Below are 548,264 nucleotides of genomic sequence, written 5' to 3'. Positions count from 1 at the left end.
TGAGGAGTTTCAGCAGAAACTTTGTATCAAGGTCTCAGGTTACTCTAGCAAAGGTTCTGAGCATTTTTCTAGGCAGTCTATCATCTGAAGACACCTTCCTAGGTTAGAGGAATGAACCTCCCTTTCATAAGAGGAGCCCACTTTCCACTTCAGACGCTGAAAAGCAAACACACACCTTGCCAGCCTCCCTTGCAGCTAGAGTTCCTGGTTTAAACTCAGCCAATCAAACTCTAAGGTGAAAGCCAGTGAGTCTAGAAGCAAACAGCCACTCCACTCTGCCAACAGGGCAGCAGGAGCCAGCTCTGCTCTGGGTGGGGGAGGAAGAGGGTGGGACGGTGGCACCCCCAGGCATCCCCAGACCAGCCTGCAGAGGGACTTGGGCAATGCAGTCTGCCTGAGTATACTTTCCAAGCCTGGTTCTTTTGCCCTGCAGATATTCTGATATTTTGATTGCAGTAATTCTGATTACTATTAAAAAATATGTTTTTTAATAGTTCCACTATATATTATAATTATTTTAAATAGATTAAGATTTTTAGTTGGAGTTTCGATATCAAACTCTCAGAAATTAACAGAATGAACAGACAGAAAAGTAGAAGGATATAGTAGACCTGAAAAGCATTATGAACCAATTCAACTGTAAGATTTATACAGTTTTCACACAACAGCAGGATACAAATTTTATTCAAGTTCCCATAGACTATAAATCAAAAGACACTGGACCATATTCAGGAATAGAAACAAAATAAGGTGGAAAAATTTCATGGTCTAAAACTATTGAAATCATACAGAGTCTGTTCTCTTATCACTATGGAATTGTGTTAGTAACCAGTATCAAAAGATATTTGAAAGTAACCCACATATTTTCAAGTGCAATGTGACATTTACCAAGAGAAATCTTTGACTTAGCCATTGAAGGTCTCAATAAAGTTAGACTGAATAAAACACAGAGGTGATTGCAGAGAAGAAAGCATTTAAGTGAGAAATCAATATCAAAGATATTTTTAAAACTCCATGTATTTGGAAATTAAATGTCCACTTTTAAAGGATGGTTGTACCTAAGAAGCCATATGAAGGAAAATTAGAAAGTATTTGTAATGGAATAAAAATGAGAGACCACCACCTCTAGGCCACCAGGCTCCTCTGTCCATGGGCTTTTCCAGGCAAGAATATTGGAGTGCGTGCCATTTCCTCCTCCAGGGGATCTTCCTGACCCAGGGGTCAAACCCATGTCTCCTGCATCTCCTCCACTGACAGGCAGATTCTTTACCACTAAGCCACCTGAGGATCCTGTGTGTGTGTATATATCACTTTGCTATACATCTGAAACTAACAAAAGAAATGGAAAATATAGTTAAATGCACAGCTTACTCAAACTCTACTTTCCAAGGTCAGAGAATAAAAAATAGAAAAGAGTATTAGGCTGAGATGGGACTTGGTTCAGTTCAGTTCAGTTCAGTCGCTCAGTCATGTCCTACTCTGAGATCCCGTGAAGCGCAGCACGCCAGACCTCCCTGTCCCTCACCAACTCCCAGAGTTCACCCAAACCCAGTCCATCAGTGATGCCATCCAGCCATCTCATCCTCTGTCATCCTCTTCTCCTCCTGCCCTCAATCTTTCCCAGCATCAGGGTCTTTTCCAGTGAGTCAACTCTTCACATGAGGTGGCCAAAGTAATGGAGTTTCAGCATCAGTCCTTCCAATGAACACCCAGGACTGATCTCCTTTAGGATGGACTGGTTGGATCTCCTTGCAGTCCAGGGGACTCTCAAGAGTCTTCTCCAACACCACAGTTGAAAACATCAATTCTTCGGACTTAAGACAACTCTAAAGAATGAAAAGGCTTTAAGCCCCAACTCTTGACTGGCACTTGGATCCCCTGAGTTAAGTTGACCACAAAGTTTGGAAAGAGAGTGCCAAATCTCCATCAAGGAGGTAACACCCTCTGCTTACTTGGCTCTTAGCTCTGGGCTACAAGCAGGAGTTAAAGTAGCCTGACTCTTGGTAAATTCAAAGACCTGAGGTCTACACCTCCTGAAGCTTGTATTTCTCAGAAGCAACACTTCCTCCAAAAGGAATAAGCTAGAGGAGCATTTCCCTATGTGGGCCTGTGATGTTAACAGGTATCCCATGGAATAAATAGGGCAACACTGAGTTAAACAGGTTAAAACAGGCTTCTTCACTGCAGGACTTCTCAGGACTTTTGCTACACTTTAACCCTTCAGTAGCTTCAGGTTTGAGACTAAGACCCTTCAAATGGCCTACGACACCCTCCATGAACTGGCCCAGGGAGGCGCACTACCCTGTCTTTTACCACCCTCCTCTCCTCTCCCTGCCTCCTGGCGATCCTGGCCTTGTCTTAGCTCCTCTGCCTGGTCTGTCCAATCCAATACCCACGGGCTCTTGAGCACTCGAAATGTGGCAAGGCTAAATTGAGATGTAAGTGTCAAATGCATACCAGATTGGGAAGACTTGAACAAAAAAAAAAAATTAAAATTTTGTTCTTTTTTTATTTTTGACCTCACTGCAACTCATGTAGGATCTTAGTTCTAGGGATTAGAATTTAGATCTAGTTGGCCAGGGATTGAACAAGTGCCCCCTGCAGTGAAAGCTCGAAGTCTTAACTACTGGACCACCAAGGAAGTCCCTATAATTTTCTCTTTAAAGCTTTCTCTTGTTTGAAAATTGTCTTTATTTGGCTGCCTCAGGTCTTAGTTGCAACATGCAGGGACCTTGTGGCAGCACAAGGACCCTCTAGTCTTGGCTCTCTGGCTCAGTAGTTTCTCCACGGCCTGTGGGATCTTCCCAGACCAGGGAACGAACCCACGTCCCCTGCATTGACAAAGCAGATTCTTAAACACTGGACCATCAGGAAAGTCCCCCCATAATTTTTTATGTTGAGTAGATGTTGAAATGGCAATATTATAGATACATTGATTTGGGTAAAATGTAATAATAAAATTAATTTCATCCTTTTCTTTTTACTTTTTCAATGAGTGCTAGAGAATTTTTCATTCCATATGTGGCTCACATTTTATTTCTAGTGAACGTTCTAAAGGAGAAGGCAATGGCACCCCACTCCAGTACTCTTGCCTGGAAAATCCCATGGGCGGAGGAGCCTGGTAGGCTGCAGTCCATGGGGTCGCTAAGAGTCAGACACGACTGAGCGACTTCACTTTCACTTTTCACTTTCATGCATTGGAGACAGAAATGGCAACCCTCTCCAGTGTTCTTGCCTTGAGAATCCCAGGGACGGGGGAGCCTGGTGGGCTGCCGTCTACGGTGTCGCACAGAGTCGGACACAACTGAAGCGATTTAGCAGCAGCAGCAGCAGAACATTCTAAAGCATCAACATTTGACCTTTGGCCTATTTAATGCTAACTCTTATCAGACTTCAGATATCTGCTTGGGTCTCTTCTTCAGATCCCTTACATTTACATTACAATCTCTTACATTTCCTATAAGAATGCTCTTTTCTTTTGTAGAACTTACCCAGGTCTTTAATTAGACATTATTTGTTTGGCTATTTGATTCGTGTCCCTCTCCCTGTAGTGTGTTAAGTCCCATGAAAGCAGCAGCTGGATTTGTTTCTGTTGTTATTCTTCCTCCCAGAGGCTAGCATTAAGCTTGGTGCATAGAAGATTCATTAAATATTTGTTGAATGACAACATAAATGAAGTGTGAGGTGAATCTCCAAGAAAGGGATAAAGTATTCAACTTTTGCTAAATTAACCACAGAACCTTCACCCCATAAACAGTTTAGTGAAGGGTCAGAATTCCCCAGGAATACAGTTTGAGAAGCATTGGATTGGGGGCTATCACTACAGAAAGAGAGTTAATTGAGCCCCATTTTAAATCTCATCTGCAATAGGGCCTGAGCTCTCCTATGTTCTGAAGGTAGCTCTGGTTTGTTTTATGTTTCCTTTCTCTACAAATCTCAAGCTTCAAGCCCTTGAATTCTTCCACTTAGAAGACAACTAAAGCAGGGGTCCTCAACTTCCTGGATCTAGTACCTAATGGTCTGAAGTGGACCTGATTCAATAATAGCAGACATAAAGTGCTTAATAAGTGTAATGTGCTTGAATCATCCTGAAACCTCTCCCCAACCCCCATCCTCAGTCTGTGGAAAAAAACGTTCTTCCGTGAAACCAGTCCATGGTGCCAAAAAAAGTTAGGGATCACTGATTGAAAGGAAGCAGAGTAATTCTCCTTAATAAAGAAATTTTCATGCAAATTCATACGCAACTTATGCATGATTGTATGTTTCTCTCCTGCATCTATACAAGCATAGAGCGGGTGAAATATTGAGTTTAATTAGGAATTTGGGTAGTTTAAAGGAATTTACCTAAGAACTATGTCAGGCCTGACGCATTTCTTTTGGAAAAGAGAGCATGATAAGGGGCTATGTGATCAATTGACCCAAAGGTTGAGGCCCAAGGAAAGATAGTCAAGTCGGACACTCATACCTCCTAAAAAAAACAACCAGGGTGGTTCAGTTCACATGTTATTTTAACTCCCAGCATTAAAACGTGCCTTCTGGGATACAATTGTTTTACAATGTTGTGTTGGTTTCTGTTATACAACAATGTGAATCAGCCGTGCTGCTGCTGCTGCTGCTAAGTTGCTTCAGTCGTGTCCGACTCTGTGCGACCCATAGACGGCAGCCCACCAGGCTCCCCCGTCCCTGGGATTCTCCAGGCAAGAACACTGGAGTGGGTTGCCATTTCCTTCTCCAATGCCTGAAGGTGAAGAGAGAAAGTGAAGTCACTCAGTCATGTCCGACTCTTAGCGACCCCATAGACTGCAGCCTACCAGGCTCCTCTGCCCATGGGATTTTCCAGGCAAGAGTACTGGAGTGGGGTGCCATTGTGCTTTATCCCCTCCCTGTTGAGCCTTCCTCCCACCGCACCCCATCCCGCCCATCTAGGGCACAGAATTGAGCCTCCTGTGCTGTACAGCAGCTTCCCACTATCTATTTTACACTTGCTAGTGTATATATGTCAATTTAAAAACATAAATGCACACATTAAATGCAAACCTTTGCAAAATATTTTTTTAATAATTAAAAAAAATGTCTTCTGCAACTAGCCCTGCATACAAAAGCTAAATGGTCACTAAGGGATCGGCCAAGAGCTTGGGGATTCTGAGCAGCCTGGAGACCAGCACCGTCCAGGGAAAGGACCAGAGGACCACAGGCAGCCGTGGCAGAGTAAGACAGCTGAGCTGACCCCGCTGTCCCACCTGCCCTACCTTTTCCCTAGCCCATCACTTCCACACAGCAGACCAGAGAGAGGAAAAGTCAAGGCAAAGGGGCTTATTGCCAAACTGAGAAGCTTTTTAAGTGTTTCCAGACTGGAGAACTGGATCACCAAACTAAGTTCCTTTTTAAATGCTCTGGGCCTGTCCAAAGCTCTGGGGGGAGGAGGGTGGGGGTGGGTGGGGGGACAAGAACAAAAACTTTTAAACCTGACTCCAAAAGGTCCATTTTCTAGCAAAATATGTTTACAAAGAACTGACCCTGGGATATCTAAATAGACCAATAACCACAAGAAAAGATTGGAAGAGACCAACAAGCTTATCCACACAGACTCCCAAGATGCCAGATGGACGTGATTTCCCAGGAAATTTCCTTAAACTATCAAACCCTTGGTTACATCTCTTTTTTCACCTATTTCTGTGCCTACACCTATTAACACATACTCACAAGCTTGCTAAATTAAATTAGTAATGACTAAGCTCAAGTGGCCTTTAAATCCTGCCTACCAATTGGCCATATGTGCTAGACTCTCCCTACTCCTCCTCCTAAACGGTGCTCTCACATCTTCTGCTTTCCCTCAAACCCCCAACATCTTTCCCGTTCTTACTCTTAGCTGATGACCTGGCTTCCCACTTTAGTAGAAAAATAAAATCAATCTCAAAAGTATATCCACAAGCCCCGACTGCTGAAACCCACCTATTTGCACCTGTACCCATGTCCTCAACCTCACTTCCAGTTACCAAAGATGAGCTATCTGTGCTTCTAAGTAACCCCCTCCCTGCACACACACGTTCCCCGCCACACACACATTCACACACTAGATTCCATCCCTTCTCACTTATACATGGCCATCACTTCAACAATTCCTCCCTCTCTAATGGATCATTTCCATCAGCATACAAACACAAGTTACAATTTCTCCATCTTAAAACATTCCAGGGACTCCACTTCCCTCTCCAGAGTCATCCTATTTCTCTACTGCCCTTTACGGTAACATTTCTTTGGACTCCCTGGTTCCAAGCCCTCTCCTCCCATTCCCTCGAGTTCCACCTCTTCCCCAAAACACCTCTCACCAAGGTCACCCTGCACAGCCAGGTGGATCTCGGTTCTCCTCTGACTCCATCACAGTCATTCCCTCCTCCTTGAGCGCATCTGGTTTTCCTCCTCACTCACTGGTCCCTCTTCCTCAGTCTCCTTTGTTGACTGACTTGGAGAAACCCCGGGTTCATCTATGGACCTCTTCTGTTTCATACCTAAAAATCACTCCCTTGATAATCTCATCTGCTTTCATACCTTCAAAGTCATCCATACATGATTCTCCAGTATATTCTTCTAGACTGAACCTCCTCTCCGTACTTCAAACTTGTTTATCAACTTATAGGCCTAAAAGGCACCTCAAACCCACCATGTTGAGAACTGAATCTCTGATCTTCCCCCCACATATATCCTTGCCTCTGTCTTCCAAATCTCAATAAATGGCAAACTAATCCTTCCAGTCACTTAGGTCAAAAACTACAGTCCACTTTGCTCCCTTTTTCCTTATTCCACAATCAATATCCAACAAATTCCTGTGACTTCACCTTCCAGATTCATCTGTGGCTGATGAGAATGAGAAGTTGCCATGTAGCACAGGGAGCAGTCTGGCGTTCTGTGATGACCAGGATGGGATGGGGGGAAGGGAGGGAAGCTAGTGTAATTATGGCTGATTTGCATTGTTATTTGGCAGAAACCAACACATTAGATGTCCATCAGCAGATGAATGGATAAGAAAGCTGTGGTACATATACACAATGGAGTATTACTCAGCCATTAAAAAGAATAACTTTGAATCAGTTCTAATGAGGTGGATGAAACTGGAGCCTATTATACAGAGTGAAGTAAGCCAGAAAGAAAAACACCAATACAGTATATTAACGCATATATATGGAATTTAGAAAGATGGTAACAATAACCCTGTGTACGAGACAGCAAAAGAGACACTGATGTATAAAACAGTCTTATGGACTCTGTGGGAGAGGGAGAGGGTGGGAAGATTTGGGAGAATGGCATTGAAACATGTATAATATCATGTATGAAACGAGTCGCCAGTCCAGGTTCGATGCACGATACTGGATGCTTGGGGCTGGTGCACTGGGACGACCCAGAGGGATGGTATGGGGAGGGAGGAGGGAAGAGGGTTCAGGATGGGGAACACATGTATACCTGTGGCAGATTCATTTCGATATTTGGCAAAACTAATACAATATTGTAAAGTTTAAAAATAAATTTAAATTTAAAAAAATATATATATATTTATTTAAATGAAAAAATAGAGGAAAAATAAAAAAGATTCATCCTGAATCTGACCACCACTTACCATCACCACTGCTCCCACCGTGGTCCAAACCACCATCATCTGTCACCGGAAATAAACCACCTGTAAGACACTCCTGCTCTGCTGCTGCTAGCTGCTTCAGTCATATCCGACTCTGTGCGACCCCATAGACGGCAGCCCACCAGGCTCCCCCGTCCCTGGGATTCTCCAGGCAAGAACACTGGAGTGGGTTGCCATTTCCTGCTCCAATGCATGAAAGTGAAAAGTGAAAGTGAAGTTGCTCAGTCGTGTCCGACTCTTAGTGACCCCATGGACTGCAGCCTACCAGACTCCTCCGTCCATGGGATTTTCCAGGCAAAAGAGTACTGGAGTGGGGTGCCATTGCCTTCTCCGAATACACTCCTATGAAGCTTCAAATCATTCACTGTAAGGATTAGTTCTTACAGGGACTTTGCTGGTGGCCCAGTGATTGGAACTCCATACTTCCACTGCAGAGAGGGCAGGTTCAATTCCTGGTAGGAAAACTAAGATCTTGCATGCCTTGTGGCATGGCTTAAAAAAAGAAAAAAATATTAGTTCATATAGTAACCTGTGAGGTTCTGCAAGTTCTCTTGACCTCTTGGACAGTAATGCAGACTACTCCCCCAGCTCCTCATCCTGGCATTCTGACTGTTCTTTCAACACACCCGGCATATTCCCACCTCAGAGCTTCTGTTTTTGCTCTTACCCCTTTTGATCCCCAGATATTGTCAGAGCTCACCCTCCCACCTCCTTCAGACTTTTGTTCACATGTCACTGGGGCTTCCCTGACACCCACTTAAAAATTCAAAGCTCCTCCCAGCACGTCTCCTTCCCCTGCTTTTTTTCCCCCTGCTATTTTTCTCCATAACACTTCCCACCACCTGACATGTTATATATCTTGGCTACTTACTTGTTTACATCCCACTAGGATGAAAGGGATTTTTGTGTATTTTAACCATTTCTATATTCCCAGTTCCAGGACTTAACAAATACTTATTGAATAAATGCATTAACAAATCCTGAAGCCTTTTAAACTTTTTCAGAGCCAGAGAGAAAAATAAAAGCTTCAAAATGTTGTCTACAAAGTCAGAGTAACATTGATACCAAATCTGACAAAGACTGAAATGCGAAAGAGAGAAAGAAAACTAGAAACCAATCTCAGTTCAAATATTTTCAGTAAATATTGCCAAATAAAACTCAAGAGTGCATTAAAAGGAAAATATATCATGACCAACTGAAGTACATTCAATGTAAATATGGCTCAATTCAAGGAAATCCATGAACATAAATGCAAGGAAATCTATAATTCACCACATTTATATATCAAAGGTGGAAAAAAAAAAGTTACTTCAACAGATGTTTGAAGAAATTAAAAATAAGATAATCCAATAACAAGGGTGATTACATAATTACTGTGCAAAAATCTCTACTCTTTCAATGCCATGGGAAGGGTTCTTTAAGTAGCGTATAAGCATGATAGATAAAAGAAAAACATAATAATCTTGACAACACAAAATTTAAAAAAAAAGACTTCAAACAAACTCAAATTCAAAACAAACTTATCTACATAACAGAAACAGACTCACAGACCTAAAGAACCAGACTTGTGGTTATCAAGAGGGAGGAGAAGATCGAGAGGGATGAACGGGAGCTTGGGGTTAGTAGATGCAGACCATACATTTAGAATGGATAAACAACAAAGTCCTACTGTATAGCACAGGGAACTATATCCAATCTCCTGGGACAAACCATAATGAAAGAGAATATTTTAAAAATGTATATATGTGTATAAATTGAGTCACTTTGCTGTACAGCAGAAATTAGCACAAATCAACTATTCTTCAATTTTTTTTAATGTCAAAAATAAATAAATAAAATAAAATAAAAACCTATCTGCAGCTTGAGGGAAAAAAAGGACTTCAGACAAACTCAAAAGACAATTGAAGGATTTCCTTGGTGGTACAGTGGATACGACGGAGAAGGCAATGGCACCCCACTCCAGTACTCTTGCCTGGAAAATCCCATGGAGCCTGGTGGGCTGCAGCCCATGGGGTCGCTAAGAGTCGGACACGACTGAGTGACTTCACTTTCACTTTTCACTTTCATGCATTGGAGAAGGAAATGGCAGCCCACTCCAGTGTTCTTGCCTGGAGAATCCCAGGGACGGGGGAGCCTGGTGGGCTATATATGTGTATAAGACGGTGGGCCATCTGTGGGGTCACACAGAGTCGGACATGACTGAAGCAACTTAGCAGCAGCAACAGTGGATACGAACCTGTCTGCCAATGCAGGGGACACAGGTTCGATCTCCGGTCTGGAAAGATTCTGCATGCCAAGAGCAACTAAAGCCTCTGCACAATTACTGAGCCCTGCTGTAGGGCCTGCAAGCCACAACTACTGAAGCCCGCATACCTAGAACCCTTGCTCTGCAACAAGAGAAGCCACCACAGTGAGAAACCTGTGCACCGCCTCGAATAGTAGCCCCTGCTCTTCACAACTAGAGAAAGCTCGAGTGCAGTAATGAAGACCTAGTACCATTACAAATAAATTAATTAATTAATTTTTAAAGAGATAATTTAATCTGTGTTAGGAAGCATTATATACAAGAACTCACTTTCTAGATTTTTAATAAAATTTTATCCAAAAAAAATTTAATATGTCACGTTTGTGCAAATTAGAAAAAGGATTTCCTTCCTCAAGATACTGTACTTTTGGGAAGAACTATAACTATGCTAATTTTGTTAGGACAAGACAGTTCATCACTGTCTTGCAGAAAAATGGCATAATTAATATTAAAATCGGGAACTTTCTTGATGGTCCAGTAATTAAGACTTCGACTTCCAATGCACGGGATGCCAGTTCAGTCTCTGATCCTCTGATCCGGAGTTAAGATCCCACATGGCTGGAGGCCAAAAAACCAAAATATATAACAGGAACAATATTGTAACAAATTCAATAAAAACCTTAAAAATGGTCCACATCAAAAAAAGCTTTTAATAAATATTAAAATCTATGATTTCTATGATGTGAATAGTATCTGTTAGGTTAAACAATATACAACCCACACAACTATTAAGAATATCTGTAGTCTAGACTTAGATAATTGTAAATAGTATTATTTACTTATATGAACATCCACCAGGATTAAGTTGGTGTTGGATATAAACTTTTTTTTTTTGTAGGATTACAAGCATTCTTGGTCCCCTCCCCCACCAAGTTCCAGTAATACCTTCTAATCATCTGAACAATCCTAAACACTGCCAGAGTTTTCCAGAATCCCCCAGGAGATGGCCCTCCTCTTGGAGAACTGTCATGTAGGTTGACTGGAAGGCATAAAGGAAGACTTTAACTCTATTTTACGTGTTTCCATACAGTTTGAATTTTTCACCATGTGCATGCATATAAAATGAATAATTAAAATATAATAATATAAATAAACTACATTACTACTCTAGAAAGGAACTAAATATTAGGGATGGAAGAATGATTCCAATAAAGGACAGTATTTATCCCAATACCTAATAGTAACAGAGGTCTAAGTCCACCACAGTTCAGCAGTAACTAGTTGAAAGAGCACGGTCTGGAAAGCCAAGAGTTTGGATTTCTCTCCCCTAAATCAACAAGCACCTCTACTTCGTCTTGCATCTCGAAACAGATGGAAGGCATAGAGTGCGACAGTGTTCAGACTTGCTCAGATGAGAAAGCACCTCAAAGTCATGATGCTTTTTGCTGAAGAGCATTAAATTTTAAAATATTTCATTCTATCACATAAGCTATGATCTCACATAAAACTGCTTGTTTAATAAGTGTGTTGCTTTAAAACGTTGGTTTAATTAGGTTTGTGCACTATAAAACAAAGTGAAAAAACAATTACAGATACAGGTGAAAACCCAGCTTTTGAAGCAATACTGGCCAGTTCCGAGTTTTTCCATTATTACTCCTTTGTTGCTTATTTGTGGTCTTTCATCTGTCGGAAGCACGAAAGTAGTAGGAAGCACAAAAACTTTTTTAAGAAAAATTATGCCTTTTCTGTAAGCCTAAAATAAGTTCAAAATAAAACTTTTTAAAATGGTAAAATTGAAATTAAAGGCTGTAGTTTGGTTAAGAGTATTGTACCAGTGTCAAGCCCTTAGTTTTCATCACTGTACTGTGTTCACATAGGATGTCAACATTAGGAGAAGCTGGGTAAGGGATAGGAAAGGCTCTGGACTATTGTTACAGCTTTTCTGTGAGGTAAAAAGTAACCCAAAATAAAGTTTTTTAAATTATGGGAAACACTTGAATTTGAGAATACTGTGTACATCAATTTTTTTCCTGCAAATTGAGAGAAGGCAGTTATTCCCTTTCAGTTAAGAATGTTTTTTGTCTTCTGGGGACTTGCCTGGTGGTCTAGGATCTACTAAAACAGGGATCCCAGGTTCAAGCCCTGGTCAGGGAACTAGATCTTGCATGCGGCAACTAAGCCCTAAGCAGCCAAATAAATAAATGAATAAATAAATAAATAAGAATGTTTATCCTTTCTTGAAATGCACCAGAGTGAGCACACAGTTTGGGGCTGGGGAAAGCAACCTGAGATTCCAGCTTGCAAAAAGTCCTTAAGCGATTTTAACCCACACCCTCAGCAAGAACCACTGGGGAAATGTTGTCTGAGGTCTCTTTCCAAACCCTTTGTCTTGTCCACTCGGTAAATTCTTATTTATCCTTAAAAGTCTAAGTCAGAAATCACCTCCTCCATGAAGCTCTCCTTGCCAGGAAAACACCAGCTAGAATTCTAGAGACATTGTTTCCCGATGAGGTGAATTTACATTGTAAACCAAAAGGAGCCAACTCCCTCAAGGGTAGACCATAGTGGATGTCATGGTTCATCACTCAAATGCCCGCTTCATCACTCAAATGCCCGCTTCAGGTCCAAGGCAGGCATCCCCCTAGAGACAATGGGAATGTCAACTAGTGAGGATTGGTAACTGAGTCTCTCCCTGGGAGTTACTCTTGGCTTAAGGGAATTGCCTGCCCAAAGTCACTCTCCCTTCCTTCAGGGCAGCCTGTATATAACGTCTGGTCAACTGTGGAGTACAAAGGCCAGGCTCCCTTTGCCCCAGTTCAACACAGCTCTGCAGCACTGACTGTGACACCTCTATGGCATCACAGTTCACCTCCCGCCTCTGCCCACTCCTGCTGCCCTGGACGCTCACGGGTAAGATCCCAGGAGCATTTCCCTAATAAGCCACCTGCTCACCAAATCCTGCTTCAGAGTCCGTTTTCTGGGGAATCCATCCCATGACAATCACAACTGCCAGTATTTGGAATTATCCTACCCACTTCAAGAAGCGGATCCTTCGTTTTGCTGTACAAAGTCATTACCCACAGCATAATTGATTGCAACATGTTTCTAATAGCAACATATTGTAAAATCCGTCAACAGAGAACCATAAATCACGGCTATGGTCGAATAATATGCAGCTGTATAAAAGAATAAGGAAGCACTTTATGTCATTATATGATGCAATCTTCAATTTATAAATTTAAGTGAAAAAGCAAGATATAGAAGAGTATGCATTCATTTTGAGGTTTAACAGAAAACAGCAAAATTCTGTAAAGCAATTATCCTTCAATAAAAATAAAACAAAGAAGACTGTGCAAAGTATGCTATCATTTTGTTTAAAAAGCAAAAAAAATACATGTACATGTTTATATATTTTTAAGTTTATTTTATTTTATTTGCACTTTTTGTCTGCTCCGCATCTTTGTTGTTGTTGAGTGTTTTTTCTAGCTGTGACAAGCAGGCACTAACTCCTCTTGTTGTGGTGCGTGGGCTTCTCTTGCTGCAGCGCACAGGCTCTAGGGTGCTGAGGCTTCAGTGGCTCCATTGCTCAGTAGTTTTGGCTGTCAGACTTAGCTGCTTCTTGGCATGTAGAATCTTCCCAGACCAGGGATCGAATCCATGTCCCTGCATTGGCAGGCAGATTTTTAACCAGTGGACCACCAGGGAAGTCCCATGCTTATATATTTGTAGAATATTTCTGGAATGATTTAGGAAAAAACTAGAAACATTAGTTGCCTCTGGGAAGGACATTTGAATGGCTATGGGACAGAGTGGAGATCACTTCTTCAGGGGGGTTTTGTTTGTTTGTTTTTCACCCCATAGCTTTTTTGAACCTTTTGAATTTCAAAGTGTATAAATACTTTATTCAAAGCTAAATAAATGAAAATAAAACAAAAGAAAGTAAATGTTAAGGACTGAAAAGAGGCCTTGGGCTTGGAGAGCAGTAGCCACGGAAAGTCCTCAGGAAAGAGGTTTCAGTAGAGACATGGAAACAGAACTCTTCAGGGGACACAGTGAGTGCAGAACAGAAAAAGAGGAAGAGAGAAGAAACAGAGGCTCCTCTTTTGAGAAGTCTGGGAGAGCAGGCAGGAGAGGTTCCTCGGGGCTTCCCTGGGGGATCTAGGCCAAACAAAGCCCCTTGCTGAGCTGGCAACCTAGAACCCCAAACTATGCCCATCCAGGAACAAGCCTCACCAATTAAGTAAGCCCCTCTCCTTTAAGCATCTGACCTGGGAACTGCCAAAGAATTGAGTAGGAGCCTAAGAGGGAAGCCAAAGAGATTCACTGAATCGGAATGGCAGAGGGGCCGAAGCCAGCCATGAGATAAAGAAAAGATGCACAGAGCAGCAGGAGATTGTGGGGAACAATCCTTGAAAGATGAAGGCATCAAACACAGAGAAAGCTGAGTCACAACAATGGTGGCTACACGAGGCTAAGGTCCACGAACGCTGCTCCTGAGGTTGCCAGACCTGCCTTAGACAGGAGGGTGAGGAAGTGTGGTCCTCACACCAGCAACATCAGCACCCTCTGACAGCTCGTTAGAAATGCACGTTCTTGGCCCAGCCCCAGTCCAACAGAACCAAAAACTCGAGGTGGGGCCCAGTGATCTGCGTTTTCACCAGCCCTTCAGATGACTCTGGTGCACATTACAACCACTGTTATAGATCTTAGACCCGGAGGCCCAGCTGTCCCAGGATTCTTCTGTGTGTACGATTCCTGCCTGTGTATGTCTTTACAACAAATCCCACTCTAAAGATAGCATAAGCTCTCTAGCAGAAGATCTAGTTTCCTGCTCCAAACGTGCCTAGTACGACCTTACCTCAATTGGAAAGTCAACTCCTACTCTTGTTTGGAGATTCAGCTCAAAGGCCACCTCCTCTTAGAAGCCTTCCTTACAGATCTCTCTCAGGCTAAGTTAAGTGTTGCTCTGCTATGTTCCTGTAGTCACCCCCTTTGTTGTTGTTCAGTCACTCAGTCGTGTCCAACTCTTTGCGACCCCATTGACTGCAGCATGCCAGGCCTCCCTGTCCATCACCAACTCCTGGAGCTTGCTCAAGTGCATGTCCATATGATGCCATCCAACCATCTCATCCTCTATCATTCCCTTCTCCTCCTGCCTTCAATCTTTCCCAGCATCAGGGTCGTTTCCAATGAGTCAGTTCTTCACATCAGGTGGCCAAAGTATTGGAGCTTCAGCTTCAGCATCAGTCCCTCCAATGAATATTCAGGACTGATTTTCTTTAGGATGGACTGGTTGGATCTCCTTGCTGTCCAAGGGACTCTCAAGAGTCTTCTCCAACACCACAGTTCAAAAACATCAATTCTTCAGCACTCAGCTTTCTTTATGGTCCAACTCTCACATCCACACATGACTACTGGGAAAACCAGTGAATAATGAGTGAATAAATAAGGGAAAATATATATAACCATTACTGTCCTCATTTCTACAACTAGTCACAAGGCTATAATAAGTATTTATGACTTTCTTCAGCCTATTCCCCATTTCATGTTCCATCGGTCCTCACCCACTATCTTAACTGCTTGCATTCTTTACTTGGTACCAAGACCCAAACCTTCATTCCTGAGAAGTCTGAATCCTCAGTGGGCCTGCTTTTCTTCAGTTCAGTTCAGTCGCTCAGTCATGTCTGACTCTTCGCGACCCCATGGACCACAGCACCCAAGACGGATGGGTCTTGGTGGAGAGTTCTGACAAAATGTGGTCCCCTGGTGAAGGGAATGGCAAACCACTTCAGTATTCTTGCCTTGAGAACCCCATGAACAGTATGAAAAGGCAAAAAGATAGGACACTGAAAGATGAACTCCCCAGGTCGGTAGGTGCCCAATATGCTACTGGAGATCAGTGGAGAAATAACTCCAGAAAGAATGAAGAGACAGAGCCAAAGCAAAAACAACACCCAGTTGTGGATGTGACTAGTGATAGAAGCAAGTTCTGATGCTGCAAAGAGCAATATTGCATAGGAACCTGGAATGTTAGGTCCATGAATCAAGGCAAATTGGAAGTGGTCAAACAGGAAATGGCAAGAGTGAACGTCGACATTTTAGGAATCAGTGAACTAAAATGGACTGGAATGGGTGAATTTAACTCAGATGACCCTTATATCTACTGCCTTTCTTAGTGGCTGTATTTTTACATTAACTTCTATCATTGGACATGGAAGTCCTAAGAGACACCCCCAAAGAACACCCATGGTTCTAGACATAGTCCTCTTTGTCCCAGTGAAATGACAGTAGCCAAATTTCCTCAGGAATTGGGGTCAGTCATCCTTGCAGCATGCATAAGCAAGTGGCACTCTTGTCTTCCAGTTCAGTGGGATCATTACAGAGTCTCCCAGTGGAAGAACCATTCCTTTCTTGGGAACTAAGACCTCCATAGCCACAGATCCCAAAGATGCAAGAACTGCAGGCAAAAATTCTGTGAGTGGGTTAAGTGTCAACATTAGTGGAGCCACTCCCAGTCTATCCCTTGATTTCTAGACCCTATGTTCCACCTATGGGATAAAGCAGCACCCTGTCTTGGTTACCAATTCAAAGCATAGTCTACATCCTGTAGGCTGAAACCTCGGCATTTCAGGTTGTTAATCCCAATTAGCACTGTATCTAAGTCTTCTATTCCATCATTCAGGCCAAAGGGGGCCACGTGGTAAGAACAGTGATGTCCATGGGCTTGAGTCCATTGTTAGTTCTTCAAATCAGTTCCTTGGTCAGAAGTAAGGTTATATCAGTTCAGTTCAGTTCATTTCAGTTCAGTCACTCAGTCATGTCTGACTCTTTGGGACCCCATGAATTGCAGCACGCCAGGCCTCCCTGTCCATCACCAACTCCTGGAGTTCACCCAAACTCTTGTCCATCGAGTTGGTGACACCATCCAGCCATCTCATCCTTTGTCATCCCCTTCTCCTTCTGCCCCCAATCCCTCCCAGCATCAGAGTCCTTTCCAATGAGTTAACTCTTCGCATGAGGTGGCCAAAGTATTGGAGTTTCAGCTTTAGCATCAGTCCTTCCAAAGAACACCCAGGACTGATCTCCTTTAGGGATACATCAAGTGTATAAAGCATCCTATAAATTCATAGATGGTGATGGTGCTACGTGTCGAGACTGGAGAAGGCAAATCCACATTCAGAATAGTATTTATTCCAAGGGAACAAAACATTCTCCCCTTCCTTATGAAAGGGGCCCAGGGTAATCAATTGGCCACCACATGGCTGGCTGATCTGCCAGGGAAAACCGCTCCTCTGGGGGCTTATGACGGTCCCTGCTGTTAGCAGGTTAGACTTTCAGGAAGAACAGTATCCATATTAGTTTTGGACTTCCCATGTGGTGCTGGTGGTAGAGAACTTATCTGGCAATGCAGGAGACACAAGAGCATTGGATTCCTCCCGCTTCACAGGCCCAGCAGTTTGTCTTAAGCCGGTTAGCCCTACCAATACAGATACATTTGATTGGCTTGGGCTTTGAAGGTACTTTCATAAATTCATTACACCGCCACTATTGTTTGCCTGGGAAAATCTTATTTCACACCTCCAGGTTCAGCTTGAAAATTCTTTCCTTTCTGAAGACTTTCTTGTCTCCCGCTTCCCCCCACGTCATCTCACACTTGCCCTTGATTTCATTGCTCTGCGCCTGGACTCTCTCAGCACTTGGATTCTATCACTTGTTCCAAATTATCGTTCCCATGTCCGTCTTTGACTAGGTTGAAGATTTCTTGTGACAGGAACTAAATTTCATGCACCTATTTATATGTGTTAAACATGATAGGTATGTAATCAACTTTCACAGAACGAACAAGAGAGTGATAATGGTGACTTCCCCTCCTTAGAACAAGCACAAGGGGCTGGCAGGAGGGATGACAGGGGAATTATTGTTTGATGGGGTCAGAGTTTCCTTTTGGGAAGATGCGAAAGTTCTGGAGATGGATGGTGGTGAGGGTTGCACAGCAGTGTATTTAATGCCACTGAACTACACACTGAAAAATGGTTAAAATTGTAAATTTTATGCATGTCTACTTTGCATAACTTTTTAACAGAACTAACAACTAAAATATCCTTTATTCTCACCTACAAGATGAAGTTCCACACCCTATTTCTGAGACTGACCTCCGGGATCAGGACCGTCCCACAAGGAAGGAAGCAAGTCCGTGGAATTTCACTGCAGCCTTACTTACAAGAGCGAAAGCAAGGCAGGAGAAAGGACAACTCCAATGTCCAGTAGGAAAATGGATAAATAAGTTGTACCAACTCATACTATTAAATACTCTATAAAACTGAAAATGAATCAATGAGACCTTCATTGAATAAGCTTATGTGAATTAATTCACAGATTAAGCCTATGTGAATAACAAAGGCTGCAAATTTTATCTACAGTATGGCTTAGTAAATCTTAAAGTGAAACACTATAACATAGCCACATTCATATATATACTGTTAATAAAAGTATAAAAACATGCAGTTTCAGGTGAGTGATTAACCTGAAGGAAGGAAGCAAGAAGGGCTGAGAGTCTCAGCCTTCAATATTTTATTTCTTACAAAAGGAGAGAATTCTGAGCTTTCCTGCTTGCTCAGTGGTAAAGAACCCGCCTGCCAATGCAGCAGATGAGGGTTCGATCCCTGAATCAGGAAGATCCCACATTCTAACCAGCTCGAGGGCCGAGAGCCACATCTACTGAGCCCACGTGCTGCAACTACTGAAGCCCACGTGCCCAGGAGCCCGTGCTCTGCAACAAGAGAAGGCCCCGCAGTGAGAAGCCTGGGCTCCGCAGCTAGCAAGTAGCCCCCACTCTCTGCAACTAGAGAAAAGCCCATGCAACAGCAAAGACCTAGCACAGACAAAGATAAAGTAAATAAACAAAGGAGAGAATTCTGAATAAATAAGGCAAACGATCACACATTTGTTCCATCAAGTGAACAGGCTATACGGAGGTCAATTCTATCTTTCTGCGCATCGCTGTCTTCTTAAATGATTTCATTAAAAAGTTGATAAAGTAAAGGTCCAGTTCCTTTGTGACACATGTTTTGACTAACCAAATCCTCAGGACACAACAATTTACAACTCAAGCATGTACTTATTTACTGACGCATGAGGCAGTGCCAGAAGATTTGAGTTTGATGAAATAATTGCAATACGATGATTTGGGCGACAAAAACCTCACATCAAACCACCTGATGTACATAAGCACAAGTAGGTACACACACACACACACACACACACACACACACGGAAAACAACAGCTGCAGAGTGCTGAATGAAAAATCCAGAGTGCCCGCAGGAGTTCAGCAACAGAGTAGAAATGGAATGTCCTCTCTCTTGTATTAAGAACCAATTAGGTCACTGAAAAAAGCAAAATGAAAGTGTTAGTCTCTCAGTCGTGTCTGACTCTTTGCGACCTCATGGACTGAAGCCCACCAGGCTCCTCTGTCCATGGGATTCTCCAGGCAAGAGTACTGGAGTGTGTTAGTCTCTCAGTCGTGTCTGACTCTTTGCGACCTCATGGACTGTAGCCCACCAGGCTCCTCCGTCCATGGGATTCTCCAGGCAAGAGTACTGGAGTGCGTTGCCATTCCCTTCCTCAGGGGATCTTCCCAACCCAGGAGTCCAGCCCAGGTCTCCTGCACTGCAGGCAGATTCTTACCATCTGAACCACCATTGCTTGACAGTAAAAGGTTCCACTGAGGACAGCCAGTGCAAGTAAGCCTGTCACCCAGAGGCTGGTAACACTGCAAGCAGAGGAGCCACCAGGAGTGCTGATTTCTCATCTTCTGGCCTAAGAGGGCCTCCCGGGAGAGCCAGGCTCTCTCAATGAGGGTAAGCAGGAAGGGAGGGAGCCAGTGGCCACCTGCCCAAGATGCCAGCCACTCACAGAGGGAACTTTGCCAAGGCCCTTAGTGCATGGAATCCTTAAGAAGCTTCTGGAACAACTGCTCACCTGCTGCAGAAATCTCTTTTATAGCACCTGTCAAACCTCTGGGGCTTCCCTTGTGGCTCAGCTGGTAAAGAATCCACCTGCAATGCAGGAGACCTGGGTTCAATCCCTGAGTTGGGAAGAACCCCTGGAGAAAGGAAAGGCTACCCACTCCAGTATTCTGGCCTGGAGAATTCCATGGACTGCAAAGAATCGGGCACGACTGAGTGACTAACCTCTGCTTAAACAAATCCAGAGTTGGGGCCCCACTCTTTTTGAGGAAGCCAATTCCATTATAGGCCATTTTGGCTGTTGGAAGAGTCAGATTTTTTAAGGAAATAATCAGAACTAAAGCAGGAGGTGTAATAGTACAAGGGCTTCCCAGGTGGCACTAGTGGTAAAGAATCTGCCTGCCAATGCAGGAGACTCAGGAGACATGGGTTTGACCCCTGGGTTGGAAAGATCCCCTGGAGGAGGAAATGGTAACTCACTCCAGTTTTCTTGCCTGGAGAAGCCCCATAGACGGAGGAGCCTGGCAGTCTACAATCTATAGGGTCGCAAATAGAAACCACCGATGCAACGTAGTGGGCTTTGCTGCGGCTCAGCTGGTAAAGAATCCACCTGCAATCAGGAGACCTGGGTTCGATCCCTGGGTTGGGAAGATCCCCTGGAGAAGAGAATATAGCTACCCTCTCCAGTATTCTGGCCTGGAGAATTCCATGGACTGTATAGTCCATGGGGTCCCAAAGAGTTGGACATGACTGAAATTTAGCATGTACAATTGCTGTGTAAAATGTGTATGGGCTATCTATCTGTCTCTGCGTGTGTACTTGGGAAATCATACACCAAAATATAAAATACCGACACTTTTGGGGAATTCCCTGGCTGTTCATGGTTAGGACTCCATGCTTTCACTTCCCCTGGTTAGAGAACTAAGATCCTGAAAGTTGAGTTGAGCAGTCAAAAAAAAAAAAATAAAATAAAATACTAACAATCTGATTAAACTCTGAGTGCTGGAGTTATTTGGTGATTTTTATTTTATCTATTTATTTGTCTGTATTTTTAAAATGAAGGCTGCTCACGTAGCTCAGTGGTAAAGAATCCAATGCAGGAGACACAGGAGACATGAATTCAATCCCTGGGTCAGGAAGATCCCAAGGAGAAGGAAACGGCAACCCACTCCAGTATTCTTGTCTAGAAAAATCCCATGGACAGAGGAGCCTGGAGGGTTACAGTCCATGGGATGGCAAAGAGTCAGACACAATTTATCGACTGAGCAACAACAACAACAAACTTCCATTACGTCATTTCATCCCTGACCCAGCAGGGGAGGTGGTATTAGCAGGCCTTCCTACTGTCCAGGTGGGTTCATTTTGAATCAATAAATATTTCCTGCCACACAGCAGGAATGGATATTCAAAGACACTGAGAGCTTTGAGCAATATTATCCCCCAATGCTTCCTCGATGGCTCATCAGTGAAGAATCTGCCTGCAATGTGGGAGACGCAGGAGATGTGGATTAGATCCTTGGGTGGGGAAGATCCCTTGGAGGGGAAAACGGCAACCCACTCCAGTATTCCTGCCTGGGAAATCCCACGAATAGAGGAACCTGGTGGGCTACAGTCCATGGGGTCGCAAGAGTTGGACACGATTGAGCAACTGAGCACACACGCATGAGTTTTCTAAAACGAGCAAGTTTCACTTGGTGAAGTGGGAAGAGATAGTATTATATATATTTAAGTTTGGTGGGGAGATCCCGCCATGGTTCTTCCTCACCAATGTAAAACAAGCCCTCTTCTGTTTTGCATCCATTGTTCCCCAGTTCTGTTGTATTCTCAGGGAGGCAAACGGACCCAAGCCGGGCCATCTGAAGAGAGATGAGGTCAAAGCCTGCAGTGTGGCCGGGTCACACTGGGCCCACTCCACCTAGTCTAAAGAGAACGAAGCTTTCCAGTAGCCGTGATAGATTTAAGCGTGTCCACGCTTCAGATCAGTGAGTCAGGGAAAACCAGTTTCCTCTCCGGAAAGGAGGCTATACTCAGCCCTCCCCTTCCAGAAATGCAGTGATGTGTTTAAAATATTTATTTATCCATTTGGCTTCATTGGGTCTTAGTTGTGGCACTGGGGATCTCTGTTGTGTCATTTGGGATCTTTTATTGCAATGCATGGACCCTCAAGTTGTGGCTCACGGGCTTTTAGTTGTGACCTGTGGATCTTAGGTCCCTGACCAGGGATCAAACTCACATCCCCTGCATTGCAAGGCAGATTCTTAACCACTGGGCCACCAAAGGAAGTCCCAGAAATGCAACGATTTTAGAGCTAGTCCAGCTGAAGACAAGTTAGTGGAGGGATGTTTTGGTCTGAGCACTCCTGAAGAAGATCTTATAATACCCAGCCTCTGCACAGCACGTTGAGAGAAAGAGTTTCTCAGAGATCATCTTCACTGATTCAACCCAGAATCCTCTCTCCTTCAACCATCCAAACTAAAACATACATTGTATCTGAAATATGGTCTGTCTATGCATATGTCCACTTTCCTGGGAAGAAGGGTCCAAGCTTTAATCAGTTTCATCAGATTCTCCAAGGAGTTTGTAGACCCCAGAAGACTGGGGTGACAGGTGTAGCCCAGAGATGGTTTTTCAGAGGGCCAGCTGATTCCTCCTCTGTTATGAGAAGGACTGGACTACATGGTTTCTACAACCTTTTCCAGCTCTGACTTCACACTGTCCAGCCCCCCAGGAGCCAAAACTTATTCCCAGAGTCCAGAGGTAGCCCGACCTTTACTGTCTATCAGGGCCTCCCACGAGACCACTTTTAGAGCAATAAGGATGTCTGCCTGCCTGGTGACAGGATTTGTAGCCAACAAAACCCTCTATACAGGCTGTCTGGCTGCAATTTATTCCGCTCTGTCACTTTGACTGCAGCCAAGTGCCAGGAGAAATTTGAATCTGAATGCTGCTGCTTCTGAAATAAGCTTAGAAAAATATACAGGCTCTCTTCAACAAAGAGCAAGCCTAGCTGAATCTGAAGAACCCCGTTTGGGGCGGGTTAAAGACACACAGGCAGACACTGTCCAACAGAGGCGAGTCTCGGGAAACCAGACGGAGATTAGCCTTTTACCAGAAGGAGAATTTGAGCCTGCAGGAGATGCAGTGGCTTTACCTAGCAAGGTGGATGAAGGCAGGGTGTGACCTGGAAGGATGGGGATAGGTTAGAAAACCTTTACTGAGCTCGCCTGAAGCTTCCATTGGTGACATCATGGGGCTTAGTAGGGGAAGGGCTACTTCTGTTTGTTGCAGCATGGTTTGCAACAGAAGCAGATGGGACACATGTGCCTACTTGTGCATCGCTAGGAGACCAGGTAAATGCACACTGGAATACTATCTGGCCATTAAAGAGGATGCAGTGGGTCAGAGCAGGCGGGTATAGAAAACACTTTTCTTCTGAAGTGAAGAAGAAACAAGTCTCAGCACCTGGAGCGCATACAGTAGGTGACAATTCATGGGAATACGCTTGTGTGTTCACACATTGTCTCTGCAAGAATTCTCAAGAAACACATTAGGAGTGGAAAGCAGACTGGTGGCGCTAGTGGTAAAGAACCCACCTGCCAATGTAGGAGACATAAGAGACGTTGGTTTGATCCCTGGGTAGGGAAAATCCCCTGGAGGAGGAAACAGCAACCCACTCTGGTATCTTTGCCTGGAAAATCCCATGGACAGAGGAGTCTGATGGGCTACTGTCCACGGGTCACAAAGAGTTGGACACGACTGAAGTGACTTAGCACTTTTTACTGGATACCTTTATCTAGACCTTTCAGATTGCTTACCATGTGCCTGTATTCCTGCTTGAAAATATAAATAAATAAAGAAGTTTTGAAAGGAAAAAAAAAAAAAAGCATCAGTCACTTTCCTCCAAAATTAGCTCTACCATGGAACCATCTTCCCTTCCCAGAGGTAGTGGTTTATTTTATGTGTGAACTGGCTGGGTATATCTATCTGCAAGTTTCATATCTGTGGATTCAACTAGTCACAGATGACAGAAATTTGTGGGGGGAAAAATTCCAGAGTTCCCAAAAGCAAAAACTAGAATTTGCCATGTGTCAGCAACAACTTATATAACATTTATATTGAATTTACCACTATCGCATTTACCTTGTATTGGGTATTATAAGTAATCTAGAGACAAAAAAGTATACTGGAGGATGTATGTAGGTCATATGTAAATACCATGTCCTTTTGTATAGGAGACTTGAGCATCCTCCAATTTCCGGTTTCCATGGGGGTCGTGGAAAACCACCCCGTGTGGATACTGAGGGGCCACTGTATGGTAGGTTCCCTTCCTCTGGAGGGCCCGATATGCGGGCTTGAGGGAATCTCTGTGACCAGACCCCTGGAAGGCAGAGGTGAGGGGACCTTTATTGCCTGCTGGGGAAAGGGCCGGTTGTGAGACTCCCTCGGGCAGGGGCTGGCCACGGACCTCGCTCTCAGGTGGCAGAGCTGGGAGGAAGGCAGCCTAACTTGCCCTCCGTCAGCCAGCACATGGGGCGAGCCCTGCCCTGGTCTTCCCACGGACACTTTGGTTACTCCCTTAGCATTAACTGGTTGGTTCCTTTGTCTCCTCCTGGCCCTTCCTCACGATGTGACTTTCTTTTTCTTCTCCCACTCTCCAAGTCTTTTCTCGTCCATGTCTGCTTTGTGAGCAAGGTTCCACCAACAGGGCAACAATAAAGATGTTGCCAGGTTTCTGGTTCCTCCCTGCTGTGATCCTATTTGGCTCAGTTCAGTTTCTGGTCATGGCCTCTGAAGCCAGCCATTTCTGCTGAGTGGGAAAGACAGTCAATCAGCCAGTTACTTTGTCTCAGAGAACCAAGAAATAAGTTTAACCATTTCCCCCAGCTTTTATTGTTGGACCAAATCAGACCAAGCAATTCAAGATGATTGAAAATGACATGTATAGATATCCTCTTTTTTTCTCTCTTCCCAACTCATGACACACTGCATTATTCATTCCGACTGTGTCATTCAGTCTTCATTTCACCATGAAAGGGGGCATAAAATGATCTGACACTAACGTCTTTGCATTGGGTGGTCCCTTTGAAATAAGTCTCCTTCCACGGATCCCAGCTTTAATTAAGCAGTCCATCCACAAAGACTAAACCAGTTATGATTAAGGCATCGCTTTAGGCACTGAAAGGAAACAAAGGAGCAGAAAAAGAGCTTATGTGCAAGAGGTTATGTGCTACACGAAGCACACACACAAATAGATCATAAATTAGCTAAGCAGTACAGAGCTAAATAAATGACAAATGAGGTCGCTGTGGGCTAGAGGGCTCTGAAGGCTCTGGCCTGGGCATCGATGATAGACAGAAGTCAAGAAATAATCCTTCTGTAACTTCCATTTTAGGGGCTTCCCTGGTGGCTCAGTGGTAAAGAATCCCCCTGCCAAAGCAGGAGACACGGACATCCCTGGTCTAGGAAGATCCCCTGGAGAAGGAAATGACAACCCACTCCAGTATTCTTGTCTGGGAAATACCATGGACAGAGGAGCCTAGAGGGCTGCAGCCCATGGCAAAGAGTTAGTCACGATTTAGCAACTGAGCAACAACAACAAACTTCCGTTATGTCATTTCATCCCTAACCCAGGGGGGAGGTGGTTCCAGCAGGACTTCCCACTGTCCAGGTGGGTTCAGCTTGAGCTAATAAATATTTCCTGCCACACAATAGGAATGAATGCCCAAAGAGATGAGAGGTTTGACCAACGCTACCCTCTCACAGCAGGCTTCCCCAGTGGCTCAGTGGTAAAGAATCTGCCTGCAATGCGGGAGACATAGGAGACGCAGGTTCCATCCCTGGTCCAGGAAGATCCCCTGGAGGAGGAAATGGCAACCCACTCCAGTACTCTTGCCTGGAGAATCCCATGGACAGAGGAGCCTGGAGGGCTACAGTCCATGAAGTCGCAAAAGAGTTGGACATACTGAGCACCCGAACATGCCCCCACGCATTAATGCTACCATCAGGGCTAGAGCCTCCCTGGTGCTCTGTTGACTAAATAAGAGAAGACTGTCCAAGCAAATGAGAGTATCAACAGATACAAAGGCCCAGAGACCCAAGAGGAGTTTGAACAAACCAGGCTGGCTGGCTTATGGAGAGGAAAGCTGAGAAAGTGCGGGTCCACTACCAATCCCCCTGGGACACACACACACACACACACACACACACACACACACACACACACACACACGCATACACACATGTGCACACACACACACAAACACGTGAACACATACACTCCCCGTTTTCCTCAAATTACACTTCTGCCTGAGAGAATATGAACAAGCAAAGGATTAATCATGCATCAGCTGAATCAGAATTAAAAAGGATAGCTTTGACGGATGGGCCTTGTGCCCCTAGGAATCCACCGCCAAACCCTTTCAGCAGGATTAATGTGATGGTCTGAAAGCTTCCACCTGGGTCTTTCTGACTTCCTGTCAGAAACTCTTAGAGGAAGTGATAGCAATTCTTTTCAACAAAATAAATACATAAATGAAAGGAGCTTTATTATCTAAGCAAAGTTACACACGTTGTCCCAGAACTGATAACCTTTGGAACAATTTCAGTTACACACAAAAGAATTATCAGTGAGATGAGGAATTTGCACAAGGGGCAGTAAACAGTGGGGTGAGGTGTTTACTTCAGCTCATTGGTTCTGCAGCTTCAAATGGACAAGACTGTCATCAGGTGACCAGCTCGGATCACTCTAACTGGGAACTGTTGCAACCTCAGCCAGTGTGGGCAGGAAAGAATGGAGTGTGACCTTCCAAGAGATATGGCCTCTACTTTTCCCTGGTCAGTGGGTCTCTTTATCTACAGTCAGGATAATAAATTCAAAGAAAAGTTTCCACGTGGGAACAACTCCTGCCATCACCATCATCTTGACCATTATTCCCAAGCAGATGGTCAGAGTGAGAAGAGGGAGCTTTCTGGGGACGTCTGGATGGATTCACAAGTAGAGTGAAATCTAAGTTCCTCCATGATATTTCCTCCACCCGGCCGCTGGGCTCTGCAGTGTCCACCTTGGACAACCTCTAGGAAATACAGACTGAGACTGTGAACCCTTGCCAGCAAATCTTCACCCACTGGTGGAATCCCCTCCAGTGTCCTAGACAGAGTTCATCCTGCCATTGGTGCTGAGATTAAGGTGATGAAGGGAATCTGCCACTTCAGCAGGCAATCAGCTCATTCTATTTAAGTCACTGTAAATGCTAGAAGCCCTTTATTTGAGGTTAAAGCTATTCCTGATAATGCCCAGTATTGATTTTAGTTCTATCTGTGCCCTCATTCATGTCGTGACCCGAGTTCCAGAAGATTGTCCATATGAATCCCACCTCCGAGTCCTCTCTGATCCAGGCCAAACACCCTTTGCTTGCCTTAGTGAAAGTGAAGTCGCTCAGTCGTGTCCGACTCTTTGCAACCCCATGAACTGTAGCCTACTAGGCTCCTCCGTCCATGGGATTTTCCAGGCAAGAGTACTGGAGTGGGTTGCCATTTCTTTCTCCAGGGGATCTTCCCTACCCAGGGATCAAACCTGGTCTCCTGCATTGTAGGCAGACGCTTTACCCTCTGAGCTACCAGGGAAGCCTGCTTGCTTTAGTGGAACCCAATGACTGTGAGCTTCAAATCCAACAGGCCATGTTTGGAATCCCTTCTCAGAGATGGTGGAGCAGACAGACTCCGAAATAGTCCTACGAGACCCACCCCTGGCCTCAGGCCCTTGTGTAATCTCCTCCATCTCCAAGTACGGGCAACACTTGCGACAAGCTTTCCTCCCATAGAACACAGAAAAGCAGTAGCAGCAGTGTTAGTCTCTCAGTCATGTCCGACCCTTGGTGACCCCACAGACTGTAGCCCACCAGGCTCCTCTGTCCAAGGGATTCTCCCAGCCAGAACATTGGAGTGGATTGCCATTCCCTTCTCCAGAGGATCTTCCTGACTGGGGGATTGAACCCAGGTCTCCTGCATTACAGGCAGATTCTTTACCATCTGAGCTACAGGGAAGAGCTAGAACACAAAAAAGGTGACAGGCTATCACTGCCATGATTGTGTTACATAAGATTCTAAGAGACCTGGTCTGGTTTTGACGGGCAAAGGTGGTTTGGAGCAGGGAACAGTACTTGAGAATGTTAAATCTGGAAACCGCCCTGACTTAGAGGGTTTCAGAAGGGAATGATATCTGAATGGGTGGCAGAAGACAGAGGACTAAAGAAAGGGGAGCCGACTTACCCCATGGGCCTTGTTTAAGGAATCAGCACCAGGACTTTAACATTCCAAGCTCCAGCACCTGGAGGGCTCCGTAATGGTGACGGCATCATCTACAGAAATCATGGCTTCCACTCTGTGCTCAGCCTACTTAGACTGCTGGCGGTACTGCTGCATCTATCCCAGTGTTTCACTTCATTAGGTCTGAGCCGAAAAGCCTTATTTTTTAATAATGTTTATATACTTATTTTTATTTCCAGCTGTGCTGGGTCTTCACTGCTGCCTGGGACACTCACTAGTTGCAGTGCTCGGACTTCTCATTGCAGTGGCTTTTCTTGTTGCAGAACATGGGCTCGAGGGTGTGCAGGCTTCAGTAGTTGCAGCATATGGGCTCAGGAGCACAGGCTTCATAGTTGTGCATGCGTTTAGTTGCTTCGCGGCATGTGGGATCCTCCCAGACCCCACCTTTGAACCGTGGTGTTGGAGAAGACTCTTGAGAGTCCCTTGGACTGCAAGGACCAGTCAATCCGAAAAGAAATCGGTCCTGAATATTCATTGGAAGGGCTGATGCTGAAGCTGAAGCTGCAATACTTGGGCCACCTGATGTGAAGAACTGGCTTATTGGAAGAGACCTTGATGTTGGGAAAGATTGAAGGCAGGAGGGGAAGGGGACGACAGAGGATGAGATGGTTGGATGGACAACCATCCAACTCAAACTCGATGGACATGAGTTTGAGTAAGCTCCTGGAGTTGATGATGAACAGGGAGGCCTGGTGTGCTGCAGTCCATGGGGTCACAAAGAGTCAGACATGACTGAATGACTGAACTGAACTGACGTGGGATCTTCCCAGACCAGGGATCGAGCCTGTGTCACCTGCATTGGCAGGTGGATTCTTATCCACCAAGCCGCCAGAAAAGCCCCGGAAGAGCCTTGGAGGTGGGATCACACCCTTTTGACCTTTGAGTCTCCTCATCGAGTCTGTTTTTCCCGCACTGTAGGTGCTCGTTCAGTTTCAATGACCTGAAGTCAGTCGGGAAGAAAGCTCAGTAATTAGTCTTTGCAGAACTTTGCTGGGAAAAGAGGGGAAGAAAGGCACAGAAGAAAGGAGTTGAGGGAAGAGAAAGAGGAGTTGGAGGAACCGGGGAGAGGCAGAGTGGGAGTCCCAGGCATGCTGAGAGTGGGAGCCCCGGGAAGGAGTGAAGGAGATGAAGGGGCTCTGAAGCGAGGCGGCAGGGGTAGGGTCTCCTGGAGGGCTCCTGGAGTAGCAGGAGTAGCAGGCTTCTTCCACGAACCAGAAACAGACTCGCAGGTATGAGAACAGTCGTGTGGTTGCCCAGTGGGGAGTGGGGGAAGACATTTGGGATTAGCAGACACAAACTATCATATACAGGATGGGCAGATAGCAGGGTCGTGCTGCATAATTCAGGGGACTGCACTCCATACCCTGTAATAAACCATAATGGAAAAGGAAAATACAAAGGAGAAATGAACGATGGGGAAAAAATGGAATTCTTCTGGACCCAGGAGGGCTGGACTTGCTGCAGGGACAACAGCTTCCACGGTTCCCAGAACAGGAGCACCATCTAGGCAGTCACTGGTACTTGCCAAAACTATGCCTCAAATTTTTTTTATCCCCCTTAAAAGTATGACCACTGTAGAAATCACCACTGAAGGTAAGTGGGAATGACGGGCAGTCGGCAGCCAAGGACCAACAGCAGAGAATCCTTTCACCCAAAGAAAGGAATAAAAACCTTTCCATAGTTGCACTTGATTGTATTTGCATTCAGAAATTCAAGCAGAATACCCAAGAAGTAATAAACATTATGGTTATTCATGGATTGAGGGATAGGAGGGTGACAGAGACGGGGAAAAGGATAAAAGTGAGACTATTTTTATTGCTTTTTAATATTTAAAAATATTTAATATTTTAATATTACTTTTAATATTTTAACATTTAGTATTTTAATTTTTTAACTTTTGAACCACCTGAATGTATTCCCTGTTGTTGCTATTGTTGTTGTTTAAAGAAGTCAAGACTTTAAAAAATTGTCTGCTGCTGCTACTGCTAAGTCGCTTCAGTCGTATCCGACTCTGTGCGACCTCATAGACGGCAGCCCACCGGGCTCCCCCGTCCCTGGGATTCTCCAGGCAAGAACACTGGAGTGGGTTGCCATTTCCTCCTCCAATGCATGAAAGTGAAAAGTGAAAGTGAAGTCGCTCAGTCGTGTCCAGCTCTTAGCGACCCCATGGACTGCAGCCTACTAGGCTCCTCTGTCCATGGGATTTTCCAGGCAAGAGTACTGGAGTGGGGTGCCATTGCCTTCATTGTCTAGTGAACTTCAAATGCATCAAAGAAAAGAAGTCCCTTCAGAAACAAAGAGAGGGGAGCAAAACTTGCATCCTTTATCTAGTTGCCTTTCAAAGCTGGGAGTGTCACAAAGCAAAAGATGCTAAGCCAGTATTTTTTATTAGAGCAGTTGGGTAAGGTGGGGCTCACTTGCACAGAAAGCAACAGAGTCTCTTCACCTGTGCAGTGAGAAGGTTAGGCTAGAGGCCCTCATCAGCTCCTTCCAGCTCTCGCGCTCTCCCAGCCTTTGACTGGCAGTCTCAACCGGTTTGGTGTTAAAGGCGGGGCACTGCTTGTCCCCACTACAAGCCACCCTTTGCAGGGCTGAGGCTTCGCCATCCTGTCTCTTTCCCCTCCTGCCCCATTCACAATCTCACCTTTGAAAAGCTTGAAAGTCAGCCCAATTTGGAGGAAATACATAGTTCATGACATCAGTTACATTTACACATCAAGGTAAACAGAACTTCCCAGGCACACCCTTTGCCCACAGAAATGTTAAAAAGCTTTAACTGAATGCTAAACTGGTGCCATCTAGTGGCCCAGGGTGTCATCAGCACCTTGTTCTTCAAGGGAAGCTTTTGTGAACATTGGGGTTTCTTTCCAGGCTAGCCCTTGGAAAAATTGTGAAATCCAAGGCAAATTTTCCCATAGTCACATCTTCCCCTCTTGAACTCTCCCCCATGACAGGCAGGTGTACTGGAAAAAGAGCAAATATAGGTGTCCGGACGCCGATTAGCTGTAAGAGCCAGGGCAAGTGACCGGCTCTCCTGAGCCTCAGGTTCATCCTCTGTGAAATGTGGGTAGCTCGATCATCCTTTCAAAGTCGATGTGGGGAATAAGCGTGATGAAGCGTACACAGCACTCAACATACAGTAGATGTACCCTGAATGTTCCATTCTCAAGTACATCATTATTTCTTTTTTATTTTTTGCAGCACCACTCCGCACACAGGATCTTAATTCCCTGACCAGAGACGGAACCCATGCCCCCAGCAGTGGAAGCTTGGAGTCTTAATCACTGGATCACCAGCAAAGTCCCTAGTACATCATTATTTTTAAAACAGGAGTGAAAAGGGAATTCCCTGGTGGTCCAGTGGTTACGACTCGGTGCTTTTACTGCCAGATCAGGTTTGATGCCTGGTTGGGGAACTAAGATGCTGCACAGCCAAAAAACAAAACCAAAAAAATAGGAGTGAAAAGATAAATATTGAGCTCTGGATCTTGGAAGTATTCAAATAGAGGTTGGATAATTTCCTGTTTGGATGCCAGCAGAAATAATTCCATGCAGAGAAGTCACCAGGAGAGGCATTAAGGAACTCAAGTGATAGGGGCAAAGTTAGGGGAACTAACAAGAGACATTTGGACATCCAGAGACTAGCAACCACTGAAAGACATTTCCCCCTATCTACGACAGATTGGACAAGAAGGTATCAAAATGGAGTCAAGAGATATCTGAGCTTGGAGGATGGACCACCTGGCTGAGGCTAGAGTCATAAAGGGATGTAGCCACCCCAGAACCTGGTGCCAAGGCAGGAAGGAGGCTAGGAAAAAATAGCCCAGCCTGTTTGCCTGACCTTCCAACTCCTACCTAAGCTCACCATGGGCCACACTCAACCAGAAGTCAGCTGGCAGGGAGGCTCAGGTTGTAATCGCTGGACTCAGCTTCATGGGGCACGGATGTCAGAGAATGGATCTGGGGGAGACACCCAGAGAGTATCCAGTGCAGGGTGTCATAGAGGAAATCCTTGCTTCGGGGCAAAGAAGCAGATTAGGTGATGTCCATGAATAAATTCTAAGGAGAAGTGTTAGGGGAACCACTGAGTAGTTTCAGACCACTCATCCTGGCCAGGCAAAATAGTAACCACTTACATGAGTTAAGTGGATTCTTTACTAGCTGAGCCACCAGGGAAGCTCAAGAATACTGGAGTGGGTAGCCTATCCCTTCTCCAGTGGATTTTCCTGACCCATGAATGAACCAGGGTCTCCTGCATTGGAGGCAGATTCTTTACCAGCTGAGCTAAGACCTGGGTTTGGTCCCTATCTTACAACAGGAGGAACTAATAAGAACTAAAGGAATGCAAAACTAACAAGCTATTAGTACCACCAACTGTCAGAAGCTGGGAGAGATAAAAAGGAGAGAGGAGGAGACTCCAGTCCATATGGCCTACCAACTTTCCAGAATCCTTCTCGATGAAATCCATTGTGACTGAGCAAGGCATGCCCCACCAGGAAGGACCCTGGGTCAGAATGATTGGCCAGAGACAACCCAGAAATTAATCCCATCCCCATAAAACCTAAGACTTGAAGCCACATGGCAGAGCAGTTCTCCTGGTAGCCCTTACCCCACTACTCTCTACCTGGGCCCTCTTTCCTAACAAAGCTTTGTCAGCAAGTGTGTCTCCTCAGACAATTCATTTCTGAGTGTCAGACAAGAGCCCACTCTCAGACCCTGGAAGGGATTCCCCTTCCTGTAACAGAAAAAAAGTAGGAATGAATATCTGCTGCTGCTGCTGCTGCTAAGTCGCTTCAGTCGTGTCCAACTCTGTGCGACCCCATAGACGGCAGCCCACCAGGCTCCCCCGTCCCTGGGATTCTCCAGGCAAGAACAATGGAGTGGGTTGCCATTTCCTCCTCCAATGCATGAAAGTGAAAAGTGAAAGTGAAGTCGCTCAGTCATGTCCGACTCTTAGCGACCCCATGGACCGCAGCCTACCAGGCTCCTCCGTCCATGGGATTCTCCAGGCAAGAGTACTGGAGTGGGGTGCCATTGCCTTCTCCCAATGAATATCTAACTTTGTGCTATTTACTATGTCTTTTAACTTTCTCTTTTTCCTAGCAGGCCAGTACGATGGGTTTATTATCTTTTCTTTTTTTTTTCTCTCCCACCCACAAATAAAGGAGAAAAGCTCAGCAAAACCAAGTAACTTGCACTGAGACACCGGACTGGGGAGTAGTGAAATTCTATCCTAGTTACTGGATGCCAGTGCCCCCTCTAGAGCTTCTGAGGTGGCTCAGCTGGTAAAGAACTTGCCTACCAATGCAGGAGATGCAAGAGACACGGGTTGAACCCCTGGGTAGGGAAGATCCTCTGGAGAAGGAAATGGTAACCTGCTCCAGTATTCTTGCCTGGAAAATCCTATGGACAAAGGAGCCTGACAAGCTATAGTCCATGGGGTTGCAAAGAGTTAGACACAACAGAGCAACAGAACGCACACGCGCACACTCACTCTCTCTCTCACACACACACACACAATGCCCCGCTATCCCTCAAATGACCCCCCTTCCCCCCTAGTTCTAGCTTTGGGAGGTTGGGGGAAGACTGATTAGAGGCAGGGAGGAGCTGGCAGAAGCACCCCCTCCTAAGAGGCAAAAGAAAAAGGACTCCACCCTTGGTGTAAGGGATTACATTTTCCTTATTGTCATGTAAAGAATTCCCCTTTCCTGGCAGAGGAGGCCAGTTTCTAAGGGAAGATCAAATAGCATTGTATGGAAGGCTCAGGCTGGGGTGAGCCAAGCAAATCCTGCTAAGGGATTAAGACTTTCTTCCCCTGGCTCTCCCGGATCCCCGGAACCAACTGTCTGAATATTATTCTACGGGGCAGGGGAGGTGGGATGGTAATTCTACAAGACAGAATATTGAATAGTTACTCGTCTGAAAATCCCCAAAGGCATTCTTTTCTGAGAAGATGGTCGGACTAATTTATACTGGCCAGCTGATTGAACAGCCAGGCAGATGAATCTTCTCCTAAGACATTGACAGCCTCAACTGAAAACAGTTGTTTGGACAAACTGTCAGACTCCTGCAGGGCCCACTTGACATCTGTGTTTGTCAGGTCAGCGAGGAGAACAGCTCTGACTTTGAGAGGCTGAGGGTTTGTTGTTGCCTGCTGCTCCCTGGAGATCTACACAGCAATTGAAGCCCCAGTGGTCGCCACCAAAGAGAATTCACTGTGTTAGGTAGGTAGAATAGGGAAAAGGAGTCCAAAATGGCGGTGGCTAAAAGACAAGGAAGGTCCGAGGACCAGAGTGAAGACTTCAGGCAGAACAAACAGAACAAACAGCTCTCCTGGCTAAGCCCAATTTGCATAGGGCAGGCCCAGGTGGAGGAAAAAACATAAAAGGAGGAGCCAAAGCACTTTCTCTCCGACTCTCTCTCCCGTGTGCGTTCGCAGGCTCTTTTCTTTCTTTCTCTCTCCCTCTCTCTCTCTCTCTCTCTCTCTCACCCTCTCTCTCTCCTGCTATCTTCTAAATAAAATGGAGCTGTAACACTGATTTGCCTAAGAGCTGTAGCACAGTTTGTCCAAGACCTGAGAGCTGTGACTCGCCGAGGGCTTTAATGTCCGTCGCTCCAAATCTTTGTTGTGACGAGACAAAGAACCGAGGAACATACACTTGCGTGACATCTACATCCAGACCCACAAGACTGGCTCTACAATCTTCTGGAGAGACAACCAGAAAATAGTTGGCCTTGGGAGGGAAATACTCTATAATATCCAATCCCTAATCCTACCCACTCCTCCCTCTTTTGACATCTATGGTGCCGTGACTCGGATATAACCTGGCTGAAACAACCTCTGCGTGGAAGAGGCCAAGCACAGCAGGAGCCCAACTCAGCAAAGCTCCCATGCTAGAAGCGGAAGGTGGAAGGGGAAGGCCCTAGAAGCGCAGGGGAAGGCCCATCATGCTGGAAACCGGGACAGCGAAAAACGAACTCAGCAGGAAGCTCACGCGGCCCAGTCTCAGATTCCAGAAGACCTCCCGTTAAGGTAAGAGGTCTTCACTCCTATGGCTGGAGGGACCTTTACAATCTCTTGTTTCTTGTTTCCTCGAACCTCCCGCGACAGGCGGGTGGCAAGGGGCACAACTGAGGGACCCTGGAAAGGCTACTCCTCAGCATGTCCCAAAGGCGCTATCTGCTGAGCCCCAGTAGCTGTTACACAAGCTGGTGGGGGTTCTTCTGTCCTTTCTCTTCTCTGTGCCAAAGATCAGACCAATGAAACTGTGAGCACCGGTCAGATATTTAGCAAAATTTCCGGCAGGCTATGAAGGGGATTCCTTGGCATGTTTTTCCCACTGCTTTTTCCTCCTGTCCTTCAGCTCTCTCCTGGGACTCAAGCCCTGCCAAAACTAATGAAACTCAGGCTCTGATGTCTCATTGCAAACATTCATTGAGAGACAAAGCGATAAGAGGTAGATTTGTTAGGATCCAGAGAGAAGCCACCCTTCAGGGTGTGAACCATTGGCTGCAGCCTTGGTATTAGGCCTGGCTAGGTTTTGTGAGGGGATGGAATTCATATGCTAATGAGTGAGAGGATCATCCCAGCCATTGGGGAACCACCCACTCCTCCCTCTTCTGACCTTGTGCCTTGGAGCTGTCCTGCCACCTCTGGGTGTGTCTGTTGGCTTATAGATTGGGGATTAAGGTTTACTTGAAGTTGACTTGTCATCTTGGACCCAATTGATTTTAATTGGTTTACATTATACCCTTGTGCTATGTCATTCTTTCAAAGGTTGTGCTCTGCCCCCTTCCCTCCTGTTTCATGCTCTTTTCCTAAGCCCCATCCAGACCCACAAGGTTGCCTCTACAATCTTCTGAAGAGACAACCAGAAAATAGCTGGCCTTGGGAGGGAAATACTCTATAATATCCAACCCCCTAATCCTACCCAATACTGGTCACACTGGAGATCTTGGGGACGCCCCAAACTCCAGTCTGGGGGGTCCCAGGAGGTCATCACGCCTTGACCTGCCTAGGGATCGGTCTTCGAAAGGTTGTCACGCCTCAACCTGTTCGAGGATCCTCTAGTCCCACGGGTCCCAGGAGGTCGTCACGCCTCGACCTGCCCGGGGATTCGATCTCTAGGAGGCTGTCACGCCTCAGTCTGCCTGGGGATCTGCACCCTGACCCAGAGAGGCCTGGCTCTCAGGTTGCAACAGTTCTGGGTAGGATGAACTTACATCATATCTATTCCCGTCAAATCTCTTAATTCTACCCAGCACTGGTCACACTGGAGATCTTGGGGACGCCCCAAACTCCAGTCTGGGGGGTCCCAGGAGGTCATCACGCCTTGATCTGCCTAGGGATCGGTCTTCGAAAGGTTGTCACGCCTCAACCTGTTCGAGGATCCTCTAGTCCCACGGGTCCCAGGAGGTCATCACGCCTCGACCTGCCCAGGGACCCAATCCTCGGGAGGCTGTCATGCCTCGACCTTCCCGGGAATTCGATCTCTAGGAGGCTGTCACGCCTCAGTCTGCCTGGGGATCTGCACCCTGACCCAGGGAGGCCTGGCTCTCAGGTTGCAACAGTTCTGGGTAGGATAAGCTTCAGAAAGACTCACCCCTAAGGAAGTCCACCCATGGAAACATAAAGAAGCCTATTACTTGTGGGACTGTGCCCAGTCTCAGCAATAACTCAGGAGCCCAATGAGAACCCCATTGCCTTTCTGGAGAGGCTAAAAGAGGCACTCCAAAAGTTTACCAACCTGGACTTAGACTCTTATGAGGGAAGGGTGATTTTAAAGGACAAATTCCTGTCCCAATGTGCATCAGATATCAGAATTAAGTTACCGCAAGTACAACAGCAGGACCCTGCTGCCTCTTTAGATGAGATGGTCCAGACAGCCACCAATACCTTTTATAACAGAGAACAGGAGAAGGAGGCCAAGGCCCAGGAGAAGGAGAGAAAGAAAGAGACAAGGCATGCCCAGATGCTGGCCGCCCTCCAGAGAAGCCCTATGGCAAACCCCGAGTCCTTGAGGGACAAGGCATGAGACAGTTGCCTGATCTGTAGACAGGCGGGGCTTTGGGCCAAAGAGTATCCAAACTGTGACAAGTCTCCTAGAACGGCTTGCCACAAATGCCATCAACTGGGACATTGGGTGGCACTCTGCCCACAGGACCCAAGAGCCTCAAGGTCAAGCGCCAAGCCTACCCTCACGATGGTTCAAGAGGACTGAAGTGGCCCGCTCCAGCCAGCCCACCTGTCACAGATAACCATCACGGGGCTGGAGCCAAGGGTTCAACTGGATGTGGCAGGTAGGTCCGAGAATTTCTTGGTTGACACAGGGGCTACCTACTCTGTCTTGATCTCCTACTCCAGAGCCTTCTCCTCCCAAACCTGTACCATTTTGGGTGCCACAGGAAAAGCAACTACTAAAAGATTCACCCGAGCACTTCTTTGTTGCTGGGATGGACAAATATTTTCCCACCAGTTTCTGGTGGTCCCTGAGTGTCCTACCCCCTTATTGGGAAGAGATATACTCAGTGAACTGGGGACCACCCTATGATGGGAAGTTTTTCAGCCCCTAGAGCTCTACAGCTCCTGGTCACTACTGAAGAACCCGTTACACCTTCAATAGAGAGGGACCAAAAACTATGGGAAGACAAAATTAACCCCCAGGTGTGGGACCAGGGGATTCCTGGACGAGCCCACCAAGCTGAACCGGTCATCTTTGTCCTCTGAGATCCCACTCGGTTTCCTAACCAGATACAATATCCTCTCAAAAGAGAGGCTCAGGAGGGACTACAGCCTTTAATAAATAAATTCCTTGCTTGTGGGCTACTGGTCCCTACCAGTTCGCCATGTAACACCCCAATCCTCTCAGTAAAGAAAAAGGACGGAACCCGGTGAATGGTTCAAGATCTCCGGATCATAAATGAAGCTGTAGTCCCCCTCCATCCCGCAGTACCCAATCCCTATGTAATCTTGGGAGAAATCCCACCCAGTGCCAAATGGTTTACAGTCATGGATCTCAAAGATGCATTTTTTTGCATACCACTGGCTAAAGAATCCCAATACCTCTTTGCCTTTGAGTGGGAGGCCCCAGGAGAAAAACACCAACAGATGACTCGGACAGTATTACCTCAGGGGTTCAGAGATAGCCCCCACTTGTTTGGACAAGCTCTTAGCCAGGATCTCCGAGATCTGGACCTGGGACCTAATGGGAAAATATTACAATACGTAGATGACCTACTAATCTGCTCTCCAGATGAGAAAAGTGCCCAACAACATGCAATTCAGGTTCTAAACTTCTTGGCAGAAAGGGGATATAAAGTCTCCCATGCTAAGGCACAGATGGTCGAGACAAAGGTCACTTACCTGGGAGTTCAGAATACACACTGGTCCAGGAGACTATCCTCTGATCGGGTACAAGGAATTCTCCAGTTGCCCTCCCCCACGACTCAAAAACGATTGCAAGCTTTCCTGGGGCTAAATGGTTATTGTAGATTCTGGATACCCAATTATGGTCTAATTGCCCAGCCCTTATACGAAAGCTTAAAGGGACGAGATGATTCAATCCCACTGATGTGGGGAACTCCTCAAAAGGAGGCAGAGGCTACACTAAAACAGGCCTTAACTCAGGCACCTGCCTTGAGGTTGCCAGACCCAGAAAAAGCATTCCAACTTTATGTCCATGAAAGAGAGGGAACAGCCTTGGGAGTGTTAACTCAAAGGTTGGGATCTGAGCCCCAGCCTGTAACTTACTTATCCAAGAGGCTCGATCCAACTTCCTGAGGTTGGCCCCCCTGCCTTCGAAATCTTGCAGCTATTGCAATCATGATAGAAGATGCTTTAAAACTCTCCTTTGGGGGCAAACTAACTATTTTTACCAACCACCAAGTAAAACAACTCCTAAATGGGAGAGGCAATTTATGGATGTCTGATCAAAGAATCCTCAGATATCAAGTAATGCTGATGGAAAATCCAGGCCTCACTATATCCCCTTGTGAGGTTCTTAACCCAGCCACCCTCCTACCTACCCCCGAGGGCTCTCTCCCATTTCACTCCTGTCTAGAAACCTTGGACCACTGGACAAAACCCCGAGAGGGATTGTCAGAAGATCCTCTGACCAATCCTGAGGAAATCTGGTACACTGATGGAAACAGCTTTGTCTTGGATGGAAAAAGAAGAGCCGGGTATGCAGTAGTCTCCAATTTTGAGACCATAGAGGCTAAGCCTCTGCCACCAGGTACTTCAGCCCAATTAGCTGAACTCATAGCCCTGACTCGAGCTTTAGAGCTGGGAAAAGGAAAAAGAATAGCCATTTACACTGACTCCAAGTATGCCTTTCTGTTGCTACATGCACATGCGGCTGTTTGGAAAGAAAGGGGCCACTTGACCACCCGAGGGTCCCCAATCAAATATGGTGATCAGATTCTTCAACTCTTGGAGGCAGTCCATCTGCCCATTGAGGTTTCAGTCTCCCACTGTAAAGGACACCAAAAAGGGAACACGGAAGTGGCACGAGGGAACCAAGCAGCTGATCAGGCAGCTAGGAGAGCAGCATTACAGAACCATGACCTAATAGGGATTGCCACCTTAGTTCCACAGACTAATTTGCCAGAAACTCCTTCATATACTGAAAGTGAGATTCTTAAAGCTAAGAGCGAGGGCTTTCAAGAAGATCATATGGGGTGGTTCCAAAAGGAGGGACTCCTTTTTCTGCCTGGAAACCTCCAATGGAAGTTGGTTAACTCCTTACATGCCACTACTCATTTAGGAGAAAAGGCCCTCCAAAGATTACTAGAAAAGTCCTTCAGAGGAACAGGCCTCCAAACAACTATAAGACAGGTGGTCTCCTCTTGTCCCACTTGCCAATTTAATAACCCTCAAGGAGCTCAAAGACCCCAGCTGGCCCAGCCCGTCCAACGATGTGGGGCCTAACCAGGAGAGGACTGGCAGATGGACTTTACCCAGATGCCAGTTTTTCAAAGGTATAAATACCTATTAGTTATGATAGATACATTCACAGGATGGATTGAAGGCTTTCCCACCCAGACCGAGAAGGCTGAGGAGGTGATAAAAAAACTGCTCCATGAAATCATTCCAAGATTTGGTCTGCCCAGGTCATTACAAAGTGACAATGGGACATCATTTACTTCTAAGGTCACCCAAGGGGTCTCGAAAGCATTGGGCATTACTTATTATCTCCATTGTGCCTGGAGGCCTCAATCTTCAGGAAAAGTAGAACGAGCCAATCAATTCTTAAAATCAGCGATAAAAATGATAACCCAGGAGACCTCCCTGGGATGGAAGGAGGCTTTACCAATAGCTCTCCTCCGCACCCGCATTGCCCCTAAGGAACAGGTTGGTCTTAGTCCTTATGAGATGCTATATGGGAGACCTTTTGTTTATGTCAATGACCTCTTCCTAGATCCAGAGGTTCAGACCCTCCAGTCTTATACCATGGCCATTGGGCAATTCCAACAGGATATACACTTGTGGGGTGTCAACCAAGACCCAAAAGATTCTAAAGAGTCACCACTATATGCTCCAGGGACTCAAGTCCTAATTAAAGTCTGGAAAGATGGGTCCCCAAAGGCTCAACTCCAGCCCACATGGAAGGGCCCCTACCCTGTAATACTTTCTACCCCCAGATACCTATTCAGAACTACCAATGAGTGCCATTCTAATGAACACCCCCAAAATCTGGTTTCTGGGGATAAGATTTCTCAGGATAACTCTAAGGAGCCAACACAGCTTGACAGAGACTGTTCTCCAAAACAGACAGGAGATAGATCTTCTGATCCCTGAACAAGAAGGGACTTGAGCTATCCTGGCAATGTGAATTTAAAATTGACCAATGTCCCTACTAGTCCTTGTTATGCTATATTGATGATGCCTATGATTATTCCATGTACTGTCAATTGTCTAACCTGTTTTGTCTCTGCCCAGGTCAACCAGCTACAACATGCAGTGCCAGTTCAACAAAGATATAAAACTACAGCTGACCACGGAAAATACCACACATCCTTGGACACTGCTATAAGGACTTGAGGATTGAGACTAGCAAGAGGGGGAGGCCCAATACCCCTCGCTGCCCCAGTTCAGCAGGAAGTAGCCAGAAAGACCTTGACGCCCCTATTCCCAAAGAATTGGGCCTCCCATCTCTTGAGGGGGGAATGTTAGGTAGGTAGAATAGGGAAAAGGAGTCCAAAATGGCGGTGGCTAAAAGACAAGGAAGGTCCGAGGACCAGAGTGAAGACTTCAGGCAGAACAAACAGAACAAACAGCACTCCTGGCTAAGCCCAATTTGCATGGGGCAGGCCCAGGTGGAGGAAAAAACATATAAAAGGAGGAGCCAAAGCGCTTTCTCTTGGACTCTCTCTCCCGCATTCATGCGCTCTTTTCTTTCTCTCTCTCTCTCTCACCCTCTCTCTCCTGCTATCTTCTAAATAAAATGGAGCTGTAACACTGATTTGCCTAAAAACTGTAGCACGGTTTGTCCAAGACCCGAGAGCTGTGACGCGCCGAGGGCTTTTATGTCCGTTGCTCCAAATCTTTGTTGTGACGAGACAAAGAACCGAGGAACATACACTCGTGTGACAACTGGAAGAAGGTCTTGGGGAGCCGTGTTTCAATCGTATTTGAGGAGTCCAGAGGCATTTGCTGTTCCATTCCTGTTACCCAAGTGTGGCCTCTCTGTACACCAGAGCCAAGTCAAATCAGGGTGGCTCCGTGGTATGGTAAAAAAATCTGCCTGCCAATGCGGGAGATGAGGATTCGATCCCTGGGTCAGGAAGATCCCCTGGAGAAGGAAATGGCAAGCCACTCCAGTGCTCTTGCCTGGGAAATCCCATAGACAGAAGAGCCTGGCAGGCTTCAGTCCACAAGGTCGCAAAAGAGCAGGACAACACCAGAAAATTATTTCTTTGCCAGGCAAACAGGAACACACTGAGCTCCTGCCTAGAAAAACTAGGTGTCTCAATTCCAGAGGATTTGATGAAGTATTTTATAACAGTGGCTCAAAGATGGGGTCTCTGACAAGATTAGGGTGTGAGCCAGGCTTGCAGTCCCTTAATCTCTTAATCTTGATGAATTTCTCTGAGTCTCTTTAATCTTGCCTCAGGTGGTATCCTAGCTGCTGCTTCTTGAATAGCAACAGTTGGGATCCACCCTTTGGAACTCAGGGAAGGTCATGGAGGCTGGAGTCTTGCCCATGAGAGATGGGGACAGAAAGGCCTCCGAGCCTGGGAGTCCCACAGGCCCCCACTCAGTTTCACTCCCACCTTCTTCACCCTTACCAAACTCATATTACCTCATCTGCTACAGCTTTTCTGGTATTTTGCAGAATTTTCCAGACTCTAATCTGAGGTTTCTGGCCTTACCAATCCACCTGGTGTCAGAGCAAGAAGAGTCGTCCTCGACCTTGCTTTCACTAGGTTCACCTTGATGAATGCAGCAGCAGTGGCCTGAGAAAGGGAGACTGTGACCTGGGCACAGAGAACACTAACAGCTGGAGGGAAGCTTGGCAGCCAATCAAGAGATGGACGGTCCTCGGAACTTCCCTGGCAGTCCAGTGGCTAAGATTCCATGCTCCCAATACAGGAGGCCTGGGTTTGATCCCTGGTCAGGGAACTAGACCCCCAAATGCTGCAATGAAAGCTCCTTCATGCCACAAATAAGACCTGGCACAGCCCCCCTCCAAAAAAAGGAGAGATGGACGGTCCAGAGGCAGGATGGAGAAGCCAGGCTAGCCATAGTGAGCTGAGGTGGTGTTATTGTTCAGTAGCTTTCAGTTCAGTCAGTTCAGTTCAGTCGTTCAGTCGTGTCCGACTCTATGCGACCCCATGAATCGCAGCATGCCAGGCCTCCCTGTCCATCACCAACTCCTGGAGTTCACCCAGACTCACGTCCATCGAGTCAGTGATGCCATCCAGCCATCTCATCCTCTGCCGTCCCCTTCTCCTCCTGCCCCCAATCCCTCCCTGCATCAGAGTCTTTTCCAATGAGTTAGCTCTTCGCATGAGGTGGCCAAAGTACTGGAGTTTCAGCTTTAGCATCATTCCCTCCAAAGAAATCCCAGGGCTGATCTCCTTCAGAATGGACTGGTTGGATCTCCTTGCAGTCCAAAGGACTCTCAAGAGTCTTCTCCAACACCACAGTTCAAAAGCATCAATTCTTTGGCACTCAGCTTTCTTCACAGTCCAACTCTCACATCCATACTTGACCACAGGAAAAACCATAGCCTTGACTAGACGGACCTTTGTTGGCAAAGTAATGTCTCTGCTTTTGAATATGCTATCTAGGTTGGTCATAACTTTCCTTCCAAGGAGTAAGCGTCTTTTAATTTCATGGCTGCAGTCACCATCTGTAGTGATTTTGGAGGCCCCCCCCCCCAAAAAAAATAAAGTCTGACACTGTTTCCCCAACTATTTCCCATGAAATGATGGGACCGGATGCCATGATCTTCGTTTTCTGAATGTTGAGCTTTAAGCCAACTTTTTCACTCTCCACTTTCACTTTCATCAAGAGGCTTTTGAGTTCCTCTTCACTTTCTGCCATAAGGGTGGTGTCATCTGCATATCTGAGGTTATTGATATTTCTCCCAGCAATCTTGATTCCAGCTTGTGCTTCTTCCAATCCAGCGTTTCTCATGATGTACTCTGCATACAAGTTAAATAAGCAGGGTGACAATATACAGCCTTGACATACTCCTTTTCCTATTTGGAACCAGTCTGTTGTTCCATGTCCAGTTCTAACTGTTGCTTCCTGACCTGCATACAAATTTCTCAAGAGGCACGTCAGGTGGTCTGGTATTCCCATCTCTTTCAGAATGTTCCACAGTTTATTGTGATCCACACAGTCAAAGGCTTTGGCATAGTCAAGAAAGCAGAAATAGATGTTTTTCTGGAACTCTCTTGCTTTTTCGATGATCCAGCGAATGTTGGCAATTTGATCTCTGGTTCCTCTGCCTTTTCTAAAACCAGTTTGAACATCAGGAAGTTCATGGTTCACATATTGCTGAAGCCTGGCTTGGAGAATTTTAAGCATTACTTTACTAGCGTGTGAGATGAATGCAATTGTGAGGTAGTTTGAGCATTCTTTGGCATTGCCTTTCTTTGGGATTGGAATGAAAACTGACCTTTTCCAGTCCTGTGACCACTGCTGAGTTTTCCAAATTTGCTGGCATATTAAGTGCAGCAGTTTCACAGCATCATCTTTCAGGATTTGAAATAGCTCCACTGGAATTCCATCACCTCCACTAGCTTTGTTCGTAGTGATGCTTTCTAAGGCCCACTTGACTTCACATTCCAGAATGTCTGGCTCTAGGTCAGTGATCACACCATCGTGATTATCTGGGTCGTGAAGATCTTTTTTGTACAGTTCTTCTGTGTATTCTTGCCATCTCTTCTTAATATCTTCTGCTTCTGTTAGGTCCATACCATTTCTGTCCTTTATCGAGCCCATCTTTGCATAAAATATTCCCTTGGTATCTCTAATTTTCTTGAAGAGATCTCTAGTCTTTCCCATTCTGTTGTTTTCCTCTATTTCTTTGCATTGATTGCTGAAGAAGGCTTTCTTTTCTCTTCTTGCTATTCTTTGGAACTCTGCATTCAGATGCTTATATCTTTCCTTTTCTCCTTTGCTTTTTGCTTCTTTTCTTTTCACAGCTATTTGTAAGGCCTTCCCAGATAGCCATTTTGCTTTTTTGCATTTCTTTTCCATGGGGATGGTCTTGATCCCTGTCTCCTGTACAATGTCATGAACCTCATTCCATAGTTCATCAGGCACGTGGTCCACTGGAGAAGGGAGTGGCAAACCACTTCAGTATTCTTGCCTTGAGAACCCCATGAACAGTATGAAAAGGCAAAATGATAGGATACTGAAAGAGGAACTCCCCAGGTCAGTAGGTGCCCAATATGCTCTTCGACATCAGTGGAGAAATAACCCGAGAAAGAATGAAGGGATGAAGTCAAAGCAAAAAGAATACCCAGCTGTGGATGTGACTGGTGATAGAAGCAAGGTCCAATACTGTAAAGAGCAATTTGCATAGGAACGTGGAATGTCAGGTCCATGAATCAAGGCAAACTGGAAGTGGTCAAACAAGAGATGGCAAGAGTGAATGTTGACATTCTAGGAATCAGCAAACTAAAATGGACTGGAATGGGTGAATTTAACTCCGATGACCATTATATCTACTACTGCAGGCAGGAATCCCTTAGAAGAAATGGAGTAGCCATCATGGTCAACAAAAGAGTCTGAAATGCAGTACTTGGATGCAATCTCAAAAACGACAGAATGATCTCTGTTCGTTTCCAAGGCAAACCATTCAATATCACAGTAATCCAAGTCTATGCCCCAACCAGTAACGCTGAAGAAGCTGAAGCTGAATGGTTCTACGAAGACCTACAAGACCTTTTAGAACTAACACCCAAAAAAGATGTCCTTTTCATTATAGGGGACTGAAATGCAAGAGTAGGAAGTCAAGAAACACCTGGAGTAACAGGCAAATTTGGCCTTGGAATACAGAATGAAGCAGGGCAAAGACTAATAGAGTTCTGCCAAGAAAATGCACTGGTCATAACAAAGACCCTCTTCTAACAACACAAGAGAAGACTCTATACATGGACATCACCAGATGGTCAACACCAAAATCAGATTGATTATATTCTTTGCAGCCAAAGATGGAGAAGCTCTATACAGTCAGCAAAAACAAGGCCAGGAGCTGACTGTGGCTCAGATCATGAACTCCTTATTGCCAAATTCAGACTGAAATTGAAGAAAGTAGGGAAAACCACTAGACCATTCAGGTATGACCTAAATCAAATCCCTTATGATTATACAGTGGAAGTGAGAAATAGATTTAAGGGCCTAGATCTGACAGATAGATTTCAGTAGCTTAGTTGTGTCCAACTCGTTGCAACGCCATGGACTGCAGCATGCCAGGCTTCCCTGTCCTTCACCATCTCCCATAGCTTGCTCAAACTCATGCTCATTGAGTTGACAATGCCATCCAAGCACCTCATCTTCTGTCGTCCCCTCCTCCTCCTGCCCTCAATCTTTCCCAGCATCAGGTTCTTTTCTAATGAGTCAGCTCTTTGCATTAGGCGGCCAAAGTATTGGAGCTTCAGCTTCAGCATCAGTCTTTCCAATGAATATTCAGGATTGATTTCCTTTAGAATTGACTGGTTTGATCTCCTTGCAGTCCAAGGGCCTCTCAAGAGTCTTCTTCAGCACCACAGTTCGAAAGCATCAATTCTTCACCATTCAGCCTTCTTTATGGTTCACTCTTACATTGGCACATGGCTACTGGAAAAAATGGACCTTTGTTGACAAAGTGATGTCTCTGTTTTTTCGTATACTGTCTAGGTTTTTCATAGCTTTCTTTAAAGTGAAAGTGTTAGTCGCTAAGCCTTGTCCAACTCTTTGCTGACCTCTATCTACGGAATCTTTGCAATGTTATTTATTGCATTTAATAGATTACAGTATCATGTAGAAATAACTTTTTGTTTTTCTTTTTTGGCTAAGCCACTCAGCTTGTAGGATAATAGTTCTCTCACCAGGGATGGAACCCAGGCCCCCAGCAGTGGAAGATAGGAGTCCTAACCACTGGGTCGCCAGGGAATTCTCAATGACGTAACATTTTTTATTTCTTCTTTTTTTTTTTTTGACACGTACACACTGGTTTATTTAGTTTTGGCCATGCTAGGTCTTCATTGCTGCACACAGCCTTCCTCTAGTTGCAGTACACAGGCTTATTGCAGTGGCTTCTCTTGTTGTGGAGCACCAGCTCTAGGCTTGTGTGCTTCAGTAGTTGGAATACAGGGGCTCATTAATTGTGGCTTACAGGCCATAGAGTGTACAGGCTTCAGTAGCTGTGGCACCTGGGCTCAGCTGTTCTGTGCCCTGTGGAATCTTCCCAGACCAGGGGTTGAACCTGTGTCCCCTGCATTGGCAGGCAGATTTTTGTCCATTGTACCACCGGGGAAGATGCAACTTTTACATGCACTGGGAAACCAAAAAAATCCATGTGACTTGCTCTATCACAGTGCTCTGAAACTGAACTCAAAATATCTCAGAGATATCCCTGTACTGAGAGAAGTGGAAGACTGTGTTACAGGCTCAGCTATGGGCTGGCAGCACACTTAGGGAGGCTAATGAAGGTACCAACTTTTACAGCTTACAACCACAAAATCATGTGACTTTTACCAAAATTTCTTGAATTCATCTACCACTCTCCGTTCTCTTTGCCAAAAAAAATTAAACTGAACCTCATCAGTTCAAGCCACTCCCATCTTCTGCCAGCCTCTGGCCTTGCCCCTGAGGCATCCCAAATTTCTTGCTATAGAGTGATCTTTTCAAAAGTGAATCTGATCAGGTCACCTTGCCCATGCCCATCCCCATAGGTTTAAACACTTTCAGAAGTCCCTCGTTGACCTTGAAGATGAAAGTTGCTCAGTCATGTCTGACTCTGCGACCCCAAGGACTAGACAGTCCATGGAATTCTCCAGGCCAGAATACTGGAGTGGGTAGCCTTTCCCTTCTCCAGGGGATCTTCCCAACTCAAGGATCAAACCCAGGTCTCCTATACTGCAGGTGGATTCTTTACCAGCTGAGCCACAAGGGAAGCCCGTTGACCTTAAGTTAAATTCAAAACTCCTTGACAGATAAATAGGCTCCCTCCAGATCAGGTTTGCCACTCACCCTTACCTCTCCCCACCCACAACCAAAAGGAATCCAAACGCTTGCAGTTCCCATAGCAGAATTTTCTTGCTGGCAATAGTTAATTGTTTCTCTCTTACTGTATTGTCATGACCAGCTAGCTCCTTCTGGTCATTCATGGTGCAGTTGCCATGTCGTCCACTCAGGAGAGGCTTTCCTACTCTGCATGTTAACCCTACTTTAGCGATTTCACACTGTATTCTAACTGGCTGTTCACCTCCTAGTTACCTATCTCTCTGTCCCTACCCTCATTCTATGACTGTGGGTTCCTTGGCAGCCGAGGCTCTCATAGTATTTGTTAGAGCATAACATCCAGCACTGGAGAAGGCAATGGCACCCCACCCCAGTACTCTTGCCTGGAAAATCCCATGGATGGAGGAGCCTGGTAGGCTACAGTCCATGGGGTCGCTAAGAGTCGGACACGACTGAGCGAATTCACTTTCACTTTTCACCTTCATGCATTGGAAAAGAAAATGGCAACCCACTCCAGTGTTCTTGCCTGGAGAATCCCAGGGACGGGGGAGCCTGGTGAGCTGCCATCTATGGGGTTGCACAGAGTCGGACATGACTGAAGCAACTTAGCAGCAGCAGCAGCAGCAGCAGCAACATCTAGCACAATGGCAGGCATATAAGTGTTCGATGAATATTCATTGAATGGCTAAACGAACAAGTCAACTGATTGCTAAGGATGACCCCTATTTGCAGTACACAATTGCTTTAATAATTAAGATTTCTTAGAAATAAAAATAGTAAAATTAAAATATACTTTTCCCAGTACATGCAAAAGAAATCCTTTTTTTCCCTTGAGTATTTTCCCAAGGGTTTGTAAATTTGTGCCATGGACCTTTTTTATACTATGGTTTGTGAACTGCTTCACAGGATATTTTGTGTGTGTGTGTTTAGTCTCTCAGTTGTGTCCGACTCTTTGTGACCCCATGGACTGTAGCCTACCAGGCTCCTCTGTCCATGGGGATTCTCCAGGCAAGAACACTGGAGTGGGTTGCCATGTCCTCTTCCAGGGTATCTTCCCAACCCAGGGATTAAACCCAGGTCTCCCACATTGCAGGCGGATTCTTCACCTTCTGAGCCACCAGGGAACTCCTGTATTTTTTAAATACAAATAATAAAATACTGTTACAAAGGAACCAATATGATTGCTGTGTGGTTTGTTGCCAACATTCATAGTGGAGAAACATGTTAAATTTCAGACAGAAGTTTGAACTTCAATGTTTAACTAAACAGATTGGAGGAAAATATGTATATCAAATACAATTTAAAGAGTTCACTTAAATTTTACAGAAAAGTCACTGAGGCTATAAAAGGAAGACCCAAAGCTAACTCTTAACAGCACCAGTGACTCTAAGTGAATAACCAGTAAGATGACCTGGGTGAGAAAATGCACCTTGGCATTTTTATTTTCAAGGAACAGTTATCTTTTGCCATATGAAAATCTACAAGTTGCAGTGGGGAAACCAGATGGCAATCTTGAACCAGACGCTTCAGTTAGTACACACTTTACATGTGCTTCTTTACAATTGATTATGTGATATTCTCAAACTGAGAATTTATGACTAACATAATTACATCCCATCCTTTGGATCTCCCTAATTTTTCTTTTTGGGCTTCCCTGGTGGTCAGTGGGAGTCCCTTGGACTGCGAGGAGATCCAACCAGTGCATTCTACAGGAGATCAGTCCTGGGATTTCTTTGGAAGGAATGATGCTAAAGCTGAAACTCCAGTACTTTGGCCACCTCATGCGAAGAGTTGACTCACTGGAAAAGACTCTGATACTGGGAAGGATTGGGGGCAGGAGGAGAAGGGGACGACAGAGGATGAGATGGCTGGATGGCATCACTGACTCGATGGACATGATCTGAGTGAACTCTGGGAGTTGGTGATGGACAAGGAGGCCTGGCGTGCTGCGATTCATGGGGTCGCAAAGAGTCAGACATGACTGAGCGACTGAACTGAACTGGTGGTCAGTGGTAGAGAACTTTCTGCCAATGCAGGTGATGAGGGTTTAATCACTGGGTCACAAAGATCTACTGGAGAAGGGGATGGCAACCCACTCCAGTATTCTTGCCTGGGAAATCCCATGAACAGAGGAGCCTGGTGGGCTACATTCCATGGTGTTGCAAAACAACAACAACAACAGCGAATTGTCCCTTTACAAATCATTTTCATATAATCACATAACCACACCTAGTGAATCTCGATGAATAAATGTATCGTCTATACCTAAATACTATGTAGTATTGTCCTAGAACTACAAACTTGTTTCCCTTTGTTTTTATATTGGAGTATCCTTGATTACCTCATTTCACTTCCCTGGTGGCTCAGATGGTAAAGAGTCTGCCTGCAATGCGGGAGACCAGGGTTCAATCCCTGGGTTGGGAAGACCTCCTGGTGAAGGAAATGGCAACCCATTCCAGTATAATTGCCTGGAAAATCCCATGGACGGAGGAGCCTGGTAGGCTACAGTCCATGGGGTCGCAAAGAGTCGGACACGACTGAGAGACTTCACTTATCCTTGATTAAGTATGTTATGTTAATTTCAGATGTACAGCGAAATGATTCAGTTATACTTCTACATATGTATTTTTTTTCAAAGTTCTTTCCCATTTAGGTTGTTACATTATACTGAGCAGAGTTCCCTGTGCTATACAGTAGGTCCTTGCTGGTTATACATTTTAAATAGAGCAGTGTGTATATGTCATTCCCAAACTCCCTAACTATCCCTCCCCACCTACACTTCCCCCTTGGTAACTATAATTTCGTTTTCTAAGTCTGTGACTCTGTTTCTGTACAAACCTCTTTTTAATTAACAGATATTAAAAATACATAATTTATTTCTGTATACAAAAAAGGAGAATTTTGACACGGTCCCTAAGCCTCTAATTCGTTTTCAGATCTTCTCAAACAATTTCCACATTCCCTTTCTCCTCCGCCTTCCCCCACCTCTACAAATCTCGTTTCTTTAGGCTAGGACTCTCGCGAGATGTCGAGTTCTCATGAATTCTCCCATGAGCCACTGCTCTTCCTTTTCCGGTAAGCGGCCTGAGGTGAGTGTCTCTTCGGCATCTTTCTCTAGTGATGAATCCTCCGGTAATCCCTGCCATCCTGGCACTCTCGGCGCCAATTTCGAGACCCTCAGAAGGAGGACTCTCGCGGCTACTGATTCCTCCGTGGTGGAGCAGTCCTGTGCGGGGGGACATGTCGGAGCCCTCGGCTCGGCGCCCCTCTTCTATCGGGCCTCTACAGGCCGCAGTGGGCGAGAATGGGGGTGACGAGGTTAGAGGCCGGCTCTGGTCGGTGCCGACTCCTGAGGGCCAGTGTCTCGCGGTGAGTGGGGGCCGTGAACGCAGCGCATTCGGGGCCGAATGGAGAGAAAGTTTTGGGAAGGAATAAGATCAAGTCGGGTCGAGGTTTACTCAGTGGCTGAACGTGAGTTGAGCTACGCTTAACGCGAATAATACCCTAAAAGTGTGTGGAAAGCTTGGCTTTCTTGGAATCGGTGTGAGTAAAGGAGGTTACTGTAGAGGGAGCTTGTAGAGGGGTGTCGTTGGGTCGAGTTAACTTTGACCTGAAGGATCTGATGCTGAGCAGGGCGGTGGGCTCCTCCGCACGGATACTTAGATCCAGATTTGGATGGAAACAGGCTGTGCTTGCTTCAAGAGGGTTAGGGGAAGGGCGTCCGTGTCACTAGTGTTAGTAGTGTCAACGCTGCTGTAGGCAACTGGTGGTTGTAGCTGAGATGAAACTGGATTGAGAGGAGGATGGCTGCAATGATGGCATTTCTTAGGACACCTTTGGATTAATAATGAAAACAACTACTCTCTGAGCAGCTGTGGACAGAGTTTATAGTACATAAAGATTAAACTGTGAGTTGTTGTAAATATATGTTGACAGTTATTCTTGCTCCCAGGTGACCCCTAAAAATGGTGCGCTATTCACTTGACCCAGAAAACCCCACAAAATGTAAGTGAGCAAGCAACATTTCTTATTTGGGACTATGAGGCACCCAGATACCAAGATTAACCAAAAAAAATTTTTTCCGGTATTTTTTAGCATGCAAATCAAGAGGTTCAAATCTTCGTGTTCATTTTAAGGTATGTGAATCGTAGTTATGCTCTGAAAGAGTTGTTCCTTGAGTATTTTTTAACCATTCTAAAAAGGTAGCTGCAATGATGTGTTTCTTAGGACACCTTTGGATTCACCGTGAAAATAAATCATTTCTGAGCAGCCACCTTTTAATAAACAACGCTTTGACTTAGGATTTGTGGAATTGGGTTAAATTACCAGAGAACTGCTTGAGAACCTAGTGCACAGATCAAGATATGGGAAACGTAATTGTAGTTTACAAGATAACGGAGAATATATTAACAGTGAATAAACAGGTTTAGGATTCACATTTCTCCACCTTCAAACCAAGCCTCCCTGGCTCATAACAGATTGTGTATTATGTTTCAAGAATGGGAAGGATTTGGCTCTTGATAAAAGTTGACACTTTGAAAATACTGGAATTTGTTTGAATCTGATTTTTTTAAAGGATGGTTAACTCACAGCTTACATTATTTATGTTTAGAACACTCGTGAAACTGCCCAGGCCATAAAGGGTATGCATATCCGAAAAGCCACCAAGTATCTGAAGGATGTCACTTTAAAGAAGCAATGTGTGCCATTCCGTCGTTACAACGGTGGAGTTGGTAGGTGTGCACAGGTAAGAATTCATAGTTGTCATTTAAAAAGACAATTTGTTAGGGGAGGGAGTAGATGAAGTAAAAATGGCCAATGTCTTCCTTTACTGAGGCTCCTTATGGTTGCTGTGATGACAACCTTTGGGACAACTTTGGATTAACCATGAAAAAAATGTTCTGAACAACCTTGATGTTGGTTGAAGTCAATTCATCTTGTAACATTGATTTAAATTGAGGGAAATTAGTAATAAACTCTCTGGTTTTGTTTTTTAGGCTAAACAGTGGGGCTGGACGCAGGGTCGGTGGCCCAAAAAGAGTGCTGAATTTTTACTACACATGCTCAAAAATGCAGAGAGTAATGCTGAACTTAAGGTACCCGCACTATAAGCATCTTCACACATGCAACTTGGGTTATTGACTGGGTGAAAGTTGTCTGGATCTGTTTCCTTGATTGACTTGATGAAAGTAACAAAAGTTCCCATTAAAAGGGCTATTTTAAATGTACTTTCAATTTCCAACAGGAAACAAGGTTTTTTTTATAAAGCATTTCAGGAGCATGGTCTGCAGTAATTTCAAGCCTAAGACTGTAGAATTACCCCCCCACACAGACATAATCCCAGTACATGCAAGAGAAATGCCTTTTTTTTTCCCCTTGAGTATTTTACCACGGGTTTGTAGCCTTGTGCTGTAAATGTTAGTGCTCAGTAGTGTCCAACTGTGTGACCCCGTGGACTGTAGCCGGCTAGGATCATTTGTCCATGGAATTCTCCATGCAAGAATACTGGAGTGGGATTGAACCAGGTTTCCTGCATTGCAGGCAGATTCTTTACCATCTGAGCCACCAGGGAAGCCTTTTTTATACTGAGGTTTGTGAACCCCTTCACAGGGTGTATTTAAATACAAATAAATACAGTTACAAAGGAACCATATGATTGACATGTGGTTTGTTGCTTCCGTTCATAATGGAGAGATGTTAAATTTCAGAAGTCAAAACAGCAGTGTGTAACTGAACAAATCCTGTGCCAAATAAACAGATTTATGCATTTGAGCAGTTATCCTTTACCTTTTTGCATTTGGAAAACTGGGTTAGAACTGGAATTAATATAAGTCTGTTTAGCTGTAGCCCTTCTAGCTGCTAAGCCTTGCTGTTAAAATCAAGCTTAGACATAGATCCTTTGAGATTCCTGTAACTCCACTCCCTAATGAATACCATTTATAAAATAGGTGCAATTACCAGCACTGAGTTTTGGTAATTACTTAGATTTAAGGGAGAGGTCTTAGAATGAAATTTTCTTAAAAAATAAATATGCTATTTAAAGTTATAAGGACTTGAATGATACAGTTTGTGGTGTTTAGATAAAGGTATTACCTGATTTTAAAATTTTTAAAAATGTTACATGATTTTGCTCCCTTTTCCCAGGGCTTAGATGTAGATTCTCTGGTCATTGAGCACATCCAAGTGAACAAAGCCCCCAAGATGCGGCGCAGGACTTACAGAGCTCACGGTCGGATCAACCCCTACATGAGCTCTCCATGCCACATTGAGATGATCCTTACTGAAAAAGAACAGATTGTTCCTAAACCAGAAGAGGAGGTTGCACAGAAGAAAAAGGTAAATTACTTAGTCTCTGCTCTGTTTCACTTGGCGTATTAGATTGTGGTTGCTGTGATGACTAACTTAGGACACCTTTGGAATAACCATGAAAGGAAGCTATTCTGAGCAACCACCAACCTTTTATAATCATTTTATTTTGGCTTTCATAAGTCTCAAATTAGTTTTTTTTTTTTTTTTTTTAAACTTGGAAGATTATTTTTTATTTATTTTAGTTGAAGGCTAATTACAATGTTGTGGTCGTTTTTGCCATACATTCACATGAATCAGCCATGGGTGTACATGTGTTCCCCATCCTGAACCTCCCTCCCCATCCCATCCCTCAGGGTCATCCCAGTACACCATCCATGAGCACCCTGTCTCATGCATGGAACCTGCACTGGCGATCTGTTTCACATACGATAATATACGTGTTTCAACGCTGTTCTCTCAAATCATCCCACCCTCGCGTTCTCCCAGAGTCCAAAAGTCTGTTCTTTACATCTGTGTCTCTTTTGCTGTCTCAATTACAGGGTTATCGTTAGCATCTTTCTAAATTCCATATATATGCGTTAATATACTATATCGGTGTTTTTTTTTCTGACTGACTTCACTCTGTATAATAGGCTCCAGTTTCATTCACCTCATTAGAACTAATTTAAATGCATTCTTTTTAATAGCTGAGTAATATTCCATTGTGTGTATGTACCACAGCTTTCTTATCCTCATTAGTTTCTTAATAGCGAGTGGGAATTTCGTATTGTTCAGTGTGTTAAAACTGTGTAATCATATGCTGATGTCCACGCCTAGATGGCCATGTGCACTTCAGGTGTAATTTATCTGGAACGGGGAACCTCCTCCCTGCAGTCCCTTTCTCCAAGAAACTTATTTTCAGTAAATGATTATATTTAGTTCTTTAGCCTGGAACCCGGGAGTGACTCAAATCCTAATGGATCTGTCTTCTGTTGATTTTCTTACATATTATCCTCCATCCTTTTTTGCCACTTGTTATTTCCAGCTAGGCTCCCAGCCTGTAGTCTTCGTTCTCTTACTGCTATAATTGCCTCCTGGCTGCCTTTCTCTCCGTGCCACCTCTAGACCAAAGGACTCATTCCCTTTATGATGAAATTTCCGATTACCTTCATTGAGATACAACTTCTTCTTTAAGATGTGTTTATCCTGGAATCATTCTTCTAATAGTGCTTTTATTTTTTCTTTTTCCCAGATATCCCAGAAGAAACTGAAGAAACAAAAACTTATGGCCCGGGAATAAATGCCGCAAAAAATAAATGCAAATAAAAGTAAAAGTGTTGGTTGTCTTAATTAGTAAATGTATTTCACATGTTAGCACAAAATGGATCAAATGAGTTTTCATTAACAGGTTGTTTTGCCTCTTTTGGTACTTTGTATAAAATGGAATTGAGAACATGGGAAAATTTCTGACTCTCTTTTCCACCTACTTTATTGAACTTAAGGCACCCTAAGTCTGCTACTAAAGTAGCATTTACTGTATTGAGTTATGCATCCATAACTGACTGGGGTTTTAGAGGCTTTTCAGTATCCCAAAGAGGAACCTTAGCAGTGGTTGACTTGTCACGTCCTAACCCAATCCAGCCCTGAGCTTATGTTGATTTGCCTGTTCTGGACTTTTTATCGAAATCACAATCTTTGACTTAGCATGTTTTTTTTTTTTCAGGGTTTTTGTTGTGGCATGAGGTGTTAGCTTCATTCCTTTGCTTTTCTTTACAACCTCAGGGACCAGCCTGCCAGGCTCCTCTGTCCATTGGATTATCCCATCAAGAACACTGGAATGGGTTTCCTCCAGGGGATCCTCCTGACCCAGGGACTGAATTTAGTGAACATTGGAGGAGCTGCAGGACTCCCAAAGCAGTAGCATTTACTGTGCCACCTGCAATATGTGTGTGTTAGCTGCTCAGTCGTGTCCGACCCTGGGACCCCACGGACTGTAGCTTGCCAGGCTGCTTTGTCCATGGAATTCTTCAGGCAAGAATACTGGAGTGGATTGCCATTCTCTTTTCCAGAGGAACTTTCCAACCCAGGGATCGAACCCTGGTCTGCATTGCATGCAGGTTCTTTACTGTTTGAGCTACCGCAATGTAGGATCAGTGAAAGTTTCAGTCGTGTCCGACTGCGACCCTACAGACCACACAGTCCATGGGATTCTCCAGGCCAGAATACTGCAGTGGGTAGCTGTTCCCTTCTCCAGGTGATTTTCCCAATCCAGGGATCAAACCCAGGTCTCCCGCATTGCAGGCAGATTCTTTACCAGCTGAGCTATCAGGAAAGCCCAGGAGCAATCAAAGACTAGCTGATTGTAGCTGTCCCAGTGGGAGTGAAGTGGTACAGCCATTTTTTGTAAGATAAATCCCTCTCAAAATTGACTTGAATGTTAATTTCCCCTGCTCTGGAATTTAAGACCCTTGTAGTGGGGAAGGAAGTGGCAACCCACTCTGGAATTCTTGGCCGGGAAATCCCACGGACAGGATCCTGTCCGGCTACAGTCCGTTGGGTCGCAAAAAGTCGGAGACTTAGCGACTGAACAGGATGAGGAGCTCAGCCAGAGCTGCATTCGAAAGCAGCCTAGCCGTCGCTGTGAAGCAGGCTTTCAAACAGGTGGTGAGCCGCTCGCAAACGCGCCATCCTCCGGGCGCAGCGTCCTGAGTCTACCTCGGCGACAGGGTACCTAGTAAAGCGAGCGCTTCCGCCTCGCCTGCAGGCTCGAGTGACGGCTGCGGCCGCGCCGGAAGTCGTCCACGCCCCCGGCGGGCGTCCCCGTTACGTCCGGCCCGTCGTCAGGCTGACGCAGACGCGCCTTTGTCAGCCCCTCCTGCGGTGCCATTGGCTCGGCTGCGGTGCGTCCCTGCGACCCTCTTTCCGGAAGCGTGGATAGTGCCCGTGGGATTTGTGGCCGGTGAGCCGAACCAGGTAGTGGTCTGCGGGGATCGGGGCGGCGTGGGCGGCGGCCTCGGTGCGCAGCGCGGCTCTCCTGCCCTCACGGGACTCCACCCCCCAGCCTCGCGCGCCTGCCTCCCGTCCACCTCGCCCTTTGCCTGCCCTGCGCCCGCGTCCACCAGCTCCTGCCTTTTTACCTCCGGATCCGCTGTCTGGCCTGAACTGTCGGTATCACTTTTTATTATCGTCACCCCCGTTCTCTCTTCTCTCCTGTCTCAGTCCTTACCTTTGACTCGGCCGCTCTCTTGTCTCCAGACTGATTTCTGGAGGACTGATTCCTTCCTGGAGCTGACGTTTCCCCTCCACAGCTGTTCCCTGTTTTCATAGAGCTTCACCTTTTTCCTGTTTCATTGTATTGGACTAAGTCGAATGAAAGAAATTCCTGTCCTCCAACAGTTTCGATCCATTTATCTCACTGTGTTGTAGTATTCGAGAATTGGCTTCGAGACAGTAAATAAAATTTTTTGTCAATTTATCATAGCCACCTCTGGACCTTTCTAAGCCACAGTTTCTAGGCCTTTCTAAGCCATAATTATGACAGAAGTAACTAGTAGTAATTGTTTTGAGAATTTATTTAAAACAATTTCAAGTAGGTTAGAAACGTGAATCTTTATGATGGAGCGGTTTCAAGTCATCGTATTATCCTTGGGCTTGGTAGCATTGCCAGTTGTTTTGAAGGGTTTCATTGCTTTTTAAACTTTGTTAGAAAGGGGAATAACATGATGATTGTGTGTTTTGAGAAGGGAAAATGGAAGAGCATTTAGCTAGGAAACCAGAATTAGGAGTTCTGGTTTTAGGCAGCTCTAGTTACCTAAAGTGTGGGCTTTGGACAGGTTACAACTTTTGAATTTGGGGTTTTTTTTTCTTTATAGTAACAACACTTAAATAGTACTTACCATATTCGGACACTGTTCTGAGCTTTGTATTCCTATTATCTAGTCCACACTACATCCCTTTCATATAGGTACTAATATATATCTTCTTTTTACACATGGAAGAATTAAGGCACTGTCTGGTCAAATAACGTGCTCAGGAATACTGTCTAGAAAATAGTGAAAGCAGGTCTCAAATCCAGGCAGCTGCCCGGGTTCCTGCTTGATTATTATGCTGTGGTACTTTTAAGACCTAAACCAATCTGAAGCGCTTCAGATGAGATTCTAAAAGTCTAGTAGCCCAAAATAATGATTCCTTGTAAAATGCTGAAAAAGACTCATGCTTCTTTGGTTTACTTTGACCAGAGGATATGTTCTTTAAAATTTTGGAACGTAATGTTTTTGGCAAATTCCTAAATTATTTTAATTTAGCTCTCACGTGTGTGCGCTAACTTGGCTTCAGTCGCGTCTGACTCTTTGTGACCCTGTGGACCATAGCCTGCCAGGCTCCACTGTCCATGGGATTCTCCAGGCAGAAATACTGAAGTGGGTTGCCATGCCCTCCTCCAGGGGATCCGCCTACTCAAGAGACCCAACCTGCGTCTCTTCTGTCTTCCGCCTTTGCAGGCGGGTTCTTTACCCACCACTCGTGCCACCCGAGACTAGAAGGACTGTTTTAAAGAATCCAGTTCTGAATCCTTTGTAAAATAGTGGTCCTTCCCTGATGTACATTTACATTATTTCAGATTGGATTATCTATATCATTCCTCGCTTGTATTGTGAATCATTTTAAATTGCCTAGTTTAACAGTGCTTACTCATTCACCAGTAATTACTCTGAATTCCTTAACGTTTTGGTGACTCCTTTTCTTTATATGTAAATGGAAATGCCAGAGTACCCAACCTCACTAGGTGTTTTGAAGATTAAATGAGTTGATGTGTGTAAAGGGCTTAATTGCCTCATCCTCAGTTCTAAGAAGTGTTGGATGACCCCATAGACTGTAGCCCTCCAGGCTCCTCTGTCCTTGGGATTTCCCAGGCAAGGATACTAGAGTGAGTTGCCATCTCCTTCTCCAGGGGATCTTCCCCACCCAGGGACTGAACCCATGTTTCTTGCATTGATAGGCGGATTCCTTATCACTGAGCCACCTGGAAAGCCCTGTCTTTGTCACCAAATTTATGGTTGTGAAACAGTAAATTGGAGAGTTTTGGAGGCAGGCTTATCTTCACTCTTATTTTCAAGTCTGCCACCTCTTAACTCCTGTCCCTTGTAGATGGCATCATTTTTATGAATAGACTCTTGTTTTATGATAGTACCTGTAGTGTGATTTAAGTTTTTCCTTCAGTGTAGAAATAAGTCTTTTCATGTATTTTAATGTAGGTAAATTCCTTGAGCCATTAATCTATAATGAACTAATTTGTTTTTTCTGCTGTTTGTCAATAGTTTAGGAACTCACATCCGGGACAATGGTGTGCATTCCCTGCATCGTCATTCCAGTTCTGCTCTGGGTCTACAAAAAGTTCCTGGAGCCATATATATACCCTCTGATCTCCCCCTTTGTTAGCCGTATGTGGCCTCGGAAAGCTATACGAGAAACCAATGATAAAAACAAAGGCAAAGTAGACTATAAGGTAAGAGCATTAAAATGCCTTGAATGGGTGGGGGTGGTACACTCAGGGTAAAATCGTGACTTTTGGGAAGTCAAGTTCTTAGAACCAGAAGCTTCATTAATATGTTTAAATTTCCAGAGAAGGAGAAATACCATATGATATCCCTTATATGTGCAATCTAAAAATAAATGATACAAATGAACTTACAAAACAGAGACAGACTTACAAAACAGAGACAGACTTACAAAACAAACTTACGGTCGCCAGAGAGAAGAGTTAGAGAGTTTGGGATGGACGTATACACACTGCTATTTTTAAATGGATAACCAACAAGGACCTACTGTATAGCACACGGAACTCTGCTCAGTGTTATGTGGCAGCCTGGATTCGACGGGGTTTTGGGGGAGAGTGGATGCATGTATATGTATGGCTGAGTCCCTTCACTGTCCACCTGAAACTCTCACAACATTGTTAATCAGCTTTACTCCAATATAAAAGAAAAAGTTCAAAAGAAAAAAAATACCAAATTCTAAATTTCTCTCTTTTTTAAAATAGGGGTTTGGAATTTTCTATTTATGATTAACACTTGCTTTAAATTAAGGTTTTAAGTAAGTCCTCTGATTTATTCATTGGCTACTTACAAGATAGTAACAGTATTTCCTGTCTGGTAAGAGTAGTGGTAAATAGCTAACAGAGGACAAAAGATGGTTCTGAATAAGCCCGTTTCTCTGATTGATAACTTTGATAAGAGATGTAATGAGTAGATTCATAGAGGTTTTCGTCTTGTAATGCAGTTACTTTTTTTAATGAATATTTAGACAGCTGTGTTTTCTTTCGTGTTGGTGATTATTCAGTTCAATCACCTGCACGAATGTAGCCATCCTGCACGTTTCCAGTAGGTTTTTCATTCTGAAGTTTGTGTTTTTAAAGAGAATATCTCTTATAATGTCTTTTTGTTGTAATGATATCTAAAATGTTTTTTCATTTTAGGGTGCAGACATAAATGGATTACCAACAAGAGGACCAACAGAAATGTGTGATAAAAAGAAAGACTAAACTGATTGTCCCGAAGGATCTCATTGTTATAAAAATGGACCTGATACTATGAAGCACCTTCTTTGTAATTGTCTCTGATCTTTTTCCAAGACCAGAATTTGGGTTAGATATTAACAGTTTAGACATTTACCTATGCTAATCAGGGAATACCTGGTATTTGTATTTAAAATGTAGCTAGTTATATTTAACAACCTCATTTCTGATTTCCTTTTTCATTAAAGTAGTTTTCATTTCTTTTATTTCAGTTTTAAAAATATGAATAAATATATAAGGTTTGTGCCAGTAGACACTGTTACTAAGTCAGTACCTAGAAATTCTTGGGGGCTCTAGCTTTTTTTATTCAGGCTCTTCAAATTTGAGGAGTGTAATTTTACTGTGAAACATTGCAGTGAGACTGTGCAGTCAAATGAAAAGTAGTTTTTGGAAATGATAATGACTTGAAATAAAGATGTAATTACTGTCCAACTCAAAGGAGTAGCTTATCTGTGAGAATAGTAATTACTATTTATTGCTCTGAGGAAGATAGAAAAGACAGAGGAATAGGGGAAACCTCTCTGAAAAATGGAGCATCTTTTACATAAATGTTTAATGTGTAATATAAAATTCTAATCCTTGTTTTGTTCCTTCTATTCCTACAAATGTATTAAATATTGAGTTTAGCTTGTTGTTCTTTTTTCTTTTAGATATTTAAAAGCAAGATTTTTAACCACTTCGGAAAGCAGGATTGGAATAATGTGATGGCATCAGGATAGTTATGGGGCAGTGATACTTTCTTCTTTTTTTAAAAAAAATTTAGATTGTGTCAGTTATTTTGTTCCATAGTAATACACCCTAAAATTAGTGGTTTTTAGCAATAGTGATGTGACTGGTAAGTTACTTGCTGGTCTGGGCCTGTCCGCATGGTCTTTCATCCCTGGGCTTCTTCCCCCTACTGTTGAGATATACAAATATTCAAAGATGACAAGACATATCTTTATATAATGTTTGTGCTCTCTGAAGCAAGGAGAAATTAGAAGGAACTCCCCACCTTGGGTCCCCAATGAAGTCCTGGATCTTAACTGAGGCTCTGTTAAACTGTGTCTGGTTAAGTCATTGATCCACCTTGAACTTCCTTTGATAGAAATGAGTCTGTTTCAGCTTTTCTACCCCAGCGCACCTGAGGGATTAGATAAATTTCTGTTAGCTAAATCCAGTTGATTAATTTGGATTGCTTTTTAAGGTATTAAAAACTATATTGTGAAAGTAGCAGATGTTCATAGTAGAGCAATGCAAGGACAGGTTAAATGAAGAATGAATGTTCTTTCTCAACTCTCATTCCTTTATTCTGGCTCCAAAGATGGTAACCACTATTAGCTTTTCCTACAGGCGTCTAGCAACTTTGTTAAAAATAGTTTTTATTAAACATACCATTTATTAAAAACCAAATAATATTGCAAGGTTTATGATATCCTTATTCTCATAGTCCCCAAAGGATTTACTCATTTAGCTGTTGCTTTTATCTCATGACTTATCTTCATATTTCTAAGTGATACATGTATACAGTTTTGGGAGCTATCAGCTGTAAACATTACTGACTTCTTCCATGACTGAGATATAGCTATTTTACACTATATTCCCTCTTCTCCCACCCATCCTCCAAATACTATTTTTGTAAATTTTGAGTGAAAATTTGCAAAATTTTACCTGTTGATCAGTATGTATATCATTATGTGTGCTCTAGATGTCTTCCATTTGTCCCTCCAAATCTTTGCTTCCCTCACCCTACCCTCCTGCTCAAGAAAGCTGTACGGACTACATCAGCGGGCTTCCTGTGACCTCTGGGATCTGTTGGTTTAGCCAGTGGTATCTGCAGCAGGAGATGGGGGAGAGTAAAGGAAGGTGTGAGGTCAGGGTATTTTTTCCCTTGGGTCCTTCCCTTCAAGGTGTCTTCAGGTCAGATGTGTTCCTCAGCCAGAAGTCACTGAACCTCATGGTGACCAGCTCCACACGACTCCTTCCAGTTTCCACTAACCTCTCCCTCTCCTTGCTTCTTTGGCCCTAGGGGTGATGGCATCTGTTAGTACTGGCTCTGGGTCACTGCCTTATCTCGCAGGTACCATCGTCTCCTTGCTGGGATACTGATAGGATGAGCAGGTGACTACGGCTCACTGTTTGGGTTGTGAGTTTAGTGGGATCAGTTTCCTTTCGCGGAGCATTGCTTTCCTGCTTTTCCTCTCCCTTTTCTCCCCCTATGCTTCCTCTGTTGACTAGTTGCTGCCTGGGTGCAGGGCGCAGGGGAAGTCCTTAGGACTTCTCTTCACCACTCCTGTGTTGCATCTCTTGTTCCCTGGATCCCACATCTTCCTCTGTTGGTTTACTCCTTCATTGCTCCTGAAGCATACCAATTTTTCTAATTCAGTACTGAATTTCATAAAGTTAATATAGATACTTTTGGAAAGTGATGGCCTATATCATCCGAGTTCATTTAAACCTACCTTCCTTAGAATTGCTGGTCTTCTAAGGCCATTTCTACTTCTAGCAGTCTCACATTAGAGAGAGAGACTAGTGGTTCCCAATCTTGTATTTTTATATACCACTAAAATATATATATATTTTTTTTAAGAAGTTGAGCGGATTTCCCTGGTGGTCCAGTGGTTTAGAATCCGCCTTGCAATGCAGGGGATGCAGGTTTGATCCCTGGTCAGGGAACTAAGTTTCCACTTGCCACAGAGCAACTAAGCCCAAGTGCTGGAGCCTGAGTGCTGAAATAAAGAGCCAGTGCTGCCAGAAATTTCTTAAAAAGTAGAAGAGGATGATCCATAGTTAGGGGAAGCACACTGACTGAAACCGCCCACCCTGGCCAGGCACCATAGGAACCCATTTGCATGAGTTGTTTTACGACAGGAGGTCCTGGTAACACAGAACTAATAAGCCTCCAACCAGAAGAGTTCGGGAAAGGTCAAAATGAGACACCACATGTCCAACCACCTCCCAGAATCCTCTCTGGCATTCATCTTGGCTGAACAAGGCATGCACCACCAGAAAGGACTCCAGAGTTAGAATGATTGGCTAAAGACAACCCAGAAACTGATCCCATCACCATAAAACTCAAGACTGCAAGCCATGTGACAGCTGTTCTCCTGGGTTCCCTTACCCTACTGCTCTCCACCTGGGTGTCCTTTCCCAATAAAATCTCTTGCTTTGTCAGCACATGTGTCTCCTCGGACAATTCATTTTCGAGTGTTAGACAAGAGCCGGGTTTCGGGTCCTGGAAGGGGTCCTACTTTCTGCAACTTAGTTGCTAACATTTTGTTTTGCCAAGTGGGACTATATTAAAAGGATGTGATTTATTATCACCATTATTTCATAAAAGACATTTTGACAGCAAAAGAGTGAAAAGGAACATGGGAATAAATAACAATAGCCCATTAACATGAATACATTTATAAAGGATATCTTCTTGTTTTCATGAGAAATTGTCAATTTTGGCCATGTTTTTCTTTTTATGGTTGCTGAAAAATCATCTATCCTCGGACTGGATTTGGTAGTAACATGTCAGTCTATATTATATATATGCTAAGTGTAGAGTCTAGGATTCCAAAGCCATACCCTTAAATTGACTTGAAATATTGACCCCCTGCAGAGCAGTCACGGTGGCTGATACCCTTGTCAGACAGACCTTAGTGGGAATAATGGGGCAGAAGTGGAGAAGAGTGTAGACTAATTAACATTGACTTGTTTTCAAGATTTGATTCTGCTCACCCTCAGCATGGCTTTTTGTCTTAACCGAGTTTGCAGTAACTGATTTTGTGCTAGTTAACTGCATTTCCTGTCTCTTGGACGGACATGTTTTCTCAGTCCTTTGAGGTTCTCCTGAAAGACTTGGGTTTTGTCATGTCTCTTTCATTATTGAGCTTAATTCCAAGGAAACAAGTGAGTCAGCACTTACTCAAAATGACCCCCTCTGATGTGTTGATCTGTTCAACAGATAGATGGGATTGAAAAGAACTACCCACTGATCCTAAACCTCTTGAGCTATCTGAAGCTCAATGTCCAGTTCACTTATAGTCAAAAGGAAAAGTGGAAAGGGAAGTTCTCTTGTGGTTTCCTCCCAACATAACCACCAGCTAGTCCTGTCCTCATGGAGAAGGCAATGGCACCCCACTCCAGCACTCTTGCCTGGAAAATCCCATGGATGGAGGAGCCTGGAAGGCTGCAGTCCATGGGGTCGCTGAGGATCGGACATGACTGAGCAACTTCACTTTCACTTTCACTTTCATGCATTGGAGAAGGAAATGGCAACCCACTCCAGTGTTCTTGCCTGGAGAATCCCAGGGATGGGGGAGCCTGGTGGGCTGCCGTCTATGGGGTCGCACAGAGTTGGACACGACTGAAGTGACTTAGCAGCAGCAGTTCTGTCCTCAAAGTCATATTTGTTAATAAAGCAACAGTTCCTTAAGAAAGAAAGACTACTGGTAGATGTATTTAAGTGAAGGGAGAGGTTAGATTGAGAAGGTATGACTGAGAAGGGCAGTGTATGGTGGAGTAGTTACTAAGTATACTTAAATAGTCCAAATATTGAGCTGATATGGACCTTCAGATGCACCTAACCCCATCCTCTCATTTCTACTAAAATGGTTAAATGACCTAAAAAAAAATAACCCAGATGTGGGAACAGGGCGGGTTTTCTGCAGGACTGCTATGTACACTTGTGCTGTGTGCACTGCCCATTTTCAAAGGGTTCTATTCACAGAAAAAATTGTAAATGATGCCCCGAGATCTATGCATAGCTCATCCACAGTCCTAGAGGTCCTGCTCCTGACTTGTAATTCAGTGGGTGAAGTTTCACACTTCCTAGGTGTCTTCATTTCCTATTGTTGCATAACAAAGTATCACAAACTTAGTGGCTTAAAACAACACGAGTTTATTATTTCACATTTTCTATAGGTCAGCCATATGGGTATGACATGGCTGGATTGTCCACTTAGGGTGTCACCAGGCTGAAACCAGGATGTTGCAGTTCTCATCTGGGCTTCCAAGTTCACTGGTTGCCAACAGAATTCATTTTCTTATGTGCGTAGCACTACGTTCCCACTTTTCTCTAGTCAGCCTGGAACTACTCTTAGCGCCTAGAGCCTCCTTGTAGTTCCTGTGCATGTGGCCCCTCTAGTCAGCTCACAGTAGGTATGTTCGCTTTCTTCCAAGGAAGGCAGAGCACATCTTTGACTCTAAACTGGGACCACCAGAGAATGCTTTTAAAGGGCTCATGTGACTATGTCAGTTCAGTTCAGTTAAGTCGCTCAGTCGTGTCTGACTCTTTGCGACCCCATGAATTGCAGCACACCAGGCCTCCCTGTCCATCACCATCTCCCGGAGTTCACTCAAACTCACGTCCATCGAGTCAGTGATGCCATCCAGCCATCTCATCTTCTGTCATCCCCTTTTCCTCCTGCCCCCAATCCCTCCCAGCATCAGAGTCTTTTCCAATGAGTCAACTCTTTGCATGAGGTGGCCAAAGTACTGGAGTTTCAGCTTTAGCATCATTCCTTCCAAAGAACACCCAGGGCTGATCTCCTTTAGAATGGACTGGTTGGATCTCCTTGCAGTCCAAAGGACTCTCAAGAGTCATCTCCAACTCCACAGTTCAAAAGCATCAATTCTTAGGTGCTCAGATTTCTTCACAGTCCAACTCTCACATCTATACATGACCACTGGAAAAACCATAGCCTTGACTAGATGGACATTTGTTGGCAAAGTAATGTCTCTGCTTTTGAATATGCTATCTAGGTTGGTCATAACTTTTCAGGTCCAAGTAATTTCCCTAATTAAGGTCAACTAATTTTGGATATTAATTACATCTGCAAAATTCTTTTGCAGCAGCATTTAGTTTAGTATTTGATTGTTATTTGAGAGAAGATGTGTTTATATCAGGGGCCAGGAACTTAGGGCAACTGTCTGAGAAGCTAGTGGAGGTGATGGAATTCCAGCTGAGCTATTTCAAATCCTAAAAATGATACTGTTAGAGTGCTGCACTCAATATGCCTGCAAATTTGGAAAACTCAGCAGTAGCCACAGGATTGGAAAAGGTCAGTTTTCATTCTAATCCCAAAGAAGGGCAATGCCAAAGAATTCAAACTACTGCACAATTGTGCTCATTTCATGTGCTAGCAAGATAATGCTCAAAATCCTTCAAGCTAGGCTTCAACAGTACGTGAACCGAGAACTTCCAGATGTACAAACTGGATTTAGAAAAGGCAGAGGAACCAGAGATTAAATTTCCAATACCCATTGGATGGATCACAACAAACTGGAAAATTTTTCAAGAGATGGGAATACCAGACCACCTTACTTGTCTCCTGAGAAAACTATATGCAGGTCAAGAAGCAACAGTTATGCAACTGGACGTGGAACAGACTGGTCCCAAATTGGGAAAGGAGTACGTCAAAGCTGAATACTGTCACCCTGCTTATTTAACTTGTATACAGAGTACATCATGTGAAATGCTGGGCTGGATGAAGCACAAGATAAAATCAGGATTGCCAGGAAAAATATCAATAACCTCAGATATGCAGATGATACCACCCTAGTCGCAGAAAGTGAAGAGGAACAAAGAGCCTCTTGATGAACGTGAAAGAGGAGAGTGAAAAAGCTGGCTTAAAACTCAACATTCAAAAATCTAAGATCATGGCATCTGGTCCCATCACTTCATGGCAAATAGATGGGAGAAATAGAAACAGTGACAGACTTATATTTTCTTGGGCTCCAAAATCATAGCAGATGGTGACTGCAGCCATGGAATTAAAAGATGCCTGCTCCTTGGAAGAAAAACCTAGACAATGTATCAAAAAACAGAGACATGACTTTGCCTACAAAGGTCCATATAGTCAAAGCTATGGTTTTTCCAGTAGTCATGTACGGATGTGAGATTGGACTATAAAGAAAGCTGAGCACTGAAGAATTGATACTTTCGAACTGTGGTGTTGGAGAAGACTCTTGAGGGTCTCTTGGACTGCAAGGAGATCCAACCAGTCAATCTTAAAGGAAATCAATCCTGAATATTCATTGGAAGGACTGATGCTGAAGCTCCAATACTTTGGCCACCTGATGTGAAGAGCCATCTCATTAGAAAAGACCCTGATGTTGGGAAAGATTGAAAGCAGGAGAAGAGAACCACAGAGGACGTGATGGTTGGATGTCATCACCAACTCAGTGGACATGGGTTTGAGCAAGCTCCGGGAGATGGTGAAGGACAGGGAAGCCTGGCGTGCTGCAGTCCATGGGGTTGCAAAAAGTCAGACACAACTAAGTGACTGAACAACAACAACAGCAAATCCTAATTTGGCCCCAGCAGGAAGCAGACACAAATACTCAATGACCCAGCTCCTAAGTTCTTCCAGCATGAAGCAGAGTATAGCTCCACTATCCACTATTAGGAACTGCAGTGGTCTGGCTGTCCAAGTAACTTTTTTGTAAGGCATGGCCTCAGGGCTCCAAATAAGGAAAGATGAACAGGGACTCTGTAGACTTAACTGTGTAGCTGGGCCTTCCTACAGGCAGGAGGGACTTGAGAACTGAGTAACCTCTCACTCAGCCAGGCAGTCAGCACCCCGGACCTGAGGAGTCACATCCTCTGAGCATTCTGGCAGCTGGGTCTTATCTGACTGCTAAAGGCTGGCATTGCAGGGAATTCATCACCATTGCATGCACAGGCCTAAGGGACTGCCCATTCCAGTCTTCTGCACGGCTTACTGGCTGGCCAGTCAGTGTCTGTGTCCTCGCAGGTCCCTCAGTCTCGATTTCTCATCTTGAATAGAGAGACTTGGTTAATTGCCAGTGTCCCTTCCCAGTGGCAGTTTTATTTGATTATCTGTTCATCCAGCCTCTGGATGAATGCAGCCTCTGCTTGAATACATGAAGTGGTCAGAATCTCATTTTCCTTCCAGATAGACCATTTCATTACTAGGAAGCTTAATTTTACTTCACAACCTATTGTGAAGTGTTTTTCAGGCCATTAAATTAGCTTTCTACATCAACTCTTTCTCATAGGATTGTCTGGGATTTTAACAAAATACAGTACATAGGTCGTAATAACTTGTAAATGTGAATGTTTAATTATTAGAATTGATCTTATTGTCAAAAAGTTCTTACATGGAACTGAAATCTGCAAGTTGTAACTTCAGACCTGTGGTCCTAATTTGGTTCCCGGGCACACCAAAAATAAATGGGTCATGACGTCTGAAAACAGTAATCATATTTTTCTCAAGTCTTCTCTCGATCTCTTTTTTTAAAAAATATTTATCTGGCTGCATCCAGTCTTAGTTGTGGCACGTGGGGTCCTCACTGAGTCATCAGGGATTTTCACTAGGGTGCTCGGATGCTCTAGTTACGGAGTTCAGGCTCAGGTGTTGTGGCCTGTGGGCTTAGCTGCTCCACCACATGTGAGATCTTAGTTCCCTGCCTAGGGATTGAACCCACATACCCCGCATTGCAAGGTGGGTTCTTAATCACTGGACCACCACGGAAGTTCCTCTCAAGTCTTTCCTTAATCTCATTGTGCACCCTCGGTGCTGTCACAGAGAAGGCGATGGCACCCCACTCCAGCACTCTTGCCTGGAGAATCCCATGGACAGGGGAGCCTGATGGGCTGCGGTCCATTGGGTCGCAAAGAGTTGGACACGGCTGAGCGACTTCACTTTCACTTTTCACTTTCATGCATTGGAGAAGGAAATGGCAACCCACTCCAGTGTTCTTGCCTGGAAAATCCCAGGGATGGGGGAGCCTGGTGGGCTGCGGTCCATGGGGTCGCCCAGAGTCAGACACGACTGAAGCGACGCAGCAGCAGTGCTGTCAGCCATTTCACACTGGGCATGAGACCTCTCCCCCTCCTGATTGCCCTTCGCAGGATAATCTGGTTCTGGTTAATGTACAGTATATGTCCCTTAGGAGGGGCACCCGGAAACTGGCAGCTGTCATACATGTGAGTTGATTACCACCTGGATTATGTAGGTGAATTAAAATTTATAGAAAAAGGCATGCTACATGCATTACTTAATTTATCTCACAGCAACTATGACATATGAATGGGATGTTACTGTCTCCAGTAGACAACTAGTCTCAAAAAGGTTACGTGACTATTATGGGCTGCATGTTTGTCTCTGCCCCCCTCCAAGCCCAATTTATATATTGAAGCCCTAACCCCAATGGGACAATATCAGGAGGTGGAGTCTTTCGGAGGTGATTAGGTTTGGGTAGGGTTGTGAGGGTGGAGCCCCCATGACAGGATTAGTGTCTATATTAGGAAAGAAAGAAACTAGCCCATCTTTCTCCACCATGTGGGGCTATGATGACAAGAGCCACCAGCAAACCAGGAACAGTGTTCTTACCAGATACAAGATGAGCCAGTGTCTTGATCACCGGAGGCTGGACTCCCCAACCTCCAGAACTGTGAGAAATAAGCATCTGTTGTTTGAGCCACCCAGTCTGTGGTATTCAGTTACAGGAGATAACGAAGAACTGACTAGGGGAGTGACTTTCTCAAATCATTCAGCTCATAATTATGGAACCAGAATTCAAAGTCAAGTCTGACTCCAAAGTCTGCTCTTCGTTTTTCAGAAAAGTTGGAAATGGGAGCACTGTTCACCGACAGGCTTGAAACAATAATCTAGAGATAGTTTTGATACTGCTTGTGGAGGCCTTCTAATAGGCAGAGGTCTTTTTAGGCCCTTTAGTTTCTAAGAAGAGAGACAGCACCCTCCAGGTGAAGATTTGTTCACAGGTGGAATCTGTTCCAACTTGCTCCACAGGAAAGCTGCACTTTCGGACTTTGTAAACTGGTAGTTACACAAGATTCAATTTAGGAGGTTTTGAGAGACCTCTGGTCTACCTATTTGGTTCCACTTTATGACCCAGCCCTTCTTTACCTCCTGTTTTTTTTTTTTTTTTTTTAATAATTATTTATTTCGCTGCGTTATGTCTTGGTTGTAGCTTTTTTACATGGGATCTTGTGTTGCAGCACGTGGTCTTCTGTCTAGTTGGCATGTGGAATCTTAGTTCATGGAGCAGGGATTGAACCTGTGTCCCCTGCATTGCAAGGCAGATTCTTAAGCACTGGACCAGCAGTGAAGTCCCTCCTCCTTCTTTTAATGTTCTGAATTTTGTATTCCATGTGTTTGCAAGTCACTTTAAATACTTTGGAAAAGAATCTAAACAAACTAACAACTGAATAATTAGTCCCAGCTCTTTCCCCTTTTCTCCATCATATCTAATCTGAGTTTTCTAGAGTACAGGCAAGCTCTTTTAGTAGCCTGCTCTACTTAATGAATTTATAGTTTCTAATACCTTCTAGGATAACTTTAATTTGAGCCATAACCTACCCATTTTTTTAATAGTTTTCAGTCTATAGCATTTAAAAATCTTTAATCATACTTTTCTTTTTGGAATAGGTGATATGTTCATGAGGTACAAAATTCACAAGTTATAAGACTGCACACAGAGATTTCTTCTTCCTGTCCTGGTTCCCAGGAACCCAGTTCACCTCCTAAGAGGCTGTCAGGTTTACCAGTTTCTTCCAGAGTTATTTTTTTAAGGTGTAAGCAAATACACACATAGGTATGTATTTACTTTCTCTAAGTCAAAAGTAACATACAAAATACTCTGCTTAGTTTTCTTCTTTTGATTAAAAGTATATCTTAAAAGTATATCATGGCATCCAGTTCCATCACTTCATGGCAGATAGATGGGGAAACAATGGAAACAGTGACAGATTTTATTTTCTTCGGTTCCAAAATCACTGCAGCCATGATGATGGTGACTGTAGCCATGAAATTAAAAGATGTTTGCTCCTTGGAAGAAAAACTATGACAAACCTGGACAGCATATTAAAAAGCAGAGACACTATTTCGCCAACAAAGTTCATCTAGTCAAAGCTATTTTTTTTCCAGTAGTCATGTATGGATATGAGAGTTGGACTATAAAGAAGGCTGAGTGCTGAAGAATTGATGCCTTCGAATTGTGGTGTTGGAGAAGACTCTTGAGGGTCCCTTGGACTGCAAGGAGATCAAGGCAGTCAATCCTAAAGGAAATCGATCCTTAATATTCATTGGAAGGACTGATGCTGAAGCTGAAGTTCCAATACTTTGGCCACCTGATGCAAAGAACTGACTCATTGGAAAATACCTTAATGCTGAGAAAGACTGAAGGCAGGAGAAGGGGACAACAGAGGATGAGATGGTTGGATGGCATCACCAACTCAATGGACATGAGTTTGAGCAAGCTCCAGGAGATGGTCAAAGACAGGGAAGACTGGCGTGTTGCAGTCCATGGGGTTGCAGAGTCGGACACGACTGAGCGACTGAACTGAACTAACTTAAAAAGAGTACGTGTATCTTGAAGATCAGTGGCTATTAGATTGCCTTTTCTCTTTTAACATTACCAAAAAATATATAATCACACTTAATAACAGATTATCAAAATATAGGAAGCACAAATGGGCAAAGTTGAAAGGAGAAAAGAGATAGTTTATAATAATAGTTGGAGACTTCAATACAGCTCTCTCACTGATGGATAGAACCGCCAGAGAGAAGGTAAGTAAGGACACAGAGGACTTGACCAATGCATTGAGCCAACCAGTTGACCAACCAACTGGTTCTAACAGATACATGCAGAAAACTTTACTCAAAAACAACAGGGTACACATTCTTCGCACGTGCACATGGGTCATTCTCATATAACAAGAAGCTTATAAGCCATAAATTTTAAGCCATAAACTTTAAGCCATAAATTGTCTCAATAGATTTAAAAGGTAATATCATGTAGAGTATCCTCTCTGACCACACTGAAAGGAAGTTAGAAATCAATAGCAGAAGGACAACTGGAAAACTCACAAATCTTTGGAAATTAAAAACCACACTTTGTAAAAATTTTTGCCCATGCCAAGTGGCATGTGGGTCTTAGTTCACCAACCAGGGATTGAACCTGTGGCACTTGCATTGGAAGGGTAGAGTCTTAACTACTGGACTGCCAAGGAAGTCCCTAAAAGACACACTCATAAACAACTAGTGGATAAAAGAATTCACCAGGGAAATCAGAAAATATCTTGAGGGAATTCCCTGGTGGTCCAATGGTTAGAATTCCAAGCTTTCACTGCCAAGGGTGTGAGTTCAACTCCTGGTGGAGGAATCAAGATTCCCAAGCTGCATGGTGTGCCCTCCCCTCCAAAACACTCTTGAGACAAATGAAAATAAAAACACCATGTAACAAAACTTAAGGGACACAATGAAAGCAGTGCTAAGTGAGAAATTTATAGTTATACATGTTTATATTTAAGAAGAAGAAAGATCTCAAATCAACATTACAATTTAAGGAACTAGGAAAAAAAGAGCAAACTAAACCCAAAGCTAGCAGAGGGAAGGAAATAGTAAAGATTAAAGGCAGTGATTAAATGAAATAGGGAATTGAAAAGTGATAGAGAAAATCAACGAAACCAAGCCATGGTTCTTCAAAAAGATCAACAAAACTGACACATTTTTATCTACACTGCCTAAGAAAAAGAGAGAGAAGAGTCAAATTACTAAAATCATAAGTGAAACGTTACAATCTATGCAACAGAAAATAAGAAAGATTATAAGAGTACTATGAGCAACTGTACACAAACAAAATGGATAATCTCGATGAAATAGACAAATTCCTAGAAACACAAAACCTACCAAAACTGAATCATGAAGAAATAGATATCCTGATTGATCTATGACTAGTAAAGAGGTTGACTCAGTAATCAAAAATCTCCTAACAAAGAAAATCCCTAGACCTAATGGCTGCTTCACAAGTGAGTTCTATCATAACATCTAAAGAAGAATTAACACCAATCATTCTCAAACTTTCCCAAAAAATTGAAGAGAAGGTAATACTTTCTAACTCATTCTATGAGTTTTGCCTTGCCCTAATGTCAGAGCCATTACAAAAAAAAAAAAGAGAGAGAGAGAGAGAGAAAGAAACAAACAGATTAATATCTCTGGTTTATATAGATTCAAAAATTCTCAACAAAGTACTAGAAAATTAAATTCAACAGCATATTGAAAGGATTATATACCACAAGCAAGTGGGCTTTATTCCTGGGATGCAAGAATGCTTCATCATGTTGTTGTAGGGCAGAAACCAACACAAGACTGTCAAGCAATTATCCTCCAATTAAAAATAAATTTTTAAAAAAGAACGGTTCAACACACAAAAATTGCTCAGTGTAATATACCACCTTAACAGAATAAAGGGGAAAAAACTCGACATCATCATTTCATATGATGAAGAGAAAGCATTTGATAAAATTCAACATCTTTTTATGATAAAACACTCAACAATCTAGAAATAGAAGGAAACCAATATGATAATACTGCTCAGCCTTATAAAGAAGGGAGATCCTGACTCGTGCTGCAACATGGATGAGCCTTTCGGACATTATGCTAAATGAAATAAGCCAGTCCCCAAAAGACAAATGCTGTATGATTCCATATGAGGTACCTAAAATAGTCAAAGTCACAGCGACAGAAAGTAGCAAATGGTTGCCATTGGTGGGTTAGGAGCAGTGGGGAAAGGGAGGTAGTGTTTAATGGGTGCTGAGTTTCAGCTGGGGAAGATGAAAAAGTTTTGGAGACAGGTGTTGGGGACAGTTAAACAACAATATAAATGTATTTAATACTACAGGAATGTACGTTTTTTAAATGGTTAAGATAGTAAATTCTGTTTGTTAATTGCAATAAAAATGTTTTGTAAATTATCAAAAAACCCACTACAGTAAATATTTTGCATATAAATTATTTTATTTATGTACACTTTTTTTTTTGGCCCCACCATAGGGTATATGGGATCATAGTTCCCAGACCAGGGATCAAACCCATGCCTCCTGCAGCAGAAGTACAGACACCTAACCACTGGACAGCCAGGAAATTCCCTTGAGTGTACACTCATATTTGTAAAATAGATTTCTAGAAACGTATGTTGCAATGTCAAAGGGTATGTGCTTCATAATTTTGAAAATATTGTCACACTGTTGGCTGAGCTGACATACACAGGCTCCAGCAATGTATGGGGCCTAGTCCCCACATCTTTGCCAACAGTGTGCTATCAAATTTTTTGAATGTTCACCAATCTGATTTGAGAAAAAGATTTCAAGGTAGCTTTCATTTGACTTTCACCTTTTATACGGGAGTTTTGGTGTTTAAGAATTGTTAGTGTTTCCTTTTCTATTAACTGTTCCTGTGTTGGGCAGCGGTGTTTTGAAACCAAATGCAGACATATAGAGTTCTTTTAGATTTTATCCAGCTCTTTTTCTGTTCATTGTTGTAGTTAATAGAAAAAATTTTGAATTATAGTTTTCCGACCAAGTCTATTGGCTCTCGTTATATTTTCGCCAGCCAGTGGATGTCGCTGGTCAGTTTCTGACCACAATGTCTAGTTCTCCAACTGGGATTTCCTGAATTCCAGGGACATCCAGAGACTCTTTGGTCCCAGAGTCATAAAGTTCAGTTCTGAGCTACAATCTCTCCTTCCACCATTACGTCTCTTTCACCATAAAAATTCAAGTTCATAATTAGATTACCATAAAACAACCATAAAAATCCATTCTCCTTGAATTTTGCTGTTATATGTTGTTTATATCAGAAGGTGAGTTCTCGGAATTCTGAGTAATCTAGTTGTATAACATTCAGTAACTTAAAAAAACCCCACACTCTTTTTTTTATCACATTTTCTCAGGGGTAAAATGGAGGCAATAATACTTCACTTACAAGGTTATGAAAATTAGGTCCAATTATGTATATATTTTGATATATTACATGTGAATACATGCGTATATGTTTGGATATATGTACATATATTATTTTTGTATATATTGAATATAGGCATATATGCAAACTGTGTGTGTGTGTGCCAAGTCGCTTCAGTCATGTCTGACTGTTTGTGACGCCAAGGATTGTAGCCTGCCAGGCTCCTTTGTCCATGGATTCTCCAGGCAAGAATACTGGAGTGGATTGCCATGCCCTCCTCCGGGAGATCTTCCCAACCCAGGGACTGAACCCGTGTCTCTCACACCTCCTAGCATCGGCACCACTAGCGCCGCCTGGGAAGCTGTACAAATGCATACAAATTGAAAAATACGTTTGCCGTCCAATTCTACTCCTCAGACTTTAAATACATTGAAATTGTTTTACTTATTGTGTGTCAAGCTTAATTTCATTTAACAACCTGCTGTAAAAGTCTTTCCTCGTCGTTACATAACTTTCTACATCCTTCTTTTTAAAGGCACAGTGTTCTGTTGTCTGGATGTGTCATAATGCATTCAGTCATATTTTGGTGACATTTTTTAGTCAAGTACACAGTTTTGCACACACAAACAATGGGGAAGGGATGGATTACCCAGGACATTAGTTTTCTGCTGCTGCTGCTGCTAAGTCGCTTCAGTTGTGTCTGACTCTGTGCGACCCCATAGAAGACAGCCCACTAGGCTCCCTTGTCCCTGGGATTCTCCAGGCAAGAACAATGGAGTGGGTTGCCATTTCCTTCTCCAATGCGTGAAAGTGAAAAGTGAAAGTGAAGTCGCTCAGTCTTGTCCGACTCCTAACGACCCCACGGACTGCAGCCTACCAGGCTCCTCTGTCCATGGGATTTTCCAGGCAAGAGTACTGGAGTGGGGTGCCATTGCCTTCTCCGATTTTTTAGCTAAAACTGCGATAATAAAGTAGCACAAACTGGGTGTCTTTAAACAATAGAAATTTATTGTCCCACAGTTCAGGAGGCTGAAAGTCAGAGATCAGGGTGTCTGCAACATTGATTCCTTCTGAGGGCTGTGAGAGAGGATCTGTTACATACCTCTCCTCTAGCTTCTGGGCTTTACTGGCCATCTTTCATGTTCCTTGGCTTGTAGACACACAACCCTGATATCTGCCTTTATCTTCACATGGCATCCTCCTTGTGTTTCTGTTGCCAAAATTTCTGCTTTTATAAGATACCTGTCATACTGAGTTAGGATTCCTCCTAGAGACTTCATTTTTCTAAAAAAGTATTTATTCATTTAGCTGCACTGGGTCTTCGTTGAGGCACACAGGATCTTTTTAGTTGAGGCATGTGGACGCTTCATGGCAGTGTCTGGGATCTATTTCCCTGACCAGTGATCAAACCCAGGCCCCCTGCATTGAGAGTGTGCAGTCTTAGCCACTGGACCACCAGGGGAGTCCCTCTAGTGGGTTCATTTTAATTTGATTGCCTCTGTAAAGATTGTATCTTCAAATAAGGTCACATTTTAAGGTACTAGAATTTAGAACTTTACCATTTGAATTTTTTTTTGACAGGGGGAGTATAATTCAATCCATAGCACCTGGTGAAATGGTTTATTAATTAATTTTAAAAAAGTTTGGTGGTGGTGTCGGCTTAATTGCTAAGTACTGTCTGACTCTTCACGACCCCATGGACTGTAGCCCACCAGGCTCCTCTGCTCATGGGATTTTCCAGGTAAGAATAATGGAATGGGTTGCCATTTCCTTCTCTGAGGGGGAGTGGGGGATGGATCTTCCCCACCCAGGGATTGAACCTGGATCTCCTGCATTGCAGGCAGATTATCAACTGAACCACCAGGAAAGCCCCCAAAAGGTTTACTAAGTGCCTATGTGAGCCTTGGACTATGCCAATAAACAGAAAGTCCCTTCTTTAGGAAATTTACATTCCAGTAGCAAGGAGGCAAATAAACAGATAACTCTACAATGTGTCAAGGGGTGAATAAAAGCGGTGCCGAAAAATGGAGGGGGAAAGGATGGATAGTGCTGGAGTAGGGGACAGGAGGTGAGGGTTGGGAGGCGTCCCTGTTTTATGCAGGGTGGACAATATCCCATTTTACCAGTCTTGGAGGAGATAAGGGAGAAAGTCTTCACAGTGGTCTAAATTAATTATAGTTTGTTTTACTTATTTAATGGTCTTCTACCTGAGTGCCAAAGAGTTGATACTTTTGAACTGTGGTGTTGGAGAAGACTCTTGAGAGTCCCTTGAGGAGACTTGAGGTTGCAAGGAGATCCAACCAATCCATTCTGAAGGAGATCAGTCCTGAATGTTCATTGGAAGGACTGATGTTGAAGCTGAAACTCCAATAGTTTGGCCACCTGGTGTGAAGAGCTGACTCATTTGAAAAGACCCTGATGCTGGGAAAGACTGAAGGCAGGAGGAGAAGGGGACGACAAAGGATGAGATGGTTGGATGGCATCACTGACTCAATGGACATGAGTTTGAGTAAACTCTGGGAGTTGGTGATGGACAGGGAGGCCTGGTGTGCTGAAGTCCATGGGGTCGCAAAGAGTCGGACATGACTGAGAGACTGAACTGAACTGAACCAGAAACAAGGGCTTCCCTGGTGGCTCAGCTGGTGAAGAATCCGCCTGCAATGTGGGAGACCTGGTTTGATCCCTGGGTTGGGAAGATCCCCTGGAGAAGGGAAAGGCTACCCATTCCAGTATTCTGGCCTAGAGAATTCCATGGACTATATAGTCCATGGGGTCAGAAAGAGTCGGACATGACTGAGCAACTTTCACTTCACTTCACCAGAATGTAAGTTTCTTGAAGGCAAGAAACTATACAGTTGGTAACATCCCAGTACCTAGAGCCATGTCCGGAATTTATATGGCATGCAGTAAAATATTCTTTACTAAAAAAAAGGGGAAAGAGTGGTCCAAGCAGAGGGAACAGTAGGTACCTTAGGTCCTGACCTGCGAGTGTGCTAGGAGTACCTGTAAGGAGGCCCTTCCAATTAGGTCTGACAGAGGCAAGTGGAGGTGAGATTAGAGGGGTGGGATGGGGTTGGGATTGAGGCATCTTGTAGGCCATTAAATACTATTGGATTAAAAAAAGTATTTATTTATTTTTTGGCTGCACTGGGTCTTTGTCACCGCAAGGGCTTTTCTGTTTTTGGAGAGCTGGGGCTACTCTCTGGTTGCAGTGTGCGGGCTCCTCACTGCGGTGGCTTCCCATGTTGCTCTGTGGCTTCTGTGGCTCAAGGGTGCGAAGGCGTCAGTGTTTGCAGTTTCTGGGCTCTAGAGCACAGGCTCCACAGTTGTGGGGCACGGGCTTAGTTGCCCCATAGCATGTGGGAATCAGAGCTGGAACCATGTCTCCTCCTGCATTGGCAGGTAGGTGCTTTACCACTGAGCCTTCAGGGAAGCCCCAGTGGTTTTGATTCAGAATGAGGTGAGAAGCCACTGGAAGTCTTTTAGCAGGCGAGGGACATGGTCTGATTAATGGAGATGGAAGGAGGGAATCATGTTTAGAGCTTCAGAGAAAATCAGGCTTACAGAATAATCTCATTTTGAGATTTGCAGTATATTTCATTCTTTGGGTAAACCTAGGAAAATTTCCATCATTCCATAGCCATTTATTTGATCATATTAGAAACCATTTACTACTGAAGGACCATGGTGGAATAATTTTTTGTTGTTGGTTTGGTTCAGTTCTATTTGTTTTAACGCTAAAGGAAATTTCAATTTTGCAGGTAGACATTTTATTCGTACGATGTTGATGAGAACTTCCCTGGTGATCCAGTGGTTAGGGCTCTGTGTTTTCACTGCTGGGTCCTTGGTTCAGTCCCTTATCAGGGAACTAAGGGCTACTCTCTAATTGCGGTGCTTGGGCTTCTCATTGCGGTGGCTTCTCTCGTTGCCGAGCCTGGGTCCTAGGGCTCGAGGGCTTCAGTAGTTGCAGAAAGTGGCTCCGTAGCTGTGGCTCCCGAGTTCTAGAGCACAGGCTCAATAGCTGTGACGCATGGTCTTAGTTGCTCCCCAGCATGTGGGATCTTCCCGGATCAGGGATTAAACCTGTGTCTCCTGCATTGGCAGGCAGATTCTTTACCCCCGAGCCACCAGGGAAGCCCTGTGCGTTTTCTGTTTTATAGTTACTTTCTAAGTAGCATGGGTATTTGTACAGTCCCAAACTGGGAGTGTGTTGGCAAGATAGGTAGCCATTAGAGAGTTTTCTTTTAAATTTATTTTTATTTATTTATTGGGTTTTTTTTTTTTTTTTTTTGATTCACTGCACGGCTTGTGGGAATCTTAGTTCCCTGACCAGGGATTAAACCCAGGTTCATGGCAGTGAAAGCCCAGGTCTCAGACCACTGGACCACCAGGGAATTCCTGTGAGTTTTCTTTTATTTATACTTTAAAACTTTTGAGCGTATTTGTTTTCTACCACTGCTACAAAAAAATTATAACACATCTAGTGGCTTAAAACAACAAAAAAAAATGTATTATCTTACAGTTCTGTGGGTGAAAAGTCTGACTCAGTCTCACTGAGATAAAATCAAGGTATCGGCAAGACTGTGTTCTCCTCTGAAGGCTCAGGGGATAATCTGTTTCCTTGCCTTTTCCAGATTCTGGAGGTCACTCCCACATCCTGTCTCTCATCATTTTCGAAGCCAGCAATGCCTGATCCTTACGTTGAATCACTTGATCTTCTGCCAGAGCCATATTTATGACTCACTTTTTCTGTCTCCCTCTCACTTTCTACTTTTGTGATCACAATGGGCCCACTCTGATAAATAAGGGATAATCTCTCTATTTTAAGGTCATCTGACTAGCAACCTTAATATTATCTGTAACCTTAATTCCCCTTTGCCATGTAACCTAGTATCTTCATAAATTTTGGGGATTAGGATGTGGACATCTTCTAGGTGGCCATTATTTGAGCTGCCACATGGAATAATTTTAATTTACAGAAGAATTGCAAGGTACAAATAGTTTCAGAATATCCTCTGCCCAGTTCCCTTAAATGTTAGTATCTTACTTAACCATCACACATTAGTCAAAACTAAGAAATTAACATTGGTTATCCTCAACAAAAGTCCAGACTTTATCTGGATTTCATCAGTTTTCCCACTATTGTTGTTTTTGATTCCAGGATCCAATCCAAGATACCCATTGCATTTAGTGTGAGGTTTTTTATGGCTTTCTTGTTAGTGCTTCTGCACTAACTGGACACTGAAATAGTCAAGTCAGTCAAAGTTATTGTGCTATTTGTGCAGGCAGTATTGAAAGTCGGTGACCAAGGATGATACTTTGCACATTACAAACACAATAAGTAGTTTTCAAAAGACTGCTACTCCAACTCATGCATTATATATTGTGAAAACCACTCCTATTATTATTCTTTGATTTATCATGTTTGCTTAGCAACATTATGACAAGTGCCTAGGAACACTGGTTTCTAGTGAAACTTTTATTTTAAGCTATCCAAAAAATACAAAAAGGAGAGGATATTAAATCTCACAGACAGGATTGCCTCGAATAGAATAAGTTTCCTCTTGGTCTATAAGTCAGTTCTGAAGAGATGCTCACAATCGTTGCTAGGTCATTCTGGGGTAGAACAGACTGTGTACTTTTTGTACAGGCAAAATTCTAAAGTACTTTGAGGTTTATTTTGGCGCTTGATTCTCTTTTTGCTTCATGAATTTAATTATCATGTAATTCATATATATATTACAGAAAAATTAGAAAACACATATGAAAAAAACTATTTTTAATCATACATGCTCTTATTCCCCAAAGAGAATAACTGTTAAAATTCTTTTAGCCTCTCCCCCCTTGGGAGTACATACATAAGTATTATAAACATAATTTATTATCCAATTTTCAAAAATAAATTATATTTATATGAAATAATACCATACATACTGTTTCTACTCCATGTATCATGAACACGGTAGCCATAGCATTATTTACAACGGTTGCATAGCCATGTCCACTTCTTTTTAGCTAGGCTCCCAGGTATCTTATATTTTAGTTTATTTTTTGTAGTAATTCTGCAAATTCAGAGAACCTGCTGGCAATAAAAGCTGGAAAAGTATATATAAGACCTCTATAATACTTCAATATACTTCAGTATATTGGCATATACTATTTATATTAAGGAAATAACAGTTACCTATCTCACAGCGTTATTTGAAGAAATTAAGTATTGGACAGCACATAGAAAACAATCCATAATCTGAGTTAATTACTATCATGCCATCGACAAGCGTTCTGTATGGGAAGTATAATCATGGTCTTGTATACATATTTTATATGAGAAAACTGGCTGGAGAGGTGAACTAAAGGCTCAGTGACATCAGTCTGGTAACCTCAGCTTATCTGACTACAAATTCCATGCTTTTGCCGCTGCACCATATCGACACTCTGTTATGTCGGACCTGTTCTTTCTGACAGGATGGTAAGCTGTTCCTGCTACCCGAGCTCCATCGAACACTATTTCCCTATTTCCCAAATTCTTCAGAGTCCTCCAAGGAACTGCTTGATTCTAAGGTGACTATTGGATTGGAATGAACAGGGGCCTTTAATAAACGTAAGATCCCAGCACAAACGCTGCGGGGTAAGCCAGGACGTCAGCACTAGGGTGAGAAAGTCAAGCAGTGTCTCGGTTTTGCCACGTGGCTTTGCCGTTACCCTGGAAGCGCAGGCGGGCGGAGAAACGCCTAACGCCCCCCGCTCAGGACTACAGTTCCCAGAAGCCCGCGCGCCGCATGCCACGTGACCGCCAGCGGGCGCGCGCTGGGCCGTTCGGCCCCCAGCGGCGTTCCCCGCTTGCTTCTCTCTTCAGTCCCCGCCTCCGGGCCTCCGCCTCGACGCTGCCCGGGCCGGAGCCGAGCAGAGGAGCCGGAGCCGGAGCCGTGGAGACGTGGGAAACATGGAGGCTTGAGGCGGCGTGCGCCACCCCGGCTGCGGCGGTGACCGAGGCTCGTCGTGTCCCCGCTGTTACCCAACCGTCTGTCCGTGCGCTGAAAGCGGATCTCCCCGCCGGCTGAGGCAGGTGGGCTGTGGCGCCGCCCCCCGGCCGCGCGACCCTGGAAGCCGGGCGGGGCCGCCAGCCCCTCGTCAGAGCGGCTTTGGGAGCAGCCTCCCCTCCCCCGGCCGGGGCTGGCCAAAAGAGTCCCCCGGCCGTGCAGGGGCTGTGCCTGGGCCGCAAGAGCCGCCCCCCGCATCCAGGGTTCAGTGGCACTCGGCGCCCAGGAGTGAGGGGGTGTGTTAACCAAGCGAGTGGGTGGGGGCGGGCCTCAGTCCGTGTGGGCCACCGAAGAGCAAGTCGGTGATGAGGGGGTGGGATTGAGGTGACCGGTGGGCGCGTGATGGGCAGCCGAGCAATAATATTGCCTTTTGGGAGGGGGGGCAAATTTTTGCGATGCAATTTACATACCATAAAATTCACCCTTTAAGAGTATTATCAAAGTATAACTCAGTGTTGTTGTTTTTTTTAAGTCACTGTATTTTAAAAAGCATAGTCACGGGGTTGTGCAGCTATCTTAATTTCAGAACATTTCTGTCACCCAAAAACGAAACCTGTACCCATTAGAAGTCACTCCTTATTTTCCACTCCCTCACTCCCTGGCAACTAGTGATTGTGTTTTAACTGAAAGGTGAGAGGGTGGGAAGTTAGCTCGTCGAGTGTTGGTGAACAGTACTGGGTTAACAGAGTTGATAGGATGATAGTACTGAAATACAGGGAAGTACTGGGATGATTGTAATAGTGCCAGCAGAGGAGTGCTCAGGGTAGACTTGCTAAGGGGGAGGTTGAGTAGAATCCTTAGAAGAGGGGAAGGTTGGAGGGAGAGATGTGTTGAGAGAAAGTGTGCTGAAAGAGATGAAAACGTGTGTGTAGACGGTGGAAGAGGGACCCCGGAAGAAAGTGCGTGTGTGTATGTGTGTGTGTGTTTAGAGCACCCTTTCAGAGGGACCCTGACTGTATGTGTGTGTGTGTGTGTGTTTAGAGCACCCTTTCAGAGGGACCCTGGCTTTGGGCGGATCAATTGAGGGCTCAAGAGAGGAACTGGAGGTGGGAGGGAAGAGGATCTATGGGAATAGGTGAATGGTTGCTGCTGAGCTTGAAATTTACTAATGATGTAGATTTCTGAATATCCTGCTTTGTGTTGTTTATCTTGGATAATTCTGTAACTCAGATAGACTGAGCAAATATAACTCTTCCCATTCTGCAAATGAAGAATCAGTCTTTTAGCTGATAGGTGACTTCCTGAAACTCATTAGTAAATCAGGCAAAATGAGTGGGAATAAAATAGTAATTGATGCACGTGGTGAAAATTGAGGTGGGGCAGATGTTATAGGAGGGCTTCCCAGATGGCTCTGTGGTAAAGAATCCACCTGCCAAGCAGGAAATGCAGGTGAAACTCGGGTTCGATTCCCTGGAGAAGAAAATGGTGACCACTGGGTCACCATTCTTGCCTGGAGAATCCCATTGACAGAGGAGTCTGGTGGGCTACAGTCCATGGGGTTGTAAAAGAGTCGGACAGGACTTAGTGACTGAACAACAAATGTTACAGGAAGGAGTTTTAAACTATTCACCTATTAAATGTCTTAAATCCATATTATGATGATAAATAGGTCAGGGACTTTGTACTTTTTAATTTGGAAAAGTTCAATCTGGGCTAATATAATATACCCCCATGTACTCATTACCCAGCTCTAACAGTAACTCAGGCTAATTTAATTTCATTTATGGCTCTGTCAATTGCTAGTCCCACTCCAAATATTTGTAAATATAGTCCCACTTCAAATATTTGTAAATATTTGAGTATATATCTCTAGAAGATTGAGTCATTCTTCTTAATATACCCACAATATGATTAGCATACACCCCAAATAATCTCTTGTATATTTAGAAGGACTTATTTTTTAAAATGTGGCATCCATCTGATACTGAATAAGCAGTGCAAACATTTTGATGCTTGACTTTCTGAAAAATATAGTATTATTTCCAGATTTTTCCAGTCAATCCTGTTCTCCTGACGCTTCTATTTTCTTGGTTGATATGGTTCATTCTTCTATAGAAAGTTTTAAGAATTGTCACTTTGGCTGGCTTTTTAGTGGATGGAGTTTTGTGAGAGCATGAGAAAAATAGAAGTGAACTATATCACAAAATGCACAAGTAACTTATCTCTGATAATGCTTTAAGTATTTGGGCAGTTTGATTATGCTTCTCTCCTCTAGACAATTTCACATATTGTTAGAAGTTGTTTAATGTGTGTATGTTAGTTTTTTATGATTACTCTAACAAATCACAAATTTAGTGGCTTAAAACAATACAAACTTGTTCTTTTTTTAAATCATTTATTTGGCTGTGCCGGGTCTCAGTTGTGGCATGCAGGACCTTCCATCTTCATTGCACCATCTGTGATCTAGTTGTGGCCTACGAACTCTTAGTTGTGGCACATGGGATCTAGTTCCCTATCCAGGGATGGAACCCCGGCACCCTGCATTGGGAGTACAAGAGTCCCAGCCACAGGAATACCCGGGAAGTCCCCAAACTTATTCTTTTGAAGTTCTGTGTTTTAGAAGTCCAAAATGGGTCTCACCAGGCTAAAGTTAGTTGGTCAAGCCTGTATTCCTTTTGGGAAGTTTCTAGGGGAGAATCTGTTTCCTTGCCTCTCCCAACCACATTCCTTCGTTTGTGACCCTCTTCATCTTCAAAACCAGCCGCGTTGCATCATTCTGTTACGCAGTTGATCTGACCACAGCTGGGAAAGATTCTCCATTTTTAAGCATCTATGTGATTAGATCAGGTACATCTGGGTAATTCAGAGTAATTTCCCCCAACTCAAAGTCCTTAACTTAAGGATTCCTGCAAAGTCCCTTTTGCTATGTAAAACACCAGAAACACAGGTTCCAAAGATTAGGATGTGGACATCTTCGGGAATTGTTACTCTGCCTATCACAGTATGGTCGGGCATACTTTGTTAAGTGATTTTGTTTGCTGTTACAAATGCAGTGTGTCATCTTTCACTTCGTAAGATAAAGGGGTTAGTGCTAGAGAGGACTGTTTCATTTTCCCTTTATTGATGGTAAACGGATAATGTGGAATATGTCTGTGGCATTTGTAGAGTGAGACCTTTTTAAAAAAAGTGCAATAATGTGTAAAGTCTTTCTGTATTTCATTTCGGTCTTTTTCACATTCATGTTTTTTCAGTATTGCATACTTGTAATCAGAGTGTATATATAATGCTCAAGTCACAGGACACTCTGGGGGAATGATGGTTCCCTGCCCGGAGTGAGAGACCAGGTGCTGTCTGTCCTGGTGGGTGATGGAGGCACCTCCAGTTCAATAGGAAGACAGAGGGAGAGAAGGTTTTCAGGAAGAACGAACTGCTGTGAGAGTTGGGCTCGAATTCCCTTCCAGGATTTTCCTTAATGTGACTCAGCTGCATGGTTGTGGGCCTGAAAAGCAGAGGATCATGATGGCCTTTGCTGCTCTTCCTTTCCCAGGCTGTGGAGAAGATGCTGAAACTTCTCAGTAGAGATTTCAGGAAGTCCTGTACTTTGGCATCCTGTTTCTTGAGGGGGCTCCACTTTCCAGCTTAGCTCTCAGGGTCTTAACTGCCTCTGAGCATGAAGGTCTTGTCTCTCTGATGGTGGTGTGTTTTAGCTTACCGCTAAGCCAAATATAATGAAAATATAATAATAATAATATTAATAGGTAATAATTACTTATTATTATTAAAAAGTATAATGGGAATCGTTAAATATCTGTGCCTATCTTTAAGCTTATTCTCCCTCGTAAGATTCTTAGTTGAGCTTAACTCTATGAACTTCTTAAAAGCTGCTTGCAGTTTTAAGTGATCCTTGTGTTGGTCTGTTCGTAGACGAAATAATCGAGGAGGGCTGAGAAGAAGTTTACATAGCTCTTATATGCTACAGACTTTTTGTTTTCATTCTTTTAGGAAAGTTTGGTCAATAGTTTTTGATGTCTTCTCTAGTTTTTAGCATTGTTTTAAAAATTCAGACACCAGGTAAGGGGTGGGGATGGGTGAAATGGATGAAAGTGATCAAAAGACGCAGATGTCCAGTTATGGAATAAAGCATCTAGGAATGTAATGTGCAGTGTGGTGACTGTAGTCAATAATACTGTATTATGTGTTTGAACTGGACATGGAACAACAGACTGGTTCCAAATAGGAAAAGGAGCTCGTCAAGGCTGTATATTGTCACCCTGTTTATTTAACTTATATGCAGAGTACATCATGAGAAACGCTGGACTGGAAGAAACACAAGCTGGAATCAAGATTGCCAGGAGAAATATCAAACACCTCAGATATGCAGATGACACCACCCTTATGGCAGAAAGTGAAGAGGAACTCAAGAGCCTCTTGATCAAAGTGAAAGTGGAGAGAGAAAAAGTTGGCTTAAAGCTCAACATTCAGAAAACAAAGATCATGCATCCGGTCCCATCACTTCATGGGAAATAGATGGGGAAACAGTGGAAGCAGTATCAGACTTTATTTCTCTGGGCTCGAAAATCACTACAGATGGTGACTGCAGCCATGAAATTAAAAGATGCTTACTCCTTGGAAGGAAAGTTATGACCAACCTAGATAGCATATTCAAAAGCAGAGACATTACTTTGCCAACAAAGGTTCGTCTAGTCAAGGCTATGGTTTTTCCTGTGGTCATGTATGGATGTGAGAGTTGGACTGTGAAGAAGGCTGAGCACCGAAGAATTGATGCTTTTGAATGTAGTGTTGGAGAAGACTTGAGAGTCCCTTGGACTGCAAGGAGATCCAACCAGTCCATTCTGAAGGAGATCAGCCCTGGGATTTCTTTGGAAGGAATGATGCTAAAGCTGAAACTCCAGTACTTTGGCCACCTCATGCGAAGAGTTGACTCATTGGAAAAGACTCTGATGCTGGAGGAATTGGGGGCAAGAGGAGAAGGGGACGACAGAGGATGAGATGGCTGGATGGCATCACTGACTCGATGGACGTGAGTCTGAGTGAACTCTGGGAGTTGGTGATAGACAGGGAGGCCTGGCGTGCTGTGATTCATGGCGTCGCAAAGGTTGGACATGACTGAGCAATTGATCTGATCTGATCTGGTATGTTTGAAAGTTGCTAAGAGTAGATCTTGAATTTCTCATTACAAGAAAAAAAATTAACTTTATGGTGGTAGGTGTTAACTAGACTGATTGTGGTGATGATTTTGCAATACAGTATTTGTTGTGTTGTACACCTGAAACTAATATAATGTTATATGTGAATTATATCTCAGTTGAAAAATGCAGGCCCCCAAAGTGACTGTAACTCTCTGATAAGGTCATTGGGGGAAAAAAAAAACAAAAGTTTTTTGGTATGTAATATGACTGATAATGGAGAAGGCAGTGGCACCCCACTCTAGTACTCTTGCCTGGAAAATCCCATGGACAGAGGAGCCAGGTAGGCTGGAGTCCATGGGGTCTCAAAGAGTCGGACACGACTGAGCGACTTCACTTTCACTTTCACTTTCATGCATTAGAGAGGGAAATGGCAACCCACTGCAGTGTTCTTGCCTGGAGAATTCCAGGGACAGCAGAGCCTGGTGGGCTGCCGTCTATGGGGTCGCACAGAGTTGGACACGACTGAAGTGACTTAGCAGCAGCAGCATGACTGATAATAAATTTCTTTTTTAGATTGAGTCAATCACTGAATCTTGACAATTATTCCTTCAAAATATCTCTTGCAACCCTCCACCTTAGAATATTTTCAGAGCCTCCTGTGTCAGTCAAGATTTGATTTGGCTATACATGCAAATACTAGCTTAAACATATCATTACTTTGTTTCTTATGTAAAAGAAGTCCAGAGGTAGACAGTTCAGGGCTGATGCAGTGGCTCTACTGTCATTAGGGTGCTATGCTCAGTTGTGTCTGACTTTGTGACCCTAGGGACTGTAGCCCACCAGGCTCCTCTGTCCATGGGATTTTCCCAGCAAGAATACTGGAATGGGTTGCCATTTTCTCTTCCCAACCTAGGGATTGAACCCATATTTCCTATGTTGACAGGCAGATTCTTTACCACTGAGCTGCCTGGGAAGCCCACTGTCATTAGTGACCCATCCCCTTTTCCAGCTTCTCACCCTGTCATCTCTAGGGTACGGCCCTTGATTTCTGTGTCCAGATGGTAATTTATGGCTTGTCAGATAAATGATCTGACACCCACAGGATGGTTATGGACTAGATGTTCAGTTTAGTCACTCAGTCGTGTCTGACTCTTTGCGACCCCATGAACCGCAGCACGCCATCCCTCCCTGTTCATCACCAACTCCCAGAGTCCACCCAAACCCATGTCCATTGAGCCGGTGATGCCGTCCAACCATCTCATCCTCTGTCGTCCCCTTCTCCTCCTGCCCTCAATCTTTCCCAGCATCAGGGTCTTTTCAAATGAGTCAGCTCTTGCCATCAGTTGGCCAAAGTATTGGAGTTACAGTTTCAACATCAGTTGCACCAGTGAACACCCAGGACTGATTTCCTTTAGGATGGACTGGTTGGATCTCCTTGCAGTCCAAGGGACTCTCAAGAGTCTTCTCCAACACCACAGTTCAAAAGCATCAATTCTTCAGTGCTCAGCTTTCTTTATAGTCCAACTCTCACATCCATACATGACCACTGGAAAAACTATAGCCTTGACTAGACGGACCTTTGTTGGCAAAGTAATGTCTCTGCTTTTCAATATGCTGTCTAGGTTGGTCATAACTTTCCTTCCAAGGGGTAAGTGTCTTTTAATTTCATGGCTGCAATCACTATCTGCAGTGATTTTGGAGCCCAAAAAATAAAGTCTGACACTGTTTCCACTGTTTCCCCATCTATTTGCAGTGAAGTGATGGGATCAGATGCCATGATCTTAGTTGTCTGAATGTTGAGCTTTAAGTCAACTTTTTCACTCTCCTCTTTCCCTTTCATCAAGAGGCTCTTTAGTTCTTCTTCACTTTCTGCTATAAGGGTGGTGTCATCTGCATATCTGAGGTTATTGATATTTCTCCCGGCAGTCTTTATTCCAGCTTGTGTTTCCTCCAGCCCAGTGTTTCTCATGATGTACTCTGCATGTAAGTTGAATAAGCAGGGTGACAATATACAGCCTTGACGTACTCCTTTTCCTATTTGGAACCAATCTGTTGTTCCATGTCCAGTTCTAACCGTTGCTTCCTGACCTGCATAGATATAGATATTTTGAAATCATCACTGTACTGGGAGGAGTTCACTGGTTCAGAAGACCGAGAGATAGATGCAATATTGTGGTTACAGTGGGCATAGTAGAAGAGATGCCCTTTAGTAAATTATCCCCTTTGGGCATCAGCTTGCTTCTGGCCTTCTTTGCTTCCCTCCCTATTCCAGCCATGTTGAACTTCTATCAGTTCCTGGAATGGACCCTGCCTGTTTTGCCTAATCCTAGGCCTACTCACTTTGGAGAAAGAAATGGCAACCCACTCCAGTGTTCTTGCCTGGAGAATCCCAGGGACGGGGGAGCCTGATGGGCTGCCGTCTCTGGGGTCGCACAGAGTCGGACACGACTGAAACGACTTAGCAGCAGCAGCAGCAGGCCTACTCACAGGCTTTTCTCTTTACTTTGAACCCCTGTACCCAACCAGGCCAGTGTTTTAGGTCTTAGCTTTTTATGGCATGACCTCTGGGAAGCTTTCACTGAGTCTTGGATAGTTGCCATGTTATAATTTTTTGTTGATGTGTCTGTATCTCATTCTCAGCTGTAAACAAAATCTATCTTTCCTAGTTTTAACCTTGACTCTTAGTATTAGGCTGGCTACATGGTAGGTGCTCACAAAATACTGACAGAGTCGTGCTTCCGTAACCAGTATGATGGAGCTTAGGTATTGCTAGTTTGTTTTATCAGTCCTGCACCTCTTCTTTGATATTGGCACATTGATTTGTTAATATGAATCAATGATTGTGAAATAGTAAAGCACATTCTTTCCAATTTAGGAGAGTTAATTGACTCCAATTAAGAGTTAATACTTAAAGCAACACTTGCGGGTTGTTAGGTAATTTATAATAATATAATATTATTTGTATTTTATATAAAATACTTTAATAATTTATAATATTATAAAAGATCAGCAGTCCCATGTCTTACCTACTATCTTTTTAGTGTGGTTCCTGGAGACAACTACTTTTAACTATGTTTGTAAGTAATATGTCTAAATGACTATATTGTTATTTATCAATTTTAGGTAATATCTCTTGACTCCTGTTATGGTGGAAGAGGTCCTTTTTCTCCTCCTATCCCTCTTCCAGCCCTTTCGCTGTGGACACTTAAGAATTGGCGCTTAAAAAAAAAAAAAAGAATTGGCGCTTAGCGTTTACACTATTATGACTGCATAAATGTCACTGCTAAGCTGAGTTTACCTTGTTTTCCCGCCCCCAGCTCTATTTACTTTATGTTTCTATGAGCACGTTACTGATTTTTACCAAGTATGTGGAAGGACCTGTGGGGATTGGAACCCAGGAAACTTACGCAAGACGTTACTCTGGCTACTGCTGTTGCCACGAGCAGTGAGTTGTTTTTCATTCCTGTCCCAGAGGCTTCGTTGTCTTTGTTGGTGCACAGGTAAAGTACAACCCCAGACCTTTGCAGTTCGCCACTTGACTTGAATGTCTTGAATGTAGGCTCCTCTCTTTTATTCATACTTTCGGTTTGAAACTCCTGTTACTAATCTATTAAGACCTTCTAAATGGCTCTTATTATTTTTTGTGTCCTGTTTTCTATTTGTCGTCTTGTTCTTTTTTAAATAAAATATTTATTTTTGTTTATGTTTGGCTGTGTCCAGTCCTGGTTGTGGCACGATAGGATCTGCGTTGGTGGGACCTTCTGTTGCAGCCTGCAGGCTCTGTGTTGCCGTGTGCAGGCTTCTCTCTAGTTGCAGTGCGTGGGCTCAGTAGTTGCAGCACGCGGGCTTAGTTTCCTTGTGGTCTGTGGGATCTTAGTTTCCCGACCAGGGATTGAACCTGTGTCCCTGCGTTGAAAGGCAGATTCTTAACCACTCGACCACCAGGAAAGTCCCTTGTCTTTTTGTTCTTGATTATGGGTGTTTCCTTGACCTTATCTTCTGTCTGTTGAGTTTTTAAATCAAGTTTTAATGTCAAGTTTTTTTTCTTGTTGTTTATTACCTTGACATCTTGTTCTTGGTTTATGGGAACAGTGTGGCACGGTGGTAAAGAGCATGGTTTCTGCACCTAGACTGCCATGGCCTGAAATCTGATCTGTCACTTTCTAACTCGGTTGTCTTGATCTTGGGCATGTCACTTTTCTTTGCCTCAGTTTATTCTTCTAGGCCCAGAGTTGGCAGACATTTTGTCTAAAGGGCCAGATCGTAAAAATTAGGCTTTGTGGACCCAGAGGCAAAATGAAGAAAATTATGTAGATACTCACATAACAAGGGAGAGAAAATTTCTACAAGTGTATATTGATGATGTTAAAAATACAGTGCTAATAATGGTTGAGAACTTTTTTTGCCAAGAGAGGTTTCCTATTGAGAAGAATGAAATTTCTTCTGGGGAAGAAGGGATACCGTATTACTTAATTGGAGTTCTGAGTTATTGTTTCCTATCATCAGAATTTATCACAGATGTTTATATCTAATGCTGATGTATAATGAGATTTTCTGTATTTCATCTTTGAATATACCTTTTTGTTATTGTTGTTTAGTAACTAAGTTGTGGGAGAAGGCAATGGCACCCCATTCCAGTACTGTTGCCCGGAAAATCCCATGGATGGAGGAGCCTGGTAGGCTGCAGTCCATGGGGTCGCTAAGAGTCAGACACGACTGAGTGACTTCACTTTCACTTTCCACTTTCATGCATTGGAGAAGGAAATGGCCACCCACTGCAGTGTTCTTGCCTGGAGAATCCCATGGACGGAGAAGCCTGGTAGGCTGCAGTCCATGGGGTTGCACAGAGTCGGACACAACTGAAGTGACTTAGCAACAGCAGCAGCAACTAAGTTGTGTTCAACTCATTTGTGACCCCATAGATTGTAGCCTGCCAGTCTCCTCTGTCCATGGGATTTCCCAGGCAACAGTAAGTATTGCCAATGGCTTCCTTGCTGTCTCAGGGGTAAAGAAGCCACCTGCCAGTACAGGAGACGTGGAGCCACAGGTTCAATCCCTGGATCAGGAAGATCCCCTGGAAAAGAAAGTGGCAACCCATTCCAGTATTCTTGCTTGGGAAATTCCATGGACAGAGGACCCTGGCAGGCTATAGTCCACGGGGTTGCAAAGAATCAGACATGACTTAAGAGACTAAACAACAAATATTGCCAAATACTGACATCAATTTATGAGCATATATATAACTTTTTGGCCATGCTGCATGGCTGGTGGGATCTTAGTTCCCCAGCCAGGGATTGAACCTGGGTCCATGGCAGTGAAAGTCCAAGTTTTAACCACTGGACTACCAGGAAATCCCCTGTGTGGTTTTGCTAGAGCGTGTTAATCGCTTAGAAGGCATCTATAGAGTTATGTTAGATTCATTTCTCATATTTACCCTTTAGTAAATCATTCCACTGTGGACTGATCACTTCAGTTGAGATTATGTGGAAACTCTTTGTTGCACAGTAAAATAGTTTTTGAAATGTGGAAAGTACTTTTGTACCTGCATTGAGGTCTGAAAAACGCTATTGGAAGTATAGTTTGACTTTGAAAATTTATCTATTGCATACTTGTGTGGGATTGGAGATCTCAAGTCTTATTTTGATTTCTGACAGCATCAAAAGTGTGTAAAACAGCTTGCTGTTACTTGTGATTCACACAATATCAGTTAATTTTACAGATCAGTGCTGTTGGCCTTCTATTTTTAGATTGAATTCATTGAGAAATGTTATTAAATCTGCAGCAAAAACTAATTTCCAAAGCCATTCAGTGTTTAATAACAGTGATTGAAGGGGGTTCTTGTTCAGAACAATTTCAGTCTCAACCCTGAGCTTGAAAAATTTAAATAAAACTGTACTGTTGCTAAGCCATTGTATTGTTGCGTGGTAGAATGTTTCAGGATATTCAACTTTTATTTCTGGAAAGACTCTATGGAATTGATAGTTAAGTTCGTGAGAGTGGATGAGGTTAACTACTGGCACTCCTGGTTCAGTAGCAAGATAGATTCCAATATTTTATACAGAGTATTCTGCTCATTTAATGAATATGCTTTAAACACTTTGCATTTTAAAAAAATATTTAATTTACTTAAAAATAGAAATACTAAATGTACATGTTAGCAGAAATAACATGTTTTTGTAAAAAGGTGTTTATTTTCCAAAGTGAAACAAAAGTTTGTAAACACCTTGCGTTTTCACAAGGTTTGTAGATGTGTCAGGTGAGCTTTTTCACTGCTACACACGTTTGCCACCATCTGTTGTTTTTCATCTCAGCAGATTTCACTTCAGGTTGTACTGCGTTACTATCTTTTCAATTATTTTGGAAACCATTCATGGCTGTAGTTCTTCCATACAGACTGTTCTTTGAGCAGTTATTCTCACCAAAAGACAAGTCTTAAGGTTGTTTTATTTTCTCTAAACACATTTCTTTGTCTGCTGTAATCAAACATGGTTTGACTCATGATTGGTGAATGACTTGCCTTGCTTGGTTAACAGATGAACCATTTGGAGTCTTAGTTGTAGCCTCATTTTCATTTTTTTATTTTTGAGAAGACATTTTGCTTGTGGTGAAATGATTTTACATTTTCAAATTTTCCTGATTGTTGTTCTGATGAGTTGGGAGTGAGTGCTGTGTGGTGGGGCAGGTCATGCTGGTAATGTCTTCCCATCTTGTGTTCTAACACAGCTATGATGCTTTTACATGATAAATGCAGTACTTCAGCATCTAATTAAATATGCATTTTATTTACCTACCTATTTGGCTGCACTGAGTCTTAGTTGCTACATGCAGGATCTTTAGTTGCGGCATGTGGGATCCTAGTTCTCTGCCTAGGGATTGAACCCAGGCCCCCCGCATTGGGAGCAAGGAGTCTTAGCCATTGGACCACCAGGGAAGACCCTTCAGCATCTAATTAGATTAAAAAAAAAATCTACACTCCTCTGTGACTTAAAAGTGTGACATCATGGGACTACCCTAGTGGTCCAGTGGTTAAGAATCTGTGCTTCCACTGCAGAGGGCATGGGTTCGATCCCTGGGCAGGGAACCAAAACCCCACATGCTGTGCCAAAAAAAAGGGGGAAATATGAATGCATATCAAAAAGAAACACTAGAAGATAAAACAAATTGCAAAAAAAGAAAAAACATGACCTCAGAGTCTGCTCTGTTTTGTTTTAATATGAGAGCTACCCACTGGTAATTTATAATGTTGACGTATGGCAGTATGCCTGACTCCTGATATGCTGTCATTGTCACAGGTGTCATCGAGATTTGTTGTGCAGTGAGTAGCAGTATAAAGTACCAAATACAGTCCTTGTCCTCACAACTCAACTCTGTCGTCATATCGCGAAAGCAGATTTAGACAATTGCGAACAAATGACTGTGGCTGTGTTTTCATCAAACTTTATTTGTCGACACAGAAGTTTTAATTTCATATGCTTTCCATGTGTCACAAAATACTGCTTAAAAATGTAGAAATCATGCTTCGTGAAGCAGGCTGGATTTAGAACTTGGGTCATCATTTGCTGACCCGTGATCTAGGCAATGAGAACAACAGTACTGGCCTCAAAGGATGTGGTGTGGGGTCAACAACTCAGTGTGTGTCTAGCACTTTGAATAGGACCTGGGGATATAGTAAATGCTATGTAAATCTTTTCACTTATTATTATTTTTATTATCTCCCTGAAGATATTATTTTTAATTTTTTCCCTTATAATCACCTGCTTTCTGATTAATTTCTTTGGTTTGTTACTGTTATTATTTATTTATTTATTTATTTTCAGATTGGAGGCTTTCCTCTCACAAGTCAAATCATTTTTGCTGGCCCATTCTTAAGGTCAAGACTCCCAGCGTTGATTGGAAGCTCTGTGTGTGAGCGGATTGTGGTGAGTGGTGGGTTGTAGGCGGCAAGCCAGCTTTTTAAATGGGGGAAATTCCATATGTCTCTATCTTTTCCTCTGGTTCCCCCTCCATTTCTCTTAGGAAGAACCCTCCAGTTTCCTGCCTGGGAGGCTGGGAAACCTGCTTTGTAGCTGTGCAGCAAGCCCACATGAACGTTACTCCCCTGTTTTCATCCTCTGCCTCATTACTGTCTCCAGCCTTGGCTTCAGAGTCGAGTCTCTCCAGTCAGATTGCTGCAGAGCGTGCACACATGATTTCCTACTGGGGCGGGCGGGCAGTTGGGGGACAGGGGGGAGACTCGCAGACTTGAGCCCCGTGCCTCACCCAGCCTTTCATGGCACCCTTCTCAGTTCTTTTGCCTTCCCAGTGTTCCATGGGGTGGATTGGCTTGCTTCTTGGTCGCATCTCCTTTGGCAGGCAGGTATGCTGGGGACATCCTCAGCTCTGCCAGTTCAGTCACTGCCTCTCTTGTCACCTTTCTATCTTTCACACTTCCTCTGATCTTCTTATATCTTTTTATTTTCGTGACTCTCATTTCACTGAAGTGGAATACCCAACTGTACTTACTCAGTATAGCACCTGGAACCTAGTAACCTTGGAGAGAATGTTCCATCACTTGGACTAGTGGCCCTTGTGGTGTCTCACATGTCCTTTGGCCAGTGATTACTGCCCACTGTTTCTCTGGACTCTTGTTTCAGGGATGAGGTTTTGTCTTAAAGTCTGTTGTGTGCAAATGTGTGTGTATGTATACACACACATATATACATTCTGGAATATAGTTTATGATTTATGGAGTCTCAGCCTAGGTTGTGACAAAGTGCACCTAGCATGTTATTTGCATGTTTTGAGGGTATTAGCATGGAATTTGGTGACTCAGTCTGTATAGAAGAGGAGATTTACTTTTTATGTGAAGAACTCGCCTGCCAGTGCAGAAGACATAAGAGACGTGAGTTTGATCTCTGGGTCTGGAAGAGCCCCTGGAGGAGGGCGTGGCAACCCACTCCAGTATTCTTTGCCTGGAGAATCCCATGGGCAGAAGAGCCTGGTGGGCTACAGTCCATAGGGTTGCAAAGAGTTGGACATGACTGAAGCAACTTAGCATGCATGCACGCACAAATATCAGATATTTCACAAATCAAATGCAAAATATTGAGCATAACATTTCTTGTTCACAGTATTGTTTTCACTCATGATAGTAAAGCTGACTAGAGGAAATAACTGATCAGAAAATACTGAAAAGCAGTATTATATGAGTCAGACAGCAGACCAAGGTGTAATTAAATTAACTATGAAAAGGGAAAGTGTAGTTGCTCAGTCATGTCCAGCTCTTTGCGACCCCATGGACTGTAGCACGCCAGGCTCCTCTTTCCACGGAATTCTGTAGGCAAGAATACTGGAGTGGATTGTTATTTCCTTCTCCAAAATTAACTATGGTAGTTAGTTTAACTTGGTAGTTAAGTTCCAAATGAGTGGTGAAGCTAATGAGCACCCTTGGACTAGAGAAAAGAGTGAGCTTGTGTTATGTTTAGTGACTAGGGTTTCAGGTGCTGTGGGACAGGTGTGTGGGGGAAACGCGGGTGTAGAAGGCAGGAGCAGAGGAGTGGATGAGCACCCTCGGTGTTGAGAACAGGCCCGCCTTACTTTGTTTTGGTTCCTATTTGCAAATTGAGGTTCATACGCTGCTTGTATCAGAATCACTGTGGATACTTGTAAGAAAATGTAGATGCCTGGGCACTAGCCTGACATAAGCATTTGCATTTTTAGCCTCATGCTCCACACGCTCCACTGGTGTTTTTTACGTACCTTTAAGTTTGAGAAGTACTGGTTTGGAGGATGGTTGGAAATAAAGTTAGAATTCGAACTTTCAGACTATATGGAAGGTCTTGAATGTCAGTACTGGGCTTTTCAGGTAATGAAGAATCATTGAATAATTTTTGAGCTGGTGAGTGAAGTGGTGGAAGTGGTAACTTCACTAATATTAAAAATAGGTTTAATAGTTTTCCTTGGCTGACCCTATCCTGAGCTAGGTCCTTTACTGAGTGCTTTTTTGCATGTGTCATATTGCTTCATCCTCAAAAAATCTTATGGGTTGTAAGGATTGTTGTTTTCTTGTGATGCAGTGGGGTTTGATAAATGGTAAAATGGAGATTCAGACTGATTATTCAGGCTTAGCAGGGTCTATCAGACACTAGAACCTTTGGTCTTAATTTCAATGCTGGACTGAATTTCCTGTTTTTAAGGATTTATGTAGTAGTGAAGTGTGCAGAGTGAATCCAAATGGAGAGATTGGAAGCAAAGAAATCAAAGTACTCTTGCACTAAATTGTGTGAGATTAAAGAAGCCTGGTCCCGAATGGAGGCAGCAGGAAGATCAAGAGATTTGTTTAAAAGATGACATGGAAAATTGTGGGTATTGTAGCAGAACCCACAGAACTTGGTGACGTTCTTGGAGAGTCACCCTAGTAAAGTGTTCAAGACCAGGGACCCTGGACTTAGTCTAGGTTCCAATCCTGCCTTTGCTACTTACTATGTCTGGGACCTCATGTGTTTGGTAAATTACTTAACCTGTCTGTGCCTTAGTTTCCTCACCTGTAAAATGAGAAAACTGTGCCTGCCTTTCAGATTTGTTCCTGGGGACGAGATGAATCAGTGAGCGTAAAGCACGTTGTGTCAGCCAGTCTGCTCCTAGTGCTGCTGCTTGTGTGGTTCCTCGGCCTCTGGTGCTCCTGTGTATTTATGTAGCTTCTTGTAATAACTCCATTGTAATACTTATCGAATGTGCTATAATAATTTATTGACAGATTCGTCTCTCCCACCAGGATTTGAGTCCATTAATGGCAGGGACCTGGTTTTTTTACTTTTTTTCATTTTCAGTAAACATCACATCACCTACATTTATAGTAAGTGTGTAATAAGCATGTGTGGAATATACGCTTGGGTATGTGAGTGAGATAACTTGAGCCAAGAATCCTGATAACATTGACAAGGAATAGTGACCTTTGGAGGGGTTACTTGTTTTAGGGGACAAATATTAAATTCTACTTTAAGATTTTTGATGATAGCAAGACATCAAATTGGAAATGTTCAATAAGTAGAGATTTATGCTTGGGTTTTGACTGAGAAGTCAAGACAAAATATTAGTTCTGGTGTCACTCAATAGAGTTTAAAGCACAAACCAGAAGCACATAAAGATCCTTCCTGAAGGACAGCAGAGAAGGAGAACAATCCTTTTTTTTTTAACTTTACATGTTTCTGGTTTTAAAAAAAGGTCGAAGCAGTGTAGGAAAACATAATGTGGAAACTCCCTTTCCTCTAAATTTCCATTTCCATTCTTCAGAGGTAACCAGTCTTGGACCATTGCTTATGTTTTCTTCCAGGAATTATCTAGTTTGTATAAGAATTTACATGCTTATTTAAAATAATGGGGTTTTACTATATGAGCTGTTCTGTGTCTTTGTGTTTGCTTTTACTGGTACTTGCCATATTTGGGATCTCTTTACACATTAACACACAAGGTCTACCTCTTTTCCATGGCTACATTGTATTCCATTATACGTTTATTCCATATTGCAATTAATCTCCACATGATGGTCATTCCGGTTTTATTGACAGCTTGCTATTCCAAATGATTAACTTCTGGATGTATAGAACTTGTCAACTTGTATGAGTTTACCAAAACCAACATTTTGGCATACTTAAAAATTTGACAGATGTTGTCAAATACTTACATTAATGGTGGGGGTGCCTGTTTCCTTACTACTCTCACACTGCGATTAAGGTTTTGTTTTTCAACCTTTACTAATCTAATGGGTAAAAATGATACTTTGCTGTTTTAATTAGCATATTTTATTTCTCATTTATACTGAAGATTTCTAATATATGTATTAGCTGTGAGACCTTGGCTATTTCAGGAAGTTTTTTTTTTTTTTTTGAGTACTGTCTCTTTAGCAGGTGCTTTAGGTTACCTAGGGATATCAAGATGTAAAGCCTGATTCATGCTTCTCGGGAATCATCTACCTTGGGAGATACAGCATATATACTCCAGAACAATGACATTTAAAGGTAGTTTTTTCCATAATGGGCACTTTAGGCTAAAGTAGTGGGAAGAGGAGACTGGTTTTGAGCAAGAGTGGCATCAGTTTTACACGTTAAGATTGAGTTACTGATTACATTAGCTTCCCTGGTAGCTCTGGTAAAGAACCCGCCTGCAATGCAGGAGACCTGGGTTGGGAAGATTCCCCTGGAAGAAGGCATGGCAACCCACTCCAGTATTCTTGCCTGGAGAATCCCCATGGACATGGGAGCCTAGTGGGCTATAGTCCATGGGGTCACAAAGAGTCAGACACAACTGAGCAACTAAACACAGAACTGACTGCGTTACATTAAAGATAGGTCTACTAAAAGCATCAGCATGCTGCTTATTTCTAGTATAGATTTCTGTAAGAAGTGTTATCCACAAAATTACTGGAGATATATTTATGTGTATATATATAAATACGCATGCCTGCTCAGTTGCTTCAGTCACGTCTGACTCTGCAACCCTATGGATTGTAGCCCACCAGCCTTGTCTGTCCATGGGATTGTCCAGGCAAGAATACCCAAGTGGGTTGCCATACCCTCCTCCAGGGGATATGCAGGGATCTGCATGGGATCGATGCAGGGATCGAACCTGTGTCTCCTGTATTGCCAGCGGATTCTTTATTGCTGAGCCACCGGGGAAGTCCTTATATAAATATAAATGTAAATATAAATATATGTTATATTAACCTTAAGTTTGGTGGCTTCCTTCCTTGGTGGCTCAGTGGTAAAGAATCTGCCTGCCAGTGCAGGAGATGCAGGTTCGAGCCCTGGATCTGGAAGACCCCCTGGAAAAAGAAATGACAACCCACTCTAGTATTCTTGCCTGGGCAGTCCCATGGACAGGGAAGCCTGGCAGATAACATACAGTCCACGGGATCGCAGCAGTTAGGCATGACTTAGAAACTAAATAACAACAACAACAAATGCTTAAGTTTAAAAAATAACTCAAGTGTTCTAGGCATTCCAATCAGAGGTTGGGATAGGAGAGATCTGAAAGTAGAATTGTGGACACCATTGGTAAGCCTAGGAGACAGGCTCAGTTACTGACATATTGAGGAAAAGAAGAGCTGAAACCAGAGAAGTCTTCCGATGCACAGTGAGAGTGAAGAGCAATAGGAGTTGTGGTGATTGGCTGCTGCTAAGTCGCTTCAGTCGTGTCCGACTCTGTGCGATCCCATAGACGGCAGCCCACCAGGCTCCCCCGTCCCTGGGATTCTCCAGGCAAGAACACTGAAGTGGGCTGCCATTTCCTTCTCCAATGCATGAAAGTGAAAAGTGAAAGTGAAGTCGCTCAGTTGTGTCCGACCCTCAGTGGCCCCATGGACTGCAGCCTACCAGGCTCCTCCGTCCATGGGATTTTCCAGGCAGGAGTACTGGAGTGGGGTGCCATTGCCTTCTCCAGGTGATTGGCTAGTGGGTTTTTGAAGTTCCAATTTATTCTGGTTTTCATTAGTAAGGATCTTGGAGGTTCCACACACATTGAGTACAGGTGATTGTGTGTGTGTATATGTTTGGAATCCTTGGCATGAATCAGATGCAGAAGAGATGCCATTGGGTCTGTTTTCCACTTTGCTTTCTGTGAGGGTGGGAAGCAGGTGGAACTTTCTGGCAAGAGTAGCTCGTGGCTGGTTGTCTGCTTGGCTGAGCTTGTTCCTTGGGGTTGCAGCTGCCTCGGGTGCTGCCTTCACTCTCTGTTCTCAGCAGATAGTACTTTGTTGTTGCCCAGGGGAGTGAGGGTAGGGGTAACTGGGCAGGATGTCCTAGGCAGGCCTGTTGCCCCTGGGCTCTGGCCCTTTTCTGGCTGTCTGCCTCTGGGCTTGGCTTGCTATTCATACTCTTGGTGCCCTTGATTGAAGGCTCTTTTGCCTTTCCTGGATGTCACTTTTCTTTTCAGTCCATCTCCAGCTGTTTTATATTTTATAAGGACTCCTCACAGCTTCTGGTTTTCTGTGTCTTTCTGAGCATGGCTGTGTAGTAATTGACAGAGTGTGTGTGTGCGTGCACGTGTGTTATTTCTAGGGTTGGGTGAAGAAAAGAGGAGGAGGAGACATTGCATTTTGTGTTCAGTTGGCCGTCCTGGTTTTCCTTGTTAACGTTCTGTTCAGTCTCCTCTTACAGCTTACAGGCTTCATTCTTGTTGTCTCAGAGAGGTTTCGTATTGGTCCTGGGTGGAGCACTTGTTTTCATACTTTGACCTGTCCTAGCAGCTTTGAAAATAAAATTTATTTCGTATAAACCAGTAGAAAATAGGCAAAGGAAATGAGCAGGTAATGGCCTCATTCACAGCACGAGAAATGAAATGCAAATTAACGCCATATTGAAAACTATTTTCACTTATCAGTTGGTGAAGACTGAAAAGTGTGATTAAAGATCGGTGACTGTGGTGTGGAGAAATAGGCATTGCTGAAGAGGGTGGAGGTCGGCAGCCTCCAAGGAAGGCAGCAAGGCGGTGTAGGGGAGGGAAGATGAAGTCCCCTCTCCCCTTCTGGGTTCTTAACCGAGGCCCTGTGGTAAAAGGTCAGCAGGGGAGAAAAGAGAAGTTTGTTAATACGCACACCTCATGGGAGATACCTAGGGAAAAATGAGTGGCTCCTGAGGTGGCTCAATTCAGGTTTAAATACCATCTTAAAAGGGGAAGGGAAAGGGGAACATAGGCCTCTTAAGGCAGAGTAAATGATTTTTAGGAAGGATAGATGGGCCTCAGCAGCACAGATGAGAGATGTGATAGTTTGTGACAAAGTTTATCTCCGTGTTGTGTCAGCTTCTTGGCTCCCCTGTGATAAGAATCAATCTTCCTTGGTTGATGAAACTGATCAACTTATGATAATGGAGTTCCTTTTGGAGAGTCTGGCTTCAGGCAGATAAGGACGGTTCAGAAAAGGGCTCACCCGGCGTTTACTGTTTTCAAGTGCGTGTAGCTCAAAATAAAGTGTCACAGTGGCGTATTTTGAGGTGGCATATTCTGCTGCCCTTCAGCAGTATCTACCAAAATTAGAAATACGTGGGATCTTTGACCCAGCAATTCTGTTTCTGTGGATTTATTGTACCTATATACTGATACGTATGTGAAATATCTTCTATACCGGATGCTTACTGGTGAGTTATTTGTAGTTTACAAAAGACCATAAATTATGTAAATGTCCACCATTATGGGACTTACGGAATTAAAAACCAAAGTTGTTACAGAGTTGTAAAAAATAAATGAAGTGCTTTATATATAGATACGTAATGATTTCTAATATATGTTAACTGGGAAGAGCAAAGAGGCATATGTAGTGTGTTACGGTTTATGTAAATAGGAAAAAATATGTGTTTATACATACGCAGAAAATCTGTGGAATGACACCCAAGAAACTAGTAATATTTTCTCTGAGTTGAGAAACTAGGTGGTTAGAAGGGATGGGAGAAAGACTTTTTACTGTATATCGATTGAACCCTGTATATTTTATACCATATATGTTACTATAGTATCCAAAAAATAAAATACAAATAAGAAATCAAGTCTGACTTAAATTTTCATTAATAGACTCTATGATATTCTTATTGTTGCCTTATGAGGTGGATGGATGGAGTTTTGCTCTTTTGAAAAATTTATCATTTATGTACTAATTAAACTCCCAAAGTAAATTTTTAATTGATTGTTGTTAAGGTACCAAAAGAAAAATGAAGTACTTGCCTATTTGATTGAGAGCAAAATGTTTTGATCTTCATTTTTTTCCCTCAAGTAGTTTTATATGCAGCTTTTAATTTTTTGTTGTTGTTGGCTGTGCTGGGTCTTTGTCATGGGGTGCAGGCTTTCCCTAGTCGTGGCACAGGGGCTTCTCCAGTTGCAGAGCGTGAGCTCTCATCTAAAGCCTGAGGGCTCAGTAGTTGTGGTGCACAAGCTTAGTTGCTCCCTGGCTTGTGGGATCTCTTAGTTCCCCAACCAGGGATGGAACGCATGTCCTCTGCATTGGAAGGCAGATTCTTTATGTGTCTTGTCTTTCCATCCCCTTAATAGGGTTTTCATAGACCAAAAGTTTTTAATTTTGATGGAGCTCAATTTATTGATGTTTTCTTTTATGGGTTGTGCTTTTGTGTAATGTCTAAGTATTTCCTGACCCCAAGTCACGGTTTTCTCCTGTGTTCTTATCTAAAAGTTTTATACTTTTTAAGTTTACATTTAGATCTGTAATTCACTTTGAATTAACTTTGGTATAACGTGAAAGGTTTAGGTCAGAGTGTGACCTGTTGATACCCAGTTGTTCTAGCATTATTATTTGAAAAAATTGTCCTTTTATTGAATTGATTTTGCATTGTTGAAAAACTCCAAGTGGCTGCAGTTTGGTGGGTCCATTTCTAAGTTTTTTGTTTTGATTTATGTGTTTGTCACTGTGTCTTTGGATTTAATTCTCTTTTTTGACCAAACGTGTGACCTGTCAGTAAACATACATAGTGATAGAAATTTTAAATTTAGATTTTAGGAGCTGTCAGCTTTAATAATTTGTATTATAACATTAAACTGTATCCTACAAGTAGATTTCCTTAAGGCTGTTGGTTGTAGGCATCATAAAAGAATACTTCACATTTTTATCACTATTAATTAAGTTATGATGTTTCTTGTGTTTTCTGTATATGTTAAAAATTTAAATTTGAGTCAGAAATGGAATAGTCAAGGAGGTGAAAAAATATTTAATTAAAAAATATCAAAGTAATATATAGACATAGGTTAAAAATCAAATAATATGATGGACTTATGATGAAAAAACTGTACTACCACCCTACCCACTTGAGTCCTTTTCCCCAAAGGTGGCTACTCTCAAATCTCTGAGCTGTTGCTTCTTGTTACTTACCTCCTTATTTATAACTAATATGCTTTTACTATTATTTTCTGATTTAGTAATTTAAAATATTTTCTAAGATTGACCTCCTACCTACTTAATGGAAGTCAGAGATTTCACATTCTTAAAATAATTTTTTTAATGTTTATTTTTATTTCTTTGGCTGTGCCGGGTCTCAGTTGTGGCATGTGGGAGTAGTTCCCTGACCAGGGATGGAACCCATACTTCTTGAATTGGAAGTTCAGAGTCTTAACCACTGGACCACCAGGAAAGTCTCGACTTCACATTCTTAAGGCACCACTCTCATTTCTTTCTCTGGCATTTCCCTAGTATAGTTATTACCTCACAATTTTTGATTTAGTCTTTATATTATAGTGATTATATAAGTATTCATAACCTGAAATGAGTTATACCCTGTGACTACACAAACTTTTCTTGAACAATGTTTTTTTCCCCCAGAATACATAATTAAATCATTTACTTTGTGTTCTGAGTAACAGTCATTCCTTCCCCACTTCCTTCCATATTCTCTGGTATTTTACAAATCTACTGAATAAGGTTGGACACATCAGGTGACCTATAGCAGTTCTGTGTTTTCTTCCCCAGGAGGTCAGTGGGCCATGCTGACCCTTGTTCCAGCTGTTGCACAGCTCTTGACCTGTAATTTCTTTTCACCTATCTTGTGTTGAATCCTGTTTCCTCAATTCCATGTCTTCATTTTTCTTGGTTTATGCCCTCATACTGAAATTTTCCAGTAGCTTCAAATGGGTGCATGGGAGGTTTTTGAGTGTTGGCAAATCTAAAAATGCTCTTCTACCTTCATACTATCTGGGAGCTTTTGGCTAGGTATAGAATTCCAGTTAAAAATTTTTTTCTTAATTTAAAGGCATTGCTTCCTTATCATCTATCTTCCAGTATTGCTACTGCAAGATTAAGAAACCAGTTTTTTTCTTTTTAAGAATTAATGTATAAGACAGACAGTAATAGAGGGTAATGAAACAAAACCTTTATATCTCTTCTCCATTTTCAGCAAATCTAAACAAGAATCTATTTCTTTTCCTTTCCCTTTTCTTTTCTAGAAAGTGTTTATGCGACTGAAGCCTCCCCTTTCCTCACACAATAACATTATATGAAAGCATTCTTCTGATTTTGCTTTGTATTTTTCCCATATATGTTTTAATATTTGTAGTAGCTATGAATATATCCATAATATTGTTTGTACATTTTACAGTCATATAAATGAAATTACGTCATGTCATTATCTCATAGCTTTCTTTAAATATTTTTGAGATGTGTGCATGTTGGTAATTGTAGATCTGGTTAATTTATTTTCACTAGTGTATTGTATCCCATTTTTGAGATTAAAAAAATAGAGGGAGGTATGATTTTTTTAAAAGTAGGTTTATAGTTTCTTATATTTAGGTCATGGGTAGAAAAAGTATGACAATTATTTTGAGCACATTTGAAATTTTTCTTCTTATTCTTTGTAGGTTGTTTTGTGGAAATGAAGGTTTGAGGACAAGTTATCTGCCAGATTAAAAGATGGGATCAAACAGTAGCAGAATTGGTGATCTTCCTAAAAATGAGTACTTGAAAAAGTTATCAGGCACCGAATCTGTCTCTGAGAATGATCCGTTCTGGAATCAGCTTCTATCATTTTCTTTCCCTGCACCAACAAGCAGGTAAGAGGTAACTTGGAAATTGAAAATTTGTATTCAGGGCCACATAAACTTGTATACTGATTTTTGAAAAAATTTTTATTTTAATGTTCTCTCTCTCCATTTGTTGTACATGTACTGGTAGAAAACCCAAAAGTTATGAAAAGGAAGAAATAAGTTTTTCTCTCTCCTTTCCCCCACTCAGCCACCTCCTTTCTCCAGAGATGATTCCTGGTAGCAGTTTCTTTTGAATCCTTCCAGAAATAGTAAAACCATATATTTCATGTAGTTTTACAAGACTGTTTAAAGACAAATACTAGCATACCACACATACCTTGCTTTTTTCTTCTTGCTTGCTGTCCTTGCTTTTTCCCCCACAGTTAATATGTACCTGTCTTATTCTTTTAAGTGACTGCAGAGTATCAATGTGTGCTCAGTAGCTCAGTTGTGTCTGACTCTTTGTGACCTCATGGGGTGTAGCCTGCCAGGCTCCTCTGTCCATGGGATTCTCCAGGCAAGAATACTGGAATGGGTTGCCAGTCCCTTCTCCAAGGGATCTTCCCGAACCAGGGATCAAACCAGTGTCTCCTTCATTGTAGGCAGATTCTTTACCACTGAGCCCCTGGGGAAACACCAAGAGTATCTGCAGATTATATGAAATCAGTTTTTTATTGGTAAACATTTAGATTGTTTCCAATATTTTAACAGATAATGCTGCATATATAATTTCTCATGCATACAAGTAAATTTCTAGTATAAATTCCTCAAAGTAGAATTGCTGTATCAGAGTGTATGTGCATTTGTAATTTTGGTAGATATTACCAAACTGCTTCATGGAAGTTGTACTAATGTATACTTCTACCATCAATATATGAGGAGGTCTGCTTTCCCACCCCTTTATCAGTTTAATGCATTTTTAGACTCTTTGGCCTTTGCCATTTTGGCAGGTGAAAACCAGTATTTCCTTTTTAACTATTATAAAAACTGACCAACATTTAACTATGTAGAGTGACTAGAATGTTGAATTCCCATTATTCAGTGTGTAGATTTTAAGGATTTTTATTTATTTTTAATAGTTTTATTATGAAAGACTGAATGATGGCCCCCTAAAGATGTCTGTGGCCTAGTCCCTGAAATCTTTGACTATGATGATATGTTGTAGCATGTATCAATATTTCATTCATTTTTATTCCTGAGTAAGATTCATGTATATGAATATACAATCATTTGTTTATCTATTCATCAGTTAACAGCCATTTGGATTATTTCCATATTTACTTCATCTATATTTTAAAGTACTCTAAAGTAAAGTAAAATACAGACGTTTTCTTTATAATCATAATACCATTCTCACATCTTAACAATCACAAAATTAACAGTAATATCACACAAAATAACAATAGTTTCACTTACCCAGTCCTTCTTAAAATTTCCCTAGTTGTTTTGTAGTTTGTTTTTTACAATTAGGAAATAAATAAGGTGTATACCTTGCATTTGGTAGTTATATTTCTTGAATGTCTTTAATCTCGAACAGAGCTATATATTTCCCAACTCCAGCCACTATTTTCTTTTCCCATATGCCTATGCCATTCATTTTTTTTTTCTTTTAAGAAACTGGATCAGTTTTTCTGTAGACTGTTCCGCCTTCTAGATCTACCTGACTACTTCTTATATTTTGTTTTTTTATTTGAATTTTCTATAAATTGAACATCAGATTTAAAGATGATAAAATTTGGGTTAAACATTTTTGGTAAAAGTAATTCATAAGTGATGCTAGGTGCCTTATATTGTATTCAGTTAGGATACAGAAAATGCGAAGTCTTAATCAGTTATCATGTTAAGACTGCGAGGTTTGGTTGTGGTTTAGAATCCACTGATGATTTTGGTTCCAATCACCTATCTTATAAGAGATTACAAAATGGTATTATTTTTAATTTGGTCATTTCTTAACTGGAATTCTCCTGTAAAGGATTGCTTTCATGAATTAAGTTATAGTAAAATATAGTTTTTATTATATTATTAATAAGGGTAAACAATTCTTTTCTTCTACTGATTTTCAGTAATGAAAATGGTACCATCATGACAACTAAGTCTGTATTTCTTCTCTCCCTGACCCTAGAGTTGGAAGGGCTATCTCTCAGTCTTTTGACTATGAATTAAATATATGTATATGTAAAATGTATGTATATGTATTATCCTTTAACAATCAAGGTTATGTTTATTTTCATATGTTTGAGGGTTAAGGATTATTGGTATTTGCTTTTTGTAAATTGTTTATATATTTTGGCAATACATTTTGATTTCTGAGTTTTAGATATAGTTGGATTGGACTCTACAAGGTTGACTTAGTTTACGTTTTGTGATAATGTGAGTTAGTTGTATATTATGGGAAGTAGCTACATATTAGTGCTTTTGAGATCCTTGGAAAATTAAAGGTGGTTGTGGATTGATGAGAGAGGTCAAACTGAAGATGAACTATAGTATCAGTACATTTTGAAATCATTTCCTTAATCCTGAAGAAATTATCATTGAGTATCTCTGCTCATGTTGTAATAAGACTTAGAGGGAAAAAGAGCATATAAAGAGAATATTATTTATTATTCAAAATAAATTTTCTTTTCACTTATGTAAACTGTACTACAATCCATTTGTGCTCTGCCAAAAGACATTAAAGAAGACTTAGCTGAGTTTACATGTCCAGAGTGTCCGACAAGGTCTTTCCTTGTGGTGGTAGTGTGAGAGCAGAGTACGAACTGCAACAACTGGAGTCATGGTAGGACAGGCATTTAGGAAGTTTTGTCCCTAGCTGAAAGAAGTGCAGCTGAAACTGTAACCATAGGAGACATTATGCTTCCAGAAAAAACCACAAGGAAAAGTATTGCAGGCAATGATAGTAGCTATTGGATTGGGCTCTAAAGGAAAGGGTAGAGAGATTCAGCCAGTCAGCATGGAAGTTGGAGATAAAGTTCTTCTCTCAGAATATGGAGGCACCAAAGTAGTTCTAGATGATAAGGATTATTTCTTATTTAAAGATAGACAAAATTTGAATGGGAAAGAAAAAAATTAATAATAGCTAAAGTGCTCTTTAGAAGGAAAGGAGGAAGAAGATGGTGTGTGTGTGTGTGTACTTGATTTATGCAAAGCTGGCACTTCAGAGCTTTGGGAAAAGGATGAACTTCTAAGCAATAGTGGTGGGAATAAATTGTTAGCCATTATTGTCTATTTCTTGACTCTTGCTGGTGCCTTGCAGTTTGAATTATTATGGCTTTATAGTTTGTTTTGCTAATTATTGCTTTTTCTCAAAGATCCTTTGCTGTTCTCGTTTATTCTTCATGTCATTTTTTTCTTAATTAATCCTTGTTTATAAAGGAATCTTAGAGTAAAAAGCTGTAAAGTGAGTAAACTGTACATTACGGTGGAGGAGGGATAGCTAGTCGAAATATCCAGAAAAGCTTTGTTCGTGATGGTTTGTATACTTTTGTCACTTTGTTTGAAGTTCCTCTTTCCTCTCCCCTGCCCTCAGCTCCTCTGCTAGTATTTGGTATGTGACCTGTAGAATGTTAACATTGAGCAGGCCTTGAGGTGGAAGGTGCTACCTCATTGATAGTCAGGGATGGTATTACTTACTTTATGAATTTTTCAACTCTAAGATGAATAACTGTAGGGAAGACTCTGAATCCAAACATTTCTGAGATTGCTCACTCCTGGAATTCCTTGGATCCCATATGTGCTTTCCTCAAGTCAGCCAAAAATTGATGTCTGCCAGTTTTTTTTAGAAGCAGTAAGTCCTTTAGGACTAATCTAATCTTTCCTTACTGTAAACTGTTTTTGGCACCAGGGTAGCAAGATTTTGTTACAGTTTCCAGGCATGGTTGAAAAATGTTCAGATTCTTCAATAGTTTTCAACTTTTCACCTTATTAAAATTCCTTGTGAAGCAAAGGTGTGAAATAAAATCAAGATTAAATCTAGAGTAAATTTTAAGTAATATACTGCTTATTTTTCTTAATAAAGTGTTTTAAAATTATTTATATGACTGATTTCATACTAAAGTTGAAAAGGGAAAGTGTTCATTGCTTAATCATGTCTGTTTGTGACCCCATTAACTGTAGTCTGCCAGACTCCTTAGTTCATGGAATTCTCCAAGCAAGAATACTGGAGTGGGGAGCCATTCCCTTCTCCAGGGAATCTTCCTGACCCAGTAATTGAACCCAGGTCTCCTACAATGCAGGCAGCTCCTTTACCATCTGAACCACTAGGGAAAATATAGCAATGAAATAAAAAACAATGCAGAGCTAAAGACAGAGGTAGTAAAATCATCTTTGTCTGCAGTAAATAGTTGAGATACATGAAACAGAGTTGTAAAATATGATGTCCAAACACTAAGCTATATATGTGTATATAGTTACATATAAACGTCATGGTAGCCACAGACCAAAAATCTATAATAGATACATACGCACAAAGAGAAATGAATCCAAACATAACACCACAGTTAGAAGAGAGGACAAAAACTACAAAAACTACCAGAAAATGATGAACAAAATGGCAATAAGTACATAGCTATCAACAGTTACTTTATAAATAGACCGCATGCTCCAATCAAAAGACATAAAGTGGAGGAGGAATGGATACAAAAGCGAGACCCGTCTATGTGCTGCCTGCAAGAGACTCATTTCAGATCTAAAGACACAGACTGAAAGTGAGAGGATGGAGAAGTTTTCCCATTCAAATGGAGACAGAAAGCAGGGATAACAATACTTATATCAGACAAAATAGACTGTAAGACAAAGACTGTAATGAGAGACATTACATAATGATCAAAGGATCAATACAACAAGAAGATACAACAGTTGTAAGTGTATGTGTGTATATATATATATGTACCCAATATAAGAACACCTAAATAAATAAAGCAGTTAACAAACATAAAAGGAAAAATTAACAGTAACACAGTAATAGTGGGAGACTTTTAACACCCCACTTACATCAGTGGACAGATCATCCAGACAGAAAATTTGTAAGGAAACCCTGGTCCAGAAGACAAATTAGACCAGATGATTGATGCATATATATACATAAACACATACATCCATACATATAAACATTCTATCTAAAAGCATGAGAATACACACTCAAGTGCACATGGAACGTTCTCCAGGATAGATCACATGCTAGGCCACAGAATAAGTGTTAGTAAATTTAAGAAGATTGAAATCGTGTCAAGCAATATGAGACTACAGATCAGTTATAAGAAGAAAGAAAACTACAGAAGACTCCAAATGTATGGAGGATAAACAATATTCACTAAACTCTCCAGCCCATTATATGTCCATTTTATTGGTATATAATTGTTCATAGTAATCTCTTAATAATCCTTTGTATTTCTGTACTATCAGTTGTAATTACCTTTTCATTTCTGGTTTATATGAGTCCTCTTTTTCTTGGTGAGTCTGGCTAAAAGTTTATCGGTTTTGTTTATTTTTTCAAAGAATCAGCTCTTAGTTTCATTGATCTTTTCTGCTGTTTTAGTCTCTGTTTCATTTATTTCTGCTCTGATCTTTATTACTTCTTTTCTTTTTACTAACTTTGGGTTTTGCTTCTTTTTATAATTATTTAGGCATAAGGTTTGATTGTTTGAGATTTTTGTTGTTTTTTGGGATAGGCTTTTATCTCTATAAACTTCTCTCTTAGAACTGCTTTTGTTGCATCCCATAGATTTTGGATCATTGTGTTTCTTTTTTCATTTATCTCCAGGTTTTGTGTTTTTTTTTTTCTCTTTGATTTCTTCAGTTACCTAGTAGTTACTTAGTAGCATATTGTTTACTGTCTACATCTTTGAGGTTTTCTGTTGGTTTTTTTTCTTACAACTGATCTCTAGTCTCATATTGCTTGATAGGATTTCAAGAAAAAATGGATTAATTCCTAGGATATACAGTCTTCCAAGACCAAATTAGCAATAAATAAAGCATATGAGCAGACTGGTTACCAGTAATGAAATTGAATCAGTAATCAAAAAGCTCCCAAAAAACAAAAGTCCAGGATGAGATGGCTTTACAGGTGAATTCTCCCAAACATTTAAGGAAGAAATAACACCTACTCTTCTCAAGCTATTCCAAAAAACTGCAGAGGAAGGAATACTTTTGAACTCATTCTGTGAGACCAGTGTCACCCAGATACCAAAAGCAGATAAAGACCACACACAAAAAAAGAAAATTACAGGCTAATACCACTGATGCAAAAATTATCAACAAAATATTAGCAAACTAAATTCAGTAATCCATTAAAAGGATCATACACCATGATCCTTGATGAAAGTGAAAGAGGAGAGTGAAAAAGTTGGCTTAAAGCTCAACATTCAGAAAACTAAGATCATGGCATCTGGTCCCATCACTTCATGGCAAATAGATGGGGAAACAGTGGAAACAGTGTCAGACTTTATTTTTGGGGGCTCCAGAATCACTGCAGATGGTGATTGCAGCCATGAAATTAAAAGATACTTACTCCTTGGAAGGAAAGTTATGACCAACCTAGATAGCATATTGAAAAGCAGAGACATTACTTTGCCAACAAAGGTCTGTCTAGTCAAGGCTATGGTTTTTCCTGTGGTCATGTATGGATGTGAGAGTTGGACTGTGAGGAAGGCTGAGTGCCGAAGAATTGATGCTTTTGAAGTGTGGTGTTGGGGAAGACTCTTGAGAGTCCCTTGGACTGCAAGGAGATCCAACCAGTCCATCCTAAAGGAGATCAGTCCTGGGTGTTCATTGGAAGGACTGATGCTAAAGCTGAAACTCCAGTACTTTGGTCACTTCATGCAAAGAGTTGACTCATTGGAAAAGACTCTGATGCTGGGAGGGATTGGGGGCAGGAGGAGAAGGGGACCACAGAGGTTGAGATGGCTGGATGCCATCACCGACTTGATGGACATGAGTCTGAGTGAACTCCGGGAGTTGGTGCTGAACAGGGAGGCCAGGCGTGCTGCAATTCATGGGGTCGCAAAGAGTTGGACACTACTGAGCGACTGAACTGACTGACTGACACCATGATCAGTTGGGATTCATCCCAGGGAAGCAAGGATGATTCAGTATCCACAAATCAATATAATATACCATATTAACATATTGAAGACCAAAGCATATGATCATTTCGGTAGATGCAGAAAAACTGGCAAAAATTCAACATCCATTTATGATTAAAAAAAAAAGAAACCCTCAACAAAGTGTAGATATAAAGGGAACATACCTCAATATATGACAGGCCCACATCTAATATGATGCTCTGTGGTGAAAAATTCAAAGCATGCTCTAAGATCAGGAACAAGACAGAGCTGTCCACTATTGTCCACTATTTTGTTCAACAGAGTATTGGAGGTCCTAGCCAGAGCAGTCATAACAAGAAAAAGAAATTAAAGGAGTCCAATTTGGAAAGGAAGAAGTAAAACTGTCATTCTTTGCAGATGACATGATACTATGTATAGAAGATTCTAAAGATACCACCAAAAAACTATTAGAACTAATAAATGAGTTCAGTAAAGTTGCAGGTTACAAACTTAGTATACAGCAATCTGTTGTGTTTCTGTACACTAACAATGAACTATCAAATAGAAATTAAGAGAATAATCCTATTTAAAATTGCATCAAAAATATTTGGGAATGAGTCTAAACAAGGAGGTAAAAGATGTATAGTCAGAAAACTATAAGACATTGACGGAAGAAATTGAAGACAACACAAACAAATGGAAAGGTATACCCGGCTCATAGATTGGAGGAATTAATATTGTTAAAAAGACCACACTCCCAAATGCATTCTATAGATGTAGTGCAATCCTTATCAAAATACCAATGGCATTTTCTATGGAAATGCACGAGACACTAAAGAGCCAAAAATATCTTGAGAAAGAACAACAAAACTGGAGATATCACATGCTCTAATTTCAAACTATACTACAAAACTACACTGATCAAAATAGCATGTTACTGGCACAAAAACAGACACAGATCAGTGGAACAGAATTGAGAACCTAGAAATAAACCCATGCACTTATGTTCAGTTAGTCTATAACAGAGGAGGCAAGAATATACAGTAGGGAAAAGAAAGTCTCTTCAGGAAGTGGTGCTGGTAAGATTGGACAGCTACATGTAAAGGAATAAAATTAGAGCATTCTTTAACACAGTATACAAAAATAAAATGGATTGATTACTTGACATAAGACCTGAAACCATAAAACTCCTAGAAGAAAACATGGGTAGCATATGCTCTTTGACACTGCTGTTAGCAGTTTTTTTTGTGTATGTCTCCTCAGGCAGGGGAAACAAAAACAAATAGACTAGTGGGACTTAATCAAACCAAAAAGCTTTTGTAGAGCAATGGAAACAACTGAGAAAATGAAAAGGCAGTCTACTGAATGGGTGAAGATGTTTGCAAATGATCTATCAGATGAGGGATTAATATCCAAAATGAATAATACGATGAGGGATTAATATCCAAAAAGAACTCATACATCTTAACATTAAAAAAAAAAGAACAAGCAACCAGATTTAAAAAAAATGAGTAGATAATGCGGATACACCTTTTTCTGCTGAAGGCATACAAATAGCCATTGGACACATGAAAAGATACTCAGTACCACTGATCATCAGGGAAATGCAAATGAAAACCAGAGTGAGATACTATCTCACATCTGTCAGAATGGCAATCATCAGTTCAATTCAGTTGCTAAGTCGTGTCCGACTCTTTGCGACTCCATGGACCACAGCATGCCAGGCCTCCCTGTCCATCACCAACTCCCGGAGTTTACTCAAACTCATGTCCATTGAGTCAATCAAAAAGACAACAAATATGTGTTGGTAAAGATCTGGAGAAAAGGAAAGCCTTGTGCACTGTGGGCAGGAATGTAAATTGGTAAAGTCGAACTGTGGTGCTGGAGAAGACTGTTGAAAGTTCCTTGCACTGCAAGATCAAACTTGTCAGTCCTAAAGGAAATCACCCCTGAATATTCATTGGAAGGACTGATGCTGAAGCTGAAACTCCAATACTTTGGCCACCTGAGACAAAGAGTTGACTCATTGGAAAAGACCCTGATGCTGGGAAAGATTGAAGGCAGGAAGAGAAGGGGACCACAGAGGATGAGATGGTAGGATAGCATCACTGACTCAATGGACATGGGTTTGAGCAAACTCTGGGAGATGGTGAAGGACAGGGAGGCCTGGCGTGCTGCAGTTCGTGGGGTTGCAAGAGTCGGACATGACTTAGCAACTGAACAACAACAACAAAGTCACTATGGAAAAAAGTATGGAGTTTCCTCAAAACATTAAAAATAGAACTACCATACAGTCCAGCTATTGCCCTTCTGGGTATTTTTCGAAAGAAAAAGAAAATGAGATACATGAATCCCTATGTCCATTGCAGCATATTTACAATAGCCAAGAAATGGAAGAAACTAAAGTGTCTGTTGATTGCTGAACGTATCAGAATTCATATAGTCATTTACTTTTACCAGTTGGATTGCTTCCAGTGTTTTCCTATTACATATAATACAGCAATAGCCTTATATGTATGGTAGAAGTGATTTCTATCCTGTGAGTAAAGGATGGTAAAATTACTTCCATTAATTCAATTCCTGTTGGCAGGGCATGAGAAACAAGTGTTAACAGGTCAGGAAGAGACTTTATGGGGCACTGATAGTGCTTCCACACGTATTTCTTGTTTATTTGAAAACTGATAAGGCTGGTCACATGTGGTGGCCTGGCAGCTCGGAGGGTCCTTTGACCGCAGAGGACTGACTGGAAAGATCAAAATCTGTCCACGTGTCACCCATTTTTGGTACACTTGTTGGAAAGCTGAGGATTAGAATTGTGATTCCTTGTGGGTTCTTGTTAAGTGGATTTGGTGAAGGCATTATTTTAAGGAGTTTTCTTTGGGGTAAGTGAGTGGTAGATTGAAAAGTCAACAAACTTTTACTAACACACAAGGCATCATTTTCTGGTTTATGCACTCTAGTGATAGAGACAAACAAGTTAACTAAGTAAAACGCAGTATTTAGAATATTAGAACATGAAAATGAAGAAAAGTTGAAAGATGGGAAAGGGAGACTAAAATATGAATACTTTGATACTCATATTTGATGCTTCACAGTTTGAACTTCACACATTGTAATAAAGAAAAAAAATTGATGTTGATTAAAAATAGACATGCACAATTGGACTATGTCTAAAGGCTGTTTCTTGACTTTGTAATCCACAGATTTGCAGTAAATCCCTAAATGTATTTCATGTAATGTATAAATAACAAAGATATGAAACAGATATTAAAAACCAATATCTACGTCTCAGCTAAAAAAATGATGCTTTCTAAAACTGTTTTTGTTTACTTGCTAAGTCGTGTCTGACTCTTTCATGACCTCATGGACTGTATAGCTTTCTAGGCTTCTCTTTCCATGGGATTTCCCAGGCAAGAATACTGGAGTGGATTGCCAAAAGCTTTTATTTTAAATTTATATTTGATTAGGGCATTAACACTGAATGAACTTAGCTTTCTAGATTTGAGAGCAGTGCTGAGCAGTGTAGTGACCCTTGTATGCTTACCAAGAATGAAAATCATTTTGCCAAAAAGTGGGCAAAGCATAGAGAATAGAAACAGCAGAACATGATCGGGGGAGCATAGATTTTGGAGTCAGAGTGACTTTGTCTTGCACCTCAGCTCTGCTGCTTATTAGCTTTGTGAATTTAGAGTGTGTGCATGTGTGTTCAGTCCTGTCCGACTCTTTGTGATCCCATGGACTGTAGTCCATCAGACTCCTCTGTCCATTGGATTCTCCAGGCAAGAATACTAGAGCAGGTTGCTGTTTTCTCCTCCAAGGTATTTTCCCAACTGAGGGATCAAACCCAAATCCCTTGTGCCTCCTGTTGTTGGCAGGCGATTCTTTACCGTTGAGCCACCTGGGGAGCATAGGGAAGCCCCTTAATCTCACCGAACTTGTTGACGGTTCTGTAAAATGGCAATGATATTACCTACCATGTAGATTTGTAGGAAGGAGAAAAACCATAATGCACATAAAGTGTCTGACTTTCCTCTTCTCTCCCATTAATTTAAAAGATCAAGGTCTCTGTCTTGAGAGTTACTCTAAAATACTTGATGGGGTGAAAATAAGCAACACAGATTTAACCAATTTTCTTATGACTTTTATTTTCTTATTGAAAATCGTATGACTCTTTTGAATTAATCATTCAACTATTTTAAAAATTAGGCCAAACACAGAGTATGGTAATATTTGTCAGTGTCCTTTTTATAAAGGCTACTTTTTAGAAACCTTTATTGCATAATGAAAATTGTATTATGTATATTGAGCACTAGATGGTGCTCAAATAAGGAAGAAGGCAGCTTTTGGCACAGTCACACAATCACTAAGCTTATTTTTTCTCAGTACCAAAGTAATGCATGTTTAGTACCTTTATATACAGGAAAGCTCAAGGAAGGCAAAAAAAGATTAAAATAATACGAATCTGAAATAACCGTTCTTGACTTTTGGTGAATTATCTTGTCAGTTCTCTCATTTAAAAATGCTTGTACCATATTCCACACATTGTTTCTTTAACTCACATGTTCTCATGTCATTGTTTTCACATCACATAATTTTAAGGGATTATAGAATGTTTTGTCTTAAAGATTTCCATAATTTATATAATTGAATGTTTTGGTTGTTTCATATTTTTTTTTTTATTAAATGTAAAACTATGATGAACTTCATTGAAATCAAATCTTTGTGCTATCCCTAACTGTATATCAAGGCTTCCCTGATAGCTCAGATGGTAGAGAATCAGTCTGCAGTGCAGGAGACCCCGGTTTGATTCCTGGGTCGGGATGAACCCCTGGAGAAGGGATAGGCTACCCATTCTGGTATTCTTGGGCTTCCCTTGTGGCTCAGCTGGTAAAGAATCTGCCTGCAATGCGGGAGACCTGGGTTTGATCCCTGGGCTGGGAATATCCCCTGGAGAAGGGAAAGGCTACCCACTCCAGTATTCCGGCCTGGAGAATTCCATGGACTGTATAGTCCATGGGGTTGCAAAGAGTCGGACATGACTGAGTGACTTTCACTTTCACTAACTGTGTAACTAGAGTGAGTTCTTAGTAGTTGATTTGCTGGTAAAGCAGTCTTTTTTTTTTTAAATCACATAAATCTTTCATTGTATAAAAGTTAGAAAATACAGAAACAAAAGGGAAAATAATAGTGTATCCTCATCCCATAGAGATTACCACTTGTGATATTTTGGTATGTTTTTCCATACTTAAAAAAAATGTTGATTTGGTGCATTGGGTCTCATTGCATCGTGCGGATCTTTTGTGTGGTGCACCGACTCTCTAGTTGTGGTGTGTCGGCTCAGTCGTTGCGGCATGTGGGCTCTCTTATTGTGTGCCTCCCATTTGTTAGGCAGTGTTTTTAAGGGCTGGAAACTTTGTAGTGAACGTGAGGGACAAGGTTCCTGTCCTCATGCAGCTTATAGTTTAGTGGAAGAGATGGGCACTAAACAAGTGAAGAAATGAATGAATGAGTCATTTCTGAAAAATGAAGCAGAGCAAGCTCATGGAGAGTGGTCGAATGGGAGCAAATGCCAGTGGGAGATTTCTTTAGCCAGAGGGTCTTGGGGAAGCAGCATTTAAGCAGATGTGAGTGAAATCAGGGAGCTCTGTATTTTCTGGGGAAAGAGTATTCCACCAGATAGAAGGAACAGCAAGTGTAACAGACTTGAGGCAGGACTGCGTTCTGTATGTTAGAGGAATAGCAAAAAGGCCAGTGTGGCAGAGCAGTGAGCAAGGAAACAAATTACATAAGGACTCTTGGCCATGGTGAAGATTTTTTGTGCTGTGTGGTGTTCCAGAGTCGAGCATGCTTTCATGTTGGTATTTGGGAATTTAGTCTAGTCTGCTGTAATTTATTTTCTTGCCTGGAGAATCCCAGGAACGGAGGAGCCTGGTGGGCTTCCGTCTATGGGGTCACACAGAGTCGGACACGACTGAGGTGACTTAGCAGCAGCAGCAGCTGTAATTTATTAACTCTCCTATAATGTAGAAAGGTTTTACTCACATAGTTTGTTTATTGTGGTATCATTTACATAATATAAAACTTACCATTTTAGCCATTTTTCTTTTCAGTTTAGCCATTTTTAAGTGTATGATACGGTGGCATTAAGTACATTCCCAGTGTTTTACAGTGATCACTGCTCTCCATTTCCAGAACTTTCCATCATCTCAAACAGAAACTGCACATTAAACTCCCTATTCCCCCACTTCCCCAGACCATGGTAATCTGTACTCTGCTTTTTGTCTGTGAATTTGCCTATGCTCGGTACCATGTATAAATGGAATTGTTTAATATTTATCCTTTTGTGTCTGACCTTTTTCGCTTAGCATAATATTTTCAAGGTTAATTCATGTTGTAGTTAGCACACATCAGAATTTCCTTTCTTTTTAGAATGAATAATACCATTGTATGTATTTCCAACATTGCATAGTGTTTTTTTATCAGTTTGTTGTACTTTTTATATTTCTTTTAAATAAATGCCTTTCATTTCTCTTCCACATTGTTAGGTTCTGGTTCTCTCTCTTGATTTCTTTTTTTCAGGGATCCTCTTTGTATTATAAAGAATATGTCCATTCTCCTAAGAGACTGGACTGATGTAAACACAAGTGTTAATTTAGCAGTTACTTATCGAGTATGTGCTATGTGCCAGGTGCTGGGCTCACTGCCTTAGGTGGGTTTCCTCATCTAGTTCTCACATCAGGTCTGTGAAGTTGGTACTATTAATATCCCTGCCTGTCAGAAAACAGGCTTGGGAAGGTTTTCCCAAGTTACATGGCTAGTAGCTAGCATGCTGCTGCTGCTGCTGCTAAGTCGCTTCAGTCGTGTCAGACTGTGCGACCCCATAGACGGCAGCCAATCAGGCTCCACCGTCTCTGGGATTCTCCAGGCAAGAACACTGGAGTGGGTTGCCATTTCCTTCTCCAATGTGTGAAAGTGTAAAGTGAAAGTGAAGTCGCTCAGTCGTGCCTGACTCTTAGCGACCCCATGGACTGCAGCCTACCAGGCTCCTCCGTCCATGGGATTTTCCAGGCAAGAGTACTGGAGTGGGGTGCCATTGCCTTCTCCGTAGCTAGCATGGACCAGATTCAAACCAGCTTTATGTATCTCCAGAGATGAATTCTGTTGGGTATCATGCTACGTGGTCTCCATTTGGAAGTATAGACTGATCACTGTCTGAGCTTCAAATAATGGCTAAAGAGATGCAACATGAACTTACAGATGCTCATCTTCAAGAAAACAATCCCCTGTTTTATATACTCAGGTTTTCAAGCTCTTTGAAAATGAGGTTTGTAACAACACATACTTTGTTTGAGTGCGATTATTTACAATATGAATGTAATATATTATTTACAATTAATATTGATGGATAACCTTGCCTCAAGTGGAGTGTGTCTTCTCTGTTTAAGGGGAGCTGCCAGAATGAGCCTTTCTCAGAATTTCTTTTTCTGTTTCCTCAATTGAGAAACAGGAAAAGAGACTTTTACTAAATTAGGTCATAAGTTTTTAACTGACAGAAAGTATTAAGTGACTGTACTTTTTTTTCTTTGAATTTTTGATGCCTGTCTCTGCTTTCATATTTTTATTCTCTTTGGCCCACTTTATGTATGATTTTATTAGAGCTTCTCAAGTTGAAACAATCTCCTCTGTCATTAAGGTGGGCCTGGGATAACTCCTAAACCGTTTCCTAAACTCTGTTTTTTTCATCATATGTTCAATTGAATGGTGACCAAGATAGTGTACTTGGCCATTTTGTAAGGGAATAAATAATTTGAGACTATTTTTTGCATCTTATTTTCCCAAGTTGAGGAACCAAAAGAAGTTCAGTTTTTACATCTTGAGTCAAAACCTTTGTTCCCCCCTTTGTTTTATGTATATACTTTTCTATGCAGAATCATTTGAAAAGACACTTGAGTTTGTCCAGGGTTGATTGCTCCCTTAAACTAAAAACTTAAGTGGGGGAAGACAACTAATTCTGTTTAAAGCATTAAAATAAGGGAGAAAATGAGTTTTGCTCCAAGTGTACCCTTCTTCCCTTTTCTCACTACGTTGGTTGGAATCTGAATTTTTAAGTCATTTTTTCTGTTGCTTTCTTGAGAAAAAAAAATGCTGTATGATCTTGCTGGTAGTTGCTGAAATTTTGACATTTTAATAGTTACGGTTTCTTTCATTTTGGCAGTTGAATGACAGCATATAGGATTGTCTGTGAATCACATGAATATAAATACTTTTTGGTTCTACTTGGTGCATTAAAAAGTGCTATAATAAACTTATATGCAGTTTTTATCCTTTGACTTTTTCCTATGAATAGACTCTTTTAAAACCTTAACGTTCCCACAGTTTAACCACTGAATGGGCTGGTTTTGTTAGTTTTGTGAATGATTTCCGTAATTCTTTCTTTGCTAAAGTAAGGGGGAAAATGTCTTTAGAAGTGCTTCTATGCTTTTCTGAATGGTTACTTGTTGATTTTACTTAGGTTGTGTCTTAAACTGACAAACATACACTCTGTTGGAGAATGTATGCTGTGGGCTGAAAATGACACTTGTTAATATAAAGTGTCAATTTTGACATCATTTTATAGTGGAATTTTCAGTGAAAAAGACTTACAAATTTTCATGTTTATTTTATGAACCTCATAGCTACTTAAATTGTTTAGCAAATCAGTGTCAGAAATCTACGAATAAATCTCCCCTCCACAATTTTCTGCCCATCTGCTTTTCATTAAAAGATTTGAACTATGAGTTTATCATCTTTTGTCATTGAGATTCATATATGAGATTGGTGTGCTTAAAAGCAAAATAAAACCAGTCTAAATTACTGAAAGTTGTGAGAAGGGAATATGTAATTTAAAATTTTAGCTTTCTTACCAAACTATAGTTTATGATTTCTAGCTATTACAAAAATGATCTATCATCCATCTTACCACTTTCCTTATTAGACTTAATTTTTCTGTTTTCTTCTACTTCTTTGTCATTCACATACTTTTTAAATGATTTAAGTCATAACAGATATAATTTTTATAATGGATAATACATCTCTGACAACTTCATTTAGGTATATATGGAAACTCTGATTAGTTACTTGTAATATTCTAGGTTAATGTTATATGGGTTTGCCTTAATAAAAATGTAGCTAAATATTCATATTGAAAGTGTATTACGTGGACTTCCCTGGTGACTCAGATGGTAAACAATCTTCCTGCAGTGCAGGAGACTTGGGTTTGATCCCTGGGCTGGGAAGATCCCTTGGAGGAGGGCATGGCAACCCACTCCAGTATTCTTGCCTGGAGACTCCCCATGGACAGAGGAGCCTGGTGGGCTGCAGTCCATGGGGTCACAAAGAGTCAACACAACTGAGCGACTAAGCACACATTCTTATTTTGTGACCTGAGTTACTTAGCTTCTCTGTTTCTGTCACTTGTAGGATGATGATAGTCCTATTTCCTTAGTCAACTTTTCAGAGTTTTTAAAAGAAGTCACATGAAATCATCAAGGTGAGAGAACTTAGAATAGTATATAGGCTTATACATACTGCTTCCTTGATGGTTCAGATGCTAAAGAATCTGCCTGCAATGCAGGAGACCCAGATTTGATCCCTGGACTGGGAAGATGCCCTGGAGAAGGAAATGACAATTCACCCCAGTCTTCTTGTCTGGAGAATTCTGTGGACAGAGGAGCCTGGTGGGCTACAGACCATGGGGTCACGAAGAGTCGGACATGACTGGGCAACTAACACTTTCACTTTATACATATTGCAAGCTAATCAGCAGATATATTTGCATATCAACAATTAATATGCTGAAGTCTTTTTTTTAAACAAACAAGTTTATTAACATGTATATGTCACATGTACCTGGAAGATACCCAAGGAAACTTAGTACCTCCCCAAGATGGCCAAAGCCATCTGCTTAAGTATCATCTTTCAGTTCAGTTCAGTTCAGTTGCTCAGTCATGTCCGACTCTTTGGGAGCCCATGAATCGCAGCACACCAAGCCTCCCTGTCCATCACCAACTCCCAGAGTTCACTCACATACACGTCCATCGAGTCAGTGATGCCATCCAGCCATCTCATCCTCTGTTGTCCCCTTCTCCTTCTGCCCCCAGTCTCTCCCAGCATCAGAGTCTTTTCCAGTGAGTCAGCTCTTCGCATGAGGTGGCCAAAGTACTGGAGTTTCAGCCTTAGCATCATTCCTTCCAAAGAAATCCCAGGGCTGATCTCCTTCAGAATGGACTGGTTGGATCTCCTTGCAGTCCAAGGGACTCTCAAGAGTCTTCTCCAACACCACAGTTCAAAAGCATCAATTCTTTGGCGCTCAGCTTTCTTCACAGTCCAACTCTCACATCCATACATGACCACTGGAAAAACCATAGCCTTGACTAGACAGACCTTTGTCGGCAAAGTAATATCTCTGCTTTTCAACATGCTGTCTAGGTTGGTCATAACTTTTCTCCATAACTTAGGAGTAAGCATTTTTTAATTTCATGGCTGCAGTCACCATCTGCAGTGATTTTGGAGCCCCCTCCCCCCCAAAAAATAAAGTCTGACACTGTTTCCCCATCTATTTCCCATGAAGTGATGGGGCCAGATGCCATGATCTTTGTTTTCTGAATGTTGAGCTTTAAGCCAACTTTTTCACTCTCCACTTTCACTTTCATCAAGACGCTTTTGAGTTCCTCTTCACTTTCTGCCATAAGGGTGGTGTCATCTGCATATCTGAAGTGATTGATATTTCTCCTGGCAATCTTGATTCCAGCTTGTGCTTCTTCCAGCCCAACGTTCCTCATGATGTACTCTGCATATAAGTTAAATAAGCAGGGTGACAATATACAGCCTTGACGTACTCCTTTTCCTATTTGGAACCAGTCTGTTCCATGTCCAGTTCTAACTGTTGCTTCATCTTTAGCTAAAGACAAAAGAAAGGTTTCTTTTGGTTGAGGGAGTCAGGGAGGAAGGCCAGTTACAGGAAGTTACCGGGAAAAGCTCAGGCTTCTCTGTCCATGGAATTCTCTAGGCTAGAATACTGGAATGGGTAGCTGTTCCCTTCTCCACAGGATCTTCCCAAGCCGGGGATCTTCCCAATCCAGTCATTGAACCCAAGTCTCCATATCGTAGGCGGATTCTTTACCATTGGAGCCACCAGGGAACCCCAAAAGCACAGATTACCAAAAGGTAAATCTGAATTTAAATGCCTTCTCCATTGGTAAGCGTTTCTGGAAATTTAGTCATTTTTCTCTTCCTGGTAATAGGAGACACCTTTACATAAATGAAGATTGTCTTTATAAGTGTAATTTCACCTTACAAAAAGGTAACTCTTACCTCGTTTTCTGACTTCCCTGGTGGCTCAAATGATAAAGCGTCTGCCTACAATGCGGGAGACCTGGGTTCAATCCCTGGGTCGGGAAGATCTCCTTGAGAAGGAAATGGTAACCCACTCCAGTATTCTAGCCTGGAAAATCCCATGGATGGAGGAGCCTGGTAGGCTACAGTTCATGGGGTCGCAAAGAGTCGGACACGACTGAGCGACTTCACTCACTTACTCACCTCGTTTTCAGAGCTTCTCCTGTTTCTGCAGTTTCTCAGTATAACCAACTCAAAATGATCTTTATATCAAAGAGACGTATTTTGGGGTGGCACATTCTGCTCCCCTAATTCCCAACTTTGAGACTGCCTGATTAAGTTCTATCTTTTTTTAAAAATAATTTTTATTTTATTTTTGGCTGCACTGGATCCTCCTTGCTGTGTGCGGGCTTTCTCTGGTTGTGGGGAGCAGAGGCTACTCTCTAGTTGGCGGTGCGAAGGCTTCTCACTGGGGTGGCTTCTCTTGTTGTGGAGCGCGGGCTCTAGGGCACGCGGGCTTCAGTAGTTGCGGCATGTGGGCTAAGTGGTTGCCATTCCCGGGCTCAAGGGCACAGGCTCAGTATTTGTGGTACACGGGCTTGGATGCTCCGTGGCTTTTGGGATGATCGTGGATCCGGGATCCAGCCTGCGTCTTCTGTATTGGCAGGTGGATTCTGTTATCACTGAGCCACCAGGGGAGCCCCCCATTGAGTTTTACAATATAGAAGCTGAGTGAACCATTCCAAGTGAACCTTATCTCAGTGAACCATTCCAAGTCCTGAGAATAGGATCATTGTTCAGTTAAAGGGTCATGTCTCATTTCAGGATGCAATTTTTCAAGTGAGCTTCCAAAATTAGGCCTATATGGTACAAACAATCAGATTTATTAAGAGTCATTTCTATAGAAACATAAATGAAGGTTAATGATTGAAGCAGAATGTAAGCCCAGTTTCTGAGTCTTGAGAGTAGCTGGTTAAGATTTCTAGATGTTGGGCTCAAAGAATCTTTTTTCTTTTTGTTGTAAAATATAACTAACAAAATATACCATTTTAACCATTTTTAGGTGTACATTTCACTGGCATTAAATGCATTTACACTGTGTGCAAATGATCACCATCTAGATCACCCTCTAGAACTTTTCAACTTTCCAAGTATATGCTGAAGTCTTTGAATATACTTTTTTTTTTGACCACGCTGAGAGGCACATGAGATCTTGGTTCCCTGACCAGGGATTGAACTCAGGCTCCCTGGCTTGGAAGCACAGAGTCTTAACCGCTGGAACCACCAGGGAAGCCCTGAACATATCTTTTTTTGTAGAAAGTTAAACAGTTCTTTTCCTAAGTCTGCTCTTCTCATATTGGAATACTCCCAGATTCTAAATTATTTGAGTTCAAATTACTGAGAATCTGCTAAATATAAACAGTACTTAGTTGCAATTTTGAGTTTTTAAAAATAAATTATTTTCCTCTGTAGTGTGAATAATTTTTTTAAAATTTCTGATTTTATGTGGGAATCTAAATTGGTTCTGCATTTGAGAACATGATAAGATTCTTTCTTAGGTTGCATTGTTGTTCTACAACTAATTGGTAAGTTTCTTTCCTAAGATTATATACTATTCCGCCTCTTTTTCCTTTCTTTAATCTCTGAGATCCAACACCACGGCCTGACAGTTTCCACTGGCACTCTTGTGTTTCTTAAAAATTCAAAGTGTGTACAGATGAAGAACAAGACACATGGGTTGATAGAAAAGACTCAAAATAGAAAAAATATGTTGGATAGTAGAAACTGCCTGAAGGACCACAAACAATTCCTTCTGAGGCTGTATGTTGGCCCTGTGATGTAGGTCATAGGTCATTAGTTACCAGCCTAAGTGTGCAGTTTCTGTTAATTCCAGTGGTGAGTATTTTACCGGCCAAGTGTAGCCTGTCTGACCTGTTACACCAGCTGACTGAGATATTGTAAATAACTCTATATATTTTTGAGTAAAGTATTAGTTGCTCAGTTGTGTCCGACTCTTTGCGACCCCACGGACTGTAGCCTGCCAGGCTTGTCTGTCCATGGAATTCTCCAAGCAAGAAGTACGTGTGACAATTATCAGGAATAGATACTAAGTTCATTAGATGACCCATTTTATATATTCATTTTGGTTGTGGACACTTGAATTCTTGAACTACAGGCTTCATATGAAATTAACTTTGTTCCCCTACCAATGAATGTTCCTTCTTGTTTCATTTGTCACTTTTGGAAAATTGCTTGTCATCTGACACTGGTACTCTGTTGATGAATGAAGGAATGTATGCTGTAACGCTGAGCTCTGGTCTTTTTATTTTCATATACAAACTAATGGCAGTGTCTCCCTGAGGTTGTGGTGGAGAGCAGATCTAACCATAAGGCCAGGGTTGTTTTTATTTTCTTCTGTCACCTTGTGAACTGTGGCTGATGACATCTGGACACATTTTCTGCATAAGGGGGTAATACAATTGATCATCTCTTTTTATAATGAAAAAATATCCACAGTTTTAAAACATTTTTAATTGGAGGAGGATAATTGCTTTACAGTGTTGTATTTCTGCCATAGAACAGCGTGAATCAGCCATAAGTATACATATGTCCCTTCTCTCTTGAGCCTCCCTCCCACCCCACCCCCCATCCCACCCCTCTAGGTTGGTTGTCTCAGAGCTGAGTTTGCTGTATCCACTACTTTTTACTTTGTATTTGCTAAGTTTCTTCATTTTCTATCACAATCGAGCATTTCGGTATCCTCTTCACTATACCATTCTTCATATTAAGGCCAGAGTTGTTTGCCATGTCAGAGGATTGTAATTCAGAGTTTAAATCCAGAGAAGTTGTAAACTCTGTACAGTGGTTCTTGATATGCCCCACCTCCACGTGAGCTAATACAAAAGTTGATTGCCTGGTACAGTGAATGATTTTACGTGGTGTTGGATAGAAATTAAAAAAAAATTATAGTGGCATGATAATTCGCCAGTTAGATGTTGCATCCTTTATGAGTTCCTCTCCATAGGCCATTTTAAAGGGGGCGGGGGGAATCTGAATTTGTCATGAAGGTTCTTATGCTTGCTTACTGTCAACATGTGCTTATCTGAATATAAAAATCATTGGATTTGGTGGAAAAGATCTGGGTTTGTAATTTTTCAGATTTAGGAATATTTGTGGGTTAAGTGACAGTTATGCATTTTGGTGGGAATGGTAATTGGTTAGATCTTTCTGGAATGCAATTTGCAGTATTCACCAGAACAGAAATGTCATTGATCTAGCAATTCCATTTCTAGAATTTATATTAAGGAGATGATTGGACAAGTTTAAGAAATGTATGTAGGGAGATATATGTGTAAAGACAGTTGGTAGCAATGTTTATGATAATTGAAAATTGCTAGCAATCTAAGTGCCAGTAAGGAGATGTGATGAATGAACAAGCAAATGAAAATGGTGCACCTGCACACTGGAACAGTATACAGGCCGCGATGACGAGTGTCTATAGACACAGAAAAACCCACAGCATGTTAAGTGGTTAAAGCCAGTTACAAAGTCATTCATACAGCATAGTCTTGTTTAAGCAAGACTGTGTTTTATATATATGTATTTTAAAATGTATATATTTATATAATTCTTCTGTTTAAGTTTTTATACCTTTATTTTTATGATTTTTAACTTGTTATTTTGAAATAATTATAGATTCATAAGAAGTTGCAAAAAAAAAAAAAAAAAAGTACAGAGAGATTTCTTGCATCCTTCCCTGTTTCCCCCAGTGGTATATCATCTTTTGTAACTCTAGTTCAGGACCCAAACCAGGAAACTGACATCGGTATAAGCCTCAAAGATTATTGAGAGCTCGGCAGTTAGTGGGCTCATTTGCGTCTGCATGTAGTGGTTGTTTAATCACTAAGTGGTGTCCGACTCTTTTGTAACTCCATGGACTGTAGCCTGCCAGGCTCCTCTGTTCATGAAATTTCCCAGACAGGAATACTGGAGTGGGTTGCCATTTCCTTCTCCAGGGGATCTTCCCAACCCAGGGATGGAACCTGTGTCTCCTGCTTGGCAGGCAGATTCTTTACTACCGAGCCACGCGGGAAGCCATGCGGAGCTCTGGACAGTTGTTTCACGTTAAACACCACCACAACTAGATGCATCACTGTTTCATCCTGGCAGGGCTCCCCTGTGCTTTCCCTTCATAGCCACACCCATTTTTGTTTTATTGGAATATAATGCTTGCAGTGTTGTGCTGTACAATGAAGTGAATCATTGTATTCACTTATGTATGTATACATATATCCCCTCCCTCTTGGACCTCCCTCTAAACACCCTCATCCCACCCCTTTTGATGGGACCCCCATCCCACCCCTGTAGGTCACCGCAGAATGCCGAGCTGAGCTCCTTTGCCTTACAGCAGGTTCCCACTAGCTGTTTTACACGTGGTAGTATATGTATGTCGGCCCCAACTCCCAATTCATCCCACTCTCCCTTTCCCCAGCCCTTTGTCTGCATGGCCATTCTCTACCTCTACTCCTGCCCTAAAAAATAGGTTCATCCGTTGTTTCTACCTTCCCCATCTCTAAACCCTGGTAGCCACTAACCAGTTTTCTGTCTCTATGATTTTTTTTTATTTCAGGAAGGTTATTTAGAATCATACACTATGTAACATTTTGAGATTGGCTCTTCACTCAGCATGTATCCTTGAGTTCTCTTCAAGTTGTTGTGTATATCATAGTTTACTCCTTTTTTTTTTTTTTTTTTTGCTGAGTAGTATTCTGCTGTGTATATACTATAGTTTGTTTAAACAGTGACCTATTGAAGGACATCTGGATTGTTTCCAGTTTTTGGTTTTTATGAATAAATCTTCATGAACATTTGTGTCCAGGTTTTTGTACAGGTTTTTGTGTGAACGTAAGTTTTTATTTCTTTGAGATAAATACTTAAGAGTACAATTACCGGGTTATGTGGTAAACATTTAGTTTTATACAAGACTGCCAAAACTGTTGTCCAGAGTGGCTGTATCATTTTACATTCTCTGAGTAATGTATGTAATATCTGGTTTCTCTAAATCCTTGCCTGCATTTGATGCTATCACTCTTGTTTATTATTTTAACAGCTCTGATAGGTGTTTAGCGTTACCTCATGGTGGTTTTAGCATAGTTCGTTTTTGCAGTAACAAATAAAAATCAATTTCCTTTTTAAAAAAGAAAAATTGCCTTGATTTAAGTTTCTTTTCTGCCACTTATTAAACATCATTTAATACTGAGAAGTTTTGCTAGGTGAATAAGGAATATTGATTTCCTTTGTAATCCACTGGGGTTGTGATTCTACTGTAATAACATATTACTGGAAATAAAATCAAAGCAGATCATCTGCCATTGTTTGACATAGCTGTTTTGATGCTATTTCAAAATGTAGAACTACTTCAAAAATTACTACATTATGCTGTCTACTTCCCCTCTGCCCTGTAGAGAGGAGAAAGGTGAAGATTGGTAGATTACTTATAAGATGCATTAAGGAATAAATAAATGCAAAGTTGACAGTTTAACATTCATGGATTTGTTTCCATTTGTTGTTGCGTATGTGGAGCTGAGTGCTGAGTACTTTCTGTGTAGTGTGAATTGCACTCTTAAGCATTTATCTCAAAAAAATAAAAACTTACGTTCACACAAAAACCTGTACTTTCCAAGTACATTATAATGTAGCCCTCAGAGCTATCCTATCAGATAGTCGCATTCTTACCTTCATTTACACGTGAGGAAACTGAGTATCTTGGCCAGTCCTACCAATTGGAATGAGGAAGCTGGAATTGAAATATGTGGCTTTGGAATTTTTCATATATGGGGGCATACGTTGTCTTCAGTAATGGGAATGGTTGGAAATCTTATGCCAGAATGAGTTTGTTAATTGATGGTAATGGTTAAATTGAGAGGTAGCACACTTGGGGTACAAGAATTGAAAGTGACCAGCCTGTAAATCTAGTGGCTGTAGAGTCATCCATATTATTTCCGTTGCTATTTCTTCCTAGTGTTCCAATTTGGTGTATTATTTTAGTGGAATTCAACTAGAATTTTTAAAGATAATGTACTTGACTGAGTTCTGCTCTAGTACCACTTAGTGGTTTATCCAAGCTTACTGGCCCAACAGTGGGCAACACTGGTCAGTTAGAGTGGTTGCTGGGTGAGCGCACGGTTAGGCTTTGTTGTAGGCACCTCTGGGGGCACTATTATTGTTGTTGTTGCTGGTCACATTATCTTTTGTCTTTTGCTAAAAATCTGAGGATGATTGAAGACATTTAACCATCGTATACCTGAAGCACCTTGCTGGTGCTATTAAGAGTTCTGTTAGTGTATATTTTTGAGTGTCTGTTTATTGGTTTCCTAGTTTATGTAGGATAAAATCCAAACTCCTTAAGGTGGTATTAAAGTTCTTCTCTCTTTTGCTTTTTTTTTTTTTTTTTTTTTACCTTGCAGGGCTTCGCTGCTACCTACTCTCCCCACTTACTTTCTCGTGGCTTTCTCATGGTGAATGTTGGTACACTCAGCAGAGGTGGCGGAGATGACATTGATTATTTGAGACATAACTTAGAAGTCGTCCAGCCGTGTTACTGATACTCAGTGGGGCCTTTTGTTGTGGAAACTCTCACTGGAGTGGGTAGAGAATGAGAGGTTGGTGTTGATGACAGTTCTTTCCCGAGGGATAGTCTCTTCATGAAATCAGAGCAGAGAAGGGGATAGACTTAGGATACAGCCCAGAAATGGCTGTGGTAATGTTTAAAGAACTTTCCTGAAGTTGTGAAAATCTTGATAACCATTCCCTCACTGAATTATCTTCAGGAAAGCCAGTGGAGATTCTTAAAACTGGACAAAGCCCTAGACCAGTTTCAGACACTCCCATGTGCATGACAGATTCTCGAGCGTGGCTCTTCAGCTCCATCGGTCCTGTTGTCCACGGGGATGTCACCTGTAAAACTGAGATTCCTGTTCTGTGCATCCATCTGGTTTTGTTGCTGCTGGAGTGATAGCGCTCTGAGAAGGAGGAGCCTGGTCTGCTCTCACACACAGGGATGGCTTTGGACAGAGCCACACCTGATCCTTAGATCAATAAGATTGTTTATCTAGAGTTTAGTTCCCTTAGCAAATGTTTGCTTGAGGTGACTAGTTTTCAGTATTTATTCCTAATCTCCCATTAATGACGTTTCAGATGGACCTGGTTGTGGAGTTAATGTATACAGGAAGTTTGAAGACGTCTGCGATGTTAATTTATTTAATCTGTATTGGTGTGAATATTCAACTGCTGTTTCTTTGCCCCCCTGTTGTATGCTTCTGGTGCCCCAGAAGCATTGTTGCTTTCAGAAACAGTATTCAGTTTCTAATTGTAATTGTCTTGGAAACAGGCATATTTTTCAGTTGAGTTTTACTTTTATTTACTGCAAATGATGATTTGTTAGTTGCCTGCTGCCAGAACATCTGAGCTCATTTGTTTAATTCAACGGTACTGTGCATAGATGCCTGTAACATGCGGCAGCAGTTACCAACCACCCCAGTTGCTTACCACCCCTTTTTAGCTCTAAATCAAGCAAATGGGAAAGAAGATTATTCTTAAAATGTTCCAAGAAGTTTAGAAAATTGGAGGATAGGAGGAAAGGAATTCTATTATAACAGTCAGTGTGTTGCTTTTGGCAAGGGCGTCCCTGGCTGATTTCCTTTGTAGAAATAACACTTCAGAGTGCAGAAAATGCAACAAACAGAGCTCTGTAAATCCTTAATTTCATAGGTAACTGTCATGTGTTTTTCTTCTGGCTGAGCCACTGTATCAGGCGTGGTGGGGGAAGGCATGGGTGAAGAAGACACTTTCCCTCTTCTCACGGAGCTTATGGTCTGGACATTCAAGACGCTGTGACCTGTGGTGGTGCTTTTTGAGGAGATGTGGTGGCTGGGTATAAGCTGTGTTGGATCGTGGCCATCTGTAGGGGACCCAGGCCCTAGGAGCCTAATCGCAGAATGGCAGTGCTGGCCGGCTCACCACCAGACAGAGCTTTCCAACAAAGGTGGGATAGTTCCCTGAGTGACCAGATATATTATTTTACATTTGGAAACAAATCTGGTTTTGAATTGTGCTGGAGAAGACTCTTGAGGGTCTCTACCACTGCAAGGTAGATTGACCAAACCAGTCAATCCTAAAGGAAATCAACCCTGAATAGTCATTGGAAGGACTGATGCTGAAGCTGAAGCTCCAATACTTTGGCCACCTGGTGGAAACAGCCACCTCATCAGAAAAGACCATGATGGTGGGAAAGACTGAAGGCAGGAGGAGAAAAGACAACAGGATGAGATGATAGAATGGCATCACCAACTCAGTGTACATGAGTTTGAGCAAATCTGGGAGATAGTGAAGGACAGGGCAGCCTGGCATGCTGCAATCCGTGGAGTCGCAAAGATTGGACCTGAGTTAGTGTCTGAACAACAATAACAAAGGTGTCTTTAAAAATATTTTAATAAAAAATTAAACTTGGGGGTGGACATTGCCTTGAAATCTAGAGAATGTGAAGTGTTTCCTGAGGGACGGGAAAGGAATTAATTTTGTCCTCTTAAGTGCCTGACAAAAGGCATTCATTGATTTGGTGCATTTTTATTAAGTGCCTCATTTGTACTAGGCTGGGACTGTGTTGATGAGCCAGGAGCCCCCTGTCTAGTGGGGGACATAGATAACTGGTTTGTCTTGCTACAGGGTGCTCAGTTTCATGATTGAGTACTTTTGGGATAGAAACCAGGCTTCTTGCCAGGGCTTAGGTAATCAGAGGTGGTTCCCTGAAGGAAATGGTGTCCAAACCATCCTCACTGATACATGTTGGAATTAATTCTTTTTTCGGGCTAATACTGTATTCAAAAGAAACCAGAACCTTGTTTTGGTTTTTGTTTTGTGAACACTCAGTACCTTTCTGTTGAGTGTAAGTTGAGAAACTGAACTCTGTACTCCAGCCATCTGGTATATTTCTCCAGACTTGTAGTTAGTTTACTGTTCTCCAGTGTTGACTAACCTCTGCTTTCCTAAATCTGCCAGGCTGTCTGTGACTGCCATGCCTTTGCATACACATTCCTTGTGTCTTGAAAGTCTTCCCTTTTTGTCTGCCCAGCTGCCTTCTCTTCCTCCTTCGGGACAGTTACTTCTTCCGGGATGCCTTTCTTAACTGCTCATAGGGTGGGTTGGGTGCACCTCCCGGAAGCTCATGCATAGGGCTGGGTTTGATCTCTGTACTTTCCCTGCACCAGAGTCTGGTTCTTCACTCCAGTGTGTAGCCTGGAGGCAGAGACAGCATATTTCACAGAGCCCGGCATGTCCTGGGCACCCAGGCAGTGTTTGTTGAACAAGTAAATTCTGAAGCTTTTGAAGGTTATAGCCACATGTGTATAATTGAAGCTCTTGGTTCCAGCTGGTTTTAAGAGAGTGTTACTGACTGAAGAAAGTAGACATACCAGTGAAACAGATTTTATACATGTGGTCTAGTTATTAACCTCATAAAACTCTTTACAATCTTATGCATTTTATACCTCTTTATTTTTATTTTTTGCCCAAGTAACCCATAAACTGAGTAATTCATAGTTCCTACTTGTTGCCAACTACTAATGTGTATTATTAAATCTGACCACAGTGATGTGTTAATTAGAAGTCTTGTGCTTATTAGCAGAAATCAATTTGATTTAGCATATGTCAGTAAAAGGAAGGGGCTTATGTGATGAAGAGACAGGACTGTTTCGTAGAATCCCAGAAACACAGCTAGGCTTTAGGAAGAGCTGGTCCTAAGAATTAGAATCCTGAGTGTCCTTTTTGTTTATCTCTGCCACTCCATGGATAGAGGATGGCTTCCTGTAACCCTCAGCTTGGCAGCCCATTTCCAGCCATGTGGATAACCCATCTTTCCATCTCAATTCCAAATTCCCTAAGACTCTGGCATAGCTTAGACTCTGATCCAGTCAGCTGTGGCTGGGAAGTGGGGTCAGGCTGAACAAGCCTATCTGCCTCTGCTCACCCCTGAGGAGTAAGTTGGTGGGACTGTAGAAGAAAGGGAAGGGACGACAGCAGACAGATAATGTGTGGTGGGCAGATACTCCAGAAATACCTAATGCAGGGATAAAGACCAGGGACATATGAACAGTTGGACTGTACAATCATTTCTAGGTAATTTTGGCTAAGAGTTTTTCAATCTTAGAAGAAACTTTAAAGATTTACTTTGAAAAAATATTTATCTTTGAATATGAATATAATTTGGGGCTTCCCTGGTGGCTCAGAGGGTAAAGTGTCTACCTGCAATGCAGGAGACCCAGGTTTGATCCCTGGGTTGGGAAGATCCCCTGGAGAAGGAAATGGCAACCCACTCCAGTATTCTTGCCTGGAGAACCCCACGGATGGAGGAGCCTGGTGGGTTACAGTCCACGGGGTCGCAAAGAGTCAGACACTACTGAGCGACTTCATTTTCTTTTCTTGAGATTCTTAAGGTAATAGCATATTCACTGAAGTAGTTAGTTCTAGCTTTGTGTGTATGATGGGGAAACAGTGGAAACAGTGTCAGACTTTATTTTTTGGGGGCTCCAAAATCACTGCAGATGGTGACTGCAGCCATGAAATTAAAAGACTCTTACTCTTTGGAAGGAACGTTATGACCAACCTAGATAGCATATTCAAAAGCAGAGACATTACTTTGCCAACAAAGGTCCGTCTAGTCAAGGCTATGGTTTTTCCTGTGGTCATGTATGGATGTGAGAGTTGGACTGTGAAGAAGGCTGAGCACTGAAGAATTGATGCTTTTGAACTGTGGTGTTGGAGAAGACTCTTGAGAGTCCCTTGGACTGCAAGGAGAGCCAACCAGTCCATTCTAGAGGAGATCAGTCTGGGTGTTCTTTGGAAGGAATGATGCTAAAGCTGAAACTCCAGTACTCTGGCCACCTCATGCGAAGAGTTGACTCATTGGAAAAGACTCTGATGCTGGGAGGGATTGGGGGCAGGAGGAGAAGGGGACGACAGAGGATGAGATGGCTGGATGGCATCACTGACTCGATGGACGTGAGTCTGGGTGAACTCCAGGAGTTGGTGATGGACAGGGAGGCCTGGCATGCTGTGATTCATGGGGTCGCAAAGAGTCAGACACGACTGAGTGACTGAACTGAACTGAACAACACTTCTTATGCATGATGCTGACTTCAGTTGCTGGGAGACAAGTTCTGGAGTAGCTTTAATAGATATAAAAGGTTAGAGTGGCATGTATGTGAAGTTTTCTAGTAGCCACATTAAAAATGTAAAATGAAACAGGTGGAATTCATTTTGAAAGTATATTTTATTTGGCTCAACATATCCCCAGAGTTACAATTTCATGAACATAAGGACTAATAATGAAGTATTTTCTGTTTTTTTAACAATCTTTGAAATCTGGTATGTATTTTGTATTCCAGTGCATCTTGGTTTGGACTGGTCACATTTCAAGTGGTCAGTTACTACGTGTAACTAGTGGTTACCATATTGGACAGCATAGTTACAGAAACCGTTAAAGTAATCCATTTTCTTTCATAGTTTCTCTGAAATTTTCTTGTCAAAGGCGTCCGTACTTATGGATTGTTCTTTTCAAAATATGCTTCAGCAGCAACAACAGAGCACCCTGGGAGGTAGGATTTTTCAGCTCGCCCTGAAAGAGTTGCCCATGTGGAGGATTTGCCGTGTGCCATGGGTATTGGCAGAAAAGAACAACATTTTCAAACCAGTTACCACGCTGTTAAAGGCTGGTTCTTGTTCTTCCTAGACTACTGATTCCTGGAATGTTACTTAAACTCCTTGGAAGCCTCTGTTTGCTTATCTATTAAAATAGGGTTTTTAACTGTCCTGCTCATTAGAAAAGGTTTTCATATGCTTATAAATTTGAAAGGGCTTTGAAAAACTTCAGTTTTTATGTTACACAAGCGGAAAGCATTATTTTTATTTATTAACAGGGAAAAAAGTACTGCATTTTGGCATCAGTAGTAGCTATCATTGAGGTTTTACTTTATGCCAGGCACTGTTCTAAGTGCTATATTACATAATTTAATAATAACAACACCTTTTGAAGCAGGTACTTTTTTTTTTTTTTAATAATTTCTGTTTTATGTATGAGAAAGCTAAAAGTTAAATCATCCCAAGTTTACACAGCTAGTAAGCCGTTGAATTGGAATGCACTTTAATTGTGGCAGAATACATATAATGTAAAATGTATCATTTTAACCATTTCTAAGTGTTCACTTCTGTGATATATGTACATTCACATTGCTGTTTAATTATCTCCACTATCCATCTTGGGAACTTTTTCATCTTCCCCAACTGAAACTCCATACTCACCACATACTAGCTTGCCATCTCCCTGCTCCCCACCTCACTGTTCCCGAACATGCCAGCAGCAACCACCTTTCTACTTCGTCTCTATGGGCTGCCTACTCTAGGAACCTTATATATGTGGAGTCATACAATATTTGTCTTTTTGTGACTGGCTTATTTCACTTACCGTAATGTCTTCAGTGTACATCCATGTTGTAGCGTGTGTCAGGATTTTCCTTTTTAAGGCCGAAGTTTGTGCCAGCATTCATCCTTTGGTGGACGTTTTGTTGCTTCTACCTTTTGGCTGTCGTGAGTAGTGCTGCTGTGTTATCAGTGTACAATATCTCTCCGACTCTGTGCCTTTAATCCTTTTGGGTGTATGTATACCCAGAAGTGGAACTGCTGGATCATATGGTAGTTCTGTTTTTGATTTTTTGAAAAATTGGCATACTGTTTTTCACAGTACTTGCTCCATTTTGCATAACCATCAGCAGTACACAAGGCTCCCAGCTTCTCTACATACCCTCCAACACTTTTTTTCATTTTCTTTTCCTTCTCTTTAAAAAAAAATGGATGTGAAGTAGTAATAATTGTGGTTTTGATTCGCATTTCTCTAAATGACTAGTGATGTTGAACATCTCTTTTCTTATACCTGTTGGCTATTTTTATGTCTTTGGAAACATAAAGTTGCAAAATCTGAATCCTTTGCAGATATTTAAATTGCTTTTTTGTTGTTGTTGTTGTTGAGTCAGAGTTTTTTAAAAATATATTTTGGATATTAATGCCTTATCAGCTATATGATTTGCAAATATTTTCTCTCATTTGGTTGGGTTGACTTTTCACTCTGATGATAGTATCCCTTGATATGCAAAAGTTTTTAATTTTGGTGTGGTCCATTTGTTTTCTTTTGATGCGTATGTTTTTGGTGTCATATGTAAGAAACCACTGCTGAATCCACTGTCATGAAGCTTCCCTACTTTTTAAATCTAAGAGGTTTATGTCTGTCTCTGTCTATGCCTCCTGTCTCTGTGTCAGTTTGCATCTGCCTCCGTTTTTCTATATATTTATAAATTATTGGAGTTTATATATGTGTTTTGTCTCTTGCTTTGTTTCTTTTTCATTGTTTTGAACTGTTTGAAAATATTATAAAAAATAATGGCATTTATCTAAAGAAGTTTAATCCTATGATAAGTACTTCCCTTGAAGCTGGGCACATGAGTTTCCCGCCTTGTGCTCTGCGTTTGGAAATACCTTTCTTGAATTTTTCTATAAGTCCCTCCAGTCCCACCCCTCCTCTCTGCTTATGTACCTAAAAGGCAGTGCACCCCAATTGCTTTATTTTAGGCGTTTCATGTTGAGAATTATAGTAAATTTTTTAATTACATTGAGAATAGAAGCTTTATTTTGCTGATGTTATTATTTACCAATGTACACTGTATTTTCCTTCTGAGTTTTTCTTATGTTTATTTTTATATATTCCTTTAACTGGTTAGTATGAACATGATTGAAAGTAAAAGTCGCTCAGTCATGTCCAACACTTTGTGACCCCATGGACTATACAATCCATGAAATTCTCCAGGCCAGAGTACTGGAGTGGGTAGCCTTTCCCTTCTCCAGGGGATCTTCCCGATCCAGGAATTGAACTGGGGTCTCCTGCATTGCAGGTGGATTATGATTAGTGTTATAGTTAGGAACATGATTAGTGTTATAGTTATTAATTACCTTTCTTCTCTTTCTCCAGTACTGAGTTGAAGCTCCTAGAGGAGGCAACCATTTCAGTCTGCAGATCTTTAGGTAAGGAGGAAAAACGAGTGTGTGTGTGTGTGTGTGTGTGTGTGTATGTGTGTGTGTAATGTGAGGCAGTTATTTTAAAATTTCTGTTAACAAATTTTGTTACTGCAATATGAATTGAATTAATGAAGTGATATGTTTTTGATGATGATAATTATAATAGTACTAATTATTCTTGGTGCTCATTGATGCCACTGGAGGGTACCATTCAGTTACCAGCAGTGAGACACATGGTTGCATAATTTGCAGTCATGGTAATGGACTCTGCTAAGACATAGAGCTTGTTCTTTTTGCAAATTTTGAAATACTGAGAAACCCCAAATATTGTTTGTTTTGTAGTTGCACGTATAGGCCCTAGAGAATATAGGATCACTCATCCTTTGCCAGTTGCAAAAGATGCTGTTGTTGGTTATGTTAACTAGAATAATTATTACTCATTAATAGGAAAATATATTCGGAAGCTCCTCAAGTTAGTAATAACAACCTTGTGTTAATGGTAAAGTGCCTGAGCTCTGGAATTATTTTATGGTCTTAATTATAGCTCTGCTACTTAATTATTAGCTGAGCTTTAATTTCTTAATCTAAATTGCAGAATTTTCATGAGGAAAAGTCAGATAACATGAAATATCCAGTACAGTGCCTAGCATTTGTCATTATTCATTATTTCTGTCCATAAATGTTACCTTCTTTGGACCTCACTTCTCAAATACTTTACTTTCAAATTGGTAACAATTGGAAAGACATGTATGCCTTAAAAAATGTGGATAATTATAGTTACATTTCATTGTTGCTTTGAAAATTAGAGATAATATATCTGTGAAACAAGTGGTGTACAAGAGCTTAATGAGTGATGACAAGCTTGTTTTTAAATCAAGCTTATGGATATGCTCCATGTAAGCTAACTCCCATTTAACTTACTCTGCCAAAAACAGTCTTTGATGAAATATTTTTGCTTTTAAAAACAAATTATGTTGGTAATGATAGAGGTGTTATTATAATAGTTGCCTTGAATTTTTTCTTCAGTTATAACCATAGATTTTGAGAATTTTGTATTAAATAGAGCTGACTTTCAAAAACCTGTGTGACAGTTTGCTGAAAATTAATTTTGTGTAACAATGATATCAATGCAGTTATTATGATATAGTTTTTAAGTGACCTTGGGGTTTTTACAAAAACAGCATTTTTAAATTGGGAATAATACTTATTAATACAATGTGGAAAGCATACTAAAATGTAAAAAAGGCAGTATTTGTTCATATTCCACAACCTTTTTAAAGCTGTTGTTAATATTTTGCCTTCTGTTATTTCTTCTTTGGATAAACATTTGCATACATATTAAATACACTGTTTCAATCTGTGTTTTTCACTTGATATTATATATTTAAGTATGTCATTCTGTATTTAAAACCACTTTGGAGAATAGCAAAAAAAAAATCACTGCTATCTTTTGTGATAAGATCAAAATCTTAGCAGAGTAGAGTATTCTGTGTGTATTGATTTATATGCACAGTTTTATGTAAGTGATATTATTTATATGTTATTTTCACTTAGCAGTACTCAGGAGCTTCTTTTTATGTCAATAGATATAAATCCGTATAGATTTATTTGAGGGTTTTGTGGGTATATGACAATTCTCTTTTATTTTTTGGTTTGAAAATGTTTTCATTTTTCCTTTACTTTTGGAAGATAGGTGTGCTGGGTGTAGAATTCTAGGTTGGCGGAAATTCTTTCCATACTTTAAGGACACCATTCTGTTATTTTTCTGGTTGTTCTCATTTTGTTGAGATTAAAGCTGTCAGTATTAGTGTTGTTCTTTTGGGGAAAAAAAAAAAAAGGGTTTTTCCTTCTGGATACTTTTGCATTTTTCTTTTTTAATCCTTTGGTTTTCAGCATCTTAGAATGTGCTCAGGAGTATCTTTCCTTCCTTCCTTCTTCCCTTTGTACCTTTTTCCTTCCTCTTTCCTCCCTCCTCCCTGCTTGTTAGATCTGTGGTTTCATGTCTTCCATCAATTTTGGAAAATTCTCAGCCATTGTTGGTTTATATTAATACATTATTTCTGTCCTGTTCTGTCTTTTCTCTCCTTCAAGGGTCTCTGTTATACTTCTGTTAACATTTTCACTATGTCCCATATATTTGTTAGGCTCTTTTTTTTTTTTTGTATTTTACTTTTTTTTTCTCTCTGACCTTCCATAGGATATTTTCTATTAATCTGTCCTTAGTTTACTAATCTTTTTTTCTGTTAAACCCATCTATTGAGATTTCTAAAATGAAAGTTAAATTTTAGAATGGCTTTAGATTTATAGAAAAGTTGCAAAACCATGTAGAGAGTTCCCATATAACCCTCATCAGTTTCCTCTATTGTCAACAACTTACATTTATATGGTATATTTGTCCCAACTAAAGAGTTAACATTGGTACATTACTATTATCTAATCTTGACCTTTTATTCAGATTTCACTAGTTTTCCCACATGTCCTTTTTCTTTTTCAAGATGCTGCATTGCATTTAGTCATCAAGTCTGCTTAACCTCCTCTGGTCTCAGACTTTCCTCGTTGTTAATGACTTTTAAGAGTTTTGAGAAATTCTGGTAGAGTATTTCCAGAATGTCCCTCTATTTGTTTGATGTTATTCTCGTGGCTAGACGGGACTTACAGGTTTGTAGGCATCACAGAGGTGATGTGCTGATCTCAACACATCATATCAGGGGTGCACGCATGAGTTGCACTGATGATGTTGACCTTGACTATGTGGCCAGTGTTGTGTTTGTCCATTTTCTCCACTGTAAAGTCATGTCCCTTGTTCTCTGTTGCTTTCGTTTTGAAGGACAGTTTTTCTAGATACAGAGTTCCTGGTTGGCATTTATTTTCTCTCATCCCTATGACTAGGTTATTCCATTGCCTTTTGGCCTCTTTTCAGATGGAAAGTCTGCTGTTTAATTGTATTGTTGTTCTCTTGTAAATAAGTCTTTTTTGTTGTTGTTAATTGCTGTCAAGATTTTGCCTTAACTTTGACAACATTTTGAAATTTATTCTTTATTCTATTTGGGGTTTTACTTAGATACATAGATTAATGTTTTTTTATCAATTTGGGGATGTTTGGGGCCATTATTTTTGTTGGGCTTTTTGTATTCATCTTTATTATTTATCCCCTGGATCTACACATGAGGCGCTCTGGGTCCAAGACAAATTTCTTTACCTCATAGTGAATTTTAAGTGGATTCCTGTTTGTTTCCCCCTAGTTTTTACCTGTTAGGATAGTACTGTCAGAGCCAAGGCAGTTGTTTTATGTAAGGAGGTGAAGATTGCTCTGTGTTCACCTTGTTTACTTCTTACCAGTTGTTTTTTGGGACTTGTTACCTTTGAATCTGTATAGCAAGGTATCAGGTGAGACGATTAGTGTTGAGTGTTCTGGTTGGAGTAGACAAAAGTACTTTTAGCAGTTAGGCCTGCTAATGATCCAACAAATAAAACTTTTGTTCAGTTCTATAGAATTTGTATTTTGTTAAAGGATTTCCTGTTTTTTGGGGTGGAAAAGGACTGTCCTCATTCAGCATTTTTCCTGAGCATTGATTTTTGTGTATTTCTTCATGGGTGTTTTAATTCCTTATTTTGAAAAAAATTCACACCCATACAAAGGCAGACAGAGAATAATAAAATGACCTCCCATATGTTCATCTCCCAGTTCCAGTCATTTTCAACTCATGGCCAGTCTTATTTCATCCGTTGTTCAGTTGCCTAGTCATGTCCGACTCTGCAACCTGTGGACTGCAGCATGCCAGGCGTCTCTGTCCCTCACCATCTCCTGGAGTTTGCCCAAGTTTGTGTTCATTGCATCAGTGATGCCATCCAACCATCTCATCCTCTGACGCCCTCTTCCCCTTATGCCCTTGATCTTTCCCAGCATCAGGGACTTTTCCAGTGAGTCATCTGTTCATATCAGATAACTGAAATACTGGAGCTTCAGCATCAGTCCTTCCAATGAATATTCAGGGTTGATCTCCCTTAAGATTGACTAGTTTGATCTTGCTGTCCAGAGGACTTTCATGAGTCTTCTCCAGCACCACACTTTGAAGGCATCATCTGTATCTCTCACTTATTTATTGACATATAAACATGTGTAGAAAAGTGCACAAATTAAAAAAGTGTATATGAATCCAAAAACATATCCTCACATAATTAATTTGGCACAAACCTTAAGCATTATATTTTTCATCCATAGGTATTGTGGTATGTATCTCACAGTAATGAGTTTTTAAAGGAAAAAATACCATTATCTACTAAAAACAAATTTTTAGTATCATAAAACATCCAGTAACTGTTCAGATTTTTATTTGTCTTGGTTTGTTTGAATCAGGAGCCAAATAAAGTACACACATTTTTATTAGTTAATATGTCTTTACAATTCTTTTTCATAGCTAATTCCTCCTGAATTTGTCTTTCCCTCCCCCCCCCTCAATTTTTTCTTATTGAAGGAAGTGGATAGTAGAATTTTCCACAGTGAGATTTTGTTGATTGCATCTTCATAGATGTTAACATGTCTCTGTCCTCTATGTTTTCGGTATATTGGTTACTGGACCTTGGGCATCCATTGGGTATTCCCAATGGGAATAGGTATTTTAGTGAGGTTATTATCATTATCTGAGTATTACCTAGACTTTGCTTGAACTCCTGTGGACACAGAGAATTCCTTTTTCACACAGTCATTTTAGTTAACAGATTCAAGCTCTAGAGTCAAATTAGTTTTCTATTAAGTGTTATCATTATCTGAATTTTACAGGTGAAGAAACTGAGGTACAGAGAGGTTAAAGAAGTTGACAGGTGTCACACAGATAGTCAAGTGGTGGAGTTGAGCTTTGAACACTTTCTGTAGTCTAATTCCACATGCTTTTCTGCCTTCCTGCCGCACACCATCTCAGGAGCTGCAGTGTGCAGGCTGAATTGCTCTGAGGCATGTGGAATCTTCCGGGACTTTTAAGTTAAACCCAGAGCTTAAAAGTAGGAAATTTTTGATTCAGAGTGAAACTCTAATGATATCTAATCACATGCCTATTCTGGATTATGAAAGCTGGACAAAACCTCCCTAACTTAGTTGCCCCTTGGTACTCATTAGTGGAGTTCTCCACCCAGCAGCAGTGGGCATCACCTGGGAGACTGTCACAGATGCAGAATCGCTCCACACATGTGGAATCAGAATATAAACTTTAATGAGAATGCTGTGTGATTTAAATGCATGTTGAACTTTGAGAAGCACTGTCAACTTGAGTAGTGTAGGGTGGCCATGGGATTCTGCACTTCCAACAAGCTCCCAGGTAAATGCTGTTGCAGCTAGTCCATGAACCACGCTTGGATTAGCAAGGTGCTACACATTTATCATAATGAGAAGATTATGCAGTTATTTGGGTCTGCTCTCAAGCTGTGTGCGATAAGAACACATACCCAGTAGATAGACCTGGGCTAATTGGACAGTTATTGAATACTAAACAGGTGTGCTCTAATGGTGTACTTATTCCCATATACATCGTTTCTTTACAGTTTTGAGTTCTGAGATGAGATAACTTTTCTCCTATAGTTTCTATCATTATCACTTGTAAATAATTTTTTGCTGTTTAGAATTAAGACCAAGCAGCAATTTCTCTCATTGCTAATTCCCCCAATTAGATTTGAAATTGACAATAAGCTTGGTCCCTGAGCAACTTCAATTTGACATTTGGTTTTAGAAATGTTATGATATGTCCACTTTGATTTCAGTCCTTAACTTTAACTTTTTAAAACCTTTTCTTCTCTTGCAGTTGAAAATAATCCTCGAACAGGAAACCTTGGTGCACTAATTAAGGTCTTCCTTTCTAGAACCAAAGAACTAAAACTTTCAGCAGAATGTCAAAAGTAAGCTGGCTGCTCTCTCTAAATTTAATTTATATTTAACAGTATGACAATTATTCACTTATTGGTAGAAATAGGTTATGGTCTTTTGAAAGCTATAAAGGAATTATTCTCATTATTCAGGGAAAAAGTAAAAGAGGTTTTAATTAACTGTCCAAGTCATTAGGGTGAGATTATAAATTCTTGAATCTGATTTTAGTTAGCATTTTAGACAGTCTTTATAAATATGTTCTTTAAGAAGATTAATTGTGTAACTATTATTAAAAAGTTAATTTTTTCCTATTTTCACTGCTGGATTAGTTTAATGACTTAGTGTGAGTATTATTTCATTCTACATTTGTGTCCTTTATTTCTTACATATTAGATGAATGAAGTTTCAGATTAGACATTATGGTTTTATATTTATATAGTGGAAGGTTCACCTTTTATGCACTCAAGAATTTTTTGAAACTATTTTTGGATGATAGTATCTTAAAAGATTGCTAATTTCCCTGTTTCCAAACAATTTATGTTGAATTCAATTAAAATTGTTCTGAGTCCATGATTATTAATACAAATAGCAGGTATACAAATACTGTACAACTGGTGATGCCCCATTTAAAATTTGGTTGTGTATTTGCATACATTTTCTTTGTTATTGTATTTTTTATTTTTTCTGTTTTTAGTTTAGTTTTGTTTGAATTGCTTGTATATGGGACAACTATAATGTTAAGAACAAAGAGCAGTCATGCCTAAAGGAAAAAGTTTTTCTAAATTGACTCACTGTGTAAAATACAGAATAAAGTATGAGGTAAACTGTAGTAGATGTCATTGGCCCAGTGTCATAAATCATGGGCCATGAAGAAAGATATGGACATTATTCTAATATTACAAGCAAAATGAGAAATCATGGACTAGAAATAAATGGATTGTGCTCGTGATTAAACACTGATTTTTGTGTGATTTGTTCTTTCTAGCCACATCTTCATCTGGCAGACACACAATGCTTTGTTTATTATTTGCTGTTTGCTGAAAGTGTTCATTTGTGAGATGTCAGAGGAAGAGTTACAACTTCATTTTACTTATGAAGAAAAATCTCCTGGCAGTTACAGTAAGTCTTGCCTTAGATGACGTTCTGGGGGTAGCATGTGTAACATAAGGATAGAATTTGAAAAATAAAAATACAATTTTGAAAATTCTACTTTTCCTCATAATTTTCATTTTTAAATGACCTGATACCATTCCTATTTCTTTGCCTATATTAATTTAAGCTAGCTGAGACTCATAGATTTTTTCTTTCTTTTTTTTTTTTTTAAATAAGGGAGCTGGTAGGATTGAGCCTTTTATTTATTTTGACTTCTGTATATATCACAGATATTTCTTTTTTTAGGAAGCAAATGTTAATTTAAATGCCATTACTGGGCTTCCCAGGTGGCATAGTGGTAAAGAATCCTCTTGCCAAGGCAGGAGACGCAGGTTTTGTTCCCTGGGTCAGGAAGATCCCCAGGAGGAGGAAATGGCAACCGCTCCAGTATTCTTGCCTGGAGACTCTCATGGACAGAGGAACCTAGCGGGCTGCAGTCCGTGGAGGAGGGTGGCAAGGAGTCAGACATGACTGAGTGACTGAGCATGTGTGCATGTACAGTAGGCTAGTCCTATTAAGGGAGACAACCAATCAGAATTACAGACTTTATAAATGTTACAAGTTACTTTCGTGGGACATAACAGTCTCTAAGTCTGGATATATTTGGGACTCCTTGATCAGAAATAACAATTTTATTTTATTTTGCTTTTATTCATCATTTATTCTTTCACATCAACCTACATACAAATATTCAATGGCAAGAATGTGACAGGACCTCATTAAGAGCACAGTAAAATATAAACAAAAAAGGTGGAAGCTCAAGCTTTATTTTTTTTTAAAGAAGTAACAAATAATTCTAAGTTATAATAAATGCTACAAAAAAACCACATTTGATATGAAGACAGAAAATAATAGATCGGAAATAAGATTTTTCATTCTTCTTGACTACAGTAATCTTTTGTTCTTTGAGAAATAACATTTTAAAGGATAGTTTTATGATGCCAAAGTGTATTGTCTTTTTCTGAAGTTATAGGAAGAGTTTATCATTTTCTCCTGATACTGGTGAGAATTTCTTTTTCCCCAGAAGTTAGGAGGGCCTATAATTTTCAGGATCAACTGCTGGTGTTTCATTTCTTAGCATTAAAACTTACAATCTGGAAAATAATGAGATTATTAACAAATGAAATACAAGGAATGTAGTTTTTAACACTTTATATTTAATTGAAAGATAATAGCTCCACAGTATTGTGTGGGTTTCTACCGAACATCAACAGGAATCAGCCGTAGGCAGACCTGTGTCCCCTCCCTCTTGAACCTGCCTCCCACCTTCCTCGCTGTCCCACCCTTCTGGGTTATTACAGAGCCCTGGTTTGAGTTCCCTGAGTCACACAGCAAATTCCCGTCGGCTATCTGTTTTACATACGGTAATGTGTATGTTTCCATGTTAACTCTCTCTTACATTCTTCCCTCTCCTTCTCCCCCACACCTGTGTCTATAATTCTGTTCTCTCTGTCTGTCTCCTTTGCTGCCCTGCAAATAGAAGGAATGTAGTTTTGCATCTACCTTTCATGTTTGCTTCTCTCTTTATCAAGGCAAAGGCACTTTTGCTTCTGCGTTTCTTGGGTTCATTTTTTCAAAACATGTCTGCCTTCATTGGGCTTTCTTGCCCACATAGGGCTTTATACATTAATATATTTAATTTACTACTTTGATAATCAGCCTTCTATATTTGTTAAATATATACTGGTTTTTAAATGATTAGAGCTTTTAATGGGGATTGTGCCTTGCATGTGTTAGTTTTGTTAATGTTAGGCTTTGTCTTTGTGGTCCCAACTGTGCCAAATGTAGTTCTGTTAGTGAATTGCATTCCTTTCCAGGAAGTTCTGTCAACAATAATGGAGTGAATGTTTATCCCCACTGAGCCTGAGAGCATAGTCCAGCCATTACCTGCAAACCCAAAACTTTGTTTTGCGTTATGTGAGAACAATTAGGGAAATGTTGTGCTTTGTTTAATATAATATCATTTTTATTTTAATATAAAAGCATTTATTCATGACTTACCATTGAGAAGACTGATGTGCTTGAGAGATACAGTGTACACTCTCGGTCACCCGTGCTGGACCTGTACTCCCTACTCGCATCCATGCTTGAGAACCATGGTTTTGTTGTACATCCCATCTGGCTTCATGTCGAGTCAGGGCAGATGACACTCCTCAGTCATTGGCCACTTTATCACGATGGTTGTCTCACTGAAGGAGCCGTCCGTGAGGGTGGGTAGTTGATGGTTCTGTGTGTTGACAGACTGTCCTCTTCCTTTATTTGCTTAGCAGTTCAGGAGATTATAATGCTCTTTTGTTCTTTTCATTTGCAGCTGAGCTGCTGTTTGTCCACCAGCTTAAGTCCAGTGGACATCTTCTTAAGGTTAAAGACTTGCTGTTTTTGGCATATGTAATTTTATTTTCATCTTAGCTTTAGGTTCGTTTGAGACTCCTTATCACTACTGTAAGTCTTAGTGACATTGATATTTTCTGTCAGTGTCTTTTTACAGTTTATAAAGGTATGATACAATTAAATGATTGCACAGATACTATTGAATGGAAAAAAACGGAACCTCACTGTACAGTAGCTGAAAATATTCATTGATTAGCCAGTGTATGAATATTTGACTTAGTTGTGTGAAAGACTGTTTAAGAATAGATAAATATACAATGGTAAGGATTCTTTGAAGGTTAAATTGACAAACGTAGAGGACTGTCTGCAAACAACTGAACAAATCATCTGAGGCGTTTTAGGATTGTTGGGTTATTGTAGCATACTGCATTTTTTTGTTTATCCCAATTCACTGCAATATTGCCATGATCAGATGGGTATTGCTGCCATATTCAGTGAGGCTGTCTTTATGAGGGTAAAGTGACTCTCAGTATGCTTTCAGTCTATAATTGAAAAATGTGAAGATTTCATATTTGAACATTTTCCTGTGGGCTCTGTGTGAAGTGGTAGTAGATTGTTTGCTGGAGGGAATTTGTATCATTATGCAAAGATAGCTCTTTCCACGATTCCATGCTTTCAGGAATAAAGGGACAAAACCAGCCCTAGGCAAAACTGTGAAGTACTACACAATTGTCTGCATTCTCCCTTTGCTTTCAGTGCAAGTTTTTCTTTCCTCAGTGTTGGTATTATGTCCTGTTCTTGCTGACACAGTAACTGATATTTTACATTTTGTATGCATAAAGCCAATATTTTAAGTCCTTGGGGACCTAAATCTGTTGCTGGTTTCGTTAAGCATTTACAGTGGCTTGTTTCCTTAAGTCTTTGATAATGCTGACTTTGAACTTCTATTTGTTTGATCTTAATCTAAGGCCCCAAGTAAGAGAGGGATTTGCATTTGCTTCTAAAGGGACCCAGAGACCGCAGCATCGACCACTTTAGTCTCCCTTAGCAGTTCTTGGCTTAATGGGGCTGCCAAGTTCAGTGTCCCAGTGGCCAGGCTGAAGGCTTAGGTCTCCCAGTAGCTGGCTTCATCCTCAGGGACACCCTGTCCTTAAGAGTTTGCTTCTTGCTCAGTGTTTTACTTCAGATTCAAGCCACAGAGTGTTCGCTTGTGGTTATTCTTTTTGGTTATGGTGCTGGGGTCCTTGGGAGATTTCCTTTACTTTCTGGAAGCCCATTAGTACACTGAAGAGTTTATTTTAGCCAAGAACTCATTATTTTTGTACAGGAGGGCTCTTTGGAGTAACCACTCCACAGTACTGCTGCCAGTGGAAGGCAATTATAGTTTCTTACAAAGTTTAAAATGAATTTTTCAAATGAGGGAAGATATTGGATATTGACAGACTGAAGATAGAAGCAAAAAAGAGGCAGCCTTGGCAGGGAGAGCTGGGTAGAGCAGGGACTGTGGGCTTGAGGGGCCTGAGAACCAGTTAGCACAGCTCTGTGCAGATTAGAAAAGAGACTTGTCAAGTCCAGGTAAAAGGCTTGCTTGAGTACGTTTTGTTGGCACAGAGTAGTTCAATATATATATATGTTTAAAATTTTTTTTTCATTTATTATTTTTTATTGGCATCTAATCGCTCTACCATATTGTGTCAGTTTCTGCTGTACAACAAAGTGAATCAGCTATATGTGTACATATGTCCCCTCCCTCTTGAGCCTTCCTCCCCTCCCCTGTATTTATTTTTTTAAATTATTTATTTTGTAGGACTTGATCTCAAGCATAGTGGATTAAATATACATGATCATCTTTGCTGTCTCCTGAAACCCCCAGAAAAGTAAAGGAATTTTGAACAAGTTATGAATTTATTAGGTTAAAGAGAAAGAGGGGGAGACAGTGTTAATCACAATTTGCAAGTTGGAAAACTGAGTGATGCTGAGCTAAACTGACCACTGAAAGCTGGGAGCTAAATGCCTTCAGGGTTGGAGAATTCCAGAAACAAGCCAGTTCTTGCCACAGAACTCTGGAGAGGTTTAGGAATTGGAAGTGCCAGGTGTCTCCAAAGGCAGACAAGCAAGGGGATTGACTGGAAGGTCTCTACTCTTGTGACGTGCATCATGGGACCACCCCTTTCCCAGTTTAATACTGAAATCTGTTCTCTATAAGAGGCTGGACCAGCGGGTCCTCCCTGTATAAGTTCTCGGACACGGTGGAGGCAGTGGTATAGGGAGAACAGGGTTGGGAGAAGAGGCTACATGTAAAAGAGTAAGGCGTCTTGACTTGGCTTCTAGAATGCTGACACTAGTGGGGTTTTACTCACTCCACTCCCTTTCTGCCATAAGTGGATACTCTTCTGAATAAATGAACCAAAAAACAGGGAAAGACTCAGAGAAACTGACATTTGGGTGCCCTTCCATGAAGCATCTCAGAGCCCTCCGCTGGCAGCCCCCGCGTGGCAGGCTGTGCCTCTGCACCTGGAGCTTCTGGCAGTGTGTGCCACCCCCTGGCAGGTAAATGGGAGCCAAGGATCCCATACAGGTGAGAAAACTTACGATTTATGAGAGACCAAAACGAACAAGAAAAAATTATATGAGATGGAAATTTACGGGAAAAAAGTCTGTAATCACACCTCTGGAACACAACCACTTTCCTTCACATTCACGTCTGGCTTAAAACTTTTTTGAAACTATTTGGAATTACCTTCCAAATCTGAGGTGTGTTTGGAGGTGCTTAGGCTCCCACGATGGCGGGCTTTACTGCTCTTTCTCCGCTTGCTCTGGTCCCTTACACCTGGGGCTGATAAACCAGAAATTGTGTTGGGGGCACACAGTTGTGTTGAGTGATATGTGTTTTATTTTTGTCTTAACATAAAACTTCATAGTTTAATCTCATTAGTTATGGATAAATAATACAAAAAAAACCCCACAATAGTTGAAAAATGTGGCTCAGAGAAAAAAGAAAGTGTAGATTTAGCATAGATTTATTCTTTTAAAATATTCAGCTTATAAGATTTATAATCTGACTTTGCAGAAAAATAAAGTGTTTCTAGGAATTCTTGACTTGTTTTTGGTCATATAATAGGTGAGAGTGTGATTCATGGTATTTCTTTCTCTCCCCTTCTTTTATGTAATCAGTGGAATAGAATGAATTAAATTTTACTAACAGCACATTTTATGATGAAATCTCATAGACTGTATTATCCTTGAGGGTAAACAGAAGCATTTCTGTTTGACCACAGTAATAGCACTCAACCAGAATTATTGCAGATTTTATTGGAATGGGTAGGACACAGGTTTATAAATATTGTAATGCATGGAAATGTAGACCAGTTTTATTTTTAGAGAAGAGTGAATCCATTTGCTTTTCCTTAACTGATTTATGGAGGCATGTTTGATTTTGCTAATTAGAAGCTTAAGTATGATCTTTAACACTTTAGGATAATGCCAGTATTAGCTTTACAACTAAAATAGACAGTAACCTAGACCCGCAGAAAAACCATGATTTTTCTGAGTATGAGTTGGTAATAAGTATAATCTAGCTATGTGTCTTCATTTTAAGAGTCTTTTGCTCTGAACTTTCAAGTCCTCTTTGGAATGCGGCTCTGTTAATTCTGAAGTTTTAAGTACCTGTATTAGCACAGTGTTGGGCAGCATTGAGAAACTGACAGTTTGACTGTTTTAAATTAATTAATTAATTTATTTTTGGCTGTGCTGAGTCTTCGTTGCTGCATGGGCTTTTCTCTAGTTGCAGAGAGTGGGGGCTACTCTTTAGTCTCGGTGCAGAGGCTTCTCACTGCAGTGGCTTCCCTTGTTGCGGACTCTAGGGCACATGGCTTCAGTCGTTGTGGCACGTGGGCTCAGCAATTGTGGCTCACGGACTCCAGAGCACAGGCTTAATAGCTGTGGTGTGTCTTCCCGGATCAGGGACTGAATCCGTGTCTCCTGCATTGGCAGGCAGATTCTTTACCACTGAGTCACCAGGGAAGCCCTAGTTTGACTTTCTGAATGTAAAGAAAACAGCAGCCATTTGCTCTCTGTCTTTTAATATTCCTTTCAGTAACAACGTGTAACCTGATTTAAGTGACCCGTATATTTCTTTTTTTCTGGCTGCTGCTTAGTTTTCTATCAGTGATATTTTTTCCCCTTCCTTGAGTAAATGCTGTAAAAATTTTTCTTTTCTCCCTTTCTTCCACACCTGCCATCCCTCTGACTCTGATGGGAGGCATTTTATCATGACAATGTTTTGTCATCTCTGGTTCTCTCCCTAAGGTCAAAATGAGACAGTTGAGTCTTCTCTATGATACTGAATGGGTGCCAAACAGAAAGCACTAACAGGGACCAACCACAGCTTAGTTTCAGGTGTAGATTATTAGAGCTGTGAAGTGACGTGAAAGTCTCTCAGACGTGTCCAGCTCTTTGCTACCCCATGGAATTTTCCTGACCAGAATACTGGAGTGGGTAGCCATTCCCTTCTTCAAGGGATCTTCCCAACCCGGGGGTCGAACCCAGGTCTCCCACATTGCAGGAGGGTTCTTTATCAGCTGAGCCACAAAGGAAGCCCATTAGAGCTGAGTGACCAGAAATCTTGTCTTTCTCTATCTTTGCTTTCTTGTGTTTGTGCCTCCTTCTGCTGATACTCCTAGGGACTACTGAAGTGGCGTTTGGGCTTTAAAGTGGGAGAACCTCAAGGATGGGGTGAGGTTTCAGTGGCCTTGTTCTGCAAAATATTCTTAATAAAAGATTGTATTTATTCATTGTTTGAGATATTTAAGTCAAGGACTTGGGTATGTATTGATGGCTGTGTAGGATATCACCTTGTTGTGTAAAATGATCTGTGGTATTTCCAGTCTCTTCCTTAATGTGGCTCAGAATACTCACCAGGGATTTGTATGGTCTTCAGTGACACTTGGATTGGTTGACTGGATTTTTTTTTCTAGCTTTGTATAGAAACAGGTCTTTAAAAGTAATTTGTAAATTCCACCCCCACCCTCCTTTTGGAAGTCTGAATTTAGGTTAAATCTGAACTCTGCCACTTATTGTAGGTAAATAGACTCTTTGAGCCTTGATCTGTGAAATGATGATGATACCTACTCCTTAAGAGTTATTGTTAGGATTAATGTGGGCTAGAGAGAATGGAATGTTTATGATTTAAAGTATTAAAATATTTGGCTGGAGCTATAGAGGCAATTTAAAACTCTTTAAGAGATTTAAAAAAGCACATACCAACTCTGGTTTGTAAAACTTCACAATACAGTAAACACATTCAAATCTCTGCAAAGTCATTTACTCAGAGAACATCAATTTACTTTGTCATGGACCTGCAAACTAAGAAATGCATGAATGTGTTACTGTAATTTTTGGCAGGTGAGTTTTATATTTACTTGTTTTTAATTGAAACTAAGGAAGATGTTTGGCCTCATATGGAAGCTGAGTGATAAATGATGTGTGGAAAATAAGGCAGTATGAGTGACTTGCTTAATGTAAAGCCTGATAAGCAGTCAAATCTTATCATTCTTCACTTGCCTTGCAATTATTTGCTTCTAGAGTAACCCCAGAAATAAGAATATAGTATTATGCAAGAATGTTTTTGTTTTAGTAAGTGGAAATTGTCAGAAATTTCACTTGGAATTTGCTTATTCTTATCTTTAGTTTTGTTAGAACTTTGGCCTTGAAATGCTATGTTTTACTTGTATGAGATGGATTTATCAACATTATTTTCATTAGGATTACATTGATAACGAAGCTGTGAATGTACTCCTTAGTTAACTGGCTGTTAACTTGACTGAAGTCATGATTTGGATGGCACATGGATCCAAAGAGAGGTCTTTGTCATCATTTTAAAATTTGAAATTTAGATGTGTTTACATCCCTGGAGGGAAAAAAAAAAAATCCAATTAGGTGCCATCTGTGGGTCCTGAGCACTTGTTCCCTCACCTCTGTAATTAAAAAACTTGTGCAGGCTGCTTGGCTAAACCAGGGGTATGTTAGTAAACTGGTCAACTTATTTGATCTGAAATGTTCTTTAGGAAATCAGTGAGTAATTCTGAAAGTTACTGGGTCTGGGTCACCACGTTCTCTAGGGTAAGGCATGGAATGACAGTTCAGCAAATACATACTGAGTATATATTATTAATACTTGCCACAAACCACTTGTTGGAATAGGTTATTAACTCGCATGGGTCATGTTGGACAGCTCTGGAGGAGAAAGATTGAGTTGGCTCTGACTTTCCTCCACTTGTTGAGCTAAGTGGTAGTGACCTACTGCTTCTAGAGTGAGACTTAACGTGGTTATTGAACTTGAGTCTTGCTGTGTATTCTTTTTAGCATTGATTGATGTCTTCAGTATGATTTAATATTCTCTTCAAGCTTTGCACTGACCTCTCAGAGGGCTGCTGTGCCAGTTACTTCTATTAATGGCAAGGCAGGAAGGAATTTCTTCAAACTGAATACCAGGTGATATTGTGATCTAGAAAAAAGAATTGCTAAACTTCTCTTTGAGATGCCAAGTGCTTTGATGTTTTAGAAGCAACTGCTAAATTTGGACTTGGACACCTGTATTCAGTTCAGTGAACACGTATTGAGTGTACATTATGTGCCAAACTCTTTGTCTGTCTCTCTTTTTCCCGTAAGAGGGTCAACTCCAGTGCATGTATGTGTGCTTGCAAAGTTGCCTCAGTTGTGTCCGACTCTTTGCGACCCTTCGGACTGTAGCCCACCAGCCAAGTTTCTTTGTCCATGGGATTCTCCAGGAATACTGGAGTGGGTTGCCATGCGCTCCTCCAGGGGATCTTCCTGACCCAGGGATTGAACCCTTGTCTCTGGCATCTGCCTGCACTGACAGGCAGGTTCTTTACCACTAGTGCCACCTGGGAAGCCCCAAAGTCCAATAGGGGCCTGCAGGGGCCTGCTTTACTTGTAGCCAAAAGCTCTGGGATAATGCAGCCAGCACTTACAATAACAGACAGATGCACAAGGCATAGATGCTGTGCAGATGATTGTTTTTATTTAGGGTGAGCAAGAGAGTTGGGTGTGTGCCAGTGTTGAAGGGTATTCTGAGGAAGTGGATACTGGGAATGAAATGAAAAAGTAGTGGGTTAGAAAGAAGTCATAGAAACTGAGGGAAGAAAGAATTTCATAGATATAGGTGTCAGTACTGGAAAATCTCATGAATGGAGGAGCCTGATAGGCTACAGTCCATGGGGTCGCTAAGAGTCGGACACGACTAAGCGACTTCACCTTCACTTTTCACTTTCATGCATTGGAGAAGGAAATGGCAGCCCACTCCAGTGTTCTTGCCTGGAGAATCCCAGGGACGGGGGAGCCTGGTGGGCTGCCGTCTATGGGGTCACACAGAGTCAGACACAACTGAAGTGATTTAGCAGCAGCAGCAGCAGCAGCAGCGTCCAAAGCAGGGAGCCACATGTGATCCTGATTGACTTCATAAGTTAGAAAGTCACTTAGGTTTGAGAAGTTTGGGACATAGGAGCATTTCTGTTGCAACAGTAGTTTGCAACCAACCTTTGCTGCTTACTTTGTGACTTGGGAAAGCCATTTTGACTTTGGCTCTTTGTAAAGAGGTGTTTAGACTCTCAGTGGGTTCCAATCTATAATCAGTGGGACTCCATGAGTTCAGAGAAGGCACTTCTGCGTCTGCAAGGAGATCAAGGGTAAGGTCAGATTTTCATTGGGTGAAGAAGTGCAGGTAGTCTATTTCTGATTTAAAACAGCTGGAGCAGCTTGAGTTTTTATTTTATATACTTTGACTTCAGTATAACTTTTATTTGAAAAGACATAGTACAGTATAAGAAATTTGAAAACCGCTGGTCTACAGAAGTCATAGTTGCCTTCAGACATTAAAACCAATATAATTAATAGCTGGTGTTCAAAATTCCTCTACTAGATGAAGATTATAGTAGATGTTAACTTGCTCAGCATATAGATTTTATTCAGAGGGCAACTTAGTATCTGAGTTTCTGTAATAATGATTATTCTCATTAGAAATGAAAACTGAACTTCCAAACAACTGAATTCTACTTTATACTTTGTTAAAAAAAATTTTTTATATGTCTCACCAGGTTCTGACTCAGAAGATCTTTTGGAAGAATTGCTCTGCTGTTTGATGCAGTTAATCACTGATATTCCACTCTTGTAAGTTCTGGCTAAGCCAGGATTACTTTTCTCTTCTTAGTGTATTGAAGATGCTAATTGATCATGTTGAAGAGTTTGTGGGTTGTAGTACTTTCATGTATCGCTTTTATGTATGCCTCCATGTACATCCATGGCCTTCTTGCTGTCTTGCGTGATAATAGTTAGACTTTGGTGACCTGTCATCAACACACGAATTTTATGTTGTTGAGGGGAAAATAAACTCTTCAGCAACATGAAGCATATGATAAGCACAGAATTAATCTGTGTAAATCAGGGTTTGAGAGAAAAGCAGTTTGAATCTGATACATACATGGTAGATATAGCTCTTTGTCCATCCATTATTTATTCTTCCCTTCTTCCTTGCTTCTGGATTTTATATCTGGCCTCTTTTGGAGAGGTTGGATTTCTATTTCTAGCTTCTCTTGAAGCTGGATGTGGTCAGTGAGATGTAGGGGGAAGTCCTCCAGTGAAACTTACAGGCACAGCTCTTTATTGGGACCTGACTCACCTAAGAGACATATTTATATTTTCATCTGTGAGAGCCCACTGTCCTATTCACCAGAGTGTGGGCAAGATCTCCTTAGAGTTGTGTTGGACATCTTGGCACCATGAACTAAGAGACTTACAGCAAAGTCTGCTTTGATGGCATTGAGCTGCTGAACCAAAGTTCAACCACTACCACTACCACTACAAAGATCTACCACTACCCCGCTCCTGCCCCCACCCCTGGAGTTCTCATGTAAGAAAAATAGACCTTGTTTACACTGTTACAACTAGATTTCTGTTACTACAGCTGAATGCAGTTCCTGTATAATTCAAAATGTTTGTTACTTTTAAAACAGTTATTCTCAACCTTATTTGTCTCTCAGAGGAGCCTTTTTAGAATTTTTTTTTTTCTTAATTGCCTCTCCAGAGTCCTAATGAAATTTGAATACTACAGATACACTGAATATGTTTATATGCTATGACTTTCTGGAAGGCCACTTCTGTGAAGTTTTTCACCCCTGGACGAACCAATTTTCACCCACTGGAGGGTGATCTCCCACACCCACTATTGAGAATGCATATTTTATTATTTAAAAAAATTTGTTTATTTTTGACCACACCACATGGCAGGTGGGATCTTAGTTTCCTGACCAGGGATCTAACCCATGCTGCTTGCAGTGGAAGTGCAACATCCTAGCCACTGGACAAATGGGGAATTCTTGAGAATGCACATTTTAGAGGAGTTATTTTTTGAAATGAAAAAGTAGGTTTTAAGATTTATCATCACAAAATCTCAGTCTGTTTGGAGATATTGCTGGAAATAAGCCCCTTGCCTGTGGCCCAAAAGGAAAGATGGGTATTTGTGAGAAAACGGGCCTCTGTTGTGCATGAGCGCAGCACTCAGAATTGTATTGTGACAGTTGCTCAGTTGTGTCCAACTCTTTGCGACCCCATGGACTATACAGTCCATGGAATTCTCCAGTCCATGGAATTCTCCAGGCCGGAATACTGGAGTGGGTAACCTTTCCCTTCTCCAGCGGATCTTCCCACTCAAGGGATTGAACCCAGGTCTCCCACATTGCAGGTGGATTCTTTACTAGCTGAGCCACAAGAGAAACCCTTGTATTATAGGTTTATTGTATTATAGAAAGAATTGTATTATAGGCTTAGAAATGAGAACCACCAAACCCTGTTGTGACCTGGTCTGGTCATGCGCAGCCTGGAAGGTAGGGCTGAGACAGCTGGGTTATCACTGACAGGGAAAGGACATGGAGAAAGTGTCCCAGGTAGTGGAACTCTTTTGACAGACACAGTTCTTTACGTGCCTGGTATCCTTTCTCACCTTCTTCTCCAATATTGTTGGGGTAAGTGTGTGCCCAGCTTAGTTTACAGGCTCTTTGGGAACTAAATGTGGCTCCTTGACAGTTTGGGCCAGTTACACGTAAGCAGAAGTCAGGAGCTTGCAGAGCATGTATCTTCAGCTCATCGCCCTTGGCCCTTCTCTTCCTACCTGGATGTGGAGGCAGTGCTCTGGCCTTCTTGAATCTGGGATGATGGGTGCCACACAGAAAGAACAGTGTCCCAGGAGCGTGGGGTGTTTGTAATGTTGTGGAAGGACTACACAAGCCCTTGATGGCTTATCTTTGATTTTCTTCTTATGTTAAAAGAGCAAACAGTTACTTTGGTTAAGCCACTGTGGTTAACTTTCTGTTACATATGGTCAGGTGTGGGAGGGGAACACACATATTGCTTGTTGTCAGTTGTTTAGTTGCTAAGTCGGGTCTGATTGTTTAGCGACTCCATGGACTGTAACCTGCCAGGCTCCCCTGTCCATGGGATTTCCTAGGCAAGAATACTGGAGTGGGTTGTCATTTCCTTCTCCAGGGCTCTTCCCGACCCAGGGATGGAACCCGCAACTCCTGCGTTGGCAGGTAGATTCTTTACATTTAGCCACCAGGGAAGCCCTGTGTATTGCCTGCCATTTGTTTATTATAGTATGTGTGAGGCTTCTTGTGTTTCTGATGTTAGTTTTAAAAACAGCAGCACCTCTATTACATTTGTTATTACCAAATACCAGCAATTTCATATATATCCTAAATAAGTTCCTTGTTTTTGTTACTGTTGTTGATAAAATGTTGTGGTAAAGTTAAGGGGAATGGAAATGATAAATCCCCTTAGATAGTAAATAAGCCGTGAATACAGTGTAGAAACCAGCCACTTAAACACTTGGAGAGCAAGTAGACAGTGTTGTAATATATCAAACATTTCAGTGTTTTAATGTGTTTATACTTTTTAAATGAACTGAAAATGCACAGACAACCAGATGTCTTGTATTATGTACACTCAGCTTTAACCAGCTGCTGAAACAATTTCTTATGATTTAATGTTCTTGGAACTCCATCCTACAAGAAGGTTTGTCTTGGTAACAGTTTCCATGTGAAACCAAACTCCTCTTCAAATGTTTCATCTATAACCATATGGATCAGCTTATAATTTAAGGAGGAATATTAACCTATGAAAACTGGCGATGCTTTGACACACCTGACTATCATCTGTCTTGCTATAAACGTTGAAGTTTAATGTGCTGCCTTAGTGGCTGAATAGCAAGAGGTATCTAATTTTAATGGCCTTCGTGGGTAATTCAAAACTTTTCTAGCTTAAACATTTGAGACTCTGAAATCATTCTGTTAATATTGAATGCAAGTGATTACCAAGAACTAGAGTGATTATAAGAATTTAGAAATCTGTAAATTTAATTTAACTGATTCTTCATCATTAGGAGAACAGGATCAACTATGGTAAACTCCTAGAATTTCTAAGAATTCATCTGTAATGAAAAATTTTTTTAAGTTGTAAGTGGATTCTGCTTCTCAGTTTGGATTTGTTGATAAAATATTAGTTCTATGAGGTGTTAATCTTCAGTGTCAGATTAAAATTGCACACCTTCTGGGAATCCTTCCTTATTAACCCCATACCTCTCAGCTTTTATAAATATATTTAAAAGAAAGATTAAGTCAGACATGATCTTGTGACTTGACATTTTTCAGTGTGTATTGGGTTGATCCACTAGAATTAAAGTGTCTTTCAAAAGTAAAACTTTGTCTTTTTAACTGTTTTATCTTCTTGATCTCAAGGAATTGAATGGGAGAGGAATAAGATATGATAAAGGTATGTCTCAAGACACTAATGGAGAGTGAAATGGAACATGGTTGGCAGGCTAGAGTTGAAAGCACTACACTTAGAATTTGGGACACTGGTTGAGGTCTTCCAGTTTTACCATAGAAGCTGGATGGAGCCCCCACGACAATACCCAGTGATGTTTAGGTGGGGCCCTAGCAGCGTAAGCAGCAGTGTTGGATGGGCCCAGTACTTGATGCTTTGAGGACTGCTTAGGATGCTTTTCTTATTATGAAAGAGAGTTTATTTTGAGAGCTTGAACAGGGTTTCTTTCCTTTTCTGTTTGCTGCTGTTTCTGTCAAAGCTCGCTCTCTCAGCTGTTTACAGTGAGGCTGTTGTTGAGAGCAGGCTTTGCTCCTTTTCTCTGGGCCCCAATCTGGACGGTCCTGGGAGGTCTGCTCAAAGCGGGCCTTGCTGTGAGCTCCGGCCCCTTCCTCTGAGATCCATTTATGTGTCTTCTCCTTTATTAACCTATGAACTCAATGAGGAGGAAGGACCAGGGCTCCTTAATTCTCAGCCTGGCCCTGATGGACAGATATTTTAATTCTGTAATCTAAGAAACTTTATCTAGTTTTGTCGTAAGTTATATATTGATAAAGATGTGATATTCATAACCAATTGCCTTCACTGCCTTTTCTGGGGGACTGTGTGTGTGTGTGTATGTGTGTGTATGTATGTGTGAGATGGGACTTAGTCTGCTGCTCAAGTGCAGGAGGTACCTGGTATCATCTACTGGCCTTGTCCGTGTTACTCGTTCTGCTTCAGTCACGCTGGTGTTCTTGCTAATTTGGAACTAACCAACCCACTCCTGTCTTTAAGGCCTGTGACCTTCCTTCTCCTGCCTTGAATATCTTCCCTCAGACATCTGCATGGCTCATGTCCTGTCCTCCTTCAAGCTTCCTTCCTTGTGCTCAGAGTTTGGCTTCTTGGAAACAGTTGCTCTGCCTGCCCTAAAATAGCACCCCTTCATAGTCTGTCGTTTCATCATGCTTTATTTTTTTGTCCATATGCTTATCACTAGTTTTCATATTATTATTTCATGTTATTTTATTTCTCAAATAGAATGAAAGCAATGTGAAAACAAGGGCTCTTCCTGTGCCAGCACTTTGTTTTGCTCACTTCTGTCGCCTTAGTATTGAGGTTAGCCTGGCATGTGGAGGACTCAAAAAATAATTGTTGAATGAGTAAGTCCCGGGGGCACAACCTATTCAGTGTGCTTAAATGTTTTGTTTGTTGCTCATCATGTGGTCTATATGGAAACAGGGTACTGTGCTAAGGGATAGTCTATTGCAGGTAGAGTGGCTCAAAGCCCCTTGCAGTTGGTGAAAAAAGTGAAAGTGTTTGTCACTCAGTCCTGTCTGACTCTGGTACATTGTATTACAAACACTAAATGTCTTACAGACGTTAGCAGTGTGGAGGGACAGCCAGCAACCGAAACACTGAGAAATCACATCTCACAACATTTAAGGAAATGGTAGATTGTTGTTGTTCAGTTGCTAGTGTTGTGTCCAGCTCTGTGACCCCATAGAATGCAGCACGCCTGGCCTCCCTGTCCTTCACTGTCTCCCGGAGTTTGCTCAAACCCATGTCCATTGAGTCAGTGATGCTATCCAACCATCTTGTCCTCTGTCGTCCCTTTCTCCTCTTGCCCTCAATCTTTCCCAGCATCAAGGTCTTTTCTAATGAGTCAGCTCTTTGCAATTGGTGGCCAAAGTATTGGAGCTCAGATAATTAGCTATAAATGCTGACTAGTCTGGGGCCATTTAGTTTAGGGAAAATCAGCATTATATCTCAGTAATACTCTTGCCTGGCAAATCCCATGGACGGAGGAGCCTGGTAGGCTGCTGTCCATGGGGTTGCTAGGAGTCGGACACGGCTGAGCGACTTCACTTTCACTTTTTCCTTTCATGCATTGGAGAAGGAAATGGCAACCCACTCCAGTGTTCCTGCCTGGAGAATCCCAGGGACGGGGGAGCCTGGTAGGCTGCTGTCTATGGGGTCGCACAGAGTCAGACACGACTGAAGCAACTTAGCAGCAGCAGTAGCAGCAGCGGTCCTTAGATTATCCCTTCACAGTGTAATAATTTCTTTTTCATTAGGTTAATCTGCAAAAATATATATATTATGAGTATACTTTGCTATGTCTATTTACTGTGTTAGGCCCTGGGCAAAGAAAGACATGACTTTGGAAGAGCTTAGAGATGGATGGATGCATAGAAAGCCCACTGAGAGGAACAGTTGATACATGCTGCAGTCATTTGGGGCTGTAGTGATGAGCTGTGGCCAGACCTTCAAGGAGGCAGAGTGGAACTGCATAGGGACCTTTGGGGTATATATCATGTGTTTGGGGAATACAAGTGGATTCATTTGATTAGAGCAGAGGGTTTGTGGGAGGCTAGGGCTAGAGAAGCTATGTTGTTTGATGAAGTAAAGACTTGCATGTTAGAAGGACTAAATGTTGATTATGTTTAAGGTTCTCTTTATTAAAATGTATAAGAACATAATACATATATTTTAGAGCTAATTTCTCTGATATCCATTTTGGATGTATTTGGAGAGGAATGGAACTGTTAAGAATCTTATTTATAAAATTAACATTGCTGGATTTATGAAGTGTAATGATATAAAATACATATTTATTTGACTCACAGGTGTTGGTATTGGCTTAGATGTCATACTTTATAAAATTTGAATGTTGAAAACTTTTGGTGCTAATGATAAATAGGTGGTTCAAGAACCTGAAGAGCTGTTCCTTTATGAAGTCTGCAAGTCTTTGAGAGTGAAAGAACTAGAGACCTTGTGTTGGCAATGAAGGGCCTAACTGTTGGGAAAATGTCTTTCTGTAGCTCTGCATGTTGATACCCAAACTCGTGTCAAATCCAGCCTCAACAGAGTGGGTGGCTAAAAGAAGTCAGCGTTTAAATTTTAGGTGCTGTAAATATCTAGTATAAATTTCTGGCTGGATTAGGTATTCAAGACATTATAAGCACTGAATTAAAGGTGATAGCATTTTCAAATACCAAGACATAATTAAGTTCACAGTAGTTTACTAGTTTGAAACTTGATTTCTGGTGCTTCCAGAGGCGGGGTAATCCTAGTTAAAAAAATTTAACGTATAAGTCTTTACTGGGCTTACTGAAGAAATCTGACTGAGATATATCCAGTACCACAAATGTTAGTCTTACATTTGTTCATATTGTTTATAGTCACATAATTGACTATTGTCAAGACATGTAAGAGACATTTTATAGTAGGAAAAAAACCCATTAACTCTGAATCCAGAAGCCAGTGTTTGAATCTTAGCTTTATCACTCATCAGCAGTGTCACTTCAGGCCTCAGTTTTCTCATTTTAAAATTGAGGTGCATAGATCATAGACTGTCACTTGGAAAAGACATTTGAAGGCATCTAGTTCGGTTTAATATTTTAGATGTGGAGATTGAAGTGCATCAGTTTGGAGATCACCTCATGTAGCCATTGAGGGATGAGCTGGCAAGCCAATAGTGTAATACACCACCACCTTGGCTGCCTAGAGGGACCAGCAGTTGGGGGGCGCCTCTCATCCTGGGATGAGGTCTGTCAAGGGCTCTCACTGCCAAGGATCTGTTGCTTAAGATTGTGTTGAAGACCAGAGTAAAGCACTCGAAAATGCTTTTGTAAATTTTAAAATGCTTTATGATTATATAAAAATGTATATAACCACTGGGGGTCCAGTGGTTAAGAATCCACCTTGCAATCCAGGGGATGCGGGTTCAATCCCTGGTCAGGGATCTAAGATTCTACACTGCTGTGGAGTACCTAGGCCCGCATGACACAACTTCTGAAGCCTATGCGCTCTGGAGCCTGCACATCACAGCTGCTGAGCCCGAACACCACAAGTTAGAGTCTGTGTGCAATAACGAAGGCTCCAGCATGACGCAACGAAGATCCCACGTTCCGCAACTAAAACTGACATAGGCCTCCCACACCGCCAAAGTGTATTGCTTTACATATAGTGGGGCTTCTCTGGTGGCTCAGATGGTAAAGAATCCGCCTGTAATGCAGCTGCTGCTGCTGCTAAGTCACTTCAGTCGTGTCCTACTCTGTGTGACCCCATAGACGGCAGCCCGCCAGGCTCCCCCGTCCCTGGGATTTTCCAGGCAAGAATACTGGAGTGGGGTGCCATCGCCTTCTCCAGTAATGCAGGAGACCTGGGTTCAATTCCAGGGTCAGGAAGATCCTCTGGCTCTGGGATAGGCAACTCACTCCAGTATTCTTGCCTGGAGAAGTCCCATGGACAGAGGAGCCTGGTGGGCTACAGTCTATAGTGTTGCATAGAGTTGGATACGATTGAGTGACTTAACACACACATTACACATAGTAAGTGTTTAAGGAAAGCATTGGCTATATTTTGTTCTGAGTTAATTTTCCTGTTTTAAACTTCTCAATAGAAACTAATAGCCCTTGGTCATTAACAAGTATAGTGGTCATAGGAAACAGGATGTGTAAGATTCAAAAGAACAAGGCTGAATCCTTTGTGTGAGAACTGAAGTAAGTTTCTGATGTGTCAGGCTGCTTCAAGGAGCTTCTCTGACTGCTTTGGAGGACTGGCTCTAGCCTGGCATTAGGTATGAGAGACTAGCAGCAGCTGGAGCAGAGTCCTGAATCCTGACATTTTGCCTGTGTTCGCATATTTCCTTGCAAGTTATAGATTCTATAGAGGTATATAATCATTGAATTTTTAGAACAGGAATTAAGCTTACGCATGTACTCAGTCATGTCCGACTCTTTGTGGCCCCATGGACTGTAGACCACCAGGCTCCTTTGTCCATGGAATTTTCCAGGCAGGAATACTGGAGGGGGTTGCCATCATCTACTCCAGGGGATCTTTCCGACCCAAGGGTCCAACCTGTGTCTCCTGCATTAGACAAGCGGATTCTTTACCACTAGTGCCACCTAGAAAGCCCTTATCTTATACATTTTCATTTTGTGTATGATGGCACTGAAGTAGAGAGAAAAGAAGTGACTTTCCTAAAGTCATTTTGTAGGATTCTTGTGTATAACTCAGCCCTGAAAATGTTGAATTTCTGCCTTCAAAGAATTTTTACTCTTATACAAGCAAGCCTGGTGACTTCCTTGGTGGTCTAGTGGTTAAGAATCTGCTTTCCAATTCAGGAGACATGGGTTTGATCCATGTTCGGGGAACTAAGATCCCACATGGCTTGGAGGAGCTAAGCCCGTGTGCCACAGCTAGAGAAGCTTGGAGGAGCTAAGCCCGTGTGCCACAGCTAGAGAAGCCCACTCACTGCAGCTGCTGAGCTTGAGTGCTCTGGAGCCTGTGCTCTGCCACAGGAGCTGCCTGTGCACCACAGCTACAGAAGCCCCCGCCCGCTGCAGGGAATGCCTGTGGGCTGCAACAGAGACCCGGTGCAGCCAAAGTAAATTAATAAAAGTAAAAAAATAAAAGCAAGACGGGTACAGGACGCTTTCGTTAATTTCTATTCCTGTTATTAGTACAAGTATCGCAAAATATGAATGAGCTGGTTTAACATTAATAACTGAATTTTAATTCTACCAATGAACAGTTGATTTTTTTTCCTTTTAAATTTTTTGTCCTACTTATGCATCAATAAGTTAATTCTTTATAGAGTTGTTTCTTTTGGGGGCATAATCCAGATTACATTACCTTTGGATATTTAAAGCTAGTCTTTGATGCTGATGTACTTGTCTTAGATTATAATGTGTATGTGCATAGGGTTTGGGAAGACAGTTGAGAAGCACAAAGGGGTTATGCTGAGAACCGATTTTGTCTTATATCTCTTTACTCTCCAGAGACAATCTTTTTCATTATTAGCTATTTTGATGGTTTATACATACACCTTAACCCATATCTTACCTTTATATATTTATCTAAATAATATAACAGTATTTCATTTTTTTAAATTAAAGGCTTTACTTTTCAGAACAATATTAAATTCACAGCAAAACTGAACAGGAAGTATAGAATATTCCCGTATCCCTCTTCCCACACATAGCCTCCTCTGCTGCCAACATTTCTTACCATAGTGGCACATTTATTATAGTCGATGAACCTACATTGATGTATCACTGTCACCCAACTCACAGTGTGCATTGGGGTTCATTATTGTTGCGCTGTACGTTCAGTGGGTTTTGACAGGTGTGTGATGACATGTGCCTGGTGTGCTCTTGTCCGTGGATCTCAGTCAGACATGACTTAGCGACTGAAGAACAACAGCTACAACATCCATCATTATAGTTTCATAAGCATACTTTCACTGCCTTAAAATTGCTCGATGTTCTGCCTGTTCATCCCTCACACCCCCTGAAATCTTGGTCACCCCACTGATCCTTTTACTGTTTCCATATTTTCACCTTCTCTAGAGTGTCTTGTGGGCTTTCCAGGTGGCTCAGTGGCCAATAATCCACCTGCCAATGCAGGAGACATTGCTTCAACCTCTGGGTTGGGAAGATCCCCTGGAGAAGAAAATGGCAACCCACTCCAGTATTCTTGGCTGGGAAATCCCATGGACAGAGGAGCCTGGCAGGCTACAGTCCGTAGGGTCACAAAAGAATTCGACATGACTTAGTGATTAAACAACTATAATAATAGAGTGGATAATAATATAGTTGGAACCTACAGTACAAGCTTTTTTAGATTGGCCTTGTTCATTTAGTAATGTGCATTTAAGTTTCCTCTGTGTTCATGGCTTAGTAGCTCATGTCTTTTTAGATCTGAATAATACTTCAGTGGATGCAGTATGTGTACATAAATTCACTTGATACATCTATGCACATATATAAGTCTTAGAATTGGAATTAAGTGTGACCATTTTAAAATTTGATAAAAATATAGTCAATTTGGTAAAAACTTGTTCCCTAAAGGGAGTATGTCATTTATAAGTTCCACCAAAAACATTTAACAGAGCCTTGCCAATATAGTATATTATAGATTTTTTTGTAAGTTAAAAGTGGAAATCAAGACAGCAGAGTAGAAGGACGTGTGCTTATCTCCTCCTGCGAAAGCACCAAAATCACAACTGGCTGTTGATTTTTCAACAGGAGAATGCTGGAACCCACCAAAAAGAGATACGCCATGTCCAGAGACAAAAATGGAAATCATATTAATGATCTTTACATGCATTCTCTCATTGCAAGTGGGGTTGAATATCTCTTCATGTATTTAAAAGCCATTTCTAAGTTTTGATGAAAGTTCAGCAGTCATTTCTAATTTTTGAGAGCTCTTTTTCTCTAATTGTTCCTTGTTTGTGATGGAACTTTTAAGCAGGCGTAATTGCACTTTGGATACCCATCTTACAATTTCAGTATATTTGCTTTATTATTGTGTATCCACCTTATCAGTGCATCTTAATTTTTGATTTTTTAGACTTTTCTAAAAACTCTTCTTGGTTGAGCTTTATTTCAAGAAGATAATATGGCTGTTTCATCCATTTGATGCATCATTACATATACAGCATTAGTTCTTTGAGAAACCGTAAACACTTGGAATGTGTTTAATATATTTGATCCACTCCATTAATATTTTACATATGATGAAGTTGACAGATAAGGTGACTGATAAAGGTAATTGAGTGACATTTCTAATACTAGAATCAGATTTCTTGACTCCTAATGTCCAGGTACTTTCTGCTCCATTGTTAGTACTTTTATAATTGAGGAGTATTACCATGTTTTTGAATTTTTTTAACTTCAAAACTTCTCTATTATTGACAGTATCTGAAATATACCACTTTTTAGTCTTTCCTCATATTTTACTTCTGAAATCTTCATGTTGGCATGACATTGATATTTCTAATGTTTGGTATTAGTTCTTTGAACTTGTCAGTTGTTTTTATTAAACTTATGTTCCATTTACAGTACTGTCAATTTCTTACCCAGTAGTAAGTCAGAGGAGGATGTTTTTTCCTGCACATTCGTTGACTTTGCCCTTAGCCAACACTAACACCCATTTCATGAAGGCTTTTGTCTTTATCCAAGTGTTCCACTCTGCCCAAGCAGAGCAGTGCAAGGTCATGGCGCCTGTCTTTTTTTTTTTTTTCCTTCACATGAAATTAATTACTTGCTCCAACAGTAGTTTGTTCTAGGACATTTCCAGCCCAGATGGTGGAAAGTTCTTGGGATAACATGGCAGCCGAAGTAACATTTTGGCTTTTTAAAGTTGACTTTGTTTTGGCGATTGTGTAATGAAAATCTTCTGAAGATTATACAAGGACATAAAACAAGAAAGATCTGTTGGCTTAAAACATTTTTCATCTTTTAAAAACCACCACACTCAGCATGGTGGAACTTTGGTTTCTTTCAAGTATTGGCCTGTCTTGGCTCTTTTCCCTGATTATTTGGCACCTAAGATAGCCCAATTAATAGATTTAAAATTTTGTTGTTTTGAGTATAATGTTGCCTTGAATTCCATTTTTGAACATTATAGAAAGTTACAGCAAGAATTGACATTAAAGATCATCTTGCCTAATGTACTTACTTACAAATAAGAAAACTGAGACCCAGGGGACTTATTTTTTGAAGTGAACAGAGTAACTTCAATAGAGAACTTAGAAGCAGAGCCTCCGTTTTCTAACTTGGGGACAGTGACTCATTCAGCATACAGCAGTATGTTTTAGGTTTTTGTTTATTCTTATTTCAGTGTCATCAGATTTTAATTAGTAAAAGATTGATTTTATCATTCATGATAATCCTCTATTGTTAGTTCTTTATTAATTTCATTTTCAAGCAGGTGATACCTTTATGTTGTTCAAATACTGATCCCATAAAAGTGCACATGAACCGTCTCCTGCCTGTCCTTGTTGCCCATCTCCAGCCCTCCTGTTTGTCTCCATAGTAACCACTGTTCGTGCTTGGTTTCTTATGTATGCTTCCTGAATTTTTTTATGCATGTATATTCAGTTATGAATTTAGATTCTTATTTCCCCCTGTATTCATGTAAAAGGTAGGAAATTATGCAATGTTTTGAATTTTCTTCTTTTTTCAGTTAGCAGTCTATCTTGGCAGTTTCTGTATACAAGCATTTAGAGAGCTTTCTCATTTTTGTGTTTTAAATTAAAAGTGTATTGAGGTATACTTTAGGTACTCCAGAATTTACCCTTTCAAAGTATCTATTTACATGGTTTTTAGTAAACTCACAAAAGTTGTAAACCTGTCACTGCTATCTAATTGCAGAACTTTATTACCCCAAAAGAACCCCTCTACTTATTAGCAGTCATTCCCCATTTCCCTTGCCCTCCTGCCTGTAGTAACCACTAATCTGCTTCTTGTCTGTATAGATTGTCCCTTTGTAGACATTTCATATAAATGGAATCATACAGTGTGTGGCTTTTTGTATCTGTCTTCATTCATAGTGTAGCATGGTTCATCCATGTTGTAGCATGCCCCAGTACTTCATTTCTTTTTATTGCTGAAAACTATTCCATTGTATGAATATATACCACATTTTGTTTATCCATTTGTCAGTTGATAAATATTCTGGTTGTTTCTACTTTTTGGCCATTATGAATAATACTTATGTGAGTATTCATGTACAAGAGTTTGTGTGGATGTGGTTTTCAGTTCTTTTGGGTATGTGTATAGGAGTAAAGTTACCAGGTCACGTGGTAACTCTGTGTTTGACTTTTTAAGTAAATGCCAAACCTTTCTGTAGTGGCCTCATCGTTTTACATTCCCACTAGCCTTGTATGTGCATTCTGATTTGTCTACATCCTTTTTCATTCGTTTTTAAAAGTTGCGTTGTATTCTGTTGTATGTCAGAATCAGTTTATATTTAATCATTCCCCTATTGACGGGCATTAGGATTGCTAACATCTCTGTGCTAATGTCTTTTGCTCATTCTTATATTCTTATATTGGCACCTTTATTGTATCTATTTCTAGGACCCATTTTACATTAAAAAGGTTAGTCCTTTGTGACATTGTGTTTTTTCTATGTGCCTTTTGACTCTTTTTGCTATTAGTATATGTGTTTTTGCCATGATAAATTTTTAGAAACTATTTTTAAGAAATGGAATTTATCAGTCTGTTACAGCTCTTAGGCCTTCCAAGCTTCTTCTTACCTTTTTGGCCTCATCTCTTACCACCCTGCTTGCAAACTCCCTTCAAGACGCATTGGCCTCTGCCATTCTTTGAATATTCTAGCCATGTTCCTACCTCGGGGCCTTTGCATGTGCTGGTCTTTCTTTCTAGAAGACTTTTCCCTTGTTTATTTCTTTCAAATCTTTGTGCAAATGTCAACTTCTTGTTGAGTGTTCCCACTTAAAATTATAACACACCTGTGGTAGATGTCAAATTTTGAGGTTAATGAAATATGTATTTACTTTTTAAATAACAAATTAGGTGTTAGAATGCTGTTAGTTTCTTATGAAGGAACAAAAATTTCTAGGTGTAAAACCTTTCAAATAGTGCTTAAATGCTTTTAATGACTAAATGGCTTTAATGAGACTGAATCTGTGGCTTTGCTAGTAAGTTTAACTTAGGTCTTTGGCAAGTGTAATGGTTAATTTTTGTGTGACAGTTTGAGCTGTGGGATGCCCAGAGACCAAACGCTAGTTCGTTATTTCTGGGTGTGTCTGTGAGTATGTTTCTGGAAGTGATTAGCATTTGAATTGGTAGAGTTTGTGAAAAAGATCATATGCACTAGTGGTGGTGAGTGTCTTGCAGTCCGTTGAGGACATGAGTAGAATAGTAAGGTGGAGGAGGGGCGAGCTTGCTCCCTGTCTTGAGTTGAGACACCCGTCTCTTTCTGTCTTTGGATGTTGGCACGCCTGTTTCTTGGGCCTTCCCACTCAGGCCGAGGCTTTCCTGCTTCTCAGGCCTTTAGGTTTGGACTGGAACTACACCGCTGGCTTTCCTGGGCCTGCAGATGGCAGATAATGGGACCTTTTAGCCCCCATGATTGCGTGAGCCAATCTTTTATAAATAAATTACTTTCCATATTATATATCCTTATATCCTGTTGGTATATTTAGGAGAGCCCTAAATAATGCAGCAAGTGTGACTAGTTCATTGCTACTGTCTGAATGTTCCTGTCCTCCACAAAATCATATTTTAAAACCTAACCTCTGCAGTTAGAAAAGACCCTGATGCTGGGAAAGATTGAAGGCGGGAGGAGAGGGGGACGACAGAGGATGAGATGGTTGGATGGCATCCCCGACTCAATGGACATGAGTTTGAGTAAACTCTGGGAGTTGGTGATGGACTGGGAGGCCTGGCGTGCTGCAGTCCATGGGGTCACAGAGTCGGACACGACTGAGCAACTGAACTGAACTGAACCTCTGCATTGATAGTGTTAGAAGGTTTGGGGCCTCTGGGAGATGATTAGGTCACGAGGGCCGTGCCCTCATGAATGGGAGTGGTGCCCTTCTAAAAGATACCCACAAAAATGTCCTTGCTGCCTTCCATAATATGATAACACAGCAAAAACACGCTTAATCTTTGGGAACCAGAAAGCCAGCTCTCATCAAGTACTGGATCTGCAGGTATCTTGATGTGGACTCTCTGCTTCCAGAGTTGTGAGGAGTACATTTCCGTTGTTAATTGTATGAGTTTGTTACTGCAGTTCAAAAGGACCGAGATACTAGGTGGTTTTTCCTAGTTGCAAATCTCTAGTACTTTGATTGTTTACAGTGAAGTGAGAGACAGAAATAATTCAGAAAACCTTTGGTCAAAATGAAATTAGAGATGATCCTCAGACCTTCTCTCCTGCTACTTTTTTTTTTTTTTTTCAGGAAATTTCCCAGTGGAGACAGCCAGTTTGAAGCAGTCTTTCTCCCACTCATTTTCCTTTATGTCCTTCCCATTTTTAAATTTTAAATATAGTAAAAAATAGTCACCTGTAATCTCATCTTCCAGGATTGCTGTTTTTGTTCTTCTCATATTAACATTTTAGGTGTATTCATTCATACGGTGCACAGTACTGATCTGCTATCTTTGCTCAGCATCACATCATGAAACAAATATTTAACTGTATTGTTTCAAAAGCAGATGGAATAAGTTGTTTTATAAAGCCAGCATACCTTGATACTGAAACCTAACGATGACATTCCACAAAAAAGATAGTCACAGACTTATATTTCTCATGAATATAGGAGAAAAAGCTTTAAAAAAAATTAGCAAATTGTATCCAGCAACATAAGAATAGGATTATACAGTATAAACAAGTGGGCCTTATTATCTCAGGGATACAATATTGTTAGCACTTGAGAATCAATATGTCACATTAATAAATAGAAAAGCTATTTGATTGTCTCAGTAAATGTGGAAAAAGCGTATGACCAAATTCAACATCTATTCATGGAAAAAAAGACTCTCAGCAAACTAGGAAGAAACATCTTCAACTAGGTTAAGGGCATCCATGAAAACCCTGCAGCTAACATCACACCCAGTTATGAGAAACTAAAGCTTTACCTCCTCTGTGATTAGAAACAAGTCAAGGGTGTTTGCTCTAAGCATTTCTGTTTGCTATTATATGAGGCTCTAGCCAGTTCAAGAAAACAAAACAAAGAATAAAAGGCATAGAGATTGGAAAAGAAAAAGTAAAACTGTCTTTATTTGCTGGCAACATGATTGTTTATGTAGAGGGCCCTGAGGAACATAGAAAAGCTACTTGAGCTGAAAAGTGAGTTTAGCAAGTTTACAGTTTACAAGATAATTATACAGAAATCACATACTAGTAGCAAACAACTGGAAACTAAAACTTTAAAACTTCTATTTTAAAACAATATGAAAACATGAAATAGTAAATTCAACAAATATGTGTACAACTTATATACTGACAACTAAAAAACACTGCTCAGTGAAGTCAAAGAAGACCTAAATGTAGACATATCTTGTGTTCACGAATTGGAAGACTCAACATTGTTAAGATGTCAGTATCACCCAGATTGAGCTACAGAGTCCATTTATCATATTTGTACCAGGCTTTTTGTTTGTTTTTTTCCTAGACACTGACAAGCTGATTCGAAAATGTACTGGGAAGTGCAAAGAACCTAGAATATCTGAGGAGATAATTGAAAAAGAGGAACAAATGGAATACTTACACTCTGTCTCTTCCCACTGTGCTGTAAAGCTACAGTTGTGTTTTTGCTTTTGAGATTGATTTCTTGTTTCGGCTGTGGTGGGTCTTTGTTGCTGTGCGTGGGCTTTCTCTAGTTGTGGAAAGTGGGGACTAGTCTTTGTTTTGGTGCCCAGGCGTATCACTGTGGTGGCTTCTGTTGCTGCAGAGCACAGGCTCCAGGGTGCACAGGCGTCAGGAGTTGTGGTGCATGGGCTTAGTTGTTCCATGGCAGGTGGAATCTTCCCAGGCCAGGGAAAAAACTGGTGTTCCCTTGCATTGCTAGACTGATTCTTAACCATATGGACCTCCAGGGAAGCCCAAAGCTACTGTTTTGAAGGTAATATGGTATTGATCAAATAATAGAAAAATCAATCTGTGGATGAGTTTAGTGAAAAAGTGTTAGTCACTCAGTCGTGTTCGAATCTTTTGTGACCCCATGGACTGTAGGCTGCTAGGCTTCTCTCTCCATGGGATTTCCAAGGCAGGAATACTGGATTGGGTAGCTATTATCTTCTCCAGGGGATCTTCCTGATTCAGGGGTGGAACCTGAGTTTCCTGCCTTGCAGGCAGATTCTTTACTCTCTGAGCCACTAGGGAAGCCCTGGAGGGAGCCAGGAAATAGATTTGCACTTCTGTGGTCTTTTTTGTGTGTGTGTGTGTGTGAGAAAAACAGCAAAACTATTCAATTGGGGAGGGAAATGTTTTTAAACTAGTGGTGCTGGAAAAGGTAATTATTATATAAGAAAACAAAACAAACAAAACTTTAACTCCTACCTTCACATGTAACACAGAATAATATACACAGTCTTGGTTTAGGAAAAGAAAACTTAGAAAGGATACAGAAAGCAATAGCCAGAAAAGGAAAGTCTTGATAAGTTAAACTTCTTCAAAAATAAAAATCTTGCCTCCTCAAGAGAGACTGTTCAAAAAAGAACAGTCAAGCCGCAGATGGGAGAAAATGTCTCTGAAACATAACTAACAAAAGAATTTATTCTTGAATATATAAAGATTTCTTAAAATTTAAAAATAATTAGGCAAATAACCCAATTAAAAATGAACAGAAGATTTAAATGGATACTTCACAAAAAGGATCTGTAAATGGCCAGTAAACACATTGAGTTTTGATGTTATTAACCATTAGAAAATGCAAATTAAAGTTGTAGTAAGATATCACTACACACCACCAAAGTAAGTGTTGTCCAAGGTTTTGGGGGGAGGGAAGAATATAGAACATAGAGTACTTTTAGAGCAATGAAACTGTTCTGTGTGGTACTGTAATCGTGGGCACATGTTATCACATTTGTCAAAATTACTGTGATTGTAGCAGTCACATGGCAATAGTGAACTGTAATATAAATTATGGACTCTGGGTGATGATCACTTGTCAGTGTTGGTTAATCATTTTTAACACATATGCTACTCTGGAGTGGTGGAGGAGGCTACACATCTGTGGGGCAAGGGATATAGGAATTCTCTATCTTCAGTGTTGCTGAGAACCTCAAGCTGTTTTGAAAAATAAAATCTGTATAAAAAACTGCTGTGATATATAAAATGGTACAACCAGTTTGAGAAAAGGTGTAACGGTTTCTCATGAAGTCAAACATCCACCTGTCCTCTCATCTAGCAATTTTATTTTCAGGCATCCACCTACAAGAATGGAAAATAAATGTTTGCAGATGACTTACATGCAAATGTTTATAAGTCTTTTAAAAATACTTTTTCATAATAGCTCTGATATGGAAACAAATGCCTCTTAACATCATCTTGTCTCTCTGTACTTTATCCTGGGTTATTTCTTATGACTTAACGTCCAAGTCATTGAATCTCTCTTCAGCTGAGTCTAAATAATCTTCTGCTATTAAACCCATTTATAGAGGTTATTTCTTTCCCTCCTTCCTTCCTTTCTCCCTCTCTTCCCCCTTCTCTTCCTGCGTCCCTCTTCTCTCCTTTTTTCCTTTCTTCTTATTTATTTTTTTAAAATCAAGTTTTAAAATTTGGCTGTTGTTTTTTTCAGCTCAAGACATTTTTTTCTAGAACTTAAAAAGCCTGCTATATTTATATAGTTTACAGATCCTTGGGAAAATTTTGATTTGATAAATTTGGTTTTTATTCCATAAGTAGAACAGGTGTATTTGTGTTTGGTAATTAATTACTATTGAAAGAGGTTTTTTTGTTTGTTTTGTAGGTGTATTGTGATTCTTGTTCATGTAGTCTTATCTTTTTATGTGCCCATTTTTGATTGTTTGCTAGTTTTTGTGTTTGTAGAGTTGTAAAAATAATTTGATAGGATGATTTTATCTTTCTTCAGAGAGGATGGTCTGTTTCTCTGGGTGCCTTGGATTCTTCTTAATTCTGTTTCAGAATTTTCATGGCCACCCAGGGAACTTAAAAAGCTCAGTTCTAGTCCATGAGACTGTTGATTTCAGGATCCCCTTGAGAATCTCTGCCCTGTATGGGGAGTGGATTTCTGCGGCTTGCTCCTTGGACAGCCTTGGACTCCAGCTTTTGTCCCCTAGACTGTCAACCCTGTCACAAGCACTGCTCAGATTCCCAACCACTGCTTATGAATCAGGAAACATCCCAAGGCCATAGCAGTTCCAGAAGTTGAGCTGACCTCTCTAGGTTTTCCTAGTGCCTCAGTCTTGGCCTTGTATTAATAATTCTTCATATTTTACTAGCTCTTTGGTCTTTTTAGAACATGTCCTTCCAGACCCTCTGTCAATGATTTTTGTTGACTTCATCAGGAATAGTCTTCTGAATTTTCTGTCCATCACTGCTGGAAATGGAAGTAGTCTTAAATCTTGTGAGCTCTTTAAATATTATATAGTTCTGTAAGTTAGTGTGTAAGTGGTGTCTTATTACATTTTCATTATTTTCTAATACTAGTTGATTTTTTTTTGGTTCAGCAAATATTTTCTTGTATGATATAGAGTATGAGAAACATTATAGTTGTGGATTTTCTGGAGAAGGTGAAGCTAGTGCAGAGTCTTGAATGACAATATGAGTCAGCCAAGCAGTTTGGGGGTGAGCATAGAGGGAGCTTGAGCCCTCACACAGACTTGGGAGATGTGAGGGAACATGGTAACTAGACAGATAATTGATGGATAGTTACATTATATCCATGTGTGCCTTTAAAATGTGCTTAAGTGACTATTTCAGAGGTTTTCCTGGCTAGATCATTTCCCCCCCGTTGTTGTTCAGTTGCTCAGTTGTGTCCCATTCTTTGCGACCCCATGGACTGAAGCACGCCAGGCTTCCCTGTCCCTTAACATCTCCCGGAGCTTGCTCAAACACATGTCTGTAGAGTCGGTGATGCCATCCAACCATCTCATCCTCTGAAGCACGCCAGGCTTCCCTGTCCCTTAACATCTCCCGGAGCTTGCTCAAACACATGTCTGTAGAGTCAGTGATGCCATCCAACCATCTCATCCTCTGTCGTCCCCTTCTCCTCCTGCCTTCAGTCTTTCCCAGTGTCAGGGTCTTTTCTAATGAGTCACTTCTTTGCATCAGATGCCACAGTATTGGAGCTTTAGCTTCAGCATCAGTCCTTCCGGATGCATTCAGATCCTTCTGAATGAATATTCAGAGTTGATTTCCTTTAGGATTAACTGGTTGGATCTCCTTGCAGTCCAAGGGACTCTCACGAGTCTTCTCCAACACCACAGTTCAAAAGCATCAATTCTTTGGTACTCAACCTTCTTTATGGTCCAACTCTCACATCCATACATGACTACTGGAAAAACCATAGCTCTGAGTATACAGACCTTTGTTGACAAAGTAATATCTCTTGTTTTTAATATGTTGTCTAGGTTTAGCATAGCTTTTCTTCCAAGAAGCCCAAGCATCTTTTCATTTCATGGCTGCAGTCATCTTCTGCAGCAATTTTGGAGCCCAAGAAAATAAAGGCTCTCACTGTTTCCATTGTTTCCCCATCTATTTGCCATGAACTGATGGGACTGGGTGTTAGTTCTAAAAGGTCTTGTAGGTCTTCATAGAACCATTCAACTTCAGCTTCTTCAGCATTACTGGTTGGGGCATAGACTTGGATTACTGTGATATTGAATGGTTTGCCGTGGAAACAAACAGAGATCATTCTGTCGTTTTTGAGATTGCATCCAAGTACTGCATCTCGGACTCTTTTGTTGACCATAATGGCTACTCCATTTCTTCTGAGGGATTCCTGCCCGCAGTAGTAGAGTTTTGCCAAGAAAATGCACTGGTCATAGCAAACACCCTCTTCCAACAACACAAGAGAAGACTCTGCACATGGACATCACCAGATGGTCAACACCGAAATCAGATTGATTATATTCTTTGCAGCCAAAGATGGAGAAGCTCTATATACAGTCAACAAAAACAAGACCAGGAGCTGACTTTGGCTCAGATCATGAACTCCTTATTACCAAATTCAGACTTAAATTGAAGAAACTAGGGAAAACCATTACACCATTCAGGTATGACCTAAATCAAATCCCTTATGATTATACAGTGGAAGTGAGAAATAGATTTAAGGGCCTAGATCTGATTGATAGAGTGCCTGATGAGCTATGGAATGAGGTTCGTGACATTGTACAGGAGACAGGGATCAAGACCATCCTCATGGGAAAGAAATGCAAAAAATCAAAATGGCTGTCTGGGGAGGCCTTACAAATAGCTGTGAAAAGAAGAGAAGTGAAAAGCAAAGGAGAAAAGGAAAGATACAAGCATCTGAATGCAGAGTTCCAAAGAATAGCAAGAAGAGATAAGAAAGCCTTCCTCAGTGATCAGTGCAAAGAAATAGAGGAAAACAACAGAATGGGAAAGAATAGAGATCTCTTCAAGAAAATTAGAGATACCAAGGGAACATTTCATACAAAGATGGGCTCGATAAAGGACAGAAATGGTATGGACCTAACAGAAGCAGAAGATATTAAGAAGAGGTGGCAAGAATACACAGAAGAACGGTACAAAAAAGATCTTCACGATCCAGACAATCACGATGGTGTGATCACTGACCTAGAGCCAGACATCCTGGAATGTGAAGTCAAGTGGGCCTTAGAAAGCATCACTTCGAACAAAGCTAGTGGAGGTGATGGAATTCCAGTTGAGCTCTTTCAAATCCTGAAAGATGATGCACTCAATATGCCAGCAAATTTGGAAAACTCAGCAGTAGCCACAGGACTGGAAAAGGTCAGTTTTCATTCCAATCCCAAAGAAAGGCAATGCCAAAGAATGCTCAAACTACCGCACAATTGCGTTCATCTCACACGCTAGTGAAGTAATGCTCAAAATTCTCCAAGCCAGGCTTTAGCAATACGTGAACCGTGAACTTCCAGATGTTCAAGCTGGTTTTAGAAAAGGCAGAGGAACCAGAGATCAAATTGCCAACATCTGCTGGATCATGGGAAAAGCAAGAGAGTTCCAGAAAAACATCTATTTCTGCTTTCTTGACTATGCCAAAGCCTTTGACTGTGTGGATCACAATAAACTGTGGAAAATTCTGAAAGAGATGGGAATACCAGACCACTTGACCTGCCTCTTGAGAAATCTGTATGCAGGTCAGGAAGCAACAGTTAGAACTGGACATGGAACAACAGACTGGTTCCAAATAGGAAAAGGAGTACGTCAAGGCTGTATATTGTCACCCTGCTTATTTAACTTATATGCAGAGTACATCATGAGAGACGCTGGACTGGAAGAAGCACAAGCTGGAATCAAGATTGCCGGGAGAAATATCAATCACCTCAGATATGCAGATGACACCACCCTTATGGCAGAAAGTGAAGAGGAACTCAAAAGCCTCTTGATGAAAGTGAAAGAGGAGAGTGAAAAAGTTGGCTTAAAGCTCAACATTCAGAAAACGAAGATCATGGCATCTGGTCCCATCACTTCATGGGAAATAGATGGGGAAACAGTGTCAGACTTTATTTTTTGGGGCTCCAAAATCACTGCAGATGGTGACTGCAACCATGAAATTAAAAGACGCTTACTCCTTGGAAGGAAAGTTATGTCCAACCTAGATAGCATATTCAAAAGCAGAAACGTCACTTTGCTAACAAAGGTCCGTCTAGTCAAGGCTATGGTTTTTCCTGTGGTCGTGTATGGATGTGAGAGTTGGACTGTGAAGAAGGCTGAGCGCTGAAGAATTGATGCTTTTGAACTGTGGTGTTGGAGAAGACTCTTGAGAGTCCCTTGGACTGCAAGGAGATCCAACCAGTCCATTCTGAAGGAGATCAGCCCTGGGATTTCTTTGGAAGGAATGATGCTAAAGCTGAAACTCCAGTACTTCTGCCACCTGATGCGAAGAGTTGCCTCATTGGAAAAGACTCTGATGCTGAGAGGGATTGGGGGCAGGAGGAGAAGGGGACGACAGGATGAGATGGCTGGATGGCATCACTGATTCGATGGACGTGAGTCTGGGTGAACTCCAGGAGTTGGTGATGGACAGGGAGGCCTGGCGTGCTGCGATTCACGGGGTCATGAAGAGTCGGACACGACTGAGCGACTGAACTGAACTGATGGGACTGGATGCTATGATTTTCATTTTTTTGAATGTTGAGTTTTAAGCCAGCTTTTTCACTCTCCTCCTTCACCTTCACCTAGACACTCTTTAGTGCCTCTTTGCTTTCTGCCGTAAACGTGGTGTCATCTGCACATCTGAGGTTATTGATAGAACCCAAATCTGTGTTCCTTATTTTGAAGCTGACTTTTAAAATACTAGTTATTTTTAGTACCACTTATGGTAGAAAATGGAGTAAACGAAAATATGTTCAGTAATATTTTTCTGTTGCTACTAGTTCTGTAACTGTGGCCCTAGGAGTCTAGTGAATTATTTGAGAGTGGGGGCATGCCATGTGGCACTTGGGATCTTAGTTCCCCAACTAAGAATCACACCTGCACCAGCTGCACAGTGGAAGTGTGGAGCCCTGTGTACTGCCAGGGGGTTCCTGTGTGTGTGTGTGTGTGTGTGTGAGAATTCTTCTGTATGTGTGTGTGTGAATTTTTGTGCAGAGCACTAAATCATAAAATAGTGTTTGGAAGCTGTGAGTTTCAGGTATTTTTTTGTCACATAAAGATTGTGCATGAAGGAATGTATTTTTCTTGGTTTTGGTAAACCCCAAATTAATTTCTCACTGTGCCCACAAGCACAGAGACTATTCAACAAGTATGTGTGTACTTGTGGTCAGTCAGTGGTACCAGAGATACAGTTGTGAATAAGACATAGATTCTAGTTGTGGGTTGGGTAGGACAGACAATAAACAAATTTATATATAATGTTAGAATGTGACAAGTACAATGGAAAAAAGTAATATGGTATCTTAGCCAAGATTGTACAGGAAGGCTCCTTATGAAGTGAACCTTTTAATAGAAACCCAAAGTCAGGGAATCCTGTCACTCTGTGATGGGAGAGCTTCTAAAGCAGAGGCAACAGCAGAGGAAAGGCCTTAAGGTGGGTACATGAATCAGACATAGATTGTAGTTGTGGGAAGGGTAGGTAAACAAACTAATATATAATGTTAGAATGTGACAAGTACAATAAGAAATGAGACTATTCTATAAGTGTAAGTGTACTTGTGGCCATCCACAAGATGCCAGAGATAACAGTAGTGAATAAGTGAACAGGAACTAAAGAGTCTCTTGTTGAGAATGAAAGATGAGAGTTAAAAAGCTGGCTTAAAACTCAGCATTAAAAAAATGAAGATCATGGCATCCAGTCCCATCACTCCATGGGAAACAGAAGGGGAAAAAGTAGAAACAGTGAGAGGCTTTATTTTCTTGGGCTCCAAAATCACTGTGAACAGTGACTGCAGTGGAAAGGAGCTATGACAAACATAGACAGCATATTAGAAAGCAGAGAGATCACTTTACTGACAAAAGTGTGTATAGTCAAAGCTATGGTTTTTCCAGTAGTCATGTATGGATGAGAGAGTTGGACCATAAAAAAGGTTGAGCACCGAAAAATTGATGCTTTCTAATTGTGGTGCTGGACAAGACTCTTGAGAGTCCCTTGGACACAAGGAGATCAAACCAGTCAATCTTAAAGGAAGTCAACCCTAAATATTCATTGACAGGGCTGATGCTGAAGCTTCAGTACTGTGGCCATCTGATGCGAAGTGACTCATTGGAAAAGACCCTGATGCTGGGAAAGATTGAAGGCAGGAGGAGAAGGGGATGACAGAGGACGAGATGGTTGGATGGCATCACTGACTCAATGGACATAAATTTGAGCAAACTCCAGCAGATAGTAAAGAGCAGGGATGGTTGGCGTGCTACAGTCCATGGGGTTGCAAAAAGTTGGGCATGACTTAGTGACTGAACAACAACAGTCATCTGTACAATCTGTTCTCCATTGATTTGTGGATCCATTTTATTATACATTTCCCTAGAAACACAGGTTTGTCCTGTACACTCAGTTCTCAGTTGAATTCCATTGGTTTGTCTTCTTTTTTGCCTGTGTACTGGCAAATACCATACTGTTTTTATTGCTACAGCTGTGTAACATGGCTTGATATCTCGTAGGGGAAGTTCCTCTCTTCTCTTTTCAGTTTCAAGGTTGACTTAGCTATGTGTTTATTCTTTCAAAAATGTTAAGAGTTTCTGAAAGAAGCTCAATGAGAATTTTAGTTGTAATTAATTTGTGTAGAATTATGTTTGTGATATTTTGTCATTCCATTCCATTTAGTCATCCTGTTTGCCCTTTATTAGTGTTTTAATACTAATAAATGAGTGCTGGCCAACAGGATGAATAAGATATTCTCTAACAAGTCAGTTAGCAGTATTCTGGATCCTTTTTTTCATGAAAGTCCCTTTGCATTTTTGTTGGAATGAGTATTCCTTTTGTATTATGATCGTGTATTGTATGACCTCAATATATTTCTTTCTTGATTTTTTTTTTTTTGCTATTCTAAGTTTTGTATGCCTGGCATGCTATTCTGTTGATTATTCAGGAAGTTCCAGTTAGTTCCAATCAAAATCAGAGCAATAGAGATCCCTCTTGTCTCTCTATGCTTTATCCATTGAATGCCTGTTAGGAACTCGAGTTGGGAATACAAACAACTAAAAAACAAAGGAATCTCTAGCTAAAATCTCATATATTCTGGTAAGAAAGATAGACTTGACTGTAAACCATTGCCTCTCATACTTTAGGTCTTAATGTTGCTTTTTCAGAGGAGCTTTTCTTTGATCCTACAATTAAGATTGGAGTACCGTATAATCTTTTCTTCTTGTTACTTGCTCTTTTTTCTTTATGATCCTTTTTGGAGTAATTACTACTTGAGTTCTTTTTTTCCACTGAAGTATAACATCCACAGAGGTTATCTGTTGTTAATGGATGTATCTCCAATGTGTAATATAATGCCTGTTTAGACATAGTAAGAATAAATTCTTTATAAATATTTGTTGAATGATGTATCAACTGGAATACAGTATGATAAACACATTGAATTTTTATCTGTGGATCTATGAAACACACCAGTGGCTCAGATGGTAAAGAATCTACCTGCAGTGTGGGAGACTGCACTTTGTGGTTTGATCCCTGGGTTGGGAAGATCCCTTGAGAGATCCATGGCAACCCACCCCAGTATTCTTGCCTGGAGAATCCCCATGGACAGAGAAGCTTGGTGGGCTACAGTCCATAGGGTCGCAAAGAGTTGGACACGACTGAGCGACTAAGCACAGCACAGCACATGAAGCACACAGGAAGGATTACTTAGTTTCATTCATTTAAGAATTTTGAGGAATGGATTTTCAGCTTGATATGAAAATGTCATTTTGAGTCAGTATTCTTTTATGCTACAAGCTTTCCCTACCTTCCACAATCAAAACCTCTTTGCAAAATTCTGTGGCAAGAGAGGATGGTTCAAGGGTTGAAACTTTTCCTGTTGTCCCATTTGTGAAGTTGTTTGGCCCAATTAATTTCTAAGGAGAACAGCCTTTTGTTCTAAATCTATAGTCTTTCCTTAAGGTTGTTGCATCTAGTATTTATTAATAACCATAGTTTTTAGTTTAAACAAAGGATAACAATTTCTTCCTGGTTCTGGGACCTAGAGTAAGATGTTGAATTGTAAACCACTAGTTTTTTTTTTTTTTTTTTAATTATTGATGCAATGACTGAATACATTAACAAATATATTGGAGGTAGTCACCTATCCAGATTACTGTACCCTGTGGCAGAATATTTGTTCTTCAGGATTTGTCTTCAAGCCCTGACCCAACTGAAGAGCCTAGCCAATTGACTATAGAGTATGGATTCCTGATGGACATGGGCTGTATGAATAAATGATTGTTGTGATTCAAAATCCTTTGGGCTTTGCACCCAAATCATCATTAGCAAAGAATTAATGAACCATAATACAACACATCAGGACTGTTTTTGATTCATTTTGAGAAATAAGAGCAAATAAAAGAATTGCCTTTTATGTGGTTAATATTTACAATAATATTTATGGAAATTTCAGGAAAGAGAAGTGTTATACTGTATTACATTTCTGAGCAGAAATGAGATTTATTTATTGCATAATAAGATCATTTGCACAGGTCTTTTGGGTTTTATTTTGTATACTTTACTTCCAAAAGATATTTCTATCCATAAGAACTCCATATATATCTGATAGAATTAGAACTTAAAAATCTGGTGAAAGTGAAAAGTGAAAGTGTTAGTCACTCAATTATGTCTGACTCTTTGCGACCCCATGGACTGTAACCTGCCAGGATCCTCCGTCCACGGAATTCTCCAGGCAATAATACTGGAGTGGGTACGCATTCCCTTCTCCAGGGGATCTTCCCGACCCAGAGATCAAACCTGGATCTCCTGCAGGGAAGTCCAAAGATCTGGTTAGCTTGCCCATTTCTAGAATAAAATCATCTTTAATTTGTTTAATGAGCTTCTTGTAAGTAGGTGTTAAGTGTTTTTCTTTGAACTTTGCATGAATATTTCAGTTCTGTAAAAAATATTTTGATTTTTTTTGGAGCTGTTACTCTTTTTGTTGTGTTGTTGAGATTTTCACTTTCCTGGTCTCAGACGTTACTGTTTTGCCTGATAATTGTGTTTAAAGTTTTGCAATAATTGAAAAAAATTTGATGCATTTGTTCCTGTTTGTGCTCGCTACTCAGCTGAAATTGTTTCCTTTTTATTTGATCTAAGATTTGTTTCTAAAAGGGGTCAATGATTTTTGGAGGACAGTAGTAGTCTTTCATAAAAGAAATGTGTTTAAGAAAACAGGGATAATTTGTTTACTGTTCATATTTTGCTGAACAGGCAGAGTTGGCCTTGAGAACGTACACTCTTAGAGATAGAAAATCTAGAGTTTACCATTGTTCTTATTATAAAGTGAATATCAACTCGGGAAGTCGTTGTCTTCCCTACCCTGTGACTTCTCTTCAGTTTTACAATCTGAATGTTTGTTTCTGTGTTATAACTAAACAGGGATAAAACATAAGGGCTTTAGAGTGGATCTTTGCTGGCAGTTATTCCCATTATACACTAATATGCTTGTCATTCATCAGTAGATGGAACTGGAAAATAAGAAAGTAATAGGATATTTCACCCATTACAAGAACTAATGACAAGGAAAGGTTGCATATTTTTGCTTCACTTAGTTTTTATATTAAGCATATTAGTATTTTTAAAATAATCCAGAAACATTAAATGTTTTATTTTTAAATGGATAGTTTATTTAGAAAAGAGCAATATCTTCCTAAACGATCATTATTCTGCTTTGTTTCTTGTTTTTTTCAGAGATATTACGTATGAAATATCAGTAGAAGCTGTGTCAACAATGGTGGTTTTCCTTTCTTGCCAACTCTTCCACAAGGAAGTTTTGCGACAGAGCATCAGTCACAAGTATTTGATGCGAGGTCGATGGTATGTTTCTCTTTTAAATTTGTCAAGTTCTTTATTGTATTCATCTATAGTTCTTGTCTTGTCCTCTTTTCTTAGTGTTGTTCCGTATCTCCAAACAGACATTTCCTCTGGTTGTTCCATCAGAACTTCAGACCGATCCCACAAGGATGTGCTTTCCTGGCTAAACTAGCCATCCTCCCCACCCCCTTCATCCTCCAGCTTCTTTACCTTCTCTAGTGGTTTCTTTATAGAGTTGAAACTATGAAGTCCTCTTTTTCTTCCTGCTGCGTCATTCTGTGTGTCTTAAGGAGTCATCCAGTCATATTTGTTCACTGAAATTATTTCTAGCTTCCCCTTCCCATTAGCTCCATTGAAACTACTGTACAGTGTGTGCCTCATCACCATGTGTTTGGACTTCCCTGGCAGCTGCTTCACTGACTATCCCTCCTTTAATTTAGGCCACAAACATTTACTGTATGCTAGGCATGTGTTAGGATGTGGCACTGTGCTCCTGAGCACAAGCTTAGAGTCTCCTGGTGAGTGGGGCTAGGAGTAGATAAATATTACACACACACACACACACACACACACACACGGACACCTTTGTCTTTCTCACATCCCTCTCGCCACCTTGATTATACCTATGGCACATTCACAGAATCCTTCAGGACTCTTTTGGAACACATTTGAAAATCACTGATAATAGAGATGAAAAGGCCTTAAGCATTGGCTCAAGAGCCTGTTTAAAAGCTTTCTCCAGATTGCAGGAATTGATTCATCACTAATTTATGAACACATTTTCCTTTTAACCTATTTTCTCTCCCTTCTCCTCTCCATCCATTACTGAAAGACAGAGTATTAATATTGAAAAAAAAATGTCTGTATATTATGGACATGTTTTGTATGCATGCATAGATTGAATGATTTCCTATTTTTATTTATTTTTAAAAATGTAAGGTTCAATAATTATTTATATTAGTTATATGTTGAATATTTCGGATATGTTGTGTTAAGTCAAATATTACTGTTCACGTCAGTTTCCGTATTTTTTAACTCTTGCTTTTTCCTACTGATTCTGTTACTACCTCCCTTCAAGTGTCAAGTACTGTATTATATACTGAATTTGTAATATCTCACCTGTTGTACTGACTACAAATAAAGTAACTGAAGCTTAGGAGTTGAAATGATTTGATGAATAACATACAGCATAGTAAGAGGAAAGCCAGAATTCGTTCAACCTGAAGTCTGATCTCAAAGCCCATAATCGTCTCTGTTTTGTGACAGTGCTAGATTTTCTTTGAATTGTGCTAATCCCTTTTATGTCAATAGATTATCACAACACAGTCAGTTGACTCCCCAAAATATGAGTTTATTTTCTTCTTTTTTTTTCTTTTTGTGTAGTCTTCCATACACCAGCAAACTTGTGAAAACCTTACTGTATAACTTCATCAGACAGGAAAAGCCACCTCCTCCAGGAACGCATGTGTTGCCTCAGCAGTCAGATGGGGGAGGACTGCTCTATGGACTGGCATCAGGAGTAGCAAGTAAGTCTTACCAGAATTTGTCAGTTCTGTGGTGTACATAGTAGGTTTTGTCCAATTAGTCATAAGAAATTCTGTTCACTTGGCTGCCAGTACTGTTATATTGCATCTGTGTAGCTGGTTGAATGGGAAATACCGGAAATAGTTTATAGAGTATTTTTTTCATTTGGTGAACTGATTTATACAAGGAAATATATGCAAATCATGTATAGATTGTTTACCTATAAGACAGCATTTTTCAAGAAGAATATAAGCATGCATATTGTATGCATTCTAGCTGTGCACTATAAATACAGTTATGCTCTTGGAAACTTTTTATCACGTACGTTTTATGAGGAAATTGTTCTATTTTAGGGGCTTTCTTGAGTAGATTTTATATGACTAATTAGGTGTAGTTTTTTTTTGTTATACACAATGTTTCCTTTGGTGACAAATTAGCACATTTTGAAGAGGCTTGTAATAAATTCTGAAGTGGCACAAGCATGAATTTTGTCAGATTGGAAGCAAATTTCATTAACTGAAGAATCCTTTCCCATCATCTAGTAAAGCCTCATTTCTGCTTCACAGTGTTTTGACTTAAAAGAGACTAGAAATACCAGAGGACCTGGGTCATGTGAGGTTACGTCAGCTGAACTTGTGCTTTGTTCTGAAGGAGAAACAAAAACTAGGCTGGCACTTTGGCAGTTGTAAGGTCTGCGTGGGTGCTCTTACTTAAGAAACTGTATATGGTCCACTTAATTACACAGTGCAGAGTTCAGCTATCTGAAGGAATTATAAATGGAGCTGAGTTCCGCAGCTGAATTAGGCAGTGACATGTTCTCCACACTAGCCAGGGTGTCAGTTTGATAGGAAAATGGAGTACTGTGTGATAATTTATGAGATGATTAGTCTCAGGAACCTCTTTGGATTGAAAGACCTCTGTTCTAGGTCATCTTCTTTTGACTTCTTTTAGTATTATAAGTTGAATTACATTTGTAATCACTCTTGGCTTTGTCTCTGGTGCTGAGCATGCTGCCTTGACCATCAGATCCGCAGAGGTTCATTCTCCGAGTCACCCCTCTTGTGGCCCTCCTTGTTTCAGATAAGGAGGCTTTCGAGGCTTGCTCTTGTGTGGTCTCTAAAGGCAGCACAGGAAGGGCTTTGTGTGTTCTATGGAAAGGCTTGATTAATCTGTTAGTAGTTTTTTTTTTTGGCCACATGGCATGTGGGATTTTTAGTTCTTCAACCAGGAACTGAACCCGGTTGCTTGGCAGTGAAAGTCCAGAATCCTAACCACTGGACCACTGGGGAATTCCCAGTGTTTTCTCTTTTCAGTCATTAAACTAGTGTTAGTGTTCAAAAGCTGAGTATTTTCTAGTACTATGGTTGGAGGAGATAGTATAAATTCATTAACTGCTTTCTTTGAAACAATGACAATACTTTGCAGTTTTTCAAAGATGTGTGTAGTTCTTGATTTTTCTTGCAGTTATATGTCATCATAAAGAAAGAAGTCCAGTATGGTATATGATGTCATCTGTACTGGCTGCCAAAAGACTTTAATTTCAGATATACTCTGCGTATCAGAAGAAAGTTGCCAGTTTGTCTTGCAAATGTCTATCAAAGTTGGAGTAGATAATCTCTTAAGACTATCTTCACATAATTTTAAATGGTTCTCTGATCTTTTCCCCTACCATTAAGAAGTTTAGTGTTCAGCTAAGGGCATTAAAATAGGCTTAGGATTTTTGTGTGCCTGTAGTGATAAAGCATTTTGCATAGCTTCTTAAGTCTTCTTAAAACTATTCATGTAAAAGTATAAGTGATGGAGTAATTTATTATTTTACAGTATGTGGCCCAAAAGATTAAAAAAAAAAACAACCAAAGGATATTTTTCTTCTAAAAAGCACACTTATGTATTTTGTGCAAAAAAGAAACTGTTAATGAGAGGGAGGTTCAAAAGGGAGGGGATATATGTATACCTTTGACTGATTCATGCTGAGGTTTAACAGAAAACAACAACGTTCTGTAAAGGAATTATCCTTCAATAAAAAAATAAATTAAAAAAAGAACAGTCATAGCCATGTAATTTTGAATTAAGCTACATTCCATGAAAGTCAATCAAGTTGACAAAGGAAATATTTTAAAAATTTATTTGTTTTTAATTGAAGGATAATTGCTTTACAATATTGCATTGGTTTCTACCAAACATCAACATGAATCAGCCATTGATTTACCTTTGTCCCCTCCCACCTGAACATCCCTCCCACTTCCCTCCCCAACCCATTGCTCTAGGTTGTTACCAAACCCTAGTTTGAGTTCCCTCAGTCATACAGCAAATTCCCATTGGCTTTCTTTCTTTTTTTTTCCCCTCAATATTTTATTTTATTTTTTTTTCCTTTTCTTAAAAAATTTTTTTTTATTATTATTTTTTTTTACTTTACAATATTGTATTGGTTTTGTCATACATCAACATGCATCTGCCACGGGTGTACACATGTTCCCCATCCTGAACCCCCCTCCCACCTCCCTCCCCATACCATCCCTCTGGGTCATCCCAGTGCACCAGCCCCAAGCTTCCTGTATCTTGCATCGAACCTCGACTGGCGATTCATTTCTTATATGATATACATGTTTTAATGCCATTCTCCCAAATCATCCCCCGCTCCCTCTCCCACAGAGTCCAAAAGACTGTTCTGTACATCTATGTCTCTTTTGCTGTCTCGCATACAGGGTTGTCATTACCATCTTTCTAAATTCCATATATATGCGTTAGTATACTGTATTGGTGTTTTTCTTTCTGGCTTACTTCACTCTGTATAATAGGCTCCAGTTTCATCCACCTCATTAGAACTGATTCAAATTTATTCTTTTTAATGGCTGAGTAATACTCCATTGTGTATATGTACCACAGCTTTCTTATCCATTCATCTGCTGATGGACATTTAGGTTGCTTCCACGTCCTGGCTATTATAAACAGTGCTGCGATGAACATTGGGGTACACGTGTCTCTTTCCCTTCTGGTTTCCTCAGTGTGTATGCCCAGCAGTGGGATTGCTGGGTCGTATGGCAGTTCTATTTCCAGTTTTTTAAGGAATCTCCACACTGTTCTCCATAGTGGCTGTACTAGTTTGCATTCCCACCAACAGTGTAAGAGGGTTCCCTTTTCTCCACATCCTCTCCAGCATTTATTGCTTGTAGACTTTTGGATTGCAGCCATTCTGACTGGCATGAAATGGTACCTCATTGTGGTTTTGATTTGCATTTCTCTGATAATGAGTGATGTTGAGCATCTTTTCATGTGTTTGTTAGCCATCTGTATGTCTTCTTTGGAGAAATGTCTATTTAGTTCTTTGGCCCATTTTTTGATTGGGTCGTTTATTTTTCTGGAATTGAGCTGCAGGAGTTGCTTGTATATTTTTGAGATTAATTGTTTGTCAGTTGCTTCATTTGCTGTTATTTTCTATTTTGAAGGCTGTCTTTTCACCTTGCTTATAGTTTCTTTTGTTGTGCAGAAGCTTTTAATTTTAATTAGATCCCATTTGTTTAGTTGTGCTTTTATTTCCAGTATTCTGGGAGGTGGGTCATAGAGGATCCTGCTGTGATGTATGTCAGAGAGTGTTTTGCCTATGTTCTCCTCTAAGAGTTTTATAGTTTCTGGTCTTATGTTTAGATCTTTAATCCATTTTGAGCTTATTTTTGTGTATGGTGTTAGAAAGTGTTCTAGTTTCATTCTTTTACAAGTGGTTGACCAGTTTTCCCAGCACCACTTGTTAAAGAGATTGTCTTTTCTCCATTGTATATTCTTGCCTCCTTTGTCAAAGATAAGGTGTCCATAGGTGCGTGGATTTATCTCTGGGCTTTCTATTTTGTTCCATTGATCTATATTTCTGTTTTTGTGCCAGTACCATACTGTCTTGATGGCTGTGGCTCTGTAGTAGAGCCTGAAGTCAGGCAGGTTGATTCCTCCAGTTCCATTCTCTTTTCTCAAGATTGCTTTTGCTATTCGAGGTTTTTTTGTATTTCCATACAAATTGTGAAATTAACCCTTTGTCAGTTGTTTCATTTGCTATTATTTTTTTCCCATTCTGAGGGTTATTTTTTGTTTATAGTTTCCTGTGCTGTGCAGGATCTTTTAAGTTTAATTAGGCCCCATTTGTTTAGTTTTGTTTTTATTTCCATTGCTCTAGGAGGTGGGTCATGGAGGATCTTGCTGTGGTTTGTGTCACAGAGTGTTTTGTCTATGTTTTCCTCTAAGAGTTGACAAAGGAAATTTGACTTTAGTTGTGTCATCTTTTGGTTTGATGATCTTTTGGTTGGTCGTTAAGGAATTTTCTTTAATATTAGCTTGAGAAAGATACGATTTGGAAGGTCCTCACCAAAAAAAAAAAGAGAGAGAGAGAGAGAGAGATTCTAAAGCCAAATATAAATTGTAAACCCTTTTGGATTATATTCATTTTCATTGGGATTAAATTTTTCCTGGATTTAGAAAGCATTTCCTTTCATAGCAGGATATGTATGGTTTGCTTAAATTATTTCCTTTGAATTAGGGTGCCTTATTTCAAAGAACACAACAGTTTTCGACAGTGAGGTTTTTGTTGTAATTGGAAAGGAAGAAGAGACTCTTTTTGTTAGAACTGGGGTCCAGAGGAGTTGTGAGCCATACATCTGGACCTTCAAAGAGTTAGGGAGGGCCCTCTCCAGTTTGTTCTCAATTTTTCCAGATTTATATTTGATTGTTTCCCAGACTTTAACAGAAACTCTGCTGCTTTTTACATGCCCGACTTTCTTCCTTTTTTATACTTTTGCTTGGGTTATCTTTCTAATCTAGAATCCTACTTCTTCCTCTCTCTGCTGTTAAGTTTTCTGACCCTCCATCCTTTAAGATCCATCTCAAGTACCACCTGCTCCACAAAAGACTTCCTTGTCTACCTCGCAGCTAGATGTGGATTTTCCTGAGGCACTTAACACTCTGCTTTGTCTTATGATCACCAGGTTCAAGCCTCATTCTCCCTCCTTTGGTTCTACATACAATAAAACTTCACAGTTTACAGAGCGACTTTTATGTATCTCACTTTATTCTCATAGCAACCTTGTGAAATAAATGGTTTTACTTTTTTAATACAGTTGGTAAAAAGCTGTTCCTAGTTATTAAATTATTTGTCTAAGATCACATAGCAAAGAGATCATGTTGGTTTGCACTTTAGCTCTGTTCCTTTGACTCTTGACCTTTGCTGTCTGGCCTTTTTTTGTTTTTTCATTTTTCCCCATTTAAAAAAAAATTTCAATTGAAGTATAGTTGATTTGGGGCTTCCCTGGTAGCTCAGCTAGTAAAGAATCTGCCTGTAATGCAAGAGACCCTGGTTTGATTTCTGGGTTGGAAAGATACCCTGGAGAAGAGATAGGCTACCCACTGCAGTATTCTTGGGCTTCCTTGTTGGCTCAGATGGTACAGAATCTGCCTGCAGTGTGGGAGACCTGGGTTCAATTCCTGGATTTGGACTATCCCCTGGAGGAGGGCGTGGCAACCCACTCCAGTTTCTTGCCTGGAGAATCCCTTGGACAGAGGAGCCTGGCGGGCTACAGTCCATGGGATGGCAAAGAGTAGGACACAACTGAGCAACTAAGCAGATTCCCACTCTTTTTAAGATACTTTTCCTATATAGGTCCTTACTGTTTTGGTCTTTCATTGTCACCACTTGAGTTCTCAGTGTATAAGCTGCTTCCTGACTTACATGAGGGTGTTCACTGCAGCAGAGCACCTTATATTTGTAGACTGTCAGTAAATACTTGTATGTAATTAAATACCAAAAGCTAATACTTATCTACCTCAGGACCAGGAGCTGACTGTGGCTCAGATCATGAACTCCTTATTGCAAAATTCAGACTTAAATTGAAGAAAGTAGGGAAAACCTTGCCTGGAAAATCCCATGGATGGAGGAGCCTGGTGGGCTGCTGTCCATGGGTTCGCTAAGAGTCGGACACGACTGAGCGACTTCACTTTCACTTTTCACTTCCATGCATTAGAGAAGGAAATGGCAACCCACTCCAGTGTTCTTGCCTGGAGAACCCCAGGGACGGGGGAGCCTGGTGGGCTGCCGTCTATGGGGTCGCATAGAGTCGGACATGACTGAAGTGACTTAGCAGCAGCAGCAGCAGCAAGGAAAACCACTAGACCATTCAGGTGTGACCTAAATCACATCCGTTATGATTATGCAGTGGAAGTGAGAAATAGATTTAAGGGACTAGATCTGATAGATAGAGTGCCTGATGAACTATGGATGGAGATTTGTGACATTGTACAGGAGACAGGGATCAAGACCATCCCCAAGGAAAAGAAATGCAAAAAAGCAAAATGGCTGTCTGAGGAGGCCTTACAAATAGCTATGACAAGAAGAGAAGTGAAAAGCAAAGGAGAAAAGGAAAGATACAAGCATCTTAATGCCGAGTTCCAAAGAGTAGCAAGGAGAGATAAGAAAGCCTTCCTCAGTGATCAGTGCAAAGAAATAGAGGAAAACAATAGAATGGGAAAAACTAGAAATCTCTTCAAGAAAATTAGAGATACCAAGGGAACATTTCATACAAAGATGGGCTCAATAAAGGACAGAAATGGTATGGACCTAACAGAAGCAGAAGATATTAAGAAGAGGTGGCAAGAATACACAGAAGAACTATACAAAAAAAAAGCTTCATGACTCAGATAATCACAATGATGTGATCACTCACCTAGAGCCAAACATCCTGGAATGTGAAGTCAAGTGGGCCTTAGGAAGCATCACTATGAACAAAGCTAGTGGAGGTGATGGAGTTCTAGTTGAGCTATTTCAAATCCTAAAAGATGATGCTGTGAAAGTGCTGCACTCAATATGCCAGCAAATTTGGAAAACTCAGCAGTGGCCCCAGGACTGGAAAAGGTCAGTTTTCATTCCAGTCCCAAAAGAAGGCAATGCCAAAGAATGCTCAAACGACTGCACAATTGCACTCATCTCACATGCTAGTAAAGTAATGCTCAAAATTCTCCAAGCCAGGCTTCAGTAATATGTGAACCGTGAACTTCCTGATGTTCAAGCTGGTTTTAGAAAAGGCAGAGGAACCAGAGATCAAATTGCCAACATCCTCTGGATCATGGAAAAAGCAAGAGATTTCCAGAAAAACATCTATTTCTGCTTTACTGACTATGCCAAAGCCTTTGATTGTGTGGACCACCACAAACTGTAGAAAATTCTGAAAGAGATGGGAATACCAGACCACCTGACCTGCCTCTTGAGAAATTTGTATGCAGGTCAGGAAGCAACAGTTAGAACTGGACATGGAACAACAGACTGGTTCCAAATAGGAAAAGGAGTATGTCCAGGCTGTATATTGTCACTGTGCTTATTTAACTTATATGCAGAGTACATCATGAGAAATGGCTGGGCTGGATGAAGCACAAGCTGGAATCAAGATGACCAGGAGAAATATCAATAACCTCACATATGCAGATGACACCACTCTCATGGCAGAAAGTGAAGAACTAAAGAACCTCTTGATGAAAGTGAAAGTGAAAAAGTTGGCCTACAGCTTAACATTCAGAAAACAAAGATCATGGCATCCAGTCTGATCACTTCATGGCAAACAGATGGGGAAACAGTGGAAACAGTGTCAGACTTAATTTTTGGGGGCTCCAAAATCACTGCAGATAGTGACGGCAACCATGAAATAAAAAGATGCTTACTCCTTGGAAGAAAAGTTATGACCAACCTAGACAGCATATTCAAAAGCAGAGACATTACTTTGCCAACAAAGGTCCCTCTAGTCAAAGCTATGGTTTTTCCAGTGGCCATGTATGGATGTGAGAGTTGGACTATAAAGAAAGCTGAGTGCCGAAGAATTGATGCTTTTGAACTGTGGCGTTGGAGAAGACTCTTAAGAGTCCCTTGGACTGCAAGGAGATCCAACCAGTCCATCCTAAAGGAAATCAGCCCTGAATGTTCATTGGAAGGACTGATGTTGAAGCTGCAACTCCAATACTTTGGCCACCTAATGGGAAGAGCCGACTCGTTTGAAAAGTCCCTGATGCTGGGAAAGATTGAAGGCAAGAGGAGAAGGGGACAACTTAGCATGAGATGGTTGGATGGCATCCCCGACTCAATGGACATGAGTTTGAGTAAACTCTGGGAGTTGGTGATGGACAGGGAGGCCTGGCGTGCTGCAGGCCATGGGGTTGCAAAGAGTTGGACACAACTGAGCAACTCAGCTGAACTGAACACTCAAGGTAAATGTAAACTCAGTTATATAACATGTCTATCATTTATTGAAGACTTATGTTTGCCCATCATTTTAATAGTTAATTTGGTTGTTCAGTTGCTAAGTAGTGTCCAGCTCTTTGTGACAGTGTAGACTACAGCACACCAGGCTTCACTGTCCTTCACTGTCTCCCGGAGTTTACTCAAACTCATGTCCATTGAGTTGGTGATGCAATCCAACCATTGTATCCTCTTTTGTCCTCTTCTCCTCCCGCCTTCTGTCTTTCCCAGCATCAGGGTCTTTTTCAATGAGTAAGTTCTTTGCATCAGGTGGCCAAAGTATTGGAGCTTCAGCTTCAGCATCACTCCTTCCAATGAATATTTGAGATTGATTTTCCTTTAGGATTGGCCGGTTTGATACCCTGCAGTCAAAGGCACTCTCAAGAGTCTTCTCTAGGCACAGTTTGAAAGCATCAAATTTACATACATGATTTTACCTACTTGTTGTTTAGTATTTTCTTTTTTTAACACTTTATTGTGGAAAATTTAAACAGACTATTTATGCATAACCCATCTTCAAGACTTATCAACATTTTGCTTTTTTTCCCCCACTTTTGAAAAGCTTTCTTTGAAAATAAGCTCACACACATATATATAATAATTCCAAAAATAAACTCCCCAAATTATCAGTATATACCTTTAACCAGACTGATTTATTGTTGACATTTTAATCTGATTTATTTTGTATTTGTATTCCTCTCCACCCTCTATTCTACACACACATACTCACACAAGTTTTTTTTTTAACCATTTGAAGATAAATTATATGCATCATGGCCCTTTACTCCTAAATACTTGAATGTGTATTTTTTAAAAGGGGATGTCTCTATTTTTTAAAAAAATTGAAGTATAGTTATTTTATAGTGTTGTTAGTTTCAAATGTACAGCAAAGTGATTCAGTTATTCATATATATACACACATATATATTTCACAATATATTAAAAGATAATTGAGTATAGTTTCCTGTGCTACATAACAGTAGGTTCTTGTTTTTTACCTATTTACATATAGTTTGTATATGTTAATCCTAAACTCCTAATTTATCTCCCCATCCCCTTTGGTAACCATAAGTTTGTTTTCTGTATCTGTGAGTCTCTTTTTGTTTCATAAATAAGTTCATTTGTATCTTTTTTTGTTTGTTTAGATTTCACAAATAAGCTATATAATATGATATTTGTCTTTTTCTGTCTTACTTCACTTAGTATGGTAATCTCTTAGGTCCATCCATGTTGCTAGAAGTGCCATCATTTCATTCGTTTTTTATGGCTGAGTAATATTCTATTTTGTATTTGTGTATGTATATATATATGAAAGTGAAAGTGTTAGTCATTCAGTCATGTCCAACTCTTTGTGACCCCATGGACTGTAGCCTGCTAGGCTCCTCTGTCCGTGGAATTCTCCAGGTAAGAATACTGGAGTGGGTAGGCAATCCCTTCTCCAGGGGATCTTTTCAACCCAGGGATTGAACCCAGGTCTCCTGTATTGCAGGAAGATTATTTATTGTTTGAGCCACCAGGGTAGCCCTACGTGTGTGTGTGTGTGTGTGTGTGTGTGTGTGTGTGTGTGTGTGTGTGTAGACCAAATCTTCTTTATCCACTTAGCTGTGGATACTTAGATTGCTTCCATGTCTTGACTTCCGTAAACAGTGCCGCTTTGAACATTGAAGCGCATGTATTGCATGTATCTTATGATACTATGAATTTGAACTTTTGCTTTGATGGATACAAAGCCCAGGAGTGGGATGCAGAATCTTATAGTAGTTCTATTTTTAGTTTTCTATGGAACCTCCATACTATTCACTGTAGTGGCTATACCAATTTACGTTCCCACCAGGAGTGTAGGAGGTTCTTTTTTCTCCCCCTCTCCAGAATCTGTTTGTAGACTTTTTGGTGAAGGCTGTTCTGACTGGTTTGAGTTGATGATTCATTTTAGTTTTGCTTTACATTTCTGTAATAATTAGTGATGTTGAGCATCTTTTCTGCCTGTTGTTCATGTGAATGTCTTCTTTGGAGAAATGTCTGTTAGTTCTTCTGCTTGTTTTTTGATTGGGTTTTTATTGTTTTGTTTTGTTTTTTGAGTTGTATGAGCTGTTTGTATATTGTGGAAGTTAAGTCCTTGTCAGTCACATTGTTTGCAAATATTTTCTCCCAGTCTTTTGTTTGTTTATGTTTTCCTTTGCTATGCAAAAGCTTTTAAGTTTGATTAGATCCCGTTTGTTTATTTTTACTTTTATTTCTTTTGCCTTGGGAGACTGACCAAAGAAAACATTGGTAAGATTTACGTCAGAGAACGTTTTGCCTGTGTTTTCTTCTAGGAGTTTTATGGTGTGTTGGATTATATTTAAGTCTTTAAGCCATTTTGGGTTTATTTTTGTATATGATCTGAGGGAGTGTTCGACTTCCCTGGTGGCTCAGATGGTAAAGCGTCTGCCTACAGTGCGAGAGACCCGGGTTCAATCCCTGGGTCTGGCAGATCTCCTGGAGAAGGGAATGGCAACCCACTCCAGTATTCTTGCCTGGAAAATCCCATTGACAGAGGAGCCTGGTAGGCTATAGTCCATGGGGTCGCAAAGAGTCGGACATGACTGAGCAACTTCACTTACACTTTCTGACTTCATTGATTTACATGTGACTGTCCAGATTTCCAGCATCACTTACTGAAGAGACTGTCTTTTCTCCATTTTATATTCTTGCCTCCTTCATTGAATATTAATTGACTATAGGTGTGTGGATTTATTTCTGGGCTGTCATTCATATTTTTGTTTCTGTGCCAGTACCATGCTTTATTGATTACTATAGCTTTGTAGTGTTATCTGAAGTCTGAATGTGTTATGCCTCCAGCTTTATGTGTTCTTTTCCTCAGGATTGCTTTGGCAATTCTGGGTCTTTTGTGGTTCCACATAAATTTTAGGATTATTTGCTCCAGTTTGGTGAAAGAAGTCATGGGTAATTTGATAGGGATCACATTAAGTCTGTATATTGCTTTGGTTAATACGTATGCCCTTTTTTCTGTTTAACTATTGGTCCTGAGGTATTGGTCTTGGTAGTGAGTGCTTGGATGATGTTTGATTACCACTAGTAAATTTATTCGGAGAAGGCAGTGGTACCCCACTCCAGTACTCTTGCCTGGAAAATCCCATGGACGGAGGAGCCTGATGGGCTGCAGTCCATGGGGTCGCTACGAGTTGGACATGACTGAGCGACTTCACTTTTTTCTTTTCACTTTCATGCATTGGAGAAGGAAATGGCAACCCACTCCAGTGTTCTTGCCTGGAGAATCCCAGGTATAGAGGAGCCTGGTGGGCTGCCGTCTATGAGGTCGCACAGAGTCGGACACGACTGAAGTGACTTAGCGGCAGCAGCAGCAGCAGCAGCAGTAAGTTTATTGCAGTGAATGAGAGTAATGAAAATTAGCTTCTATGAATTCTGTTCTTTTTTTCTCTTTTTATTTTTTAAATTATGGAAGTTTGATAACACATTTATAGGAGACTTGGAAAATACAGAACAAAGTTACATATAGTTCCATTCTATATTACAATTATTTTCAGTAGATAAGTTAAGATTTTTAATTGGAGTTTTAATGTCAAACTCCTAAAAGTTAGTAGAATGAATATACAGAAAAGTATAAGAATATAGTAGATCTGAAAAGCACCTAGCTCAGATGGTAAAGAATCTGCTTGTAATGCAGAAGACGTGGGTTTGATCCTGGGTCAGGACAATCCCCTTGAGAAGGGAATGACTACCCACTCCAGTATTCTTTCCTGGAGAATTTTATGGACCGAGGAGCCTTGTAGACTGCAGTCCATGGGGTCGCAAAGAGTCGGACATGACAGAGCGACTAATACACACAAATACAATTTTCACACAGCAGTAGGGTACAAATTCTATTTAAGTTCCCATAGATTATGAACTCGGAGACACTGGATCATATCCAGGGACTTATAAACAAGATGCAAAAATCTCATGGTCTAAAGGTATCAAAATCATACAGAGTCTATTCTCTTATCACTGTGGAATTAAGTTGGAAATCAATATCAAAAGATATTTGAAAGTAACTCACATATTTTTAAGTGCAGTGACATTTACCAGGAGAGATCTTTGACTTAGCCATTGAAAACCTCAATAAGGTTAGAAAACTGAAAAAACAAATTTTGTTCTTTGTTTAAAAAGAATAATTTTTTTTTAATAATGTGATTTATTTATTTTTCTGGAAGTGGTCAGAGTGAATTATATATTAATATGTTACTTTATCTAGTAATATCTATAATACATGCAGACAAACTTTTATTCATAGTTTTGGAGTACAAAATTACACTCTGGTCCCTTTCTAGTGCCTGAATTTGTTCTGCTGGGACCCCATCATGGCAGATAATTGAGTCAATACTATTAACTACTGGGGAATGTGTTGTTTTGAGGCATCTCTAATGGGTTTGACTGGCCCTTTCCTTTTGTATTACCTTGCTTTCTCTTCTTGCTCTCTGTAGTTGATGAGGTCTAGTTTATTAGGATTGGTTGAGTCTGACGGTACGGTACTACAGCATGAAATAAGTTGGAACTCCAAATTCCCTGATTCTGGACACTGTATTTTCTTATTCATCTAGAGTAACTGCCCATTAACTGTTTTGGCAGATAGCATTCAGTTGTTAATGGCTTTATTATTAATTTTATTATCTAAGTATTTTCCATATGTAACTTTTATGTCCTATTCCCCTTCAGGTTTTATATATACAGGTACAGACCTTTCAGTGTATCTATCTCAGATATAATTTCGTTAGTGTAATGTCATCCATAGCTCCAGCCAGTGCATAAGATTTACTCTAATTTGAGCCCTGGATTGTCATTAGACAAATATTAATATTTTGGGGCTTCCAGCTTTATTCAGAGTTAGGTGCTAGACATCATATTGAGAGGATTGATACATTCTAATTCCAGTGTGGAAAGCAGAGTGTTTATGTAGGTGGCATGTGTAAAATAACAGAGAATATTAATATAACTAGGGATTTTGTGGCTGTTCTGTGTAGATGAGATCTCATTTCCTGGGTTCCCAGTGAAAATTTGCTTTGAGGGCAGTAAGTAGTGTGGTTTTCCCAGATAGCAGAGTTTTAAAGTGGATTCCTACAGTTTCCCCTGACTTTTAGAACTGACGCGCAAGGATCTTCAGGAAGCTGGACCTTGTAGTCCCCCAGTGGCAGGAAGTGCTGAGCAAGCCTTTTGTGATTTCAGATGAGGCCCCCTTTTCTCCTATATCTCCTCTGTTTGGATTGTACCACAGGGACCTCTCCGTTGCTCTTTCTCTTCTCTCATTCCTGAAAGTCCTTGTGGATAAGGGTGGATTTCCAGAGTTTGATATGGAGAATTGGGTTATTTGGGATGGAGCCCCAGCTTAGCATGGTCCTTAGACAAGTTCTTTAACTCTTTGTATCTCATTATTCTAGTTATAAAGCTGAAAAATAAGGGGTTTTGTATTAGGTTGTTGTTATTGTGAAGAGTAAGTGAGATACTGTATAGAAAACCAATTTTAAAACTATACAACATCCCTCCTCAGGTAAATGACTCTTGTTATGTGTACTGAAACTCTGCAGTTGCTTGCTAATCAAAATAAAAATAATTTAAAAGAAAATATATTAAACAGGTGACATCAAGTGACTGGAAATTCTCTTAACAAATTTATATAAGACAGTTAAAAAATCTGAGAGACTATTTTATCTTGTCTGCTCAAGCCTTAAAATTTAGGTAAAAAATATTTTGAAATACTGACCAAACTGAATATACCAGTCATATTTTTGCTTATTCTCCAACTCACTTTTCATTTTATGTGGTGCAAAATTTGGCTAATGACAGTCAGAAAGGAACATCTGATTGTTAAATAGATGTTGCCCACAAGAGATTTCTCCTTGCTTCCTAAATGAACTTGCCTTGACAACAGTCACTATGGTACTATTTCTTACTCATTAGTTTTTCATAAGATTATATTTTCTTTTTAATATTTTGTGTATAAACTTAGCCAAAAATTTTAGTAAAGATAAAATGCTGACCCACCCTGAATTGTAATAAATATTTTAAATGTTCAACTAGTCCAAGATATCTTAGTTAGTTGGTAAGACAACTGATTCTTGATGGTTACTTTAATCTGTAAGCAAACCACCTTACACTGTTAGAGATGTTTTACAAAACATATGAATGAAGACTTCTACCTGTGTGACTTGTTATGTGATGGAGCAGGGTATATGGTGGTAACATTTTGTCAGATCACCGACTCAATGGACATAAGTTTGAGCAAGCTCTGGGAGTTGGTGATGGACAAGGAAGCCTGGCGTGCTGCAGTCCATGGGATCGCAAAGAGTTGGGCATGACTGAGTGACTGAACTGAGTGACTGCTGTAACAAAATACCATAGACTGTGTGGCTTGAACAGCAGATATTTATTTCTCAACAGTTTTAGAGGCTGGAAAGTCTAAGATCAAGGTCCTGTCTGATTTGGTTCTTGGGGAAGGCTCTCTTCTTGACTGGTTGCACAGTATCTTCACATGGTGTTTCTTCACTGATGTCTCTTCTTCCTCATACAAGGTCACAAATACAGTCCTGGGGGTTCCACCCTCATGACCTCAGCTAAACCTAATCACTTTCCAAAAGCCCCACCTCCTATTACCACCATATTGGGGTTAGGGCTCAAATTTGGTGGGGAGGACTCAAAACATTCAGTCAGTAGTAGGTATTAAGTAGGTCATAAAGAAATTCTCACTGAAATTCTCAGTTTTGGAGGCTGCTAGTCCCTTATGTTTTTTGATAGCTAAGGTACCTTTTAGCTCCAGTCATTCTTTATTTTAAACCACAAACTGTTTAGTGGTGGTGCTGAGGGTTGTGGCCAAAGTAGATCACCCATAGCCCATTCAAACCTCACTAATATGTTTAAAAAACAAACAAAACAGAAGAAGTGGCATTACAGATTGAAAAAAATTATTTTCTTTTCTGATTTTGGAGGCCACCCCATATTGTTGTCCTTTGGAGGGATTTTGGCTCTAGATTTTGATAATTTGGTATCATGGAAGAAGCACAAGTCTGTCAGTCTGGCTGTTGGTAGTAGACCTAGAACTGAATGCCAGTGTTGCCATTTATTAACTAGATGTTCTTGGGCTATTTAACCTCTCAGTGACTCAAATTCTTCAAGGTAAAATGAGGATAACTCTTTCCTTTGTAGGGCCTCTGAGGTCATCAGATGAGCCAATGTATAGGCAAGAGCCTGTTACCCAGTAGGTACACAATGAACGGTCACTATTAGTAGCAAGTATTATGTAGTTATATTTGAAAGATAAATTCAGTGACGTTTTAATGATTTACTAAGATTTTTAATGTAAATTATGAAAATATCTGTTGTTTGGTATATACATTTATAATAGAGACTTTGGATAGTCACTAAAAGAGTTAGGTTAAAAGTTTATATTGTGAGAAGGAAAAATAAGTTATAACATTTATTGTTTTTCTTTTGATTCTATCCTTTGATCTTGTCTTTTAATATATTTTCAGGCTTCTAAGTAGCCTCTAATACCTAAAAAAAGAATGAAGCAAAGGAAGAGTTGACTTTGAAATTTGTGTATTTTTTCATTATAAGACAAAGCTGTGATGTGATTATAACTGCGTATTTAATGTTTTAAAGAGCCAAGCCTAATTAAATGTGTTCTGCCAAACTGTGCTTTCCATCATAAGTACGGAGGTTTTACACAATAACTTCTGATATATGGCTTTTCCATTTGAATGAGCCATCAAAAATGTTTTTTTTTTCCTTTGCTTGCTGTGCTGGGTGTCCCAGCCAAACTATAATGCCAAAGTAGTGATTATTTGTTTAGGCAAATGCTATACTAGAAATTAATAAAGATTTGAAGATTAAAATTCATTTCCCTCAATGGTTATTGAAAAAAAGTTACTGAATTTATTATGATAGGTATGGTGTGTAGTAGTTGTAATTTATTTTATGTGACGATTGTTTTTCTCTTCAGTTTTGGCTTCTTCTGGGCTGACTCATTGAGAGAAAGAAAAACTACAGTAAGAGAAAAAGTATGTGACACTCAGAAACAGGCATAGTTGTGAAAACATTTCTAATTAAAGCACTTTGAACTTTCAAAAAAGAAAGTGGTTTATAAATAATAATTACATTCTTGATTCATTTTTATTTGGAATGATCTGATAGGTCTTTATATACCAGGTGAAAGAGTGAGTTTTTCTTTCTACTTGTTTGTTTTCAGGACTGAACTCATTTTGTGGCTTATAAAACATAGTTAATTTCAGATTCTGTTTCCTTCTAATGGTTCCTTGCAGGGCTACAATGAGCATTTAGATTAGTATCTGCGACACAAACATCATATTTTGTTGTAGAGTCATAAGTTACTTTACTTTTAATTGCTCTCTGAAAAAAGTATTATTTTAGGGACTTCTTTGGTGGTCCAGTGGTTAAGAATCTGCCTGCCAGTTCAGGGGACACGGGTTCAATCTTTGGTCTGAAAAGATTCCACATGATGTGAGGCAGCTAAGCCCCTGTACCACAACTACTGAGCCTGCACCCTGAAACAAAAAGTAGCCCCCATTTGCCACAACTAAAAAAACCTGTTTTGCAGCAATGAAGACCCAGCACAGCCAATAAATTAATAAGTAAAAAATTTTAAGTGTTATTTCAGGTAAGTATTATTTCAGATTTTAGAGTTTTAGAAAATGTTTATTAAGTGATATTCATTGAAAATGTCAAAATAATAGTATTAACTTGTTATCTTTTATCCTTGTAATTTGCTGGAAATCACTCCTAAACCAGTTTCCAGAAATGGCATTGAAAAGTCAGTATCCCAGCCCTCTGTTCTCATTTTCTTCTTAACTGGTTTAAAGGGAAGACTGAAGCTTCTTTTATGCTACAGATAGTTTGGGAATCAGTTCATTCATATTCACCGGGAAGAAATCAGAATAATGCAGTCAATTTCAAATGAAATCTTAGGAATAAATTTCTAAGACTTGCTGTAAGTGTTACTTATTTGACATCAGTGATTTAATCTTTTTTTGAGAATCTGCTAACATAATTTATTTTATTGTGGAATTTAACATATTAAAGATACTTTAAACATAAGAATACTAAAGTCACAGAATTCTAATTTTGGGGAATGTAAATCTTATTTGAAAAATGAAGCAATTAGAGCAGATTTGCTTTAAAACTGTTAAATTCTATCACAGTCAATGAGTGCAACTTTCATTAAGCAGCTGCTTTAAAATTTACATTGATTTCAGCGTGGACGTTTGGAGTAAATAAAAAGATTAGATTTATTCAAGATTACTTGCTGAGAGAATTTGTGAATGGTAGTAAAAACCCTCATAAATTATAGTTGGTATAGTTTTGAAACCATTTTTACGTGAATAAATAATAATATAAAGTCTAGAGTTAGGATTCAAAGACTTCCCTCTTAAAATGTTTCTGCACCTTACTTTGAAATGCATAAGTAATATAATAAATAAGTAAAATAAGCTACATTGATGGGGAAAATGGGGATGCATAGATGGATGGGGTGTTATCTTAAATAAAGCAAAATGTTGATGTAAAATCTAGATGGTTAATATATGGGTTTTTAGTATATATATAATTTTAGTATATATATAATTCTTTCAACTTTTCTGGATGTTTAACCATCTTTATAATAAAATGTTTGGGGAAAAATAGAATCACTGTGATGATGGATTAGTGTTGTAAATTTCAGTTTGTCCATTACAAAGTTATCTCCTAACTTCTAATCCTTCCAGAATTTCTAGCTAAGTTTTTAAAGAATGTGGAGGTCTGGCCAGACCTGGACTCACACCCTTACTGCCAGCTAATTAGCTCTATAACCTTGTGACAGTTTTGTATCTTCTCCAAGTCTTTTCCCATTTGTAAAGATGGAATCATGATTCCTTTTAGGATTATGATAAATGCCTCTTCATTTTTCTCTTGTACTTTGCCAGACTGGGATCCTTGAAGACCCATTAAATCCAATTGGATGCAGTGATGGAGAGAGAGAGGGAGGTACCATTCATTGTGTTGGCCAGCAGCCTCCAGAATCAATTCTGCAAGGCCATGGGGGTCCCATACGTGACAGAGGCCAAACAAAGGAGGGAGAGAGCAGTGGTTAGCCATCCTCACCAGATCGCGGATAGCTTTTGGCATCAGATAGGTCTGATCTGGAAATCGGGCTCTGGTTTTGTTACTTTATTTAACTTCTCTGAATCCTAATTTTCTGGTTTTAAAAGTGGAACTTAGGACTTCGCTGGTGGCTCAGTGGTAAAGAATCTCCCTGCCAGTGCAGGAGACACAGGTTCTATCCCTCATCAGGGAAGATCCCACATGCCGTGAACCAGCTAAACCCACGTGCTGCAGCTGCTGAACCTGTGCTCTGGAGCCCAGGAGCCACAACTACTGAAGCCCCCGCACCCTAGAGCCCGTCCTCCACAACAAGAGAACCACCGTGGTGAGAAGCCCATGCACCGCAACGAAGAGTAGGCCCCTGCTTGCCACAACTAGAGAAAAGTCTGTGCAGCAAGGAAGACCCAGCACAGCCAGAAATAAATAAATAAATAAATATACATCTTTTTAAAAGTAGGACTTAGAATTCTATCTTTACCTGTGGGCTTTTGTTACATATAAATAACATAAGACAAGTAGGGAATATATGTCTAGAACATGATAAATACTGATAATAAATACTAGCTATAGTTTGCCTGCCTCATCTTCCCCAGCCCCACCTGTGTCAATTTCTCTAGTTTTCCAAGCATGTTACATATTTTTATCTTACATGTTTCGTGTCTTTCCGCTTAGAAAATTAAGAAAATTCTCCCCCTCTTTTTTAGGTTATAAAAAGGGAAGAGAATCACAGATCCAGGATCTTAGCATCCTTAACCGTAACTTCAGGTTGAAAACCTTGCTAGTTAGCAGTACCCTTTTTCAGGCCATTTGAGTGGTGCAAAGTGAAAGTGAAAGTCACCCAGTCATGTCTGACTCTTTGCGACCCCATGGACTGTACAGTCCATGGAATTCTCTAGGCCAGAATACTGGAGTGGGTATCCTTTCCCTTCTCCAGGGAATTTTCCCAACCCAGGGATCTAACCCAGATCTCCGCATTGCAGGCAGATTCTTCACCAGCTGAGCTACAAGGGAAGCCCAAGTTGTGCAAAAGCAAGCCAAATTGGAGCTAATTTTGCAATTAAACATGTCACAAGTTGGTAAACCATGTATTTTCATAGTCTGACATGTATTATATTCTCTGTGGCTCCTGATGCTACAGATTAAGGGGTAAATGTTGAAAAATTTTAAACTTGTCTTTTCAAAACTCATTCTAATAATACTTCCTATGTCTCTTTGAAGTTAGTTTCTAACCCTCAGTTTATTCTACAAAGTGTATACAGATGAACAGATATTAGCTTTAAGAAAGATTTTATTTCAGTAGTAATTATTCCAAAGTATAAAGTGTTCCACAAATATTTCTAAAAGTAAAAATAGTTTTGCCAAGAATTGCCTGTTGGTCCAGTGGTTAATACTCCATGCTTTTACTGCTTTGGACTTCTCATCCCTCCTCCCCCCAACCCGGTGTCTTCTATTGTCTGCTCTAACTGAAGCCAGCAGGCAGAGAAGTTTGGAAAATAGAGTTTACAGGTTTCTAGCCCCCTGCATTACAGATCGTAGATGGGAAGAGTGTGTGGAAATGAGAGCAAAAGATATTAGATGTCCAGATCTGTGATATTTATTTTACAGAGGTTATATAATTTTCATCAAGTCACACAGCTCGTAGATATCATGTGTGGCTATCTTTCTCCACACTGTATGCTCTGTGAATGTGAGAAACATATGTGTGTTCATAGTCTTAAACATTATGGCACAGGGGCACTCAAAGTTATGAAAATTTTAAAAAATAAGATTAGCTATAATTCTACCACTCTAATTAATCAGTTATTTCCATTTTTTAAATTCTTTTCCTTGTCCTTGTATATAGGTATATATTTATACATATAACAAACTAGATATTAAAGTAGATATTTAAAATATGCAAGTAATATTGTTTATCTTGTCATTAGCGTTATGAAAATAAAATAGCACATTACTATATACTTGAAAAGTTTGAGTCCTAATAAAGAAAGGTGCAGTTTAAATTCAAGCTGTTACTTTTATTAATTTCATTTCCTGACTTGGTCAAATCAGGAGAGCAGGCAAATTTTTGCTGTAAAGCAGCTAAAATTACTTCCTTCTTTTGGCTGTATGATTAATAGCACATGTTTTGAGGTATCCAGTTGCTGGTATTCAAAGGGAAGATGTCATGGTACCAATACTTCTGCCAGTTGTCATGTTGCTAATGGAGCTCACTGGTTTATCTGGGCACAATTTCCCTGAGTGAGGGTAAAGAAAGGACTCAAAAGACAGGGTACCTAAAGCCAATCATCTGTTGCATCATCTTAAGTAGGAGGATATATTTTGGGGACATTGCAAAGGATATATTCAAATATGGCATGATAATGACTGCTGATTGGTCTTCTCCCATTTTATCTGACCACATGGATGCCAAGAATGGATCATATTTCTCAGTCCTCTTTGAAACCGTGTATGTATGTAGTCTGAAGTTCAGCCAAGGCAATGTAAGGAGCAGTGGTATAGGCAAACTTGCAGATAAGAGTTCTTAAAGGAAGTGGGTGTCACCATCTCTTATCTGTTGACTTGAATGAAAATACAATGGCTGGAGCTAGATTAGCCACACTGTATCATGAGTAAATTTAGAAGTGGAGGTAGTACACGGTGGAACAACAGGAGAAAAGGAACCGGCTCTGGAACGGAGTAGTGTGCAAGTCTGCTACACCTACTTTTGGACTTCTGTTGAGGCCATAATTAATATAGGTCTGTTACTTGTAACTTACCCTAATCCTGACTTATACTTGGTTGACAATGTATGGTGTATGAGACAAGGTAATGTAATAAACTAGCTTTCTAGGACAGATTATTTGTAGGAGTTATCAGAATAGTCTCACAGAGACCAGACAAGTGTGATGAGATAGAACCTAGTACTTCTCCCTCTCTGCGTACCAGTTTTATCCTCAGTTCCCCAGCATTTTTGTTACACTCTTCACAAAACACAGCATTTAAGTTCAGAGTAAAAGAAACAACAAAACAGTGAATTATGTAAGTAATCTTTTTTTGTTGTTGAATTCTGTCAACCATAGTAATTTATGCATTATTGAGAAAACTGTTAGAGCCATTAGCAGTGCTTTCTCAGGCAGTCCATGACAGCTGAGGCAAATGAGGAATAACCTTAAAGATCTAGGAGTTTGTCAGAAACCACTTGACAGTGTTCAGGTTTCATGTTTTATAAATTAATGTACATTTACGTTCTACTTAAGTAATCATATCCACATTTGTTTTATTACTATTAAGATGGGATTACATGACAGTCCAATGACTTTAATTAACTTTCTAAAAATCTTAGTGTAAAGTTAATGGTCCAGGAAAAAATATGTTTGTTTTCTGACCTTGCTTATTTCTGGCACATCATGGATGATCTCCAGAAAGTTTAGCCTACCTGTTGGAGGAATAACATGTGTATGGTTTGGGTCTAGTGAAATTTCTTAGCTGACTGGATTTTTCTTTTTCTCTTCTGTCAGTTATGTGATACATTGTAAAAAAGCCTGAAACTTGGATTTAAGCCTCTAGTTTTGTGACCTTAGGGAGTGATGGAGAACATTGAATTTCTACTTTCTGGTAGCTTTTGTGATCTGCTGTTTTGTTATTCTTCTGTCTCTGCTCTTCTTTTTTGGGGGGGCTGCACTACATGCTTTGTAGGATCTTAGTGCTCTGACCAGGGGTTGAACTTGGGCCCTGGTAGTGCAAGTCCAGAGTACTAACCATGGGACCACTAGGGGATTCCTCTGTTGTTCTTTTTACTTCTGATATTTCTATCATGTCTTTGAAGTCTTCATATCCTTAATCTCTCTTAGAATTTGATTTGTCTTTCTGAATTCCAAGTAATTTCTTCAGATTTATCTTCCAGTTCACTCATTCTGTTTCCAATTGTCTCATCTGTGAGATCCTTTCACTGAAGTTTTCTAATGTTTGAAATATAACATAGGTGCAATAAACTTTATGCATATTTAAGTGAGAGGTTGATTAAGGAGAAGCCTTAGAATTGACTGTTGAAATGTAGTAAGATGGAACTTATTGGTACTTTGTCAAGAATCACTTAGGTGGGAAACTAATTAGGGTGGGTTGAGGGGAGAATGGGAGTCAGAGAATATGAAGAAAAACAAGGCAGCAACTGGAAGGGGACATGGATTTTAGGGAAGTTTTTTTGTTTGTTTATTTTTGGTTGGGAAAATGGCACAACATGTTTATATACTGTGATAGGAATGATCCATTTCCTATAAATATTACTAAATTATTGCACTTGTAGAACTTACATTTTAGTAGAGATGGAAAAATTCTTATTCCTGAAGATAGGAGAAAGGGGTATTTCACTCCTTTACAACAGGAGTGAAGGCAGAGTATCACGCTGACGCAGATGTGTTTGTGGATTTTAAAATGGACATACAGGGTAGTTCTCTGATAGACTCTATTGAGAGTCAGTTGAGCATGAAGTTTGGGGGTTGGTGTTGGAAGTTTACAAAATGAGAGCTGTAGGAGAGTTAAAGAAATGGACACCAAAGAAATGTAATAGGATTGCTGGACAGAGCTGGCGGCCCACTTGAGATCCATGCGGAGGAACTTAAACGCAGTTGGAATGGTTATATCATTGTTCTTCAGTTGTGTATAGCCGCTTTGGAACGTGGAGTTGGTGGAGAATTGGGTTGAGTCAAGGCAGGGGTTCTGCTCGGCAGATACAATGGAGGGAAGCAGGAGCGTGAGGGAGTTGGGAAGGAGTCTGCCAGGGAGTGATCCTAGTTCTGGTCCCCCGAATCTGAGCTGGGTTAGGAAGGAGTGAGGACATGGGGGTGGTGGTGGACAAAGACAGAGGGGTAGAGAGAGCTGACAGAGGGGTAGGGAGGGTCAGACATTGTTGGAATTGGATATCAGAGGAGATGGTCTGGAAATCTGGGAGGCGGCATTCAGAGTGGAGCATATGAATTCAGAACTGTGGTGGTAGTACATTCATTAGCAAAGAGAACGTGTAACTCGGGCATGACCATGGGAATGGGTAGTTGGGGTAGGTTAGAGAAAGTGAACAAGCAGATCAAGGCCTTGACAACCATATTGGCTTGACAGTGTGTTGGTATTTTTATTAAAGACTTTTTTGTTATGGACCATTTTTAAAGTCTTTTGAATTTGTTACAATATTGCTTCTGTTTTATGTTTTTTTTTTTTTTTTGGCTGCTGGACATGTGGGATCCTAGCTCCCTGACCAGGGATCAAACCCACACCCCCAGTATTGGAGGGTGAAGTCTTAGCCACTGGACCATGAGGGAATTTTAAAATGAGGACTGGACAGTGTGGAGGGGCAGACAGTGAACCAGGTGCTTAGCTAAGGAAAAAAGCAGGAGTGACAACACTGTCTATAGATGACTAGGAAGAATTGTTGACGGGTTGTGTAGTCTGGTGGGATGTTTCAGGGCACCTGGGATGTCGGGAGAAATGGTTTGGAAGCTGTAATGCTTCTCTGTGGTACATGGGTTGTGGGGAGAGAAAAGCACATCCCCACTACAAAGGCTCCAGATAAGGAGCTGTCCTTGGGGGACACCCAGGTTTCTATTAGATCAGGGACAAAGAGGTTGAACTTGAAAATATTCAAAATTTTTTCTGATGAAATGTGTGAGTTCTGGAGGTGATGGGGAGAGAGCTGTGGGAAAGTCTAGAACAGTTTTAGAATTGCATTAAAATTTTTTTTTTTTTTTTGGCCATGCTGCAAGGTTTGTGGAATCTTAGTTCCCTGGGCAGTGAAAGTGCTGAGTCCTAACCACTGGACCACCAGAGAACTCCCTGGTTCCATTATTTTTAAAACAGATTTTTACACGAGTCAGTTTAGTTAAACTAGACATATAATCAAGCAACCTAGATCTCAGTAAGTCTCCTTATGCTGCAAAAACCCCACTCAGGGTATGTGTACTAAGGCTTAGTGTCCTCATATTTCTTAGATGAAACACAAAGTTCTGATGTTTTCTCCCCTTACCCACTCTGGAGACTGCTCATGTTAGTGTGTGTTTATGGACTGCTAACTGGATTGTATTGAATGTTCTAGGGATATTTCTTCAGTCTCATGAGTACTTTCAGACCATATCATCTATAGTGTTCACTCTTATTTGTATTTGCTACCTCCAGCTTTCATTTGGGGATCATTTAGGTCTTGGGAACTTTTTGGGTTTATTCATTTGTTTTTCTGTTTTTCAGCTATTTATGAAAGTCCTCTCATTTCATAGATTCTAGTTTCCTAGTCCCTTCTAAGCTTTAAATTAAGGGATTTAAAAATTCATTTTAAAATGGTCAAAATTTTGGAAGAAATACTTCTCATCTTTCCTTGAATGTCACTTTCAACCAAAGAGTAATAGTTACTCACAGACTCTCAGTTTTAATGCCAAGAGGAGTAACAACTGGAGATCTATATGGAAAAAATGATTGTTACTGAGGTGGGAATGAATCTATTCTACATACTTTATTATAGTCTTTTGATTTATATTTACTCCTTCACAAGTGGAAGTTGGATGCTAATGTAGGCATTCATTCTAAGATTTTACTATTGAGTTCAGTTCAGTCCAGTCACTCAGTTATGTCCGACTCTTTGTGACCCCATAGACTGCAGCACGCCGGGCTTCCCTATCCATCACCAACTCCCGGAGGATTTTACTGTTAGAAATTTATTTGTGGATTCCAAATTGATTCTTTTTGGTTATTGATACTGTTTAAGTTAGTAAACTTATTAATATAGTTTTTGACAAAATCTCTTGCATAATTCACACTCAATCTTGATTTTTATTTGGAGAAAATAATTTCATACAAATGTTTTTACATTAAAGGTAAATTCAGTCTACGAAAATGAAAAACTAACAATTACTCATTTTCCTATTTGATGTAATATAACAAACTACATTGTCAGGATGCAGAGAAATCAAACCACAGTATAGAAGGGAGACATTCATCTCAAGCATCCCACAGTTGGCAGGGAAGACAGTCATGCCAGCCAAGGGTATGCAGTAGTACAGCCGTGTGTAAGAGACAGAAGACGTTTGTAGTTAACAATGAAATTTATAGCCCTGATAAGGACCTATAATTTTCACATGGGCGACAAACAGTACTGTTGGATGTAGTACATTCAGCTGAAGGAGGAGTGAATGGTTGTATTTGGTTAAAAGGTACTTAGCGTTTCTCTTCCATCACTAACACACGTACCTATATTTTATGTTTTGTTGGGGATGCCTCATTGCCAGTAGATGGAAGGGTGGCCAGGGTGTTGAGGGGTTAAAGACCATGTATCATTGAAAAATATTTTGGGACCAGGGCTTTTTTGGTTGAAAGAGGGGAACTCTTGTGAAACTATACACTGCCAGATGCTTAGAGCTGTAATAAGAGGGCTTGTCCTGTTTTCCTATCGGAATATTTCCCCCAACTTCACCCACATCCATGCAATCACCACGACTTTGTCTTATTTGAGTACAGATTGAATTCCAATTTACTTACTTCACTTTTTCAAAAGTTTAAGCACATTATTTACTCTATCCTTATATTAAATGGTAAAGTCCTTGAAAATTGTGTGATTGATAGCCTAGTTTATATATTTCTAATGTACATAACTCTGAAGATTTTTAAAAAGTTAAAAATCTTAACCATCTCTCACTTCATCAGTATGGGGAAACTCTGCTTTAGAGGCCAACCTTGGGATAGATGGAATGAAGTTACTGGGGAACCAGATACGGGCCTGTTCAAGGAAGGGCTGTCTGTTCTCTGAGCACATAGGCACAATGCCCCTTTCTTATTTTCTGGATCAGAGTTATTTGCATGGGAATATGAGATAGGATTTGTCTCAGAGGACACTAGGCTTCTTATTCATTGTGTTTCCTTTCATACTCTACACTTTAGGATTACACCTGGCTCATCTTAGGTTCTCATATTTATTTATTTAGAGGTGTGATTCTCGAGTTTTACTTAGACAAATGAATTGTTACTTTTTATTGTTTTTCCTTTTTGAAAACAGGTATTATCTTCATAAATACTGAATTATTTCAGCAGTTTTTTTTCAACTTTTCTTTAGTAGTTCTATTTTCTACTCTTAAAAGAGTAAGACTTTTAAAGTTTCATATGGCTTATATTATGCTGGATTACAAATCAGAGATTCTGACAGATTTCAAACTACAAAGATGGATAAAATGTTTTAGTGTGCTATGAGTTTCTAAAACATTTTCCTCTGTTCTTTTATGGTGTGTTTTTTTTCTCTTTTCTGAGATGGTCAAAGCATTCCTTTTGGGAGACAAGCTGGGGGTAGTAATATCATGTTGTTTTGTGTTAGGAAAATTGAATTTGACTCAGAACTGTTTTAGGAACTAACAGTCACCAGGTATTTTAAGAATGCTTTAAATGTGAACATATGTAAAAAAGTGAAAATATTAGTGACCTTCTCACCACCCTTTCCCCTTTCCTAGCACTATAGTATGATTGGCTGTAGTTCAAGATTGTGTATGTTGCTGTTTTATATTCATTTTAAAATGAAAAAAAAAATTGCTAATGAAAGTTTCCTTAATATAGGCTGATTACGTAGAAAGAGAGATACTTGAGGACTGGGTGGGCCCTTTAATAAATAGGGTATGTTTTCATCAATAAACTAATATTTTAGTATATTTCTTTGAAGAAATACTGTTCTAAAGATATCATGTAAACTTTTTCAAATTTTAGGGTTTCTTTTACTACATTATTTTAGAAATCAAAACATTCTAATCAGAAAAGCAAGTTGTATTTAGTACCAGTAATCAGAGGTAACCACTCTAAGCATTATGGTATATACTTATCATCACCTTACAAAAGGAAATGCCTACTGTGGTTTTTTAGTGGTATGCATTTTAAGTTTAACATATAGAAAAATGTACAATTAGTGTATAGTTCAGTTCATTAGCAAAAATGAATGAACATATATGTAATTACCAGTCAGGACCAGTATTCCCAGCACCCTGGAAACTCCTCTCATGCACTCTCCTAATAGCTCTCCTCTCCCAGCTGCAGGGGAAACCACTGCTGTGACTTGTAGCACCATAGATTAATTTTGAACTTTATATTGATGGAATCATATGCTATGACTATCATATGTATTATTTTCTGTCTTTTTTGATTTGTAAAATTCATTTATGTTTTTTCATGAGGCATAGTTTGATCATTTTTGTATTAGTCCATCTTAAGACTATCTCATACTGTATTTCTCCTTCATACTGTAATAAACATTTGATTATTTCCAACTTTTGCCTGTTAAAATAATGCTGTGTACATCTTTGTACATGTCTTTGCACATATGTAAGCATTTTATTGAGTATAATAATTAGGCAAATTGCTGGGTCCTAGCTGTGCATCATTCACATATAGTGGGTACAGTTAAACAGTTTTCCAAATTGTTTTCACCTATTACGCTCTCACTAGAGTATATGAGAGTTGGCCTTGTTCCACATCCATGCCCAACATGTTTTTGGAGAAGGAAAGGATGGAGTTGTGTTTTTGAGATATAATTTATGTACAGTAAAATTTACCTTCTATTAGTTTAATGAATACATACAGTCATATACTAACCACCATAACCATAAGATATTGAGCATTTCCATCATCTTAAAAAGTCTCCTTGTGTTCCTTTGCAGTCAAACCATAACAACTGGCTCTCCAAAATAGTTAAGCATTGCAGATATCTACCACTTAATATCAGTAATCGATTCATGAAAATCAGATATTATGCAAAAAAATACTAATCTGGAACGTATCTACCATTATTTTAAATTTTAAAAATTGTTTATATAATAACTCAAAATATTCAACCTGTTTTTATTTTTTTTTTCAACCTGTTTTTAAAAGCACACTAAATGCCAATGTTTAACAAACTAGTGTGTTTTTATATAAAATGCTTAAAACATGGCTTCCTGATCAAAGTAATGATTTAAATAATCATTTTTTCCCTTCTGTTCAGTCATTTTTTCCTCTTTCTTGTTTACAACCTTTTCACCTTTTGCCTCTTACTGTATAACACTTAGCAAAATCAAGGGCTCGTTGTGAAAGGTCTTAGAAAACACGTTTAGTATGTGTGCCCAGTGGTGGAGAATGTCTCTCTCAGGGCATGACACTGAGATGCCCTCTTAGTTATCAATAACATCTGAGACATTCATCTTCTTTATTTTTTTTTTAACACTCAGTTCAGTTTCAAAATGTCAGTGATTCTGTCATACCAATTACCTTTGTAATGAAATTTGATTCCCTCCCCCCCCCAGTACATTATTTTTTTTTAATGTTTTGAGTTTTGGAGGTATAAATATAAAAGATTATTTTATAAACACTAGTTGAAAAGGATTAAACTGAGTGACATGTTCTAGGAAGTTTAGATATTAAAAACTAGGTGACAGTCTACTGGGAAAATGTTAATTTTGTTGACGTTCTGGGTGATATGCCTGGCTTTCTAACCACAGGCTTGGTTTTCTCTTGTGTTGATGAATATGTCACAATTAATTCAGCCAGTTCCTTCTTATTTAATATTTAAGTATATATGTTTTCACTGAGCTTTAAGATGGCTAGCTCTCTCTTTGATCTTTGTATTGTTCTTTTTTTTTTTTTTTTGGCTGTGTTCAGTCTTCATTGTGGCACACAGGCTTTCTCTAGTTGTGGCATGGGCTTAGCTTGCTGCAGTGCATGCGCTCTAGAGCACTCAGGCTTTTTAATTGTGGTGTGCGGGCTTAGGGGCTCCGCAGCATGTGGGATCTTAGTTCCGCAGCCAGGGATAGAAGCCTTGTCCCACTGATTGGAAGGCGGATTCTTAACCAGTGGACCTCCAGGGAACTCCCTGTATTCATTCTTTAGAGTAAACTGTAGAGTTGGACTTGTTGTTAGGCCAAATAATCTGCACACTGCTAATGCTTGTGGTACACATTCCTTGATTTCCCTTCCTAAAAATACAGCCCATTTACAGTCCTGCCTCTGGTGTCTGAAAATACCTGTTTCCTAGTATCCTCCCCACAGTTAAAGTATTATAATTTGAAATGTAGGACTAAAGCCAATTTTTGAGACCTATATTTAGACGTTTAAAAATAGCATGCTTTCCCTTTAAATACCAAATATAAAATCCCTGTTGTTTATATACTTTTAAAATATAAGTTCTGTCTTATACACTGTAAAAATAACCTTTGGTAAGTAACTGAAATACTAAAGAAAGTAAAGTTGAAGTAAAGGAGCAAATTAAATTTATAAGTTGAATATAAAACATTAAAAAGATGTAGCTCTTTTCCATCAAGGAGACAACAGGAAGACTTGTGCGTAAGTTACATAAATTGTTCAGTAATGTTCAGTTGCTAAGTCATGTGCGCATGCCAGGCTCCTGTGTCCTTCACTATCTCCTGGAGTTTGCTCAAATTCATGACTGCTGAGTCAGTGATGCTATCTAACCGTCTCATCCTATGTTGTCCCCTTCTCCTTTGCCTTCAATCTTTCCCAGCATCAGGACCTTTTCCAATGAGTTGTTTCTTTGCATCAGGTGGCCAAGGTATTGGAGTTTCAGCTTCGGTCCTTCCTATGAATAGTCAGGGTTGATTTCCTTTAGGATTGACTGATTTGATCTCCTTACCATCCAAGGGACTCGGAAAAGTTTTCTCCAGCCTCACAGTTCGAAAGCATTAGTTCTTCTGCACTCAGCCTTTATGGTCCAACTCTCACATCCATACATGACTAGTGGAAAAACCATAGCTTTGACTATATAGATCTATGTGAGCAAAGTGACATCTTTGCTTTTTATATGCTATCTAGGTTTCTCATAGCTTTCCTTCCAGGGAGCAAGCTTCTTTTAATTTCATGGCTGTAGTCACAGTCTGCAATGATTTTGGAGCCCAAGAAAATGAAATCTGTCTCTGTTTCCACTTTTCCCCCTTCTGTTTGCCATGAAGTGATGGGACCGGATGCCATGATCTTAGTTTTTTGAATGTTGAGTATCTAGTCAGCTATTTCACTCTTCTCTTTCACCCTCATCAAGAAGCTCTTTAGTTCCTCTTTACTTTCTGCCATTATAGTGAAACTGATGTGAAGAGCTGCCTCATTGGAAAAGACTGATGCTGGGAAAGATTGAAGGCAAAAGGAGAAGAGAGCAAACTCTTAGAGAGATGTACTCTGCAAAGAAGTTAAATATAGCAGGGTGACAATATACAGCCTTGACATACATAAACTTGTATGCAGGACAAGAAGCAACAGTTAGAACCAGACATGGAACACTGTTATGACTGGTTCAAAATTGGGAAGGGAATACGTCAAGGCCGTATATTGTCATCCAGCTTATTTAACTTATATGCAGAGTACATCATGCAAAATGCTGGGCTGGATGAATCACAAGCTGGAATAAGATTGCTGGGAGAAATATCAACAATCTTAGTTGTGCAGATGATACCACTTCAATGGCAGAAAGTGAAGAGGAACTAAAGAGCCTCTTGATAAAAGTGAAAGAGGAGAATGAAAAAGCTGGCCTAAAACTCAACATTCAGAAAGCTAAGATCATGGCATCTGGTCCTATCACTTCATGGCAAATAGATGGGGAAAATGTGGATACAATGTCAGATTTCATTTACTTGGATTCTAAAATCAATGCTGACGGTGACTGCAGCCATGAAATTAAGACACTTGCTCCTTGGAAGAATAGCTATGACAAACCTAGACAGTGTATTAAAAAGCAGAGGGATCACTTTGCCAACAAAGGTCCATTTAGTCAAAGCTATGGTTTTTCCACTAGTCATGTGTGGATGTGAGAGTTGGACCATAAAGAAGGCTGATCACCAAAGAACTGATGCTTTTGAACTATGGTGCTAGAGGAGATTCTTGGGAGTCCCGTGGACAGCAAGGAGATCAAACCAATCAATCCTAAAGGATATCAACCCTTAATGTCCATTGGAAGGACTGATGCTGAAGCTGAAGCTCCAATACTTTGGCCACCTGATGCAAAGAGCTGACTCATTGGAAGAGACCTTAATGCTGGGAAAGATTGAAGGCGGGAGGAGAAGGGGCAACAGAGGATGAGATGGTTGGATGTCATCACTGGCTCAATGGATTTGACTTTGAGTAAACTCAGGGAGACAGTGAAAGACAGAGAAGTCTGAAGTGTTGCAATTCATGGGGTTGCAAAGAGTCCAAGGCAACTTGGTGACTGAAGAACAACAACATGGTAGTTGGAACATTTTTTGGCATTGATGGTCTTTGGGATTAGTAGGAAAACTGACCTTTTCCAGTTCTGTGTCCTGCTGAGTTTTCTGAATTTGCTGCAATTTGCTGCATAAAGTAGCACTTTAACAGAATCATCTTTCAGGATTTTAAATAGCTCAGTTGAAAATCCATCATGTCCACTAGCTTTGTTTGTAGTAATACTCCCTAAGGCCCACTTGACTTCACATTCCAAGATGTCTGGTTCTAGGTGAACAACCACACCATCATGGTTATCCACGTCATTATGACTTTTTTGTTTAGTTTTGTGCATTCTTGCCACCTCTTATTAATCTCTTCTGCTACTTTTAGGTCCTTACCATTTCTGTCCTTTATCATGACCATTCTTCATGAAATGTTCCTTTGATACCTCCAGTTTTCTTGAAGAGATCTGTGGTCTTTTCCATTGTATTGTTTTCTTCTTTGTCTTTGCCTTGTTCATTTAAAAAGACCTCCTTGTGTCTCCTTGCTATTCTCTGGAACTCTGCATCCAGTTTGGTATATCTTTCCCTTTCTCCCTTGCCTTCTGCTTCTCTTCTTTTCATAGCTGTTTGTAAAGCCTCCTCAGACAATCGTTTTGCCTTCTTGCATTTCTTTTTCTTTGGAATGGCTTTGGTCACTGCTTCCTGTACCATGTTACAAACACCTGTCCATGGTTCCTCAGGCACTCTGTCTACCAGACCTAATCCCTGAATCTATTAGTCACCTCTACTGTATAATCATAAGGGATTTGATTTAGGTCATACCTGAATGGCCTAGTGGTTTTCCCTACTTTTTGCAGTATTAGCCTGAATGTTGTAATAAGGAGCTCATGACCTGAGCCACAGTCACCTCCAAGTCTTGTTTTTGCTAACTGTATAGACTTTTCCATCTTTGGCTGCAAAGAACATAATTAGTCTGATTTTGTTATTGACCGTCTGGTGATGTCCATGTGTAGAGTCATCTCTTGGGTTGTTGGAAAAGGATGTTTTCTATGACCAGCATTTTCTAATGACAAGACTCTGTTAGCCTTTGCCCTGCTTCATTTTGTACATCAAGGCCAAACTTGCCTGTTAATTCCAGCTATCTCTTGGCTTCCAGTTTTTGCATTCCAGTCCCCTGTGATAAAAACGGCATCTTTTTTTTTTTTTTTTTTTTCTTTTATACCTGTGGTGGATTCATTTTGATCCGGCATCTTTTTTTGATATTAGTTCTAGAAGATATTGTAGGTCTTCATAGAACCGGTCAACTTCAGCTTCTTCAACAAAAGTTGTTGGAACATAGATTTGGATTACTCTGATGTTGAATGATTTATCTTACATACGTAAGTATGATCAAAACCAGACTTTCCTAAGTACAGTACTGAAGAGAGTTGTAATCAGAGTACTATAAAAGCAGTTATTTTTTGCTTTATTAGAACAGACGAGTCTGATTTGGACCTTGAGGAATTTTTTAAAGCAAAAAAAGTATGAGGAAGAAATGAAAGAAAAAATTTTAAAAATGGAAGAAAGTAGAATGCCTTCTTTGGTTATTTGTAAACTTGAAAAAAGTCTATAAACCACTGTCAGTTCTCTTCATTGATTTCTGAATTATTTTTTTTCCAGGGTCATCCTTTGTCTCCCCATAAACTCATGACAGTTTATTTCCTTTTCTTTTCTATATTTGTTTCTCCTTTTGACTATAAACTTCATGGATAGGGCCTCATTGTCTTGGATTCGTTCGTGTCTGATCTAGTTTCTTGCACTTTGACTGATCCATACCAGTACCTTACTAAATGATGAGACGAGTGTATGTAAGTGCCCAAGTGATAAGTACATACTTGGTGACAGTATGTTTCCTCTGTGTCTGGTATGTGACCCTTAAAAGAAATTAACTTCAACGAAGTTAAGTGATCATCAGATACTTTTTCCCATGCAAATGTTTCTCACTGGTGATGCAGTTATTCTGTATTTTGATGGTATCGGTGTCAGATCCTGATTGTGATATTCTATAAATTTTTAAGATGTTACCATTAGAAGAAATTAGTTGAAAGGTTATTTTTTTTTTAAATGAGAACATATGCATCTATAATAATCTCAAAAACTTTAAGGAGATTGATGGCCAAAAAATTTTTAAAAACTGTTGTTTGTTTTTTAAAAAGATCACTAACCAAGCAGTAATGTTTTGGAACTTTATAGCACATAATGAGCTCCTTATTGCAAAATTCAGGCTTAAATAGAAGAAAGTAGGGAAAACCCCTAGTCTACTCAGGTATGATCTAAAGCAAATCCCTTATGATTATACAGTGGAGGTGATAAATAGATTCCAGGGATTAGATCTGATAGAGTGCTTGAAGAACTATGGACAGAGGTTCGTAACATTGTATAGGAGGTGGTGACCAGAACAATCCCCAAGAAAAAGAAATGCAAAAAGGAAAGGCAAAATGATTGTTTGAGGAGGCCCTACAGATAGCTGAGAAAAGAAGAGAAGCAAAAAGGCAAAGGAGAAAGAAAAAGATAGACCCAACTGAATGCAGAATTCCAGAGAATAGCAAGGAGAGATAAGGAAGCCTTCTTAAGTGAACAACACAAAGAAATAGAGGAAAAGAATAGAATGGGAAAGACTAGAGATCTCTTCAAGAATATTAGAGATACAAGGGAACGTTTCATGCAAAGATGGGCTCAATAAAGGACAGAAATGGCAAGGACCTAACAGAAGCAGAAGAGATTAAGAAGAGGTGGCTCGAATATACAAAAGAACTATACAAAAAAGGTTTTAATGACCCAGATAACCACGGTGGTGTGGTCACGCACCTAGAGCCAGACATCCTGGAGTGTGTAGTCAAGTAGTCCTTAGGAAGTATTACTACCGGCAGAGCTAGTGGAGGTGATAAAATTCCAGCTGAGCTATTTAAAATCCTAAAAGTTGATGCTGTCAAAATGCTGCACTCAATATGTCAGCAAATTCTGAAAACTCAGCAGTGACAACAGGACTGGAAAAGGTCAGTTTTCATTCCAGTCCCAAAGAAGGGCAATGCCAAAGAATGCTCAGACTACCACACAGTTGCACTCATTGCACATGGCTAGCAAGATAATGCTCAAAATCCTTCAAGCTAGGCTTCATCAGTACATGAACTGAGAATTTCCAGAGATACAAGCTGGATTTAGAAAAGGAGAGGAACCAGAGATCAAGTTGCCAACATCTATTAGATAATAGAGAAAGCAAGGGAATTCCAGAAAAAATCTACTTCTGCCTCATTCGCTACCCTAAGGCCTTTGACTGTGTGGATCACAATGAACTGTGGAAAATTCTTAAAAAAATGGGGTTACCAGACTACCTTACCTGTCTCCTGAGAAACTTGTACACAGGACAAGAAGCAACAGTTAGAACCGGACGTGGAACAACAGAATGCTTCAAGATTGGGAAAGGAGTATGTCAAGCCTGTGTATTGTCACCCAGCTTATTTAACTTCTATGCAGATTACATCATTCAAAATGCTGGACTAGATGAATCACAAGCTGGGATCATGATTGCCAGGAGAAATTATGAACAACTTCAGATATGCAGACGACACCACTCTAAAGGCAGAAAACTAAGAGGACCTTAGCCTTTTGATGAGGATGAAAGAGGAAAGTGAGAAATCTCGCTTAAAATTCAACATTCAAAAAACTAAGATCATGGCATCTGGTCCCATCACTTTATGGCTAAACTTGATGGGGAACGTGGAAACAGTGACAGATTTTATTTTCTTGGACTCCAAAATCACTGTGTATGGTGACTGCAGCCCCAAAATTAAAGGAAGCTTGCTCCTTGGAAGGAAAGGTATGATAAACCTAGACAGTATATTAAAAAGCAGAGACATCATTTTGCCAACAATGGTCTGTGTAGTCCAAGCTATGGTTTTTCAGGTAGTCATGTATGGATGTGAGAGTTGGACTGTAAAGAAAGCTGAGTACTGAAGAATTGATGCTTTTGAACTGTGGTGTTGGAGAAGACTCTTGAGAGTCCCTTGGACTGCAAGATCATCAAACCAGTCAATCCTAAAGGAAATCAACCCTGAATTGGAGCTGTAGCTCCAATACTTGGCCACTTGATGCAAAGAGCTGACTCACTGGAAAAGACCTTGATGCGGGGAATGATTGAGGGCAAGAGGAGAAGGGGGCAACAAAGGATGAGATTGTTGGATGGCATCACCGACTCAATGGACATGAGTTTGAGCAAACTTTGGGATATGGTGATGGACAGGGAAGCCTGGGGGTGCTGCAGTTCATAGAATTGCAATGAATTGGACTTGACAGCACTAAACAACAACAACAACACTTAATTGTGTTAGGATACTGGTTTGGCTTTTAATAGAGATCAGGTACCAGTGGCTTAAAAAAAATAGAAGATTTACATTTCTCTCACATGAAAGTCTAAGCTAGTCTAGGGGTATAGGCAGGTTTGCTTCCTGAGGCCATTCAGAGAATAGAGTTCCTTCTCTCTTGTTTTTCCATTCCCTTGGTCGTATCCTCATGCACAAAGCCGAATCTGCCTGCCCAACCCTCTACCTGAGTTCTTGCACATGTGAAGCATGAGGATTGGAAGAGAAAATAAGTTCTTTTTAAGGATATTATCTAAAACTTGCATGTGTTGTTCCTACTCACATCCTGTTGGCTGAAATTTAGTTATGTGGCCATAGTTTTCTGTAAGAAAGATTGGGAAGTATAGTTCTGCCCAGCTAAACGTCAGGGCGTTTTATTAATAAAAGGAAAGAGAGCATGATATTGGGATCAGGTAGTTACTCTGCCCTAATGTCTGCCCTGGAATGTATGTTCAGTGACTTCCTTGGCAAAACTGTCTTCCCTTGTTTCACTACACTTATAGAGGAAAAGTATAGATGCCTTAAGAGTTAGGTATATTTGTTGGATCATTATGGCAATGAAAATTGATATGAATATTTGCTTCCCCTTTCTCTAAACTCCTCAGAGACAAAGTATGATTTTTTCCTTGTTTGTATTTTTTACAGCTGGCATAGGGCCTAACCATAATTAGGTACTCGCTGCCTATTTATTGACCGATTACCCTTTTTTCTGTATTGATTGAAATGTCTCTAGCAGAATTGTCATAAGTATTTATCTGACCTGCTTTCTCCTTAATTTCTTCATGATATCTGTTTTGTTACAGGATTACAGCTCAAATATATGAATGTGACCCTTTTATCAGATTTTTATAGCTATGGAAGACAGTATAGTATGTTATCATGTGTTTTTGGTATAGTTTTGCTTGAATAATTAGTGTTTTATAATATAGATGTTAGATGTAAGAAATCAGTTGTAGTGTGGCAAGTGGCATGTTTAGTAATGTGAAGAAAGTAGTAATTTACCTTAATTCCATTGTCTTAATAGTTTGAGTTCAAAATTTCTTAAAATGAGTTGTTTTTTCTTTGATTATTATTTTACTGATGTTTCAGTTTGTCACACTTTATATTTTTCTCACATTTTTATTCTTAAGAATAAATAATCTTGAGTTACTACTTTTAAAAGGTTGAATCACCAACACTCAGTTTTTTCTTTTAGTTAATTTCAGTACTCTTAGTTAGATGAATTTTATTTTAAGCATTTATTTGGAGGCCTGAGGGATACAATTAAAGAACTTTGGAGATCATTCTTAATTTGGTTTTTAGAACAGAAGGAAATATACTGTAACTTTCCCTTATTTTTCTGGTGGAGAGAAACTTTTTTTTGCCAGCAGGAAAATGCAATTCCACTAAGATTCTTGGGTCAGAGATCAGAGGCTTGGATCAGCAAAAAGAAACTAACTTTTGGAAGAATTTTAGTCCAATTTTATGGGCCAGTTTAAACTACAATGTAGGCAATGGCAGGGTGCCTGCTTTCCCTATAAGGAAGGGAAAGCCACATGGCAGTGATATTTACCAGAGTAAGGAAGGAGGGCTGTGTGTCTGGAGGGGGTAGGGTGGGAGAGCTTCTCAATAAAATGTTCATTTGTCTGACATTATAAGCAGCTTTACAGCCCTCTTGGAAAAACTTGAAGGGGGTTAAAAAAAAAAAAAAAAAGGAGACTTGAAGTTCTGTTAAAAGAGAATCAGAATTTTGTTTGTTAAATTTGTCCAGGGCTAGTCGACTCTTATTTCTCCTAGTAATGAAGATGTGCAGCTGTGAAGAGAATCCAAAAAAAAAAAAAAAAAGCCACTTATATTTTACCTTGGAGAGCATTTTGTGATTATTTTTATTGCCGATTGAACTTTCTAGTTGTGTTTTTCTTTGCTTGCAATCCTGGAACACACAGTGGTGGATATAGGGGTAGGCAGCTATGGAGCAGACTCTGAGTGGAAGGAAGTGACTGGAAATTTTTTAAAATGTCAAGATAAACAGCAAATCAGTCCCAAAGCAAATAATACTTCGCTACTGGTTGTACTTTCTTATATAATTTTGCTTTTCTTATTAAATGCCTCAAATTTCCCAACTATATTGTGAACATTGTTTTGAATAAATTTAAGTTTGTGTGTAGTGATCACTTATTTTTTTAGTTTGTTTTTAATTGTGTGTGTGTGTGTGTATTTACATACATACTCACATTATTTTTTAAAAATATTTTTTTCCATATGGTTTATCATGGGATGTTGAATATGGTTTTCTGTGCTATACAGTGGGACCTTGTTTATCCTTTCTATATGTAAAAGCTTGTATCTACTAACCCCAGCCTCCCACTCCATTCTTCCCTCACCCATCCCCCACCCCCACCCCACCCCCCCACCCCTGTCCCGGCAACCACCAGTTTCTTCTGTATGTCTGTAATTCTGTTTCTGTTCATAGATAGACTCAGTTGTGTCATATTTTAGACTCCACATATAAGTGACAGTCTTCTTCTTTCTGACTTATTTCACTTGGTTTGGTAATATCTAGTTGTATCCATGTTGTTTCAGATAGCGTTAGTTTATTCTTGTTTATGACTGAATAGTATTCCGTTTTATGTACGTACCACATCTTCTTCATCTGTTGGTCTGTGGATGGACATTCAAGTTATTTCCATGTCTTGCTATCATGAATAGTGCCACTGTGAACACAGCGGTATGTGTGTCTGTCCCTGGAGGCTCACAGGCAAAGAATCTGCCTGCCAGTGCAGGAGATGCAAGTTTGCTCCCTGGGTTGGAAAGATTCCCAGGAGAAGGAAATGGTAACCCACTCCAGTATTCTTGTCTGCAAAATCCCATGGATAGAGCAACCTGGCGTGCTGCAGTCCATGGGGTCGCAAAAAGTTCAGTTTAGTTCAGTTCAGTTCAGTCACTCAGTCGTGTCCGACTCTTCGCAACCCCATGAATCACAGCATGCCAGGCCTCCCTGTCCATCACCAACTCCTGGAGTTCACCCAGACTCACGTCCGTTGAGTCAGTAATGCCATCCAGCCATCTCATCCTCTGTCGTCCCCTTCTCCTCCTGCCCCCAATCCCTCCCAGCATCAGAGTCTTCCAGTGAGGCAACTCTTCGCATGAGGTGGCCAAAGTACTGGAGTTTCAGCTTCAGCATCATTCCCTCCAAAGAAATCCCAGGGCTGATCTCCTTCAGAATGGACTGGTTGGATCTCCTTGCAATCCAAGGGATGCTTGGGGCTGGTGCACTGGGACAACCCAGAGGGATGGTATGGGGAGGGAGGAGGGAGGAGGGTTCAGGATGGGGAACACATGTATACCTGTGGTGGATTCATTTCAATATTTGGCAAAACCAATACAATATTGTAAAGTTTAAAAATAAAATAAAATTAGATTTTGCATAGTTTTCTTCTCCAACACCACAGTTCAAAAGCATCAATTCTTCGGCACTCAGCCTTCTTCACAGTCCAACTCTCACATCCATACATGACCACAGGACAAACCATAGCCTTGACTAGACGGACCTTCATTGGCAAAGTAAAATGTCTCTGCTTTTCAATATGCTATCTAGGTTGGTCATAACTTTCCTTCCAAGGGGTAAGCGTCTTTTAATTTCATGGCTGCAGTCACCATCTGCAGTGATTTTGGAGCCCCCTCCCCTCAAAAAAAAATAAAGTCTGACACTGTTTCCCCATCTATTTCCCATGAAGGGATGGGACCAGATGCCATGATCTTAGTTGTCTGAATGTTGAGCTTTAAGCCAACTTTTTCACTCTCCACTTTCACTTTCATCAAAAGGCTTTTGAGTTCCTCTTCACTTTCTGTCATAAGGGTGATCTCATCTGCATATCTGAGGTTATTGATATTTCTCCCGGCAGTCTTGATTCCAGCTTGTGTTTCTTCCAGACCAGCGTTTCTCATGATGTACTCTGCATATAAGTTAAATAAGCTGGGTGATAATACACAGCCTTGACGTACTCCTTTTCCCATTTGGAGTTGGACATGACTTAATGACTGAACAAAAACAGCTGGATATATGCAGAGGAGTGGGATTGATCATACACTAATTCTATTCTTAGTTTTCTGAGGAACCTCCAACAAATAGGTCTTTTACCTCTTGTTTAGGTTAGGTTTATTCCTAAGTTTTTTGTTTTTAATGTGATTAAATGCATTTTTTAATCCAGATTCAGTATCAAGGAGATTTTTCTGGCCTTGTCAAGTGAGTATATAGCTATGATTCTTGTTCTGTACTTTGGCACTGCATATATAATATGAGAAATATTATAACACATATATATATAACATTGTGGTTTGGTAGACTTATTTGTAAAATAAAAATTCAGACTTGGTTTGTTTTTAAAGGTTGGCTCTTTGACTCTGGTTTACACTCTTCTAAAGTTATTTATCCATTCAGACTTTCGTCATCTTTTCCAATTTGGGTATTTTGTATTTTCCTAGATATGCATATTTTGCTTAGGTTTTCAAAAATATTGGTATGAAGTTGTACATGAAATTTTCTTATAATTGCATATATGTTTTGATATGTAAAGAAAAACTGAGAAAGGTATGTAAGAAACTTAATAATATCCTGATTATCTTTGGAAAGTGGAAGTGGAATTATGGGAACAGGAAGCAATAGTCTTTAGAAGTCTTATGTCCATGGGCAATATGAGAACTTCCAAATGATGGACCTGTTTTACTTTCATAATCAAAAAAGAGTATTATTTAAAACTTCAGAATATGAGAAATTGTACATAATTTACGTAATGTACACAATATTGTACATAAATAGATTCATCTTGCTAGCCCCAGCACATTTCAGTTGTGTGTTTTCTTCTCAAGCTGGCCTCTGGACTGTCTTCACACTGGGTGGCGTGGGCAGCAAAGTGGTCGCTGCCTCAGAACTTTCTTCCCCTCTGGCCAACCAGAGTCTTCTGCTCCTGCTGGTGCTGGCCAACCTGACAGATGCTGCAGATGCGCCAAACCCCTACAGGCAGGCCATCATGTCTTTTAAGAACACACAAGGTTTGTGGTATTTTTTTACTCTGAATATTCTTTTCTAATAAGGAAAGAGGGTATTGCTTACTCCAAATTGTTTACTGTTTTTCAGCAGTGGGGATATATTTTCATATTGGTTTAAGATGAGAAAAACTTAAATTTTATGTCCGTATTCTCAGGAAGGTCAAGTAAATTTCAGATGATAACTACATTTCTTTATACCTGTATTTACATTTCTTTCCAAGATAACCAAGCCAGCATGGGCTTAATTTGGATCCACATCTCCTACCTATTGCGACTTCCCTGGTGACACTAATGGTAAAGAATCTGCCTGCAGTGCAATAGATGCAGGAGGTGCAGGTTCAATCCCTGGGTCAGAAAGATCCTCTGGAGGAGGGCATGGCACCCCACTCCAGTATTCTTGCCTGGAGAATCCCATGGACAGAGGAGCCTGGCGGGCTACAGTTCATAGAGTTGCAAAGAGTTGGACACAACTGAAGTGACTTAGTACATAGTCCTTCCTATTAGGTGAAGGAATTAACCAGGAAATGATATGTTGTTTGAAATTTTTTATTTAAATTCTGTGTTCCAGTTAGAGTTTTATAGAACTGAAAATAGTAACTGAGCTTAGCAAACTTTTCCTGCAAAGGGGCAGATGACTTTGCAGGGCCTTCTGGTCTCTGTCACCCCACCTCTTACCTGCCCTTGTAGTATAAAAGCAGCACAGAAAGCTCTTTGCAACCCCATGGACTAAAGAGTCCATGCCATTCTCCAGGCCAGAATACTGGAGTGGGTAGCCTTTCCCTTCTCCAGGGGATCTTCCCAACCTAGGGATCAAACCCAGGTCTTCTGCATTGCAGGTGGATTCTTTACCAGCTGAGCCACCAGGGAAGCCCCAAGAATACTGGAGTGGTTAGCCTATCTCTTCTCCACTGGATCTTCCCAACCCAGGAATTAAACCAGGGTCTCCTGCACTGCAGGTGGATTCTTTACCAGCTGAGCTACTAGGGAAGCACAAAAAAGCAGCACAGGTAATACATAAGCAAATGAGCAAGGCTGGGTGCCAGTAAAAGTTTATTTCCAAAGCAGGTGGTGTCTGTGGGCTGTAATTTGCCAAACCCTGAAGTAGAGCATGAGCAGATATTTCCACATTGAAACAGTAATCACTTATCAAAAGGTTACACTCCTAAAGCAAGATTAATATGGTAGCTAGGTTTTCAAAATACATCCAACACTAGTGTAATTAAGATGGGTTAGAAGCGCACTTTCAAGGCTTCTGGTGTCCTATGCTTTGTTCCTTTCCAGAGCTGTGCTAGAATGTTTCTTACAGACAGCGATGAATGTGCCAGTTTTTGTGCCTTTGTCAATTCTGGCATTATTATTTGCAGGGGATATGTGTGTCTAGGGCTTCCCAGGTGGCACAGTGGTAAAGAATCCACCTGCCAATGCAGGAGATGCAAGAGTTTCAGGTTTGATCCCTGAGTCGGGAAGATCCTGTGGAGTAGGAAATAGTAACCCACTCCAGTTTTCTTGCTTGAAAAATCTCACAGACAGAGGAGCCTGGTGGGCTACAGTCCTTAGGGTTGCAAAGAGTTGGACACGACTGAGCAGGTGCACGTGCGTGCGCGCGAGTCTCTAACAATTTAATAGGTAAGTAATGAAAACCCACACTTCCCTGGCTATTCAGTGGTTAAGACTCTGCACTTCCAATGCAGAGGGTGCAAGTTTAATCCCTGGTTGGGAAACTAAGATCCCATATGCCATGCAGTGCAACCAAAAAGAAAAGAAATGAAAACCCGTGTATCTAATAATATTTTGTATTCTCATTTCTGTACTCTTCTTAGTGACAGTGTGACTTCAGGGTTAAAAAAGGAAGTTTTAGAGGCAAGGTAATCTGAGTTCCTGTCACACTCCTGTTACTTCAGAGCTATCAAGCCTTTCACAATAAACCTTATCAAGCCATATCTCATTATCAGGCCAATATCAGGCCTTATCTCAATAAGCCTCAATGGCTTTTTCAGTAAAATGAAGATAGTTTCACCTAATCAGATTTGTGTAAGTACCACACAAGGTAAGGTTTTAGAATAATTAGCTCGGACTTGGCAGCATAGCAGGTGTTCAGTATATGGTATCTGCTGTTGTTACTTTTGCTGCGCTAGCCAAAGGGTACTGTTCAGGGTTGAACTTTTAAGAGTCATCTTTGGAGAGACTGTGGTATAGTGATTCAGAACATTGGCTTTAGGGTTAGACTGACCCTAAAGGAGTCGTATCCAAGATTTTAAGTATTAGATTCCTTATTAATGAAGCAGGGATTATAATCTCTGGCTCATAAGGTTTTACAAGAATTAAGTGAGCATTTATCATAGGCTAGACTCACTAAATTATTGCTGCTTTTGTAAGAAACAGTATAATGTGGTGGAAACAACAGGAGCCAATCTGTGTTTACTGAGGAATGTTCTTGGAAAAGTTGATGTATGGCAGAGGCCATCACAATATTGTAAAATAATTATCCTCCAATTAAAATAAATAAATTTTTTAACAAGTTGCTTAATCTCTGTAAGCCTCTACTTTGTAAAACTGGTCAGAGTAATGACATGGTTGTCATACGGGTTAAATAAGAGATAATATGGATAAAGCTGTCAGTATAATGGCTGGTTCATAGTACTTACTAGCTAGTAACAGACACACAACATATGTATTCCATTTGTAGTCAGTCTGGTGAACTTTTTATTTTACTTCCATTGTAAGGAGGAGTAATATGTCCAGGACCCTCCTCCACTGCATCTTCTGTAGATTGTGTAATATTTGCATCCTCAATATGTTCAGCCCTTCCTTTTTCCATCCCTTGCAAAAATGTAGGTCAGTCTTAACAAAACAGTTACTTTTGTATGTGTCAAAAATACAAAGTAAGTACTAAACAGGGATTAGGGTTGAAAAAATAATCTGTGTTTTGAATGTGGAAGAAAAGTGAGGGCATTTTGTAATATTGTTAAAGATATTTTTAGGTACATTATTCTCACAAATGTAAAGTTTAGAAAGGAAAATCTGAGAGGCATAGGGCTGTGCTATCAAAGACTTTGCTGGTACACGTTTCTTTTCCATAAGAGCACGGCTTCAGGAAATGTTAGAACAGTGTTGTTGTTGGGTTTTTTGTTTTGTTTTGTTTTGCTAGTGGTTCTGTGTCTTGAAAAAAGAAGTTCTTTGTGCTTACTTGTTAAAACGTTAAAATACTGTTCTTTGTGCTGTCTTGTACTAGTGTTTTATCTGTTAAAACTATAATTTTCTCTTAAGACAGTTAACCTAACTTTACCTCCTTTTTAACTTCCTAACCTTGCTTGCTTCAGTTTTTAAGCAAATTCAGTAAACTGTAGGAAAGGGACTATGTCAGTTTTGGAATATCAAGAATTTTTCCTGTGTGGGTTGTAATTTATGCTTTTCATCACTTCAATAATTCTACTTAAAAAAAGTTTCTTAGTAGTTGTAGTCAAGTAGTTGTAGTCAATTAGTTTTAAGTTTTCCTTTAAACAAAAATGTTTTATAAGTTTTCTAGTAGTTGTCTTAGATTTGGTGTGTTCTGTCTATTATAGAAGATAATGCTGAGCAAACTGATTTTAATATTTTTGTTATTTAAATTCTATATTATCCTAGCCACTTTCTTCATAAATGGATTAATTGCATAGATGAATACTTTAACTGATAATTCACTTGAAAAAAATTAACTTCAAGGCAGTTGTTTTGTTTTTTCTTTTTAACTTCTATTTTACAAGAGGATTTCCTGTTTGTCTCTGGATATTTTTATTTAGGACTGATGGCTGTTTAATTTTGGTATTAATAACAAAGCATTTCAATGTCATGGTTAAATTATATGTGTTAGAGGTTTTTTTTTTTTTTTTTTTTTTTAACCTACCTCCATAGCTGTATTTATTTAAGTTTATATTTTATTGACAATTTAATTCAGCTGTATTAATGCAAAAATAGTAATGGAGTCAAACTACATGACTTAGTTTAGGTTTTTTTTTAATACTTGGCTTTAAAAAAGCCACTCTGTTGCATGGTATTTGCTCATATATTTATAATCATTGGAAAGCTGTGGCTTAGATAGTACTGAGAAATAAATTGTCCTAGTTTGGGTTGGATTGGGTTGGGTTTTTGTGTTTCTTTTTGTGGGGGATTTTGTGTGTGTGTGTGAGAACATTTCAATTCTATTCTCTTAGCACATTTCAAATATACTATCAAGTGTAGTCATGTTTTAGTTCTTTTTTAAGTAAAATTTAGACCACCAATTGCAATTTTGACCCTGAAATATAGCAACTTATATAAAATTAATTGGAATTGAATTATATACATTAACAGTGCTTTTATTATTTGTATCAGGCAGTCTAGAAAATGTAATATTTTTAAGATTTTGTGTTTTCTGTTTTCCAGATAGCAGTCCTTTCCCCTCGTCAATTCCACATGCTTTCCAGATTAACTTCAACAGTTTGTACATGGCCCTGTGTGAACAGCAGACATCCGACCAAGCTACTCTTCTTTTGTATACATTGCTCCATCAGAACAGCAATATTAGAACATACATGTTGGCTCGCACAGATATGGAAAATCTTGTAAGTATCATATTAAGCATAGTGTTTGTATTTTGTAATATTTTGAAGAGTAATTTCTTTTCCCAGGAGGATATGTATGTTGTTTGCCTGCCTGCAAAGGTGGATGGTCAAGAGTTTGATAGGGAGATGCCACCAGGCAAAGGCCGAAGTCTGAGTTTTACAGTGTAGGAGACAGTGCACATTGAGATGGGGGTCACAGAGCAGAGCTGGAGGGCACACGGCACAGCAGGCTTCCCTGTCCTTAAGGTCCTGAACAGCCAGCCTGCTGCCCGTGATTCAGCCTGGATCAGTCCTTAAGACATACTGGCTACCATTCTCAGGAAGATGTATACCCTCTTGGTTCCTTTGCACTACTAAGTGTCCACCCACCATGTTCAAGTCACAGTTGCTGTGTATTCCTGATAAGTATGGCTAAAAGGAAGGGTGATTTTTTTTCAACTCAACTCCCAAATGTCCTATCCCTTCAACCGGCTTAGATGCTAAGGCTGTCTTGAACTCAGTTCCTGGAGTGTTATCGTTATTTTAAGGCACCATTGTCAGGCATCACATAATCGCACTTTATCCTTCACTGTGTGAATGAGATTGGTTCCAAATTTTTGCTCATAGACAGAAACCCCTCTAGGCAATCACTGATTTCCATTGTAACTAATATGTAAATAATAATGCTTCTATGAAAAGTAAACTACCTCACTAAGGTGTTAATGTCGCATTTGAAATACATAATATCTAGGTAACGTTGAACTATTCGTGCATTAATAAAATTGTGACCATCTCTGAAATAGCCAGCAGCTTGCTGGTGGCAACAGGAATGTCCCCTCTACGCCAGTTTTTACAGACGGATAGCAGGATTCCCTGGGGATTTGGTGGCCGTTTTTTTTCAGCATTTAAGATGAAAACAGTAAGCATGGAATATTAGGATTTGTTTGAAGAGTATATTCTATGTCAGAGTGACACTAAGGACAGAAAAATGTGATGAAAGAACCTGTTTGCACACCAGCTGTATGTGGAAAGCATTGGCTTAAATAGCGAAATTGGGTGTAACAAGGTTCTGTTCATGTGAGTAAAAACTCTTAAAGAAAAGGCTTATTTACTAATGGGTGAGTGAATATAAGGAGACAGTTCTGCAGCATGGTGTAACCTAAGGGAAATGATGGCAATAGGCAGAAAGCCCATGACATCGTCTGCTGTAGAAAGTTCCCTGGTAAGGATGTTTGTTGGCACATAAGATCTTGCAGGAGAACAATTGTCTGTATATGATGACTTAACACCAGTGAAGAGTTAAAAGGTTTTGTTTGGGGATTTTTGGGGGGAGGAGTGGGGAGAAGTGAGGCTTGTATTGATATATTTGTTTTCATTTTTAATGTTTTGTATAGATTACTTTTATAGTATTTTAGCTGATGTCCTTCCCTGTCCTTTTTGTTCTGTAATTTGTTGAATCTGATTAGAAAATATGACATTGAGGTGCACTGGGACGACCCAGAGGGATGGTACGGGGAGGGAGGAGGGAAGAGGGTTCAGGATGGGGAACATGTGTATACCTGTGGCAGATTCATGTTGATAAATGGCAAAACCAATACAATATTGTAAAGTTAAAAAATAAAAGAAAATATGTTACTGGTAGGAAATTCACTGTGCTGGTCTGATTTTGTTGTTAACAATTCTTTTATCCTAGCATCTTTGCTATTAAAAAGGTAATGTTCGACATATTACAGTGTTTCTAAGAACGTCGTTGTTTAGTCATTAAGTGGTGTCTAACTGTTTGTGACCCCAAGGACTGTAGCTTGCCAGATTCCTCTGTCCTTGGGATTTCCCAGGCAAGAATACTGGAGTGGGTTGCCATTTCCTTCTCCACGGGATCGTCCTGACCCAGGGATCAAACCCGAGCCTGCTGCATTACAGGTGGATTCTTTACCGAATGAGCCACCAGGGAACCCCTGTTTCTAAAAGTACCATACTGTATAAGTTCCTGCTAGGCTGGAGACTTGCCTCTGTTGAGTGTCAGGTGTTGGCCATGAGCCTAAGTGGTCTCTGTAAGCTCAGCCTTTTTTTTGGCTGTGTTGGGTCTTCACTGCTATGCACAAGCTTTCTCTAGTCGCAGTGAGCTGGAGCTGCTCTCTAGTTGCAGTGCACAGGCTTCCCGTTGCCGTGGCTTCTCTTGTTGCAGCACTTAGACTCTACGGCCCAGGCTCAGTAGTTGTGGCACACGGGCTTAGTTGCCTTATGGCATGTGGGATCTTACCGAACCAGGCATCAAGCCTGTGTTCCCTACATTGGCAGGTGGATTCCTAACCACTGGACCACCAGATAAGTCCCTAAACTCAAACTTTATACGGTGGCAGAGCTTTGCAGTAGGGGATGGTTTTCTCTTCTGATACCTTAGCTCTGCAAATGGAAAGTAATTTCGGTCACAGGCTGATTTGTGAAATTAAAGCAAAGGATATGTGATAAAAGTATAGAAGTTGAAAACATTAGTTTTATAATAAAGTAATTGAAATAATAAATTATAATTTTTATTCACTAGGTTTTACCAATTCTCGAGATTCTGTATCATGTGGAAGAAAGAAATTCACACCATGTGTATATGGCTCTTATAATATTGTTGATCCTTACAGAAGATGATGGCTTCAATAGATCCATTCATGAAGTGGTGAGTTATCTTCACGTTAATCAGAGCTACTGAATGGATGTGTCAGTCCATAAAATTTACCACCCTTAGTGTACCCTTCTTCCTTCTTTTCCTTCTAGTAGATGTTTCTGCAAATGCCTGACTTAGTATTTTTCTTCAGATTTATGAAGTGGTCCTTTTTTTTTTTTTTTTATCTTCTGAATGCCTATTATTAACTGCTATTAAAAACTCTCCCCAAATGGTTTCTTTAGTTTTTTAGATAGAAATGTTTTAGATGGGAATTTAGATAGAAATGTTTATGCTGTCCTGAAGTCATTTTTCCTCTCCGTTTCCACTTTTTAGTTGTGGTGGAAATGATCAAGTAGATTTTCTCCTTTTATATAGAATGAATGAAAGAATAGGGAAGAAGGAAAGGACTGAAAAATTGTTTTATAAAACAATGTAAAATAGTGTACTATAATTTAACTCCTTAAATAATAGTCCTATCAGTGAGTTCCATTCCCAAACTGGTTTTCTCTTCCTCAGTGGTATTTTGTGTCAAAGTAATTCATGTACATAGTTTTAAAACTTACACAGAAGTACTGGGTTTCAGTGCAAAATAGCAGACCCCATGTCCATCCCATACCTGATTGCCCCTCCGAAAAGACAAATGCCACCAGTCCTGTCCATGTTTCTAAATATTTCTTGATTTTTCAGATTTATAGATATTAACTGTTACCATCATAAGATAGAATATATGGTATTAGTTCTCCTTACCGTACATCTTGAGTGTGCCCTCTGGGTTCCTAGGCCTGTTTCCAACACAGAGACTTTTTCTTCTCCCATCTTTTTACCGTTCTGGGATAACTCAGCTTTTTACATTAATGTGATTTTGTTAACTGTTATCTACTCTCAGATGGACTGTGTGGTAATTGTGTTTCCTTTCTTGTAAAATGGTTTAATTTTTCTGTAGAACACCATTGCTTTATGTTCATGTACCAGTCACTAATGCAACTCCCACTACTTAAACAAAACTGAGAATCCCCTCTCAAGCTATTACAGCATACTGCCTATTTTCTCAGTTTCATTTTTGTTTTTGGCTCCTGTCTTCATCCTCATTAGGGGCTTTCCTCAAATGTGTGGTGATTCTTGCTTGTTTATTTCTCTTTAGGAGCAGGCACTAAAACTTTGTTTGAAAGTTCTTTGTGTGGGCAGGACTTATTCAATATAATGTGCTCTACATAGTCTGTTTCTCTGGATATCCTGCTCTCTGTAAGCCTTTTCTTTTGGGGTGGTCAATTTCTTAGAAGGGATTCTTACAGTCTACTATGGGGGTCTAGTATGAGACGAGGCTGGGAGCTTCTCTCTTCAGGTATAAACACTTGCTTCTTTAGAAGAGATTTTATGTGATCTTTTCTCTCCTGTTCCCATGGAAATTATTTTTGCCTCTTATGTAGTATGACTATCATTTCAACTAAGGTTTAAGGAATACTAGTGCTAGAACAGAGACGGCAATGGCACCCCACTCCAGTACTCTTGCCTGGAAAATCCCATGGACAGAGGAGCCTGGTGGGCTGCAGTCCATGGGGTTGCTAAGAGTCGGACACGGCTGAGCAACTTCACTTTCACTTTTCACTTTCATGTACTGGAGAAGGAAATGGCAACCCACTCCAATATTCTTGCCTGGAGAATCCCAGGGACGGGGGAGCCTAGAGGGTTGCCGTCTGTGGCGGTCACATAGAGTTGGACACGACTGAAGCGACTTGGCGGCAGCAGCAGCAGTGCTATAGAAAGAGGATAAAACATAAAATTTTTGATCCTCATATTTAGTAAAGTACCTCAAGAAAAAAATTTGCATTGCTTTAGTGTTTTTTTTTAAAGAGCATTTATCTTTCTTTTGATAAGGAATAAAAAAGTATGATTTTTAAAAACACTTTTCAATTCAAGTACAAAATAGAAAGTACACAGATTTTAAAGGTACAACTTGCAAGTTTCTACACATGTATGTACCTGTGTTCATAACACCCAGATCACGTTATTGAACGTTTCTAGCATAATAGAAGACTCTCTTTTGCATATTGTGGTCAATACCCCACACCACCCAGAGTTAACTACGTTTTAGAAGAATTCCCTCCCAGTAGATTAGCTTTTACCTCTTCTTGAAATAGTTGTTTCTGGGGAAAAATTGGTACAGGATACATGGACTCTCACAGCATTTTTCTTAAAACTACAGTTATTTCAAAATAAAAAATTCATTAAAATTTAATTTTAAATAATGGGGAGAAATTTGGAAAAATACTTCTCAAGAGAAGATATATAAACACATGGAAAGTATATAAAAATGGTATATAAGTATATAAAATGTATATAAGTATATAAAGTATATAAAAATGCCTGTCACTGGGCATTAGGAAATGAAATTAGTGTGTTCTCTTTTATTTTGGCTTCTTTCACTCAGCATAGTGTTGCTGAAATTCACACATGTTACTGCATCGTTAGTCTGGTTTTTTGGATTGCCATATACTATTCCATTCTGTGGATATGCCACTGTATATTTATTCATCCCCTTCTTGTGAGTATTTGGCTTTTTTTCCACTTGGGGCCTATTTTTGCTAAAGCAGCTGTGTATATATGATCCAGCAGTCCCACTCCTGGGCATATATCTAAAGAAAACCATAATTCAAGAAGATACATGCACCCCAGTCTTCATTGCAGCACTGTTTACAATAACCAAGACATGGAAGCAATCTAAATATCCACTGGCAGAGGAATGGATAAAGAAGATGTGGTACATATACTCAATGGAATATTACCTAGCCATTACAAAGAATGAAATAATGCCATTTACAGCAACATGGAGATTGGGGAAATATTGTATGATATTGCTCTTAATGGGCTTCCCTTGTGGCTCAGCTGGTAAAGAATTGGCCTGCAATGCGGGAGACCTGGGTTGGGAAGATCCCCTGGAGAGAGGGGAAAGGCTGCCTACTCCAGTATTCTGACCTAGAGAATTCCATGGACTATACAGTCCTTGCGGAGAAGGCAATGGCACCCCACTCCAGTACTCTTGCCTGGAAAATCCCATGGACAGAGGAGCCTGGTAGGCTGCAGTCCATGGGGTTGCTAAGTTGAAGACTGAGCGACTTCACTTTTACTTTTCACTTTCATACATTGGAGAGGGAAATGGCAACCCACTCCAGTGTTCTTGCTTGGAGAATCCCAGGGAAGGTGGAGCCTGACGGGCTGTCGTCTTTGGAGTCGCACACAGAGTCGGACACAACTGAAGCGACTTAGCAGCAGCATACAGTCCTTGGGGTCGCAAAGAGTTGAACACGACTAAGCAACTTTCACTTGCTCTTATGGGAAATCGAAAAAGAAATGATTCAAAGGAACTTATTTGCAAAACAGAAGCAAACTCACAGACGTAGAGAATGAACTTATGGTTTTAAGGAGAGATGGGTGAGGGGGAGGGATAGTTAGGGAGTTTGGGATTAACATGTACATACTGCTATATTTAAAATGAATAACCAACAAGGACCTACTGTATAGCAAGAGGAGCTCTGCTCAATATTATGTAACAACCTAAATGGGAAAAGAACTTGAAAAAGAAAAATACATGTATATATGTATAACTGAATCACTTTGCTGTACACCTGAAACTATCGCAGCATTGTTAATAAACTATATAGTAATACGAAGTTGAGAGTTTTTAAAAATTAGTTCTGTTTTCACTGTATATGCTATAATTAAGTTTTATTTCTATTTCTTGATGAAAAAGGAGTATAATCAAAGATTTGTACATTTAAAAGTTTAAGATCACCCTCGTGTGTATTCTGATGATATCATGGATAGAAAACTTCTTTTAATAATTTAAAAATATCTATTTTACTTATTTTTGGCTGCACTGGATCTTCGTTGCTTTGCTTGGGCTTTCTCTATTTGCGGTGAGCAGGGGTTTCTCTTCGCTGTGTTGTGTGGGCTTCTCATTTTGGTGGCTTCTCTTGTTGCAGAGCACAGGCCCCAGACAGGCAGGCCTCGGGAGTTGCAGCACGTGGACTCAGTATTTGGGGCTCATGGGTTTACTTGCTCCGCAGCCTGTGGAATATTCCTAACCAGGGCTGGAACCCATGTCCCCTGCTTTGGCAGATGGATTCTTATCCACTGTGCTACCAGGGAAGTCCCAGCAAACTCTTTATTCATCAACGTTGTCTGTTACCATATTCGTTATCTGTTTTTCAGTCTCTTTCTTGGTTATTGGATGAGCCCCAAGAATAATCTGGGATCTTTTGTTCCTGAAATCAGACATAGCATTGCTAATTTGCTATGCTCTTTAAATCAGGAGCTGAGCATATTATATGCTGATCAGTTTCATTGTCCCATTTGTAAATATGCTTGCTGTGGAAATACTTGTTTGTGGCTCAGAAAAAGAAAAAAATGTGTACTTTAAAGCATAAAAAGTGAGTTGTTTATGAAAAAAGAAGTTTAAAATTAAAGGAAATCTAAATGGCAGTATTTGTAAATGTTATGATTGACTACCCAGAAAATTCAAGACTCTAGTATTAGAAATGTTAAGAAAGTTGAACAAACTTTCTGGATCATAGATCCAGAAACTAAACTAAATACAAACTAAATACTGTTTCTGCATACAAATAACAAAATACTTCAAAATGTGGTATAGAGAGTACTTAACAATAGCAATAAAACTACTGTGAACCTAGGAATCAATCTAAAAGAAGTATACTTTTTTAATGGCATGAATTGTCATTAGTTGTTAAGTTGTATCCAACTCTATTGCAACCCCCCATGGACTGTGGCCTGCCAGGCGCCTCTATCCATGGGATTTCCCAGTCTAAAACAGCGGAGTAGTTGCCGTTTCCTTCTCTAGAGGATCTTCTTAACTTAGTCTCCTGCATTGGTAGGTGGATTCTTTATCACTGAGCCACCAGGGAAGCCCAAATGAAAAATACTAAATATGTATTAATAAATAGAGATAGATACTATGTTCACAGATGGGACGACTCAGTGTCATAAAATGTGTCATAAAATTGTTAATTTGCCTTTGAATTAATTACTATGTTCATCTGATGAAAATCTTAGCAGTTTGTGTGTGTGTGTGTGTGTGTGAGCCTTGAAAAGCTAATCCCAGAAATTATAGGCAAAAGCAAAAAGCCTAGAAGTTTTTGAAACATTTCATTGTGGAGTTATTCACCCTACCAGATAGATCAGTTGTAAAACTTTTAGTACTTAAGATTGTGTTTTATTAACAAGGGAATAGAAAATAGACAAATGGAAAGAACTTAGTTCAGAAACTACACACTCAAATCTGGAAATGTGAAGTGTGACAGAAGTTCAGTTCAGTCGCTCAGTCGTGTCCGACTCTTTGTGACCCCATGGACTGCAGCACACCAGGCTTCCCTGTCCATCACCAACTCCCAGAGCTTGTTCACTCTTGTCCATCGAGTTGATGATACCATCCAATCATCTCATCCTCTGTCGTCTCCTTGTCCTCCTGCCTTCAGTCTTTGCTAGCATCAGGGTCTTTTCCAATGAGTCAGTTCATCACATCAGGTGGCCAGAGTATTGGAATTTCAGCTTCAGCATCAGTCCTTCCAGTGAATACTCAGGACTGATTTCCTTTCGGATTGACTGGTTTGATCTCCTTGCTGTCCATGGGACTCTCAGGAGTCTTCTCCAACACCACAGTTCAAAAGCATCAATTCTAAGTAGTAAGTAAATTTTTTTTCTGAGTTTGAGAACATGGCTCATCCAAATGGAAAAAGTAGAATTAGATTATCTTGTCCCACATACAAAGAGAAATTCCAATTGGATTAATAAAGCTAGCTGTGAAAAACTGCACTTAAAAATCTTCAAAGAGAAACTAAAGGATAATATTTCTATAAACTTGCTGAGAAAGGGATTTCTTAAGTGTAAAATGTATAAACCATGAATGAAAATAAATAAGTTTGACTACATTAAAATGAAAGTTTTCATTGTTCGAATAAGTGAAAAAAAGATACAGAAAGATGGGTTAGCATTTTTAATTTTAAGAACCCTTATAATCAGTTACAAAAACAAAGTGTTGCTAGAATAATGGACAAAGTAATAGAAAAACAGAATAAAAACCTGAATTACTGGTAAGCATTTTTAAAGGATGTTCAACTTGATGATTCATCAGCATCATTCTTATTAAGGTAACTGAAATGTTGTGTGCTCATCAGATTGGCAAAAAGTATGAGATGTCATATGTTAGGTGAGGATATAGAGAAAATGGACTCTCATATATTGGTAGTAGCAGTATAAACTGACAGAACCACTTTTGAGAGGAATTTAGCCCCTCACATTCCTCATATTACCTGCAGAAATAAATACTTTACCTCCTACCAATTCCATTTCCTGATTTGAGCCCTAGGAAAAACTTTATTCACAAGAGCACATTTGAAGGAATGTTCCTTGTAGTACTGTTCATAGTGTTCCAAAAACTGCAAACAGCAATAACATAAATGAAGTACTACAGAGGAACTGTTAATATGACGAATGAAATAGAACTACATGGACTGATCATAATAAATTCAAAAATATTCATAATAATGAAGTATCACATTTAGGAGAGAGGTTGCCAGAGGTTAGCTGTGGAGCTTTAGGTGCTTCACAAGCGGAAATATTAACATTTGCTAAAACTGGGTGATGGGTACAGTGGTGTTCTCTAACCAGAATATTCAGTCAAGCTTTCTGAGTTGATGGAAATCTTCTGTAACTGCACTGTCTCATGTAGCAAGCAGCACTTGAAATGTGGCCAGTGTGACTGACAAATTGAATTTTTAATTTTATTAAATTTTAATCTGTGGCTGGTGCTGCTGTGGTTGATGCTGTGTTGGATACTGGAGCTCTGTACTTTTTAGTTAATAACATTCCCTGATAGCTCAGTTGGTAAAAAATCCGCCTGCAACGCAGGAGACCCCAGTTCAATTCCTGGGTCGGAAAGATCCACTAGAGAAAGGATAGGCTACCCACTCCAGTATCCTTGGGCTTCCCTTGTGGCTCAGCTGCTGAAGAATCTGCCTGCAATGTGGGAGACCTGGGCTCGATCCCTAGGTTGGGAAGATCCCCTGGAGAAGGGATAAGGCTACCCACTGCAGTATTCTGGCCTGGAGAATTCCCTGGGGTCACAAAGAGTTGGACACGACTGAGTGACTTTCACTTATTTAACCAAAACATACATACATATATAATTATTTTTAAAAACATTTATATGTTTGTTTATTTTTGGCTGCAGCGAGGTCTTAGTCGCAGCACGTGGGGGTTTCATTGCGGCGCCCGGGCTTCTCTCTAGTAGTGGTGCACGGGCTTAGAAGCAAAACATACACACGTTTTTAAAAGAAACTGTTCAGTGGCTTTGCAGTTCTGCTTCCTAACAAATTCTTGGTGATGCGCTCATGAAGTCACTAAGTACCACAAACAGAGTAGCTTAAAAGGGATTTTACAGGTATTTTTGTTTTCAAAATGAATGTGATTCCTAACTTGAGGTATTTAATGTCAGAATACAAAGAGTATGGAGAATGAGGACTCCCTGTTTCTGAGTTTACTGTAGTGACATTTTGGATAGTGAGGGCAAGGATCTATGTTGCAGCATTGTTTTTCACAGGGGAAAAACTGGAAGTAACCTAAATTTCCATAATAGAAGAGTGGATAAAACAATGGGGCCTCCTGGCACAGGACTATCCAGTGTTTGAATGGAGTGAAGTAGAAGTGATGTTCAGCTGTTTACCTGGCATGGCACCAGAGAGAGCAGTCATCCAGTAAGAATGGTTCTCAGCTGTTTCGTCCTTGGTTCTCTACTCTGCATTAATTGCCAAACCAGGAGGAGGTCCTGGGGTAGTGGCTGGGGGAAGCAGCTATTTTACTAACTGGTATAGAAGTAGTTCGTTAAAAAAAAATTAGTACTATTAATACTAGGTTGGCAAATGTGATGAATATTCATTCTTCTTATATGTATCCATATAGAAGAGTTTCAAAAATGTATTGAGTGAAAAAATGATGATGCAAGCAGATATTTAAGTATATCAGTTTACTAGTGCTGCCATAGCAAACTGGTGGCTTAAAATGAACAGAAATTGATTGTTACTGTTCTGGAGACTAAAAGTCCAAAAGCATGGTGTCAACAGGGCCATGCTATCTCTGAAGGACCTAAGGGAGGTGATTCCTTGTCTCTTGTTATCCATCCTTGATGTTCTTTGGCTTGCATCTTCATCCAGCCTCTGTCATCACATGGCCTACTCTCATGTGCCTGTCTGTCCTTCCTCCTCTTCTTGTAAGGACACCAGTCATATAGGATTTAGGGCCTGCCCTAATCCAGTATAATCTCTCTTGATTGCATCTACAAAGACCCTATTTCCAAATAAAGTCTCATTGACAGGTTTTGGGTGACACCAGTTTGGAGGACACTATTCAGTGTGATACATTATGATGTTGTTTATGTAAACTAGAAACTATACAAAGGAATGTGTGTGTGTGTGTGTGTGTGTGTGTGTACATGTGCATCTGTGCATGCACACATGTATCAGTTTGCTGTACACGTAAAGTATTTGAAATGGACTGGAAAGATATATACCAAACTCAAGATAGTTGTTGTTCCTCTTTGGGGGAATAAAATGGAATTTTTATCTTATAAAATAAAACATTAAGTGTTACTGATAGTAAAATGTTACTGTCAATTGTGGGAGTATGTAAGTTAATTATTCTTTGTGCTTTTCTATGTATAAATTTCATTTCTTGAAGATTTGATATTATATATTACTATGTAATATTCTAGCCTATGTAACATATGGAAGAAATGTATTCAATAAAGACAAATCGTATGGGGGAAAAGGCTGAAAAGAAGACATAAACAATTATATATTTTTTGCAAAGATAGGTATTTTCAAATCCTCCAGAGCTTTTCTTCTACATATTAATTGAGTTATTTTAGCATGAAATGATAAATAGGTGTAATGTGTAACCAAGCTGATAAATCTATAGGTATTAAACTATATGAACACTGAATGCAAGAGATGAGGAATTTCTTTTATAGGAACCAAATAGGTCAAGCTCTACAGCTAGGTTACCAAGAAAATTTTCTGTATGCTGCCTATTATATATCAGTGTCCTGTGGAAAGCTGTGTGAGCTCTGTAACTAATTATTTTTAATTTTTCTTAGACACTACCAGAATTTCCAGACAATAATTTACTTTTCACAGTAAAAAAAGATGGGCCTTTATGTAAATACTAAATTGCATTTCTAATTTCCATAGTAATGTCGTAAGTTTACTATGTGGATACTTACTAAATATTTACTGAATGTTGAATGAATAAGACTACTTTTATTCAAAACACTTATTCCATCCAGTTTTCTAGTTGACACACACAGGCAGATGTTAAGAACCAGTGACCTTGGTTTCAAATAAGGGTGGCTTATGGTAATTTATTTGTAAACACAGAAGCCAAAGGAGAAGAGAAACCAAACTATATTCAAGCTTGTGACCTTTTAAAAGACAGAGACTCCTCTCACTAGTTAAGCTGCCTGTTGAGTGTCCTGGGTTAGTATTTCCCTGTAGACTTAGAGCTGTGGTTCTTAACCTTCTTGGTCTTTACACTTAAAAATAGTTGAGGACGGCAAATAACATCTTTATGTGGGTTATTGTTCTCTATGTTAACTGCATTAGGAATTAAAACTAACACTTAAAAAATATTTGATTAGTTAATTTAGAAATAATTATTACAATAAACCCATTACATGTTAGCATCAGTAACAGATTTTTATGTAAGTAACTGTTTTCCACAAACAAAAATTTACTGAGAAGAGCAGCATTGTTTTGCGTTTTTGCAAATCTCTTTAATGAATTGCCTTAACAGAGTCTCAGGTCTCCTTCTGTATTAAATTAATTGTGCTATTAGGCATGTTAGATAGCCTTCAGAAAACTGAACTGTACACTCTCGAGAGAGTAAGAGTGGAAAGAAATGTCTTGATATTTGGATGAAGATAGTTTTGACCTTGACAATGCTCCAGAAATGTCTCAGGGACTCCTAGAGGTCCGGGGACTGCATTTTGAGAACTGCTGCCTTAGACAGTAAGTCAGAGGGACTGAGCATCGTGTCGTTACAAAGATTCCACTGGCAAATGTCATCGTTTTGAATATTTTCAGGTAGTACCATTTGTTTTACACGTAGGTTACCTCTTCTAGTTGATTAAAGCATTATTAGTCATGAATAAATGGAAATGCTTCACGTTTTACACTTTTTACTTCACAGACAACACTCAGTTACCATGTACTGGACATTTCTAAATGCCATCTTTGTGTGGCACGGAGCCTACTGTCCATGGTCAGGGTTGGGTTATTTGTGATGGGGATGCTGGGTGCCATAGGTCTCTTGCTAAAGAGTTGAACTGAGTGTAAAAACTATGGGCACTTACATGAAGGTGAAGATGATATTTCTTTACTTTTTTATTTTTATCTGTTTCCATGCCCTTTTCTCATTTTAAATATTGTTTGGAATTTGGGGAAAGGCAGACTTAGCAGAGAAATGTCTATTTTATTGGTCTTTTAGAAGAATTAATGTCAACCATATTATTTAGATATATTTTTCTGATTTCATGGATTACAGTTATGATGTTTTGGGAGTTGTTACTATTTTGTTGTTGTTGTTGTCTAGTAGTCCGTATTTTCCTTCTCTTGACTTTTTCTGGCTGTTACTGTTTTATTGTTGTCATCACGGTGATGAGGAGGGGCAGGGAAACACGTGTGTGATGGTGTGCTTTTTCCCTGGAAATAATGCATGGGTGGTTCGTGCTGAGTCGCTGCACACTTAAAAGTACTTTTCTATACTTACGTGTTGGTTTCTCTAGATAAGAATTCTAGAATGATCATCTATTCCTCCAAAATTTGTAGACGTTTTTATGTTGTCCTTCAGATGTATACTGTTCAAGATGAGAAATCTAATGTTAGTCAGCTTTTCTTTCTTTTGGTGATAACATGTTTATTCTGTCTAGAAGCCAGTAGGATTTTCTCATAAACTGTGGATTCAGAAATCTTATCAGAATACATTTTGGTTTTTTTTTCCCCAGTATTTTTGCTTAAAGTGTTATAAGTTTCTCTTTCCTTCAAAGGAATTTTCTAATGTTACTAACGTTTCTGTTTTTCTCCTACAGTCCTTCCTCAGTGTCAATGGGGACTGGTTCCAAGACCTGCCGTGGATGTTCAGATCCGCAGATGTTCAGGCCCCATAGTCAGCCCTCTGTATCCATATCTGAGGAGGCAACCACCTAATACGGAGGGCTGACTGTTATGCTTATTGAAAAAAATAACCCCATATAAATGGACCCATGCAGTTCAAACCCATGTCATTCAAGAGATTGCAGTTTCTTCTTTTTAGAACTCTTACTAAGTATATTTTGGATCTCCACGTTTCTCTTATATTTTGTCTTTTTGCCTTTTATTGCTGTTGTCTGAGGGGACTTCTGAGTTTGTCTTTCGGATCACAAATTCTCTTTTCCATAGTGCCCATTCTGCTAATTCTTTTCTCTCTCTTAAGTTTCATTCATCACTCTTTTTAGTCTTTTGTGGCTTTTCTTCATTCTGTGATTCTCATTTTTCATAGTGGCCTGTTCTTATTTTGTGGTTAACAGTATTCTGTCAGATCTCATCAAAGATACTGATTAGAATTTTTAAAAAGTTTCCCCAGCCTCTTAAATTATCTTTGTTTAATTGGGGGTCTGTTTGTTCTTCTTGTTTAGTTTCACTTTATTTTTATTTATTTCATGCAATATTATTTATAATACTTCATACAATATTAGCTTTCATATTATTTTTTATTTAGTAAAATTTTAATTATAAACCCAATAAATATAAACATAATTGGAAAAAATAGTATAATGAATTTCTATGGATTCATCAACCGTCTTATGTTCTTATTTCATCTACCCACTCCACCCTCCCTGCCTTTTCTGTTTTGGCTAAAATAGATTTCTTAATCCTATAAATCATATATATGTAAAATTTCATTTGCAAATATTTAAATATTTCATGCCCATAAATGTGAGCATAAAAAATAAATATAGCACCATTATCACATCCAACAATATTGACAATATTTTATTGTGCCTACTAATATTCAGTTTTCTTTAAAATGTCTTTCTTGAGTTCGTTGATTTGAATCAGTTTCCAAAGCCTGCTTAATGCATTTAGTTCTTAACTCTTAATCTGCAACAGTGTTTTCCTCTCTCTCCCTACTACACCATTTATTTTTTTATAGAAACTGGCTTGTTTATTTAGTAGAATTCCATACATTTGACTTTGGCTGATTATATCATTGTGTTATCGTGTTTTTCAGTCCTCTGTATTTCATACTTACTGGCAGTTAGAACAGAGGCTTGATTGGATTCAGCTTCTTTTAGATTACTGAATTTCTCTGCTTTTTCTGTAGCTTCTTATTGTCTGTTCATAGTTGTAAAAGAAAGTCAGACTCACTTGTTTTGAAAGGTGGGGGGTTCCTCATTTCGGAAGATGTGGATGGTAAGAGTCCACTGCAGAGAAAGGGCAGAAATCAGCCAGAAGTCTTGTTCTTTTTCAGGCATAGATGGAAAGAATGTGGCACCTTGGCTCCATGTCAAGGAGAAAAGAAGTGGGGGTGACCTCAGTGGAAGAGGATGTTAGGGGAGTTCTGTGCCAGTTGAGCCTGTTGGGTTTTGTGCATTTTGCCTCCTTTGCTGTGGCCCAGAATTGGCTGCAGTGTTGTGCAGCTTTTCTCTCTCTGTCTCTCTGTGTTGCGTGGCTATGGAACTACACCAGCTGAAGCTAGACAGTTCTCACGTACCGAGGCCTGGAGGCAAGCCCCAGAGCCGCCTGCTCTGAAGAGCCTGAGCAGAGCATGGGCCCATCTCTTCTTGAAGACCTTGGCTAACTTACACTCTTGGTCTCTCTCCTTGACATAGGGATGCAGATTTTCTGTGGTTGTTGCGACAACTACTTTTCAAGACACTCCTTGGTTTTCTTGTTTTTTGCTTTCAGATGAGGGACCTCTGACAGTTGTGCTGTCAGTCTTATCCTCCATACCGTGCCTTTTTAGATATAGCTCCTTTTTGTCTACTAATGATATTATCGTCTATTTTTCTTTTAATTTGAGAGGGAAGAAGAAGTAAATACATCACAGTTTTGCTATCTTGAACTGAAATTCTCATGATTTATTTTTACATATTTAACTCACCTTCAGAACAAATCCATGGCTTATCAGAAATTGTAGGCATGGATAATCCCTTCTTCCATAAAGCAATCATACTTACTTAAACTTTTCTTCCCCATTACAGATGTTAAAAAATATTACTTGGTATTCAGAGCGGGTTTTAACTGAAATTTCACTGGGAAGTCTCCTGATACTGGTTGTAATAAGAACCATTCAGTACAACATGACAAGGACAAGAGTAAGTATTCCGTAGCTGTTTTTCTACCTTTGTATATACGATGCAATGAAGACTATAGTTTAAAGCAGTCTCAATATTTAGAGTGCTAACATTCTCATGGAATATGGTAGAAAAGTATAGATCAGCATATATTCTCTGTATTATGATCCTAAGGTAATGTTTATAGTGTCTACGTATGAGTATTTCATAGGTTGTATGATCAGAGAGATTTTACATGAATAGTAAATAAGCAGTGTAGCACCTTTAGATAAAAGATATTGTATGCCTTTGCTGAACTGATAAAGCTGACTTAAGTTTAAGAAGTGACAACAACAAACTTTAAGAAGATGCAGACACGAGAAAATATGGATTCAGATGGGACAGAAGCATAGGACAAAAGAGAATAAAGAGTGAGAGGAAATTTCAGCTAGGTTGTATTTGGTATACCTTAGGGCAAATGTCCACTCCAGCCACTAGAGAAGTAGTATACAGAATTCATAGCTCAGGGAAGTGGCTAAGTTTACTGCAGTATTTTCAGTTACTCCCTTCTGGGAGGCTGACATAGATACATGTCTACAATCTTTTATCTGAAACTCTTGGAGCCACATGTGTGTTTTAGAATGGAGAATTTTATTTTAGAAAGATAATTATAGTTCTTATGCTACACAATATGTAATCGTTAGGTTCTGGAGCCACATACTGTAACTAGACATTAATATTTCTGCAGTGAAATATTTCAGTCTTCTCCAGGGTGGGCTTAATGAAGACCATAAATACCATCATCGTCTTTTGTGCCAGATGTTGCTTCCAAATTAGTGGTGAAAAAACTTTCTGCACTTTATGGGTTTTGGAATTAAAGGAAACGGATTGTGGGTCTGAATTTTCTGAAATCAGTGACAGTTGACTTTCCACTTGCTTCTGGTTAACCTTGCTGAAAATGTCTAGAAGACCTGATGTGTGTTTTAAACTTCTCTCTGATGTGTGTTCAAACATCTGCTCTCTGGCAGGATAAGTACCTTCACACAAACTGTCTGGCGGCTCTAGCGAATATGTCTGCACAGTTTCGTTCCCTCCATCAGTATGCTGCCCAGAGGATCGTCAGGTAAACACAGCTAAGAAGGAGATGCTGGTTTTGGCTTTTTGAAAGGAATACTATGGCGGTCCCTTTTTAAATGCTATCTATGAGGAGTATCACATTTTTCTACTTAATTTTTAATCATCTTCTTGTTTGGTTGAAAATACCTTGTTCTGCTTTGTTTTCTAACTCAGACTTTTTAATCAGTCAGTTGTATTTGCTTTCAACCTTTTTATAAAAATCTAGGTTTAAGCTTGTGTGATAGCCTTTTGCAGAGGAGCAGGTCTATTTCTTAGTAATGCAGACTAAATCTTGATTCACGTGTTTGCTGAGCATCACTCTGCCCTTTTAAAAAACTTATCTACTTGTTTTAGAGAATTTTTTTCATAGCAGTTAAGCATTTTGTTATTTCATGTTGCTGGAGAAGGAAATGGTGACCCATTCCAGTATTCTTGCCTGGGAAATCCCATGGACAGAGGAGCCTGGCGGGCTACAGTCCATGGAGTTGCAAAGAGTTGGACACGACTGAAGTGACTAAGCATGCATGCATGCATTGCTGCCATAATGGATTACCACAAGTTAGTGGCTTAACACACATTGCATGGCAAAAACCACTACAATATTATAATTAGCCTCCAATTAAAATAAATTAAAAAAAAACACACATTTGTTATACAATTCTGTAAGTTAGACATTCAACAGGAGTCTCACCAGGCTAGAGTCAAGATATCAGGAGGTCTGCATCTGTTTCTGAAGGCCCTCGAGGAGAGTGTCTTCCCTTGCCTTTTCCAGCTACCAGAAGCTGCCCACATTCCTTGGCTCATGGCCCCTTCATGTGTTTTCAAAGCCAGCAACAGTAGGTTGTTGAGTCCTCCTCACATCTCATCACTCCAATGACCTCTTCTACTTTGAGGATTCCTGTGAATGCCTTGACCCTACCTGAATAATGTAGGATGATCTACCCACCTCAAGGTCCTCAGCTGAATCACAACTAGAGTTCCTTTTTCCTTGTAAGGTCAAATATTCATAGGTTCATGGAGAGTAGATGTGGACATTCTGAGGGAGCTATTATTCTACTTGTCAAAACATCACCAGAAACTCCCATCCCTTCCCTTACTTTGCCAAAGACAATCTTTCAGGTTAGGAAAACTAATTAACAAGTCAATGAATGAATATCATTTGCAAGATTTTACAAATATGGGTACTTTTTCATCTTCAGGCAGGATGCTCAGTATTGTCCTAGCATCTCCCAGGTAGAACATTTGTTATGTATTCAGTGATCCTTTCTTATAATCCTTGATTTTCAGGCAGTACAGCCCTGATGATTAGTTGTGTTCTAGTCATTGGTGATTATCACAACTCCGTATCACTTTTAAACTCAGATCTCACTTTCCATCCTTTAGTTAGAGACAGTTATTGACCTGGGCTCATTTTTAATAATTAGTCATAATTAACTTAGGTTCTTAGTCTATTTGTCTTCAGAATTTAGCACAAGACAATTTTCTTTGACTCACTGCTTTAATGATACATTATTTTGAATTTTATTTTATTTTTTTTGGTTTGTACTTGAGAGATTGTCCATTTGACTGACTTTGGACTCAACTTTGGAACTCAACTTTCTGTGCTGACTAAAGTAGAAAGCCAGTGGTATTTGGAGAAAAAAGAAGTGTCATTAAATTTGTGATTTGGGAATATTTAGATCAAGTTTATTATCATTAAGGAGTAGTGCTTTAATTCATTTTACTGGAGCTTTTTTTTTAGCATTTAGTGCATGACTGTGTTAGGCAGTGCCAAGCATATCAAAATTAGTTATAAGAATTCCTGCCCTTACATAGTTTGTAATTCAGTAGCCAAGATTAGACAAAAAACCAACATATAATAAATTCCAGCAGAATGTAGTAAATATTAGTGAAAAGAAAAATCTCTGCAATGAGGGTGAGGGGTTGGTTTAGAGAATGGTGAGGTCACATCTCATTAAAAAATTGGGAAAAGTAAATAGAGAGGGACAGCTCTAGAGACTGGCCTGATAGGGGAAAGCATCAACCAAACAACCCAAAACAAGAGGTGAGAGAGCATGGTTTACATTTAGAAGATAACCGCTTCATTCATCTGGTATGTTGTGGACCGATGCAGGGATTATAGGAGAGAAGCTTGGAAGAACCAGCTGGGCCCTTCCTGTGGAAAGGGGTTAAAGCTATTAGATTCACAGTTCAGGATAATGGAAGGAATAGAAAGAAAAGATCTCATTTTCTATACCAACGATAAAAAACAAAACAAAAGAGAAGTCAATGAATGAGTTGTAAATGGATTTGAAAAGAAAGACTTTAAATGTCTAGAGTTACCAGTGTTAGCAGCTGATGTTGGCCTGTTGTTTGTCACACTGAAGGCCGTGCAGTTCTCACAGTTCCCCAGTGTGGTCAGCGCTTCTGGTCCAGGTGCCATAATGGGGTAGCTAGACCAGAGCATCTGTATCATGTTGGAGGGAACTTTAGAAAGGCAGAGTGTTGGCCTGACTTCAGATCTGCCGAATCAGAAAATTCCATTTCTACACAATCCCAGAATGATTTGTTCATGCCTTAAAATTTGGAAAGTACTTTGAGTTTGGGCCTGGAAATAAGATTTAATTCCTTAGAAAACACTTGTCTTGAATTGGAAGTGGGAACAAGCTTTTTTTGTATCTTGAGGAAACTCATTCTCCACTAAATGTTTGTTTTAGGATATAAAATTGTAAAGTATAATAAGGAATGCATAACCCAAAACTGTTTAGATACACAGGAGATTTATTACAGCAGCACAGCTCAAGACTCACCAGATGCTGTACAGCTCCTTCAAGTGAGAAGTCATTAGTTTCCACATTTATGTTTGCTAAATCCCTTTTTAGAAAGGGACTGCACGGTTGTGTATCCATCATTTGCAAACTTAGAGACGTCAGTATTTCATGTGCTCATCGACAAAACGCAAAACAGAGTAACGTGTTTCATTACTGTGAAAGTTAGATGTGAATAAAGCTTTAAAAAGTCTTCAGTTCAGTCGCTCAGTCGTGTCTGACTCTTTGTGACCCCATGAACCGCAGCACGCCTGGCTTCCCTGTCCATCACCAACTCCCGGAGTTCACCCAAACTCATGTGCATCGAGTCAGTGATGCCATCCAGCCATCTCATCCTCTGTCGTCCACTTCTCCTCCTGCCCCCAATCCCTCACAGCATCAGATTCTTTTCCAACAAGTCAACTCTTTGCATGAAGTGGCCAAAGTTTTGGAGTTTCAGCTTTAGCATCAGTCCTTCCAAAGAACAACCAGGACTGATCTCCTTTAGAATGGACTGGTTGGATCTTCTTGCAGTCCAAGGGACTCTCAAGAGTATTCGCCAACACCACAGTTCAAAAGCATCAAGTCTTCAGCACTCAGCTTTCTTTATAGTCCAACTCTCACATCCATACATGACCACTGGAAAAACCATAGCCTTGACTAGACGGACCTCTGTTGGCAGAGTAACGTCTCTGCTTTTTAATATGCTGTCTAGGTTGGTCATAACTTTCCTTCCAAGGAGTAAGTGTCTTTTAATTTCATGGCTGCAATCACCATCTGCAGTGATTTTGGAGCCCTCAAAAATAAAGTCTGACACTGTTTCCACTGTTTCCCCATCTATTTGCCATGAAGTGATGGGACCAGATGCCATGATCTTCGTTTTCTGAATGTTGAGCTTTAAACCAACTTTTTCACTCTCCTCTTTCACTTTCATCAAGAGGCTCTTTAGTTCCTCTTCACTTTCTGCCATAAGGGTGGTGTCATCTGCATATCTGAGGTTATTGATATTTCTCCCGGCAATCTTGATTCCAGCTTGTGCTTCTTCCAGTCCAGCGTTTCTCATGATGTACTCTGCATATATGTTAAATAAGCAGGGTGACAATATAAAAGTCTTCTTAGCCAGACATAAATATATGGAATGATTTCATATGGTATCCAAGGTGTTGTTTCATATTAAATGACACTATGTCTTCCACAAATCTTTGGTATTCTAGAAAAACTGCAAACATACATGGTATGGGTATTGCTCACCTGTGAAATTTTTTGAAAGTACTGTGAGTATGGATATTCGATATGATCATTATTTGGAACTATAGGGTTATTAACTCAGTTAAAATATCGATGTGGGGTAGATTTTATGCAAGAGATTGTTGTGAGTTACAAATACATTATCATGTACTTCTTGCCCTTAAGACTTTCCCTGTTGCCTCTCTCATCCCACCACCTCCTCCCCCACAGCTCCTTCCTCTAGCTCTTCCAGCTTTGGCCCCTGGTTGCGACTTAGCAGCAGCAGCAGCTCAGCTGGTAAAGAATCTGCCTGCAATGCAGGAGACCCCAGTTCAATTCTTGGGTTGGGAAGATCCCTTGGAGAAAGGATAGGCTACCTGTTCCAGTATTCTTGGGCTTCACTAGTGGCTCAGATGATAAAGAATCCACCTGCAATGAGGGAGATCTGGGTTTGATCCCTGGGTTGGGAGGATTTCCTGGAGGAGAGGACATGGCAACCGACTCCAGTTTTCTTGCCTGGAGAATCTGCATGGACAGTGCAGCCTGTTAAGCTACAGTCCATGAGATCGCAGAGTCAGACACAACTGAATGACTAAGCACACACACACTTTTCTCCTGCATTTCATATTAGGTTCTTCTCTCTTTGCTCATTTTCCTTGGAAGTTCACATCTATGCCTGTGACTTTACCTATACTGAAAACCATTCAGATCTACATTTATAATCCCAGTCTTTTCTTTTTTTTCCTGAGGCAGGCAGTACAGTGTAGTGATTAAGAGCACAGACTCTGAGTTTGGGACCTCAGCTTCAAAACTGACTGACTGTGGAATCTTGGACAAGTTACTTAATGGGGTGATATCTTAATCAACTTAATTTGAGTTAAACTTAATTTAACTTAAGTTACTTAATAGTTGGTATCTCAATGAATATTTGTAAAGTGATGCATAGTGTTCACCGTGTAAGTGTTGGTCACCTTAACCCTAACTCGTCTAGCTTTGCTACTTGAATGTTCCACACTTTGTCAGACTTTTATTATGTTTAAAGCAAAACTCATTTTTAAACGTGCTCTTCCTGTTAAATTCCCTATCCTTGATAATGTCCCTCACTGCAGCCATTTTAAATTACCAAGTCAGAAACCTACAAATAATTCTGTAGTGTTTATTCCTTCTCGTCAAATGCTCTATCTGACCGGACTCTGGCATTCTTAACTCTGTCTTTGTAGCTTGCCTTTATGCCCTGCTTTCTGGTTTACCCTGTCTTGGTTCATGTGTTTATCATCTTCATCCAAAACTACATTTTTAGTTGACCTTGTCCTGTTGCTTCCCTCCCTGCTCCTCTACAGTTGATCTCTGTAGTGTTCCATTCATTTGAAAAGCAAATCTGTATTGCTTCCTATGTTTAAAATCCTTAAATGGCTTCCTGTTGCCAGCTGGTAAAAATTCAACTCCTCAAAGTCATGGCCCTCAGACACAGGTAGGTTTTCCCCCAGGGCACATCTGGCAAGGTTGAGAGTCAAGGTGGTTTTGTTGTTGTTTTGTTTTCTTGCTGTTTTGTTTTTTCTTTAGGCACAACTGGGGAAGAGGTTGCTACTGACATCTAGTGGGTAGAGGCCAGGGATATTGCTAAATATCCTGTAATACACTCGACAGCAAAGAACTGTCTGTCCCCAACAGAAGTGCTGGGCAGCCTTGTCCTAGAGTGACATGATCTGCGCCCTGCCCTTTGCTTTTTTAAAAAAAATATTTATTTGGCAGCACTGGGTCTTCCCTGGGCTTTCCTGGTGGCTCAGCTGGCGAAGAGTCTGCCTGCAACGCGGGAGACGTGGGTTTGATCCCTGGGTTGGGAAGATCCCCTGAAGAAGGGAACGGCTGCCCACTCCAGTATTCTGGCCTGGAGAATTTCATGGACTGTATAGTCCACGGGGTTGCAGAGAGTCAGACGCAACCGAGTGACTCTCACTGGGTCTTGGTTGTGACTCGTGCACTCTTAGTTGTTTCGTGTGGGATCTGGTTCCCTGACCAGGGGTCCAACCTAGGCCCCCTGCATTGGGAGCGTGGACTGTTGGCCACTGGACCAGCAGGGAAGCCCCCTGCCCTTTGCTCTTCATCTTCTGTTGCTACTTGACACTCAGCACTCTGTCTTTACCAAATCATTATGGTTCCCTTCTCTCTCATAGTTGCTCTCCTGTGTCTGGATAATTGTAGTCTGATACTAGAAAGAAGTTTGAGGCAGTTCCTGGTGGCACCTCTTCTTTCTGTAGGTTCTTTCCCACCAGCTTCCTTGCCCTCTGTTCTGTTTTATCTTGAACCTGGAGTGGTCAGGTGCCCTCCACCCCCACCACCAGTACAACTTCTAGGCCTTTTTTTTCTTTAGGCCCACCTCTCCAGCTCTGTTTATTTCTTTGTAGCAGTCTAGCGATCACATAGTCAGTTTGTGGTCTGGGAGCTAGTTTCTAAGGTAGAAATGGAGAGGAAAGGGGCCAGGGAAAGGAAAAAGTCACATGTTAGAAAATATGGATTCTCACAAAGGAGACTGTCGAGGAGAGAGAACTTCAGAATCTTGACCTGGCCAGTGTAGGTCCTTGTGACTCACTGACCTGGCCCAAAGTTGTAAGTCTTGTTGCTTAAGCAGAGTAGTAATTACTGGGGGTAAAAGATCTGTCTTGAATTTCTTTGGATCACTTTATGAGACTAGCTGTCAGTATGCACACAAGAGGATTTTAATAAATACCAAGTGACTGATTCTTAGAAGATGGGCTGGCATCCTGAATTTAAAGCTTGGTTCTGGCACTCATCATTCTTGAGACTTCATCTAAATTGATTCATCCCATTTTGCAGATATTTGCTGCTTCTTGAAGTTTTATATTATTTTATTCTCAGATCAGATCTGATCTGAAACTTGTGAAGTTAATGACAAAACCTATTACTGAAAATTTTATGGTCTTTTAAATTTCCTGAGAATAAAATAATATAAAACATAGATTAGATTGTCACTGAAACTATTTGGTTAGAGCAGTACAGTGCTGTTGGGATATTTTTGGTAAAATCTGATCATGTAATTTTAAAAAATTTTAAATTCTTCAATCCGTAATTTATGCCACCTTTTCTTACTGTTAACAGCCATTAGCAGTAAACACATACTCTTCAGATTTTAACCAGGTTCACTGCTTTCCGTCTTTTCTTTGTCTAGCCCAGATTGGTAGTTTATGTAAGGTGGCTTGTTTTGCTCTGCACTTGTGATGATGTATATATGATATATGTATATATAACTCAGCTTTTTCCTGAAGGCTACAAAAAGCACAGGTTGGCTTATTTAACGCTGGGTTGTTAGTTCCTCTGTTTTCAACAAATTTAGATCTTTTAGAATAGCCCGTGGACTCAAAGAAAGTTGGACAATTTGCTTTTAAATACCTTCTAGTGTTAGCTTACCATCTTAGGCTTCCTCACTTTTGTCCTCACTCAATTAAGTCTTCAGGAGTTGTTTTTTTTTTTTTTTTTTTTCTGAACCAGCTAATACTACATTGAACTCGAAACATACAAGAGAACGTTAAGGAGCAAAATGGACTTTTTGTTGTTGGGATATATTTATATTATATAACATAAAATATTCAAATATATAATAACACTGGTTGTTTCTCCCGATTTTGATGTTTCAGGAATACTGTCTTATTTTAAAATATAATATCCATTTGATGGTGAATTCACACCTGTCACCTGTAGTGTCTCATTGCTTGTCTCTCTTTTGTTACATTTAGGACTAGTGAAAGTCTGGAGGCTTATTTAATTTAGGGTGTTGGTGTTGCACAGCTGAAAAGTGCCATCACAAGTTTGTCCAGATTAAAAGCCCATGCTCATTCCCCAGCACTTCATGGACAGACTGGCAGAACATTATTAATGAGAGTAACTCACCTACCATGGGACCATTGATCCAAACCCTCTGGGAGTTCTGAAACAGATGGTTCTCTGTAATCTAGGGTGGACAAGCCCTTGATTATTCCATTTGCTGCTCTCGAACTCTCACTCCAGCTTCCTTATATAGCTAAGTCCTTACAGTTATAGTAGCAAAAACTGGAGGGTCTTTCTTTCCCCTATCCTCCCCTTCCTTTTCTCTGTTTCTTTCTCTCTTTCTTACTTGAACTGGATAATTGAGAAAGGTATGGATGCGTGAGGTCTTGCAATGCATAGTGTATGGATATGTTCCTGGAAAATAAACATGGAAAGGACAAGAACTGTGTATCTTCAGTCTGAAATGTTTAATATTTTTCTTACATCTAATCCTTGATGTTAGATTTTACTTGGAATTTAGTAAGTATGTATTGAGCTTTTGCTACATACATGCCACTGCCAAGGACTTCTTTAGTTTCATATTTGTTTACATTTTAATTTCAAACTAATGCCATTCATTGTATCTAGAAATTAAGTGTTATAGTCATATTGGTTTTATTTTTTAAAACTTAATTCATTTTCAGCCTCATAACCATTATCTGATTTCATTGTAGTCAGGAAATTGTTTCTTTAGGGAAGAATTATCTAATATTAAGAGTTATAAGAAGTAGTTCAGTTTTGTTTCTAAAATCTTGGTAAGTTGTTTAACTTATGTTTTCCGTCTCTTAAGATGATATATGATACCTACTTTGTTGTGTGTTGTCAAAGTTAATAATTGGCTTATAAAGTCTTTTGTAGCTCTACTTTATGATAACATTTTGAAGTCATTTTAGTCTAAAAATAAATCTACATAGCTTTCCTACAAAAAATCTCTTGCTCTCTGTTAATATCCCTAGATTCTGATTCCTTGCCCAAAGGATCATCAAATTGAGGGAAATATTTGGGAAATATAAGCAGTGAAGACCTCATTGAATATATATAGGAAGTTTTTGTTTTGTTTTTTAGATGGGGGTTTTAATGATAGTATTTTATTTTGGATTGGTAGGAGGTGTGAGCAATGGTTTTGCAGTGTATTTCTTTTAAACTTATGTGATTTATTTTTTAAAAGACAGAATTAACTTGTTCTCGCCCAGTGCCTGGGCCATAAAGTAGTTCCAGTTTCTCCATTGCTTTGGTCTTTGCTGATCCTTGTTTGCTCTTGGCAAAGCAGTAGCCAAGAAAGGAAGGAGAGGAATGTTTTGCCTTAAAAATCTGGCTTCCTGCACTTCCTACAGCCAGTGGTACTTTGAAGGTAGCTACGTTTTTTTAAGGAAAGCTGTGACATGGTTTGCTTTTCAGTTTAGCCCTTTCTTTAGAAGTTAACTTGAGAGCATTTAGACAACTCCCAGTTGAAAACTTCTAAGTTTCCCATAGAAAATTTCTTACTGCAGAGATTCCTACCATCATACAGCATAGCATCTTGGTAGATTTGAGGGGACATGTGGAAAGTTTGTAACTGAAAGTTTAAGTTTCAGTTTAGACTGCTGCACATTCAAAATGTCGGTTTTTAAAGAAGCATCTCATACATTTATCTGAATTTTTATTTCTTTTAAGTAAAACTTGACCTTCGTGGACAAGATTGTCACATGAAAAGTTAAACATTAGAGTAATTTGCATAGCGCTTTATAAAATGTTGCAGTCACATTACAGAGGTAATGAATGGGAGAGTTCAGACTTTGTTCTCTTAGCCTAGAATTCTCTACCCCCCATTCCTGTCTACTGCTGTGAAGGATCTGAGATCCTTACCCTACCTTCAGGTTAACAGATGAGCCAGCACAGTTTTATGGGTCCTGGTAGAGACTCAAGATTTCATGGGTGAGTCAGAGACAAAGGACAGTTTATTGCTCACAGTAGTGTGAACCAGCATACCCTGATTTTCTCGTGAGGTTCCCGATGCTCACAGAGCAGCGTGACCAGGGCCAGGTGACATGTGCACATGCAGTGGTTTGCATTACAGTAGAGAACCCTGAGCTTAGGAAGGTGAAAGTCACTCAGTCGTGTCTGACTCTTTGCAACCCCATCGACTATACAGTCTGTGGAATTCTCCAGACCAGAATACTGGAGTGGGTTGCCTTTCCCTGCTCCAGGGGATCTTCCTGACCCAGAAATCCAACTGGGGTCTCCTGCGTTGCAGGCGGATTCTTTACCAACTGAGCTATCAGAGTTTAGGAAACCCCATCTTTTATAATAGGCTGCACAAACTTTGCTTTGGATGGAGACACCTTTAAAATATTTGATAGCAGCAAACTGCCCTCTGTTTTTGAGGGGAGTCATTATTTCTACTTTCTGTGTCTGTTCACTTTACAAAATCCATGAAAAGAAAACCCAGAGCACGAGGCTGGTAAAGCCTCTGCTTACAAGATGTGCAGAAACATCCGAGAACTGCAGGGAACTCTTCCCCTGTAGTCTTAGTACCTAGTTATGCCTTTCTGTTGCCGATTGGAAAAATCTGTCATCAGGTCATTAGGTAGCTTAGTTGATCCTGTTGTAGCTTTTATATCTCACTTGGTAATACATTGGCTTTATGTATCTAAGAAGCAGTAAAGGACTGACTGGGCTCCCTAGCCTCTGGGTTGTCCACGTGTCATAATGAATCTCCAGCTCTGGAGTCAGTGTCATGAATGCAGCCCTTAAAACCTTGTTTCTGAGTGGCTTTGACATTACCCAAATATTTTGGTATTAAATACAAATCATGAAATTTTATATTTGGAAGGACCTTTAAATAACATCTAAGAGAAGTTTGCACATTTTATATGAGGCATATTGACACCTAGATTTATTATGTGACTAGTGTCAGTGAACGCTACTGCAGAAGCAGATGTAGCAGTCAGGCCTCCCAGCTCCTTGCCTAGTGTTCCTCCCAGAACAAAAGAGAAAAAAGGTGTATGTTCATGCACACATATTCCCCTCCTTCCCCATACACACATAGTTGTGATACCTGATATGCTGATAATGCTAAGGTCAGGTTAGAGAAATAAAAATGACTTACTGAAGCCTTTTCCTTCTTGATGAATTGCACATGCTTCATGGACTTTGTTAAAAAGCATTTTCCAAGACAAAGAAAACCAAGGGTTATTCTAAGAGGAGAAATGAGAGTAAACAGAAGGGTAAAGAGATTTAAAATGACTCATGTGTTCAATATAAATACACGGAGAATCGGATATATTATACTTGAGCCAGGGACCCACAAGGGAAGGGAGAATGTGGTTTTAGGACAGATGGGAGGATAGCTGGGAAAAGGCAGATACTGCAGAGGTGGATAAATACTCCTCACCACCAATCCCAGTGAGTGCTCTGAGCATTTAACATTTGTTTATTCACTTAATGGGCCTCAATTTCCTCATTTACAAAATGGGAATATCCTCCTAGGACTGCCATGAGGAATAAATGGGTTATTATGCCTAAAGCACTTAGAATATATTGTCTTTTCAATAGCAGTCATCTAGGAATTGCCAGAAGGAAAAAATTATTTCTTGTTAGAGGACAGACAGCACCATGTCTTGCTTATGGTGGCTCAGTAGGTATTGGAATGAATGATGAAATTCTGACACTGATTGGATTTAAAGAACATAGTTACAATCTTTGGCTCTAGGTGAGGAGAAAACAACATGCCATATAGACTACTGTTGTTGTTTTTGTTTTTATTTATTTATTTTTGTACAGCTGGTAACGGCCATACGCTACACACTGGGCCCTGTACATGTTATTTGTGTTACATGATGGTACATGTGCTGTTATTTTCATTTGACAGTGAAGAAACTTAAGTTTCAGACAAGTAGTTAGTTTATGGCCGCCTTGCTGAACAGTGAGAATACTGGGCCTTTATCTGTCCTCCACCCCAATACTATACTACCTCCCATTGTCAAGTGCTTCTTATAAATGAAGCTTTAAACTAAAAGCATGCAAATAATTTGTGTACAAGGTATTTTAATATCACATCCTGTCCTGAGTAAGTTATTTTCCATCTTTCTAAGCATGTGATCCCCTTGTTGACGTATTTTAAAAAAATTGTTGGCTTTTAGTAACTGAGAAGAGTCCAGGGTGAATGAGGGGGATCTCAGACTCTTGGTAATGCTGTAGCAGCTTTCCTCAGTTGGGGTTCCATGAGGGAGTCCAGCCCTGTGGAGAGTGAGATGAGTGACAGTTTGCTCTGTTCTTCCCAGGACGGCACACAGACAGCACCTTCCTAAACATGTAGGAGAGAAGTTGATTGATTAACCAAACTCACACCTTCTTAGGAATTCTGGTTGAAGAGGATCTGAAGGGCTTTTTCGGTTTGAGACCCACAAGTTAAGATAAACTACTATAGGAACCCAATATGACACTCCTGTTAAATTTTTCCATCATAACTACCAGGAGTGCCTGTTTTCTTACCTTCCTTAGCCAAACATAAAGATCATACAGAAGCCCAGGAACATTTGTATATTATTCACTTAATGAACTTTCATGCATTTAGTAGTCCTAGAAATTCAGGAGTGTACATAACCCTGTCATTATTTACTACTTAAGCATAATCATGGGACCTTTGTATATAAGGTAGTCAGAAACCGTCATATCATTACAGATTTCCCATTTAGAGTCACTTAGTCTTAAATAAATTACTGGGATTCTAAATGTACCCTTTGAGAAACTAGAGTAACTGCTTCTAATAATGTTTTCTTCACAGAGTATTTTATGACATGGTTGTGATTTTTTAAAACAAGGGCAGGTATTTAGGAGTCATTTAGTCATTTATCAAATATTTTCTATGTCTGCTTTGTGTTAGACATTGCTGGTCTTGGGAGATTCACGTCATATATTTGTGCTCTGCTTTCAAAGAGTTTCTAGTCTAGCCAAGGCAGTGGGTTAATAACCACAGGGCAGCATAAGAAGTGTGCTGATGATAGGGCGGCAAGGGAGAAAGCAGACAGCTGACCCAACTACCACTGCAGCCTTCCCCAGTCAAGTGATGCTCGAGTTTTCCTTCTGTTATACTGGTGATAAGGGAGGTGGTTCTTTTCTCCAACTGTCTTGCTCTCCTAGGTTAAGATTTCCTTTATATATATATGGTTTCCTTTTAGCTAGTTACAGAAAAACTCACAAAATTTAACTTCAACTAACTTGATTCCTAGAGGAAGCTCATAAAAAAATTTTTAATATGTATTAAAAGCAATTACTGCATAAGCTATCTGGCAAGCTGACCTTATAGCAACGTTATTTTCCTATTCTGAAAACTTTTAAATTTTTGCTATAGTTGTCAGATTATTGAAATACTCATATGACTTTAAAATTTGATGTGACTGAAGATGCAGATTAGATCAGTGCTTCCCAGATAGAATGGTTGGGAAGTGGCAAGGAAAGCGTGTGCTGTGTGTTGTTGTGGAAAATGTACTCGTATAGAAAGGGACTCACTGAACCTGTGAATTTGTAGATTATCAAGTTAGCTAGAGTCAGTGGACAAAGTGTTAAGTATTATTTTAAAACTTTTCAGATAAGTGTTCAGGTTTTTCCTTTTTAGCTTGGAACTTCAAAATGTATTTAAAGAGAATACTATAATGAATCTTTAGGTTCCCATTCAACAAACACATTGATTCATGACTGGCATTATTTTGTTTATGTCTCAACCTTTTCCTCCTCTGTATTGAAGCAGTTTCTGACAGTTCACCTAGTAAAACTGCATTGTTTTAGAGGATGAGTTTTTAATGAACATCTATTATGATTTGGTCCCTCCACAAGTGGTAGAGAGAAAAATCATTGTTAACACTGTCATTCAGATATGGACATTAGCCATATTTTTGGTGCTTAGTCATTTAGAATCCTGTTTAGTTTAGGACTTACTCTTTGTCACACACAGTGCTTGTCATTGTTGTTTGGAGACTCTCCAAGTGTGACCATAACCCTGTATGAGGTACATAATTTCTGTCTCATAGGTGAGGAAATAGAGAGAGATGAGGAAACACGTTCAGGATAGATACCTCGGAGGGTAACAGAGCTGAAATCGGAATCCTTGAGTGGCCCCAGCCTAGACATGTAGTTTCTTCTCCTTATGGCAGACCTGACATTGATAAATACTGAAAAGGAGAAACAGATGTCAGTACTTTAAACCCAAGTTCTCCAGTTATGAATGAGTGGAATGTCTACTGTCTAGAGTTCCTACAGTCTTTTTTTTCTTGAATCACACCAGTGTGGAGGTTCTCAAAGTTTCCTTCGCAGACCACAGAGGTGCCATGGATCTAAACCATTCTTTATAATAAGATACCTTATGCCATTTCCACTGTGCTGTCATTTGCACCAATGTTATAAAAACACCGGTGCCTTAGCATAAATCAAGGCAGTGGCACCAGACTATCCTGGGAATCACTGTATTTTCCACAGTCACACATTTGCAGGTGAAAAAGCCACAACAGTAAAAATGATTAGTTGTGATAAATCTTGATGCTTGAGCCCATGTCTTTGTAATATTCTATGTGATGAAATGAAGTTCACATGAAAACATGTCCATTGCATACTGAACTACAGTGATTATGTGTGTGATGGAGTTGTGAGCTAGACCAGCCTTTTTTTTTTTGATAGGATACCATTTTCCCATGAAAGAACAAGTGGCAATCTGTGGTTATTTAAACTTGGCAAACATTTTCTTGTAAATTAATAAAATGAGCCTGTTTCTTCAAGAAGACAACCTCCAGTGTTGGTTGCCAGTGATAAAATTGGAACTTACAAGCAAAAATAGAATTTTAAAAAACTTGTTTTGGCACCACGAGTTTGATAGCTTCCCAATAATTAAAGATGTTTGTGATGACATTGACGATTGTATTGATAAACGTGGGACTTTGGAGAAACTGTATAATGCAGTGTGTCGACATTTGGGAGATCTCTGTAACTCAGTGAAGTGGTATTTTTCAAATGACCAATGCATGAAGTTTCAAAATTATGTATTAGTGAAAAGATTCATTAAAAGTACAAATGTAGGTACAAAAAAATTTAACTAATGGATCTGAATGCAACAGACTCAAAGGTTTTTTTGATATGGTGTCTGATGCAACCTTTGTAACTTGTCTTTAAGAAACTACCACTTGTTTTATTGAAATATCAAAGAATAGTGTCTGCACCTTTCTGTAAAGGGCATTGAAATACTGCTCCCTTTCCCAAGCTGATACCCTTTTGAGACTACATTTTTTTGTGTGTACTTCAATTTAAAAAACAGAGCAGGAGGTTTGACTTCAGAAGTAGGAAGGAGTATCTGTTTTCTGTTAAGCCAGAGAGTAAAAAGACTTACAGAAATAAAAAATAATGCTCCTCTTCATCACATTTTCTTTTGTATTGGAAAGGAGTTGTTTCTCATTATTTTGTTTATGTTAACATGTAATGTGTTCATGATTATATTTAAATGAATTAACAAGTATTTTAGATTTTTCTGTTTCACTTCTACTATAGTTAATGTTTATAGGTTTATCCCACATATAAAAAGTTATTTGGGGTCCTCAGTAATTTTTCAGGGGTCTAAAGGAGCCCTGAGATAAGTTTATGAATCACTGTTTTAATGCTCTTGTAGAGAAAGGGATGGAGACAGTGAATGTGAGTGTGTTTGTATCACAGGGGTCACTGTATATACTTGTAAAATATCTACTGTTTCTGAATTAATTATACCCCTACTTCCTTCCATCAATATAATCAATAGCTGGCTATGTTTGTATTATTCATGCTTCCATTTAATAAATATTTATTGAGAACAGAGTTATCAGAGTTTAGAAGAGAAAGGGGATATATAGAATATATAAATCCTGTTTATTCCCTGTTAGAGCACATGGTTTCTATCTTTAAAAGTCAGAAGTCGGGGCAGTTACTGTACTAAATTGTCTTCTAAGTTTGTTGCCCATCTTGCCTGGGTGTGGCTATAAAATAAATTTGTCCCGGTTGTCTGTTGCTGTGTAACAAACCACCCCAAAACTTAAAACCACGATGTATAGTCCTCTCCCCCAGTGCTGTGGATTGCTTGTTTAACCGAGTGAGTCTCACTCCAGGTTTTTCACAGACTTGCGTTCAGACATCAGCTGGGCTGGGTGTCCAGTGTGACCCAGTCTCCTGGCTAGCAAGTGATGCCAACTGTCAGCTGGGAGGTCTGTTGAGATGGTGACTGAAGCACCTCATTTTTCTCACATGACCAGTCCACCAAGTTTGGTTTTTTCACAAGTTCCCAAGAAGGATGCTCCCAAGAATGAACATCCCAAGAGTGACAGGAACAGTTTCTGAGACTTCCCCAGCAGTCCAGTGGTTAAGAATCCTCCTTGCAACACAGGGTACCTGGGTTTGATCTCTGGACAGAAAACTGAGATCCCACATGGCCGTGGAGCAACTAAGCCCAAGCAATGCAACTGCGGAGCCTGCAAGCCACAGCTAGAGAGCCCCTGGACTGCAGAAAGTCCTGCGCACCGCAACCAAGACCTGACGCAGGCGAACAAACAAATACATGTTTAAGAAAAAAGAAACTAAGGCTTCTTATGACCTGACTGAGCTGTCCCTCAGCCTCACTTTCAGCACATATTATCAGTCCTGAGCAGGTCAAAGGACCAGAACAAATTCAAGAGGAGGGGACCACACAGAGACATAAACCCTGGGAGGCTTGGTTCATCTGTGGCCGTCTTTGGATACTAGCTGCCACAAGATTAATAAATTATTACCCAGGGTAGCTGGAGAAATGAACTATTGCTTTCATCCTCAAATTCTAGGCTGAAGATAAATGTCTAAATTTTTATTAAGAGAAAATTAAGCTGAATCTGCTCAAATGCTATCTGCATTTTCACAAAAGGTCTGTGACTTTTGCCTGTGTTCAGTTTCTTTGGTTCAGAAGGAAACGCCCACTTTCCAGTAATGATGTCTTTACTTACACCAAGGTGGGCGGAGTTCCTGTCCTGGAATTGCTCATGGGGCTACACTTGCTGGTCACCCAGTGATTGACAACGGCTAGCTCTTATCTTTGGGTTGAGAGAGCATAGGGCTGTGTGACCTTATGGCAGTGTGACCGGCTAGATGTTCCATCTGACAGGGGCAGCTTCAGGAGTCCTGTTCGAGGGAGGTTGAGGGGCAGCATTAAATATGGAGGGCAGAGCGTAAAGATGGTTTAGAGGGGCATTTGTGCAGCAATCACATGGACTTGGGTTGAATATGTGTTTGTTGTGCCTTTGAGACCTGGCTGAAGAAATTGATGGGGGGTATGCTTCAGCTCAAGTTCCCCTTGGTGGTGCTATTGCGCTGTCAACTTCCAAAGAAAACATCTTTTGTGCCATTTTTTTTTTTGGTCAAACATTTTATTGGACACCTAAGGTGCACCAGACCCTGTGCTAGACTGAGGGGAACTAGTGAAAGTCACTCAGTCGTGTCCAACTCTTTGTGACCCCATAGACTGTAGCCCACCAGGCTCCTCTGTATGGGATTCTCCAGGCAAGAATACTGGAGTGGGTAGCCATTCACTCCTCCAGGGGATCTTCCCAAACCAGAAATCGAACCCAGGTCTCCTGCATCTCAGGCAGATTCTTTACCAGCTGAGCTACCAGGGAAGCCGAGGGGAACTCAGACATTGTTATTGTCTTCATAGTATAATCATTGCTATTCACTTTCTTGACATTTTCTGAAAAGGGAAAAAAAATAACACGTAATTGAACCCAGAACTGCCAGTAGATGTTCTGAAGGTAGACACCAATTTGCCTAAAGACGATGTATGCACACAGTTTAAAAATGTTTTAAAGTTATGTAAAAGGGTATTGAATAGTCCTTAAATATATTTTTAAATGCCTAATGTCACTCTAATAAGAAAAATGCAATTTAAAACTTCACTGAGATGCCATTTCTACCTGTCAGAGTAGAAAAACTTGTTTGCATGGTTATGTGGAAACATTCTTGAACTTTTCTGGTGAGAGTGTAAAAGTGGTACAACTCCTGTGAAGAACAATGGCCATATGTGAACAGATCCTAAATGTATTACCCTGTGACTTAGTAGTCACACCTGCATTACGATGTATACTTTATTTTGGCAGTATTTTTTAATAAAAAGGTTAGAAACAACTGAGGTATCCATCAGTAGAGACATTTCAGTAAGTATGGTACACTGATACATCGGACAGTATGTAGCTACAAAGACTTTAAAGAATAATAGTAAGGGTACTGAGAGAGGACTTTCCAAGATATATTACGTGAAAAAGTAAAGCATGGGCCTGTACATGCACAGTAGTTCCCCCTTACCGGAGATTTCGCTTTTCTTGGTTTCTGTTACCTGTGGTCAACTGTGGGTTGAAATAGTAAATGGAAAGTTCCAGAAGTAAATAATTGATAAGTTTTAAATTGCATGCCATTCTCGGGCTGTCCCACCCGAGAAGTGAATCATCCCTTTGTCCAGTGTATCACTGAGTAGCCACATCGTGTGTTTGTGTGTCCTCTGTGTTGAGGAGGTTCAGTTCTCTAATATGATGGCTTCAAAGATTCCCTGAGTCTATCCAGTAAAATTAATAATGCCATGTATTTGGGCATTTAAGGTGTTTGCACATATGCGTGCACATATGGCTCTGGGAAGCATGTGCATGCATGGGGGACAGTGTAAGACAGTGAACAGTGCACACTGGAGTGAGAACCGCCCCTCCCCTTGTTCGCTGTATGATCTTGGACTAGTTACCTAGCTTTGCCATGTGTACATTTCCTCCTCTATAAAATGTGGGTCATAATAATTCCTATTTTGTAGCATTATTGGGAAGATTAAATCAGTAGCAGTATGAAAACCTTTTAGAACAGTGTTTTAGCACATTTATATGTTAGCCAACCTCTTCTCCAAATATGGGGATAAAATGGCAGACTTGATTCTCAGTGACTGTTACTGTTCATTATTAACGACCCTCAAAACTGTTCACAGATATTTGTTCGTAGCTTGTCTTCTAGGTGTTCTCCCCCAAAGTGATCCCTGGGGTCTCAAGCAGAAGGCCCTTTTGGATAATTTGCATGAAGATACCCAGAATGAGCAGCTGCAGGGGAGTTCGCTTCAAGGAGATAAATCTCATTATATTTCCGAATCTCAGGTGTGTCTTTGTGTCATTATGTATCAGGGAAAGTGTTTCGAGCGTCTTTCTGGGGAGAGCACGTTCACCTTGCTGGATGATGTGAGCCAAGAGGGGACTTTTGGACTAATCTGACTGCTGGGTTACATGCTGTGTTCTCTTGCCACCTCAGAGGCTACACAGGGGCCTTTTGGAGTAGCCAGTTCACACTTTTCCATCTCCCTAGATTCTTATTTTTAAAAAGCTTTATGTTCATTTCCTATTTATTGATAATTAGCTTCCATAATTCATCCCTGCCTATTTTCCTCTCTGAGTTGAACTGTTTATGAAGAAATTTCTGCATGTTGATTCTCTTCAAGTGGGCTATGCTTGATCACATTGAAGCACTTTTGAAATACAAATAACATGACTGAGAATGGCTCTTTATATAAATATTTCCATTAACGTATTGGGAGTTGGTAAAGCTCAGTTGGTAAAGAATCCGCCTGCAATGCAGGAGACCCCAGTTCGATTCCTGGGTCAGGAAGATCCCTGGAGAAGGGATAGGCTACCCACTCCAGTATTTTGGGGCTTCCCTTGTGGCTCAGCTGGTAAAGAATCCACCTGCAATGCATAATGGATATTTCACAGACCACCTTCACAGAAAGGAAAAGCTATAAGTTCTTTCTGATAGGTTTAAAAAGAAGGTTTTAATTTTTAGATTATCTAAGAGTGACACCTGAAGTGTGAATAAAGCATTCTATCACCAAAAATATATATATATTAAATTTTCAAGTCTTTTATACAGATTCTGTTTTCCTCATATCCAGATTCAGACAGTTCATGTTTAGATTGAATTAGCTTACATAGATTTTGTTTGCAGAAGTCTTTGCTTCTTTGTGAAGAAAAAAGAATAGTATGAAGGTTTATAGCAGTCTGTTTTTTACTGCAATTATGAAATAGAGTATTTTGTGATAATTAAAAGATTTAAGCTTTTATTTTCAAGCCATAGGTATTTTTTTTCTTTCATGGTGATGTATAGTCCTTAGTTAAACATTGTGCTTTGCTTTTCTACCAGACCATTTGCATCTATTTTGCTCATGTGTATTGTATTTCATGTTGTTGTTCAGTTGCTAAGTCATGTCTGACTCTCTGTGAGCCTATGGACTGCAGCACGCCAGGCTTCCCTGTCCTTTACCATCTCCTGGAGTTTGCTCGAACTCATGTCCATTGAGTTGGTGATGCCATCCAACCATCTCATCCTCTGTTACCCCTTCTCCTCCTGCCCTCAATCTTTCCCAGCATCAGAATCTTTTCCCAGTGAGTTGGCTCTTTGCATCAGGTGGCTAAAGTATTAGAGTTTCAGCATCAGTCCTTCCAATGAATATTCAGTGTTGATTTCTTCTAGGATTGACTGGTTTGATGTCCTTGCTGTCCAAGGGACTCTCAAGAGTCTTCTCCAGTCTTATGGACTCTGTGGGAGAGGGAGAGGGTGGGAAGATTTGGGAGAATGGCATTGAAACATGTAAAATATCATGTATGAAACGAGATGCCAGTCCAGGTTCGATGCACGATGCTGGATGCTTGGGGCTAGTGCACTGGGATGACCCAGAGGGATGGTATGGGGAGGGAAGAGGGAGGAGGGTTCAGGATGGGGAACACATGTATACCTGTGGTGGATTCATTTTGATATTTGGCAAAACTAATACAATTATGTAAAGTTTAAAAATAAAATAAAATTAAAAAAAAAAAAAAAAGAGTCTTCTCCAGCACCACAGTTGGAAAGCGTCAGTTCTTCGACATTCAGCCTTCCTTATGGTCCAAAATAGCTACTGATCCTGACTGGTCCAGACGCTGATACCAAGGTGATCTTATGCCATTTTGTTAGATTTTCTTAAAACTGGATCATGTACCAAGTGTTATGAAGTTGGAAGTAACAATATATCTCCTGCTGGTAAAAAAAAAAAAAAAAAAAAGTGAAAATAAACCTTACTGAAGACTGTCTATTATCACTTCCTATATGAAGTGTTCACAGCTTGAAATAGTGGTTTCCTTTAGCCTCTTAGTCTTTATAGCAGTTGATTATGGTGCTATGCTATGTTGAAAGGATTTTGTCAAGTACACCAGTCAAATTTAGGTTCAACTATGAGTAACTGAAAACTGACAATCCTAGTAGTTTTTTCTAAGATTTATTTATTAATTTTTGGCTGTGCTGGGTCTTCGTTGCTGTGTGTGGACTTGCTCTAGTTGCAGTGAGTGGGGCTGCTCTTCGCTGTGGTGCCTGGGCTTCTCGTTGCAGCGGCCTCTCTTGTTGTGGAGCACGGGCTCCAGGCGTGCAGGTTTCAGTAGTTGCGGCACGTGGGCTCAGTAGTTGTGGCTCCCGGGCTCTAGAGCATGGGCTGAGTAGGTAGCACACGGGCTTAGTTTGCTCTGCAACATGTGGAATCTTAGTTGCTTCCACGACCAGGGATCAAACCTGGGTGTTGCCAGGTGGATTCTTACCCATAGACCACCAGGAAAGCCCCTGCTGCTGCCACTAAGTCGCTTTAGTCGTGTCTGACTCTGTGCAACCCCATAGATGGCAGCCCACCAGGCTACCCCATCCCTGGGATTCTCCAGGCAAGAACACTGGAGTGGGTTGCCATTTCTTTCTCCAGTGCATGAAAGTGAAAAGTGAAGTTGCTTAGTCGCTCAGTCGTGTCCAACTCTTAGCGACCTCATGGACTGCAGCCTACCAGGCTCCTCCATCCATGGGATTTTCCAGGCAAGAGTACTGGAGTGGGGTGCCATCGCCTTCTCCGAGGAAAGTCCCTAATAGATTAAAAAAGAAAGAGAGTTTTTTTTTTTTTTTCCTCCAGGTAAAGTTTAAGGAGACCTTCACGGGCTGATGAGGAGGCTCTGCTCCAGGAAGTCTGTGTGAGCATCCTTTAACTGCCATAACAAATCACCACAGTCTTAACTCCCCAAAACAACACAAATGCATTATCTCACAATTTTGTAGGTCAGCAGTCTGACTTGACTCACTGGTTGTCTCTGCTCCAGGTTTCACAAGGCCTAAATCAAGCTGCTGGTCTGCTGGGCTCTTCTCAGGAGACTCCAAGGAGAATCTGCTTTTGGTTCCAGGTTGTTGGCAGAACTGGTTCCCTGTGATGATAGAACCAAGGTTCCCAGTTCCTTGCTGATGCTCAACTGGGAGCTACTTCATAGCTCCTAGAAGCCACTCTCTGGTTCTTGTACATCTCAGAGCCTAATGGCAGGAATCTCTTTTTTTGTTTGTTTGTTTTTCTGCCACATCCCCCTGACTCTAGCCAGAGAATGTTCATTGCATTTAAGGGCTCTTATGATTAGATTGTGTATATCTGGATGGTCTCGAATTATCTCCCTATTTTAGGGTCTGTAATCTTAAAATAGGGAGTTATGCATGTGTGCTCAGTCATATCCAACTGTTTGAGCCACTTTGGACTATAGCTTGCCAGGCTCTGTCCATGGGATTTTTCAGGCAAGAATACTGGAGAGGTTTGCCATTTCCTCCTCCAAGGAATCGTCCCATCCCAGGGATCGAACCCGTGTCTCTTCAGCTGCTGCATTGCAGGTGGTTTCTTTACCCGCTGAGCCACCGGGGAAGCCCAAAAGGATGCACTCAACATGGACTCGAACCCAGTGACCCTGAGATTCAGAGTCTCATATACCCAGATCCCAAGGATTAGGGCGTGAGTAAATTTCTTTCATTGTACCTCCACCAGGTCTAGGTTCTGATCTGCCTCTTTATGGGCCCAGTCAGCATCTGAGTTTAAGCCACAGGATAGAGGAAGAGACAAAGAATAAAAATGAGGCAAGGCACCAGGTGACTTTTAAGGAAGGTTTCCAGAAGATGCCTTCATACCTTATAAGCCAGAACTTAGTGACCTGACCACATGGAGCAGTAGTGGAAGCTGAGAAATGTAGTTTTTATTCACTGCAGCCATATGCTCTGCTAGAAGAATCTGTTCCTATAGAAGGGGGAAAATGGGCCACTGGGAAACAACCAACAAGTTAACATTTTTCCAGTTTCTGGAAAACAAGAAACTAGAGGTTGTTGTAATAGCACAACTACCACACTGTAAAGAGGGCAGCAGTGGCTTCCTGGGTGAGCTGGAGGCCCTCAGGGGCAGACTGAAGTGAATCCTTAAATGAGCAGTGTCCCTTGACACCAGAGCACCAAGTTTCTGTACCTAGAAGAGCATCTAGTCTTGATTTATTCACCTATTCTTGTGTAACTGGCGCAGTGCTTTTACAGCGTGGATTTTAGTGAATATTTCTGCAGTGAACAAAAAATGTTATTGCTCACGTGGCACTTGGAGTAAGATTGTTTTATAAAGTTACAGTGGATTTTTTTTAATCCAACTTTCTGTGAAAATACACTCTTGGATATTGCATCCCACCTAGAAATACCCATGGTATATAACCAATTTTTTGCATTATGTGGGTTCTTAATACCTGCAACATTCTACTGGGAAAAAATGTGCAAGTATGATTTAGGAATAAGAAATTCAGTTTCAATCCAGTAAAATTTCTGTAAGACCAACTGTAAAATAAGACAGAAAATAGTAAGTTGTTCAAAGTGCTATAAGAACATGGAAGTGGGGAGTAACTCTTACCTAGGATAAAATGGATGAGTCCATGAAGTCCATGGCAGTCAACTGTGAAAGTATGAATAATATTTCAACAGGTGAAGGCAGGGAAACAGTAGAATCATATATGTAACTAAAAAAAAACATCAATGTGCTGACAAGGAAAACGAATTTTGGCAAGTATTTAGAACTTCCGTTCTTTATCGTCTGGTGGCTCAGGTAAAGAATCTGCTTGCAAGGTGGGAGACCTGGGTTCAGAGCGTCCCTGGGCACCATGAGATCGCAAAGAGTCGGACACGTCTGAGCAACTAACACTAATGCAGCCTATGTTATTATAGAAGAAATACTGTTTTTTTTCCCTCACTTTATATCAATGAATGTTTACTTAAGAGCTTTTCTGATCTGCGGCCTCTATTCCTTTTCCTGTTAGCAAAAGTAAAATCAGATAATGGGACTTCCCTGTCAGTCCAGTAGTTAAGGCTTAATGCTCCCAGTGCAGGGGGCATGAGTTTGATCCTTGGTTAGGGAACTAAGATCCCATATGCCACACAGAGCTGCCAAAAAAGAAAAACAGATTTTCCTAAAAACCAACAATAAAATTAAAAATCAGATACAGATACTGTTTTAGGAGTCATGTTAATGTAGCCCTCTTCAAGACTAGTGAGTACTATATTTGCATTTAGACTTTGACTAAGGTTCTTCTGGTAATTTTTTAGCTTTAGATATGCTGGTACAGTATGAGGCATTTTAATGGCTGTTTAACGTCATAATCTTTGGATCAAGACTGCCATTAATTCAAAGGAACTGGACACAAATAGATCTACTCCACCCTGTTCTGTTTTGCAAAGTGGGCATGCTGACACTAATAGCTAAAAAGGGTGTGGTAGCTTTCGTATATTTCAGTGTTTTTCACAAAGAACAGTGTAACAATGGCCTTCATTTCAGCTTAACCTGGGAAAGGACTAAGGTAATTTAAGCTGTTCAACAGTGGCTGCACACCTTTGAATGCAGCATAGGAGAGATGGATGAAAAGTCAACACAGTAAGGTCCCTCTGAAATCCAAGATGCTGTGGATCTGATTTTGTGTTTTGTTCTCCTGTAGATACCATTTTTCCTTGGTGGTGGCCACATTAGCCAACAGGGCTCTCAAGCCACCTTACTTCTCCGAGAACAGCACTGCTCTACTAGTATCTCTGTTCCTGACTGCACTTTCACATTAGATTTTGTTTGGAGAAAGGGTTTCCATTGCTTTAAATATGTATGTTGCAGAAAGCAGGGGACCCCTTTCAAGGCCCACAGAGTGGCTCTTCTCTAACACCCGGAAATGAATTGTCCAAAGAGACGCATGTGCTGACAAAGCAAGAGACGTTATTGGAAGGGGCGCCCAGGCGGAGAGCAGGAGGGTAAGGGAATCCAGGAGGACTGCTCTGCCATGGGGTTCGCAGGCTCAGGTTTTATGACGGTAGGGTTAGTGTCCGGGTTGTCTTTGGCCAGTTATTCTGACTCAGGGTCCTTCTGGTGGTGCACGCATTGCTCAGCCAAAATGGACGCCAGCGAGAAGGATTCTGGCAGGTGGCAGGATACGTGGCGTTTCCTTTTGACCTTTCCCAGACCCTTCCGGTTGACAGTGGCTTGTTAGTTCTGTGTCCCTTACTAGGACCTCCTGTTATGAAATAACTCATACAAATGATTACTATGGTGCCTGGCCAGGGTGGGCAGTTTCAGTCAGTGTGCTCCCCCTAACACATACATACATACCTCCATGAATAAATGACTAAGGTGAAAATTAGAAAAGACTTCCTTAAGTGATATAGTAATGATGTTGATTAAGTTTCCCCACACTTCTCAGAAGGCAGTATATTATTCTAAGGTACAATAGCCATCTTAAAAGAGCTAAATGAATATCATACTTTAGAATAATAGCATTTTTAAAGTAACATTTGTGAAGTCAATGTTTTTTAAATAAATAATGGGTTTATTTGGCTATTTTAAACTCTGCATTTTCTTATATACGTGTAATTTAGAAACATTTTCATTTGTCTTTTTTTTATGTCTACATATAGGTTATTGAGTTTTTCTACTTGGCTCTTAATCATTTACTCTCTCTTGTTCTCTGCTCTCCATAGAATTTTATCTATTAAAAGATAGAATGTAGGTTCTTGTGGAGAGTCTGTTTTATTAATTATAAGGCATATGTCCCATACTGCCAAACCAAGTATACTGAGTGTTTTGAATTAAATATTTATTGTTTCATTGACTATTTCCTCTGACTTCCATTAAGACCTCCAGAAATAATGCTTCTCTAATAAACCTTTTGTTTGTTTTCGGCCAGTATACAGATTGGTATGGAATGAACCATTGCTCTAGTACTTAGGGTGTGGTTAAGTTTTTCTCAGTAGCATATCTAACTTCAGTATAGTTCATTTCTGGCGAGATGTTCAGTCTCTGTCATGGTAGGAAACACTTGGGTTTTGTTCTCATTAGATAATAGTACTTATTTGGAAATACTGACAACTTTTTGATAATGGCATGGAATAAGAAACTTTAGACGTGTGCAGAGATTAAAAAGGGCTTGATATTACAGGTTTGTCTTTTTTTTTTTTTTTTTAACTAAGACAAAGCGTCTGTGCTTATATAGAACTGAGCTTGGGATCTATAACCTAATTTTATTCTTCCCTTGAATACATTTAGTGTGTCTGACTAGCAAAGACTAATATTTCATCATGGGTGATGGTTCTTTTTAATTTTTAGGACAGTTTTAAAAATTGCTTTATTATGTACAGGAAATTTCACCTTTTTGTATATAGCTTTTGAGTTGACAAACACCTATAGCCATGAATCTACCACCATGATCAAGATAAAGATAATTTTTATTCCCCTGTACAACTCTATAGGCATACCCTTCTGGCCACCCAGGCCTTTTTCTGTTCCTGTATATGTGAAATCACATGATATGTAGTCTTCTGAGTCTGGCGACTCATCCATGTTGTTGTATCATTCCTTATTACTGAGTAGTATTTCATTGTATGGATACTACAGTTTATCCATTTGTCTATTGAAGGACATTTGGATTGTTTTCATTTGGAAGCATTTATGCATGAAACTGCTACGAATATTTGTGTAGTTCGTGGGACTGTAAGTTTTCATTTCTCTTGGGTATATGCCTAAGAATGGTGTCTTTGGGTTACGTGACCAATATATGTTAAAGAAACCGCCAAACTCTTTTCCAACTGACTGTACCATTTTGCATTCCTACTAGCAATGCATGAGTGTACATTTTCACCAATAACTAATAGTAAGTTTTTATAAAAGCCTTTCTAGTAAATATATAATAGTATCTTGTTGTGCTTTTAATTTGCATTTCCCTGAGGATAATAATGTTGAGCAGCTTTATGTTCATATAATTGATTTAGCTTGTTTATGTTCATGTATTCATATAACTCATTATATTCATGTAACTTCTTTGCTGAAATATCTGTTCATACCTTTTTTTCTAATATTGGGTCATTTGGTGTTGTTTTTTTTTTTTTTTTTTTTTTACTTTTGAGAGTTCTTTATATATTTTGGATATAAAACACACAGGTATGTGTTTGCAAAGATACATCGACCAGTAAGTGAGTGTCTCTTTGTTCCATAGCATCTTTCAAAAAGCAGAATTTTTTATTTTGATGAAGTCTAATTTGTCATTTTCTCTTTTATGAGTCATATTTTGATATCCCTTTGATATCCTTTTCCTAACCCAAGGCTACAAAAATATTCTTCAGTGCTTTCTTGTATAGAAGTTTTATAGTTTCAAGTTTTATTTTTCATTTTTTTTGCATCTGGTACAAAGAAGGAGTCAGTGTTTATCTTTTGCTCATGGATATGTAATTATTCCAGAAATAATTGTCAAAAAGGTACCCTTTTTCCAGTGAATTTGGCAATTGTAGCTCCTGGAGGATTTTTAAAGAATTTATGGAGATGAGCCTTTCACCATCAACATCCTTTGTATTTACCACATATAAGAATGAATAATGAATGAAAGAGAAATTTAATAAGTCAAAAGAGCAATGATAAAACTGGCAAACATTTGAACTCCCTGCCCCCGTTTTTCAAGAGACTGACCTGGTTGTTGTATGTACAGGTTCATTGAAATATGCCCCCCTGCAGCTGTACCTCAGAGCTTCTTCCAGCTTGTCACTGAAAGAGCCCGTAAACATCCTTGTCCCTAACCTGTTCCTTTCTCCTCCAGGTTTCACTCTGATGGTGGTCTGTCTTGAGTTGATAATCATCTGAATCACAAACGCCACAACTGCTAATTATTAAAGCCACATTTTTACCTTTATATTGATAAATTGACAATGTTGGAATGATAGATTTATAAACATCAAAGCATTTTTAAAGTAAAGAATTAGGCTGAAAACAACCACACTCACTTGGGTTTAAAATGAGTCAGCACCTGTGCTCTGTTGAAGTGTGAAGGAAAAATTGCTTCCCTTTCTGGACAATACACTGCTTCCCTGGTGGCTCAGATGGTAAAAGCATCTGCTTGCAATGCGGGAGACCTGGGTTCGATCCCTGGGCGGGGAAGATCACCTGGAGAAGGAAATGGCAACCCACTCCAGTACTCTTGCCTGGAATATTCCATGGATGGAGGAGCCTCGTAGGCTGCAGTCCATGGGATCGCAAAGAGCTGGACACGACTGAGCGACTTCACTTTCTTACTTCATTTCTTTTCTGGACAATGACGATTTGTGTAGCAGACTTTGAATATGCTTCATGTACAAGTCTTGCATTTTAGAAAAGATTAAGTTCAGTTCAGTCACTCAGTCGTGTCCGACTCTTTGTGACCCTATGAATCGCAGCACACCAGACCTCCCTGTCCATTACCAACTCCAGGAGTTCACTCAAACTCATGTCCATCGAGTCGGTGATACCATCCAGCCATCTCATCCTCTGTCATCCCCTTCTCTTCCTGCCCGCAATCCCTCCCAGCATCAGGGTCTTTACCAATGAGTCAACTCTTCGCATGAGGTGGCCAAAGTATTGGAGTTTCAGCTTTAGCATCAGTCCTTCCAAAGAAATCCCAGGGCTGATCTCCTTTAGAATGGACTGGTTGGATCTCCTTGCAGTCCAAGGGACTCTCAAGAGTCTTCTCCAACACCACAGTTCAAAAGCATCAATTCTTTGGCACTCAGCTTTCTTCACAGTCTAACTCTCACATCCATACATGACCACAGGAGAAACCATAGCCTTGACTAGATGGACCTTTGTTGGCAAAGTAATGTCTCTGCTTTTGACTGTGCTATCTAGGTTGGTCATAACTTTCCTTCCAAGGAGTAAGCGTCTTTTAATTTCATGGCTGCAGTCACCATCTGCAGTGATTTTGGAGCCCTCAAAAATAAAGTCTGACACTGTTTCCACTGTTTCCCCATCTATTTGCCATGAAGTGGTGGGACCAGATGCCATGATCTTCGTTTTCTGAATGTTAAGCTGTAAGCCAACTTTTTCACTGTCCTCTTTCACTTTCATCAAGAGGCTCTTTAGTTCCTCTTCACTTTCTGCCATAAGGGTGGTGTCATCTGCATATCTGAGGTTATTAATATTTCTCCCGGCAATCTTGATTCCAGCTTGTGCTTCCTCCAGCCCAGTGTTTCTCATGATGTACTCTGCATATAAGTTAAATAAGCAGGGTGGCAATATACAGGCTTGATGTACTCCTTTTCCTATTTGGAACCAGTCTGTTGTTCCATGTCCAGTTCTAACTGTTGCTTCCTGACCTGCATACAGGTTTCTCAAAAGGCAGGTCAGGTGGTCTGGTATTCCCATCTCTTTCAGAATTTTCCACAGTTTATTGTGATCCACACAGTCAAAGGCTTTGGCATATCAGTAAAGCAGAAATAGATGTTTTTCTGGAACTGTCTTGCTTTTTTGATGATCTAACAGATGTTGGCAATTTGATCTCTGGTTCCTCTGCCTTTTCTAAAACCAGCTTGAACATCTGGAAGTTCACGGTTCACGTATTGCTGAAGCCTGGCTTGGAGAATTTTGAGCATTACTTTACTAGCGTGTGAGATGAGTGCAATTGTGCGGTAGTTTGAGCATTCTTTGGCATTGCCTTTCTTTGGGACTGGAATGAAAACTGACCTTTTCCAGTCCTGTGGCCACTGCTGAGTTTTCCAAATTTGCTGGCATATTGAGTGCAGCACTTTCACAGCAATTGGAAATAGAAAAGATTAGAGCTATATTTTCTTTATATCATCCTAAGTTACACCATGTTTTCTTGGAAACTACTAAAGTACTCTAAGTAAAGACATTAAGAATACCTAAAATTCACCATGGTCTGAGTGTGAAGGTAGAATTTGCATAAGTTTTGCATTTTTGCTTCTGATTCTGTTTTGTCGTAATACTGTTCTTAATGAGTAGCAGAAAAGTGCTTGAGGACAGCTAAGTGGTCTTTAAGATTTTTTTCCTGTTTGGAGTCCTCCATTTTAAGTAATGATGAAACTGGAAGAAGCAGAAAGGTCTGCCTGCTGCTGCTGTTCTCACATCCACTGTCAGTCAGGTTCCTCCCCATCGTTTCATCTACTCGCCTCAGCTGGGCGGAGCCCACAGGGGAGGGGTCGTGTTGATGGGATGATGGATCTTCTCTTCATTTCCAATTGAATGGTCGCATCTTGCCCCCTGTACCATTAAATAGTTTCCTAAGGCTGCCATAACACAGTACCAGAAACTGGGAGCTTGAAACAGCAGAAATGTATCATCTCACAGTTTTGGACGCTAAAACACCAAAAGCAAGTTGTCAGCAAGGCCGTTTCCTCAGAAACCTGTAGGGTAGAATACTCCCGTTCCTTTTCTAGCTTCTGGTTCTGCTGGCGTTCCTTGGCATTATTTGGCTAATAGTTACATCACTTGAGTTTCTGCTTCTGTTATCAAAAGGGCATCTTCTCCCTGTCTGTTTCTGTCTCTCTTCTCCTCTTATGCGGAGACCAGTCAGGTTAGATTAAGTGCCCACCCTACTCCAGTATACTACTAAGTACTAAGGATTCGCTCAGTCGTGTCCGACTCTTTGCGACCCTGTGGACTGTAACCCACCAGGCTCCTCCGTCCATGGGATTCTCCAGGCAAGAGTACTGGAGTGTGTTGCCATTTCCTTCTCCAGGGAAACCTCCAGTATAACCTCATCTTAACTAACTCTGTCTGCTGCAACTCCACACCCAAATAAATGACATGGAATTCTTTTTAAATTTTAAAAAATCTAGCAGTTAGGCCCTTTGAGAGAAATTATTGTGTCAGTTCCTGTTGCTAGTGATTTGTAGACCTTTGCTTACTCCTAAGGAAGGAAGTAATTTTATGTTTATGGTTATGACTCTGAATCCCGGCCCAGCCTACAATGTGATTGTCATTGTAGTATAAAATGCACAGATACTCTCATAAACAGGATAACTTGGGATTATTGAATATGGGACATTAATTTCTGTCAATTTTCCTCTAGTGAATCAGTAAATACTGTGCTTTCTTAATGCTAGGCATTGTTCTGGGTGCTAGGAAAGCAAACATGAAAATTCAGCATCTGCCCTCAAAGAGGTTATGGTTGAGTGAGCAGACAGATAGGAAGACGGTACAAGTACATTTTGTTAAGTGGTATATTGGCAGTAAGCACAAGGCAAAATGGGAAACTAGAATGGAAAGCACCAAAATGTGCTTGAAGCCATCAGAGAGGGTCTCATAGGAAAGAAACACTTACTTTTTTTTTTTTTTCAATGTTATTTTATTTTTAAACTTTACAAAATTGTGTTAGTTTTGCCAAATATCAAAATGAATCTGCCACAGGTATACATGTGTTCCCCATCCTGAACCCTCCTCCCTCCTCCCTCCCCATACCATCCCTCTGGGTCGTCCCAGAGCACTAGCCCCAAGCATCCAGTATCCTGCGTTGAACCTGGACTGGCAACTCGAAGAAACCCTTACTGAACGAAGGAAGAGGAATTTGCCAAAATGACAAGAAAATGGGATGAACATCTCCAGATAGTTTTGGCAGCAGGTGCAAAGACCCAGAGGCAAAAGAACATACGCCTGTCTTCTCACCCAAGGAACGGTGTCCTGGTGTGTCTGTCAGTTACCGTGGCAGTAAGGCTAATACTCGAGTTTGGTTGGTGAGAGCATTAGGCTGGTGAGACCAAGATCGGGCTTTTCATCTCCACCCACCTCCACCAGGGAGCTTTCTCAATTTCACAATGACCACATTCTTGTAGCAGAAAACTCCCATGATCCTTGCCTGCCAACTCACAGATGTGGGTATAGAGTATGTCACCACGTCCGTGTGGGTGAAAAGTGAAGGAGTGTGGTTCTTTCAGTGTATATCCATGAGCACACTAAAAAAATGACTCCAAAATGGTCTTCTGATGATGAGTTATTAGCATAATTTCTATATATGAAGGCTTGTTCTTATTTTTAATGACCTCAATAGATTTTGTGTAGCATTTTTATCTTGTGTGTATTCTTCTAGCTCTATCTGCCATAGAAAAGATGTGACATAAATATTTAATTAGTCCTAACAGAATTGGCCTTTTCTCCTGGCTCCAGATTATCATACTTCTCTGAGCTGAGACTTGTGCCATGTAGATTGAGAGAATTAAGACTTGGAACTCAGATTTTTCAGAATAATTTTACAATAGCTGTAAATCTTTCTGTGCCTTTTTGTCAAGAGCTGCTGCTGCTAAGTCACTTTAGTCGTGTCAGACTCTGTGCGACCCCATAGACGGCAGCCACCAGACTCCCCTGTCCCTGGGATTCTCCAGGCAAGAATAGTGGAGTGGGTTGCCATTTCCTTCTCCAATGCATGAAAGTGAAGTCACTCAGTCGTGTCCGACTTTTAGCGACCCCATGGACTGGAGCCTACCAGGCTCCTCCATCCATGGGATTTTCCAGGCAAGAGTACTGGAGGGGGTGCCATTGCCTTCTCCGTTTTGTCAAGAGAGAGTTTGTAAAATAAAATGACCATAGAAGTGATCAAGGTTTTTTGATGGCCATAAAATGTGCTGAATATGCTATTTTGTACCTAGTTCATTGTGAACTCAGTCTTTCCATTACATTCTTAGTGTTTATACCCAGACTACTTAGTGTAGACAGATGTTTGTGAACTGAGCAACACTTGAATGTAGCGTATAGTCATCATGAATGTCTCTTGAAGACTAGATTTTTAGAAACAAGTCTCTTAATTTCCCAAGGTGATGTGTAAAGATAAATTTTAAAAAATTCAGGCTAAGTTCTCTGTCTTTAATAGCTATTTCTGTAAAGAGAAGTGCTTTAGGTCTTTCTTTCCTTGAGTTAACTCCACCCCCACTGGAACCAATTTGGCATCTGTGGGTGGCATCGCTTAAATGTGTGCTGTGTCAATCTATCATTTCCCTTGACGTAAAGAGGAACATAATGACATATAAAAATGTTTCTTTTAAAATATAAATTGTAAACAAATCTAATCAAGAAATTGTTTTCAAGTAAATTTTATTTCCTTGAATAAAGGAACTTGAGATGAATGTCTGCATTTGTGGATTTCTTAGACCTTGTTATTAGACTACAAGTAGGATAGACAGCAACACTATTAACACATTGAAATACAGTTTCAGGCCATATAGCATAACTGCATTGCTGGGAACCAAGCCAGCTCCACATTGCTGCGTGGCCTTACTGGGCACTTGGAGAGCAAACTGTGATGGAGAGCCACGGTGACATTCTTTTTAAATAGTTGCCTTGTCTAAAGCCAAAAGACTTTTAAAAATACATATGCCATGTAAAAAGGAACTCTGGTAATAAATCGATTTGTTTATCCACACCTATAAATATAGATTGTAACATCATCTTTAAAACAAGGGGGTGATGTTATACTTAATGAGTGCCATGTAAGTTGCCATCTGCTTAGTCTAATATTTTTAGGTATTTGGTATATATGACACTGTGTATAAAACTTAAAAATATTTTCAAGTGACTTATCGCCTTTGCTTTTGTAGTACATATGTGAAAATCAGTGTCTTTATCTTCTTGGTTTTCTATAAAAAGGAGAGATTCTAAAAACTATGATCAAGTCTCCAAAAGCAAAGTTGAGGTTCTCAAAAACATCCTTGGAAATAAAGTTTGTCCCTAAAAGATTGTATGATTAATCCTATAGATACCATCAAATGTCTATTTTAAAACATGTTTTAAAATTCGTAAGCGAGTACATTTACAGTGGTGTCGTGAAGTTGCTGTGTAACGTATTGGCCTTTTTTCCACTGCTTCCTGCCCTCTTTTTAGTTTTAGTGCACTTGTTGTACAGTGTTCTGTGTTACAGGTATATAATATAGTGATTCAAACTTTTTAAAAGTTATATTCCATTTATAGTGATTATTAAATATTGGCTATATTCCCTAGGTTATACAATATATCCTTGTAGCTTATTTTATACATAATGGTTTTTAACATTGTACAGGAGGCAATGATCAAAGCCATCCCAAAGAAAAAGAAATCCAGTAAGGCAATGGTTGTCTGAGGAGGCTTTACAAAAAGCTCAGGAAAGAAGAGAAGCAAAAGGTGAGAATGGGAGAGATATACCCATCTCAGTGCAGAGTTCCAGAGAATAGCAAGGAGAGATTCAAAGGCCTTCTTAAATGAATAATGCAAAGCAGTTCAGGAAAACAATAGAAGGGAAAGACTAGAGATCTCTTCAAGAAAATTGGAGCTGTCAAAATATTTCATGCAAGGATGAGCACAATAAAGGACAGAATGGTGAGGACCTAACAGAAGCAGGAGATATTAAGTTATTAAGATATTAAGAAGAGGTGGCAAGGATACACAGAAGAACTATACCAGAAATATCTTTATGACCTGGATAACCACGATGGTGTGGTCACTCACGTAGAGCTAGACATCCTGGATTGTGAAGTCAAGTGGGCCTTAGGAAGCATTACTACAAACAAAGCTAGTGGAGGTGATGGAATTCCAGTTGAGCTATTTCAAATTCTAAAAGATGCTGCTGTTAGAAGTGCTGTACTCAATACGTCAGCAGATTTGGAAAACTGAGCAGTGGCCACAGGACTGGAAAAGATTAGTTTTCATTCCAATCCCAAAGAAGGACAGTGCCAAAGAATGTTCCAAATACTGTACAATTGCATTCATTTCACATGAGAGTAAGGTTATGCTCAAAATCCTTCAAGCTAGGCTTCCAGCAGTACATGAATCAGGAATTTCCAGACTTACAAGCTGGGCTTAGAAAAGGCAGAGGAACAAGAGATTAAATTGCCAAGATCAGTTGGATCATGGAGAAAGCAAGGGAGTTCAGAAAAACAACTACTTCTGCTTCATTGACTACACTAAAGCTTTTGACTGTGTGGATAACAACAAACTGTGGAAAATCCTTCAAGAGATGACAATACCAGACTACCGTACCTATCTCCTGAGAAACCTGTATTCAGTCAAGAAGCAACAGAACTGGACATGGAACAAGTGACTCAAAGTGGTTCAGTAGTTCAAAATTGGGAAAGGAGTACCTCAAGGCTGTATCTTGTCACCCTGCTTATTTAACTTCTATGTAGAGTACATCATGTGAAATGCTGGGCTGGATGAATCACATGCTGGAATCAAGATTGCTGAGAGAAATATCAACAACCTCAGATATGCAGGTGATACCACTCTAATGGCAGAAAGCAAAGAGGAACTAAAGAGCTTCTTGATGAGAGTAAAAGAGGAGAATGAAAACCTGGCTTAAAACTCAACATTGAAACCTAAGATCATGGCATCTGGTTCCATCACTTCGTGGCAAGTAGAAGAGGGAAAAGTGGAAGCAGTGACAGAAATTCTTTTTTGGGGGGGGTCCTCCAAAATCATTGGAGATGGTGACTGTAGCCATGAAGTTAAAAAATGCTTGCTCCTTGGAAGGAAAGCTGTGACAAACCTAGACAGTGTATTAAAAAGCAGAGACATCACTTTGCTAACGAACAAGGTCTGTATAGTCAAAGCTATGGTTTTTCCAGTGGTCATGTATGGATGTGAGAGTTGGACTGTGAAGAAAGCTGAGCGCCGAAGAATTGATGCTTTTGAACTGTGGTGTTGGAGAAGACTCTTGAGAGTCCCGTGGACTGCAAGGAGATCCAACCAGTCAATCTGAAAGGAAATCAATCCTGAATGTTCATTGGAAGGGCTGATGCTGAAGCTCCAATACTTTGGTCACCTGGTGCAAAGAACTGACTCATTCGATTCAGACCCTGATGCTGGGAAAGATTGAAGGCAGGCGGACAAGGGGACAACAGAGGATGAGGTGGTTGGATGGTGTCACCAGCTCGATGGACATGAGTTTGAGCAATCTTTGGGAGTTGGTGATGGACAGGGAGGCCTGGCATGCTGCAGTCTATAGGGTCGCAAAGAGTCAGACACGACTGAGTGATTGATCTGAATTGATGGTAGTGTTAGTTTTTTGAGAAACCTCCATACTGTTTTCCACAGTGGCTGTATCAATTTACCTTTAAATCATCAGTTTAAGAGGATTCCCTTTTCTCCATGTCCTCACCAACATTGGTAATTTATGCTAGCCATTCTGACTAGTGTGAGGTCATACCTCACTGTGGTTTTGATTTGCATTTCCCTGATGGTTAGTGATGTTGAGCATCTTTTCATGTGCCTGTTGGCCACCTGCATGTCCTCTGTTTTTTTTGGATCTGTTTCCTAAAGTAAAGAAAATAAGAACAAAAATAAACCAATGGGACCTCATGAAACTCAAAAGCTTTTGCACAGCTAAGGAAACCATTAACAAAGCAAATGGACAGCCTACTAAATGGGAGAAAATATTTGCTAATAATATAACCAATAAGAGATTAATACTCAAAATATATAAACAGCTCATATAACTTAACATCAAAAAAACAATTAAAAATGGGTGGAAGACATGAAATATTTGCCTATTTTAAAATTTTCTGATTAAATTCACATTGTAAGTCTGTTGATCTCAAGGAAAGTAATTTAGGATGCAAGTGCTTATTTGAAGATTCTTAAATTAGAGAATTTGATTAATTTTTAGCATCAATGATAGTATAAATTCTGATTAAAATATTTGTTACACTGCAAATCTAGGGGATTTTCTTATTTTGAATTTAACACATGAAATAAATCACAGAGAAGAAGTTTATATCATACTGTTGCATTGTTGTTGAAGAGATCCTTTTTAATTATTATTACAATCTCTATTACTTTCTAGACCTGGCAGTGGCGTATTAAGTCATTTCATCCTTTCTGAGCTAGTACTAGATTGTTCCTTTAAATGTATTTTCCAATGTTTGGGCCAGTCTGTTAATCCTTCATACTAGAGAGTCTCAGGATCTTCATTGCTGGCAATAGATTTTGCTCCAGGAAAAAGGACTTCTGCTGCCAGGGAGTTAAATGATTCAAGGGTTGTGCTTCCACCGCTGCTGTGTAGTTAGTTTCCTGACACTCGTCCCAGATTTTCCTTTGCTTATTTTCTTGGTTATCCTTAGATATCCACATTGTATTGGAAGTTTTATCCTGTGTAAAATTATGTGTATGAGAGAGATTTTATAAATTTTTTGATTTGCAAAAGTCATCCCTGGCAACTTAATGATATTTAATGCATGTTAATGAGCTAATCAATGATATTAAATATGTCTTGTATCCAAGTGTGTGTTTTAATGAATGGTATTTTTTTTATGTTGCTAACAAAATGAAGTGTTACTCACCAGTGACTTTCATATTTCTAAATCTAGGGGACATTTTTTTTCTCTTGTCTCCTCAGTTGCATTTGACCCTTCTAACTACTTTTTCCTTAAACTACTTTTTCCTTAAAACAGTCTCTTCTTGATGTCCTCATCTTCCTTGTGGGTTGATTGGTTTGTTTGTTTCTGTGAAAGTTTGTCTTCCTCTAGTTTAGATTTAACATGATCTTATGAAGCTGTTAAATGTTGGCGTTTCTCAAAGTCACCTCCGCTCCCTCCATAGGTGGTCTCAGCCACTCCCACTTAGGTGTGGATGACTCACAAACACACATCTCTGGGCTAGACCGCCCTTGGACTTCTGAAACCTTTTGTGCAGTCAGATACGTGGTATCATCTTCGAGTTTCTCAGCGTCATCTCAAAGGCACCAAGTCCAAAATGGAAATCTTTTCCTTTCCTAGCACTCCCTGATCCTCTTTCTGTTCCTTGCTTCAGTGAATGACATCACCTTTTATGCAAGCCTGAAAGCTGGAAGTCATTTTTGACTCTTCCTTTCTCTTACATCCCACATCCAATTCAGGCCCCAGTCTTGTAAGTAACTCTGTCAAATTCATTCGCTTCACTTCTTTACCCATTGCCTTAGCACCCTATTCGGCTGCAGTAACTTCCTAACAGGTCTGTTACCAATTCACCTGTCTACAGCCAGACTGATCCTTCCCCAATGCAAATCTTACCCTGTAACTCTTCCACTTAATAGACTTCAGACGCTTGCCATTGTTCTTAGGATAAAGAGAGGCCCCCTCTACCTCTCTTCTCCTGCCAGGTCTGCTCCTGCCACCCTGGCTTTCACTTGCATAGGAGACATTTTCCCTTCGTTCTGAATTTCACTGTTGGTCTTATGTGTGATGGTTTCATCTATTGATGATTGACTGGTTTCATTGCAGGCTGCCAAAAGGAAAAATTTTAATTATAATATTACAAGTGTATTTTTAAGTGGAATTCTTTTTTCCAGTTACATTTAGTTGGAAAGGTAGGATTAATAATTAATTCCTTCCCTTCAAGAGTCCTTATTACCTCCAGTTGTAACTAATGCATTTTTGTTTCTTGTTTATTTTATTTTATTATGACCTCCTTGATCACTCTATTATATAGAGAGAAAAATTTTGTATATCTAATTCTGGATTTCATAACTGGGTAGAAATTCCACTTACTTTAAGGAATAATATTCTAACTGTTGCACTTACTTATCTGTGGGATGGGGCTATTTGTCAAATTAGAGCAGTCTCTTTTGCTTAAAGATGTATGGTAAGAGCAACATGAGCAACTTGCAAGAGTGCTTTGAAAGACATGTGTTGTGGGTAGAAGATTGAATATGATGACTCCTGTTGCCCTCGCAAGCCTATTATCAAGCATCCTTATTTTCCAGTCCCATCCACTGAGAAACCTCACAGTCTTGTTCATGTCTAAGCCCTGTTAAAGTTTATTCATACCTCTTTCAGTTAAAGTAGCAAATGTTTTTATTCAGTTATGGAGTAAAGAATGTAAGATAGTTCATAGTATTTTGAAGTACTTGAGAAGTTGAGGTTGTAGTTCTTCTCAGCATTCATTTCTCAGCTCAAATGTCATTCCATTGGTGAAGCCTTTCCGAACCACCCAAACTAGCCCCTCCAGTCCCTCTCCCACCACCTTTTTCATATTTTATTTATTTTATTAACTGAAATTTTCTTTTTTTTAACTCATGTATTCTCAGTCTTCCTCTGTTCAACTGTATGTTCAGTGAGATCAAATCCCATGTTCATGAAATGTCCATATTCCTGTATTCTTGCCATTCCCATCAGCTTTTTTTTTAAAGACATTTTCCATTTTGATGGCCAAAAATTGGTATTTCTTGAAATTTTGTTTTTTTTTAAATCACTGGTGAGAGTAAACTGTTTTCAAATGTTTATTGCTTATGTATTTTATGAAACATTAGCATGTGCACTTGGTTTATCAGTTCTGTTTTTCATCATTTATTTATTTTAAAGACCTCTATATAGACACAATGCAAAATTGACTATCTTATAAATATTTGTGTTCTCTTTTAATTTTATTGATTCTTTGACATTCTGAATATTTATAAAGTCATATCAATAACACATTTTCTTATGGCTACATCTCCCATTTCCCTCCTTTATTTTTCTTGTCCTTTGATGGATCTTTCTTTACATTCAGCTCTAGTTGATTTGAATTTTGTTTGACTTGCTGTGTAAGATATATGTCTCCTGGAGGGTTTTTGTTTGTGTGTTCGTTTTCACATATGTTGCTTGGTTTTTCCATATATAAAAAAAAAGTCCCTCTCCCTTCCAAAGTTTAAATGGCAAACTTTATCACATACTGGATTCTGGTTTTTGGTTTTCTTGGCTGTTATATTGATTCATATGTGTCTTTTTCTTTTAGTACCTTTTCCTGATACTGTTATTATTATAGACTTACATATTTGAATAGCATAAGGTTAAATTCCTCCTAATTACTGTTCTTTTTCAGTCTTCTTGGATCTTTTACCTGTTTCTTCTACACAGTTGCTCTATACTTGTGCTTCATGCATCTGGGATGTAGGGGTCATATGAATGGACTTCAGGCATCCTCTGAAGATCTTGAAATTTTATATAAAATACTTTGTGTGACTTGGTACACCTTACTGTAAGGGAATCCGTATCTTTTATTGGCTTTTAAGATGAGCACTTAAAAGAAATTTAGGAATCACTGTGAGAGAGTTATATTGTCAAAATCAAATATTCCTATTGAGATTTTGAATCTGTGGAGGATAATGGCCTTCTTTGTACTTCGTTTTCCCATCCAGAAGCATACTGGTGTCTGTTCATTTATTGAAGACTTTTTTTATGCACAATAATAAATTTTTATAATTTTCTTCATACTGGTCCTAAACATTTATTATTAATTTAGTTTTCTTGGTATTTTGAACATACTGGTGAATCTTCTGACAAGCTTTTTTGAAAGAAAGTAAAAGAGGGCAAGAGGAAGGGAAGGAGAATGAAACAAAAACAGAGTTTGGAAAGGAATACACAGAATATTTTTGGTAGTCCATAAAGTTTAACTTGCCCCTGGTAATCTCATTTTTATGTTGTAGTTTTCTTGTCAAAGTATTGTAAAACGCATTATTAGAAAGCTTGACCCTAGGGTCTTTTTAAAGCATCACTCTTTTGCTTAAGGTTTGAGGGTCTTTTACAGACTTAAATGTTGTTCCAGGACAGAACATTTTCATATTTTACTTTGGTGAGGCATGACCATATCAAGTAACATTTCAGAACTATACATTGCATAACCTTGGACATTTTCATATAAGAAGGCACTAAGGGGAATTTATTTTTTTATGAAAGTGCAACTCTTAAGTAACAGTGACTGTTTTTTATGGGATAGCTCCAGACCGCATTTGCTTACTTCCCACGCTCTAGTTTTTCTGACATCCTAAGCTTTAAGTATAGAGGTCAGGGTGACATTTTAGGGCTCTAGATTTTAATTCCATAATCTCAAAATGGATATTATTCACTGTATCAAAAAGGCTAGTTTGATTTTATTTTCTAAATTAGTTTTTTGATGTTTTAATATTCATTTTTGAAAATCTTTGAAATTGCATACTTAAAAACGTAGTATAAAGATTTCTTAACCTTTAACTCAAATTCCCAAAATGTTAAGTTTTCACCATATTAGCTATATTGTGTTCTATTTTTTCCTGAAACTTTGAGAATAAGTTTATAAACAAGATGTACTTTTACCACCAAGAACTTCAGTGTATATTTCTTTAAGTTAGAAAATTAACATTGAGAAAATATTCTTGTCTAATCTACAAGCCCTCAAATTTTGTCATTTGCCCCACTGATTTCCTTTCTAGGGGGAAAAAAATGCTTTTTTATTCCTCTTGTCTGGGATCCAATCCCAGAATCACATACTATATTTTAGTTGTCCTCTTTATTCTTCTTTAATCCAGAACAGTCCCTTGGTTGGTTTTTCCTTATCTTTCAAAATGTGAGCAAAACAGAGGGTTTTTTGTTTGTTTTTCTTTTTCTTTTTTTTTTTAAAGAATACCCCTCAGTTTGGATTTGCCTGATGATTTTGTGTGGTTAGACTTAAGTTCTGCTGTGATCATATCAGGAGACTCATGAGGTCTGCTTGACTGATGTTAATATTCACTGTGATCACTTGTTAATAGTGATGTGCATTTTTAAAGAGCACAATTTTTACGTTTTCTTTAGTTTTTGCTTTCCTTTGGTGGATTGAGCCCTAGAATCCTTTTGAAGATTCAGTAAAAATACCTATTTAATTGTTCAGTTCAGTTCAGTTCAGTCGCTCAAAGAATGTCTGATTCTTTGTGACCCCATGAATCGCAGAACGCCAGGCCTCCCTGTCCATCATCAACTCCCAGAGTCTACCCAAACCCATGTCCATCTAGTCGGTGATGCCGTCCAGCCATCTCATCCTCTGTCGTCCCCTTCTCCTCCTGCCACCAATCCTTCCCAGCATTAGGGTTGAAGTCGCCAAAGTATTGGAGTTTCAGCTTCAACATCAGTCCTTGTAATGAACACCCAGGACTGATATCCTTTAGGATGGACTGGTTGGATCTTCTTGCAGTCCAAGGGACTCTCAAGAGTCTTCTCCAACACCGCAGTTCAAAAACATCAGTTCTTCGGCGTTCAGCTTTCTTCACCATCCATCTCTCACATCCATACATGACCACTGGGAAAACCATAACCTTGACTAAAGGACCTTTGTTGGCAAAGTAATGTCTCTGCTTTTAAATATGCTATCTAGATTGGTCATAACTTTCCTAAACCTGTTTTAAAAAAAATTTTAACCCCATCTTCTCTTGTACTTTTATTTGGAAGAGGTGAGCAGGAATAGGACTTTGGAGAACTTCCAGAGCAGGTGGGTCCTGGACTTGGTTATTCATTGACACAGTCAGAAGGCCTCTGGGCTTGAGTGTGACAGCACAGTTGGTGGATTCCACTGGGTAGAATTCTTCCATTACTAACTGACAGGTTAGTTAACATATCACTTCTTTATTCTGAAGTTTATTTGTTTTTTTTATAATATTTTATATATATTTTTAAATTTTGTTTTATTTAACTTTACAATATTTTATTGGTTTTGCCTTAACTGGGGATTATAATACCTGGTTTTAATCACCACAGTGGACTATGGGGACAAAAAACATGGTAATTAAAAGTCATTTTTCTGTGCCTTGATTTATTTATTTTTTTTTTAGGGTTTTTCTTTTTCTTTTATTTTATTTTATTTTATTTTTAAACTTTACATAATTGTATTAGTTTTGCCAAATATCAAAATGAATCCATCACAGGTATACATGTGCTCCCCATCCTGAACCCTCCTCCCTCCTCCCTCCCCATACCATCCCTCTGGGTCGTCCCAGCGCACTAGCCCCAAGCATCCAGTATCATGCATTGAACCTGGACTGGCATCTCATTTCATACATGGTATTTTACATGTTTCAATGCCATTCTCCCAAATCTCCCCACCCTCTCCCTCTCCCACAGAGTCCATAAGACTGTTCTATACATCAGTGTCTCTTTTGCTGTCTCGTACACAGGGTTATTGTTATCATCTTTCTAAATTCCATATATATGCGTTAGTATACTGTATTGGTGTTTTTCCTTCTGGCTTACTTCACTCTGTATAATAGGCTCCAGTTTCATCCACCTCATTAGAACTGATTCAAATGAATTCTTTTTAATGGCTGAGTAATACTCCATTGTGTATATGTACCACAGCTTTCTTATCCATTCATCTGCTGATGGACATCTAGGTTGGTTCCATGTCCTGGCTATTACAAACAGTGCTGCGATGAACATTGGGGTACACGTGTCTCTTTCCCTTCTGGTTTCCTCAGTGTGTATGCCCAGCAGTGGGATTGCTGGATCATAAGGCAGTTCTATTTCCAGTTTTTTAAGGAATCTCCACACTGTTCTCCATAGTGGCTGTACTAGTTTGCATTCCCACCAACAGTGTAAGAGGGTTCCCTTTTCTCCACACCCTCTCCAGCATTTATTATTTGTAGACTTTTGGATTGCAGCCATTCTGACTGGTGTGAAATTGTACCTCATAGTGGTCTTGATTTGCATTTCTCTGATAATGAGTGATGTTGAGCATCTTTTCATGTGTTTGTTAGCCATCTGTATGTCTTCTTTGGAGAAATGTCTATTTAGTTCTTTGGCCCATTTTTTGATTGGGTCATTTATTTTTCTGGAGTTGAGCTGTAGGAGTTGCTTGTATATTTTTGAGATTAGTTGTTTGTCAGTTGCTTCATTTGCTATTATTTTCTCCCATTCTGAAGGCTGTCTTTTCACCTTGCTGATAGTTTCCTTTGATGTGCAGAAGCTTTTAAGGTTAATTAGGTCCCATTTGTTTATTTTTGCTTTTATTTCTGATATTCTGGGAGGTGGGTCATAGAGGATCCTGCTGTGATGTATGTCAGAGAGTGTTTTGCCTATGTTCTCCTCTAGTAGTTTTATAGTTTCTGGTCTTATGTTTAGATCTGTAATCCATTATGAGTTTATTTTTGTGTATGGTGTTAGAAAGTGTTCTAGTTTCATTCTTTTACAAGTGGTTGACCAGTTTTCCCAGCACCACTTGTTAAAGAGATTGTCTTTAATCCATTGTATATTCTTGCCTCCTTTGTCAAAGATAAGGTGTCCATATGTGCATGGATTTATCTCTGGGCTTTCTATTTTGTTCCATTGATCTATATTTCTGTCTTTGTGCCAGTACCATACTGTCTTGATAACTGTGGCTTTGTAGTAGAGCCTGAAGTCAGGTAGGTTGATTCCTCCAGTTCCATTCTTCTTTCTCAAGATCGCTTTGGCTATTCGAGGTTTTTTGTATTTCCATACAAATTGTGAAATTATTTGTTCTAGCTCTGTGAAGAATACTGTTGGTAGCTTGATAGGGATTGTGCCTTGATTTATATTTAAGGACTATAGACTGAAGGAACTGGATTCAAACAACAATTTCAAAGTCTAGGGGCTTACTGAATTTCTGAATTCATTTTTTACCATTGTTACAATTGCTGTGAAAACATGCAAATAGACTTCATGATAGAATTGTGTGTGTTTAAAAGATAGCTATTAAAAACTAGTTTTATTGTTTTTTTGTTCATTCCTTGTTGTTGTTGTTGTTGTTGTAAGCTTGAAGTATGAAACCAAAGAGTTTTTCACATAATGAGAATACAGCTCTGACATGTCTGATAGTCACCTGGGGTATTTCCATTCAATCTCTATTAAAAAATAAAGAATATTTCAAGAGGATTAAAAGGAATGAACCCTAAATTGAACAGTAGCTCTGTTTATGAAAATATTTTAGCTATTTTAGTCATACAGTTTGAAAAGTTTATTATTTGTTTAGCATAAATGGAAATTGTCTTAAAGGTATATTATTACCAAGACCGTCCTGAAACACTTTTTTTGTTGATTTTTGGCAACACTCTTAGATTTTCTTCCTGTCACCCTAGCTGCCACTCAGTTTTCATTACCAGCTTCTCTCCTCCCTCATCCCTCTCTCCCTTTCTCTAATGTGGAAGCACTGTAATTCCTGGGGCCTGGTTCTGTCTCATCACTTTGACTGTAGATTGTCTCAGACATGCTCTCAGACTTTTGATTTCCATGTATGTGTCAGTGTCTGTATTTATCTGTATCTCTGGGTTATTCCACTCCTCTCCTAGCTTCAGACTTAGACATATAGCAACATTTCCTGACATCTCACAACTATAGTACCTGAAATTGTGTCTGTTCAGAACCAAAGTCATGATCTTTTCCATAAAACCCACCTCTCCTCCAGTTTCTCCTGTCTCAGCGTGTGTAGTTTCATTCAGTTCATAATACCAGAAATCGGAGTTTTTCTTGACATCTTCCTCCACTGACATCACTCCCACTCCAGTCAGGACGCAGGTTTTACTGGTTTTTCTTTGCCCAGCCCATCAGCAGTATTCGCGTAACACTGTTGCAGTAGCTTCTCACTGGTCTTTGCTTTTCTACTCTTGCCCGAGTCTAGTTTTATCTTTCAACTTTTGCCCCCTCCAGTTTTTATCCTTGCATTGCAGAAATGTATCTTTAAAAATGTAAATCAGACCTGGTGGCGCCCCCTACTCAATCCCTTCCTTAATTTTCCATGATAGGATAAACACAGCCCACAAGCCCCTGCATGCACCTGCCTTACCTTTGACTATTTATTCACTGTTACAACCACCATACTGAACTTCTCAGATCTGTGAACGCGCCTAGATTGCCCTGCTTTAAGATATTCCTTCTGATCAAAAGTATTGCTCCTGTGCCCCTTTAAATTTTAAAAAATTAATTCTTTATTTCCTTGATACATGAAAATGGCAGAAAGCTCACATAGTACAAAAGATGATACAGGGTGAAAACTGATCGTCTCCTCCGTTCATATTTTCCATTTTTTGTGGTCAAATTTATGAGTCTTACTTTTAAATGATTCTCAGGTGTATGGTTTATTTTTGAACTTTTTTGTAGCATTATTTTTCCTTCAAGTCTTTGACCAACTTGAATTTATTTTAAGAGGCAAAGTAGAGAGTCAGCTGTATTTTTTTTTCTAGTTATTTGTACTAGATTCCTGTCCTGTTTCAGTCTGTTCTGGTATTTTGTCTGCTCATGCACTGTACCAAACTTTCTGACAGTGTTGCTTTAGAGTATATTTTAATAGGTGGTAGAGTTGGTTCCATCTTCAGGATTTCCTGGCCCTTCTTAAATGTTTAATTTTCTATATGAACCTTAGTATTATCTAGTTTCTAAAAAATCTTACTGATATTTGTGAGCATATTAATTTTTAGAATAACATGAACATTTAATAACTTTATAGTCCTAGAGTTTCCTGTATAAAAATATTTTTCTGTTTTATTGAGTCTAAAATTTTTCCTTACTACTATTTTATTTTAAAATTTTCTAAATGTATTATTTTTTATTGGGGTGTAATTGACATATAATATTATTAGTTTCAGATGTTATTGTTGTTTAGTCACTAAGTCTCATGTCTCAACACTTTGTGACCTCATAGACTGTAGCACACCATGCTCCTCTGTCCATGAGATTTCCTAGTCAAGAATACTGGAGTGGGTAGCCATTTCCTTCCCCAGGGGATCTTCCTGACCCAGGGATTGAACCCGAATTTCCTGCATTGGAAGTCAGATTCTTTATCGCTGAGCCACCAGAGAAAGTTTCAACTGTACAACATAATGATCTGATATTTGTGTGTATTGAAAAATAATAATAAGTCTAAAACCCACAGTAAGTCTAGTTAGCATTTGTCATCATACATAATCACAGATTTTTTTTCTTCTAAGTGAGAACTTTTTAAGATTTACTCTGCATCTGAGTGAAGAGAACAAGTATGCAATACAGTATTACTAGCTTTACTCTCCATGCTGTACGTTACATCTTCATGCATGGCATGTATTTTAATAACTAGAAGTTAGTACCTTTGGACCACCTTCACCATTTTACCCCACACCCCCAGCCCTGCCTCTGGCAACCACCAGTCTGTTCTCTCTATCTATGGGCTTGGATTGTTGTTTGTTTGATTTTCACATAGAGGTGAAATCCATTCTTCAGTCAGTCAGTTTAGTCGCTCAGTCATGTCCAACTCTTTGCAACCCAATGGACTGCAGCATGCCAGGCTTCCCTGTCCATCACCAATTCCCAAAGATTGCTCAAACTCATGTCCATCTAGCCAGTGATGCCATCCAACCATCTCATCCTCTGTCATCCCCTTCTCCTCCCACCTTCCATCTTTCCCAGCATCAGGGTCTTTTCGAATGAGTCACTGCTTCCAATCAGAAGCAGTGAATTGGAGTTTCAGCTTCAGTATCAGTCCTTCCAATGAATATTCAGAACTAATTTCCTTTAGGATTGACTGGTTTGATTTCCTTGCAGTCCAAGGGACTCTCAAGAGTCTTCTCCCAACACCACAGTTCAAAAGCATCAATTCTTCAGTGCTCAGCTTTCTTTATAGTCCAACTCTCACATCCATACATGACTGCTGGAAAAACCATAGCTTTGACTAGAAGGACCTTTGTTGGCAAAGTAATATCTCTGCTTTTTAATATGCTGTCTAGGTTGATCAAAGCTTTTCTTCCAAGGAGGAAGAATCTTTTAATTTCATGGCTGTAGTCACCATCTGCAGTGATTTTGGAGCCCAGGAAAATAAAGTCTGACACTGTTTCCACTATTTCCCCATCTACTTCCCATGAAGTGATAGGACCCGGATGCCGTGATCTTAGTTTTCTGAATGTTGAGTTTTAAGCCAACTTTTTCACTCTCCTCTTTCACTTTAATCAAGAGGCTTTTTAGTTCTTCACTTTTTGCCGTAAGGGTGGTGTCATCTGCATATCTGAGGTTATTGATATTTCTCCCAGCAATCTTGATTCCAGCTTGTGCTTCCTCCAGCCCAGCGTTTCTCATGATGTACTTTGCATATAAGTTAAATAAGCAGGGTGACCATATACAGCCTTGAGGTACTCCTTTTCCTATTTGGAACCAGTCTGTTGCTCCATGTCCAGTTCTAACTGTTGCTTCCTGACCTGCATACAGATTTCCCAAGAGGCAGGTCAGGTGGTCTGGTATGCCCATCACTTTCAGAATTTTCCACACTTTGTTGTGATCCACACAGTCAAAGGCTTTGGCGTAGTCAATAAAGCAGAAATAGATGTTTTTCTGGAACTCTCTCGCTTTTTCAGTGATCCAACGGATGTTGGCAATTTGATCTCTGGTTCCTCTGCCTTTTCTAAAACCAGCTTGAACATCTGAAAGTACATGGTTCAGGTCCTGTTGAAGCCTGGCGTTTGAGATGAGTGCAATTGTGCAGTAGTTTGAACATTCTTTGGCATTGCCTTTCTGTGGAATTGGAATGAAAACTGACCTTTTCCAGTCCTGTGGCCACTGCTGAGTTTTCCAAATTTGCTGGCATATTGAGTGCAGCACTTTCATAGCATCATCTTTTAGGATTTGAAATAGCTCAACTGGAATTCCATCACCTTCACTAGCTTTGTTCATAGTGATGCTTCCTAAGGCCCACTTTACTTCGTATTCCAGGATGTCTGGCTCTAGATGGGTGATCATGCCATCATGGTTATCTGGATCATGAAGATCTTTTTTGTATAGTTCTTCTCCTGCCTGGAAAATCCCATGGACAGAGGAGCCTAGTGGGCCACAGTCCATGGGGTCGCTAAGAGTCAGACTCAACTGAGTGACTTCACTTTCACTTTCACTTTCTGTGTTTTCTTACCACCTCCTCTTCATATCCTCTGCATCTGTTAGGTCCATATCATTTCTGTCCTTTATTGAGCCCATCTTTGGATGAAATGTTCCCTTGGTATCTCTAATTTTCTTGAAGAGATCTCTAGTCTTTCCCATTCTATTGTTTTCCTCTATTTCTTTGCTTTGATCACTGAGGAAGGGTTTCTTATCTCTCCTTGCTATTCTTTGGAACTCTGCATTCACATGGGTATATCTTTCCTTTTCTCCTTTGCCTTTCTCTTCTCTTCTCATCTTTTTGTAAGGCCTCCTCAGACAACCATTTTGCATTTTTTCCTTTTCTTTTCCATGGGGATGGTCTTGATCCCTGTCTCCTGTACAATGTCAGGAACCTCCATCCATAGTTCTTCAGGCACTCTGTCTATCAGCTCTAATGCCTGGAATCTTTGTCACTTCCACTGCATAATTGTAAGGGATTTGATTTAGGTCATACCTGAATAGTCTGGTGGTTTCCCCTACTTTCTTCAATTTAAGTCTGAATTTGGCAATAAGGAGTTCACGATGTGAGCCACAGTCAGCTCCCAGTCTTGTTTTTGCTGACTGTATAGAGCTTCTCCATTTTTGGCTGCAAAGAATATAATCAGTCTGATTTCAGTATTGACAATCTGGTGATGTCCATGTGTAGTCTTCACTATCATTTTAAAGATTTCTTCATACATATTTGTGATTAACTTTTTATTTATTTTGAATACTTCATCGATTTTTTCATATCATTGTGATAGAACCATGGTATTTTTTTAAAAACTGATTGTTTTTTTAATAGAGGAAGGCTTTTTAATTTTGAACTCACTTTTTTTTTTACCACAGTCATGTATTGCTTGTAATAGTTTTTAATTGAATCATGCCCCCCTCCCTAGCCCACACTGTTAATTTAGCTAACTTGAATACTTCCTTAAGATGTCTGCTTATAATTCACTTTGTAAAAGCCCTTCCTCAGCCTCCAGATCTCAAGATCTCCATTTTATTCCTCTTGAAGCATTCTGTACTTTTCCTTTAGAGTGCTTATTGCACTTTGAAGTTTGAAATTGTACAATTTTTGTAGAATTTTGTTACTGTCTAACATCTTTCTATCTTGTAAGGTGTATATATCGGTAAGACTTGTGTGTATTTTCCTCCTCAACTTCTCTTCAGCGTCCAGCACTGTTCCTACATGCAGTAGATCGTACTCTATAGATACCAGGTGGCTGATTACTTGATTGGTTCATTACTTGGTTGAGTGGGTGATTGGATTGTCCATTTTTGGCAATATTACCTATTTCTAATCTTTACATCTCTTAGTTTTATTTTCAGTTCTATCACACTTTAAAGATTACTTGCTGCCTTCTTAGGAACTTGATATACTTTTGGTATGGTTTTTGATACATGGTTCTCAAAGACAAATAGTCTAGGCATACCAATTGATGTGTTTACTCTTTGGTTAATTGACTTTGTCAAATTGATTTGATATTTTTCTCTTTCAAAATTGTTATTTTTAAGTAATCTAAAATGTGACACAAATGAAATTGCTCTGACAATAATAATATTAAATTATTTTATAATATTACTTCAGAGTTTTGGAGTAATTGAAACTTTTAACTTTCATGTTGCGGTTTGTGGAATCGAAGCTTAGATAAGATCAAGTGCCAACTATTATAAAACTGCCAGTGGTTGGGCTGAATCTAGACTTCTAAGTTTTCTGACTCTTAGTTCAGTATTCCTGTACCATGGCATCTTCCACATTGCTGTAGTAGTCTCGCCTGTCTCCCAGGAATTTATTTGTAATACTGCAAAGAGGGAATAGCTCACATTACTTTGCTCTACCAAGACAAATTTTATATAGTTAACGAATGACATCGTATTTTTAGACTTTTCCCTCTGTCAGTATATCTCATTATTTTCCTTTTAAATAAATTTTTTCTTTAAGAACAGTTTTAGGTTCCTAGCACAACTGAACAGGTAGTACAGAGAATTCCCACCATACTTTCTGCCTCCTCTGTCACTTGGCCTTGCCCAGTATCAACACTCTGCCCCAGAGGTGACACATTTGTTACAACTGGTAAACCTACTTGACATGTCATTATCACCCAAACTCCATAGTTGACATGAGGTTTCACCCATGGAGTTTTGCGTTCTGTGGATCTGGACACATGCATAGTATCATGTATCCACCATTATGGTATCACACACAATAGTTTCACTGCCTACCAATCCCTTCCCCCCTACCAACCCCTGGCAACCACTGACTTTTTTTTTTTTAACTGTTGCCATAGTTTTGCTTCTTCCAGAGTATCATAGATTTGAAATCATACATTATATAGCCTTTTCAAATTGGCTTCTTTCACTCAGTAATATGCATGTTAAGCTTTCTTCATATCTTTTCATGACTTGATAGCTCATTTCTTTTTAGTGCTGAGTAACATTCCACTCTCTGATGTACCACCGTTTATTTATCCTTTTACCTACTGGAGGACATCTTAGTGATTTCCAAGTTTTAGCAATGATGAAAAAAGCTGATATGAACATACGTGTGCAGGTTTTTGTGTGAACATATATTTTCAGCTCATTTGGGTAAACAAGCTCATTGGGTAAGCATGGTTGCTGGGTTATATGGTAAGAACGTGTTTAGTTTTGTAAGAAATCTAAAATGGTCTTCCAAAATGACTGTACCATTTTGCATTGCTGTCAGCAATAAGTGGGAATTTCTGTTACTCCACATCCTTGTCAGCATTTGGTGGTGTCAGTATTCTGGATTTTGGCCATTCTGATAGGTGTGTAGCAGTATCTCACTGTTTTAATTTGTATTTCCTTCATAACATATGATGTAGAGCACCATTTCTTATGCTTATTTGCCTTCTGTATATCTTCTCTGGTGAGGTGTCTGCTTAGGTCTTTTGTCCATTTTTAAAAAAAACTCAGGTTGTTTGTTTTCTTTTTAATATTCTCTTTTAAAAGTCGTTTTTTCTTGCGCACCATTTAGTAAAAACACACAGGAAGCTTTGAGGTCATTAAGAATGATTTATTTTTTCAAAGGAAAACTCTCTTTCTGTTTTTCTCCTTTTACCCTTGTCTTTCAGTTATACCTGCCGCCACTTGCGGAGATATGTTTATGTGTTGGACAAACTGTATTTCCCCCACTCTCACTGTTCTACGCTTCAGCATTGCTTCTCGACCCTCAGTGACAATGGAGAGGAACTCTTGTCCTTAACTTGCTCTCACATTCTCAGATCCTATGCTTCCAGGTTGTTAACCTCTGCTGTCAATTTACTGCATGGTGCATGCTGGATGCTGTGTATGACTGACAGTTGCATGCTTTGATGGGATACATGTCAATTAAATGATTAAGGAGGAAATTTATATTTGAAGTGATACTGAATTCTTGAAAAGAATGGCTGAGGTTTTTGTTTTTGTTTTTTTTAAACAAATGTCTTAAGTACTTTGCTATGTTTCATGGGAGAGAGAAACTAGTTGTTATGTAAACTCAACAGAACTTTTCTCTACTTTGCTTCATTTGGAAATCTTTTAACTTATAATAGTTGGGATGCTCTGTCTGGTTTATGTATGAAATAGACTACAATAACTATTACTTACATATGGATTTTGAGTTCTCTTTCTTATTCTGCTTGTAAGCTGAAAGTTGGCTGTGGGGCTTCACTTGTATTTTGATAGACATACGTTCAGCTAAGCAGATTTGATTTTATAAGAAGGTAGAAATTATTCATTGGAATTTTGTATTTCTTACTCATTTTATTTACATATAGAGGAGTTATAAAATCAACAAATTACATGTGTCATAGATGAATCTAGATTAAACATAATGATGGGTGGGAGTAGTAAGAAAGAGACAAACCATCAATCTCACACATCAGAGAAAATCATACCTGCTGTTTAGTAAAGGGGCAGTATGACATGACTGCTTTGTACTTGCACTTGACATTTTTGACACTTTTTGTAAGTCAGAGGTGACGCAGATCAGCACTGTGTACTGTTAGCCAAGTATGATGTGTGAAGGCAGTGTCTTCACTGCTAGTTGATTTGAGGAAGAAAGAAAAAACTCCATGACCATTCTCTAGAAAAGGACAGGCTTTTAAAATTAAAATAGAGTTTTTCAGGTGAAGATGTATAGGAAAGCTTCAAAATATTCAGTATACATATCTAAGTGAAAACACTGATTATTAGGAATTGAGGACAGTGTGACATCTAAGGTGACAGCCTTTTCTTGGCAACAGAAACAATTTAGACTCCCATATTCCCAACCCGGGGATCAAATCAGGTCTGCCCTATTGTTGGCGGATTCTTTACCTCGTGGCTCAGCTGGTAAAGAATCCACCTGCAGTGCAGGAGACCTGGGTTCAATCCCTGGGTTGGGAAGACCCCCGGAGAAGGGAAAGGTTACCCAGTCCAGTATTCTGGCCTGGAGAATTCCACGGACTGTATAATCCATGGGGTCGCAAAGAGTCAGACACAACTGAGCCACTTTCACTCACTCACTCAGTGATGTTGGTCAGAGTCTTACTGAATCAATAATGACATTTTTAAGAAATGAAAAAAATCAGGGATCAAAAAGCAAGTGGAAATAATAGTTCAGCTCTTAGATGTATAAGAGAGGAGAGTTTACTAAAGCCAGTGACTTTCAACTGACTTATATAAAGTGAGTGAACATCAGGTAAGTGAATACTCTTTGGACCTGGAGACAGAACGTATCTGATTTCAAGGAATGGAGAGAGCAGCTACTAATCACCGCACCTCTGAATTGAGCAGCATGATTGACCTTGTCCTTATTTGCTAGTGTCCTAGTCGGGGTTCTCCAGAGAAACAGAACTGATAGGGTGTATGTGAGAATGTGAGTATGTATGTGTGTGTATAGAGGGAGAGATGGAGATATATTTTAGGGAATTGGCTTTGACGATTGTGGGGGTGAGTCTGCAGTAGGACGGGCAGAAATTTGGGTATTGATGTTGCCACCTAAATTGCTAAATCCATAGGGCAGGCCAGCAAGCTGGAAACTCAGGCAGGATTTTTATGTTGTAGTCTTGAGGCAGAATTCCTTCTTCCTCAGGAAGGCTCAGTTTTTGTTGTGAAGGCCTTCACCCAGATTATTGAGGGTCATCTGCTTTCCTTAAAGTCAACTGATTATAAATGTTAATCACACACCCAGATACCTTCACAGCAATGTCTAGATATGTGTTTGACCAGACAGCTGGGCACTGTAGCCTAGCCAAGTTGGCACATAAAGTTACCACCATACTATGCTTCTTCTGTTTTTCCTGTGTGTCTTCATGTGCATCACGTTTGTCGTACCAGACTGTGAATTTCCTGGGGGCATAGGCACAGAATCTTAACTCCTTATTATACATCTTACATCGCCCATGCCTGGTGCATTGTTCATTAGTACCAGTTGCAGCAGTAATATCATCTACTCATGCCAAATATCTGCCAAACCATCTGCCACATGTGACAGCATGCCCCAGTACTCTGGAGTCTCCCCCCTCACTTTGCAGGAACAGACGGGAGAGAGAAGTGCATGGTCAACTGGGAAGATAAAAGGAAATGGAAGGAAAAGGACCAGGGAGTCAGAGGAGGCAGGAAGAAAAGAGAACAGTTGAGATGGGGAAAGGTGAAGGTCCCACATGGCTGAAGACAGCAGCGTGTTTTTTCGAGCCCCCTTCACCTAATTCCTGGCCAAGTTGAATCCATGCTCAGTTTCTGAGTCACTGTAGCACTTCTTTCCCATTTTCCTTTTTGCTCAAAGGCACCCCTTCTCCCCCTCCCACCCCCAGCCTGTCACCACTCTAGGTCATTTCTCATCCTCAGGAGGTTGTTCTGAACTCTCAGCAGCGATGTAAGGTATTAACCCTCCGAACGGAGTGTTTTTCAGTCCAACATCCTCATCAGAACTGAAAAGCCTTTAGGACACGTTGGTAAAGAAATGTCAGGCCCTGGTAGGCCTGATTAAGAAAAGATTCTGATGCCAGCAAAATGTAACAGCATTTTGAAATGCTGCTCGCTTGCAACTCTGACTGCCCTGACATCTTATCTCATAACAGCATTTGCATCAGAAGTGTGTGCATGTCTCTTGGCCTCCATATTCTGCCCGGCCCTGTCCACTTTTCATGAACAGCAGAGAAGAAGTGCAGAAGTTAGGGACATGGGCTCCTCCTCCTTCTCCCCTGCTGGCTTTATCCGACCCTAGCACTTGCAGGCTGAGACAGTGGACAGGAAACACTTCGATTCAGGACGGAGCTCAGAATGGGGGCAGAATTCACATAAAAGGAGATATCTGACTACGTTTGTGGCGTGTTCATCTGCAGGTGTTGAACATCCTGCACAAACAGTGATACATGGTCAGATGGTACAGTGATACATGGTCAGATGGGATCTAGTCCCTGCATTTGAAAGATTTTTCTTTCAGCAGAATTACGTTGTATGGAAGGACAAACCAAGCCCAATGTCTGAAAAAAAGCAATCACAGACTTCCTTCATAACCTCAGCTTTTGGTTATACAGAATGTTTAAAATATAATTCAGTTCCTAGAAAGAAGTATAAGCCAGTTCCTTAAGAAGGAACTTTTTTTGCTGTTGTTCAGTCGCTAAGTCATGCCCAACTCTTTGTAACTCCATGGACTGCAGCATGCCAGGCTCCCCTGTCCTTTACTATCTCCTGGAATTTGCTCAGATTCATACCCATTGAGTCGGTGATGCTAACCATCTCATCCTCTGCCACCCCCTTCTCCTTTTCCCTTCAATCTTTCCCAGCATCAGGGTCTTTTCTAATGAGTCAGCTCTTTGTGTCAGGTGGCCAAAGTATTTGAGCTTCAGCATCAGTCCTTCTGATGAATATTCAGGATTGATTTCCTTCAGGGTTGACTGATTTGATCTCCGTGCAGTCCAAGGGACTCTGAAGAGTCTTCTCCAGCACCACAATTTGAAGGCATCAGTTCTGTGGCACTCAGCCTTTTTTATGGTCCAGGACGCTCTCACATCTGTGCATGATGACTTGAAGCACCATAGGACTATACAGACACTATACATAGGACTATATAGACCTTCTTCAGCAGTGATATCTTTGCTTTTTTAATATGCTGTCTGGGTTTGTCATAGCTTTTCTTTCAAGGAGCAAGCATCTTTTAATTTCATGGCTGCAGTCACTGTCCACAGTGATTTTGGAGCCCAAGAAAATAAAATTTGTCACTGCATCTACTTTTCCTCCTCCTATTTGCCATGAAGTAATATGACTAGATACCATAATCTTAGTTTTTTGAATGTTGAGTTTTAGACCAGCTTTTTCACTCTCCTCATTCACCTTCATCAAGAGGCTCTTTAGTTCCATTTCACTTGCTGCCTTTAGAGTGGTATCATCTGCATATCTGAAGTTGCTAATATTTCTCCCAGCAGTCTTGATTCCAGCTTGTGATTCATCCAGCCCAGCATTTCACTTATGTACTTTGAATAGAAGTTAAATAAGCAGGGTGACAATACACAGCCTTGTTGTACTCCTTTCCCAATTTTGAACCAGTCAATTGTTCCATTTCTGCTTCTTGACCTACACACAGGTTTCTCAGGATACAGGTAAGGTGGTCTGGTATTCCCATCTCTTTAAGAATTTATACGCAGATTGCTGAGATAGAAATTTCAGTCATTCTACTGTAAACGTATTTCCAGTGTATGACTTCTTTTTATAGCATCCTTGAGAGAGAGCTTCTGAATGCTTCCTGTCTCAGAAAGTGGTAGAGTTCTTGCTGTTTTGTTGTTAGAAAGATTGTCATAGATGAAGGCTGCCTGCCAATAACATTCATATATTGGTCTGGCTCTGCTTGAGAGAAATACTTTGCTGCTTATCAGAGCCTCTGGTTTTTAAAAACATCTGTCATGATTCCCCTTAATGTTTTTTCTTTAGCTTAAATATCTTGGTTATGCTAACCATTACTGAGACAAATGATGTTTAGATTATTCAGCTTTCTTTTTCTCTTTCTGGATGATTATACTCATCAGCAACTATCGCAAAAATTGGAGTCCAGTAACCAACAAGGTCCTGTTGTATAGCACAGGGAACTCTGCTCAGCTCTGCTCAGTGTGGCCGCCTGGATGGGAGAGGAGTTTGGGGGAGAATGGATACATGTGTATGTATGGCTGAATCCTTTTGCTGTCCACCTGAAACTATCACAACATTGTTAATTGGCTCTACTCCAATATAAAATTAAAAGCTTTAAAAAAAAGTTGGTATCCAGATTTGGATGCAATATTTCAGTTGTACTTCATAATTTTGGCCTTTGTAAATCAAAACTATATAAATTACAGGCTACATTATAGTTATAAATTATACTGTTTATTTGTCCTAAGACAGACTATACTGACTTTTTAAAGCAGGCACACCTAAGCTCATGTGAAATTTCCAGATCTTTCTCACACGAGCACACATCTCCTTAGACTTGTTGCACATTTGATTTTTTTTAACCTAATTGCAGGGCTTTACAATTATTCTTACTTTAGTGTGTTGATTTTGTCCTGTCTTTCTCTGAGTCAAACCTTGTGAAGCTATAAGCTTTTCATACCTGATAGCTTCTGTTTGTCCTCTTAGCACTGAGATCAACCCTCAGTACTGACCTGAGAGTTGACATCTGTAGAAATAAATTTAGAATTCTGAGTTAGCATTTGAGAATTTTAATTAATCGCTAGTAACTACAAGTAAACTCTGTCCTGTCAACCCAGTGGAATATTTTGCAGGATTAAAAATATTATAAGGAAAAATGAGTTAGAAATATGGAAGCGATCTGATATAATGTTTAAAAAGTATATAAAGTTATGTGTTGCTATAAATACAATTGTATAAAATTATATACACATGGACAAAAACTAGATAATGTATAAAAATAGTTGTGGAACATTAGTAAAATATACATGACATTCTTTTAAAACTAAGTTTATTCTTTTAGGCATTTAAAAAAAATACGCAAATTTAAATTGCCTCTCCCTTTTCTGTGCCTCTTTCTACTGCCTCAAGTAAAATCTGTATCTTTGTCTTTTGTCCTCCCTCCCTGCATATATAATATCCTTTTTATTAATTGACAAAGACCTGCAGTGTAATTTATGGGAATAGATAGGAGTTCCTGATCTGATCACAGTAAATTTCTCCTGTGACTTACGTTAGAATTTTCATTAATTCTTTTTGTTTGTTTGCTTCCTTTTTGAGAATGGGTTTATAATTCTAAGCATAATATTAAGTCATTTCTCTAACCTGTAGCATTTCAAATTTAGGAGTGCTTTTCCCCATTCAGTATGTCTTTTATATTGCGGTTTAAAAAATCACATCTGGTGCCTTTTTGTTGCTTTGAAAGGACTCATCTCCAATCTAAATCTAAGATAATATTCTAATGAGTTTCCTCAAAAGAGTTTTTTAAAATCACTGGAACAGTGTTAGCATCATATATGCTGTTCAGTAAGTCTGTAATGAATAAATATTTGAAACCGTAGTCATAATTTTTCATGCATCTGATACTGTCTTAATAATTCTGTTGTGGCTATCTGCTGTATTGATTTTTGTGCTACTTCTGTGGCATGAATGAAATGTATTATCCCACTTAAACCATTACGGTTTCCTTTCGAATTACCTATTCACTACTTGATCTTGTCATCAAGCATATCCCATTTTCTGTATTGCAGTGTTCAGTCTTAAGATTTACTACTTTAATTCTCAGTGCCGTATAAATCAAAATAGAACAGGTAAATTCAGATCAGAAAACTAGAGAGGAATGAGCAATAGTTAAATATTTTTTTTGTTTGTTTTGTTTTTTTGTTTTTTTTTGTTTTTTTTTTTTTAATTTTAATTTCAAATTTCAGGTATACACATGCTCCCCAGTTAAATATTTTTAAAATCACTTTTCTAAATTAGTACTGTTTTCTGATCTGGGGATTTGCGGTTTTCTTTTTTCATCTCAAGATTTATAGGAATGAATCACAGCCGTGTACTATAGAGGAGAAAAGAGGGCACAGTTTGACAAATCCACCAGCCACCTTTGCTCGTTCTCAGAGCTTTGCCCCACACCCTTTTCTTCACGTTGTGACCGCATACTCTGGGCTGTCTTCTCACCATTTTGCTATTTCTTTTCAGGCTCTTTTTGAAAATATTAGAATTCCTTAAAGTTTGACCACTAAAGTCCTCCTCTCTTTTCAACTTAAACTCTTACCTTAGGCATTTTAATCTATTTCTATTAATATGACTTTACATGTCATCCAAGTGCCGATTGATAACGCCTGCTGCAGTGCTGAACTCTGGTCCCGAGCTGTCAGCCGTCATCATCACCGCTCGCACCTCTCACAGGCCCCGTCTCCCAGGTGAACTCTTAGCCTTTCTCCATTAACTTTTTCTTTTAGTCTTTTCCATCTCAGTAAATTGTGTCTTCATCTACCAATTTACTTATGTCCATCCCATGAAAATCTTCGACATTTTCATTCCCTCACTTCCTACATCCGTCCTCTGTTAATTTCATTTCTGTATCCAAAAGGTAAGTAGTATCTGCCTTCTTCTGTGTCCCTGCTGCCACCACTGTAGCTCAAACCATCTTCTCTCTCTGCTAGACTGAGAAAACCCACCTGGTTTCTTCTCTTCCAGGCTCATTGCTCCCACCCCTAATTCCACATCTAGCAAGCATCTTCAGATCCTCTAAATCCAGTTTGTGCTCTTCCCTGGTCAAAACCCTTCTCTGGGTCCCTTTGCCCTTAGGGTGGTACATCCTCCAGCCACACTAATACTTTGCTTTTCTAGGATTCATGGACCCCATTTCCATATTTAGGCTATTTGCATGCTCTTCCCTGTCTAGAATGTTCTTTCCCCAATTCTGTATTTATGTTTTTACTTCCCCAGACATTTCCCCTTATCCCCAAAACCATTGTTATATGTAATACTGCATTTTCTCTTACACACACGTTCATTCTCTGTCTCAGAGTGGACTGTACACTCCATGAGGGCAGAAAATATATGCTTTTTTAAAATTTATTTTTCCATAAGTGGATTTCATTGGTAAAGAAGGCATTCAAGTCTTAGTTAACATACCTGTGGTGCATAGGTATAACCAGAGTTCCTGAAGATGAGTACTCTAAACAACACAATTTAAATGTCTCATATAGTTTAGACTATGTAGGATTTGGAATGGATACAGAATTCCCCAAGTTGGATGCTCTTTCCCTGGGGCTCCGTTTGCAGGGAATTTCATGTACATATTCAGACATGCAGACTTGCATAACTGCTTATTATAGAAGTATTCTTGGTTACTAAATGTCTAACAGACTTAAACATACAGGGCTTCCTGTATATGGAAGAAAAGTGATTTCACCCTTTCTCCATGCCTTGGCATGTAATGATGCCAGCCTTACATTCACTTGACTTCCAGAATTTAAATAGGTGGTGATGTAAATCAGAAGTTAATGTTTCACCTACTGACACAAAGTAACTAAATCATCATACTCAGGATGAGAGAGGTAAATCCTTCTCAATTTGGCCACAGACTGGGAATGACATTTACTCTAATCCCATCCCTCTAAGTTAGATGGACAACAGAATGATTTATTTCCATCATGCAAAAGATGAGGAATTAGAGGAGAAGGTGGAGAAATTAAACTGTTTGACAAAGATCATACAACAAGCTGGAAGTCTCTGGAGATCAAAGTTTCATCTTACTGAATGACACTGCATTATCAAATGAGATAAATGCATCTCACTATACATGTGGTTAATGAAGTATGCTCAGTAGATAGTGCCTCTAATTTTTTTTTAAAAATTGGGTTGAGATTTTATAATTTCAGCTCAATCCTGTTATATTTTGTATCTGTTACATTTTAAATCTCCATCTTAAAGATTTGATCTAGAATGGGAATTGAAGAGTTACTACTTTTCTTAGGCATCTTTCCACATGCAGTCTTATATTGATCTTAAAGTAGAATCAGATATGTTCCAAGAGTTTGCTCGTTTTGCACAACAGTTGTACAAACTGTCTGTAAGAGGCAGTCATTAAAAATTAATTTTTAAATGAACTTTAGATGTACTGTATAGATTTTCCAAAGGCTGTATATTAAGAGCATGCGTACAAACTATTTTCTTTGCCCAGTAGTGATAATAATAGCTGATATTTATTGAACTCTCTTACTCTGTAATGGACACTGTTGTAATTATTAACTATTTTTATTTTTATGCTCAAAGCAACCCTGTGAGGTAGTTAATATTATGCTCTCTATTTTATAAATGAGGAAAGTGATGCACAGAGTGCATTAATCCTTGCCTGAAGATGGTAAAGCCAGTAGTGGAACTGAAATTATTCTAGCTATAAAAACTCCACTTGTTACCTTATACTGCCTCCTAAGAAGCCTTTTAATAATAGTATGATTTTAATAAGTAACTTTGCCCTTGTTGAAATCATTTCAAACCATCTCAGAGCCCAATACAAATCTGATATTATTTGATGATTACACATTTTAAACTGTGTTTTGTGTTTACATTTTTGAACTTTGCTGCCCACCTAAAATTTCACTTGGAGATAGTTTGTAAAACTGGCTAAAACTCAAAATTGAACTGTGGACTGTAAAAACAGAAGAGACTCAAAACTGTATTTCTTGGTCCTCTAAATTCTATAGGTACCATTTAGTCTGGTTGCTACTCTCTAAACATGCAGTGTCCCCTGTTTTTCAAAGCTATTAATCCTTATAAAAGTTTCATAATGTTGTATCCCAAATGTCTAAGTTTGATTTTAATTTTTGCTATAGTTTTGATGTAGTTTTTTCCTTCTCACAGTAAAAAAAAAAAATACAAGCTATTCTCAAAAGACTTTTAACCAGATTTCACAGAGTGAGCATTCATAGGCTGATTTTCAGGGTAACCCAAGGATATGTTTTACATTTTACTTACCATTGGGAAAAGAAAAAAGAAGAGCAATTAGCAACTGAATATAATTTCTAGTAGTGACTAAAAGTCTTATAGCTTCCTCTGTTTAGGGACTAACAATTGGGTAATCCTAACTTTGATGAACAAATAAACAGCCGCTTTCCTGGGGATTTAGGAATATAGTTACTATCTATATATGTACATTTTTTAACAGGTAACATTTACATAAACTTAAAAATATTTGTTAAAGTTTATTCTTGGTGTACTTCATGTTAGTACCAGTGATTCCTTTTCCTATGTGCACTGATTCTCAGGTAGCACATACTAGAAGCTAATAGAAAGGTCAAGTCCCTGTTATTCATGATTGTAGAGGTTTTACTCCATGGACTGTATGTACATCCTGGCATGCGGCGGTTGTGGCAACAGTGGAAACCTAGGCAAAGAGCAGTTTGTGTCTTGTTGGGGTGAGTCTACCTTTTAGGACTTATGTAATATCCTTCAGTCCTAAACTTCCAAAGTCATGTTTGAAGATAGGAATGCGACTACATGTACTAAAATATGGTCATATTTCTAACATTTCTGTAAAATGTTAGAAAATAAAGGAAAGTTTAACAAATTAGTCTGAAACTAGTAAATAGCTACAGGTAAATTTATTTCTGCATGTGCAGTGAAAAAAGTTCATTTGAGGAATATTATTCGTAGTATAGCTGGTTGTACTGTAGCCTCTGGTTTCTTCTTAGTATCCTTAAATGGTCAGGAAGGGAACATCATAGTGGATTAAATGCAGATCTGTAAAACACAATGGGCAGTCATCTGTTCTGTGGGCTTTTTAATTCTTGCTGTTTTCTTGTCTTGCGTAACAGTGTTTTACTTAGCGGGTGTGTGGTGATAAGGAAGGAAAGAAAAGAGCTTTAATTTTCATACTTTTAAAAATACTTGTTTTCAAGAACACAACTGGCTTGATTTCTATTGCTGACACTAAGTATCAAATGCAAGAGGTATCCAGGTAACTGTATTTTGCATGACTCTTGGTAAGAGTTTGTGGTATTTCCTGTTAGAGAATCTTATTTCTCTCATTGTCTGGTTTTCTAGTCCCTCCCATCCCTATATTTTGTGAATATGATAATGATAATATTCACTGGTTTATACAGTGAATCCATATACATTAATAACTTGCAATTCCACAGAACAATGATCCACTTGAGCTAGAATTGTAATATAAACTAAGAGCTATCAGTTGCAAACTTGTAAATATAAGCTACATATGCATCTTTCCTTTAAGTGAGACCAAAGTCAATTGGCTTTAATTTGCATTACTTTTTATAGCCAAAATGGTGGTGGTTTTGTTCTCTATCTTGGAAATATTACCCCAAACAGTAAAATGAACACTTAAAATGACTGCTTTGTTTGCTTACTCAGTGTATTTATATTCTTGGGTTTGAATTTGTTGGCACATGGCTTGAAATTACATACTTAAAATGAGTCAGTGTTCATTAACTTCAAGAATTTAAAATTAAAAAGTAGTCATCTCAAAGGGTAATATGGCCTTGTTTGTTTACAGCATGTAGAAATTTGACATGCCTCCCCATAATCAAAACCATAGAACTTACTTTCCCAATACATGTTGCATTCTTTAGCCTAATGAAGCTATATGTATTATCATGGTATTCCTAATCTGATTTTGGGGGTGTATTCTCTGATCTTTTGTGTTTACAGAAGCTCGTTTTCCCTCTTATATAATCAAATGACATTTCTTCTGATGACCTATACTTGTATAAATGCAGTAGTTAGATCTTTGCCTACTAATATTTATTATCAGATATTTTTCTGAGTACAGTTTAGTTTTCATTTTATTACTTTTAGATATGTTACCTCATTAAAAATAACTTTTTGGTGGTGTTATTTCAGCTTTGAATTTTAATGCCTGGTTATTTCAAACAAACCATGGTGTTCAAAAATTACAGTATTACCTAGAATTACTTATCTTCCTCCTTGAATGTAAAATACCACTGAAAAGAATAATATGCAAATGAGATGTATTATACGTTAGTTTGGGCCTCCTGTTGGCTCAGCAGTGAAGAATCTGCCTGCAGAAAAAAAAAAGAATATGCCTGCAGTGCAGGAGATGCAGGTTCGATCCCTGGGTCAGGAAGATCCCCTGGAGGAAGAAATGGCAACCCACTCCAGTATGCTTGCTGGGAAAATCCCATTGTCAGGGGGAGCCTGGCAGGCTACAGTCTGTGGGGTTACAAAGAGTCAGACATGATTGAGCAACTGAGCATGCATGCCATACATTAATTCATTAGACTGATTCTTTAAAAATCACTGATCTTTAGCCTAAAAGAGATGATTTTCCATGGATATTTTGTTTTTCTAATTTTTCTCTGTAGCAGATACCTCTGTCCTTATAGTCAAGGTGGACAAACAGAGCTCTGGTGTTTAGAATCAGACAAGATGTAGGTGATAAAATCAGGGTACGACCAGTGTTCCACTTCACTCATTTTACCCACGAGACTTAGAGTAATTTTTTATTGTATATTACCAATGAATGTGGTCATCTTTTTGACAATCAAATTTTCACTTATGACTGTGTGTTCCTGTATCCTCTAAAAGCAGTGGTTTATCTACTGATATGGTTTTTAGCAAGATCCATCTGGATTGCGCGTTCTCTTTGGTTAATATAGATATATCTAAACGCCCTATTTTTAAGTTGTGTTGTTTGTCAGGATTCATATTCTCTGTGGTGTCATTGAATATGGTGAACCTCACAGTAGTGTAATACTAAAAGCAATTCAAATTTGAACCTGGTGGATTCAGTTCAGAAGTAGGACAGGTGGGTGGATGGGTGATCTCAGGTAGGCTTCACTGACTAAAGTGACTTTTAAAAAGTGATTTGGGGGCAGATACTTGGTGGACTAGTAGGTTGTTCCAAGCATAGTGGGGTGGCATGAAAGAAGATACAGGCAAGAGTAGGCGAGAAAGACAAAGGGTTCATTTAGGAGAAAAGAATGGCGACTGGGATAGGGTGTGGGAGGAGATGAGATCAGACGTATAAATTGGGAAGGAGTTGTGGAACCATTTGGAGACAAGAAAAACATTGTACTTTAAATGTTGAGAAAGCCAACACTCTGGTTAGAGGAGAAGGTATGATGAGGGACTTCTCCCATGGTCCAGTGGTTAAGATTCCACACTTCCAACCCAGGGGGTGCGGATTCAATCCCTGATTGGAAAACTGAGATCCCACTTGCCATGAGGTGCAGCCAAAAAAAAAAAGTGTGGTGAACTTACACTCCAGAAGAGAATGATGGCAGTTCACTGTTTAATATGGAAGGCAATGATTGGGCAGAGCAAAAAAATTGAAGTGATTATTAAGTGGGAGACCATTAATATATCTTTCAAACTAGGACCTTAATAGAGTGAAAGGGAATTCTGTGTAATAGTTTTCCTGGGACAAAGTGTGTAAAGTGGGACTTGTCCTGGGCAAATCGGGGCATATTGTTCTCACGTTATTTATTATTCAGTGCTTACTTGGAGCTCATTCATAGATTACAAAAATAGGAAATATTAAAATCCTGAGTTTTGAAAGTGCTATACCATAATATTCCTTAACAAAATAAACTGTAAATAGTTGTATCAGACTCTAGCCAAGACTAGCAGGACCCATCACTGAGGTTGATTTATAGATGCTGGCGTTTCCATGACAGTGTGGCAGGATGCTTATGTGTTGAGACAGGCTGCCTAGACTTGAGAGCTACTTCTGCTGCTGGGTAGCGGGGAATCTTGAGCAAGTAAGATGGAGATAATCGGGAAACCTCCTCTCCAGATTAAAGTCAAATTTAAATGAGGTGACATACACAAAACACTTAGCACAATGCTGATGTCACATACTAAGCAACCACATTCTGTTCTTATTGTTTTTCCTATGATTAGTGCAGTCACTACTCCTGTTTATATATTGGTGGTTAGCATGTTTTCAATTTAAGCTAATTTAAAGTAACAAATACTGATGTTGCTGGTAGCGTTCCACCTTTTATTTGTAATGATAATTCCGTAATTAAATGTTTGGAAAACTGTCATTCCAGCTTCCATAGAACACAGCTCACATTTCACCTTCTATCTATCTATGCCAGTTCTTATTTTACAGATGTAGACAGACAAATTGTCACAGTCATATTACTGAATTATTGAATACAGCAACTCTCATTTTGCTTTCAACTAAGTCTCAAAGATGTTTTCAGTAGCATTGTGTTTTTCAGATCCACTTCCTGTTGTGCAGCAGACTGCTGGCTAAAGAGTAATCATTAAATTTTCTGTTTTAGTTTTTTTTTTTTTAAGGATAAGTTTAGTTTTGCTAGGGGGTGGGGTATGTCTTGGCAATTAAAAATAATAATGTGTTTTAGATCTTTTCCTTGGTGGTTCAGGAAGTAGAGAGTTCGCCTGTAATTCAGGAGACCCAGGTTTGATCCCCTGGAGAAGGGAATGGCTCTCCACTCCAGTATTCTTGCTTGGAGAATTCCATGAACAGAGGAGCCTGGCGAGCTACAGTCCATGGTGGAGGTAGGGGTGGGGGATTGCGTCACAAAGAGTCAGACATGACTGAGTGACTTCTGCTTTAGATCTTTTATGCTTTATGGAGAAGGCAATGGCACCCCACTCCAGTACTGTTGCCTAGACGATCCCATGGACGGAGGAGCCTGGTGGGCTGCAGTCCATGGGGTTGCTAAGAGTCTGACACGACCGAGCAACTTCACTTTCACTTTTCACTTTCATGCATTGGAGAAGGAAATGGCAACCCACTTGAGTGTTCTTGCCTGGAGAATCCCAGGGATGAGGGAGCCTGGTAGGCTGGCGTCTGTGGGGTCGCATAGAGTCGGACACAACTGAAGCAACTTAGCAGCAGCAGCATGTTTATAAATTCTTTAGAGAGATTCTTGAGATTGTTATCAGTAATGAAGCCTGAATATGCCCTTCTTTGGTCCACTTGAATTTTTTTGAATTGAGATCTACTTTCTCTACAATGTTGTGTTAGTTTCTGCTGTTCGGTGAAGCGAATTAGCTCTGTGTATAGTCCACTTGCGTTTATTATTCCTTTTTCCTAGAATGTTCTTTCCTCAGATATCTACTCAACTCATGCCCCCACTTTCTTTAAGTCTTAATATCATTTCTTCAGTGAAACCTTCTCTGACTACCCAATCAAAAACCAGAGCCTCTCTCCACTCTTCTTTCTTTAGATTCATTTTAATAAATGACAGTTATTTCAGAAGCATTGTGATCATCCCCATACTTATGAGATATATGTATATTGCTGGAATAATTATAAACTCTAACTCTGTGATGCAATAAAACTTGTACTTCTGTAATATCTCACTAACCTAGTCCTTAGGGAATTGAGCTTTCTTTCTGAATTGAAATTGCTTGTAAACAAGGTTATAGAATGTCTGATCTTTTTGATTTGGGGTAAGTTGCAGTATCAGTGGCTAAGGGTAAAATAGCAGCACTGTTTCAAGTATAGCCCTCTGGAGGAAAAGCAGAAATGAATTTCTCTTTAAACTGAAGAGAACATTCCTAGTGCTGGTCTTTGAAACTCAGGAACCTTGGAAGAGAGGAGCTACCTCAGCTTAACAAACCTTTCTGTGTGTGTTAGTCCGCTCAGGCCACCAAAACAAAATATCATAGACTGGCTGACTTACTTAACAGAAATTTGTTTTCTCACATTTCTGGAAACTGAAAGTCCAATATCAAGGTATTACTAACAGAATTGATGTCTGGTAGAGGCTCTGCTCTTGACTTGCACATGGCTGCCTTCTGGCTGTTAGCTCTTCTTTATACCCATGTAGAGGGAGCTCATGTCTCTTCTTGTAAGGACAGTAATTCTGTCGGATTAGGGCCACATCCTTATGACCCCATTTAGCCTCAGTTACTTCCTTACTCCAAATTCAGCCACACTGGTGGCCTGGACTTCACTGTAGGAATTTTGGAAGGAAACATACATTCAGTGCATGACATGCTGCATCCCAAACTATTTCTGTTTCTGAGTTTAGTTAATTAAACTTTTTGAGAATCTTTCCATAGGCACTATGCTAGGTACCAGGGAGACCAAAGTGAATTATTCCATGCTCAAGAATGTAATAATTTAGTGAGGGAAATAAATGTGGATACAACTAACTAATATGATCAATGTTTTTTCTAAGTTTGAAGGTGAGTAGAAATTTGCTAGGCAGGTTTATGTAGAAAGGGATGTAAAAGCAAAGAGGGTAGCATGAGCAAAGGGTAGTGTATTCGGGAAATGATGAGCAGATCAATGTGGACATTGTGTGGAGTGAAGTAGGGGGCGATGGACTCGAACTTAAAATATGAAACTCCTGTGTAGTGTTTGTCTTCCCTAACGGTGTCACAGCATTATCTGAAAAAGTAGAGAAACAGTGAAGAATAATGAAGAGACTAGGAATGATTGCCACTTATAACCTACAGAGGAGACTGATAATACAAATAAAGTACACTAGAACAAAGCATGTAATTAGTGAGATTATTTTAAGGGAACAGAATTTCCATACACATTGAACTAAGTATATATGCTTAGTGTCATATTTGAGAATAAGGGTGAAATTTTAAAATCTGTGATTATATTAGAGGTGGGAAAAATGTTGCAATCACAACTTCAAATAAGGAAAGATATTAGATTAAAAATCTTTGGTTTTCTCCATTGTTTCTATGTAAAATTTGTGAAACTGTGCATTTTTTTCATGTAAATATTTAAAAGTCACTGTTCACTTCCCATCAATATAGAGGAACAGAGAGTGGATTTACCCTTTTGCCTGAAACAACAACAAAAACAGACAAAATATATGAATATTTTGGTGGTTTGCAAGATATAGTGGTTTGCAAGATACTGAGCATGAGGCATTCAAAGAAACTAATGCCTGATAGATGAGAAACAAAAGGAAATGATCCCAACGAATACTGCAGATTACTATTATAAGAGAATTTCTGGATCACTGCACAGAATTACAGCTAATCAGTCAACAAGTGGACTCACACACACACAAACCCTCAATTAATCCAAAAGAAGACAGAAAAAAAGGAAAAGGGAAAGAAAAAAGAATAGATGGGACAAATAGAAAACTGACAGCAATATGAACGACATAAACTTAATTCCATGAGTAGCACCGATCAAAAGAAAGAGGGGGTGACTTCAGAGCATATGCTCTCCAGGAATTAAAAAAAGCCATTTCTCAATGGTAAAGGAGTCAATTCATCAAGAGGACTGTCAGAATCCTAACTGTATGTACCAAAGACACAGCAACTTCAAGATATATGAAGCAAAACACAGGTAAAATTGGAAGGAGAAATAGGCAAATCCACATATACGGTTGGAGACTTGAATACTTCGTTCTCAATAGTTGATAGAAGGAATAGACTGAAAATGAGCATGAATATTGAACACCAAGCAACACTATCAGTCAGTTTGATCTAATTGATTATGGAGTATTCCAACCAATAACATTCTAATATACTTCCTTCTCATTTGTATACAGGAACATTTACCAGGAAAGACCATATTCTGTGCCGTCAAAACAAGTCTCAATAATTATTTTAAAAGGGTTCCAGTCATGGAAAGTATGTCCTTTCACTATAATGGAATTATGATAGAAATCAATAATAGAAAACTTCCTGGAGAATCCCCCAATATTTGGAAATTTAAAAATACACGTCTGAACAAGCCATGGATCAAAGAAGAAATCAAAAGGGATTTAAAAAGTAATTTAGAGAAAATGAAAATACAACAGTTCAGAATGTGTAGGATGCCACTAAAGTAGTATTTAAGGGGAAATTTATAACCTTAAATGCCTATACTGAAAAAGAAGAGAGATCTCAAATCAGTGACCTCAACTTTCACCTTAAGAAACTAGAAAAAGAAGAGCAAATTAAACCAAAATAAGGAAATGAAAGATAGTAATAAAGAGCAGAGAGCAATGATATAGAAAATAGAAACACAGTAGAGAAACTCAGAATTCATTGCTTGAGAAGATCAATGATATTGATACATCTCTACCCAGGATTATGTGTTGAGTAATTTTGTACTGTATACTGGACATAGGAATGTTATGGCATAGAGAATTTGGATTCTATTATAAACCAAATGATCTGTCTCTGATAGATCATACTCTCTTTACTGGAGAATTGGGGATTAAATGGAAATACATTTATACAAACATCAAAGATTTTAAATTGGAATGTAAGTATAGTACTAAGCTATCTCAAAACTATGGTTTTCCGGGAAAAAAATGCCCTTTTGCTTTGAGTCTTTCTCATGAAATCCTCCTAACCTGTGCCCTTGGCTTTTCCTGGTGAAACACATCCCTTTCTTTGAGAACAACCATCTAACCCAGCACAACCTTGACTCTAGATGCTTTGCTCAGTTTCGGGACATGTGGCATTTCCAGGGATTCTCCAAAACAGAAACTGCCTACTGACCACCTGTGGTCTAGACTCAGTCCAGAGAGGTGCTGTGCTTGGTTTTGCACAGTATGTTTTAAAAATTAGCATTTGTTGCTAATATATAACAGATGAATGGTAACCCAGGGCCGCATTTCTCCTTAGGCTTTTTACTTAGGCTCCCCATGGAGTGTTTTTACACAAATTGCCTCATTTAATCTTCACAGCAATTCTTATTCAGTAGCTTTCACCATCATCACCAGCACGTGTAAGGAGAATGAGTCTCTGAAAAGTTAAGTAATCAAGTTCCTGTAGCTAGTAAGTGGAGGACTGGTGTTTAAACAGAAATATATCGAGATTATTCTAAACTCTGTCTTTATAACATCAAAGCAAGGTTATTTTTATCTTTCATTTCAGTTGAAAAATCAACATCCTATAATATTATATAATGATAGCTACAGAGCTCCAGGTGACAAATTTATCACATTATTTAAATTGAGCAGGGTTAAAATTTTCATTCATCTGTCAATTTTCCCTAAAGTCCTTAAGGCTGGATTTAACACAGACTGCTTTCTCATTTCTAAAATGTTGACATTTGCTGTTTGTACTGTCCAAATAAGTTACTAATTAGTAATTGAGAAATCTATTCATTTTAACACTCTTTTCTTATTTATTTAAATACTTTTAACATGTTTCCCTTCCATGAAAACAACAGCTGATCACTGCCATAAAACAAGGATAGGCATTGATGTCTTTATGTTTTCTAAAGGAACACAGAACTTAAACTTTACTTTGAATAAAAATTGTTCATAATTTAGATAACAATTTATATCTTTCATCAAGAAACAAATGTCTCTTCCCTGCAAAGATAGACTTGTATATTCTAGCTTAATAAATATTTACTTTTTGTCTGAATAGATTAGATTCTTTAATCCCAGACTGTTTGTGTCTATCTAAATAGTATTGTTATCAGACTAGAGCTAGTATTTCCAGTTTTCCACACATAGACTATTTGACGAATCATTAAATACATCTCTTACACGAAAGTCACCTGGAATTAAATGCTAACTTATTCTTTGGGAACATTTATGGTATAGGTCATATACCTTACTCAACCAAAAGCAAAGTATTAACCTCCCCCACTTTAGCTTAAATTTTAAAAGAAATTAAACAGGTTCATTTTTTAAAATAAAGTATCTTTTCCCCAAAGCTTTCATTTTTAACTGGGCACTGTCCAAGAAAATTAGAATCAGAGACACTCTTTGTATGTCTGCAGTGAATATTGGTCAGATGCCCTTATCAGTTGTAGTTACAGTTCAGTGAAAAATCCTGTGTGGCCCAAAGATACCAAGCTTCAGATTTTAGATACTTGTAGCAAAGTATAGTTTTGTACATGAATACATTGACATTGTTATGAAAGAGAAGGAGCTCTGGAGTAGGAACCAGAGACCAGAATTATTCTCTCTCTCAGAATCCTGTGTGACCTTTGTCAAGTTAATGTATCTCTTCTTTTATTTTTCCTCAAAGCCCAAAGGAGGGAGCTGGATTGTATCTTTGTGATCTAATCTAATGTTCCATTGCCTTTCACTGTGCTGTAACAAGATTGCATTGTACAAAATATCTCCCAAGAATGGGTTTTAACTATAGCTACAGGACCAGCAGAGGGAGCACAAAGCATGAATTTATGTCTGGATCTTAGGAAAATTGGAGGGGGGGGTGGGGGGCGGAGGGTATATGGTTAAACATTAACCACAGTTCTTAAAGCAGAAGATTGTGTTTTATCAGGTTATGTTCAGCTTGATTTGAGCTATAATTTTGTCTTGAAATGGTGGCATTTTTATAACAATGGACAGAATTCTACCTCTGTAATTACTGGTAGTTATAATAAAGAGCTATGTTCTAAAACAACATTTAATAATGGTTACTTGTGAGGATTACTATGGTTTATGTTCTGTATTGTTAAATATATTTTAATTTAAAAAAATCAGAATTTTTATCATATCAAATATTCTGGTTGATACTGTAATAACTCTGCTGTTTGAAATTAACCCAGAACTAAAAGAGACTGTGACTACAAGTATTACAGGCTTTTAAAAGTTCTGTGTATGTGGTACCACATTTATCCCTGGAACTATGGATTTCCCCTTATTTTCCAGATAACAAAAGCATGTTTCACAAAAGTACTACCTTAAAATGGTTTAAAAGCATTTCAGATAAGAGATGTTGCTATTGTAGGGTTTCTCAAGTTTTTAGCTACAGGGCATGTGCACATTTGAGTCTTTTTCTTGATATTTTCATTGCTGTGAGCATAGACTGTTGTGCTGAAGAGTAATGGAATTCTAAGAGTGCGCCTACTTTGGTGTCAAAACTCTGTTTTATAATTACACTGTTAAACATTTTGGGAAACCATCTTGGCTTTCTCTTCTTCGTTCATTTTATTATTTGGAAGTTTTAGCTGAGGAAGCCAGTAGTTTATCTTGTTGATAATTGTGTTAAATCAGACTAATGAGACTTTTGAGTTTAATTCACAGCTTTCCTTTGGCCATCAATAAACCATTTCTTGCATGGAAATCTTTCTACATTTGTGATTTGAGTCTGTCTCTAAAGGTGGGAATGGGGCCTCCCCCTCTCCTAGAGGAGGGTTTCTTTTAAGTTCCTGTGAATTTATATTTGATTTCTTGGTGATTTCTAAAAAAGTTTTTCTAAACTTTAACTCAAAGTATATTTTATCCGCCACCAATCAGTCAATATTTTTGACTAAAAGGATATTTTTCCTAAAAGGAAAGTGGAGTAAGGAATAACTGAGTCTCTTTGTAATTAAAGGAGGCATTGAAAAGGAGTTGGAAAAAAAAGAGGAATGGAATGGACATCTCTGTCCTTGAAACTGTGCTCAGGGAAGAAATGGAATAAATATACAAGCAAAAGATAAAGAAAGATGTGTGTTACAATGTGTAGAACAAGTATAAATTAGTAACTAAATACACAAGGACTGAAAGGAAGTAAAATAAGAGGATAGAGTTTTTACAAGTCTTAAGATTTTTAATAGTAATGAGGCTGACAGATGTTGAAAAAAGGCATTTACCAGTAAAGACCTATAATTCCAATTAAGACTTCCTGTTCCTATAGCCCTCCCAAAGACTAATTGTATTTGCTAAATTGAGATGAAGGGCTAACCAGAAAGAAATCCTGAAGTTCTAGTTGAGATCCTTGAATTAAGGGTCTACCAACCATCTTCCTGATAAATGGGTTGCAAGAGGAGGTATTCTGCATCATTTTCTAAATAGAGTTATTAGTGTCATGTTTCCTTTGCCTATCTTTGTAAAATCTGACATAGAGTAAACATACTTTATTTGGTTGGTTTCCCCTGAGAGGAAATTTCTTTACACTTAGGAAGTGCCTTACGATTTGTGATAATAACTTATAAACTGTTCATCCTGGCTCCTCTTGTGTTCACTATGAGATAATCTCTCTTTTCAAGTGAATGTTCTCATTAGCTATCATTTCAATCCTAATTGTTGCCATAAATTAGTGACATTATGCTACAAAACTCTTATTTTTAAGTGGATCTGCTTAGTGTGCAGTTTTTCAAGGGACTAAGAAAGGGTGGCAGAGAAAGACAGTCTGATTTGTGTCAAGTCAGAAGATGCATTTCTATTCTTTGTAGAATATTTTTGTATTTTTTAACAGAGAAGAGAAAATACCACAGAACTTCTAATAAAACTTGATATCTTTAGAATTATTAGGGTGGTACAAAAGTAACTGGTTTCAGACCTTGAATTTTAAAAAATTATAACTAGGTTCAAACGCATCTTTATTAATCAAAATAGTAACCATTACAATCAATACACTTTTGCCAACAAGAAATAGTTTGTTTATTCCTGTAGCATAAAAATCTGTGCTTCAGGATTGGACAAACTCTTGGAAAGCGTTTTCTCCCTCCTGCTGGTTGTGGAAGCATTTTCCCCACAAAAAGTTGTCAAGATGCTTGAAGAAGTAGTAGTTGGTTGTCGAGAGGTTGGGTGAATATGGCAGATGAGGCAAAACTTTGTAGTCCAATTCATTCAGCTTTTGAAGAGTTGGTTGTGCGATGTATGGTTGGGTGCTGTCGTGGAGAAGAGTTGGGCCCTTTCTGTTGACCAGTGCCGGCTGCAGGATGCAGTTTTCAATGCATCTCATTGATTTGCTGAGCATCTTCTCATATGTACTGGTTTCACCAGGATTCAGAAAGCTGTAGTGGATCAGATGGGCAGTAGGCCACCAAACAGTGACCATGACCTTTTTGGTGCAAGTTTGGCTTTGGAAAGTGCTTTGAAGCTGCTTCTCAGTCCAGCTGAGCTGGTTATTGCCGGTTGTTGTATAAAATCCACTTTTCATCCCACGTCACAACCTGATTAAGAAATGGTTCGTTGTTGTTGCGTAGAATAAGAGATGACTCTTCGAAATGGCAATTTTGATTTCCAGTCAGCTCATGAGGCACCCACTTACCAAGCTTTTTCAGCTTTCCAATTTGCTTCAAATTCCATAAGACCATAGAACGGTCAACGTTGAGTCCTTTGGCAACTTGTGTAGTTTGTAAGAGGATCAACTTCGAGGACTGCTCCCAGTTGGTTGTCGTCGCTTCTGACGGCTGGCCACTGCTCTCCTCGTCTTCAAGGCTCCTGTCTCCTTTGCAAAAGCTTTTTGAGCCACCACTGCACTATACATTCATAGTAGTTCCTGGGCCAAATATGTTGTTGATGCTGCGATGTGATAAATTTATGTAATAAATTTGTCACCTGGAGCTCTGTAGCTATCATTATATAATATTATAGGATGTTGATTTTTCAACTGAAATGAAAGATAAAAATAACCTTGCTTTGATGTTATAAAGACAGAGTTTAGAATAATCTCGATATATTTCTGTTTAAACACCAGTCCTCCACTTACTAGCTACAGGAACTTGATTACTGCTTTATGACCCATTTTGAACTCAAATTTAAAAAACCACCTGAATTTGCTTTTTGTCTAACATCATTTCTATAGTCTAAAATTAATACAAAAAGCAAGTAATGAGTCATTAGCAAAAAAAAAACATAAAGCAAGAAATGCACGTTAAAATGATGTATAATATAACCATATTTACTTCAGAATGTATTGCAGTATCACGTGGCAAAGTTCAAGAGTGTAAAACCTCAATTACTTTTTCTCCAACCTAATACATACTAATTACAAAATACCTTGTGTCTTGCATCGTGCTTGGGTTTATATAAGGATACACATTTTTAAGTATGTTATCCGTGAAAGAAGTATAAGCAAGTAAGTGAAGACTAGGGATAAAGTTTTTCTTTTCAGATAAATCAAATTACCAGTTTTTAAATTTAGTTAGATCATTCTTACTCATAAGCATTTCTGACCAAATTTAGTCACAACTGGGAAAATCTGCTTAAGAAAACAACGCTTCTGCATTATGTCCCCTTATTATATGTCTTCCACTGAATTACTTTAAAGGTTAAAAACATAAAAGAAGTTTTGCATGCTTGTCTTTGTGAAAAATAAAATTGTTTTTAAGCTAATGATAGGTTCTCTTATTTCATGCCTTATTTTATTTTTTACTGTAGTTATCAGGTCATGTATTTTATCCATTATTTTAAAAATATTTTTACTTATAATAACTCATGTAACATTATTTTAAAAGTTGTTAGTTATCTCTCCATTTTCTTTCTGTTTCCTCCCTGTGTTGTCTCTGTAATCAGGAAAATTCAGTTCCTGAGTGTCAAGCATTTTTTGAAAAAAGTATTGTTTAGTTGAATACTTGGTTGTGTTGCCTGACATGCACACAGTGCCAGTTATACTGGACATTGTAACCATAATTTCAAGTTCTTTCCAAGATACCTGGTGTGTTTTTATGGCAAAGAGATCGGATTCTCTAGTTGCAATTCAGGATGTGCCCTTGCTTTTTAGATTTTTATACATGAGTGTCTTTGTATCTTTTGCTTTCACTTCAGAGTGTTAGCAGATGAGTTATTGTATTTTCTTTAGAGTGTTGAACCGGGGAGCAGTATACACTTGATGGCATTTCAGTGTGGACCAACACGTCTGTTCTGCTAGTCCACTAAACATTTGCATTTTCACAAGCCTTAGTTGACAGTCAGCAAGCTGGTGATACTGAGGTTTCTTATTTTGTATTCTACCTTCTTCTTCTTTTTCTAAATGTGGCTGAGCCAGTTCCTAGCTGTGGCATGCAGGCTCTAGTTCCCCAACCAGGGATCGAACCCAGCTCCCTCTTTCCCCGCCCCCCCGCCTCTTGCGTCTTAACCCCCTTCTTAACCACTGGACCATCAGGGAAGTCCCTGTATTCTCCCTTCTGTACCATAAAAATCAATGCCACTTTAGCACTTGTCCAAGATGAAAGAATTTTAAGCTAGTTACTCTATACCTAAAATAATGCTAATGGTTATTAAGTCACGTATGTGTGAATGAGTGGGCAGTTTGCTCTAACCTTGCTTCTTTTTGTAAATGTCAGTGTTTTTAGCAAACATAATTGTGTAGTTAGTTGTTTTCTTCATCTTAATTTTAAGTCCTTAAAAATAAGATTTTTATGTTCTAAAAATAAACAAAGACCTCTTGTTTCCAATTTTGTAAGGCAGGATTATGGATGTCTTTGCAGTTTCTTTTAATGGAGTAAGAAAGATAGAAGAGAAATAGAAAGACATTATTAGTAGCAAACATATTTGGACCCTGTTTTATGCAAAACACTGTAAAAAGATCTTCAATCAAAGCTGTATATGAACTTAGCATTTGGGAGAAAAACCATATTTACAGTACATGTATGTATTTTACATACGTGTGTAGGTGCATGGCAATTTAATAGCATAAAGCAGCATATTAAAATAAGTAAGCAGGAGTACATAATTTGATAAAGAGGAAAAGCCTGTCTGCTAAGGTTGTTTTTAAAATACCATTTCTATTATATTTTGCAAGTATCAATACAAAGGGACACATTTTATGAAATGAATTTATTCTAGTCTTCAAAGACTTTGGGTCTTTAATCACTCATAGGTGTTTAATGCTCGGATTTCCTCCATATTTATTAGAACCATTTGTCCCTCAGCCTTTCCCCCAACCTCTGACTTGGTCTGACTGTCTTTGGCAAAGGCTACTGAATCTTGTCTTTGGCAATCATTGCTCTGCTCAACTTTCTCCGGATAGACGGAGGGATTTTTCATGAGAAGCAGAAAAGTGGAATGAAGAAGAAAAACATTGTGTGAACAGGCCAATATTTCAAAAGCAATAGTTACCATCTTTCACTCCCCTACAGATAGGTTCATCTGCATGCACAACCTCCAAGGTCCTCTACCCCACACTCCCAATACAGGTCAGCAGTCATTTCACACTGCATCAGTTGTCAATCTTTGCATGATTATAACCAGATATTTTTTCATGGATGATCCATATAGTATAATATGGTAATAATTACTTCCTTAGGAAAATGTCTTTAATCTTTAGAATAAAATTTTGGCAGGGTTTAAAATTCTGTGTTTGGTGTCGTTTTCACTCTGCGTGTAGAAGGCATGGCTCATTGCTTTGTAGTTGTTAAGACGTCTAATGCCGTACTAATTCTTGACAGTTTGTACATGGTCCTCTCTCCCTTTCTCTCTCTCAGTTTTTATGAATTTTTTTGTCTTCAGTGTTTTAAAATTCCAGTCGTACACTTCTATGCTTCCTCTTTACCTGTTTTCTGGATTCATGGTAAGCTCTTTCAGTTTGGAAATTCATGTTTCTCAGTTTTGAGAACTTTCCTTGGAATAATTATTTAGTAATTTCCTACTTTTCCTTTTCCATTTTCTCTGCTCTTTTAGAACATCCTATGTTAAACTTTGTGGACCAGATCTCTGCCATTTTTCCACTATTTACCATCTCTGTCTTTTCTGTTCCACTTCCTGGGAAAGTTCTTCAAATTTATTTTTCAACTCTTTTTTTTTGGTGATTTTTTTTTTAATTTTATTTTATTTTTAAACTTTACATAATTGTATTAGTTTTGCCAAATGTCAAAATGAATCCGCCACAGGTATACATGTGTTCCCCATCCTGAACCCTCCTTCCTCCTCCCTCCCCACACCATCCCTCTGGGTCGTCCCAGTGCACTAGCCCCAAGCATCCAGTATTGTGCATCGAACCTGGACTGGCAACTCGTTTCTTACATGATATTTTACATATTTCAATGTCATTCTCCCAAATCTCCCCACCCTCTCCCTCTCCCACAGAGTCCATAAGACTGTTCTGTACATCAGTGTCTCTTTTGCTGTCTCGTACACCGGGTTATTGTTACCATCTTTCTAAATTACATATATATGCGTTAGTATACTGTATTTATGTTTTTCCTTCTGGCTTACTTCACTCTGTATAATAGGCTCCAGTTTCATCCACCTCATTAGAACTGATTCAAATGTATTCTTTTTAATGGCTGAGTAATACTCCATTGTGTATATGTACCATAGCTTTCTTATCCATTCATCTGCTGATGGACATCTAGGTTGCTTCCATGTCCTGGCTATTATAATCAGTGCTGCGATGAACACTGGGGTACACGTGTCTCTTTCCCTTCTGGTTTCCTCAGTGTGTATGCCCAGCAATGGGATTGCTGGATCATAAGGCAGTTCTATTTCCAGTTTTTTGAGGAATCTCCACACTGTTCTCCATAGTGGCTGTACTAGTTTGCATTCCCACCAACAGTGTAAGAGGGTTCCCTTTTCTCCACACCCTCTCCAGCATTTATTATTTGTAGACTTTTGGATCGCAGTCATTCTGAAATCTGGTCAACCACTTGTAAAAGAATGAAACTAGACCACTTTCTAACACCATACACAAAAATAAACTCAAAATGGATTAAAGATCTAAACGTAAGACCAGAAACTATAAAACTCCTAGAGGAGAACATAGGCAAAACACTCTCTGACATACATCACAGCAGGATCCTCTATGACCCACCTCCCAGAATATTGGAAATAAAATCAAAAATAAACAAATGGGACCTAATTAACCTTAAAAGCTTCTGCACATCAAAGGAAACTATTAGCAAGGTGAAAAGACAGCCTTCAGAATGGGAGAAAATAATAGCAAATGAAGCAACTGACAAAGAACTAATCTCAAAAATATACAAGCAACTCCCACAGCTCAACTCCAGAAAAATAAACGACCCAATCAAAAAATGGGCCAAAGAACTAAATAGACATTTCTCCAAAGAAGACATACAGATGGCTAACAAACACATGAAAAGATGCTCAACATCACTCATTATCAGAGAAATGCAAATCAAAACCACTATGAGGTACCATTTTTCAACTCTTCTATTGGTTTTTTTCATGTCTACTGTTATGTTTACCTTTTCCAAGAGCTCTTTTTTGTTCTTTGATATTCCTTTTTATATGACTTCCTTCTTGCTTCATGGCTGCAATAGATCTCTTCCTTTAGCTTAGTAATTATAATAATTTGGGGATTTTCATTTGTCCCTGCCTTTTCTCTGTTTCATCCAGAGAAACTTGTCATTTTAGTGGCTTTTTCTGGTTATCATGGCAGAGTTGATATTTAAAAAGTGAGCCACTAAAGAACATATTGGAAGTTCTGTATGTTGGGCTTTGATGGCTGGTGACTTCATTTCAGAGTCCTTCAGCTGAGCTAGGTTTCTGGAGAATCTCCAAGTGTCAGTATCTTCAGGTTCTTCTGTCTTTCACTTCTCATTTTCTTTTGTCTTTTTTTTTGGGGGGGGGGGCTATACTGTACAACTTGTTGTTGTTACTCAGTCGCTCAGTGGTGTCTGACCCTTTGTGACCCCATAGACTGCAGCACGCCAGGCGTCCCTGTTGTTCACCATCTCCCAGAGCTTGTTCAAACTCCTGTCTGTTGAGTCTGTGATGCCATCCAACCATCTCATCCTATGTCATCCCCTTCTCCTCCTGCCTTCAGTCTTTCCCAGCATCAGGGTCTTTTCCAATGAGTAGGCTCTTTGAGTCAGCTGGACAAAGTATTGGAGCCTCAGCTTCAGCATCAGTTCTTCCAATGAATATTCAGGGTTGATTTCCTTGAGGATTAACTGGTTTGATCTCCTTGCAGTCCAAGGGACTGTCAAGAGTCTTCTCCAACACCATAGTTTAAAAGCATCAATTCTTCAGCACTCAGCCTTGCTTATGGTTCAACTTGTTACATCCATTCATGACTACTGGAAAAACCATAGCTTTGGCTCGATGGACCTTTGTGGGCAAAGTAATATCTGTGCTTTTTAATACTGTGTCTAGGTTTGTCATAGCTTTTCTTCCAGGGAGCAAGCATCTTTTAATTTCATGGCTGCAGTCACCACCTGCAGTGATTTTGGAGCCCAAGAAAATAAAATCTGGCACCGTTTCCATTGTATCCCCATCTGTTTGCCATGAAGTGATGGGACTGGATGCCATGATCTTAGTTTTTTGAATGTTGAGTTTTAAGCTAACTTTTTCACTCTCTTCTTTCACCTTCATCAAGAGGCTCTTCAGTTCCTCTCTGCTTTCTGCCATAAGGGTGGTATCATCTGCATATCTGAGGTTATTGATATTTCTGCAGTCTTGAGTCCAGCTTGTGCTTCATCCAACCTGGCATTTCTCATGATGTACTCTGCATATAAGTTAAATAAAGTAGGGTGACAATATACAGCGTTGATGTACTCCTATCTGTGTACAGGTTTTACAGGAGACAGGTAATATGGTTTGATATTCCCATCTCTTTAAGAAGTTCCCCCAGTTTGTCATGATCCACACTGTCAAAGGCTTTAGCATAGTCAGTGAAGCAGAAGTAGATGTTTTTCTGGAATTCCCTTACTTGTTCTAGGATCCAGTGGATGTTGGCAGTTTGATCTCTGGTTCCTCTGCTTTTTCTAAATCCAGAGCTTGTACATCTGGACGTTCTCGCTTCACGTATGGTTGAAGCCTAGCTTGAAGGATTTTGAGCACAGCTTGTGGGATCTTAGTTCCCTAAAAAGGTAGTGAACCCAGGCCAACGGCAGTGCAAGTGCTGAGTCTCAAACAGTGGACTGCCGGGAAAATTTCCCACTTTTTACTTTTTCTTAAGTAATTTGTCAGTAATTTTCCTGAGTTTATAAACCACACTTGATAGCATTTTCTGAGCTGATTGGGGGATGAAGCCGAAGGTTTCAGTGTTCAGCATCTAGGTTTTTACCTAATTACTTTCAATATAGTACTCCCATTGTCACTTGGGCCTTATATCCCTAAGTCCACAGTCTGCCTGCTTCATCCTTTGGAGAGTGAACACTGCCATTCTTTTGCCAGGATGGAGGTAGGCACTTATTGAACTAAATGGGGAAGGAGAGGGAACGCAAAGTCGGGTCTTCATTGCTGAATGGGGGCTATTCTGTAGTTGCGGTGCACAGGCTTCTCACTGCAGTGGCTTCTTATGGCAGAGCACGGCTGTAGATGCACGGACTTCAGTAGTTCCAGCATATGGGCTCAGTAGTTGTGGCTCATGGGAAGTCTGACTGTTTAATCCAGACTTTCAGTCACCTGTGTTGGGCCTCATCTGCATCCTCCTTTAAGCTTAATATCATTTGGTCTTCCTTCACTTCTAGCTTAGGTTTCAGCTTTTTCTAGTCCCTCTTCCACTCTCTATGTATACTAGTCCCTGAGTTTTCTCATCCATTGCCATGGCTTTAGTTTTTGATTGTATGTTTATTGTTCTCAGATGCATATCTCTACCTTCATCTCTTTCCTGAAGCAGACTCATCTTGCAAATGTGTACTTGAAACTTTCACTTGGATAATGAATAGGCATCACAGACTTAGCAGATCTAAAAAGGAATGCCCAAAGGTCCCCCTGGAACTATCCCCCACCCCAGCGGACAGTCTCCCATCTCAGACAGTGATACACCTACCTTTCCATTTGCTTCTGCTAAAAACTTGGCTCATATCCTTGACTCTTCACTTTCACCTCAAGTCCAGTCTGGCAACAAATCCTGTTGGCTTTGGCTTCAGCTCGGTGTGTATACCAAGGAGAGATATTGGAGGATTACTCTTAGGAGAAACTGAAGAGTGCTAAGACAACTGTGTTTCTAAGCAAATGGCAGAGAATGCTTGTTTTTTTTTTTTTTAGTGCAGTAAAAATATGGAAAGGAGATATTTGCCTAACCATAAAAATACGAGATATTTCTGTAAAGAATCAGAAGCCAGATAAACTTTGACATTTTAAGCTTAGCAGAACTACTTTTCAGGGAACTTCTACTTCGTATTTTATTCAGTGAACTAATATTGAATATCTGCTATGCACCAGGCATTGTTCTAGGTACTGGGAATATGTGTGCTCAGTCATGTCCAACTCTCTGTGACCCCATCAGCTGTAGCCTGCCAAGAACCTCTCTTCATGGAATTTTCCAGGCAAGAATACTGGAGTGGGTTGCCATTTGCTCCTCCAAGGGATCTTAAGCAAAACAGGTGAAAATCCTGGCCATGGTGGAGTTTACCTACTAGTGCCGGATCAGAAAACTTTTTCTGTAAAGGACTAAGTAAATATTTTAGGCTCAGCACATTGAATTGTATCTGTCATTGTAGCATGAAAACAGCCATAGACAGTATGAATGGATGTGACTGTGAGCCAGTAAAATTCTCTTTACAAAAGTAGGTAGTCGAGGAATTCCCTAGCAGTCCAGTGGTTAGGCCTCTGCACTCTCAACTGCCAAGGGCCCAGATTCAATACCTGGTCAGAGAACCAAAATCCCACAAGCTGCACGCACGAAAAACCAAAAAAACAAACAAAAAGAAACAGATGGTGGGCTGGATTTGATTTGTGAGCTCTAGTTGGCCAGCCTCTGTTCTAATGGATGGAAACAGTAACAACATATAAGTAAAGCATATAGTATTTTATAAATTGAGGAATAGTATAGGAAAACATGGAGCAGTAGAAGGAAACTAGGGCATGCCAGGTGTGGGTTATGATAGACCTCAAATAAGAGATGACATTTGAGCAAAGACTTTAAGATAAGGGAGGAAGCCATTCCAGACTCCAGCACGTGTGAAAAAGGAAACCCTTTGTTTTCAGGATACTTCGTGGAGAATAGCTCACAGAAGAAATTCAGGGAGTGTTGGGAACCTCGGAGACTTGAACTGAGGAGTCAGCACCTCCAGAGCACAGTCTCGGCCTCCCTCCCCTTCTCCCTTTCTCCTGTGACTTTCTGTGTCTGTATGTCTGTGTTGGTGTGTCGTGTCTGTGGTGTCTATTCTCTTTCACTCTATCAGCTTAGGTTCATTTTCTCCTCTTGCATGTGGATTTTCTCCATGAAGTGAAACCATGATCTTAGGCACCTTACATCTTTACAGTCTTCTAACCAGAGAGGAGCAGCAGTCTTTCTCACCATTCCTAGTTGGGAAAATCTTAGGGAAAGTTTTCAACTGGCTCATCTTAAAGCATGTATCCATTGACCTTTCTTTGTGACCCAGGGGATGGGGTATTACAACTGACTCAGCATGTACCATGGACTCAACTTTTTTCAGGAGAGGCAGTTCTTTTCCTAAAAGAAGTAAGTAGAAGTGAATCATGCTGGTCAGGGAAAAAAAGCCCACCCTAGGTAAGATGATAAAATAGAGTGGTTATGAGTATAGACTCTAAATCAGGTTACTGAGGTATAAATTCTGTCTCTTCCACGTATAAGCAGTATAATCCTTGGCAAGCTAGTTTGCCCCTCTAATGCCCTAGTTTCCTCTTGTATATTGTGATGATAACATTGATACCTTCTTCATTAAGCATGTTGTATATTAATTTAGTTAAAAATGTGAAAGATTAAAAAGGTACGTGGCATAGAGTACATCTTAAGCAAGTGACAACTTACTGTCATTATTTATCCTCAGCACATAAAAGGATAACCAGTGGGATCTGCCCTAGGAATGTAAGGTTGCATTAGCCTAACACGATCATTCAGTACAGTCTGCTGTATTAGTAGACTTAAACTGTACGGTCATCTTAATAGGTATACGAAAAGCATTTAGTGAAATTCAACACCTATGCGTGATGATAAGAAAATTCAGTTAGCAAGGAATAGAGGGGAGTTTCCTCATAGCTAAAGTCATAATTAATGGTAAAAGACTAAACGCATCTTCCCATGGATCAGGAACATGGCAAGGATATTTGCTTTCATATTTACTGATTATTGTGCTAGAGATCCTAGCCAGTGCAATGACTTGAGAAGAAGAAATGTTAATAATCTAGGTTAGATAAGAAGATCTAAAGCTGTATTTATTCCCATAAAACATGGTCAGATGTTTAAAAATCCTAATGAATCTATAAAAAATCTACTAGAATTAATGAGTTTAGCATGAGTATAAGATAAAAAGTCAGTATAAAATAATAAGTTTACTTTAATAATTTTTGTAATAAACAACCAGAAATTGAGATTTTAGAACAGTGCTATTTACAATAGCATAAAAATATGACATAACTTAAGAATGAACATAGCAAAATCTAGGCAAGATCTATACAATGAAAACTGAAATACTGCTGAAAGAAAGAAGACCAAAATAAACAGTGATCTCATGCTTATGGATCAGAGACTTAGTATTAGGATCCTGAAACTGAACTGTATGCTCAAATAATCCTTATCAAAACCCCACCATACTTTTTGGTAGAAGTTGACAAAGTTGATTCTAAAATATGTATGAATGTACAAAGGACCAAGAATACCCAAAGCAATTTTGACAGAACTTAAGTTGGAGGATCAAACTCCCTGATTGCAGGATTTACTCCAAATTATAGCTAGAGTAACCAAGACAGTATGTGGTAGACCAGTGGAATAGAATCCAGAAATACATCTGTGCATATATAGTCAGTGAAATTTTGACAGGACTGCCAGGGTAATTCACGGGGTGAAAGGGATAGTCCTGTCAACAAATGGTTCTAGAACAATTAAATATTTATATCCCCCAAGCCCCAATAACAACAAAATGAAACTTGACTCTTACTGCATCCGTACATACATATTAAAGTTCAGAGTTAAAATTATAAAACTTCTAGAAGAAATCATAGGAGAAAATCTTTGGAATCTTGGGTTAGGCACAGATTTATAATACAAAAAGTACATGTAATTTTTTTTAATTTCATGTATTGGACTTCATCAAATTCTAAAACTTGACTCCACTTCCCCTACCTCTCTCCAGAATGGGAGAAGTTGTTTACAAAAATAAATAACACCCAATAATGAGATTCAAAATAAGGAAATATAGATTCTTTTCTCAGTATATTTAAGGTCACTGTTTAATCTTCATTAGTGTCAAATTCTTTTTTTAGTTTTATATCACACACCCTACTCTTGTGTTGTACTTAGGGTATATTTGCATGTTTATAACTTACAGGTCATGAGAGACAGCTGCCTCTGAATAGACTATAATTTTATCTCAATGACAGTACCCAAATGTTTAAAAAATGATACTACAACCAGTTTGATGTTCAACTGATAGCAGGTTGGTCAAGAGGATGAGGTGGTTAGACGGCATCACTGACTCAACAGACGTGAAACTGAGCAAACCCCGGGAGAAGGGGAGGGCAGGGAAGCCTGGCATGCTGCAGCCCACGGAAGAGTCAGACATGACTTAGGGACTGAACAGCAACAGCACAGTTGGTCCAAGAGGACAATTTCCAGTGTTTTTTTTTAATTGGTAGAAAGTTGCTTTACAGTTTTGTATTGGTTTCAGCCATATGACAGCGTGAATCAGTCATAATATCCCTTTCTTCCTAAGTGAATCAGTCATAATATCCCTTTCTTGCTAAGTCTCCCTTCCCAAACTTCCAGTTTTAAGTTCTGGATATCTGATGTACAGCATGGTAATCACACGACTGAGTGACTAAACTGAACTGAACCAAACTGATATACTTGAAAGTAGCTCAGAAAGTAGATCTTGAATGTTCCCACCACAAGAAAGAAATGGTAGTTATGGGATGGGATGGAGATGTGAGCTAAAACTGTGGTAATCATCATTTTGCAGTGTGTCTGTAGCAAATCAACATGCTGCACACCTTCCACAATGTCATATATCATTTATTATCTCAGTAAGGCTGGGAGAGAATATTTTAAAACTGACAAAAAAGCAAAATCTGATAAAGGACTTGTGTCTGGAATATATGAAGAACTCTCACAACTCAAGAAGAACAAAAACACTTTTTAAAAAAAATGGACCAAAGATATGAATAGACTCTTCAGCAGAGAAAACGTTGAGCCCAAGAAAATTCCTTAGGGGAAGGCAAACTGAAACTACAGTGAGATCTGCTTCACATCCACTAAAATAGCTAAATGTGAAGTCTGAAATATCAAGGCTTCCCTGCCCTCCACTTCCCTGCTACCAAAAATGTAGAACAAAAGTTTGATGGTTTCTTATAGAGTTAAAACAATTGGCATACAATGCCACAGACCCACTTCTAAGTAGAGAAATGAAAACATATGTTCACATAAAAACTTGTACCAGAGCATTTATAGCCGCTTTATTCATAATAGCTCAAAACTGAAAACAACCCAATCCCCCCAAATTGAGATTCATGCATACAGTGGAGACTACTCAGCAGCACGAAGGAGTGGACTGCTGGCACACAGAGCAGTGCGGGTCAGTGTGAAGAGTGTTACGCAAGGGAACGGAAGCCAGACAGAAAAGAGTGCTCTGCACGTGAAATCCAGACGGGGCAGAACCATTGTGATGGAAAACAGGCCCCTGGTTACCTGGGGTAGGGTCTGGTGAGGTGCATATTGGACGAGGGACTTGACTTCAGAGGGGCACAAGGGAACTTCCTGGGGTGAGGGAATCGTCTCTATCATGATTATGGTGATGAGTCACATGGATGTTTGTATTTTTCAAAACTCTTTGAATTGTCTGCTTAAAATTGGTCCGTTTTATAATACGGAGGTCATTCCTCAATAAAGCTGATTAAAACTATCCAGCAGCCTGAGACTACGTTTAGTCATGAACTGAGTGGTGAAGTGAGTGTGGCTCAGAGGCAGGATGAGCACAGCCTCTCACAGAGGGTGTGGAGTTGTGCCTCCAAGAAGAGGCAGCATTGAGACCGGCCGAAAGGAGGAGGGGCTCGCTGCCCGGAGGAGGAGTCCATGTCTGCAGCGGAGACAGCAGGAAGCTAGGCGTGGGGAGACTGTTTCTAGCTATAACTCTGCTTTAATAAATAACTTTAATAAACTTTGTATTTCTTTGCATTTTGAAAAGCTCTGGAGGGTTTATAAAGGACTTTTGTATTCGCTACTCTGTGTCACTTTGACCTTGGCTGAACCACCAGCTCTGTTTCCTCATCTGTGGAGTTGAGGTCCATCTCATGTCTCTGGTGGCACCCCTTGTGAGTGTGTCAGAGGCAGGACTGGGCCATGGAGAGGCCGTGACCACATGTTGTAAGCAGTGGCAAGGTTCTTGTGGGCATGTCTGCGGTGGTCAAGGAGGGGCCCCCACTGCCCCTCCTAGTCACTGACCTCTGTCTGCCTTGCCTCCTCCACAGGCTTATACGCTCACTCTCCTCGCCCCAGCACCACCTGTTTCCCCACGTCCTGCTTCTCTCCCAGCCGCCGGGGGCCAGCTTCTGCCTCATCCTCCCCACTGAAAAACGTTTCTTTTACCATCACCGTTGATTCCTTGCCTTGTGTCAAATCCGGTGACTATTTTTTTCAGTCCTTCTTTACTTTTTAACAGTGGCGAGTGCTCCCCCCTTAAGATGGTTCTCCTGACTTCCAGAAAAATGTCTTCTCTTCCCCTCCTTCTACTCTGAGCTTTCATCAAATACTCTTTACTGGCTTTACCCAGAATTCTGTCCTTGTTTTATAGTAGTAATGTGTTATCCTTGGGTGATCACCTGTACTTTTGTGATTTCAACTGATGCTGCTAAGTTGCTTCAGTCGTGTCCAACTCTGTGCGACCCCATAGACGTCAGCCCACTAGGCTACTCTGTCCCTGGGATTCTCCAAGCAAGAACACTGGAGTGGGTTGCCATTTCCTTCTCCAATGTATGAAAGTGAAAAGTGAAAGTGAAGTCGCTCAGTTGTGCCCGACTCTTAGTGACCCCATGGACTGCAGCCCACCAGGCTCCTCCATCCCTGGGATTTTCCAGGCAAGAGTACTGGAGTGGGTCAACTGATGCTAACAGCCCTTAAATTTCTTAACGTCTCTCCTGAGCACGGTGTTTTTGGAATCTGGACATTTCTAACCGTGGGCATCTGGGTATTCTGGAGCACCTCTGAGTTTCATGGCAGAACTGTTAAGAACACCACTATGAGAGCCCATCTGCCTGAATTTGACTCCTGACTCCACTTAGTAGCTATGAGCCTTAACCACTCCCCGCCTCAATTTCATCATCCCTTCAAAATAAAAAAAGGCTGGAGAATAATAGCACACACCTCAGATGGTATCTGATGGTGAACAGTGTCTGATGCGCAGGAAGCTCCGTCAGTCTGTCTGCTGCTGCGCTTGTTGTCTTTGAGACACAGCTCTTTGTTTCCCAGGTCTTCTCCCTGCTCTTTGGCTCTTCTTCATATATCCCTGACATGTTCAGTCACATTCTCAGCCAGCCACTAGATTTCCCAGACCTGAGAATCATCCAGGATTCCTATTTTTCCCCAAATAGCTCATACCTGCTTCAATTCAAGCCCTCCTCACCTCTCACTTTTAGCAGTGTGAAAGTTATGCCAAATTATCTATATCCACTCCTGTTCTCTTGCCCACCCTGTCCAACCTTCCCATCCTGTCTAGGGGCCGAGAATCTTTCTCAAACAAGTATAATTGTTATGTAGCTGTACCTCCTTGCACAGGTGTTGGGTATTTGGGTTCTGTGACAGGGCCTCTGCAGCCACCTCGAGATGAGAGAGCATCAGGGAGAGACGGAGGACAGAGAAGAACAAGGGGGCTTGGTCACCCTTCCTGCCCACTTCCCACCTGGACACCAAACATAGCAGCTTTGTATTTTTCTCTTACTTACCTTTGTAGTCCTGCTGTCAGAAAACACCTCTGGCTTTCAGGATGAAGTCCAAGGTCTCACTAAGACATGAGAGGCTCTTTATGAACTATTCCTGTTCCTGCCCTGACCATACCGTGGTGTGCCAGTGTTCACACTTTATGAGCATGTGTGCTTTACTGTTGACTGTACCCGTAATGCTCGGATTTCCCTGCTTCCTCTCATACTCTGCTCTCTGCCCATGTTACCTTTCCTGTTGCCTGATTTGCTTGGCTAACTTCAGATTGATCCTTAAGATTCAGCTCAGGCATCATCTCCAGAAATGATTTCCTGTCCCCAATTCAGGTGTGGTCAGACACCCTCATCTTTGTCCCCATTTCTGCCCACGCATCTGTCCATCACCAGTGACAGGAGCACTTGTATACAAGCATATCCTCCTTGACCTGACCGTGCCCTCCAAGAGGGCAAGGTAGAGGTCTTCTGGCTTTTGCTATTAGCTGTATCCCGAGCAGACAACTTGCTCATCCCTGACACGTAGTCAGTTCTTGGTAAATGATTGAGTTACTGTCTGTCTCAGTAACTTGACAGTGCAAACCTCTTGGCATTTTTTTAAACAGATCCTGCCAATCTTGCTGGATTCATCTCTTGGCCTGTCTAACACTCCCCTCTCTGTGGACTTTTACTAGCTTTGCCTCATAAGCTCTGGGTACTTCCCTGACGGCTCTGTGCCTTTCTGTACGCTTCTCCACCTTTCAGAATGGCTCTCCCTTCCCCTTTACGTTTCCCCATAGGCAAACCCCTGAAACTTCAAGGCCACCATCAAGATAGATTTCCTCTGGGAGACGTACCTAGCCTTCAGCTTTACTTCCACAGCACTCTCTCAGATCCGTGGCGTTCTCTGATTCCAATATCGTAGACATTTTTCCCCTTATTCCATTAGACTTGAGGTCCTTGGGGGCAAGGAACCACATCTCTTTACTCATTTTCTAAGACTGATTAGCTTCCATTAGCTTCTCACTCCATATAGAAAGGTCCAGGACTTTTGATGTGCCATAAGCGGCCCTCCACAGTCTGTCTTTAAACTGTCTTATCTCCTGCCACCAACTGGGCACCTAAATGACAGCCCTTTGCAGCAGCCAGTGGTTTTCTGAGCACATTCCAGGTTGGACTCATCATGCATGTTTATATGTTTCTTTCTTTTATGAAATGCTGACTGTTGGCAGGGGCTCTGTTTTCTTCAGGATAGTGTGTTCTTTTTTATTAGTTTTTAAAATGTGTAACATTTCAGGCATACACCAAAAAAATAGAGTAACGAAGTCCCCTCGATACGTTTTGTTGTTTAGTCACTAAGCTGTGCCCAACTCTTTGTGACCTCATGGACTGTCGTGCACCAGGCTTCCCTGTCCTTCTTCACTGTCTCCCCGAGTTTGCTCAAACTCATGTCTAGTGAGTCGGTGATGTTATCCAACCATCTTATCCTTCGTGGCCCTCTTCTCCTCCTGCCCTCAATCTTTCCCAGCATCAGGGTCTTTTCCAATAAATTGATTCTTTGCATCAGGTGGCCAAAGTGTTGTATGTATTGTATGTATATATCTAGTATAACCAAAAAAAATATATATAGTATGTATATATCTAGTATAACTGAAAGAATATTTGAGAGTGTGCTGAACCTCTCATTTCTTCCTCCCTGATCTCATTTCCATCCTTTCTCAGAGAATGATGACTATCCTAAATGTCATGTTTATCATTTCCATGTGTGTTTTATTCAAAAGTTTTATCTGTAGAAGATATATAATGTTGGTTTGTATGCTAAAGACACTGAATAAATAATATTGCCTTGTTCACATTGTCTACCAGGGTCCTTGCTCATTGAACAACATTGTTTTTTTGAGATTTATCCTGTTTAGATACCCTTTAATAATATAATGTCATATAATTATATATGAAGAAATACTATATTATTATATTTATATGTAATATATAATATAATATTATATACTATATAAAATAATATATATTATATAATGTATAATATATAATGGCACATAGTGTGCCATTATATGACTATCCCACAGTTTATTTACCCATTGTATTCTTGACCAGAATTTTTATTGCTTTTAGTTTTTCACCATTAAACGAATTTATAATGAACATGCTTGTACAACAAGGAAAATCCAGCCTTTTTCTAATTTAAATTCACTATCATGACAGCTATATTCTGAGTATCAGTGCACTTGGAAGTCAGTTTCACTTATTTCCAGAATCAGAATTACCCCTTCCATACAAATATCATGTATGTTGCTTACTTTCACTAGCATTTAACTGGGGCTGGTATTTTGAATGCAAAAGCTTTAAGCAAAAGTTACTTTTCTCAGCAATTTGCAAATCATATCTCATATAAATTTAGGTCATTGTGCCCTAAAAGGAGAAGGCAGTGGCACCCTACTCCAGTACTCTTGCTTGGAAAATCCCATGGACAGAGGAGCCTGGTGGGCTGCAGTCCATGGGGTCGCTAAGAGTCGGACATGACTGAGCAACTTCACTTTCACTTTTCACTTTCATACATTGGAGAAGGAAATGGCAACCCACTCCAGTGTTCTTGCCTGGAGGATCCCAGGGACAGGGGAGCCTGGTGGGCTGTCATCTCTGGGGTCGCACAGAGTCGGACATGACTGAAGCGACTTAGTAGCAGCAGTGCCCTAAAAATGCTAAATGGAAGACAAAATTAGAATTTTTTTAAAAAATTTAGGAAAACTTTGAGAGCTCTAGCTAACAGAACTGAGAAAAAAGCCTATTAGATGGCGGAAGAATAATAGCCTGAGTAAATTTGAATTCTGTTTCTCATTCGCGATAGAAAACTGGAAGTGACCTCAGATCATCTGTTCCTACACCGACCTTAAAAACAGCTAGGAGCAGTAGCTACAGGTTCTTGAGGTGGACCATATCAACACTGCAGGCCCGAAGCAGTCAAATTTTCCGTTGTGTCCAACTGAAAGAGCTTATGTTTGAATTGCAGTTCCCTTCCTTGTTTTGTCTTCTGCTAACAAGGAAAGCAGATTGTTAGTATTCTCTTTTAAAATAAACAAACTAGCCTTTCTTCTCTGAAGAAAACATTATCAAACCCTCTTTGCTTTGATTCCCAGGACTTGTTTCGTAAATGTCTTCAATTGATGATAAAAGCTACCACAGATTACCTCTTTTGTCCTTCTCTAAAGGGTACATTCTTAGAACACTGACTGAGAAAATCCCAGGTTTGTGAACCCATGAAATAGTTCTGATATTATGTAAACATGAAATGCGCTGCTCTGCATTTGCTTTCCATTTGCCCCCTTTCCTCTTACTAATACCAAAAAGCTCACTTCTTCCAGGTACGTTTACTGCTTTAGCTTTCTGTTTAGGCACCCCGTTGATGCCTGTTTGAGTCTTGCCATGCCATATACTAGAATCAACCACCAAAGACCATTCCATCTCAAAAAACTTCTGAAACTCCATTTATTTCAGAAAATTCGCTAAGTAGTATGACTTCACTTTCACTTTTCACTTTCATACATTGGAGAAGGAAATGGCAACCCACTCCAGTGTTCTTGCCTGGAGAATCCCAGGGATGGGGGAGCCTGGTGGGCTGCCGTCTATGGGGTCGCACAGAGTCAGACACGACTGAAGCGACTTAGCAGCAGCAGCAGCAGTATATTTAGTTATGTAATATAATGGCCTTGAAGGCCTTAGAATGTGGCCTTGAAGCCGTGTGCAGAGCTGGTGTGCCTGGCTGTATGTCTGCTTCTGTAGCCAAAAGTGTCCTGAGCAGAAGCCTGCTTTTGTAGATAGTTCTGTGATTTCAGAGGGGTGCCAAGGTGGCACTAGTGGTAAAGAGCCCGCCTGCCAATGCAGGAGACATAAGAGACATGGGTTTGATCCCTGGGTCAAGAAAATCCCCTGGAGGGGGAAATGCCAACCCATTCCAGTATTCTTGTGTAGAGAATCCTGTGGTTAGAGGAAGCTGGCAAGCTATAGTCCATAGGGTTGGAAAGAGTCAGACACAACTGAAGTGAGTTAACATAACAACATACTAACTAATTAGATGAATCTTACTAATTTCCCCCTTTTATGCATTTCCTTGTGAATGTGCTTTATACACTATTTCAACATATTTTTATCTCTTAATTTTCATTGCCTGAAAAATAATTTGTATTTTTAAGAATATATACACCTTGCAGTTCAGTAATATGTTCAATTATTCTTTTACTCAGCAGTTTGACTTTATCCTATAGTCAGTCTCATCTCAGGTATGCCAAAAATTATGTACAGGAGTGTTCACTGCAGTGCTGTTTATGATACAAAAAATTGTAAACTTTGCAATGATACTTTTCTAATGGATTAGTCAAAATGTGGTTTATACATATGCTTGGATATCAGTTAACTAACAGTCAATATATGTTTTATTGAATGAATCAAAGATTGTATTATTAAGTGGAAAAAGTACAAGATACAGAGCAATACCTATTTTGTGAATTAAAAAGCATGGATGTATATGTACAGTATTCATTCCTATACATCCTTTGATGAATATAACATTTCTGGAATCATAGACAATAAACTGCTAACATTTGTTACCAGTGGGTCATGGGAGTGAATGTGAGGAAAAAGCATGATGTTTACTTTTAATCTGGAAAAAGAAAAAACAAGGCAAAGCTAAAACTCAAATAAAGAAGACCCATAAAAATAAAATGACAGAAACAATGCACAGACCCTTACAGATTGAGTCTTTTTCCTACTTCTTTACACACTTCCTCTTCACTCTTCTCACTGTCCCCTGTTTTGCCTCTGTGCTTTGCCTTCTGTTTGGAAATGCCTTCTCTGTCTTATTGCATTGATGTTTTTTCCTCATCAAGACTTTATGTAAAGTCTAACCCCTTCATGAAACTTTTACAGGACTATTCCATTTCACAGAAATCTCTCTTCATCAACATGTGCTTGATCAGTGTTACATGATTTCACACTTATTCACCCAGTAATTGTTTCACAGATTTTCTGGCAGTATTTGAATATGAATCTAGAGAATATTCTTGGCTTTGTTACATTTTCTTTGTGCACATCCAGCATTACCCATAAGTGTTAAGAAACTTTTTCATTTTTTAACATTTTAATGTTAGTTAATAATCTGGAAAGAATACTTAGTAGTCTTGTTTTTAGTAATTATCCCATTTAAACCATCTGAAATAGTTAGGTATTTTCCTAAATTGATATTCAGATCAATATTCTATTTAGAAAGATACCACTAAGAAATACTAGAATGTTTCAGGCCTTAAAAAAGATACTACAAGCCATACTTATATGGAAAAGTACATGGAATCAGAAGTGTCTTTATTTTTAACCCATTGTCTAGCCCAAAGAGGAATTCTTTTTTCATTAGATATAGTAGATGTAATATTAGGATCATATACTTATATATATTTGAAACTCTGTTATTTGGTATATACACATTTATGGCTGTTACAGCTTCTTGGTAAATTCATCACTATAAAATTTCTCTCTTTATCTCTAGTAATAATCTTATCCTTAAACCTACTTTGTCTAGTATTAATATAGCCATTCCACCTTTCTTATGATTATTGTTTGTATTAAACAATATCTCTTTTGAACCATTTTACTGTTCACTTATCTGTATCTTCAAATTTACAAGTGTGGCTCTTATAAACAGCATGTTTTTGCGTTTAGTTTTTTACCTAATCTGACAATCTCTTGTCATTTAACCAAGAGGTTTAATCCATTTATATTTAATGTAAGTTTGTTTTATACTTTGAACATAGCTCACTTAGTTCTGTTAGGATCCATCTTAGAATAATCTTTACTTTTGGTTAGAATACTACTCCTAAAACATCATCTTTCCAAGAGTTCACCTGAGTGTTATCTCCACTCTGACAGGTTGGAACTTCAGCATACTTCCAGTCTTTGGTGATTTCCAAAGTCTCCGTTTGGTTTGTGCCTCCTGAATGGTGGTTCACTGTCATGTGAGGTCTGTCTTTGCACAGCACAGCATAGTATTTAGCCAAACACTCAAGAATTGACATTGAAGCAGGTTTTGGACCTCCCTCTTGCAGTTCCCTCCAGTCTAACAATCTACTCTGCAAATTCCAGCTGCCACAGAAGCCCCAGATTCATATCTGTCTTCTCAGTGCAATACTCTTGGGCACTGCTTGGGTCCCAGCTTTCTGAGCCACAGTCTAAAATGTTCCTCTGAATAGAAACTCACTTTCTAGGTAATGAATCACATGGGCCCCCCAAAAGGCTCCCCTAGTGGCTCAGATGGTAAAGAACTACCTGCAGTGCAGAGACCTGGGTTCAGTCCGTGTGTCAGTAAGATCCCCTGGAGAATGGAATGGCTACCCTCTGCAGTATTCTTGCCTAGAGAATTCCATAGGCAGAGGAGCCAGGTGGGCTACAGTCCATGGGGTCCTAAAGAGTCAGACACAACTGAGCGACTAACACAACACTGTGGATCTCTCTTATTTTAGGGATCATAATCCTGTATTCAGTTGTTGTTGAGCATCTGAAAGCAGTTATTTCGTATATTTTGTTCAGTTTTTAGTTGTTTACACAGGCAAGTTATTCAGTACCAGTTAATCCATCATGGCCAGAAGCAAAATCTTATAATACAATATTGAAAGTCAGTCTTTTTGAGAAATAAGAATATAAAGCCATAATATAGAATCGTGGACTCTATATTATGCTAGAGAAATAATCTAATACACTTATTTGAAAGATGAGAAAATTGAGATACAGCAAGCTCAAGTGATTTGTAACAGAGTATGCACTCTGAGTTACTCCTAAAGTCAGTTCATGTCCCAGATTTTCTAAATTTCTGTCCACTGTTCTTTCCATGATAGTAATCTTCTGAAAATTTCTCTTGTGCTTGAAATACGGTCTTAAACTGGAAAACTTTTATTTTTTAGAGCCCTTAGAATTTAAACATTCTTTTCACTTTATCATTTATTGTATCAATAGTATTGTTAATCTTGCTGTTCACACAGGCATAAAAAATAATCAATTACAAGTATATTTTGAAATAATTGACATTCTGTGTAATTATATAATTCCATATAAAACCTATGAAAGGAGACACTTAGTTCTTTTAATATAATTGGGCTTTTGTTTGTTTTTTCAGCTTGTTTTCCTTGCTGTCGAAAAAACACAACAAAGTTCTGGAACAAGCCACACAGTCCTTGAGAGGTTCGCTGAGTTCCAATGATGTTCCTCTACCAGATTATGTAAGTAGTTACCTTGTCAATAAAAAATTTTTCCTTTCATTGCTAAATTAAAAAATAACAATTCCCCCTCTTCCCAAGTTCTGACTGTTCTTGACCACTAAGAAACCTGTAATAGAAAATAAAGAAGAAACATTTCAAATCAAGGGAAAAAGTTTTTTCAAAGATTATTAACACGTGGTTGAAGAAAGTCAAACCTAAATCAATGATTGTTAATAATTAGGAATCTTATTACCTTAGTCAGGAAGGCCACCCAAACTAATTACAGAGAAACGAAAGGAGGAATTTTGTAAGAAGTATGCAGTGGTTTCTCACTAAACTCAAGGGGAAGATACACACCTGGATTTCAGAGAACAAGAACCTAAAATTGAAAAGCCATTGGATTCTTCAAAATAGCCTGTCTTTCTGGACATTTAGTTTTGTTATCTGCTTCTTTTTGCTTCAGATTTATTCTGCTGCTGCGTCCCGTAGGCCCCTTTTCTATAGTTGCTGTCTGAAATAGCAACCTTCACCCCTCCTCCCACCCCACTTCCCTCCCAACCCTTAATGTGTTTTAGTGAGAGTCATGCCTTTTGCTGACTGTTCAGAGTCCTCTAATTCTCAAGTCCTGGGAGAGAGAGAATCTAACTGGCTCTGCGGGGGTTCTCGTCCAGGGTGTCTGCCCTGGTCTCGTCAGTCGTGGTCAGCAGAGAACAGCAGTAACATGTGGCATTTGTTCCCCCTGCTTTTAAAGATGAAGAGGTTATTACCACCTGACCGCAGAGGATGATGATAGAATAGAATAGACGCAGCCCAGGGAAGAGCACTGTGGAGTGAGAAGGCGAACCTGTCGTGTGGGTTCCTTTAGGACAGCAGCATTGTCCATGACACTTCTTATATTGTGGAGCATGCTTAGATGAGAATACGAAAAACTTTCATGTCACGAGTCACAGAGATAGTTCATCCAGTTCTAATAAGAACCTCCCTATTTGTTTATCTGGGGACAACTTAAAGTCGATATTCAGAAACTTGAGCAGAAAATCTTTGTATTCTGAGTTTGAAGTGGTGATGTGTACCAGACAGCCAGAGAGTTGTTGTGCTTGTTTCCTGCTGTGGTTTGTTTCATTTCTAAATGGTTGTGCTGATACGAGACTGTGGGAACAGCACCCAGTCCGGATATCAGACACTGATAAACAGAGATAGCTATGTGCAGCCACAACCTGACTGGCGCTGTTTTTCTTCTCTTATATTTATTTATTTAGTGTGTGTGTGAGAAAGATGTTATGATCTGTCATCCCATTAAGGTATTAAGTTTGAAATTCCAAAGTACTTCTCTCTTAAAAAAAAAACCACTATCTTTTAAAATTTTCCTGCTAGCTGAATATTCTCATCTTTTTGAAAAAAATGAGCATTATGGCTAATTTAATTCTTCTCTTGTCATAACTTGTTATAAGAAAAGTAATTCTTTATACTTACTCCTTAGAATCCACATTTGGGGCCAGAGTGGCAATAGGGTTATGTTTATTAAGAATATGAATTTTGTTCATCTGTGAGTGTTTTGTCATTTTTATACATGTATAATTTGATTTATATAGTATTCCTGTTGTTTCATTCCACACAAAATGTGTTGAATGTGTATGCTGAGGTTGCCCTAATAGTATTCTCCTTTAATCAGAGGCCTGAAAATTGATATTTTCTTTGAGAAAATGGGTCATATTTAATAGCATTTGCCAGTTATGGAGGTGATTATGCAGTGAACGCACAAGCAGAACTCGTAATGGATATATGAAGTCTGCTATTGAACTGTACAGTTTTTAGAGTCCTTGTTTTCCTCTTGCATGAAATTTTCACTAAGTGTTAATAAAAAGGAACTTCTTGAAGCATCTGCTTTCTAGAAATACAAGGAAAATTCCATATGAAACTGTCATTGACAGTCTTATTTTAACATTTATATGTATGAGACTGCAAATCACAGTGTTTTTCAGATAGGTTTATGAACTTGAATTTTGCTGCCTTTGCTTAGAGCTAAGTGAAGAGGGTGGGTAACACTGATTCAGTTGTAGTACAGATGATTGTGAATCACTCCCCCTGCCACTAGACTGAAAGGTGACTAAAGAAAACAGTAGCAACCTCAAAAGTAAGTGCTGTGGTAGTTCTTCTTAGTGACAACTCATGTTTTATTGGTCATTCTCATTGCTCAAAACACTATGTATGAGAGCGTGAACTTTTGAAATCATGTTCTCATTATCGTTCTCTTTTAACTTGGCCATTAATTGGACGAATAAATTATGTTCCCTTTTTCTTCCCCAGAAATTTCACTTGTTAAGTGTCTTTGCCAACAACCACATAAAATTCTGTGTCCTCAATGAATGCATTAGAACACTTGTTTGTAAAAGACGGAAAAGGAAAATGAAAGGGCCTTAATGCAGCAGTGAATTCCCAGATGTATACTTTCTACACCAGGACCGAGAGAACTATATTAGCAGAGAGTTTGAATACGTGCATAAAAATAAGGATTTGTTTTTCTTCTCACTGGAGTACATAGAGTACTTTCAGACTACCTAGAGATTTCTGAGTTTATTAAGAAAAGTTTATTGTCATTATACTGTATAATTCACCAGTCAATTGAGTAACAGCATAGAAAACAAATAGCATGTTATGAAAACATTAACATGAGTACTTTAGTACAGCCATTTTGTCTGAACCTCTCAGGGGAAACCTGAAACCTTCAGCCAGCTTCTAGATAATGAGGAAATGCCCTGACTGCTTAAGGGAAAATAAAACAAAAATTGCAGTTGAGCTCTCCGTGGGGAGAGAGAATGCTCACTGCAGTGATAGCTGGGCAGAGAGTGATTGAGGCATTTGGGCAGGCTGGTGACATTCAGTTGGCTTGGCTGACTCTGGGTGTCTTTATGTCAGAGTTTCATAAAATGTAATTCAGCGACTAAAAAGACATGAGAGAATTGTTAGAGAAGAATCTTTCAACACTATTTTCATAAGAATTAACCCCTAGGGACTTCTCTGGCAGTCCAGTGGTTAAGACTCTGCACTTCCACTGCTGGGGGTACAGGTCCATCCCCAGTCAGGGAACTAAGATCCAACTTGCTTCAACACTCAGCCAAAAAAGAAAAAAAGAAAAGAATAAACCTCTAAAATAACTTTGGTCATATAAAACACAACCTGAATATAGGCAGTGAAACAAAAATAATAAATGAATTGTAGCTGCTTTTTAAATGTAACTGTAGCTTTTAATTAGGACTGTTGTCACAATTACATGTAAACATTGTTTCCCTAATTTCTAACGATTATCTTGGCAACTAGTTGAGATGACTAGTTTATTCTAGGTGGAATCTTAAGGAAACAAATTATATTGCCATGTGATCATCAAAGAAATTTTTAACCTTTTCATAGGATCCACTTTCCCACCTCATTCCAAACATAAATGCAAAGGCACAAGCCAAAAAGACCCTGGCCAAAAATAGTAAGGAGCCAGGTCAGAAAAATCCCCAGATGTAGAAATAGTAACTAAGGGTTTATCATCAACTTGCTAAGCAAGTACAGTCATCCCCCTCTTAGCCCCAATTTTGCTTTCCAAGGTTTCATTTACCCACAGTCAACTGCAGTCCAAAAATATTAAATGGAGAATTCCAGAAATAAGCAGTTGATAGTTTTACGTTTCACACCATTCTGAGAAGCATGATGACATCTCTCGATGTCCAGCTCCATCCTGCCTGGGACATGAATCATCCCTTTGTCCAGCATATCCCGACCATTAGTCACATAGTAGCCATCCAGATTATCAGCTGCCTGTTGTAGGAGAGCAGTGTGTGTGTTTAAATAACCCTTCTTTTGCTTAATGACCCTAAAGTACAAGAGTAGTGATGCTAGCAATTTGGATGTTCTCTTCTAGTACCTAATTCATGAGTCAAACTTTATCATAAGCTGCACATATAGGAAGAAACGTAGTAAATGTTGTCTCTCAATGTCTGGGCGGGATTGGTTTTAAGAGCCCTCACATATACCAAGATCCAAGGATGCTCATGTCCCTTATATAAAGTGGTATAGTACAGTCAGCCCTCCATATATATCCTCAGATTTACCCAACCACGGATAGAAATTTCTATCCAAGGCTGGTTAAATCCACAGAAGTAAAACCTGAGACTGTGGAGAGCCGACTATATTTATTGGAAAAAATCCATGATCTGATGCAGGATGGCCAGTGACTGCTGATGGTTCAGGGTTTCTTTCAGGGATGATAAAAATGTTTGAAAATTAGATTGTGGTGATGGTTGCACAATTCTGAATGTACTAACAACTGTTAAATTGTACATTTAAATTAACAAAGTACATGGTTGTGAAGGCTTCACAGGTGGCTCGGTGGTAAAGAATCTGCCTGCTGATACAGGAGACGTGGGTTCGATCCCTGGGTTGGGAAGATCCCCCAGAGGAGGAAATGGCAACCCACTCCAGTATTCTTGCCTGGGAAATCCCATGGACAGAGGAGCCTGGCGGGCTGCTACCCATGGGGTCACAGAGAGGTGGGCATGACTGCACGCCCGTGCACTCGTACGTGCGCATGGTTGTGGGTGTTATCTCAATGAAGCCGTTTAAAAAAAGTAGTACTTGGAGCACCGTGGAAAGAAAATAACTGTTTGCTGAGTGTAATAACATATAGATAGCAGCTTGGCTGGCATTGTGGCATGAGAGTGGATTTAGAAAATTAATTTTATACTCAGAAAAAGTTAATATTTACACAAGTGTGTTCAGTCGGTCATGTGTCTCTGCAACCCCATGGACTGCCAGGTTCCTCTGTTCATGGAATTTTCCAGTTAAGAATATTGCAGTGGGTTGCCATTTCCTCCTCCAGAGAATCTTCCTGGGATTGAACCTGCATCTTTTATGTCTTCTGCATTGCAGGTGGATTCTTTACTGTTAGTGCCATATTTTTCGTCCTGGTTTAAGATCAAAAATATGGAAATAAGGGGAAAAAATCTAGGGAACTGATTAAAGTTTAAGTTTATCCAATGCAGTATTTTTCAGACATTTTTTAAAACAAATTCAATCCATATAGATTTATATGAAAAGATATCCATAACACTTTATTTGGTAGAAAAAAACAGAAAACCATACTTTGTAGTATATAGGTTACATGTACATGTATGATTGAAAGTATGCATTTAATTTTTATGGAATAATGCATAAGAAAATATTAAATAGTGGTTACCTATGGGGAGTTAGACTGAAAAGAAGGAAAAATAGAACTTAATACCTTATACTTTTCTTTTTAGATAAAGATCTTTACGTTTTTGTCATGTTTATGACTTATTTGCCCCTCCCTTCTCTCCTTTTTCCCTCCCTCAGTCCTTTCTTTCTTTATTATTTTCATATAATTTTAGACTTACAAAGGATTTTACTTTTTTTATTTTAATTGGAGGCTAATTACTTTATAATATTGTGGTTTTTGCCGTACATTCATGTGAATCGGCCATGGGTGTATATGTGTTCCCCATTTCCATATAGCCTTCACCAGCTTTCCCCTTTGTAAATATCTTACGTAACCATAGAACATTTTTCAAAACTAAGAAATTAACCTTGGTACAATACTGTTAACTAAAACACATACCTCATTTGAATTTTACCAGTTTTAACACTATTGCCCTTATTCTTTTCTGGTATCTAGTCCAGGATCCTACATTGCATTTTGTTGTCATGTTTCCTTAGTCTTTCCTTGGATATCATGACCGTTGACACTTTCAGTTCAGTTCAGTCACTCAGTCGTGTCTGACTCTTGCAACCCCATGAATTACAGCACACCAGGCCTCCCTGTCCATCACCAACTCCCAGAGTTCACTCAAACTCATGTGCATCGAGTTGGTGATGCCATCCAGCCATCTCATCCTTTGTCGTCCAGTTCTCCTCCTGCCCCCAATCCCTCCCAGCATCAGAGTCTTTTCCAATGAGTCAGCTCTTCGCATGAGGTGGCCAAAGTACTGGAGTTTCAGCTTTAGCATCATTCCCTCCACAGAAATCCCAGGGCTGATCTCCTTCAGAATGGACTGGTTGGATCTCCTGGCAGTCCAAGGGACTCTCAAGAGTATTCGCCAACACCACAGTTCAAAAGCATCAATTCTTTGGCACTCAGCCTTCTTCACAGTCCAACTCTCAAATCTATACATGACCACTGGAAAAACCATAGCCTTGACTAGACGGACCTTTGTTGGCAAAGTCATGTCTCTGCTTTTGAATATGCTATCTAGGTTGGTCATAACTTTTCTTCCAAGGACTAAGCGTCTTTTAATCTCATGGCTGCAGTCACCATCTGCAGTGATTTTGGAGCCCCCAAAAATAATGTCTGACACTGTTCCCACTGTTTCCCCATCTATTTGCCATGAAGTGATGGGACCAGATGCCGTGATCTTCGTTTTCTGAATGTTGAGCTTTAAGCCAACTTTTTCACTCTCCTCTTTCACTTTCATCAAGAGGCTTTTTAGTTCCTCTTCACTTTCTGCCATAAGGGTGGTGTCATACACTTTAGAAGAGTACTAATCATTTATTTTGCAGAATGTCCCTCAATTTGGGTTTGTCTGGCATTTTCTCATGATTAGATTGATGTTATGCATTGTTGGAAAAGATAACTACAGAAGTGATATGCCCTTCTCAGAGCATCATTCCAGAGAATACATGGGGTTGGTCTATATTACTGGTGATGTTTGGGTTTCCCAGGTGGCACTAGTGGTAAAGAACTCACCTGCCAATGCAGGGGATGTAAGAGCGGTGACTTCATTCTCTGGGTTGAAAAGATCCCCTGGAGAAGGAAACGGCACCTATTCCAATATTCTTGCCCGGAGAATCCCATGGACAGAGGAGCCTGACAAGCTACGGTCTGTAGGGTCGCAGAGAGTCAGACATGACTGAAGCGACTTAGCACACACGCACTGGTGATGTTTTCACTTGATCACATCACTAGGATGATGTCTGCCAATATTCTCTGCTATAAACTTGCTAATTTTCCCTTTGTAATTCCTGTATGCTTTTATATAGTAGTTATTTTCACTATACTGGAAATATTTTATTAGATTATTACATATTTCTACTATATTGGAAGAGTATATGGGGAAGATACTTAGAGACAATGCCAGTATTCAGTTTTTTCCTAAACATTTTCCCACAAATCCTAGCATCCATTGATCAATCTTGTCTGCATCATTATTTTACTGAGTTTGGAATGATTTTCTATTTGTCTCATTCCCTCTACATTTATAAATGGAATTCTGCAAGGAAGAGTTGTCACCTCTCCCCAAAGTTCTTGCCTGTGCAGTTATTTATTTCTATCAGTATAAGCTCCTGGATACTTATTTTCTTATCATCCAGGACTGTTGTTATTTTGTTATTCAGGTTATTCCAACTTTAGCCATTTCAGGTTTTGTCCACTACCCTTTGAATATGCATCAACCTTTTTTTTTGCAACCTTCACAGTGCTCCAACTCATCTCATATCTCCTCTGCTTCAGCCCTAAAATCAATCAGTTCTCCAAGGAGGATCATGAAATTTTAATCAAGATCTTAATCGTTACTTTCATAATGTCAATACCAATGTAAAAAACAAGAATCAAACATTGTGAATAAGGTTACAAATCTTACTACCTTCCCTACAACTGCTCTGAACGTAAGTAAATTCCAAGCCCCACACGGATTAAGTCCCAAAAAGTTTCTTCTTTAGAACAACTGATTTTAAAAATCAAATAAATGAGGCCTCTAGCAAATGAGCAAGCTCCACACCCACCCCTGCCACTTTTTCTTCCTAATTAAAAACCAGGACTTTAACATAATCAGACTGATTTTCTTGGTTGTGTTATAATTTGGTTTTGATGCATTTCTGAACTGGGAGTTTCAGAAATGTTCTGAGAATGCTTCTAAAGACAATTTGAGTTGGAGAAATCCCCTCTTGCTTAAAAGAGAAAAATAAATTCCTTCACTCTTAAGCACACCTGAATTGAAATAAAGACTACTGCCCTTTATTCCTAGAGAGGAAATTTGTCCTGTCCCTTCGTATAGAATACGGTAAAATATCCTTTTTAAGGATTTTTTAAAATTATCATGAAAAGTACTTAAATAACTTTTATGTTCCCTCTACTGCCTTATAAACGGATGTTTGCATTGAAATCTGGCAATGATTAATTAACTTTCTAAGAGAAGTTTAAAGAATACAGAAAAAATAACCCATGCATATTAAATTCAGTAGCAATGTGTGATAAATTTGTGAAAACCAGTGAGCACAGTTTCCTTCTTCCCCCTCCTACTGGAGTGAAAATATTCTTACCTGCTGCTGTACAGAGCTAATATAAAATCATCTTTTCCTAAGATTCTTCAAACTTTCTTTGTTAGAAATTATTATTTTAATTTTCTCTTTGCTCAACTATTTATTGTTTTTCCCTTTCTTTTCTCCCTTTCTGCCCGAGTTCATAGTTCCTAATAGGAAGAAAAGAAGTCTACTATTTGGAATTTTCTTTGATATATCCTTGATTTACATGGCAAATAGAAAGCAGCTGTCTATTTAAGCATCTAATTCTTGAAACCATAGTCCCCTCAAGCGTCATCTGGAAATAATGTAGCCTGTAAAACAAAGCTAAGAAGAAAAGGCAATGTTTGTTTTATGTGGGATGAATGATTTCTGTTGGGGTCCTTTAATTCGGCTATTATGAGGGTTATTAAAAAGCAGTATTACAAAAGAGGTTTAAATGAAAAGAATTTTTGAGCTGGTATCTTATTATTACAGTTGATTATAGTCAAAGCTGCAAATATTTTATAAATGGCACTTTATTATAGTTTCTCCAAATAAGACCCCCAAAAACGAGTAATCTTACTCATTGTGTGAGTGGAAACTCAACTCTTTCTTTAGTGGATTTAATTTCTGAGAAAAAAAAAATTGTATTGAGAATTTAGCTCTGCTTGTTTTGTTGGAAATTTCATGGCTTTCTGAGGAATTCTTAAGAAATCTTTACAAGAATATTTGAGTATTACCTTATAAATCCAAAAATGAACATGAAATCATCAGAATTTATCTAAGCTTCAGGTATTATTAGAAGATTCAGTGAACACTAGAGAAAGTTAAGCCTAAATTGTTTCTCAGCTTATTCATAAATTATTTGAGTTTCCAAGATGTGAGTTTGAAGATCTCAGTCATGAGAAGTGATATGCTTTGGGAAGCAGAAGACAAGTTAATTTGCGCTTTGACAATTGTTAGAGGCTATTCCATGCTTGGAGTATATTGGTTTTCTTGATTTGCTAATACAACAAAGTAGTTGTTTTTGGAAAATGAACTTATAAGAACTAAGTTTCAGTCCTCAAAACTGAAGTTATTTATCATGTTTGTTTAATAATAAACGGGGCAGGCATGCATGGTTATTTATTTTTATGCATTTGGGTCTAACTCTCACTTGGAATTGGATAATGAGCTAAAGCTCTGCTAGTAATGAAACAAAAGTTATTCTTACTTGAATTTCAATTCAATGACCAGTATGATACATCTTCATAAGAAAGTCAAAACTGATTAAAACTTTAGTACGTTTTTAGGCTTAGAAAAGAAAGAAAGTGAAGTCGCTCAGTCATGTCCAACTCTGCGACCCCATGGACTGTAGCCTACCAGGCTTCTCCATCCGTGGGATTTTCCAGGCGAGAGTACCGGAGTAGGTTGCCATCCTTTTCCAGGGGATCTTCCCAACCCAGGGATCGAACCCAGGTCTCCCACATTGCAGGCAGACGCTTTACCCTCTGAGCCACCAGGGAAGAAAACAAAGTAAGAAAGTGAAAATGAAAGGAAGAAAGTGAAAGTGATGCTTACATGGTTGTCTTAATAATGTCATTAGCCTTTTCAACTTTTTCTGGAGATTGGGGTCTTCAGGAACAGTATGATATTCTATTCCTAGAGCTTTCAACACCCCTTGAGTTATAGCAGCTTTAAAGATGGAGCCATTGTCATTCTAAACTTTAAAGATCCCACTGACATCATGAGAAGTCAGTACAGTAAGATTTTGTCCATTCATTAACCTCGGGGTTTAATGAATACTGTTTTTGATGTGAAAATAGGTGAGGGTCATTGAGCTCTTTTTAATGGAACAAACTGTAAATCCTGGAGTGTGGGCTGATGGAAAAACTGTAGGTTGAGCACAAAATGCTGTTAGGCTTAGAACATGACCCTAAAAAAGTTTGTCATTAATTCAGTCACAAAGTTGATCAGTAAGCATTGTACATTAAAGAAAAATATATATTTTAGAGCAACACAATAGTCTGCTTGTGACCTCAGTCAAAATACAAATTTGAGATCATATAAGATACCAAGTAAGAGATTAGACTCAAATGCCTAAGTCCTAAATTCCCCATACCTGTTGTGAATGCTCCACTGTTGCTGTTGTTCAGTCACTAAGTTGTGTCTGACTCTTTGTGATCCCTTGAACTGCAGCACGCCAGGCTTCCCTGTCCTTCACTATCTTCCAGAGTTCGTCCAAACTTAATTTCCATTGAGTCGGTGATGCTATCCAATCATCTCATTCTCTGTCACTCTTTCTCCTCCTGTCCTCAATTTTTCCCATCTTCAGGGTCTTTGCCAGTGTGTCAGCTCTTTTTATCAGGTGGCCAGAGTGTTGGAGTTTCAGCATCAGTCCTTCCAAAAAATATTCAGGGTTGATTTCCTTTAGGATTGACTGGTATAATCTCCTTGTTGTGAGAGTCTTCTCCAATACCACAATTTGAAAGCATCAATTCTTCAGCGCTCAGCCTTCTTTATGGTCCAGCGCTCACATCCATACATGACTACTGGAAAAACCATAGCTTTGTCTATACAGACCTTTGTCAGCAAAGTCTGTATATCTCTACTTTTTAATATGCTTTCTAGGTTTGTCATTGCTTTCCTTCCAAGGAGCAAGCGTCTTTTAATTTTATGGCTGCAGTCACCATCCGCAGTGATTTTGGAGCCCAAGAAAATAAAATCTGTCACTGTTCCATTTTTTCCCCATCTATTTGCCATGAAATGATGGGACTGAATGCTATAATCTTCGTTTTTTGAATGTTGAATTTTAAGCCAACTTTTTCACCCTCATCAAGAGGTTCTTTAATTCGTCTTTGCTTTCTGCCATTAGAGTAGTATCATCATATCTGAGGTTGTTGATATTTCTCCCGACAGTCTTAATTCCAGCTTGTGATTCATTCAGCCCAGCATTTCACATGATGTACTCTGCATGTAAGTTAAATAGCAGGATGACAATATACAGCCTTGATATATTCCTTTCCCAATTTGGAACCAGTCCATTTTTCCATGTCCAGTTCTAACTGTTGCTTCTTGACCTGCATACAGGTTTCTCTGGAGACAGGTAAGGTAGTCTGGTATTCCCACCTCTTTAAGAATTTTCCACAGTTTGTTGGGATCCATACAGTCAAAGACTTTAGCATAGTCAGTGAAGCTGAAGTAGACGTTTTTCTGGAATTCCCTTTTTCTATGATCCAATGGATGTGGGCAATTTGAAATTTGATCTCCATATAATTAATAATATTATCTTGGTTAACAGTAATACTACTTACAAAAGAGTAGTACATGCATAAAAAAACTCCATGTGGTATTTGAAATTCCTTATTCTTTCATCCAAAAAGTAGTGAGCAACTGGTATCTTCTCAGCCACTTTTTTCTCTGTTCTGTGAAGACATCAGTGAAAAAAATTTCTGCCACCATGAAGCCTGCATTCTAATGAGGAGACATGTAATGATTGTATGCACAGGTGACAAATGAACAAGTGAATGGAATGTAAGAAGTTCCCCTGGGAAAGTAAAGCAGCGCAAAGGGATTGGGAGCGCAGGCCAAAGGAAGGCAGCAGTGTAGTAATGGGTGGTCAGTGGAGGGTTTGCCTCATTGGGAAGGTGATGTTTGCGCACAGCCCAAGGAAGGAGCAGCAGTGAGTCATGTAGAGGCAGTGTGTTCCAGGAAGATGGAGCAGTGAATGTAGAGGGCTTGAGACAAGAGCCTCTGTGAGCCTGGCAGGGTTTAGTAGCTGGAAAGGGGATTATCAGGACCATATTTAGAATCATTTTGAACAAATGCATATTGATGAGTGATCTAGAAAAGTTTTGGATAGAGTAACAACCTGAAAATTAGAAGTGTGTGTGTGTGTGTGTATCAGGCTCTTTGGGACCCATGGACTGTAGTCTTCCAGGCTTCTTTGTCCATGGAATTTTCCAAGCAAGAGTACTGGAGTGGGTTCCCATTTCTTTCAAAGTTAGAAGACCTGTGTTCTGGTTTTTTATCTTTAATTTGCTGTGGTCTTGGGCAAAATTGCCCAAGTATTATGCCTTAAAGTAGATTTTTTATGTGTGACTTCTTTAACATTGGTATTCTCTGGTTCCATTAGTTCTGTGGAGATACACTGGGTAATAGGAGGAGATGTGCTTTCCTGCAATGCACAGGAATTACAGGGAACTCCACTCTCTTTGTATTCTGTGTGAACCATGTCCCCGGAACATGTCCCTGAAAACCTCAGATACAGTGTGCTTGGTGTACCCTGGAGTTACACGACAGTAGTAGGCCTGAGTGTGTGACAAGGCTTGTTAGGAAATACAAAATGATGATGCTGATCCTTCTTTAATGATTTGAGATAAACATTTGTAGATATCACAGTGATGTACATGTTTATAGATAGGATAAGTATCAGCTTATATTTTATAGAATGCTACAGATAAAAGGCTGCTCTGAGAAGACATCATAAAAGGTTTTAGTGGTTTTCATCTGAGTCTTACAGAGTGGAAGGGCTTTTAGTTAAGAGTATATACAGTGCTTAGGCATATAAGCTGTGTGAGCAGAATTCCTGGGAATGTGGATCCAGCTGCAAAGTTTTTTCATTTTTTTGAAATTTCCCCATGAAAACAACAAATAGAATGCATCAACAAACACAACATTTACAACAAAACTAGGTGACAGTGTAGCCACATGAAACCCAAAATACTGGAGGGTGGGTAAAAACTTCCTAGAGCTACAAGATCCATGCAGTGTCAGTGTGAGAGGAGCTAGAAGGATGAGACAGCCAAGGGGCCAGCTGAGAAGGAGACAGAGGGATTCACTGGGAAGTTCACGGGCCAGCACCTGAAACTGGAAGGGGTTTGCACACTGTAACCCAGAGTTCAGTGTTAGGGGTCTGCTATAAGAGCTGAAGGGGTTCCAGCCTCTGGGCCCTGTCAGCTCATAAAACTAAATGGCTGAAGCTCTCTTCTAGGACCAAGCCCCACAGTGAGGCGAAGCTACCAGAAATGGAGCCCCCAGAGGAGATCAGGGATTATAAGCAAAGGAAAAAGAAAAAGTTCAGATAAATATAGGATTGGGAAAGAGAGCCAGGAGATTCTAGAAGGTGCATGGCCATGTTTATGGATACTTCACAGAAAGGTGAAGAAAGACAGGAAAACTAACTTTATTACAAATGAGCAAAAGAGAGAAGTCACAGTCAAATCCAGTGTAAAGAAAGAAGAGAATAAGAAGAATAACTCCTGTATCGACAATATGATCATGAGATATACCCACAAAATAGATTAAAACTGTTAAATAACTTTTCAGAACAACTTAAAAGAAACTAAGAAAATGATAGAACAGAACAACATAAATCAGGATTATAAAAACTCAAATGGACAAATTTTATTTCTAAATAAAATTAGAAATAAAAATTTTCAGAAGTATAGACTGTCCACAAAGATGGGCTTCCCTCGTGGCTCAGAGGTTAAAGCGTCTGCCTGCAATGCGGGAAACCTGGGTTCAAACCCTGGGTTGGGAAGATCCCCTGGAGAAGGAAATGGCAACCCACTCAGTATTCTTGCCTGGAGAATCCCATGGACAGAGGAGCCTGGTGGTCTACAGTCCACAGGGTTGCAAAGAGTCAGACATGACTAAGCTACTTCACTTCATCCACAAAGATAAAATATTTAGTAAATAGATATAATTCCTTAAGAAAAACAGAAAGTGAAAAGGAAGAAAAGCTTGAAAGCAAAAAGAAATAAAAGAAAAAAGGTTCACTAGAAAGTGACTATATAGTGTGTGTAGGCAGAAATCCAACATAATCCATTCCTAATATATAAATTAGGAATCCCCCCAAAGAAGAAAGATGCTAAAAGCTATGCTTCAAAGAAACTTTCCTAAATTATGAAGGAAAAGATTTGAAACTACATGTTGAAAGAGCATATGTTGTATGCCTTTGAAAACTCAACCCAGGACAACAAGTACCAACACAAACTCCAGTGAAATTGCAGAGTTACAAACTAGAGAAAAAAAGACTTGAAGGGTACTCAGGCAAAAAGACCAGGTCACTTTTAAGTAAAGAAAATAAAATTGTCAACAGGCTTTTTGGCAGTGTTTTATGCCACAGTAAAGTGAAATAACATTTTTAAGATACTCTAGGAAAGCAAATGTGAGGCAAGAATTTTCAGTCAGTTCAGTTCAGTCACTCAGTCGTGTCCGAATCTTTGTGACCCCATGGACTGCAGCACACCAGACTTCCCTGTCTATCACCGACTCCATCACCAAGGATTTTATATCCCACCAAACTGCCTTGAGGGCTTCCCTCCTAGCTCAGTGGTAAAGAATCTGCCTGCCAGTGCCAGAGACACAAGTTCTATCCCTGGATCGGGAAGATCCCCTGGAGTAGGAAATGGCAACCCATTCCAGTCTTCTTGCCTGGAAAATTCAGTGGACAGAGAGGAGCCTGGCGGGCTACAGTCCATGGGGTCGCAAAGAGTCAAACACGACTGAGTGACTGAGTGCACATGCAGACTGACTTGCAAATATAAGAAACACAATCTTACGAAATATAAAAACTCTGAGAATATTGTTCCCTTCCCTAGGGCTTTACAAGAGTAGTACTCATCAAAGGTTTTCTATTGCTGTCTTTGTCATCTGTCTTTGGGGTATTTTGTTTACAACCCTTTCCTTTCAAAATGCAAAAACCATTCTTAGTTCAAAGGCCACATTAGAACAGGCCACTAATCTCATTTGGCCCATGGTTTGTAGTTTGCCAGTCCCTATACTAGGTAAAGAACTTTAGAGAACCACAGTGACTGGGGAGATACAAATATAAAGACTGGTGATGAGCATTATGTATATTTTTAACTCGTAAAACTAACACGAAAAAATATTCATGAAGGAGAGAGTGAAGATAGTATGTAAAGGCTGTGTATCTTACCATGCACATTCATCACAACTATTAAAATATGGAGGAAGGAGATGGGGAGAACATGTAAACAGAATAAACTGCTGACGGCCTGATGGTTAACTCGGAGTTAAAGGATATTATTTCAGATCCGGGGAGAGAAGAAGATGAAGTAATGAGTTAATTTGATATTGCTTACAGTAGCTAACCAATAGAAAATGACAAAAAATAAGAAACAGGGATTACATAAAGTTCTTCACATAGAGGTAACCATTAAAACAAAAGTACAAATTTCCTGAATGCCAAAAAATAAAATATAAAAAGAAAGCAAATAAAATATACCACATATGAAAGGCTTTCCTCATAACTCAGATGGCAGAGGATCCACCTGCAAGGCAGGAGACATGAGTTCATTCCCTGGATCTGGAAGATCCCTTGGAGAAGAGAATGGCTACCCACTCCAGTATTCTTGCATGGAGAATCCCACAGAGGGCTACAGTCTGTAGGGTTGCAAAGAGTCAGACATGACTAAGTGACTAACACTTAGGTAAAAAACCTGGGTATATATGAATGTAACATAAAATTATATGTGAGAGCATTGAAACCAAACAAGTTGATCTTCAGTCTAAAACTATTGAAAAGAACTGGTTGAATAAATTTTGGCACATTCACATGATAGAGTACTATCCATCTATAAAAATAAATGAAAAATATTGCTTTATGAAGTTCTGTATATTGCCACATAATCATCCTCAGGATAGGTTGGTGATACCCATTTATATCTGAATCTATTTATATTTATTTATCCATTTTGGATCTATTTGTATTTGAAAAACATGAAAAGACAAACTATAAAAAAAAAATTTTTTTGACAGTTACCTGTAAGGAGAGTGAAGGACTAGGATGCAGTGAATAGGAATATGAATAGACTCTGTAATTCCTGTTGCTTTAGTTTTAACTTACATTAAACCTATATAAAGAGTTCCTAAGTTAAGAAAAAGTTCCTTCAGTAGAGCTGGTTTGAATATTACTGATTATACGTATAACATGATCATAAAACAGTTTGAAAGAGTAGTCTCTAAAATTTAAATAAATTTAAATAAACCGAAATATATATCCAGTCAGTGGTATAACCAAACATCCTAGTGACTCTTCTTCCCTAGTAGGCTGTACCTTAAAGACACAACTGAAAAAAAATAGTTGTGTAACAACCTTGGTATTGTTATTTCAAGACCTGTGCTTGTAACGCAAGATAAAGCAAAGGTGCAATTGTACAATATTCTAATTTTGTTTTCCCCATTGCCTTGGGAACCTGGAAGCAGTGTATGTATATATAAAATAGAAGAGATTGAATAAAAACTCTTTGATCTTAGTTTAAATAGGAAGTCTTTGTATGGACTCAGGTTTTTGTTTTTTAATATCTGTAGGTATGTTTAGTCATTCTGTTTCTGTCCTTTGAACTCACAGAAATAGTGACCAGCCTAGTAGCACAGCATTGAACATCACTAGCAACAAGACTTCTACTAAAAGAAACAAAGCATTTATCCCGCCTTTCATATAAGATGGTAGCAAAACAATAGATATGAGAAAACACCGCTTTAGGGGAATGTTACTGCTGACCACTGAAAAGGGAATGATACAATTAGAATATCACCATTTAACGAACCTTAAGAAATGAATGGAGCCAAGCAATGAACATGAGTAACTGCTGATTTAGACAAAAAATAGAACCAGACATGATGTGTCTCCTGATACAGAACACACCATCATTCATGAAGTAGTCTTGCTTTTAAAAAAAAAAAAAAAAGACAAGAAGCGCCTAATGTGATCAGGCCTCTAGATCATCTACCAGTTTATTGGAAGTATCTAGAACAGAGAAACATGAAACACCTTCATCAAAATCCATATTGCAAGAAACTAGGGGACAAATAACCTAATTTAATCAACTAATACATTACAATGAAAAAGAGAGAAACATCCTCTAATAAAGTCAAGTTATACTATAAAGACTTTATTTTGATCCTCCTACTACATAACATACTCTTATTAAAAACAACAACAACAAAAACCATTTTTTTTGCCAAATAAAAAAGTTGAAGACTGGATATTTGATAATTTTCAGAGATTACTATTAACACTTTATAGCTGAGGATGGAATTATAGTTTTAAAAGAAGAATCTTTATCTTTTGGAGGTCATATCAGTATATTAATGGCTGAAAGATATGTCAGGAGTTTGCTTCAAAATGACACTTGAGGGAAGAAAATGGGTGAGTATAAAGAAACTAGATTGGCCATAAGTTGAATCATGGTTGGAGTTGGATAATAAGTAAATGGAGGTTCATTATTTTATCCTATCTTTGTATATATTTGAAATTTTCCAATTAAAAAGTTAAAGAGGTTGCAAGCCATGTGAGTGTACTTAACACTGCTGACGTGGTAGAAAATGGTTAGATGGTAAATTTTATGTTACGTGTACTTTACCACAATTTTTTTTTTAAGTTAAAGAATATGAGCATACGAATCTGAAAAATCTAGGTTTAGCCTTCATGTGACCTTGACTTTAACCCTGCTGATCTTTGGTTCCCTCATTTGTTAAAGAAAAACAATAATATCTTGCCCATGGGATTGTTGTACAAATGAAATGCGATAATGCATAGAAAGTACTTAGCACAATATCTGACATATAACTTTATAAATATGTGATATAAAATCCTCTTGCCTGGGAAATCCCATGGACAGAGGAGCCTGGCAAGCTATAGGTGTTTATGAGGTTGCAAAAGAGTCGGACACAACTCAGTGACTAAACAACAACATATAAATATGTACTGTGTAAACATCAGTGCCAAGTATTACTACCACTACAGCTTCTACCACCTACAGTAGGAAAATATGTCCTTCATCCTCCCATCACTAAAAACTAAAGCTTATTATGAAATAAGCTTACTCTGCAAGTTAAACAGACTTGAGTTAACTCTTAAGTTTTAGCACTTACTTGATACGCTACTTTGGTTAGTAAATATTTAGTGACCTCAGAGGAGTTATTGTAGCTCCCTAAGCTTCCAGATGTTCAAGCTGGTTTTAGAAAAGGCAGAGGAACCAGAGATCAAATTGCCAACATCCGCTGGATCATCGAAAAAAGCAAGAGAGTTCCAGAAAAACATCTATTTCTGCTTTATTGACTATGCCAAAGCCTTTGACTGTGTGGATCACAGTAAACTGTGGAAAATTCTGAAAGAGAGGGAATACCAGACCACCTGACCTGCCTCTTGAGAAACCTGTATGCAGGTCAGGAAGCAACAGTTAGAACTGGACATGGAACAACAGACTGGTTCCAAATAGGAAAAGGAGTATGTCAAGGCTGTATATTATCACCCTGCTTATTTAACTTATATGCAAAGTACATCATGAGAAACGCTGGGCTGGAAGAAGCACAAGCTGGAATCAAGATTGCCGGGAGAAATATCAATAACCTCAGATATGCAGATGACACCACCCTTATGGCAGAAAGTGAAGAGGAACTAGAAAGCCTCTTGATGAAAGTGAAAGAAGAGAGTGAAAAAGTTGGCTTAAAGCTCAACATTCAGAAAAGTAAGATCATGGCATTTGGGCCCATCCCTTCATGGGAAATAGATGGGGAAACAGTCGAAACAGTGTCAGACTTTATTTTTTTGGACTCCAAAATCACTGCAGATGGTGATTGCAGCCATGAAATTAAAAGACGCTTACTCCTTGGAAGGAAAGTTATGACCAACCTAGATAGCATATTCAAAAGCAGAGACATTACTTTCCCAACAAGGGTCAGTCTAGTCAAGGCTATGGTTTTTCCAGTGGTCATGTATGGATGTGAGAGTTGGACCATGAAGAAAGCTGAGCGCCGAAGAATTGATGCTTTTGAACTGTGGTGTTGGGGAAGACTCTTAAGAGTCCCTTGGACTGCAAGGAGATCCAACCAGTCCATCCTAAAGATCAGTCCTGGGTGTTCATTGGAAGGACTGATGCTGAAGCTGAAACTCCAATACTTTGGCCACCTGATGCGAAGAGTTGACTCATTGGAAAAGACTCTGATGCTGAGAGGGATTGGGGGCAGGAGGAGAAGGGAACGATAGAGGATGAAATGGCTGGATGGCATCACCGACTCGATGGACATGAGTTTGAGTGAACTCCGGGAGTTGGTGATGGACAGGGAGGCCTGGCGTGCTGCGAGTTATGGGATCGCAAAGAATCAGACACGACTGAGCAACTGAACTGGACTGAGAGCCTTATCTTCCTTGTAGCTCAGACAGTAAAGAATCCACTTGCAATGCAGGAGACCTGGGTTTGATCCCTGTGTTGGGAAGATCCCCTGGAGACGGGAATGGCAATCCACTCCAGTATTCTTGCCTGGAGAATCCCATGGATAGAGAAGCTTGGCAGGCTGCAGTTTGTGGGGTCTCAAAAGGGTCGGACATGACTGAGCGACTAACACTAACTGACTCAGAGCCTTATCACCTTTCTATTTAGAGTGCTGTGGTCACAGTTTAAAGATAACTGGAATAGTGATGCCCATTGTTAACCTTTTTTTCTAGTTAAAAAACCCTACACCAAAAAGGACTTATTAGGTACCATATGTAAATAGAAAAGCCGTCTTTCCCACTCGCGATTCAAGTACAACAAAGATGAGGTCTGCACCTAACAGAAATGCTCCAGAACGGACTCCAGAAATACAGTGTGCGTGACTACTCAGATCTCTTTCTAACTCTGTATTCTGTGAATTTTTTTTGGTCTCTATTTATGCTATCCTCACTGCATTATTTCTTCTCATCGAATAACTCAGCATGACATTTCTCTCGTTATAGCATCATCATTACTACTTACAGAGCATTCACAAGAGATAAAGCATTACAGAAAGCTTCATGGAACTTGCATGATGCTAGGAGGCCTGGCCATTGTCTTTAAGGAACCTATCAAGTCACTAACATCACAGGGGGCAGCCACAGAAATTTTTTTAAATGAATTGATTGTGTTTATATCCTCAATATGTAAGTAATACACATCTACTTATTTTCCCAGAAGAACGAGAGAAAGCTTTCAAGTTCTTATTACATAAGTCATTGATAAATCATATGTCTGAGCTTCCATTTTGCCATCCAAGAACAAAGACTCTAGAATCAGACATACCTGGGTCTGAATCCTGCTTCCCTCTCTTAGTAGCTGTTTAATAGTAAGGAAATGACTTAATCTTTTGAATTTCAGCTTCCACTTCTGAAAATAATCACAACAGTCTTACTATTAGTTACTTGTTAGCTTTTAAATAGGATTAAATACAGTAAATACAAAAGTAAAACAAAGTATAAATTCAAGGAGGGAATCATCCATTCAAAACATATGATTTTATTAATGTCATATTTTGCCCCAGGTTAGGAAGATCCCCTGGAGAAGGAATACTCCAGTATTCTGGCCTAGAGACTTGCATGAACTGTATAGTCCATGGGGTCACAAAGAGTTGGACACGACTGAGCGACTTTAACTTTCACTTGAGCATATAGTGATGATTGAACAGACATGGACCCTGCCCTCTGCCCCCACCTCAGGGAGTTAGTGGAGGGAAGAGCAATTAGCAAGCAGATAAATACAAAATTATAAATAGGGTAGGCAAAATAACTGTAGCATAATGCAGGAGAATCGTGAGAATCTTAATTTAGATTGAGGGATGTGGGTGAGCTCGACTGCTTGCTCTGTGAGAAAGTGGTATTTAGCTGAGACCTGATAGATGAGTAATAGTCAGTGGAGAAAGAGTGGGAGTACTATGTTTACGAGCATATGCAAAGGCACTGAAGTAGGACAGGGCTGTTGATTCAGGAAGCTCTAAGCAGACCAGAATGTCTTGCAGTGTGGATGTGCTGAGTAGGGAAAGTATTAAGTGGGATTAGAAGTATAGGTCAGTATAGTCAGCCTGACAGGCTCCTCCTCGTAAGGAGTTTAGATGTTATCCATAATTTGGAATAAGTCATTCCAGGGTTTTTTTGTTTGTTTGTTTGGTTCGTTGTTGTTGTTTGGCAGCACTGGGTCTTTGTTGCAGCCCACAGGCTCTCTCTAGTTGCGGTACATGGGTGTAATTGCTCCACAGTGTGTGGGATCTTAGTTCCCTGACTAGGGACCAGACCCACATCCCCTGCATTGGAAGGCAGATTCTTAACCATGGACCATCAGGGAAGTCCTTGTTAAAGCGTTCTGAACAATAGAGCATCTGGCCTAACATGCCTTTGAAAAGAATATTGTGGCGAAGTGACTTAAAGAAGTGAAAGTTAAGACTCAGAGTCCAGTTGAATCAACCCAGCGAGAGATGATAGTGGCTTGGAACTCAGAGAATTCTAGGCTGGAGATGGAAATGCAAAATGAGATACTCAAAGTCACAAGGGAGATGAGAGTACGATGAGAGAGAAAGTGGCATGAGAAGGAAAGAAGGACCCCTGGGGGGCTGCCAGCCTTCAGATGTTGGATAGATGAGGAAGTGTGTGCTGTCAGGTAGGCATGTCTTAAAAGGAAGAAAGAGTGAACCCACTATAGGTTGAAGATTGAGGATGAGATGAGGATTAAAACATAGCCACTGGATTTGGCAAAACAGAGATGATACCTGGGCATGTAGAAATGGGAATTATTTTGAATAGTATAAACTGACAGGTAGCTAGATTAATCATGAGAAGATTCTTTTAGGGATTAGATTTTTTTTAAATGAAGTCTAATAAAGAAAGAGTATGACATTGCTTATTCTCAGTCTCCTGGTTAGGACTTCCCTGGTGTCCCAGTGGTTAAGAATCTGCCTGCCAGTGCAGGGGACACAGGTTCAATCCCTGGTCTGGGAAGATTACACATGCCCTGGAGCAGCTAGGCCTGTGCGTTGCAACAAGAGAAACCATATCAATGAGAAACCCTTGCACCCCATCTGGAGAGTAGGTCCCACTTGCTACAAGTAGGAGAAGCCCATGTGTGGCAGTGAAGACCCAGCCCTTCCTACATACCCTTCCTAGCATACCCGACTTTTATGAAGTTTTTTTGTGGACAAATGGTAATAGTTACGCATGCATGCTCAGTCGCTTAGTTGTGTCCGACTCGTTGTGACCCCATGGACTATAGCCCACCAGGTTCCTCTGTCCATTGAATTTTCCAGGCAAGAAGGCTGGAGTGGGTTGACATTTCCTCCTCCAGGGGATCTTCCCCACCTAGGGATAGAACTGGCACCTCCTGTGTCTCTTGCATTGGCAGGCAGATTCTTTACCACTGCTGCTGCTGCTAAGTCGCTTCAGTCATGTCCAATTCTGTGTGACTCCATAGACAGCAGCACACCAGGCTCCCCCATCCTTGGGATTCTCCAGGCAAGAACACTGGAGTGGGTTGCCATTTCCTTCTCCAATGCATGAAAGTGAAGTGTGAAAGTGAAGTTGCTCAGTTGTGTCTGACTCTTAGTGACCCCATGGACTGCAGCCTACCAGGCTCCTCTGTCCATTGAATTGTCCAGGCAAGAGTACTGGAGTGGGGTGCCATTGCCCTCTCCACTTTACCATTGCACCACCCAGGAAAGCCGATTAAATAGTATAATGCACTAAACAACATCTGCTGTCTTGCCTAGCAGATGGAAAGTGCTCATTACATGGTAGTTACATGGCAGATACCTGTGCAAGTTGGTGGGAGAGGTGGAAAGGCAGGAGGATCTGCATGTCCGAAAGGCCCCGGGGTGAAGTGGACCGTGGGATGGTCAGGACACAGGGACATCCAGTTTGGCTAGAACATCAAATATAGGAAAGGAATGAACGAAGTGGAACTACATCAAGCAGGCCTCACAGATAACGCAGGTGAGTTCAAACTTTCCTTAGTACAAAGAGGACCTTTAGAGCTCCTTCCAGCTGAGAAGTACCCAGAAAGAGAAGGAAAACAAAAACACTTCTAGCTAAAAAAAAAAAAAAAATAGCCCTGGAGAACTTCAAGTAGCTGTAGGAGATGAAATGGTGAAACAAATAAAAATAAAAAACCCAGAGAGGTCCAGGGAGCACATTTTGAAAACCTACTGAGGTAAAGATTCAGGCATGTTACTTGCCATTCGTAGCACCAAGGGCATAAAAAATGGAAAAGCAGAGCAGAGACTAAAAGTTAAGGGTGAACTTTGGAACTGCTATCTAAAATTTTGAAAAATAGCAAAGGGAAGACATTCTTCTAACAGGAAATACTCTTTGAAAGCACGTATAAATGTATTTTTGCTTTACAAATGTTTGTCATCTTCCTCTCAAAAAAGTACAGAGGAAGAGGTTTTGAAAACCAAGTACAAATGAGGGAAATGAGTGCCATGTAACAGAGAATGACAGTTAGGGAGAGGGAGAGTGTGTGTCTGAAAAGGCTTTAGATGATTATTCTTCTCTTCTCAATCTTTCATCCTAGTGTCCTTACTATTATATTACTTCTATCCATTGAGTTCAAAGTGCTTACAATCATCAAGTCATTTACTTCTTGGATTTATTGAATGGGTGCCCATTGTTCAAAAGCCCGTGGGCGTAAGTACAAAGTTATAAAAGCACACAAATTAAATGTAATAGCACAGGAGCAAGAGAGAATGCCAGCAGGATCGCTACTGTGCCTATTGAGAATGCCAGACTCTTGTAAAGAAAGAAAAGAAGAGAAAAAGAAAAGAAATAAAACAGCCACCTAGGATTCATCATATTCTGAGAGTTACAAAATAAATTTGTCAGTCAAAAGTAGTGACCATAGGGTACAGTTAACAGGTCTAATTGAATTTAAAGAGTGCTCTGGAAAATGGTCCAACTCTTCAGACTCTGATTCTACTCCAGTAACAAGGCAAGAGAAATGATCGTTCTCTCACCCTCATTTTACAGAGATGATATTCAGGTACAAAGGGATTTGGTGAACTACCGTTGTCTCAAAGTCATAGAATTTGGAGCATGATCTTACACTTAGTTCAGTTCAGTCACTCAGTTGTGTCCGACTCTGCGACCCCATAGACTGCAATGTGCCAGGCCTCCCTGTCTATTGCCAACTGCCAGAGCCTACCCAAACCCATGTCCATTGAGTTGGTGATGCCATCCCCATCTCATCCTCTGTCGTCCCCTTCTCCTCCCGCCCTCAATTTTACCCAGCATCAGGGTCTTTTCAAATGAGTCAGCTCTTGGCATCAGGTGGCCAAAATATTGGAGTTTCAGCTTCAACATCAGTCCTTCCAATGAACACCCAGGACTGATCTGTTTTAGGGTGGACTGGTTGGACCTCATTGCAGTCCAAGGGACTCTGAAGAGTCTTCTCCAATACCACAATTCAAAATCATCAATTCTTCGCTGCTCAGCTTTCTTTATAGTCTAACTCTCACATCCATACATGACTACTGGAAAAACCATAGCCTTGACTAGACGGACCTTTGTTGACAAAGTAATGTGTCTGCTTTTTAATATGCTGTCTAGGTTGGTCATAACTTTCCTTCCAAGAAGTAAGCGTCTTTTTATTTCATGGCTGCAAACACCATCTGCAGTGATTTTGGAGCCCCAAAAAATAAAGTCAGCCACTGTTTCCCCATCTACTTGCCATGAAGTGATGGGACTGGATGCCATGATCTTAGTTTTCTGAATGTTGAGCTTTAAGCCAACTTTTTCACTCTCCTCTTTCACTTTCATCAAGAGGCTCTTTAGTTCCTCTTCACTTTCTGCCATAAGGGTGGTGTCATCTGCATATCTGAGATTGTTGATATTGTTCCCGGCAATCTTGATTCCAGCTTGTGCTTCCTCCAGCCCAGCATTTCTCATGATGTACTCTGCATATAAGTTAAATAAGCAGGGTGACAATATACAGCCTTGGCATACTCCTTATCCTATTTGGAACCAGTCTGTTGTTCCATGTCCAGTTCTAACTGTTGCTTCCTGACTTGCATACAGATTTCTCAAGAGGCAGGTCTGGTATTCCCTCTCTTTCAGAATTTTCCACAGTTTACTGTGATCCACACAGTCAAAGGCTTTGATGTAGTCAGTAAAGCAGAAATAGATGTTTTTCTGAAACTCTCTTGCTTTTTCGATGATCTAACAGATGTTGGCAATTTGATCTCTGGTTCCTCTGCCTTTTCTAAAACCAGCTTGAACATCTGGAAGTTCACGGTTCATGTATTGCTGAAGCCTGGCTTGGAGAATTTTGAGCATTACTTTACTAGCGTGTGAGATGAGTGCTATTGTGCAGTAGTTTGAGCATTATTTGGCATTGCCTTTCTTTGGGATTGGTATGAAAACTGACCTTTTCCAGTCCTGTGGCCACTGCTGAGTTTTCCAGATTTGCTGACATACTGAGTACAGCGCTTTCACAGCATCATCTTTTAGGATTTGAAATAGCTCAACTGGAATTCCATCACCTCCACTAGCTTTGTTCATAGTGTGCTTCCTAAGGCCCACTTGAGTTCACATTCCAGGATGTCTGGCTTTAGGTGAGTGTGAGTGATCACACCATTGTGATTATCTGGGTCATGAAGATCTTTTTTGTACAGTTCTTCTGTGTATTCTTGCCACCTCTTAATATCTTCTGCTGCTGTTAGGTCCATACAATTTCTGTTCTTTATTGAGCCCATCTTTGCATGAAATGTTCCCTTGGTAGCTCTAATTTTCTTGAAGAGCTCTCTAGTCTTTCCCATTCTATTGTTTTCCTCTGTTTCTTTTCATTGATCACTGAGGAAGGCTTTCTTATCTCTTCTTGCTAGTCTTTGGAACTCTGCATTCAAATGAGTATATCTTTCCTTTTCTTCTTTGCCTTTCTCTTCTCTTCTTTTCACAGCAATTTGTAAGGCCTCGTCAGACAGCCATTTTGCTTTTTTGCATTTCTTTTTCTTGGGGATGGTCTTGATCCCTGTCTCCTGTACAGTGTCATAAACTTCCGTCCATAGTTCATCAGGCACTCTGTCTATCAAATCTAGTCCCTTAAATCTATTTCTCACTTCCACTGTATTGTCATAAGGGATTTGATTTAGGTCATACCTGAATGGTCTAGTGGTTTTCCCCACTTTCTTCAATTTAAGTCTGAATTTGGCTATAAGGAGTACGTATCTGTGCCACAGTCAGCTCCCAGTCTTGTTTTTGCTGACTGTATAGAGCTTTTCCATCTTTGGCTGCAAAGAATATAATCAATCTGATTTCGGTGTTGACTATCTGGTGATGTCCATGTGTAGAGTCTTCTCTTGTGTTGTTGGAAGAGGGTGTTTGCTATGACCAGTGCATTCTCTTGGCAGAACTCTATTAGCCTTTGCCCTGCTTCATTCTGTATTCCAAGGCCAAATTTGCCTGTTACTCCAGGTGTTTCTTGACTTCCTACTTTTGCATTCCAGTCCCCTATAATGAAAAGGACATCTCTTTTGGGTGTTAGTTCTAGAACGTCTTGTAGGTCTTCATAGGAATCAGCGAACTAAAATGGACTGGAATGGGTGAATTTAACTCAGATGACCATTATATCTACTACTATGGGCAGGAATCCCTTAGAAGAAATGGAGTAGCCATCATAGTCAACAAAAGAGTCCGAAATGCAGTACTTACACTGAGATTCCCAGTTAAATCTTGTTGCATTTCTTTCAGCATTTTAGCTTGTGTTCTTAGGGGCTAGCTCAGCTGATAAAGAATCTGCCTGCAATGCAGGAGACCCCAGTTTGATTCCTGGGTTGGGAAGATCAGCTGGAGAAGGGATAGGCTACCCAGTCCAGTATTCTTGGGCTTCCCTTGTGGCTCAGCTGGTAAAGAATCTGCCTGCAATGCGGGAGATCTGGGTTCATCCAGATCCTGGGTTGGGCAGATCCTCTAGCTATACATGTTTCTTTTTCGTTGTCTCCTTCATATGATGATTTTAAAATGGATATCTTCAGGGATTCACCTGACAGTCGGGTGGTTAAGGGGCTTCCTTGGTGGCTCAGCTGGTTAAGAATCTGCCTGCAGTGTGGGAGACCTGGGTTCAATCCCTGGGTTGGGAAGATCCCCTGGAGAAGGGAACGGCTACCCACTCCAGAATTCAGGCCTGGAGAATTCCATGGACTCTGCAGTCCATGGGGTTGCAAAGAGCCCATCACGACTGAGTGACTTTCAGTTCCAGTGGTTAAGACTCTGTGCTTCCAATGCAGAGGCTGCAGGTTTGATCCCTGGTCAGGGAACTAAGGTTCCACATGCTGTGTGTGGTGTGGCAAATAAAAAAAGTTTTTTTTTTCTTTTCAGTTAAGTAAATCAGAAAAACTTAAGCTAATTCTAAAATGAATTTAGAAGAGGAAATGCCTCATTTTTCAAGAAGTCAATAGATAATTAAACATTCTAAAATGAAGAAATAACAGTATACACGTATTGTTTCAGAATAAGAAGACAGATGTTGGAGGAAATAGCTACAATGGCTCAAACTACTCACCTCTGGGGAGTGGGCGTTAGCAGAAGGAAAAGAAGGATGGATCCAGGGACTGACCGCACTTATTTTTTTTCAAATCTGGTAGTCATCCCAACTTTCACACTATTTGTTACTTTGATAAAAATTAAGACAGAAGTTTAGGGGAAAATAAATAAGGAACAGGAAACTATACAAATGTAACAATAAATATTTGGGCTTATTTTCAAAACTGAATTTAATATATTATCTCTAAGGCTTAGCCTATAAAATAGCAAGCCTGTCAGCACCCTCACTTTATACAGCAGAGTCTGATTTTTGGTAATTCAAGAGAGATGGGCTAAAACTGCTAATAAATTATGCATTCCACAGTTAGGCATTTTCTGCTACTTCTGGTATTTTTCTTTATTTAATTGCAAATCTAATGACATTGAAACACTTGAAAGCATTATAATGTGAAGTCTTAAATAGGATACTTCCTGTGCTTCTTTATTCAAGTCTCAGTCTAAATTGCATCTTTTGATCCTCCCGTTTCTCCCTTTTCTGTGCCTTGAAGGATTTCCCACAATTCACAGTTCTTTCCCACTGGACTGTAGGCTCCGTCTAGGGAAGGACTACATTCATTGGTCACTGCTTGAATCCTGAGCCTCATCCAGTGCCTTTTCACAGTGCCGGTCTTTCAGTGTTTGTTAAGTAAATGATAGATTTCATCTGGGAATGTTGTGTTAACTAATAAATAGCCATTGGAAGAATTGATTAAATTGCACCAATTAGCCAGGTCACCTTAAAGAGTTAATAAGATTTCCCCAGCTGCCTGGGGTACCTTGAACCAGATCTTCCAGGGCCAGTAAATTACAGGGGAGCATGGAATACTGGGCAGGTGTTCAATATCCTTCCTGTTACCAGAGCTCTTTGGAAGTATAAGGAATTTTCACATAGCAACTGTTTTTGAGGTCTTCTGTAAAAGGCAGTTTGTAACTGTTTTTTTGTGTGTGCAGTTAATGAGATTTTAATTTCTCCCTCTGTCTTTATATGTCTTTCAGTTTTTGAATTCTTTTTACCCAACACGACCAATTCTTCACCCCATTTACTCAGATTTTGAATGGCATAGAGTTGAAGCCATTAAGAAGGTTCTAATCATTCTTTTATTTGGTTTGTTGGCACACCAAAGAGTTCGAGTTAGCAGTCACTGTTGAATAATAACCAGTAAATTAGTTCAAATAATGTCACAACATGTTTTCTTAAACATAAATCAAACACACATACAAGGAGAAAAATGCTTCCTAAACATTTTGGTTGGAGAGGCATTTTTATTAAGAAAGCAACTAAATTGCTAAAATTGATTTTATACTGCTATTTTCTTATTCTTTGGATATTTGAGAATTGTTGTTCACCTAGCTCTCAGTATGATCTTTTGGTAAAATCCAAGTGATTTTCAGGAAGGTTCAAATTGATCGTTGGCTTTATTGATGCAGTGAGGCGGAGGTGTCTCTGTAATCGCAGCTGTGCACGTTTAGGTCCTTGCCAAAGCTAAGTGAATGGCGCCCAACACAGAAGACTTTCTCTTGCACTTATGGTTGTGACTGCTGCATACGTACTACAACATGTTCAGTCTGTTCCACTCAAGCCTGTGCGCATCTAATAACCTCTCTGACTTTGGACCTTAAGGAAACCATGGTTTTCCTTTAACTAAAGAAAAACTAAAACTGCCTGTCTTTATTTACAAACCTGTAAGACAGTGGACCAAAGAGAATTACCTTTAAATTGCAACTTAATGGTCTGCACATTGTAGAAAAAGCTGCATCTTCATTGTATTCATTGTACTATCAGTGTGCTTTTTTTTTTTTATGAGAAATGCTAATTTTAGCTTTATTGTCAATGATACTAGCATTGATACTTAAAAGTTTTCTTGTTACAATGTACTCATTACCCTAAAATGTCTTTTACTTGCACTTCCTATCTTCCTCCTAACAAAATTTTTTTCCTATTCCCAAATTGATACAAGTAGACTTAAATATATGCAAAGAGGAAAGGAAAGGGAAAATATACTCCTTGTTGTCAAATAAATTTTAACTGGAGAGACTCCTTTAATAGCTTTCTCCCACATTTTTATGTTAATATCACCTTTCCTTTTCCGCTAAAAGAGGTATTTGTTTCATGCTACCTTAGCCCTCCCCCATTTTTATTTTATATTTTACATATTGATAGTTGTTTCTACAAACTTTTGTCCAGGAAAAATTTTCGGAAAATAAAATTAAGCATCTCTCTTTTCCCAAGAAATCAGCACCAAATAGCAAAATGGTAGGCAACCCCAACTCATGACTTAACTGCTAAACTATGTTCCTAAGGTGGAGCATTTAAAGTCCCCCAAATTAATTTATGTTATAGAAACATTAAAATAGATGTCAGTGAATGAAAAATTTGTAGTTTATAACTCTATATTCACAAACAACAGCATGTTAAAAATTGTTTTGGGTGCCTTTGAGGCTTTTGAAAATATAAATCCAATGAAATTTCAACTGAAGACATCTTGTTTTAGTAACTCTTCCTGTAGTAAGCATTCTTCATTACTCTAAGGACCTTCAAACTGCTTTTAAAATTAGTTGCTGCCACAAGAAATAAATTGCAAATTTAATACAGGATTGCCTCCCCAAGTTTTTGAATGGTAATTGCTGGGCAATAGGCAGTTGCCATGGCAACTTCTTCAGTGATCCCTCACTCTAATTGTAGCAGCAGACTGAGTCACCCTCATTGCCATTGACCTTGACTGAATCGTGAGCATTGGCAGTTGTTTGGACGAAGCATAGGCATTGGTCCCAGGCATTAAGCAACCATAAATACAACCTTTGGTTATTATGTAGAATATAGTTATAATGTAGTGGATTTCAAATCAAGCTGTCTTCAATCAGGAGTCACTTATATTTCAGCGGTAGACTTGGAATATTTTTGAACACAGTATTTCCTAAAAGGATTAACCATTTAGTATAGCAAGGGCGTAAGATCTCAGATTCACCGTTAGCTCAGAGCATTTCATTGAAATGCACACAAATGTTTGAAAACGCATTTAAAATTTCAATATCATGGAAGCACTTCTCTGTGTAAGCCAGAGAACAGTGCACTTGTTTAATTGACTTAGTGCCTAATAGTTAACATACATCCCAATTACATCTAAATCTGATACGAAACTTTGGTTTACTATTACTATTGCTAGTAAAAGTAACGATTTCTCGAGCTCCTTTTGCAGACAGGCATTGGTATTTTACATATACATTATCTTGTTTCCACTCTAATAGCTTTGCTGATAAAGAAATCAAGGTTTAGATCTTGCCTGTGATCACATGAGCAGTGGTAGAACAGGGATTCAAAGGCCAGTCAGGTTGACCACAGAGCCTTGCCTGTTAACTACTGTGCCATACTACTCCTCTTCCATATTCTGGCCAATTTCCCATAAAATTGGGGAATCATAAGAGTAATTGCTGCTGATTTGAATCCATAAGAATCTTTTTTGGTGTCTAGATTGAGGTGTAGCATACCTCAGTTATATTTGCAGTATTTCCAAATGAAAATAGCAAGTTAGCTTTTTGTTCCCTTTTGTAGATGTTAAATTCCTTACATATCTTGAAAATAGTGTCTTTGAGATGTTTCTATTTTATAAAACTAGACAGGATTCTGAACTCCAAGGTGTAAAGGACAAGGACTCCATTTTATTTTATAGCCTCAGAATCTGTTCCCAGTGCTTAATACTATGCTATTATGTCATGACATTGGCCTTCAGTTACTGTTTGTGAAGTCATTGTCTTCTGTGGTTATGTTCATTACTCTATTTCAATCAGTTGGGAGTCTGTTCTGTCAAATTTTGTTTAATTGTGGGATAGATTTGTTTATTCCCATCTAAAAATAATTGATAGAGATAGCATTAATTTTATGTTAGAGGGAACTTCTGTTTTAAAAATGCCTCAAGCATAAAATATAGTTTGGTTCTTAACATTAACAATTCAAAAAATTCATCCTATATTACTGCTATTTATTTTGATTTGCTAATTATAATTATCTGAAAAATAAAGTGGAGTGCTATTTAATGCTACTTGAGACAGTCTCTGTAAAGACCTTTTGCAAAAGCTTATTTGCCAATGCTTTGCTAGAAATCTCACAGACAGCTAGATTTTCATGGCGTGAAGTTTGAAGACCATTAGTTGAGTTGGGGAGGGGGGCTTGTAAGATCACTGAGCTAATTGTTTTTTCAAATCTAAACAAGTAGAAAAATTTTACAATGACATCCCATAAACCAACACCTAAATTCTGCAGTGGATATTTTACTAAACTTGTTTTGTTACCTACCTATTTATCTCTAATGAAGAAGGAAACAGCAACCTACTCCAGTATTCTTGCCTGGGAAATCCCATGGACAGAGGAGCCTGATGGGCTACAGCCCATGGCGTCGCAAGAGTTGGACGCGACTGAGCAACTGAACCACCACCATCATTCATCTCTGAGCTTCTATCAGTCCGTTACTGTCTTTTATACATTTCATAGTGAGTTGCCCAGGACCCATTATTTTAATAACAAACATGGTATTCCATTGTCCAGATGTACTATAATTTATTTAACCAGTCATCTACTGTTGTACATTTGCTTTTATGGCAGGCATAATGACCCTGAAGAAATTGTGTAAAGTGTCCATGCCCTAATCCCCAGAACCCATGGATTTGTTAAGTTACTTAAAAGGAACACCACCAAAGATGTAAGTTTATGAAGATAGGGAGATTAGTTTGGCTTATTCAGGTGGACCCAGTCGAAACATGTGAGCCCTAAAAAGCAGAGAACTTTATCCATCTGGAGCAGAAGACAGACTTTTAAAGGGGAAGTCCAAGAGATGCAAAGCTGAGAGGAATTTGACACAGCATTGCTGGTGTGAGATGGAAGGGGCAATGTGATTTGGGCAGCAGGAAGTTCCTAACAGAAATTCCTGGCTGATAGCCAGCAAGAAAATAGGAAACCCAGCTCTGCAGTCTTGAGGAACTGAATTTTGCCCACACCCTGAATGAGCTTGGAAGGGGATTCTCCTTCAGGGCCTCCAGATAAGTGCCTCATGCAGCTGACGCCTTGATTTTGGGCTCCTGAGACCAGAGCAGAGGAACCAACCAAACCTACATGAATCTCTGTAGAACAGCAAGATAAATCAGCATTGTTTTAAACTGTTAAATTTGTGATAGATTTATATGGCAGTAATAGAAAATGAATTCAGGGATAGTGAGGATTTTTTACTTTAATATAAACATTCACAAGGCTGAATCCTTTAGTACAGCCTTACTTATTTCCTTAGGATAAATTTCTAACATTAGAATTGCCGGGACCATGTTGTTTAGTCCCTAAGTCTGACTCTTTGTGACCCCATGGACTACAGCACCCCATGGGCTTCCATGGTGGCTCAAGTCGGTAAAGAATATATCTGCAATGCAGGAGACCCAGGTTCAGTCCCTCGGTCAGGAAGATCCCTAGAGAAGGAAATGGCAACCTGCTCCAATATTCTTGCATAGGAAATCCTATGAACAGAGGAGCCAGGCAGGCTACAGTCCATGGGGTCGCAGAGTCAGACACACCTTAGTGACTAAATCACCACAGGTCTCCCTGTCTTTCGCCATCTCCCAGAGTTTGCTCAAACTCATGTCCATTGAGTCAGTGGATCCCATCCAACCATCTCATCCTGTCACCTGCTTCTCCTCCTGCCTTCAGTCTTTCCCAGCATCAGGGTCTTTTTCAGTGAGTCAGCTCTTCCAATCAGGTGGCCAGAATACTGGAGATTCAGCTTCAGCATCAGTCCTTCCAATAAATATTCAGGGTTGATTTCTTTTAGGATTGACTGGTTTGATCTCCTTGTAGTCCAAGGGACTCTCAAGAGTCTTCTCCAACACCACAGTTCAAAAGCATCAATTCTTCAGCTCTCAGCCTTCTTTATGGTCCAACTCTCACATCCATACATGACTACTGGAAAAACCATAGCTTTGACTATACGGACCTTTGTTGGCAAGGTGATGTCTCTGCTTTTTAATATGATGTCTGGGTTTGTCATGGCTTTTCTTCCAAGGAGCAAGCGTCTTTTAATTTTGTGGCTACAGTCATCATCCACAGTGATTTTGGAGCCCAAGAAAATAAAGTCTGTCACTGTTCCAGTATTTCCCCATCTGTCTGCCATGAAGTGATGGGACTGGATGCCATGATCTTATTTTGTGAATGTTGAATTTTAAGGCAACTTTTTCACTTCCTCGTTCACCTTCATCAAGAGGCTCTTTAGTTCCTCTTCACTTTCTGCCTTTAGGGTGATGTCATCTGCGTATCTGAGGTTACTGATATTTTTCCTGGCACTCTTGATTCCATCTTGTGATTCATCCAGTCTGACTTTTTGCATGATATACTGTGCATATAAGTTAAATAAGCAGGGTGACAATATACAGCCTTGACGTACTCCTTTCCCAATTTTCAACCAGTCTGTTGTTCCATGTCCGGTCTAACTGTTGCTTCTTGACCTGCATACACAGGTTTCACAGGAGGCAGGTAAGATAGTCTGGTATTCCTATCTCTTGAAGAATTTTCCACAGTTTGTTGTGATCGACACAAAGGCTTAATCATAGTGAAGCAAAAGTAGAAGTTTTTCTGGAATTCTCTAGCTTTTTCTTTGATCCAACGGATACTGGCAATTTAATCTCTGGTTCCTCTGCCTTTTCTAACTCAGCTTGTACATCTGGAAGTTCTCGGTTCACATAATGTTGAAGCCTGTCCTATGTATGTGCTCAGTCACTGCTGTTGCTGCTGCTGCTAAGTCGCTTCAGTCGTGTCCGACTCTGTGCGACCCCATAGACGGCAGCCCACCAGGCTCCCCTGTCCCTGGGATTCTCCTAGTCATGTCCAGTTCTTTGCAGCCCCATGGGCTATGGCCCACCAAGCTCCTCTGTCCATGGAATTCTCCAGGCAAGAATACTGAAGTGAATTTCCTCCTCCAGGACATCTTCCTGGCCCAGGGATTGAACCCATGTCTCCTGCAGCTCTTGCATTAACGGCCAGATTCTTTTAACACTGAGCCACCTGGAAAGCCCATGTTGAAGCAAGCCTAGCTTGAATGATTTTGAACATTATCTTGCTAGCATGTGAAATAAGTGCAATTGTGGGGTAGTTTTAACATTCTTGGTGTGGCCCTTCTTTGGGCTTGGAATAAAAACATACCTTTTCCAGTCCTGTGACCACCGCTGAGTTTTCCAAATTTGCTGGCATATTGAGTGCAGCACTATCACAGCATCATCTTTGAGGATTTGAAATAGCTCAGCTGAAATTCCATCACCTCCACTAACTTTGTTCGGAGTGATGCCTCCTAAGACCCACTTGACTTCATACACCAGGATGTCTGATTCTAGGTGAGTGACCACACCTTTGTGGTTATCTGGGTCATTAAGAACTTTTTTTGTACAGTTCTGTGTATTCTTGCCACTTCTTCTTAATATCTTCTGCTTCCGTTAGGACCATACCATTTCTGTCCTTTCTTGTGCCCATTTTTGCATGAAATGTTCCCTTGGTATCTGATTTTCTTGAAGAAATCTCTAGTCTTTCCCATGCTATTGTTTCTCTTTTTTTCTTTGCATTGTTCACTTAAGAAGGCTTTCTTATCTCTCCTTGCTATTATTTGGAACTCTGCATTTAGATGGATATGTCTTTCCCTTTCTCCTTTGCCTTTCACTTCTCAGCTATTTGTGAAGCCACCTCAGAAGACAGCCATTTTGCCATTTGCATTTCTTTTTCTTGGGTATGGTTTTGATTACTGCCTCCCATACAGTGTTACAAACCTCCATCCATAGTTCTTCAGGTGCTCTATCAGAGCTAATCCCTTGAATCTATTATTTGTCAGTTCCACTGTATAATTGTAAGAAATTTGATTTAGGTCATACCTAAATTCTCTATTTTCTTCAGTATGAGTCTGAATTTTGCAATAAGTGGCTCATGATCTGACCCACAGTCAGCTCCCAGTTTTGTTTTTGCTGACTGTATAGAGCTTCTCCATCTTGGACTGCAAAGAACATAATCAGTCTGATTTTGGTATTGACCATCTGGTGATGTCCATGTGTAGAGACATCTCTTGTGTTCTTGAAAGAGGGTGTTTGCTGTAACCAGTGGGTTCTCCTGGCAAAACTCTGTTAGCTTTTGCCCTGCTTCAGTTTGTACTCCAAGGCCAGACTTGCCTGTTACTTTTGCATTCCAATCCCCTATGATGTAAAAGACATCTTTTTTGGTGTTAGTTCTAGAAGGTCTTGTAGGTTTTATAGAACCATTCAACTTAAGCTTTTTTGACAGTAATTGGGGCATAGACTTGGGTTATTATGATGTTGAATGGTTTGCCTTGGAAACATACGGAGATCATTCTGTCATTTTTGAGGTTGCACCCAAGTACTACATTTCAGATTCTTTTGTTGACCATGAGGGCTGCTCCTTTTCTTCTCAGGGATTCTTGCCCATAGTACAGATACAGTGGTCATCTGAACTATATTCAACTATTCCTGTCCATTTTAGTTCACTGATTGCTAAAATGTTGATGTTCACTCTTGCCATCTCCTGGTTAACCACTTCCAATTTACCTTGATTCATGGACCTAACATTCCAGGTTCCTATGCAATATTGTTGTTTACAACATTAGACTTTACTTTTACCACCAGACACATCTACAACTGGGTGTTGTTTCCACTTGGCTCAGAGTCTTTATTCCTTCTGGAGCTATTTCTTGGCTCTTTACCAGTAACATATTGTACACCTGCCAAACTGGGGGCTCATCTTTCAGTGTCATATCTTTTTGCCTTTTCATACTGTTCATGGGGTTCTCAAGGCAAAAATGCTGACGTGGTTTGCCATTGCCTTCTCCAGTGGACCACGTTTTGTCAGAATTCTCCACCATGACTGGTCGATCTTGGGTGGCCCTGTACAACATGGCTCATAGTTTCATTGAGTTTCACAGAGCTGTGATCCATGTGATCATTTTGGTTAGTTTTCTGTGATTGTGATTTTCATTCTGTCTTCCCTTTGATAGATGAGGATAAGAGACTTGTGTAGGCTTCCTGATGGAAGGGATTGGCTGTAGGAAAAACTTGCTCTGGTGGGTAGGACAATGCTCAGTAAATCTTTAGTCCAGTTTTATGCTAATGGGTGAGACTGCACTCCCTGCCTGTACTTTGGCTTGAGTCTGCAGTCTCTATTAGGGCTGCCATACTCTATGGTGGGCTAATGGCACCCTCCTCCAAGAGGACTTATGCCAACATGCTATGCTCCCCAGGACTGCTGCTGCCGTCGTCCCTGACCCTTTGGCAGGCTGCTGTCGACCCACACCTCTGCCAGAGACTACCAAACACAGGCAAATCTGGCTCAATCTCTTGTGGGGTTGCTGCGCCTTTCACCTGGGTCCTGGTGCGCACAGGGTTTTGTTTGTTCCCTCCAGGAGTCTCTGTTTCCCCAGTCCTGTGAAAATTCTGTAATCAGATCCTGCTGACCTTCATAGTCAGATTCCGTGGAGATTTCCAGTCCCTTTGTTGGATCTCCAAATTGGGAAGTCTCTTCTGTGGCCTAGGACCTTCGCAACAGCGTGAGAACTCTTTGGTGTATTCGTTCTTCAGTTTGTGGATCACCCACCAGGTGGCTATATGATAAGGCTAATGGCGAACTCCTCCAAGAGGACTCAGGCCACACATTGCGCCTCCCAGGACTGCTGCTGCCTGTGCCCTTGTCCCTGTAGCAGGCTACCGCTGACCCACACCTCCGCAGAAGACCTTTAAACACTCGCAGGCAGGCCTGGCTCAGTCTCTTATGGGGGGTCACTGGTCCTTTCCCTGGGTCTTAGTGCACACAGTTCTGCTTGTGCCCTCCAAAAGTCTCTGGCGGGCATGAGGTTTGATTTTAACATGATTGCACCCCTCTTACTGGCTCATTGAAGCTTCTCTTTTGTCCTTGGACAAGGGGTATCTTCTTTTGGTGGGTTCCAACATCCTCCTGTCGATGGTTGTTCAGCAGCGAGATGCGATTTTGGTGTTCCCGCAGGAGACGACGAGCACACGTCATTCTACTCTGTCTTGGGGCTTAGTCCCCAGCATCTACCAGATCATATGTTCTGTTTTACTTATGGGTCATATCACTTATTTTGTGTATCTTATAATTTTGTATTCAATGCCAAACATTGTGTCTGGCATTGAATAGAAACAGAATCTGAAGCAAAAATTATGACTGTAAAAGGGCACACCTCTGCTGCTAGGCTGCCAATATGGAGTTGGATCCTTCCGGTTAGGACCCAAGTTGAGTTTGGGTTTTGTATCTTCATTGTACCACCAACTTCAACTTCCTGCAGCAGTTGTTACCTGTGTTTAAAGAATGGGTCTGCGTTTTGTGGGTTTTTTCCAGTATTCCTTTACCATACTCTGCTTTCAGCAGTCCATTTAGTGGAGTTAGAGAAGAGAAGGAGTGTTTTCTATTGTCCTGGTCCAGCCTTAATCTTGGGGAGTCCTTAGTTGCACCTGGGTCTTAGAGGTAGGGCTTTCTCAGCATCTCTGCCTCTCCTCCCCTTGGCAATCAAATTGCCTAATATCTGTGGTGGGCCTTGAGTGGGAGTTGAGTGCCCCTTCCCCAGTGATAGTAGACATCCGCTTGGTATTGGTAGAGGCATGAGATCCTGGTCCCAACCTCCAGTGTTAGGTTTTTGTTTCTGTCCCTTCGGCCAGAATGGATCTTTGCCTACGTCCTCGGGATAAGAGGGTTATTGTTTCTCATTCAGGAGCAGTTGGGTTTTGTTCCTACTTCTCCCCTAGAAACAGTGAAAATTTGCGCGTGCTCTAGGCTAAAAGGGTTTGCTCCTCCAATAGCTTAAGGCTTTTGCTTAGCATGTGAAGAAAGTCTGGGAAGGTGCAAAGTCTTGGTGCCTGCCTGCAGCTGCAGCTGGTCACCTTCTGTAAGCCTGAGCCAAATGGAGGGGCTCCTGAGCGCCTGGTGGAGGCCGGTGGAAGAGAACTTTTGGGTGAGTGCAGACTTCACTGGATCTGAGGCTGTCTCTCGCTTTGCAGACTGACACACTAGACCACACTGAGCGGTTAAGAATTCATTAAAATTGTAGCTGATTTCTTCTTACCCGCTTCTGTGGAGACCACCTGTTCTGCCTGCGCTTGGCCAAAAGCGAGGGAGTGCTTGTCTTCCTTCCTTCCTTAGAGGGGCTTGTCCCTCTTGGGAATTCATTTCTCTTGATTGCCTTGCAGAATCATTTTCTGATGGCCTTAAGAAGATTATTTGACTATTAAATTATCTGGCTATTCCTCCTTGTTACGGTAGGAGATGGCATTCTTTGCCGCTTTCCACATCCTAAGCAGAAGTCAATCTGGGTCTCTTAGTGCTTCCGTGCATTGCCCAAAGTGCCCATTTGTTTTATATTTGAGACCCAGAAAGGGACTTGTCCAGTTGATAGCAAAACTGAGACAAGAACCCACGTTAGAGCTTCTCTCTATTAACTTGTAGCTACCTCTTTTTTTCCTTTTTCCCTTTTTTTAAACATCAGAGCTACAGCTCTCTTATGTGTGATGCTTTACTGCCTTTCTTAGCACTACCCATCCTTCTCCCCAAGAAAGAATGAAAAAAGAACACCAAGCATCTGAGGTCTCTGATGTTTGTGTGAAATCCCTAACCTAGAGTTTAGCGATTATTTCCCTTCTATGCATTAACAATATCAAAGATAATTAACAAATACTGCAAAAAAGTGAGTTATAGAAGAATCAGTAGATTCCCTGGTTTAGACACTGACTGTTTTCGAACTTAGCCCTATGCATTTTTATTCTCAAAGTTTGTTTTGTTTTGTCTTTTCCCTTTCTAAGTGAACAGTGACACTTAGGTGCCACAGTAATCTAAAGTAAATTCTAAATTTTACTGAAGTTTGAGGTCACTGTAAAGATTTTTCTACTATGAGTTAACATTTTTGGTTAGTCTAATAAAATTTGCTTTCTGAATTCAGTATTTTCTGCATTCTTTATGGAAATTAAGACTTAAGACTAGGAAGGGATTTTTAAAATCTCACAAGCACTTATTTTCGCAAATAAAAAACTGCAACTCAGGTTAAGTGGCTCCTTAAACTCACATAGCTAGTTACTGGCAGAATTGGGATGGAGCTGGGACTCTCATATCTCAAAGTGGGGTGATAGGAAGCACTCAGTAAACTGTCAAAGTCATTTTAAAAAAAGCAGTACATCTTCCTAGAGAATTATTTTACTTAGATGTTACTTTTATAGGATCTGGAAGGCCATTGGTTTGATAATAAACAATGTATTTTGGAGAAGAGCAGACGTGAATACTAATCCTTAATATAAAATATTTCTGTTTCAAAAAAAATTACTGATTTGGCTGTGTCAGGTCTTAGTTGCGGCACCCCGAATCTTCACTGTATCGTGAGGGATCTTTTGTCATGGCACTCAGGTTCTCCAGTTGTGGCGTACGGGCTCCAGAGCACGCCGACTCAATAGATGTAGCCCTCTGCCTTGGTTGCTCTGCGGTATGTGGGATTTTAGTGACCCAACCAGGGATAGAACCCGTGTCCCCTGCGTTGCAAAGTGGATTCTTAACTACTGGAGCACCAGGGAAGTCCCAAAACACTGCATTTTTAAGAACAAAATGGAAAACTCCAAGCTCAGGGGGCTTCTTTGGTGGTCCAGTGGTTAAGACTCTGCACTCCCAGTGCAGGGGGCCTGGGTTCGATCCCTGATCAGGGAACTAAGATCCTGCATGCTACATGGCATGGCCTAAATGAATTAATTAATATTTCCTTGTTTTAAAAAAAGCTCCAAAAAAAAAAAAAAAAAGCTCCATGTGTGTTTCCTCTCTTCTGCCAGCGGGAGGGCCGGGGGAGGGGTGAGAAGCACAGTTCCACACCCCAGTGCTGCCCAGTGTGAGTAGCCGGCTAAGGTAGACACTTGTTGGGGGGCTGCAGCCTAGCTGGATTTCAATCAGCACATTCCTTTTTTGGAGTTCTTTGGCTGTTTTCCAGGTGTGCAAAAACATGTAAAGTTAACCCATGTCCCCGGGCAGTCACCATTATCTTGCTTTCCCGCCACCAGTAAGCATGCTGTAAATAACAGGCTTCCCAGGATTCTAGTTTAGGCTCATGGGCCACATTCAGACCCGGCCCAAGGGATGAAGAAAACGACCACTTCATTTTACCCAAGACAGTGGTGCCAGACCTCAGCCTTCAGCCTTCTTCAGCCTCAGCCTTCTCCCCCCCTGCCCCCCACGTTATTAATGGTTCACATCATTTCCTCTGATCGCAGGATTATTCTTCAGCTGTAATTCTGTATGTAGTAGAAAGCTAGTTCTTGCTGTCAGAATCTCTGTATTCTGGGACAATTCCAGTTCTGGCTGGAAATAGCATGGTCACAAAGCTTTTCAGCAGTGTGCCAGTGAATTTTAACAACAGAGAGATAGCAAGATTCCATCACTGAATGACTAGCTTTGAAGGCCATTTGCACGTTAACTTTAAAAAAAGTCTTTCCTGTAGCTTCCGCCCCACTCTCCCCCACTTTGGCCAAGTCCCATTAATTTTGTTGAAGGTTTTTATTTTCTGCTGAAAATGCAGGAAATTTAGACAACTCTTTTGGAATCCCCCCAAAACTAATACAAACAAGATACATATGCTTCTCTTAAGGAAACTAAAAATAAATGATTTGGAACTATTTAACTGTATAAATTCCCTCTTAAAAGAAAAAGGAAGTTTATATAATGAAGCAGCCCTGACTGCTGCTGACAGGGTAAGGTGCTCCCACAGCTGCCAGCTTGTCCATTTGACATGAACTCACTACTTAGCACAGATCGTGCTCACCGTTCATTACCAGCATGTACAAAACCATCAGAACATCTGAAAAGGGCCGTTTTCTCAAGGCCCTTGTATTTACATTTGAGATTTTCTGCAATAAAATAAGCCTGGCCTTTTTTTTTTTTTGAGAAGAAAGTCTGTTTGACGTGGGATCCATTCCTGGCATGGAAGTTGTATGTACTAAAAAGAAAATACCATGAATGAAAAAGACACAATATTCTCCACGTATTTTGCTGCTCTACCAATGAACCATCTGATTTTATCTCTGACAAAGCTAATTTTGGTTAGTTTTTGGAAATGTGTCTTTTAAAAAAAAGAAAACATGTCTTTTTAAAAAACTTTATTTTATTCCATAAATGTTAACTATATAAATGTAATTTATACACTTCCCTAAAGGACTAGTTTTGTAAATTAATAAAAATGGGATTTAGCACATATCTAAAGCTAAGAGATGTGATTCTTTGCACTTACAACATTTGCATTAATTTATCCACTTTGGAAAGGCAGTTATCTTTATGTTCTTTCTGTAATAGTATTTAAAATTTAAATGATTTATAGAGTTACATGTTAAAATAGGTATTATCAGAAAATTTATAATCAACCACTCCCTAATTTAAGCTTATTTTTAATTTCTGAATTACATTCAATTTCTCATTTTTGTTTTGTAATTGTTTTGCAACATTAAAATATACAGTATGCTTTCTAGTGTGAGTGACAATATGGCAAAATATGATATTGTATAAAATGTCTTTGCTCTAGTTCCTTTAATTATATTTTCAGTCAATTTTAGTAATGTCAGAAAAACTTTGTTCTTGACATTTAATTTATAAATCTGCAGCTGAAAACAATCTTTGAAAGATAGCGTTAGAATTAGAACTTGTCACAGAAACAGTTAAAAAAGGAAGTAAAATACCTAGTAATTCCTTTAAGTATAAGAGAATTAGTATAACTTCTAAGGAGCCTCAGTCAGACTGATGAATGTAAATTGAAACCTAATGTGGAGTATACTTATTGAGGTAGTTTCCAGTTTATTCTATACCTGACTTGGGGATAAAATAAATGATCAGTAGTTTGGTTTGGGTTTAAATGAGCAGGTACCTGTTTGGGGGTTGAGTATATTATCCTGTTTGTTGTAGCAAATTATTTAATAAAACATCGAGAATAAATTATCAATATGTTTGAAAGCAGAAAGTGTAAGCTATCAATAGGTAATTCGTTTTTTATATTTAAGTTTAATATATTAGGACTTAAGGGTCCTAATGTTATATGTAACATAAATGGGTACAGAATACTTAGGAACATGAAATTCTGCAGAAAGCTAATGTTTTGACTTGTATTACTGTGATAGTCATACTGTCTCACTGGGTTGCTCTTAGATGAGAGAAATTTGAGAGAAAATTCTGAACTCAGAGTTCCTTTCTCCTCTTCTAATTCAAGTAGCAATGTAAGATGAAAATACAATCGAGAGAACTATAATCACAATTATGTTGTCAGTTCCCAATATGAAGGCTAATCCCTTTTCTTTGCTTCAAACACATAAAAGTAATAGATGAACCATAACTAGAAAAAAAAAAACCCTTGAAGCCATATAGCCTCACCCTAAAATGAGAGAGGGAACTTCTTGATCAACGAGAAATAGAAAAAGCACTCGAAGCAGATAGCAGGGTCTGAAGCTGTGAGGCTGCCAAGCTTCTTGTCTGGAAGGAGGCAGGAGTGGCTGGGAGTTCAGCTGCTGCAAGGCAGGCACAGCACTCAGGGGCCCTTGGGAGGCAGCACGGTAGTGCCGGGTTCCCTGCTAGAAACTAAGAGGTAGAATAGACCCCTTACTGAAAAGAGCCTGAGTAGAGGCACTAATGATGACCCTTAAGTTCTGTGTCTAGGAAGGTGGGAAGACCCAGAACCAGCCTCACTCTGGAACCTTGAGCCTATTGTGAGGGGATGTGGCTTGGTGACAGACCTTGCTTATCCTGCCTTTAATGTGATTGCATGGCAGCAGCCCTGATAAACCAATGATGAGACCTCATTTCAGACTGGGAGCTCTAGAAAGCTACTGCATGACCTGTAGGCGTGGGGGGATTAAGCCATACTAAGTGAGCCTACATAACCAAAATTCCAAAATATATGCTAAAATCTAACTTAATACTAAGAAAGACAGCCAACATAGTCATGATCATGTTTAAGGTAAGTTTATCCAAAAAGAAGCAAAAATTAATAGGATAATGTTGAAAGTACTCAAGTATTTTTAATATCCTCAAAGATAAATGAAGGATATAGTATTTGTTAAGAATAAATAAATATAAAAATGATGAAATGAAACAAGAACATGACTCAGAACTATTTCATTAGAAAGCTTAGAATGAAAAATATAGTCATTAGATTTGAAAGCTCAGTAGACAAATTCTAAACTGGGCAGTATCAAAGACGGTTAGTAAACTGTAAGATAATGAGAAAAAATTATCCAAATTATCTTTGTGGAAGAGACTAGGTTGTCAGATGGAAAGAACACTCTGAATACTAAGCAGGATAAATAAAGATAAATCAACACTGAAACACATGGTTGTGAAACTCAAGAGTGTTAAAGAATGAAAAATAAATCTTAAAGGCTATCAAAATGCTTTTCCACAGGGCAGCAGTAGTTAGGTTTGTATAATAAACTGCTCAAAGCCAAAAACAGATGCCAGAATCAAGTGAACACGTATCTTTTAAGTTTGTAAAGAAGTAACTAATTCTATACCCAGATGAGATACAAGAGTGAATGTAAAATAAAGACATATTTCAACCACGCTAGGACTGAAAGAGTTTATTATCCATGGACTTCACTGAAAGCACTATTAAAGGATGTACTTCAAATAGAAGAAAAGTTTACCTGTAGAGAAGCGGAATGCAAGAACTAGTGGTGTGCACTGAAATCCATATGTCAACTTAGTTAACCGCTGACTTTTTGTTCAGATACTCAGTCCTGTCCAACTCTTTGTGACCCAATGGACTGCAGCATGCCAAGCTTCCCTGTCCTTCACCATCTCCCGGAGTTTGTTCAAACTCATGTTCATCGAGTCAGTGATGCCATCCAACCATCTCATCCTCTGTTATCCCATTCTCCTCCTGCCTTCAATCTTCTCCAGCATCAGGGTCTTTTCCAGTGAGTTGGCTCTTCACATCAAATGGCCAAAGTATTGGAGTTTCAGCTTCAGCATCAGTCCTTCCAGTGAATATTCAGGATCAATTTCCTTTAGGATTGACTGGTTTGATCTCCTTGCTTTCCAAGAGACTCTTAAGAATCTTCTCCAGCTCCACAGTTCTAAAGAATCAGTTCTTTGGTGCTCAGACTTTTTTATTGTCCAGCTCTCACATCTGTACAGGACTACCAGAAAAACCATAGCTTTGACTATATGGACCTTTGTAGGCAAAGTAATGTCTCTGTTTCTTAATATGTTGTCTAGGTTTGTCATAGCTTGTCTTCCAAAGAGCAAGCGTATTTTAATTTCACAGCTGCAGTCACTGTCCACAGTGAATTTGGATCCCAAGAAAATAAAGTCTATCACTGTTTCCATTTTTTCCCCAACTGTTTGCCATGAAGTGATGAGACTGGATGCCATGATCTTCGTTTTCCAAATGTTGAGTTTTAAGCCAGGTTTTTCACTCTTCTCTTTCACTTTCATCAAGAGGCTCTTTAGTTCCTCTTCACTTTCTGCCATAAGGATGGTATCATCTACATATCTCAGGTTATCGATATTTCTCCCTGCAATCTCGAGTCCAGCTTCTGCTTCATCCAGCCCAGCATTTCTCATGATGTACTCTGCATATAAGTTAAATAAGCAGGGTGACAGTATACAGCCTTGACATACTCCTTTCCCAATTTTGAACCAGTTCGTTGTTTCATGTCTGGTTCTAACTGTTGCTTCTTAAGCTGCATGCAGATTTCTCAGGAGACAAGTAAGGTGGCCTGGTATTCCCATCTCTGAAGAATTTTCCAGTTTGTTGTGATCTCTACAGTCAAAGGCTTCAGTGTAGTCAATGAAGCAGAAGTAGATGTTTTTCTGGAATGATCTTGCTTTTTCTGTGATCCAGTGGATGTTGGCAATTTGATCCCTCGTTCCTCTGCCTTTTCTAAATCCAGCGTGTACATCTGGAAGTTCTCAGTTTACATGCTGTTGAAGCTAGCTTGAAGGATTTTTAGCATTACATTGCTAGCATGTGAAATGAGTGCAGTTGTGTGGTAGTTTGAACATTATTTGGCATTTTCCCTTCTTTGAGATTGGAATGAAAACTGGCCTGAGTACTGATTTTTTTAAAACCAATTTATGGGTTTTTTTTAAAAACATGAAATTAAAAACCTAAGCAACTGTAACAAAACAAGGAAGAATGGGGTCAGCACTTTTCTGTTCAAGGAGAAGTTAAAGTGTATTAACCTCCTTTGATCTTGTTCAGGAGGTAAATAGCAATATTTTATCTTTTTTTTTTAATTTATTTATTGGTTACAGTGGTCTTCGTTATTGCGTACAGGTTTTCTCTAGTTGCGGTGAGCAGAGGCTGTTCTCTACCTGCAGCATGTGGGCTTCTCATTGCAGTGGCTCCTCTCGTTACGGAGCAGGACTTTAGAGCACGTGGGCTTCAGTAGTTGCAGCTCGCGGGCTCCAAGGTGCAGGCTCAGGAGTTGTGGCACACAGGCTTAGCTGCCTCTCTGCAGCATGTGGGGTCTCCCACATGCTAGAACCCATGTCTCCTGTATTGGCAGGTGTTTCTTATGCACTGGGCCACTTTATCCCTTGCACATTGATTTTGCTTTCCTTTTTTTCTGTCCCATAAATGTTGATTTGTTGCTGGATGTTCTTAAAACAATACTGCTGCTGCTGCTGCTACTGCTAAGTCGCTTCAGTCGTGTCCAACTCTGTGCAACCCCATAGATGGCAGCCCACCAGGCTTCCCCGTCCCTGGGATTCTCCAGGCAAGAACACTGGAGTGGGTTGCCATTTCCTTCTCCAATGCAGGAAAGTGAAAAGTGAAAGTGAAGTCGCTCAGTCGTGTCTGACTCTAGTGACCCCATGGACTGCAGCCTACCAGGCTCCTCTGTCCATGGGGTTTTCTAGGCAAAAGTACTGGAGTGGGGTGCCATAAAACAATACAGGTGGAGGTAAATTGTATGGAAATAAGTATACCTTTTTGTGTGCTAGATCGGGGTGGTAAACTTTTCCACCAGAGTCCAGATAGTAAATATTTTTTATTTTGTAAGCCATGCAGTCTTAGATGTGAAGTGTATTTTACCTCATAATAAGTCATTCCTACTTTATTTTGATTAATAGTTCATGTTATATCTTTTTCCATTTTTTTACCTTCAATCTAACTTTATTTAAAGTGAGTTACATTTGAAGTTTCTTGTAGATAGCGTGTAGTTGCATCATGTATTTTTAATCCACTCTGTTGTTGTTCAGATCTTAATTATTGTAATCTCTTTGCATGGATTTGCTCTAGACCCTTTACATACATAACTTACATAACTTGCTGCATCTAGTAGTGTTGACATTTTCCCAATTCAAATGAGAGGTAGAAAGTATCCTCTCTTTAAATTCCTTTGCTCTCCCTGGTTTATAATATAGTTGTCTTAGGTGTTCCTTTGCATCCATTGAGAGCCACATCAGTGTTACAATTTTTGCCCCAACTGTCAAACATAATTTAGAAAACTCAGAAGAAGGAAAGTGTCATATTCACCTATGTTTTTGCCTTCCATTGTTCTTTCTTTCAAGAGATGTGTTGATTACTTACTTTGAATTTTGCTCTATGTACTATTTCACATTCAGATTCCCAAAGACTATTACCTCTCAGGAAACAGAAACAAAACATTAGGCTGTTTATCTGTAAATATGAACATTGAATGACAGTGTAGAAAAGTGAGGTCATATTCCGAATTAGAAATTCTTCTTCGAATTGATAAGACTCTACTATCACTTTATATTGAGCAAGTTTAGTGATTTAAGGTGGTACACTGATAAGAGTACAGATGAGGATCTATTAATCAAAGCTCCAAATTTTCTTTTAGATTAGAAAGTCTAAAATTTATTAATGTGAAATTTATGATTATCACCATATTTAGTTCAAAAGTTATAACTCAAATCCTTTAGTAACTGATAAACTTAACTCTAAAAATTCTTGACAAAAATAATCTTGAAGAGTTCTTGTGCATGATCTTTCCAATGCTGTTATAATTGTAAAGCAGTTGCCCTCATTCTAATTAATTCTGTGTCAAGGAGGAAAATACTGACTCTTATGGGGATTTTCTTTCTTTATCAGGCACAAGACCTAAATGTCATTGAAGAAGTGATTCGAATGATGTTAGAGATCATCAACTCCTGCCTGACAAATTCTCTTCATCACAATCCAAACTTGGTATATGCGCTTCTTTACAAACGAGATCTCTTTGAACAGTTTCGAACTCATCCTTCATTTCAGGATATCATGCAAAATATTGATCTGGTAAGTGTAAATGGAGATATTTACTGTTATTCTTTTTTAAACAGAGAAAGTTTAACAAAACTTGAAAAAAAAAAACCTACAATAGTCTCTTGAATTTTAACTGTATTTGCCATCTATTCCAACAATTGTCACTTTCCACATGTGTATATGTATTATATACAGACACATATATATATATACATGCACATATATGTCTTTAGGAGAATTGAGATCATATTTTATATCTTAATAGTTCTGGATTCTGCTATTTTTACTTAACACATTTTCCTGTGATATTAATTCTTTGAAAATCTCACATTCTAATAATATATAACCTGTATTTCATGGATCACAGCCTTGTCATGGCATGTCAAAGGGGCTTGAAGCTATGAGCCACTCTGTGCCAGGCCACCCAAGAGGAACAGGTCATAGTGCAGAGTTCTGACAAAACATGGTCCACTGGAGGAGGAAATGGCAACCCACTCCAGTATTCTTGCTGGAGAAACCCACGGACATATGAAAGGGGAAGAAGATTTGACACCAGAAGCTGAGCCCTGCAGGTCGGAAGGTGTCCCGTATGCTACTGGGGTAGAATGGAGGGCAGTTACCAACAGCTTCAGAAAGAAGGAAGCAGCTGGGCCAAAGTGGAAACGACCCTCAGTTGTAGATGTGTCTGATGGGGAAAGTAAAGTCCAGTGCTATAAAGAATATATTTCTTAGGAACCTGAAATGTTAGGTCCATGAATCAAGGTAAACTGGACGTGATCGAGCAGGAGATGGCGAGAATGGACACTGACATCTTAGGAGTCAGTGAACTAAAATGGACGGGAATGCGGATTTAATTCAAACGACTGTTATATCTACTACCGTGGGCAAGAATTCCTTAGGAGAAATGGAATAGCCCTCATAGTCAACAAAAAAGTGAAACGCAGTACTAGGGTGCAACCTCAAAAGCAATAGAATGATCTCAGTTCATTTCCAAGGCAAACCATTCAACATTACAGTAATCCAAGTCTATGCCCCAACCACTGATGCTGAAGAAGCTGAAACTAACTGGTTCTGTGAAGACCTACAATAATTTTAGAAGTAACACCAAAAAAAGATGTCCTTTTCATCATAGGGGATCGCAGTGCAAAAGTAGGAAGTCAAGAGATGCCTGATATACAGGCAAGTTTGGCCTTGGGGTAACATTGTACGGGAACCAGTGACCTAAACCGTCCCAAAGGAAAAGAAATGCAAGAAGGCAAAGTGGTTGTCTGAGGAAGTTTTACAAATAGTTTAGGAAAAAAGATAAGCAAAAGGCAAAAGAGAAAGGAAAAGATAATACCAACTGAATGCAGAGTTCCAGAGAATAAAAAGAAGAGATAAGAAAGCCTTGTTAGGTGAACAGTGCAAAGAAATAGAGGAAAACAATAAAATGGGAAACACTAGAAATCTCTTCAAGAAAATTGGAGATATCAAGGGATATTTCATGCAAAGATGGACATGACAAAGGACAGAAATGGTAAGGACCTAACAGAAACAGAAGAGATTAAGAAGAAGTGGCAGGAATACGCATTGCTGCTGCTGCTGCTAAGTCGCTTCAGTCGTGTCTGACTCTGTGCAACCCCACAGACAGCAGCCCACCAGGTTCCACCATCCCCAAGACTCTCCAGGCAAGAACACACATTAGAACCATACAAAAAACATCTTACAGACCTGATTAACCACACTGGTGTGGTCACTCACCTGGAGCTGGACATCCTGGAATATGAAGTCAAGTGGGCCTTAAGTGGCAAAATTCCAGCTGAGCTATTTCAAATCCTAAAAGATGATGCCATTAAAGTCAATATGTCAGCAAGTTAGGAAAACTCAGCAGTGGCCACAAGATGGGAAAAGATCAGTTTTCATTCCAGTCCCAAAGAAGGGCAATGCCAAAGAATGTTCAAACTCCCATGCACTTGTGCTCATTTCACATGCAAATAAGGTAATGCTCAAAATCCTTCAGTTAGCTTCAGCAGTATGTGAACCGGGAACTTCCAGATGTACAAAATGGATTTAGAGAAGACAGAGGAACTAGAGATCAAATTGCCAACATTCATTGGATCATGGAGAAAGCAAGGGAGTTCCAGAAAAACATCTACTACTGCTTCATTGACTACCCTGAAGCCTCTGTGTGGATCACAGCAAACTGTGGAAAATTCTTAAAGAGTTGGAAATACCAGACCACCTTACCTGTCTCCTGAGAAACTTGTATGTGGATCAAGAAGCAAAAGTTAGAACCAGACATGGACCAATTGAATGGTTCAGAATTGGGAAAAGAGTATGACAAGACCGTATATTGTCATCCTGCTTATTTAACTTCTATGCTGAGTACATCATGCAAAATGTACACAAGCTGGAATCAAGGTCTCCAGGAGAAATATCAGCAACTTCAGATATGCAGTTGATACCACTCTAATGGCAGAAAGCAAAGAGGAACCAAAGAGCCTCTTGATGAGGGTGAAAGAGGAGAGTGAAAAACCTGGCTTAAAACTCAGCATTCAAAAAACTAAGATCATGGCACCTGGTCCCATCACTTCATGGCAAATAGATGGGGGGAAAGTGGAAATAGTGACAGATTTACTTTTCTTGGGCTCCAAAATCACTCCAGAGAGACAATGTCCGCAGTCATGAAGTTAAAAGACGCTTGCTCTTTGGAAGGAAAGCTATGACAAACCTAGACAGTGTATCAGTTTGCTGACAGAGATCCTTGTAGTCAAAGCTGTGGTTTTTCTGGTAGTCATGTACAGATGTGGGAGTTGGAGCATAAATAAGTCTGAGTGCAGAATTGATGCTTTCAAATTGTGATGCTGGAGAAAACTTGAGAGTCCTTTGGACTGCAAGGAGATCAAACCAGTCTATCCTAAAGGAGATGAACCCTGGATATTCGTTGGAAGAACTGTTACTGAAGCTGAAGTTACGATACTTTGGCCACCTGATGCGAAGAGACGACTCTTTGGAAAAGACACTGATGCCAGAAAGATTGAGGGCAGGAGGAGAAGGGGGCAGTTGAGAGAGAGATAGTTGGATAGTATCAACACTCAGTGGACATAAATATGAGCAAACTCTGGGAGACGGTGGAGGACAGAGGAGCATGCCACAGTTCATGAGGCCACAAAAAGTCAGACACAATTTAGTGACTGAACAACATTAACCTGGATTATGGAGGTCCTAAAATATGTTAACCCTTACCCCATTATTGCTTATTTGATTGTTTGTAATATTTTGTAATTAATTCATAATTAACAGCTTCTAAATAAATTATAGCTCACCTTTTTTAGTTCTGTTGTTGGTGTAGTCTTAAACTGAAATTGTACTAGTTCTTACTGTCAGAGTTGTCTGTATCTTCGAGATTCACCCCATGTCAAATTGCTGTCTAGATGTATTGTACAACTCATGTGTCTGTGCATCATCTCTTACTTCTGTAAGTGACCTATGAGAGGATCTACCTCACTACTTTTACAGCTTTGAGTATTATATTTATTTCAGGATTTGCTATTTTGTATTAAAAATGGTATTTCATTATTGTTTTTAATTTTTATTTCTTTCATAATTAGTGTGATTGAACATTTTTCACAGTTCTGTGAACCTTCACTTCCTGTTCTTTTTAAAAAGATTTTTCTGCTAAGCCTTCTATTGCTATATTAATGTTTCCCAGTTCGATTTGATTCCACAGATATTTGTTGTATAGCTCATCAGGTTCACAGTTGCTGTGCACAAGAGGAAGCTGAAGAACTACCATCCCTGTCCTTGTTTTACTTAAATTTGCTGTTGTTCAGTCACCCAGTCGTGTCCAACTCTTTGCCACCCCATGAACAGCAGCATGCGAGGCCTCCCTGTCCCTCACCATCTCCCGAAGTTTGCCCAAGTTCATGTTTATTGCATTGGTGATGTCATCCAGCCATCTCATTCTCTGACGCCCTCTTCTCCTTCTGCCCTCAATCTTTCCCAGCACTGGGGACTTTCCCAGTGAGTCAGCTATTTGCATATCATTTACTTAAATTTAGGAAGATTTTAAATAATTATTGCATGAGTATAAATATATACAGTTATTTCCATCATGACTGAGCACAGGTGCATACCTTCCTCCAGGGTGTGCACCTCATAGTGAAATTGCTGCATAACATGGACCATTTCCTTTGTTATGTATGTGCTCTGCTAAGTTGCTTCAGTCATATCCAACTTTATGCGAACCTATGGACTGTAGCCCACCCAGGCTCCTCTGTCCTTGGAATTCTGCAGGCAAGAATACTGGAGTGGATTGCCATTCCCCTCTGGAGGGGATCTTCCCAACTCAGAGATCAAACCACATCTGTTAACATCTAAGCTGCATTAGCAGATGATTTCTTTACCACTAGTGCTACCTGGGATGCTGCCGTTTTACTCTCTGACCGGTGGTGTGTAGAATTCCTGTTGCTTCACATCCTCCTGGACCTTAGTTTTGTCATTTTTGTAACAGCACCTCACTGTGGTTTTCATTTGGGTTTCCTCGTGTGATGCCTAGGCAAGTCTTTTGCCAGTTTTTCTGCTGAATTATTTATCTTTATGTAGATTCTTTGTTCTAGTTATGTTCTAGTTATGTTCTCGTTATGTTGTTAGACCTGTCTTCATTATGTTTTGCAAATATCCAGTCACTAACACAAATACAAACTTTCTGACATAACTTTAAAACTCCTCTCAGAATAGTCAGACATCAGTTCTCAGTCCTACTCTTTTCTTGGAGAACTGCTTCCAGCCCCAGCCAGCTTGGACTCTGGTTCTCCTGCCCAACTGCAGAACCTTCTCAGAATTTCCCTCAGCTGTCCCCTTGGTTGATCTTGGCTCCTGTGAAGTCCTCTTTCTTGGTTTACTGCTTCAGATTGGTAGAGCTTACACTACTGTAGCTTTCTGGGAAAAGGATATATGTGAGATAGGTTTTTTAATTTTTTTAGTTTCTAATGTCTGAAAATGTTTTTCTTCTTTTTTAATATATGACTGTTGTCTTGGGAAGCTTTGGGGATCTCTCTATTACTGTGTCCTGAAACTTCATGATTTGCTGTGCCTTGGTCAGTTGTATTTGGTGCTTAGAGGGTCCTTTTAGTCTAGAAACTCATGCTCAGAGCTTTCATTTAATTATTTCTTCCTGGTTGTTTCTCTGTCTCCTGCTGTTTCCTCTCTGAAACTTTTATAAGAAAGATGGCCATTTCTTTTCAAGCCCCTTCATGTTGGTATCACTAAGTGTTACTTCTTAGACCCAGTTTCCTCATAGTAAGTGTCCTCCAAGCTCCTGCCTGGGGTCTGTGCATCCATCTGTGAGGGTTTTAAAAGCTGAGGTAGAAAGAGACTGCATAATATTGAGGATGGGGAAAAGAGGGTGAGAGTGACCTCTAAGGTGTAAACTTCCTGGCTTCTTCCAGGATAACAGCAATACATAGATGGATGCATGGACTCTGATCACATTTAAGATATTTAAGAACAGTTCTATCCATTCTCATAAGCCAAGTAGATTAATTTTTGCTCATCCCAGTAGAGTCTTGTGTACTTGTTAGGTACTTAATTGAAACCAGCTTTGAACTATAACCAAGCTCCCATTCCAGACTCTTAACACATAAGTTCTATGAGTTGCTAAATACTCTGGAATCCACACAATTACACTGAGTTTAGTTAAATACCACTATGTATACTCTTGCAGATCTGTTCATTGATTTGCTCCCTATCACTGCCGTGTAATGATTGCTGGTAAACAGAAATAAAAACTAAAACTCTTCACTGTCAGTTTAGTTAGTGTTTTCATGGACTTTCCTTAAGCTGCCTCAGCTATATACCTGACAGTTGCAGCTACAGCAGGTTATTTTGCCATTCACATGCTTGTCATTTTCCTGAACTACTATCAGTATTATTTAGATTTCATTAACAAAATTGGGGCAGCTGAGAACCATTGTCATCTTTGCAGTTAGAATAAAGCTGAAACATCATTTCAAATGAGCATGGTTATATCTTAAAGTTAAACTTGACATATAAGATTTGTAATTAAATTCTCACCATTATGAACAGGTATGTAGATATATTGATACTTAGGATGTGTGATAGCATCCTCAGGCCACTTCTCAAATATTTCTTCTCTGGCCCCATGTCCTGCTTGTTAAGTCTGGGTTTAACCAGAAGAGCATCTCCTTTTAAAATTGACAAGTATTGTTAATAGGATCATGAAACAAACGGTTTTCCGAGAGACATCCATCACAGCTTATTCCTACCTTTTTCTGTTGGCTAGATTCTTTTTAACAACTCGGTAGTCTAGTTTATGGTCCAAGAATGCATGTTAGAGTCTGTGCTTCGATGAGAAAACCCAGGCACCAAGAGATCTTTACCTCCATGGAAAAAGTAGAGTCTACTTTTTCCCAGGGAGAGTCTCCAGGAAGTGCAGTCCCTTCTCTGATCCCAATTCTCAAAAAAACTATCCAGAAAGAGTTTCTGAATAGGAAAGGCAGAGCCCTTCTTACTCCTCTTAATAGTGTATTGCTCATAGCAGTCTTAACAATCACAGTGTTAAGAGGAAATCAATTTTCTCTATGAAGACAAACTTTACAGGCTAGCTTATAGCTAAAAAGCACTTCTGGAGATTTCCTGGCAGTTCAGAGGTTAGAACTTCACACTTCCGTTGCAGGAGGCACAGGTTTGATCTATAGTCGGAGAACTAAGATGCTCCAAGCCACATGGTGCAGCCAAAATAAAGTAAAAAGCCAGTTCTAGCCAGCCTATTGATGCATTTGTCCAAATTCATTTATAGTTCTTGCTAGTACCATTTTGGGGAGTAAAATACTGAGATTACGATTCATTGTGCATACGAGTAAAGGTTCAACAAAACCCTTTTCTCTATTACGTGGAAAATTGGCCTGGGTTAATCTGTTTTTAGCTCTGTTCCTTGGAAATCTGGTGAAGGTAGAATGTCAGCTGTGTTAATTCAGTAATACTCCTGTGACAAAATGCTGCTGCTGCTGCTAAGTCACTTCAGTCGTGTCCGACTCTGTGCGACCCCATAGACGGCAGCCCACCAGGCTCCCCCATCCCTGGGATTCTCCAGGCAAGAACACTGGAGTGGATTGCCATTTCCTTCTCCAATGCATGAAAGTGAAAAGTGAAAGGGAAGTCACTCAGTCGTATCTGACTCTTAGCGACCCCATGGACTGCAGCCTACCAGGCTCCTCCATCCCTGGGATTTTCCAGGCAAGAGTACTGGAGTGGGGTGCCATTGCCTTCTCCGTGACAAAATGAGAATATAATAAAATGACATTTGGTTGGTAAGTTGAGTCTGGGCTAGAAGGACTATAGCTTTGGGCATCCCTGAGTGAAAAAAAAAAAAAAAAAAAACTCACAGCCAGGCGTGTCCTTTTCAGGGACCTAGAAGCTGAGAGTGTCACAAAGGGTATTGGTTTCTGTTTGGTATCTGGCTTCCCTGCTTGGGTGGCTGTTGGATCTGCCCGCTGTAGTCTCTTTCTCTCACATCAGCACTAGCATTTGAGGGTCAGAGAGTAGCCCTGAGACTACTGTGAGCATTCCCAGTGAAAACAAAAGCCTGTGACTATGCTGTTCACATTCTCTTTTTCTTGATCTTGTATCCTTTTAATCTTATGTGAACTGTAGCCTATTATACTTTTTTTTTTTAATTTTAAAAACATTTTATTATAAAAGATTTCAAGTGTATACAAAGTAAACAGAATGGCTGTTGCACTCTTGGGTCTCTTGATGTCTAACTGGGTCTACGAATTCCACTTAGGAGAGGGCAATGCAGTACTAAAGTAATATCTTCTTAGAGTACTTATAAATGTATCTCTTTCACGTTCCAGGGTGGAGAATATCCTGCTTTTTCCAAGATTTATCCAGATCTTTGAATTATAGAACTGTCCAATATATCCTTTTTTAACTTCCATATTTCTAACCTGTGTCACCCTAATTGTTTTCAGTCTGCCCTATGGCAAACTCCTCCCCTTTCTATCATAACTTTTGCCTTTCTCTGGACCTCTCTGACTTCAGTTTCTTTCTTCTTTCCTTCTTGTCTTTTTTCTCCTTTTATCCTTTGCTTCCTTCCATCCTCCCTCCCTCTCCCCGCTTTCCACTCTTGTTTTCTTCCTCTGGATAGTCACTTGAATTGTGTACAACATATGTCAGATAAACTGTATCTGTGGTGTATTGGAAGGAAATGTTTTCCCTTTAATTACCAATACCTCTTTTCATAATAACCCATTTTTTTCTCTTTCTTTCTGCTAAAAGACTAACTCAAAATTTATTTTTTCCTATGTTCGTAACTGTAATCAGTGATGGATGATCATGTTTCAACACATTGTTTGGATTATTTAGTGTTAAATGTTTAAACCACATCAAAAACCATTTGTTCCTTTTCTATTAATCATTAGCACTGCTAGCTTTATAGCATGCTTGCTGAGCATTTACATGTATTATGTCTCTTAATTTTCATTAAAAAACAAACTTGTGAGGTATATTTCATTTTAATTTTCAATTGCAGATAAAGAAGCCAGCTTAGAAAGATTTTAAGTTGCTCATGATCACACATTCAGAAAGTGATAAAGCCAGAACTCAAACCAAGGCAGTTTGATTAAAAAAAAAACCCTTGTTTGTAATCATCTTGCCTGATTACTATCACCATTCACTAAATGTTCCTCCAGTTTCTCATTGATTTGCCTATTCACTACCTGAAAAGGTCTGAAAACAAACCTGGAAATTTACTTTCTCCTTCTAACTTCCAGTGATGTCAAATCAGTCTTTACTCCATAAGTAAAGTAACCAGCTATTGACACTTTAAAAATAACCCTGAAGGACCATGTTTTTCTTGAAAGGACATACAAGAACCATGCAAAGGACTTAAACTACATCCATCTGAAACTTAGTCTCCTTTGGAAGAAGCAAAAAGCAGAGTCAAGGTGAAGAAATAGAAGGGCCCTCACTGTTTTTCTCACAGTATATAAGCCAGTAGAAATAAAAGCGAGTGTTAAACTAGATTTATATCCTGCCCTTGTCACTAGAATAGACTGCTTATTGACACTGCAACTGTATTCAGTGAAAAATGCAACCTCAGGGTAAACATTTGGCTATGTGCTGTTGTGCACTTCTTAAAACTAGATAAATTATGCCTAAACATTTTTTGAGTCTCTGTTAAGTGCTGGGAATAAGACTTAAGTACCTTTACATATTTTACCCTTTTATTCCTCTTAAATCAGTAAACTAGTTACTATTATCTCACTTTACAGATAAGGAAACCAACAGGCTGCGAGAAGGCTTCCTAGGTGATTTTTAACACAGATCTCCATGTAAGAATTATCCTCTTAGGGAATTCCCTGGCCAGTGGTTGGGACTCAGCACTTTCACTGCCAGGCCTCAGGTTCAGTCCCGAGTTGGGGAATTAAGATTCTGCAAGCCACACAGCACAGCCAATAAATAAATAAATAATAGAGTCATCCTCTTAAATAATGATCACATGTTTGCTTTATCACTGAGGGTTATTTGCATATGCCTATCTCACTTGACCTGTAAATTATCCCCATGAGGGAGGCAGAGCAAGGCTTCGAGGTGAAATTGTTGGTTCAAGGTCACTTAGCTAGTAAATCACTCAGCCTTTAATCCAGGTCTTCTCATTATAAACTCCATATTTTCAGTGTTCACTTGGATAAACGTAAATAAGATTCTAAATGAGCAGATTTTCCAACAACTTTTTGTTGAATACTGTCATCCAAAATAGTGTTGGACACGCTGGAAATTCATTCAAAATCATTTTAAACTCTTTTTACATATTTTGAAAAGAATGCCATGATAAAGATATAAATAACATTTCCACTTTTTGCCTCTTTCAGCACTTTACCTTCTCCTACCCTCGCCTAAATGCTCCTGAAATCTTGGCTTAAGCAAACCTTTGCTATTTCTTCTTTCATGGAGTTAACCTTGAAAAGTATTGGTAGAGGAGACTATGAATCTACTGTTATTTTTAGCTGACAGGGAGTTGAGAGTTGATATTTTTTATTAAGACATTAAGCAATAGTGAATGTCTGAGACAGGAGTGACTAACTTTGGAGTACTTTCAACTTCTGCAGAAGGAGCTATACATGTGCGTTTCAGGTAGCCAAATTATCATTAGCCACTAGCACATAGCCTCTGCATCTAACTCATAAGATGATACGATCTGGCTGAATTGAAGCAACAGGACAAAATAGAAATACCACACCAAACAGGAGAGGGCATGAAAGAAATGTCATGGCTGACTATTAGTAGAGGACAGAGACAGTGAACAACAATAGTTTTGTGGTATGGTAAAGGCAAGAACTGTTTTTGTCTCTGGACAGTGTAAAATTTATACTATGTTTTCTATATTTCCAGACCTGGAAATATAGAAAACCTAGTTGCCTTAGCACATTCAGTTGCCTATATAACAGTTCCACAAATGTTAAACAAGGTTAAATGAGAATTCATGATTTTCTTCCCCCAAAAAAGTCAAACACAAAATGAATCAACTTTTTTTCTGCAGTCTTCCTTAGCTCTGTAAATGACATCAATATCTACGAGTTGCTATGTCAAAAAAAAAAAAAAAGGAGGAATAATGAGTACTATTTGGAATAGGGTTGTGAAATTACAGATCTAAAGAGTGAAAATCAGAGAGGACCTCTCTGAGAAGCTACATTTGAGCTCAGACTTGAAAGAAGTAGAGAGCAAGTTGTACAGATACTTGGTATCAGTTAGGGGAAAGGTTGGGGGCATGTCTGTGTTTCCCTCTAGAACAAAAGGGAGACCTGCATACTGACCATTATAAGAGTTTGTGTTCCCCAAGCTCAGAGTTCTTTTCCTATAATACAACCCACTGCATTTGCAGGGGTCATCTTTTCATCTTGAAATCACCTTGTGCAGCCCCACTAACACCAATGGACAGATCATTCAGACAGAAAATCAGTAAGGAAACATTGGCCTTAGATGGCATTTCAGACCAAGTGGACTTAATAGATTATATAGAGAATATTTTCTTCCAAAAGCAGCAGAATATTCTTTTCTAGAGCATATTGTACAGTCTCCAGGATACATAGCATGCTAGCTCACAAAACAACTCTAAGTAAATTTAAGAAAACTGAAACCATGTCAAGCATCTTCTCCAACCAGAGTACTATGAGACTGCAAATCAACCAGAAGGAAAAAATTCCAATAAACATGTGAAGACTAAACAATATGCTGCTAAACAACCAAAGAGTCACTGAAGAAATCAAAGAGGAAATTTTTTTAAATCCTGGAAACAAATGAAAATGGAAATGATCCTATGACCTATGCAAATTTTATGGGATACAGCAAAAACAATTCTAAGAGGGTAGTTTCTAACAATACAAGACTATTTCAGGAAACAGGAAAATTCTCAAATAAGTAACTGAAATAGAGACAGAAAAAAAAATAGTAAAGATTAGTGGAACTGAGAGTTGATTCATTGAAAAGATAAACAAAATTGGTGAACCTTTACCCAGATTTAGCCAGAAAAAAAGAGGGCCCATATCAGTAAAATCAGAATCAAAAAAGAAGTTTCAACTGATACCACAGAAATAAAGGATCATAAGAGATTGCTGTAAACAAACTGTATGCTAGTAAAAGGTACAACTTAGAAATAGACGAATTCCTAGAAACACACACTCTCCCAAAACTGAACCATGAAGAAATAGAAAATATGACCAGACCAGTTACAAGTAATGAAATTGAATCAGTGATTTTAAAACCCTCAACAAGCAAAAATCCAAACCAAATGATTTCATGGGTGAAATCTACTAAACATTTAGAGAAGAATTAATATCTATTTTTCTCAAACTATTTCAAAAATTACAGAGTAAGCACTCCTGCACTCACTCTGTGAGGCAGCATCATCCTGGTACCAAAACCAAACAAAAACATCACAAAAAAAATTATACAGGCCAACATCACTGATGAACATAGATGCAAAAATCCTCAACAAAATATTACCAGGCTGAACATAACAAAACATTAAAAGGGTCATGTACCATGGTCACATAGGATTTATCCCAGGGATGCAAGGATAGTTCAAAAATCTGCAAATCAGTATGATACGCAACTTTAAAAACAAATTGAAGAATAAAAATCACATGATTATCTCAATAGATGCCGAAAACTCTTGACAAATTCACCATCTGCTTTTGATTAAAAACTCTCCACACAGTAGGTTTGGAAGGAACATACCTCACATAGTAAAGGCAGTATATGACAGGTCCATACCTGATATTTATAGATCAAGAAACTCAGATATGGAGATGTTAAATAACTTGCCTTAGTTTATAAGGAAAGCTGAGATTTAAGTCCAAGCTATCTGACACCTGATAGGTGCTCCCAACCACTCCACAGTTCTACATCTGGAAGAAGTTGGGTGTCACATTGTTAGTAAGTATCACAGGCAGGACCCAAACTAGGCCTCTGACTTTTTGAGAAATTTGTAGTGTACACTACCATGATGTCTAAGTCCATTTCCTTGTACATGTTTGATCTGTGTCTAGTCCCCCAGTTACATTGCATCTTTGTCTTTTTTACACACTGCATCTTTTTTAAAGACACAAAATATCATCTGTTTCCTTATAAATTCTCTGAATATCTCTTCCACTGAATAAGTTGTCAAGGGTATCATCAGTGTATTGATTAAAACACAAAAACTTGAGGTACAACCAAAAATCAAAAAAAACGTTTTCTCTGAATTTACTTATTTTACACATACAAAATGCCCATTTAAAAATAAAGACAATTATGATTTATAAAAATCAGTTTCAGTACCTGCTGTGACTATGTGAACAAAATTTTATCCCAGAATTCCCCTAAAGAGCTTAAAATCTGACTTGGAAAAAACAACAGCCATAGGCACATGTTGAAAAGCAACCTGTCATGGACAAAATAAGCAACTTGCAAAGGAGCTGGTGCCAGCAAACTGCCTGGGATAAAGAGACGATTTATTTGGAATCAACAGCAGTGTAGCCAGGCATTGGCTGCCTTTGTTTTCACTCACTGCACCGTCCCTCAAGGCACAAGCTTGTTAAGGTTCTGGCTCTAGCTGGATCTCTGCTTTCCAGAATAAATCCATTTCAGTGGCTTTTATGTCATATCATGCACCTTCCCCACCAGAATGGTTAGGAGAAAACTGATTGTGCATTTGAACAATTAATATTTAGGAGAATAATCCTGAAAGAAAATTTAGAAAAAAAATTGGAAATAATTCTTAATAACTTAAAGTATCTTACCTATAAAATAGAAAGCATGTAAATGGAAATACTCAACTTTGTAAACAACATAAATGTTTATATTTTGCAGGTATCTCTTGTCTATAGTGTATAGTATAGCTCTTAAATAAAAAGTGACCCATGGTCATCTTGATTTATTAACATTGTTTGTAAGTGATTTCCTAAAAAATGATGATATTCTTTTAGTTTTTAATGACAACTGTTAGGAGACAGTGTTATTTCCAGAATGTTACTATCTTAGCCTCTTGCTACATAGTTCATTCAGGCTGTTTTGTGACATGAAACCAAAAAAAGAAAAAAAAAATTATAGCTTGCTATTGATTTTCCCTGGTGATCAGCAATAAGAGTATTGTGGATAAATTAAATTGATAAATAATCCCCAAAACATCATTTTAGCCATTAGTTTCAAATTCCTTTCTTCCTAAGACTTGTTTTTACAGTTACTGTTAAGCCTCAATATTAACAGATTTTAAGCTTTGGCTTTTTCTTCCTGCCTTCTGATGAGTGCTTCTCTCTAAATGAAATATAAATGCAAGGTGGGTTAGCACAAGAAAGCTCAGAATTGAGGAACCTACTTAATTCACAGAATGGATAATCAACCCTGAATATTAAGGGGATTGGCTCTGATTCAGCCATCAAAGCCTTTATAGAGAGGACTGATTAGGAGAGCGGGTGAGTTAAAAGCCAGGTCACTCTAAGAAGTGGAACAATGATCATTTGACTACCATGTGAGAAAGGTATCTACTGAAAATATATCTCATGTATCTACTTGTTTAAAAAAATAACACTTTGCATTCCAGGTGATCACCTTCTTTAGCTCAAGGTTGCTACAAGCTGGAGCTGAGCTGTCAGTGGAACGAGTCCTGGAAATCATCAAGCAAGGGGTTGTCGCGCTGCCCAAGGACAGGCTGAAGGTAGGACTGGGAGAAGAAACATACTGTTGTCTCTATTGATGTAAATGTTATTGTCTGAGTAGGCTCTATTCAGAATCATACTACTTACCCAGCACTTGTGCTGGGAAAAGCTCTAAATATTGCCTACTCTCCTGTACACTGACATGCAGAGCTGTGATGAAAGATTCTGATAGTTTTCCAAAAGAAGTCCCAAAAGGACTGTCTTCAGCACTGCATACATATCCTATGAGTAACCGCTGCATAATACTATGAGTAATTCAAATACTATGAATAAAGGAGCACCTTATTTTTTAACCCACTGAAATAAATTCAGTCTTGTGTGTATCATCAAGGGTTGATCGATAGGTGGTGTGGTGGTGATATAATGATGATCTGTTAGCTGCAGTGGTAGCTAGTACTTACACAGTGTTTACTCAGTGCTTTTGGGGGCTCTAAGTGTCTTATATATTAACTAATCAATCCTCACAACAGCCCTTTGAGGGTAAGTAGTGTTAATCATCCTAATTTTCAGATGAGGAATCTGGTACAAAGATAGGTTAAGTAATTTACCCCAAGTCATACAGTTAGGGAATTAATGAACTAGGAGATCCATTCCCCGGTCTTCAGCTCCCAAGTCCATACTCGTAATCACCACATTATTCACCGTGTACCTGGGTGTAGCTACAAAAAGAGGAGTATTTTATGGAAGAGGTAGGGGAAATACAGTGTTTAGAGGAAACATTTAAATCTGTGCACTAAATGTGAACCTGAGGCAATCTCATGATACAAAACTCATATTTCAAGACTAATTTTCCCACAAGAAAAGATGTAAAGGGGATATTTAGGGAGAAATGCGTGAATGTACGGCATTGTCGCCTATTTTTACCTTAATACTTCTTTTAATTTTTTCTTTCATTATCTCCTTTTTTTTTTAGAGTGCTCATTCCTAAATGAACAACACACAGGGTATCATAGTGAATGTTTGGCCTTCTTCATAGTGTTTGGTCACAACTGACTTCTTTCCAAAGTTACTGTTTGGGGGTTGTGCTTTGCAGCAGTATCACTGGAACTGCTGCTTAATGAACATTGTAGGATATGAAAGTATTTTCAGTTACAACAACAGAGTTTGTCAAGCAGCAGCACATTAGTCATGATCACTTGCGGAAGTCCCACTGTCCGCAGACAGCCTTGCGGCTCTCACAGTGCTGAGCAGAGGGCGGGGTGGGGGGGTTTGCTCCTCAACTAAAATGGACCAGCATGTGGCAGCGACATAAAACCTGATCACAGTTCACCAGACCCTCCAGCTCTGACTTGACTCTCTTTCCAGACAAGTCCGTAAGTGTAGAAAATTCATGTTATTTCCTCTCTTACCTAAAGTAAGATATCTGAGGTCTCTCAGGTTTTTCCTTACCTTTTTGAATTTATTTGAACTATGCCATTTTACAGGGCATGATGATTAGAGTGGCAACTCACAGGAAGTGATGGATCCTGGTGTTTAGGAAAGTCAAGAAAGAAGTGTTGCAATCAAAAGACTGTAAGGAAAGGATAATGCAGAGGAGTGAAGGGAAGGGGGATTTGAATGAGATCAAAGAACCAGTGAAGTAGAAGTCATGGAAATTGTGATTAGAGAGCAGTATAGTTAGACTGCAGATGTTCACAAGGAGCAGATCTCCATGACAACATGGCCTGGGTTCAGCCGTGAGCAGGGGGCTGAAATGATATGGATGTAAACGGAAGTCAGTGTAATGGAGCCAGTTAATGGATTTGAAGTCAACCATGGGCCATACATGTGGGCATCATAGTCAACCCAGGATGATAAGTCGTGGGGGGAAAGAAAGACTGAGCCAAACACTACAGTAAATAGAGTGGCCTAGGAATCAGCATGCGGCAGGTAAAAGGAAGAGAAGAAGCTGATATTGGCCTCACATGAACAGAGCTTTGTATTTAAGAGTAGAGGAACAACAGCCGAGGAACAACAGCCAAGGAACAGCAGTGAAAACAAAGAAGACACCAGCTGCACCTCCAGGCCCTGAAGACTAGGGAGTGTGAAGAACCATCAGCTTCTACTTTCAAAGGCTCCAGGGATTTGGGAGTCCTGAGGGGCGAACCAGGTTCTTGTTAAAGAGGTGAGAAGGAGAGACGGAAGATCCAGTGCAGGGACTGAGAATTTCGCAGGACATAATAACCATGAAGTCAGGGTTTGAAAAGGCAGTGTGGGGCACGGGAGGTTGGATCACGGGAGAGAAAGTCCAGAGCAGGATGGGAATGAGAGTTCAGGAGAAGGGGGCGATGATAAGTGATGATGAGTGTGACATTAGGTTAAAGCTTGCCACAGCTTCCACCAACCCTGAGCAAGCCTTTATCAAGCATCTGCTCTGTGACAGCTGTCGCTCTTAAGTGCCTGGGCACAGAGTGAGCAAAGATCCCTGCCCTTTCAGGGCTTGTAGTTTAGCAGGTGGAAACAGACAACAAATAATCAGCATGATGTAATAAATAACAAAATGATCTAGAGTGGTAGATGCTCTGAAAAATAAAGAAATGATCAAGCAGACTTAAGAGGGTTTGGGAGTGCCAGTGAGGATGTGGTGGGAGAAAGTTGTAGAATTAACAGAGAATGGTATAGCCAACCTTTAACCAAAAAAAAAGGTGGTGAGCAAATTAGATGTGCTGCTTCAAAGTAGAATCCTAAGCAGTTCCTGAAAAGGCCCAAAGCCAGGAGGATGCCAAGCATGTTGAAGAAATAATGAGAACAAAGCAGCTAGAACTGTGTGGACAAGGGGAGAGGAGCAGAAGGTAAACAGAGATGATAAGGGGTGGGGCAGGGCAGTGGAATGGGGAGCCAGGGCAAGATTGTAAGAAGAGGAGAGGCATGGTGGGGTTTTGATTCTGGTCGGATCACTCTGGTTGATGTGTTGAGAGTAGATTGTAATGTGACTGTGAGAGCAGAAGGATCAGTTAAATTATTACTTGACTTGGACTGTGGTGGAAAGGTGGAAGTGCTAACAGTTTGTCCAAGGAATTGTCATCTGCAGTGATTTTGGAGCCCCAAAAAATAAAGTCTGACACTGTTTCCACTGTTTACCCATCTATTTGCCATGAAGTGATGGGACCAGATGCCATGATCTTAGTATTCTGAATGTTGAGCTTTAAGCCAACTTTTTCACTCTCTTCTTTCACTTTCATCAAGGGGCTTTTTAGTTCCTCTTCACTTTCTGCCATAAGGGTGGTGTCATCTGCATATCTGAGGTTATTGATATTTCTCCCGGCAGTCTTGATTCCAGCTTGTGCTTCCTCCAGCCCAGCGTTTCTCAAGATGTACTCTGCATATAAATTAAATAAGCAGGGTGACAATAGACAGCCTTGGCATACTCCTTTTCCTATTTGGAACCGGTCTGTTGTTCCATGTCCAGTTCTAACTGTTGCTTCCTGACCTGCATATAGGTTTCTCAAGAGGCAGGTCAGGTGGCCTGGTATTCCCATCTCTTTCAGAATTTTCCACAGTTTATTGTGATCCACACAGTCAAAGGCTTTGGCATAGTCAATAAAGCAGAAATAAATGTTTTTCTGTAACTCTCTTGCTTTTTCGATGATCCAGTGGATGTTGGCAATCTGATCTCTGGTTCCTCTGCCTTTTCTAAAACCAGCTTGAACATCTGGAAGTTCACGGTTCATGTATTGCTGAAGCCTGGCTTGGAGAATTTTGAGCATTACTTTACTAGCGTGTGAGATGAGTGCAATTGTGCAGTAGTTTGAGCATTCTTTGGCATTGCCTTTCTTTGCAATTGGAATGAAAACTGACCTTTTCCAGTCCTGTGGCCACTGCTGAGTTTTCCAAATTTGCTGACCTTTTAGGAAATAGTTATAGTCTGCGTCAGACTTTCCAGGTAGTGCTAGTGGTAAAGAACCCGCCTGCCAGTGCAGGAGACACAAGAGACATGGGTTCAATCCCTGAGTCGGGAAGATCCCCTGGAATAGGAAATGGCAACCCGCTCCAATATTCTTGCCTGGAAAATTCCATGGACAGAGGAACCTGACAGGCTTCAGTGCATGGGGTCATGAGTCAAACACAACTGAGCATTATCTGTATTATTTACAAAAGCTCCAGGGAATGGTGGCTGAACATCAGTTCTGATAGACTGGTAGCAGAACTGGCCTGCAAGTATTGGAAGAATTATTTATGAAAGTGAACTTGGACTTGGACTAGGCGGTGTCAAGGACAATTTTCAGACATTGGCTAGCTTCACCTTTCATAGATGCCTGGCTCCACTTCGCTAAATGTTGTATGACTCATCAGTGTACGTAGGTCAATGCACGTGTATATAGCTAGTAGTATCTAGAGGCTGTCTGTACTAGAAAATTCAGAGAAAATTTTGGAGGCAACACCTTAAGACAATTTGGAAAACTTTCAGAGAATCACCAATACTGTGGAAGAACAGAGGGCATACTTACAGGAATTCACAGGATCCAAGCAGAAGAGACTTACTGTCTTCAAGGACTGGAAGAATTGTTTACTAAAGCAGAGTTGGCCTTACTATGTTGATCTCAGGAATAGGAACAAGGGGGTAGACGCTTTATACAGAAAAGTTGTATTTCAGTCCCATTTAAGGAAGAGTTTTCTGCGAAATGGAACTACAGTTGACCCTTGAACAATGCAGGGATTAAGAGCACAGACCCTTCACACAGTCAAAAACCCAGATGGAATTTAGCTGCCTTCTGTATTCCCATGTAGCTCAGTTGGTAAAGTATCTGCCTGCAATGCGGGAGACCTGGGTTCAGTTCCTGGGTCGGGAAGTTCCCCTGGAGAAGGGAATGGCAACCCACTCCAGTATTCTTGCCTGGAGAATCCCATGGACAGAGGAGCCTGGCGAGCTATGGTTCATGGAAACGCAAGAGTTGGACATGACTTAGTGTTATCTTTCTTTTCTTTCTTTCTTTTCTGTGTTCATAGTTCTTCTGAACTCATGGGTTCAACCCACCGTGGAGGGTGCAGTACTGCGGTATTTACTGTTAGGAAAAAAAAAACCTATGCATTAAGTGGATCCATGCAGTTTAAATCCTTATTGTTCAAGAGTCAACTAGAGAAAAAAAAAAGAAGAGTCAACTAGACTTAGAGACGGAATAGGCAACTTCTGGGCAGTGATGCAGTCACTCTCACAGGAGATGGTAGCATCGGAGAATGATGGCCACTTGACAGGGAGGCAGACAGGTTCCATGCTGGGTGAGGCTCTTATCTGTTGGCATGAGCTGGCCAGCACAGAGAAGGGAGGAGTCTCAGGCTGTGTGCAGGTCCAGCAGAGAGAGTGCTGAGATCCATTCCCAGAGCCTGCCATTGGCAGCAGGAACAGACAGTAAGGTGTACATGTGCAATTATTTGCTGTTCCAACTGCAAGGACTCAAATATTGGTTGGCAAATCCAACTACGTGACTCTTAAGAACCTTCCATCCCTAAGAGTATTATTTTGTCTGTGTATACCAACATTTGACTCATTGGAAAAGACTCTGATGCTGGGAGGGATTGGGGGCAAGAGGAGAAGGGGACGACAGAGGATGAGATGGCTGGATGGCATCACTGACTCAATGGATGTGAGTCTCAGTGAACTCCGGGAGCTGGTGATGGACAGGGAGGCCTGGCGTGCTGCGATTCATGGGGTCGCAAAGAGTCGGACACGACTGAGCGACTGATCTGATACCAACATTATCATTCTCCTCAAAGCAGGAAATTGCATACATTTTTGATAACAGTTTTACTCTCAGATGATGCAAGAAACAGTAAGGCTATATTATTAATCTGGGGCTTTTTTTTTTTTTAATGACAAAGAGCTCACATTTCAGTTCATCATAGCAAAGGAAGAAGTAGTCCCATTTGTATGCCAGAAGTACAGAAATTGCTAAAAGTTGAATATGGCTCATAACAAAACATATAGTACAAGAGGGATGGAAAACAAAATAAAAAAATATTAACTGTACAATCACCGATTGTCCTGTGCAAACGAACATGAGAACTGCGTTTGGACTGAAGTATGTTTTCAACTCTGCCTCGCAGTCACTGCCTTCTCCAGTCTCCTCCGCATCACAGAAAAGCGCCAGGATGCATTTCCCAGAATCCTCCCTTCTTGTAGTTCTGAGTTGAAGTCGCCAAGGAGAGGCACACTTGCATAAACAGAAAGCAGAAGAGTTATTGTTGTTCAGTCGTTCAGTTGTGTCCAACTCTCTGCGCCCCCACAGACTGCATCACGCCAGGCCTCCCTGTCCCTCACCATCTCCCAAAGTTCGCCCAAGTTGATGTCCATTGAATCAGTGACACCATCCAACCATCTCATCCTCTGCTGCCCTCTTCTCCATTTGCTTTCAGTTTCCCTCCGCATCATCTCTTCATCAGGCAGATGAGAAGGAGCCATTATTCTCCAGAGGCAGCTCCTGCTTGGCTTCATGCTGTGTAGGCAGTAAGGGTCGTTGATGGCTCCCACAATACTGAGGTTTGCTGCAGCTGCTTGCTGTGAGCTCTTGAGAACCACCCGCCCCAGTGCTGTGGACAGTCTTCTGTCACAGTTTCTCTGATTTTGCCTTTCTAACAGTTGCATAAATTTGTTTTCCCTACAAAATCCTTTATACTTAAGTTATAGAGAGTAGCTTCTGTTCTCCCTACCAAACCTGTCAGAGAAATAAAACCCCTGATTGCAAACAGAAAGCCATTTAATATAGGAAATTTAGCAGTCATTGAAAGGACCAGGGAAGCCAACTTCAGCGAAAGCCAGTGCTGGCTTTCAGGAAATCAGAAGTGGTAAGAGTGTCGTCACCAACAGTCTGGCCTGCCTGCAGCATCTTTATGGGGGTCTGCAGGGAGATTGCTGGAAACCACTGGCAAAACGCTTGCTGAAGCTCACAGCCTGCCCACCGCTGTTACCAGAGCACCAGTGGCCTCTGTGTCTCTTCTGCCTTCTGAAATACAAGTTCATCTCATCGCCACAGTCTAACCCAAAGCCCTTCTGGGGAGATGCTGGGGGCGTAGTTTCCAGGCTTTCACCATGAAAGGGGAAGTAAGGTGCTTGAGTCACCAACAGTGTGGCATACCACCGAAAGAAACAAGAAGCAAAATGAGAAGCTTCTTGATGAGCGCGGAGTTTTTAAAGGATGTGTACAGAAGATGGAAAGAATGTTATGTATAGAGAACAAATGTAATGGAGTGGCATGAGCTTAAATAAATGTTGTCAGAAGGCTCGAATTGGAAGGGGACTTTGACCCTCTGAGAGAAGAAAGCAACAGAATAAGTCGTGGGCCTTCAGCATAGGAACAGTGGAGAAAATGACATAATTGATTGATGCATTCTCCCATTTTCAAATGCTCGTTTATCTCCTTCATTTGAGAATAATCTCAAACTGGAAAAGAATATATCTTTTAAGCAAAATCAAACTCCAAGGTAAGTATAAGAATGGTACAAGAGCTGCCAGCCTTCTTTCATCTTAAGCCTCAGATACACGGTTTCTCACAATGCTGGCAGATACAGCCTGTGTGCAAAATTTGAGAACTCAGTCTCCACATTAATACTAATAGTGCTATAAGACACTCTTGTAAGCACTTTATAGCACCATGAGTTAGTGCTGTTGTCCTGATTCTAGGCAAGGCAGCTAAGCCTCAGAGAAGTTACTGTCGGCAAAACTGAGGTTCAAGCCGAGGCGTCTTTTTCCGGAGTCTGTCTCATTCACCCTGCCCTATACCTACCTTATTCCTTGCTGGTGCAACCACACTGTGGTGGTTCGGTTCCATCTGAGCAACTCATCAGTAAAATAAACTGTGTTCACAAGCAGGTGACGTTACAGTAAGGACCCTGTTAAGTCACATGAGGTTAGGAGCAGAGAATATGTGACTTGGAAAAAAAAAGGAAAATATAAGAACTGTTCAACTACTTTAAGGATTATACTCTAAAAGAGGAATTAAGCCTTTTATTTTATACCACAGGGCAATGAATGGGTAGTGACTGAATACAGACAGGTATTAGTTCCACCTAAGGAAATGTTTTCTGATGGGTCAGGTTCTTTAGTAGTCCATATGGAGCTTCATGAAGTAGTGAAGTGTTGTATTCACAATAAAGTCTGGATGATAAATGTGAAAATTGAGCCAGATGACAAAGGGGCTCAAATCTATAAGACAGGGGAAAGATGGAAAGAGTTCTTGTTGATAAAAAAGTTGTACAGGATGATCCCAAAGATTTCAGGCAGTTCTTTTTTTTTTAATACTTATTTATTTGGCTGAACCAAGTCTTAGTTGTGGCATGCAAGATCTTTAGTGGCAGCATGTGGAATCTAGTTCCCTAACCAAGAATCAAACCCAGGCCCCTGTATTGGGAGCGCAGAGTCTTAGCCGCGGGACCACCAGGGAAGTCCTTCTTGTAATTCTTGTGCTGTATTCTGTGCTTAGTCACTCAGTTGTGTCTGACTCTGCAACCCCATGGGCCATAGCCTGCCAGGGTCCTCTGTCCATGGGGATTCTCCAGGCAAGAATACCGGAGTGGGTTGCTGTGCCCTCCTCCAGGGGATCTTCCCAACCCAGCGATTGAACCTAGGTCTCAGACTCTGCAGATTCTTTACCTTCTGAACCAACAATTCTTATGAGTAAGAATTCTTATAATTCTTATGAGTCTAGAATTCTGTCTTCTAAAATTCCATGAAGAATTTTTGTAGGGCAGCACCCTAATAACATCCTTCAGCTGTTCAGAGGTGAGGCTCTGTTGAGCCTGATAAGGTCTGGGATCCTTAGGCTGGACTTCTAGACCATCCACCATCTAGCCCAGCCTGCCCTTCCACGCCTTTGTCTCCCTATTACCATACCCCAGCCCCACCCGGTGCTCCAGCCAAGCAGAACTAGCTCTGTGCCTTCTTCCTTCCCGCATGTTTGGATTCGCTCATACAACTTTCTTTTCCCAATATACCATTCTCCATCCCCTCCACCTTTGCTTTTTGTTTATTCAAATTCTAAGCATTCACCAAAGCCCTTGATAAATCTAACAACTTTATGAAGCCTTTCCTTTTATTTCTCAACCTATCTGTGCCTCCTCCTCTAAATACCCACTGTATTTTATATGTACATTTTTGGGAACTCCTCTCCTGTTCTACCTTTATGCAGTTATTTAAATGTTTTCTCTCTCCCACTCACCTATAACTTCCTTGAGAATACGGGTCATGTCTTAGTCACCTGCATCCTCTTGATACCTACCTAGTTCAGTGTCTGGTACATAGTAGTTACTTAGTAAATGTAGTAACTAGATAAATGAAAAGCTCATTTTATATATTCTAAAGAGGAAATGGGGATTTGTTATAGAATTCAAGAGTTCTGGAGTGAAATATCCTATCTCCAGACCTGCTTTTCTAATTTTTAATTTACCACCCTCTTTACAATTTTAATTAACTTAATTGTCTCTCCCTATATGTGTCAGGCACTGTTCTAAACTCTGGATATAACAGTGGGCAAAATAGACAAAAATCCCTGCCTCATAAAGCTTTATTTGTGTGTGTGTGTGTGTGTGTGTGTGTGAAGGAGATAGTAAGATAAATAATTTACAAGTGTGCGATATAGTGACTCACCATTTTTAAAGTTTATTCCATTTATAATTATTATGAAATATTGGCTCTATTTCCTGTGTTGTACAATAAATCCTTATAGCTTACTTTGTAGTATTTGCTATCTTCGGTTCAGTTCAGTCGCTCAGTCATATCAGACTCTTTGCAACCCCATGGACTGCAGCACGCCAGGCCTCCTTGTCCATCACCAACTCCCACAGTTTACTCAAACTCATGTCCATTGAGTCAGTGATGCCATCCAGCCATCTCATCCTCTGTCGTCCCCTTCTCCTCTCGCCTTCAATCTCCCAGCATCAGGGTCTTTTCCAATGAGTCAGCTCTTCTCATTAGGTGGCCAAAGTATTGGAGTTTCTACTTCAACATCAGTCCTTTCAATGAAGACCCAGGACTGATCTCCTTTAGGATGGACCGGTTAGATCTCCTTGCAGTCCAAGGGACTCTCGAGTCTTCCCCAACACCACAGTTCAAAAGCATCAGTTCTTCAGCGCTCAGCTTTCTTTATGATCCAACTCTCATATCCATATGTGACCACTGGAAAAACCATAGCCTTGATTAGACAGACCTTTGTTGGCAAAGTAATGTCTCTGCTTTTTAATATGCTGTCTAGGTTGGTCATAACTTTCCTTCCAAGGAGTAAGCGTCTTTTAATTTTATGGCTGCAGTCACCATCTGCAGTGATTTTGGAGCCCCAAAAAATAAAGTTTCCAGTGTTTGCTATCTTAGGTAGTGGTAAATAAGAAAAATGGGGGCTCCTCTGGTGGTTTAGTAGTAAAGAATCCACTGCCAATATAGGAGACATGGGTTCAGTCCCTAGGTTGGGATTATCTCCTGAAGAAGGAAATGGCAACCCATTCTAGTATTCTTGCCTGGGAAATCCCATGGACAGAGGAGCCTGGTGGGCGGGCTACAGTTCATGAGGTCACAGAAAGAGTCAGACATGACTTAGCAACTAAACAACAACAAATAAGAAAATTAGAGGAATGTAGACAATATTGGGGAGGGAGCAGTCTTATTAATAGATAGTAAAGAGCAGTCTTAGTAATAGGTAGTAATAGATAGGGTATTGAGAAGAGAAGATATTTGATTGTCCTTTATATTTTATTTTAAAATAATTTTAGACTTACAGATAAGTTGCAAAAGTAATAGAGACAGTTCATGTAAACCCTTCATCTAGGATCCTCTGATGTTAACAACACATATAACTATAGTACAATTATCAAAACCAGAAAATTAACATAAGTACAATACTGTTAACTAAATTACAGACCTCATTTGAATTATGCCAGTTGTTTTTTTCTCCCAGTGTTCTTATTTTGTTTCAGAATTTTTTCAAGACCCACATTGTATTTAGTTCTTAAATCTCCTTAATCTCCTCTAACCTGAGACTGTTCCTCAGTCTTTCCTTATCGTTCATGACCTTGATGCTATGGATGTTGGCTGGTCAGTTATTTTATAGGATGTCACTCAACTTGGGTTTTTCTTATGTTTCCTCATGATTATATTGAAGTTATATAAGCATTTGGCCAAAATACCATGAAAGTACCATTGTGTCCCTCTCAGTTCATTATCTCAGGAGATACATGGTGTCAGCCTATCTCACAACTCTTGATGTTACGCTTGATCAGTCAGTCACTGTGATGTCTACCAGATTGCTCCAGTGAAAAGTGACTATTTCTGCCTTCGTTTTCAATTACTATCTTAGGAGTGAGACTTTGCTAACATCCTGTTTCTCCAGACACTTTTGCCTTGATTTTATCATTCATCAGTGGAGCGTCCCTACACAGTTATTACTGTGGTGTTTACCTAACGATAATTTTGTATTTTATCCTATAGATTATAATCCAATACTGTCATTTATTTTGATGCTCAAATTGTTCCAGCTCTGGCCAGCGGGAGCTCCTCCAGATTAACTCCTGTATCCTCCCCAGCCCTGGAATCAACCACTTCTTCAATGACCCTGATTCCATGGTATTTTTTTTTTTTGGTATTTAGGAAACAAGACCTGGGCGCTAGCCGCCATCTTCTAAGAACTTTCTGTACTCTTCCACTCACCTGTCCTTTCCCACCTCCTTTCTCTTCAGATAGTTAGCACTTCCTCACTCTGCTGTGATCCCCAGGTACTCTTTTGTATCTGTCCCTCCCCTATGATAAATCTCAGCTCCTCTCTTTTGGGTTGTCTCTCACTAGTTCTGTTTTTAGTCCATTTTTTTCTACTTATTCTGATCGCAAATTTTATTTTCTAATTTCTTTAGTGAACACCTCTGGCTCAAGAACCCCTCCATGGGCCATCGCAGATACTGAAAGTTAATTTTATAGTTCACTGTAATACTTACCTTAAAGCAAAATGAATTACACTGTAGAGGCTATATGTTTGAATGTTACTTTGTTGTTCATTTATTATACTATATATTCAGAAAGGAAATATCCTTTATATTTGAGACAGTAAAATATAAGTGAGAAATATAACTCTTGTTTTTTTTTATTTATGACTGAATAAATACAGAGATTTATTGATCTGTGGAAGGTCTCAGGCCAGTTAACTCTAACTTAGAGGAAGATCCCATTGAAGCCAAGGTCATGGATAAATTCCTTAAGTGGGACGGTTAATTTTTTTCTGGAACATAGCCAAAAACTGTATTCTTAACAGCAGCTTACCATCTCACTCTGTGGTTGCAAGAGGGACAGATAGATGGAGGATGGATGATTCAGCTTAAAAAGAGAGAGAGAAATCCATTCCCAGTACTAGAAAAGAAACCAAAATTACATTTACTCACAGATGGTGAGTCACCCTCAGTTGGTTTAAATGATAGCACATTATTACCACAGATGTTTCCAGAAAAAAAGACTGTTTATAATCAAGCCTTATCTCAATTATTTTAATCATCTTTTTGGGTTGTTTATAATAAAGTGAATCACTTAAAACCTCTAGAGTTTAATTCACAGGATTGTGCTGTATCTAAAGTTGATTGAAAATTCAAGCTGTGTGTTGAATAATATTTGTACTATGCCACATGACAGCACATTATAGTCTTTTGGGTGGTTCACTAATATATACTGATAAAATAATTGTTGGGTATGTAATAATAGCTTTGTACATGAGATTGATGTAAAAGAGGTTATTTCACATTGGAAATGCTGTTATAGTGAGCTCTTTGTGAAAGTGCACAACAGTATGTACTTACTGATTTGTTCTTTCTTAAAGTATAAATTAAACATTTAGATAATTTAGAACCGCCTTTTGGGTTGTTAAGAGAAGCACAGTGCCTCTTACTCATGAGACATTAGCCAGCTAATGTCAACTGAAGAAGATGAGCCAAAAGTTTTTGAAGTGTTCCTTGCGTTGCAGAACTGAAGCCAAATTTGTTGAAGAATTATTCTTCCAATTTTGGGCAAGTAAACATTAAGATCTGGAAGCCCATGGCATAGTAATTGACTTCCAACCAAATAAAATATTTTTCAATCAAATGTTATTTGACATAGCCTTGTAAAATATTTGTATAATATCCTGTGTGGGAATATATACTCTTTGGATAAATCTGTCTATATAGTTAAACAACTTGGCTGTTCAGAGTAAATAGTATTAATATCATTCTAAACATCCTCTTCTTACTGGTATTGCGTGAAGTCTGGGAAAGGCAATACCAGGTAATTAGTTTTTTGGGACCCTCCTGCATAAACAGAGACATAAAGAACAGGCTCTGAAATCCTATGATGCTTATTTCTCCTTTCGAGTTTGGAAGCAAATAAATAAAGCTAGTGTGTCCTCCAGGAGCTCAGTCAGAAGCCACAGCTCAAAGTTTCTCACTGTCTGCATCTACAGCAGGGCCCGCCCGCTGGCTCCCATTTCACCGACTAGTGAGCATTGGAGATGTCACGATGATCGGTCAGAATTCATCCAGGGATTTCCCTGGCATTGCAATGCATAAGAATCCGCCTGCCCATGCGGGAGATACCGGTTTGATCCATGGTCCGGGAAGATGCCACGTGCTGTACAGCAACTAAGCCCACGCGCCACAACTGCTGAGCCTGCGTGCTGCAGCTGTTGAAACTCACACGCCTGGGGCCTGTGCTGCGCAACTAGAGAAGCCTATGCACAGCAACGAAGACCCAGCGCAGCCACTCAAGTTAATTAATTTTTTAAAAATTCATCCAGATCTGTGCAGGTTCTCAGCCACCACCACACCACCTCATACTTCATTATGTAAAGTTTCCCTGTCCCCTCTTTGCTTCGGTTTAGTGAATTACCCATGTCATTTGAGGATTAAGAATTCTGCCATATCTAGTGTTTGAAAGTTAGATCATGCTTTTCAGGGGGAATGAACCAGAATACAGCTCCTCTTTTACGGTAAGTAGGAAACTATGCAGGAGTAGAAGTTACTGGCACTAAGGGAACTTTTCATTTCATTCCCTTAGACACCTGATAAATTACAGAAATTAAGAGTGGCCAGACAGTGTCATGCTAAATGAATTTTAAAGTCTTCGTTTTATATCTACCTCTTAGAATCCTTACACTACTATTATTAGTTTCAAGACATACAGAAAGTTGACTGAAATTTTTAGTTTTTTCAGAGCATCTTAATACTGACTGGGCTTCCCTTGTGGCTCAGCTGGTAAAGAATCTGCCTGCAATGCGGGAGACTGGCTTCAAATCTTCCCACCTCCCATTAGGAGTCTGTCCCTGTTCCCACCCTTCTCTTGTTTCCCTGTCAATTCTGTCTCCAGGGCCGAATACTGAATGTCACTGTAGCGTGCCCACTTCTTCCTGGATGCCCCACCTCCAAGTCCACAGGAACCAACACTCATTGTATCCACAGACACAATCTTCTGCGTCCTTACACATCTGCTCTCTCACGTTTCCACCCATGGGAATACGACCAGCCCGGCTCCTCCTCTGGGGCTGGGACCCAGCAGTGGCCCTCTGAGTAACTCCTGATGTTGTCTTTAACTCTTCAGCTTAAGAAGCACAGCAGTAGATAATCCCCCAGACACGCCAGCCTTTGGGCCTCTGCTTGGGCTTCCTCTTGCCCCCCTTGTTCTCCCCCAGGTCCCTGCACATCTCTCTCCTACATCTCCTTCAGGTCTTTACTCACATGAGCAAATGCAGCCTCTGGCTCAGGGAGGCCTGCTCTGACCTCCCTGCTTAAATTTCAGCACTCTCCCCCTAATCCCACCATAGTTCTTCCTTTTCCACAGCATTTATTACCTAGCCTACTATGATATGGGCTTCCCTGGTGGCTCAGCTGGTAAAGAATCTACCCGCAATGCAGGAGACCTGGGTTCGATCCCTGGGTTTGGAAAATCCCCTGGAGAAGGAAAAAGCTACCCACTACAGGCCAGTATTCTGGCCTGGAGAATTCCATGGACTAGTCCATGGGGTTGCAAAGAGTCGGACACGACTGAGCAACTTTCTCTTTCATACAACAATATGGGGATTTCCCTGGTGGCTCAGACAGTAAAGAATCTGCCTGTGATGCGGGAGACCCGAGTTCTGTCCCTGGGTTGGGAAGATCCCCTTGAGAAAGAAATGGCTTCCCACTCCAGTATTCTTGGCTGGAGAAGCCCATGAACAGAGGAAACTAGCAGGCTACAGTCCACAGGGTCACAATGAATCGGACACAACTGAGCGACTAATGTTTCATCACTTCTTATTCATACTGTGTTGTTCTTCTTCTTCTTTCAAATAACAAAAGCTCCAGGAAGGCACAGATCTGCACATTTTCACTGATGTATCTGCAGTCGTATCTGGCACATAGTGGGTGCTTTAGTATCAATATTGGCTGAATGGAAGAGAGAGACAGACAGGAAGGGGGACTGTTGACCACTGAGTGATGGTCCCAGATGCTAGTTCAAATAAAGATTGTTTTTTAGAGAACAGCTCTTTATAGACTTTTGCGAGGTCAGCTTTCTCACCCAAATATTATAGAGAAGCTAGTAAGTTCACAGTGGAGGTCCTGGTCACTGTGCTGAAATAGTTACATTTTTTACGTGTGTAATAACTGTGCCCCATTCTATAAATTCTTATAACTGCAACACACTGGTCTGAAGACCTCCACTTTAGTACTCCTCATCAGTAAGTTAATTACTATGTAAATTGGCCTCACTAAATTTTTAATAGTTTCTCAGGGGTTCTCTTCTTGACTCTGACCTGCCGTGATTTCATTATAGTTCAAGCAGAGTAAAATATTCTGATTTATGTTATTAGAATAAAGTTTCTTAGGTGATCTTATTCTATTGCCAAGTCTTTCTTGAAGGGTGAAGAACATGTAGGAACTATCAGGCTTATTTGAAGCCATTTTTGTTTCCTGTATTTTTTTAAATCATTTTGGACCTTTTTTCCCTTACCATTTTCTCTTTTTGAAATATCTTCATTACCTTTTACTTGCAGGTGATGATTAAGAAGCACTAAGTGTAAAAGGGACAGCTCTGTGCTGGGCTTCTCTCCTTCAAAGGGGAGACAAGCTACATTCCTGCCATTTCCTTCAAGCCCCAGGGATCTCTGCAGAAGGTTAGCCAGCAGAGTGGCTCTTCCTCCCATTTTAACCCTCCTTGAGTTTCTCATCCAGTAAAGACAGAGATCGAGTCCTATTTATGAGTTACTTCTGTCTCTCTTAGAACAGTAAACATGATCATAAATGGTTTCAGAAACTGCTGGGATAATGCTGGCTTTAGGTCCATTCAGTCCCCATGTGAGGAGTATCGTGTGTAATATGTGATCTCAGATGCTCATGTGCACACCTCTCACCACACACGCAGAATGCCATTCTAGCTTTCCAAGTCACCAATTTTATATGTTATGAAAGAAGCAAATGGTAAAGCCTAACCAAGGACATCCAGACCCTCAGTTGAATCCCTCAGGGCACTTTTTTTAAGATAAGGACTATAGGAAATTTAGAAAGTGTTAGTCACTCAGTTATGTCGGACTTTTTGCGACCCCATGGACTGTAGTCCACCAGGCTCCTCTGTCCATGAGGTTTGCCAGTCAAGAATACTGGAGTGGATTGCCATTTCCTTCTGCAGGGAATCTTCCAGACCCAGGGATTGAACCTGGGTCTCCTGCATTGCAGGCAGAGTCTTTACTGTCTGAGCCACGAGGAAAGATCCAAGGACTAAGGAAGCACAGTAGAAATTTTTAAATGTTGATATTAAAATTTCTTCTGTATAGTCTTAAGTAAGAACAAATCTGCTTACACTGAATCTCCTTCCATCAAGGTGAGGATTCCAAAAGCATGAACATAGTCGCCTGGAGCATTGTTTTCAGACGCAGGTCTCTGGATCCCTTCTCAGGTTCTGACTGAGTGGTCTGATGATGAACTTCAGGATCTGGCTTTTTAAACAGTTTTCTGAGTAATCTCAATAATCTGCCAGATTGGAGAACCACTGTTGTATGGCCCAGTTTTCTCCAGTTCCTTGCCCTTGTAAAAGCCAAAGAAATGATGGCCAGCATTAACTGGCCAATCTAGTGTCTTGATAGGATTGGAATGATCTTATCTTCTTTCCTACAAATGACAGAGAACTTTCACTTCATGAACCTTAAAATAGAAATCTTCTAATTTCTTTTAAATAGATTTCTTTTACATGTAACCCAGATATAAGAATAACACAATTATTTTGTAAAGTAAACATCAGATCAGATCAGATCAGTCGCTCAGTCATGTCCGACTCTTTGCGACCCCATGAATCGCAGCACGCCAGGCCTCCCTGTCCATCACCAACTCCCGGAGTTCACTCAGACTCATGTCCATCGAGTCAGTGATGCCATCCAGCCATCTCATCCTCTGTCGTCCCCTTCTCCTCCTGCCCCCAATCCCTCCCAGCATCAGAGTCTTTTCCAATGAGTCAACTCTTCACATGAGGTGGCCAAAGGACGGAGTTTCAGCTTTAGCATCATTCCTTCCAAAGAAATCCCAGGGCTGATCTTCAGAATGGACTGGTTGGATCTCCTTGCAGTCCAAGGGACTCTCAAGAGTCTTCTCCAACACCACAGTTCAAAAGCATCAATTCCTCTAAAGTACCTAGATAACAGTATTTGATGCACATTTCCTGAGTTGTGTGGCAGATATGAAAACCCCCCACTGCATGGAAGATGTTGACTACTTGACTATCATGAGCACACAGCCCCAGGCTTCCTGGAGCCTAAGGACGGATAAGGTTAACCTTGTGACCCCACTGTGTTCCTTCATCATCAGTCCGTCAGACACGTGCACAAACTGAGTTTGAGAGAGATTTGACAGAATGTGGTCCACTGGAGAAGGGAATGGCAAACCACTTCAATATTCTTGCCTTGAGAACCCCATGAACAGTATGAAAAGGCAAAATGATAGGATACTGAAAGAGAAACTCCCCAGGTCAGTAGGTACCCAATATGCTACTGGACATCAGTGGAGAAATAACTCCAGAAAGAATGAAGGGATGGAGCCAAAGCAAAAACAATACCCAGCTGTGGATGTGACTGGTGATAGAAGCAAGGTCCGATGCTGTAAAGAGCAATATTGCAGAGGAACCTGGAATATCAGGTCCATGAATCAAGGCAAATTGAAAGTGGTCAAACAAGGGATGGCAAGAGTGAATGTCGACATTCTAGCAATCAGCGAACTGAAATGGACTGGAATGGGTGAATTTAACTCAGATGACCATTATATCTACTACTGTGGGCAGGAATCCCTCAGAAGAAATGGAGTGGCCATCATGGTCAACAAAAGAGTCTGAAATGCAGTACTTGGATGCAGTCTCAAAAACGACAGAATGATCTCTGTTCATTTCCAAGGCAAACCATTCAATATCACAGTAATCCAAGTCTATGCCCCAACCAGTAACGCTGAAGAAGCTGAAGTTGAACAGTTCTATGAAGACCTACAAGACCTTTTAGAACCAGCACCCAAAAAAGATGTCCTTTTCATTATAGGGGACTGGAATGCAAAAGTAGGAAGTCAAGAAACACCTGGAGTAACAGGCAAATTTGGCCTTGGAACGTGGAATGAAGCAGGGCAAAGGCTCATAGAGTTTTGCCAAGATAATGCACTGGTCATAGCAAACACCCTCTTCCAACAACACAAGAGAAGACTCTACGCATGGACATCACCAGATGGTTAACACTGAAATCAGATTGATTATATTCTTTGCAGCCAAAGATGGAGAAGCTCTATACAGTCAGCAAAAACAAGGCCAGGAGCTGACTGTGGCTCAGACCATGAACTCCTTATTGCCAAAAGTAAACATAGTAGCAAAAAAATTAAAGGCTATGGTCTTTTAAAATGGCGCAGCTGCTCTTTAGTCTGATTTACGTATCCTTCTTTTGACTCAGCTCCTTTTTCTTTGTTGTTTATCATCGAGTTACGTTTATTGAGCATTTGCTCCATGCCAAGTCCTCTGGTAGGAATGTTTTCTTTTTTTACAAGTGTTCTCATTTCGTCTTCCCAACGACTATCTGAACTGTAAGGAAAATTTACATTTTGCCAGTGAGAAAACAGGCAAAAGAGATTTTAGAGATAAGAGAATGGCTTGTCCAAGATGGTTTCAGTCCATCTTAGCTTTGAGCCATAAAAAAGCTATTCCTTCTTTGAAATCATAAAAATTTGTCTCCTCCTAACTCAGAAAGCCATTTGCCTATTAGATCAATTTGTTTAACCTAAAACATTCATAATACACATAATTAAGTTCTTGGTTTTGACAGTATCTATATACAGTGTTGTAATCTTTGGAATGTTTGAACAGTTGTACCCATAGCTACTTCAAGGAGTATTAAAACACTCTTGAGGTTTTCTCATATGTAATGATGGAATTGTACTACACATGCAGTCGCTTCATGTTGTATTTCCTTTTAAGATAGGTATTCTTGATAAACAAACTGACTCATATTTATTATAATGTCTTATGTTATTTTTGTTTAATTAAACATCGTAGATTTGTAAGCAGTTTATAGGCTATTTTGTCTTCCTTTCAGTGGATAAAAATTAAGCTTAATTTTTATTTTTTTACTTTATGATCTCAAAGATTATAAAAATTTGGTCTTTATTATCATTACATCTTACATATAGTTATGAAAACTAGAAGTCTTAATTGAAAAATGATAGATACCTGATTTTTCTATACAAAAAGAGATTTTTGCCCGGTTCTCCAAATCGTAGTTTCCAGTGACAAAGAGACACAGTTCATTATGCAAGGGCAGCTCTAAAAAATGTTGATCCCCTTCCTTTGAAAAGGGGATCAGATTAATTTGTTACTTTATCCTTGCTGCTAAGCTGCTAAGTCGCTTCAGTCGTGTCCAACTCTGTGCGACCCCATAGACGGCAGCCCACCAGGCTCGGCCGTCCCTGGGATTCTCCAGGCAAGAACACTGGAGTGGATTGCCATTTCCTTCTCCAATGCGTGAAAGTGAAAAGTGAAAGGGAAGTCGCTCAGTCGTGTCCAACTCTTAGCAACCCCATGGACTACAGCCTACCAGGCTCCTCCGTCCATGGGATTTTCCAGGCAAGAGTACTGGAGTGGGGTGCCATTGCCTTCTCCGACTTTATCCTTACATCTCTGCTATTAGTTTTAATATACTTATTTTCTTTGGTATGATCAGCAATTTATGATTCATAAACTAAAATTTCCTAAAAAGAGAATATACTGTGTTGGTTAAAAAACAGAACCAGTTATCATTCTTTATTTGTCCCAATCTTGACTTTTCTATCAGGTTGACTATATGAAAGTTACTGATATTGTTTCATTGCCTCTACAGTTACTGCTCAAGTCATTTATTACAATCCTTGCAGAATATTTTGTAATCTAATATATGGAATAATGCCAAGAAATAATAAAACCAAGAAATAATGGCTCCCAGATAGTTACAGAACTATATATTTTTAATGGATGATAAGTGAAGACTGAATTAGTTCTGATAAAAAGGGTGACTAACAAATTATATATAACAGTTTCTTTTCTGAGTTCTGTATATTTTTTTAATATTCTCAATACAGCTTTTCTGCATAGGTTTTTTTAAGTAAAAGAATAAGAAAACTAAATAATTGTATTTGGTTCTTATGATTTTTGAAGGGCTGTTCTTAAATTAAGCATGTAGCCCAAAAGTTTGGAAAAAAAAATTTTTTTTTTAGTTTGAAAATTTTTAAGGTGATATAAGACTTTAAAGAAACCAAAGTCCACTGTCTTATTAAACACTAATATGATTCATTACACATAGCAAAATGGTCCTTTGAAGGAACAAAACTGCTTTCATTATGGTGGCTTTCATTTCTGGGACAAGTTGGAAGGGGCAGTGATTGGCATATAACTAATTACACCGAGGTAACTGCTAAGTATCTGGCCATACAGTTAGTTTTTTATACAGCATTTGTTGGTTTTAGAAGATTTGAGGACCTAAAACCCTAACACAGTTCTATGAAGACTGTGAATACAACTGATACTTAACAGTGAATCTGAGACAATTCATTTATTAACAGTTTTTGTTTTCTTGTCAATTCAGCACACCAGGTTCTTTATAGAATTCTTGCCTGGGAGGTTTGAGAACAGTAAGAAATACCTTAGACACTGAACACAACTGTTAGAAATCTAATCCATTTTGAAACTTGGGAATAGTGATAAGTCTTTAACCCAAGCATAGCTTAAAATATGAAATTTGGACAAATAGTTGAGGGGATTTCTCACATGATCTTTCAAATGAAACTGATTCTGTTACATTTAAATAGGAAAGAGTTTTTTTAAAGCACTTAGTCAACTTTTCTCTGGTACTAGCTAAGTTAAACCGCAAATTTTTGCTCAGTGAGATTGGAAGAAATATATTTGATACCCATTTTCAGAAGTAGGTTGAGTCTCAAGAATAATAACTTGTTCATAGTCGTACATCATACCTAGAATGAAGTCAAGGTGCTGGCCACTGATAATCCACCCTCTTTTTTTTTTAATTTTTAAAATTGTGAGACAATGAATATCCATGTAATCACTATTCAGAATAAGAAATGGAACGTTGCCAACAGCCCAGAAGTCCCAGTGTATGTGCCCTGTCCCTCTATGAATACACACTGTCTTGACTTTGGAGAGGATTATCTTCTTTTTCTTTATAACTTTACCATCTGTATGTATAGTGCCAAACAGTATGGTTTCCTGTTTTCAAACATTTTATAAAAGGAATCATGCAGTTTATTTTCTTTTACACCTTTCTTTGTTCACTTAATGTAGTTTATGGGAGATGTTTATATTGTTACACAAAGTTTACTCCTTTCCACTGATGTATTAGTATCACATTGTGTAAATAGTCCATGATTTATGCATTTTACTAACAGTAAACATTTAGATTATTTCCAATTTTAAGCTGCTAAAAGTTCTCATGCTGTCTTATATATCAGTATGTATGTATATATTTTAATCTCATTTGATTTTAAGCTTCTTGGTGTATTTTCTATATTTATATTCCTTCCATAGTGTTTAACATAATACACTGCCTTGCACAGAATACCTCCTTATTAAATATTATTGAATTAATTTGTTAGTTCATTAAGCATGGTTGAAAATTAGCTTAAGAATACTTTTTAAAATTTGTTTATTTTAATTGGAGGGAGGCTAATTACTTTACAGTATTGTGGTGGTTTTTGCCATACATTGACATGAGTCAGACTGATACCCTACTAGATAATACCCACTGCAGAAAACAACTATAAAGCTCAGACGGATAATACAAAATAACTGTAAAACTCAGACAAATAGTACAAAACACAACTACCTATAGGTACTGAAGAGTGAATAGAAGCAAAGAGACTCTGGCGGGGAGTTCATGCTCATTTAGAAGAGGGAAACAGAAAGCTATATAAGTAAAGCCATGTGCATGACTTTAGCCTGGGACTAAGCACAGTCCATGGAGTTTATTGTGTGGTGGCAAGGGACTCACATGCAAAAACTCTTAGACCTGGAGAACCTCAAAAGTGAGGCTGGCAAAGTGTGAGTGCTGAAGAGAGTAACAGAATCCCAGAAAGGGAAGAACCAGAGGAGAAGCCCCCAGATTGTATCTGTCTACACCTCTGAGTGATGCCTGAACCGCATGTGAGAAACAGACTCAGAGCAGCTCAGCCAGTGACCAAAATTCTGAACTCAGACCAGACTTGCCACCAAAAGATGCAGAAACATAAACAACTGCAAGAAAACTGGTAGAGAGTGCGCTTTCACTTGGAGGATGGAAAATAGCACATTTCCCGTCTCTGAGATCTTTTAGCTTGAGGCCAATTTCAGTCCTAGGCATACACAGCAGAGATGGGACATATGGGGAAAGATGTAGCCTTCCTGGCCTGAAGAACCAAAAAAAGAAGCTGAGAATCCATGAACTCTGAAAATAGTGGAGGTGTCCCAGAAGAGGAGGAATCAGAGAAGAGGGTCCCTAAAGTCTGTCTACCTATACCTTGAACTAAACATTGAACTACACATCTGTAGACTTTAAGCAGCCTAGCTAAAAACAGAAGATCTGAACAGAGATACAGAGTTTGCAGTTCAAAAGCAGATAAGAATCTCCACAACTTTATGTTATTCAGGATGCAAGCCAAAGTTTCCCAACATCCAAGGAACCAAGAAAATGGAACATGTTCTCTGCACAAAAGAAAATCAATTGGGATCAACCTGAAAATGAACCACATGTTGAAACTAACAGACAAGGATTTAAAAGCAGTTACCGTAACTCTCCTCAATGTTTTCGTTGCATGAAACATGTTTTTAACACATGAAAATCTCAGCAGAGACATGAGAAGGCTCAACTGAGAAATAATGACAATGAAAAAGTCAGTAGTTTGCAGATATGAAATACTAACACCAAACAGAATAAATATAAATAATCCCACATGAAGGCACATTATTGTCAAAACTGTTGAAAGCCAATAATAAAGACCAAGAGAAAAGATGGCATGGTACATACCGGGGGACAACAATCCAATTAACATCCCTTCTTATTAGAAACTCTAGAGTGTTGAAGAGAATGGAACAAAGTCTTTAAAGTGCAAAAGAAAAATAATTAGTCAACCCAGAATTCTGTATCCAGTGAAAAGATCTTTCATGAATGAAACCAAAATAAGACATCAAGTAAAAGAAAACCAAGAAACCTTGTTGGCAGCACACTTGCATTATAAAAAAATGCTAAGAAAGTCCTTTGAGCTGAATGAAAATGGTATCAGATGGAAACTCAGATTTTCAGATGCAGAAAGAAGGCCTGTTTGCCAGAAGTGGCAAATATCTAGATAAATGAAAAATATTCATATCTATTCTGTCTCTATTTTTCTTCCTTTCACTCCCCCTTTTTTGCTTAGTTTTTTTTCCTCTTTATTTTTAAATAAGCTATATAGTTATTTTTACTGTATTATAGTATAGTTGATTTGAAGTATTGTGTTTCTGCTGTACAGCAAGGTGAATCAGTTATACATATACATATATCCACTCACTTTTAGATTGTTTTCCCATAAAGGTTATTACAGAGTTCTGAGTAGAGTTCCCTGTGCTATACAGTAGGTCCTCATTAGTTATCTTAAAACCAAAGTTATCACATTGTCTTATCGGATTTATAATGTATGTAGATGTACGATACACACACATACACTCACACCCACAGAGCTGTAGCATAAAGGATAAGAGACAATGAATATGATCCTGTGTGATGTGGTCCTGTATGACATCCTGCATTTTCCCTGAAGTGATCGATTATTATCTGTTATTTGACTATGAAAGGTTAAGGGTATACATTGTAACCCTAGGGTAGCCACAATTTTAAAACATAAGAAAATCAACAGCTAAAAATCTAACAGAAGAATTAAAATAGAAATCTAAAAAATATTCAAATAATTACCCGCCCCTCTTCCCGGGTAGGAAGGGTGGAACAAAGGAACAAGACAGGATTCACACAGAAGCAAAAACTAAGATGATAGAGACTTCTCTGGTGATCCAGTGATTAAGAATACTCCTGCCAGTTCAGGGGACACAGGTTCAACCTCTGGTCCAAGAACTAAGACCGCACAATGAGAAGCTTACACGCCGCAGCTAGAAAGTGGCCCCCACTTGCCACAGCAAGAGGAAGCCTGCGCACAGCAACAAAGACCCTGCAGAGCCAAAAATAAATAGTTTTTAAAAATAAAGTGAGAGACCAAGCTAAACATATCAATAATTAAATTAAATGTTAATGCACTGAATACTCACTAAAAGACAGGGATCATCAGAATGGATAAAATAAGACCCAACTATACACTGTCTGCAAAGGATGTGCTTTAAATATAAACGTATAGGTGGGTTGAAAGCAAATGATGGAAAGAAAATCAAGTAGCTTACAGACAGTAAGCATAAGAAGATTAAAATGGCTGTATCAGGGTCAGCTGTGCTCTGCTTAGTCACTCAGTCATATCCAACTCTTTGCAACCCCATGGAGTATAGCCCTCCAGGCTCCTCTGTCCATGGGGATTCTCCAGGCAAGAATACTATAATTGGTTGCCATGCCCTCCTCCAGGGGATCTTCCCAACCCAGGGATCAAACCCAGGTCTCCCACGTTGCAAGTGGATTCTTTACTGTCTGAGCCACCAGCGAAGCCCAAGAATACTGGAGTGTGTAGCCTAGCCCTTCTCCAGGGAATCTGCCCAACCCAAGAATCGAACTGGGGTCTCCTGCATTGCAAGCAGATCCTTTACCAGCTGAGCTACCAGGGAAGCTCCCTAACATCAGCTATTATAAAACCTAAGATGAAGGGGATACTTCAAAATCATCAAAACATCAGAAGACAACATAATAATTGTAAATCTATATGCACCAATGACAGAGCTTCAAAATCATGAAGCAAAAAAATAGACAATTCCACCATTATTTTAAAAATTTTAACAGCCTCCTCTCAGCAATTGGTAGAACAACTAGACAAAAAAAGAATCAGCAAAGGCATAGGACATTACTTTGACTTGATTGATATTCATAGACCACCTTACCCAGTGATGGGAAATTCATCATTTTGAATGCATATGGCACATTTACCAAGATAGACCAGAATACTGAGCCATAGAGCAAGGCTCAATAATTTTTAAATCATTGAAGCTGAATTAGATAATTAGAAATCAGTATAACACTAGAAAATGCAAAATTGTGACCGAAAAACAGATCCGTGGCTGCCTTGAACCAAGGGGGACAGGGCCGGGATCAAGTACAAAGGGCCAGGAGGGGCCTCTCCCCTGTATCGTGATGGTTGCATGATTATATACAAACAGCAAAATTCATCAAATTGAACATTGAAATTAGTGACTTTTAATTGTATGGTGCTTGTTGCTGTGTGCAGGCTTTCTCTCGTTGTGGCAAGTGGGGGCTACTCTCAAGCAAAAAAAGAAGCAAACAGTCAGTTTGATCATTTTCACCTCATAAAGGCTTCCCATTGCCTTGGCTTTTCGTACTGCAGGTGGTGTAGGCACACGGGCTCAGTGGCACAGGGGCTTAATTGCTCCACAACATGTGGGATCTTCCCAGACCAGGAATCGAACCTGTGTTCCCTGCATTGGCAGACGAATTCTTAACCACTCGGCCACCAGGGAAGCCTCCCCTGCCCCAAGGGGTTTTTAAAACAACGTGAACAACTCACTCCTTCCCAGGTGTCTTTAGGAAATGAACATTCTGCACTTTATATTGTTATTTCATTTTCATGTAAATCTTCATATACGAGTCAAATGACCAGAAAAATCATTTTGTGCGGCTGCAGTCTCAAAACCTAGACAACATAGCACTTGCTATTACATTGGAGTTGTGAATTACTTGAACAATTACAGTAGTACATTTTACCGAAACATCTTTCAGTGGCTTACTTCTGCATTAATCTCTGTCGCATGGAGAGCACACGACAAGTATGAAATAACTTACAGGGTCATCTAGAAGTAGGCAGGCATTGGCAGTTTTTCTTAATGTTTCTCCCAGACTCCCAAAACATCATAATACTTTTCATATGGTTGCAGCTATGGTCATATTTGTATTTATACATACACACTTACTGCTGGTATGTGTGTGTGTGTGTGTGTATCACCCATCCGAATGTAGGCTCACATACACAAACAGAAAGATTATTCCCCAAAATGAAAGTATTTACTTACTTTGAGTAGTAAGATTAAGGGTGGGCTGGGTTGGTTTGGTTGCTTGCTTGCTTTGCTTTCTGAAAATTCCCTTAAATGTTGTTCTGCTGCAGTAACAGGGTGCTCCTGCTAACACATTTCTGACATTGCTCTGTCTAAATGGAGGATAAACATGACCGCAGCCTCTACAGGAAAATATGTGCTAGCAAGCTTTTAAGTGTGTAGGGTTTAAACTCTTCCCATGTTATATCAGATCCTTACTGTAAATTAGCCAGACTCTTTCCCAGCAGAAAATAATAATTATGTCTTCCACTGGAAAGAGCACTTCATAAAACATTTTTTTTCTAGTAAACAGAGTAAACATTCTTTTGATCCCTCTGCTTCCCTACCTCAAAACTTAAACTACCATTCCTTGTTTCCAAGACTCAGAGCAGAAAATGTTTTGAATTCTCGGTGTTGGAAAAATTCTGATATTTTCTAGCCTTTCCCACTACCCCCATCATCAAAATGTGGATAAAATTGCGAGTCTGTAGTTTAGCTTATTGTGCCTGTTGCCAGTTTCCCAAGGAAGGATCCCGAAATGTGTGTTTTTCTCTTGATCCTGTCATTGCCTCCCTGTTCATCCTTCACTGAGCCTCCTGGTACCTACATCTGCTCAGCTGTGTGTTGGTCCTGTTTGTTGTTGGTGACCCCGATCCTTGGAGGGAAGTTCAAGGAGAGGTGTGAGGGGTAGTGGGCATAGGGGAGCACCCCCCATTCAGACCTGCACCCAGCCAGCAGGACCTCCATCCTCAGGAGCCACATACTCAGCTCTCAGACAGGAAAGTATGGTGACTCATGTTGACAGAAAAGGACCTTGAAGGAAGGAAAAGCATCCTGAAACAGGGAGTTTCCCTGGCTCCTTCTCAGAATAAGGACCTCATCCCCGGGGTCACCAGTCCTCATCCATTGTCTGGCTGTAAAGGCCGTGCTATCCGTCCTTCTCCAGCACGGAGGCAGCGCTGAAGCTGGGTCCCTGACCTGGACTCTGAGTTGATGCTCATCTGGAGAAACCCTGCCCTGCCCGCCTCCCCCCGGCTCATCGACGACCTCTCTTATCAGGACTCTGTGAGTCTAGTCACGTCAGGCCTTTTCCACGGCAGTTTTGACGTTATCACTCTCTAAGCCTTCCGCTCCTCTCTCCCTGACTTACATGCCATCCAGCTCCTGAACTTGAGTCTGACGGAAAGCAGCCACATCCAGAAGAAAATGGAAAAATGTTTCAGTTCTCTTGGAACTTACCATATAAGAAACTCATGTGCTTTGCAGAATATTTACAAGAAACAGTTCTTGAGATTAATTAAAGGCCTCAGATGTGCTTTTTGGCCGTTAAACTCAAGTCATTTGTAGCTCTGTCCACAAAGCACTTTAAATAACTCAGTTTTCATGTTAGGAACCAGGCTCATTCTCCTACCACAGGTAATGAGCCCTATTTTTAAATTAAACCTTTCAGTTGTGCTGGTTTTCTCAATTTAAAAGTACCATGCACCGTTACTATCTATGTAGATCATTGACATTTGACGTGGTTCATAAACATAATATTGAAAATTTTATTTTTGCCCTTGATTTATAAACTGTCATGTGACTGATCAGAGTCACAACTCAGATGGTTTTAAAAGAACCTAGGAAACGTCTTTCCTTTCTGTTACCAAATGATTTGACCTTTGGTATAAATAAACCTTTACTGACTCCCTGAAAGTGAATGCATAGACTTCTTCCGCTCGTCTGGTCCCGGAGACAGCTCACCTCAGTGTCACCAAGAATCTAAGAGTGGAGTCCAAGAAAGAATACATCTTGTGGTCCTAAAACCATGAAGAAAAGAAAAAAAGACGAATCGAATGCTTAAGGAAGCTAGAGGGCTCGTTGGCTTTTCCTCTGTCTGGGTTTTCTGCGTTATTCTTGCTGGATGAAATTAGCATTCTCCCTCTCCGTAAGCCTCGACTGTGTCCTCATTGCTGCTGTGACGTGCTTTTGCGAGAGTGAGGCTAATCAGGTCCAGGTTCCTTACTGCTAGTTCAAGCCTGCGAGCCTCTTGAACGCTCACTAGTTTCAATTTTGTTTTCTTTATTTTTTATAATTAAGGGCCTGAAGCCATTATTTAGAACTTTTTCTCTTCTCCCGCCTTCAAGTGTTCACTTGACTATTTTATGTTAGGGTAATTGTGTGTGTTTTCTAAGCAAGCCTAAATTAGAGATGTTAAATCTGTCAAGCTAACCTTTGATAAAAATTTACTTGAAGTGAGCACACACATTTTTAAGCATATGCTTTGACCAATTCTGAATTAATGTGAAAAAATATTCTATAAGATTTATTTTTTGCATTTTAAGCATAAATACAGCATCTGTGGTTGTATTTATGAGAATTGCTTTTTCATTTACTTAAACATATAGATATTTGTTTCTTTTCAAGCTTAAAATGTAAATGATCTTGCAATTAATTACACTATTTACTTTTCCAGTGAAGTTGTTTCCGTACTTTGAGGTACTTTCTATGTAACTCCCCTCAGACTGACTTCCTGTATTTTTCTCTTATTTATCTGAGTATTTTTTGGTTTTAGGTATTGCATTTCCCCAGTTCTAAAGCTAAACTCATTGGTTTTGGTCGGCCGGGGGGAATAAGTTTAAACGATGAAGACCATTGAATCTGCTGTTCTAATTTTAATAGGCATATGTTTGTAGCCATGCAGGTTAAAAGGCCCAGTAAAATAGAAGGGAATCTAGCATGGGGGTGTCATTTCTTAAAGGGATACCACATGCTTGTGAAGCCCTCGTAATCGCACTTGAGCGAGCTGTGAATGGAGTCTGGCAGCTGCCCTGTTTGCTCGGGGCTGGCTGGCCCAGCAGCGATAAGCAATAGACAGGCTGGCTCCTTCAAGGAGTCTCGCAGTAAAGTCAGAGCTCTCAACAGTTCTGAAACTCACTGGCCGACTTTCCCCTGTGGGCCATTTATTTATCAGGAAATGAAATTGGTTACAGGGTTTCTCACATTGCCAAACCTCACTGACGAAATCTGGTTTCTTCCAAAGTTCAGGAGGAGCCTTAACTCTTTACTGTTGCTCAGCATTTCATGCCTTGATGACGGGTACCTCTGTCCATACTAGGATTTGAGGAACCTCACACGGAAAGGGCTGGAGTGAGGAGCAGGCCGTGGAGTGGGCCTGGGGGCTGCTTCCATAGGTATAAAAGATGACCCTTTGGGATAGGATTTTCTTTTTCAAGGGGCTTTTGCCAGTGGCTCAGATGGTAAAGAATCTGCCTGCAATGTGGGAGACCCAGGTTCTATCCCTGGATCAGGAATATCCCCTGGAGAAGGGAATGGCTACCCTCTCCAGTATTCTTGCCTGAAGAATTCCATGGACAAAGAACCCTGAGGGACTACGGTCCATGGGATCACAGAGTCAGACACAGCTGAGCAACTTTCACTTTCAGTTTCTTTTCTTTTTCAGTGTTGATACCTTCATTTTTCAAAGTGAAGTGTCAGTTTCATAGAACTGATTTTTTTTTCATTAAAAAAAAAAAAAAGGCCTTTAAACATGACACGAACCACCTTATTGGCAGCATATCCTTGTAACTTAGACCAAAGATCATTGTTTAAATTTTGTGAAACTGCAAGGAATAAAAATAGACTCTCGGAGTTGTGCACAGAGCTGTACGGCATAGAGAATGTTTGGGTAAGTGAAGGTTAAATTATTACAAAGTATATAATCTAGTTCATATGTTTAAGGAGCGGAACTAGGCTAAATTATCTAAAATATTCTGACGTACTGAATCATTTCATTTTGTAAAACAGAATCTGACTAGCAGGGCATTTGGCTGTGTGCTGGTCTGTGGAGTGCAGTCTACAGTCTCGACCTCCTGTGTTTGGAATTAGCAGGCCCAGAGGTAATACGCAGCAGGCATGTGGCAGTTATTACGGCTGTGGAAGTGGCTGCTAGCTAATTGATAGCAGTAGCAGCTAGGAACAGCCTTATTTAATTTTCAATAGTTCCTATGAAAAGATGCTATAAATGAGAACCTTTGTCTTACCATTATTGTCCTTTCTCTGACATTAAGCATCTAATATTTAATGTACGCACTTGGTAATATTTAGGAGTGAATTCTTTAGATTCTTTCTTTTCCCCCTCTTTGGAGAGACTTTTCTTTCAACTTTTAGCCCTGATTATTTTAGGCCCCCAAGTTAGTAAAGAATTACTGTCAGTAAACACTAGTTCCCTTGACTGGCATAGCTCCTGTTTGCTAAAAATATATAAAGTCACAAAACCAACCCTTAGCCCATGCAGGCCAGTGACTTTGCTCATAATCTGAACCCCAAAGAGACACACTGGTTGCATAAAAGGTCAATGAATGAATCATTTTCTCTCTTCATCACTAGAGCTAAGCTTTTGTGAACTTGAATTGCACGTAGAGCATTGTGTCCATGGTTTCCTTTGTATCCCGGAGTGTTACACAGACTGAAGTGGGTGGTTCCTTGTAGTCAAGAGGGATCTTAGTTTTCTCCATTCAGTTTCAGTATGTTTGTAGCAAAAGACCATATTTGGGGCATTGAAAGCACAGCCTTTCTTTTAAAATGTATGTTAGAGGAATTTCACAAGGAAAGTAGTCAGATAATATGTTTAGCTCTTTTTCTTGTTTCTCACAACCTCTGCCATTAAATAAGTAGCAGTCTTATTAAATTTGTGCATTCAGCCTTCTTCCTGTTGATACAGAGATGAGAAATAATAGCAAGTAAGGTGCTATAAAAGATTTGCCTTCCTCTCTGACCATCTTTATCTCCGCCCTAAACTGCAGGATCTGAAAATGAAAAATCAGGGAGTATTTTAGTCCTTTGTACTTGTTCTCCATATTCTCTCACAGAGCTTCTTGTCATTAACAGTCCCTGTTAAAGAAAAACACCGAGCCGTATTGAGGGGTTTTCAGATCAGGATATAATGGGGTACAAGGAACCATGTGGGCTCTGGGTCATTACATTGATTTATGTTGTTCCCACAAATCCTCAGACCTCTGAGTCCTTGAATAAATATCTCCAACATCCGGTGACTACCATTCCTATTCTTACAAAACTATTAATTGCAGTTAGGATTTGCTTGCTTTTCATTTATTTGTTCAACTAGCATTGATTGAGCAGCAGCTTCGGTCTGCAAAGCACTCTGCTAGAGGTTGTCCCTGAAAGAGCCTTCTCATTAGGAGGGCACAGCTCACAGAGCCGCAGTCCAAGACTCCTCTTTTTCAAATGAGAACTCAAGTTAGATTAGGGGATGCAGATGGCAAAGGAAAGGAGGGCACAGCTCACAGAACCTCAGTCCAAGACCCCTCTGTTTCAAATGAGGACTCTTAAGTTAGATTAGGGGATGCAGATGACAAAGGAAAGAGACCGCTCCAACCCTGCAGGTCTTTGAGGGGCCTTGATTTCTCTGACTAGAAATAAGTGACAATGGATAGAACATGGACCCCACCCCAGTGCCCCGAAGCGTGCAAATGGAGAGGTAGGCAGGATGCTGTCAGTCTTAAGAGTGAATCGTGTGTCCACTGCTGTGGAGTTTGGGGCAAGTTACTTAACCCTCACTGCACGTCAGTTTCTCACCTCCAGGGCAGATCTGTCTCATAGCTTTGCTTCCCTCCTGAGGTGGCTGGGGAAATGTAAGAACCAATAATGCAAAGTTCCTGGCACAGAGTAAGCCCTCAGTAATTGTTAGCCAACGTCATTTTCCCATTATCTGCCAACCTCACTCTTCAGCAGCAAAACCAAGAACAAAAGCTGTAAGTTCTAAACAATCAAATTCTGCACACTTGATTCCTGGAAGAGGGCTATGAGCCCTTTGTTTACAGCCTGATATATGATCTTAACAAGCTTGGCCATCTGGTTCTCAAGACTATAAGAGATTAGAAGCCACAACTTAAAAGAACTTCCACGTAGTAGGTCAACAGTAGTGAAAATCAAGGGCCACTTGTCCTGGTATAACAAGGGAAAGAATGTAAAACCAACACATGTGAATCTTACTTTTCGTTATCTTCTAGGAACTTTTGCACACAATTCATCAAGAGAAGTTTCAGGTCTATAGAGGCTTTGACCCTGGGGAAAGGGTGGGGCAATGATAGGATCTCCAGTTGAGGTCATCTCTGTCTTAGAGAAACATAAGGCCTCATCTTTCAGAACAGCACATCACTGACCCAAGCCCAAAGAAGGCTCAAAGCACTAATCTGAACGCTCAAAACAGAGAAGTTCCTGTTGTTGTTGCTCAGTTGCCAAGGCATGTCGGACTCTCTGCAGCCCAGGGACAGCAGCACACCAGGCTTTCCCGTCCTTTGCTGTCTCCTGGAGTTTGCTCAGATTCATGTCCGTTGAGTCAGTGATGCTGCATGATTTTATTTAACTGGTTGGTGGGTCTGATATTTCAGTTTGAAAGGAATCATAGTCAGATCCTCATAAACAGTAACTTTAAAATTCTTTTTAAGTAGCAACTGGTTTGATTTATAGTAATTTACCCACTCCAGTATTCTTGCCTGGAGAATCCCATGGACGGAGAAGCCTCGTAGGCTACAGTCCATGGGGTCGCAAAGAGTCGGACACAACTGAGCAACTTCACACACACAGGTTAGGCACCGTTTTTCATGATCACATCAGTAGCTCTGTCAGGACTCGGTTGTCTCATGTAACTCACACATCACTCCATCTAGAAACTTCCATGTTGTGAAGTGAGGCTGAGCCAGCGGATCTGACACTGAAGCTCTGCTCTGTCTGTAACCAGCCTATTGTGCTACTGCTTTTGTTTTGTTCATGCTTCCTCAGTATACATGCTATTCTCAATATTAAAAGAAAAACTAAAAACTTGGTATTACAGATTTTTATCCTGATTCCAGTGTTTTTAAAAGACACTTTAGGGACTTTACTGGTGTTCCATTGGTTAAGACTGCATTTCACTACAGGGGGTGCTGGTTTGATCCCTAGTCTGGGAACTAAGATTCTTTATGCTGCATGGCATGACCAAAAAAAAAAAAAAAAAGACACTTTAGTGTATGTATTTATGGAAAGAACTGTCAATTCCATGTTTACTGTTTACAGTTCACATTTACAGTTCACATTTACTGTTAGAGTTGGCCCTGCCTGTATCTCACAACTGTACCACTCTCCAGTTGAAGAAAACAGGCAGTTTGGAATGTAGTCACTCCTGAAGAAAAAATAGGAGAAGCCACGTCCTTGTTTTAAATTTCCACTCTTATCCTCAGCATATGAGAGCTGCACATGGTATTGAAGTTGTAACAAAAGCAGCCAAGTGCCAGGGTTCACTTTGCGGGTTGTTGTTTTTTTTTTTTTTAATTTTATTTTATTTTTAAACTTTATATAATTGTATTAGCTTTGCCAAATATCAAAATGAATCCGCCACAGGTATACATGTGTTCCCCATCCTGAACCCTCCTCCCTCCTCCCTCCCCATACCATCCCTCTGGGTCGTCCCAGTGCACCAGCCCCAAGCATCCAGTATCGTGCATCGAACCTGGACTGGCATCTCGTTTCATACATGATATTTTACATGTTTCAATGCCATTCTCCCATATCTTCCCACCCTCTCCCTCTCCCATAGAGTCCATAAGACTGTTTTGATTTGTCTTACACTTCTCACTTCCAGCAGCCCAGACTAACAAAAAACTCTTCAAATAATTTAAGAAACCGTATTCTCTGCAGTTCCCTTCGTTTCTCAGGAACAGCATCGGGGTGTACCTGTTCGCTCCTATAAGCCTCAGGGTTTGTGGGAAAGACAGAGGAGCCAGACAGGGTTTTTCTCACTCTTAAGGAAGTGGACAAAAATATGCCTTCTCTCAGCATTCATTGTTATAACAGGGAGATAAGAGATAATTTAGAAACCCTGTTTCAACCCCTTTATTTCATGAATAGAGAAATGAAGAGAATCGACTCATGGCCCAAGGTCACAGACTGCAGGGGCAGATACATCCCCAGAGCCAGGTTTCCTGATACATTTGTACTGTGTGACACTTCTCAACATTCAAGGCGTACTGGACCTCCTAATGTCAGGCTAAATCATCCATCAAAGCAGCCTCAAAATTTTTGAAAGTCCAACTATTACTAGTAATTGGCTCTTGGCTGTTCTTTATATAGAAAAATGATGCCATGAGTTTGTGCTTGCTGTTGATGACGTGTTTGTGTTCATTCCAGTACTCTTTCCCTGACCTGTCTTCTTTATAACCAACCCTAAAGGACCACTTTTGGAGCATTGCATGGCCTGTCCCAGTAACATCACAGGTCTGTCTAGGCCTTATCACATTCTCAGGCTAGGCCTCAGGGGCTCCGTGTTCTAGTACCGTGTTTTTAGAGCTGCATTTCGGGGTTGTATTTGAATGTACATGAGCACAGTAGACAATGGGTCAGTCTCATAATCTGAAGGGCCTAAATTCAAACCTCAGAGAGGGCAGTGCAAAGCTTTTCGAGTTCCCTGGTGGCTCATGATAAAGAACCTGCCTGCCAATGCAGGAGACACGGTTCAGTCCCTGGGTCAGGAAGATCCCCTGGAGGAGGTCATGGCAACCCACTCCAGTATTCTTGCCAGGAGGATTCCATGGGCAGAGGAGCCTGGTGGGCTACAGTCCATGGGGTGGCAAAGAGTCAGACACGACTGACTAACACTTTCAGTTGTACTTTCAGTAAAAGTTTGGCCTGTGTGCTAAAGTTGAACAAATGTACACTCCTTGGTGTACTCCTAACATGAATTCATGCCCTTGCGTGCCAGGAGACACTTATGAGAATAGCTATACCATCATGGTTCACAGTAGTCAAACCTAGACACAACCCAGTGTCCATTAGTAGTAGAATTAATTTAAAAACTGTGAGGTGTATTTAAACAATAGAGTACTGGATAGCAGTGCAAACAAGTGAACCATAGCAAGCCCGCTGTGTGTGAACCTCACATGTGTAACGCTTAATGAAACACTCCAATGAAAGGGTATATATGCTGTGTGATTTCATTAATATGAAGTTCAAGGAGAGGCAGGCCTCAAAGATGGTGCTAAAGAATGCAAATGTAGGTGGTAGAGGTACAAGAAAGAATAAGAAAGTGATGCCATCAAGGTCAAGACGGTGGTAATGAGGAATGCTGTGGGAGTATTCTTTGTCCAACCCAAGCGGTGGTAACAGGAGTGCTTGCCTTGTACCAGCTTAGTTGTCCTGTACTTGTGTTTGTGGACTTTTGTGTCTGTGTGTTATATTTCATAACAGAAAAGGCTACAAACGGTGAGGCAGTCCTTGAAGACTCCTTTATTTCAAAAATGAGTTAAATATAGTAAGTCATTGAAATGTTAAACAAGGAGATTTCAGTGAAGGCAAAAATATTTTTATCAGTATGTAAGATTCTTCTCCCTGTTTTTGTTTGCATTTAGAAATCAAATTATTTATCTCTCCTAAAATATAATCTGGCTTCCCTGGTGGCTCAGTGGTAAAGAATCTGCCTGCCAATGCAAAAGGCTCAGGTTCAATCCCTGGGTGGGAAAGATCCCTTGGAGGAGGGCATAGCAACCCACTCCAGTATTCTTGCCTGGAAAATCCCATGGACAACAAGCCTGGTGGGCTACAGTCCACAGGGTCGCACAGAGTCGGACACAACTGAGCATGCACACGGGCTCAGAGGAATATGTATCGAAATGTTTAATAGTTGTTGTATTTGGACTGTGGAGCTGATGATAATGTTTTAAATCCTTGTTTTAAAATTTTTCTTAAGTGAATAATGTATTTTACTATGAGACATGAGGTAGACATTTTGTTAAAATTTCAATTAAAAAACACATTCATTCTGATTGCCATTATTTTAAAAAATAGCAAACGTTGGTGAGGGGGATATGGAGAAATTGGAACCTTTGTGCACTATTGGTAGGACTGTAAAATGGTGCAAGCACTATGAAAAACAGTTTGGAGGTTCCTCAGAAAATTGAAAATAGAGCTACCAGTGTCCAGCAAATCCACTCCTGGGTATATATCCCAGAGAACTGAAGGTAGGGTCTCAGTGGTTCCTGCTCCTTGTTCCCAGCAGCACTCACTGTTTCATCATAGCCAAAAGGTGGACAAATGAATAAACAAAATCTGGTCTGTACATACAGTAGAATACTATTCTGCCTTTAAAAGGAGGGAAATCCTGTCACATGCTACAATACGGATGAACCTTCAAGTCATTATTCTAATTGAAATAAACCAGTCACAGAAAGACAAATGATTCCATTTATATGAAGTAGGTAAGATAGACTCATAGAAACAGAGAATGGCAATTGCCATAAGGGAAGAGAAAAAGAAGTTGTTTAATGGTCTGGAGTTTCAGTTTTGCACAGTGAAAAATTTTTTGACATCTTTTTCACAACAGTGTGTATATACATAACAATATTGTACACTTAAAATTGGTTAACATGGTAAATTTTATGTTGTTTACCACAAAAAAAGAAGATAGCCTTGTCAGTATGAATTAGAGGAGTTATTATGATGAATATATGGACTTGGGAGTTAAGGGAATAAGAAAACAGATTATATCCCTGCTTTCTCTAAAACAAAGGCCACATCTTCTGTGGGTATTTCAGTGATGTGATGTGATGTGATGTGATGTGATGTGATGTGATGTGATGTGATGTGCATAGAAGCCCAAGCCAAAGCTTGTGATTGGCCTGTAAGCACTTTTTAGACAATTTGTGTTTCTGAGTTATTCTCTCGGATCTGGCTGATTTAAACTAATAACTTTAATTTCATAGCTACAGTCACTGTCAACAGTGATTTTGAAACCCAAGAAAATAAAATCTGCCACTACTTCCACTTTTTCCCCTCCTATTTGCCATGAAGTGATGGGACCAGGCACCATGATCTTAGTCTTTTGAATGTTGAGTTTTAAGCCAGCGTTTTCACTCCCCTCTCACCCGCATCAAGAGGCTCTTTAGTTCCTCTTCACTTCCTGCCACTAGTGTAGTACCATCTGCATATCTGATGTTGATATTTCTCCCATCAATCTGATTCTAGCTTGTGATTCATGCAGCCTGGCATTTCACATGATGTACTCTGCATATACATTAAATAAACAGGTGGACAATATACAGTCTTGTCGTACTCCTTTCCCAATCTTGAACCAGTCAGTTGTTCCATGACCAGTTCTAAGTGTTGCTTCTTGACCCATATACAGGTGTCTCAGGAGACAAGTAAGGTGGTCTGGTATTCCCATCTCTTCAAGGATTTTCACAGTTTGTTGTGATCCACAGAGTCAAAGGCTTTAGGCATAATCAATGAAGCAGAAGTAGATATTTTCCTGGCATTCCTTTGCTTTCTCTATGATACAGTGGCTATTGGCAATTTTATCTCTGTTTCCTCTGCCTTTTCTAAACCCAACTTGTACATCTGGAAGTTCTCGGTTCACATACTGCTAAAGCCTAGCTTGAAGATTTTTGAACAAAACTTTACTAGCATGTGAGATGAGTGCAGTTGTACAGTAGCTTGAACATTCTTTGGCATTGCCCCTCTTTGGAATTGGAACGATCTTATCAGGTGGTTAATAAATACTTGGAGGCGTGAAAAAGAAAAAAAAATTAATGTATAGACATTGTTTGGCTCTTAAGCCAACTGCAGACAGGCCTTTCTGACATTTGGGAAACTATATACACTGATAAGTATTCAGTTCAGTTCAGTCGCTCAGTCGTGTCCGACTCTTTGCGACCCCATGAATCACAGCACGCCAGGCCTCCCTGTCCATCACCAACTCCTGGAGTTCACTAAGTATATATAATAGTAATTATTTTAACTGTTTCAACTCTGATATGTTACTGTGGATTATATTTTTTAAATACAGTGGATAAGAATTTGGGCAGACTGGATAATTTTGAAGCTAGCCAGTAGGTACATTGGGTTTCTTATGCTATACCCTCTACTTTTGTGTGTCTCAGTGTGTGAAATTTTCCATAATAAAAATTTTGTTTTTTTTTTAAGTAAAGCAAAACTACAGTTTTGAACATGGAAAAAAATTAAAATCTATTTCAATTGGAGATCTAGATGTCTAAAAAGGAAAAATGTATCTTTGGAACATGGTATCCCAGAAGCTTTATTAAGAGAATTTAATATACTCTTGCCGGACATCTCAAATACACGTTAGCCTCTCTGCATATGAGTACAAAGCTTAAAAATTCCCTTGCATCAGTTTATTATAGTTGTTTTTATTATTTTTAACTTTCAAGTAAGATTTAATCAAATATATCAGAGCTGAAAATTCAGAGTGGACCTCAAAAACTGAATGTAAAAGTTCTGTTAACAGTTTCTTTAGGGAATGTGAAATCATAGAGCTCATTATGAAAGACTAAACAGAAACTAATCCGTTTTCAAAATACTGTGTTTGATATAAGTTTTTGCATATTTATTTCAAAGACATTTTCTTTGTAAATGATAGATGACTTTTTGGAGAATAGATAAAAAGAGTAGTTTAAGATCACTGAAATCTCAGAAGTTCATTTTTATTAACCAGTGACTAAGTTTATGAGACATCCCATTTTGAAATCAAAGAATGTATGTATTTCCAAGCTAGAATCTGCCTTAAAAGGTTGCTTTGCTAGGCATTGCAGTTGTTCTGATAAAAATTTTTGTAATGTATGCAGTTTTATGATAAAGAATCTATAGAAAGTTTATAAATTATAAACTATCCATTTATATGAAGTAGAAAGCATGGGACTTCCCTGGCGGTCCAGCATTTCCTCTGCTCTTTCACTACAGGAGGCTCAGGTTCAATCCCTGGTTGGGGAACTAAGATCCTCTGTGACCAAAAAAAATGTATAAAACCAAAATTTTTTTTTAAAAACCTCATTCTTTGGGAAGTGACCGGTTTTACTATCTCCCTAATGTTTTTGCATACATGACCCTATTCACGTTTTTTTCTCAGTGTTCTAAGTGCTTCTTCCATGTCAGAACTCACCCCTTTCTCTCTAGATTTAGAAATTACCTCCTCCTCAGCAAAGCCTTGCCCCACCACTCTGCTGGTGTAGCCTTTAGAGTCCTTCCCAGGGAAGCTGCCGGGCTGCAGCCCATAGGGTCGCAAAGAGTCAGGCACAGCTGAGCACACACACACGGCTGTCCCCTAAACAGGAAGTTCCTCTGGGTCAGGGACTGTCCTAAACCACACTCAGCTTCTTGACTCTGTGATACAGTATCATTCAGTATTACAAATTAATATTTCTTTAGTTCTGTCTATATATTCATTTATTTATAAACTACACCTTCAGTACAACTTACACCCTAAAGCTTTTTATAGTTCAGAGGGAAATTCTTTAGGCATAGATGAGAAACATGTTGCTTTTTATCTCGTGAATAATCCAGAATCTGACTGTGTTTCCATCCGCTTTCTAATGTGAGCTTTCCATGTACAGGCGTGTGTAAAGTGTGAGCAACTGTGCAGAGTAGGTCATTATCTTAGTGGGAGGGGCCCTTGGAGGTATATTATATTGAATATGTGCTTGTTCTCCTGTGTGTTTGTCTTGAAAATAATTGTGTTTTCATGAAAGTTCCAGTTAGTAGGGGTCTAGTTTCTAACTGGAGAAAGGGAAAGTGAGACTTGAGTAACAATTAATGGTGACAGAATATTCCAGATGCAGAAAGCGCCAATGTGAGAATTTGGTTGCCTCTTACCCTTAGATGAAGTCAGGTTGCCTTAGTGGCTTTCCAAGTTTATCCTAATCGCCTTTCTGTCACCCACTCCATTCCCATTTTTGATTTCCAGAAGTGAGAAGGAAATGCCATGGGACAGAACCCCAGGAATGAAATTTGCTTGCACATTTCTGAGTGGGAACATATTGCCTCAACTTTGTATAGAGCCTGAACTCCCTCTTCTTTTCCATGGGGAGGAACCTCCGTCCATAGTTCATCAGGCACTCTATCTATCAGATCTAGGCCCTTAAATCTATTTCTCACTTCCACTGTATAATCATAAGGGATTTGATTTAGGTCATACCTGAATGGTCTAGTGGTTTTCCCTACTTTCTTCAGTTTAAGTCTGAATTTGGCAATAAGGAGCTCATGATCTGAGCCACAGTCAGCTCCTGGTCTTGTTTTTGCTGACTGTATAGAGCTTCCCCATCTTTGGCTGCAAAGAATATAATCAGTCTGATTTCAGTGTTGACCATCTGGTGATGTCCATGTGTAGACATCTGAGTAGAGTCTTCTCTTGTGTTGTTGGAAGAGGGTGTTTGCTATGACCAGTGCATTCTCTTGGCAAAACTCTATTAGTCTTTGCCCTGCTACATTCCATATTCCAAGGCCAAATTTGCCTGTTACTCCAGGTTTTCTTGACTTCCTACTTTTGCATTCCAGTCCCCTATAATGAAAAGGACATCTTTTTTGGGTGTTAGTTCTAAAAGGTCTTGTAGGTCTTCATAAAACCGTTCAACTTCAGCTTCTTCAGCGTTACTGGTTGGGGCATAGTCTTGGATTACTGTGATGTTAAATGGTTTGCCTTGGAAACAAACAGAGATCATTCTGTCATTTTTTAGATTGTATCCAAGTACTGCATTTCGGACTCTTTTGTTGACCATGATGGCCACTCCATTTCTTCTGAGGGATTCCTGCCCACAGTAGTAGATATAATGGTCATCTGAGTTAAATTCACCCATTCCAGTCCATTTTGTTCGCTGATTCCTAGAATGTCGACATTCACTCTTGCCATCTCTTGTTTGACCACTTCCAATTTGCCTTGATTCATGGACCTAACATTCCAGGTTCCTATGCAGAATACATCATGAGAAACACTGGGCTGGAAGAAGCACAAGCTGGAATCAAGATTGCTGGGAGAAAAATCAATAACCTCAGATATGCAGATGACACCACCCTTATGGCAGAAAGTGAAGAGGAACTAAAAAGCCTCTTGATGAAAGTGAAAGAGGAGAGTGAAAAAGTTGGCTTAAAGCTCAACATTCAGAAAACGAAGATCATGGCATCTGGTCCCATCACTTCATGGCAAATAGATGGGGAAACAGTGTCAGACTTTATTTTGGGGGGCTTCAAAATCGCTGCAGATGGTGATTGCAGCCATGAGATTAAAAGACGCTTAGTCCTTGGAAGAAAAGTTATGATCAACCTAGATAGCATATTCAAAAGCAGAGACATGACTTTGCCAACAAAGGTCCGTCTAGTCAAGGCTATGGTTTTTCCAGTGGTCATGTATGGATGTGAGAGTTGGACTGTGAAGAAGGCTGAGCGCCAAAGAATTGATGCTTTTGAACTGTGGTGTTGGAGAAGACTCTTGAGAGTCCCTTGGACTGCAAGGAGATCCAACCAGTCCATTCTGAAGGAGATCAGCCCTGGGATTTCTTTGGAAGGAATGATGCTAAAGCTGAAACTCCAGTACTTTGGCCACCTCATGCGAAGAGTTGACTCATTGGGAAAGACTCTGATGCTGGGAGGGATTGGGGGCAGGAGGAGAAGGGGATGGCAGAGGAAGAGATGGCTGGATGGCATCACTGACTCGATGGACTTGAGTCTCAGTGAACTCCGGGAGTTGGTGATGGACAGGGAGGCCTGGCATGCTGCGATTCGTGGGGTCACAAAGAGTCAGATGCGACTGAGTGACTGAACTGAACTGAACTCCCTTATTGGAGTCAGTTTTGTTAAGCTGGAACCCTTAACCCTAATGTGTCCTAAGGACTACTGTTTTCTTCCCAAATAATTCAGAGGGCAAGGTTAGGAGGTGGGAGTGGGGGACACACGGCAAGCAGTATGACCTGGGAACCACATGCATTCCAGGCCTGGGAAACAGGGTCCTGTGAAGAACCTTGAGTTCAGTCCAGTTTAACTCTTGTCCCAGGAACCTTAGGGCTTGCTGTTGTCCCCTGAACATGTGAGAGTACTTTCCTGGCTCAGACTTCTGGCAGGAGGACTGTCCATTAGTCAGTGTGCATCTGCAGGCCCTGGAGATACTAGAGTCAAGGCCCGGGGACTGACCAGGGCACTGGTCAGCAGGTCCTGAACCTGAACTAGATGTGGGTACGTTTCCTGGACTGGAATCAGAAACTTAGTCATTGACAGCCTCTCCTTGTTCCTACGCTATCATTACTGCTCTCTATATCCACAGGCTGATGATCAAAAGCTGAAATTGACAAAATTAAGGAAAGCATCTCCCTTTAGAAATAGGTATTAGGACTTCCTTCCAGGCTCTGTTTCCCATTTCCAGCTTTCGAAGATAGAGACCAGAGAACCAGCACTGTGATAAACCCTTCCAGACAGCACACTCAGTCTGTGAGACTGACGGAACTGCGGGCTGTTGTCAGCAGCTACCACTGACCTAAATATACAGGCTGTGTGACGTCAGCTGCACTGAGACCCCTTCCCAGAGGCAAACGGGCTCAAGGAAACCATATCACAAAGATAAAGACTCATTAGAATGGAGCCAGATGGAGGATGGAACTGGATTTTTTTGTCTGCTCCTTTGTTTCTAGTGAAAAACAAAAGTAACAAAGGTCATTGGACTCAACATATGACCATCAGCAGAGGAGACTCTTGGGTTTGTTTCTGGATCTGTCTCTTCTGAGCCCTCATCTCCCTTTTGGGGAGGGGCAGCGGTGAAAAGCAGCCAAGCCTCTCTCCCTCCGTGTCCCCCCGCTCCCTCCCTCGCCCGGGTGGCTCTCACCCTCTCTTCTGTTCACCCCTCTGCTGTTCCACGGTCATCTCAGGTTCAGGCCCTCGCCCTTTCACCTGGACCCCTGCTCTAGTCGCCCAGCTCCTTCTCTTCTGGGGCTTTCTTCCCGCCCTCAATCAAATGGATCCCATTGCTTCCTAAGTAATCCTTCATAGCAGCATTCCAGTCTGACCAGTGCTCTGCTCACACACACGTAGTGGCTTTTGCACAGACCAGAGTCTAGAGTCAGGCTCAGTAGGATCTGTAAACCAGCCCTTCAGCTCTGTTTCACATCACTCCCCCTTTTAGTCCCCATTTTCTCAACAACTTGAACTTGGGCTGGTCCTTGGTCACCCTTGTGCTTTTCTGCCTCCGTGTCTTTTCTTATGTCTCCCCCTCTGTCCATAATGCCTTTCTTCCTATCTTCACATGCCCAACTTCTACCCATCGTTTACAGACCACTCAATTGCCACCTCCTCCTTGAAGCATTCTTTGATGCCTCAATTTAAAGTGATGCCTCCCTTCCGTGAACTTCCTTACGTTATGCTTGTTTGTACACCTACACGATACTTATCACTTCTGCCTTGTCTTATACTTATTTTTATAAATGTTTTATCTGCAGATATAGGTTGTAAACACCTTGGTGCAGGCTCTGTCTTTTCTTTTTGGTGTTTTCTATGACAGTAGTTCTCACTGGTAAGTCATCAAAGGTTTTTTCTTTAAACCACAGAGAACCAGGACCAGTTTTGGGGGTGGGGGAGAGGTGGGCACAAGGTTTGCAGGATCCTAGTTCGCCAACCAGGGTTCAAACTCACACCCCCTGCAGTGGACGTGACGGGTCCTAACCACTGGACTGCCAAGGACGTCCCCCTTGATCAGAACTCACCCTTGCTCCTGTGGCCCGCTTATGCATCCAGGAGCTCTTCAGAGGGCTAAGACCTTTTTCTTGTTTGGCCGGGCCTCCAAATAATTCCCTGTGTTGAAATGCTGCCCCTCCTCGCCGCCTCCTTCAGGACCACTCAGGTCCACCATCACATCCCAACCTCCCCGCCTGCTCTCATCTGCAGGGTCTGCATCTTTCCGAAGCCACCGTAGCTCCTGACGGGAGGGCATGTTCCTCACTCAGCAAAGTCTGCATTCAAAACATAAGCCACATGCAAACCTGTGTCCAGTCCAGGCGTCTTGTGGGAAGTGTACAGACGGATGCCTGTGGGTGGGCCAGCAGGCACCCAGCACTGGAGGGGCCTTGAAGGACGTTCAGGAGGGTGGGAAGCATTTGAGCCTGCCGTGTTGGAAGCGATAATGTGGTGGGCAGGACATCTAAGCTCTGAAGAGCAGTCTCAGAAACAGAGCAGCAAGGAGCAGGGAATCGCCTGGGGTTTGCAGAGGACCTCAGAGAGTTCGTTTTGGCAGAGGCTGATGGTTTGTATAAAGGAGAGGAAGCAGACGGAGCTAGGAGGTCACTTGGATTGTTCGCACACATCCTAGAATCCATCTAAATCAGGACTGGTAATTAGTACATTGCTTCTTCTAAACAATAGATTACACTGGAGAATTGCTTTTTGATGACTCCTTTTTTTTTTTTTTTCATTTGCACTCATCTTAACTCTCCAAGTAACTGTTAAGATTACTTAGAGGCCATATGACATATTTTTTGTCAAATACTTTTATGGTACAAAGGATCACTCTGTAACTTAATTTTAATGAGTTATCTTAAAAATAAAGCAAGAAAATTTTCCCTGTTTGATAATATGTAGGTTAATATTTGGGGATAAAACTGTAGGATTGATGCCAAAATAATTCAGAGGAAGTTGGAAATAGCTGAAACAAAAATGACCGTCAGTTGACCATGATGCCCGTGGTCGAAGGGCATTCTCTTCTCTCCACTTTTGTGCATATTGTTGTTCATTGTTCACTGCTAAGTCATGCCCAGTTCTCCGAGACCCCATGGACTGGCCAGCTTCTTTATCCTCCGCTGTCTCCTGAAGTTTGCTCAAACTCATGTCCATTGAGTTGGTGATGCGATCCAACCATCTCATCCTCTGTCACCCCCTTCTACTCCTACCCTCAGTCTTTGACAGCATCAGGGTCTTTTCCAATGAGTTGGCTCTTCGCATCAGGTGGCCAAAGTATTGAAGCTTCAGCTTGAGCACCGGCCCTTCCAATGAATTTTCAGGGTTGACTTCCTTTAGGATTGACTGATTTGATCTCTCTGCAGTCGAAGGGACTCTCAAGAGTCTTCTCCAGCACCACATTTTGAAAGTATCTGTTCTTCTATGCTCAGCCTTCTTTACGGTCCAACTCTCGCACCTGTCCATGACTACTGGAAAAACCATAGCTTTGACTAGATGGACCTTTGTCAGCAAAGTGATATCTTTGCTTTTAAATACACTGTCTAGGTTTGTCATAGCTTTTCTTCCAAGGAGCAGGCATCTTTTAATTTCATGGTTGCATGTGGGCATGCCTAATAAAATGTTGGGGGAGATGTTGGGCCTTCGATGGTACCAAGTAAGCCTTCAGCTTGAGCTGCTGGCCCGGCCCTCACAGCAGCTCTGGGGCCGCCGTCTGTGCCTCGCTTTGCACTGCTGCAACCCTGACCACTAGAACAGCCAGAAAAACAGCCAGGAGTCAGCCAGTTGGTTGGGCTCTTGGTATAGTCACAACAAACGATGAAGACCCATCAGCCAGATGGCAGAGGAGACCATTATTTTCGTATCTGCCATTGTGTTAAAATACCATATTTGTTAAATCATCGGTGGTTATAATTAAAATGTAAATATTAATACAAAGGAAGGAAGGATGCATGGGTTAACAGGTCACCTTACAAGAGGGATTTAATCAGAAGTTTTATCTTAACATCCTTCTTCATCAGAAAGTGTTTTGTATGTTCACTAGGATGGAGAAACTGTGGAAGATGTATCAACAGTGTAAATTACTCTTGCAGCAAGCGCAACATTCTCTCTTCCTTAAGAAAGTAAAGCAGTATTTTAAAAGCCCCAGAACTCAGATGTCATCCCTTTCATGCTAAATATACAATAGTTCTCTTTAGGGGAAATTTATAGTTTCAACTTATTTTCCCAAATTTTTATTTTTTTAAAAATGAAGCAAATGTTCAATAGTCTTTTCTGTAAATAAACTATGTTCTTTTCTCTAAGTATAAAAAAGTATTTTATCATTTAAGTATTCCTATAAAATATAATATGTTGATTGTTTAAATTTAGAATTTCTCTTAGAAAATATCCTTCAAAACGTTTATGAATACTTTCAAGGTAAATTCCAATGTTAGTTAACATGCTTGCGGTGTATAGCAAACTGAGTTATCAGTGGTTAGTCCCTGAAAGTAAATTCAGAGATAAGCAATGCATGTTCCTTTATTGAAATAGGTAAATTTGGATGAATCAGAGCCTGTATTGTAAAACATAAGACTGCTTCCTGTTAAACAACTGTCGGGCTTTGGAAATGACCATAGATCTTCAAATACTTCACCTGCAAATGTTTTACTTGCCTCCTGTGGCATTGCTTTGAAAAATAAATAAATAGACCAACCAACCAAAACAGAGAAGGCAGGGGTCCCGCAATTCCCAGTTTTCCTTTGACTGTACCTGTCCCAGGGCAGGAGATGGGCTCGTTTAGGACCCTTCTGGGGCACTGCTTCCGTGGACAAGGCCGGGGTCGGCCAGCAGCCCTGCCCAGCCCTCGCTGTGCCCCCGGCCCTGCGTGAGTCACTTAAACCTCACAGCCAGCCTTCCGCGTCGGCCCCTCACCGCCGGCAGAGCGGGCCTCATCAGCAGTAATGGTTTACAGATGAGGTCACTAAGTGTCAAAGGGGTGACGTTATTTGTCCAAGTTTATTAGTGTCAGAACCAAGTCTAAAATTCAGATATCCTGAATTTTCACTCTATTATGCCATTCAGAGCCTAGATGGGAGAGATACATATTAGTCTTCAAAGTTTATGCCTCCTTATCATGGTGTTTATTTCAGTCTCACGTAATTGGTACATATGACCATTGCCATGAGGAGCCTGCCTTTTACAACCTCCAGCCTGTCTAAGCTGGGGAATTAAAAGGGACAGGAGTCCAGTGCCCTGCCTGGTCCAGCCTCGGCTTCCAGGCTGTGAATGACAGAGGGCACAGGGCTCCAACCCTTCAGTTGATACTTGCATTTGTCCCACCCCAGCCCGTCCCCACCACACATGGAGTCACTGCTGCCCAGAACACAGGCACCAGCACCTCCCAGCCTCCTTGCTTTGCTCTTTCTGACCACTGTTCCCCAGGTCTGTGGCCCTCTGAATGTATATCCTCCTATTTAAGACTTGCAGATCATTTAGCTGTTTCTCCTCAATTTTAGAATTTCCATTCAGCTGAGCACATTCGAATCTTTTATTCGGGTTGCTTTGTGCCTATTACTACTACTACTAAGTCGCTTCAGTCATGTCCGATGCTATGCAGCCCCATAGACGGCAGCCCACCAGGCTCCCCCATCCCTGGGATTCTCCAGGCAAGAACACTGAAGTGGGTTGCCATTTCCTTTTCTAATGCATGAAAGTGAAAAGTGAAAGTGAAGTCACTCAGTCGTGTCTGACTCTTAGCGACACCGTGGACTGTAACCTATCAGGCTCCTCCGTCCATGGGATTTTCCAGGCAAGAGTACTGGAGTGGGGTGCTCAAACTTCAAGTTAAGACCCTCAGGCAAGCAGTCCTGAGACATCGAATTGTGTGCTCAGGATGGTCGCTACACAGTTCTCGGCGACAGTGGCTAGAATCCCAATCCAGGACTGCAAGGAAATAGTGGAATTCCACTATTGTAAGGCTGTCATAATTACTAAGCTTCTCAAAAACATGGTTCTGGAGGTTGAGAAAAAGAGGCACTCAGGAAAAAAGCAGGAGAGAAAACTTAGCCCCCCACCCCCTGCAACGCACTTCGCACTGCAAACCCCTCATGCAATGCAAGGAGGACGCTGGGGCTCTATGGCCCCAACAGACTATGGCTCCAGCCCCTCAGTTGATACTTGCATTTGTCCCACCCCAGCCTGTCCCCACCGCTTTGTACCTAATGGGGCTTAAAATAGGGCTGCAGCATCTTTAGCAAAGTTTTGGACTAATAAGTGATTTATGATTTTGTCTTTTGCCCTGAGTTTCAGGAATACCTGCCTCTCAGGAACTGCCCTCAGTCTCAAGAACTTGAGAGTGAGACTTGGAAATCAGAGGTGTCCCAGCAAAGGCTGCATCCTTATGAGGTTAAAAAAAAAAAAAAAAAAAGTGTCATTCAGTGGTGAACAGAAGTGTGAATGCCCAGGCAAGGGCAGAAGTTCCAGCTTCTTTGAAGTGTGCAGGAAAGGATCTGGTGTTGACTGCTGATAAAGCTGCGGGTTAGAATGTTTCACGAGGGTCACTAATCACCACCTGGTCCACCTCGCTGTTCTGGAGCCACAAGCCAGTAAGAATTCAAAGCCGGTCCCTTTCGAATCCTACACCCACGTCCCTGAGAGGAATCAGTCAGGTGCAAGTATGTGGCCGAATCAGAGAAGAACGCACATATAAAAGGATCTGCGTTAATGAGTCTGAGGGGCTGGGATTCCTACCTCCGTGTACAAAGGACAGTCCTTTTTTTTTTTTGGCTGCACCAGGTCGTCTTGCTGTGCTCGGGCTTCTCATTGCGGTGACCTCTTCTGTTGCCGAGTGCGGGCTCTGGGGCACTCCAGCTTCAGTCGTTGTGGCACACGGGCTCCAGAGCACAGGCTCAGTAGTGGTGGCCCACAGGCTTAGTTGCTCCACAGTGTGTGGGATCTTTCTGGATCAGGGATCAAACCCGTGTCTCCTGCATGGGCAGATGGATTCTTATCCACCATACCACCAGGGAAGTCCAAGGGCAGTCCTTTTTATGTGATGTTTCCAGTTTATGAAATACCCCTTTTTAAGATCGTATGCAGGTAGTAGGGTAGGTATGAGGCTTTGACCCAGGATATGAGCTGGGTCAGTGCCAGGCCTGGGCTCCGTGATGAGCCCTCTTCAGAGCATGTAGAGTCACTCTTTTCTGGGCCTCCCAGTCCAGTTGGCTAGTACCACCGCTTTGCCACCTCTGAGCATATGTTTTACAAAATGTGCCTGCAGTGGTATTGCTTATTCATAAAATGGTAAAACATTCCTTTCTTAAGAAAATTATGGGAAAAAATTAAACTCATGTGAACTTAGCTGGTATACAGTGCAGTTAAATTTCCAGCCTGCCCTGAAGCCTGCACCACACTCCCATTTTAAATATGGAGGGCCAGTTTTTAAACTTCTAACACACTAAGACAAGAAACTTAAACTTATGTTTTTTGGTATAGGAAAGGGTAAAAGCAGGCTCCATGAATGGCAAAGAACAGGCTTTTGTCAATGGAAGATTCGATCATCTTGAAGCACAATTTTTTTTTCCATCCTTTCCCTTTTTTTCTCTCTTATTACCTTCACTTTGTTTTCAGACTCCACAGAGATGGTTCCCAGCTTCTGTCTGTGTCTTAGGGCCAGCCTACCCGGTGACCCCAAATGCTTATTTCTTGTTGTCTCTGCCACATTGCCATCTGAAATTGTTGTTGTTCAGTCGCTAAGTCATGTCCGACTCTTTGTGACCCCATGGACTGCAATATGCCAGGCTTCCCTGTCGTTCACTATCTCCCGAAGTTTGTTCATATTCATGTCCAGTAGGTTGATGACGCCATCCAGTCATCTCATCCTCTGTTGTCCCCTTGTCCTCTTGCCCTCAATCATTCCCAGCATCAGGGTCTGTTCCAGTGAGTCGGCTCTTCACATCAGGTGGCCAAAGTATTGGAGCTTCAACTTCAGCATTTGTCCTTCCAATTCAGGATTGATTTCCTTTAGGATTGACTGGTTTGATCTCCTTGCTGTTCAAGGGACTCTCAAAAGTCATCTCTAGCACCACAATTTGAAAGCATCAGTTCTTTGGTGCTCAGCCTTCTTTATGGTCCAACTGTCACATCTTTACATGACTACTGGAAAAACCATAGCTTCCACCGTGTGGACTTTTGTTGTATAATGAAATAAATGGTTCTTATTAAAGGCCTCGGTATCCCCATGTGCCAGTTGAGGGAGCCATACATGGTTGTCCTTCTAACTCCCCTGTGGGAGGGTGCCCTTTGCCATTCTGCACTATCCTTCTTCCTGATTCTTGAGAACCTGTGCTCCTTCATATGGCTCCTCCAGAATGGAAATTCTTTCTCTCTCAGGTCATTCTTTCCCTTCTGCCTTCCTGAATCACAGAATTTCTGGGACCCAAGAATTTGATTTTCTAAGAGGTGATACCAATGCTGCTGGTCAGTAGATCTCATTTCTCTAACTTGGGTGGGGAGAAGAAATGGATGTAGTTTGTTGGGGGAAACGTCTCTCACTCACACACACACACACAGTCACACACATGTAAGTGTCACTGTTAGCACCACCATCTGTAGCACCCAGTTGTCTGAATAAACTTCGCCCCTCACCTGCTTTATAGCCCTCTCCCTGATGCCTGAAGAATCCAGGAAAAATGAGAACCATTCAGACTCTGAGCCCAGGCCCCATGTTCTCTGCCCACCAGCCCCTGAGCCCACTCTTCATTGCTGCCTTGCCTGTCCCTGCCTGAAGTGGTGGTCTCCTCACCTCTTGTCTGCCTTAACAGCCCAGGTCCCCCTGCCTCCACGGGGACTGTCCCAGACACAGATGTATTCATCTCTTCCTGCTGGAAACTTCACAGCAGTTCACGGCCTGTATCACTACTCTTGGTATTTAACAATGAGATGGATATTTACATGTTTAGTTCGTGCATTTACAGTTTGTCTCCGTACTAGATTTTCAGCTCTGTGAGCATCTGAACTTTGCTTTATACTTGCCATACTCCATAAAGTTTTCCACCTGACAGATTGATCAGTTGATCAGGATGGAAAGAGAAGAGGAACAAGGCTGGTAAGTTAGGGGCCTCTGGTCCTTTCGTGGAGTTGTGCGCATTTTGAAGTATATACATCTTTAACTTGCAAAACTTTCGGAAATTTAAATCTCAAGCACATTTTTTTCACTGTAAAATGAAATGTAGCCTGTATTCCCTAGATGCATAGGGATGTATTCCCTAGATACATAAAATACCCATTTTATACAGCTTTTTGGTTAATTCTTCTGTAATTATAACATAGCAGGTATAAGTGCTAAATCATATACATCTGTGGTGGTCCAAATTAGAGGGAGGATAGTACGCCAGCCAGTTATTTCAGCTTTATAGTTTAATGTACAGTAGGACAGGTTCCCCGTCTTATTTTTGGTCCTAGTGGTCAAATCACATAGCTCTCCTGTGTGTTTCTCTCATTCCACCACCACCACCCACCACCCTGCACAGACATACCCCACCACCCACTTCGCTCTGTCTTTGCTTCTTCCTGTTCATGTTTTCCTTGGGAAAAATTAAGCAAACTGCTTCGGTTAGTTCATTCTGATGCATTCATTGCTTATCTCCTGTCTTGGGGTTTTCAACGAATTGCGTGTCTCACAACTAATAGCTGTTTTACGTAGTGAGACTGTATCTTAAGTGTGGTTTGTGTGTCCTTAGTTGCTCAGTCGTGTCTGACTCTTTGCGACCCCGTGGACTGTAGCCTGCCAGACTTGTCTGACCATGTGATTCTCCAGGCAAGGATACTGAAGAGGGTTGCCATTCCTGTCTCCGGGGGATCTTCCCAACTCAGAGATTGAACCTGCATCTCCTATGTTGCAGGCAGATTCTTTACTATCTGAGCCACCAGGGAAACCCCTTACAATGTGATGCATCATACCAAATCAAACTTTTCAATCATTTGATAATATATTTACTGGCTTCAGGGGGATAAAAACACAACTATTTTATCAATAGCATTTTTTTAAAATTTTGAGGCAGTGTCAATGGCTTCCCCAAAGGGAACAAGCCCAAGTCTAAGGGAGTTTTGGACTAAGATGATGAATATGTTCCCTATATTAGCACAGTTTCTTGAGGAAATCAATGTATAGTCATTTAATATGAATTTCAGTTAACTTGGTGGACCTTATAACTGTTAAGGATTTTTGTGGGGGTTTTTTTGTACCTTCTTTTTAAAATTGAGAGTCTCTTCTAGTGCTAACATTGTGTGATTCTAGGATCCCATAGTGTCAATGAGGTCCAGGAAAGTAATACAGATTTTTCTAGGTGACCTAGGCCTGTCTAATTGAAGCTGGGAGTGCCCATTTTCTAGATAGCTCTGTCTCACAGTGGCATAACCGTCACTGAGTGGAATCTAAGGCAGACTCACTTCCTAACAACAAACAGGATTATTAGGAATTTTCTGGAGCATTCTGCTTCTGTTCCCTTTCCTCTCAGTTTCCTCATTCCCTTTATTAGTCCTCATGATTGTGGAGAAGGAAACGAACCTCATTTTGTGCTTTTAATTCATTGATCACGAATGTTGGAGTAACCACAGGTCCAGGACTTAGCATCTGACAGGAAGTCACAGATGTGGTTCATCCATTGATGGATCATACTTGCGTCACTGGGAAAGATAGCCATGGGAAGCACTGAGACTGAACTTTAGGTTGTGAAATGCTGGCCTTTAGAATCATGGGATTTAAGTGGAATTTTCTCCAAGTAGATTGAAGAAAGCATAATTGGTTTAGCAACCACAGGCTTTTCATAGAACACTGGGAATAGATTATTCTTTCCATAAGCAGAGGGGAAAAATTCTCCTATATAGTGGATACATAGGGATATTGATTATCAGAGACTTGTTTTAACTTCCTGCTAAGAAATAATTCAGGCAAGACTTTTTAAGAAGGCTTTGAAAAACTGTCACATTTGCTTATAACTTAAATCCTAAGAATGTTCAAAGGAGATAACTCTTAAGAAATTAAAGACAACTTCTTACCTCTGCGTTCATCTTAGTTGGAATTCTCTTTCCAGATCTCTCTGACATACTGTGGTAAAGAGTGTCTTCTCGCCTAACATAATCACAGAGACTCTCTCTCACTCAGAGGCACCTCAGTCTGTCTGGGGAATGCCAGCAAAGCCTCTTCTGTGTCTTTGTCCCCACAGCCACCACGTGTCACCCACATGTGACATTTCAGACATGGCGAAGATCCTTGCTTTGCCAGAATTTGTCTAAACAGGATTCAGAATCTTTCTCCAAAATCTCTATCTCCCACTCCCTCTTAATTCACATATTAATCTGAAAAAAAAAAAAAAAAGTATAAAGAAATATTATCACAGACACACTAACTAGGACTTACTGTTTACATTTTAAGGCCTTATCCTCCCCCGTTTTAAAAACCATACTATAGTGTTGACAAAAGGAAAAAGTAAAGGACTCATTAAAAATGAACTTTTTTCCAGTCACATATTATGTGTCGGTTCATGACTAGCACATGTTTATGAACTCGTTTATTTTCCATAATTAGGTATATATTGAAATATAAAATATGACCGTGACTATCTGTATTAATGTCATCCGTTATCCAGGATCCAGTTTCCTAGGTAAGCCAGATTATGACGGTGGTAGGATGGTGGTGAGCAAGGAGAACAGGTAGTTTGAGAAGTAAGTTAATCTATTGAGTTTGTTAAGTATTGCCCCCAAATCCCAGTAAGTCAGTTCATTTGCATCTCAAATTAATTTGGCTCATTTTGTCCCAAATAAATTGAGCAGTTATTCCCCTGACTCATCCAGTGTACAGGACTCAATTTTTCCCTCTTGTCCCCCACCTCCCCAAAATGCTTAGCCGCTTTGTCATACTGGACTCTTGGCAATCTCACGGACTGCAGCCCACCAGGCTCCTCTGTCCATGGGAATTCTCCAGCCAAGGATACTGGAGTGGGTTGCCATGCCCTCCTCCAGGGGATCTTCCGAACCCAGGGATCGAACTCATGTCTCTTATATTGCAGGCGAATTCTTTACCATCTGAGCCAACAGGGAAGCCGAAGAATACTGGAATCGGTAGCCTATCCCTTCTCCAGGGGAACTTCCCAACCCAGGGATCAAACCAGGTTCTTCTGCATGGCAGGTGGATCCTTTCCCAGATGAGCTACCAGGGGAATCTGCCACCCACCCACCTCACCCCACCCCCACCCAGCCAATAACTCTGAGTTTTTTACAAACAGCAATTTTTACCTCTTCATTCATTCGTTTATTCATTCACTCCGCAAATCTCTCTCAAGTCCGTGGCAATCTTCACACTGGTGGATGCATCAGTAGGGGGAAAAAAAATCCCTGCCCTCATGGAGCTTTTATTCTACTTGGACTTTTATTTCCTAGTAATGCATTTTTTTCCCCTGGGGTCTCACTCTCTTAACCAGGTATCTGAAAGTGAAAGTCACTCAGTTGTGTCTGACTCTTTGCGACCCCCATGGACTATTACAGTCCATGGAATTCTCCAGGCCAGAATACTGGGGTGGGTAGCCGTTCCCTTCTCCAGGGGATCTTCCCAACCCAGGGATTGAACCCAGGTCTTCCTCATTGCAGATGGATTTTTTCCAGCTGAGCCACAAGGGAAGCCCAAGAATACTGGAGTGGGTAGCCTATCCCTTCTCCAGTGGATTTTCCCAACCCAGGAATCAGACCAGGGTTTCCTGTATTGCAGGCAGATTCTTTACCAACTGAGCTATGAGGGAAGCCCTAGGTATCTGAGTCCTGTCCAAAATAAGGAGCCCACTGCAGGAAGAATACACTTTTCCAGTCATCTGTGGCTCCCCTCTGGGCTGGCTTTCAGCCAAGAAGTTCTGCCAGTGAATTCTTAACTTTTACCCTTCATCTCCTACCATGGAATCAAAACATTCTTCTCCCGGTCTTCTGTATTCAAATTGATTTGCCTTTAGAACAGGGTTTTGAATACTACAATACTCAATCAATACTCAGTCAGTACTCAGTACTGCAGCTCAGTCTTCTTGAGTTTACACACTTGGCAACTTCAACTGCCATCTCAGAGTTAATGATGTTTACATTAGAAATATCTATCCCCAGCGTGCCTCTTCTCTCAATTCTAGGCACACTGAATGAATCGATGTGTTGTCCCAGCCCTCGAGGCCCCTCTTGTCTTCATCCCTCCTTTCCAGCAGCATCCCCAGCTGCTGGCCTTGGAGCCTGTATCCAGGCCCTACAACTTGCCAGGCCTGCAAGTGTGTCGTCAGCCTCAGTGTTTGCTCACAATGTCTCGCCACGAGCAATGCCAGCTTCCTCCCTGCGCCCCCCCCCCCAGCCCCTACAGGTCAGTACCCACTTGTCAAGGCCTGTCTCAAACTCTCCCTGTAGTAGGAGAGCCTGTTCTTCCTTCCTGCTCCTGCAGGCTGCCCTACCAGTGCCCCTTCTCCCGAAAAAAGAGAGAAATTTCAAACGGAAGACATCCCCATTTCATGACCCCCTTTAACCTGGACCTCTGAGAGAGAGTCTGACTTCAGACTCCAGCAGGCTTCAGATTCTGGCTGATGGTGCGATGGTGGAGAATTCTTCGCAAGTATAGGCTCAATCTTATATTGTATCTTTCTGTTTTTCCTAAGAGTTTGTTTTGTTTTATTTTGCCACCAGTCACAGAGCCATTAGTGTCCCTTGTAATCTCAGAGGTGGTCTTCTGGCCGGAGCTTTCAAAATATTCATAGGTGTCCACTCACCCTGGGTCTCCCAGGTGGCGCTAGTGGTAAAGAACCTGCCTGCCAATGCAGGAGACAGATGCAGGTTTGATCCCTGGATTGCGAAGATCAGCTGGAGGAGGGAAACAGCAACCCACTCCAGTATTCTTGCCTAAAGAATGCCATGGACAGAGGAGCCTGGCAGGCTACAGTCCATGGAGTTGCAGAGTCAGACACTGAGCGACTTAGCATGCCTGCTCACCTTGTAGCTCTCTTCTTCCCAGGAAGATTCCAAAAGTGCCCACTGCGTAGCCAGCCATCGTGCGCTTAGACATGCAAGGTATCATGACTGTATTCTGAGCCACCTCATGACAGACATGTCAGCTTTGTACCTCTTAATTTATAATTTTTAATAAATGGCCCTTTAGGGAATTCCCTGGCAGTCCAGTGGTAGGACTTCACGCTTGCACTACAGGGAATGTGGATTCGATCCTGCACCCCACACGGTGCAGGCGGAAGTGAAAGTCACTCAGTCGTGTTTGACTCTCTGTGACCCTGTGGACTATACAGTCCATGGAATTCTCCAGGCCAGAATATGGGAGTGGGTAGCCTTTCCCTTCTCCAGGGAATCTTCCAAACCCAGGGATCCAACCCAGGTCTCCTTCATTGCAAGTGGGTTCTTTACCACCTGAGCCACCAGGGAAGCCCAGGAATACTGAAGAGGGTTGCCTATCCCTTCTCCAGCGGAACTTCCCAACCCAGGAATTGAACCCCGGTCTTGCGTTGCAGATGGATTCTTTACCAACTGAGCTATCGGGGAAGTCCCCAAAAATAAAATTAGATTAAAGTAAAAACACATGACCCCTTCTAATTTTCTATACTTTGAATTTAGTTTTTCATTCACTTTGAAACTAATTTGCACAAAATAGGACTGCTCCACATCCAGTGTTGCTGTTTTTCACAGGCCAGTGCTTATCTCCTTTATGTCAGTTAACAATAATATTTGATCCATTTACGGTGGATTCCATCACACAAAGAAGAGCCTGCAGTTCAGGTTGTTCAGATTGTAATTTAGCTGAATTGATCATATGGATGCTTCTCGTAGAGCTTGCCATTCAAGCCCACCCACGGTCGTCTGACCCCAGTGTTAGCCAGTCTGCCTGGGGCACGTCCCTTGCATCTTATGTCATGCTCCCACCATTCTTATTCCTCCTGCTAACTTATCCCCCTGTTAGAGGAGCAGCAATTATTCCTTTTCCTTTCCTCCTTTCCTCCAAGTGTAATGCTTTATATAGAGTTGGCGCTCACCTCCTGTGTTTAGTTTAAGGACCCATTCCTGAGGGACCCAACATTAGACAGTGAGATTAAATCAGGGAAGGCATAGTAGGGAAACTGGTTCTTCATCCCCAGTTCACCGCTGGATGAAATAATTGTGTGTAAATGCCTACCGGGATATCTTACGACGAGGATCTTGAAATCAGTTTGCTTTCCATGTGCACAGAACCTGACCACCACCGCCCCGGGGCATGCCACTGGCAGCGACTCGCCTCTCCCACCCCGTGCCACACCATCTCCCAGTAGTGACGGGCTGCCTTGTTGCCAGCCATCACCCATCACTTGTCTATTCAGAGGCTTGATACCGTCTTTGAAAGAATTTTCTGTAATGTGCTGTCTAGCTGTTTGATTTTAAATCGCACTAAACTTTCTGGAGCCACGCCAGGGACTTGCTAGAGTTTCTGATGCTATCTATATAAATGGTGGAAGGGGGAAAACTCCATTGAACTTTTGCGGTAATAAAATTATTGCAGTTGAGCCCTACATCTGTTCACTGAACTTCCTGTGGGTTTCCACCAGATCACATGGCTGACAGCAGAGACAGTCTTTAAAGCGTTTGGTCTGCTTATTACACCCGAGTCTCAACCACCAAATCAGACCTTTGCTTTGTCTCTGGGCTGGGCGTCCGGATGTCCCACTGCGGTGGGTTGATTCACTGGAGCTGATAAAAAACATTCCGGCCAAACTCGAGAGAGTCTAGCATTACCTCTGGCTCCAAAAGTCAAAACAACAAGATTGTTGTAAGTAGCTTTGGATTGAGACCAAGCCCTGAGCTTGAGAGATGGGTTTTCCCTCCTTGTTGAGCTGAGTCACAACTGTCTCAGAAGGAGATGGGTGAACGCCTGGGCCTGCGGTGACCAGCTCCCCACCCTCTCCTCACCCCTTCTTGCCATAACTGTCACACCAAAGCCCCCATCCCCCCCAGAGCCCCCTCCTCTGCTTTCCCGGATCTTCAGTGGGTTCTCAAGCCCATCTACCCAGGAGTCCCTCACTGAGGCCCAAAGAGGGGCCTTAGAAGGCAAAAAAGGAGATGAGGTAGACAGGGGGAGGACGGCTTCAGAGTAGGGAAGAGCCCGGTGGCCTGGGCCCTGCTGACCGGGTCAGGAGTGAAGATGCTCTCAAGTGAGGAACCTGGGCCTCCCTGAGCCCGCGCAGGATGGCATTAGCGTTCTTCACAGGCGAGAAAAGAGCAGAGGAAAAAGTGACTTTTTCTAGGTTGTTGATCTGACATTCAGACTATGACATTTCTTGGGCTGAATCTTAACAAAATGTGTCCCCAGTGTCTTTAGTGTGAATAGAGCTTTTTGTCTTTCTTTTCCTTAGCTCTCAGAGTTCTAAGAGTATTGTTGTTGTTGCTGTTCAACTGTGAAGCCGTATCTGACTTTCTGCGATCCCGTGGACTGCGTGCAGCACACCAGGCTTCCCTGTCCTTCACTCTTTCTCCCGGAATTTGCTCAAACTCATGTCCGTTGAGTCAGTGATGCCATCCAACTGTCTCATTCTCTGTACCCTCTTCTCCTATTGCCTTTAATCTTTCCCAGCATCTCTTTTAGTTCAGTTCAGTTGCTCAGTCGTGTCCGACTCTTTGTGACCCCATGAATTGCAGCATGTCAAGCCTTCCTGTCCATCACCAACTCCTGGAGTTCACTCAAACTCGTGTCCATCGAGTCAGTGATGCCATCCAGCCATCTCATCCTCTTTCGTCCCCTTCTCCTCCTGCCCTCAATCCCTCCCAGCATCAGAGTCTTTTCCAATGAGTCAACTCTTCGCATGAGGTGGCCAAAGTACTGGAGTTTCAGCTTTAGCATCAGTCCTTCCAAAGAACACCCAGGGCTGATCTCCTTCAGAATGGACTGGTTGGATCTCCTTGCAGTCCAAGGGACTCTCAAGAGTCTTCTCCAACACCACAGTTCAAAAGCATCAATTCTTCGGCACTCAGCCTTCTTCACAGTCCAACTCTCACATCCATACATGACCACTGGAAAAACCATAGCCTTGACTAGACGGACCTTTGTTGGCAAAGTAATGTCTCTGCTTTTGAATATGCTATCTAGGTTGGTCATAACTTTCCTTCCAAGGAGTAAGCGTCTTTTGATTTCATGGCTGCAATCACCATCTACAGATCTCTTTTAGAGGAGCACATTTTTTTAAGAATGTCTGTTTCAGTCTCAACCCAGGTGGGCTCGCTCTCCGACTCGATAGACAGGGAGACGTTGGGAAGGGTGTCAAATTCGGTGCTCCTTGGACAGGGTTCGTTATGCAGAGGCTATGCTCCCATTCAGTCAGACTGACTGAATGGTGTTTTCCAAACTCTTATGATTTATGCCTATTATTCGCCCTTTTAAAATCTTCCCAGTACGCTGTCTTAAAAACAACTCATTGCAGGAAAGAGAAAGCTTTTTACCTTGTGCTTTGTTACGTTTGTTTTGTTATAGCCAATCCTGGAGAAAATGCTCTGTTTTTCTTACTGTTTATGCTTTATCCCCCTTTTCTGAACCTTTTAAGTGCTGGTGAAAAATTTCAAGCAAATAACCCTCAGCCCACTTGTTCCCTTGAGGAGGGAAGAGCTGGTACTAGAACTCGAGGGCCGTGAGCGTGTACTGTCTGCAGTGTTTGGGTTTTGCTAGTAACAGAAATGTGTCCGTGCCCCTCTGTCTCTGCTTGCTCTCTAGGTTGCCCTGTGTCCAGTGGCACACACTCCATGGAAGCAGCCACGCCTGGGACCTCAGCCCACTTAGCCACGAGCTCTCAGACCTCAGCAGGCCAACCACAGCCTCATGTGTGTCTTGATTGTTAAGCATTTGAGGAGTCTTAGCCTTTAAAACCCAACTGTTGTCAGCCCCCAGGACAGCTCAGGAACCTTCAGATATTGACCCTCTCCGCTGAGACTGCCCCCAGGTGATGCCTGGCTGAGTGGCAGCCTGCAAGTGCTTGACTTGAGGGCTGTCCCTCAACCCAACTCATCCAGCCCTTTTCTCCAGGTGGACCCAGCAGAGCCTGGGGGGCATGCAGAGAATCCCAAAGTGGAGCCCTTACTGGGGTCATCTCATAAAGTCACACCTAGGAGACTCAGAAGAAGCCCAGGGCCCTTCATTTTCTACAAGGCGAGAGAACTGAGTCCTGCAGAAACGCTGTGACTTGCCCCATGCAGCTCAGCCTGCCAGTGGCCAAGCCAGGAGAGGGCCGACGCCTCCTGACCCCCAGCCCCGGGCCACCTGGGCTCCAGAGCTGGGGAGCAGTCCCGTCCACTCCCGTGAGGATGCTCAAGCACAGAGGGCTAGTGACTTAGCGGCTGGAAACGCGGAAGAAATGCTTGAGGTTCTTTATCATTACTAGAGAGACGTGAAAACCCCCCGTCCGTGTGGGATGTAGACATTTTAAACAAACGCACAGCTGGGTCCCTATCGACTCTGAGGGGCGCGCAGGGGAGAGGTGTAGTTTTGTTTGGCCTCCAGCTCCTCCACTTCCTAGCTCTGTCCTCTTTGGCGTCTTATTTGTCCTTTTGAGCCTTGGTTGTCTTATCCATTCAACATAGTTAATAGTCGTATGTCACAGGGTTATGTGTAGAGTTGAAGGCATGCACTCGTTCATTTAATTTGTTGTTCAGCAAACGTGTCCTCATTGTCAGTGGCGTGCTAGATGCTGTCGTCTTAGCGAGGGCCCTGCCTCCCTGCGGCCTGCGTTCTGGAGGGGAACAGATGGCACCCAAGTGAACGAACACATATGCAAGCTCAACCCCGATGGCTGTGAAGGAGACCAGCCAACGAGCTGAGAGGTGCTGCTGGTTAGTGGGTAGTCATGGGTGAAGTGACCCACGACCCTGGGCCCTGGGCACCCTCGGTGTGTCCCTTCCTCAGAGCGCCCCTGCTGGGTGGGCTCTGTGAGCTAACAGGAGGCCTGGCGTCCCCACTCCTGGCCACCGCAGCCTCTCCAGCCGTGTCCTCTCGGAGCTAGACGCCACACCCCTATTGGAGGTTGTTGCGTTTGCCACAGAATTATCCAGGGAGACTGATGTCAAATACAGCTTCGAGGTGACCCCTCTCTTCTCATCAGGATGGCTCTAAACTCCCCTCAGAGCCAAGCCCCACCTCCCTTCCGGCTAACTAGCTGCAGCACAGGGACATGCACAGACAGGAAGGCATGCATTTGTTTATACAGCTCTCGATTCAACAAGTGAGGATCCAGACAGACAGAAGGCCATTCTTCAGAACCTACCTTTGCTGTGACCAAACTTTGTTCTTTAAAAACGTTAATGAAGAGAAGTCTGTCGCTTTTAAGCCATTTGTCAGTGCATTTCCCAGGTTTTTATGTGGGAAGGCTCAGGTTCTTTATGTTTCTATTAGTATTAACAGTCAGGAAATGGGGTTGCCAGGCTAGAAATGTCCACGTGGGTAAAATATGAGAAATGGGCTTAGGACAAGGCCAAAGGTGGTATTTCTAGACTTTGAATTTTCTTACTAAAAGTTCTAAAATAAAAGCATTTTAAATACCTTACATTTGCATGTCACTTTAATGTCAGTAATAATAGCCAACATTTATTGAGTGCTTCATCTGTATTAGGCACTTAATCTCATTTATGTGAAGTAAACAGAATGGTTAAATTCAAAATCTCAGAGTAGAGTAAACTCTTACCTTTTAAGAGCCTAAGTCGGAATGAGGATACAAGACTTTTCCCAAGTCACCTGGCTAATCATGAGTGGACTCTTAGCTCTTAAATGCTGAAATTATGCACATCTTATTTACAGCTATGTTATTAGTACTGTGCTTGCTACACAGTAGGCTCTCAGGAAGTTTTGCTGAATAAATGAATGGATGGATGGATGGATGGATGGGAAAAGCTGGGGCTAGAACTCAGATCATGTGCCTGTTTTTCAGATGCTTTTTCTAGTTACTTCAAAGATTAAATGAGTAACTATGTCATGTGTTTGAACATGCCTGCCATGTAATAGGTAATCAGTTACGGTAGCTATAAATGTTATCCATAATCTCAGAATTGATTAAGCTTTGATGGAGAACTTGTATAATCATTGATCAGCTTGAAAAACTTTGTAATGAAATACATGTCTGCTGTTGTCAAGTAAGCTTTATAGTATTTCATATTACTTTTATGTACTATTATCTATGGATATTCACCTGGGTATTATCCTACATGCAGGTTTTGTATACTACTCTCTCCAGAGTGAGATGGATTATTTTGAAGTAAACTCGCGCAAAAATAAAAACAAGGCATTTTCAGCTTCGTTTCTACCAGGTGTTAGAAAGGGAAGCTGTGGGGGGTGCCAGGCGCTTCTCCTGATGGCCTTTTCCTGGATCTGGCCCAGCTGCGTGTGACCTAAAGGCAACGTTTGACTCATGACTCGTCCTAACGCAAGAGTCGTCAGAGTTTCCCCAAAACCATGAGGGCAAGTAGACTTGGTGCCAGCACATGAATGCAGTGCCATCCCACTGAGCAGCTCTTGCCTAAGTTTCTTTTATTTAATTGGAGGGAATTCTTGAGAAAGCAGTTTGCTCATTTTATTTCCATCCCACCCTCCCTGGAGGGACAGAAAGCGGTCTCGGGTAAGCTGCCTCATGTCCTTTCCTGAGGCCTGCCTTCATAGGAAAACCCCTGAATAGTCACTTGATGGAGAAAAGGCTTCACGTCTTTTAGTCATTTTTGTCACTAACAACCAGAAATGCGTCGTATTGGTGACATTCCCACTTGAAAATGTGGGATGCTATTATTCCAGCTGAAAGAGACATTGCTGTGTTGGGGGGCAGGTTTCAAGCCGCCACCTCTGAGCCCCCGGCCCACTCCCTCCCCTCCAAGACAGTGTTAAAGGTTTTCTAGAGCTGAGGCCACTCCGAGAGCTAGGACTTGCATCCTCATTATTAGAGGGTGAAGCTTATTTCTTCTTCACACACACAGTCCACCATACTTTCTTGGTTCTTTTTTTTTTTTTTTTTTTGGCTGTGCTAGGTCTTCACTGCTGTGTGGGGGCTTTCTCTAGTTTCAGAGAGCGGGGGCTGTCTTCCTGTTGAGGCCTGTGGGCCTCTCATCGCGGCGGCTTCTCTAGGTGTGCAGGCTGCAGTGGGGGCTGCACTTGGACTCAGTAGTTGTAGCTCTCGAACTTACGTGCTCCAAGGCATGGGGAGCTTCCCGGACCAGGGACTGAACCGGTGTCCCCTGCATTGCAAGGTGGATTCTTAACCACTGGACCACCAGGGAAGCCCCACTTTTTTGATGCCTGACATCACTGTAGGGTTGGTCATGTCTTTCAGGACCAGCAGTGTGTGTGCTAGGCTCTATCCATACAGTGAAAGGGCCCCTGGAGCCTTGGAGAACTGGATCTGGGACAGAGCAGTTGGCTGACTGTGGGATCTCTTGTCAGACTTTCCCACCAAGTCAGACCCAGACTCCAGTCCTGACTCCTCCCCACATGCTGTGTAACCTGAAACGGGCCAATCAGCTGCTCCAGGCCCCACCTCACCTTTCGTCTGTGGAGTTGGCCACATGGGCCTCGCCAGGACACCGTGGTGACTGACCACGACACGTCAGGGGAGCTTCTAGACCGGCCTGGTGCTCAGGGAGTGCTCGGTTGGTGGCAGCCGCTCAGTGCACCCTGTTGCTACAGATGCAGGTTTTTCATGGAAAAGAAGATCATTGTGCTGCTACCTATAAAACACCCGGTTCCATGACAAAGACCTTTTGCCACCTCCACGAACCCTGTCCCCATACCTGAGAACTCTGTGCCAGGCCAGAAGCAATGCAGAGCACGTGAGGAGGCTCATCAAGGATGCCCGGTCCCCAGAGACCACCCAGCTGCTGAGCATCTGTGGCACGCCCAGAGACTGTGGGCCCAGGGCGGGAGGAATCCCGCAGGATGGAAAGCCGGGGGACTGACTGAATTCCAGTCAGACCAGTAAGTGCCAGAAGTAGTGCCGCGTCCCCCGCTGCTCGTGCTTTGTCTACCAGACTGGCCCCCTGAGCCCAGCGGAAGAAGTTGTCCCCGTGCACCAGAACCAACATGGCCCTCAGTGCACACCGAGACCGTTAGCCTGCACTGAGGAGAGGAGAGAACTGATTCGGAAACACTGGTGCCCTGAAAGGCCTGGGTTTGCATTAAACCTGAATCATTTTGCACAGTATGGGATAAAATGTATGAGGGCGGATATAGCGGTAGGTAGGGCTGAAGTCTGGGCCGCTTATAAATCCCATTTGTGTATAGACTGTATTTACTGATGCCCTGGGAGCCGTAGAATAAAGTTGGTTTCCATTAAAGCTATAACAGATGGGGACTGTGCCATCGTGGTATGCTGAGGTAACAGCCATGACCAGAGGACCCTCGTTTCCATGATTTCCTATACATTTTACTAAAATTTAACTCAAAACTCTACTTGCCACAAAGCATTTCCTGCTTAACACCCCCCCCCCCCCACAGTCATCATTCTGGAACTCTGAGGATCCAGTATTTAGATGTTTAGTCTTAATCACTGCACAGGTTATCTGAAAAATCTCTAACTCCGTGTGAAAGTGAAAAAGTGAAAATGTTAGTCGTTCAGTCGTGTCCAATTCTTTGTGACCCCATGGACTTTAGCCCAACAGGCTCCTCTGTCCTTGGGGTTCTCCAGGCAAGAATACTGGAGTGGGTAGCCATCAGGGGCTTTTCCCAACCCAGGGATCAAACCCAAGTCTCCAACATTGCAGGCAGATTCTTTGCTGTCTGAGCCACCAGGGAACTCCGTGTGTGTCACTCCCTTACTCCCTCCCCCCTCTTAGCCCCTAACCCACCACCTACCACCACCACCCCTCCCCCGACACCCTCACTTTTTGTTTACAAATTTTTAACTCATTTTAGTTCAGGCTCATTTGCCCTTCACCTGGACCAGGCCTTGTCCCCTCCAGTGCCCTCTAGTTCTCCACTCTGTGATCAAGTGGTCCCCGCACAAAGTCTCCCCCATCAAGCCCCCTTCTGAGACCCTTCAAAGGTTTTGAAGGACCTTTGAGTGGAGGCCAGGACTCTTCATGCGACTCCATCCTCCCCTCTGGGCCTGCTCCCCAGGGCTGGCTCCCCCACTGTCCCTCTTCTTGCTTCCAGCAAAAAGCGCCTCATGCCTTCCTTGCCTGCTGTCCCTCAGCAGGCGCTCGCTTCCCTCTTCACCTGGCTGCCGCTCCACCTCCCGAAGGCCTCTGTAGCCACTAGTCCTTCCGTAGTGGAACTCCCTTCTTACGACAGTAAGTTCCCTACATACAAACCTTCAAGTTTCAAACTTTCAGAGATGCATTCGATCAGCATCAGGCAGAAGTGAAATTGCAGCTCGCCCTCCATCTCCTGTTGCTGACGATCCTTCAGCTCGGCCATCTCCCACCTCCTCTCCCTCCTGCAGCCAGTAATTCTTGCTGGTCACTCGGTGCCAGCCCCTGTGTGCCAGCTGCGCTATACGACTGTGTTTTTCAAAGCACTGAACTGTAAGATTAAAAATCTTTCCTTTGTGTTGGGGGTTTGTCCTATATCGTTTGTCTGAGAAGTATCATGAATCTATTACATCACAGCACTAGGTAGCCAGTCGTGGCAGGTGTGTACCTAGGCTAACTTGGTTGGACTTACAAACGTGTTCTCGAAACAGAGCTCATTCATATGTAGGGGACTTACTGTACTCTGTTATCATTGTTCTGTGGCTGCCGCTTCTTTGTCCCTCTGCTCCATGAGAAGGACCCTTCTGTGAGGACAGGGACTGTGCATCCTGAGGCCCTGATGCACACACTGCCTGGTGTGCAGAGGAGCAGACATTCAAGCAATAGCGTAATGAATGAGTGACTCACTAAGGGAGATTGACCACCATAATACACGTGAAGCATTCACCATTGTGTCTGGGACGTAGCTGGTCCTTATGTGGTTGATTGCTTCTTTGAGTCATACATCAAATCATTTGTTAAGTGTCTGACCACTCTCTAAGGGGACACAGCCGCAAACACGGTGAATTCCGAATCCCTGCTCTCGTGGGCCATGCGTTCTGTGTGTGCATCTCCCTTCTTCTCTCTCTCAGCCCTCCCCTCGACCTTCTGGGACACTTGCCCCTTGTCCCCACCCCACCTGGGACACAGGTCACCAAACTGCAGCCACTCCTGCTGATATCATCTTGGCCTGGAAAGCAGCCCCACCAGGGACCTTTGGGGACCCCAGGCTCCTTGGCTGCCAAAGAGGTGGGAGGACATCACTTCCCCTGCCCTGGCTAGAATAATAGACCAGGAGTAAGATTAGAAAATGAGAAGCCCAATCCTGGTGAAACACTGCGGTGAAAGTGCCACTTCCAGGAATCTGCACGTGTTCTTCCTTCTCACCCGGCACTGCAGAGTGCAGCCAGGCCGCCCGGAAGCATGGCAGAGCCAGGCTCCCCTCTGCTGCCCGCTCCGCAGGGCTGGAGTGCCCCCACCCGCCACGTCCGCCCGGGTCCATGGTGCTGCCAGCCCGCATAGTCAAGGCCAAGGAGCTGTGGAGGGGGACGTCCTTGCCTCCAAGGTGACTCAGCCCTGAGAGGGGAGGCGTCTCAAGGAGACGCAGCCAACGGGACTCCAGCCACGCAACAGTCTCTGCTTGAACACTGTCTGCCTTGGGCAGGGCCTGCTTTCCCGCCTGATGTCTCTCGCTTCGCCTCGTGACCTGTCCGGGCCCTGCTGCTCTCAGCACGCTGATGTCCCTGACCAGGGCCGGTGGACTTGTGTGCCCTTCCCGCGGGGGATTCACCCGGCCTCCAGGGGATCATCGGGAGGCTGGTTCTGTGGCCCAGGGCTCCCAGGCCCCCTGCCCTGTCAGGGGAGATGGGCCCCCTGCGCCCCCCACACACCGTGTACAAACTCCTGCTGCTCTCACACAGGCCTCTGAGATTGATCGCCTCATCTTGTTTTTGTTGCAGAAATTTCCAGAACTGAAATTCAAATATGTGGAAGAGGAGCAGCCTGAGGAGTTTTTTATCCCCTACGTCTGGTCCCTGGTGTACAACTCGGCAGTAGGCGTCTACTGGAACCCACAGGACATCCAGCTGTTCACGATGGATTCCGACTGAGAGCGGCCCGTTCCCCGCCCCCTACCCGACCCGGCCTCCACCCGCCTCCAGCCGCAGCCCTTCTGCTTATGTTCTTTCTGGGGAACGGAGGTAGACAGATTCCCTGGTGCGTCTTCTATTAAAGAGGATCACACAGGCGTGTTTCCCTTGCGCACGTGGGTTTGGAGAATCGGTGCCAGTTGGCAGTAGATCACTCGGTTTAGATTATAGTGCAAAAAGTGGGAGGGGGTACGCAACCGTAATAAATGTAAAAACCAGCTATTTCACATGCAATCTTATTTCTAAACCAAAAATCTACAGCTTTTCCAGGAAACCTGATGCCTTAGGCACACAACACTTTACCAGTGCATACTTCTTTTTCTTTTCTTTTTTGCATGCTCAGGATTTTTGTTCTGAGAGTGTGTGTGTGTGGTGTGTTTGTGTTTCAACATTGAGAAATATCAATCTGAAAAGATGACAGGACAGGAATTAATAAGGAAACGAAGCCGTGTATGTGTGTAGTGGCCTTTCAGAGGACCCGTGATGGAAGCCTGGGCAGTTGGATACAAGCCTCTAGATCCTCCACATCTTTTCCTCAAAGAAAGAAATGGCTCCTCCTCATGAAGCCTGGATTAGCTTTTCTGTGGATTTGGCCTCTGAGCTATAGCTGAATTAAATTGGAGTCTAGCACAAATTAAGTTAATCTTCTCTGTATTAATCATTAGGAAAAGAAAAGCTTCATTTTGAAAGCAGTCTTTTTTCCTTCAACCAGACCAGTAGAAAAAGGAGACCAATTTGATTAATACAGTGTTCCACACGAGATGAAAGACATGTTTTCCTGTCCATCTCTGACTTTGTTTAAACTCTTCTGGGGCCTGTGTGAGCCTGAGTCACAGCTGGCTTCCTGAGCTCCTCTGAGGGACGAGGCCGCCAGGATTGCCCCAAGCAGAGCCACGGGCACCGAGGACAGAAGGGACAGGCCTTTAGGGCCCCGCTCTGGGCCCCCAGCCACCCCTTTGGGCCTGGTTTCAGTCTCAAAGACACAAAAGTTGCGTGCTTTTCTGCATGGGAGGCGCCCATTCCAACCTGCTGTTGCCTAATCTGTATCGGAAGAAGCTTCTCTCCTGTCCCCGGGCTGGCGACCAGAGTCCCTTTGACCATCTTCTCTCACGCGGAGCCCTGGGAAGGTGAAACGTGAGGCACCAGCGCGCCTTTGTGTGGTTCCCCCGAGAAGCCCTGCTGCCCGTCCTCTCGGCAGTATCCGAGGCCGGCCGGTATCATCATCGGCAGGACGGGGGTGAGACCAGAGCTCCCTGAGGCTGGCTGGCTGAGGCGCTGGATGGATGTGCGGTCTGGCTGCTGCCTCCTCAGCCTCAGGCCCCTGAGAGTCTCCACCAGTGGCTGGGACCCTGGGGTTTCCCTGAAGGTCACGGACAGGGCCTCAGACCAGCAGGTGAGGCCTGTGAAGGGCTTCTGCTTAATCTGGCCTGTGGGGGAGGCAGTGTGAAGGTGGAAGGCGGAGTCCTCCAATCAAAAAGGGGAAAATACTGGATGCCCATTTCAGGCCGCAGTTATTTATATTTCCTCTATGGAAGCGTGATACGTAGCTTTAATTTGTTTCCCAAGCGTTCTGATCTGCTTCCTTTCCTTTAAACCAAAACACAGCTATTTGAAAGGGTCACGTGGCACAGAGGAGCCCCTGGTAGGACCCCAGCACTGTCCTAAGAGGCTGAGGAGCGTGCAGTGGCGTGGGACAGTCACTGGGCTGCAGGCCTGTCAGTTCTGCCCACAGGAGGCCTGGAGTCCCCAGCACTCGGCCACAGGGCAAACCCAAGAGAGCCTTGACAGGGGAGCGACGCAGTCTCTTCCCCGGGCGCCCCCACAGCTCCGCTCTCCAACAGTGTCCTCCCCCGCCCCCAGCTCTTAATCAACCACACAGTAGAGGTCCTCACGGGCCTAAAAGTTCAGCTGGGGCTGCGGCCCCAGAGGCAGCATGCGAGCACACGCTCCAGACACCACCGCATCACTGCCTCAGCTCTGCAAACCCTCCAGAGGCTTTTCTTTATTTTTGTGAAAGATTTATTACATGACAATAAATTTAAAATGATAAACTTGAATTATGCTTGCATTAATTTGCTTTAGAAAGTTTTTCGATTTTCCACAAAGTAAAAACATGTAGAATGAGGCAACACAGGATCATTCACTGTGTGTTTGCATGTAAACTCACATCTGATTTTGCCCAAGATACAGAGCTGTTTTTGCAGTGTGTCATCTATCATGTTGTTTGTTTTGAAAGAATGTGCTCCTCGCAGTAGCGCCTTTCCTTAAGAGTTCAAGGCACTGTGCAAACAGGCTTCAGAACTGTAGCTCTGGTCCCATCGCCCATTGAGGCTGGTGTCGCGGGATCTGTGCACAACAGCCTTGCAAGGTCGGCATCACAGAATGGCCACCATTCAGCAGTGCAGATGGAAGCGGGGCTGTGGAGGAGCTCAAGGACAAAGAGAAAGGAAAGAAGGTCCCTGAAGCACAGAAAGTACACGGTACACACAGTCCTCTCCTTCGGAAGGAAATGACAGGAGCTGGAGAGGACAGACAGGACCAGCGTCAGTGGGAGCACTCGGCTGTGAGTGTTCCTCCAGCTTGTTAGAACATCCCCCCCCCCCTCCGCCGCAAGAGGAATGTGGCAGGGGGTGCTTTTAGGCCCTAAGTTTCTTAATATATCATTCTTTAGGCAACATACTGTCCTTTAGGTTCTGTGCCGCTGGGGTCTTGCCTCAGGCATTTCAGTTCTCTACATAACTGAGTCACTGCTTTCCAAGAGCCATAAATTAGAGCTGTGGTACTTGCTGATACTTAATAGACTGAGTTTGCAAGGTCAACCCTTTGGTCTCTTAATTTCCTCCTAAGCACGGTGCGTGTAATTTCAGTAACTGCCATTTGATATTAGAGACTGATCCCCAGGCTTTCTGACACCAAATTCAGGGCTATTCCAGTGTCTTAACATCACCTCCAGGAGTCAAGAGGTTCAGGGCTTCTCGTCTCTGACGAGCCAAGCTTCCTATGACACAGCTGAGGAGTGAATTCACACAATAACACAATCCACAGCAAATAATGCATTTTTATTTTAAGAATTCAAAAGCATAAAATTTAATCTCATTAGGGATCTCTCACCCAAAATAAGATTCATCAGGAACTTCCCACCCCCTTGGTCAGCTCATGTATGGCAACCCCTACCCTTCTGACTTCACCAGGCTATCAAAAGTGCCAGCTACTCAGACACAGCCTCTGGAAAGAGGAAAGCTGGCCCACGTGACTTTAACCAGGTAGTGCTTCATCATTTTGTTGGCTCTGGGATGACTCCAACAAAGTTTTACAGTATTTTGGCAGGTTTCCAAGCCACCATTAGAGCATTGGTTTAGGTTACCTGGCACTCCATTACTATCAGTAAACTATCCTTTGTGGATACTGTGATCCAGCTTCTCAATCACTTCATTCAGTCCCTGAAAGTGGATTGAGGTGGAACTGCTGGTGGCCCCAGTGCTTAGCAAGTGTGCCTTCCCCCTGGAGAACGTGAACTGTTACGACTGAACGTATCCTCTGACCTCAGCTGCACATACTGTGCCCTAATCCCAGGGTGATGGTATTAGTGGGCTGGGCTTTAAGGGAGTAATTAGGTTTAGATGAGGTCACGATGGTGGAGCCCCATGATGAGATTAGTGCCCTTACAAGAAGGAAGATGAGAGATCTCTCACCATCAAAGGGGACACAGCAAAGAGACCACTGTTTGTAAGCCAGGAAGAAAGCCCTCACTGGGAATGGAATCATTCAGCACCTTAATCTTGGACTTTTCAGAAATGAGAAATCAATGTCTCTTATTTAAGCCACCCAGTCTATGGTATTTTGTTAGAATAGCCCAAACTGACCTAATATAGGAGCATAACCCAAGGCCTCAAATTATCTGTTACAATCAGAAATATCCAGGTATATGAGAAGGCCAAATAATATGTTATATGAATTAAAACCATCAGAGGGGGCTTCCCTGGTGGTCCAGTGGTTAAGGGTCTGCCTTGCAATGCAGGGGATGCAGGCTCCGTCCCTAGTCAGGGGGATCCCACGTGTCACGGGGCCCTGTGCACCACAACTCCTGAGTCTGCACTCTCGAGTCCTTGAGCCACAACTCCTGAAGTCCACATGCCCTGGAGCCTGTGCCCCGCACAGAGAAGCCACTGTGATTAGAAGCCTGCGTACTGCAAATAAAGAGTAGCCCCCACCTTGCCACAGCTAGAGAAAGCCCCACACAGAGAAGCCACTGAGATGAGCCTGCGTACTGCAAATAAGGAGTAGCCCCCACCTTGCCACAACTAGAGAAAGCCCCGCACAGAGAAGCCACTGCGATGAGGAGCCTGCGTACTGCAAATAAGGAGTAGCCCCCGCCTTGCCACAGCTCGAAAAAGCCCTCAAAGCAACAAGACCTAGTGCCGCCAAAAGTAAACATTTTTTTTATTTTTAAAACATTTCTAAAAATCAGAGGGAAAAGATGCCCACAGTCTCTCCAGGTGTCTCAGTCACAGAATTCGAACCACCTATGCTTTCTGTGTTTAAAAGCAAACGGTGTTCCCAAGAATTTCAGAGAATTAGAAACAAAAGGGACCAAATGGAAATTCTAGAACTGAAAAATACTATAGCAAGAATTAATAATTTGTTGATGGGTTTAAGAGCAGATTAGTCACAACTGAGAAAAGAATGAGTAAGGTGAAAAATTCAGAGCAAAAGCAGAGTCAGAAAGCGAATCGAGGGTAAGAGACAAAGGATGCAGTGAGATCTGACCTCAGTGTAGTTCAGATCTCAAAAAAGTAGGAGAGCAAAAGAAATATTGGCTGAGAACTTTGACAAAACTCAAGAAAGATATCAAACCAAAGATTCAGTAAGCCCCAAATCTCAAATGGGATAAATAAAAAGTCCACAGCTAGACACATCATAGTAAAAATGTAGAAAACCAAAGAAAAGATGGTAAAGCTACTGGGGGGTGGGGCATGGGTAAGAGACGGGTTACCATCAAAGGAGCAACAATTAAACTGACAACTACCTTCTCAGCAGGCATGGTGAAATACAGTGACTTTGAAGTGCTGAAAGAAAATGACACCCCACCTCAAAATTTCTAACTGGGGAAAATATCCTGCAAGAATGAAAAATAGACATTTATATCCAAATAGCTGGGAGAATTCATTAGCACACATACCCTAAAGGAAAATTAAAAGTATCCTAAAGGCAGAAGGAAAATAATCCCAAATACAAGGAAAGAGCTTTAGGAAAAACTGAATAGCAATGAAAATGAGAAATACACAGGTCAGCATAAATACTACATAAAACAATAATTGTGTCTTATGAAGTTTATATATGTGTTAAAGGCATATAGATGGGGAGGGCTTAAATAGGGTTTAAGTGTTCTAGGCTCCGTGCATCATACTGGAAGAGAGTTTTTTAAATCTCATTTACTATTAGATTTTTGGTAAGTCTAGGGTGTATATTGTGATTAATGTTAGTAAGACTGTACAACTTTCAAACTAATGACAGCTGCTGCTGCTGCTGCTGCTGCTAAGTCGCTTCAGTCGTGTCCGACTCTGTGTGACCCCATAGACGGCAGCCCACCAGGCTCCGCCATCCCTGGGATTCTCCAGGCAAGAACACTGGAGTGGGTTGCCATTTCCTTCTCCAGTGCATGAAAGTGAAAAGTGAAAGTGAAGTGCTCAGTCGTGTCCGACTCTTAGCTACCCCATGGACTGCAGCCCACCAGGCTCCTCCGTCCATGGGATTTTCCAGGCAAGAGTACTGGAGTGGGTTGTCATTGCCTTCTCAAAACTAATGACGGAAGAGGGAATAATTCCTGGACAGGATTAAGAGCTTCACAAGGAGGGTAGAAAAAAAGAATAGGTGAGTCAAATAGAAAGCAGGTTGTAAGATATACACGATAAATCCATTAGTACATTAAATGTAAATGGACCAACAGAGACTGTCAGGCTTGATTTTAGAAGAACTACCATAGTACAACTGGAGAAGAGAATGGCAACCTACTCCCGCATTCTTGCCTGGAGAATCCCATGGACAGAGGATCCTGGTGGGCTACAGTCCATGGGGTCACAAAGATTCAGACATGACTGAGCGACTAACACACACACCATAGTACATTCAAGCTTCCAGTTATAAGCTCCAGGGATATGAAGTAAAACATGATAAATATAATTTAACACTGCTGTAAGTTATATATGAACATTATTAAAAGAATACTTCGTAAGAGTTCTCATCACAAGGGAAAACTTTTTTCTACTTAATTTTTTATATGAGAAGATGACTGTTCACTAAACTTACTGTGGTAATCATTTCATAATATATTAAAGTCAAATCATTATGCCATACACCTTAAACTTCCAAAATGCTGTATGTCAACTGCATCTCAATAAAACCGAAAGAATTTAACAGTTAGAAACAAAAACAATTATATGCTATTTACAAGAAACACTTTTAAAACGTGAATTTTGAAGGAAAGGATAGAGAAATATATACTCAGCAAACAGCAACCCAGGAAACTATTGTAGATACATTAACATTACAGCAAACTTTAAGGTAAAAACATTATTAGAAATAAAAGCAGTCATTTCAATTCCCAGAAGGAGGTAGTAATTCTAAATTTTTTGCACTTCATGATACAATCTTAAAAAGTTGATAGAATAGGAAATTTTGGCAAATATGCGAGTATAGTGAGATTTTAACATCTATTTCAGTATAAAGCATACAAAAATCAAGTTACAGAAAATGTAAACAATGCAATTAGAAAACTTGGCCAAATAAATGCATGTAGAACACTACGTTCAACAGCTTCCTTTTCAAACACAAACAGCACACATGCCAAAATTTGTGTGCTGAGCTATAAAAACAAGTCTGAACAAACTTTAAGGGAGTTAATGCCAATGAAATATGTTCTCTGACCACAATGCAATTAAGCTGGAAATCAATTACAAAAAGATAATGTAATAATCCTCATTTATTTGGAAGTTAGTCAAAGCTACGTTTTTTCCAGTAGTCATGTATGGATGTGAGGGTTGGACCATAAAGAAAGCTGAGCACCGAAGAATTGATGGTTTCGAACTGTGGTGCTGGAGAGGACAGCATCTTGGACTGCAAGGAGATCAAATCAGTCCATCCTAAAGGAAATCAACCCTGAATATTCATTAGAAGGACTGATGCTGAAGCTGAAGTTCCAACACTTTGACTACCTGATGTGAAGAGCCAACTCATTGGAAAAGACTCTGATGCTGGGAAAGACTGAAGGCAGGAGGAGAAGATGGTGACAGAGGATGAGATGGTTGGATGGTATCACTGACTCAATGGACATGAGTTTGAACAAACTCAGGGAGATAGTGAAGGACAGGGAAGCCTGGTGTGCTGCAGTTCATGGAGTTGGCAAAGAGTTGGACAGGACTTAACGACTAAACAACAACAAATTTGGAAGTTAAACAGTTAAACGCATTTCTAAATAACCCATCTGTCAAAGAATAAATCATAAAGGTAATTTGAAATATTTCAAACCAAATAATGAAAATACTACATATTCAAACTTAAGAAAACTTGTGAGTTGCAACTAAAACTATGCTTATAAATTTATATCTTTAATTGTATATGTTGAATAGAAGACTTCCCTGGTGGCTCAGATGGTAAAGAATCTACCTGCAATCCTGGAGACCTGGGTTCAGTCCCTGGGTTGGGAGGATCCCCTGAAGAAGGAAATGGCAACCCACTCCAGTATTCTTGCCTGGAAAATTCCATGGACAGAGGAGCCTGGTGGAGTCATGGGGTTGCAAAGAGTCAGACATGACTGAGTGACTAACACATACACACAAAATAGAAGAAAGGCTGAAAATCAATTATCTAAGCAACCACCTGATGCTGGGGAAGATTGAAGGCAGGAGAAGGGGACGACAGAGGATGAGGTGTTTGGATGGCATCACCGACTTGATGGACATGAGTCTGAGTAAGCTCCAGGAGTTGGTGATGGACAGGGAGTCCTGGCATCCTGCAGTCCATGGGGTGGCAAAGAGTTGGACACGACTGAGTGACTGAACTGAACTGAACTGAAGCAACCACCTAGAAATTTTTTTATAAAGCTAATAAAACCCAGAAATAAAAGCCAAAATGTAGAACACAAATAAATGATAAAGGGAATCAAAGTGAAAAGTTCTGTCTTTAAAAGGATTGACAACCCTGTAACAAGATTGATGAGGAAGGAAGGAGAACAGGTGGAAGGGTGGGGGAGGGACAGGAAAATAGTCTCAGAAGTGAAAAACGGGTGAATTCGTTCAGCTTAGGCACACATTAAAACATGTAAGAGGATATTATAGATACTCATCAATTTTAAATATAGATGGAGTGATGTTTCAGGACTGCATTCAGTTCAATTCAGTTCAGTTGCTCAGTCGTGTCCGACTCTTTGCCATCCCATGGACTGCAGGACGCCAGGCCTCTCTGTCCATCACCAACTCTCGAAGTTTACTCACACTCATGTCCATTGAGTTGGTCATGCCATCCAACCATCTCATCCTCTGTCATCCCCTTCTCCTCCTGCCCTCAATCTTTCCCAGCATCAGGGTCTTTTCAAATGAGTCAGCTCTTCGCATCAGGTGGCCAAAGTACTGGAGTTTCAGCTTCAACATCAGTTCTTCCAATGAACACCCAGGACTGATCTCCTTTATGATGGACTGGTTGGATCTCCTTGCAGTCCAAGGGACTCTCAAGAGTCTCCTCCAACACCACAGTTCAAAAGCATCAATTCTTCTGCGCTCAGCTTTCTTTATAGTGCAACTCTCACATCCATACATGACCACTGGAAAAACCATAGCCTTGACTGGACGGACCTTTGTTGACAAAGTAATGTCTCTGCTTTTTAATATGCATATGTATATGAAAACTAATCAAATCATGCACTTAACACGTGCAGTTTTTGTATGTCAATTATGCCTCAATAAAGCTGTTTTTAAACTTTGGATTAAATGAACAAATTTCTTTTTTTGAAAAGAAAAAAAAAAGCTCTCTAAAACTGACATCAGTGTGGGATGAATTGGAAGACTGGGTTAACGTATATACACAATTGATAATATGCATAGAATAGATAATTAATGAAAACCTACTGAGTAACACAGGGAATTCTATTCAGTGCTCTGTGGTGACCTAAATGGGAAGGAAGTCTAAGAAAAAGGAGGTATATGTATACATATGGCTGATTTCCTGTGCTGTACAGTAGAAACACTGTACAGCAACTATACTCTAATAAAAATTTATTTTAAAAAAGATAAAACTGACATCAGAAGATCTTGAAAACTGGAATCATCCTTTATCTCTTGCCTAAATTGAAACCATAATTTAAAATCGCTTCACAAGGAAATCTGCAGGTCCAGATGGCTTCACTAGTGAATTCAATTAAACATCTAAGAGAGAAATAAATGCCAATCTTGCACAAACTCTTCCAGAAAATAGAAAACCTCCAAATTGATTTTATGAGACAAGCATAACCTTCAGTTCAGTTCAGTTCAGTTCAGTCGCTCAGTCGTGTCTGACTCTTTGCGACCCCATGAATCACAGCACACCAGGCCTCCCTGTCCATCACCAACTCCCGGAGTTCACTCAGACTCACGTCCATCGAGTGAGTGATGCCATCCAGCCATCTCATCCTCTGTTGTCCCCTTCTCCTCCTGCCCCCAATCCCTCCCAGCATCAGAGTCTTTACCAATGAGTCAACTCTTCGCATCAGGTGGCCAAAGTACTGGAGCTTCAGCTTTAACATCATTCCTTCCAAAGAAATCCCAGGGCTGATCTCCTTCAGAATGGACTGGTTGGATCTCCTTGCAGTCCAAGGGACTCTCAAGAGTCTTCTCCAACACCACAGTTCAAAAGCATCAATTCTTCAGCGCTCAGCCTTCTTCACAGTCCAACTCTCACATCCATACATGACCACTGGGAAAACCATAGCCTTGACTAGATGAACCTTTGTTGGCAAAGTAATGTCTCTGCTTTTGAATATGCTATCTAGGTTGGTCGTAACTTTCCTTCCAAGGAGTAAGCGTCTTTTAATTTCATGGCTGCAGTCACCATCTACAGTGATTTTGGAGCCCCAAAAAATTAAGTCTGACACTGTTTCCGCTGTTTCCCCATTTCCCATGAAGTGATGGGACCAGATGCTATGATCTTCATTCTCTGAATGTTGAAAACATTATGCCAAAATGTTTATCTAAACGTAACCTTAGATATCAAAAATATGATTAACAGTATAAGAAACTAAAATTATAGGTCAATCTTTCTCATCATCATAGCTAAAAAAGGTCTATTCATTAGCAAATAGAAACCAGCACTATATAAAAATGCATCACGATTGGGACTTGCTTGGTGGTCCAGTGGATAAGACCACCTGGTCCTCCTCCCAATACAGGAGGCCCAGGTTCAATCCCTGGTCAGGGAACTGAGATCCCACATACCACAACTAAGCCTGTGCATTGCAGCAAAGACCCAGCACAGCCAAAATAAATAACAGAAAATATTTTTAAATACATCATGATTAAATTGGGCTTATCATTCAAAAACCAAAGTCATTAACAGAATAAAAAGAAAAGTAAATAATAACAGATGTGGACAACATTTTTTTGATAAAATTCAACAATCATTGAGTGATATGTTTAGCAAGCTAGAAAAATAAGGAAATGTCCATCTGATAAAGTTATCTACAAAAACCCTACAGCAAACACATCATACTTAAAGTATCAAAATTTTCCTTCTAAGATCGGGAGCTAGAAAACTATGTTCCATTTAACACTTCCATTCAAAATGATACTAGCTATCATTCAAATTATAGTACCATTCAAAAGATACTAGATGCTGATATGCACGCCACAGTACATGGGGAAATTATACTGGTTTGTGCTGCTACTTTGAAATGCATCCCCCAAAGGAAAAAAGAATGGATTCGTGGAAGAATAGAAGGATGAAAGATGTGTAGTAAAGCTAGTACGGTAACCTTGGTGAAATCTAGAATGGTAGGATCTAGGTGGTGGGTGTACAGTGTCCACTGTAACCTTCTTTCAGTTTCCCTGTGGGACTTCCCTCGTGGTCCAGTGGTTGAGAATCCGCCTGCCGGTGCAGGGGACACGAGTTCAATCCCTGGTCTGGGAAGATCTCACATGCCATGGGGCAACGAAGCCCGTGCACTGCAACTGCTGAAGCCCACACATCCGAGAGCCCGTGCTCCGCCACAAGAGAAGCCGCTACACTGAGAAGCCCATGCACCATAGCTAAAAAGTAGCCTCTGCTCGATGCCACTAGAGAAAGCCCGTGCATAGCAACAAAGACACAGTGCAGCCCAAAATAAATAAATTTAATTTAGTTAATTAAAGGATTAAATTTTTTGTAATTTATTTTAAAAAATTTCACTGTGTACTAGGGGCCAGTAGTACCTGAAGTCTTAGCCCAGTGCAATATTTTTTTTAAAGATCGGATCAGATGGCAAGAAACTAGCATCTTGTGCAGATGACATGATTATTGTAAATAAAAGGATCTACCAATAAATGGGCAGAACAAGCAATGCTTCTGGGTGCCAGGTCATGTGCAAAAACCCTTCATGTTTCTATACACCAAGAACAATGAGAAAACGAACATTTTTAAGTGTACCATTTACAGTAGCCTTTTAAAACCCCATTAAGTACCCAGAGATCAATCTGAAAAATGAGTGAAATTAAAACCCTAGGTAAGTGGAGGCATATTAGATCCGTGAGCTAGAAGGCTCACCATTGCTATTGCAGCTGCAAAGGGAGTGAAGGAGGATTCTCCTGCGGGTCTCCATCACCCAAGAACAGTCTTGTTTCCCGGCAAAGAGCATCATACACACCCCTCAAAGAAAACAAGCCCACATCCAGCCGGCCCCTGCGCCCAGCCCAATGAACTTCTGGCCATGGCCTTCCTTCCTAAGTCCTGGAGGAAGCCACTTGATCTAGTACTTTCCCACTGCCCAACAAGAGACTCTGGTTTCTCACCCCCTGTGAGTGTATTCTTATCATCTACCACCCAACCACCTCCTCAAGCTCAAAGGTACATTTTAGGTGATGTCATTTACAGCCATTATGTAGCATACCCAAACTAATTTAGGCAGAAAAGGATTTATTTCTGGGTATTGGGCTGGGGAACTAACGTACACAGCCAGGAGAAATAGCCAGTTGCTCCCCAGGATTGAGAGGCAGCCTGACTGCTACCCCACCCAGCACTCAGCACCCCTCCACGCAGCTTAGAGACCACTCACTAAACTCTTCCCACAGCTGCCCCAGAGGAACCCGTGCCACCACTTTGCCCGAATGCCTGTACCTGCCACCTCCCCATGCTCTCTCCCACCACGTCTCAGCCGGCGCACTTGGGGAAAGCCAGGTGCTTGCAGAACCCTGGCTGCAGGGGAGCCTAGAAAATGAAGCCCCTTGCTCTCCAGCCCCTGTCAGGAAAGCCCAGTCCACAGAGGTGGGCGTGTGCTTGAACCAAACTGTGGCATCTGTCACTTTACCTCATGCAGGTGTTTGAATCTTAAGTGAGATAATACTTAAAGCATAGAGAATCTAAATTCTCTGAGTCAGGGATTTATGTCTGATTTCTGCATGTCTGTATCCCATACCTTTAACAAGAACCTGACCTCAAGAAACACTTGTCGAATATGCCAGCATTTAGCACAGCTTCTAGAACATTATAAGCACTCAATAAATAATAGCTAGTATTATTTCACATGATAAGAAGTCTCAGAGAGGGCTCATGCAGCAGCCCAGTGCCATCTAAAGGACCCAGACTCTGCCCATCTGTACCTTTGACACCCTCTGCCTGGTTTACCGCATAGTCACAAGGGGGCTGCCACAGTTCCTGATGTTGCATCAAGGCATGATCTCATCTAGGACACAGCTTGGGTCTTCTCTTCCAGAGGTCCCCTCACATTTCCAGCCCAGGCCTCCTTCCCACGCCTTTTCCTATAGCATCATTGGCAAGGAGAGGTTTCCACCATCATATCAAACTAATCAGGATCTGGAACCTGGATGGATCAGCTGTATAAGGGGGAGTGAATACCGGAATGTAAATCAGTCTCTTTTAGGAAGAAGGAAATAGGAGCCGGGGGTGGAAGGGTACCCAACAGCAGACTATGATCAGGGACAGAGAGGAAAGACAGAACCCCCATCCAGAGGTCTCCTGAGTCCCAGCTCTCAAACCTTTCATTTGAATGAAATTGCCAGGGAGCCAGGGGACCGTTCTCAGGACAAGGGCCTGTTCAAGGTCAGGATGTGTGCGAGGTGGACGGACCCACAGCCACTTCCTCACCAGGGCTCCTACATACAACCTACATGGGCAAATGGCGGCTCCTTCATCTCCCAGAGTCAGCTTAATAGAAAACAGGGTTTGGTGGGGAACAAACAATTTATGACAACCAAGCCCTCAAACTGGAAACATCTGTCCTCGCCGTAGCACAACACCTCCCACCCAGCCTAGCCTGGCTCCTGAAGGGGCCCACCCGGCCAGGCTGGGGAACTCAAGAACCTTCTGGAGATTAACATAGAGGAGCCCCCAGCCTGGGAGGGGTCCCCGGGCACCCAACCTAAACCCCTGAGCCTTACTGGTTCCCAGCCTCCTCATGCTGACCTCCAGGCTGCCCCCACCCCAAAGCCCCCACCCCTAAATCCCCTAAAGCCATGGGGGTGGGGGTTAGGGCTGGTGGTCCCAGAGGAAACCTGGCTTTATCTTGTGAACCCTGGGGACCAGGGCTGGACAAGGAGAGGTTCTAGCACCAACCCCATTGCTTCGGCCCAGGCTCTCCCTGGATCCCCCTTTCTCTCCTTGTCTCTCTGTCCCCCCTTTAAGACCAGGCTCAGAGTTGTCTTTGCCAGGCAGCCCAGCCCAGGCTGGTTGGACGAACCCACGCCCCTTGCCCAGGAGTCCCTGTCGGGGCCCTTTACTGTGAAGCTCTTCACGGCAGCACCGTTGGCACGCCCATCACCCTGCTGGCATCTGTGAGGCAGATCTGGGGCAGGAGAAGTGTTGAAACGCACCTGGGACGTAAGGGGGCACTGCAGGGGTGGGGCCCACCAGCTCCCAAACGCGAAGCTGACTCCTGCACATACAGCCCCGCCCGGGGCATCCATGCGGTCCTCCTGGCCCCACCAGAAGGAACCCGGCTTCAGAGCAGCTGGCCCGGCTACTCGGTGGGCGTCTGTGCAGCTGGGTCGTCCTGTCTGCCACAGGGATGACAAGCGTGTCACGGGTGGGGCTGCAAGAACGCTAGAGATGCGAAGCCTGGGCAGCGGGGGCTCAGCGGGTGGCAGGGGGCTTCTCAGTGGCAGCTGCCACGGGCAGGCTGCCAACAGTGTTGGTTCTGAACTGAAGTCACCTGGGTGACAGCTTCAGAGGAGGCACTTCCCCGCGTGCTGTGGAAGAGATGGGGTGCAGAGGGACCAGCGCTTTGGCCATAGAAAGCTGCGAGACAGCGGGCCTCAGGGGGAGCGGGGCTGGGGTGGTGGAGGGGCAGAAGGAGCCCTGCCCAGGCCAGGGCAGAGCGCATGTCCTGGCTGCCTCTGAGGAGGCCTCACCCTGTTGTGTGTATGTGCTTAGTCCTTAGTCGCGTCTGATTCTTTGCAACCCCATGCGCTGGAGCCCGCCAGGCTCCTCTGTCCATGGGATTCTCCAGGCAAGAATCCTGGAGTGACTGCCATTTCCTTCTCCAGGGGATCTTCCCAACTCAGGGATCAAACCCGCGTCTCCTGTGTTTACTGCATGGCAAGCGGATTCTTTGCCTGCTGAGCCACTGGGGGAAGCCCCCTCAGCCTGTGGCTCTTCCTATTGGTCCAGTTTCAATCCAGCCTCCTCCAGGAAGCCACTGCGGACTAGCCCAACGTGTGTCTGCCCTGCCCGGGGTCCCATAGCTCAACTGCAGGCCTGCCACTCTGGGAGGTGTTCAAGGCGGGGCGGGGGGTGGCGCAGTGCCCCTGCCAGGTGGCAGCTTCCCCGCAGACTTGGTGGGCCCCCCGGTAGCCCCCTGGTCCCTCCTCAGAGCATCCCTCCTGAGCTTGTCCTCAGTAGACAGAGAGAGGCTGGGGCACAGGGAACAAGCAGAACCCCCGTTCGCTTGTCCAGGACTGCGCTTCCGTGTCCATTCCCTGCCCCTCGTCTGCCCAATGAATCATGGGGAGAACTGGCCTCAGAGGCTGGGCAGGGCTGGAGGAGGCCAAAGGGGCTGCTCTCTAGGGGTAAAGTGTTTGTCTGCCAAGGCAGGCCAACCGGCAGGGCTCCCGAGTGTGTGGAGCAGGGACGCCCAGAGAAGGAGAGTCCTGTGCGGTGACACTTCACCCTGCCCCTGGCTGCCCCGTCCGCCTGCCCCCAAGGGCCCCTCCCAGGCCCCCTCCCTCTCAGGCCTGAGCCTCAGTACCTGCTGCCCCCTGCCAGCCCCAGGCCAGAGCAAGCCCCCACCCAGGGCACGTACTGGCAGAGGAGGGGGTGTCCAGGCGATGAACACACCCCGAAACCAGCCCACCGCCCCCCAACCAGAGCGTAGGAAGCCCAGAGTGAGCCCCCCCACCCCCGCTCAGTCCAGAGACCCGAAAACCAGATGTGGGCTGAGACCGCCCTTCCAACATACACACATCTTCAAAGCAGGGCTATTTTCCATGTCCTTTGGGCAATTTTAAAGCAAGTCTGTAAAACTGGAATTTTAATAGATGACATATTGGCATGAGTGTAAGCACATGGGCACGCGTGTGTGTGTGTGTGTGTGTGTCGCGCACACATGTCTGGGCACCTTTGGAGGCGACTGCGGCTGCAGCATCCTGGGAGATGCGCGGGGTGGGTGTTTCCTAAAGGACCTCCAGGTTCACATCCACACTCACTGTGTTTCGTAGGAGCTGAGTCTTTGAGAACTGAGAGAGGCAGCGTGCTCAGCGGCCCCGAGGATCTGTCTCTTGCTTCAGCGGTGCTCAGACGGAGCAGATCCGGGGACGCCCCTCGCTGCAGGCTCTAACCACCCTCCATCCTTCTTTGCAGACGCAAGCTTCAGAATCAGCCGCTCAGTTTTCCACCATCACCAGGGCCAGCCAACACCATTTTTTGAGCTTAACTCCTATCACCAACTCAATGGACGTGAGTTTGAGCAAGCTCCAGGAGATGGTGAAGGAGAGAAGCCTGGCATACTGCAGTCCATGGGGTTGCAAAGAGTCAGACACCACCGAACGACTGAACGACAACCACCACCCTATTACCAGGGCTACCCAGGTGGCTCTAGTGGTGAAGAACCTGCCTGCCAACGCAGGAGACATAAGAGATGCAGGTTCGATCCCTGGATCGGGAAGATCCCCTGGAGGAGGGCATGGAAACCCACTCCAGTATTCTTGCCTGGGAAATCCCATGGACAGAGGAGCCTGGTTGGCTACGGTCCATGGGGTCACAAAGAGTCAGACACAACTGCAGCAACTTAGCATGTACACATGCCCATTACCAATCAACCACGAGTTCCCAGATTCGTCAGAATTATTCCACTGAGGTGGAGGCCACTGTCAACCACCTGGTCAACACACCTCTGCCGGTCTTCTACACCGACCTCTCTCTGGGCTTCTGACCACAACGACGTGGCTCTGGAGGGCATGGGCCACTTTTTCTACGAATGGGTTAAGGAGAAGTGCAAGGGCACCCAGCATCTCTTGAAAATGCAAAACCAGCGCTGCAGCCGCTCCCTCTTCCAGGATGCGCAGAAGCGTCTCAAGACGAGTCGGGTAAAACCCCGGACGCTCTGGAAGCCGCCCTTTTCATGGAGAAGCACCAGAACCAGCCCTTTTGGATCTGCATGGCCTGGGTTCTGCTTGCACAGAGCCCCACCTCTGTGACTTCCTGGAGGGACACGTCCTAGAAGATGGGGACCACCTGACCAACCTCCACAGGCTGGCTGGTCCCTTATCTCCTCCAAAGACTCACCCTCAAGCATGACTAGGAGCCTCTGAAGCCCAGCAGCCTTTGAGGAAACCGCCCCCACCGCCTCTGCCAGAAGCCCCTCTCTGCAGCCACTAGGCAGACTTTTAACACCCTGGAGCCTCTCCCAAGCCTTTAACCAAATGGAAACCATAAAGCTTTTTGCAGCAAAAAAAAAAGAAGTGGGGAGAGAAGGACGGTGCCTCAGAGCCAAAAGATGGGTGTGAGGGAGCCCCGGAGGCCTCCTGTGTAGGGTAGGGGCGGAGAAGCACAGCCTCATCTGAAATCACTGCTGTGCCCCCCAACACTCATGCACCCCTTCTCCTGTCTCAGCTGGAACCTAGATGTCTGTCTGCTGTCGGGCTGCTTAATAAGTTCCCTGGACGGGGGGCTTAAAGCACAGGCATTTATTTCTCCCAATTTTGGAGGCTGGACGAGCAGGATGGGGGTGTTGCTGGGGTTGGGTCCTCCTGAGGCCCCTCCCCGCCCTGGGGATGTGGCCTCCCCGCCGTGTCCTCTCACCGTCTTCCCTCGGTGTGTCTGTGGCTTAATCTCTTCCTTTTAGGACCCCAGTCATATTGGATGAGGGCCCAGACTCATGACCTCCTTTTACCTCAACTCTTAGTCGCTCAGTCATGTCTGACTCGTCGAGACTCCATGGACTGTAGCCCGCCAGGCTCCTCTATCCATGGGGCTCTAAGGGCAAGAATACTGGAGTGGGTTGCCGTGCCCCTAACCACCCCTTTAAAGATCTTATCTCCAAACACAGCCACATTCTAAGATTCAGGGCTTCGGCATATGAATTGGGAAGGTGCGGCGTTGGAGGAGGGGAGCAGGGGTGTGCAATCCAGCCCATAACCCCAGACGCCATCCCTAAGTTTGCTCCCACCAGCAGCCCTCTGTTTTCAATCCCGCTTCTTGCTTCCTTCTTCGACTGGGCACGCAGGACAGTTGCCTCTCCCTACTTCGCACCCATAACACACACGCACAGGGCAGGGCCTCACCATGCTCTCTCTCTGGCTTGGAAAGCTGGACCCGCCTCTGGCTGAAACCACCCTCAGCCACACTGGCCTCTCCACGCTTCTTCCACCTGCCAAGGCCACTGCCCACCAAGTCACACCAAGTCCCCCGAGGGTCTCTCCTGATGCGTCTTCCGACAAGTCCGCAGCCTCAGAGGAATCCACGCCCACCCGCCCTCGGGGCCCTCCAGCTCAGCCTCCACTGCATGACCCTCATCCTCCCTGCTTACACGGTGGCTTCCCGCACCCTGTGTGCAGCTGGTTCACTGGCTGCTGGCCTTGGCCTGTCTGCCCATCCACGGGGGCACTCGGGGAGGGCAGCACAGCCCTCAGACCTGTGCTCAGGGACAGTTTCAGCTCCACCCCACTGTCCGCACGCTCGGGCCGAATCAGAGCTGATATGGGAGAGGGCAGAGGGAATAACTGGAAGCAGCAGGCTGTTTTTACACTTTGGGGTGAACCGATTTGCGGATGGTGAGCAAAGAACATCCATTTGGGCTGTGCGTCCTTAACTAGGCTGGTGGGCATCAGAGGAAAAACTGCAGTTGTGCTCTAATTCTCCCGAAAGCCATGAGTTGGTTACTGGGGAACGCTGACACGGCCCCCCAGTGGGTCAAATCTGAATACCTTCCCATCACCTCTGTCCCCAGCCCGACGGGCACCATTTCCCTCACTGCTGCCATCCCAAAGGTTGGCTCCACACCTGTGAACCACGCTGCTCAGACCACACCTGGAGAACCACCACAGGGACCAGGATGGGTGGGTGGGATGGGGTGGGGGGCCTCCCCTGGGGTGGGGGTGGGATGACAGGCGATGGGGGCTCTGGGATGTGGTCTGCACCCAAGGCGTGGATTTGGAGTCCTGTGTGCCAGGAGAGAAGCAGGAAACTCAGGCGGATTCCTGAGAACACCCACATTCAAGGGGTGACTGACGGAGGGAACCCCATGAGGGGAGCCCCAGCAACAGGAGAAAAGGAGGAAACCGGGAAGGAGGGGGGCATCAGAAGCCAAGGGTCAGGGTGTTTCCTAGAAGCTGAAATGGTGGCCGAGAGGTGAAGAAAGGTCAGGCAGAAACCAGCCCATTAACTTTAGCCACTGAGAGATTCTGGGGTGGTGACAGGGGTTTCCGTGCAAGCGTGGGAGCGGGAAGCAGACTGCAGCTGTCTCAATTATCTACTGCTGTGGAACAAATAACCCCAAATTTAGTAGCTAAAAGCAACTGATGCCGGAAACTCAGCCTCTCTGTGTGTGGATGATGCCAAATCAAATCTCGGAGACAGAGTTTTGGATGAAGTAGAAAAGCATGAACTTCCCCGGTGGCTTAGACAGTAAAGCGTCTGCCTACAATGCGGGAGACCTGGGTTCGAACCCTGGGTGGGGGAGATCCTCTGGAGAAGGAAATGGCAACCCATTCTAGTACTCTTGCCTGGAAAATCCCATGGATGGAGGAGCCTGGTAGGCTACAGTCCATGGGGTCATAAAGAGTTGGACACAACTGAGCGACTTCACCTTACCTTACTGCTGAGCCAGGCAAACGGGGACACAGCTGGCTAATGCTCTCAAATCCGTGTGTCTGTCCCCTATTTGGGAAAGATAGTGAGAAATTTTGTATTATTTGTCCAAAGAGAGTGTGATCAGCTCATGGACATTCTTCTGATTGTTTGGTGGTGAGGTAAATGGGAGTCGGCATCATCGACCTTCAGGTCCCCCTGGTCTAGGGTCTACACGCTTGTGGGCAGCATACCATGATTAATTGTTAACTTCTCCTACCTGGAGGGGGTTTCAGTATCTCTAAAATAGCTCAAAGATATTGTATGTATCCTGTGATGGGGAAACAGGACCTTGCCCACGGCTGCTCTTGACTGTTTCTCCTTGGTCTTCCGTTCCCTCCAGTCCTTATTAACAACTGCTGGAATCTGCCCACTGGAACCCAGGGGAGGTCATGGAGGATGAATGCAAGCTGTTTCCTATAATCAAAGAAAAGGGGGTGCAGGGGGTACTTCCCTGGTGGTACAGTGCATAGAAATCCACCAGCCAATGGAGAGGACATAGTTTTGATCCCTGGTCTGGGAAGATCCCATGTGCCATGGATCAACTAAGCCCTGGCACCGCCGTCACTGAGCCCACACTCCAGAGCCCTGCTCTGCAACAAGAGAAGCCCCCACAGTGAGAAGCCCTCACACGGCAACGAGAGAGCAGCCCCCTCTCTCCGCAACTTGAGAAAAAGCCCTCGTAGCAACGAAGACCGGGCACAACCAAAAAATATATAATTAATTAATTTTAAGAAAAAAGAAATGGGAGACACAGAAAGGCCTTGTGCTCAGGAACCCCCTGGGCCCCGCTTGGCGTCACAACTGTGTCATCATGCTCACAGCTTCTGTGGGTCAGCAGTTTGGACAGAGCACAGAGGAGACAGCTTGTTTCTACCCTGTGATGTCTGAAGCTCAGCTGGTAAGATTCTACAGCTGGAGGACACTCAGCAGCTGGGGGCCAAAGTGACCTCACGGCATCTTCATTCACGCTGGTGGCCAGTGCCGACTCTTGGCCAGGACCTCAGCTGGAGCTGGCAACTAGAAAATCTGCCCATGGCCATCCTGTGGCCTGCACTTCCTCACAGCATGGCAGCCTTAGGGAGCTGAGCTTGGACATGGCGGTCAGGGTGCCAAGTAGGCTTCCAGCAAAGAAAGAAGAGCATCACCTATTCAGGCCTAAGGTCACACAGCCTCACTCTGACCCCATTCTACTGGTCACGGGCCCACCTGGATTGAACAGCGTCATGATCATGGGGTGGAAGGGGATATGGGATCAGAAAGGCCGTGGCCAGCATCTTCGAGGATATAGCCTTCTGTGTCAGTGAGCTGAGCAGGGAATAGAGGAGGCGGAAATTGTGTAGCAGGGGGTTTCAGCGGACAAAGACACGGGTCTGTTTTAGGCTGAGGGGTAGGAGTCAGCAAAGAGAGAGATGGGAGCCTCAGAAGTGGGAGGGCTGGCGTGAGGGCTTTCAGGGCTCAGGGGAGCCTCCAGGACAAGGTCACATTTCAGCTGGGCCTCAGAGTCTGCATGGGGGACAACATGAGGAAGGGCCCAGCCCACACGAGAGCAAGAGGCGGGTCCTGAGAAGGGGAAAGTGACTCCTCTCCACCAAGGCCTGGTCCCCATGGGGTCCGAGTTAGGGTCTTGATGGTAATTCTGACTTTGAGGAACATGGAGCAGGCTTAGGAAAGGGGTTTTAGAAGAAAGGCAATTCAGATTTTCCATTCTAAACCCGTTCCTCTTGTTCCTGGAACCCTAGGCCACAATCCCCATTACTTTGTGGCTTCTTTAAACAGGACAGAAGAAATGTGCACACATCAGGACATTGATGTAAAAATCACTCAACCAAGCGTGCGCCTGTGTGTGTATGTATGAGAGGGAGAGGGAGAGAGGGAGAAAGAGAGCAGGAAGGAGGATGGAGCCATCACATCTCACATCCACCAGCCATCGCACCAAAATCTGTGGAGGGGTCGCCTCCTAGGGTTAAGCAGTGCACAGCCCATGCCACCGTACTTGGCTGCCCGAGTGTAACCTCTCATCTGCTAAGGAACGTCTTTCAGGCCCAGGCCCAGGCCCCAGGCCCCTAGTCCTGCCTGCAACAGCTGCTCCCTAGGCTCCCCACCCAACAGGCTTAGCCAGGTAGGAGCTTGCAGTTTGCAACTCCCTGGCCCCCCAGATCATCAAGACTCCCCTCCAGGCCCCACAGGCCTCCCCTCACTACCCCCTGGGGAGGCTGGTCCCTTGGCTGAGCAGGAATGGCAGTGCCTTCCAGTCCTGGCCGTGCACCTCTACAGAAACGGCAGAGACAGGGTGGCAGCAGGGCCGAGTGACCTTGGCTCTGAGACTTTGACAAGGCCCCACCCCTCTTACCTGAGTCATGGAATTCTCCAGAAGTGGGCGGGGCTGCTGCCTGGAGCCAGGAGAGGTGAGGTCATGGGTCTTGTCCAGCAGGGTCCCGCCCCTCCCTGGGGCAGGGCCGCTGAGCTCATGCTTCTGGAAGCTCACTTACCCAACCTGGAGACTCACCCCAACCTGGAGACACAGCAGTTGGGAGGCTCCCTGTTAGTGCTGTGTCTCCTTCTGGACTTGAAAGCCCTCCGCCTTTCCATCCCCTCCATCTAGGAGAGAAGACGGGGGCCTGGGGACCCCCATGAGAGGATGGGGAGGAAATAGGGGCCTTTGGGCAACAAGGATGGAGTGCAGCATGACAAGGCATGGGGGCAACAGGGGCTGACCCCTGGCGGAGTCGGACGGCGTGGGGAGAAGCTGGGTGGGGGTACAAGGGCATCAGATGTGGAGGCACTGGATTCCGGGGTACAGACCTCAGTCCTCCAGGGCGCGGCCTGGCAAAGTTCAGGGCTGCTCTGCCAGAGGCGGCTTGGGAGGGTGAAGGGTGGGGCCCTCGGGAAGGCCGTGAGACCCCACGCGGAGGGCCACAGGGATGCGAAAGGACCACGGACGGTGGATGGTGGCGCAGGACGCCCGGCCTCTCAGCACCATGACTTCTCCGCACCGCGCCATCTCATCATCCATCCTCCCACCCACCCGACCCAGGCCCAGCTCACGGCCGCGAAGCCGAGGTTCCACGAGGGAGCCGTGGACTCTGGGTCACAGGGGGCCCCAGCAGCCTGACCCAGCCCTCCTCCCCAGAGCAGGGCTCCCCTTGCCCCCCCAGCCCCCTGCCAGCCGCGCTCCCGTTTTCCCAGAAGTGGGGGGCTTTGGCCCAGGTGAGCAGGCCAGAAAAGGGGAGCAGCCACGAGTGGAAGGATGTGAGTCTCCCACAGGGCAAGCAGAGATGGGCCGCCAGACCTGCGAGCCCCTGGCGGGGATGATGCCTCCACGGACAGGTGTAGACACTCCCGGAAACACAGGTCTGGAATGTACAGAGGCCAGGACTGGGGCTTCTGACGCCACCCACCCAGAGGCAGGAAGGATGACCCCAGACCACCTGAGCCCTCAGAAGTGTGGGGGGGGGTTGGAGAGCAGAGCTGCCCTGGGCCAGACAGCCGGAGGGCGAGGTGTCACCCTGGGGAGCCTGGGGGTCAGTAGACTTCAGGGCTAAACCACAGCGAGTCACCCCAGAGCCCTGACTCTGGAGCTGGGACGATCTACGGCCCTAGGTAAGGAGGCTGCAGGGGGTGGGGGCAGGGGGAGCCAAGACCACCCCAGCCCTGGGCGTGGACGGGACTCCCCCTCCCCCTAGTTGTTTAGGGGGCTGGAAAGGACCTGCAGGGAAGGATTTAGAGCCAACTCTGCCCTTCCCCCATTGGCCAGGCCCCCCAGGGGTCCCGCTGGTCACTCTCTGGTGCAGCCTGGGGACTTCCAGCAGCTGCAGGACGTAGGGAGGTGGGCTGGGGCACCCGGGCTGCTTGGTTTGGAGAACATTCTGGACACCTGTCTTAACTCACTTCAGAGCTGCACAGGCATACTCCCAACACAAACACACACAGTCACACATTCACACCCAGACACATTACACATGCTCACACTCACGTGCATACCTGCAGCCAAGACGTGGTCCTCTCCTAGAACCAGGGGGTATCCCAGGAGGGCAGGTGGGAGGGGACCCTGGCGGGTCACACTTCCCAGCCATGGACTGCAGCCCTGAAGAGGGCAGTCTGAGCCAAGGTCACCCCACCCGTGGGGATCACACCAGGGCTGGGTGCAGACACACAGCATGTGCCAGGACTCCCGGCAAACCTCCCATGCTGGCCTCCAGGTGCCCACTCCTCCCCAGGCTGGGGCCTCCGCAGGCGCGCACCTAATGCCCAGGGCCCCACCCTAGGGCTGGCTTCCCCAGCTTTCACCCTGAACACCAGATCCCTCTTACACACACACATGGCCTGAGTGAGGAGGAAATGGATCAGACAGTGAGGCCACAACAGGCGTGCCAGCTCCCACTGCAGAAGACCCCAGACTGAACACTCACCCGCAGCCCACGGCCCCGTGAGTTCCCCCCGAGTTGGGCCCAGGGATGGGGGGTGGGCGGTGCTGGTGGGGCTCAGGAACACTGCAAGCAGGCGGTGAGGGAACAGTTCCTCTCTGTCATTTACCATGTGTGTGACCTCTGTGACCTCCGGTAAGGAAGTCCCACTCTCTCATCGACACGGATTTAATGAAACTGCCCATCTCATAAGGCTCCCATGGGGCTTAAATGTGATGACGTATGAAGACGGCAGTGGAGGCTCAGTAGACAAAACCATTTTTCCAAGGCCTGGGGGCTGGTAGCCGGCCCCGAAGCCCCCAACCCCTGTCCCCGAGCTCAAGTGGAAAGCAAGGACGAGCCAGGTCAGGACCACGGGCAGAGAGAAGCCTCGGCCAGCCAACATGTACCTGGGCCCCCAGCTGTTAGGGTGCCCAGGATTTGAGGAGCAGAGTCTGCCCAGGATGCTCAGAGGCCCGGAGAGCCTCAGGGGCCAGCCAGGGAGATGCAGAGGACTCCCACAGGCTGCTGGGCCCCAAGCGCAAAGCCATCCCAGAGCTGGGTGGACGGAGGCCCTGGACGTAAGGGGGAAACTGTCTGTGTCTGCCACCTTCACCCTGAACAGGGCCATAGGCGGGGGCGCAGAATAGCAGCACCCGGGCAGGGCCCTTCCCCCATCGAGGCCTGCAGCGAGGGCACCATGAGCCCGGGGCAGCGGGGAAGGGTCCACTCCTCCTTAGGGGATCTGTTCAGCTGCCCCCAGCAGCCCTGTGCACGGCCCCCTGTCCCCATCCACACTTGTGACCTTGCTGTTTCGCCCCACCCCCGAGACTCCCAAGAAAGTGAAAGTGTTAGTCACTCGGTCCTGTCCGACTCTTTGCAACCCCGTGGACTGTATGCAGCCCGCCAGGCTCCTCTGCCCATAGGATTCTCCAGGCAAGAATACTCTGGTGGGTTGCCATTCCCTTCTCCAGGGGATCTTCCTGACCCAGGGACTGAACCCAGGTCTACTGCTTTGCGGGCAGACTCTTTACCCAACTGAGCCACTAGGGAAGCCCCAGGCCTCGGCCTCAGTTTCCCCAGTAGAGTCTGGTGTGCAGCAGCAGCTTTGCCCTGTGAACCCTCTCCAGAGGGCAGCTGCCAGCACAGGCCTGAAGACGGGGAGGGCGATACCAGCCAGGAGGGTAGAGACCTGAGCGGGCCTGCACCCAGACGCCCTCTAGGAGCAGACGACCTCTGTATGCAAATTGCCCTTATTCCCGTGGGTTTGGTGAAAGAGGAAGGAGACTGCTCTTGCCCTAAACGCTCTGGCCCTCAGGGAGGCGTCTCTTGATGAACTGTCTCCCTCCCAGGCCTCAGTTTTCCCCTCTGCGAGCTGGAACCCGCCTGGTGCACCCGTGAGCGCTGAGGTCACGGCTGGGAGGCCACGCGTCTCCTCTGGGCGGATGCGCCATAAATACCTCCTCTATCTCGTATCTTCATCAGGGCCTGGAGCCCAGGCGGGCTGGGAGTCGCCCCAGAAGAATGGGGCCTCTATCCAGGGGCCAGGGATGTGGGAGAACGGGGTCAGACTCTGGAGGGGCCTTCCCCAGCCCGATGCTGGCTTCCTGCCCGGCCACCCCTCTCACCCATCCTGCGTCTCCCAAACACACACATGCCTCTGACTGCATATCCGGGAGGGTCAACCCGACGATGCTGCACACCGGGGCTAAAGGGCCAAGGGGGGCTCTAAAGGGCAGGAGGGGCCGCCCCGTTAGAGTGGAGTCCTGAGGAAGAACTAGGAGCGAGAAGGAGGGAGGTAAGAATGCAGGAAGCAGTGGGCCCTGTAACTGAAGAGGGGAAGCCGGCTGGGGGAGAGAGGGCAGGCGGAGATGCCCCCAGGCCAGGGATGGGCCCAGAGCCTCAGTCTCCTCTGAGGGCAGAGCAGGGGAGTGTGCACGTGTGTGTCCCCTGGCCCTGGGTGAAGATCAGCAAGATGCTGCTCCTTGTCTGGGGGTGGGGTGGGGAGCAGGGCCCACCAGCACTGGGGGAGCTGGTGACAGGAGACCCATAGTCCCCCTAACATCTTCCCCTGCCAGCCCTACTTCCATCCTCTGGTTTAAGTCACCCCAGAGCAGGCCGGGCGTCCGAGAGCCCTGAGCTGATTGTTGTTAGAACTGGTGAACAAGTTCAGCAGGTTGGCAGGCCACAACACCACAGTGCAAAACCGGCTTTATTCTTGTACATCAGCAGTGAACAATCCAGAATGAAATTAAAGGGGGAAATTCTACTCATAATAACAATCCAAAGTAAAATACTTAGCAATAAATTTAACTGAAGAAATGTAGAGCTTATGTTCTGAAAACTACAAAACATTTAAAGACATTTTAAAAGACTGAACTGAATGAAAAGACGTCCCGCGCTCATGGATTGGAAGGCATAGTGTTGTTAGGGTGACAGTACTCCCCAAAGTGATCTGGAGAGTCAGCGCAGTCCCAGTCTCTTAAGGCTCTGAACCTATTTCTGGGAAGCAGGAATTTTTGAGAATAAAAGATATCACATTAGTCATCCCCTCAGGACAACACCAGAAGGCTGGCTGCCCACCTTAAGGCAGTAAGTTAGTTGTAGAAGGAAAGTTCGGACTCTGGAGCCAGATAGACCTGGAATAAATGCCAGTGCTGTGTCACCTTGGGCATGTTACTTAACCTCTCTGAGCCTCTTTTTTTTTTTCTTTTCACAAAACGGGGTTTGATACCACCTATCTCACAGAGTGGTAAATACAAATGAAATCGATGTTTGTAAAACACCTCGCATGAGGTCCAGAGCACACCAAGATGACTTTCCAACGCATTCCTTCTTTCCTCTCTCTGCTCCTGAGTCAGCGAGGTGCACCTTTCTTGAGATGAACCCAGGCCTAGGGAAGTCTTGGCATCCAGGGGGATGTATACTCACGGATGTTGTCCAGTGGCCCGACATTCTCTAGAAGAACTGGGACCCACTGGGGTCTCCCAGAGCCCTCAGGATCCTTGGCCATTGGTTTAAGGGTAAGCACCCCACTGCACACACACAAACACAAACCCCTACAGTGCTGAGCATGTACAAACTCCTTAATCCCTCCATTAATAACAACTCTATGAGGCAAGGGACTTCCCTCGTGACTCAGACAGTAAAGCGTCTGCCTACGATGCAGGAGACCCGGGTTCAGTCCCTGGGTCAGGAAGACCTCCTGGAGAAGGAAATGGCAACCCACTCCAGTATTCTTGCCTGAAAAATCCCATGGATGGAGGAGCCTGGTAGACTACAGTCCATGGGGTCACAAAGAGTCGGACGTGACTGAGCGACTTCACATTCACATGAGGCAAGTAGCATCTTTAATCACAATTCTGTAGAGGTGGTAAGTACAATCTTTCATCACAATTTTACAGATAAGAAAGCTGAAGCATAGAGAAGTAGCTTGCTCAAGGTAGCACAAGCAGAGGGTGACTGAGCTGGACTTGAATCCAGACTGTCTGACTCTGGGGCCTTTGGCCACTTCTTTACACAGTCCCTCAAGGTCAAGAGGGTGAAGGTTGCTGCCTCTAAATTGGCCACAACTACCACAAAGCTATGGCCAACCTAGACAGCATATGAAAAAGCAGAGACATTACTGTGCCAACAAAGGTCCGTCTAGTCAGGGCTATGGTTTTCCAGTAGTCATGTACGATGTGAGAATTGGACTATAAAGAAAGCTGAGCGCTGAAGAATTGATGCTTTTGAACTGTGGTATTGGAGAAGACTCTTGAGAGTCCCTTGGCCTGCAAGGAGATCAAACCAGTCCATCCTAAAGGAGATCAGTCCTGAATGTTCATTGGAAGGACTGATGCTGAAAGCTGAAGCTCCAATTCTTTGGCCACCTGATGCAAAAAACTGACTCATTAGAAAAGATCCTAATGCTGGGAAAGATTGAAGGCGGGAGGAGGAGGGGACAACAGAGGATGAAATGGTTGGATGGGCTCACTGACTAGATGGACATTAGTTTGAGCAAACTCCGGGAGTTGGTGACGGGCAGGGAAGCCTGGCATTCTGCAGTCTATGGGATCGCAGAGTCAGACATGACTGAGTGACTGAACTGAACCACAAACTGGGGCTTCCCAGGTGGCACTAGTGGTGAAAGAATCCATCTGCCAATGCAGGAAACAGACGTGTTTTTGATCCCTGGGTTGGGAAGATCCCCTGGAGGAGGTCATGGCAACCCATTCCAGTATTCTTGCCTGGAGAATCCCCATAGACAGAGGAACTTGACGGGCTACAGTCCATAGGGTCATTTAGAGTTGGACACAAATGAAGCAACTGAGCATGTGCATACAAAGCATTAACTGAGTAATAAGACCTCCAGGGTCGTCGTACCTATGCTAAAGTTCAGAAGATATGTAAGGTTCATAGAAGGTTCTGGGCCTTCCCAGGTAGATTCCGGGGCCTCTGAGCAGGCATCCCGCAGGGGCCTTCCCATTTCCCCAGGCACGGTCAGACCCGCTCTGGCGCCTGGGGCACCTGCCATTCCTATGGATCCCTCCTGTCCATGGCTCACCCAAGTTTGCCAGTGGCTCAGCGGGTCTCATCTTCCGCCTGGATGCCATCTGTACGACTTTCACCCCTTTGAGGGCTACGTGTGCCCCAAGGAAAAGCTGCCTCGGCAAACATGTCCGAAGACTGCCCAGGCTGGTGGTGGCCCTGGATGAGTTCTGCCATCCTGGATTTGACTCCCAGACTCCTCACTTAGTGACTCTGTAACCTTGGGCAAATTCCCTTAACCTCTGTGAGCCTCAATTTGCTCACCTATAAAACAGAGCTGTAATCGACTTTTCCTGGTTGATGCCAGAATGACAGATGACGTGTAGAAAGAGCTTGCATGCAATAGTTGCCCAACAAATGACAGAGATTTTTATTAGGCTTTTAGAAGGTAGGAATGCAGGGTGAGAAAGAAATGCCGGAGGAGCAAGTCACTGCCTGGAGGCTGTCATAAAAGCTTGAGGCATTTGGATTGGGCCCTGATGGAGAAGCAAGAGAGTCCCATGCAAAGAGACGGGAAAACGATACCCAGTCTTGGGACTAGGACTAGCCTCAGTAAGGAGGTGGGAAGTTTCAAGAGTAAGAGCCAGCGTTAGTATGCTGCTTACTAACTGGGCCAGATGCTTTTCAGGTATGACACATCCATTGCTCCCAATGTCTCACTTTATAGAGAAGACACTGAAGCTTATAGCATTTAATTACCTGCCTGAGGTTGTGCAGTGGTGACGGGAGAAGGAACTCTCACCTGTGGACGGTGAGCCTGGAGGCCAGGGCAGCCCTCTCCACAGGTGATGCTTAGAGAGGTGCGGATGCAGGCTGGGGGTCTGGAGCTGACCCAGGAGACCACCCTTGGGAACACAAGACCATTGACCTCACCCATTCTTTACCATCTGAGCCGTCAGGGACTGTGTGTGTGATAGTCGCTTATTCGTGTCTGACTCTTTGGCTCCTCTGTCCATGGAATTCTCCAGGCAAGAGTACTGGAGTGAGTTTCCATTTCCTTCTCCAGGGGATCTTCCTGACCCATGGATCACATCCCGGTCTCCTGCATTGCAGAGAGATTCTTCACCATCTGAGCTTTCGGGAAGTCCCTGAGCCATCAGGGAAGCCACTAAGAAATAGAGACGCAAACAGGCAAAGCCAAACTACATGGGGCGGATACACAGGAAAGAGAGGAAGCGATGAGGCGCAGTCAGGATGGGAGACCAGAAGGACGCCGTGGCTGCAAGGGCCCCCGGAGTGCGGGGTGGCTTCTGAGCTGTGGAACGTTCCCAGGATCTGTGTGGTGGGTGTGGGCATTTCTTTACAATCCTTTAGTCATCCTTACATTTGTCTTAAATACACTTTTATCTATGCTTGTTTCATGATAAGAAAGGTTTTTAAAAAGAGGAGAGGAGGGAAAAAAAAACAGCACAACACTAAGACCAGGGAAAAGGAACCCGAGCTCAGATAAGCGTGAGACTTTTAGATCATTAGGAAGTATTGTGTGTAACATTCTGAAGTCAAGATCACATTGTGCACGCGTTTTTGGAATGGCTGGGAAAAGAGGCTCAAGAAGGGAGAGAAACTCGAATCAGCCCTGGACAGACTCCAGGCCTGGTGGGGGGAGGTAGGGGGCCCAAGTGACTGGTACATTCCACATGGCTCATTTCTGGGATGGCTGTGATTTTTGCATGTAGTTTATAGTATCTTTGGGCTTCCCTGGTGGTTCAGCTGGTAAAGAATCCGCCTGCAATGCAGGAGATCCTGGTTCGATCTCTGGGTCAGGAAGATGCCCTGGAGAAGGGACAGGCTACCCACTCCAGTATTCATGGGCTTCCCTGGTGGCTCAGATGGTAAAGAATTTGCCTGCAATGCGGGAAACCTGGGTTCAATCCCTGGATTGGGAAGACCCCCTAGAGGAGGAAATAGTAACCCACTCCAGTATTCTTTCCTGGAAAACCCCATGGACAGGGGGACCTGGCAGGCCACAGTTCATGGGGTCGCAAAGAGTCTGCCACGACAGAGGGACTAAAGCACAGCACAGCACGTAGTAGCTCTGTAACAGGGAAAACCCCAAATGTTTACCAACTAAAGGGCAGCCATGGTCATTGCTACTGAATGGGAGTCCTGGGGGGTGGAGGGTGGGGTGGGGGTAGGGAGAGCGCGGGGTCTGCTCCAGAGGCCGCCTCCGCTGACCCATTTTCCGGAGGCGCCCTGCAGAGGCCCCAGAGATAAGACTGGCCTCTCTGCTGGACTTGAGCTGTGGTCAGTTGGTCTGCCCACTGGAGCCCGAGCCCCAGTCTTTCCGGAAGAGGCCATTAGCATATCTCTCCTATCTGGGCCATGGAGCCAACGCTCCCGCCGTCCGCTCTCCCAGCAGGATGGCGTCTGGAGACGGCTGGGGGAGAAGCAAATCCTGTCTCCTGCTCTCCTTCTCTCCCGCCTCCCTGGCCAGTGGAGGCCAAGGAGGGAGTCTGCAGGCTCCTGAGGGCATGAGGGATTGTCCCAAGGGCAGCCGGAGGCCACAGGCCCAGGCTTCTGCCAGGAAAAATACCTCTCTGGGGGTAATGCCTATGGACTGGGCTTTTGTGCCAACAAAGTCTGAGTTCCATGTCAAGCCCTCCTCCCACCGTGCCATCATTTTTACCTTGAAGGGTAGTATTTACGAGATGTGGGGACACCCAGAAAGCAGAAAGGAATCCTTTGGCTACTTAGAAACTGAAAGAGGAGCAAAACAAAGCATAAAGCAAAGCATAAACAAAGTTCAAAGACAAATGGCAGACCACGAGAACATCCCTATTTGTTTGCATCAGATGTAAAATATAAAGGACTTGTAGCCTGAGTCTATGGTGTGTTGTGTTGAGCTCAGTCACTCAGTCGTGTCTGACTCTTTGCAATGCCATGGACTGTGGCCTGCCAGGCTCCTTTGTCCATGGAATTTTCCAGGCAAGAATACTGGATCGCGCTGCCATTTCCTCCTCCGGGGGATCTTCCCCATCTAGTGATCAAACACGCGTCTCTTGCATCTCCTGCATTGGCAAGTGGGTTCTTTATCACTGCACCACCTACACACAAGCAAAAGAACTCAACAGGCAAAAGTTGGAGGGAAGAAATTCCCAAAAGAAAATAAAATTTTTCATAAATGTATAAAAAGATACATTTTTCTTTCCAGTAATCAGTTCAGTTCAGTTCAGTTGCTCAGTCGTGTCTGACTCTTTGCATCTCCATGGACTGCAGCACGCCAGGCCTTCCTGTCCATCAACAACTCCCGGAGTTTACTCAAACTCATGTCCATTGAGTCAGTGATGCCATCCAACCATCTCATCCTCTGTCGTCCCCTTCTCCTCCCACCTTCAATTTTTCTCCACATCAAGGTCTTTTCCAGTGAGTCAGCTCTTTGCATCAGGTGGCCAAAGTATTGGAGTTTCATCTTCAGCATCAGTCCTTCCAATGAACATTCAGGACTGATCTCCTTTAGAATGGACTGGTTGGATCTCCTTGCAGGCCAAGGGACTCTCAAGAGTCTTCTCCAACACCACAGTTCAAAAGCATCAATTCTTTGGCGCTCAGCTTTCTTCACAGTCCAACTCTCACATCTATACATGACCACTGGAAAAGCCGTAGCTTTGACGAGATGGACCTTTGTTGGCAAAGTAATGTCTCTGGCTTTTGAATATGCTGTCTAGGTTGGTCATAACTTTTCTTCCAGGGAGCAAGCACCTTTTAATTTCATGGCTGCAGTCACCATCTGCAATGATTCTGGAGCCAAAAAAATAGTCTGTCACCGTTTCCCCATCTATTCGCCATGAAGTGATGGGACCAGATGCCATGATCTTCGTTTTCTGAACGTTGAGCTTTAAGCCAACTTTTTCACTCCCCTCTTTCACTTTCATCAAGAGGCTTTTTAGTTCCTCTTCACTTTCTGCCACAAGGGTGGTGTCATCTGTATATCTGAGGTTATTGATATTTCTCCTGGCAATCTTGATTCCAGCTTGTGCCTCATCCAGCCTGGCATTTCTCATGATGTACTCTGCATAGAAGTTAAATAAGTAGGGTGACAATACACAGCCTTGACATACTCCTTTCCCAATTTGGAACCAGTCTGTTATTCCATGTCCAGTTATAACTGTTGCTTCCTGACCTGTATACAGATTTCTCAGGAGGCAGGTCAGATAGTCTGGTATTCCCATCTCTTGAAGAATTCTCCATAGTTTGTTGTGATCCACACAGTTGAATGCTTTGGCATAGTCAATAAAGCAGAAGTAGATATTTTTCTGGAACTCTCTTGCTTTTTCGATGATCCAACGGATGTTGGCACGTTGATCTGTGGTTCCTCTGCCTTTCCTAAATCCAACTTGAACATCTGAAAGTTCATGATCCACGTATTGTTGAAACCTGGTTTGTAGAATTTTGAGCATTACTTTGCTAGTGTGCGGGATGAGTGCAATTGTGTGGTAGTTTAAGCATTCTTTGGCAATGCCTTTCTTTGCAATCAGAGGAAATACAAAATGACACCATTGAGGTATTATTTTTCTTCTATTAATGTGGGGAAAAGCTTAAAAAATTAATAACATGCAATGTTGGGAGGGATGTGAGAACAGTTATCAGGCAGTATCAGTTGAAAGCAAATTGGGCCTCCTCTTGTGGGGTTAGTTTAGTAACAGCAATCAGGTGCTTACACATATACCTCACTTATTGTTTTTAATCTTTAGTGAATTTGTTGCAACGTTGTTTCTGGTTTATGTTTTGGCTTGGGGCCACAAGGCATGTGGGAACTTAGCTCCTCTACCAGGGATTGAACTCACACCCTCTGTATTGGAAGGCAAAGTATTCACCACTGGACTGCCAGGGACGTCCCTAAACCTCACTTTCGACCCAGCAGTTCCACATGTGGGAAAATATTGTTCAAGTCCACGAGGATGGTTTTCGAAAGATGTTCATGCAGCTTTGTCTGAATTAGCAAAACGTTAGAGACAACCGGAATGCCCATCCATACGGATTGTTCCAGGAAAGTGCAGCCTCATACCATGCACCTCAGGCATTACATTCATTCCAAGGGGTTTCCATGATACTGTGCTATTGAATGAAAAAGCAAGTTATAGAGGAATACGCAAAAGGTTGGCCCAAATTTATGGAAACGAAACAAATCAAAGCTGAACAATAATACAGAATAAAAATATTATGAGTGCGTGAGAGAGAGAGGAGAGAGAAGGAAAGAGAAGAAACTGGTAGCTCCAGGGACTGGGATTGAAAGAAGGAAGCAGCTGGACCAAGGCTGGGGCAGACTGGCATTTCTTATTTCCTTACGTTTGTGTTGTATTATAATGTTCAGCCAACACATATTTGATATTCTAAAAATTAATGAAGAAAAGGACTTCCCAGGTGGCTTAGTGGGTAAAGAACCCACCTGCCAATGCAGGAGACATAAGAGATGCAGGTTCGATCCCTGGGTTGGGAAGATCTCCTAGAGGAGGACGTGGCCACCCACTCCAGTATTCTTGCCTGGAGAATCCCCTTGGAGCCTGGTGGGCTACAGTCCACGGGGTCACAAAGGGTCAGACACAACTGAGTGACTGACACACACACAAAAAACAAGGAAAAATTAAAAAGATATGATCTTGGGCCTTCCCCAGTGGCCCAGTGGTAAGGATCTCACCTTGCAATGCAGAAGATGCAGGTTTGACCCTGGTCCAGGAAGATTCCACATTCTACAGCTTGCCCACCACAACTAGGACTCAATGCAGCTAAATAAATAAATTACTCAATTTTTCTAAAAAAGATATGCTCTTGAAAAGTAAAGAAAGTGAAAGTGTTAGTCGTTCAGTCATGTCCGACTCTTTGTGACCCCATGGACTGTAGCTTTCAAACTCTTCTGTCCATGGAATTCTCCAGGCAAGAATACTGGAGTGGGTTGCCATTCCCTTCTCTAGGGGATCTTCCTGACCCAGGAATCAAACCTGGGTCTTCTGCACTCCAGACAGATTCTTTACTGTCTGAGCACTTGAGAGAGCTGGAAAAAGCAGTCAGCTGTGGGTGATTTTGTTGCTGGCAAAGGGTGGGAATGGGGGTGAGGTGGCAGGTCACTAGCAGGAATGGGGCAGCGCCTCAATCTTTCTGTCCCTTTGAGCCCCTTCTCGTCCCTTCTGCAGAACAGTGGCACAGCTGCCCCCCTCTACCCTTCCACAGGCCCCAGGGTGTGGTCCTCGGGCCTCTTGCCCTCCTCTGCAGGCCTCCTCCAGCTGGCATCTTTCTGAAATGCCCCAGAGCTGTCTGGATGAAGCCCCGAGAGGGTCCTGCAGCCAGCCTTCCCCACCCAGCCTAAACCTCTTGTCAAACCCGCTGCTTGAGCAGGGCTTGGCGCTGATCTCTGTGTTCCCCTTTCCAGAATAGTTCTGCCCTCTCTGCCCGGTGACCCCCACTCACCTGGGAGGTGTCCCACCCTTGGCTCTGCCTCTGACAGTGAATCAGCCCATCATATTGGAAGGCTCAAAGCAAGCCTTATTTACAAGGAAAGAAGATGCTTGTGCCGGCAAGACTACAAGACCCTCTGCAGTCCCAACTGGAGCCCCAAAGTCAATGATGAGTGGTTCTCTCTCCCTAGGTAAGGAGTTCAGCTATGGTGACCAGGCGGTGCAGGGACAGGGAGAGCCGTCATCCTCTGCTCCCCGTGTGGCCGTCAGCCGTCCTCAGGAGTGACTGGACCCTGGGCGGTCCAGAGCGCACTCTTCCTGTCCACCAGGCCCCACAGCCTGTTGTAGTGCAGGAGGCAGAGGGTGTCTGACTCTTTCCCCAGGACAATTAAGGCTGACCTCCCCACCAGCTTCCCTGGTGGCTTCCGTGATGCTTCCAATGGTTAAGAATCTGCCTGCGATGCAGCAGACCCAGGTTCAATCCCTGGGTTGGGAAGATCCCCTGGAGAAGGAAATGGCAACCCACTCCAGTGTTCTTGCCTGGAGAATCCCATGGCAGGCTACAGTCCATGAGGTCGCAAAGAGTCAGACACGGCTGAGCGACTAACATTCACTTTTCGTTCCCCACCAACTACCCTGCAAGGACCAATGTGTCTCCTCGGTCCCCTGCTCCAGTAGTTCCAAACTTTCTTCCAATCTGTTGACTTTAAAAAAAAAAAAAATTGCAAAATGACTTGTTCCTTTAAAATTTAAACAGCAAAATATAAAAAGTAAATGTTGGCAAACCCTCATTCTCCCACTCTCCAGAGATTACCCCTCTTAACAATTCAGACTTTCCTCCTGGAAGAAAGGTAGAGAGAAGCGTTTTTCATACACGTACCCGCTGCAACCCAAATGCACCCCACTTGCCACGGCCTCCAGAGTCAGCTCCTGGGCCTCTGGGATCCTGGGTGGTGGGTCTGGCCTGGCATATCATCTTTTTTCCTTTCTTGGTTGTTTCGTTCCATAACCATCTACGACTCTAGGCAGGTGGTGGGAAGACAGGGAAACCAGACAGGCAGATTCCAATCCACGGGAACCTGAATTCTGGTGAGAGAGGAGTCAGGTCAGTGAAGGGGATCCGCTTGCACATTGCTCAGTGTTTCTCTCTCCCTCCAGTCAGACCCACCCGCGCTGCCTCTCTGACTGTCCCTCTGACTCTGCAAACCCTCCCCATCCTTCTAGGCCGGCTCTTCCTAATCATCTGGGGGTCCCCAGATCTCTATCTTCTTCCAAACTTCCTCCCTGCTTACTGGGTGCTCTGTATTTTATGTCTCACCGTTAAGTCACATTGGCCCTAAGAGAGTCACGCATCTCTGTGAAACCCTGACGACGGGCCATGTTCCAGGACAGAGCAAGGCCCACTGGTTAAAGGTCATTTAATTACCACAACCCTACAAACTCGTCATGACCACTTGATGTGTGAGGAAATTGAGGCTCAGAGAGGTCAAATGCCTGGCTCAAGGTCACGCAGGGGCTGAAGCCCGGGTCTGCCAGAGCCCTAAGGCCCCGATAACTCTGCAAATCCCACTGCGGGAGTTGGGATAGGGGCCAGCAGCTACAGTGACATCCATCCCGGGCTCCTGGGGCAGCCCTGATTCCAGACCTTCTGTGAGCCTGAGGTCCGTCCTCTGAGGCTTGTGACAGCTGAACAGCGTGGTTTATGAAAGCGAAGGGGTGTGGGTTTTGTGGGTGCCCCCCACTTTGCCAGTCTCAGGAAGAGGGGGAAGGGGGTCTACAGGCAGAAGACATACCACGTTGAGGAGAGCGAGTGGGAGGAAGGGGCTGGAGGGAAGGGGCTGGCCTCCGGGCTCTGCCTGTGCTGACGACCCTGCGTGTTTTGACACGTCGCTCAGAGGAGGGTGTAATTATTTTCAGTAAGGGTTTCCTAACGTATCATTAATGGATCGTTTCCCGCCTGCTGCAGAAGGCGGTTGCTTAGAGACTGGGTGAAGGCGTACACCCTCTAAGGGGCTGCATGAGAATCGAAGGAAGGCTGGATGGCAGCCCGACCATCACGCCGGCCCACCCGCTCCCCAGCCCCCTCCTCGCCACCAGGTGAAGGGGTACACCCTCTAAGGGGCTGCATGAGAATCGAAGGAAGGCTGGATGGCAGCCCGACCATCACGCCGGCCCACCCGCTCCCCAGCCCCCTCCTCGCCACCAGGTGAAGGGGTACACCCTCTAAGGGGCTGCATGAGAATCGAAGGAAGGCTGGATGGCAGCCCGACCATCACGCCGGCCCACCCGCTCCCCAGCCCCCTCCTCGCCACGCGCGGACTCGGAGGAGCCTGGGTTCTCTTCTTGTGCTCTGACCCACAGATGGACGGGTCCCGGTTGTCCAGGACTTGCCTTACCTTTTACGGTGTGTCTCCCAGACGCAGTGGGTTTACCCAAGCCGCAGCGTTGAGACTACGTCACCTCCTTTTGGGGGGCTGCAGCCGCTTTTGGGGGGCTGCAGCCGCCTTTGGGGGGCACAGGTAGAAGGCTTTCGGAAATGGTTACCTGGTATCAGGGAAAGAGCAGAGGCTTCCAAATCAGAAAGACACCAAACTCCAGCCCCTTCTTGCTGGGCAACTTTTGGCACACTGCCTAACCTCTCTGAGTCAAGTTCTCAATCCAGGAAATGAAGATTGTGCTATGTACCTTGCAGGAATTTTGAGAGAATTAGAGCAGATGTTTGAACAAAAGATTGGAACAAAATATATGCTCAATAAACTGTAGCTTTTGCTCTTCGGGGTCATGTGGATTTTCATTCATTCATTTGTCCATTCGTTCATTCACTCAACAAACACACCCTGAAGCAGGAACCATTATTGGCACTTAGGATGCATCAGTGAACAAAGAGGAAGTCCCTTCCAAGGGGAATTGACATTCTAGTGGGAGGCATTAGCCTCTAAGCAGGAAGCATCAGAAATAAGTGATATAAAACATCAAAAGGTAAGCAACACTATAACGGAAAACAGAGTTGAAGTTTTTAAAATGGGGGGAAGGAAGGCCCAGTCGAGAAAGTGACACAGAGCCAAGACTTGAAGGAGGCGAGGAGCAGAGTGGGCAGCCAGGACAAAGGTCCCGGGGCAGGGGTTTGTCTGGGGGTCGACAAGGCGGCTTGTTCGGCTGGAATGAAGTAACTGCTGGGGGTGGGGAGGTGATGAGGCCAGGGAGGCGGTAGGACCAGATGAAGTAGGTCGTTCTTAGACCAGTACTTCTCAAGCATGAGTGTACATCTGAGTCACCTGCTCTGAGAAATGCTGCAACAGACGACTGTCAGCTATTTGGTTTTACTCCAGGCCGAGCAAGGAGCCACTGGAGGGTTGGGGGTTTTGAGCAGAGGTGGGATATGGCTTGCTTTCTGAAAGGCTACTCTGTTTGCTGTGTTGAGATCAGACTGCAGGGACACCAGGGTGGCCCAGGGACACCAGAGCATAATGAACACTTTCAGATGAGACTACCGTGGTTATAGAGGGGACAAGAAGGGGCTGCATTCTAACTATGCTTTGAAGGCAGAGTCCGTGACAGATTGGACATGAGGTCTGAGAAAGGAGCGCTCATGGATGACTGCAGGGTTTAGGGAGTCACAGAAGGATGGGGTTGCCACTGACCAAGCGAGGGAACCCTCTCAGGGAGCGGTCTTCAGGGAGTTTAGGAGTCTGAGGTTCATCCTGTTGAGTCTGACAAGGTCACTAGATGTCCACGTGGAGAGGTCAGAGAAGCTGGTGGGTGGATGAGCCTGGAGTTGAGGAGATTGGGTGAGGCCACCAGCAGCTCCTCCTTGAAGCCGACAGCGCAACTCAAGGACCACGTTCTGAGCATGTGACTGAAGCGGGCAGAGAGAAGACGTGGAAGCAGCCTGGGCAGAAGGACGAGGAGGAGGACGAGGACGAGGAGGAGGATGAGGACGAGGAGGAGGACGAGGACCAGGAGGAGGACGAGGACGAGGAGGAAGAGGAGGAGGAGGCCTGGAAGGGATCTGTGTTTGCTGTGCCTGAGCCAAGGGGGAGGGGCTGATCCTCCTGAATTCTGCAGACAGATGACGCAAGGTGACGGTTGAGAGCCGACCTCTGGGCCCAATAGCATGGAGGTTGCTTGGGTTCATGCCATCCTTCTGGTTCGTAATCAACCCGGTGGTCATGCATTCAATCAGCCTCCATTGAGCACTAGCTCTGTGGTGGGCTGCGTCCCAGGCACTGTCTGGGCCACGGAGAAACGACAGCCCTCTTCCCCTCTTTACCCCAAAGTGTAGACAGCTCTTGAGCCACTGCAAATTGTTCCTGCAGATATGTTTCATTTTCATTCTTCACTGCACAGGAGGAAGAGAAAGTACTGTCAGCCACCTTCTGTAGCGGAAGGCTCTGCTCACATACCTCACTAACATAACTTATTAACTAGTCACTTACGACAAAACTGCTTGCTGGGCTTCAGGAGCGTGGGAAACATGCCAGCTTTGGTGGAGATGAAGCCAGGAGTGTACTGGGCAGGGCCCATGGACGTCTCCCCCTACTTACCCCACAGACCACCTGATGAATCCCCACACACACCCCGCTTTCTCCTTTCCATCTTTTCCTGCCTCCCTCTTAGGCCCACCTCCAGCCTCCTTACCCTGCCAGGGAGGAGCTGCCCCAGAGGCCGGGGGTGAGGGGCAGGGGGATGGGCAGGGGGTAAGCAGACTCAGGTCTCAGTTGGGGCAGACTCAGAGTCAAGCAAAATGGACACATTTCAGGCCCTTGAGGTGAGACAGCCCAGAGCTCCTGTCCACCCTGGAGTGCAGGTCCTAAGAAAGCTCAGCCCTGAGCGCTTTCTCCCACGTACCCCTGAGGCCTGTGCCCTGTCCAGGAAGGGACCACTGTCCAGGCCTGGCTGAAGCCTAGCATTATGCCAGGGCATAATGCATTATGCCAGGGCATGATGCCACTGGCCTCACTAGAGGGATCAGAGGCCCTGTGTCCAGGGAATAAAAATCTCTAGGCTAGAACCCAGGGCTTCCCTGGTAGCTCAGATGGTAAAGGATCTGCCTGCAATGCGGCAGACCTGGGAAGATCCCTGGGTTGGGAAGATCCCCTGGAGCAGCGCATGGCAACCCACTCCGGTAGTCTTGCCTGGAAAATCCCCATGGACAGAGGAGCCTGGTGGGCTACAATTCATGAGGTCACAAAGAGTCGGACATGCCTGAGCGACTAAGCACAGCACAGAGCCCAGGTCTGGGGACTCCAGTGGCCATGGAAACCAGCCACAGGGACTGCTTGCTACATTGGGTCTCCACCGTTGCATCCCACCAGCCCAATTCATCAACCCATTCAGACGATGAAGATCTTAATATCTGTGACACAGGGGACCTCCCCGGTGGTCCAGTGGTTAAGAATCTGGCTTGCTATGCAGGGGCCGCAGGTTCAATCCCTGGTCTGGGAAATAAGATCTCACATGTTGCAGGGCAATGAAGCCTGTGAGCCACAACTGCTGAAGCCCAAGCACTCTAGAGCCTGTGCTCCACAGCAAGAAAAGCCACTGCAACGGGGAAGCCCACACACCACAATTAGAGAGCAGACCCTGCTCGTCACACCGAGAGAAAGCCTGAGCAGAGCGGCAGAGAGGCAGCGCACCGCAGTGAAGACCCATCGCAGCCAAAAATAGAATAAATATGAGTAAATACATAAATACACACACGAAACAGGGATTTGGGTGCAAAGACACCTGCAAAGGCAAGGAAGCGGTGCTCACTGCCAGCCCTGGAAAAGGAGAGGACAGCGTATCAGCGTCGAAACTTTTAGAGCCAGCATTTACCATATATAGGTGAGTAATTTTTTTCCCTCAGTATAATTGATTTATAACGTTTCAGGTGTACAGAAAAGTGAATCTGTTGTGTATAAGTAATGTATTGTTTTATAGATATGTGTGTGTGTGTATAAGTTAAAAAAAGTGAAACGTGAAGTGAAAATGTTAGTTTCTCAGTCAAGTCTGACTCTGTGTGACCCCATGGACTGTAGTCCATCTGGCTTCTCTGTCCATGGAATTGTCCAGACAAAAATACTGGAGTGGGTGTAGCCATTCCCTTCTCTAGGGAATCTTCCTGACCCAGGGATCAAACTCAGATCTCTTGCATTGCAGGCAGATTCTTTACCATCTCTGCCACCAGGTAAGCCTTATGCACATATAATGTGTACCTACACACACATATACATTATTTTTCAGATTCTTTTCTGTTATAGGATATTATATACTGAATATAGTTCCCTGTGTCGTACAGTAAGCCCTTGTTATTTATCTATTTTACATGTAGCAGTGTGTATCTGTTAATCCCAATATGTGAGTACTTTTTTGTATATTTCTTTGTAGTGGTGAGTTAGATGAAAGGAGTATCATTATTCCCACTTTGTAGATGAGGAAAACTGAGGCCTGGGCCAGTTGAGTGACTGACCAAGGAACAAAAAGGGAATTTGATGATCAGGGAGGGCTGGACCGAGGTCTCCAGGCCCTCTTCCCGGAGCACCTTTCCTGAGCTGGACTTTAGGATCACACCTGTGGCTTTGGTTCATCCAAGCCTTGTGTGAACAGTTACGGAACTGAGGGTTGGCCTGTGTCCGCCATCACCTACACACCTGGCTCAGGACTCCCCCTCAGCCTTTGGCACTCGGCACGGCGGAGACATCACTCCCACTCTACAGAAGAGGAAACTGAGGCCTGGAGAGGTCGCATGACTTGCTGAGGTCTTGGACTCTTTGTCTGGTGCTCACACCTTCAATGTATCCACTCAGGAGAAAACTGCGACCCCCAAAGCACTATGACTGAAGCCGGCCCAATGGACTGGGCCCAGACGCCTCGAGGATGTGAGGTGAATGTTCTAAGGAAAAAGACTAGGCGAGCCCACTGGGAACCTGAGGCAGTTCACGCGTGACTTCAGGCAGACTGAAGAACGGGGGCTGGGGGAGGAGAGGAAGGCCCCCAGTGGGCAGAGGCTTGTGGAGGGGGACCCAGGGGCGTCCAGGCGGGGTGAGCCCAGCCCTGGAGTGAGGTCCCGCATGCCCTGAGAACATAGTCGCTCAGTCGTGTCCGACTCTTTGTGACCTCATGAACTGTAGCCCAGTAGGCTCCTCTGTCCAGGGGATTCTCCAGGCAATAAAACTGGAGTGGGTTGCCATGCCCTCCTCCAGGGATCTTCCCAACCCAGGGAAGATGCAGTCAAGGAGGCCCCAGCACTTTCATCCTCCCAGAACCCGTGATCTAGATACTTCTTCTCTAGAATATAGACCCTTAGCTGGAGGCTTGCTACTCTACATGGCAGGGAGTCCATGGCACTCTGTGAGGTGCAGGAGGAGAGTCTTAGAGTAGAGCTCCAACAAACATCTTTTCTAAAAATTTTACTACACTTCTTGCTAGAATTAATTGGTAGGTGTAATATTGCTTTGATTTTTATCTCAATCTTGAGGTCTAAATTTTATTATATGAAATGCAATTAATTGATTCTTTTGTGTTCTAAAATTATTTGGTCAGCTCCCTATTGTATTTAAAAACTGACCAAGGATCTGCACATTAAAGACAGCAGCAATCAAAAGAGAAGGCAACCTACAAAATGGGAGAGAAGAATTGCAAATCGTATATCAGATAAAGGATTACCATCCAGAATATGTAATATGTAAAAGAAATATTACATATTACGTATGTAATATGTAAAAGAACTCCTACAACTCAACAACTAAAAACAAATAAAAAAATGGGCAAAGGACCTGAATAGACATTTCTCTGAAGAAGATACATGAATGGCCAACAAGCATATGATAAGATGCTCAATCATTAGAGAAATGTAAATCAAAACCACAATGAGATATCACTTCACACCCATTAGGATGGCCACAGTTAAAAGGAAAAAAAAGGGTAGCAGGGAAACATATACACTACCATATGTAAAGTGGATAGCCGATGGGAATTTGCTGTTTGGCTCAAGGAACTCAAGCCGGGGCTCTGTGACAACCTAGACGTGTAGCATGGGGTGGGATGCGGAAGGGAGGTTCAAGGGGAGAGGACATACGTATACCTAAGGCTGATTCATGCTGATGTATGGCAGAAACCAACACAGTACTGTAAAGTGATTATCTTTCAATTTAAAATAAATAAAAATTTTTTAAAATAGGAAAAAAACACAGGAGGGAAGAGGGACAGAAAGAAAATAACAAGAGGATGAGAATGTGGGGAAACCGGCAGCACTGCTGGTGAGTGGGAAACGGCACAGCCACTACGGAAAACAGTGCAGTGGTTCCTCAAAATACTAGAAATAAAACACCGTCTGGTCCAACAACCTCACTACTAGGTATATATCCAAAAGAACCGAAAGCAAGGCCTCGAGATATTCGCACACCTGTGTTCATTGCATCGTGATTCACGATAGCCAAGAGGGGAAGCAGCCCCAGGGTCCACTGACAGGTGAATGAGTAGAGAAAACATGGTAAACATGTGGGATGGAGTGCCGTTCAGCTTTTTAAAAGAAGGCAATTATGTGACACATGACAACATGGATAAACCTGGGTCCATGGGTAACCTGGAATATGCTATGCTGAGTAGAACAAGCTAGTCCAATTCCATTTACATGAAATACCCGGAGTGGTCAAAATCATGGCGACAGAAAGTAGAATGGTGACTGCAGAGGCCGGGGAGGAGGACCGACTGTAGAGTTTCTATTCGGCAAGAAGCAAGTGACCCGGAGATCTGAGACACAGCAATGTGAACCAGGGGTGCTGTACAGTCGTACAGTATGATCAGATCAGATCAGATCAGTCGCTCAGTCGTGTCCGACTCTTTGCGACCCCATGAATCACAGCACGCCAGGCCTCCCTGTCCATCACCAACTCCCAGAGTTCACTCAGACTCACGTCCATCGAGTCAGTGATGCCATCCAGCCATCTCATCCTCTGTCGTCCCCTTCTCCTCCTGCTCCCAATCCCTCCCAGCATCAGAGTCTTTTCTAATGAGTCAACTCTTCGCATGAGGTGGCCAAAGTACTGGAGTTTCAGCTTTAGCATCATTCCTTCCAAAGAAATCCCAGGGCTGATCTCCTTCAGAATGGACTGGTTGGATCTCCTTGCAGTCCAAGGGACTCTCAAGAGTCTTCTCCAACACCACAGTTCAAAAGCATCAATTCTTCAGCGCTCAGCCTTCTTCACAGTCCAACTCTCACATCCGTACATGACCACAGGAAAAACCATAGCCTTGACTAGACGAATCTTTGTTGGCAAAGTAATGTCTCTGCTTTTGAACATGCCATCTAGGTTGGTCATAACTTTCCTTCCAAGGAGTAAGCATCTTTTAATTTCATGGATACTGTACGGTTAAAAATGGACAAGAGGGTGAATTTTTTTGTTTTTTGGTTGCACATTATATGGGATCTTAGTTCCTCCATCAGGGACCAAACCTGTGTGCCCTGCAGTGGAAGCTCCAAGTTTTAACCACTGGACCGCCAGAGAAGTCCCTATGGTGATTTTTATATTGTCTTTTTTTTTTTAACAACAATTAAAAAATAAAGTGACCAATGAACAGATGGACTCATTGGAAAAGACCCTGATGCTGGGAAAGATTAAAGGCAAGAGGAGAAGGGGATGACAGAGGATGAAATGGTTGGATGGCATCACCGACTCAATGGACATGAGTTTGAGTAGGCTCCAGGAGTTGGTGATGGACAGGGAACCCTGGCATGCTGCAGTCCATGGGGTCACAAAGAGTCGGACATGACTGAGCAATTGAACTGAACTGATGCTTGCTTGTTTGGGAGCTCTACTTTACTAATACTCACACTGCCTTATATTATTATGTATATGATGTAGAATATAACATGATAATAAAATATATATTACAATATATTCTCAAAGCCCAGCAGCCAGTTCCTACCTTCACTCATTACCCACCACCCCGTGCAGGCCCCACCTTCTCCCTACTCAGTCCTAGCCCAGCACCTTTCAAGGAGTCTTAACTTTTCCCCAGCACCCTCAAGGACCAGGGTTACCCATCCAGGGGAGTCTAGCCCTGATCCGGACATAGTAGGCTGGCAGTCAAGACCTGATGCCTGGCTGAGGGCCTAGGAGCCTGGGGAGCGTGAGAGAGGGCCCTGGGATGTCAGAGCTTAGGGGTGCCCGGGACCCCAGACACACCCGCCAAAAGGGAAGAAAACGCTAACTGGTCAGAGAGATAACACTACACCTGGTGATGTTAGAATCTCACTATTGCGTCAGATCCGTGTTTTATGACTCCCCAGATGACTGCAGTCCAGGGTCAAGGTTGAGAAGGAGTACTCGAGAGAATGAACTGATGTGCGGTCCTTTCTGGCCAAGACCTGAGCTCATCCTCAGTAAGAGCTCTGACCCAGAGGCCGGGACACCCTCCCCAGCCACCCCCAGGAGGCTCAAGAGCCCAGCTCTCAGCTGAACCTGACCTTGGTCAAGAACTGGCCAGCAGGCACCAAGGGTCCTGCCTGGAATTCCAAAGCTGTCACACACGTTCCCCATCACCCCGCCCGGGAGCCAGAGGTGTTACATCATGTTCAAGGCCCTGAGTCACTGTGTCTCTGGCGGTGTCCGTGGAGCAGCAAGCAGCCGGCGGGGGGGAGGAAGCCGTGAGCACAGCCAGGCCCCTGCGTCCCCTCTCTCACGGCGGCCCCATAAACAGGAACAAGCTATTTTAGGGGAATAAGATCAAATGCGGGTATCAGTTCCCTCAGCTACTTTGGACTGAGTTCTTGGGGTTATTTCTGTGAGGGCATAGGCTGGTGACATCCCACGTCACCGAGCACTCCGGGTCTGAAATTAAATGTGCGTCTGCCTGGAAGGGCGAGTGTGAATTCCTATAGGATAGACAGTTGCCAGGCAACCGCAGTGTCAAGACCAAAACACAGGCCAGGACGGGATGGGCGTGGGAGACACTCAGGTTTGCAACGTGCCGATTCAAGGCAGATTCAAGCGTGTGACAACGGTCTCGAGGGTCTCCACTACTCTGGACCCCGGTGTCTGTCCAGGACAACAGAGGGCCTTTAATCACCTGGAGAGGGGATCCCGTGGAGCTAAGAAGCTTGAACCTCAGGGTCCCTCACAGCCCAGGCCCCTTCCTAATTTAGCCTAGGAATTCTGATGATATTTTTCTTAGGGAGATGCCCTCACAAATTGTGGAAGCTTCAGGGCTCTGGAGCAGCCTCTGACCCCTTATCATAACAAAAAAAACTTTTTCTTATATATATCAAGGTAGCATTCACTTACAACAAACACCACTACAGTGAACAATGGAGTTTGGTTAAACACCCAGTTTTAATTAGTTCTATGTGTCTAACTGGGGACGGGCAGGGACCTTAACAGCCGCCTAGCTCAGCCCATTTTTAAGATGAGGAAACTGAGGCTCTGGTGGGGAAGGTGGAGAGATGTCCGCAGAGCTGCCTGTCTGTCGGTGGTCGCCCCTTCCTTGCTTCCACCCCCAGCCACCAGAGCTGGTCCTAAGGAGCACTGACCTGTGGTTATTTTGAAGAGTATGCCTCAGAGGTGAAGGACACAGACTGCAAAGTAGCATTTTTTTTTTATTATTCTTGCGATGTCATCACCTTGAGATGCTTATCTGTATACACATCTCGCCACCCCAACAACAAAGTCAGCTTCAAAAAAGAAAGCCCTGAAGCAAGCTGTTTGTTTCACAAGTTGCTTAGCAAGGAGAGGCATCTGCTCTTCAGATTCTAAAACCGTAGGTGTCGTGGGCAGCGTGTGGGCTCCCAGGTCTTGCTGGCCCCAGCCATGCAGCAGCCGTGTCTGGGACCTGGGAGAGGGAGCCGCCCCGGAGGAGACTGCTGAAGCCAAGAGACAAGCTGGGGAGGCCAAGGGAGACCCGACGTCTCCTCTTCTCCACTATCGGCCCAACCCCAGGGTTTCCAGAACCTTCTGCCCTGCCTCCCCATCCTTGCTCACTTCCCCCTCTCTTGCCAGTTCATCCATCCTCTAGAAAACAAGACCTAGGAAGGATCTTGGAGCTCATCCAGTCCAGAATAAATCTTGAGACTCTGATATGCTGAGGGCCAGAGGGCCCCGTGCTGCCGGCTCCTGTCACCCTTTTGTTTTTCTGAACTACCAGTCTTTTAAAAGTCTCAAAATTCACTGCCCTGGGGAGTTTCCTGATCTCCGAGTAGTTAGAATTAGGCACTGTCACTGGTCTGAGTTCAATCCCTGGTCCAGGGACTGAAATCCCACAAGCCTCGTGGTACGGCCAAAAAAAAAATTTTTTTTTAAGGCAAAAATAAACAAAAGGGGGGGGAAAATCAACAAGCCAAAAAAAAAAAATCACTGCCCTGGGTCCTGATTCTTTGCGGATCTGCTAGACCCGTGGTTTTCAGAGTGTGGTCCTTGGACCAGCCACAGCAGCATCACCTGGGAACTTTCTAGATCAGCAAATTCTCAGGTTCCATGTCCGACACGTAGTGAATCTGGAACTCTAGGGTTGGTGTCCAACATTGGGCTTTAACAACTCCCCCCGGTGATTCTCATGCACCCAAACCTTGGGAATCCCTCTGCTAGACGGTAAACTCTATGAAAGCAGTGGCCCGCGTGCTGTGTTTACTGACTTGTAAGCAGAGCTCTGGGAAATCCCAGCAGAGGAGCCTGGCAAGCTACAGCCCATGGGGCTGCAGAAGAGTGGGACGTGACTTAGAGATTAAACAACAAAAGCAAGCGGAGCTCCTGGAAGCAAGCGGTGCTCAGTCAATGTTTGTTGCTGCTGCTGCTAAGTCGCTTCAGTCGTGTCCGACTCTGTGCGATCCCATAGACGGCAGCCCACCAGGCTCCCCCGTCCCTGGGATTCTCCAGGCAAGAACACTGGAGTGGGTTGCCATTTCCTTCTCCAATGCATGAAAGTGAAAAGTGAAAGTGAAGTCGCTCAGTCATCTCCAACTCTTAGCGATCCTATGGACTGCAGCCTACCAGGCTCTTCCATCCATGGGATTTTCCAGGCAAGAGTACTGGAGTGGGGTGCCATTGCCTTCTCCAGAGAAGGCAATGTTTGTTGAAATTATGTTAATTCAAGCTAGGATTCAACCACTGGAAAGGGTTTGGTGGATCTATTAGCCTTTGCGTTGTAGCCGACCTTTCGGGAAAGCGGGTGATGAAGGGGCTGTGAACACGGTGGGGTGACAGGCCCCCAGCTGGCTGGGGCGGTCGGTGGGCTGGGCAGGCTGTCCCAGGGGCTGTGGAGCGCACTTGGGGAGCCCTGTAAGTTGTGTTGAGGAATGAGGAAGGTCTTGGCTTCTAACTCTATCTTTATTTGTCTAATCTCTTTTACAGAAATGGTCCTCTTGGGAGTTCCCCGGTGGCCTAGTGGTTAGGATTCTGGGCTTTTAGTGACACGGCAGGGGTTCAGTCCCTGGTCAGAGAACTTAGATGCCCCAAGCCACTTGGCAGGGCCACCAAAAAAGAAGAAATGGTCCTCTTGATTTTCTGGGGAGCAAGGTCACTGAAAGAACGGGAAGTAAAGGAAAGATCATCACCAACTGAAGACTCGGCTGGGGCTCGGGACACCCTGTCAACCCTTTCTGGGACAAAGGAGCAATGGAGGATGACATCACGGAGGCCCCGGGCTCTTTCAGGCAGGCTGGCCAGATTTTGAGGCAAAGCTATGGCAGATCCAGAAAGGGAGGCCCACTGGCCTAGGCCTGGGCCCGGCGGAAAGGAGGCTACGAGGACCAACACGTCTGGTCAACAGCACGCATCTCTCGGCTCCTGCACTGCGCTACGTAAGGCCACAAACACGTGCTATCCCCACCGACTCCGTGGTCCCCACTCTGTGTGCCCGGTGATACGAGGACGTGGCAGGGTTCCGGGCACGGCCCGAACCCCTCTAAGGGGCTCTTGCTGCAGAGGCACAGGCAGCCCCACAAAGGTCTCTGCAAAGCACGCAGGGAAAGGCGGGCGGAGGAGAGCTCAGGAGGCTGCCCTGGTCCCCAGGGGTCAGCTCAAGGCTGCTGGAGGGGAGCGTAGGACAGGGATGGGAGACGGGGCGTGGACACAGGATGTGGCCCAAGAAGGGAGACTCGGAGGACTGCTGGTGGGACGGTGCCAAGAGGAGCTCTTGAGAAGTAGGGAGGGGTGGGCGGCTGCGCTGGGTTAGGTTGGTCTGGTCACGTTTGGGAGGTGTGACAATTGTCCCCGCTGCCTGCACGCTTTCAAACTCATCGGGATTCACTGGAGAAGACACAGTGCCCTATCAGTTCCCCCAATCCCCCTCGCGATTGCCAACCGTCTCTGAGCCCAGCTCCTGGCCAGAGTTTCACGAATGAGGGAATTCCCTGGTGGGCCAGAGGTTAGAACTCCGTGGTGGCCCCAGGTTCAATCCCTGGTCATGGAACTAAAATCCCGAAAGCCACACAGCGTGACCAGGGGGCAAAAAAAAACCCCACAAAGTTTCACGAATGATATTCAGCATACCTTTCCCTTTGGGTTGTTAGAGCAGGAAGGTCATTGCATGGGCGGTGGCGTGGAAGCGGGGTGAGGGAGAAGAGAGCGGAGTGCCTAGGGAATCATTTCTATATAAATAACTTACTATTTTAGTTCCACTACTGGGCTAAAAGCCAAATATCAATTAGGTTTTTTTTGAAGAAAAAAATAGATGTATTAATCCCTGCTTCAATCCATTGTTGGCGTGCCTGCCCTTTGCTGTCTGTGAGGCTGTGTGTGGGTGTGAATGTCTGTGTGCACACGAGAAGGGTTTACAGCGTGTGTACTGAGCACACGCTGTGTACACATACATATTCATGTCCAGATGATATGGGGGGGTGCCTTTCACAAATTACAAAACTGCTTCATTAATCCAACATCAGAAATGATGGGCTTTAGCGTTTCGTGGGATGAGATGGTGAGGCACCTCCTCTCCACATGCCATCTCCCACGAGGACAGAAAAGAACATCATACGTTATTTTATGACCAGCGGGTCATTCGTCTATATCTGCTCTTTAAAGCCACTGAGGACATTTTGCCAATCACTAGGAGAAACTAAATAAACAGAGCCAAACAGTGTCAGCTCTCTGCGGCTGAGTAATTATGAGGAATTCCTCTTTAAATAGAAGTTTAAGTAAATATAGCAAGATCACTTTACAGAAGGCAGCTCAGAAAGAGACGGGGGAGCGGGCCAATGTGAGACCCCTTCGGGGTCAAGGAGGAGAGGGAGGTGAGGCTCTGGAGAAAGGAGAGCTGGAGAGTCTCGACTCTTACCATCCCCACCTCTCTGTCCGGGCACCATCGCTCCTGTCTTCACGTTGCCAGGTTTCAATTTCAGACGCTTCATTCATAAAAAAAAAAAATGGCTTCTGTTCTGGTCCTGGGACTGAAAACCACCCCTGAAGATTCACTCTCAGTCAACCAGCTCACTGGGGTGCCTTCTGTCCCTCTCGGGCATGATGCTAAACACTCTGGGGCATGGTGCTAAGCCCTAGGGGAGAGCTAGGGTGTGGATAACAGGTAGACCTCGGGAGCTCAGCCAGACACAAGGAAAGAAATCATTGGGCATGCCACATAAGTAATTAATTAATAACACTGTTTGATTGGTGCTAGGCCAGCAGAAAGGCCGGTGGGCAATGGACAAGTTAAAGGAAACAGTCACTGCTCCTGCCTGGGGAGACCGAGGCCTGGGGAGCCTGGCGCAGTCAGATGGGAGGGAGAGAGGGAGAAGGCAGTCCAGGCCGGGGACACCGGGTGAGCAGCGGCGCGAAGGTAGAGCTGAGTGTCTGGGCAAGTGGAGCTTGCTGGGAGCTGCAGGAATCACCCGAGAGGCGAGGGCAAGCTCTGGATCGCTCAGTGCCAGACTGGGTAGCTCCATCCTGACCTACAACAGAGGGACTCTGAGCTCTAACCATGCCCCTCCGCCCACCTGGCAAGCAACTTCAGGGCGTCTCCGTTGGCAGCTGTTGGCAGATGGCCTCACCTTTAGCTTCACGCACCGTCAGAGCACCCAGGCTGCCCGAATCCAGTGGGCGACATGAAATAGTCGAGAGCGTTTGCTCACCCAGCAAACATTTCCGAGCCTCACCGCATGCCAGCGCTGTGCCAAGCGTGGGGGAGGCAAAGAAAAATCAGCCATGGCCCCTGCCCCTGGGGGCTCACCGTGCAGCAGGGGGACTCAAGGACACGGCGAATCCTGCTAGGTAACTGTCACCCCAGGAGCAGAAAGAAGCCTCATTAAAAAAGACTCTACTGGGTGCTGGGGGTGACTTGGGGCCCGTCACTTACCTGGACCTGATTGCATTGTCGGGTAGAGTCCCTGCCCAGGACTTCCCATGGGAGTTTATGGGGACCCCTGAGGGATCTGTTGAGAGTGGCAGGGCTCACATGCCAGGATAAAGCATACCCACTTTAGGCCGCTAGTGTGAATGCAAACTATAAACCCCCAAAGCCTCCGGTCCCTCCGGGAGGACCTGGGATGCTCAGCTGGGAGCCTGGGCTGCCTTATTCAGAAGCAGGCAGAGCATCCCCTCCCGCCTGCTACTGAAACGTCATACCTGCTCTGGAATGCCCTTCTCCCTTCTTCTGTCAAACTCCTATTCAGTCCTCAAAACCTCAATTGAGTGCCACTTCCCCTGGAAAGACCTCCAGTGTCCCATCTCCCGCCCCGGACCTCCACTTTCTTGCACCAACATTGTATTGGAAGTTGTTTTTAAATTGTCAAACATACTGCAAAGTGGCAAGGATTTTACAGGGAATACCTGTTTACCCACCACCGGCACTCTACCGCGAACGCAGTACTGAACTCACTGACGCCCTCTCTTCATCCCCTGTGATCTCCCGACACGTTGTAAAGTAAATTGCAGGCATCAGTCACTTCAGCGTGCACATGGTTCACAGGATTTCAGCATTTGTTTAAAGCGTGTTTTTTTAATAGATAAAAATATATGTATGTGGCAAAATGCACAAAATCATGAGTGTACCATGGCTGAGTTTAGACAAACGAACACACTGTGTAACCAAAACCCCAGCAAGATACAGAGCACGTGCATCACTCCGGAAAGCTCCTTGGTAGGTGGGCCTTTGCTTTTCACTTGAGGAGACCCCTTACTGACTTCTCGCTTGAGACATGCGGGCGAAGCTCACTGCAGTCTCTGCCAGCTGTGTCCCATAAAAGTCTGACAAGTCCTCACGGGTATGCCCCACAGTGCAGGCTGCCTCCCACAAGCGCTGCGTGATATCTCTCTCCCCTCACCTGAACACTCTGTGGTTCCCTCTCAGGACTCCAAATTCCCCGTGGGTGGTAGCAACAGGAAGAGTTGCCACCTTGGAAGTCAGAGCAGATTTGCTTCATCACAGGCCAAGTCACTCTTGCATGCAGACCAAGAGGTCCTGGGAGACTTGCCAGGGGAAGCAGCACTCAAGTGAGGTTTTGAGGACTGAATAGGAGTTTGCCAGGTGACGTGGGGAAGGGCATTCTAGAGCAGGTTGATGTTTCAGTAGTGTCATTCACAGTCAATTGGAGAACTCTAAGGAGACAGAATGACTGGAATGTTCCCCCTCCACTGCAGAGGGCATGAGTTTGATCCCTGGTCGGGGAAATAAGATCCCACAAGCTGCCCAGCACAGCCAAAATTTTAGAAAGAGTGATAATGGTGGGAGAAGCCAAAGCAGAAGCCAGAGGAGGGGATGGTGACTGAGAGGTCCTCAATGGGAGGTCCTAAAAAGTGGATCATGTCATGATGAGGCTGGATGCCCATCCAGGAAGTAACTGGACACCCAGGCTGGCCTGGCTGCACAGCTGGCCTGCCTAGCAGCTGCCACCAATCACCACTCACACTTCCAGTGGCTGTCGGGATACTGGAGGGCTGGGGTACTGTCCAGCCAGTGCTGGATGGGGGAGCAGAGGAGGCACAGATCCGTGACTCCCCAGTGCGTCTGACTTGAACCTGAGGCTGAGGGACAGATATATGATGAGACTTTACTCCCACCTGAGCAGAAAATGCCACTCCACTTACCTGGCCAGGGTGGCCGGGGTGGCCAGGTAAGGTGGCTAAGCCTCACTGGCGGGAAAGACAGGTGTGCCAACAGTCACCCCGGGTGAGCAAGGTGTCCTCCTGGCAGGAGCTGGGGGGAGGAAGAACCTTCAGGTACCGGGGGAGGGGAGGTGTGATGGAGAGGGTACCCTTCACCTGGAGCCAGGTAAGGCAGGGGTTCACAATGGAGGAAATCAGAGTCCCTGCTGTGAGTCTGTGCACCTGCGTTTGTTAAAGCTGTCCAGGGGATTCAAACCCTCCAGGGTTGAAATCTTCCCTGGTGGCTAAGATGGTAAGGAATCTGCCTGCAATGCAGGAGACCCGGGTTCAATCCCTGGGTCGGGAAGATCCCCTGGAGAAGGAAATGAAAACCCACTCCAGTATTCTCACCTGGAAAAATCCCATGGACAGAGGAGCCTCGTTGGCTACTGTCCATGGGGTCAAAAAGAGTCAGACATGACTGAGTGACTTCTTCCAGTATTCTTGCCTGGAGAGTTCCATGGACCGAGGTGCCGGGAGGGCTGGGCTGTAGCACAAGATCGGCCTTTCCTTCTCCCTCTAACCCTCAGAAGACCACGTGTTGTCTGGTCCAGGAAGGGTGCTCATCCTACCCCCAGTCCCAGCCTTGATCCAGCAACATCTACTCAGGCCCCTTCCTCCCTTGCCACTGGGAGACCTCCAGGCAATCCCACACTTCTAAAAAACCCCCTCGAAGGGTCTTTGTATGGGCCAAGTTCACTGCCATGGCTGTCCCACACGTAACCCTAACACTCTTCTTCAGTGTCAGGTAGGTAGAAGATAATCTGAAGGTTTCTCAGCCTGCATCTGTCCTTGGGTTAGATCAGAGCACAGCAAGGGGGTGGGAAGCCAGCATGGTGGGCAGGGGAGCGCTCAAGAGAAAGAGGGGAAGGGTCCAAGTTGAGGTAGCCGCCCTCCTTCCTGGAGGTCAGGAAAGCTTCTGGGAGGTCAAAAGACACGCTGGAATCCAGAGAGTGCAGAGAACCAGGATCCCATCCTGCCTTGAGGCAGGGCGGCCCTAGCACTCCTCCCCTCCCCAGAGGAATCTGGGCATGACTTAACCCAGCTATAACCTGTGACCTCCTCCTGGCCTCATTCTTAACAGGTTCTGCAGAGAGAGACTAATGGAATCTCCTCCTGGAATAGGAAATGAGAATGCCACAGAGAGGTTAGGTGACTTTGTCTAGGTCACACAGCACAAGGCGGCCACGTGGGTTCTAGAATCCAGGTTCATGACCCGTGTTCCCAGGGAACTTAAAATGAACCACAAGAATCTTCACAGTCAAGAAACACGGAGCCCTGCCTTCCGCCTAGAGGCTCACTGAGGGGAAGGGCGTGTGTGTGTGTGTGTGTGTGTGTGTGTGCAGCCCAGGAGCCAGTAGCTCTTGCATACACACAAATCAGCCTGAAACCTAAAGCCATGAAGTCAGGCCCTCATGGCCTAAAGTGTGTGCTCTGCTGTTTGGCCCTGCATGAGCTCGTGGGGCGGGGGTGGAGGTGGAGTTTGCACAGACCAGGTGAGCAGTGAAGCAGGCAGAGGGTGGATGAGGGCTGACTGGTGATAGGGGCCCGCTACAGGTATGGACAGGCCAGCCCTGAGGCCGGCCCATCACAGCAGAGCAAGAGCCGCTGTCAAGACGTGGGATCAGAGGACAGGACCCAGCATCCAGGCCAGGCGGGACTCCTCAGACTGTGTGCAGGCCTGACTTTCCCGCCCCTTTCTCCTTCCTGCCCACTGGTGGACAGGCAACCGGGCACCCACTTTCAGAATTGTCTTCAGGATTGTGATTCTATGGAGAGTAATAGGGGCCTCGAAGCCGGGAGAGGGGTGAAAGCTCTGCAGAGCAGCACCAAGGATTCGGGACTCGAGCCGCCTCTGAGGTTCTCCTCTGCCTGACTGGCCTCTCTCTGGGGACTCTGAGCTCCCAGCCCTTGCAGACCAGCTCTGTCTCCACCCAAGTTAAGGAAGGCTGGAGCTGGATAAGAATTTGAGGCCTGGGCCTTTGGGAAGTAGAAACTGCTAATCTTATCCACTGGGCTCTGAGGAATTTGGCAGGGCAGGAGGGAAGGGGCTCCAGGGACAGGGCTGGCTGGCCCCGAGCTGTCTCCCCCAGCCTGGAGCAGGGATATGCTCATTATTAATAGCCCCACAATAAACCCCGGTGATAACCAGCTTCTCCTCCCACGACACAGATAGTCCTTTGTCCGTGGAACAAGGAACCAGATGAACAAGCTGCCAGACCCAACATGGCTGTGTTTTGTCCATGTAACAAATCTTTGGCTTGATGCCAAATCTTTGGCCAGCCTGTGTCCAAAGAGGTCTTATGTTCACCGGTCCACCCAACACACCAGGAGAGTCTCTGCTGATCTACAGATGCAGGGTCTGTCCAGCCTCTGTGCCTTCTCCAGGGATGCTGTTCTGCCTCTCTGCTGGCAGAGCGCTAACCTGGGTCTGGTCGGAGGCCTGCCTTTGGGTGGCGGTCTTGTTACCAAATCCAAGCTTGCTCTGCTCGCCACACGACAGGCCAATGAGTCCGAGAGACGAGGTGTTGATACAAGGAATACGACATTATTTGGAAAGCTGGCAGATGGAGAAGATGGCCGACTAATGTCTTAAAGTAACCATCTTTCCGGGGTCTGGATGCCGGGTTCTCTTATAGAACCAGAGAGAGAAGCAGTGAGGAACTAAAGTCAAAAAGCAGAACAGAGAGAGAGGCAGTGAGGAAGTGAAGTAAAAAGGGCCATCAGTCTTGTAAAACATCTCCATGAATGGTCAGCCTTTGGGAACATTGAAAGTGAAGTTGCTCAGTTGAGTCCGACTCTTCGTGACCCCATGGACTGTAGCCTACCAGGCTCCTATGTCCATGGGATTCTTCAGGCAAGAATACTAGAGTGGGTTGCCATTTCCTTCTCCAGGGGAATCTTCCCAACCCAGGGATCGAACCTGGGTCTCCCGCATTTCAAACCTTTGGAAAGCATGTGTTCATCTCTTCTTTTCACAGGTGGGCAGGATCAGATTATTTCCCTTGCAAGCTGAACAAAGGCATTTTAACAGGCAGAGGGGCAGCGTCCGCTGAGGCAGGCCATTAAATATGATTATAATAACAACAGCAAGGAAAAGAAGTCAAAGAAACAGTTCCAACATGGAGTCAGAATTGGTTCTTCTCTGCAACAGTCTGTGGCTTTTCTCTGAGTACCTCTCGTCTGCAGCATGCAACATCCCCGAGGGAACAGCAGCCAGGCTGCTCCCGTCTAGGGCCTAAAGCACTACCTTCTCAGAGTTATTTCATTTCTTTGTTGAATGAATGAATAAATGAAGGAGTCACAGGAGTTAATACACCTGGTTGCTAGATGGCGCCTTAAGAGTGATCACATTGCAGGCAGAGAAGTTTGTGAAAGAAGAGAGAATGGGAAGGGAGCACAGTGGGGAAGGGGGACAGGGAGTTAGGGGGTACTAGCGGGTCACCTTCCCTAGCACCTCAGGGCCTCGATCAGGATGGCAGAGGTTTCTAGATGGAATTCATCCCCTTTCACAGACCCTGAGTGGCTCCAGAGGGGCCGTGTGAGACCTCCTCAGGAACTGAGATCTGGGCCAGGCCCAAGTCTCAGGGCACAGCCAGAAAGCCTGTCTCAGACGGGCAGATCATGAGCCCCCTGAAGCACTAAGTAGCCTACTTTCTAGGGTCTCACAGGCATGCCCAGAACCCCTACTGGGGAGCTCTGCTCTGCCTGATTCTGGCCTTGGCGTTGCCAGGCAAGGGCCTGGGACCTCGGGAAGGTCTGCCACCTGCACAGGGCCCTTCGCATCCTCCCTTACCTGCCACCTCAAGGGAGGCTGCCTGTGTCGTGAGTGAGACTCCCTGGAGGCCTGGGGCCTGCTCTGAGCCCTGAGCTGCAGGGGGAAGGCCTGGGAGGGCATCTGCGTCTCTTCACCTCCCTCCACCCGCCTAGTCCAGGCCACCAGCATTTCTCACCTAGACCCTGCAATCATCTCTTAATTGTCTTTCCTGCTTCCTTTCTGGTCCCCCTGCAAACCTTTCTCCGCAGGGCACCAGTGGCAAGTCTGAAGCACAGGAATCTGGATCCACTCTCCTCTGCCTGACACCTCCCCAGGGCTCCCCAGTGCCCTGAAACAAAGTCCTCTTTAAGGAGGCTGACCCTCCCTTCATCTCTGCCCCATCTTCTCCCGAGACTGACGCCAGCCACAGGTCCAGAGGAGTCGTCCTGGGCTTTCAGAAAAACATGCCTCTCTTCCTTAGTATGAGCAAATTTTGGAAAACTTTTAAACAAAGAAACCACGTGGGGAGAGTGGAAAAGGGAAAGAAGGAGAGGGCAGGAGAGGGCAGCCTTTTTTTTTTTTTTTGAGAACACTTACTTCTCTCTGAGTAGCCAAGCAAGGCCTAATCCCAGCAGTTTTGGGGCCAGATTCAATAAAAACTCTGTCTGCAGAGGCCTGAGCAAAGCCACAGAAAATAAATACTTCGTGGCTTGTCCGGTCTCCTGCCGCCTGGAGCCCCGAGGGCCGTTCTATTGACTCTCGGCCCAGTGGGATATGGACGTTGTGGAATTCTCTCCCCAGCCAATCAACTTCCTCTCCCCAGTTAAGACCATTTAAAAATCATAAGTAGAGTTTCCGGTGTGGAGAGGGAAAAACAGAGGAGAGCATATTTTGGTTGAAGGAAGAAAAAAGAGAACTGCAGAAAGACCAATTTATTTTCAATCAGAGCCCAAAGCCGTTGGATGGTCTTGTTTGTGTAAAATACTGGGGCAAGGGCCTTCCCTCAGCTCTCACACTTCCACCTCTGTGTCTCCTTGAACAAATTCTCCTCTCTGCAGGGCGGGGGTGGGGACGGACAGGGACTGAGAAGCCAGTGCCCTGGGGCTCCAGCCAGGGCCAGGGGGCTTTGCAGGCTTCACGCCCTTCTGGCTGACCACTGAGAAAGTCAGGGGCAAAAAGAGCCAGGGAAAACCAAGAGAGAAAAAGACTCAAGACCACAAACAGTGACGAGCTGAACCAACCCTGCTGGTCAAAATGGAACAGGCTTTTATAAACAGGGGATGTACAGGATTTGATGTCACAGGGAGGCTTTTCCAGGAAGGGTAAGAGGTGCCTGATGGTTGGGTGGATGGCCCAAACCAACGGGAGGATGGCAGGAGAGTGTGGTTAAATCCCACCCCGGAGCCTCGGGACAAACATCCCCCAACTCTTTCCTGGATTACAGGCTGAAGGGTCTGGACAGTCATCTTGGGGTGTGAAAAGTCCTAACTAACCCCAAAGTAAGGCCGAGAGAACGCAACCTCTTTCCACTTCCTGCATTTCCTAGACCTTCCCTCAAACTGGGGTGCCTCATAGGCTCCAGAGGGGATGGTGGGGTGGGGGGTGAATTCACACGGCTCCCTCCCCGTTTCTCCTCCTCCTCACCGCCTGTACCCTTGTTCCACCTCCAGGATAAAAACAGTGACGGTTCTCCTCTTCCAAGGGAAGGACAAGGCAGAGGGCGGGAGGGGTCTGGGCCTGGGTTCTGTGGGGGGCGACCTGAGCCGGGGAAGCCGGGTCCCCCTCCTTTAGTGCTGCCACCTCTGAAGTTCCGACGGGGCTGCTGGAGGGCCCTGGACCCAGTCAATAAGTGTGTCTCCTGACATGACCCAAGCCCTCAGGGGTTTTGGGTTAGCTGTTCCCCAAAGCTCTCCCAGATAGAACTCAAAGTCAGGATTTGGGGGCTCATTGTACAGAAGGAGACTCTCAAAGTCTGATTTGCAGGGGAAAGGAAAGAAGAAAAGGCTGAGTAGAAGGTGCTGAGGACAGTCTAGGGCCTGTTCCCCATTTCCAGGGAGTAGTCACGGGGAGCTGAAGATAAGCTTTGGAAACAGGAGCAGCTTCCCGTCTTTAGTATCTGTGTTTATGATCAGTGGTAACCTCAACTAGTTAATATTTAAAATACCCCCGGTATGTATGCATGCATGCTCAGTCGTGTCTGACTGTTTGTGACCCCATGGAGTGTAGCCTGCCAGGCTCCTCTGTCCATGGGATTCTCCAGGCAAGAGTACTGGAGTAGGTTGCCGTTTGCTTCTCCAGGGGATCTTCCTGGCCCAGGGATGGAACCCGTGTCTTCTGTGTCTCCTGCATTGCAGGGGGATTTGTAAAGAACTTGAGCCATCAGGGAAGCCTACGGGAGCAGGATTTAAATAGAAAAGACTTCTGAGCAGCCAAACAGATGTCAAAAAGCCTTGCTCCAAAACAGAAGCTCTTCACTGGTTAGTGAGACCTTAGTCAAAATCTTTGAACCCTTATGTTCAATTGTAACTGCTTGCATGAACTAGTGTCCAGACCCAAAGATGAGTAAAAGGTAAAAGGAGGGGAAAATGCTGTCAGAAGAAAAAAGTGATCCAGACTCAGCCATGTGAACTGTTTGGAGTAAGATGAGGGGCTTGCCTACATATATGCTCTGAAGTTATAGCCCAAAGAAATAACGAGATTCACAGAGGGGACCTCAGTCACCAAGAAAGAAAGCGTTCCATTCTGCTCAGTGGAGGATGTGATAGATTTCAGAAAGATTTCTATTAAAAATTGAACATAGAGTTTTACAATGAATATAGTTAGCCTTTGAAGGGAAAAACACTCACTGAGCATCAGGTTTCTTCTCCTTCAGCTGAGCTGGGAGTAGTGATTTAACTGCATGGAGCTCTGATTCCATTAAGCTCCCCGGAAGCACCCCTGAAAGCAAGAAGAGAACGGGGGTCCTGCCCCTCAGCCTGCATCAGTGACCCGTCGGCACTCAGACCCCCAGGACTCTAGAGGGCTTGAGCGCTCCACTGCGGCAGGGCGCAACTGTGGAGGTTCATCTTTCATTTAAATTTAAATAATAGCCACGAGAAGCTGGTGGCTACCATTTCTGAAAGCACAGTGACCCTTAAGGAATCCTTAGGGTCCCCTCAGGCTGCAAGGAGAAGTCGCTCTTGGCCTTGTCGGCCCGGACTACCACAAGCGCTCACTCATTGCACATGCCACAGTTATTAAGCGCCTATTGTGTACCCAACAGAAAAAGATTATCTGGTGAAATATTTGAGTGAGCTGTCAGCCCCTCCCTTCTTCTTTATTATTCCTCCCTTTCATTAGCAAATCCTGAAAGTCTTAGAAGATCAGTCATGTCTGACTCTTTGCAATTCCATGGACTGTAGCCCGCCAGGCTCCTCTGTCCATGGAATTCTCCAGGCAAGAATAAACTGGAGTGGGTAGACATTCCCTTCTCCAGGGGATCTTCCTGACCCAGGGATCAAACCCAGGTCTCCTGTGTTGTGTACGACTCCCTCTGAGCAAATGGTGCTGCATAAAAATTGTTCTAAAACTCTGGTGAGCATCAGAATCACAAGGAGACTCGTTAAAAATGCAAAACTCCCCCACCCCCGAACTTTAGGCCTACTGAATCCAAACCTTCAGGCGAGTCCTACATCCGAAGCTCCTCACTAAGAATGCAAAACAATGACAGGTACTTTTCTGCCAAGAGTTTAGAACTTAGAAGGTGCAATTTAAAAAACCCCAAAAAACAGGCCCGTAAATAGTGAGCTCTTCATACAAACAACTCTTTCCCAGGGACTGTCTGCAAATACCCTAGAGAGGACCAATACCAGAAGCCTTTTTATGGTGACATCTTAAGGGAATTTGTTGGGCAGATGTTTTTCCTCCCCAGGAGGTAAATAGCTTCCAGGGAAGATCCAGCCTTCGGTCCTGCCTGTGTGACCTTGAGAGAAGCCTTACCCTCTCCCCTTCTGTCCCCTATCTCTCATCAAGCTTCATGGAACCTTGAGCTGGGGGGTTCTCACCTGCAGAGGGTAGAGACTTTCTGCACACTGGGGGAATTTCAGCTTAGAAAACATTGTTCTTACTGTATTTCAGTTCAACTGGAAGGCATTCAGAAAATGCATAGATGTACTTCCAACTCAAGTTCATTGGGTACTTTCTGTGTTTTTTTTAAAAATGGATTTTGTAAAGCAATTATCTTTCAATTAAAAATTAATACTCTCCTTATTCTTAGATATGTATTATTCTGATTGTTTTCACTAAGCTCAAAGGTACAACCCTGGGAGCAGATGTATTTTACTAATGTATGGATCATGTATGTACACATACTGTGTTAACAGACACATTCAAGACACAATCATGCTTTATTCTGTATGTGCTTTTATTATACTTTTATTTTCTAAGTTTTCTAAAAAGTCAAAATAAATTATAAATGTTTTAAAATTATGTAACTTTCAAAAAATGAATTTTAGTAATGAGTCAGTAAAAAAAAAAATCTGAGTAAAGGGTTGAACATTTCAGGTGGAAGCCTTTGATTCACTGGCTCACCTCAAGTCCCTTGTTGTTCAGATCAACTCAAGACCATTTATTTAGCACCTGGTTTCTTCCAGGAATGGGTGTGGGACAGTCTCAAGGAAACTCTGCTCAGCCAGGGAAGGAGACAAGTAAACAATCTCACTCCCTTGGAGCATAACACCCAGGAGCCCTGACAGGGAGTGACAAGTTCAGGGAGAGGCTGGTCGTGGAGGGGTGATGCGGGTTTGGGCACTGAACAGTCAGTGAGGAGGGGTTTCCCAGGCTGTGGTGTGAGAAGAGGAAGCAGGAAGGTCACGAAGCTGTGGGGTGCATGCAGCCCCAGAAGAGGGGAAGGGGGCACTTTGGTCTGCGGGTGCCACGGGCTTGGAGAGGTGCTGGAAGGACACCACGGGGACTCCACGCAGGGCCTCTGCACGCGACCCTGACCCCCTCCAAGGTGTGGGAGCTGTGTCAGGACCATAAATCCCCCAAGAGGAAACAGCGCTGCACTTATCCAATTACTTATTTCACAGCTTCATTGAGAGATAATAGACATACTGTACAATCCATTCATTCAAAGTGTGCCATGAAATGGGTCACAGAGTATTCACAGAGAAGTATAACCATCCCACTGTCAATATTAGGATATTTTCATCACCTCAAGGCCTTTCATATCTAGCTATTACTCTCCAATTCCCCAACCACAGACCCCCATTCCAACCTAGCCCTAAGCAACCGAAACTGTTGTCATTCAGTCGCTAAGTCGTGTCCGACTCTTTGTGACCCCATGGACTGCAGCACACCACGCTTCCCTGTCCTTCACTATCTCCAGGAGCTTGCTCAAACTCATGTCCATTGAGTCGTTGATGCCATCTAACCATCTCATCCTCTGTCGTCCCCTTCTCCTCCTGCCTTCAATCTTTCCCAGCATCAGGGTCTTTTCCAGTGAGTCGGCTCTTCACATCAGGTGGCCAAAGTATTGGAGCTTCAGCTTCAGCGTCAGTCCTTCCAGTGAATATTCAGGACTGATTTCCTTTAGGATGGACTGGCTGGATCTCCTTGCAGTCCAAGGGACTCTCAAAAGTCTTCTTCAACACCACAGTTCAAAAGCATCAATTCTTTGGCACTTAGCCTTCTTTATTGAGACAGAGTCCCCTCCTAAAACCAGGTTCCTCTGCCAAGTTTATGATTAACCTTTCTATCCAAAATGTTATTCGTTTTCTTACCCAATACCTGTTCCCCTCAAGATTAAGAAGTATCAAAGAAGAGGGGGATTGAAACCAAGCAGAATGCTGTGGGACCCTATTATGCACAAAAGCTTTTCCATGTCCCCCATTTCTTGTTTGGAGGGGAAATGTTTCAGCCTCCTAGACCTTCCCTGAGGGCCAAAGGGAAGTCTCAAGCACTTACTAATTAAGAGAGCGAGGGAATGTGCAGAAAGGATAGTGCAGGACAGGGAGGGCCTGGTTCCTTTGGGGTGGGGGTGGGGGGCATGAAAAACAGTCTGATACAGATCTCTGAGTTCTTCCCCAGGAACTAAGGCCCCCACCCAGGTAGAGGATGGTATCTTCAGGTTGAACACAAGAACATGGACCCCTTCTGGTGGGAACTAGAAGGCTGATGATTGAGATTCCTAGAACAATGGCCCTGTTAACCTCATCACCAACCAACCATAGGAAGGTCACACACCCTGCAGACCTCTCCCAAAATCTTGTCTATAAAAACTCTTCCCCAAAATTCATCAGGCAGCTTGGGTCCTTGGAGCATGAGGCACCCCGTTCTCCTTGCTTGGTCCTTGTCATTTAGTCAATAAGTCATGTCTAACTCTTGCGATTCCATAGTCTGTAGCCTGCCAGGTTCCTCTGTCCATGGGATTCTCCAGGCGAGAATACTGGAGTGGGTTGCTATTTCCTTCTCCAGGGGATCTTCCTGACCCAGGAATCAAACCCAGGTCTCCTGCATTGCAGGCAGATTCTTTACCAACTGAGTCATGAGGGAAGCCCCTCATGCTTGGTCCTTGTAATACACCTTTCTCCACTCCAAACTCCTACACTGCCATTCGTTTGGCCTCACTACGAGTTGGGCAGATGAATTTGGGTTCAATGACACAGCCACTAACCTACTGTCTTTTTTTATACACTTCCTTACTTGGAACATTTCAAATAAATGGAGTCATATAATAGGTGACTTTTTGCATCTGGCTTCTTTCATTTACGGTCTTCATCATGTATGGATGTGAGAGTTGGACCATAAAGAAAACAGCGCGGAAGGATTGATGCTTTTGGACTGTGGTGTTCAAACAAAGAGTCTTCCTGGAGAAGAAGACTGCAGGGAGGACAGCAAGGAGATCCAACCAGTCCATCCTAAAGGAAATCAGTCCTGAATATTCATTGGAAGGACTGATGCTGAAGCTGAAACTCCAATTCTTTGGCCAGCTTATGTGAAGACTGACTCACTGGAAAAGACCCTGATGCTGGGAAAGACTGAAGGGAGGAGGAGAAAGGGACGACAGAGGATGAGATGGTTGGATGGCATGACCGACTCAATGGACATGAGTTTGAGCAAGCTCCGGGAGATGGTGAAGGACAGGGAAGACTGGTGTGCTGCAGTCCATGGGGTCGTAAAGATTCGGACACAACTGAGCAACTGAACAACAACAGATGGTGCAGTGGTAAAGAATCCTCCTGCCAGTGCAGGAGACCCAGGTTCGATCTCTGGGTCAGGAAGATCCCCTGGAGAAGGAAGTGGCAACACATTCCAGTATTCTTGCCTGGAGAATTCCATGGGCAGAGGAGCCTGGCGGACCCCAGTCCACAGGTTTGCAGAGTCAGACATGATAAGTGTTCACACAAACACTTTCATTTAATGTTTTCAAGATCCATCCACGCTTTAGCATATATGAGTACTTTATTCCTTTTTATGGCTAAGTAATACTCCGGTTGTATGGCTATACCATATATTACTTATTCTTTGGTCCTCTCATGGACTTTCCGGTTGTTTCCACCCCTTTGGCTATTGTGAATAATCCTGCTGTAAATATTCCCATGTAAGTTTCCATACAAGTCCTTCCTGTTATGACTCCCATGTTACAGATGAGGACATATGTTTTCATTTCTCTTGGGTATGTACCTAGGAGTGGTACTGCTGGGTCCTCATGTAGTTCTAGGTGTTTGAGGAATGGGCAGATGTTTGATATTTACATATTTATTTTGAGGAGAAAGAAGCAGACGAGGGAATGGCAGTGATCATGGAAATCTGCTCAAAGCCAAGGTGAGCCCATGTTTGGAGAAGGGAGAGGTTAGGAAAGCAATCAGATCACTGTGAGCGCCACTGCCACTCTCCCAGCGACAGTGCCAACTGGGAGGAGACTGGCACCAGGCCAGCACCTGTGGCTATCCACCTAGTGACCGAAGGAACCTCCTTGCCACCGCCCCACCCTCCACTAACCAAGGCCCAGCCTGTGTCTCGAAGGAACACAGTAAACACCTCTGCGTCCAGCCCGGCATCTCTCCCTTCAGACACAGTTAAAGGTCCAGCAGGATGAAGACACTGGTTTGAGGGCATGTCTGCGCTGGTACGTGGGCTGAACTCCTCCTATGTACCAGGGCCTGCTAACCATGTATATATACTCTCTACACACAGGGCTCACCAGGTGCCAGGCACTGTTCGGAACCCTTGCCTGACTGAAACACTTTAAATCCTCCCAACACCCCTGTGAGGACTTGCTGTTCTGACCCCCATGTTTCACACAAGGACACTGACTCAGGAGTGAGCTAGCTTGCCCAAGGCTGAACAGGACAGCTTGCAGTGACGAGGCCAGGATTTGAAGGCAGGCTGTGCGGCGTCCATACCCGCCTCACCACATCGCCTCAGCAAGGACAAGGTTGACATTCTTACTTCGCAAGGACAAGGACACTGAAGCTGAGTCGGACACCCTTTCCCAAGGCTGGGGACTGAAGCCAAGGCCTCCCTTTACAGTGACGGAGGACACAGCTCAGCATGCCGTGAGTCACAGTAAAAGGAGTTTAGGGCGTGCACCTCCTCCAAGAAGTTCTCCATGACTGCTCCCCTAGTCAGGGTTCCAGGTGCCCCCTCTGGGCTCCTGCAGCTCCCACGGATGCTTCGACCATGACCCAGCTCACTGTGGGTGACCGCTGGCCTGCAGGGGGCTGATGTCCACTGACTCTGAACTTGACCTCGTCCACTCTGCATCTCCAGCACCGAGCCCAGGGCCTGGCTCAAGCAGGCGCTGAACAAGCTTGTGGGGGCTAAACAGGTGAACCCTGACGGTGAGATCCAGGTGACAAGTGACAGAGGGGCACAGGGAGGGAAAAGCTGAGCTGTGCCTTAAGCCAGGTCCTGGAGGAGGGGCATGCAGAGCAGTGGAGGGGTCCCCGCACGGGACAAGGACTTCCAGTGGGGAGGCCGGGGTGCCCCCAGGGCCCTGAGGTCTAACCGTGCAGAGAGGGCTGCAGGTGGGTGCACTGCTGTGCCGTGGGGGAAAGGCCAGAGGCCCGGGGAGCACGGACCCAGCCTCTGTGCAAATGAGAAAGAGCCCTTCCCCCTCAGGGGCACCCAGCCCTGCCCAGGACCCTGGGAGCTGCTCGGACCCCTAGGCCCATAGGGGAGGCCGCAGCTGTGCACTGCTTGAGAGATTCTCTGGGGTATGTGAGGTGTATGTGTGTGTGTGTGTGTGAGTGTGTGCACGTGAGGTTCTCTGGGGTGTGTGAGGTACATGCACGGAGTGAGTGTGTGTGTGTGTGTGTGTGTGTGTGTGTGTGTGTGTGTGAGATGTGTTTCTGATGTGTCTGAATCTGCTCTGCAGTTTCTAAATCTCCCTGGCTGGTTGGTCTCTGAGCAAGGAGAGGTGGGAAGCAGAGATGTGGGGGTCCTGCCTCCCAGAACCAGAGACATGGGGTGTCTTTCAGAGGAGGTCGCCGTGGCTTTCACCCCGCTTTCTGGGAACAGGGCTGACACAGATCCTGAAAGATGCCAAGAACAGGCTCTGTCGGTCCCCCGTGGGCACACACACTGGCCTTCCTCCCCTCAGTTTATTCCTTAGTTGTTGAGGGGAAAGGGTCTGGGCAGAGGAAAGAGGAAACCAAGGGGGAAAGGAGGAAAATTTTCCCCAGGGGGTCACGGGGCCTGGTCACCAAAGCTGGTCAGAGAGAGAGGCCGGGAGGACAGACTGGGGATCCACGTGAGGAAGAACGCTTCGGAAACCAGAGATGCCCAGTAGTGGAGGAGGCTGCCTCGTGAGGGACGGAGCCCCCACCCCAGGACACACACCAGCAGAAGCTGGGGTCCACACTCACAGGCGTGTCGGAGGATGCTCCCCTTTGCAGGGCAGGGCATGGATTAGGAAAAACACTAAGAGATCCCTCCCACTCTGAGGCTCTGAGAGGGCAGCAGGGCCTCTCGGGATGCCTCCCTTCCAGGAACTGCACGTGCTTTCAGCCCTGGACATTATTTAGTCCTTTTCTCCCCAGCTAACCCTCCAAACCCTCCAGGCTATCAGGGAATGGAAGGGCACCTAGAGCCCACCTTCCCATGTGACAGGTGAGGAAACCGAGGCCCTTACAGAAAAGGGGCTTGCTCAAGGTCACGGTGGTGCCAATATTCATGGGCACCCGTTGAACCAGGCACCCAGCTGAGCACTTCCCAGCTTTTCACTACAACTCCTGAGGGTCTGGTCTCCAATTTACTCAGACCGAGGGAGGGTCATTTGCCCCAGGTCCTACCACTAGAAAGAGGAGGGGCAGGGTTCTAACAGGTCCCCTCTGCTTCCAAAGCCCTTGCTGGTGACCTGAACCTCATACCTCAGTGTTCCACACACAGCGATAAAATCAGGTAGGTCCACTGAGAAATGCAGACAGTCCTTCTCAGTGATGACAGTCAGGATAAGTCTAGGGAGGCTGGTGAGTCATTTTATCTCTTTGAGTTTGCTTCCTTCATTGTACAATGGGGGAGGTAACAGCAATATTTGGGACTTGTACTATTTCAGTAAATAACATGTGCAACGACTTCTCTTTGGAGCCTTCAACAAATAACATTGCTCCTTCCTCAATCCCTTCTCTCGCCAGTTTTATAGTATTTTAAGTTATGTCTCTCAATGCATTCTCAATGTTCAGAATGATGCCGAAGGCTGACAAAGTTCTGAAACTAATGGCCTCGGTGAGTGTATTGAGTTATAATTTACATGCAATAAAATGCACCCATTTTAGAGTTTGGTGAGTTTTAACAGCTATATACATACACCCACATAACCACCTTGATCAAGACCATTTCCATCATCCCTGAATTGCTCTGTCCTCATCACAGTCCCCTCCCTCCCCGCCCCCAACCAATGGTGGTCCATGGATCAGGTTTGTCGTTTTACGAGGGGTGGGGGGGGGGGGGTCCACACAGTATGTACTCTTTTGTGTCTGGCCTAGATTCATCAGCTGTTGCTCGCATCATAATTTGATCCATTTCATTCCTACACAAGGATCTAACAAGTGAACCCTCTGCTTCAAGGTGGCTCCTCTGACAGGCCGGGCTTAAGAACTGGCTAGTCTCATCTTTAACACTCACCACGCAGGGCCTGGCCCTCGGTAGGCGCTGAAGTTTATAGCGAGGAGATTAATTAAAACATGCAATATTTGTGAAAAGTCTAAACCGCCAGGGCCTAGGCGGTGAGTCACTTCGTGGCTTTTCAAGCAGCTCCACCAGAGTGGAGAAAAAGGGGTAAAATGAGAACAGGATGAAGTGCGGAAAGAAAGGTTTAAAATAAAAAGCTGAAGCCGACCTGGGAATAATCCCTGAGTTCAATTACCCAGCCCGGCTCGGCCTTCCCCGCCACTCCCCCACCCCGACCCCACTAGGGAGATAATTAAAAGTTCGTCGCCTCGGTCGCTTCCCAGGGGAGGCGGGCGATGCTCCGGGAGTGAATGGGCTCTCAGGAATGAATAGCGACACAGTGGCCTCACTGTTCGGCGGCCGGGGAAACTGAGGCCAGAGCGAGGCCGCCGGGTGACTGGAGGCTGGGTCACCGAGTGAGTCAGCGGCGCAGACAGGCGAGATTGCTGTCATTAAGGTTTACGGGTCCGCCGCCGCCGCCACCGCGGCTGTGCGGCCCGCGCCCCGCCCGGGTCCCCGCCGCGGGCGCGCCTCCCCGCGCCCCGCTCGGGCCGCCACGCCTCGGCGCCCGGTGGGGGCGCCCCCACGGCCCCCAGCGACGCCCAGAGCGCAGCCGCGGGAGCTCGGCCGCCCGCGGGCAGCGGGGCGGGGTGCTGCTGGTGGGGGGCCCGCCCCGCGCCGGCCCCGCCCCGCTGCGCCTCCGACTCCCCCAGGGCCCGCCCGCTGGCAGCGCACGGCTGCGGGCCGAGCCAGGCGGCTGGAACCTGAGCCCCGGGGTGGCCCCCGCCCCCGCCCCGGCTTCTACCTGTGCCACACGCGCGGCGCCCCGGGAGGCGGCGCGGGCACTCGGATCGCGGCGCCGGGCTGACGGCGCACGGCCGGGCCCCGGTCTCCGCCCGGCGCCTCCGCTGCGCGCGCGCTCTCGCCGCCCCACTCGCCGCTCCACCCCCCCGCCCCGCCGCCCTACAACCCGGAGTTTTCGGGCGCGCGCCGAGCGAGTCCTCAGGGCTCCCCGGGCCTCCCCGCCGCCAGCAGCGGCTGAGTCATGGGTGACTCGAGCCTTCGACCCCCGCAGCCCGGAATGGGGCTGGAAGTTCCCGGGGATGTCCCCGTGCAGCTCTTTCAGAGGCGCACCGAGCATCTCCTCCCCGTCCCACGGGAGAATCCCCCGCGCCCCGGCGGCTCCGCCTCCTCTGAACCCCGCTGGGAATGATGTACCCCCTCTTTGCGTTCTCTCCTCCTCCTCTGGATCCCGTCTTTTAACCCGGTCTCCTCGCCAGGTGGGACCCCGGCGGCACCGACCTGGCCCTTTACTCCTTCCCCGATGCCTGGCCTCGGGTGGGACTCGGGGGAGGCGGGGAGAGGAAAGAATGCAGTTGGTGAGGGGACCAGGCCCCGGGCTGTGTCTAGGAGTGTGTGTGTGTGTGTTTCTAGCTTGAGTGTGTGTGTGCCTGTGTCTAGCTGGGGTGTGTTGTGTGTGTGTGTGTGTGTGTCTGTGTGTGTGCGCGCGCGCTTGTGTCTAGCTGGGGTGTGTGTGTGTTTCTGTGTCTAGCTGGGGTGTGTGTGTGTGTCTAGCTGGGTTGTGTGTGTATCTAGCTGGGGGGTGTGTGTGTGTGTGTGTCTAGCTGGGGTGTGTGTGTGTGTGTATGTCTAGCTGGGGTGTGTCTGTGTGTATGTGTGGACCGCGAGGACGGTGGCGCCGGGTCAGGCGGAACCGGTGCCCTGCTTAACCTGAGGGGTGTGGGCCTGAATGCGTCCTTAACTGGTTAAAAATAGTCTGGCTGTATAGAGAAGAACACTGGAACCTTTAAGTCCTCGTCCTCTCGCCTAGGTGCAGAGAGAAACTCCAAACATACTTATTAAGAAACTGTTGCTTTATTTTGACTGGTTTACATAAATTTTCCGTATAGGGTGGGGGTGGGGCGGTGGGGAGATGATGGTGGGCTTGTGGAATCCCGAAAATAACTTTTAATGGAGCGAAGGCTTCCATTATGGGAAGCGCCTAGACGCGAGAGGCGTCTCCATGCCTCGTTTCCCGTCACAGCCTTGCCACCAACTGGCTGAGTGACTGGGTCACTTCACCACCCCACCCAGCCAGTGTTAGGAAAGTGGACTCGGTGGGGAAAGCCAACACCCCTCACCCGGACTAGAGTGATTGGAGGTCTTGACCGTTCAGAGACAGAGCACGTGGGTTTTCCTTCCTTAAAATGCACTGATACTGTAGAGAGGCAAAACAGAAATGAGATTTAAGATTAAAAAAAAAAGGTGAGAGCAGTTTGCTTTTCTGAATGCTGTGCTCTGTGTCTAACTCCAGTTATATTTATCACTCAGTCAAGGTCAAGGTAACCTTCACAGGTCTGTGCAGTTCCATTAATTATTTATTACCCTACTTCCATGGGGAAACCTTCCCCTGAGAACTTTGCTTACCACATGGCTTCAGAGCCTTCGGACATTTGTACAATCCTCCCCTAAAGGGACGTGCTGGGAGGGCCACCAAGGGCCTGAAAAGAGGGACTTTGGCTAGAGGGAGAGAAGAGTGAAGGTGGACAGGTGATGTCACCCTGATGGATCTCATTTCCCGGAGCCGCAAAAGGTTTATGGCCCTGTCCAGGGGAGGCCCTGCCCACTGCACCACCATGGCCGGGTGATGTTAGTGGACATCCTGGGCAGCACCGCCAGGAAGCTTCACTACCTGGCCATGTGCTCTGGGAACCTGTCTGACTCTCCCTGGCCCCTCCCCCCTATCCTCTCTGCTCTGTGGGAGGGGTGGGGGCGGTGATGAGAGCTGGATAGAGTCCTTGTTCATTCTGTGCTAAGCAAAGCTAGCCTCACAGCCCCCCAGCTTCAAACACAGGTAGTGTCACTTCCCGCATGGGCCACAGCAGCACTGGGAGAGAAGCAAAGGGTTTAATTTTAAGTGATGGAATGGTGGGGAAGAGTGAAAGAGAAGACGATTAGTGCTCCACTTTGAAAGAAGGCAGGGGAACAATTACTTTAAAAGGTTTTAATTGGTCCTGTTCAGAAGAACTCACTCCTCTTGTGCTAAAACCCCAGGCCAGCTCAGACCTGCATGCTGGATTGCCCAAGCGCCTCCCTGTTCTTTCCCTTTGAACACCAGCTCTCTGAGCAAAGGCCTCTATTGCCCTCCCTGTGGTGCCTTCCCCCTTCTTGGGTGGGTGGGTAGGTATGTGTGTGTCTGTGTGTGTGTGTGTGTGTGTGTGTGTGTGTGTGTGTGTGTGTGTGTGTGTGTGTGTGTGTGTGGAGGCCTGGCAGGAGGAAGACCTCTCTAATTTATTCTCTCAGCTCTGCATCCTGACTCACTTGGGGCGGGTCTACATCACAGTCTCAGTCAAGTGAGTGAGGAAAGTAGCTTCAAGCAAATTGGAAACCATTTGGGAGAAGAGCTGGTAGGCAAAGAGGTTGAACACATACCCGGACTGTGGCAACAAACCGAAATCAGAGGAATACCCCAGAAAACATCAAACTAAGTTTCAAATTATTTGCCAACGGCTAGTTTGTGCCACATAATAAAGCTGGGCTATTTCCAAGCATCTTGAGGGGAAAGGGGGTCAAAACTGGCCGATCTTCTCTTTGAACAAATGGCTGATTCTAAGGCCTGGGCAGGAAATGCTCAGAATAAGTCTAGAGAACTTTGTAGTGCCAGAAAGCAGGAAAGTGCTCAAAGATCAAAAGGATGGGGCATGTGAAAGGGGCGCAGGAGCCACCTGAAAACGCTCCTGACCAATGCTCCTGACGGCCGAGGCTGAAACAATTCGAGCAAAAGAGCAAGCAACGTCACAGAGGATTTTAATACAAAGTGTAAAATAGATATCCGTGAATGAATCCATACAAAGAAATGATTGGTTTAAGGAATGAATGAATGAAGGAGGAGTCAAATCTCCCACACAGATAACTCCAAATAATTTATGTAGACATTCCCCCCTCAAAGAAGTGGAGCCTCAAACCCTTCCCCATGAATGTGAGCTGCGCTTCGTGACTCGCTTCCGAGGGTACAGTGAGGGCCGGACAGTAGGAGAGAGGTACTCCGCAGTGCAGAAACCTGGCAGACACAACCTCAGTGAGGTGATCAAGATCAAGGGCACCAGGGGGAAGTTATGCCAATATCGTGGCCTCCTGATTTGCTGTGGTGAGAACACTTCATCTCTGCCATCTTCCACCCCAAAACCCATCGCCATGAGGAAGACATCGGATAAACCCAGTTGAGTTGCAGTCTACAAAATACCTGACCAATATTTCTCAAAACTGTCAAGGACATCAAAAACAAGGAAAGTTTTGAGAAATTGTCACAGTTCAGAGAGCCTAGGGAGACATGAGGATTAAATGTAATGTATGCCCCATCCTTTTGATCTTTGAGCACTTTCCTGCTCTCTGGCACTACACGGTTCTCTAGGCTTATTTTGAGCATTTCCTGCCCACACCTTAGAATCTGCCATTTGTTCGAAATAAATAAAAAGGACGTTAGGGGAAAACTGTGGAATTAGAATCAAGTATGAGGTTGAATTAATTGTAATATACCAATCCAGTGTCTGAATTGTGACAGAATGGTGTCATAGTAACGTGAGATGTTAACAATAGGGGAAATTGAGTGCAGGGTGTATGGGAACGGGCAGCTGTATTGTAACTGCACTTAATGTAAAACCATCCTGAAAGGAAGAGGTTTTTGTTCTGTTTTTTAAGTTAGCCTGACTTGGGTCTTAGAATCACAGGATTTGGTGATTCTGAACAGGGGAAAGGACACTAACAAAGGAACCCCAGGGGCCTCCAGAGAGACTGCTGAGACTCATTTGGTGAGTTGATCAGGCAGAGTAAGATACTTTGGTTTTCAAATCTCTTCATGGTCCATATAGAGTGAATTTAAAGCAGCTTGCGGGTTGCCCAAATGAAAAACAATGGCATCCCCAAATTCCTTGTCGTGTCAATTTTTAGTTGCTTCGAAAGAAAATGCATTTAAAAACGTGGTGATCCCTTTTACAGAAAATTCAAAAGCAGACCAAAGTAATCCCAGGTGTGAGGAGTCAGGAAAATGGTTAGTGACCATGACTGGGGGTGACTGGGAGGGAAAGAGGAAGGGAGTTTCTAAGTACCAGTGATGTTCTCGTGTTTGACCTGGGAGCTGGGTGTGTTCAGCTGGTGATAGTTGATCAAGATGTATGCTTATGATCCATGCACTTTTCTGTACATAGGTTATATGTCAAGAAAAGGTTTATAAATCAGAAAGTAAGTTGATTTTAAGCATTAAATTAAAAAAAAATCATTACTATTTTATTTCTTTATTTTTGACTGTGCCGAGTCCTCGTCGCTGTGAGGGCTTGTCTCTGGTTGTGGAGAGCAGGGGCTCCTCTCCAGTTGCGGCGTGCGGGCTCAGTAGTCGTGGCTCCCGGGCTCTAGAGCACAAACAGTTCTGGTGCACAGGCTCAGTTGCTCCACGGCAGGTGGGATGGTCCCGACCAGGGATCGAACCCGTGTCTCCTGCGTTGGCAGGGGGATTCTTAACCACTGAGCCACCAGGGAAGCCCCAAACTTTAATGCTGGGAGAGACCAACACCCCTCTCGCCACCCTCCAGGAAGCACAATCTAGAAAGTCAAATAGTTTGCTGAAGGGCTGACGCAGCATGCCCTCCCGGAGCCCAGCTGTGTGGATGCCTGCTAACCAGGGCTTTCCTGCTGGACTGCTCTGCAAGGCAGCACGACCCCTTTAACCAGAGCACAGGGCTGGGCACAAGCACATCTGTAGGGAGGGCACTGCAAGGAAGGGCAGCCCCAGCACCGACCCTGGGTGACCTTGACCAAACTTTTGTTCTTCTGTGCCTCAGCTTACCTACTGTACAAGAGGATCTCCCACTGCTGCATCTGTAGATGAGTCAAAAATGTTGCCCTGTCGGAATTCTCTGACCATCCAGGCGTAGGACTCTGCTCTTCCACTGCAGGGGGCACAGGTTCCATCCCCAGGTGGGAAGCTAGGATCCCTCATGCCCTGCAGTGTGGCAAAAAAAAAAAAATGTTGCCCTGTCACTAAGTTAGACTAGTCTTGTTCCATCAGCTCCCTCAGATCCCACTGTGTGCTTAGATCCCTGGAAATTTTGTGCCTGGAAAATAGGGGCATGGTAGAAATGCTGGTGACCGTAGCTGTGTCTCAGGGTGACGACGGAGAGAGATGCTGGACCTGAGCTGAATGCTCTGCTTGGAAAAGCTAATATAATCTGAGGTTGTGATAATAAACCTCTGAGCTTCCCTTGTGGCTCAGACGGTAAGGAATCCACCTGCAGTATGGGAGACCTGGGTTC

The 548,264-nt window shown here is 41.8% G+C and overlaps 3 protein-coding genes and 4 non-coding genes across 15 annotated transcripts; all 7 read left to right on the top strand.

The window, feature by feature from the left end:
• Nucleotides 1–51,656: 51,656 nt before the first annotated feature.
• Nucleotides 51,657–51,722, top strand: LOC139179553 (small nucleolar RNA SNORD58). Its single transcript, XR_011563918.1, has one exon. It is a non-coding gene; the product is annotated as a small nucleolar RNA SNORD58 (small nucleolar RNA).
• A 73-nt stretch (nt 51,723–51,795) lies between these two features.
• Nucleotides 51,796–55,519, top strand: RPL17 (ribosomal protein L17). Its single transcript, XM_019986791.2, has 6 exons — nt 51,796–51,854; nt 51,945–51,985; nt 52,462–52,596; nt 52,847–52,945; nt 53,994–54,185; nt 55,390–55,519. The coding sequence occupies exons 1-6, from the start codon at nt 51,815–51,817 to the stop codon at nt 55,435–55,437; spliced, it is 555 nt and encodes a 184-aa protein (XP_019842350.1). The 5' UTR covers nt 51,796–51,814; the 3' UTR covers nt 55,438–55,519.
• LOC139179552 (small nucleolar RNA SNORD58) lies at nt 52,056–52,120 on the top strand. Its single transcript, XR_011563917.1, has one exon. It is a non-coding gene; the product is annotated as a small nucleolar RNA SNORD58 (small nucleolar RNA).
• Nucleotides 52,697–52,759, top strand: LOC139179554 (small nucleolar RNA SNORD58). Its single transcript, XR_011563919.1, has one exon. It is a non-coding gene; the product is annotated as a small nucleolar RNA SNORD58 (small nucleolar RNA).
• Nucleotides 54,235–54,298, top strand: LOC139179551 (small nucleolar RNA SNORD58). Its single transcript, XR_011563916.1, has one exon. It is a non-coding gene; the product is annotated as a small nucleolar RNA SNORD58 (small nucleolar RNA).
• Nucleotides 55,520–56,940: 1,421 nt separating the features above from the next.
• On the top strand, nt 56,941–61,334 carry C24H18orf32 (chromosome 24 C18orf32 homolog). Of its 3 annotated transcripts, none has more exons than XM_019986793.2 (3): nt 56,941–57,096; nt 59,453–59,640; nt 60,610–61,334. In XM_019986793.2, the coding sequence occupies exons 2-3, from the start codon at nt 59,476–59,478 to the stop codon at nt 60,673–60,675; spliced, it is 231 nt and encodes a 76-aa protein (XP_019842352.1). In that variant the 5' UTR covers nt 56,941–57,096; nt 59,453–59,475; the 3' UTR covers nt 60,676–61,334. The 3 variants fall into 3 exon arrangements, with proteins under 3 accessions (XP_019842352.1, XP_019842353.1, XP_070635131.1); XM_019986794.2 differs by having other exon boundaries at nt 56,955–57,110; XM_070779030.1 differs by lacking the exon at nt 56,941–57,096 and adding an exon at nt 57,182–57,301.
• A 20,993-nt stretch (nt 61,335–82,327) lies between these two features.
• DYM (dymeclin) lies at nt 82,328–474,380 on the top strand. 7 transcript variants are annotated; one of them, XM_070779026.1, is made up of 19 exons: nt 82,328–82,472; nt 95,358–95,459; nt 105,865–106,056; nt 138,514–138,566; nt 144,353–144,446; nt 145,400–145,533; nt 156,012–156,084; nt 184,537–184,662; nt 186,043–186,185; nt 226,980–227,162; nt 231,561–231,739; nt 234,261–234,386; nt 247,681–247,794; nt 248,781–248,875; nt 300,470–300,634; nt 344,796–344,898; nt 392,554–392,736; nt 406,787–406,900; nt 473,970–474,380. In XM_070779026.1, exons 3-19 carry the CDS (start codon nt 105,917–105,919, stop codon nt 474,117–474,119), a joined length of 2,175 nt encoding a protein of 724 aa, XP_070635127.1. In that variant the 5' UTR covers nt 82,328–82,472; nt 95,358–95,459; nt 105,865–105,916; the 3' UTR covers nt 474,120–474,380. The 7 variants fall into 7 exon arrangements, with proteins under 7 accessions (XP_070635127.1, XP_070635126.1, XP_070635130.1 ...); XM_070779025.1 differs by having other exon boundaries at nt 82,332–82,476; XM_070779029.1 differs by lacking the exon at nt 226,980–227,162 and having other exon boundaries at nt 82,332–82,476.
• Nucleotides 474,381–548,264: the final 73,884 nt, after the last annotated feature.

Source organism: Bos indicus, chromosome 24, assembly GCF_029378745.1.
Source record: "Bos indicus isolate NIAB-ARS_2022 breed Sahiwal x Tharparkar chromosome 24, NIAB-ARS_B.indTharparkar_mat_pri_1.0, whole genome shotgun sequence".
Taxonomy (NCBI): domain Eukaryota; kingdom Metazoa; phylum Chordata; class Mammalia; order Artiodactyla; family Bovidae; genus Bos; species Bos indicus.
This window is presented reverse-complemented; position numbering and strand designations above follow the sequence as displayed.

Excerpts from the sequence above, each read along its gene's own strand:
- RPL17 (XM_019986791.2), top strand. The coding sequence starts at position 51,815 with ATGGTGCGCTATTCACTTGACCCAGAAAACCCCACAAAAT. Across the intron at positions 51,855-51,944 it reads CCCAGAAAACCCCACAAAAT|CATGCAAATCAAGAGGTTCA; the intron begins GTAAGTGAGCAA and ends GGTATTTTTTAG. Across the intron at positions 51,986-52,461 it reads ATCTTCGTGTTCATTTTAAG|AACACTCGTGAAACTGCCCA; the intron begins GTATGTGAATCG and ends ATTTATGTTTAG.
- C24H18orf32 (XM_019986793.2), top strand. The coding sequence starts at position 59,476 with ATGGTGTGCATTCCCTGCATCGTCATTCCAGTTCTGCTCTGGGTCTAC. Across the intron at positions 59,641-60,609 it reads AAGGCAAAGTAGACTATAAG|GGTGCAGACATAAATGGATT; the intron begins GTAAGAGCATTA and ends TTTTCATTTTAG.
- DYM (XM_070779026.1), top strand. The coding sequence starts at position 105,917 with ATGGGATCAAACAGTAGCAGAATTGGTGATCTTCCTAAAAATGAGTAC. Across the intron at positions 156,085-184,536 it reads ATCACTGATATTCCACTCTT|AGATATTACGTATGAAATAT; the intron begins GTAAGTTCTGGC and ends TGTTTTTTTCAG. Across the intron at positions 227,163-231,560 it reads GTCTTTTAAGAACACACAAG|ATAGCAGTCCTTTCCCCTCG; the intron begins GTTTGTGGTATT and ends TCTGTTTTCCAG.